Below are 576,716 nucleotides of genomic sequence, written 5' to 3'. Positions count from 1 at the left end.
CAGTTGGGATCCCTGTCTAGGGAAGGGGGCATCAACAAGGCGATTGGGAGAAAAACACAAGTCCTCAGCCTCTGGAGGCGACTTCTGTTAGGTGTAAAGGAAAGATACCCTTCAGGGATGAAGTTACATGTCACCAAGGCAAGTGGACCACCATGGAGAGAGGTATCCAGTACCTGAGAGAATTAGCCGTGCTGGAGGTAATTTATAATGATCCAGAAAATGCGCAGTCACCCACAGATCCAGATGAAGTCCAATGCACACAACCCATGTGGCGGAAGTTTCTATGAAGTGCACCACCAACCTATGCCAACTCATTGGCAGTAATGTCCTGGAGAGAAGGCTATGGACAAACGCTGGATGAACTGGCTGTCCATCTCCGGAAATAAGAAGGAAGTCTCTCTTCCTCCCTATGGGCCTGTGTCTCAGCTGTAGAGGAGTTGTCCCGAGAGTTCCAGCAATTCAAAGTGGATCTGTCCTCCTCCTCACCTGTACAGGCCTGCATCGCAGTTATTGGGAGTAAGCGTTCCTCTGCCCAAGAGAGAGGAGAGAGAAAGTACACTCAACGGGCTAACCTGAGGTTTTACCTGCATGACCATGGAGAGGACATGAGGAAGTGGGATGGAAAACCTACCTCAGTCTTGGATGCACAGGTACGGGAGTTGCGATAAAAAGCAACCAGAAAAGAGAATTCTTCTTGGAAAACTGCTGCTCCAGTTTCCCGTGAGCAGTCCCCCGGACGCAGTAGATGGGCTGATCTCATTTCTGATCCCCTTGAAGGAACTTCTGATTCACGTGTGTGAAAAGTGAGTAACGGATACTCTAACCAGGATTAGAGGGGCCCTGCCTCCAGCCAGGTGGAGGAGAGGGACAACTGAGTCTACTGGACAGTGTGGATTCGATGGCCTGGCACATCAGACCCACAGGAATATAAGGCTCTAGTGGACACTGGTGCACAATGTACCCTAATGCCATCTAGTTATAAAGGGGCAGAACCCATCTGTATATCTGGTGTGACAGGGGGATCCCAAGAGCTAACCGTATTGGAAGCTGAAATGAGTCTAACCGGGAATGAGTGGCATAAACACCCATTTGCAACTGGCCCAAAAGCCCCGTGCATCCTTGGTATAGATTATCTCAGGAGAGGGTATTTCAAGGACCCAAAAGGGTACCGTTGGGCCTTTGGTATAGCTGCATTGGAGACGGAGGAGATTGAACAGCTGTCTACCCTGCTGGGTCTCTCCCAAGACCCTTTGGTTGTGGGGTTGCTGAAAGTTGAAAAACAACAGGTGCCAGTTGCTACCACGACGGTGCACCGGCGGCAATATCGCACCAATCGAGACTCCCTGATTCCCATCCATAAGCTGATTTGCCAACTGGAGAGCCAAGGAGTGATCAGCAAGACTCACTCACCCTTTAATAGTCCCATATGGCCCGTGCGGAAATCTGATGGGGAATGGCGACTAACAGTAGATTATCGTGGGCTGAATGAAGTCACGCTACCGCTGAGCACTGCTGAGCCAGATATGTTAGACCTTCAATATGAACTGGAATCAAAGGCAGCTAAGTGGTATGCCACAATTGACATTGCTAATGCATTTTTCTCCATTCCTTTGACAACGGAGTGCAGGCCACAGTTTGCTTTCACTTGGAGGGGCGTCCAGTACACCTGGAATCGACTGCCCCAGGGATGGAAACACAGCCCCACCATTTGCCGTGGACTGATCCAGGCTGCACTAGAAAAAGGTGAAGCTCCAGAGCACCTGCAATATATTGATGACATCATCGTATGGGGCAACACGGCAGAAGAAGTCTTTGAGAAAGGGAAGAAAATAATCCAAATCCTTCTGAAGGCTGGTTTTGCCATAAAAGAAAGTAAGGTCAAGGGACCTGCGCAGGAGATCCAGTTCTTAGGAGTAAAATGGCAAGATGGGCGTCGTCAGATCCCTGCGGATGCAATCAACAAAATAGCAGCTATGTCCTCACCGACTAATAAAAAGGAAACACAGGCCTTCTTAGGTGTTGTGGGTTTTTGGAGAATGCATATTCCAAATTACAGTCAAATTGTAAGCCCTCTCTACGAAGTTACTCGGAAGAAGAACGATTTTAAATGGGGGCCTGACTAATGACAAGCCTTTGAACAGATTAAGCAGGAGATTGTTCACGCAGTAGCACTTGGGCCAGTCCGGACAGGACAAGATATTAAAAATGTGCTCTACACTGCAGCTGGGGTGAATGGCCCTACCTGGAGCCTTTCGCAGAAAGCACCTGGGGAGACCCAAGGTCTACCTCTGGGGTTTTGGAGTCAGGGATACAGAGGATCCGAGGCTTGCTATACTCCAACTGAGAAAGAGATCTTGGCAGCATATGAAGGAGTTCGAGCCGCCTCAGAAGTGGTTGGTACTGAAACACAGCTCCTCTTAGCACCCCGACTTCCAGTGCTGGGCTGCATGTTCAAAGGGAAAGTTTCCTCTACGCATCACGCGACTGACGCCACGTGGAGTAAGTGGATTGCACTGATCACACAGCGGGCTCGCATAGGAAACACCAGTCGCCCAGGAATTCTGGAAGTGATCACGGACTGGCCAGAACGCAAAGATTTTGGAATGTCGCCAGAGGAGGAGGTGACACGGGCTGAAGAGGCCCCGCTGTATAATAAACTGCCAGAAAATGAGAGGCAATATGCCCTGTTCACTGATGGGTCCTGTCGCATTGTGGGAAAGCATCGGAGGTGGAAGGCTGCTGTATGGAGTCCTAAACGACTAGTTGCAGAAACTGCTGAAGGAGAAGGCGAATCGAGTCCGTTTGCAGAGGTGAAAGCCATCCAGCTAGCATTAGACATTGCTGAAAGAGAAACGTGGCCAGTGCTCTATCTCTATACTGACTCATGGATGGTGGCAAATGCCCTATGGGGGTGGCTACAGCAATGGAAGAAGGGCAATTGGCAGCGCAGAGGTAAACCCATATGGGCTGCCGCACTGTGGCAAGATATCGTGTTCGGATGGAGAAGCTAGAGGTAAAAGTACGTCACGTAGATGCTCATGTACCCAAGAGTCGAGCCACTGAAGAACATCAAAACAACCAGCAGGCAGATCAAGCTGCCAAGATTGAAGTGTCTCAGGTGGACCTGGACTGGCAACGTAGGGGTGAGCTATTTATGGCTCAGTGGGCCCACGATACCTCAGGCCATCAGGGAAGAGATGCAACATATAGATGGGCTCGTGACTGAGGACTGGACTTGACCATGGACACTATCGCACAGGTCATCCATGAATGTGAAACATGTGCTGCAATTAAGCAAGCCAAGCAGCAAAAACCCCTGTCGCATGGAGGGCGATGGCTGAAATATAAACAGTGGGAGGCCTGGCAGATTGACTATATCACACTCCCACGAACACGCCAAGGCAAGTGCCATGTGCTTACAATGGTGGAAGCAAGCACTGGGTGACTGGAAACATACCCTGTGTCCCATGCCACTGCCCAGAACACTATGCTGGACCTTGAAGAGAAAATTTTATGGCAACACGGCACCCCAGAAAGAATCGAGTCGGACAACGGGACTCACTTCCGAAACAACCTCGTAGACACCTGGGTCAAAGAACATGGCATTGAGTGGGTATATCACATCCCTTATCACGCAGCGGCCTCCGGAAAAATGGAACGATACAATGGACTGCTGAAAACTACATTGAGAGCGATGGGGGGTGGAACTTTCAAGCATTGGGATACACATTTAACAAAAGCCACCTGGTTAGTTAATACTAGAGGATCTGCCAATCGGGCTGGCCCCGCCCAACCAAGACTTCCACATACTGTAGAAGGGGATAAAGTCCCTGTAGTGCGCATGAGGAGTATGTTAGGAAAGACAGTCTGGGTTAGTCCTCCCTCAAGCAGAGGCAAACCCATTCAAGGGGTTGTTTTTGCTCAAGGACCTTGGTACACCTGGTGGGTGATGCAGAAGGATGGGGAAGTTCGATGTGTACCTCAGGGAGATTTGATTTTGGGAGAGAATAGCCAGTGAATTGGGCTGTATGATATTTAACTGTTAAATAGCCTGCCAATGCATGTCATTGTATCTATAGTGTCTATATGCCATATCAAGGGTATTATTGTGAGAATTATCCAAATGACTACAGGATGGACTTTTGAAACTGAGCCAAGTACAACAGCGATAGAACTTGAACTGGCACCCAGCAATTTCCTCAAGATCAACATCCTCGACCTGCAGACCAAGGGCGTGGGTTGCACCAAATGTACTAGCCACAAGTTCCAGAGGCAGTGTACAACAACCCAACATCTCACACCATCTCTCTCTTATCCTGAAGAACTGTTACAACAGATAGAGCCCCAAAAATCGATGGACACATTAGAGGGATAGCCCATAGGCTAAAGGAACACTATGTGTTTGTGTGTGCGAGGTCGGTCGGGGGGATTCCATATACTTATATATATAAGACAAGGAAAGTAGTAGTGGTTGATCGGAAAAAAAAAGTAAGATCTGGGCATGATGTAGATGGTATAGAATAAGGGGTGGATAATGTCCTGGGTTCAGCTGGGGTAGAGTTAATTCTTACAGGAACCTAGGAGTTGGGGGCATAGCCGGGGCAGCTGACCTGGACTAGCCAAGGAGCTATTCCATACCATGTGACATCATGCTCAGTATATAAATGGGGAGCGGGCTGGGGGGTGGTCTCTGTTTTCGGTGGGGGTAGTGGCGGAGCGTCGGGTCCCGGGTGGTGAGCAGTTGCACTGTGCATCGCTCTTTTTGTATACTTTTTCATTAGTGCCATTGTTGTTGTTGTAATTTCTTTGTGTTTGTCCCAGTAAACTGCCTTTATCTCAACCCTCGAGTTTCCGGTTTCTTTTTCTTCCTCTCCTCCATCTCCTCCCCATCCCACCGCAGGGGGGCGGAGGAGTGAGCGAGCGGCTGCGTGGTCCTTTGTTACCGGCTGGGCTGAAACCACGACAACCAGATTTTATAGACTGGAAATCAATTGTAATCAGTATATTAGAAGAGCAGGATCCTTATCAATATATGGTTATGTAGAGGAATAATCAGATTATGTCTACGAAGTGTCAGTATCAGGCAGCTGCCTCGAATCCGAAGTGATGGTTTGATGTGAAGTGGAATTTAATTAGGTGTAGGAGGCAGACTAATAGGAAGGAGGATCTGATGATTATGTGGAGTCCATGGAAGCCTGTGGTGATGAAGGTTGAGCCATACACGCCATCGGCAATTGAGAATGGTGCTTCGTAGTATTCTATTGCTTGTAGTGCTGTGAAGTAGGATCCTAGGAGGATGGTTAGGGTTACTGTGTGGATTGCTTGTTTTTGGTTGCCTTCTGTAATGCTGTGGTGTGCTCATGTTACAGTGATGCCTGAGGCTAGGAGAATTGCTGTATTTAGTTGTATTGGTTTTGTGTGGCAAGGTTTTGGTAGGGGAGGGGGTTACAGGGGTGGCTTATGTAAGAAGCTGCTAGAAGCTTCCCCTGTGTTCGAGAGAGCCCATACCAGCCGGCTCTAAGACGGACCCGCTGCTGGCCAAGGCCAAGCCAATCAGCGATAGTGCTAACGCCTCTGTGATAACATTTTTAAGAAGGAAAAAAAAGTTGGGACAGAGAAAAACAGCCGCCAGAGAGAGGAGTGAGAACATGTAAGAGAAACAACCCTGCGAACACCAAGGTCAATGAAGAAGGAGGGGGAGGAGATGCTCCAGGCGCCGGAGCGGAGATTCCCCTGCAGCCCCTGGTGAAGACCATGGTGAGGCAGGTTGTCCCCCTGCAGTCCATGGAGGTCCACGGTGGAGCAGATATCCACCTGCAGCCCGTGGAGGACCCCATGCTGGAGCAGGTGGGTGCCTGAAGGAGGCTGTGACCCTGTGGGAACCCTGCGCTGGAGCAGGCTCCTTGCAGCACCTGTGGACCTGGAGAGAGGATCCCATGCTGGAGCAGGTTTTCTGGCAGGAATTGTGACCCTGCAGAGGACCCACACTCGAGCAGTCTGTTCCTGAAGGACTGCACTCCATGGAAGGGACCTATGCTGGAGCAGTTCGTGAAGAACTGCAGCCCGTGGGAAGGACCCACGTTGGAGAAGTTCGTGGAGGACTGTCTCCCGTGGGTGGGACCCCACGCTGGAGCAGGGGAAGAGTGTGATGAGCCCTCCCCCTGAGGAGGATGAAGCGGCGGAAAATAATGTGTGATGACCGTAAACCCCATCCCCGTCCCCCTGTGCTGCTGGGGGGTTTGGTAGAGAAATCCGGGAGTGAAGTTGTGCCCAGGGAGAAGGGAGGGGTGGAGGGAAGGTGTTCTTAGATTTGGTTTTATTTCTCATTACCTTACTCTGGTTGATTTGTAATAAATTGAGTTAATTTTCCCCAAGCTGAGTCTGTTTTGCCCGTGACGGTAATTGGTGAATGATCTCTCCTGTCCTTATCTCAGCCCACAAGCTCTTTGTTATATTTTTTTCTCTCCCCTGTCCAGCTGAGGATGGGGGAGTGATAGAACGGCTTTGGTGGGCACCTGGCATCCAGCCAGGGTCAACCCATCACATTAGTAGAGGTACTTCTAGGGGGTTGAGGAGCTTGATTCCCATTGGGGGTCATTGTCTGCCTAGTTCTGGGGTGGGGACTAGGCTGTAGTGGAAGAATGCTCAGAAGAAGCTGAGGAAAAAGAATGCCTCAGATCTAATGAATAGAATTATTCCATATCACAGGCCTTTTTGGACTGTAGGGGTGTGGTAGCCTTGGAATGTGCTCTCTCATACGATATCTCATCATCATTGTAATATGACTAGAAGTATGGAGAGTAGGCCTAGAGCTAGGAGTTGTGAGGAGTTATAGTGGAATCATATGATTAGTCCTGAGGTAGTGAGTAAGGCAGTGGCTGCTCCGAAGATGGGCCACGGGCTTGGGTCTACTACATGGTAGGAGTGTGCTTGGTGGGCCATTAAATGTTTTCTTGTAAGTACAGGCTTAGTAGTGATATAGAGAACGAACTGCTAATTGCTTAATGATTGTCTCTCTGTAACTTTACATACTGAAGACTGGTGTTTGTCAACGATTAAGCCTCTTAGAAACTGGTACTTGGGAGTGATGAGCAAGAAGGAACCATGAACAATCACAAAACTTAATTAAATGTTTGATGAACTTAGGATCTTGTTTAGAAGGCACAAGTAGAGGCCTTGCTTGAATAGACAGGGCCAGAAAAGATAAGAACTCCTGCCTTTGTTCTCGTCCTTGTAGATAATTTAGCTTAAACTAACCATATGATTCTACACCACTAATGAAAACTTAGATAATAAGAGCGCTAACAAACACTGATGTATCAAAACAAGTAAAAGACCACACTGTGCAGAATCACCTGAGGAGGGTCAAATAGCGGACAAGTGAGGAAGACTATGGAAGACCACCAGAGACCTTCAATGTGCCTGCGTAAAGGACATTTGCATATGCTAATAGTTTCCCGGAAAACTAATGAATATGTATAACATTTCTTGGAAATCTAGTGAATATGTATGTAGAACATGTACTTAACCTGCACGATTAGACCTGACGGTGTGCACGATAGGTGGAGTGATCCCCCATGCATCCAGCGCTGACAATAAAGAATACCTACTTAATAGTTAATCAAACTATTGAGTTAATTTCTTTGAATCAATCTGGCGACCCAGGTGGGACCTGCTCTGCTCGGCTGCAGGACCCGCTGAGAACAGGACTCCCTAGGGTACCCCCGGAATTTCCCAGAGGGAGTCCTCGCCTCAATCGGATCACTGTGGGAGCAGACAAGGACACCATCTAAAGGAGTAAAGGTATTCTTTAATCTTTTATGTCTATTTTATTTTTGGGACCGGTCATTTGTAAAGCTATCCATAAGTCATAAGACAAAAGTAAGCTTATGCAGGATGGTATATACCAGGTAGCTAGCACCCTTGGTATACATTTGGTGTGGTATATGTTTGGGTGCTTTTGTTTTGGTACACTCTGTATGCTTTTGTACACTTTGTGTGCTTTAGGTTTGGTACCCACTCATGTGCTTTTGTTTATGTTTTGAATTTGATTTTGACGTTTTTGGTTACTGAATGTGGTAAACAGCTATTGGGACTGAATTACCGATATTGTTTGCGGATTTTGGTCTAAACGACATAAGACAATTAAAACTGTGGATTGAATGTTTGAGTAAATGAGACGCAGCTCAGCTGCGGAGCATGTGGAGTTCTGATCCGCAGTCTCGTAACTCTGCAAGGGGTACGGCCAGAGACAAACGAAGTGTGACTCACTGGTGATTTGGAACTTGAATTTATATGTTAGCGTTGTAATTGTAAGTTTGAGTTTGATTATCTTAATCATTTTGTGGTGGTGTAAGAAAGTCCCTGTATGGTGCATCATATAAATGTGGGTATTTGAGTAGTGTCTTTTACATCCAGGAAATGAGTGTATGCCCTCATATGTCCTGGAATGCGTGTGGTGCAAACAGAGGTTGCAAATAGATTGTGGAAGGGATATTGAATGCTCTGAGTGTCGGGTTTGGACTCCCTGGGACAAGAGGGAACGGGCTACATATACAGTTGGGATTGTTTGTGGTTGGAAAGGTAAAAATATAAATCAGTAATATGGGAGGTAAACAAAGTGGTGGAATATTGAAAAAGAGCCCCTTAGGCTGTATTTTGGATCACTGAAAGGAGATAGGGGGACCACCAGGTGGAAGTGTGGATAAGAAAACTTTAATAAAATATTGCAATCAGTGGTGGCCTTTATATAAGTTAGACAGTGATGAAAAATGGCCCTTTAACGGGACATTGAATTATAACACTTTGTTACAATTGATGTTGGTTTTGAGACGAGAAGGAAAATGGGATGAGGTGATGTACGCAAATATGTTTTTCACTTTAAGAAATCATTCAGAATGGCAGAAAGAATGTGACATTAATTTGGCCCCACAAGATCCTCTTGTGTTAGCAATGGAAAAGGAGCAGAAAAGGACTACAGGGAAGATGAAGAGATGTTGTTTGGCATGTAGTATAGGACAAAGATGTGTAAAATTAAAGGAAACCAAGGAAAGAATAGAAGATTTTGTTTTTTCACCACCCTTACTACCTCCAACACCCGTAGAAGGTAATTTTACTGACGATACGGATGCAAAAGAACCTGATGAAGGTACGAGCATGAAAGATTTAGGTTTTACTCCTATTACAGCTCGCACCTGGAGTAAGGTCGGTCCAATAATCCAGGCTCCCTTAAGACAGGCAATAGGAGCTACCAGTCCTACGAGGATTAAAGTGCCATTTACGATGAATGATTTAGATTCATGGAGGGAAATGGTAAAAGGATATCGGGATGATCCTGAGGGAGTTGCTAAAAGATTTGAGTTAATCGTTAAAAATCAAGATCCAGATTGGAGAGATATTGATTTGATGTTAGATGCCTTAACCGAAACTGAAAAGCAATTAATAATAAAGACTGCTCGGACTCAGGTCCAAATTCAAATAACTGCTGGGGTTTTACCCAGTACGGTAGACAATCATGTACTGAGAACAGACCCCAATTGGGATCCTAATGATGACTGTGATTACTGATTGCTGAAAAAATATCAAGAATGGATACAGATTGGTATTGAAAATGCGATACCGAAAGCAGTTAACTGGTCAAGTCTGTATGCAGTAAAACAAGGTCAGACTGAAACTCCCACAGAGTTTCTTGATCGGTTAAGAGCAGCTATGCGGAAATTTACTACCTTAGATCCCTTATCTGAAGTAGGAAAACAACATTTAGTCTCTTTGTTTCTAGGACAATCTTCAGAAGACATAAGGTGAAAGCTTCAGAAATTGAAATAGCCTGAGATAAGGGACTTAGTGAAATTGATAGAGGAAGCTTGGAGAACATATCGGAACAGAGAAGGGGATGAGAGATGAAAAATGGGAAAAGCTATTGCTGCAGCTACTGTAGCTTCGCTGGGAAAGCAGGACAACTCCCTTTGTGGGAGGGGTCGGGGAACTGGAAGGAGGGGAGGGTCACGCCAGCCCCTAAGATCAGACCAATGTGCTTATTGCAAAGAAATAGGCCATTGGAAAGGACAATGTCCTAAGCTAAGTGGAGCACGAGCTGTCGTAGCCAATGTTACCTCTGGTCAATGAGGGGGACTGGGGGAATCCATCCTAGCAGATCCACTGGTTAAAGTTAAGCTAGGGAAAATAGAACAAGAGGTGGATTTTCTTGTAGATACGGGAGCGTCCTATTCAGTGTTAAATCAAAGGTTGATACCAGAGGATGAAGAGTTTGTTGTCATGGTAGAGACAGACACGACAAGTAATAGATCATGCAAAATGGCTACTTTATTGTTCTAACACACCTTTTTATCCCCATCTTTAGAGTATGTGTTAGTATATGATTGGTTTGGTTAGTAACTAACAATTCATGATTGGTGAGTTCGTCAGGATGGTTCTTATCATTATCTTGTTTTTGTACCACTCTTCTCGGATCTTTCCAGACTTTGAAGGATACACTACAAGCTGTTCAAGGTCACACTGTTCTTGAACTGTCAGGCATTCCACAGACCCGTTGCATCCCCCGACAATTCCCCCTTTTTGTATTTGTGCTAGAAATATTGTCCCAGCTGCCCTCTGCAGGGCCCTTTGCAGAAGGCTGAAAAGACAGGGCAACATTAGGAGCACAGTTATCACAACCAAGATAACTACCCCCACAGTCTCGAGCAGAGATATCAATCATCCAGACAATCCCCAACCCTCGAACACCTTTGTCAGCCAACCTAATTCATCACTTTCTGTCAGCTTCCTGACTCCCTTCTTTAATTGTTGAATACTACTGAAAATGGATTCTGAGTGATCGGATAGATTCATACAACACATCCCTTCAAACTCATCACAACCATGTCCTTGTGCTAAAAGCAAGAAATCAATTGCAGCTCTATTTTGTAGCGTAGTATGTCTGACACTATCAATGTCTAGCAGTAAATCAGATAATATTACAACAGTCTGTATTCAGGGACCCCAGAATTTGTGATTCCTGGGGTGACAATGAGGGTGAATGCCCGATCCGTGAAAACCAGGCATTCCCATCCATTGAGTCCATGACCTGCTGCACAGGGGTCTCCATCAATAAGTTCTTAAAGTTTGTCGATGTCAGTGTAACCCCCTATTAAACCTGTGAAAAAGGGATTGCTTGGTGTTGCTGTACTGAGGTATAAGCAATCTTGTCCAGTCACGTCAGCCAGGGTCATCCAGATGTTTTCTTTGGTTTGCGGCGGTATCCATGGCTACGTCCATCTGAGGACTGTAAGGAAGATGAACCATCTGTACATTCTTCTGCCATCTTGCTCCACAAACTCAGCCCAGCAATCGGTAGGTGCCAGCTTTGTGTGGGCGTCCCCACGGAGGCAATGATGGCCTTGCTGTACACCAGCCCAATGCTCTTCGGAAAATCCTGGTATTTATACATTTGCAGAGGAATGGACTTCAGCACACATGGCCAGCGGGTGCCAAAATCCACCTCACTTGCAACCTATGACGCATGTGCTCACTGGCCGGGCACGCTGCACGAGTCATAGCCATCCTGTCTATTGGTTCATGGGCTTTGTGATGCAGTTGCAATGCACAGAGAATCTTGACCTGTTATATTGGCCAAGGCGACCTACACGTTAGTTTTTTGGCTAAGGTGGTATTCATATTGCCACACCATCTAGGATGTTCTAGATCATGATGGTTGTAGAAATCGAGCGGGAGTCCATTGTAGGCTTGTATCTGTGGAAACACAAGCATAACCTCGCCCCCAGGTTAATAGCTCACATGGTCCACTCCACTGACCAGTAACTAAATCTTTAACATGTACTTTGATGCCTTTTTGTAAACTCTGTGTTGAAAAAAAAGAGAAGTGTTGAAAAAGAGGAGTTAGAGAAGAATTATCCCCATAATGGAGGAAGTTAAGAACATAAACTGCTTTATCTAAACATGCCTGTGGTGGCTCCCCAATCATTCCCCCTTTTTGTTTTTGAAGCTGCTGCTTCAACGTGCCATGTGCACGCAGCTCTACTACTTGTGGAGAACCATTTTGATATACTACTTTGCTGTTCCAGTTGTTGTTTTCATACCATACTACTGCTGCTTTACCTGTTTTTCCAGAACCATCTGTGAAGACAGTAGGGCCTTTCACAGGTTCTGGCTGGCTTAAATTTTTCTGACCAAATGGTATTTCTCGAGCAAATTTCAGGAGCGGGTGCGACGGTAGATGATACGAGATCTGCCCTTGAAAACCCGCCATAGCCGCTTGCAGCTCGTAATTGTTTGCCAGACACCATTCAAAGTACCAATTTTGAACAGGTAAAACAATCGTAGCTGGATCACGTCCTGTTAGTTCTACACATCGTTTTCTGGCTTTTATGATTACATCAGAAATAAGTTCAAACAAGCCAGGAGCAGTTTTTCTGGTCGGAATGACAAAAACATCCATACTAAAATATGTAATGGGTCATCCCACTCAGAATTCCACTGCACCAAAGCACCAAATGGCACAGATTTGTCAATTAGTACAAAGAATTGTACCAATTGAGACAGATCAATTTGAGAAACAAATTTCTGGTGTATACATTGTTCCACCCTGTGAATTACATTTAACACTTCCTTATTCAATACTCTGGGTTCTGTTGGATCATTGGAATTTTTTAATAAGTCCAATAGAGGTTGTAACTGCGAAATGGTCAGTCCAAGATAGGGCCTGATCCAGTTCAAGGATCCCATTAATTTCTGTACATCACTGAGTGTCTTAAATGCAAGGTTGAGTTTCACAGGTTGGGGCACAACCTGCTTGCTTGTAACTGTCATTCCCAAATATTTCCAGGGTTCTATTTTTTGCACTTTTCAGGGGCAATAACTAACCCATATTGTTGTAGCAAATTCATGGCCAAATTTTTCAGCCATTCAACTGCTCCTTGTTGTCTGATGCTAACAGAATATCATCCATATAGTGATAACTATAACTAGTAGGATATTTTTCCCTTACAGGTGACAGAGCTTGTGCTACAAACCATTGACAAATGGTTGGTGAATTTTTCATGCCCTGTGGCAGAACTCTCCATTGATATCTTTTCACCGGTTCTGCATGGTTGATAGAAGGCACAGAAAATGCAAATTTTTCCTTGTCTTGGGAAGCTAATGGAATTGTAAAAAACCAATCCTTAAGGTCCATGACAATGATTTCCCAATCTTGAGGGATCATGGCAGGTGAAGGCATGCCTGCTTGCACAGCCCCCATCGTGGCCATGACAGCATTGATTTGCCGCACGTCATGCAAAAATCGCCATTTTCCTGATTTCTTTTTTTTTCACAAACAGTGGAGTATTCCACGGACTGTGAGATGGTTCAATGTGTCCGGCAGCTAGTTGTTCTGCTACCAATTCTTGCAGGGCCTTTAATTTTTCAATTGGTAGGGGCCACTGATCCACTCACACAGGGTTATTTGTTAACCAAGTTAAAACAAGTGTGGGTTGTCTAACACCCTGCAGCACAGTGGCCCCCGTTAAAAATCCGTGGTAATTCTCACCCCCCATTGCGACAACCAATCCCTCCCCCATAAATTGAGGGGAGCTGCCATCGCATATGGTTTAATGACTGCTTGTTTGTTGGGAATTGGCTTGATGAGAAAGGACATGGGTCTATGGAAAAGTTGTGCGAGCAGAGTTGTGTGTGAAGGAATGTCAGCATGGGCAGCAAGACTAGGCCTTGGCCAAAGACTGCTGGCCTTGCTGATATCAGGAGAAAAACAACAGCTGGTCTCGCTGATATCAGGAGAAAGACAGGGACGGTGTGACCTTGGCATAGTTTCATAAGCAACTTTTGAAGAAGTTCCCATGAGAAAGTTACGGAACACGCATAGCTGCAAATCACAAGTGGGTGTGTTTTAGTAATGAATAAACATTAGCAATGTACCAATCATATTAGGACTAGTAGGCATAATTATCGCAAACTGTATAAATATGAGCTATCCGTGCAAATAAAGTTGAATCACTTCTATCACTCATATTGGGTCAACTTATGCGCATTCCTCCGCCGCTCCAACAAATGGCGCCCGAACAGGGACCGAAGAAAGGGGAATAGGAGCGACGGACACTGAGAAGCACCGGTAGCAGCGACCGGGGGCCAAAAGATTAACCGAACGCTGATCGTCTTGGTTGGTGTGTTAACTCTCGTGCCTGGACCGTCCAAAAGGGGTTCGCCGTCAGTGAGGGCTACTGGAAAAAGGCTGCAAAGACTTTTTAATCGAGGTGCCTTAAACAAGGAGCATCAAGGACCATCAAGAAGCCGGCCGGCAATGGATCAAGAGGTAGCCCTAAAATTATTACAGTGCTTTTTAGAAAAGCGGGGGGTAAATTGCGTTAAGCAAGTTTCGGGATTAGTTGCTTTAGGTCATGTTAAGGGATGCTTTAAGAATCCGGATTTATTATTTGAGGAGAGTGAATGGCGTAGATTAGGAGACGTATTATGGGATATGGTAATTGACGATGATAAATCAGCTAAAAAACTAATGAAGCAAGGACAGAAACCTTTCAATTAGTGTGGGTACAGCTTTTGAGCTTAGTACCTGGAATGCTATCGGAACCTCCCTATGGGATGAAATTAGTGACGGGTCTAAAGAAGTTAAAGAACTTGCAACTTTATGGAAATTGATTAAGACAACTCTGTAAGAAATGAAAGCAGATCGTAAAGCGTCTGCGTCTGCTTTTGCTGCTCTCTCTCTCCAACCGCAAGTGAAAGGGAAAAGCGGGGAGAAAAACATAATGCAGCGAGAGAGACATTTTGGAGCTTGTTCGCCTACTCTCGTGCCCTTGACTTCTGCTCCACTCCCTGGGACTGCCGATATTAAGCAGCCATCCGACAGTTCCCAAGCCTCCCTAACCGTACGATTAAAGGAAACCCTACAGAATCAGGGAGTGAGTAAAAATCTGCCTACGAAAACACAGCCCCCAGATACCACCGTTCAACATGAACAAATTATACCTAGCATACACCCTGATTCAAATAATGCAAACAAGGACTTGTCTACTCTAATAATAGAACAAAAAGAGACAATGTTAGAATTGTTAAAGGAAATGCAGAAAAGAGACGGGGAAACCAATGCACCCGTGATAGACGCGGAGCCGCCTGTAATAGCCGCTTGTAATAGCCGCTGCAGAAGAAAGGCAGAGACATTGGAGGGGAGTAATAAAAGAGTCCATTATAGAAGGGACTATGCTCCAAGCATTCCCAGTTATTGCATCAAATGGACAGAAAAAATGGGAGGCGTTTGACTGGGAGGTCATTGAGAAATTAAGGAATGCTGCGAGTCAGTACGGAATCAAATCTGCGTTAACTCACCAAATACTGCAATTCATTTTTTCTGCTGATACGCTGATACCTCGAGATATTAAACAGCTAGCACAGTTGATTTTGACTCCCACCCGAATGTTAGTGTTTTTCTAGCAGTGGGAGAAGCTCTGTGATAGGGAACAAGCAACATCACGACAACAAACAGATCCCCTATGGGGAGTAACCACGCAGATGCTGATGGGTACTGGACCCTTCGCATCAGGGAACGCTCAGTTACAATGTGTCACTGAGGTTCAGCACCTATCACAGATCTTGGCATATCAAGCCTTTCTTACCATACCAAACAATATGTACAGCCATGCTTTTACCCAGGTGAAACAGGAGAATAATGAACCTTTTACACAGTTTATTAATAAACTGCATAGGGCAATTTATGACCACCCTGACATGAATGAGGGCATGAAAGAAAACATGTTCAAAATACTCGCTTTTGAAAATGCTACTGAAAAGACACGCAAAGCATTGTGTAATTTGCTGAAAAATGCAGACGTCGTTGATATGATAGAATACATGGATCGATCAGTGGACTCACAGAAAGTAGCCTATGCTGCCACAGCTCTCCAAGGAGCTACAAAGAAGCACAAGGCCAGTAAGACACCCTCGGTCAAGTGTTTTAACTGTGGCAAACATGGACACATTAGGAGCAAATGTACAGGTACTGTTAACAGTAAGTGCTGCAACAAGTGTAAGAAAGATAACCATACCACCAAGAATACAGGAAGAAGAGAAACTTTACACCAACCGCGAAGGCCCCTCGCGCGACGACACGAATGCAAGGGGCTTGAGCTGCCAGCCTTCAGGCAGCCTCGCAACCACCAGATCCGCCACTGCAGGAAGCTCCAGATTGGATGTGGAAACCACAGTACACATTCAACATAAAGGGACCATTGGGGTTTGGACTTAGTGCATTTTTAATGGGGCAATCTTCAACAGCTCTAGAAGGAATTCTGGTGCTCCCAGGGCTTATTGACGCAGATTATTGTGGGACTGTGAAAATTATGATTCATGTTTTAATCCCTCCTGTTTCTATTCCTAAAAGTACCAGAATAGCACAATTAGTTCCATTCAGGTCGTGTGTTCCGAACCCAGGTGAAGTACAACATGGAGATGGTGGATTCGGCTCCACAGGGAAACCGCAGGTATACTTTTCATGGACACAACAAGAGGTAAACCAGAAAAGGTAGTGCAATTAGAAGGGCCTGATGGAATTGTCGTCAAGAAACCAATGACAATCAATACAGGAGCTGATGTTACGATTATTTCACGATGCATTTGGCCTCCATCATGGCCATTGATCAATCCAAATTTTGGTATTGCAGGGATAGGGGGCACACAGGCCACCTTAGTAAGTCAGCTACCGATTACATTTGTGTTCCCCGACGGTGAACATGTTACGACGTGTCCGTATGTCATGACTACCCCAACTGAATTGTTTGGCCTCGTAGGCCATGATTTATTGAGCCAAATGAAGGCAATGTTAGTGACCCATCCTTTTTAGGAGCGGTCACTGAGGGGCAGCCAATCCTGAAAATTAGCTGGAAAACAGATGAGCCTGTTTGGATTGATCAGTAGCTGCTAAATTCTGAAAGGTTGCTAAAAATACAAGGGTTAGTTGAGGACCAATTGAGAGCGGGACAAGTTGTTTCTTCTACTAGTCCATGGAATACATCAATATTTACCATTCCCAAGAAAAGTGGGACATGGAGACTGTTACATGATCTCAGAGCTATGAATGCGGTGATGCACAGTATGGGAGCCCTGCAGCCAGGTTTGCCATCTCCAGTTATGCTTCCAGAAGAATGGGATTTGTTAATTATAGATCTAAAAGATTGCACCCAGATGGCGCTGAACGGTTCGCCTTTTTGGTACCATCAATTAACAAGCCAGAGCCCTATAAGAGATACCATTGGGTCGTGTTACCGCAATGAATGCGCAATTCCCCCACGATGTGTCAGGTGTATGTGGCCTGGGCATTAGAGCCTGTAAGAAAGCACTTTCCTCAGTCAATTATTTATCATTATATGGATGACACTTTGATAGTGGGAAGGAACTTGCCACAGGATGAAATTTTAACTCAATTGCAGGACATCTTAAGCCATCGCGGAGTAATAATCACTCCTGAAAAGGTGCAAAAGGCAGCGCCTTGGAAGTATTTGGGGTGGCACGTAGATGCTAGCAATGTTAAACCTCAGAAGGTTCAAATAACATGAGAAATTTCAACGTTACATGATGTCCAGAAGCTTGTGGGAGATATCCAGTGGGTGCGGAATCTTTGCGGTATCACTAATGGCGATATGACCCCTCTGGTAGAACTCTTGGGTATGAGAACACGGTGCAGATGAGAAACGGGAAATGACAGAGCTGACCAATTGGTTGCAGCGCCATGGGAGCCTCCTCCAGGGAATCGTTTTCAACAAAGCACGGCAATCACATGCATTCTTGCACCAACCCGCTAGGATGTTAACAAAGCAATTTGACTTACCACTTACTGATGCCCAAGGTATCGTTAAAGCATGCCCTGACTGTCAAAAGGAAGGGCTGGGCTTGGTCTGTGGGGTTAACCAACGAGGTCTTTTACCATTGCAGTTGTGGCAAATGGATGTCACCCATGTCATGTGGTTTGGTGCAAAGCGTTCTGTGCATGTGTGTATTTATACCTATCCTGCTGCCGTATGGGCCACGGCACGAACTGGAGAAAAGGCCTTACATATTGAATGACATCTTCACGCTTCTTTTGCAGTGCTGGGTGTGCCTAAAGAAATTAAGACGGATGACGGCCCAGCCTATGGTTCTACACGATTTGCTCGATTTTGTAATTTGTGGGGAATTCACCATATACCGGTATTCTACATCTTCCCACAGGACAGGCTATTGTTGAATGGACCAACCAAACCCTAAAAGAACATGCTGCAAAAACAAAAAGGGGGGAACCCAGGGCTTACTCCCAGAGGAACGATTGGCCAAAGACTGATTTGTGCTAAATTATCTTAGATTGACAGGTGATCACAAAGACCCACCAATGGTAGTGCATCATGTTCTTTTACAGGCAGAAAGGATGCAACGAAGTACAGGAATCATGGTAACGTATAAGGACCCAGAATCCGGGAAATGGTGCGGATCAGCAGAAGTAAAAGTTACTGGGAGATTCTGGCTAAGTGGGTCAAGCCATGGCTTCGCACTGATGCTGGACCTGGAATTGTCCCAATGGCAACTGGCACGGCACCGGCGGGTGCTGGAGCCACTGATCCAACAGATTCTAACTAATAGAGTATTACTAGCGGACACCGAGTCCTTCAGAGAGGTTTTTAGAACAGCGTGCCTTATTGTATATAGAACTTGCTTTAGGTAAAAAGTGTGTTAAGCATAATTTGATTAAACATAGTGTGATTACGGGAAGACAGTGTGGGGTAAATGTAAAAGTTAGTTAAAGCCAAATTTAGGGGTAAGGTCTATTTCCATTAACAACCTGGGAACGAGGTTGTTTGTGTTTCCACAGATACAGGCCCACAACAGACTCCTGTTCGATTTGCACGAACATCATCATCTGGAGCATCATAGATGATGTGGCAATATGAATACTACCTCAGCCGAAAACTAATGTATAGGTCACCTTGGCTAACATAACAGGTCAAGATTCTCTGTGCATCGCAACTGTATCGTAAAGCCCACGAACCAATAGACAAGATGGCTATGACTCGTGCAGCGCGCCTGGCCAGCGAGCACATGCATCATAGATTGCAACCGAGGCGGACTTTTGGCACCCGCTGGCCACGTGTGCTAAAACCCGTTCCTCTGCAAATGTATAAATACCGGGATTTTCCGAAGAGCATCGGGCTGGTGTACGGTGAAGCCATCGTTGCCTCTGTGGGGATGCCCATGGAAAGCTGGCACCTACCGATTGCTGGGTTTGAGTTTGTGGAGCAAGATGGCACAAGAATGTATGGATGGTTCATTTTCCTCATAGTCCTCATGGTCTGGGTATTTTCTATTGCTGGCACAAGGACACGGGTGTAAAGATGTTGATGGGATGTGTTGCTTTAATTTAAGTGATCATTCTCAAACTATATACAAACAAATAGATTGGCTGAAGAAACATACACAAAGGTCCAGCAAGAAACTAGTTGGTTTGATGGAGTGTTACAGTCAATATTCGGCGGGATAACACCAGGGCTAATGTCATTGATTAAGGAAGCCTTACGATGGTTAGGTATATTGATATTATTCTGTGTAATAGTCAGGATTGCGTATGGGTACATGATGAGAGGAGTCTCAAAGCTGACCCACCAAGCTCTACTCGCACAAAAAGAAAAAGGGGGAATTGTTGGGAATTGGCTTGATGAGAAAGGACATGGGTCTATGGAAAAGTTGTGCGAGCAGAGTTGTGTGTGAAGGAATGTCAGCATGGGCAGCAAGACTAGGCCTTGGCCAAAGACTGCTGGCCTTGCTGATATCAGGAGAAAAACAACAGCTGGTCTCGCTGATATCAGGAGAAAGACAGGGACGGTGTGACCTTGGCATAGTTTCATAAGCAACTTTTGAAGAAGTTCCCATGAGAAAGTTACGGAACATGCATAGCTGCAAATCACAAGTGGGTGTGTTTTAGTAATGAATAAACATTAGCAATGTACCAATCATATTAGGACTAGTAGGCATAATTATTGCAAACTGTATAAATATGAGCTATCAGTGCAAATAAAGTTGAATCACTTCTATCACTCATATTGGGTCGACTTATGTGCATTCCTCCGCCACTCCAACACTTGTTGGCCCTCAGGATTGGTAATCAGAACTGGTGTGGCTTCTGTCTTTGCTCGCGTGGATTCTCCCAGCCCCACTACTCCCATACCAGCCTCCTCTGTTGGCCAGGTAGACGGCCACAGATAATCGGCAATAATAGTCACATCGGCTCCGGTGTCCAGGAGCCCTCCAAGCCTTACTGTAGTCAGCTATCTTCCGTGATTCGACAGCGTGCATGTCATATGTGGTCGGGATGATGAAACAGTCTGAGACAAGCAGACCTGAGGGTGTCCGGTAGAGCCGAAGCATCGCAGTCGCTGTTCTGCTTTCGAAATACAACTCAAAAAGAGAATAAGTTGAGCAATGTGAGTACCTTTTGGGATTGTTACTGGTGGGTAGGGGGTTGAAACCAGCACGCAAATTTCACCTGTAAAATCAGCATCAGTAACTTCTACATGCACAATTAGTCCATTTAACGTGCTACTTGATCTTCCCAGTAGCAATGCACTCAGTCCTCGTCCTATAGGACCCCTTGCATTAAGAGGGACCTTAACAATGTCTTTTGTGACTATAGTTATTGTGTTGGCGGTGTATGCATCCAGCCCAGCTGAGCCAGCTGTTGCGGCTGACAATTGTTCACAGAGGGGAGTTGGCCGGCTGTCGGGAGGGGATTTGTTGTCCTCGCGCGCCCTCCGCGCTCTTTTTGTGGTGTCCCTGTAATGGCTGCCCATTACTATGAAATTTGGAGCGACACTGTTTGGCAAAATGTCCTAATTTTCTGCATTTCTTGCAAGTAATCTCCGGTGGGTTGTTCACCGGTTGTTTATCTGGTGATGTTTTGTGTGGACAAATTACCTTTATGTGCCCTTCTCTGCCACACCCAAAGCATTTCCCTGAATTTCTCATAGCATTGGCTAGGGTCGCCACCGTGTGTTCCACTGTCCCAACCTTAGAACATGCAGCCACCATGTCGGGAACAGAAGGATCTCCTGGTAAAGCCTGTATGATCTTTTGACAGTCCTCATTAGCATTATCTTTTGCCAACTGTTTGCATAGCATTTGTCTTAAGACCTCATCTTCTACCTGTTTTTCCAGTGCGGCAGATATTTTTTCTACAAACTGTAAAAAGGGTTCTCTGGGGCCTTGGTGGATAGCAATGTATTTTTGCTTCAGAGCTGCCATTTCCATGGTTCGCTTTAATGCCATAAGGCCTAGATTTTGTGCCTGTTTGAGAACAATCGGAGGCCATGTAGCCTGCAGCTGAGGGTTACTAAATGGCCCTTCACCAAGCAAAGCATCCTCTCCAAGGCCAAATCTCGGGTCACCCTGTGGCAGTCATAAATTATTCTGTGCTGCTGTGCGTGCCATCTGCCTCCAAGTAGATTGAAACACTTGCAATTGTACGGGCTGAAACAGCACTTGTGCGAGATGCATGTCATATGGACACAGCAGATCTGTGCTGATTATTCGAATAAGTTGCATCACCTCAGGAGAATTGATTCCAAATTTTTGTACTTTATTCTGCAAATCCTGCACTACTTTCCAGCCGATTGGATTGTGCTCATCATGCTGGTTTGTGCCTGCAGCAGCTTTGAAAACAAGAAATGTAGCAGGAGACTCTGCTGCTTTATCTAGAGGCTTTAGAAATGCAGGTGTTAGAGAGCACGGGCTGAGGCGTTCTACTAGATCCCAGTTGCCAGTGTTGGCAGCATATCTGTTAACTCCCTCCCAAAATTGATCAGGGGATCTTGGGACTACAGTTATTGTGGATGGAGGGAGAGTCCATGGCAGGGGTTCTTTCGTTATAGTTTTATCTGCGAGATGCAGAGATCACATAGCGTCAAATAGAGCTTCTTCTGCATCACTTTCATTTCAGCTCTCACTTTCCAGCTTGGTGTTATTCGCCGGATTCGCCGGATTTTTCTCCTCGCGGGGGGCTGATGGAGTCACACCTTCCACTGCTGCACTACTAGGTGAGGAGGGCCCCTCATCGCCCAGTAAAGTATTTAATGGCATAGGAGGAGGAGGTGGATAAGGGCATGATCCGAGTTTGCCCGTGAGGGGTTTTCTGCCTGCTACTGCTGATACTGCAGCTTCGGCTTCAGTTGTTCCTTGGTCACAATCTTTTTCCTTCCTAACATTTTCTGGTTTCTCATCTTTCTTTTGCTCATCATTCGCATCACATTCTGCTTTCCATTCCTTCAGGGTCCCGCGTAATAGACGCCATACGATCACCAACTTAAAGAGCTCTTTCTGTCCTTTAGAGATCTCATCAAACATTTTCCATCCCACTGCTTGCCATGCACCCACACTGAATGCAGTAACTGTTGTGGCTGCAAAGCCTTGCATCTTACACCATATCAAAATCCTTTTCAGGCTTTGTTCTGGGGTTTTAACCCCTTTTCTTTTTAATAGGGCTTTCCAGGTAGACAAAATCGTCTCCTTTTCTTTTGTTAATTGCTGCCCCATTCTAACAGTTTTGCCCCCGGTGCCTCACCTTTTTAGGTGTCGAAGTTCAGGTCCAGACCAAGGAGATTCCCACTGCTCTCAGCTTCACCGGGCTCCGTCTCCGCAGCTCTTCTCACCGCTAGTATACTCCTCCGCAGCTCTTGTCGCCACTGGTATACTTCTTGCTAGTGCCAGATTTCTCGCCTTTAAATGATCTGTTCGCCCAAACGCATCGGGGTCACCATTTGTCGCAGTAGAGATGGACACGACAAGTAATAGATCACGCAAAATGGCTACTTTATTGTTCTAACACACTTTTTTATCCCCTTCTTCAGAGTATGTGTTAGTATATGATTGGCTTAGTTAGTAACTAACAATTCATGATTGGTGAGTTTGTCAGGACGGTTCTTCTTATCATTATCTTCTTTTTGTACCGTTGTACCGCTCTTCTCAGATCTTTCCAGACTTTGAAGTATACACTACAAGCTGTTCAAGGTCATGCTGTTCTCGAACTGTCAGGATTCCGCAGACCCGTTGCATCCCCCGACAGTTTGTGACTGTAGTGGGAGCTACTGGCCAGCAGAAAAAGGCTTATTTCCTAAAACTGCTTAAATATAAATTGGGTAAACAAATAGGAATACATACATTTCTGTACTTGCCTGGATCTCCAAAATCCTTGTTAGGCCATGATTTGTTAGAACAATTGGAAGCAGAAATTGTTTTTGAAAAAGGAAAAATGGAATTAAAAATCAAGGAAGACCAGCTAATTAACATTTTAAGCTTGGCATTAATACAAGCTGAACCAAAATTTAAAGTACCTCCAGAAATTGTTGATCAAGTATATCCTGGAGTATGGGCCTCTGACGTTCCAGGAAAAGCTAAAAATGCAGCCCCTATAGTAATTAAGCTGAGACCAGGAGAAGGACCTTTCAAAGTTAAGCAATATCCCCTGAAATTAGATGATAGGAAGGGGACCAAGGAAATAACTGACAAGTTTCTACAATATGGAATATTGATTGAGTGTGAATCAGAATATAATACACCTATACTACCAATTAAAAAGGCAGACGGGAAAAGCTATAGGTTAGTCCAAGATCTGAGAGCCATAAATAAGATTACTGAGGATATACATCCAGTAGTCACGAATCCATATACTTTGTTAACAAAACTAAAAGATAACCAAGTTTGGTTTACCGTACTGGATTTGAAGGATGCCTTCTTCTGCCTGACCTTAGCCACAGAAAGTCAGAATTTGTTTGCTTTTGAATGGGAGAATCCTGAGTCCGGGAGAACTCAGCTAACATGGACAGTATTACCTCAAGGCTTTAAGAATAGCCCCACTATCTTTGGAAATCAATTGGCGAAAGAGCTTGAAACTTGGGTATCTCCAGACAATGAAGGAATCTTGTTACAATATGCGGATGATCTCTTAGTAGCTATCGAAACCAGGGAAAGCTGTATTCGATGGACTGTGAATCTTCTTAATTTTTTGGGTTTAAGTAGATATCGAGTCTCTCAACAGAAAGCCCAGCTGGTTTGACAGCGTGTGACCTACATGGGACTTGAAATCTCGGGAGGACAACAGGAGCTCAGGACTGAGCAAAAAGAAGCCATTTGCTGAACCCCGGAGCCCCAAACGGTAAAAGAGCTGCAGACCTTTCTGGGAATGACAGGTTGGTGTCGCCTTTGGATATATAATTATGGATTATTGGTAAAGCCATTATATGAATTGATAAAGAGAGACCAGTCAAAAGTAATTTGGACTGGAGAAACACGTAACGCATTTAAACAGCTCAAACGAGAACTAATGAGAACTCCTGCTCTGGGACTGCTGGATGTTTCAAAACTGTTTTGGCTGTTTTCTCATGAGAGACAAGGAATAGCTTTGGGAGTACTAGCACAAAGACTTGGTCCCTATAAACGAGCAGTAGTTTATTTCTCCAAACAACTGGACGAGGTGAGCAAAGGATGGCCTGTCTGCCTTCGAGCTGTTGCAGCAGTTGTTATCAATATTCAAGAGGCCCGAAAGTTTACCATGGGGCAGAAAATAACGGTGTTAGTCTCCCATACAGTTTCAGCGGTTTTGGAACAAAAAGGAAGCCATTGGCTCTCGCCCCAGAGATTCTTAAAGTACCAAGCAGTGTTAGTAGAACAAGATGACGTAGAAATTGTAGATACTAACATTGTCAATCCAGCCTCTTTTCTTAGTGGAACTTTGGATGAACCAGTGACACATGACTGCATAGAAACAGTAGAAGCTATATATTCCAGTCAACCAGACCTCAAAGAAGAACCTCTGGAGGATGCTGAAAACTCCTGGTATACCGATGGGAGTACTTTTATAAAACAGGGACAACGTAAAGCAGGATACGCAGTCACAACCACCCAACAGGTAATCGAATCTAAGTCTTTGCCTTCTGGGACTTCAGCGCAAAAGGCGGAGATAATTGCCCTTACCCAAGCATTGGAACTGGCAAAAGGGAAAAAGATAAACATTTGGACAGATTCTAAATATGCATTTGGAGTAGTTCATGCTCACGGTGCAATTTGGAAGGAACGAGGATTGCTAACTGCTCAAGGAAAGCAAATAAAACATGCAGAAGAAATCTTAAAACTATTAGAAGCCATGAAGCAACCAGAAAAGGTATCCATCATGCATTGTCAAGGACACCAAAAAGGAAATACAGATTCAGAAATTGGAAATCGACTAGCAGATTATGAGGCTAGGCGGGTGGCGGAAGAAGTGGAAGCAGAAACATTATCCTTAATACCAGATGGTAAAATCCAAACTGTAAATACAAATCAGAAACTGATTATATATATTCTGATCCACATTTTCATAACTGCACAAGGGGTACAGCTGGAGACGAACGAAGTGTGACTCACTGGTGATTTGGAACTTGAATTTATATGTTAGCGTTGTAATTGTAAGTTTGAGTTTGATTATCTTAATCATTTTGTGGTGTTGGTATAAGAAAGTCCCTGTATGGTGCATTGCATGAATGTGGGTATTTGAATGGTGTCTTTTACATCCAGGAAATGAGTGTATGCCCTCATATGTCCTGGAATGTGTGTGGTGTAAACAGAGGTTGCAAATAGATTGTGGAGGGGATATTAAATGCCCCGAGTGTCGGGTTTGGACTCCCCGGGATAAGAGGGGACGGGCTACGTACACACTTTAGATTGTGGTTGGAAAGGTAGCCAAAATAGTGAAATTGGTGTGTGGAAAAGAAAATTCAATCCCAGAAATTCGGGACATGTGGGAGGAAAACTGGGAGAATTCTATAAAGAGATGTAAGAAACAATTTGCATGAAAGCTTATTAAAAGGAGAAGTTATAAAATGGGAAACAGTCAAGGGGAAATATTGAGGAAGAGTCCTCTGGGTTGTGTAATTACCCACTGGAAAGATATTGTTGGGACCGAAGGTACGGAAAATAAAAAGAACCTTATTAAGTATTGCAATCAATGGTGGCCGTTATATAAGTTAGAAAGTGATGCTAAATGGCCACTAGATGGTCAATAGATTATAATACTCTATTACAACTAATGCTGGTTTTAAGGAGAGAAGGAAAATGGGATGAGGTTTCGTATGCAGACATGTTTTTCACCCTCCGAAACCATCCGGAGTGGCAAAGGGACTGTGGAATGGTACCCCCACAGGACCCCATGGTGCTCGCAGTTGAGCGAGAAAACAACAAGGAGCTTAGAGGTAAACCGAGGCGGTGTTGTTCGGCATGTAGTATTGGACAAAGATGTACAAAGACAAATAAAATCCATCAGGTACCAGAACAACATCTAACTGATTTGTTTAAGCCTCCCCCTCGACCACAGGAACAGGATGCAGACTCGGATAGAACTCCAACCCCCCCGGACAGCCCTGTATCTTCCCATACTAGGAAAATACTACCTCAACAGCTTTACAAGCACCTCTCCGAGAGGCGGTGAGGCCAGATGGTGGGACGATGTTAATCAAAGTACCCTTTTCTACTGCTGACCTAGGGGAATAGAAAAAGGTTGCAAAAGATTATAGGAGTGATCCGGTAAGTGTAACCAAACATTTCCAATTTATTATAAAACAGCATAACCCTGATTGGAAGGATATACAGCTATTATTGGAATATATGACTGAGACAGAGAAACAGCTGATTTTTAAAAACAGCAGGGAACCTAGCTGAAGATCATTATGAGATTACAGGAGGGGACATGAAGGAATATTTCCTTCTCCAAGACCCAAAGTGGGATGCTAATAGATCTGCACATATGGAAAGATTGCAGGGGTATCAGGATTGGATTACAAAAAGAATGGAGAGGGCGATCCCCAAAACTATAAATTGGTCAGCTTTATATTCAGTTAAACAGAGTCCTTCCGAGCCTCCATCTGAATTCCTGGATCGACTGAGGTATGTAATGTGCCGCAGCACACCGCTGGATCCTGGGTCAGAGGTAGGAGTACAATTAGTCTCCCTGTTTTTCGGTCAGTCTACAGGGGATATAAGGTACAAACTTCAGAAATTATGCCCTACAGAGGGTAGGAATTTAAAAATATTATTAGATGAAGCATGGAGAGTATTTAGTAACAGAGAGGAAGGATATAGGCAAGGGCAAAGAAAATTAATGGCTGTTATCCAGGAAGAAAGAGGAAGAGGGCCTAGACGAGACTTGCCCCAACTGGGCAAGGATCAATGTGCTTTGTGTAAGAAATTTGGTCATTGGAAAAAGGAATGCCCAAAGAACAAGAAGGAGGATCAGAGGGCTCAAACCAGAAGAACGGTACCCCATGTGAAGGGAGATTGACGGGAACCTGGGGAATCTACCCTAGCAGATCTACTGGTTATAATTAAGCTAGGCAAAACACAAGAAGAGGTAGAATTTTTGGTAGATACGGGGGCAACATACTCGGTTCTGAACCAAGCTTTGATGCCCCTGGGAGATGATTATGTCATGGTGAAAGGAGCAACTGGCCAAAGTGAAAAGGCATATTTTTGTAAACCTTTAGAATATAAATTAGGAAAACAGTGGGGCATTCATAAATTTTTATATATGCCCAAGTCCCCAAAGGCACTTTTGGGAAGGGACTTGTTGGAACAATTGGAAGCAAAAATTGTATTCAAAAAGGGAGAAATTACTCTGGAGGTAAAAGATCAGCAATACATTCAAATATTGACCCTAACCTTAACCAGTCTCCCCCTAGAAGGAAGCATTAACGAGGACATCTTAAACCAAGTGTATCCGTGGGTATGGGCTACCAATGCACCTGGAAGAGCGAAAAGTGCTCCACCTGTTGAAGTTAGGATCAAGGAAGGCCAAAAGCCGGTAAGAATTAAACAATATCCCCTAAAGAAAGAAGACAGAAAAGGAATCCGGCCGGTGATAGAAAAAATTTTGCAGTTGGGATTACTAAAAGAGTATGAGTCTGAATTCAATAGCCCTATATTACCTGTTCGGAAGCCCGATGGATCATATCAGGTGGTCCAAGACTTACGGGCAGTGAATAAGATAACTGAAGATCTTTACCCAGTAGTGGCGAACCCATATACCCTGTTGACCGTATTAACACCTGAATTGACTTGGTTTACAGTTTTAGATTTGAAGGATGCTTTCTTTTGCCTCCCTCTCCATGAAGCCAGCCAAAAATTATTTGCATTTGAATGGGAAAACCCCAAGAGTGGTCGAAAGACCCAGCTCACTTGGACAGTGTTGCCACAAGGATTTAAGAATTGTCCTACCATTTTTGGCAATCAGCTTGCAAAACACTTGGAATCCTGGGAAACCCCGTCTGAGGAGGGAAAGCTGTTGCAGTATGTGGATGTGTGATGGGTTGACCCTGGCTGAACACCAGGTGCCCACCAAAGCCATTCTATCACTCCCCCATCCTCAGCTGGACAGGGGAGAGAAAAATATAACAAAAAGCTTGCAGGTCGAGATAAGGACAGGAGACATCATTCACTAATTACCGTCATGGGCAAAACAGACTCAGTTTGGGAAAATTAACTCAATTTATTACAAATCAACCAGAGTAAGGTAATGAGAAATAAAACGAAATCTCAGAACACCTTCCCACCACCCCTCCCTTCTTCCTGGGCACAACTACACTCCCGGATTTCACCACCAAGCCCCCTCAGCGGCACAGGGGGACAGGGATGGGGTTTATGGTCATCACACGTTATTTTCTGCTGCTTCATCTCCTCAGGGCGAGGGCTCATCACACTCTTCCCCTGCTCCAGCGTGGGGTCCCACCCACTGGAGACAGTCCTCCATAAACTCCTCCAACGTGGGCCATTCCCATGGGCTGCAGTTCTTCATGAACTGCTCCAGCATGGGTCCATTCCACAGTGTGCAGTCCTTCAGGAGCACACTGCTCCAGCGTCAGTCCCCCACGGGGTCACAAGTCCTGCCAGAAAACCTGCTCCGTGAGCTCCTCTCTCCACAGATCCGCAGGTCCTGCCAGGAACCTGCTCCAGCGTGGGGTTCCCATGGGGTCACAGCCTCCTTTGGGAACCCACCTGCTCCGGCGTGGGGTCCTCCATGGGCTGCAGGTGGATATCTCCTCCACCGTGGACATCCCTGGACTGCAGGGGGACAGCCTGCCTCACCAGGGTCTTCACCACGGGCTGCAGGGGAATCTTCGCTCTGGTGCCTGGAGCGTCTCCTCCCCCTCCTTCTTCACTGACCTTGGTGTCCGCAGGCTTGTTTCTCTTACATGTTCTCACTCCTCACTCCGGCGGCTGTTTCTCCCCGTCCCAACTTTTTTTTCCTTCTTAAAAATGTTATCACAGAGGCATTACCACTATTGCTGATTGGCTCGGCCTTGGCCAGCGGTGGGTCCGTCTTAAAGCTGGCTGGTATGGGCTCACTCTCTCTCGAACACAGGGGAAGCTTCCAGCAGCTTCTTACAGAAGCCACCCCTGTAACCCCCCCCCCCCCCCGCTACCAAAACCTTGCCACACAAAACCAATACAGACAGGGTGGTGCCGATTGTGGATCTATAATTATGGATTGCTTGTTAAACCACTGTATGCGCTGACAACCACTGAGCAGAAACACCTTGAGTGGAACAAGGAGACCGAACAAGCCTTTGAGCTACTGAAAAAGGCTTTGATGTCGGCCCTGGCCTTAGGACTCCCAGATGCGAGTAAGCTGTTTCTTCTTTACTCCCACAAGAAGCAGGGCATTGCCCTGGGAATATTAGCACAAAACCTGGGCCCATATCGATGGGCAGTTGCCTAAGTCTCTAAGCAGTTAGACACGACTGCAAAAGGTTGGCTGGATGCCTGCAGGCAGTTGCAGCTGTGATACTAACATACAGGAAGCCCGAAAGTTTACTCTGGGCCAGAAAATGACTGTTCTGGTGTCTCACACAGTATCAACAGTACTGGAAACAAAGGGTGCACACTGGCTCTCTCCACAAAGATTCCTGAGATATCAAGCTATATTGGTAGAGCAGGATGATGTGGAGATTGTAGTCACTAACATTGTCAATCCAGCTTCTTTTCTCAGCAGGAACACAGGAGAACCGGTACATCACGACTGTTTGGAAACCATCGAAGCAACATACGCAAGTCACTCAGACCTGAAAGACAGCCCCATGGAAAACGGGGAAACTTGGTTCACAGACGGAAGCAGTTACGTCCTAAATGGTAATCAACATGCGGGATACACCGTCACCACCAGCCAAGAGTTAATAGAATCAGGAGCTTTGCCCATGAACACCTCCGCACAGAAGGCAGAAATAATTGCTCTAACCCATGCCCTGGAATTGGCCCAGGGCAAAGTTGTGAACATTTATACAGACTCAAAATATGCCTTTGGCGTTGTACACGCACATGGAGCAATTTGGAAGGAGAGAGGACTATTGAGTTCTCAAGGGAAAAATATCAAACACGCAGAAGAAATTCTGAAGTTACTGGAAGCTGTCCAGCTCTCTAAGAAAGTAACGATTATGCATATTAAGGCACACCAGAAAGTGAGCTCAGATTTGGAAAAAGGAAATGAACTGGCGGACAGAGAGGCAAAACAAGTGGCCAGAACAAAGGTAAAAATAGAAGGGGCTTTAATTCCTGATAGACAAATCTCCCTAAAAGGTAAGCCAGAATATACCAGAGAAGATCAGAAGCTTGTTAGAGATTTAGAAGGGTCATATAATGAAGAGGGGTGGTCTCATATCCCACAGGGAAAACTAATCATTCCCTCTTGCTTACTGTGGCATTTGATACGGGAGGAGCTTAGGAAAATACATTGGGGGACAGAGGGTCTGTATAAACATTTAATAAGAGAAATTGTGGCTAGAAATTTATATACCACAGTGAGACAGGTGACACAACAGTGTGATCTCTGCCTTCAGACTAATCCTAATAATACCCCCAAACTAGAAATGGGCCAGATTGGGAAAGGCAATGGGCCTGGACAGCAATGGCAAATTGACTTCACAGAACTTCCAAGAAAAGGGGGGTATTGATATTTACTAGTATTAACTGATACCTTTTCAGGTTGGCCAGAAGCATTCCCAACAAAAACGGCTAAAGCTCGGGAGGTAACTAAAATATTAGTGCAAGAAATAATACCATGTTTTGGGGTTCCAGCAACCATGTCCTCTGACAGAGGACCACATTTTGTCTCAAGAATAGTACAACAAATTAGCTGCCATTTGGGTATAGACTGGCAGCTTCATACTCCATATCACCCCCAGTCGAGTGGTCAAGTGGAAAAAAATGAAACACTTAATCAAACAGCAAATTGTAAAATTGGGACAAGAAGCAAATCTAACATGGCCTCAGTCTCTCCCTTTAGCCCTTCTGCGTATACGAACAAGACCAAGGGCAAGGGAAGGACTGAGCCCCTTTGAAATGTTATATGGACGACCCTATGAAATACAGAAAGGGGTGTCTGTACAAGCTGGGGACGAAATTGTGACCTCTTACATGGTAGCATTGAGTAAACAGCTCAATAAAATCAAGAAGCGTGTGGCTGGGACTCGAGGGAGAGGTTTAGATGGACCTGTACATAATATACAACCTGGGGATTATGTATATGTAAAGTCTCTTACAGAAAAAAACCCTGGAGCCACAGTGGGAAGGACCATTCCAAGTACTACTCACCTCCTTTACTGCAATCAGAATCAAGGAACAGAACGCTTGGATTCATCACACCAGAGTGAAAAAGTCACCCAAAACTCCATGGAAAGTCACCACAAAACCCGATGGACACTTAGTTTTTACACAGTAATATGGGCAACCATGGGGACAAGGAGCATAACATGGAATGGGAACATGTTTGTTCAACTCCACGAGAGTATTGCAAAAATAGTAAATCAAACTGATTGCTGGATATGTTCACATTTTCCTAAGGGTCTTGGACGGGGCTACCCTATAATTGCTACAGTCTTTTCTAACACCTCTGTGATAACAGCAGCTTTTAATAACATGTCCCTCACAAAGTACACTGAAATATCCCCTGAGAACCTTCAATGGCAAACGGATTTAAATGAATTGTGGAATGAAACTCAAAGGGTTCCATGTGTTCAAAGGTGCCATCTGAAAAATACAACTAAGAATTCTGGAGGTAATAACACGGACCCTAAATGTGGATCAGTCAAGTTGTTTGTTGGGAGTTACCCCAATTGTACTAAATATATTAAGTATGGTGGCGCAAACATGTGGAACTCCAATCAAACCCGGGTTGCAAGAACCAGGGGGCATAATTCTACTAGACCCAGGGGATGGCCTACTCCAGTAGGATTAGGATGGTATTGGATTTGTGGACAGACAGGATATAAAGTGCTGCCTCTAGGTTGGACTGGCCAATGTGCCGTAGGAACCATAGCCCCTAATACCATTATGGTTAAAAATTTGACTGACCATGATTCCCAAAAAGTTTTACGGACTTATATGGAAACAGTAATAAGGCAAAAATGCACCAGCAATCCCCTAGTGGAAAGACCAACTAGCTTTCATAGTTTTGTACGATGGCTCATTCCATCATTGGGAGTTAGTGAGTTAGAAAAAGCTCTGGTAAATCTTTCTGCCACTATGGAAATTATTAATAATGCCACAATCAATGCTATAAAGACCCTCCAGGAAGAAACCACTTCCCTAGGAAAAATGGTACTCCAGAATCGACTAGGTCTAGATATGCTCTTCGCTCAGCAAGGGGGTCTGTGCACTGTAATTAATGAACGCTGCTGCACCTATGTTAACCAAAAGAGACGAATGGAAACAGATCTCTCTCAAATTTGGAAACAAACCCAACTTTTACATTTAATGTCACAAGATGACACTTCATGGGGATTCACTGAGATATGGGAAAAATTAACCTTCTGGTTGCCAAATTTGGCATGGTTGAAACAACTGTTTGTCACTATAATAATTATTCTGTTGTCTGTGGTCCTTTGCATAATGGTTCAATGTGGCTTTTGGTGCTGTAAGAGTACAGGAGACTCTTACAGCGAATGGAAAAAGAATCAGTTGCGACAAAAACTCGAATCCAACAAATATTTTGAGAGAATGCTAGATAAGGAAACTACATTAAAAGTACTAGAGTTGGATATAGTAAAAGAATTTACTATTTTCTAGAAAAGGGGGGATTGAGACAGGGAACCAAAGGAACCTTAGTAGATATAGTAGATATATGGATGTAGATAGGAATTGTTTAATAATTATCTAGCTTATAATGAAGTTAAAGAAATTTCAATAGAGGTGGACATGGCCCAAGGGGATGAGAAGTGATGCTTAACGTTTGCATTGTTGAAGCTGGCTGGGACAGGAGATAGTCCCTGATAAAAAGCAGCAGTCGACCCCAAGAACCAGCCAAGACCGGCCTTGAGATTTGGATAAATGCCAAGGAGCAACTGAGTCTGCGCAGGGACAGAAGGTTGAGTTCACCGTGAAGAAGACATACAGCCTTCATCTTCATGACCACCAGACGACCACCATAAGGAGGCACTGCGCAAGCGCAGTTGAGAGGAGACTATGGAAATGACTTCCTGGAGCTAATTTTAATATAAAGCGGGGATAGGTAATGCCTATGTATAGGCGTATTGCGAAACTCTATGCATATGTAACACTTCACTGTATAAATTTAAAGCGAACTACCAAGTCAGGCAAGCACGACTTTGGTGGGACTACCCCGTGTGCTGCCCAGCGCTGAAAGAACATACCTACTTTACAAACTCACTGATTGTGGAGTCTGTTTTCCGCACGTCAGTCTGCAGGTTGAAGATGTTGATCTTGAGGAAATCGCTGGGCGCCAGTTCAAGTTCTATCACTGTTGTACTTGGCTCGGTTTCAAAGTCCATCCTTCAGTTATTTTGGGAAATTCTTACTGTAATACCCTTGATATGGCATATAGCCATTATAGATACAATGACATACATTGGCAGGTTATTTAGCAGGTAACATCATACAGCCTAATTCACTGGCTATTCTCTCTGAAAATCAAATCTCCTTTAGGTACACATCAAACCTCCCCATACTTCTGCATCACACACCAAGTGCACCCAGGTCCTTGAGCAAAAGCAATCCCTTGGATGGGTTTGTCTCTGCTTGAGGCAGGACTAACCCAGACTGTCTTCCCTAACATACTCCTCATGCACACTACAGGGACTTTATCTCCTTATACAATATGTGGAACTCTTCGTTAGGTGGGGCCAGCCCTATTGGCAGGTCCTCTAGTATTAACCAACCAGGTGGCTTTTGCTAAATATGTATCCCAATGCTTGAAAGTTCCACCCCCCATTGCTCTCAATGTAGTTTTCAGCAGTCCATCGTATCATTCGATTTTTCTGGAGGCCGGTGCGTGATAGGGAATATGATATACCCACTCAATGCCATACTCTTTGGCCCAGGTGTCTATGAGATTGTTTCGGAAGTGAGTCCCGTTATCCAACTTGATTCTTTCTGGGGTGCCGTGTTGCCATAAAATTTTCTCTTCAAAGCCCAGGATAGTGTCCTGGGCAGTGGCATGGGACACAGGATATGTTTCCAGCCATCCAGTGGTTACTTCCATCATTGTAAGCACATGGCACTTGCCTTGGTGGGTTTGTGGGAGTGTGAGTGATATAGTCAATCTGCCAGGCCTCCCACTGTTTATATTTCAGCCATCGCCCTCCATACCACAGGGGCTTTAACTGCTTGGCTTGCTTAATTGCAGCACGTTTCACATTCATGGATAACCTGTGCGATAGTGTCCATGGTCAAGTCTAGTCCTCAGTCACGAGCCCATCTATATGTTGCATCTCTTCCCTGATGGCCTGAGGTATCATGGGCCCACTGAGCCATAAATAGCTCACCCTTATGTTGCCAGTCCAGATCCACCAGGGACACTTCAATCTTGGCGGCCTAATCCACCTGTTGGTTGTTTTGATGTTCTTCAGTGGCCCGACTCTTGGGTACATGAGCATCTACGTGATGTACTTTTACCACTAGCTTCTCTATCCGAACAGCAATATCTTGCCACAGTGTGGCAACCCAGATGGGCTTATCTCTGCGCTGCCAGTTGCTCTGCTTCCATTGCTGTAACCACCCCCACAGGGCATTTGCCACCATCCATGAGTCAGTATAGAGATAGAGCACTGGCCACTTTTCTCTTTCAGCAATGTCTAACGCTAGCTGGATGGCTTTCACCTCTGCAAACTGACTCGATTCACCTTCTCCTTCAGCAGTTTCTGCGACTTGTCGCGTAGGACTCCATACAGCAGCCTTCCACCTTCGATGCTTTCCCACAATGCGACAGGACCCATCAGTGAACAGGGCATATTGCCTCTCATTTTCTGGCAGTTTATTATAGAGTGGGGCCTCTTCAGCACTTGTCACCTCCTCCTCTGGCGACATTCCAAAATCTTTGCCTTCTGGCCAGTCCGTGATCAATTCCACAATTCCTGGGGGACTGGGGTTTCCTATGCGAGCTCGTGGCGTGATCGTGCGGCCCACTTACTCCATGTGGCATGAGTCGTGTGATGTGTAGAGGATACCCTCCCTTTGAACATCCAGCCCAGCATCGGCAGTCGGGGTGCTAAGAGGAGCTGTGTTTCAGTACTAACCACTTCTGAGGCAGCCAAAACGCCTTCATATGCTGCCAAGATCTCTTTTTCAGTTGGAGTATAGCGAGCCTCGGATCCTCTATATCCCTGACTCCAAAACCCCAGGGGTAGATCTTGGGTGTCCCCAGGTGCTTTCTGCCAAAGGCTCCAGGTAGGGCCATTCTCCCCAGCTGCAGTATAGAGCATATTTTTAACATCTTGTCCTGCCTGGACTGCCCCAAGGGCTACTGCATGAACAATATCCCACTTAATTTGATCAAAGGCTTGTCGTTGCTCAGGCCGCCATTTAAAATCATTCTTCTTCCGGGTCACTTGATAGAGAGGGCTTACAATCAAACTGTAATTTGCAATATGCATTCTCCAAAAGCCCACAACACCTAAGAAGGCCTGTGTTTCCTTTTTAATGGTCGGTGGGGACATAGCTGCTATTGTGTTGATCACAACCATAAGTATCTGACGACACCCATCCTGCCATTTTATTCCTAAAAACTGGATCTCCTGTGCAGGTCCCTTGACCTTACTTTCTTTTATGGCAAAACCAGCCTTCAAAAGGATTTGGATTATTTTCTTTCCTTTCTCAAAAACTTCTTCTGCCATGTTGCCCCATATGTAGATGACATCAATGTACTGCAGGTGTTCTGGAGCTTCACCTTTTTCCAGTGCAGTCTGGATCAGTCCATGGCAAATGGTGGGGCTGTGTTTCCACCTCTGGGGCAATTGATTCCAGGTGTACTGGACGCCCCTCCAAGTGAAAGCAAACTGTGGCCTGCACTCCGCTGCCAAAGGAATGGAGAAAAATTCATTAGCAATGTCAATTGTGGCATACCACTTAGCTGCCTTTGATTCCAGTTCATATTGAAGCTCTAACATATCTGGCACAGCAGCGCCCAGTGGTCGCATGATTTCATTCAGCCCACAATAATCTACAGTTTGTCTCCACTCGCCATTAGATTTCCACACTGGCCATATGGGACTATTAAAGGGTGAGTGAGTCTTGCTGATCACTCCTTGGCTCTCCAATTGGCAAATCAGCTTATGGATGGGGATCAGGGAGTCTCGGTTGGTGCGATATTGCCACCGGTGCACCGTTGTGGTAGCAACTGGCACCTGTTGTTTTTCAACCTTCAGCAACCCCACAACCGAAGGGTCTTGGGAGAGACCCGGCAGGGTAGACAGCTGTTCAATCTCCTCCGTCTCCAATGCAGCTATACCAAAGGCCCAACGGTACCCTTTTGGGTCCTTGAAATACCCTCTCCTGAGATAGTCTATGCCAAGGATGCACGGGGGCTCTGGGCCAGTCACAATGGGGTGTTTATGCCACTCATTCCCGGTTAGACTCACTTCAGCTTCCAATACAGTTAGCTCTTAGGATCCCCCTGTCACACCAGAGATACAGATGAGTTCTGCCCCTTTATAACTTGATGGCATTAGGGTACATTGTGCACCAGTGTCCACTAGAGCCTTATATTCCTGTGGGTCTGATGTGCCAGGCCATCGAATCCACACTGTCCAGTAGACTCGGTTGTCCCTCTCCTCCACCTGGCTGGAGGCAGGGCCCCTCTAATCCTGGTTAGAGTATCTGTTACTCACTTTTCACACACGTAAATCAGAAGTCCCTTCAAGAGGTTCAGAAATGAGATCAGCCCATCTACTGCGTCTGGGGGACTGCTCACGGGAAACTGGAGCAGCAGTTTTCCAAGAAGAATCCTGTTTTCTGATTGTTTTTTCTTGCAACTCCCGTACCCGTGCATGTAGTATTGAGCTAGGTTCTCGATCCCACTTCCTCGTGTCCTCTCCATGGTCACGCAGGTAAAACCACAGGTTAGCCCATTGTGTGTACTTTTTATCTCCTCTCTCTTGGGCAAAGGAATGCTTACTCCCAATAGCTGCAATGCAGGCCTGTACAGGTGGGGAGGAGGACATATCCACTTTGAATTGCTGGAACTCCTGGGACAATTCCTCTACAGCTGTTGAGGATTTCTTGGCTGGGTGAGGGCATGTGAACAATCCAGCCGTTAGGTGGGAACGAAGCATAAGTTTACAAAGTGCAGGAGCAGACAAGGACGCTGTGCCCTTGTACGCTGGGAAAAAGGAAGATAAGAGCCTGACAAGCAACTCCTGGATGCCGAAGAATGAGATAACTAACTGCTGGACACCTCGTGAAGAAGCTTGCACAGCCAATAGAGGATAAGATAGTGTCGCGTGAACCGGGGTATTGGACCAATTAGAGTATTGTATAAGGCGCGTGTAGAAGCACATAAGGTATATAACTGTGCTAAAAGTTGTAGTAAATGGGCTTCACTTGATCACATTGGTCTGTGCGTGATTTCCCCTGTGGATCCTCCGCAACATACAGCCAAGACACAGGCCCATAGGGAGGAAGAGAGACTTCCTTCGTATTTCCGGAGTTGGACAGCCATTTTGTCCACCGTTTGTCCATTGCCTTCTTTCCAGGACATTACTGCCAATGAGTTGGCATAGGTTGGTGGTGCACTTCATAGAAACTTCCGCCACATTGGGTGTGTGCATTGGACTTCATCTGGATCTGTGGGTGACTGCGCATTTTCTGGATCATTATAAATCACCTCCAGCACAGCTATTTGCCTCAGGTACTGGATACCTCTCTCCATGGTGGTCCACTTGCCTTGGTGACATGTAACTTCATCCTTGAAGGGGTATCTTTCCTTCACGCCTAACAGAAGTCGCCTCCAGAGGCTGAGGACTTGTGTTTTTCTCCCAATCGCCTTGTCGATGCCCCCTTCCCTAGACAGAGATCCCAACTGCTTAGCTTCCTTACCCTCTAATTCCACACTACTAGCCCCATTATCCCAGCATCGGAGCAGCCAGGTAACAATGTGCTCACCTGGGTGGCGGCTAAAATCTTTTCGCATGTCACGCAACTCACTCATGGATAGAGATCGGGTAATTATTTCAGGTTCTGCCTCTACCTCCTGTTCTCACGATGACCCTGGTTCACTTTCATCTCTCACTAAGCGAACTGATTTCTTTGTGTGTTTCTTTTTCTGTACAGGGGCGACTGATACTGGCACAGGTTGGTTCTCTGGTTTAGCTGCAGTACCTGTCACCAGGGTTGGGGTAACCACGGTTCCTGTTCCTCTGTTTTCCCTCTCTTCCCCCTGAGGGTGCTGCCTAATATCAAGCAGTGTTTGGTAGATACTGGCCAGGGCCCAGCACAGTACAGCAAGTTGTGCGTCTCTGGAATAGCCATAGCATTTTTCTTTCAAATATTCTACCACTTCATGAGGGTTCTGTAGTTGTTTGGGAGTGAACTTCCAAGCCACTGGAGGTGAGAAGTTCTCTAGATACCTGCCCATATCCTCCCACATGCCATGCCACCCATGAATATCCAGCTTTGGGGCAGATCTCTTGGTGGTATTCTTAAAGAGCCTTTTTGTAGCCCTAAACAAGACCTGAAACATATTCAGGAGGCATAGCACTAACAGCACACTGGCTTGCGCATCCCAAGGATATTCAAAATTCTCGAAAGCTGTTGTAATTAGTCGGAAGGAGAGAAGGGAGGTGAACGGATGGGGGGAAGTATCCCCCCCTAACTTCCCCATGGATTGGGTGTAATTACCAATAAAATCCGACAGAAGGTGCCCAAAGTATGGAAATGATATCACTGCCTCATACAGATACCAGCTTAACCTCATGACCAGTGATGTAATCGTTTCACAAATCGACATTGCCCAGTACAGCAAAATGATAATCCCAATCACTCTCCCAGAGGTGAGAAACGTAACTACAGGCAATACATAGAGCATATAAGAATTTACAAAACGCCACCATGTGAACAAATGAACCAACATTGTGACTAGCATCTATTTATCTAGTATAAGAAATGTGTTTGACAAATTTGCTTCAACACACTCTGGCCAGATCTGTCGTTATCTCAACCCTTCTTGCCCCACGTTGGGCGCCAAAAAGGACTGTCATGGTTTCAGCCCAGCCGGTAACAAAAGACCACGCAGCCGCTCGCTCACTCCTCCCGCCCCCCTCCAGTGGGATGGGGAGGAGAATCAGAAATAAGAAAAAATGAAAAAAACCTGGAACCTCGAGGGTTGAGATAAAGACAGTTTACTGGGACAACACAAAAAGAGGACTTACAACAACAACAATGGTACTAATGAAAGAATTTACAAAATGAGTGATGCACAGTGCAACTGCTCACCACCCAGAACCCGATGCTCTGCCACTTCCCCCACCGAAAGCTGAGAGAGCACCCCCAGCCCGCTCCCCATTTATATACTGAGCATGATGTCACATGGTATGGAATAGCTCCTTGGCTAGTTCAGGTCAGCTGTCCTGTCTGTGCCCCCCCCAGACCTCCCAGGTTCCTGTAAAAATTAACTCTATCCCAGCTGAACCCAGGACACTAGCGTGGAGATATATCATATTATTGTGAGGGGTCAAGAGGAGAAGATGAGGTATAATGGATGGTTCTTGGATGGTGGCAAGAGTGTAGTTTCCACTTAGAAGGATCACAGATAGAAGGATGATAGCTAGCGTGACTTTATAGGAGATGGTTTGTGCTACTGCTTAGAGGGCCCTAATTTTTAATTTGAAGCCCACCCTGACCATAAAATTGAGTATACTGCTAGGCTTGATATGGCCAGAAGGAAGAGAAGGCCTAGGTTTAGGTCAGTGAGAGGAAAGGGGAGAGGGAGCGGGATTCAGATGGCGAGTGCTAGGAGGAGGGCTAGTATGGGGGTTATGATGAAGACAAATGGGGAAGAAGTGGATGGGCAGATGGGGTCTTTGATAAATAGTTTTACCCCATCTGCTATGGGCTGCAATAGTCTGAAGGGGCCTACAGTGTTTGGAGCCTTTCAAGCTTGTATGTAGCTTCAGACTTTTCATTCTACTAGTGTTAGGAAACTATGGTGATTAGAATTGGAATAGCATAGGATAGAGCTATGATAAGGTAGGTTAGGGTAGAGGGTTGGGCCATGGAGGGGGGGCTAGGGAGAGGATTTGAGTCTCTGGGTAAAGGGCTTAAGCCTTTTGCATTTACCAGGCTCTGCCATGCTCATGGCCCTTTTCTGGGGCATGGGTAGTGGGGGTTCTCTTTGTGATTTAGTTGGGGTCATTAGGGGGAAGGCGTGCTTGTAGTATCGGCCTTACTTTTCCGGTCCTTTCATACTAGGAAAAGTTTATTATAGATAGAAACCAACCTGGATTGCTCCAATCTGAACACAGATCATGTAGGACTGTTAATCATTGAACAAACGAACCCTTAATAGTGGCTGCACCATTAGGATGTCCTGATCCAACATTGAGGTCATAAACCTCCTTGTTGATATGGGCTCTTGGAGGAGATTGCGCTGTTATCCCTGGGATAGCTTGGTCTATTGATCAATTATATTGGGTCTAGTTACTCCTAGTACGTTGAGGGGTTGCTCTTGGTTAAGAGATGTGGTCTTATTTTTGAAGGGTTTGGTTTTCTCCAAGGTCGCCCCAGCTGAAAAATGTAGGCCAGTGCATTTAGGATTGTGGGCCTGGTAGGCGTGTATTTATGTGTGGTGGCTGCTGATTTTTAAGTTCCACAGGGTCTTCTTGTCTTATGTGTTTATTCCTGCTTTTGCACAGGAAGATCAATTTCACTGATTATCTGTGAGAGACAGTTAAGACCTCATTTAACCATTCATACAAGTCTCGATTTATGGGACAATTGATTGCGCTACCTTCGCACAGTTAGGATACTGCAGCCGTTAAACTGGGGGACACTGGGCAGGCATCACCTTCAATACTTGGTTTGCTGAAGGCTATGTTTTTGGTACAGTCGGGCCTTGAGTTTGCCTAGTTCCTTTTACAGATTTTAATCTTTCTAGTGGGCGCTCCTGGGTTGGGTTAACAGAGTGGCTTTAATGTGTGGTCTTGTTAGGATTGAAGCATTAGTTGAAGTTTGTTAGTAATATAGTGATGTAAGCTTGCGCTTGAGAGGGGGGGCCCCAGTTACTCATTTTAGCATTGATTCTATTATTATAGGTTGACCTGTTGGCGGGGAGTCATGTTGTTTTTGGATTTTGGGGTGTGGAGCTCTGACGCACACTTTGTTGATGGCTGCTTAAAGGCCTACAGATTTGGATGGTGTGTGTTGGATGGTTATCTGCTAGGAGAGATTATGTTCTTTCTTAAAGGAGCTGTACTTCCTTTAAATTACTCTTGATTCACTACGTGGTGGTTAGATTGAGTGTCCGTGGAGGGGAATTAAGGGGGCACTTAGATTCATTTCACAGGCAACCAGCTATCACCCAGCTCAATTGGCTTTTCACCTCTACTAGCAAGTCATCCCACTCTTTTGCAACAGAGACGGGTTCACTCAGGTGGTAGCTGCTTACAAGTAGCTCGCTTGGGTTTCGGGGTGGCAAGCTTAAACACGTTTTGCTTGGTTGTTCTTGCTAAATCATGATGCAAGAGGTACAGGGGCTTACCTTTGCTGTGTATTGCTTAGTTTTTCATTATTATTTCATCTTTTCCTTGCAGTACAAAAACTGTCACACCAAAGATGGGGAAGACTTTTCTATCACCTATACTAAGTTAAGAGAATCTTTTAGTTTGGTGATGAAGTAGGTTTTGACTGTTTTAGTTATGGTGTGGTTGGGCTAGAGTTGAGCTTCAAGGCGATCTGGTAGGTGGCAGATATCTTTCAGCTATAAGCTGAATGCTTTATGTTATAGCTACACCTTTGTGTGCTAAGTGCACCTTCTGGTACACTTACCTTGTTACAACTTACCTCATCTTCAGCTGATAGGCATATCAGTAATGGGAGATTGTAGCCTGTGCGGAGGGTGACGGGTGGTATGTACATGCCCCGGGGTCAACTTAAAGGGGGCTCTATTGTCCCACTTTGCTGCTAAATCCGCCTTCTGGAGGTGGTTTCACACCCTCTTTCATGGGGTTTTCTATTTTAGAAAATGTAGCCCATTTCTTCCTCTCCATGAGCTATACCTTGACCTGTCTTGCTAGTGGGGTTGGGGGGGCTATTGCACTCACTGTTGCACTCTCAGAGAAGGTGAGCTGGTGACAGTGGTATGTAGGCTGTTTTGGCAAGGAGCGGTGGGGTGTAACGTGGGTTATTGATTACAGAACAGGCTCCTCTAGGTGGGTTTGGGGCACCGCCAAGTCCTTAGAGTTTTAAGCGTTTGTGCTCGTAGTTCTCAGGCAAATACTTCGGTAGGGTAAGTATTAAGATTTAGGGGTAAGCATAGTGGGGTATCTAATCCCAGTTTGTGCCCTAGCTTTCATGGGGTTTAGTCAATCGTGGGTAATAGGATCATCTTTGGGGTCTTAGGTGCATCTTGGGCTTACGACAGCTCAGTTGCATTTTAATCTTAGTTGCTTAGATAGTAAGCACCCACTCTTTACACCACGTACAGTTAATTTGGGTCTCTTGTGTGACCGTGGTGGCTGGCACAAGATTTACCAACCCTGACTGGTGCTATAACTAAGTCAAGTTTACACTTATTGCTTAATATTAATTACTGCTGAGTGCCCGTGGGGATGTGGCTAAGCAAGGCAGTTTAGGCTATGACCGTAGGTGCACCTGATGCCCACTCCTATTGTCCTAATAAGAAATTAAGGGCATTTACACTGGGGCACGGATACTTGCATGTATATGTTTAGCACGAATTAACGGTAAGGTTAAGACTAAGTCTTTTGTCCATGGGTGCATGTGGCAGCCATCTTAGCATCTTCAGTGCTATGCTTTGTTGTAAGCTACAGGGATGTGGTTATTTATGCGTTTGTTGGTTATTTGTTAGTTGTTCATTCATTGATCATTCGTTGATCATTCATTTGTTTGTTAATTATTTGTTGGTTATTTGTTAGTTGTTCATTCGTTGCTTATTGGCTTGTTCATTGGCTTGTTTGTTCGTTAGTTTGCGGTTTGTAGGGGAGTTTCTTTAATATTGGTGTGTTTCGTGTGCGTGCAAGGATATAAGATCGTTTGTGTTAATGAAATTTCAGCACCTTTGATGAACAAAAAAAGTGTGAAAAAAGTGTGGATAAAATTCATGAAAAAAACATGGTTAATATTCATTTGAAAATTACTGGTGGTGTTTAAAAAGTAAGAAGAAATAAAAAGTGAAAAATCATGTCCCACAAGCATTCATCAAATAGCAGCATAAGTAAGAGTCCATGGACAAACCATAACCAGATGGCTGGCAAAGTGCATCAAGCATTAAGATGATTCCCCAAATACTTCAACCGTCTCATTCAGTAACTCCTGAGGACCAAAATTAGACCGCAACATGGTGTATGCCCAAGTCTTAGATTGTATTTACCTCGGTGCACTGGAAGGGCTGCCTGAAGATGCCCCCCCAAAAAAGGAAACCAAAAGTGCCAAGGCTATCCAGATGTCGCAATCACGGATGAGATGTTGATAAATAGCCTACCGGATGTATTCATAAAGAGCACGTACATAGGATTAACCAAGTTGTGGCCCTGACAGAGGAACCAGAAGCATAAAAGTGCAAGTTGTGCTAGGGTGTAGGGGGAATGAATGGTCCTGAAGCTAGACGTATAGGATCTTATATGCGGTGGGTTGCTGATTTCTCATGAGAAGGCCGATTAATAGATAACCTGGTCCGACATCTACCGGTCCAATGAGAGAGTGGCATTGATTATGACCTGATTGTCCCAATCCAATGGCTCAAGATGACAGTTCAGTCTCTCACACCTGATACCATGCAGAGTTTGTCCTCAAGCACAGTCATAGGGGAGAGCTAAATATGCACAGAGGAGCAATTATAATGTGTTTAGTCTGAGAGAGTGGAATCCTTCTGTATATCATGAACTGTATTATCCCTGAAAGTAGAAATGGGGGGGGAAGGTGTATGCCCATATGATATGATGGTGGATATAGTACATGCATTAAATGTGTTGCCTAGAATTAGTGTAATGTAATGGGGCAAACAGTTCAATGTACTAAAGTACATTGGGTGTGTAGGAGTGGGGGGGGGGGGGGGGGTAGGGGGGGCTACTGTGAAGGGTACTATTTTTGCTAGAGGTTCCTATAGTTGGAGTTTACAACAATGGCTTTTTCAGGCAGTGGGTCTTGGAGAAAGGCTAAGCAGGAACTACTATGGCCTATTTTGTGCTTCTTTTAGGGTTGGACTTTGTTTTAGGGGAGTTGGCAGTGGCATCTAAACCATCGCCTTATTATGGGGTAGTTGGGTTGGTATTGGGGTCTGTTGCAGGGTGTGGGTGGCTGATAAGTTTAGGGATGTCCTTTGTGTCCTTGGTACTGTTTATAGTGTATTTGGGGGGAATGTTGGTGGGTTTTGTTTATTCAGTGTCCTTGGCAGCTGATCCCTTTCCAGAGGCTTGGGGGGATTGGCGGGTTCTGGGGTATGGAGCAGGTATGGTGTTGTTGGGGTGGTTGTTGGGAGGTTTGTCAAGTGTTGGAAGGTTGGAGTGATTACTGTTGATGGAGGGGGTATGTTTGCAGTTTGGTTGAATTTTAGTGGTGTGGCTATGTTTTATTCGTGGGGGGTGGGGATGTTTTTAGTGGCAGGGTGAGGGTTGTTGCTGACTGTTTGTTGTGTCAGAGCTTGTGCAGGGGTTGTCTCGTGGGGTGATTCGGGCAGTTTAGGGGTGTCAGAGAATAGCTTAATATAAAATACCAGCTTTGGGAGTTGGTGATAGAGGTTTAAGTCCTTTTTTTCTGAGATTTTTGGGTGGAGTTTGGGGCCATTCCCAAAAATCCCCTCAATTGTTTCTTTGATATAGGTACTGCAATTCTGCAAATAGCCTCTTTTCTTTCAGCACTTAATTTTCTTTTTCCTTTTTCAATCTCAAATCCCAAATATTGGACCTTTTCTTTTCCAATTTGAGCCTTTTTCTTGGACACTCAGTAGCCGGCTAAACTAAGAAACTGAGTAAACTGATTGTGGCTTCCAAACACTCTTCATAGGTCTCTGACCCAATTAATAAGTCATCCACATATTGTAATAGTGTTATGGTTTTGTACTCACTGCACCATCGTTCCAATTCCTTTGCTAGTGCATTACCAAATGGTGTGGGGCTATTTTTGAATCCTTGTGGAAGGACCGTCCAGCAGAGCTGCATTTTCCATCCTGTGGTTGGGTTTTCCCATTCAAAAGCAAAAATGGTCTGGCTTTGTTCATCCACAGGTATACAGAAGAAAGCATCTTTCAAGTCTGGTACTGTAAAATAAACATTACTATCAGGAATTGAGGTGAAGAGGGTATATGGATTCGGGACCACAGGGTATACACATCTACCATTCTCGTATTAACCTCTCGTAGATCCTGTACTAACATATATTCATGAGAATGAGGTTTCTTTACAGGCAGAATTGGAGTATTGAACTCTGATTGATATTCCCTTAATGGTCCGTGCTCTAAAAGAGAATTTATTGTAGGTTCTAGTCCTTTTCAAACTTCCAATGTAATAGGATATTGTTTCTTTCTTACTGGTTGGGCTCCTGGTTTTAGTTTGATTTTTACTGGTCACATTTTTCGCTTGTCCTCACATTCCCAAGGCCCATACTAAAGGTACTACTGCGTCCAACACTTCATCAGGAATGTTCTCTCCATCCACATAGTCTTTCTCAGTTAACAGGCATATCTGGGCTCTCCATGCATTTTCTGGAGGAATATGTAACTGAACAGAATCCTCAGAGAAGGTTAGTTGTGCATTTAATTTACAAAGTAAATCTCATCCAAGTAAGGGTAAAGGACATTCTGGCATATAGAGGAATTCATGAGTTAATTTAGTATTCCCAATTGAGAGCTCCATAGGTTGCAAAAATAGTCTCAGAGTCTTCTTCCTTGTTGCACCAACGCTTATCTTAGTCTTGCTCAATGGTCCCTTATAACTAGTCACTACGGAATGGGAAGCCCCACTACCTACTAGAAAATCTATTATTTCATTCCCCAGCTTAACTGGAACCAAAGGATCGGTTGGGGAAACTTTAATAGATTCCTCTGGTCCCCTTCAGTCTAATCCCATCTCCACCATTACTCCAACAGCCCCTTCCATCCCTGTTTCTTGACTATTCGTAAGGCATGGACAATTCTTTTTCCAATGACCCTCCTGCTTACAATATGCACACTGATTCATTCCTAAAGGAGTGTCACAATGCTTATCACCACGATACCCACAGCTCCGTCCTCAACCCCAAAATCCACCTCAAGTACTACTTCTACCTCTTCCACCTCCTTGTCCTTCTGTCAAAGTAGTTAGCAATGAGGCTTGCAGCCTTGCTCACCCTCACTTCTCCTTCTCTTCTAATTCCTCTCGATTATTATAAATCTTATATACAATTGACAATAGCTGTGAGATTGTCATGCCATCCGCCCCCTCTATCTTCTGTAATTTTTTTCTTATATCCATGGCTGCTTGACCAATAAACTGTTGGGAAGTGGCTTGCTGAAAAAGGACATGGGCCTGTGGAAAAGTTGTGCGAGCAGAGTTCTGTGTGAAAGAATGTCAGTTTGAGCAACAAGACTAGGCCTTGGCTGAAAATAGCTGGCTTTACTGATATTGGGAGAAAAACAACAGCTGGTCTCGCTGTTATCAGGAGAAAGACAGGGACGGTGTGACCTTGGCATAACTTCACAAGTAACTTTTGAAGAAGTTCTCATGAGAAAGTTACTGAACACGCGTAGCTGCCAACCACAAGTGGGTGTGTTTTAGTAATGAATAAACATTAGCAACGTACCAATCATATTAGGACTAGTAGGCATAATTATCGCAAACTGTATAAATATGAGCTATCCGTGCAAATAAAGTTGAATCACTTCTATCACTCATATTGGGTCGACTTATGTGCATTCCTCCGCCGCTCCAACAAATGGCGCCCAAACGTGGGACCGAAGAAAGGGGAATAGGAGCGACGGACACTGAGAAGCACCGGTAGCAGCGACCGGGGGGCAAAAGATTAACCGAACGCTGATCGTCTTGGTTGGTGTGTTAACTCTCGTGCCTGGACCGTCCAAAAGGGGTTCGCCGTCAGTGAGGGCTACTGGAAAAAGGCTGCAAAGACTTTTTAATTGAGGTGCCTTAATCAAGGTAGCACCCAGGAGTATCAAGAAGCTGGCCGGCAATGGATCAAGAGGTAGCCCTAAAGTTATCACTGTGCTTTTTAGAAAAGCGGGGGGTAAATTGCGTTAAGCAAGTTTTGGGATTAGTTGCTTTAGGTCGTGTTAAGGGATGCTTTAAGAATCCGGATTTATTATTTGAGGAGAGTGCATGGTGTAGATTAGGAGACGTATTATGGGATATGGTAACTGACGATGATAAATCAGCTAAAAAACTAATGAAGCAAGGACAGAAACCTTTCAATTAGTGTGGGTACAGCTTTTGAGCTTAGTACCTGGAATGCTATCGGAACCTCCCTATGGGATGAAATTAGTGACGGGTCTAAAGAAGTTAAAGAACTTGCAACTTTATGGAAATTGATTAAGACAACTCTGTAAGAAATGAAAGCAGATCGTAAAGCGTCTGCGTCTGCTTTTGCTGCTCTCTCTCTCCAACCGCAAGTGAAAGGGAAAAGCGGGGAGAAAAACATAATGCAGCGAGAGAGACATTTTGGAGCTTGTTCGCCTACTCTCGTGCCCTTGACTTCTGCTCCACTCCCTGGGACTGCCGATATTAAGCAGCCATCCGACAGTTCCCAAGCCTCCCTAACCGTACGATTAAAGGAAACCCTACAGAATCAGGGAGTGAGTAAAAATCTGCCTACGAAAACACAGCCCCCAGATACCACCGTTCAACATGAACAAATTATACCTAGCATACACCCTGATTCAAATAATGCAAACAAGGACTTGTCTACTCTAATAATAGAACAAAAAGAGACAATGTTAGAATTGTTAAAGGAAATGCAGAAAAGAGACGGGGAAACCAATGCACCCGTGATAGACGCGGAGCCGCCTGTAATAGCCGCTTGTAATAGCCGCTTGTAATAGCCGCTGCAGAAGAAAGGCAGAGACATTGGAGGGGAGTAATAAAAGAGTCCATTATAGAAGGGACTATGCTCCAAGCATTCCCAGTTATTGCATCAAATGGACAGAAAAAATGGGAGGCGTTTGACTGGGAGGTCATTGAGAAATTAAGGAATGCTGTGAGTCAGTACGGAATCAAATCTGCGTTAACTCACCAAATACTGCAATTCATTTTTTCTGCTGATACGCTGATACCTCGAGATATTAAACAGCTAGCACAGTTGATTTTGACTCCCACCCGAATGTTAGTGTTTTTCTAGCAGTGGGAGAAGCTCTGTGATAGGGAACAAGCAACACCACGACAACAAACAGATCCCCTATGGGGAGTAACCACGCAGATGCCGATGGGTACTGGACCCTTCGCATCAGGGAACGCTCAGTTACAATGTGTCACTGAGGTTCATCATCTTTCACAGATCTTGGCGTATCAAGCTTTTCTTACCATACCAGACAATATGTACAGCCATGCTTTTACCCAGGTGAAACAGGAGAATACAATTTATGATCACCCTGACATGAACGAGGGCATGAAAGAAAACATGTTCAAAATACTCGCTTTTGAAAATGCTACTGAAAAGACACGCAAAGCATTGTGTAATTTGCCGAAAAATGCAGACATCGTTGATATGATAGAATACACGGATCGATCAGTGGACTCACAGAAAGTAGCCTATGCTGCCACAGCTCTCCAAGGAGCTACAAAGAAACACAAGGCCAGTAAGACACCCTTGGTCAAGTGTTCTAACTGTGGCAAACATGGACACATTAGGAGCAAATGTACAGGTACTGTTAACAGTAAGTGCTGCAACAAGTGTAAGAAAGATAACCATACCACCAAGAATACAGGAAGAAGGGAAACTTTACACCGACCGCGAAGGCCCCTCGCGCGGCGACATGAATGCAAGGGGCTTGAGCTGCCAGCCCTCAGGCAGCCTCGCAACCACCAGATCCGCCACCGCAGGAAGCTCCAGAGTGGATGTGGAAACCGCAGTCAACATAAAGGGACCATTGGGGTTTGGACTTAGTGCATTTTTAATGGGGCAATCTTCAACAGCTCTAGAAGGAATTCTGGTGCTCCCAGGGCTTATTGATGCAGATTATTGTGGGACTGTGAAAATTATGATTCATGTTGTAATCCCTCCTGTTTCTATTCCTAAAGGTACCAGAATAGCACAATTAGTTCCATTCAGGTCGTGTGTTCCGAACCCAGGTGAAGTGCAACGTGGAGATGGTGGATTCGGCTCCACAGGGAAACTGCAGGTATACTTTGCCATGGACACAACAAGAGGTAAACCAGAAAAGGTAGTGCAATTGGAAGGGCCCAATGGAGTTGTCGTCAAGAAACCGATGACAATCAATACAGGAGCTGATGTTATGATTATTTCACGATGCATTTGGCCTCCATCATGGCCATCGATCAATCCAAATTTTGGTATTGCTGGGATAGGGGGCACACAAGCCACCTTAGTAAGTCAGCTACCGATTACATTTGTGTTCCCCGATGGTGAACACATTACGACGTGTCCGTATGTCATGACTACCCCAACTGAATTGTTTGGCCTCGTAGGCCATGATTTATTGAGCCAAATGAAGGCAATGTTAGTGACGCATCCTTTTTAGGAGCGGTCACTGAGGGGTAGCCGATTCTGAAAATTAACTGGAAAACAGATGACCCTGTTTGGATTGATCAGTAGCTACTAAATTCTGAAAGGCTGCTAAAAATACAAGGGTTAGTTGAGGACCAGTTGAGAGCGGGACATGTTGTTCCTTCTACTAGTCCATGGAATACATTAATATTTACCATTCCCAAGAAAAGTGGGAAATGGAGACTGTTACATGATTTCAGAGCTGTGAATGCGGTGATGCACAGTATGGGAGCCCTGCAGCCAGGTTTGCCATCTCCAGTTATGCTTCCAGAAGAATGGGATTTGTTAATTATAAATCTAAAAGATTACACCCAGATGGCGCTGAACAGTTCGCCTTTTCGGTACCATTGACTAACAAGGCAGAACCCTATAAGAGATACCATTGGGTCGTGTTACTGCAATGAATGCGCAATTCCCCCACGATGTGTCAGGTGTATGTGGCCTGGGCATCAGAGCCTGTAAGAAAGCAGTTACCTCAGTAACTTGCCACAGGATGAGATTTTAACTCAATTGCAGGACATCTTAAGCTATCGCGGAGTAATAATCACTCCTGAAAAGGTGCAAAAGGCAGCACCTTGGACGTATTTGGGGTGGCACATAGATGCTAGCAATGTTAAACCTCAGAAGGTTCAAATAACATGAGAAATTTCAATGTTACATGATGTCCAGAAGCTTGTGGGAGATATCCAGTGGGTGCGGAATCTTTGCGGTATCACTAATGGCGATATGACCCCTCTGGTAGAACTCTTGGGTATGAGAACACTGTGCAGATGAGAAACGGGAAATGACAGAGCTGACCAATTGGTTGCAGCGGCACGGGAGCCTCCTCCAGGGAATCGTTTTCAACAAAGCACGGCAATCACATGCATTCTTGCACCAACCCGCTAGGATGTTAACAAAGCAATTTGACTTACCACTTACTGATGCCCAAGGTATCGTTAAAGCATGCCCTGACTGTCAAGAGGAGGGGCTCGGCTTGGGCCGTGGGGTTAACCGATGAGGTCTTTTGCCATTGCAGTTGTGGCAAATGGATGTCACCCATGTCACGTGGTTTGGTGCAAAGCGTTCTGTGCATGTGTGTATTGATACCTATCCTGCTGCCATGTGGGCCACGGCACGAACTGGAGAAAAGTCCTTACATATTGAATGACATCTTCACGCTTCTTTTGCAGTACTGGGTGTGCCTAAAGAAATTAAGACGGACGACGGCCCAGCCTATGGTTCTACATGATTTGCTCGATTTTGTAATTTGTGGGGAATTCATCATGGTACCGGTATTCCACATCTTCCCACAGGACAGGCTATTGTCGAATGGGCCAACCAAACCCTAAAAGAACATGCTGCAAAAACAAAAAGGGGGGAACCCAGGGCTTACTCCCAGAGGAATGATTGGCCAAAGCCTTATTTGTGCTAAATTATCTTAGATTGACAGGTGATCACAAAGACCCACCAATGGTAGTGCATCATGTTCTTTTACAGGCAGAAAGGACGCAACAAAGTACAGGAATCATGGTAATGTATAAGGACCCAGAATCCGGGAAATGGTGCGGATCAGCAGAAGTAAAACTTACTGGGAGATCCTGGCTAAGTGGGTCAAGCCATGGCTTCGCACTGATGCTGGACCCAGAATTGTCCCAATGGCAACTGGCACGGCACCAGCGGGTGCTGAAGCCACTGATCCGACAGATTCTAACTAATAGAGTATTACTAGCGGACACCGAGTCCTTCAGAGAGGTTTTTAGAACAGCGTGCCTTATTGTATATAGAACTTGCTTTAGGTAAAAAGTGTGTTAAGCATAATTTGATTAAACATAGTGTGATTACCAGAAGACAGTGTGGGGTAAATGTAAAAGTTAGTTAAAGCCAAATTTAGGGGTAAGGTCTATTTCCATTAATAACCTGGGAATGAGTTTGATTGTGTTTCCACAGATACAGGCCCACGACGGACTCCTGTTCGATTTGCACGACCATCATCATCTGGAGCATCATAGATGATGTGGCAATATGAATACCACCTCATCCAAAAACTAATGAATAGGTCACCTTGGCTAACATAACAGGTCAAGATTCTCTGCGCATCGCAACTGTATCGTAAAGCCCATGAACAAGACAAGATGGCTATGACTCGTGCAGCGCGCCTGGCCAGCGAGCGCATGCGTCATAGATTGCAACCGAGGCGGACTTTTGGCACCCGCTGGCCACGTGTGCTAAAACCCGTTCCTCTGCAAATGTATAAATACCGGGATTTTCCGAAGAGCATTGGGCTGGTGTATGGTGAGGCCGTCGTTGCCTCTGTGGGGACGCCCACGGAAAGCTGGCACCTACCGATTGCTGGGCTGAGTTCGTGGAGCAAGATGGCACAAGAATGTATGGATGATTCATTTTCCTCATAGTCCTCATGGTCTGGGTCACTAGGGGTAACGGGTTGGCTCAAAGAATTATGGGCATTATTGTAGTTACTGTGATTGTACCTATTGTAATAGTTTTACCTTGTTCAGCTTATTAAGGAAAATGGCATCCCAAGTTATTAAGCAAGCCTGGATTGCTCAAAAATAAAAAGAGGGAGAAAGATTTAAACGGAGACCTACAGTGGATTCGACCTTGTTGTGGTATTACAAATACAGACTTACAGCCGCTGCTGGATTTATTGAGGGGCAGAGATAGCTTAACTTCTACAAGACAACTAAGTGCACCGGGACGGCAAGCCTTGACAGCAATTGGACAAAAAATCACATCCTCCATGTCTGGCAGATACGTTCCTGATTTACCCATAAATTTGAAACCTTATGCTGAGATTGATATGGATCGGTTAACGCCATGGGACAGTAAGAATGTTTGGGTGTCACTAGCTAAAGCTATTAATCAAATCTCTTTTTGTGTGTCATTGGCATTACCTGAACAGTCTTTTATTCTTATGTGTTTTATTAGGTATAATGTTGTTTTTACTGTGTTTAATTAATTGTGTTCATAGATCTTTGCAAAGCGCAATACAGCAGGTGTTAAAATTTTACCTCAATCTATTCACAAACAGATAAATTGGCTGAAGAAACATACACAAAGATCCAGCAAGAAACTAATTGGTTTGATGGGGTGTTACAGTCAATATTCGGCGGGATAACACCACGGCTAATGTCATTGATTAAGGAAGCCTTACGATGGTTGGGTATGTTGATATTAATCTGTGTAATAGTTAAAATTGCTTATGGGTGCATGATAAAAGGAGTCTCAAAGCTGACACACCAAGCTCTACTCGCACAAAAAGAAAAAGGGGGAATTGTTGGGAAGTGGCTTGCTGAAAAAGGACATGGGCCTGTGGAAAAGTTGTGCGAGCAGAGTTCCGTGTGAAAGAATGTCAGTTTGAGCAACAAGACTAGGCCTTGGCTGAAAATAGCTGGCTTTACTGATATTGGGAGAAAAACAACAGCTGGTCTCGCTGTTATCAGGAGAAAGACAGGGACGGTGTGACCTTGGCATAACTTCACAAGTAACTTTTGAAGAAGTTCTCATGAGAAAGTTACTGAACACGCGTAGCTGCCAACCACAAGTGGGTGTGTTTCAGTAATGAATAAACATTAGCAATGTACCAATCATATTAGGACTAGTAGGCATAATTATCGCAAACTGTATAAATATGAGCTATCCGTGCAAATAAAGTTGAATCACTTCTATCACTCATATTGGGTCAACTTATGTGCATTCCTCCGCCGCTCCAACAATAAACAACATGTTAAACAACTTCAAATTGCTAGCATCTTCTGGGTCTAGATCTATCCATTTCTGAGCCACTTCACACAATGTCTCATAAAAGATTGACGGGGTTTCCTTATCCTCTTGCTGTGCCTCATACAGCTTAGATAAATGTTTAGGTTTTTGAACTCCATGCTGAATCCCATAAAAAATTAATTTTTGGTACTCCTTTACCCTCTGCAATCCTCCACACATATTTGGATCCCACCCCAGATCCTCTTTTGGGAGATATGTATCTGCATTAGACACCACACACACACACCCCCCCCCCCCCCCCGTGTTCCCAGGTCAGTCCCTCTTTAGCCTTTTCCAAAACCGTTCTTCTTTCCTCAGTAGTAAACAAATATTCTAGGAGAGCCTGCACATCTCCCCAGTTAGGATTATGAGTTATCATTACAGTCTTAACAGTACTATACATTCCCTCAGGGTTATTTCGATAAGACCCAACTGCCTGTTTCCAATTTAAGAGATCAGAAGTAGTGACTGGTATGTGCACATATACTGGTGTTCCCTCAGGCCCAACGGCCTGTCTAAGGGGAGCCTGAACTACAGGTCTCTGTCCCCTCGTTCTTCTAGATACAGGGCTCACAATCTCACCTCCCTCATCACTTGAACCATCAGTTTCTGGCTGTTTCGTGGGGGGCACCAACAACTGAGTGTCATCTTCTGTATTTTCCAAGTGGCCTTTTCCCATTTTACAACCAATACAAGAAGAAACCTCCTTTGTTCTTTTTCTTATCCAATGCATATATTCCAATTTGATGTTTAGAATCTACCAGCCTGCATTTCTTCCTGATATCCCAATTACTTCTTAATGCAAACAACATATCCAAATATGGTATTTCATCCCATTTTTCAGTTCTCCAACAAAACAACTTTAATTGCAATATAGTATTGTATTTCAACGATCCATTTTCAGGACATTTTTTACCCCCTTCCAATTGATATGGTGGCTACCATTGATTACAATAAGCTTTTAATTTATCTTTCTTTAGGGGATCCCCTCCAAACTTTTTCCAATTTTTCAGTATGCGTCCTAAGGGAGAACAAAGGGGAGTCTCCTGGGAAGTAGCATTGCCCATATCAGTACCAATTCTAACCTGGTGTCCCATACACCAAAATGAGGGACGTCTCCCTTGGTTACAAAAACAACGTGTAGGAACGAAATTATGCTACTGCTGCATATCTTTCCTGATGTGTCTTACGCAGAGACCAAATGGGACAAAATGTCCCCCAAAGGCTTGCTAGTCCCCAAAAGACTTTTCCCTTATTTATCTATCAGAAAATACCTCTTTTCCAATAGCATTGCAGTGTTGTGTCACTTACTGCCCGACTGCAGGAGAGGAGCCGATGGAGTCCCCAATCAACAGGTCGGTGTGCGCTGGAGTCCACTCGGTTGTCTTCTCCCTGTTGGGTGCAGCAAGACAAACCGGGCAAGACTGTCAGTGCTGTCCCATCTGGGTCGCCAAAACTGTTGTCCCAAAAGTGGGGTCATTTACCCGGTGTGCGAAATGCCAATATACACACAGAGCAGAGGTATTTTATTCCAATTCATGTTTGCGCAAAGATGGGAGCTAGGTGGCAATCCACAAAGCTAGCACACCTGATACCTAAACAGGCAAGCAATTTATACAGTTCAGTTATACATATTTAGTTTCTAAAGTTCTTCCCGAAACCTATTATTGGTAGTTGCTTATCTACCACAGTTTCTATTGGGCTAAAGTTTTCCCTGCTTCAAATTAAAGGTACAGTGTTCTTTTATTCTACAGCACATGCTCAAGGAGAGTCGGGGGGTAAGTCTTTTTGGTCTTGAATTGAGTCCGTGGTCCTGATCTCGCCCTGCCACCTTTACCTTTCCCCCAGTTACCAAAGATCTTTGCTGACTTCATGCCTATTAGCAATTTTTCAACTTCTCAGCGTCTCCTGGGGTAGGATGTTCCCTTCTTATCAGTCTTTTAGTTCTTCTTTGGGGGCACAGTTGTTAGCAAGGCATGCACTGTTTATACAAAGGGTATCCTGTTTCACAAGACATTTGTGGCCTTTTTAAGATGGCTTAAGTACATCAATTACAACAAGAATTGGCATGAAACTGCCTCAGTAAACCATGTAACCCGTGGCAACCATATACATCAATTCAGGGAAGAAAATAAGGAGAGCCCTCCCGTTGGGTCATAAGGTTCAGAGTGGACCCCCTTGCTTTCTAGACTCCTTCTCAGAGAGGAGCCTAGGGGCAGCTAGATCCACTCCTAATCCCAGACTTGGTTAATGGTTTATATCTAAAGGGATGAGGTGTAGGGATTATGATAAAGGAAAGAGAAAGTTAAAGAGAAAAGAGAAGAAAATGAGAAAGATTTCACCAGCCCTAGGTCCAGCATTGGTCCAGACAGTCTAGGGGTCCAGTTCCGGAGGGCACGGGCATGTGGGGCTTCAGTTTGTGTCCTTTTATCATCTCCTTGCCCCTCCTTTGGGCAGGCACTCAAACTCATTAGGCTAATTAGGTGTCATGGGCTGTTTGTGCTTTCAGAACCTTCAGGAAATGGGTCGGTGGGCTTGGGGGTCATTTGGGGAGTAACTTCTCCCTCCCTGCAGGCATGATCATTGTTTGATCTTTGGCCATATATGGTGAGCTGCCCTGCACAGCATATCAGAACACAGAACTGCCCATCCTCCGGCACAGCAGCCCTCCATGTCCTGTTGCTAACTGGCTTCTAACCTTCGGTTTGTTGTTATGATGCAGAACTTGCCCCACCGAAATGTTTGAGACATTAACTCTTTCAGTCCCTCATATGTGGTGTTGCTATATAGCCTTGCAAGCAAGTTCCATTCCTTCCCTCAGCCAGGTCCCAGTCTCTGCAGGCCCTGGTCTCTGTCCATCAAAACAGGTGTTTGAGGCATTGTCATGGTTTAACCCCAGCCTTCTTGCTGGCTGGGCATGAGAAGCTAAAAAATCTTTGACTTTAGACTAAACATTACTTAGCAACAACTGAAAACATCAGTGAAACTGATGTCAGATACAGAAAATCCTGTGGTAGATTAAAAAGTCCTGTTTTAAATTAAGTTAGTTAGCCAAGATCATTCTGATCCTTTCTATTCTTCCTGATTGATGGTGCATCCCTCCTGGCAGGAAAATGAACCACTGACCTGATACAGAGCAACTTAGCGGTCAAAGTGAGGAGGGGATACCTCCTCAAATGACCACCGAAGACCATCCAAGACCCCTGCGCATGTGGAGAAGGCATCTGATGTGTCATGGTTATGTAATCCTATGCATATGCATTAGATAGTTTGAATATGTATTACGTAGGAGTACTTTAATAAATTAGATGCAGTTGTTACTGTATAAAAAGGACACACCTGATGAATCTGGTGTGCTTGATTTGTGGAAAGTCCACTGAGCACCCTGCACAGAATAAAGCAATATCTCTCCTGAGTGTGTGAGATTGGTCTATTGCACACTGGGCAAATCTGCTTTTAGGACAACATTATCAACATTCTTTTCATACCAAACTCAAAACATAGCACTATACCAGCTACTAGGAAGACAATTAACTCTATCCCAGCCAAAACCAGGACAGGCATTAACTCCGTCCAGTCTCTCACATGCAGCCTGTGGAGGACTCCACACTGGAGCAGGTAGATGCTGTGGCAGTACATTCCCCGCACCATCCCACCAGCAGGAAACAAACTTCTTCAGGAAGGGAGAAGGGGAAGGAAACCCTGGAGGCTGCAGGTTGAAATTTGAACTGGCCAATCGAGATGCGCCAGGTACACCAAGGTGACCCTCCTAGCCAATAGAATTAAATGACCACAGGTCAGATTCGACAGGGGTATAAACGGGGTCCAGCTGGAGGACACGTTGGCAGTCCTCCTCGGAGCAGCAGGTCTGCAGTCAGGGACTCCCCCTCGGGTTGGGGCACTGCTGGAGATAACTCCTTGAAGGAGAGAGTCCTCAGCTTTTAGGTGAGTGATATGCGCATTTTGAGCCATCACTTTAAATCTTGGGGATTCTTAAGTCATCTGTGTAGTATTAATTCTTTTTACATCACTGAGCCTGTGGTTTTGTAAAATGTTACTGGACTTCTAACTAACTTTTGCTGAAGAATAAAGCTGAGTTTTAACACCTGTTGGATTTGGTTAGTCATGCATCCATAACGGATGCCTGAAGGAGGCTGTGACCCCGTGGGAAGCCCATGCTGGAGCAGGATCCTGGCAGGACCTGTGGAGACGTGGAGAGAGGAGCCCATGTTGGAGCAGATTTTCTGGCAGGACTTGTGACCCTGTGGGGGACCCACGCTGGAGCAGTCTGTTCCTGAAGGACTGAACCCTGTGGAAAGGACCCATACTGGAGCAGTTCATGAAGAACTGCAGCCCATGGGAAGGACCCATGTTGGAGAAGTTCATGGAGGACTGTCTCCCATGGGAGGGACCCCCCACTGGAGCAGGGGACGAGTGTGAGGAGGAAGAAGTGGCAGAGACAACATATAATGAATTGACCGCAACCCCCGTTCCCCATCCCACTGCACTGTTCGGGGGGAGAGGATGTAGAGCAATCGGGAGTGAAGTTGAGCCCAGGAAGAAGGGAGGGGTGGGGGGAAGGTGTTTTGAGATTTGGTTTTATTTCTCATTACCCTACTCTGATTATGATTGGTAATAAATTAATTTTCCTGAGTTGAGTCTGTTTTGCCCGTGATGGTAATTGGTGACTGATCTCCCTGTCCTTATCTTGACCCACAAGCCTTTCATTATATTTTCTCTCCGATGTCTAGCTGAGGAGGGGGAGTGAGGCTTGATGGGCACCTAGCAGCCAACCAAGGTCAACCCACCTCACATGCACAGACCATTTTTCCTTTCACTTCATTACAGCAGATGCTGTCTGTTTCTGCTCATGTTACTTTACTGAGTGATTTATTTTTTTTTTTGGTAGCTGTTTCATAAGATGGTTGATCATATGAATAAAAACATTTTGAAAAGCCAGTTTAGTGATAAGAACATCTGAACCCATATTTTGGGGTTTTTCTGGCTCAGAAATAACTTGGAGCCAGGATCTAAAATAAATCTAAGGAGGTTGTCAGAGTCAGGAAGAATTAAATGGAGTTAAAAGAAAAGAAAAAAAGAAAACAAAAAGGAGAAGCACCTGCTCTAACTTCTGTAATTGTATTTCTTTGGGTTTTTTTAATGTGAATTTTCTTAATGCAAATATTAAGTTCAGAAAATGGTTTGTGCATGTCAGTGCTGATAGCTGGCTGCATATCAGAACTTCAATTAAAGGGAGCAGAGTAAGGACCAAATTAAAAATTGTAATTAAAAAGCATGGTGTTGATGAATCTAATTAAAACACTCAAGTTGTTTCCTAAAAGGCTGCTTAGTACACATAAGTATGCCTTGTCAAATTATATTCTTCTTATGATACTGGAGAAAAAATTAAAATATTTCTGTTAAGATTTTGAAAATAATCCTGCTGGTCAGGTATTTTTCAGCTATGACTATATGTGAGCCTGAATTACTGGATTATGGTTATGGAATAATATGTAAAATGTGAAAGACGCCACAGCAACATCAAAATATTATGTTCAATTGTACTCTGATACTATTAGAGGATTGTAAGAGAAGAAAAATGTAAGGACTGTAGTAGTGAAAGAACATCATTTGCAAGGAATTGAGATAAACATAATGAATCATCAAGCTAAATGGGGATTAACCAACTGTATTGGAAGCTTTTCCTGCAACACTCATTGTACATCATTTTAACCAGGCTATTGAAGAAGATGGTCTACAAAAAAAAAAAAAAAGAAAAGAGGATGTGGGAATATATATGCTACTAGAGTTTGCTAAACTACAGGATAAATTTGAGATTGTTGGAGATGTCTGTGGCAAGGGACTTATCGGAATAGAAATGGTGACAGATAAGGTTAGTGATTTACTTTATTCCTTTCAATTTACAGTGCCATTGAAAGTTTTATCACATTTTTATTTCAGTTGAAATAATAGGAAGATTTTCTATTAAAAAAACAGGTAGTTGGGTGACAAAATATTCGCTTTGGCTAAAAGTGAGCCAGAACATTCCAGCATTTCAAATATTTCACAGGCTTTGAGTAAACAGTGACTCATGTACCTTAATTGCATAAACTCCTCTTAGAAAGCAGATATATTATGCAGCTAATGTTTTCAGCCAGAGATGGGGGTGGGATTTATTGGAGAGACTGGAATATACATCTTTTTCATAAAACTAATTTAGAATATCAAAGTCAAGTTTAATGTTCACTTTCCTTAGTATAGTCACCACCCTCTTCCAGCTGAAGAAATCGATCAGATCTGGGAGGACTGTAAAGACATGGGGGTTCTGATCAGCAGAAGAGGACTCTACAGTCAGGTATTGAACTTCTGGTTATACATAAAGCTTATTTTCTGTCCTCATGAACTACATCCCATTTCCTTTAAGCTAAATTAACTTTAGTTTAGTAAATAAACTAGAAAACATATACTCTTAGAAACTATCTCTGTTTAATTTTGCTTAGTTTACAAATAGGGCAGGAGCTATTTGTTTGTCTTCAAGTATGCTGAACTAGCTCTAAGCTTGGAGTTTTCCTTTAGAGGGATAACTTCCCCTAGAAAAGCAATGTACTATAATGTATGTAAACTAGAAGAAATCTGCAATATTCAGGTCTGCTAAGTCTTTGCTACTGCTCAGGTTATCACCCGACCTGTCAGCAGAGAACAAGTTTGTCTTTGCTTGTTCTTTCATTTTGGAGAGCTGGTAACATTCTACCTGGATGATAATAAAATTTTTTTTTAAAAAAAGAGCTGTTAATACTAAGTTCAGCAACAAAGCACAAAAGTGAGAATTGTATGTGAATGGGCATCAACCCACACCAACTGAAGACGCACCATGCTGTACCCAGGGCACTGTGTCACAAGCCTCTTACAGCATGCAAGTTAATAGCAAAGAATTGCCTCAGGGTTGGTCAGGTCAGTTAAGCCCTCTGACATAGAGGAAGCAGCTTCTGTGTAAGATAGATGAAGGATGTCTAAAAGAAACAGGACACTGCATCTGTCACCTCATCGGTTCTTCCACAAGTCACAGACCAGAGCATGGGTAACAGGCTGCAGTACAGAGAGCAGTAAAAACCGATTCTGTCTCATGAGAGTGCTGTTTATCTGTGAGTGTTAGCTTCAGTTGGGTGCTGTGGATGGAAAAAAAATTATTCCACTCTTGCTGCATAAAGTCATAGAATCATAGAATCATTTAGGTTGGAAAGGACCTTCAAGATCATCGAGTCCAACAATCAACCATGCCCACTAAACCATGTCCTGAAGTGCAACATCTACACGCTTTTTGAATGCCTCCAGGGATGGTGACACCACCACTTCCCTGGGCAGCCTGTTCCAATGTCTGACAACCCTCTCAGTAAAGAAATTTTTCCTAATATCCAACCTAAACCTCCCTTGCTGCAACTTGAGGCCATTTCCTCTCGTCCTATCTCCAGCCACCTGACAGAAGAGACCAGCACCCACCTCACTACAACCCCCTTTCAGGTAGTTGTAGAGAGCTATAAGGTCTCCCCTCAGCCTCCTTTTCTCCAGACTAAACATCCCCACTTCCCTCAGCCGCTCCTCATAAGACTTGTGCTCCAGGCCCCTCACCAGCTTTGTTGCCCTTCTCTGGACACGTGCCAACATCTCAAAGTCTTTCCTGTAGTGAGGGGCCCAAAACTGAACACAATACTCAAGGTGTGGCCTCACCAGGGCCAAACACAGGGGAACAATCACCTCCCTGCTCCTGCTGGCCACACTATTTCTGATGCAGGCCAGGATGCCATTGGCCTTCTTGGCCACCTGGGCACACTGCTGACTCACATGCAGCCAGCTGTCAACCAGCACCCCCAGGTCTTTCTCTGCCAGGCAGCTTTCCAGCCACTCTTCCCTAAGCCTGTAGTGCTGCATGGGGTTGCTGTGACCCAAGCGCGGGACCCGGCACATATCCTTGTTGAACCTCATACAATTGGCCTCAGCCCATAGATTCAGCCTGTCCAGATCTCTCTGTAGAGCCTTCCTACCCTCAAGCAGATCGACCCTCCCTCCCAACTTGGTGTCATCCGCAAACTTGCTGAGGGTGCACTCAATCCCCTCGTCCAAATCATCGATAAAGATATTAAAGAGAACGGGGCCCCAAAACTGAGCCCTGGGGAACACCACTTGTGACCGGCTGCCAACTGGATTTAACCCCATTCACCACAACCCTCTGGGCTCGTCCATCCAGCCAGTTTTTCACCCAGCAAAGAGTACACTTGTCTAAGCCAGAAGACGACAGCTTCTCAAGGAGTATGCCATGAGAGACAGTGTCAAAGGCCTTGCTGATGTCAAGGAAGATAACATCCACAGCCTTTCCCTCATCCACTAGGCGGGTCACCTGGTCATAGAAGGAGATCAGGTTGGTCAAGCAGGACCTGCCTTTTGTAAACCCATGCTGACTGGGCCTGATCGCCTGCTTGTCCTGCACATGCCATGTGAGCACTCTCAAGACAAACTGCTCCATAATCTTCCCTGGTACCGAGGTCAGGCTGACAGGCCTGTAGTTCCCCAGATCCTCCCTCTGACCCTTCTTGTAAATGGGAGTCACATTGGCAAGCCTCCAGTCCTCTGGGACCTCCCCCATTGACCAGGATTGCTGATAGAGAATGGAGAGTGGCTTGGCAAGCACCTCTGCCAGTTCCCTCAGTACTCTTGGATGGATCCCATCTGGTCCCATAGATTTGTGAGTGTCCAGACGGTGTAATAGGTCACTAACTATTTCCTCCTGGATTAAGGGGGGTATATTCTGCTCTTCATCCTCGCCTTCCAGCTCAGGGGGCAGAGTACCCTGAGGATAACTGGTCTCCCTACTAAAGACTGAGGCAAAGGTGGCATTAAGTACCTCAGCCTTTTCCTCATCTCTGGTGGCAATGTTCCCTTCTGTATCCATTAAAGGATAGATATTCTCCTTGGCTTTCTTGTTATTGTTAACATATTTGTAAAAACATTTTTTGTTGTCCCTTACAATAGTGGCCAGATTGAGTTCTAGCTGAGCTTTTGCCTTTCTAATTTCCTCTCTGCATGACCTAACAAGATCCCTGTACTCCTCCCAAGTTGCCCACCCTTTCTTCCAGAGATGATAAACTCTCCTTTTTTCTTGACTCCTAGCAAAAGCTCCCTGTTCAGCCAGGCCAATCGTCTTCCCTGACAGTTCGTCTTGTGGCACATGGGAATAGACTGGTCCTGAGCCATTAAGATTTCCTTCTTAAAGAATGTCCATCCCTCCTGGATCCCTTTGCCCTTCAGGACTGTCTCCCAAGGGACTCTCTCAACCAGTGTCCTGAAAAGGCCAAAGTTTGCCCTCCGGATGTCCATAGCGGTGGTTTTGCTGACCACCTTCCTTACCTCACCAAAAATTGAGAATTCTATCATTTCATGGTCGCTAAGTCCAAGACAGCCTCTGACCATCATACCTCCCACCAGTCCTTCCCTGTTTGTAAACAACAGATCTAGCAAGGCTCCTCCCCTGGTTGGCTCACCTACCAGCTGTGTTAGGAACTTATCTTCCACACACTCCAGGAACCTCCTAGACTGCTTACTCTCTGCCGTGTTGTACTTCCAGCAGACGTCTGGAAAGTTGAAATCCCCCACGAGAGCAAGGGCACATGATTCTGAGACTACTGCCAGCCGCTTGTAGAATGATTCATCCATCTCTTCAACCTGGTCGAGTGGTCTATAACAGACTCCCAGCACAATATCTGCCTTGTTGGCCTTCCCTCTCATCCTTACCCATAAGCATTCAACCTTGTCATCACAATCGTGGAGCTCTGTACAGTCAAAACACTCCCTAACATAGAGAGCCACCCTACCACCTCTTCTACCTTGCCTATCCCTTCTGAAGAGCTTATAGCCATCCATTTCAGCACTCCAGTCATGGGAGTCATCCCACCATGTTTCTGTGATGGCAACTAAGTCATAGCTATCCTACTGCACAATGGCTTCCAGCTCCTCCTGTTTATTGACCATGCTGCATGCATTGGCATAGATGCATTTGAGCTGGGCTATCAATTCCACCCCCAACATTGGCTTGCTGCCCCCAGGCTCATCTCTGGTGCACCTAGGTTTATCCCCTTCCCCCTTCAAACCAAGTTTAAAGCCCTCTCTATGAGCCCCACCATCTCATGAGCGAGGATTCTTTCCTCCCTTTGAGATAGCTGGACACTGCGGCAACTGAATTAAGCACTCAAGCTATCTGTACAAGATTCCCGTTATTTCACTAAAGGATCCAACTTATATATGTTTCAACAAAGATCTAGAAAGAACTAACGGCATACAGCCAATACTGCTAACACAGGAGGGCATAGCTGGCTCAGCTGGGATGTTTGCCAGTCCTCAGAACAGTTAAAGATAAAAACATTCCATACACATACTCGTGACTGTCCTCAGCCACATCTTCCCAGGCCTACACACGGCCATCCTCCAACCTGACCTTGTGAAACTAGTTCTTCAAAGGCTTGGCAAACATGCAGCACAACAAATTCTAACGGTCACTCTTGAAAACAAATGCCAGGTGTTCCGAGTTGCTCCCACAGACACCGTCACCAGCAAGCCCAGTGCTGTGTAAACCTCCCCACAATCAAAAAACCCCAAATTCCACCGATGGCACCAGCCTCTGAGCCATGTATTAACCAGGTGTGTTTTCCTGTTCCTTTCAGTGTATTTCCCTGTCACTGAAGGGATTGAGGAAAACACTGCCTGTGCTCCCAATCCTTCCACTAATCGTCCCTGTGCCCTGAAGTCCCTTTTGATTGCCTTTGGATTTCTCTCTGCAATCTCATCACTGCTAACCTGCACAACAAGCAATGGGTAATAATTAGAGGGCTGAACCAGACCAGGGAGTTTCCTAGTAATGTCTTTTACCCAGGCCCCAGCGAGGCAGCAGACTTCCCTGTGGGATGGGTCAGGACTGCATATTGGGCCCTCTGTCCCCCTCAAAAGGGAATAGCCTATGACAATTACCCTCCTTTTTCTTTTTTCAGAGGCTGTGAGAACGCGTGGGGCTGCCCGACTGAGCCTAGGCACTCCCCTGGCCTTCATCTATACCCTGATCTTCATTGACCTGGTCCTCAAGTTCCAGAGCCCCATACCTGTTGTGAAGGGGCAACTGGGAAGGTGAGGGAGACCAGGAGGCAATTCTCCTGCCTCCCCGAGTAGGGACCTGTATCCATCCCCCTCCATCTCTTGGGTCCCCTCCTGCCTGGTGGCAAGAGGGCAGGGGATCCTCCACTTCTTTTGGAGCCTCCATCTGCTGCCTCTGCCTCAGGGATGGTAGGGTGTGGGCCCACCAATCTCCCTCCCTCTCACACTCCCTGATACTCCTCAACCTTTCCACTTCCTCCTTCAGTTCTGCCACCAGACTGAGAAGATCATCCACCTGGTCACACCTCACACGGGAGGTGTCCCCACTGCCCTCCAGCACCAGTGACGGGCTCAGGCACTCCCTGAAGCAGGAGACCTGGACAGCTGCACGTTTACATGGGAGCTCTGTCTGCATCACTACATTTTTCCTGGCAATGGCTTTCACCCGAGTGGCAACCATACCTAGGTCTCCTTCTGGGCCGATGCCCACCGCTTGAGTAGCCTTCTCGAGCTGGGAAGAGGGGGAGCTGCGCCCTGCCTGCGCAAACTGACGCGCAAACTGACGCGCAAACTGACGCGCCACGCCCTGCTTACCCGCCCAGTTCGCCACATTCTTACAACAACAACACCACAAGAACAAGATAATCAAAATAATCAAGCTCAAACTTATAACTATAATAATATACAAGTTCGTCTCCCAAATCATCAGAGAGTCAGTCACACCTCATTCGTCTCCGGCCCTACCTCCTACGGAGTGAAACTGCGGATTGGAATTTCACACACACACTCTGCAGCTGCTTCTCACTCACTCATTCATTCAATTCACCCTTTCGACACAGTTTTAACTCAGAACTCACAACGGTCTCTGTAATCTGATCCCAATGGTCGTTTACCACATTCAGTTAGCCAAAAGGTCCGAAACAAATTCAAATCAAAAAACCAAAGTACATGTATGGGCACCAAACCAAAAGCACACAAAGTGCACAACAGCATACAGAGTATACTGAAACAAAAGTGTCCAGACACGTATCAAACCAAAACCAAATGTATACCAAGAGCATCAGCTACCTGGCATATGCCATCCTGCATAAGTTAATCTTATGACTTATGGACAGCTTTTCCAAATGACCGGTCCCAAACCCAAAGACGTAAAGAATACCTTTAATCCTTTAGATGGTGTCCTTGTCTGCTCCCGCAGTGATCCGAGTGAGGCGAGGAGTCCCTCCGGGAAAATCCCGGGGGTACCCTAGGGAGTCCTGTTCTCAGCGGGTCCTGCAGCCGAGCAGAGAGGGTCCCATCTGGGGTGCCAGATTGATTCAAAGAAATTAACTCAATAGTTTGATTAACTATTAAGTAGGTATTCTTTATTGACAGCGCTGGTTGCACGGGGGATCGCTTCACCTATCGTGCACACCGTTGCACAATTTACCAGAAATTTATACAATGTAAATATACATATTCATAAGGTTATTCAATACAAAAACATACATATGCATAAGTGAGGCGGAGTAATTAAAAAGGCTTGTGTCAGCAATTCTAAAATGTATATGTCATCATTGCGCATGCTCAGATTTGTCTCTGGTGGTTGTTTACTTCTTCAGGGGTTCTATCTTCTTCTTCCTCTTCTGTCCTTTAGATGAACTTTAGTCATTCACGCATGCTCTCTTCTTACTAGGCAATTATAACAGTTTTATGGTTGCTTCTCATACACCTTATCTTAGACCTATATTTCAGTTCTTATTATCACTTCCTTGGTTGACGCATCCGTCCTTGACGAGTACCGGTCCCTGACAAGCTTAATCCCTGACAGACACCAGTCCTTGGTAAGCAGTGTTACAAGAATCATATGGTTACGAGAACAAAGGCAGGAGTTCGTATCTTTGCTAGCCCTATCTATTCAAGCAAGGCCTCTACTTGTGTCTTCTCGACAAGATTTTGTGATTGTTCATGGTTCCTTCTTACAAACACCAGTCTTTGTCTCATATGTAAAGTTATAGAGAGACAATCATTGAGCAATTAGTAGTTCATTCTCTATATCAATTCCCCCCTTTTCTTTAAACCCTTGCAAATTCTTTTGCAACTATAAGGTTCCATTACGTCCGAGAGATCGTGTAAAGTATTTCCCGGTTTCTACTTGATGTCTAATTTTGTTTCGTTTCCAATTTTCGTCATTTTCTACCGTGCCCTGACAATACCACACAAAACACTTAAGCATAATGCAGACCATCATTCCCAAAGTCACTAAAATTATAACCAGAATAAAAATTTGCTTTAGCCACCCGAAATTTGGCAGCCAGGATGTTTAGTTTGTCCCACAATTCTTGAAATCCCCATGAGAGGTCATCATTTGTTATTTCATGTAGTATTTTGGTTTGTTTCCAAATTTCTTCTAAGTCGGTGGAGATTCTTCCACTTTGATCTACATACATGCAACAACTTGTATTTATAACTGTGCATACTCCACCCTGAGATGTCAATAATAGATCTAATGCCATTCTATTTTGTTGTACAATTTGAGATAAACTGGATATTTCTAATTGTTGGGCTCTTATTGCGTCAATTGTTCTATTCTCAAGGTTTTCTATTACTGCCGAAATGTTAACTATGGCTTTTTCTAACTCACTCACTCCCAACCATGGAAGAAACCATCGGACAAAAGTATGAAAGGCAGTAGGCCTCCTTACTAGAGGATTCTCAACATCTCGTCTAATCTTTCGAAAGTGTGTTCGCACCCATCCTTTTGGTGGAGAATTGTGTATAGTCATATTCAGAACCACTGCTCCCAAAGTACATGTTCCCATCCAATTCTTTGGTAAAACTTTCCAGGCAGTGTCATTGCATAGCCAGTACCATCCCTTTCCTTCTGGCACTGGCCATGCTGTAGTATTAACAGAAGTTGAAGTTCCAATATCTGTAGTTTTGTTACAAACTGTATGATTCCCTACATACGTCCCATTAACACAGTCACTTTTTCCCAGTCCTTTAGGTGGATTACATCTCTGTACACACGTACAATAAGGCTCCTGGGCCTCAGGACTAGTTATTTCTAACTTCTGGACTCCGTCATTGTCAGTATACCATGTGGTACTTTCCCAAAGAGTGGTCCAGGAATGATTCCTTGGTATCGGAATACCAATTAGCGAGATCGCTTTTCCACCATGTTCTGGCATGTGAGTACATATCCAACAGTCAGTTCTGTTCAGGATTTGGGAAACATTTTGTGTCAAGGAAAAATGTGAGTTCAAGTTCCATCGAGCTTCATTTGAACCGAGTAATAACTCTGTTACCATCATGATCTGGAGAATCGCAGACCTGTGGGTCCTGTAGGGATGACTGTCCATGGCCTCTCAGGTGCTCTCTTTACTCTCGAATAGTGGATCCAGGCCGGCTGTTCCTTGATCTTAATGGCAGTGAAGGTCGTCAGCAACACTTGATAGGGTCCATCCCATTTCTCCTCCAGGGGTTGTCCTGAAAAGATCTTTACATATACATAATCACCCGGTTTAAAGGGATGGATTGGTTGATCTAACCCTCTAGCCCTGGTTCCTAAAACTTGTTTATTTATATTCTCCAACTGCTTCTGGAGGGATACCATGTAGTCACACAAATACCCCACACCCAGTTGGGTTAAATCTTCTCCTGTAAATTGAAATTGATATGGTCTCCCATACAGTATTTCAAAGGGACTTAAATTTTCCTTTGTTTTTGGTTTCACTCTCATTCTAAGCAATGCCAGGGGAAGAGATTGGGGCCAAGTTAGATTAGTCTCTTGACCAATTTTTGCTATCTGTTGTTTAATTAAGTGATTCATCTTTTCAACTTGCCCACTTGCTTGAGGTCTATATGGGGTATGTAACTGCCAGTCTATCTTCAGAGTTTTGCTCACCTGCTGTACTACTTTGGCACAAAAATGAGAACCTCGATCGGAAGATATTGTTGCTGGAATTCCGAAACGAGGAATGATTTCATTCAACAATATCTTAGTTACTTCTCTAGCTTTGTTTGTTCGGCAGGGGTAAGCCTCTGGCCAGCCTGAAAATGTGTCAGTCATGACTAACAAGTATCGGTACCCCCCTTTTCTTGGGAGCTCCGAAAAATCAATTTGCCACTGTTGTCCTGGATAATTTCCTTTGCCAATTATCCCCAACCTCACTTTATTTGCCACATTAGGGTTATTACGTAAACAAATTTCACATTGTTATTTGTTTCACCATTGTATACAGATTGCATCCTATTAATTTCTGATTTAAGTTTTTGTACAGGGCATCTGCTCCCCAATGCGTCTTATTATGTTCAGTTAAAACTGTTGTCCATATTAAATTGGATGGTATTACTATACGATTATCTGCTAAACGAACCCATCCATCTGACTCTACTTTACCATCCAGATCTTCAATTAATTTTAAGTCTTCTTTTGAATAATTTGGTTTTTGATTTGTACTTACAGTTTGGATTTTACCATCTGGTATTAAGGATAATGTCTCTGCTTCCACTTCTTCTGCCACCCGCCTAGCCTCATAATCTGCTAGTCGATTTCCAATTTCTGGATCTGTGTTTCCTTTTTGGTGTCCTCGACAATGCATGATAGCTACCTTTTCTGGTTGCTTTACAGCTTCTAATAGCTTTAAGATTTCTTCTGCATGTTTTATTTGCTTTCCTTGAGCAGTTAGCAATCCTCGTTCTTTCCAAATTGCACCGTGAGCATGAACTACTCCAAATGCATATTTAGAATCTGTCCAAATGTTTATCTTTTTCCCTTTTGCCAATTCCAGTGCTCGGGTAAGGGCAATTATCTCCGCCTTTTGCGCTGAAGTCCCAGAAGGCAAAGACTTAGATTCGATTACCTGTTGGGTGGTTGTGATTGCGTATCCTGCTTTACGTTGTCCCTGTTTTATAAAAGTACTCCCATCGGTATACCAGGAGTTTTCAGCATCCTCCAGAGGTTCTTCTTTGAGGTCTGGTTGACTGGAATATATAGCTTCTACTGTTTCTATGCAGTCATGTGTCACTGGTTCATTCAGAGTTCCACTAAGAAAAGAGGCTGGATTGACAATGTTAGTAACTACAATTTCCACATCATCTTGTTCTACTAACACTGCTTGGTACTTTAAGAATCTCTGGGGCGAGAGCCAATGGCTTCCTTTTTGTTCCAAAACCGCTGAAACTGTATGGGAGACTAACACCGTTATTTTCTGCCCCATGGTAAACTTTCGGGCCTCTTGAATATTGATAACAACTGCTGCCACAGCTCGAAGGCAACCAGGCCATCCTTTGCTCACCTCGTCCAGTTGTTTGGAGAAATAAGCTACTGCTCGTTTATAGGGACCAAGTCTTTGTGCTAGTACTCCCAAAGCTATTCCTTGTCTCTCATGAGAAAACAGCCAAAATGGTTTGGAAACATCCGGCAGCCCCAGAGCAGGAGTTCTCATTAGTTCTCGTTTGAGCTGCTTAAATGCATTTCGTGTTTCTCCAGTCCAAATTACTTTTGACTGGTCTCTCTTTATCAATTCATATAATGGCTTTACCAATAATCCATAATTATGTATCCAAAGGCGACACCAACCTGTCATTCCCAAAAAGGTCTGCAGCTCTTTTACTGTTTGGGGCTCCGGGGTTCGGCAAATGGCTTCTTTTCACTCAGTCCCGAGTTCCCGTTGTCCTCCCGAGATTTCAAGTCCCAGGTAGGTCACACGCTGTCAAACCAGCTGGGCCTTCTGTTGAGAGACTCGATATCCATTTAAACCCAAAAAATTAAGAAGATTCACAGTCCATCGAATACAGCTTTCCCTGGTTTCGATAGCTACTAAGAGATCATCCACATATTGTAACAAGATTCCTTCATTGTCTGGAGGTACCCAAGTTTCAAGCTCTTTTGCCAGTTGGTTTCCAAAGATGGTGGAGCTATTCTTAAAGCCTTGCGGTAGTACTGTCCATGTTAACTGAGTTCTTCTCCCGGATTCAGGATTTTCCCATTCAAAAGCAAACAAATTCTGACTTTCTGTGGCTAAGGTCAGGCAGAAGAAGGCATCCTTCAAATCCAGTACGGTAAACCAAACTTGGTTATCTTTTAGTTTTGTTAGCAAAGTATATGGATTCGCGACTACTGGATGTATATCCTCAGTAATCTTATTTATGGCTCTCAGATCTTGGACTAACCTATAGCTTTTCCCATCTGCCTTTTTAATTGGTAGTATAGGTGTATTATATTCTGATTCACATTCAATCAATATTCCGTATTGTAGAAACCTGCCAATTATTTCCTTGATCCCCTTCCTATCATCTAATTTCAGGGGATATTGCTTAACTTTGACAGGTTCTTCTCCTGGTCTCAACTTAATTACTATAGGGGCTGCATTTTTAGCTTTTCCTGGAACGTCAGAGGCCCAGACTCCAGGATATACTTGATCAACAATTTCTGGAGGTACTTTAAATTTTGGTTCAGCTTGTATTAATGCCAAGCTTAAAACGTTAATTAGCTGGTCTTCCTTGATTTTTAATTCCATTTTTCCTTTTTCAAAAACAATTTCTGCTTCCAATTGTTCTAGCAAGTCACGGCCTAACAAGGATTTTGGAGATCCGGGCAAATACAGAAATTTATGTATTTCTATTTGTTTACCCAATTTATATTTAAGCGGTTTTAGGAAATAAGCCTTTTTCTGCTGGCCAGTAGCTCCCACTACAGTCACAAACTCTTCATCCTCTGGTATCAGCCTTTGATTTAACACTGAATAGGACGCTCCCGTATCTACAAGAAAATCCACCTCTTGTTCTATTTTCCCTAGCTTAATTTTAACCAGTGGATCCGCTAGGGTGGATTCCCCCGGTCCCCCTCATTGACCAGAGGTAACATTGGCTACAACAGCTTGCGCTCCACTCAGCTTAGGACATTGTCCTTTCCAGTGGCCTATTTCTTTACAATAAGCACATTGGTCTGATCTTAGGGGCTGGCGTGAGCCTCCCCTCCTTCCAATTCCCCGACCCCTCCCACGAAGGGAGTTGTCCTGTTTTCTCAGCGCGGCTATAGTAGCTACAGCAATAGCTTTTCCCATTTTTCGTCTCTCATCCCCTTCTCTGTTCCGATACGTTCTCCAAGCTTCTTCTATCAATTTTTCTATGTCCCTTATCTCAGGCTCTTTCAATTTCTGAAGCTTTCGCCTTATGTCTTCTGAAGATTGTCCTAAAAACAAAGAGACCAACTGTTGTTTTCCCACTTCAGATAAGGGATCTAAGGTAGTAAATTTCCGCATAGCTACTCTTAACCGGTCAAGAAACTCTGTGGGAGTTTCAGTCTGACCTTGTTTTACTGCATACAGACTTGACCAGTTAACTGCTTTCGGTACTGCATTTTCAATACCAATTTTTATCCATTCTTGATATTTTTTCAACAATCGGTAATCATGGTCATCATTAGGGTCCCAATTGGGGTCTGTTCTCGGTACGTGATTATCTACCACACCGGGTAAAACCCCAGCAGTTATTTGAATTTGGACCTGAGTCCGTGCATTCCTTATTATTAATTGCTTTTCAGTTTCAGTTAAGGCATCTAACATCAAATCGATGTCCTTCCAATCTGGATCTTGATTTTTAACAATGAACTCAAATCTTTTAGCAACTCCTTCAGGATCATCCCGATATTCTTTTACTATTTCTCTCCATGAATCTAAATCATTCATCGTAAATGGCACTTTAATTTTCGTAGGACCAGTAGCTCCTACTGCCTGTCTTAAGGGAGCCTGGATTATTGGACCAATCTTACTCCGGGTGCGAGCTGTAATAGGAGTAAAACCTAAATCTTTCATGCTCGTACCTTCATCAGGTTCTTTCGTACCCGTATCATCAGTGGAATTACCTTCTAGGGGTGTTGGGGGTAACAAGTGTGGTGAAAAAAATAAAATCTTCAATTCTTTCCTCAGTTTCCTTTAATTTTATACATCTTTGTCCTATACTACATGCCGAACAACATCTCTTCATCTTCCCTGTACTCCTTTTCTGCTCCTTCTCTATTGCTAACACAAGAGGGTCTTGTGGGGCCAAATTAATGCCACATTCTTTCTGCCACTCTGAATGATTTCTTAAAGTTAAAAACATATCTGCATACATCACCTCATCCCATTTTCCTTCTCGTCTCAAAAACAACATCAATTGTAACAAAGTGTTATAATTCAGTGTCCCATTAAAGGGCCATTTTTCATCATCGTTTAATTTATATAAAGGCCACCACTGATTGCAATATTTTATTAAAGTTTTCTTATCCACGCCTCCACCTGACGGTCCCCCTATCTTCTTCCAGTGATTCAAGATACAGCCTAAGGGGCTCTTTTTCAATATTCCACCACTTTGTTTACCTCCCATATTACTCGTTTATATGTTCACCTTTACAACCACAAACAATCTCAACTATATAGGTAGCCCGCTCTCTCTTGTCCCAGGGAGTCCAAACCCGACACTCAGAGCATTCAATATCCTTTCCACAATCTATTTGCAACCTTTGTTTATACCACACACACTCTAGGATATATATAGGTCTACACTCGTTTCCCGGATGCAGAAGACACCATTCATATACCCACATTTATATAATACACCAAACAGGGAATTTCTTACAACAACAACACCACAAGAACAAGATAATCAAAATAATCAAGCTCAAACTTATAACTATAATAATATACAAGTTCGTCTCCCAAATCATCAGAGAGTCAGTCACACCTCATTCGTCTCCGGCCCTACCTCCTACGGAGTGAAACTGCGGATTGGAATTTCACACACACACTCTGCAGCTGCTTCTCACTCACTCATTCATTCAATTCACCCTTTCGACACAGTTTTAACTCAGAACTCACAACGGTCTCTGTAATCTGATCCCAATGGTCGTTTACCACATTCAGTTAGCCAAAAGGTCCGAAACAAATTCAAATCAAAAAACCAAAGTACATGTATGGGCACCAAACCAAAAGCACACAAAGTGCACAACAGCATACAGAGTATACTGAAACAAAAGTGTCCAGACACGTATCAAACCAAAACCAAATGTATACCAAGAGCATCAGCTACCTGGCATATGCCATCCTGCATAAGTTAATCTTATGACTTATGGACAGCTTTTCCAAATGACCGGTCCCAAACCCAAAGACGTAAAGAATACCTTTAATCCTTTAGATGGTGTCCTTGTCTGCTCCCGCAGTGATCCGAGTGAGGCGAGGAGTCCCTCCGGGAAAATCCCGGGGGTACCCTAGGGAGTCCTGTTCTCAGCGGGTCCTGCAGCCGAGCAGAGAGGGTCCCATCTGGGGTGCCAGATTGATTCAAAGAAATTAACTCAATAGTTTGATTAACTATTAAGTAGGTATTCTTTATTGACAGCGCTGGTTGCACGGGGGATCGCTTCACCTATCGTGCACACCGTTGCACAATTTACCAGAAATTTATACAATGTAAATATACATATTCATAAGGTTATTCAATACAAAAACATACATATGCATAAGTGAGGCGGAGTAATTAAAAAGGCTTGTGTCAGCAATTCTAAAATGTATATGTCATCATTGCGCATGCTCAGATTTGTCTCTGGTGGTTGTTTACTTCTTCAGGGGTTCTATCTTCTTCTTCCTCTTCTGTCCTTTAGATGAACTTTAGTCATTCACGCATGCTCTCTTCTTACTAGGCAATTATAACAGTTTTATGGTTGCTTCTCATACACCTTATCTTAGACCTATATTTCAGTTCTTATTATCACTTCCTTGGTTGACGCATCCGTCCTTGACAAGTACCGGTCCCTGACAAGCTTAATCCCTGACAGACACCAGTCCTTGGTAAGCAGTGTTACAAGAATCATATGGTTACGAGAACAAAGGCAGGAGTTCGTATCTTTGCTAGCCCTATCTATTCAAGCAAGGCCTCTACTTGTGTCTTCTCGACAAGATTTTGTGATTGTTCATGGTTCCTTCTTACAAACACCAGTCTTTGTCTCATATGTAAAGTTATAGAGAGACAATCATTGAGCAATTAGTAGTTCATTCTCTATATCACAGCTGCAAAATAGACTTGTTTCCTTACATGAGATGGACACCGAACCCCTGATACTTGCCACCTAGACTCTGCACTAATCTATACTGGACAAGAAAATCATAGTCTGAAGATTAAATACTTGTTTAGTATCATAAGAGCAGTCTTACAGAGCCAGTGTGTAATGAACGGGTTAACTTTGTTCATGAAATCGGGAAGGGGGAAGAGACATATTGAGATTTAGCAGATACCTTGTGTAAGTAACAAGGCTTGCTTAAATGGTGCATAAAGGTCACGGGAAGAGGGCAACGGCTATAACTTACTAGCTAAGGAGGGAAAAGAACAACAGCTATAACTTACTAGCTAAGGAGGGAAAAGAACAACAGCTACAGTTTACCAGATAAGGGGATTAATTCTGCCAAGACTGTACTTCTCCACATCAAAAGACATTCTACATCAAAAGACACTCATCCCTGAGAAGATCGACCGAATCTGCCTAGTAAAAGACCTGCACGAATGAAGAAAGAAGCAGCAGGACAAGGCGGAGACTTGCAAGAAAGGGGTACATGAAATGTATATAAGGAATGTAACTATAACCTAAAGTTGCGAGCTTTTGGCGGAGCACTGTCTCCCTGGCCGCCCAGCGCTGTTTTGCTCTCTTATCGCTTGCTAATAAATTCGATCTTTTTATTCACTACAAATTGGCTCCTCCAATTTGTCACGAGCGTCTATAACAAGTGTTTATACAATGTGCTCTAACCTGTTTTCTAAACATACAGTTCTGTTCTACAGTGGTGTTTGTTGTGTATTAGCTGCACACCTATTCTAGCTTTAGCATAAACCCCCCCATTGGATTAACCTAGTATCTATCAGATGAAGAGGCAGACATCATATATTCATCTTTCATCTATCAAAGTAATGTCAAAATTGATAATTTTTAGAAAGTGACAGGAAAAAAATAAAGTTGTGGGGAAGTACATTCTGTTTGGACTTGAGTAGCATCCACAGTCCCCTTGGGGGGTGGTACCAATGCTGCTGTGGAGTGCCTCCTGCTGCTCTGGCCTTGTTCCTTCATACCATAGTGTTTACTGCCAGTTCTTAAATATGTTTTCACAGAGGCACCACACACTCCTGAATGGCTGAGCTCTGGTGCATGGTGGGACTGTTGCAGAGCTAGCTAGGACCAGTGGAGGGTAGTCCCTGACTGCCTTCCACCATGGTTACCACTGCTGCTGCCCCCACCCACCTTGCCATTTATACCCAATATGCATAAGCATTTGTAAAACACACAAATGATAAAGTATTTGGTTTTATTTAAATAAGAAAAAAGATTAAGTCAAAAGGTAACGGTGCAGGGTTCAGTCTTACCCTCTCCCCAAGATGTGAGATTTCACTTACATAAGCATAATCAATCCTGGACAGAACGTAACTGTAGGTTTCAAACAGAGCTAAAACTGTTTACCTTTACTACAAGGATACACTGTAATTAGAGTGTGGGGGAAAAAAAATAATATGTGTGCACAAAGAAGTTGAAAATTTTCTAATTACAGTAATTATTTTTAACATGGGGCTCTAATCCAGTCATCATCATCTCCAAGGTATGCTTTTCTTTTCCTCCTGTTGCTTTTGGGATTGCATAGCACACTGTCGTGGTTTAACCCCAGCCAGCAACTAAGCACCACACAGCTGCTCACTCACTCCCCCCCCACCCAGTGGGATGGGGGAGAAAATCGGGAAAAGAAGTAAAACTCATGGGTTGAGATAAGAACGGTTTAACAGAACAGAAAAGAAGAAACTATAACGATAATGATAACACTAATAAATTGACAACAGTAATAATAAAAGGATTGAAATGTACAAATGATGCGCAATGCAATTGCTCACCACCCGCCGACCAACACCCAGCTAGTCCCTGAGCGGAGATTCCCCGCCCCCACTTCCCAGTTCCTATACTAGATGGGCCGTCACATGGTATGGAACACCCTGTTGGCCATTTTGGGTCAGGTGCCCTGGCTGTGTCCTGTGCCAACTTCTTGTGCCCCTCCAGCCTTCTTGCTGGCTGGGCATGAGAAGCTGGAAAATCCTTGACTATAGTCTAAACACTACTGAGCAACAACTGAAGACATCAGTGTTATCAACATTCTTCTCATACTGAACTCAAAACATAGCACTGGAAGCTACTAGGAAGACAGTTAACTCTATCCCAGCTGAAACCAGGACACACACCCATTAGTCATTTAGCAAAGATGCAACCTCTGGCTGGTGAAATAAGATGCTATGTTTCTTGCATAATCACTTTTTTTTTAATGTTTTAGTTCATTACCACCTTCAGTTTCCAACAAAAAAAAAAAAAAAAAGGAATTGTAGATGGTCAACAAGAACTGTACATCTGTCAATTTACTTTCATTCAGATTTTAAAGTTTGAATAATTCCTTGACCCAATAAAAGGTACCATGTTAGCTTGTGGAAGAAGGAGAGTATTCTGCCATTTTTGTTTGATGAGTTAAAACTTTAGAGGAACTTAGTTAATGCAAGATCAGTGCTTCTGGAAAATTTCACTCTAGGGGGGTCCTAAACAACATACTACAGCCCTTGCTGAGCACTACCTTCTCCAACTGCATTGACAACTCCTTTGTAAAATCTACTTCCACTCCAAAATCAGGTGTTCAGGTTCCCTTCTTCCCCCCTCCCCAAAATTAAGAGTTGCCTTCTCTGTTTAACTCCAAATACAGGCAATGATCACCTTTCAGTTTCAGCAGAGTTTTCATGTACAATTCTGAAGACTGTAACAAAGTTCTATCTGGTTTTATATTTCTCTTTTTTGTTCTGGTGTTCACAGCTCCATTTACAGCTGGCGCTTGTGTTGCTTTTGCATGTCGTGTGGCTTTTAGGTGTTCAAACAGTTTATTTTGGGGTGGAAATGCACAGCTGCAGGTTACACAGTGAATGGGAACTTCATTCTACAATGAGAAAAAAAAAGCTTCACATTTGTATAGAATATGTAATATAATACACCAATTTGCTGTATGCAGTTTCTCTTAGACAATGAAATGTGACTAAGCTGTTTGTTTCTATCAGATACTCCATTACTGATTAACAATTAAATATATTTTTATATTAAAAAAATCACAAATATGACTTCTTGAAATTTTAAAGAGTACTAAGTAGAACCAAGAACAAGAATAGAAGCTTTGCAAATCTAATTCAAGATGAATAGTTTTGGTCTCACCTGACTAAACAAGACTATACACTTAATACTTTGGGCTCTGAGATTTAGTGAATTTACTGTGTCTTAGCTGTAGTTATTACAAGATTTTGCTCTTTCTGGGAAGTATAAATATTGGGAAAGATGCAAATGGTACTGCCTGGCACCTGCCTAATGACAGCAACTCTGTCTTCAGTGGTTTAATTTATTTGGTTTGAACTGCCTTGAATACAGAGCATTAACAACTCTCTTAGAACTGAAACTTAGTCCTACTCTTCTCTGCAAGGACATGAGCTGATGTTCCAGTCTCCTAGATGCTAATGAAATCACAGGGATAGAAGGTACTTGTACTATTAAAAAATAAGTAAAAAAAAACTAAAACAGAATTTGTGGACTGGAGGTGATCAAACCAACCACCTTTGTCATAATATGACCACAGGCTTTTAAATAGTGTAAGTAATTTGACATACCATTGATGGATGCTCTGAAGATGCCTTAGCAGACTTTTTTGCATCCTTGGCTTTTTTCCCCTTTAGGCTTAGTACTGCTGATAGACAAAGAGAAACCAAGATCAGTGCACAGGAACATTCAACATAGTATTTAAGAGCCTCTGACGGTTTTTAGTCATCAATGTTTCCGCTGCTTCCCCTGTTCTTCCTTCACACAACACAATGCAAGTGCTTCCAGCAAAAAATAAAGCAATTACATTTATACAATCAATTGTTAATCTCAAGATTCAGCTAGGATAATGAATCAGCTACTGGTAAATGACGTGGCAGGGATTTGCAATCAAATGTCATTTCCAAAGTAGATCCTAACGCTCCTTCTTTAGTACCATATTTATACAGCTCTGATTTAGTGGGGTAGCCCCCAATTCACATTGGTGAGTAAATCTAGACATGTTTGATACTGTCAAACATGACAGAATGACAGAGTCACTGCTATATTGGAAGTCAGTGCACCTTTTTGCTTCTCTTTTTGCTTCATTCACTTGGCGTACATCATCTGTACTGCTTGCTTCCTCTGACATAGCACATCTAAATCACTCCTGCTATAGTAACACAAAGACAGATAAGGATTTTTCTCTGGCAGAGGTTTTTCTAATCACCTGAAGCTTTTTAAGTTATGATTAATATCTTAAAATGCAACAGGGAATTCAATTATAGGAAGGACACTTCCCCCAAGCACTGTTATTATATAGCTTTTCTTTAGCTTGAAACATCGTAGCTCGTTAAAGATATTTCTGAATAAACAGATGGTATTGCAAAGCATTGGAATGCTTCACTATATAACATACATTAATAATATACACACACACTTTAGTTGTACAGTATAGTTGGAAATCATGACTAAATAATTGTTGGACAATAAACAGGAATTAAAGCTTGCCTTGTCCAGCATAAGTTTTGTCTTAGAAAGATTTGTGTAGGCATTATTACTACCTGCGCTCAACAATTCCATGCATAGCTTTTCAACACTTAGCAAATGCCAACACTTTTCATGAAATTTAAATTGATTAAAGATGAATTAATTAATTACCTTTTCATCATCTCTGTATCCAGAGTAATGGCTAACAGTGAAGTAGTGCAGCAGATCTAAACTATCATTTTGATAGTCTCCATCAACTCCTCCTTTCAGTAGAGCCTAACAAAAATTCACAAGGATGCAGCAACACAGAGCATTCCCCAGTGCAGGTAAGAGACAGCTAACACAGTACATGTATCTCCTCAATGTATAGCTTTAGCCCAGTGTCTGGAACTTTTTTCTCATATCCAAAGTCTTCAGAGAGAAAAAAAAAAGACAGGCTCAGCAAATGTTCTCTCTTGACCTTTAGTTTACTTACTACTATTTTATCTGCAATATCTATAGCAGCAATTTCTTAACAGGAAGCAAACACATTTGAGCAAGATGATTGATAAGCTTTCAGAAACAGGTAGGACGTTATTTAAATCATCCAATACTTATACACACACAAAAAAAAACCCCAAACTATATATCAACATATGAAAAATGAAAAACAGTACTTTCCTTTACAGGAGGACAAACTTAGTACAGGTGCTTTTGGTTGCATAATCTAGTAGATGCTTCAGCCCATTTTAAAAACAAGTTACACAGAACATTCATAGTAGCAATCTGTTTTTAAGAGATGCGTGTGCATATTTCAAATTAGGACTGTTACAGAAACATGACAGTATGTATGTCATTATGGCTTACTATCTGCAGCAAACAACAGCATATTAAACACCTGCATGCATTCAGTGTAGTGTTGGCTCTTCCCCCATAAGGCAGGGAGGGCTGTGACCAGAGGGACACCTATGCTAACATGCAAACTGCCTCCTGCTCCGGGAGAAAGAAATGGAGGCCAACACTGGTGTGTCCCCAGAGCACCCCTCAGCACCCAGCCCAGCACCACCTCCAGAAATACTGCGAGGAAGGTGCAGGTACACAGGTATGCCTCCCCAGGAAGCTGCATGTTGAGTGGCTCTCAACCATTTCAAAGCCTGGAGCAAAGCACCAGGAAGGCTGGCTACTCCCGCCACAGAGGCCCTGCACTGATTACCAGCAAGGCCAAGCAAGAAGCAAATTCAAAGTCCTAGCCGAGACAGAATTTAAAAAAAGTCTTTTCCAGGCCACTACTGATGTCAGATATAGAAAATGCTGTGATAGATTAGAAAATACTGTTTTAAATTTAGTTAATAATTTTCAACTTCAGACAATTTTAATAATACCTAGAGAAGTAGCCAAGATCATTCTGATCCTTTCTATTCTTCCTGATTGATGGTGCATCCCTCCTGGCAGGAAAATGAACCATTGACCCCATACAGATCAACTTAGCGGTCAAAGTGAGGAGGAGATACCTCCCCAAATGACCACTGAAGACCACCCAAGACCCCCACGCGTGCAGAGAAGGCATTTGATGTGTCATGGTTATATAATCCTATGCATATACATTAGATAGTTTGAATATGTATTAGGTAGGAGTAGTTTAATAAATTATATGCAATTATCACTGTATAAAAGAGACACAACTGATGAATCCAGTGTGCTTGATTTGTGGAAAGTTCACCAAGCACCCAGGCCTGAATAAAAAGCAGTATCTCTCCTGAGTGTGTGAGATTGGTCTATTGCACACCAGGTAACTAATCCACATTTAGGACAACACTACCAGATAAATATTGCTCACCAGGCTCTTTCCTGCAGGTTGCTGAGAACATCATACACTGCTTGGATTAACTTGAACTGTTCCACTGTTTCCTCCGCATTCTCTAGGTTTTTATCTGTAGGACAATTTAATTAAATTGTAAACAATTCAAAGCGTTATGACAGCACCTGCTGCAACCGCTTCAGAAACCCGAGACAGAAATACCAAGCCATGAGTGCTACCGAGGGCGCTGTTGCAAACAACTACACGTTGCCTGAGTGCTGCCTCCCGGCCCCGCTCCCCGCAGACTCCTACGACAGACACGGGGCGCAGAGGAGCGGCCCAGCCAGTGTAGCGCTGACACCACCGGTGGAACACCGACTGCAGCCGCCTGCCAGGTGCTGGAAGAGCCTCTCCAAGTTTCCTTGGAAAGGAAAGGTGCTTCTCCCCCTGCAGATAACGCCCCCCACTGCGGTGGGAGCCCACGGGGCGAAGCGAGGGTGAGGCAGGCCGGGCCCTCTTCTCAGGCCTGCGGTCGGGCTGGGTCCGCGGAGGGCGGGAGGCGCGGCCGTACCCGGGTGCCAGCGCAGCGCCAGCCGGCGGTACGCCCGCTTCAGCTCCTCCTTGGCGGCATCGCGCTTCACACCCAACACCTCGTAGTGACACTGCACGGCAATAGGATGGCGGCTCCGCATATGGGGAAACGCTAGCCGGCAGCGCGGCCATAAGGAGCCCGGGCCACCGCCCTCCGCCAGGAGGAGTTACGCGGGCGGGAGGCGGGGCGGTAGCCGTGGCAGTACCGTGGGGGGGGGGGGGAAGGTACAAAGCCCCTACCGCCCGGACATGCCTTCAGCCTCTACTCGAGCGGACCTGCGGAGCTAGAGCCCACGTTGTGTCACCCTGCTGGTTGGTAGCTGTAGAAGAAACACGGGGATGCTGCTATCCCCATCTGTACTGCTGGATTTTGGTCTTACAGTCACTCGATTTCATGGAACCAAATGCCTCATGCTAAAATTTTCATGAATGCTCAGGAGCTTACAGCCAACACAGCTCCAGTGTGTCAGGTTTCCAATGTTGCGCGCTTTTTTTTTTTTGACACCTGTGCTCTTCAAAGATCTCAGGTTTGGCCCAAGCCACCTTGTCTCAATTAGACATGTATCAACTGGCACTGAATGAACTGAGTTTTAGATTAGACATGTATTAGACTGTGCAAACACTGAGCAGGTGCCTATATTCACCAGTCTTTCTTTCCAATCAGATGGTATGTGGGCCACCTAGTTACAGAGGTAACACTGAATTTCCCTTGCCCTACTGGGCAGGATAAAATTTAGCACTTAACAGGTCAGCTAGCTTCCTCTTATGCCAGTAGCATCTGTTCAGCACCAAGATGCCAGAGGCTGAAACCAGCAGAGGAACCAAATAGGAACAGGGCATGAACAAAACCTTGAAACACAGGGAAGCTGGGGGAGCAGATGGGGAGACAGCAGTAGAGTCAGTGGAAGAACCAGGTCATGAGGTCTGGAACTGGAAAGCAGATTAAAGAAAGGTAATGAAGAAATAGCCTCAGAGAGGTCTGTAACTATTTGCTAACATCAGTCTGTAGGGTTCAGTTATATGGAACTTAGTTATTGGGCCTGAAAATAGCTCATGGTCACAAGACTGTTCCAGGCGCCTTTAGAAGGCCTTGAACAGAATAAATAAGAAGATAGAAGAAGAAAGATCCCAATTAGGAAAACACAGGTGCACATTCCACGATAAAGGGAACTTGGCACGAACAACCTCAATTCGGGGGCTTATCTTGACCAATTGGACTAAGACAAGTCTTGTATGCTTTAATTAACACAACCAATTATGTCTTGTGTTTGTGCGTGTGGACAGTACCGATGTAACCAATCACCGCTTATGCTTGTGCGTGTGGACACCACGTGCTTGCATGTAGTAGCCAATCAAAGTCTCTAAACAACTTAGAGAATTGTATAAAAATGATTAGCTAAGCTCAATAAACTGGCGACTTTAATCATCACATTGGTGTTCCGTCGTCCGGGCCCCGCACGGATTAATCCCTAAACCCTACATCAGTCAAGGAAAGTTTCTTGGAATCAGACTTTTGCTGAGCACTACGGAGAAATTCTCACCCAATTATGGTTGGAATTTTTTATTCTGGTTGGAAGCTGATGCCATTACACTTTCTGTGAGAGAGAGAATAGTTGTACATTCCTTTCCCCAGCTAATAACTTATGAACATAGTGACTTATTTAACTAGATCTGGCAAAAGGGCAGACTCACAAACAATAATTTCCTAAAAGCTTCATGAAAATACAGCCCCAAATTAAAGCTGACCTCATGCTGCAGCTCTGAGGCAATGTCAACTGTCAGACAGTGGGCAAGAACTACAGTGAACCAAACTCTGGACTTTCTGCTGCTCATCAGTGTGCAGCAGGCTAGATATGCAATGAACTGCTGCACTTAAAGTACATACATTATATATGAGCAAAATCAAGGCTTTTGGTTGTAATAACTTTTAAGCAATATTGGAAGCTTATTTGCCAATTTTACATGGAAAAAGCTATACGGACTCTCTCTACTTTGAAAAACAAGACCAAAACAACACATACAATTGAACCAAGAGGACAGCATTTTTGTAAGAAAAAAAAAATTTGCTTGCATGTATGAGCATATAAAAGCATGGAATTCTGTTATACACAATCAGTGCTTTTAAGCACTGTTGCTGTAACAGAGAATCACTGGCAATTCTATTTCAAGCTACTGTAGGCATATGGTTTTGATACTCAATCACAGGTAGCATGTTGTGGAATGATTGCTGGAAGTGACTTATTGATATGTCCCCCTCTTAAGGGAAGGTGAACCTCCAGAGTGGAATGCGGTGGATATACAAGAAATCTGTTCCATAATTCCCTAAGCAACATAACCTGCAACCTTAGATGTTAGCAACACCAGGGGAGCTTGGTATGCTGACTCTGAGAAGTAACATGGAGGGTGGAGCGGAGTGGAGACACTGCAGCCAGGCTCTGTGATATCACTGCAGGGATGGGGAACTGGAACTACTGGAACAAGAATGGAATGTCCCTGCATTGAATCCACTGAAGCAAGGAGGTGAAACAATGGGGTTCTGTCAACGCTATTGCCTTACTTCTGATTTATACAAGTGCCCAGTCCTGGAGTAGTGACACACAAAATCATGTCCTCTGGGTGAACTTTGCTCATTATAATCTCATTATAATACCAAAACACTCCTCCATCCCAAAAGCTACCTGCCTTCAAGGTGCAACCACCTCTCACTGAGCATGCGCTCTGAATTTTCTTTAGTATATACCTTTAAAAGTAAAGCAAGGAGATTTTATACCAATCAAAGTAAAGGTATGTATGACTAGAGTCACTCAAGCTCCACCTAAAAATAAGAAAATAGTATGAAAGGGCTTGAGAGGAGGAATGCTAGGGAAGACACCATCATAGGCAAGTTGGGAGGACATCACTGTCTTCTGGGATCAGTCGATGGGCTGAACCTCTCTTCCCCCCCCATAGAGACACCTATTGGGTAAGATTCAAGCACTTGGTTATACCAAGTGCTTCCCCAGGAAACTTAGAAATCTCTGTAGAGTTTTTTCCATAATTTAGCATGCTTGTAGTCAACTGTATTATTCATATTCTTGGTATTTGCACATGCTTTGCAGACTGTATTTATCACCAGCAATCCAAAAGAATCTGTACTTCTGTTGCTTTAATAAACTGTACTGTTCATTAAAGTCTAGCCATGATAGTTCATTGAACACGACTAGATTGAAAGTATATTACGCTATTTGTGCATCCATCATCGTGATAGTTCAATATATTGAATGTGACCGGACTTATAGCATTGAATAGGGCATCACTCAGAATCTAAGCCTAGCTGCCCCCAGCTTCTCTGATATCTGAGGATAAGCTGGACTGCAAGGGGGGTTATTTTCTGCCAAACTTCTCTACCCTTTAACGCAACACATGTTCACCTCTTGCCTTTAGGGAACTTTCAATGAATTTGGTATAAAGGGCTAGAATCCCAAGTTAGCCTGCTTCTCCTCCATAGGTACATTTCAGGTCCTAAGAACCTGATTAGGTACAGAAGCTACCACAAGCAAAAGTAGCAGCTTTTTTACTATTAATAAAAAAGAGCTATTAAGAGGCCATAACCATTTGCATTCTCTAGGGATTATGAGATGAAAAAATTACTACCACCTCTGTCCTGGTTTCAGCTGGGGTAGAGTTAATTTTCTTCTTAGTAGCTGGTACAGTGTGTTTTGGATTTATTGTGAGAATAGTGTTGATAACACACTGATGTTTTAGTTGTTGCTAAGTAGCGCTTATCCAAAGTTAAGGATTTTTCAGTTTCCCATGCTCTGCCAGCAAGCAGGTGTACAAAAAGCTGGGAGGGAGCATAGCCAGGACAGCTGACCCGAACTAGCCAAAGGGATATTCCAGACCATAGAACATCATGCTCACTATATAAATGGGGGAATTGGCTGGGAGGCGCAGATCACTGCTCGGGCATTGGTCAGCAGGTAGTGAGCAACTGTATTGTGCACCACTTGTCTTTTCTTGGGTCTAATTTATTTTTTTTAATTGTATTCCTTTTCATTATTATTATTATTGTTAGGGTTGTGGGGTTTTTGTTTTTTTATTTTAGTTATTAAATTGTTCTTATCTCAACCCACGAGTTTTACTTTTTTTTTCTGATTCTCCTCCCCATCCCACTGGGAGGTGGGGGAGTGAGTGAGCAGCTGCATGGTGCCTAGTTGCTGGCTGGGGTTAAACCATGACGTGCCCCTGTCAACAACTTCCTGTGCCCCTCCAGCCTTCTTGCTGGCTGGGCATGAGAAGCTGAAAAATCCTTGACTTAGTGGAAACACTACTTAGCAACAACTGAAAACATCAGTGTGTTATCAACATTCTTCTCATCGTAAATCCAAAACACACCACTATACCAGCTACTAGGAAGAAAATTAACTCTATCCCAGCTGAAACCAGGACACCCCCCAAGAGAGAATTCCTATGAAGTTAAAATTTTTAAAAGGATTTTCTATTGCTGTCTGTCGTGGTTGAAACTAGGACACTGTCACAGACTGAGAAAGCTGACTTTTGAATTCCATGTAATGATGAGCACCAATGACTACCCAGTTATTTTTATTCCTTGTACATGTTACAGTGAGTTGTTTCCCAGAGGTATTCAAGTGTAAAAGGCCAATTCTCAAAAGCAGAAACATTTGGAGTGTCTTATTCCCCCTTCCCTGTTGCCAAGTGTGGGAAAATAATGGAAGATTGGTGAGGAGGACTGTAAACACACTCAAATGACTTGCAGCTGGGGTGTAGAAAAACACATATATCATACTAATCATCATTTAGTCTTGTGTGTTGGACAAGTAGAACATCTGTGTTTAGATAACATAGGCCTGTGATAGACTCAGAGGCACCCTATCAAACATGCTTGAGATTCCTGCCCTGCTGTGGGAAAGATCAAAGCACAGTGGTAAACTACACCTGCACGAACCCCTGAAAAACAGGCGCAAACAGCAGGTTCAGCAATCCTCTAGCATGGACTGAGCTCTGCGGTGCCTGCATCCCCACTTGTGTGCCTCTGCCAAGGTGCTGCTTTGGGGATCCCCCAGTTTGCGAGGTAACAAAAATAAATTTACTCTTTGCATTTCATCCATGGTTTTCTGGCCCTATCTATTCAAGCAAGGCCTCTGCTTGTACCTTCACAACAAGATCATAAATTCATCAAACATTTAAGTTTTGTGATTGCTCGTGGCTCCTTCTTGCTCATCACTCCCAAGTACCAGTCTCTGACAGGCTTAATCCTTGACAAACACCAGTCCTTGGTATGTAGTTACAGAGACACAATCATTAAGCAATAAGCAGTTTGTTCTCTAAATCAATTTCTCTGCTTAATTGTCAAAATCCTCAGTGTAATGCCATCTTTTCAGTGACATGAATTTTGCATTCATTCCATTTTTACACAATTACTCTGTTCTCAAATTGTGATCAGTTAGGGCACTCTTTCCTACAAAGGGTTCCAGGGGAAGGCATACATAGTTCTCCTGCACAGAGAGCTTGCAAGACTGGCCTTCAAATTAGTAGCTAAATGAAAGCAAAGATGCTTACCATATTTGGGGACTGGTAATGGGGATTTTCATAGAGTTGGTCCCCAAAGCTACCTTGGAAGATTTTTAAGAGGTTCAGGACAAAACGAGGCCCAATTTCTACTAGAAATGCATCTTCTATTATCTGCAGTAAAAAGAATACTCTCTTCATTTCTCATGGATCTGTGCTGGTTTTGGCTGGGATAGAGTTAATTTTCTTCATAGCAGCTGGTATGGGGCTATGTTTTGGATTTGTGCTGAAAACAGTGTTGATAATACAGAGATGTTTTGGTTGTTGCTGAGCAGTGCTTACACAGAGTCAAGGCCTTTTCTGCTTCTCACCCCACCAGCAAGTAGGCTGGGGGTGCGCAAAAAGTTGGGAGGGGACACAGCCAGAACAGCTGACCCCAAGTGACCAAAGGGATATTCCAGACCATATGATGCCATGCTCAGTATATAAACTAGGGGGGAGGCTGGTGAGGGGGCCACTGCTCAGGGACTGGCTGGGCATCAGTCAGTTGGTGGTGAGCAATTTTCATTTGCATCACTTGTCTTTCTTGGGTTTTATTTTTCTCTCTTATTTCCCCCTCCTTTTCCTTACAGGTTTTTTGTGGGTTTTTTTGTTTGTTTGTTTTTTAATTATTAAACTGTTCTTATCTCAACCCATGAGTTTTATCACTTCTGCCCTTCCGATTCTCTCCCCCATCCCACCGGGGGGAGGGGAGCAAGTGAGCACCTGTGTGGTACTTAGTTGCCATCTGGGGTTAAACCATGGCAGGATCAAATCAACTTATATGACCTTGTAGGCACCTTGCATACACAGAATTTAAATCCAAGATACGATGCCACTGAAGCCGATAAGCTAGACTTGTATGAACACAGTTCTGTATATAAAGCAGTTCTTTTAGATTCAAGCAAGCACTTAGAAAGTACTAGATATGTGTGAATTCCTCCTTTGGATAGTAAGCTCCAGCACACTTTGGGCCAAAGCACCAAGTAAGGTTAAAAGGGAAGTGAAGCTTAGGCTTTGTCTACTACTTCCTGTTACCAAGACAACCATCACAGAATCACAACTAACAGAATGTAAGTTGAAGTACACAGAACTTAAACCAGCTCTCTCCAGAGATACAGGAGAGGATAAGTCTTTTTAGGACACAAATTACTTTGTGCAAGAACTACGTGTTGGCATATCCTGATAATAATGATTCTTCTCATTTTATTGTAATTAATGGATTTGATATGAAATGACTCCACTGAGCACCACTTGAAGAGCTAAGAGACCACTAACCTGGTAATTCCGAAACCAGATCCTCTCATCTGTAACAGTGAAGGTGAAAACATGATGTACAAAAGGCTGGTGTTTGGAGTGATACTGTGGTATACTAAATATCTGTAATAAAAGGCAGTAGTTCTAAATACCTGTAATTGTAAGAGGCCAAACATAAATGGCTCATTTTTCATTAATTTTAATTTACTAAGATCCCGAACCCAGGTTACATTTTGTTTCACGAAATGAGCATTTGGTGATGGAGTTAAGTATTCTTTATTGCAGCGCTGGAAGCACGGGGGATCACTCCTCCAAACGTGCTTCCCGGCTGGGACTAATTGTATAGGTTAAATACATGTCTTACATACATATTCATAGAATTTCCGAGACATAATATACATATTCATTGATTTTCCGAGAAGTCATTAGCATATGTAAATGTCCTTTACGCATGCGCGTTGAAGGTCTTCGGTGGTCTTCTGGAGTCCTCTGGTGCTCTTCCATAGTCTTCCTCACTTGTCCACTGTTTGACCCTTGTTGTATGAGTTTGCGCAGTACGATCCCCTTCTGGGCCCCACAAACAACTTCTCTCCTTATCACCTAGCTTTTGGCTCAGTCATCACAAGAGATAGAACATGTTTTCTTATCAAACAGAATACCTCCTTCTCCTGGTTTCAGCTGGGATAGAGTTAACTGTCTTCCTAGGAGCTGGTACAGTGCTATGTTTTGAGTTCAGCATGCGAAGAATGTTGATAACACTGATGTTTTCAGTTGTTGCTCAGTAGTGTTTAGACTTAAGTCAAGGATTTCTCAGCTTCTCATGCCCAGCCAGGGCACAAGAAGTTAGCACAGGACACAACCAAGGCACCAGACCCAAAGTGGCCAACGGTATATAGTGGCCAACTGGTATATAACCTGGGAAGTGGGGGCAGGGAATCGCCGATGGGGGACTAGCTGGGTGTCGGTCGGTGGGTGGTGAGCAATTGCCCTGCGCATCATTTGTACATTCCAATCCTTTTATTACTACTGTTGTCATTTTATTAGTGTTATCATTATCATTATTAGTTTCTTCTTTTCTGTTCTATTAAACCGTTCTTATCTCAACCCACGAGTTTTACTTTTTTTTCCCGATTTCCTCCCCCATCCCACTGGGTGGGGGGGAAGTGAGTGAGCGGCTGCGTGGTGCTTAGTTGCTGGCTGGGGTTAAACCACGACAGTCCATTTTAGCGCCCAACATGGGGCACGAAGGGTTGAGATAACGACAAACCTGAACAGAGCTTGTTAAAACAAATTTGTTCCAAGCGTTCATTATGTTGATTTATGTGTTCTTAGAGTTGTTGCTCTGGTTTTTAAAGCTCTGTTATGTATCACCTCGCTTGCTGTATGTAGTTCCTCTTGCTTATCATCCGTGGGAGGTGGATTAAGGTTTTCGCTTTGATGTATGGTACAACACTGGTTTATGGTATGATAAAGTCATCGGCTGTGGGATTAATCCGGTATTTGCACTTAGCATTGTCACCTTTATACAGTGGGAGCCACCTGTGGGAAACTATTAATAATTATACCATTTACCTTTCCTCCATGGAAAACCAGTCTATGGGTGGGGTACCTTTCTTCCCCTCTCCTTTCTCCTTCAGTCCAGTTACAATGGTGTTTGAGAATTTTGAAAAATTTGAATACTCCTGGGATGTTGGGACTAGCACGGTCCTAGCCCTACTGCTAGGAATTAGCATACTTCTGAATGTGGTTCAGCTCTCGTTTAAGGTTAAACAGCTATTTAAGAAGATCACCCAGAGATGTGCCCCAAGGCTGGATAATTATGAGTGGCAGGGTGTGTGGGGTAGTATGGGCAAGTACCTAGGACAGTGGGCACCTCCAATGTTTTGGAAATTCACCCCTGAACAAGTGCAGAATCCAGAAGAACTAGTAAAATATTTGGAAAAGGTATGCTATCACCCCGGCAGCTCCAGAGAGATACAAATCACTGCAACGTGCTGGGGCCTAGCCCATGCCTATCGAGCCCTGTTCGACACTACTCAGTACCCTCAAGGGGAAGAGAAAGTCTCTAGACCTAACAACAAAACGATGAGCACCGTGGCCACCCAAACCTCGACAATGGGCGCTGCGGCCCCTCCAGGCCTGGCAAGGAGCATTGCAGGCACCCAGACCTTGGCGACAGGCACCATGACCCCTCCAGCCCCGGTGACGAGAACTCGGGCTACCCAAACCACAACAATAGGCACTGCAGCCCCTCCAGCCCCGGCAATGAGCACAGCAGCTACCCAAACCTTGGCAAAAAGCACTGCGGTCCCTCCAGCCCCACCGATGAACACTGCTGATACCCAAACCTCAGCGACAGACACTGCGGTTATCCAGAACCCGGCGAGCAATACTGCAACTGAACCAGAGGACCAACCTGGACTAGTATCGGTTGCCCCCGTACAGAAAAAGAAATATACAAAAAAATCAACACGCTTAGCGAAGGATGAAGGTGAGCCAGGGTCATCACAGGAACCGGAGTGTATTGGTTTTGTTTGGCAAGGTTTTGGTAGCGGGGGGGGGGTTACAGGGGTGGCTTCTGTAAGAAACTGCTGGAAGCTTCCCCTGTGTTCGAGAGAGAGCGAGCCCATATTAGCCGGCTCTGAGACGGACCCGCCGCCGGCCAAGGCCGAGCCAATCAGTGATAGTGGTAACGCCTCTGTGATAACATTTTTAAGAAGGAAAAAAAGTTGGGACGGGGAGAAACTGCCGCCGGAGTGAGGAGTGAGAACATGTAAGAGAAACAAGCCTGCGGACACCAAGGTCAGTGAAGAAGGAGGGGGAGGAGATGCTCCAGGCGCCGGAGCGAAGATTCCCCTGCAGCCCATGGTGAAGACCCTGGTGAGGCAGGCTGTCCCCCTGCAGTCCAGGGAGGTCCACGGTGGAGCAGATATCCACCTGTAGCCCGTGGAGGACCCCACGCCGGAGCAGGTGGGTTCCCGAAGGAGGCTGTGACCCCGTGGGAACCCCGCGCTGGAGCAGGCTCCTGGCAGGACCTGCGGATCTGTGGAGAGAGGAGCCCATGGAGCAGGCTTTCTGGCAGGACTTGTGACCCCGTGGGGGACCCGCGCTGGAGCAGTGTGCTCCTGAAGGACTGCACACCGTGGAATGGACCCATGCTGGAGCAGTTCGTGAAGAACTGCAGCCCGTGGGAATGGCCCACGTTGGAGGAGTTCGTGGAGGACTGTCTCCCGTGGGTGGGACCCCACGCTGGAGCAGGGGAAGAGTGTGATCAGCCCTCGTCCTGAGGAGGTGAAGCGGCAGAAAATAACGTGTGATGACCATAAACCCCATCCCTGTCCCCCTGTGCCGCTGGGGGGGCTTGGTGGTGAAATCCGGGAGGGTAGTTGTGCCTGGGAAGAACGGAGGGGTGGTGGGAAGGTGTTCTGAGATTTCATTTTACTTCTCATTACCTTGCTCTGGTTGATTTGTAATAAATTGAGTATGTTTTGCAAATTGAGTCTGTTTTGCCCGTGACGGTAATAGTGAATGATCTCTCCTGTCCTTATCTCGACCCGCGAGCCTTTTGTTATATTTTCTCTCCCCTATCCAGCTGAGGATGGGGGAGTGATAGAACGGCTTTGGTGGGCACCTGGTGTTCAGCCAGGGTTAACCCATCACAGTCATTTTGGTGGAGAATGCGGGCAATGTGAGGAATTTGAGATAAGGATAGTGACTGAGAGAGGTAACGGGCAAAACATGGACTGAACGCAGCTAGAGAGTTAAGAGCTGCTTGATAAGTGGGGAATCTTTATTGTTGTAATTGTGGTGAAGGGATGAGGGGTGGATTGTGTGTGTAAATTGTCCACTTTTGTCAGTTTTGTGATGATATTATTTTGATTTTGGTGTGGGGAATTATTTTTGTGATGTGAGTGAAGACTTTGTGTGATGAATGTGGATTTTAATGATAGTTCTTAAAATGTGATGCACAGAGGCGAGGGGTGGAATGTATTGGTTTTGTTTGGCAAGGTTTTGGTAGCGGGGGGGGGGTTACAGGGGTGGCTTCTGTAAGAAACTGCTGGAAGCTTCCCCTGTGTTCGAGAGAGAGCGAGCCCATATTAGCCGGCTCTGAGACGGACCTGCCGCCGGCCAAGGCCGAGCCAATCAGTGATAGTGGTAACTCCTCTGTGATAACATTTTTAAGAAGGAAAAAAAGTTGGGACGGGGAGAAACTGCCGCCGGAGTGAGGAGTGAGAACATGTAAGAGAAACAAGCCTGCGGACACCAAGGTCAGTGAAGAAGGAGGGGGAGGAGATGCTCCAGGCGCCGGAGCGAAGATTCCCCTGCAGCCCGTGGTGAAGACCCTGGTGAGGCAGGCTGTCCCCCTGCAGTCCAGGGAGGTCCACGGTGGAGCAGATATCCACCTGTAGCCCGTGGAGGACCCCACGCCGGAGCAGGTGGGTTCCCGAAGGAGGCTGTGACCCCGTGGGAACCCCGCGCTGGAGCAGGCTCCTGGCAGGACCTGCGGATCTGTGGAGAGAGGAGCCCATGGAGCAGGCTTTCTGGCAGGACTTGTGACCCCGTGGGGGACCCGCGCTGGAGCAGTGTGCTCCTGAAGGACTGCACACCGTGGAATGGACCCATGCTGGAGCAGTTCGTGAAGAACTGCAGCCCGTGGGAATGGCCCACGTTGGAGGAGTTCGTGGAGGACTGTCTCCCGTGGGTGGGACCCCACGCTGGAGCAGGGGAAGAGTGTGATCAGCCCTCGTCCTGAGGAGGTGAAGCGGCAGAAAATAACGTGTGATGACCATAAACCCCATCCCTGTCCCCCTGTGCCGCTGTGGGGGCTTGGTGGTGAAATCCGGGAGGGTAGTTGTGCCTGGGAAGAACGGAGGGGTGGTGGGAAGGTGTTCTGAGATTTCATTTTACTTCTCATTACCTTGCTCTGGTTGATTTGTAATAAATTGAGTATGTTTTGCAAATTGAGTCTGTTTTGCCCGTGACGGTAATAGTGAATGATCTCTCCTGTCCTTATCTCGACCCGCGAGCCTTTTGTTATATTTTCTCTCCCCTATCCAGCTGAGGATGGGGGAGTGATAGAACGGCTTTGGTGGGCACCTGGTGTTCAGCCAGGGTTAACCCATCACACGGAGGAAGAGGCAGAACCAGAGGTAATATTCCGGTCCCTATCCTTGAGTGAGCTGCGGGATTTGCGAAAAGATTTTGGCCGCCGTATAGGTGAGCATATTATCACCTGGCTCCTCCGATGCTGGGACAATGGAGCTAATAGCTTGGAATTAGAGGGTAGGGAAGCCAAGCAGCTGGGATCGCTTGCCAGGGAAGGTGGCATTGACAAGGCAATTGGAAGAGGGACACAAGCCATCAGCCTCTGGAGGTGACTCCTGTCAAGTGTGAAGGAAAGGTACCCCTTCAAGGAAGATGTTATATGTCAATCAAGCAAGTGGACCACCATGGAAAAAGGTATCCAATATGTGAGGGAATTAGCTGTGCTAGAGACGATTCATCATGACCCGGACAACCCACAATTACCCAAAGATCCAGACGAAGTCCAATGCACACGACCCATGTGGCAGAAGTTTGTACGGAGCACACCATCGTCCTATAACAACGCATTGGCAATAAAAACCTGGAAAGACAAAGAGGCAGCAACAGTGGAGGAAGTGGCTCGCCAACTCCATCAATACGAAGAAAATCTCTCCTCCTCCCTACAAGCCTGCATTTCGGCTGTGGATAAGCTGTCCCAGGATGTCCAACAAATCAAAGAGGATATGTCCTACTCCACACTTGTAAGGACCAATGTCTCAGCTATTAGGAGTGAGTGTTCTTCTGCCCAAGAGAGAGAATATAGAAGGTACACACCGCGAGGTGCCCTGTGGTTTTACCTATGTGATCATGGAGAGGACATGAGGAAATGGGACGGAAAACCTACCTCGGTCCTAAATGCACGGGTACGTGAACTGCGAGGAAAAATCACCACAAAAGGGGATTCTACCAGGAAAAATGCCACTCCAGTTTCCAGAGTAGAAGGGCTGACTTCATTTCCGATCCTCTTGAAGGGAATTCTGAGCCAATTCTACGAGAAGTGAATACTGAATACTCTAACCAGAATTAGAGGGGCCCTGCCTCCAGCCAGGTGGAAGAAAGGGATAACCGGGTCTATTGGACTGTCTGGATTCGATGGCCTGGCACGTCAGACCCACAAGAGTATAAGGCTCTAGTAGACACCGGTGCACAGTGCACTCTAATGCCTTCAAGTTATGAAGGGACAGAACCCATTTGTATTTCTGGTGTGACAGGGGGATCCCAAGAGTTAACTGTATTGGAAGCTGAAGTAAGCCTAACTGGGAATGAATGGCAGAAACACCCCATTGTGACTGGTCCAGAGGCTCCGTGTATCCTTGGCATAGACGATCTCAGGAGGGGGTATTTTAAGGACCCGAAGGGGTATCGATGGGCTTTCGGTATAGCTGCCTTGGAGACGGAGGGCACTGAACAGTTGTCTACCCTGCCTGGTCTATCTCAAGACCCTTCGATTGTGGGGTTGCTGAAGGTTGAAGAACAACAAGTGCCAATTGCTACCACGATGGTGCACCGGTGGCAATATCGCACCAACCGAGACTCTCTGATTCCCATCCACAAATTGATTCGCGAACTGGAGATCCAAGGAGTGATCAGCAAAACTCGCTCACCCTTTAATAGTCCCATATGGCCAGTGCGGAAGTCTAATGGGGAATGGAGATTAACAGTTGACTATCGCGGCCTGAATGAAGTTACGCCACCGCTGAGTGCTGCCGTTCCAGATATGCTAGACCTTCAATATGAACTAGAGTCAAAGGCAGCCAAGTGGTATGCCACAATTGACATTGCTAATGCGTTTTTCTCAATCCCTCTGGCAGCAGAGTGTCATCCACAATTTGCCTTTACTTGGAGGGGTGTCCAGTACACTTGGAATCGATTGCCCTGGGGGTGGCAACACAGCCCCACCATTTGCCATGGACTAATCCAGACTGCACTGGAAAAAGGTGAAGCTCCGGAACACCTGCAATACATTGATGACATCATCGTATGGGGCAACACGGCAGAAGAAGTCTTTGAGAAAGGGAAGAAAATAATCCAAATCCTTCTGAAAGCCGGTTTTGCCATAAAAGAAAGTAAGGTCAAGGGACCTGCACAGGAGATCCAGTTGTTGGGAATGAAATGGCAAGATGGACGTCGTCAGATCCCAATGGATGTGATTAACAAAATAGCAGCTATGTCTCCCCCAACTAATAAAAAGGACACACAGGCCTTCTTAGGTGTCGTGGGGTTTTGGAAAATGCATATTCCAAATTACAGTTTGATTGTAAGCCCTCTCTATCAAGTGACCAGGAAGAAGAATGATTTTAAATGGGGCCCTGAACAAGAACAAGCCTTCGAACAAATTAAACGGTAGATTGGTGATGCAGTACCCTTGGGCCAGTCCGGACAGGACAAGATGTTAAAAATGTGCTCTATACTGCAGATGGAGAGAATGGCCCTACCTGGAGCCTCTGGCAGAAAGCACCTGGAGAAACCCGAGGCTGACCCCTGGTGTTTTGGAGTCGAGGATATCGAGGATCCGAGGCTCGCTATACTCCAACTGAAAAAGAGATCTTGGCAGCGTATGAAGGAGTTTGAGCCACCTCAGAAGTGGTTGGTACTGAGACACAGCTCCTCTTAGCACCCCGACTGCCAGGGCTGGGCTGGATGTTCAAAGGGAGGGTCTCCTCTACACATCACGCGACTGACGCCACGTGGACTAAGTGGATCACACTGATCACACTACGGGCTCACATAGGAAACCCCAGTCGCCCAGGAATTTTAGAAGTAATCACGGACTGGCGAGAAGGCAAAGATTTTGGAATGTCACCAGAGGAGGAGGTGGCACGTGCTGAAGAAGCCCTGCTGTATAATAAACTGTCAGAAAATGAGAGGCAATATGCCCTGTTCACTGATGGGTCCTGTCGCATTGTGGGAAAGCATCGAAGGTGGAAGGCTGCTGTATGGAGTCCTACACGACAAGTTGCAGAAACTGCTGAAGGAGAAGGTGAATCGAGTCAGTTTGCAGAGGTGAAAGCCATCCAGCTAGCATTAGACATTGCTGAAAGAGAGAAGTGGCCAGTGCTCTATCTCTATACTGACTCATGGATGGTGGCAAATGCCCTGTGGGGGTGGTTACAGCAATGGAAGCAGAGCAACTGGCAGCGCAGAGGTAAACCCATTTGGGCTGCCGCACTCTGGCAAGATATTGCGTCCCGGCTAGAGAATCTGGTTGTAAAAGTATGCCATGTAGATGCTCACGTAGCCAAGGGTCGGGCCACTGAAGAACATGGAAACAACCAATAGGGGGATCAGGCTGCCAAGATTGAAGTGTCTCAGGTGGACCTGGACTGGCAACATAAGGGTGAGCTATTTATGGGTCAGTGGGCCCATGATACCTCAGGCCATCAGGGAAGAGATGCAACATATAGATGGGCTCGAGATCGAGGGGTGGACCTGACCATGGACACTATCACGCAGGTTATCCATGAATGTGAAACATGTGCTGCAATTAAGCAAGCCAAGCGGTTAAAGCCCCTGTGGTATGGAGGGCAATGGCTGAAATATAAATATGGGGAAGCCTGGCAGATTGACTATATCACACTCCCACAAACTCGCCAAGGCAAGCGCTATGTGCTGATAATGGTGGAAGCAACCACCGGATGGCTGGAAACATATTCTCTACCCCATGCCACTGCCTGGAACACTATCCTGCGCCTTGAGAAGCAGGTCTTGTGACGACATGGCACCCCAGAAAGAATTGGGTCAGACAACGGGACTCATTTCTGAAACAACCTCATAGACACCTGGGCCAAAGAGCATGGCATTGAGTGGGCGTATCATATTCCCTATCATGCACCAGCCTCTGCGAAAATCGAGCGATACAATGGACTGTTAAAGACTACAGAATTTCTGGATGAAAATTCCTTTTCTTGTACTCATTGACTGTGCTCCATTTTAAATAAGGTACAGTCAAGAATGGCACACACATCTTAGGAGAACTGGGAATAATGGTGGGTTTATGAATTATCACACTTACAGTCAGTTGGTTTTGCAACTGCTTCACTTGTTGTTGTAATACCTCCAGCTGCTGACTCTGTCTTTTGGGGGCACTGGTTAAGTAGGAAAGCTGAGAAAGGCTGTTCAATGCTTCTTTTAATTTGCTAACTTCCTTGGACATTTCATTGATCTAGGGAGGCAAAAAATAGGTTTTCATGAAAAGCTACAAGGTATACTGTATACTCATGGGTCTCATCTTGGGGGTATTTGTGACTTTAAGAATTGGGGAAAAACAAGATGTAAACTCAATGGACAAACAGAGACATCATGTAAGCAAAAGGTTACAGTGCTTCTCTATCCTCCCTCCTAGCCCAGTCAATTCAAAATGCATTCTTTGTTCTGAAAGCCAGCAATATTTACAAACAAGGATTGCATTTACCACCTTTAGAGACACTGCTGCTGAACACAAGACAGAAACATACCAAACATAGGCCAGCTATTCACAGCCAGCAAAATACATAGTTTTTTATAAAGAAATTTGTAGTGACAGATATGGTAGTTGCAGAGTAAACATAGTCAAGTCATGTTGAGGTTGAGATGATATAGTAAACTCAGAATAGTGAATTTTTGTTCCTTTTTGATATTTTGGTTTTGTCTCCTTTGGAATGTCTTCCTGCTGTAAATCCCACTTCTTTGACTTCAGTTGCCTGAATAGTGTGAACCCAACCTAAGCAGAACTTAAAATAGGTAAATTGAAAGATCATGCATATCTCCACAGAGGAGGAAAACCAACTGTAAAGTTAAACATATTGAAAACTTCTTTGACTTTGATACCTGAATTTTTAGATGGGCAAATGCACTCAGAAGTTACTCCACTCTGTGACACTTGACACATCGTCTATTAGGTCACCCATGCACCATCCAACATGTTTTGCAGTCTGAACTCATGTACTACCCCCTCCACTGTAGTGAGTCACTAACCTTTTTATCTTTATCCTCTTCTAGTTTTGATAAGCTTTCAGAATATCTTTTCATTTCAAGATCATCTTGAGCTTGATGGTACTTTTGGTGGTGAAGACCAGTCACCTCCCATTCCTTTGCTTCAAGCAGAGTATGCATACCTTCTTTCTCTTCTTTCAAGTGCAAAACTTCATTTCTCAGTTGCATAGCATCTAAGGACACGTTTTCCTTCTCTTTGATTACATCCTTCAGTTTGGATGACAAAACACTAACTTCACCCTCTAATAATAACTGGAGCTTTTCATATGTAGCCTTGGGTACCATTGCTTCATTAATTGCAGCTTTTTCTGCCAGTAATTCCTTCTGTAGGTTTCTTACTTCGCTTTCCTTGTTGGTAAGCAGTCCTTTGAGTTCATTTATTTCTTCCTCCATTTCCTTTACAGTATTTCTGAGTGCATTCATCACCTGATGGTGTTCAGTAATTGGCAAAGAGTTTTGTTTCTGAGTGTCTAACAGTTGCTTTAGTTCTTCTGCTTCATCTAATACTTTTGTGTACTGGGATTTAATTTCTGATAACTCATTCTCCACTTTGTATTTCAAAGAATTTGTTACCTGCATCAGTTTTTCATGTTCATCTCTAGGAATGTAGTCCAAAGCTATATCATCTAGAGTTTTTCTCTTCCTATAGTCTTCAAGTTCTGTTTGTGCTTCTTTGTACAACTGAGACAATTCATTAAGTTGTCTGTTGAGCTCATCTATCATTCTGTGCATCGTATCTTTCATTTCTCCAGCTTCAGCATTAGATTCCAACTGTGTCTGATTTGTCAGCTTGTCCTGTAGCCTTTTAATTTCCTCTTGCCCTTCTTTGTACCTCTTAATCAACAATGCGTTCTCTTGATTAATGTTATCAATAACTGAACAATATGAATTCTTTATTTCCTCACACTCCACAGACAATTTGCTTGCCACATTCTGCTCTCCTTCAAACTTTTTCTGTAGCACTCTCACTTTATCTTTTTGTCTTTCACTTTCCTCCAATGGTCTCTTCAATTCTTGCTTAAGCATTTCAACTTCTTCATGTGTAACCATCAACCTACTCAGCTCAGAACTGTTTTCTTCACTTTCAGAGGAAACAAGACACAGCTTCATTTGCTTTTGTACATTGAAAACCTCTCTCACAGCTTCCTCATACCTGTTTTGAGTTTCTTGGAACTTCAGGTTAAGTCCAGAACCATTTTCTGAAATGTCTGTGCTATTTAAATGATCTGTTTCTGGGACTCTAGACTGGACCTGAGCTTCTATGTGCTTTCTTTTGGCTTCAGAATTCTCTAATTTCCTCTGCACATCCTTTAAGTCTTCCTGGAGGTACTTCATTTTTACTTCACTGGGGCTTGCCAACTTTTCTTGAATTTGGATGGCATTTAATGTAGACTTCAGCTCCTGAGCTGAGAACTCACTTTGTCTATCTGCTGTTTGATCAAACTCTGTTTGGGTTGAATGATAAGATTCTATGGTTGTATCCACTTCTTTAGGTGTTCTTTCCTGTGCAAAAAGAAACCCGAACAAATGCACAATAAAAACAAGTACATTATTATATTTTTTAGAATAGAGTAATCAAGGAAATTTTGCCACATCCTACAGAGACAATTAAAGCACCATGGAAGAAAGTTTTTAGAAAAATTCAAAACCCAGATGCTCCCATTTAGTCATCTACAGCGAGAGAAGGCAGTAAGTGCCAAGCTCCTCTGAAAGTCTAGGCTGATCTCCATAAGCTAATAATCAAAGCTATTGTCATGGTTTAACCCCAGCCAGCAACTAAGAACCACACAGCCACTCACTCACTCCCCCACCCACCCACCCAGTGGGATGGGGGAGAGAATTGGAAAAAAAGTAAAACTTGTGGGTTGAGATAAGAACAGTTTAATAGAACAGAAAAGAAGAAACTAATAATGATAATGATAACACTAATCAAATTACAATAGCAATAATAAAAGGATTGGAATATACAAAACACATGATGCACAATGCAATTGATCACCACTCACCGACCGATGCCCAGTTAGTTCCCAAGCAGCGATCCCCCCAGGCCAACTCCCCCCAGTTTATATACTAGGCATGACATCACATGGTATGGAATACCCAGTTGGCCACTTTGGGTCAGCTGCCCTGGCTGTGTCCCCTCCCAACTTCTTGTGGCCCTCCAGCCTTCTTGCTGGCTGGGCATGAGAAGCTGAAAAATCCTTGACTTAGTCTAAACATTACTTAGCAACAACTGAAAACATCAGTGTGTTATCAACATTCTTCTCATGCTGAACCCAAAACATAGCACTATACCAGCTACTAGAAAGACAATTAACTCTACCTCAGCCAAAACCAGGACAGCTATGCAAATTAAAATTCTGCTAATACAACCGTTAACAACATCTTGTAGAATGTGCTTATCATAATAAACAAAGTTATTCAGTAATTTATTGGAAAATTGAGAAGATCAAAACACTGTTTTAATCCTTTGGGGCAGAGTGTTTCCATGGTCTTACCACCAATAAGCTCGTTAAAACATTTTCACAGCACATCTCTCTAAAACGGTAAGCAGCTCTTTGTTCTGCTAGCAGATTAAAAGAGCACTAGAACAGCACAAAAATATGCCACCTGTAATTTGTCCTGTAGTTCCTTATTGTGCAATGTCAAAGAAGTGATTTTTGCTTTCATCAACAGAAGTAGATCTCGTTGGTCAGCTTCAGAAGTCACATCCAGTAAACTATCAGCACCTTTGGAGAAAGAAAAAAAAAAAAGATTAAAAAGCTTTCAAAAAGCTGAACTGTTAGCTAGTTAGTTATTCTAACCTTTCAAATCAAACAGTTTGTTCCCATGACCACTAAGCGTAGTGAGCAAGTGAACTGTTCCTAGAAACTGTTTCCCCAAAAATGTGTTAGATCACCCAATAGAAGCAGGAGGTTTTGGTGGGGAGCCCACTAGTGAAATTACAGAACATTACTGCCAATACTTATTGTGTCTCACATTCTAAGCAGAAAGGCACAGATTTCAACATTTCACACCACCTAAAACACCTAACCAAATATGAAAATAAGGATTAAGTGTTATTGTATACCTGGTGTGCTGTCACTCAGTCTGTCTTTATTATTTTGATGCAAGGAGCTGAATTCTTCCTGCTGAGACACCAAAAGAAAATGCTTTCATGGAAAGTGGATGTAAAGTTGGACAGTTCACCAAAGAGAAGTATAGACAGTATAGATCTTGCCAAATAAAGCCTGGCAAAGTGGGTTTCTTTTATTTCTGGGGTCTTGTTTAATTGCAGCATGTGGCCAGTATTTCAAAGTCCACTAAAGGCATTCAAGTTCCATTGCTCAGTTCTCATTAAATGTTAATGAAACATGGGCAACTATTTCATAGATAGTTTGGAAGGCTGCAGCCCCTGTGATAAATAATTGCAATATATTGTGATGTTTAAAAAAAAATAAAAATCTTCATTACCATAAGGTAAAGATCAGACAGAACACACACACACACACATTTCCCTGATGTATTTGGTGAAAGGGGCTCTACTTTTTGCATTGCACAATGCCATGCACTTCACTGGTATTAGGTAATGAGCTCTCAAAGCATTAATACTTTCATAACCATATTCCTAAATACTTACTAATTTAGGACTAATTCTATTTACATATTCAGTAAACATTAAAGAAATCCACACTTGCTTTATAAATTATTTTGAAACAGATTTGGATTCCTTTCTGTTCCTAAAACTCAGCTAATTAATTCACAGGAGACTCTGCAGTCAGCAAACTAGATTATTAAGGTATTGTACTTTCCTTCCCTACGCTTAATAAGAACAGAAAACTTTGATACCTTGCACACTTGGTCAGCAAAGAAAGCCTGCCCTTTTCCATTCATGGGAGTTGAAGTCGATGAGTATGGAGAAGACAAATCACTAAGCTGTAAAAGACTTTATATAAATATGTATGTATACATACATGTACATATAACTACCTCTCTAACATGTGCCCATATATACACACACACAAAAGAGTACTTTTCCCTGCACTAACACAAGTCACAACTCTAGGTTAGTTTCAAAGAGCAGATCTAACATAATCATTTACTTATGGAAGTTGGCAAAACCAGGAAACCTTCAACTTTAGATGGAAAAAGCAATTGTACAGTAAAACTTGTACAGTTGTATCTTAGATCATGCTATATGTCAAACAATTTTCTTAGTTAACCTAACCAACGTATGCTTTCATGGTGTCATCCTAATGTCAGGAAAAGCACTCATGGTAAGACAGGCATATAAAATAACAGTGATAGAGCAAATCCAGCCCACATCATTAACATTGCTCAAAATGCTTTTCACCCCCTAAAAGCATCTCAAAATTGATGTTTTCTTTACCTTAATAGGACTGATAGGAGGAGGTGGGGCTTTGCATTTTTTTGGAGTTACACTTCTTTCTGAACTTAATTTAGAGCCTTGATCATGCTGAAAGTTTCACCAGCCGGAAAAGGTAGGTTTGTTAGTTTCGTTAGTAAAGTCCAAGCAAGTTGTATTATAAAAAAAACCACCCCAAACCCCAACCCACATTAATATCAACTTTAGCAGCTCATGCAGTGCCTTATCTTTTTTTTTCCTATGCAAAGACTACATCTCTATTAACACAAAGATATTAAACATGCCTGACAATAAGAATCTGCCCCCTTGTAATCCATGCTTCAGTGAAAACAAACAAGATTTAGAGAAAAAGCAGAGGCTGACAATAGGTTTAGCACTAGCGATCTTAAATACTTCCATTCATATATAGTCCAGTCATGTAATTCTTAATGGCTACCATCTTTCCTCTCCATCAGCTTCTGCCTGAGCTCCTGAAAAACCCACATCTCCACTCAGAGAAGGAATGAACCAGTGCATTGCACCCTCATCCACTTTCCAGCCACCAGCAGGTCTACAAGATACTTGCACTCCAAGATATCATGATACTAAATAAAAAAGTGTAAAAAAACTTATTTAATTGCCTAAACCTGCTGAGATTCTCACAGGTGGGGGTCTCCAGTAAGATGTAACCAGGTATAACCTTTAATTATGTGTTTTGGAAACAGAGAACATTTCTAGATCATCTTCTCTACAGTTTGAAGAGGTAGGGAGTCCAAGAGCCAAGATCCTGCATTACACATGAGAAAAGCAGAGTATCTTCCCAGCACACGTGTGTGCATACACACACATCGTCCCTTCCTTTTTTCACTGAGGGTGCTGGCTGCTATTACAGAGAAAGGCTAAGTCTAAAAGTGATGTTCCTGAAGCACATTTCTTAAATAAGCAACAAAAACCTTTCACGTTACAGAGTAGTCAATGGCAGCGCATCTCACAGTGACATTTACTAGTGCTTCTAGTCATGTCAATTACTGTTTTTTTTCTTAAGTTACAAGCCTACATAGCCCAAGTATTTTTAAAACCAAAAGGACAAATACCTGCTTTGCTTTTGTTGGTGACTTTGTATCTGTGAAGCAGAAAAGAAGTGGAATTAAGAACAGCTATCAAAGAAGAAGTTATTTGCCATTCCTAACTCATCTCTCAGCTCTGCTTCCCACACCATAAGTTCTTTGTATGGTTTTTTAATCCCTGTCTGAAATCTGAGAAATATACTTTAATTTCCAAATTCGATTTGAACCATATCCTTTTTCTGGTGCTTTTTGTGTTTCATATTGAGATAAAATTTGAAGGTTTGTGACAATATTTATTCTACTATAGTCTCGCACCATTCTTGCACATTAGCTTCCTACTTTAGAAATCCATCTTAGTTTGACCATAAAGTCCTCTGTCTGCATTAGTTCCTTCTCCAGTCCCTCTACTGAGGAGCTATATGTTCCACTTACTTACTCTTTCACATAATAAAGGAGGATCTATTCCAAATTGTATGCAAGACTTCACAATGCTGCTACATCAGCTTACCTTTTCTTTCTCCAAAACACCTCTTTTTGCCCTGCTCAGTGCTTTATCCCATGCTAAATATTACCTACCATCTATGGCAAAGACCACATTTTCCTGCTTTTGGGAAGCCTCAGCCAGAACATCTTGAAGATGGCTTTTGAAAATTTTCAGGCTACCTTATGTAGTAAATTTGTTCATTGCTAAACATACATGTAGCCAATTCAAGAAGTGACAAACTGCAGATCGGCATCTCTTACATACCCATATCCTGAGATAACTTTGATGATAGGAGATTCTGGATCCCTGTATTCTCGGAGAGCTTGGAGTAATGCAGGGCATTCTGTTCAAAGACATCTACTAAACTGACATCTGCACCTTTCCTAAGGAAGGCTTCCGCCATGTTAAGGCTACCAGCTTCACAAGCCATCATCAAAGCAGTTCTGGACAAAACAAATGCAGAGTAAGTGTCAAGACTGTACTCTTTAAGCAGCAGCTCATTTTTTTCAGGAAAAAAATGTGACAGTTATTGTGCAATAAAGTCCAAGATTTTATCAACATGTGTATTGAGACATACATGTAACTGTTGTTTCTCCTTACAAACACCTGCCTGCCCCTCCCCCTCTTCCCCATACTCCCCAGCTGGACCTTCTTCAAAGATCTGGCTTGCTTTGCACACATCTCCAAACATTTCTAAAAATGGGTTCCTGAGGTTAAGAGGAGAGTCATAGATAAAAATAGCTGAAGGATTAAGTCAGACTATCAAATCTTACTGCCACACTCCAATTACAGCTCTGCAAGTGGTGGTACAACAAAGGAAACTTCATGGTTGGTGTCTACTACAGGCCACTGGATCAAGAAGAGGAGGTTGATGAAGAGTTCTTTCTTCAACTGCAGTAAGCATCACACTCACAGGCCCTGACCCTGATAGGGGATTTCAACCACCTGGACATCTGCTGGAAAAGCAGCACAGTGAACTGCAAGCAGTCCAGGAAATTACTGGAGTGCATTGAGGACAACTTCCTAGTACAGGTGATGAAGAGCCCAACCAGAGGAGAGGCACTGCAGGACCTGTTGCTCACTAATCATAGTATCATAGAATCATAGAATCATTTAGGTTGGAAAAGACCTTCAAGATCATCGAGTCCAACCATCAACCATGCCCACTAAACCATTGTCGTGGTTTAACCCCAGCCAGCAACTAAGCACCACACAGCTGCTCACTCACTTCCCCCCCACCCAGTGGGATGGGGGAGAAAATCGGGAAAAAGAAGTAAAACTCGTGGGTTGAGATAAGAACAGTTTAATAGAACAGAAAAGAAGAAACTAATAATGATAACACTAATAAAATGACAACAGTAGTAATAAAAGGATTGGAATGTACAAATCATGCGCAGGGCAATTGCTCACCACCCGCAGACCAACACCCAGCCAGTCCCCGAGCGGTGATTCCCTGCCCCCACTTCCCAGTTCCTATACTAGATAGGACGTCACATGGTATGGAATACCCCATTGGCCAGCTTGGGTCAGGTGCCCTGGCTGTGTCCTGTGCCAACTTCTTGTGCCCCTCCAGATTTCTTGCTGGCTGAGCATGAGAAGCTGAAAAATCCTTGACTTCAGACTAAACACTACTGAGCAACAACTGAAAACATCAGTGTTATCAACATTCTTCGTATACTGAACTCAAAACATAGCACTGTACCAGCTACTAGGAAGACAGTTAACTCTATCCCAGCTGAAACCAGGACAACCATGTTCTGGAGTGCCTTGTCTATGTGCTTTTTTTGAATACCTCCAGGGATGGTGACACCACCACTTCCCTGGGCAGCCTGTTCCAATGCCTGACAACCCTCTCAGTAAAGAAATTTTTCCTAATATCCAACCTAAACCTCCCTTGCCACAACTTGAGGCCATTTCCTCTCGTCCTATCTCCAGCCACCTGACAGAAGAGACCAGCACCCACCTCACTACAACCCCCTTTCAGGTAGTTGTAGAGAGCTATAAGGTCTCCCCTCAGGCTCCTCTTCTCCAGACTAAACATCCCCACTTCCCTCAGCTGCTCCTCATAAGACTTGTGCTCCAGGCCCCTCACCAGCTTTGTTGCCCTTCTCTGGACACGTGCCAACACCTCAAAGTCTTTCCTGTAGTGAGGGGCCCAAAACTGAACGCAGTACTCAAGGTGCGGCCTCACCAGGTCCAAATACAGGGGAACAATCACCTCCCTGCTCCTGCTGGCCACACTTTTTCTGATACAGAAGAACTTATCGGAGAGGTCAAGACTGGAGGTAGCCTGGGCTGCAGTGATCATGCCCTGGTAGAATTCTCAATCTTGAGGGGTACAAGATGGGTAAAAAGTAGAGCCAGGACCCTAAACCTCAGAAAGGCAAACTTTTGGCTGTTTAGAGTGCTAGTGCGTGGGTTCCCTTGGGAAACTGCCCTCAGAGGCAAAGAAGCAAATGAGAGCTGGGAGATATTTAAAGACATTTTTCTTATGGTGCAAGAGCTCTCAATCCCGATGTGCAAGGAGTCGGGCAGGGGAGGCAGGAGGCCAGCTTGGCTAAGTCAAGACCTCTTAGTCAAACTAAAACACAAAACCAAAATGCATAGGCAGTGGAAGCAGGGATATACATCCTGGGGAGATTATAGTGATATGGCCCGAGAGCACAGGGAGGGGATCAGGAAAGCCAAGGCACAGCTGGAGCTGAACTTGGCTAGGCACATAAAAAAATAACAACAAAGGTTTCTTCAGGACAACAAAGGAAAATGAAAGAAACTGTACCCCCCGATGAGCAAAACAGGAGATCTGGCTACATCTGACATGGAGAAGGCTGAGGTATTCAATGACTTTTTTGCCTCAGTCTTCACCGGCAAGTGCTCTAGCCACACCACCCAATTCACAGAATCCAAAGGCAAGGACTGGGAGAATGAAGTACTGCCTGCTGTAGGAGAAGATGAGGTTCGAGACCATCTAAGGAACCTGAAGATGCACAAGTCCATGGGACCTGATGAGATGCATCTGAGGGTCCCGAGGGAACTGGCAGATGAAGTTGCTAAGCCACTATCCATCATATTTGAAAAGTCATGGCAGACTGGTTGTCCTGGTTTTGGCTGGGATAGATAATTTTCTTCCTAGTAGCTGGTATAGTGCTATGTTTTTGAGCTAGGTATGAGAAGAATGTTAATAACACACTGATGTTTTCAGTTGTTGCTAAGTAGTGTTTCCACTAAGTCAAGGATTTTTCAGCTTCTCATGCCCAGCCAGCAAGAAGGCTGGAGGGCCACAAGAAGTTGGGAGGGGACACAGCCAGGGCAGCTGACCCAAAGTGGCCAACTGGGTATTCCATACCATGTGACGTCACATCTAGTATATAAACTGGGGGCAGTTGGCCTGGGGGGATCGCTGCTTGGGAACTAACTGGGCATCGGTCGGTGAGTGGTGATCAATTGCATTGTGCATCATGTGTTTTGTATATTCCAATCCTTTTATTATTGCTATTGTAATTTGATTAGTGTTATCATTATCATTATTAGTTTCTTCTTTTCTGTTCTATTAAACTGTTCTTATCTCAACCCACAAGTTTTACTTTTTTTTCCGATTCTCTCCCCCATCCCACTGGGTGGGTGGGTGGGGGAGTGAGTGAGTGGCTGTGTGGTTCTTAGTTGCTGGCTGGGGTTAAACCACAACACTGGTGAAGTTCCCGGTGACTGGAAAAGGGGAAACATAACCCCCATTTTTAAAAAGGGAAAAAAGGAAGACCTGGGGAACTACAGGCTGGTCAGTCTTACCTCTGTGCAGCAAGATCATGGAGCAGGTCTTCCTGGAAACTATGCTAAGGCACATGGAGAACAGAGAGGTGATTGGAGACAGCCAACAAGGCTTCACTGAGGGCAAATCATGCCTGACAAATTTGGTGGCCTTCTACGACAGGGTTACAGCATTGGTGGATAAGGGAAGACCGACTGACATCATCTACCTGGATACGTGTAAAACATTTGATACTGTCTTGCACAACATCCTTGTCTCTAAAATAGAGAGATGGATTTGATGGGTGGACCACTCAGTGGATAAGGAATTGGCTGGATGGTTGCACTCAAAGAGTTGTGGCCAATGGCTTGATGTCTGGGTGGAGACCAGTGGCGAGTGGGGTCCCTTAGGGTCCATATTGTGACCAGTATTATTTAACATCTTTGTTGGGGACATGGACAGTGGGATTGAGTGCATCCTCAGCAAGTTTGCCAATGACACCAAGTTGAGTGGTGCAGTTGATTCACTGGAGGGAAGGGATGCCATCCAGAGGGACCTTGACAGGCTTGAGAGGTAGGCCCAAGCAAACTTCATGAAGTTTAACAAGGCCAAGTGTAAAGTCTTGCACCTGTGTTGGGACAATCCCAAACATGGATACAGGCTGGGCGATGAGTGGATTGAGAGCAGCAATGAGGGGAAAGACTTGGGGGTACTGGTGGATGAAAAACTGAATATGAGCTGGTAATGTGCACTAGCAGCCCAGAAAGCCAAATGCATCCTGGGCTGCATCAAAAGAAGTGTGGGCAGCAGGTCGAGGGAGGTGATTCTCCCCCCCCTACTCTGCTCTCGTGAGACACCACCTGGAGTACTGTGTTCAGCTCTGGGGCCCCCAGCATAAGAAAGACATGGACCTGTTGGAGCAAGTCCAGAGAAGGACCATGAAGATGATCAGGAGGCTGGAGCACCTCCTGTATGAGGACAGGCTGAGACACTTGGGGTTCTTTAGCTCCAGGGTGACCTTATTGCAGCCTTCCATTACTTAAAGCGAGCCTACAGGAATGATGGGGAGGGACTCTTTATCAGGGAGTATAGTGATAGGATGAAGGGCAATGGCTTTAAATTGAAAGAGGGTAGATTTAGATTAGATATTAGGAAGAAATTGTTTATTGTGAGGGTGGTGAGACACTGGAACAGGTTGCCCAGAGAGTTCGTGGATGCCCCATCCCTGGAAGTGTTCAAGGCCAGGTTGGATGAGGCTTTGAGCAACCTGGTCTAGTGGAAGGTATCCCTGCCCATGGCGGGGGAGGTTGGAACTAGATGATCTTTATGGTCCCTTCCAACAAAAACCATTCTATGGTTCTATGATTTCATTACTGCTGTCCTTCACATGTTGCTTTTAAGACAAAATAGAGAAACAGATTTCAACCAAAAAGCCAAATAAATCTCAAAGCTCTTCAGTGAAACCGAGAGATTGGTTTGACCTCAAATCCTGAGCCACTCAGTTAAAAAAAAAAATAAAGTTCATTACAGCACAATCAATTCCCTCTCCAGCACAGGGCATCTAGACAGTGCCAGATCCTAGAGTAAGGGTAACATTCAGAAGTAGCGCTTTCCTAACAGGTTGTATCTGTTCTTCCTCAATGAATTGAAGGGATCACAAGAGATGTACAGAATAGTAACACACACAGAGAAAACCCCACCTTTCAAACATGCTCTAATATTACTTTCCTGCTTGGGCATAATTCTCCCTTATTAACATGAAAACATACCTAATAGGTTGGCCAAGTTCACTGGCAAACATTCCTCAGTGCAGACACGAAACTAAAAAGTTACTACACTGACAATATTTACTAGATATTAAGACAATCATTTAACTGATGAAGTAAACATAGTCCCCATAAATGTGAGTGTCCTGGTTTCAGCTGGGATAGAGTTAATTGTCTTCCTAGTAGCTGGTACAGTGCTATGTTTTGAGTTCAGTATACGAAGAATGTGGATAACACTGATGTTTTCAGTTGTTGCTAAGCAGTGTTTAGTCTAAAGTCAAGGATTTTTCAGCTTCTCATGCTCAGCCAGCAAGAAATCTGGAGGGGCACAAGAAGTTGGCACAGGACACAGCCAGGGCACCTGACCCAAGCTGGCCAATGGGGTATTCCATACCATGTTGTTGGGGAATGTAACGAATCTACGGAATTCCTGACAGTTCGAGAACAGCGCGACCTCGAGCAGCTTGTAGTATATCCTTGAAGAGTCTGGAAAGATCCGAGAAGACCGGTACAAAAACAAGATAGTGATAAGAAGAACCGTCCTAACGAACTCACCAATCATGAATTGTTAGTTACTAACCAAACCAATCATATACTAACACATACTCTAAAGAAGGGTATAAAAAGGTGTGTTAGAACAATAAAGTAGCCATTTTGCGTGATCTATTACTTGTCGTGTCCGTCTCTACCGCGACAAATGGTGACCCCGATGCGCCTGAGCGAACAGATCATCTAACGGCGATAAATCCAGCACTAGAGAGAAGTATACCAGTGGCGACGAGAGCTGCGAGAGAGTATACCGGCGGCGAGAAAAACGCTGCGGAGACGGAGCCCGGTGAAGCTGAGAGCAGTTGAATCTGCCTGGTCCGGACCTGAGCCTAGACACCTAATAAGGTGAGCCGCCGGGGACTACTACTGTTAGAATGGGGCAGCAATTAACTAAGGAAGAGGAGACAATTTTGTCTACCTGGAGAGCCCTGTTAAAAAGAAAAGGGGTTAAAACCTCCGAACAAAACCTGAGGAGGATTTTATTATGGTGTAAGACCCACGGCTTTCAAGCCACAACTCTTACTGCGTTTAGTGTGGGAGCATGGCAATCTGTGGCCTTGAAAATGTTTGAGGAGATTTCTAAGGGGCAGACAGACCTGTGCGAGTTGGCTGTCGTATGGCGTTTGTTAACTGAGACTCTGAAAGACTGGAAAGCAGATTGTGATGCAAAAGATCAGCAAAAGAATGATGAGAAATCAGTAAATGGTAACACGGAAACAGCTTCGGCTCAAGCAACGGCTGCGGCCGATGCTGCGATTTCAGCAGATGCGGGTAGAAAACCCCTCACGAGCAAAATTAGATCATACCCTTACTCACCTCCTCCTCCTACGCCATTAATCACTTTCCCGGGCGATGAGGGGCCCTCCTCACCTACTGGTGCGGCAGCAGAAGCGGTGACTCCATCAGCCCCCCCCGAAGCGAAAAATGTGGCGATTAACACTGAGCCCGAAAGCCAGGGCCATGCCGAAAACCAAGGCCGTGCCGAAAGCCAAGGCCGTACCGAAAACCAGGGCCGTGCCGAAAGCCAGGGCCGTGCCGAAAACCAGGGCCGTGCCGAAAGCCAAGGCCGTAACGAAACCCAGGGCCATAACGTACGTGAGGGCCGACAGGATGGTGGGACTCAAACTGAATGTGAGGGCCGCACGGAAAATGAGAGCAAAAATGAAACTGAGGCAGAAAAATCTCTAACTGACGCTATGCGATCCCTGCAGCTTGCAGATAAATCCATACCAAAAGAACCCCTGCCATGGACTCTCCCTCCGTCCACAGTAACTGTGGTCCCGAGATCCCCTGATCAATTTTGGGAGGGAGTTAGACGATATGCTGCCGACTCCGGCAACTGGGATCTAGTAGAACGCCTCAGCCAGTGCTCTCTAACACCTGCGTTTCTAAAGCCTCTAGATAACGCAGCGGGGCCTCTTGTTACATTTCCTGTTTTCAAAGCTGCTGCGGGCACGAACCGGCAAGATGAGCACACTCCAATCGGCTGGAGAGTAGTGCAGGATTTGCAGAATAAAGTACAAAAATTCGGAATTAATTCTCCTGAAGTGATGCAACTTCTTCGTATAATTAGCACAGATCTGCTGTGTCCATATGACATAATGCATCTGGCACAAGTGCTGTTTCAGCCCGTACAGTTGCAAGTATTTCAATCCACCTGGAGGCAGATGGCACGCACGGCGGCGCTGCATAATTCACGACTGCCACGGGACGACCCGAGAGTAGGCCTGGGAGAGGAAGCCTTGCTTGGTGAAGGGCAGTATAGTAACCCTCAGCTACAGGCTACGTGGCCTCCACTGGCTCTCGAACAGGCACAACATATAGGCCTTCTGGCAATAAAGAGAACCATGGATTTGGCAGCCCCGAAGCAAAAATATGCCACTATTCGTCAAGGCCCCACAGAACCCTTTTTACAATTTGTAGAAAAAATATCTGCCGCCCTGGAAAAACAGGTAGACGATGAGGTCTTAAGACAAATGTTATGCAAACAGCTGGCAAAAGATAATGCTAATGAGGATTGTCAAAGGATCATACAGGCTCTGCCAGGAGATCCTTCTGTCCCTGACATGGTAGCTGCATGTTCTAAAGTTGGGACGCTGGTACACACAGTGACCACCATAGCCAATGCTATCAAAGATTCTGGAAAGTGCTCTGGGTGTGACAGTGAAGGGCGTGTCGCTGTACAGACTTCTCCACACAAAACATCCCCACGTAAACACCCGGTACACCACTCACCGGAGGTTATTTGCAAGAAATGCGGAAAATCAGGGCATTTTGCCAAACAGTGTCGTTCTAAATTTCATGCTAATGGGCAGCCGCTACAGGGAAACCGCAAAACGAGCGCGGGAGGGCGCGCGATGACATCAAATCCCCCTCCAACAACGAGCCAACTCCCCTCTGTGAACAACTGTCAGCCGCAACAGCTGGCTCAGCAGGGCTGGATGTATCCACCGCCGACACAGTAACTCTAGTCACGAAAGACATTGTTAAGGTCCCTCTTAATGCAAGGGGTCCTATCGGACGAGGGCTGAGTGCATTATTATTGGGAAGATCAAGTAGCACGTTAAATGGAATAATTGTGCATGTGGGAGTTATTGATGCTGACTTTACAGGTCAAATTTGCGCAATGATTTCAACCCCCTATCCACCAGTAACAATCCCTAAAGGTACTCGTATTGCTCAACTTGTTCCCTTTTTGAGCTCTGTTTCGAAAGCAGAACAGCAACTGCGATGCGATGGAAGCTTCGGCTCTACAGGACCCCCTCAGGCCTGCTGGTCCCAGACTGTCTCATCATCCCGACCACAAATGACGTGCACCGTGTCGAATCATGGAAAAATGCCAAGTACAGTAAGGCTTGCAGGGCTCCTGGACACCGGAGCCGATGCTACTATTATAGCCGATTATTTGTGGCCGTCCACCTGGCCCACAGAGGAGGCTGGTGTGGGAGTACTGGGGCTGGGAGGGTCCACGCCTGCAAAGGTAGCAGCCACTCCAGTTCTGATTACCAATCCCGAGGGCCAACAGGCAGTTCTTAAACCATATGTGGCAGCAGCTCCCCTCACTTTATGGGGGAGGGATTGCTTGTCGCAATGGGGGGTGAAAATTACCACGGATTTTTAACGGGGGCCACTGTGTTGCAGGGTGTTAAACAACCCACGCTTGTTCTAACCTGGTTAACGACTAACCCTGTGTGGGTGAATCAGTGGCCCCTACCAATTGAAAGATTAAAGGCCCTGCAAGAATTGGTAGCGGAACAACTGGCTGCCGGACATATTGAACCATCTCATAGTCTGTGGAATACTCCATTGTTTGTGATAAAAAATAAATCAGGTAAATGGCGATTGTTGCATGACCTGCGGCAGGTCAATGCTGTCATGGCCACGATGGGGGCTCTGCAACCAGGCATGCCTTCACCTGCCATGATCCCTCATGATTGGGAAATCATTGTCATGGACCTTAAGGATTGCTTTTTTACAATTCCATTAGCTGCCCAAGACAAAGAAAAATTTGCATTCTCTGTGCCCTCTATCAATCATACAGAACCAGCAAAATGATATCAATGGAGAGTTCTGCCACAGGGCATGAAAAATTCACCAACCATTTGTCAATGGTTTGTTGCACAAGCTTTCTCACCTGTATGGGAAAAATTCCCTACTAGTTATTGCTATCATTATATGGATGACATTCTGTTAGCATCTGTGATGGGTTGACCCTGGCTCAACACCAGGTGCCCACCAAAGCCGTTCTATCACTCCCCCATCCTCAGCTGGATAGGGGAGAGAAAATATAACAAAAGGCTCGCGGGTCGAGATAAGGACAGGAGAGATCATTCACTATTACCGTCACGGGCAAAACAGACTCAATTTGCAAAACATACTCAATTTATTACAAATCAACCAGAGCAAGGTAATGAGAAGTAAAATGAAATCTCAGAACACCTTCCCACCACCCCTCCCTTCTTCCCGGGCACAACTACCCTCCCGGATTTCACCACCAAGCCCCCCCAGCGGCACAGGGGGACAGGGATGGGGTTTATGGTCATCACACGTTATTTTCTGCCGCTTCACCTCCTCAGGACGAGGGCTGATCACACTCTTCCCCTGCTCCAGCGTGGGGTCCCACCCACGGGAGACAGTCCTCCACGAACTCCTCCAACGTGGGCCATTCCCACGGGCTGCAGTTCTTCATGAACTGCTCCAGCATGGGTCCTTTCCACGGCGTGCAGTCCTTCAGGAGCACACTGCTCCAGCGCGGGTCCCCCACGGGGTCACAAGTCCTGCCAGAAAACCTGCTCCGTGGGCTCCTCTCTCCACAGATCCGCAGGTCCTGCCAGGAGCCTGCTCCAGCGCGGGGTTCCCACGGGGTCACAGCCTCCTTCGGGAACCCACCTGCTCCGGCGTGGGGTCCTCCACGGGCTACAGGTGGATATCTGCCCCACCGTGGACCTCCCTGGACTGCAGGGGGACAGCCTGCCTCACCAGGGTCTTCACCACGGGCTGCAGGGGAATCTTCGCTCCGGCGCCTGGAGCATCTCCTCCCCCTCCTTCTTCACTGACCTTGGTGTCCGCAGGCTTGTTTCTCTTACATGTTCTCACTCCTCACTCCGGCGGCAGTTTCTCCCCGTCCCAACTTTTTTCCTTCTTAAAAATGTTATCACAGAGGCGTTACCACTATCACTGATTGGCTCGGCCTTGGCCAGCGGCGGGTCCGTCTTAGAGCCAGCTAGTATGGGCTCGCTCTCTCTCGAACACAGGGGAAGCTTCCAGCAGCTTCTTACAGAAGCCACCCCTGTAACCCCCCCCCCCCCCCCGCTACCAAAACCTTGCCAAACAAAACCAATACACATCAGACAACAAGGAGCAGTTGAATGACATGAAATATTTGACCATGCATTCACTACGACAATATGGGTTAGTTATTGCCCCTGAAAAAGTGCAAGTAATAGCACCCTGGAAATACTTGGGAATGACAATTACAAACAAACAGGTTGTGCCCCAACCTGTGAAGCTTAACCTTGCGGTTAAGACACTCAATGATGTACAGAAATTAATGGGATCCTTGAATTGGATCAGGCCCTATCTTGGACTGACTAATTCGCAGTTACAACCTCTATTGGACTTATTAAAACATTCCAATGATCCAACAGAACCCAGAATATTAAATAAGGAAGCATTAAATGTAATTCACATGGTGGAACAATGTATATACAAGAAATTTGTTTCTCGAATTGATCTGTCTCAATTGGTACAATTCTTTGTACTAATTGACAAAACTGTGCCATTTGGTGCCTTGGTGCAGTGGAATTCTGAGTGGGATGATCCATTACACATTTTAGAATGGATGTTTTTGTCATTCCGACCACGAAAAACTGCTCCTGGCTTGTTTGAACTTATTTCTGATGTAATCATAAAAGCCAGAAAACGATGTGTAGAACTAACATGACGTGATCCAGCTACGATTGTTTTACCTGTTCAAAATTGGTACTTTGAATGGTGTCTGGCGAACAATTACGAGCTGCAAGCAGCTATGGCGGGCTTTCAAGGACAGATCTCGTATCATCTACCGTCGCATCCGCTCCTGAAATTTGCTCGAGATATACCATTTGGGCAGAAAAATTTAAGCCAGCCGGAACCTGTGAAAGGTCCTACCGTCTTCACGGACGGCTCTGGAAAAATGGGTAAAGCAGCAGTAGTATGGTACGAGAACAACACTTGGAACAGCAAAGTGGTACATCAAAATGGTTCCCCACAAGTAGTAGAGCTACGTGCAATGGCTGTTGCCTTTTCTATTTTTTCTGCTCCTGTAAATATTGTAACTGACTCAGCGTATGTAGCTAATCTAGTTTCTCGACTAGACAAAGTGGCTTTGACCATGTCAGACAATCAATTATTATTTGATGTGCTTTTAGACCTTTGGAAACGTGTTCAATTATGAACGGAACCTTATTTTATCATGCATATCCGTAGTCATACCAATTTACCAGGTTTTTACACGGAAGGTAATGCCAGAGCGGATGCTCTTGCTTCTGCTATGGCTTTGGCTACTGTTCCTAACATCAAGCAACAAGCTATATTATCACATCAATTTTTTCACCAAGGTTTTCGAGCTTTACGAAGGCAATTTGGTCTGTCCCATGCTGAAGCTCCTTCTATTGTAGCTGCCTGTCCTGATTGTCAGGGAATTCACACTCCGGCGTATTTTGGTACTAATCCCAGAGGTATACAAGCTTTACAGATTTGGCAATCTGATGTTACTCATATTAATGAATTTGGCAGACAAAAATATGTTCATGTTTCTATTGATACTTATTCTCATGCTTTGGTAGCAACAGCACATAATGGAGAAACAGGAAAAGATGTAATTCGGCATTTCCAGAAGGCTTTCGCTATGCTCGGGGTACCTCACCAAATTAAAACGGACAATGGCCCGGCATATGCTTCACGAAAAGTTCAAACATTTTTTAATCTCTGGGGTGTTACTCATGTCACAGGCATTCCCCACTCCCCCACAGGACAAGCAATTGTTGAGCGTGCACATGGCACACTGAAGCAGCAGCTTCAAAAACAAAAAGGGGGAATGGTTGGGGAACCACCACAGGCATGTTTAGATAAAGCAGTTTATGTTCTTAATTTTCTCCATTGTAGCGATAATTCTCCCCTACCTCCTCTTTTTCAACATTTCTCTTCTCTCTGTTCAACACAGAATTTACAAAAGGGTATCAAAGTACATGTTAAAGATTTAGTTACATGTCAGTGGAGTGGACCATGTGAGCTATTAACCTGGGGAAGGGGTTATGCTTGTGTTTCCACAGATGCTGGTCCTCGCTGGGTTCCTGCTTGGTGTGTTCGGCCTGTATTGGAACCTGCCTCAGGGTGAAGGATGGGTGATCTCACAACCTAAACAAAATGTCTGGGTCACTTTAGCAAACATGACACATCAGGACACCTTGTGTCTCGCCACAGCAACCCCTGAGAATCCATTCTCTACATGCTTGGTGGGACTACCCGTGGACACCTGGCCGAACCCACTGCGGATCCCAAATCTCTGTGATTCTCCAAAAAGTTGTACAAAAAACTGGGATCGTGTGTATGCGCATCTTTTGCCAGTCACCCAGGAACCCCAAGAGTTAGAATTATTAGGATCTGTAATGATGGATGCTTGTGTGTTCTTTAATTACTCTTATAGCAATATTGCTCATCAGGGTTGAAATGTTAATGCAACTAGTATTCTCTATCGTAATGCAACTGCGTGGTGTAATTATACTGCACCTAATGCTTCGCGATCTTCTGTTGTTCCTCTTGCGCTACCTCCTGGCGTGTTTCTAATCTGTGGAGAACGTGCCTGGGGAGGCATTCCATCTAAACTGAATGGAGGCCCGTGTAGCCTCGGACGCCTCACGTTATTAACACCAAATATGTTAACGATTCTGAACATGACTCGAAAGCATAGACGAGTCCAAAGGTTTGCTCATCAGTTTAGCAGTTCCTGTCAAGATGACATCGAATTTTGGAATCGAGGCCAGATTCTAACAGCCTCCATATTGGCACCAGGAGTTGGCGTTGCAAATGCCTTAAGAACTTTAAATAAGTTAGGATGTTGGCTTAGTAAGCAATCTAAGGCCACCTCTTTAGCTTTAAGTAACCTTCTAACTGATGTTGGTAGTGTTAGACATGCTGTGTTGCAAAATAGAGCAGCAATTGATTTTTTGCTTTTAGCACAAGGACACGGTTGTGATGAGTTTGAAGGGATGTGTTGTATGAATCTGTCCGACCATTCAGAATCCATTTTCAGTAGTATTCAACAATTAAAGAAGGGAGTCAGGAAGCTGACAGAAAGCGATGAATTAGATTGGCTAACAAAGATGTTCAAGGGTTGGGGATTGTCTGGATGGTTGGTATCTCTGCTCAAAACTGTGGGGGTAGTTATCTTGGTTGTGATAACTGTGCTCCTAATGTTGCCCTGTCTTTTCAGTCTTCTGCAAAGGGCCCTGCAGGGGGCGGCCAGGATGATATTTTTAGCACAAATACAAAAAGGGGGAATTGTCGGGGAATGTAACGAATCTACGGAATTCCTGACAGTTCGAGAACAGCGCGACCTCGAGCAGCTTGTAGTATATCCTTGAAGAGTCTGGAAAGATCCGAGAAGACCGGTACAAAAACAAGATAGTGATAAGAAGAACCATCCTAACGAACTCACCAATCATGAATTGTTAGTTACTAACCAAACCAATCATATACTAACACATACTCTAAAGAAGGGTATAAAAAGGTGTGTTAGAACAATAAAGTAGCCATTTTGCGTGATCTATTACTTGTCGTGTCCGTCTCTACCACGACACCATGTGACGTCCTATCTAGTATAGGAACTGGGAAGTGGGGGCAGGGAATCACCGCTCGGGTACTGGCTGGGTGTTGGTCTGTGGGTGGTGAGCAATTGCCCTGCGCATCATTTGTACATTCCAATCCTTTTATTACTACTGTTGTCATTTTATTAGTGTTATCGTTATCATTATTAGTTTCTTCTTTTCTGTTCTATTAAACCGTTCTTATCTCAACCCATGAGTTTTACTTCTTTTCCCGATTTTCTCCCCCATCCCACTGGATGGGGGGGAGTGAGTGAGCAGCTGTGTGGTGCTTAGTTGCTGGCTGGGGTTAAACCACGACAGTGAGCCCCGGAGAAGTGATGGCTGTTGCAGTGCTGTGCTAAAAAGTAGTGCTGAGTGATAACTTGGATAGCAGTTCCACAGTAATACGAAACTAGACACGTGTAGTGGGTTGACCTTGGCTGGATGCCAGGTGCCCACCAAGCCGCTCTATCACTCCCCCTCCTCAGCTGGACAGGGGAATGAAAATATAACAAAAGGCTCATGGGTCGATAAAAGGACAGGAAGAGATCACTCACCAGTTAGTGTCACGGACAAAACAGACTCGACTTGGGGAAATTAATTTATTGCCAATAAAAATCAGTGTAGGAAAATGAGAAATACAACCAAATCTTAAAACACCTTCCCTCCACCCATCCCTTCTTTCCACGCTCAACTTCACTCCCGAGTTCTCTACCTACCCCCCACAGAGGCACAGGGGAGACAGGGAATGGAGTTTACAGTCAGTTCATCAAACGTTATTTTCTGCTGCTTCATCCTCCTCAGGGGCAGGACACATCACACTCTTCCCCTGCTCCAACTTGGGGTCCCTCCCACGGGAGACAGTCCTCCACGAACTGCTCCAGTGTGGTGGGTTGACCCTGGCTGGACACCAGGTGCCCACCAAACCCGTTCTATCACTCCCCCTCCTCAACTAGACAGGGGAGAGAAAATATAACAAAGAGCTTGTGGGTCTAGATAAGGACAGGAGAGATCACTCACCAATTACCGTCACGGGCAAAACAGACTCAGCTTGGGGAAAATTAACTCAATTTATTACAAATCAACCAGAGTAGGGTAATGACAAATAAAACCAAATCTCAAAACACCTTCCCTCCACCCCTCACTTCTTCCTGGGCACAACTTCACTCCCGGATTCTCTACCTACCCCCCCCCCCCCAGCGGCACAGAGGGACGGGGAATGGGGTTTATGGTCAGTTCATCACACATTATTTTCTGCTGCTTCATCCTCCTCAGGGGCAAGACACATCACACTCTTCCCCTGCTCCAGCGTGGGGTCCCTCCCACGGGAGAGGAGGGCCATTCCCACAGGCTGCAGTTCTTCACGAACTGCTCCCGCATGGGTCCTTTCCACAGCGTGCAGTCCTTCAGGAGCACAGTGCTCCAGCGTGGGTCCCCCATGAGGTCACAAGTCCTGCCAGAAAACCTGCTCCAATGTGGGCTCCTCTCTCCACAGATCCGCAGGTCCTGCCAGGAATCTGCTCCAGCGCGGGCTTCCCATGGGGTCACAGCCTCCTTCAGGAACCCACCTGCTCCATCATGGGGTCCTCCACGGGCTGCAGGTAGATATCTGCTCCACCGTGGACCTCCCTGGACTGCAGGGGGACAGCCTGCCTCACCATGATCTTCACTACGGGCTGCAGGGGAATCTCTGCTCTGGTGCCTGGAGCATCTCCTCTCCCTCCTTCCTCACTGACCTTGGTGTCTGCAGGGTTGTTTCTCTTACATGTTCTCACTCCTCTCTCTGGCTGCCATTTCCATCCGTCCCAACTTTTTTTCCTTCTTAAAAATGTTATCACAGAGGCGTTACTACTATTGCTGATTGGCTCGGCCTTGGCCGGCGGCGGGTCCGTCTCAGAGCTGGCTAGTATTGGCTCTCTCGAACACAGGGGAAGCTTCCAGCAGTTTCTTACAGAAGCCACCCCTGTAACCTCCCCCGCTACCAAAACCTTGCCACACAAAGCTAATACATCCAGCATGTGTCCCTTCCACGGGGTGCAGTCCTTCAGGAACAGACTGCTCCAGCGTGGGTCCCCCACAGGGTCACAGGTCCTGCCAGGAGCCTGCTCCAGCATGGGCTTCCCATGGGGTCACAGCCTCCTTTGGGCACATCCATCTGCTCCGGCATGGGGGTCCTCCATGGGCTGCAGGTGGATATATGCTCCACCGTGGACCTCCATGGGCTGCAGGGGGACAGCCTGCCTCACCACAGGCTGCAGGGGAATCTCTTCTACAGTGCCTGGAGCACCTCCTCCACCTCCTTTTTCACTGACCTTGTGTGAGAGACTGAAAGAGTTATTGTCTCAAACATTGTTGTGGGGCAAGTTCTGTCTAAGGAGGAACTCTACATAATAATGAACCCTGCATAGCATGGAACCACAGGTGAAAAGAAGCCCATCAGCACAGGACATCAGCAACAGGGAAGGGAGGGCTTGCCAGAGGGTGCTCAGCTCCCTGTTCTGATATGCTGTTCTGATATGCTGAGCAGGGCAGCTCACCATGTATGGCCAAAGATCAAACAATGGTCACGCCTGTAGGGAAGGGGAAGTTACTCCCTAAACGACCCCCAAGCCCACCAACCCATTTCCCAAAGGTTCTGAAAGCACAAACTGTGCATGACACCTAATTAGCCTAATGAGTTTGAGTGCCCACCTGAAGGAGGGGCAAGGACTGAAGCCCCACCCGCCTGCACCCACGGGAACTGGACCCTTAAGCTGACTGGACCAACGCTGGACCCAGGACCAGTGAAATCTTTCTTTTTTCTTTTCCTCTTTCTCTCTATATCTGTCGCTCTCTTTCTCTTTCCTTTTTCATAATCCCTACACCTCATCCCTTTAAGACATAAAACCATTGACCATGTCTGGGACGAGGAGTGGATCCAGCCGCCCCTAGGCTCCTCTCTGAGAAGGAGTCTAGAAAGCAAGGGGGTCCACTCTGAACCTCGTGACTCAACAGGAGGGCTCTCCTTATTTTCTTCCCTCAATTGATGTATATGTTTGCCACAGATTACATGGTTTACTGATGTAGTTTCATGTTGTTTCTTGTAAGAAATGCCGCCACCTACTGTTAATGCCTTCCAAGATCAGTTTGCTTCTGACATGAATAAAATTTTTAAATGATCGTTTGGTGTCTTTTCACCTTAATTTAGCCTGAAGGAATTCTGGTCTGTCCAGCCCGGGTCCTGACATTTTTTTTTGGCGTAGTCGGCAGGATTTCCTCAGTGTTGCTAAAGCGATCATTGGGACCAGGTCCTTACTGTGGCCCCTCTCTGAGAGGAGTCATACACAAGGGGAGATCGTCCTCAGAGGACTTAATGATCTGATTTCGTTACGGTCTCCCTGGAAGGTACAAGTGTAGAGGTAGTCCTCAAAGGACTAATAAAAAGCATCTGATCCCTGTAATTGTGTTCATTATGGCCTCCCTGGGAGGTTAGACCATAGACTGTACCCCTCTCCTGGAGAGATTAGAGGGCTACAATGCCCGTCCCTCTCCCCCTGGTATGACTTGGGCCCATAACAATTGGCATGATCCGCAAACTGTTGCAGACAGATTTTTCGTTTTGGCTAAAGAACGAAGGTTGAAGCAAGGAAAAGGGAAGGCGTTGGTTTGTGCAGTTTTAGGAACCACTTTGGTGGCAGCATGTCCTGGTTTCAGCTGGGATAGAGTTAATTGTCTTTCTAGTAGCTGGTACAGTGCTATGTTTTGAGTTCAGTATGAGAAGAATGTTGATAACACTGATGTTTTCAGTTGTTGCTCAGTAGTGTTTAGACTAAAGTCAAGGATTTTTCAGCTTCTCATGCTCAGCCACCAAGAAAGCTGGAGGGGCACAAGAAGTTGGCACAGGACACAGCCAGGGCAGCTGACCCAAAGTGGCCAACAGGGTATTCCATACCCTGTGACATCATGCCTAGTATATAAACTGGGGGGGGTGGGGGATCGTCGCTTGGGGACTAACTGGGCGTCAGTCGGCAGGTGGTGAGCAATTGCACTGTGCATCATTTTACATTCCAATCCTTTTATTATTGCTGTTGTCAATTTATTAGTGTTATCATTATCATTATTAGTTTCTTCTTTTCTGTTCTATTAAACCCTTCTTATCTCAACCCACGAGTTTTACTTCTTTTCCCAATTTTCTTCCCCATCCTACTGGGGGGGGGGGGGGAGTGAGTGAGCGGCTGCATGGTGCTTAGTTGCTGGCTGGGGTTAAACCACCACACAGCACAACAGGACAAATGTGTGGCCCGACAAGCAGAAGGGGAGACAATAAAATCCCCTCAAGACTTGGTGAAGGCTTTGCGGGAGCAATTGGAAAATGAGACAAGGTGCCTCTCCGACCAACTCACCACCGAGCGAGTGACTAACCAGAGACTACATACTGCTTTGATGGAGGCTCTGGAGTGGGAAAGGGTATTAATAGAGCAATTACATGAAACCCACTCCCAGATCAGTGTAGAAAATGTGGGTGCAGACTCTGACGGGGAAAAGGAATCAAAATCATACCCTTTTGAAGACCTAGGACGTATAAAGGAAATATTTTCTCTTGGGATGGGGGAAGCCATGATGAGACCCTTGATTAAGACCGAGACTGTGGATTGTGGTCAAGGAGAAGCCCAACAAGTTACCACCCGCATCGTCCCCTATTCCCCCACCAATTTGGCCAAAATTCACGAAAAATATTCCCGGAGACCCTGAGAAACAGAAACTGAGTATGTGTGGAGAGTATCCCTTACCAGGGGTGACCGTATCTTCCTAAGTGAGGACGAGGCAAGGGGATATTGGGGTCCAGGGGTTTTTCCTAACTACAAATGACAATAGAGAGCCGTGGTCCCTGACCTGAAGAGCAGCATATTGGGGAGGTGGATTGGACCCTATGGAGAGGGGAGACCCCTTCTCGATTAAAACGCCTACAGTGGGTCACATTTTGGAGAGTGTACAAAAAGCTGCATGTCTCCAGCTGATGCATGATCGATTCCTGGTTCCGCAACAGCCCTCCCCCATGCAATACGCAGCAGGCCCCAAAAGGTTGCATCCTCTTATAAGGGGACTGCCTGATGCCTTGAAATTGTATGCGGTGCAATTACAAGATTGCTTGAGAGCACCCTGACTCTGAAGAAGGGGAGGACCCCCAGAGATGACATGGGGAGAAGTCGCACAGGAATTGATTAATTATGGGAGGATGGATGGGATTCACCAGTCAGGAAGAGACAAAATCCAAAGTGGACCTTAGGAGGTTGGAAGGGAATGGGGAAATAAAACCCAAGCCCTCGTACAATTCTTGACCCCCACCTCCGACGAGGCCAACACGGCCTCCTGACAATAAAAGATACACACCGTGGACAGAGGGTATCTCAAAGGGAATTACCAGGGAGGTGATGGATGGGTTGCCCACTCCCAACCTGGAAGGTCTGGTGAAAAGCTGGGACAAAATAAAAGGGGCCCTATCACCCTCAAACTTTAAAGACCTTTCTCCCCCATCCTGGGAACCCAGGATCATGGCCCCTTCTGCTCCTCAGGAGGCTGAATTGATTGATTTGGATGTCCCTGAGTCGGGAACCCCTCTCCACCATCCCCAACAAGTGAGCCAGGGGACGGCCAGTGGGTCCATTTGAGAAGGCTCACAGAAAGCAATAAAGGGGACCTGTTAATTATTACCTATCCCCTCAGCCCCTTTGAGACCCCAGTCACATTTTTGGTAGATACAGGTGCTCAGGTGTCAGCACTCCGAACAGATGTCACCAACCGTAATGGCATAGTTGCTGACAAGAAACAAATTTGGGTAACAGATGTTTTTGGAAACTCTCAGCCCCAGCCAACCGCCCGGGTCAAGTGCTGGTTGCCAGGAGGTGAGACTGTGACAGAAACTATAATGATATTGGGACAGCTACCAACAAACATTTTGGGGTTCGACTTATTGAAAGGGAGAGCGTGGATAGACTCCAAGGGGAGGGAATGGAAGTTTGGACTCCCTGTGTCTTCAATGAGGCTTTTGCAGTCGGCACCTGCACTTCCACCTTCAAAAATAGTCAATGTAAAACCTTACGCCTTGCTGTTAGGGGTGAGAGAGGGGATTGCCCCTGTAATAACTGAGCTACAGGAGCAAGGGATAGTTGTCCCCACACACTCACCTTATTCCCCAGAGTGGCCAGTCCGTAAACCCAATGGAAAGTGATGATTGAGCATTGACTATCGGCGCCTGAATGCCAATACAGGTCCCTTAACAGCTGCGGTGCCTAACATGGCTGAGCTGATCGCAACAATACAAGAGCAAGCCCATCAAATTTTAGCAACTATCGATGTAAAAGATGTGTTCCTTATGGTCCCTTTGCAAGAAGCGGACAGAGATCATTTTACTTTTACATGGGAAGGTGTGCAATTCACCTTTACACATCTCCCCCAGGGATATCGGCACTCCCCGACAATTGCTCATTATGCATTGGCTCAACAGCTCGCCAAAATCACTTCTGCAGAAGGGGTTAAGGTATACCAGTATATTGATGATGTATTAATTGGTGGCCCTGATGTCAAGGTAGTGGGACAGACCCAAGCAGAGATAATCACTCACCTAGAAAAATTAGGACTCCAAATTCCAAACGAAAAGATACAACTCCCATCTTCCAAAGTGAAGTTCTTGGGTATCTGGTGGAGGGGTGGGATGGACAGTGTGCATTCCCCCTGAAACCTTGACCATCCTTGAACTAGTAAAAATGCCTGCAAATAAGAAAGAACTCCAACACACCTTAGGCCTGTTGGTGTTTTGGAGGAAACACTTCCCCAACTTCTCTATTGCAGCCCAACCCCTGTACGATCTAACATGCAAAAGGGTATCTTGGGATTGGACCCCAGTCCATGAAGAAGCCTTAAAATTGCTAATTTTCAAAGCTGGGGTATACCAGGCCTTGGGGCCAATTCATCCAACAGACCCACTCTGCATTGAATGGGGTTTTGCGATCCATGGGCTATCAATACATATGTGGCAGCATGGACCCAAAGGCCCAACTCGGCCTATTGGATTCTATTCACGTAGCTTTAAAGATGCAGAGAAATGATACTCAGTTTGGGAAAAGGGCCTCTTTGTGGTCAACCTAGCTTTGCAAGAGGTGGAAAAAATTATACGGCAACAACCAATTATCCTAAGAGGCCCCTTTAGGGTTTTAAAACTGATATTTATGGGGACCCCACTCCCTGTAGGAGTTGCACAGCAAGAAACCATAAGGAAATGGTATGCACAGCTAGATCATTATTGTCACACATGCCAAATAGAAGAGGGAGCGCCTAAACCACTCCAAATACAAGAACTGCCTGACATCCAATTAACTCAAGAACTTCCTCCCTCATATATAAAACCTGCCCCTCCATTCAAAGCTCGTCTAAAAAATGTGTGATTTACCTCCCTGGTCTGTCCAGCCCGGGTCGTGACACCTTAGTGTCTGCAGAGTTGTTTCTCTCACATATTCTCACTCCTCTCTCTTCTGGTTGCTGTTGCACAGAAACTTTTTTCCCCTTCTTAAATATGTTATCACAGAGGTGCTACCACGGTCGCTGATTGGCTCAGCCTTGACCAGCGGCGGGTCCATCTTGGAGACGGCTGGCATTGGTTTTATCAGACATAGGGGAAGCTTCCAGCAGCTTCTCACAGAAGCCACCCCTGTAGCCCCCCTGCTACCAAAACCTTGCCACACAAGCCCAATACAACATGCTGTTTTCAAAGGTTCTCCCCCTCCTCTCCCAATAAGGCTTCTCCTTTTTCAGTAAAAACTTAACTACTTTTGTGAACAGGAGATGCAAGAGTAGTCACTCTCCTTACCAGAAGGAAAGGGAGAAGTAAAATAGTATATTCCATGTTATATCATTTTCCTTGCTTGTACACACAGTACTTTCTTAAAAAAGAAAATACAAAAACACAAGCCTGTACTATCTATGACAGAAACACCTTCATCCAGTTAAACTAGAAACTCAACACTGTCCGTTGATTAAACAGTAGAGTGAGGGGAAGGCAGAGGTCCCAGTGGGGAGCACCTCAGGTTCAAAGCACTGATGAGGCCATTTGAACCAACCAAGATGACAAAGGGGTTTTATTTAGACAACTGAAAACAAAGGGTGCACTAATAAACTTCAGAGTGATAAAAAACAAGTTAGGGCCCAGCCTTATCTTCCCAGGTGTTGCCAAAGAACAATATGGACATTGTTTCACATACAATAATCAATATTGCTATCAGGTGTAAGTGCCAAGTCTTCTCAGCATCCTGCTTTACCTTCACTGTTTAACCAACTGTTTATAAAACAGTCCATAATTTTCAAAGACTCTTGAACTTCATCAGTATCATCAAAACAAGTTAATTTTTCACAATAAGGATGTTGCTTTTTTAAAAACAGTTTTCTGACACACTAGATATCTATTAATGCAACAAATCTCTAAATGGCACCTTCTAAGACGATAGCATCTCCACTATATAGCTTTACTGTATTTTTCTCTTGCTGCTGTGGCTGCATTATGGTAGAAAAAAGAACCCTCCACAGATGTCGCTCCCAAGTAATAGTTTTAGGATTTAAGTTGGAGAAACTAACTCATGCCAAGAACAGAGCAGCATTTAAAACTGGGACACAAAGTGATGTGTGGGTAAGTGCTATCAATCAGATCTTTGTAGAAATTATTTAAAAATGGCATTTACTGCTCTGGTAGCCCAGGGAAAAAAATCTTACAGGCACATCTAGTTTTATAGTTGCATAGTTTCTGTTTTGCCTTTCCCTTTAAGCAGAATTCTGTAAGCCTGCTCAACAATCAGAATATGCTGTCTAGTAAAGGAGGCATTATTTCACATAACAACAACTATTTTGGGAAGGATTTGGTAAGAGAGCTTCATTTGACAGTCAGCTTTGGGGAAGAATTAACACATTAACCTGCTGTACCTTCCATTTTTATCCCTGGTGTTCATGTCTGCTCCATGATCTAGAAGGTATTTGCAGACTTCCGTATGACCATTTTGTACTGCAAGCAACAGAGGTATGTTCTCATCCTATGAATGCATTTAAAAAAAAACAACAAAAAAGAACTATGAACAATAATCCATCCACTTACAAATATCACACTGAGATTTAAAGGTCAGCTACAAACTTGCCTTCTACATAGCACAAACAAGGTGCTATCATTACATTTTTCTCGTGTACCATAAATGTAGCTGGGTTTACTTTAATTACTTCTTTGACCATGGGGAATGCAAAGCATTAGCATGCTTTTTGCTGTCTGTACTCCCTTTGCTGTTTGCTTAATGCTATAACATGATGATTTTGGAACTATACAATACCTTTATGTAGCTCTACAACAAAAATTATATTTTTAACTAACTACAAGGCAAAAATACAACATTTCACATAATCACAGAATAACTTAGTTGGAAGACACCTTTAGAAGTCATCTGGAGTTTTTCCCCCTCTGCCCTCAATCCAGAACTAGGCAAACTTCAAGTTACAGTACATTGCTCAGAGACTCATTCAGTCAAGTTTTAAGCATCTCCAAAGCCAGAGACACCATGACCTCTCTGGGTACCAGTTCCAGTGCCTGACCACCTTTGCGAGCATTTCACAGCAACTGGCCACATAACAGGCCTTTTCCAAAGCCTACTGGAGTCAATGGGAAGACTTTTAATCATGTTTAGAATATATCAGAATTGATTCTAGCTACTTGTACCAATGCCTCAATATAATGAGCAGCAAATCCTGCCACTAGTGTATTAGACTGTGAAATACTCACCCACCTCTGCTATGGCAAGCTGCAAAAGGAACTTCCTCTGCCAGAGAAATCCAAGAAGAAATATAAGCATAATATTGAACTGCTGCACCTGAGATTGACTGGAGTGGAGGGTGGTAAAAGCTTTGAAGTACACAATGGGAGAAGAGGTACGTACCAAATCTTTGACATTAATTGGACATTTGTGTTCACACAGAAGTTGAACTGCCTGAAGACAACCACATGCAGCTAAAAAAAAAAAAAAGACAAGCAAGAAAGTCCATTAAAACCCCTTTTCAAAATTTGTGTTCTGCACTTCCACTTGCAATATTGCAGCATTACAATGGGGTCCAAGAAAAACAAATTAAACTGCATTTCTCAGTTTTAAGAAGGAAGGAGAGAAAGGCTAAAACATGAATAGCAAGCTGTTCATGCAATTTGGACCATGAATATTGGCTATATTTCTGCATGAGAAGATATAATCTTTAAGGACTGAAATCAGAATCAACCTAATCTTAAGTATTCCAATGACTTTATACTTGCAAGTGTGAACTTGTTAACTGTAATTAACTGAAATTCAGTATTTATCTAAAAAAATACCTGAAATTTGTAAACCATCAGGTGGAGTCACTAGATTTATGCAATTAGAACCTAAAAAGCTCCACCAGGCTGAAGAGCTAGGAATATAATGCACAACAAAATAGATAGTACAAGCTTTCAACAAAGAAGTTACCTGCATAATGTAAAGCTGTTTTCCCAGAATTGTCAGTACTGTCTGCTGGACATTTACTCTGTATAGTTCAAAAAGGAAAAGAAAAAAACCCCAGCAATTAGAGAAACACCAAGAAAATAAAACAGATGTTGGATGCTAAGGACAGAGTGCTGCACATCTTTGAGAAAAAGTTTTATGAGCTACTCCAGAAAGCCCAGTCCATATGATAAAAAAAGAATACTGAAGAAAGGCACAGTTTCCTCTCTACCAATCTGGTCTCTCCTTTCTTCTCCTTTCTTGGTACCATCTTATACTGAAGCCACAGGAAACACTCATAGTGAGGGAGATATCCCTAAAAAATGTTATAGTTTTGGAACAATTTAAATCAGGAAATAAAAAAGGAAACTCTCTCCCCTGCCTCACAAAAGCTTCATATTTTACATTGCAGTAAGAGCTAAAGCAATCACGTTCTAAGGCAATTAGTCTTGAGTTATTTCTGTCAAAGGCAATACTGCTTAATTTTCATTTGAAAAAACTAAAGCATCAACAATCCAGTTATATTTTGTAGTATTATAAGCCACCACCTACTACTGATCAATCTGGACTTTGAAGTAATTGTGGTGGGTTGACCCTGGCTGGAAGCCAGGTGCCCACCAAAGCCGCTCTATCACTCCCCCTCCTCAGCTGGACAAGGGAGAGAAAATATAACAAAAGGCTCGTGGGTTGAGATAAGGACAGGGAGAGATCACTCACCAATTACCATCATGGGCAAAACAGACTCAACTTGGGGAAGATTAATTAAATTTATTACCAATCCAATCAGAGTAGGGTAATGAGAAATAAAACCAAATCTCAAAACACCTTCCCTCCACCCTTCCCTTCTTCCCAGGCATAACTTCAGTCCCAAATTCTCTATCCCCTCCCCTCGAGCAGCACAGGGGGAGGGGAAAACCGAGAGTACTCTAGGAGCTGGCGGAGGAGCTTGCCAAGCCACTCTCCATCATTTATCAGGAGTCCTGGTCAACAGGGGAGGTCCCAGAGGACTGGAGGCTTGCTAATGTGATGCCCATTTACAGGAAGGGTCAGAGGGAGGATCCAGGGAACTACAGGCCTGTCAGCCTGACTGTATTGGTTTTGTGTGGCAAGGTTTTGGTAGCGGGGGGGGGGGTTACAGGGGTGGCTTCTGTAAGAAGCTGCTGGAAGCTTCCCCTGTGTTCGAGAGAGAGCCCATACCAGCCGGCTCTAAGATGGACCTGCCGCCGGCCAAGGCCGAGCCAATCAGCAATAGTGGTAACGCCTCTGTGATAACATTTTTAAGAAGGAAAAAAAAGTTGGGATGTGGAAAAACAGGCGCTGGAGCGAGGAGTGAGAACATGTAAGAGAAACAACCCTGCGGACACCAAGGTCAGTGAGGAAGGAGGGGGAGGAGGTGCTCCAGGCACCGGAGCAAAGATTCCCCTGCAGCCCGTGGTGAAAACCATGGTGAGGCAGGTTGTCCCCCTGCAGTCCATGGAGGTCCACGGTGGAGCAGATATCCACCTGCAGACCGTGGAGGACCCCATGCCGGAGCAGGTGAGTTCCTGAAGGAGGCTGTGACCCCGTGGGAAGCCCGCGCTGGACCATGTTCCTGGCAGGACCTGTGGACCCATGGAGAGAGAGGAGCCCACGTTGGAGCAGGTTTTCTGGCAGGACTTATGACCCCATGGGGGACCCACGCTGGAGCAGTGTGCTCCTGAAGGACTGCACGCCATGGAAGGGACCCATGCTGGAACAGTTTGTGAAGAACTGCAGCCCGTGGGAATGGCCCACGTTGGAGAAGTTCGTGGAGGACTGTCTCCTGTGGGTGGGACCCCACGCTGGAGCAGGGGAAGAGTGTGATCAGCCCTCCCCCTGAGGAGGATTAGCGGCAGAAAATAACGTGTGATGACCGTAAACCCCATCCCTGTCCCCCTGTGCTGCTGGGGGGGCTTGGTGAAGAAATCCGGGAGTGAAGTTGTGCCCGGGAAGAAGTGAGGGGTGGAGGGAAGATATTCTGAGATTTGGTTTTATTTCTCATTACCTTACTCTGGTTGATTTGTAATAAATTGAGCTAATTTTCCCCAAGGTGAGTCTGTTTTGCCCGTGACGGTAATTAGTGAATGATCTCTCCTGTCCTTATCTCGACCCGCAAGCTTTTTGTTATATTTTTCTCTCCCGTGTCCAGCTGAGCATGGGGGAGTGATAGAGAAGCTTTGGTGGGCACCTGGCGTCCAGCCAGGGTCAACCCATCACACTGACCTCGGTACCACGGAAGATCATGGAGCAGTTCATCTTGAATGCGCTCACACAGCATGTGCAGGACAAACAGGGGATCAGGCCCAGCCAGCATAGGTTCATGAAAGGCAGGTCCCGCTTGACCAACCTGATCTCCTTCTATGACCAGGTGACCCACCTAGTGGATGAGGGAAAGGCTGTAGATGTTATCTTCCTTGACTTCAGCAAGGCCTTTGACACTGTTTCTCATGGCATACTCCTTGAGAAGCTGGCGGCTCATGGCTTAGACAAGTGTACTCTTTGCTGGGTGAAAAACTGGCTGGCTGGATGAGCCCAGAGGGTTGTGGTGGATGGAGTTAAATCCAGTTGGCGGCTGGTCACAAGTGGTGTTCCCCAGGGCTCAGTTTTGGGGCCAGTTCTCTTTAATATCTTTATCAATGATCTGGATGAGGGGATCGAGTGCACCCTCAGCAAGTTTGCGGATGACACCAAGTTGGGAGGGAGGGTCGATCTGCTCAAGGGTAGGAAGGCTCTACAGAGGCATCTGGACAGGCTAGATCGATGGGCCAAGGCCAATTGTATGAGGTTCAACAAGGCCAAGTGCTGGGTCCTACACTTCAGTCACAACAACCCCATGCAGCGCTACAGGCTTGGGGAGGAGTGGCTGGAAAGCTGCCTGGCAGAGAAAGACCTGGGGGTGCTGGTTGACAGCCGGCTGAATATGAGCCAGCAGTGTGCCCAGGTGGCCAAGAAGGCCAACGGCATCCTGGCTTGTATCAGAAATAGTGTGGCCAGCAGGAGCAGGGAGGTGATTGTTCCCCTGTACTCGGCACTGGTGAGGCCGCACCTCAAGTACTGTATTCAGTTTTGGGCCCCTCACTACAGGAAAGACATTGAGTTGCTGGAACATGTCCAGAGAAGGACAAGAAAGCTGGTGAGGGGCCTGGAGCACAAGTCTTATGAGGAGCGGCTGAGGGAAGTGGGGATGTTTAGTCTGGAGAAAAGGAGGCTGAGGGGAGACCTTATAGCTCTCTACAACTACCTGAAAGGGGGTTGTAGTGAGGTGGGTGCTGGTCTCTTCTGTCAGGTAGCTGGAGATAGGATGGGAGGAAATGGCCTCAAGTTGCGGCAGGGGACGTTTAGGTTGGATATTAGGAAAAATTTCTTTACTGAGAGGGTTGTCAGGCATTGGAACAGGCTGCCCAGGGAAGTGGTGGTGTCACCATTCCTGGAGGTATTCAAAAAGCACGTAGACAAGGCACTTCAGAACATGGTTTAGTGGGCATGGTGGTGTTGCGATGATGGTTGGACTTGATGATTTTGAAGGTCTTTTCCAACCTAAACGATTCTATGATTCTATGAAATGGGGGTTATGGTCAGTTCATCACATGTTGTCTCTGCTACTCCATCCTCTTCAGGGGGAGGACTCATCACACTCTTCCCCTGCTCCAGCGTGGGGTCCCTCCCACGGGAGACAGTCTTTTACAAACTTCTCCAACATGGGTCCTTCCCATGGGCTGCAGTTCTTCACAAACTGCTCCAGCATGGGTCCCTTCCATGGCATGCAGTCCTTCAGGAACAGACTGCTCCAGCATAGGCCCCCATGGGGTCATAAGTCCTGCCAGAAAACCTGCTCCAGCATGGGCTCCTCTCTCTCCATGGGTCCACAGGTCCTGTCAGGAACCTGCTCCAGCGTGGGCTTCCCACAGGGCCACAGCCTCCTTCAGGCACCCACCTGCTCCGGCGTGGGGTCCTCCATGGGCTGCAGGTAGACATCTGCTCCACTGCAGACCTCCATGGGCTGCAGGGGGACAGCCTGCCTCACCATGGTCTTCACCACGGGCTGCAGGGGAATCTCTGCTCCAGTGCCTGGAGTGTCTCCTCCCCCTCCTTCTTCACTGACCTTGGTGTCTGCAGGGTTGTTTCTCTCACATATTGTCACTCCTCTCTCCGGTTGCAGTTTCTGTTGCACAGCAACTTTTTTTCCTTCTTAAATATGTTATCACAGAGGCACTATGACCGTCACTGATTGGCTTGGCCTTGGCCAGCGGCGGGTCCATCTTGGAGCCGGCTGGCACTGGTTTTATTGGACATAGGGGAAGCTTCTAACAGCTTCTCACAGAAGCCACCCCTGTGGCCCCCCAGCTACCAAAACCTTGCCATGCAAACCCAATACAGTAATAAATAAATAAAAAAAACAATAAATAAAATACAAATCTTTATCAAGACTTGTTTTGCTACAGAAGAATTTACTTTTAGTTTATAGCAAAGAAAAAAACCATATCACCCTGAAATATTGGGTTTCTAAAAAACAAACATTAGAGCTTGTGACCTTCAAATGTAGCGCGGCCTGAACAGTTCTATGATTTCCTAGGAAAACAGGTTCACATAGATTAATGCATTCTGTAACAAAAATGTCAAGATTCTGTATGTGTAAAATAATTTTTTAGCCTGTTTTAATTCAACTCCAGCATGTTAAGATTAAACATTCCTCACACATACAAACAGCTTATATCACAAAGCCAGTCTACAGAACTGAAAGAGCAATCCAAAGAGCATGAATTAGTGGAGAATATTACCAATGGATTTGTACTTACAAACATATTAAGAAATATGCATATTATAATAAAATTAGAAAAACATCAACAAAAGCACTCTGTGGTTATAGCTGGTAAGTGAATGGGCAGCAGATATTTGGTATTAAATACACATCTAGTTGCTTAGTTGATCATGTTGCTGCATGTGATACAATGAGCGACAGCTTGATGTCACTGTTTGTACTTGTCTTGATTTCATCTGGGATAGAGTTAATTGTCTTCCTAGTAGCTGGTACAGTGCTATGTTTTGAGTTCAATACAAGAAGAATGTTGATAACACATTGATGTTTTCAGTTGTTGCTAAGTAGTGTTTAGTCTAAAGTCAAGGATTTTTCAGCTTCTAATTCCCAGCCAGCAAGAAGGCTGGAGGGGCACAAGAAGTTGGGAGGGGACACAGCCAGGACAGCTGACCCAAAGTGGCCAAATGGTATTCCATACCATGTGACATCACATCTAGTTTATAAACTGGGGGGAGTGGGGGCAATCGTTGCTTGGGAACTAACTGGGCGTGGGTCAGCAGGTGGTGCGCAATTGCACTGTGCATCATTTGTACATTCCAATCCTTTTATTATTATTATTGTCATTAGTGTTATCATTATTAGTTTCTTCCTTTCTGTTCTGTTAAACTGTTCTTATCTCAACCCATGAGTTTTACCTTCTTCCTTCTGATTCTCTCCCCCATCCCACTGGGTGGGGGGGAAGTGAGTGAGCAGCTGCATGGTGCTTAGTTGCTGGCTGGGGTTAAACCATGACAATACTGTAAATGGTTTTGCATTAGAAGTAGTAGATATTTTCAATTAAATCCCGAAGGGGGGAGCCTCAGTGGTTAATGATAACCTCTTCCAGGTGTGCAGGAACAGGGGAGTCAGCTTGCAATGAGTCTGGAGGTGGGAATCGGTGCAATTGGACTGAATATTGTCAGAGACATTGACAGGGGTCAGTCATGGGACAATTGGAGAGCCCTGGGGTAACTGGGGAAAAGGAATTTGGAAGTTGGGATATGGGATCCATTCTCTTTTTGTACCACCGTGCTGGAGCAGGGTTGTTATACATTATTTCATCTGTAGTCTGAGCCACAGTCTTACTGATAACTCCAAGCTCCTAAAAGTCTGTCCCATTCCTCTGATCACTTCCACCAAAACTCACCTGGGTTTCTGAAATGGAGTAGAGATGGACAATGTCTCTCCTTGCTTACTAATGCACATCGTCAGCATCTACACCATGGAATCTTCTCTTCATCTTCAGTTTTGATTTTCTTATTTTCTTTCCCCATTATTGCTACTCCCTTCTCTAACACTTCACTGTCTTTTGCCTCATTTCATTGAGGATTTGAGTATTTCCATATTTTAGCATCTATACTACTTTGGTTTCTTCTCCCTTTGACTCTAAACTTGACAGACATTTCTATGGTCAACAACGAATTCTTTAAGTTGCACAGACAGAGAGCATTCCAGTACAACAATATCAAAATCCCACTGTTACTGATTTATTATTGATTTGTTATTAGTTAGAATTAATCATATTTAATTTTAATAGGAATATAGAATTATATATCTCTATGGCATTTTATATATTTAACCAACAACCGAAAGCTGCTGTGAAAATCTTCTGTATAACCCTGTACCAAGGCCGGAGGAATTGGCCAAAATCATTTAGTAGGAACATTTAGAACTTAGATAACAAGCTTGAGATTTAAGATAATTTGGATATAGTGTTTATTAGTAGGAGTATATAATAACCTAAAAGAATGTAGAAGATGTCAGAATTTCAAATTAATGGAAACTGATAAGTTCTTTATGAAGCAACTCGTAATTATCTGCCAAGAAATAGTTAGTTACCTGCCAAGGGCCAAACTGCGCAGAATCACCTAAAGGAGGTCAAAAAGCGGACAAGTGAGGAAGACTATGAAAGACCACCAGAGGACTCTAGAAGACCACCAGAGACCTTCAATGCGCATGCGTAAAGGACATTAACATATGCTAATGACTTCCCAGAAATCCAATGAATATGCATAACCTTTTTTGGAAATCTAATGAATATGAATGAATAAGTTTAATATAAGGTGTATGATTTTGGTGTTCGGTGTGCGTGGTTCGTGAGAGGACTCACCCGCGCACCCGGCCGTCAATAAAGAAGTGTCTGCTTATCTACACTAAATTGGTGTTGATAAGTTCTTTATTCCGAGTTTTTCGGTAACAGTTTCTGGCGACCCAGATGGGACCTCGCTGAGAGAGACCGGAGGAGTCGGGGACCTGATCGGTTCCAGCCGGCACCGAGGATTTCTCGGGGATACCCATCGATCCCCGATCCATAAGGCTCTTTGCGACGTCCCCTGGATTTTGGTAAGACACTTCTTTTCTTTTATATTAAGGATAGTGGGTTAGAGTCCCACTAAAGTGGGTTAGAGTCCCACCGGTGGGTTAGAGTCCCACCGTATCGTCTGCCTGTCAGACGCGGCGAAAGCTGCGCAGGGTTGGACTGAAGGATCCTGAAGGAAGTGGAAGCCTAGGCGTCTGCCCGTAAGACATAAGCGAAAGCTATTGCTGGGTTGGACAATTTGGGAGTGGGTTAGAGTCCCACAACTTTTGAGGATTCTGGGTTAGAGTCCCAGCTTCAAAAGCATTTTGGAGTGGGTTAGAGTCCCACAACTTTTGAGGATTCTGGGTTAGAGTCCCAGCTTCAAAAGCATTTTGGAGTGGGTTAGAGTCCCACAACTTTTGAGGATTCTGGGTTAAAGTCCCAGCTTCAAAAGCATTTTGGAATTTTTGGGTTTGAGTCCCAATTTTTAAGGAATCTTTAAGAATATATGTGTATTTTTGTGAAAAGGTGTGGGTGTGAGTGTTGTAAGTGTAAGACGTGCACGAACTGAGTGTGGAGTATGGAAGAATGAAGTGTCGGGTTTGAGTAATTATATATCTTGTATGGTATTTGATATATATAACTTGCCAGGGGATATTGGTTATGACTCTCGCCTAGGGAAGTCGGCTTTGTCCGTGCCCTAGTCGAGTAGGTGGACTCCATTACCTGGCAACAATTGTTATCAATATTTATTTGATATCTGACATTTGATATTGGTTTGGTATCGGACATTTGAAAAATGAATATTGATACTTGATATTTGATATATATAATAGTTATCTGGTATTGGGCATTAACATAATGGCATTGGCCAGAATATTCAAAAGTAAGAGTATGGGAAATTTGTCCACTGATGGAAAGATACCGAAAAACTCTCCGTTAGGATGTTTATTAGCACACTGGAAAGATTTTCAGGATGATTTGCGGAAAAATCAAATGATTGAATATTGTAATAATTGGTGGCCTTTGTATACATTAGAAGATCAGGAAAGGTGGCCCATGAATGGAACACTGAATTATAACACTATCTTGCAATTAATGTTGTTTTGTAAAAGGGAAGGGAAACGGGATGAAATGCCATATGTGGATTTATTCTTTTACTTAAGACAGAGACGGGATTGGCAGGATGAATGTAAGCTAACTAGTAGAGACAATTTGGTGATGGCTATAACGTCTGACAATAGGAAAGGGAAGAAATGTTGTTTGGCGTGTGACACTGGAAAAGAGTGTGTAAAGGAGAAAATTGTCCCCAGAGAAGATGAAGGGCCGGAGTTGGATATATCCCCTCCTAGGAGGGGAGGGAATTGGAATCAAGGGCATAGGGAACAGATGGAAGCAGAAAGCAGTGGAATAGAAGATCTGGGGGAAGGACCATCTGAAGTTGTAATTCATACCCCCATTTCTCGGAGGACTCGACAGTAGGCACAAACAATAGCTCCCCTGCGGCAGGGAGTTGGTAACGATGGGCCGGTGTATGTAAAAGTGCCCTTTTGGTTACGGACCTGATGGCTTGGAAGCAGGCAGCTGGAGTATATACGGAAGATCCTGAGAGGGTAGGTAGAGTGGTGGATACTATAATCAGAACGCAAAATCCGGACTGGAGTGATTTACAGGTGATCTTGGATAATTTGTTGGATGATACAGAAAAGCAGATGGTACTAAAGACTGGCAAAGCACAGGCAGAAGTGGCTGTAGTAAGTGGAATAACAGGTGGAACATTAGAGCAGAATTTTCCATCTGGGGATCCGCAGTGGGATCCAAATAAGGAGGAACATAGAGAAAAGTTGAGACGGTATCAGAAATGGATTTTATATGGAATTAAACATGCTATGCCTAAATCTTTGAATTGGTCTAAAATATATGAGGTGAGACAAGATAAAAACGAGTCTCCATCAGCGTTCTTAGAGAGACTGAAAGAAGCTGCCAGGAAATATACTGATTTAAAGATAGATACAGAGGCAGCCCAGATACAGCTGGCTTTGATTTTCATGGGACAATCGGCACCAGACATAAGAAAGAAACTTCAGAAACTGGAGGGAGAGGATTCAAGGAGTTTGAATAAAATGCTGGAGGCAGCATGGAAAGTATATAATAACAGGGAAAAGGAGGAAAGGAGAATCAGAGAAAATAGATTATTGGCTGTAATGACAGGTACAGCGGACAGAGGACGAGGTAGAGGAAGAGGGCGAGGTATCAGTGGACGGGAAGGATTTAGGAATTTTAGTAACCGAAATTTTAACACCCCCTTAGGAGTCAATCAGTGTGCTTTGTGTAGGGAGGAAGGACATTGAGATTGTCCTAGAAATGAGCAGTGTTTAGGACAAAATATTCAAAAGGAGGTAGCCAGAATGATGGTTTTGGATGAATGAAGGGGACCGGAGGGGAACCCAGCTGAGCCTCTGGTTATAATTAAGCTGGGAGAAAAAGAAGTTAAATTTCTAGTGGATACAGGAGCGACATTTTCTGTATTAAATACTTGTAAAGGAAAAATTGGAACAAAATCAGCGAACATAGTGGGAGCAACAGGGAAAGAAGAAAACAGACCATTCCTGCAACCCCTGGATTTGAAGTTTGGAAATAAAATAATTACACATAAATTTTTGTATGTACCAGAATGCCCGATACCCTTATTAGGAAGGGATTTATTATCCAAATTAAATGCACAAATTGTGTTTGAGGAAGGAGAACTCTTTTTGAAAATACCTGAGTCAAAAACTGGAGAAATCCTGATGATACAAGAGAAAGTGGAAGAACAGGAAATTCCACCAGAGGTGGAATTTGCAGTAATTCCTACAGTCTGGGAAACAGATATTCCTGGTAAATCAAAATTGGCAGCACCTGTAAAAATAGATTTAAAGGAAGATGCAGGAACAGTAAAAATTAAACAATATCCAATTAAACCAGAAGTTAGACAGGAGCTGAAGAAATTGATTGATAAATTCATAGAGTACAAAATTTTGGAGGAATGTGAATCGGAATATAATACTCCTATTTTACCAGTCAAAAAACCCTCAGGTGGATATAGGTTGGTGCAAGATTTGAGAGCAGTGAATCAGATAGTCAAGGATATATATCCTGTGGTAGCAAATCCTTATACGTTGCTAACAGCGTTAAAGGAGACTCATCAGTGGTTTACAGTGCTTGATTTAAAAGATGCTTTCTTTTGTATACCTTTGGAGGAAGAAAGCAGAAAGCTGTTTGCTTTTGAATGGGAGAATCCACAGACAGGGCGAAAGATGCAGTTAACGTGGACAAGATTACCCCAAGGATTTAAAAATAGCCCGACAATTTTTGGGAACCAACTAGCAAAAGAGCTTGAAATTTGGAAACAGGACAAACCAAGACCTGAACATCTACTTTTGCAATATGTGGATGACATCCTGATTGCTACGGAAGAAAGATTTACCTGCATACAGGTAACCATTGATCTCTTAAATTTTCTGGGACTAAATGGGTACAAGGTATCCAGGAAGAAAGCTCAAATAGCACGACAGACTGTGATATATCTGGGCTTTGAGATCTCAAAAGGGCAGCGACAATTGGGAAAAGATCGCAAAGAGACTGTTTGTAGCATACCTGAGCTGAAAAACATCCACGAACTCAGAGCATTCCTGGGAATGGCCGGGTGGTGTCGTCTCTGGATTATGAACTACGGTTTAATAGCTAAACCGTTGTATGAAGCCCTAAAGAACTCTTCTTTTGTGTGGGGTCCAAAACAGCAGAGGGCCTTTATGGAGTTAAAACGTGCTTTAATGTCTGCACCTGCTTTAGGCCTTCCTGATTTAACCAAGGATTTTCAGTTGTTCGTCCATGAAAGACAACGCTTGGCACTTGGTGTGTTAACTCAGAAGATGGGAAGCTGGAAGCGACCGGTCGGATACTTCTCCAAACAATTGGACACAGTGAGTAAAGGATGGCCAAATTGCCTTCGAGCGGTGGCTGCAACAGTAATGCTTATACAAGAAGCTCGGAAATTGACGATGGGAAAAACAATAATAGTCTATGTCCCACATATGGTGAAAACTGTTTTAGAACAAAAGCGGGGAGACTGGCTATCTCCAAGCAGAATGATGAAGTACCAGGTAATATTGACTCAACAAGATGATGTAATTTTAAAAACAACTAACCTGGCAAATCCAGTGGTGTTTTTTAGTTCCATATAGGAAGAAGGACAATTGGAACATGATTGCTTGGCTGCTATTGAGTATGTTTATTCCAGTTGTGAAGATTTGAAGGATGTACCACTGGAGCGACCGGACTGGGAATTGTATACAGATGGTAGCAGCTTTGTGGAGCAAGGAGTCCTATACGCTGGATATGCGGTAACAACAGATACCACAGTTATAGAAGCAAAAGCATTGGCGAGTAATACTTCAGCTCAAAAAGCGGAACTTATTGCTTAGATTCGAGCTTTGGAATTAAGCGAAAACAAAAAAGTGAATATTTGGACAGACTCAAAATATGCCTTTGGGGTGGTACATGTCCATGGAGCACTGTGGAAAGAAAGAGGATTGTTGTCCTCTCAGGGATCAAATATTAAACATCAAGGTGAAATTTTAAAATTATTACAGGCAGTTCAAAAACCAGATCAGGTAGCAATCATGCACTGTAAAGCACACCAAATTGGAAACACAAAGGAAATTACTGGAAATAACTTTGCCGATAGAGCAGCAAGAAAGGTAGCCAAGGAACGAGCATGGCAAATGGCACTAATTCCCTCCAAAACAGTAACTCTTCCCAGGGAGGAACCAAGATATTCAGAAGAGGATGACAAGTTAGGCCAATTATTAAATGCTAAGAAAAATCAAGCCGGATGGTGGGTAACACCTACAGGACAGGTGGTACTTCCACCCGTTCTGATGAGAGAAATAATTCAAACGAAACATCAGGAATGTCACTGGGGAGCAGAAGCCTTAGCATCCTCCTTACAAAAACAAGTAGTATCGCTTAAAATGTTAGGAATGGTAAAAATGATAACTGCAAAATGTGAAGTATGTTTGAAAAATAATCCAGTGGTCAGGAAAAAGGTACAAATGGGTCGAATAAAATCTGGTACAGAGCCTGGAGATTACTGGCAAGTAGATTTTTCAGAATTACCTAGGCAGAATGGATATCGGTACATTCTGGTGGGGGTTGATACTTTTACAGGATGGCCAGAAGCTCTTCCCTGTCGTTCCACACAAACAAAGGAAGTAGTAAAGTGGTTACTACGAGAAATAATTCCAAGGTTTGGAGTTCCTATAGGAATTTCTTCTGACAGAGGTCCACACTTTGTTGCAGAGGTAATTCAAAATGTTAATAAAATTTTGGGTATAGCATGAGATCTGCATACCCCATGGAGACCACAATCCAGTGGGAAAGTGGAGAGGATGAATCAAACTCTAAAAAGGCAAATAAGTAAAATTTGTCAGGAAACTAATTTAAAATGGCCTCAGGCACTTCCATTGGCATTATTACGAATCAGAGTACAACCAAAGAGTGGAACCTCAGTCAGTCCTTATGAATTGTTGTATGGGAAACCTTATGAGTCCCCGGAACCAAACCCAAATATGCATGTAAAAGGAAAACAAGATGTGTATAACTATTTGCTTTCCCTAGGAAAAACTTTGGCCGTGATTCGGAGGATTGTAGTGTGGAATAGACCATTATCCTTGGAAGCTCCGGTCCATGACTTCCAACCAGGAGACTATGTCTACGTGAAAACGTGGGCTTCTGAACCCTTGCAAGGACGTTGGAAAGGACCTTTCCAGGTACTGTTAACCACCTTCACGGCGATTAAGATTGCCGAATCAGAGGCTTGGATACACTACACTCGAGTGAAGAAAGCACCTGCTACATGGAAGATTATTAGCTGTGACCCAAAGACTTTAAAACTGACTCTGAAACATGTCTAATTTTTCATATCTGTTTGTGATTGTTGTTTTTTTTTATACTAGTTCGGCAAATAATGTTGGTGGGAACCTGGACTGATTTGATGATTAGGAACAAAAGACAAGTAGAAACAGAACAATTGATTAGCATTCCTAAAAAAATGTCTGAAGAAAATTTGATGTTATGATTGATTAAGGGATTCACCAGCTTGCAAAATGTTACCCAGATTACTGCTTGTTTGCCAATACCAAGAGCAGTAGGGGAATCTATTCCTTGGGGAATTCTAACTATGAATTTAAGTGTTGGATACCTCAAGGATAGATTGGACCATTGTTATATTCTTAATGTCACTCAGGACGTAGAACATGATTTGGAGTTATTGAGCAAAATTGAAAAGGAAACTGAAACCATTTGAGAGGATATGTCAGAAGATTGGTTGGAAAAAAAATTTTAGCGGGTTAGGGTGGAATCTGAGTTCTTGGTTAAAATCTATAATTAAAACTTTGTTTCTGTTGCTAATTATTTTTATGATGATCATGCTGACGTATGTTTGTCTAAAGAGACAACTTACGAACAGAATTGCAGTCAATCACATGATCATGAGAGAGGTTCCAACTGTTCTACCAGAGTACAGTCCACCACCACAATATGCTGAAACAAATAACGATTTGTTAAGTACTAGTAGAGAAATGTTATGTAGATAATGTGAAAGTATTGAAATAATTTTCAACACTTTCAAAGGGGGGAAATGTTACTGATTTATTATTGATTTGTTATTAGTTAGAATTAATCATATTTAATTTTAATAGGAATATAGAATTATATATCTCTATGGCATTTTATATATTTAACCAACAACCGAAAGCTGCTGTGAAAATCTTCTGTATAACCCTGTACCAAGGCCGGAGGAATTGGCCAAAATCATTTAGTAGGAACATTTAGAACTTAGATAACAAGCTTGAGATTTAAGATAATTTGGATATAGTGTTTATTAGTAGGAGTATATAATAACCTAAAAGAATGTAGAAGATGTCAGAATTTCAAATTAATGGAAACTGATAAGTTCTTTATGAAGCAACTCGTAATTATCTGCCAAGAAATAGTTAGTTACCTGCCAAGGGCCAAACTGCGCAGAATCACCTAAAGGAGGTCAAAAAGCGGACAAGTGAGGAAGACTATGAAAGACCACCAGAGGACTCTAGAAGACCACCAGAGACCTTCAATGCGCATGCGTAAAGGACATTAACATATGCTAATGACTTCCCAGAAATCCAATGAATATGCATAACCTTTTTTGGAAATCTAATGAATATGAATGAATAAGTTTAATATAAGGTGTATGATTTTGGTGTTCGGTGTGCGTGGTTCGTGAGAGGACTCACCCGCGCACCCGGCCGTCAATAAAGAAGTGTCTGCTTATCTACACTAAATTGGTGTTGATAAGTTCTTTATTCCGAGTTTTTCGGTAACACCACCACAAGTGAAAAATCCTTTTCCCCTATACCTCTTAATCCATCTACTTCCAAGCCATCCAACCACACAGCCAAAAGACAGGAAGTTAGACAGAAGCTGCAACCTGCTTGAAACCCAACCCTGCTATGTCAGATCAGCTAAACAGGGAAAACTGTATTTGTGGACCACTCAGGGAAGATACCACACTGTTTTCTATCATCCATTCACAGTGTCTAAAAGGTCTTTAAACTCAAGGACCTCTCTTGATTGCAAGGAGACAGGACAGCAGTACAGGAGTGTGATGCAGATTATTAGCAGGAAATGTGTCAAAATCTAGCTGAACCAATCTAGAGAAAAAAAAGGAAAAATTCAAAACTCAAAATTAATTTAATTTTTACTTTACCTGAAGTAATCTCTTAATGCAATCAGGGTGACTGTTCTTTGCTGCAAGATGTAAAGCACTGTGACCTAAATGAATAAAAGCAAAACAAATTAAGTATTCAATCACTCCAAAGCACAGGAATAAACTCTTCCATGACAAAGGCAAGATTTTGAATTATCCATCTTGTTCCTATCACAACCCGATGTCCTGGTTTCAGCTGGGATAGAGTTAATTGTCTTCCTAGTAGCTGGTATAGTGCTATGTTTTGGGTTCAGTATGAGAAGAATGTTGATAACACACTGATGTTTTCAATTGTTGCTAAGTGTGAGAGACTGAAAGAGTGAAAGTCTCAAACATTGTGGTGGGGCAAGTTCTGCTTAAGAGGAACTCTGCATAAAAATGACCCCTGCATAGCAAGAAACCACAGGTGAAAAGAAGCTGATCAGCAGCCATCAGCAACAGGACAGGGAGGGCATGACAGAGGGTGCAGAGTTCTGATGTGCTGTTCTGATATGCTGAGCAGGGCAGCTCACCATGCATGACAAAAGATCAGGTCTCTGCAAGGAAGGGGAAGTTACTTCCCCAAAGGACCCCCAATTCCTAAAGGTTCACAAACCCCTCGTGACACCTAATTGGCCTAATGAATTTGAGTGCCCGCCTGAAGGAGGGGCAAGAATGATAAAAGGACACAAACTGAAGCCCCACATGTGCAAGCCCACCGGAACTGGACCCCTCGGCTGATTGGACCAATGCTGGACCCAGGACCAGTGAAATCTTTTTCTTTCCCTTTTTCTCTCTCTGTCTTGTTCTCTCTTTCCTTTTCCATAATCCCTACACCTCATCCCTTTAAGAAATAAAACCGTTGACCAAGTCTGGGACTAAGAGTTGATCCAGCTGCCCCTAGGCCCTTCTCTGAAAAGGAGTCTAGAAAGCAAGGGGGTCTGCTCTGAACCTCCTGACTCAATGGGAGGGATCTCCTTATTCCCTGAATTCACGTGATAGCATATTTCCATACATTCTGTATGGTATGTCTAAATATTTTGATGGTTTTAATACTTTGTACCTTCTATGAAAACTGGTTTGCTGCTAGGTGACTGTGCAAGTGAGATTTGATAAATGATCATATATTAACATTATGGTTGAAACAATAGACAAAAGTGTAGACAAATGATTAACTAGTAATTATTCATAAGTTTTGCAGTTCTTGGCTCTTATGACTAGATGTTCCTGTATGCTAGATGAGAACAATGTTGAAACTGACCACATGTGACTGAAGCTGCGTTAAGCTTCAAGATCAAAGAACAAGGACAAGAATAAAGACTTCAAGGACAGACAACAAGAACTTCAAATGGGTCGGTGGTCGCAAAAGCAGCCCTTTGACTCAAATGGATCCTTCATTGCACATGATCGGATGTAGGCAGTACTATGATAATTAATTACAATCATTTTTATGTCTATGTATGCTAATCTGATGAATATGCAATTAGTTATTCTATATAACCTGTTTGTGCTAAAGCTGTGGTATGCACGCTAGGTGGAACTATCCCCCATGCATCCAGCGCTGCAATAAAGAATGCCTGCTTTCTAAAACTCCAAAACGAGTCTTAGAGAGTTTCTTCGACGGGCTTTTTGGTATCACATGTATATGGTTACCACGGGTTACCTCGTTTACTGAGGTAGTTCCATGCCAATTCCTGTTGTGAGAAACCCTGCGACCTACTGTTATGCCTCCCAAGTTCAGTTTGCTTCTGTCATGAATAAAATGTTTAACTGATCGTTTGGTGTCGTTTCACCTTAATTTAGCCCGAGGGAATTCCGAATTCAACATGACTCCCTGGTCTGTCCAGTCCGGGTCCTGACACTAAGTAATGTTTAGACTAAATCAGCTTCTCATGCCCAGCCAGCAAGAAGGCTGGAGGGGCACAAGAACTTTGGAGGGGACACAGCCAGGACAGCTGACCCAAAGTGGCCAAAGGGGTATTCTATACCATGTTACGTCACATCTAGTATATAAACTGGGGGGAGTGGAGGTGGGGGGGGATCACTGCTCAGGAACTAACTGGGTGTTGGTCAGCAGGTGGTGCGCAATTGCACTGTGCATCATTTGTACATTCCAATCCTTTTATTATTATTATTGTCATTTTATTATTGTTATTATTATCATTATTAGTTTCTTCCTTTCTGTTCTGTTAAACTGTTCTTATCTCCACCCAAGAGTTTTACTTTTTTTCCGATTCTCTCCCCCATCCCACTGGGTGGGGGGGAAGTGAGTAAGCAGCTGCGTAATGCTTAGTTGCTGGCTGGGGTTAAACCACAACACACATGAAAAGTAAGGATAGAGGAAATAAAATAAAAACCTGCATCAAGCAGAATATATTTATGACAGACTGTTTTCCAGGCAGGTAACAGAATAATCTTAATGTCTAGCTTCATAGCCAGACATAGCTTCATAGCTTTCAGGACATGGTTTAGTGGGCATGATTGATGGTTGGACTCGATGATCTTGAAGGTCTTTTCCAACCTAAATGATTCTATATAGGAATGACACAAACATTGTGTCAGACTATATACCTTGGCAGAAGTAAGTCTGATTGCACAGTTCTGTTTTGTTTCTTAAAAAACAATTTTCCTATAATACTCAGCCTCCCTTGCAGAGAGATGTCTGTCAAGTGCCTTCATGATTTCTGCTATTTGGTAATGAAAAAGGAACCCAGTGCTAAGAGAAAAAACAGCCAAATTCACCAGCTACCACTACAACAAATTTCCATCATCCACGGAGTGCATGTAGAAGTGGAGTCAGAACACACGCCTACTTAGGTTTGCATCTCATAGACTCCCTTTTCTGTTAATTTACTTATAATCTGTGAGCTCATATTTAGTTATGCAATACAGTGATTTACTGACTATGGATTTATGATCAAAGATTGCAGTCTCTCCTCTAGTTTCATCTTACAGAGTATCTGAAAAATTAAAGGGGCTGTTATAAATCAACAGAGCCAATTCTATATAAAATTCATAAATTTATTGAGAATAGCAAGCAAGCAACGCTGGGCAGACGGGGAGTCCGCGCTCCACCAACAGCTCGCAACTTTCTGTTATAGTTACATTCCTTTTATACAGTTCATGCACCCCTTTCTTTTAAATCTCCGCCTTGTCTTGCTTCTTCTTTCTTCACTCCTGCAGGTTTGTTATTGGGCGGATTCGGTCAATCTTCTCAAGGGGGAGTGTCTTTTGATGTAGAATGTCTTTTGATGTGGAGAAGTGCAGTCCTGGTAGAGTTAATCCCCTTATCTAGTAAGTTATAGTTGTTGTCTTTTTCCCTCCTTATCTAGTAAGTTATAGGCGTTGCCCTTTTCTCCTGACCCTTACGCAACACAAAGCATTTATTCAATCACAATGTGTGTCTTCCCCCTTCCCCATTGGTATGTAAGCCTTATTGTCTTCTTTTAATTCAACAGGAATTACACAATGTCAGGGAACAATTTGGTTCCCTGTCAATTACAGTCCCCCATTTTCCTTTTTGGTACTAGCATGAATTCGTGTTTCCAATCTAATAAGAGTCCTTTTAATTGGAGTCATTTCTGATTCTGATTCAATTTCTTCTACTTTATCTAAGTTATCATATTGTTGTTTTAATATCATTAACCGGATTGATTTTATTCTGCTTTGAACAAGGGCTATAACTTTATCTAAAATACATGGACTAAAGGTTAAGGTTAGCAGTAAGACTATTAGGGGTAATTGTGGAATCTTCCCATCTTGACAGAGTCCATTTGTATGGTTGATGGAGATTTTTCCCTTGTATTGAGTTCATTTATACCAAAACTAAGAATTTTACATTTCTAAGGCTTAAAATTACATAAAGCAAAGACATTAGAGCTTGATCCTAATGTCTAGGGAACAGTGGTGGTATCCATGGACCATCGTGGGTATTATTTTCCCAACTTAATATATCATCGTAAGGTGTCTCTTTTATACCCTAAGATTCTTGCCTTTTTATGTTGTTAATTTTTTTAAATCCTTTAGGTCATTGTGGAGTGAGGTTGGGTCAGTGGGAAATGTTAGGGTGTTTTCAACTTGGTAGCATTTATTATATGGGTCTGTAGCTTTATATTTAAGGCAGCTCGTCATCAACAGTCCCCACAGCAGTACATTTCTGCCTCCTCCATCTACTCGGTTGCTTCGAGCAACGGGGTGTACCATCTTCTCGGCAGCAAATGTATTCTTCAGGGGAGCACTTGTTAGGCTGCTTGGCCTGTCTTATTTTGTACGCGCTCTAATTTTTATCTTCTCACTTCTCACAAGTAGCAACTAACTCTCACGACTGTTTTTCTACAATTTATGTCAGTTATTATTGTTACATTAGGGCAAGGTTTGTTGAATGATAACAATATCGTTCGGGATGTATTCCTTTTACAAATATTTCCCACCACTCAGTGGAATCTTTTTCAATTTTTCTTACTAAAACCCCTAGGCGTAAGGCCTTGTCAGTTAATTGTCTTTCCTGATTGTGACATTTTTGACAAACCCCTCTGGGGGAATACCCGTAACAGTAATGGCTCCACCACTTTCTCTGACACACTATACACTTATAACATACAAATGGATAGTAATTACAATTTAGATTTACACAGTTGATGATCACAGGTTTACTCATCTGTTCTTTCTCTTCAAAGTAACCTTCAAGTCTTCCGAGTTGTTAGCCACTTCCTAATGAGAAGTGTGGATCAGTCCCTTAACCCGAGTAGCATGGGTCCATCCTTTTTCCGCCGTTCGGATGGCTGTATCTGTAGTTAAAAGAACAAGAAACGGACCTTCCCAGCGGGGGTTTAGAGATGTTTCTTTCCACGTTTTTATCAGCACGTGGTCAACTAGGCTCAATTTTATGAATAGGAAATCCCAAGGGGACTGTTTGCTCTATTATTCCTTTCTGGTGGTTGTTTCTCATGACCTTTGCTAAGGTAGTTATGTAGGTATGGATAGATGTATCTTCAACCTTGAGGTGTTGGATTGGTAACAAATTTGTTTTAACAAGCTCTGGTCAGGTTTGTTGTTATCTCAACCCTTTGCGCCTCACGTTGTGTGTCAAAATGGACTGTTGTGGTTTAACCCCAGCCAGTAATTAAGCATTACCCAGCTGCTCACTCACTCCCCCTCCATCCAGTGGGATGGGGGAGAAAATTGGGAAAAGAAGTAAAACTCCTGGGTTGAGATAAGAACGGTTTAATAGAACAGAAAAGAAGTAACTAATAATGATAATGATAACACTAATAAAATGACAACAGTAGTAATAAAAGGATTGGAATGTACAAATGATGCATAGGGCAATTGCTCACCACCCGCCGACCAACACCTAGCCAGTCCCCAAGCGGCGATTCCCCCCCCACTTCCCAGTTCCTATACTAGATGGGACGTTCCATGGCACGGAATACCCCATTGGCCAGTCTGGGCCACCTGCCCCGGCCACGTCCCGCGCCAACCCCCCCGCGCCCCTCCAGCCCTCTCACCGGCCGGGCATGAGAAGCTGAAAAATACCCAGACTACAGTCCAAACACCACCGAGCAACAACTGAAAACATCAGCGCCATCAACATTCTTCGCATACTGAACTCAAAACACAGCACTGTATCAGCTACTAGGAAGACGGTTAACTCTATCCCAGCTGAAACCAGGACACTTGGGTAATTCAGTGAAATCAACTTGTATTTTCTCAAAAGGTCTATAAGCCGTTTTCCTCTTTCCTGTGGCTGTTTGTCGATTGATTTTTAAAATGTTATGAATGTTACTAGGGTTCAGTATACCTCTGCATATTAGCATTCTGTATGTCATATTCCATAAGTAACTCTTCAATAGACACTGTCTCACATTCATTATTGATAAGTTAAGCAGTCTTGTGTATATATAAATTTTCATTTGTCTTTCTTAAGTTAATAAATTTAATGAAATATTTTCAAAATATGTACTATAACAACTACCAAAGTATTTGAAAAAGATGCTGTTAGAAATACCTGTGAGACAACCTATAACAGCCATATGAATTGGTTTTCACCCTAATCGCTTACAGTCCTTTTCCAAATCAAGTAAGAAGTAAGTAATTAGTTTGAAATAGTTATACATTTTTAACAACTTGAAATGAGTATTACTTTTCAGTAGTCTTTTAATTTTGTCTATAAACACAATTAGGTATTAACACAGGACTGTATAGTGTTTATATTCTTATTAACCTGCCAACAAGAATAGTTTATTGGCAACCTTAAATATTCAGAGGCAAAACACAATTCCTTGGCACAGAGGTTTTACAGCAGAGTAACATATTTTACCCTTAGAACCATTATATAGGAACACAAAGAAAATTACTATGTTACTTTTAGTGATCTGAGTCCTCAGGGCTGTTTCCTGGGCCTCTCTATTTGACAAGTTATTCCCTCTGATTCTGTAATCTAATATTTTTTTGATGTCCTCTCATATGTACCACTGTTATCTCTTTTGGTTTTTTTAATGCTCTTAAAATTTTTGTTATTAATTCCTGATGTATAAGATTCCTCCTTTGAGTATTAATTAAACCTTTTTCTTTCCAAATTTTTCCAAAAGTGTGAACTACTTCATATGTATTTTTGTAATCTGTAAATATAGTCCCTTTTTTTTTCTCTTTAATTAATTCTAGGGCCTTATATAGGGCATACAGCTCAAAAGCCACAGCTGACCATGATGGGTTTAGAGATTCTGATTCTACAGGTTTTAGGACCTTATTAATTATTGTCTCACTTTAGTCTGGGTCTCAATTACCTTTAAGCAGTTATGTTGTAATTTTTTTTTTTTATGGTTTTCTAAACAAAATGTGCTGGACTCTGAGCAGAGGTTACCCTCAGTTTTAAATTAGGGGAGTCAATCAATATTGTTTCATATTTTAGGATCTGGCTATCTGTTAGCCATTTTCCACTTTCTGTTGTAAACACTTCTGACATTATGTGGAGTGTAATAGACAGGGAACCAAATTGTTCCCTGACATTGTGTAATTCCTGTTGAATTAAAAAGAAGACAATATAGCTTACATACCAGTCGGGAAGGGGGAAGACACACATCATGATTGACTAGATAAGGGGGGAAAAGACCATGGACCAGATAAGGGGATTAACTCTACCACGACTGCATTCCTCCACAACAAAAGACATTCCACAGACACTCGCCTTTTTGAGAAGATTGACCGAATCTACAAACCTGTGAAGAAAGAAGAAGCAAGACAAGACGGTGCATGAACTGTATAAAAGGAATGTAACTATAAGAGAAAGCGCGAGCCGTTGGTGGAGCGCGGACTCCCCGGCCGCCCAGCGCTGCTTGCTTGCTATTCTCAATAAATATATCAATTTTATATAGAATTGGCTCTGTTGATTTATAACAATTTTGGTGACCCCGACATGATCAGAGTTAAGCTGGTGTGTGACCCCAACTCGGGAGGGCGCCCCCATCTTTGGATGGTCCTGGATTGGCAGGTCCCGCTCCAGACTCGCTCTGACCTTCACGGACCTAAATTACCTGAGCGTAGCAAGCAAGGAAAGAAAAAATGAGCTCTCCTAACACCCTGTAAAATCGTGCACAAAGATCCAGACAGCAGAGATACGTAAGTATAAACCGCTGGTTGGGAACGGGATTCCTTGAGTTTGCGAGTGTGTGAGACGCAGAAAACTCTGCGAAGCGAGTGCGGACCTCTTCTAGGTGCGGTTCCAATCTCCCGCGAGGGACTTGGCCACCGAAGGAGGGAAACAAAAGATACTGAGAGAAAGAAGGCACCTCAGGATGATGGGACAGAAAAAGAGTAAAGTTTCTGGCCCGGGAGGGGACTCACAGAGAAGTACCCTCAAAAAGGTGGGACAGAAAAAAGGTGAAGTTTCTGGCCCGGGAGCGGACTCACAGAGAAGTACCCTCAAAAAGTGGGACAGAAAAAGAGTGAAGTTTCTGGCCCGGGAGGGGACTCACAGAGAAGTACCCTCAAAAAGGAGGAGAGACATTTACCTGATATACCGGTGGATAGTCCCTTGGGATCAATGATTAAATATTGGAATGATTGGCCATCTTGTAAAAAAAAAAGTAAGAAAAAGATGATACATTATTGTATGGAAATATGGGGGGGGAAAACAGATAAGGGCTGATAAATTGTGTTGGCCAGTTTTTGGGTCACTTGAGGATTGGGTATGTCAAGCTCTGAATGTATATGTGAACCAAAAAGAACCTTTTAGTTTAGAAGAAAGTGAATATGCCAGCCTCTGGATAATATCCTCGGCTAGAAGTTATATTTTTACTTTAATCGAAAAGACAAAAACGAAGGGGCCCCCATGTGAACAGTGGGACCCGAATAACCAACCCTCCCCACCCCCGTATGTCCCAGCTCTAAATCCCCTGCCATCCCTGACTCCATCACCCCCTCCATCCCCACCCCGAATATATCCACAATTACCCACTCACCCGACCCCTTCTGCCCCAGTAGAAACAGAGGGCATGAAAACTCGGAGTAGGACTCGGAGAGACCAAAAAACAACACATTTATTGCTCCTAAGAAAAGTTGCCATGTGGGGAATTCAGGGTGGAGTGGGATTTGTATCGGTACCCTTAAATTCTAGGGATGTCCGAGAATTTAAGAAGGAAATGGGAGGTTTACTCGAAGACCCTCTAGGGGTCTCCGAAAGACTAGATCAATTTTTAGGCCCTAGTGTTTACACTTGGGATGAAATTCAGGCTATCTTAAGGATACTCTTCACATCTGAAGAAAGGGATATGATTAGGAGATCAGGGATGAAATACTGGGACCAAAGACATCAACATGGGCCCCAGGGGGATGTGAAATGACCCCTACAGAGACCAAATTGGAACCATCAAGTTGCAAGAGATAGACAAAATATGAGTGATTTAAGAGACATAATAATTCAGGGGATACGAGAAGCGGTTCCCAGAGGTCAAAATATAAATAAGGCCTTCAATGAGTATCAGAAAAAGGATGAAACTCCAACTGATTGGTTAGAAAAATTAAGGAAAAGTTTGCAGTTGTATTCTGGAATTGACCCTGATACAGCCGTGGGTCAAACCCTGTTGAAAACACAGTTTGTGGCTAAATCGTGGGTGGACATAAGAAAGAAATTGGAGAAGTTAGAAGACTAAAAGGACAAAGGGTTGGACGAGTTGTTGAGAGAAGCTCAAAAGGTGTATGTACGCAGAGATGAGGAAAGTCAAAAGAAGCAGGCCAAAATTTTAGTTGCAGCCGTCCGAGAAGGACAGAGAGTTAATAAACCAGGGTCCATGAGGACAGACAACAAAGGACCCAGCAAAGAAAGAAAGCCAATTAAACCAGAAAATAAAGAAACAGGAATTGAATGCTATTATTGTGGGAAGAGAGGGCACTTAAAACGGAACTGTAAAAAAAAAACCAGGATGAGCAGATGTTTAAAAATGAATAGGGGGGTCAGGGGCTCTACTTATTGGGAACTAAAACATCTATGGAGCCCCAAGTAAAATTGAAATTAGGTCCCCAAAAAGAGGAGGTAAAATTCTTAGTAGATACAGGAGCCGAGAGATCCACCATTCAGAAACTACCCTCCGGTTGCACCCTTACTAAAACCACCATAAATATTGTAGGTGCAAAGGGAGAACCGTTTAAGGTATATGAAACTCAAGCTATTGAAATAGAAGCTCCTCAAAAATTTTGCGTGGGTAAATTTCTGATGGTGCCTGAAGCGGAATATAATCTTTTTGGAAGGGATTTAATTGTTAGTTTAGGGATTAATTTATTGGTGGAGAATGATAATCTCGTGGTAAAGTTGTACCCTTTAAATCCCACTGATGAAGCAGAGATCAATCCTGATGTATGGTATAACCAAGACAATATAGGAAAATTAGATATTCCGCCGATAAAGGTAGCTATCCAAAACCCAGAGAGACCAATACGGGTGAAGCAATACTCGTTGTCCATGGAAAGAAGAAAAGGTTTAAAACCCATAATACAAAGTTTAATACATAAGAGAACTTTAGAACCCTGTATGTCACCCCATAATACCCCCATATTACCTGTCAAAAAGCCTGACGGGTCATTCTGGCTAGTTCAGGACCTACGAGCTGTAAATAGCCGTACAGTCACCCGGTTCCCAGTAGTCGCAAATCCATACACAGTATTGAATCAGATCTCCTCAGATTACACTTAGTATAGTGTGGTGGATTTAAAGGATGCCTTTTTGGGCCTGCCCCCTTGATGAAAGCAGTAGAGACTATTTTGCCTTTGAATGGGAGGACCCTGATACAGGTAGGAAACAGCAGTTAAGATGGACAGTGTTGCCCCAGGGGTTTACGGAGTCACCTAACCTGTTCGGGCAAGCCTTAGAAACCATATTATAACAATTTACCCTACCCCCAAGGATTAAGCTCTTACAATATGTGGATGATTTATTAATAGCAGGAACTAATGAAAAAGAAGTTAGAGAAAGCACCATACAGTTACTGAACTTTTTGGGGAACCTCGGGCTTAAGATTTCTAAATCAAAACTTCAGTTTGCTGAATCATAGGTAAAATACTTAGGCCACTGGCTAAGCTAGGGAACCAAAAAACTTGATCCTGATCGGGTGGAAGGAATTTTAAGATTACCACCTCCAAAAACTAAGAGACAGGTTCGACAACTGTTAGAACTTTTGGGCTATTGTAGACCATGGATTGAAAATTATAGTAGTAAAGTAAAATTTTTATATGAAAAATTAACTTGTGATAAAATTTGGTGGACAAGTAAAGATGAAGAACAGTTAAATAAAGTAAAAGAGGACTTGATAACAGCTCCGGTTTTAAGCTTACCGAATTTAAAGAAACAGTTCTATTTATTTGTAGAAACAGATAATCACACGGCATACGGAATACTAGCACAGGATTGGGCAGGACAGAAAAAACCTATAGGATACTTTTCTAAACTTTTAAACCCTGTGAGTAGAGGGTGCCTACGTGTTTACAAGCTATAGTAGCTGTGGCTTTAATGGTAGAAGAAACAACTAAGGTAACCTTCGGGGAAAAATTAGAAGTGTATGCTCCCCATAACGTTAGGGGAATTTTGCATCAAAAAACAGAAAAGTGGCTAACTGATAGTAGATTGCTAAAATATGAAGCAATCTTACTTCATTCTCCCAAATTAGAACTAAAAACTACCTCGACACAAAACCCAGCCCAGTTTTTATATGGACACGTAAATGATTTACTCATACATGATTGTATCAGCTTGATAGAATATCAAACCAAAATCTGGGAGGATTTAGAGGAAGAAGAATTAATTGAAGGAGAAAAATGGTTTGTTGATGGCTCCTCACGGATGGAGGAAGGGAAAAGGAAATCAGGATATGCAATAATAGATGGAAAAAAGGAAACAGTACTGGAATCTGGCCCCCTTAGCCCTAGCTGGTCAGCGCAAGCCTGTGAATTATACGCATTATTAAAGACTTTACAGAGGCTAAAAGGAAAAGTAGGAACCATATTTACAGATTCAAAATACGCTTTTGGGGTAGTACATACTTTTGGGAAAATTTGGGAAGAGCGAGGACTTATCAATACCCAGGGTAAGGGTTTGATCCACGAAGAATTAATAAGGCAAATTCTTATTGCAATCAGAGAACCAGAACGGGTAGCAGTAGTGCATGTAAAAGGACACCAAAAGGGACGGGATTTTTATACCAGAGGAAATAACCGGGCCGACTATGAAGCAAAGAAGGCAACCTCAACCGCCGAAGAAATAGAAGCAATGCCCATTAAAACCTTAACTGAGCAGAAGGAAAAAGTCTTTACTGAAGAAGAAATACAAAAATTTCAGGCCTTAGGGATTGTCCAGACGGATGATAAATGGATCCTCCCGGATGGACGAGAAATGTTACCAAAAGCTTATGCTTAAACATATAATTTCCAGACTACATCAGACCACCCATTGGGGAACCCAAGCCCTAGCTGATCAATTTTTAAAATACTATGGGTGCATAGGCATATATGATCTGACAAAACAAGAGGTCCAAGGGTGTTTAACTTGTCAAAAGGTGAACAGGTCTAACTTTAGAACAAAATCCCTTAGAGGGAGAAAATTGGCCTGCAGACCTTTTGAGAGGATCCAAGTAGATTTTACAGAGTTACCTAAGGTAGGAAGATATCGATATCTTTTGGTAATAGTAGATCAGCTTACCCACTGGGTGGAAGCCTATCCCACCGTGAAAGCTACTACTAAAACTATAGTTAAACATTTGCTAGAAGTTATTCCCAGATTTGGTATGGTTATAGCTATCGATTCGGACCAGGGAACGCATTTCACATCCAAAATATTAAAGGAAACAATAGAGGCTCTAGGAATTAAATGGGAATTCCATACCCCATGGCATCCACAAAGTTCAGGAAGAGTAGAAAGGATGAATGGGCTTATTAAGGCACAATTAATGAAGCTAATGGTAGAGACCAAAATGTCATGGGTTAAATGTTTACCATTAGCTTTATTAAACATCAGGACAAGGTCCCAGACTAATACGAGATTATCTCCCTATGAGATGTTATATGGGATGCCTTATTCCCATGAAATACCAATCCAACACCCCAAGGTTGAAGATGCATCTATCCATACCTACATAACTACCTTAGCAAAAGTCATAAGAGACAACCGCCAGAAAGGAATAATGAAGCAACAGTCCCCTTAGGATTTCCTATTCATAAAATTGAGCCTGGGGACCATGTGCTGATAAAAACATGGAAAGAAACATCTCTAAACCCCCGCTGGGAAGGTCCATTTCTTGTTCTTTTAACTACAGATACAGCCATCCGAACGGCGGAAAAAGGATGGACCCATGCTACTCGGGTTAAGGGACCGATCCACACTTCTCATTGGGAAGTGGCCAACAGCTCAGAGGACTTGAAGGTTACTTTGAAAAGAAAGAACCAATGAGTAAACCTGTGACCATCAACTGTGTAAATCTAGATTATAATTGCTAACCATTTGTATGTTATAAGTGTATAGTGTGTCAGGGAAAGTGGTGGAGCCATTGCCGTTACGGGTATTCCCCCAGAGGGGTTTTGTCAGGAGTGTCACGATCAGGAAAAACAACTGACTAACAAGGCCTTACGCCTAAGGGTTTCCTTAGGGAAAAATTGAGAAGGATTCCACTGAGTGGTAAGAAATATTTGTCAAACTTTGACCTACATAACAATAATAACTGACATAAATTGTAGAAAACGGTTGTGGGAGTGAGTTGCTACTTGTGGGAAGAAAAAAAAAAAAAAAAAAAATTTGGAGCGCTTACAAAATAAGACAGGCCAAGCAGCCTAACAAGTGTTCCCCTGAAGAATACATTTGCTGCCGAGAAGATAATACCCCCCGTTGCTCGAAGCAACCGAGTAGACGGAGGAGGCAGAAATGTACTGCTGTGGGGACTGTTAATGACAAGCTGCTTTAAATATGAAGCTACAGACCAAAATAGTAAGCGCTACCAAGTTGAAAACACCCTAACATTTCCCACTGACCCAACCTCGCTCCACAATGACCTAAAGGATTTAAAAATTAAAGACACAAAAAGGCAAAGATCTTGGAGTATAAAAGAAACACCTTACGATGATATATTAAGTTGGGAAAATAATACCCACGATGGTCCATGGATACCACCACTGTTCCCTAAATGTTGGAATCAAGCTCTAATGCTTTTGCTTTATACAATTTTAGACCCTAAAACTGTAAAATTATTAGTTTTGATATGTATGGGCTCAGTACAAGGGAAAAATCTCCACCAGCCATACGAATGAACTCTGTCAAGATGGGGAGATTTCGCAATGATCCAAAAGAAAATTACTGCTGGGTCCCCCAGTTTTACCGCCTCACTTTGCACTCTAGCTCCCGTAAGTCCATGCTTGGACCTAAGACCCTTTTATTTTTGTCCTAGTTCTAATCCAGGGAAGGGGTATTGCAATACGCCTAACCAATATTACTGTGCTTACTGGAACTGTGTTACTATTGCAAACGCTTGGACTCCCCCCACAAAAGACAAATTTTTGAAAGTAGAATGGGGACCGCACACCTGTAAACCACCTAAGTACGACTGGAGTAGAGGATCAGTTAGTTATGGAGGATCAGTTGGTTACAGTAATTGTAGATATTTAGTCCTAAATGTCATGTTACCAGAAGACCCCGGGTAGTTACTGGAAAAAACTTGGGGAGTCAGGTATTGGGAACCTTGGCCTAACACAGACAGAGGAGAGCTAATTCTTATTCAAAAAAAAAAGAGATTCCGAATTCTCAAACCATAGGCCCCAATAAAGTTATAAAAAGGACCGAATCAGAACCAAAAAAAGAGCCTAATGGAACTGTATCCAACTTATCCACCTTAACTCCAGAACCTACCTTAGGGGATATCATTACCAAAGACAGTTATATTGAACCATTATGGAAGTTAGTCCAAACAGCTTATCAAGCCCTCAACCATACAAACCCTAATGCTACTGTTGCTTGTTGGTTATGCTATGACGCTAAACCTCCTTTCTATGAAGCCATAGGAATAAACACCACTTATAACCTCACGAACCAAACCAACCCCCTACAGTGCCGGTGGGAAGAAAGAAGAATTGGCATTACTTTAAAACAAATAAGGGGAAAAGGAGTATGTTTAGAGAAAATCCCCCGTGAAAAGAAAAAAAGGCTTTATAGCTCATGGATAGAGAATATAAACAACATGACAGATGATAAGTAGGTCATACCAGGTGAAGAAGGATGGTGGATTTGCTCCAAAACAGGCCTCACTCCATGTCTGTCCCTAAACGTTTTCAACAAAAAAAGAGAATACTGTATCCAAGTTACAGTTATCCCGAGAATACTTTACCATCAGGAAAGTAATCTGTATACCTATTGGGAAGGTAGAGAACATAGAATCAGGAAGAGAGAACCCATAACAACCATTACTATAGGCACTCTTATTAGCTTAGGAGTAACCAGGGTGACAACAGGGATAACTTCCATTATACAACAAAATCAAGGGTTAACCTCTTTAAAAGCAGCAGTGGATGAGGACCTAGAACGAATTGAAAAGTCAATTTCATATTTAGAAAAATCCCTTACCTCCCTGTCTGAAGTAGTTTTACAAAATAGAAGAGGGTTAGATTTATTATTTTTCCAACAAGGAGGGTTGTGCGCCGCTCTAGGAGAAGAATGCTGTTTTTACGCAGACCACACTGGGGTAGTTCGGGACTCCCTGGCTAAAGTGCGAGAAGGAATTGCCCAAAGGAAGCGAGAAAGAGAAGCCCAACAAGGATGGTTTGAATCATGGTTTAACCAATCACCCTGGATGACCACCCTAATTTCAACCTTGATGGGACCCCTAATAATATTATTACTAACCTTAACTTTTGGTCCATGTATTTTAAATATAGTTATAACCCTTGTTCAAAGTAGGATAGAATCAATCCGGTTAATGGTATTGAGACAACAATGTAATAACTTAGATGAAGTAAGAGAAATTGAATCAGAATCAGAAATGACTCCAATTAAAAGGACTCTTATTAGATTGGAAACACGAATTAATGCTGGTACCAAAAAGGAAAACGGGGGACTGTAATAGACAGGGAACCAAATTGCTCCCTGACATTGTGTAATTCGTGTTGAATTAAAAAGAAGACAATAAAGCTTACATACCAGTCGGGAAGGGGGAAGACACACATCGTGATTGACTAGATAAGGGGGGAAAAGACCATGGACCAGATAAGGGGATTAACTCTACCACGACTGCATTCCTCCACAACAAAAGACATTCCACAGACACTCGCCTTTTTGAGAAGGTTGACCGAATCTACAAACCTGTGAAGAAAGAAGAAGCAAGACAAGACGGAAAGGGGTGCATGAACTGTATAAAAGGAATGTAACTATAAGAGAAAGCGCGAGCCGTTGGTGGAGCGCGGACTCCCCGGCCGCCCAGCGCTGCTTGCTTGCTATTCTCAATAAATATATCAATTTTATATAGAATTGGCTCTGTTAGTTTATAACATGGAGTATACACTTTTAAAGGGGTATTAAAGGTAATCTTTCTAACTTTCTCCATTAATAATGCCATAGTGACCAAAGCTTGGAGACAAGTAGGCCATTTTCTACTTACTGGATCAAGTAACTTAGAACAATACCTCACGGGGGTTTTTTTGGTTTTTTTTGTTGTTGTTTTTTTTTTAATTCCTGCCCAGTCTTGAGCAAGGGTTATTCACAAAAAAAAAGGTGGGATTTTTTTGTTTGTTTTGGTTTTTTGTTAGATCTGTGAGGCTTAATACAGGTGCCTGTATTAATGCCCTTCTTATTTCCTCTAATTTCTGCTCATCTTCTGTAGACCATTTAAGTTGGTTATTAGTTAATTTCACCTTTTCACTGTAGTTTTTAAGCCATGGTTTACAACATCTTAGTGTTACTGATTTAGAGGGAAATGTTACTGATTTATTATTGATTTGTTATTATTAGAATTAATCATATTCAATTTTAATAGGAATATAGAATTATATATTTTTATGGCATTTTATATATTTAACCAACAACCAACAGCTGCTGTGAAATCCTCTGTATAACCCTGTACCAAGGCCGGAGGAATTGGCCAAAATCATTTAGTAGGAACATTTAGGATTTAGATAACAATTAATAAAATATATATATCTTAGTTAACAAGTTTGAGATTTAAGGTGATTTTGAGTAGATTATAACAACAGTATAGTCATAGAAATTTAGGAACATACAAGATGTGCTGTGCACAATAATAAAAGAATAAGTATTGTTTAAAATTAGTTAACCATAGAAACTTTGACCGATTTGTTAGCTTTGTAGTGTTTTGTTTTAAGAGACTGAGAGAGAGATCGTTATGGACCTTAGTTCTGTTACATGAAACCCTACTTTGGTCAACAATACAGGTAGTGGAACCAGGTGAAATCAGCCAATGAGTGTCTTAGTATAAGAATATTAATAAAGTGACGTGATTGAGGACCAATCATTGAAAAGGTTAAATTTGGGAATTAACATTGAATGTATTTTATGTAATCAAATATATGATGGCGAAAGTTGTACTGCGCAGAATCACCTAAGAGGTCAACTATCGGACAAAGTGAGGAAGACTGTGGAAGACCACCAGAGGGCTATAGAAGACCACCAGAGACCATCAATGCGCATGCGTAAAGAACATTAACATATGCTAATAACTTCCCAGAAATCTAATGAATATGTATAACATTTCTTGGAAATCTAATGAATATGAATGAATAAGTTTAATATAAGGTGTATGATTTTGGTGTTCGGTGTGCGTGGTTCGTGAGAGGACTCACCCGCGCACCCGGCCGTCAATAAAGAAGTGTCTGCTTATCTACACTAAATTGGTGTTGATAAGTTCTTTATTCCGAGTTTTTCGGCAACAGTTTCTGGCGACCCAGATGGGACCTCGCTGAGAGAGACCGGAGGAGTCGGGGACCTGATCGGTTCCAGCCGGCACCGAGGATTTCTCGGGGATACCCATCGATCCCCGATCCATAAGGCTCTTTGCGACGTCCCCTGGATTTTGGTAAGACACTTCTTTTCTTTTTATATTAAGGATAGTGGGTTAGAGTCCCACTAAAGTGGGTTAGAGTCCCACCGGTGGGTTAGAGTCCCACCGTATCGTCTGCCTGTCAGACGCGGCGAAAGCTGCGCAGGGTTGGACTGAAGGATCCTGAAGGAAGTGGAAGCCTAGGCGTCTGCCCGTAAGACATAAGCGAAAGCTATTGCTGGGTTGGACAATTTGGGAGTGGGTTAGAGTCCCACAACTTTTGAAGATTCTGGGTTAGAGTCCCAGCTTCAAAAGCATTTTGGAGTGGGTTAGAGTCCCACAACTTTTGAGGATTCTGGGTTAGAGTCCCAGCTTCAAAAGCATTTTGGAGTTTTGGGTTTGAGTCCCAATTTTTAAGGAATCTTTAAGAATATACGTATATTTTTGTGAAAAGGTGTGGGTGTGAGTGTTGTAAGTGTAAGACGTGCACGAACTGAGTGTGGAGTATGGAAGAATGAAGTGTGGGTTTGAGTAATTATATATTTTGTATGGTATTTGATATATAACTTGCCAGGGGATATTGGTTATGACTCTTGCCTAGGGAAGTCGGCTTTGTCCGTGCCCTAGTCGAGTAGGTGGACTCCATTACCTGGCAACAATTGTCATCAATATTTATTTGATATCTGACATTTGATATTGGTTTGGTATCGGACATTTAAAAATTGAATATTGATATTTGATATTTGATATATAATAGTTATCTAGTATCGGGCATTAACATAATGGCATTGGCCAGAATATTTAAAAGTAGGAGTATGGGAAATTTGTCTACTGATGCAAAGATACCGAAAAACTCTCCGTTAGGATGTTTATTAGCACACTGGAAAGATTTTCAGGATGATTTGCGGAAAAATCAAATGATTGAATATTGTAATAATTGGTGGCCTTCGTATATATTAGAAGATCAGGAAAGGTGGCCTATGAATGGAACACTGAATTATAACACTATTTTGCAATTAATGTTGTTTTGTAAAAGGGAAGGGAAACAGGATGAAATGCCATATGTGGATTTATTCTTTTATTTAAGACAGAGACGGGATTGGCAGGAAGAATGTAAGCTAACTAGTAGAGACAATTTGGTGATGGCTATAACATCTGACAATAGGAAAGGGAAGAAATGTTGTTTGGCGTGTGACACTGGAAAAGAGTGTGTAAAGGAGAAAATTGTTTCCAGAGAAGATGAAGGGCCGGAGTTGGATATATCCCCTCCTAGGAGGGGAAGGAATTGGAATCAAGGGCATAGGGAACGGATGGAAGCAGAAAGCAGTGGAATAGAAGATCTGGGGGAAGGACCATCTGAAGTTGTAATTCATACCCCCATTTCTCGGAGGACTCGACAGCAGGCACAGGCAATAGCTCCCTTGCGTCAGGGGGTTGGGAATGACGGGCCGGTGTATGTAAAAGTGCCCTTTTCGGTCACGGACTTGATGGCTTGGAAGCAGGCAGCTGGAGTATATAGGGAAGATCCTGAGAGGGTAGGTAGAGTGGTGGATACTATAATCAGAACGCAAAATCCGGATTGGAGTGATTTACAGGTGATCTTGGATAATTTGTTGGATGATACAGAAAAACAGATGGTACTAAAGACTGGCAAAGCACAGGCAGAAGTGGCTGTAGTAAGTGGAATAACAGGTGGAACAATAGAGCAGAATTTTCCGTCTGGGGATCCGCAGTGGGATCCAAATAAGGAGGAACATAGAGAAAAGTTGGGACGGTATCAGAAATGGATTTTATATGGAATTAAACATGCTATGCCTAAATCTTTGAATTGGTCTAAAATATATGAGGTGAGACAAGATAAAAACGAGTCTCCATCAGCGTTTTTGGAGAGACTGAAAGAAGCTGCCAGGAAATATACTGATTTAAAGATAGATACAGAGGCAGCCCAGATACAGCTGGCTTTGATTTTCATGGGACAATCGGCACCAGACATAAGAAAGAAACTTCAGAAACTGGAGGGAGAGGATTCAAGGAGTTTGAATAAAATGCTGGAGGCAGCATGGAAAGTATATAATAACAGGGAAAAGGAGGAAAGGAGAATCAGAGAAAATAGATTATTGGCAGTAATGACAGGTACAGCAGACAGAGGACGAGGTAGAGGAAAAGGGCGAGGTATCAGTGGACGAGAAGGATTTAGGAATTTTAGTAACCGAAATTTTAACACCCCCTTAGGAGTCAATCAGTGTGCTTTGTGTAGGGAGGAAGGACATTGGAAAAGAGATTGTCCCAGAAATGAGCAGTGTTCGGGACAAAATATTCAAAAGGAGGTAGCCAGAATGATGGTTTTGGATGAATGAAGGGGACCGGAGGGGAACCCAGCTGAGCCTCTGGTTATAATTAAGCTGAGAGAAAAAGAAGTTAAATTCTTAGTGGATACAGGAGCGACATTTTCTGTATTAAATACTTGTAAAGGAAAAATTGGAACAAAAACAGCGAACATAGTGGGAGCAACAGGGAAAGAAGAAAACAGACCATTCTTGCAACCCCTGGATTTGAAGTTTAGAAATAAAATAATTACACATGAATTTTTGTATGTACCAGAATGCCCGATACCCTTATTAGGAAGGGATTTGTTATCCAAGTTAAATGCACAAATTGTGTTTGAGGAAGGAGAACTCTTTTTGAAAATACCTGAGTCAAAAACCGGAGAAATCCTGATGATACAAGAGAAAGTGGAAGAACAGGAAATTCCACCAGAGGTGGAATTCGCAGTAATTCCCATAGTGTGGGAAACAGATATACCTGGTAAATCAAAATTGGCAGCACCTGTAAAAATAGATTTAAAGGAAGATGCAGGAACAGTAAAAATTAAACAATATCCAATTAAACCGGAAGTTAGACAGGAACTGAAGAAATTGATTGATAAATTCATAGAGTACAAAATTTTGGAGGAATGTGAATCGGAATATAATACTCCTATTTTACCAGTCAAAAAACCCTCAAGTGGATATAGGTTGGTGCAAGATTTGAGAGCAGTGAATCAGATAGTCAAGGATATATATCCTGTGGTAGCAAATCCTTATACGTTGCTAACAGCGTTAAAGGAGACTCATCAGTGGTTTACAGTGCTTGATTTGAAAGATGCTTTCTTTTGTATACCTTTGGAGAAAGAAAGCAGAAAGCTGTTTGCTTTTGAATGGGAGAATCCACAGACAGGGCGAAAGATGCAGTTAACGTGGACAAGATTACCCCAAGGATTTAAAAATAGCCCGACAATTTTTGGGAACCAACTAGCAAAAGAGCTTGAAATTTGGAAACAGGACAAACCAAGGCCTGAACATCTACTTTTGCAATATGTGGATGACATCCTGATTGCTACGGAAGAAAGATTTACCTGCATACAGGTAACCATTGATCTCTTAAACTTTCTGGGACTAAATGGGTACAAGGTATCCAGGAAGAAAGCGCAAATAGCACGGCAGACTGTGATATATCTGGGCTTTGAGATCTCAAAAGGGCAGCGACAATTGGGAAAAGATCGCAAAGAGACTGTTTGTAGCATACCTGAGCCGAAAAACATCCACGAACTCAGAGCATTCTTGGGAATGGCCGGGTGGTGTCGTCTCTGGATTATGAACTACGGTTTAATAGCTAAACCGTTGTATGAAGCCCTAAAGAACTCTTCCTTTGTGTGGGGTCCAAAACAGCAGAGGGCCTTTATGGAGCTAAAACGTACTTTAATGTCTGCACCTGCTTTAGGCCTTCCTGATTTAACCAAGGATTTTCAGTTGTTCGTTCATGAAAGACAACGCTTGGCACTTGGTGTGTTAACTCAGAAGATGGGAAGCTGGAAGCGACCGGTTGGATACTTCTCCAAACAATTGGACACAGTGAGTAAAGGATGGCCAAATTGCCTTCGAGCGGTGGCTGCAACAGTAATGCTTATACAAGAAGCTCGGAAATTGACGATGGGAAAAACTATAATAGTCTATGTCCCACATATGATGAAAACTGTTTTGGAACAAAAGGGGGGATATTGGTTATCTCCGAGCAGGATGATGAAATACCAGGTAATACTAACTCAACAGGATGATGTAATTTTGAAAACGACTAACCTGGTAAATCCGGCAGTGTTTTTAAGTTCTATACAGGAAGAAGGACAATTGGAACATGATTGCTTGGCTGCTATTGAATATGTTTATTCCAGTCGTGAAGATTTGAAAGATGTACCACTGGAGCAACCGGACTGGGAGTTGTATACTGATGGTAGCAGCTTCATGGAACAAGGAATCCGATACGCTGGATATGCGGTAACAACAGATACCACGGTTATAGAAGCAAAAGCATTGGCAAGTAATACTTCAGCTCAAAAGGCGGAACTTATTGCTTTGATTCGAGCTTTGGAATTAAGCGAAAACAAAAAAGTGAACATTTGGACAGACTCAAAGTATGCCTTTGGGGTGGTACATGTCCATGGGGCACTGTGGAAAGAAAGAGGATTGTTGTCCTCTCAGGGATCAAATATTAAACATCAAGGTGAAATTTTAAAATTATTACAGGCAGTTCAAAAACCAGATCAGGTAGCAATCATGCACTGTAAAGCACACCAAATTGGAAACACAAAGGAAATTACTGGAAATAATTTTGCCGATAGAGCAGCAAGAAAGGTAGCCAAGGAACGAGCATGGCAAATGGCACTAATTCCCTCCAAAACAGTAACTCTTCCCAGGGAGGAACCAAGATATTCAGAAGAGGATGACAAGTTAGGCCAATTATTAAATGCTAAGAAAAATCAAGCCGGATGGTGGGTAACACCTACAGGACAGGTGGTACTTCCACCCGTTCTGATGAGAGAAATAATTCAAACGAAACATCAGGAATGTCACTGGGGAGCAGAAGCCTTAGCATCCTCCTTACAAAAACAAGTAGTATCGCTTAAAATGTTAGGAATGGTAAAAATGATAACTGCAAAATGTGAAGTATGTTTGAAAAATAATCCAGTGGTCAGGAAAAAGGTACAAATGGGTCGAATAAAATCTGGTACAGAGCCTGGAGATTACTGGCAAGTAGATTTTTCAGAATTACCTAGGCAGAATGGATATCGGTACATTCTGGTGGGGGTTGATACTTTTACAGGATGGCCAGAAGCTCTTCCCTGTCGTTCCACACAAACAAAGGAAGTAGTAAAGTGGTTACTACGAGAAATAATTCCAAGGTTTGGAGTTCCAATAGGAATTTCTTCTGACAGAGGTCCACACTTTGTTGCGGAGGTAATTCAAAATGTTAGTAAAATTCTGGGTATAGCATGGGATCTGCATACCCCATGGAGACCGCAATCCAGTGGGAAAGTGGAGAGGATGAATCAAACTCTAAAAAGGCAAATAAGTAAAATTTGTCAGGAGACTAATTTAAAATGGCCTCAAGCACTTCCATTGGCATTATTAAGGATCAGAGTACAACCAAAGAGTGGAACCTCAGTCAGTCCTTATGAATTGTTGTATGGGAAACCTTATGAGTCCCCGGAACCAAACCCAAATATGCATGTAAAAGGAAAACAAGATGTGTATAACTATTTGCTTTCCCTAGGAAAAACTTTGGCCGTGATTCGGAGGATTGTAGTGTGGAATAGACCATTATCCTTGGAAGCTCCGGTCCATGACTTCCAACCAGGAGATTATGTCTACGTGAAAACGTGGGCTTCTGAACCCTTGCAAGGACGTTGGAAAGGACCTTTCCAGGTACTGTTAACCACCTTCACGGCGATTAAGATTGCCGAATCAGAGGCTTGGATACACTACACTCGAGTGAAGAAAGCACCTGCTACATGGAAGATCATCAGCCGTAACCCGAAGACTTTGAAACTGACTCTAAAACATGTCTAATTTTACATATCAGTTTGTGATTGTTCTATTCATAGTAGTTTGGCAGATGGTGTTGGTGGAAACCTGGACGGAACTGATGAATAGGAACAAGAGACAAATAGAAACAGAGCAATTGATTGGCATTCCAGAAAAATCGGTTGAGGAAAATTTGATGTTAGAATTGATTAAAGGATTTGCCCATTTACAAAATGTTACTCAGATCACTGCTTGTTTACCAATACCAAGAGCAGTAGGGGAAACTATCCCTTGGGGAATTTTAACCATGAATTTAACCATCCTGGAACACAAGAACGAAACCACTCACTGTAAACAAGTGCCAGTGACACAATGGTTTGAGCAGGTAAAGGTTATCAGAAAACAATGGAAATGGATGGGCAGGGAAGTAGATTGTCTGAAATTATTGAATCATCAATTCACCCCGGCCTCCCCTTTAGGAGATATGTTTGCTATGGGTAGTCCTATGGGATGGTGCTCGTATGATGTACAAGTCAAAACTAACGAAAGTCGGAGTATTATGGAATGGAAATGTAATGAGACTAATCAGACCATCCCAGGAAACCCAGTTAGCTGAGATTCGATATGGTCTATGGCTATAATGTTTCAATTTCAGTATATGGCCAAAACTTCTTGGTGTATTACTTGGGATGAATTAGTTGTTACAGCCTGGCCATCTATAAATGACAGAACGAGTTCACTGCGGATAAAAGAGAAAATGGTATCTTGGTGGAAATGTGAAAAGGTTTATGATTGTAGTACTACAGACCCAGCAATAGAAAGAATTCCCCCTTTGGCTGCGACCTTGAAATATGGCTGCTTGTGTAGAGGACTTAAAAATGATCTCAAACTAACTGAAACATTCCTACCTAAAAGGGGAACCTTTTTTAGTTGTAGAAAAATTACCATTCAGAGTCCAGGACATTTAGTTTGGGCACTAAGTGATGGAACCTGGACAACTCAATTATCACTGGATGGTACAGTAAAGCAAATTAGCTTAGGCATGCCAACATTGTGTCCGATTTGGAAGAAATCACCATTCAAAGGGCCTTTGGAGAATTTAAGGTTAAAACGGACCAAGAGGTCTGAAACAGGTGACGATATATGGAATGAACCATCAACAGGAGTAAAAATTGGCTGGGCTCTTGAATCTCTTTTGAACCCCATAGCTTCATACAGAAATAGAGAATGGCTTTATCATCTAACAGGTCAGGTAGAAAAATTGGCAAACATTACGAAGAAAGGGTTTAAGGAATTAAATATCCAACTGCAGGCAACTTCCAGGATGACTCTTCAAAATAGAATGGCCCTAGACTTACTTTTACTTAAAGAACATGGAGTGTGTGGATACCTTAAGGATAGATTAGACCATTGTTGTATTCATATTCCTAATGTTACTCAAGACGTAGAACATGATCTGGAGCTATTGAGCAAAATTGAGAAAGAAACCGAGGCCATTCGAGAGGATATGTCAGAAGATTGACTGGGAAAAATCTTTAGCGGGTTAGGATGGAATCTGAGTTCTTGGTTAAAATCTATAATTAAAACTCTGTTTCTGTTGTTAATTATTTTTATGATGATCATGCTAACGTATGGTTGTCTAAAGAGACAACTTACAAACAGAATTGCAGTCAATCGCATGATCATGAGAGAGGTTCCAATTGTTCTACCAGAGTACAGTCCACCACCACAATATGCTGAAACAAATAACGATTTGTTAAGTACTAGTAGAGAAATGTTATATAGATAATGTGAAAGTATTGAAATAATTTTCAACACTTTCAAAGGGGGGAAATGTTACTGATTTAGAGGGAAATGTTACTGATTTATTATTGATTTGTTATTATTAGAATTAATCATATTCAATTTTAATAGGAATATAGAATTATATATTTTTATGGCATTTTATATATTTAACCAACAACCAACAGCTGCTGTGAAATCCTCTGTATAACCCTGTACCAAGGCCGGAGGAATTGGCCAAAATCATTTAGTAGGAACATTTAGGATTTAGATAACAATTAATAAAATATATATATCTTAGTTAACAAGTTTGAGATTTAAGGTGATTTTGAGTAGATTATAACAACAGTATAGTCATAGAAATTTAGGAACATACAAGATGTGCTGTGCACAATAATAAAAGAATAAGTATTGTTTAAAATTAGTTAACCATAGAAACTTTGACCGATTTGTTAGCTTTGTAGTGTTTTGTTTTAAGAGACTGAGAGAGAGATCGTTATGGACCTTAGTTCTGTTACATGAAACCCTACTTTGGTCAACAATACAGGTAGTGGAACCAGGTGAAATCAGCCAATGAGTGTCTTAGTATAAGAATATTAATAAAGTGACGTGATTGAGGACCAATCATTGAAAAGGTTAAATTTGGGAATTAACATTGAATGTATTTTATGTAATCAAATATATGATGGCGAAAGTTGTACTGCGCAGAATCACCTAAGAGGTCAACTATCGGACAAAGTGAGGAAGACTGTGGAAGACCACCAGAGGGCTATAGAAGACCACCAGAGACCATCAATGCGCATGCGTAAAGAACATTAACATATGCTAATAACTTCCCAGAAATCTAATGAATATGTATAACATTTCTTGGAAATCTAATGAATATGAATGAATAAGTTTAATATAAGGTGTATGATTTTGGTGTTCGGTGTGCGTGGTTCGTGAGAGGACTCACCCGCGCACCCGGCCGTCAATAAAGAAGTGTCTGCTTATCTACACTAAATTGGTGTTGATAAGTTCTTTATTCCGAGTTTTTCGGCAACATTAGTAATTCCAATATTTGTCGAATTTCCTTTTTAGTTTGTGGGGGTTTAACAATTTAATAGTGGTTTCTCGGGTTTCTTCTTTAGTTTCTCCCGTTATTAATAGATTGTCCACATATTGCAATAACTTTACTTCCTTGGGTAAAAATGAAATCTTGTAAAATTTTCTCTAAAGCTTGTACAGATAGATTTGGTGACTCTGTGAACCCTTGTGGTAGCACAGTCCATCTTAATTGTTTTCATCGATAGCAATACAGCAGTGCACAGAAAGCCCCACTCTCTTCGGCTGTTTACAGAGTTGACTTCCATTGTAGCCCCGCGGTGTGAGGAGAGGCGGCGGCTGCTGCCGAGGGGCGGCTGCTCCCACCGCTGCTGCCGCTGTTGGTGCTGCTGCTGCAACAAAGGACCTTGCCCGTTGCCGCTGCAGCGCCAGCTCTGCTGCGACCGCACGGAGCCAGACTCCTCTCCCTGACCCCGAATGCTCAAGTCCAATTTCAAAATCAAATCCCCTCTTAACAAACCGTATTCTGCCTCAGGGAGCAAGAGCAAATCACCAAGGACCTCAAAAGGTTTCCCTTTTGCACCCACAATATTCACGGTGCTCCCAGCAAGGCTGTAACGGGAGGGCAGCCCTTGAACGGTGGATGCCTCGGCCCCTGCATCCACCAAAAACTCCACTCCCTCCCTTTGGGGACTCAACCTCAATTCCACTCGGGGCTCCGTAGATGTTCCAGTCTCCAATAAGCAGAGCCCCTGACTCCCCCATTCACCTCCAAACATCTGTTCATCCTACTGTTTCCTTCCACAACTCTGCTTCAAGTGCCCTCTCTTCTCACAACAATAGCATTCAACTCCTGTTTCTCTACTTTCCGGTCCAATCAGCTTTCCTCATCTCCACGTACATACACCCCCTGAGTCTCTCTCAACAACTCGTCTAACCCTCTGTCCTGCCAGTCTTCTAACTTCTCTAATTTCTTTCTTATGTCCACTTACGATCCAGCCACAAACCGTGTCCTCAGCAGGGCTTGACCCACGGCTGCACCAGGGCCAACTCCAGAACACAACTGCAAACCTCTCTCCAATCTTTCCAACTAGTCAGTCAGAGCTTCATCCCTCCTCTGACACTCACCGAAGGCTCCATTTACATCCTGACCTCCAGGAACCGTTTCCTGCACTCCCCAAATCACCATGTCTCTCAAATCACTCACACTCTATCTCCTGCAACCTGACGGTTCCAACTTGGTCTCTGTAGGGACCATTTTACATCTCCCTGGGGCCTATGTTGATGTCTTTGGTCCCAGTGTCTCATCCCTGATCACCTAATCATATCCCTTTCTTCAGATGTGAAGAGTATCCTTAAGATAGCCTGAATTTCATCCCAGGTGTAAACACTAGGGTCCAAAAATTGATCTGGTCTTTCGGAGACCCTTAGAGGGTCCTCGAGTAAACTTCTCATTTCCTTCTTAAATTCTCGGAGGTCCCCAGAATTTATGGGTACTGATACAAATCCCACTCCACCCTGATTTCCCCACATGGCAACTTTTCTTAGGGGTAATAAATGTGTCGCTTCCTGGTGTCTCCGAGTCCTACTTCGAGTTTTCATCCCCTCTGTTTCTACTGGGGCAGAAGGGGTCAGGTGAGTGGGTAATTGAGGATATATTCGGGGTGGGGATGGAGGGGGTGATGGATTTGGGGATGGCGGGGGATTTGGAGCCAGGACATACGGGGGTGGGGAGGGTTGGTTAGTTGGGTCCCACTGTTCGCGTGCGGGTCTCTTTGTCTTTTTCTTTTCGGTTAAAGTAAAAATATAACTTCTAGCCGAGGATATTATCCAGAGGCTGGCATATTCACTTTCTTCTAAACTAAAAGGTTCTTTTTGGTTCACATATACATTCAGAGCTTGACATACCCAATCCTCAAGTGACCCAAAAACTGGCCAAAATAATTTATCAGCCCTAATCTGTTTTCCCCCCCATATTTCCATACAATAATGTATCATCTTTTCCTTATTTTTCCCTTTACGAGATGGCCAATCATCCCAATATTTAATCATTAATTCCAAGGGACTATCTACTGGTATATCAGGTAAATGGCTCTCCTCCTTTTTGAGGGTACTTCTCTGTGAGTCCCCTCCCGGGCCAGAAACTTTACTCTTTTTCTGTCCCATCGTCCTGAGGTGCCTTCTTTCTCTCAGTACCTTTGGTTACCCTCCTTCGGTGGCCAAGTCCCTCGCGGGAGATTGGAACCGCACCTAGAAGAGGTCGGCACTCGCTTTGCAGAGTTTTCTGCGTCTCACACACTCGCACACTCAAGGAATCCCGTCCCCAACCAGCGGTTTATACTTACGTATCTCTGCCGTCTGGATCTTTGTGCACGATTTTACAGGGTGTTAGGAGAGCTCATCTTTCTTTCCTTGCTTGCTACGCTCAGGTAATTTGGGTTCGTGAAGGTCAGAGCGAGTCTGGAGCGGGACCTGCCAATCCAGGACCATCCAAAGATGGGGGCGCCCTCCCGAGTTGGGGTCGCGCACCAGCCTGACTCTGATCACGTCGGGGTCACCAAAATTGTTATAAATCAACAGAGCCAATTCTATATAAAATTCATAAATTTATTGAGAATAGCAAGCAAGCAACGCTGGGCGGACGGGGAGTCCGCGCTCCACCAACAGCTCGCAACTTTCTGTTATAGTTACATTCCTTTTATACAGTTCATGCACCCCTTTCTTTTAAATCTCCGCCTTGTCTTGCTTCTTTCTTCACTCCTGCAGGTTTGTTATTGGGCGGATTGGGTCAATCTTCTCAAGGGGGAGTGTCTTTTGATGTAGAATGTCATTTGATGTGGAGAAGTGCAGTCCTGGTAGAGTTAATCCCCTTATCTAGTAAGTTATAGTTGTTGTCTTTTTCCCTCCTTATCTAGTAAGTTATAGGTGTTGCCCTTTTCTCCTGACCCTTACGCAACACAAAGCATTTGTTCAATCACAATGTGTGTCTTCCCCCTTCCCCATTGGTATGTAAGCCTTATTGTCTTCTTTTAATTCAACAGGAATGACACAATGTCAGGGAACAATTTGGTTCCCTGTCGATTACAGGGGCCAAGACAGCAGAAGAATAAATTATCCATGTAAGGAAGAAAGAAGGAGCCAAGATTTAGTACTCAATACAGACAGTAGAGCCACTTGTGACAGTAGAATCTCACTGTAAATAATGTGACTATTACAGACAAGGCTTTTCCTAAGGAATATTGAGTCAACACTCTCAGGTGAGAGTAGACAATCTCTTATTATCCAAACAACTAATAAATCCTGAGGCAAGATGAAGTATGAATTCTGAATAATAGTCTGTATCAGGTACATATATTCTCTTATCATTATGTATAATCTGTATGCTTCTTCCAGTATCACAGACACTTCCTTATAGAGGCAAATTATTTCCATGTATGACAGAAATTCCCTCAGGATGCAATCAGTGGCCAAAACAGACTCTGTGATCCCACCATTTACAGATCATTACTGAAGAGACAGAATGCTGACAGCTCATTCAGGTGACTGCTAGCCAGAGAAAATGCTGGGCACAGATTCCGCAACTGAAATCTATTAAGAAGAGTTTGCCAGTTTCAAATTCAGCTCCCATCATTCTCCTAGTAGAGTAGTAATTAAGGCATAGGACTTTCAAGGGCTGAAACAGCATACTTAATAGCTCTCAGCTCTGTTTTGGCCTATATGATTTCTTTTCACTATGTCATAATCCTGACAAAATGTCATACTGCAACTCCTGTACAGTTAATGGGGTTAATAGCTTGGATACACATAAAAGCAACACCAAAGATCTTGATTTAACCTATGCAAAGCCTCAAATGAAGTTAACAAAAAGTCAGGGGAAGGGGATTTAAAAAAAACATAAAAAATAATCGAGCAACTATTTTGCAACTGGATTCCACTGTAAATGCTGACATTTGTAGTATTAGCGCAAAAGTTTTCAAGAGCTTTAGAATCTGAATTCTATGTGCAGAAAAGCAAGTATGCCTGCACCTGCAAATGTTACAACTGCTTTTCCTACACAGGGGGAGGGAGGTGTGGGAGGGAAAAGCAGTGTTGTCAAATCTGTGGTTGCACGCTGCGCATCTAGAACTATATAGGCAAATTGAGAGTACTGTGTTACATTTGTAGGTTCACAGAGGCATACCTGCACTATCTTGGGTTGTCACATCTGCACCATGCGTCACCATGATTCTGAGGCACTCTGCATGCCCTTTTGTAGCTGCCAGGTGAAAACTGGAAGAGAGTGTGAGAAACTATGGACTAGGGTATTGTTATTAGGATTTATGTAAAGCTCAATGTAAAGGTCAGGAAATCGCTCATGCAAACAGCTACCAGACACCGCCTGTGTAAGATAAGATAAGATAACCACAATCGTTTACCATTGTGCAAGATAACCGCCAGGTATCCAGAAACCGACAGAAACAGGGCAGACAACCCCATATAAGGACATATGAGTAAGGGATTAACTATGAGACAAAGGAGAAAGACTTCTTACTTCGGCCTCAAAGAGACAGACAACGACCCCCTAACAACAACCGAAACATGCGCAGAGTATCTCCACTACTTCACGAACACGGAAATAAAGGTGTATAAAAAGGGACTGTTTGAACTGCTCAGTACGGCAGTTGGTGGAGCGCAGACTCCCCTGCCGTCCAGCGCTGTATTTGCTCATATTCTACTTGCTATAATCAATAAAATTTTAATTGGATTATGATCCCTTGTGGTCGCAATTTATGACAATCTTGGTGCCGTGACTCGGATAAGGAACGGTGGGCTTCTGTCCTCCGGGGAGGCGCCCCGCGGCAATCCGCGGCCCCGTGACCGACAGCCTACCTCAACCTTACCGACGAACCTAAATTCTAGAATAGTGAGCAAAGGAGAGACCGGTAAAATCCCATAAAAATTCTGTGCACGGGAGTCCGGACGAAGACGCAGGACGCGTAAGTATATTGCGAATTTGTTCGCGGGTTTGCCGTTCGGGCGGGATTGGGTTTCCTGGATTATAACAAATGAGAGGTTCGATATACTGAACCAAGCGAGTGTGGACTCTTAAGTACTGCGTTTCCCATCTCCCGCGAGGGACTGGGCCAGGAACAAGGGGAGCGAGTGAGTGTGTGTGTGTGGATAATCCAGAAGATGGGGGCGAAGGGCAGCAAGCCTTCGACTCCCATGGGAAGGGTACCCACTGTACCTAGGAATACCCCTCTGGCATATATCTTAGACAATTGGAGATATTTCCCTGCAACCCTAAGGAAAGATAAGCAGAAAATGATAGAATATTGTACTAAGATATGGGGAGGGAAGAAGATTTCTAAAAATGTCTTTTGGCCAGTCTATGGGTCAGAAGAGGATTGGGTAAAACAGCAATTAAACCTCTGGGTTAATAATAAAAAACCCCTTAACCCGGAGGAGAGTCAGTATGCGGAAGTGTGGCTAGAAAGACCGGGAGCTAGACTTTACCCACTGAATGAAGTAAAAACTAAACAAAAGAAAAAGAAGGAGGAGTTAGACGAAACCCTTCTAACCCCCCCCCTTACATTCCTCCTCCTGCTCCCGCAGCCCCTCCAGAGGTCCCCACTCCCCCACCAGAGTCGGAACAAGGGTCCCCCCCTCCTCCTAGACGCGTGACTAGAAGTCAAAAAGGGGCAGCTCAGATGTATCCTCTGAGGGAAATGCCCATGGGGGGACCTCAACCTGTGATTGGATATATTTCTGTACCCCTAAGCTCGGTTGATCTACGAGATTTTAAAAGAACCGAGATGGGAAACTTAATTGAGGACCCACTCGGAGTGGCAGAAAGATTAGATCAATTTTTGGGACCAAACCTTTATACTTGGGATGAGATGCAATCTATCCTTGGTCAATTATTTACTACCGAGGAAAGAGATATGATTAGACGAGCAGGAATGAGACTGTGGGATGCTCAGCATGCCCAGGGACCCCAAGCAGATATTAAATAGCCACTCCAAAGACCTAATTGGGATAATCAGGATCCGGTGCATAGAACTCATATGCAGGACCTGAGAACTATAGTAATTCAGGGGATTAGAGAAGCAGTACCCCGTGGCCAGAATATCAATAAAGCATTTAATGAAATGCAAAAGAAAGATGAGAGCCCTACTGAGTGGCTAGAACGACTGAGGAAAGCCCTTCAGCTATACTCTGGGGTAAATCCAGACGACCCTTTAGGGTAAGCGCTCCTCAAAACTCAGTTTGTGGCAAAATCATGGGAAGATGTCAGAAAGAAAATTGAAAAGTTAGAAGACTGGCAGGACAAAGGGTTAGATGAGTTGTTGAGAGAGACTCAGAGGGTGTATGTACGTAGAGATGAGGAAAGCCAATTGGACTGGAAAGTAAAGAAGCAGGAGTTGAATGCTATTGTTGTGAGAAGAGAGGACACTTGAAGCAGAGTTGTGGAAGGAAACAGTAGGATGAACAAATGTTTGGAGGTGAATGGGGGAGTCAAGGGCTCTGCTTATTGGGGACTGGAACATCTACGGAGCCCCGAGTGGAATTGAAGTTGAGTCCCCAACGGGAGGGAGTGCAGTTTTTGGTGGATGCAGGGGCCGAAGGATCCACCGTTCAAGGGCTGCCCTCCGGCTACACCCTTGCTGGGAACACCGTGAATATTATAGGTGCAAAAAGGAAACCTCTTGAGGCCCTTGGTGATTTACTCTGGCTCCCTGGGGCGGAATACGGTTTGTTAAGAAGGGGTTTGGTTTTGAAACTGAACTTGAGCGTTTAAGGTCAGGGAGAGGAGTCCGGCTCCGTGCGGTCGCGGTGGAGCCGGCGCTGCAGTGGCAGCGGACAACGTCCTTTGTTACAGCAGCAGCGGCAGCCCCCCCCTCCCCCCCCCCGCCCCCGGCAACGGCCGCCGCCTCTCCTCGCGCCGCGGGGCTGTAATGAAAGTCAACTCTGTAAACAGCCAAAGAGAGTGGGGCTTTCTGTGCGACTGCTGTATCGCTATCGATAACAACAATTCAAATGGACTGTGCTACCACAAAAGTTCACAGAGTCACCAAATCTATTTGGACAAACTTTAGAGAAAATTTTACAAGAATTCATTTCTACCCAGAGAAGTCAAGTTATTACATTATGTGGATGATCTATTAATAACAAGAGAAACTAAAAAAAAAGGAACAAAAAAAAAAAAAAACAACAAACCGACTATGAAATTGTAAAACCCCCACAAACTAAAAAGAAAATTCGACAAATATTGGGATTACTAAGATATTGTAAACCATGACTTAAAAACTACAGTGAAAAGGTGAAATTAACTAATAACCAACTTAAATGGTCTACAAAAGATGATTAAAAATTACAGAAAATAAAAAGGGCATTAATACAGACACCTGTATTAAGCCTCACAAAAAAAAAAAAAAAAAAAAAAAAAGACTCAGAGAAAATAATTTGTCAAATAGAGAGACCCAGAAAACAGCCCTGAGGACTCAGATCACCAAAAGTAACATAGTAATCTTCTTTATGTTCCTATATAATAGTTCTAAGAGTAAAATATGTTACTCTGCTGTAAAACTTCTGTGACAAGGAATTGTGTTTTACCTCTGAATATTTAAAGTTGCCAATAAACTATTCCTGTTAGCAGGTTAATAAGAATATAAACACTACACAGTCCTGTGTTAATACCTAATTGTGTTTATAGGCAAAATTCAAAGACTTTACTAAACTATCTGAAAAGTAATACTAATTTCAAGTTGTTAAAAATGTATAACTTTTAAACTAGTTACTTGCTTCTTACTTGATTTGAAAAAGGACTGTAAGCGATTAAGGTAAAAACCAATTCATATGACTGTTATAGGTTGTCTCACAGGTATTTATAACAGCATCTTTTTCCAAATACTTTGATAGTTGTTGTAATACATATTTTAAAAATATTTCATTAAATTTATTAACTTAAGACAAATGAAAATTTATATATACACAAAACTACTTAACTTGTCAATAATGAATGTGAAACAGTGTGTATTAAAGAGTTACTTATGGAAATATCGAGGTAATCGACTCAGAGGAACACACTTTGTGTCGAAAATTGTTAAAAATCTAACAGAAAGCTTGGATATTAAGTGAGAATACCATACGCCATGGCACCCACAAAGTTCGGGAAAAGTTGAAAGAATAAACGGAGAAATCAAAGGTATTTTGACTAAATTAATGATAGAAACCAAATTATCATGGATTAAGTGCCTACCTATGACACTATTAATTCTAAGAACCAGACCCCGAACAGATTTAAGAATATCAGCATTTAAAATGGTGTATGGGATGCCCTATAGAATTGAAAGTCCACAAACAAATGTTTTGATTCAAGATTGTGTAATTAATGAATATGTTTCACAATTAGCAGAACATCATAACAAGCTTTGGGAACATGGACTGATTGTGCAACGACCTCCGTTGGACTTAAAAATTCACAATTTTAAACCTGGGGACTGGATATTGGTTAAAACGTGGAAAGAAGAAACCCTAAAACCCAATTGGGAGGGACCTTATCTTGTTTTGCTTACAACAGAAACAGCTGTCCGGACTGCTAAACGTGGATGGACTCATGCCAGTCGCATTAAAGGCCCAGTGACAAGACCCCACTGGAAAGTAATCAGTACTCCAGGTGACACCAAGATAACCTTGAAAAGATAACGTAATGATAGAGACTTTATTTGATTATTTTGCTGCATTACCTTTTAGTATAAAGTGTATATTGCTGTTTATATTTGCTATAATTACTTCTTCTTTTATCTATTATACATGGAAGCATACAAAGTGTACTAAAAGAAATTGCTAAATTTATGCAAACCACACAATATTAAATACAGAAAATGTACTAATGTAAATAATATTCTAGATATACAAATTAGGTGTAATAATTTGAACTGCAATTGTTATCCATTTGCTTGTTTCAGGTGTAAGGTATGCCAGAATAAATGGTGGACACACTGTGAATATGGATACCCTCCAATAGGAGTTTGCACACAGTGTTGGAAAATCCAATGAACTCTCACTGAATGAAAACTAAAACAATTAGAGTCTAAACAAGAAATTATTTGAGAATCCCATGAATGGTGGGAAATTTTTACCAAAAGAATAAACCTTCAATATTATTGTTACCATTCCAACGAACCAATCCCCTTTGTAGCTAAAATCTTGGCTATAAAATACAGAAGGGGAATACTAACTGTGTCTTGCTTTGCCCCATTAGTTAAAGCTGCAAAGTGGGAAGCCTATATAAACAGGCAGAAAGCCCGAAACAGCTGTTCTCCTGAAGAATTCCCTTGCTGCCGAGAAGATGGTACACCCCGTGGCTCGAAGCAACCGAGTCGACGGGCGAGGCAGAGGAGGAACAAACTGTGGAGAAAAGAACCAAAACAATGGGACGCAAAAGCAACAATGGTCGAACTTCCCCAGGACTGGTAAAAATAAACTTAAATTGATAAAATTGACAGACACCCTTTTTCCTGGTATACCATTAGCTTGGTTATTAATAATAACCCAAGCAAATGGAAACCCTCATGAACCTATGGCCTGGAAATTATATAATTTACCAGAATCAAAATTAATTCAAACTCAGATTGGTCCAGGAAAGTGGAACTTCTCCGTGCATCTATATTCCCTGATACCTATAGAAGGGGGCCCCCAAGATGCAGCAATGCTTCAAGTCCAATGCAAGGCATTTTATATATGTCCAGCAAGTAACCCTGGCAAAAGTTATTGTAATTATCCAGGTCATTTTTACTGTGGCTATTGGGGTTGTGAAACTATTGCTTCAAGTTGAAAAACGCAGGGAGATAAATATGTAGATGTAACTTGAGGACCCCCAGGCTACACTCCCTCAACACATGATTTTAGTGAAGACCCTATAAAACCCTGTGTCGAAGTGTCCTGTAAAAGAATTGAAATCACCATAAAAAAACCCCAAGATGACACATGGTTAATTGGCCGTATCTGGGGAATTAGATATTGGGAACACAGAACGGATAGGGGAAGTTATTTTAGAATAGTTAAAGAAAAACTTCCTCATGATCCTTTGTCAATAGGACCAAATCTGGTCCTGAATCCACCCACTTCTTCTGAAGAAAAAGTTGCCCCCGTAATTGTTGTAATCCCTTCTCCAGACTCTCTTTCAAAAACAACTAATGATACTGTGACTGAATTCTCCTTATCCAGGGATCTAGAGTTGTCAGAATCCAAAGACCCCTTATGGAATCTAATGCAAGCCTCTTATCGTGCCCTTAATGAAAGCAAACCAAATTTAACTAAGGAATGCTGGTTATGTTATAATGTTAGACCACCATATTTTGAGACAATTGGTCTAATGGTTCAAACCCACGAGAATGTCCATGGGATGACCAGAAGAATCATACACAAAGAATTACTATTCAATTAGTAACGGGTCAAGGAAAATGTATAGGAACAGTGCCCGAAAAGTATCAGCCTTTGTGCAACCGAACAATCACTAACACCGATATAGAAAAACACAAAAATCAAAATGACAAATAGGCTATCCCGACACCGGGAGCTAAATGGGTTTGTTCAGACATCGGAGTAACGCCTTGCCTATCCCTAAACGTGTTTAATCAATCTCAGTTTTGCGTACAGGTGATCTATCACACCTCTGAGGAGGTGCTACGCCACTTTGAAGGAGACCTGAATAGACAAAAACGAGAACCAATTACAGTGGTAACCCTAGCTACACTGCTGATAGCGGGCGAAGTTGAAATAGGTACAGGCATAGCCTCCCTAGTAAAAGGTCAGGAATTACAAAGTTTGCAAATGGCTGTAGATGAGGATTTAACAAAAATAGAACAATCTATCCAGAATTTAGCCACTTCAGTAAAGTCTTTATCAGAAGTAGTGCTGCAAAATAGAAGAGGATTAAACCTATTGTTCTTAAAAGAAGGAGGGTTATGTATAACTCTCAATGAAGAATATTGTTCTTTTGCTGACCGTACGGGAGTAGTCCAGAACACTATGTCTGAACTCCGGAAAAGATTAGATCAACGTAAAAAGAATCGTGAAGCGGGCAGGTCATAGTATAAAAACTGGTTTAATGTTTCACCTTGGCTAACCACTTTGTTGTCTGTTTTAGCAGGACCGCTTACTATGTTAATTCTAGGACTTATATTTGGGCCTTGTATATTACGCTATATTTTACATTTTATTAAAAAACGGTTTGACATAACTAAATTGCTTATTTTTAACTACGAGGTCTGAGGTAAAAGATAAAAGTGTATCTATTAATGAAGATGAAAGTTGTTGTGAATGCGTTATACCACGTGAAAACTATGCCTATTGTAATTGTGAAGTATTACCTTGTGAGTGTTATGATAAATGTTGGGATTGTGGAAAAAGATTTGCTTACAGTGCCCAAAATGAAAGAAGCATCTAATAAACAATAATAGGATAAAAAGAAAAAGGGGGGATTGTGAGAAACTATGGACTAGGGTATTGTTATTAGGATTTATGTAAAGCTCAATGTAAAGGTCAGGAAATCGCTCATGCAAACAGCTACCAGACACCGCCTGTGTAAGATAAGATAAGATAACCACAATCGTTTACCATTGTGCAAGATAACCGCCAGGTATCCAGAAACCGACAGAAACAGGGCAGACAACCCCATATAAGGACATATGAGTAAGGGATTAACTATGAGACAAAGGAGAAAGACTTCTTACTTCGGCCTCAAAGAGACAGACAACGACCCCCTAACAACAACCGAAACATGCGCAGAGTATCTCCACTACTTCACGAACACGGAAATAAAGGTGTATAAAAAGGGACTGTTTGAACTGCTCAGTACGGCAGTTGGTGGAGCGCAGACTCCCCTGCCGTCCAGCGCTGTATTTGCTCATATTCTACTTGCTATAATTAATAAAATTTTAATTGGATTATGATCCCTTGTGGTCGCAATTTATGACAAGAGCATTTACATGTCACTTTTATTAAGACCTCCTTTCTCTTTCATTCATAAACCAAGTACTGTCAAGTTCTCCCCTCCCTGTCCTTAGATCTTTTGGCATCCCTCCACTGCCTCCCAAGAAGAAAATAGCTCTCAAAGTGAGAAGGCACATCAAAAAGCTTTTGTAGTCATACTTTTAAACAGGCTGCTGTCTTATTAACCCATGCTATCTATATACACTATGTGCATCTAGTCCCACCCAATTTCTAAACTAATGTCCCTAGTGATGTAATATATCCCCACAGAATGCCTGGGCTTGGGGAATTAATGAAGAAAACGTTCACAATGACTGACTTTGCTCTAGTCATTCTAGTCAATCCTGATTTCCTCCTCATTGGACAAAATTTAGTTCCTCTAAAAGGTGATTTACTTCCTAAATTAAACTAAATCAACTTCTGCTTCTGAACTGTCCTTTACAGAGCCGATCTTTCTTCTCTGTAGAGGGGGAAATAAAACCCCTCAGTGTTTGTGAATATCACCTGGAGAAATCAAAGCTACTGGATATTTGTGAGACTATGCTAGAGACGTATTTTTTTCAACTTTTGGTTTTACTTTTCACCTCAAGCATCTGCTTGTTTGAACAGTGGGAAATTGCAGAGGTTACCAACCGCACCATGGCAGGATGCACTTAACAGCATCAATTACCAAATATATAATTACAGAACAAACCAAAGAAGTTATACTGAATTCAAGCTTTTTTACAGCCGAAGGTTCATCTTTGACATCCTTGGCACCTCAAGATTCACAGAAGCAGTCCTATACATATGCTTCTTACTTAATTTTGCTGAGAAGCAAAAACAAAGGGAAAACTTCTGAAAACAGAGAAGTTTATATCTTCTTGATGCATATCATGCCAACATATGTGAATCTCAAGATATGGGCACAGTACAGGCAGACATATTGCTTCTACAAGAGCTGATTTCCAGTGAAAGTAATGTAAAAAACAAATTCAAGACAAAACACTTCCAATTACTATTAAATAGTATGTGAAAAGTTGGGACCTTCATGAACATGCCCCAAACTGAAAAAGCCAGTATTCCTGGGATGTTTTCTAATGTCTTATAAAGGAGATGTTAATTTTTATCATTATGCACCCCTGTGTTAAGGGTTTTTTTCCCCTGGAATCTAAAGGGAATGTCACAAATCACGTAGCCACACCAACTACTGTATTTAAAAGTTTACATTTTGAACAAATGCTTCCTTTAAATGTTAAAACTAACACTGAAAGTTCAGCCTGCTAACCAGGGAAATTGGGAATAACAGGCAAGAATGAAACAAATATTTCTGGCACAAAGTATGTGAACTGCAACACTGTGTTTCTCTAAGCTGTAGACTTTTCTTTGCAGCCGCCTTGAAAATCCAGCAGAGAAAAAGACCTACAGACAAGATCTGCAAAGGGCAGAGAATTAATCAAAACAGGAAAGCTTCTGGAAGGGAGTCCTCTATCAAGTACAGCAACTACCTCACTTCCTACAAGGAGTCCTTCCACACTGGCTGCTGCTTATTGCAAATGGCAGACAGGCAGCGCTTAAGCTTTGAACCGTTCTCTGCAAATATAAAAATATCCTGTGTGCTCATCCTCATGCTTATTACTGCCATAAACAAACCAAAGAGTTAACACTTCCAAGAGCATAAAAAGCACTGCTGTTGGCTGTGCTCTAGTAATTCAAAATCAAACCTTCATGTACTTGGTGACCAATGCAAAGTTCTGTAAACATTCTTCTTTAAAAGAGGAGGTTTCTCAGGCTCTAGGAAAATGGCTGGGGGAGGGGTGCAAAAGGAGTCTCACAAATTCCAGCACCTCTAATTTAGCCAGGGCAACATACCAGCAAATGCTAAAATACATTCAGATACATTTGTGTAGACTCAATACAATTGAAGTCACCTAAATATTAGGAAGGCTGTGAAGCACACACTTGGCTCACTTACATTTGACAATATTCATGAGAATAATGAATACTGAATAATAATAACTTGGCTAAATCTGGGACACTGAGGTTTTATGGACAGACTGTGTAGGATGGTGCCAAATGCAACATGAATACGCAAGTGCAAAATTAGTTTTATTTAGGTAAAATCAGACTGCAAAGAAAGCATCAGAGAGAGATGAAAAACTTAACCTCTTTCACACTACGCACCTATGAACACATCAGTCCCACCAATGCAAACAATTCCCATGGCAGTTCTCAACAAATCATCACACATACAGATGCTTCATTTCATGCAGCCAAAAATATTTTTAAGAAAGGCCTGGTTAAAAATATTGCTTCTTCCAAATAGATGGTATGAAAGAAACATCAACTGTAAGCAGCACAGGTGGTGTGAAAGATGAGAGAACATGTATGAAGGATGTAAAGATCTAATGAGAGCAAAAATATAGAAGCTATCTGGAGAGACCCATGAAAAGATGATAAGGTTTAACTCGCAGTCATTTATACAGTGACCAAAGCCAAAAAGCATTGGGCTGCTACAGCTCCCCTGAAATTGCTTGATGTGTGTCCCCTCCCTACGTCCTTGTACTGCTACCATCTCTCACATAACCCTGTAGTGAGATGTTTTTTCTTAATAATCTAGAAGCAATTGGAGGGGAATGGGGGACATGGTTAATTAGCTGCTGGTTTAGTAAACTGAACTTGCTCACTGTCCTGGTTTCAGCTGGGATAGAGTTAACTGTCTTCCTAGTAGCTGATACAGTGCTGTGTTTTGAGTTCAGTATGCGAAGAATGTTGATGGCACTGATGTTTTCAGTTGTTGCTCAGTGGTGTTTGGACTGTAGTCTGGGGATTTTTCAGCTTCTCATGCCCAGCCAGGGCACAAGAAGTTGTCACAGGACACAACCAGGGCACCTGACCCAAACTGGCCAATGGTGTATTCCATACCATGTGACGTCCCATCTAGAATAGGAACTGGGGAGAATGGGGGCAGGGAATCGCTGCTTGGGGACTGGCTGGGTGTCGGTCGGCAGGTGGTGAGCAATTGCCCTGCGCATCATTTGTACATTCCAATCCTTTTATTACTACTGTTGTCATTTTATTAGTGTTATAATTATCATTATTAGTTTCTTCTTTTCTGTTCTATTAAACCGTTCTTATCTCAACCCATGAGTTTTACTTCTTTTTTCCCGATTTTCTCCCCCATCCCACTGGATGGGGGGAAGTGAGTGAGCAGCTGCGTGGTGCTTAGTTGCTGGCTGGGGTTAAACCACGACACTCACCAGGAAATCAGCCCTTCTCATGAGAGAGAGGAGAATGACTCCAGACTGGGATGAACAGATTATAGTCATATTTAAGTCAGAGTATTTACAGAGCACTGGGAAAAAACCCTAACCCTTGAGGAGTAATTCTAACTGATTTTAAATTTAATAGCCCCTTTTTTTTTTTTTTTTTTTTTAAACAAAAAAAAACTTTAGTATTAGATACTGGAGGCTCCTGTGTAGCAAGGGAGGCTCTTGAAACAAAGAAGCGTGTAGACATTAATTTCAGTACAGAATAAATCTTTACAAGCTACACAAACTTTCCTAAAACATTTGAGGCAGAAGCAGCAGGTTTCCAAACATTGGAGTTCTCACCATTTGGAAGCCTTGAGCAGTGTTACATTTTACTTGCATCTTTAACAAATAAACCTCCCTTTATATGAAAGCAAACAACTTTTCCTCCCACTTCCTGGTTGTGCAATGACTTAGGCAAACAAAAACAAACATGCAAGGCTTGATTTGGAGCAAGGGCCACACTGAGGGTTAGATTCTCACTCATACTAAAAACCCATTCCAGCATAGTTCATTTTCCCTTCACAAAAGATAAGCCTGTTGCTACCACTTATAGCTGTATCTTGATACCCTAGCCTGAATTGATTTGAGGTAATTTCTTTTATTGCTGTAAAACATTACTCTTCCTGAGGAGCGGAATGGTCTTTTATTATTGTCTCCAGATCTTTCAGTGAAGCAGAGGAGTAGCTACCCTTCCCAGTGGTTTTCTCACTGGATCCAGAAATGAAGCAAGTCAGCATTCAAGACCCACCTCTGCAGCAGCTGATAAAAATCAGTTGGTTGACACTGCTTTTTCCTACTGGAAATGTACAGGTCCCGTAACTACTCAGTCCTCAGCAAGATTAAAGAAAGAATGACATTCTTCAGGAAGAACACAAAGCCCAGTTGGAGTAAACACCCTTGACAGTAAGAGGGAACACACAGCAAAATTTCATCAGATACAGAGTTAACTGGAAAACAGTTGCAAGATTATCACCTCAAAGTCCTGTCAGGTATAATTTTTACTGACCAGAAATATTACTCAAATAACATTTTCAGATGCACTGAGAGATGCTTTTTATGAATGCTTGGTGACTAAACAGAGTGGACAGCTGTATATGACATCCCTGAACTAGTTTTAAAGAGCAGATTTCTTACAGATAGGAGAAATCAACTGGTGGAGCACTTACAACTGTCCTAAACAAGCCTAGCCCTGATGCAGGGCAAAGGACCTTTTCCGCATTTTGATTATAAAGTCAAGCTTGCAAGGGAATAGAGACTTCTTCTATCAGTGTCTGACAGCACAAGAGTTCAGATAAAGCTGGTCTTTGCTGAGAGGCTGAGAATGAGTGTTTCCAGAAATTATTTAAATGCCAGACAGTCTAACTCAAATAGAAAAATGTTGTAATTCTTACTACTTGGCTCACTGTGAGGGACTGAAAGAGTGAAAGTCTCAAACATTGTGGTGGGTCAAGTTCTGCTTAACGAGGAACTCTGCATAACAGTGAACCCTGCATAGCAAGGAACCACAGGTGAAAAAAAGCTGATCAGCAGCCATCAGCAACAGGACAGGGAGGGCATGCCAGAGGGTGCAGAGTTCTGATGTGCTGTTCTGATATGCTGAGCAGGGCAGCTCACCATGCACGACAAAAGATCAAACATGGTCACATCTGCAGGGAAGTAAAAGTTACTCCCCAAACCACCCCCAAGCCCACCAACCCATTTCCCAAAGGTTCTGAAAACACAAACAGTGCATGACACCTAATTAGCCTAATGAGTTTAAGTGCCCGCCCGAAGGAGAGGCAAGGAAATTATAAAAGGACACAAACTGAAACCCCCACGTGCATGCCTACCGGACCTGGACCAACGCTGGACCCAGGACCGGTGAAATCTTTTTCTTTTCCTTTTCTTCTTTCTCTCTCTGTCTCACTCCTTTTTCATAATCCATACACCTTATCCCTTTACATATAAACCGCTAACCAAGTCTGGGACGAGGATTGGATCCAGCCACCCCTAGGTTCTCCCTGAGGAGGAGTCCAGAAAGCAAGGGGGTCCATTCTGAACCTCGTGACTCAACAGGAGGGCTCTCCTTATTTTCTTCCCTCAATTGATGTATATGGTTGCCACAGGTTACATGGTTTACTGATGTAGTTTCATGTTGTTTCTTGTAAGAAATGCCGCCACCTACTGTTAACGCCTTCCAAGATCAGTTTGCTTCTGACATGAATAAAATCTTTAAATGATCGTTTGGTGTCTTTTCACCTTAATTTAGCCTGAGGGAATTCTGAATTCACCATGACCCCTCCCAGGTCTGTCTAGCCCGGGTCCTGAGACTCATATAAAGCATTTTTTTTTTTCTTCAAATAACTTCCCCACAGGTAGAAGAGCAGAATTAATCCGCCTTTAGAGGTTAGACTTGTAAAAATGGAGCTAATTGAGCTTGCTGAGGTGGTATTAGCAACAGGACATGGGTCTGCCAAATCCAGGTTCTCCGCTTTACCATTTACACAGCTACATCCTGCAAAACTGAGCACAATCCTCTAACTGAATGTTATTTTGATAGCTGGCTTAAAACAACTGGGTGGTCCAAATATCTAGGGAAAATACCACAAAAGTAGAGAGGAACATGATAAAATAAGAAAAAATAAATATGAAGTCTTAATTTAAGACAGTCACCTTCTAACTAGGAAGTTTTCATTTGTGAAAAGAAAAACAAAATAAAAAGAGCAGAAAAATTACACCCTATCAGGGGGCTCCATCTCTGTTTAGCAAGGTCACGCTCCAGAGAGGTTTTTTGGGGGCAGAATTAGCATTCTCTGTAACGCAGAATTTCTCCACGGCCTGAAAGTAGTTTGACACTGTATTTACACCAAAATCCAAAGCAAATAAAGAACATGGTTGAATTATGGATGCTAAGTGAATAGAAAATAGCTAATACAATATTATGACAAACATGGAACAAAATCAAGCATACACTATTGTTCTCTGCCATTTTAATGAGTGCTCTGAAAATATTTTAAGTGCAAGAATGTTTGTAATACACTATGAACTCACATACGCTTATTGTCAAGGTTTATTTTGAGTAAAAACACCCCTCCCCAAAGCAGATCATTCCTCTTCATTTTCTAATGTATGTCAACTCTTTGTTGACTTTCAAAAAGTTTGACTTGTCTGCAACAGTTTGAAGATTTAGTTTCCCAACTGACCAATATCCTTACACAAACAAACAAGATTGATAAAATAAAGATATAGAGCTGTTTGGAGTCTTTGTAATGCTGACTAAACAAATATAGAAATAGAAGATATTAAAGGTTCACTGCTACCAGATCAGACAGGCAAGTAATTTGCCAGCTATCTCAGTCAGGAAGAGACCCAGTGATAATCTGGCTGATTTTCTGCACTGATATCAGCTTTTACACATTTTAGAGGCAGCACCTATCTTACAGCATCTATAGTGATTTTCATAGACAATATTATCCCTCAAAGTTTCAATTCCCACTTCAATAACAGCAGCAAAACTAAATATATTCTATATCTGGCTTTTGATTGTTTTCCACCATAGTGGCAACTGGGTGGCAGAAGTGCTAGAGCATGCCGGAGACCTGGCCTGGAGGAGAAAGGGACATGAGTACCACTAGAGCAGCATATTCTGTGTGTGAAGGAAGTGCCTGCAGTCACTCAGGAGGAAGTCCAGTGTGGTCTCCTCTCACATGTAGCACAATGACCAGTAAATAGAGAAGAATATAGATTACTTTTCTGTGAATGATTTGAGATTTTATCAGCATAAAACCAATGATGAAAATAAGCCTTTTAAAACAAATTTTTTGACACATCCTGAATCTAATTCATAGAAAAATAATAACTTTCAGATTTAAAGACTGAGAAAGGCTCAGAATGGTCCTGAAACTGGAGGTGTTTTCTGCCTTCCTCTGCCAACCCAGACAGGGTTCTCGGCAAAGTAGTAACTCTGTTCGAGGATTATGTTTCTATGACCAGCACCTGCCTGGTTCTGCTTCTTCCTTGCACCAGCACATGTAGGTAGGTACTTGCATGGTTGGTGAGCTGATACAGGGAACAAAACCAGTTGAAAACCAATGCTGCTTTCCACTGTTTCATCCCTGTCACAAGTGTATGCATCCTGTCAGTGCAAAGGAAGGAACAGGACCATGACAGCATCAACTCAGAGCAGTTTAAGCTGACATAGACTTTCCCCTTAAACCTATAATTAAACCATGAAAATTTCCCCATGAAAGCCAATGAATCTTAATCTTTCCCTGATGGCATTATCAAGAGACAGTAACTTATTTGAGAACATATATATCTTTGAAACAGACAGTCATTTAATTATGGAGGAAATATGGCTAAAGCTCAATATTGGCAAGCCTGTCTGTACCAACCATCTCAAGGCATGTTACCAGTCCTTGACTTGGGAATAAAAGAAGTCTTGCCTTTTGTAGTGGGTTGACCCTGGTTGGATGCCAGGTGCCCACCAAAGCCGTTCTATTGCTCCCCCTCCTCAGCTGGACAGGGGAGAGAAAATATAACAAAGAGCTTCTGGGTCTAGATAAGGACAGGGAGAGATCACTCAACCAATTACCATCATGGGCAAAACAGATTCGACTTAGGGAAAATTAACTTAATTTATTGCCAATCAACCAGAATAGGGTAATGAGAAATAAAACCAAAACTTAAAACACCTTCCCTCCACCCCTCCCTTCTTCCCGGGCACAGCTTCAATCCCAAATTATCTACCTACCCCCCCCCCCCCCCCCAGCTGAGCAGGGGGACAGGGAATGGGGTTTACAGTCAGTTCATCACACGTTGTCTCTACCGCTCCTTCCTCTTCAGGGGCAGGACTCCTCACACTCTTCCACTACTCCAGCGTGGGGTCCCTCCCACAGGAGACAGTCCTCCACAAACTGCTCCAGCACGGGTCCTTCCACGGGGTGCAGTCCTTCAGGAAGAGACAGCACTAGTGTGGGTCCCCCACAGGGTCACAAGTCCTGCCAGAAAACCTGCTCCAACGTGGGCTCCTCTCTCCACAGATCCGCAGGTCCTGCCAGGAATTTGCTCCAGCGCGGGCTTCCCACGGGGTCACAGCCTCCTTTGGGAACTCACCTGCTCCGGCATGTGGTCCTCCGCGGGCTGCAGGTGGATATCTGCTCCACCGTGGACCTCCATGGACTGCAGGAGGAAAGCCTGCCTCACCATGGTCTTTACCACAGGCTGCAGGGAATCTCTGCTCTGGTGCCTGGAGCATCTCCTCTCCCTCCTTCTTCACTGACCTTGGTGTCTGCAGGGTTGTTTCTCTTACATGTTCTCACTCCTCTCTCTGGCTGCCATTTCCATCCGTCCCAACTTTTTTTCCTTCTTAAAAATGTTATCACAGAGGCGTTACCACTATCGCTGATTGGCTCGGCCTTGGCCAGTGGCGGGTCCGTCTTAGAGCCGGCTGGTATTGGCTCTGTCGGACATAGGGGAAGCTTCTAGCAGCTTCTCACAGAAGCCACCCCTGTAGCCTCCCCATTACCAAAACCTTGCCACGCAAACCTAATACACCTCTTCATTAATGGAGTCCTTTCTCACCCTTATTACTTGAGCATGAAAACAGCAGTGGCAGATTGCAGCAGAAGGACCAGCTTAAATTATCCCCATGCCACTGCTGCCCTCATTCCCTCTAGCTGCACTGTCCTGCTTCAGAGTGTGTCAGGGAACTGATTTCTTGAGGCATTTTTTTCCCCTAAACCAGCATAAAGATCTGGGAACATGAGTTCCTTAGATTGGCAATCCTACACAGAAAGGGCACAGCAGAATCAGCTGCAAGGTGAAAACAAAATCAAAACTGAAAAAGACAGAGTACTCCCAGACCTCACCAGATAAATCCTCATGAAGATGCATTTCAGTTACTATGGCCATTTCTATATTACAGCTTCAGAGAGAGACAGAGCATCCATGGATACCATGACAAGACTATCCAGATGTTTGGCAAATCAGACTGCCTTAAAGGAAAATCAGACATCTACAGGTACCACTATCAATATTTACTAGGTCTTTATTTGTTAAAGGCCATAGCTCCACACTGCACCCATTTCATCTCCTCCTAAGAGGAAATGTAATTGTGGTAGTACATTCCCCCCGCCATCCCACTAGCAGGAAACAAAACTTCTCCAGGAAGGGAGAAGGGGAAGGAAACCCTGGAGGCTGCAGGTTAAAATTTGAACTGGCCAATCGAGATGCGTCAGGTACACCGAGGTGACCCTCCTGGCCAATAGAATTAAATGACCACAGGTCAGATTCGACAGGGGTATAAATGGGGTCCAGCCAGAGGACACGTTGGCAGTCCTCCTCGGAGCAGCAGGTCTGCAGTCAGGGACTCCCCCTTGGGTAGGGGCACCGCCCGAGGTAACTCCTTGAGGGAGAGAGCCCTCAGCTTTTAGGTGAATGATATACACATTTGGAGCCATCACTTTAAATCTTGGGGATTCTTAAGTCGGTGGTGTAGTATTAATTCTCTTTACATCATTGAGCCTGTGGTTTTATAATATGTTACCGGACTTCTAACTAACTTTTGCTGAAGAATAAATCTGAGTTTTAACACCTGTTGGATTTGGTTAGTCGTGTATCCTTAACAGTAATAAATGTGGCTTTTCACTAAATGCAGGCAGTCTATGTCATGCTCCTGTCACACACATGCATGTAGCCACAAGAGTGCAAAAATTAGCATAGGGAAAAACAGTTACAGGAAATACATTTTGTTTTCAAGCTAGAGTCGGCACATTACAAACTCAGCAAATGAAGTATTGTGAGTTTTAAAAGACATTCATTCAATGAGTTGCTACTAACATCTTCTAGAGTGCAGGCAGGTTAAGATGTTAAGAAAGTTGACATAGGCAGGTATGGATTTGCTAGGAGCTGTGGGAGATTTTTCCCCTGTCTCCCCCTTAGCACCAGCTAGTGCAAACTGAAGCAATGCACACAGTCCATGTTCTCCTATCTTCTGTTTCAACATGAGATGGCATCTGCCCTCCCCCAGTACACACAAAAATCTCTAGCAAAACCCCTTCATGCTGCTTCTGTGTTAGAATGTATTATGGAACAGCTTTCAAAACAAAACAAGAACCCCCCAAAAATCCCACCAAAACAAAACAACAATACAATACAGTCTGTGGGAGCAGCTCAGAACACCTGGCATTTGTTTTCAAGAGTGACCGTTAGAATTTGTTGTGCTGCATGTTTGCCAAGCCTTCGAAGAAGTAGTTTCACAAGGTCAGGTTGGAGGATGGCCTTGTGTAGGCCTGGGAAGACGTGGCTGAGGACAGTCATGAGTATGTGTATGGAATGTTTTTATCTTTAACTGTTCTGAGGACTGGCAAACATCCCAGCCGAGCCAGATATGTGCTCCTGTGTTAGCAATATTGGCTGTATGCCATTAGTTCTTTCTAGATCTGTGTTGAAACATATACAAGTTGGATTCTTTTGTGAAATAAAGGGAATCTTGCACAGAGAGCCTGAGCGCTTAATTCAGTCGCTGCAGATGGTGAGCCTGACGTGATTGAGAGAAGACGACGACGTGATGGAGAGAAGAAGCCGGCACGATTAAGAGAAGAAAACGACGTGATCAAGAGAAGAAGAAAAGAGGTGATTTCCCTTCACTGCAGAGACCACGCAATCTAACGGGGAGAGTTTTGAAGAAGTGGCCACAACTCCAAGAAAATAGCTAACAGCAACCCCTGTGGAATGGGTGGGTTGCAAGATTGTGGTAGCATGGGGCAATCAGTTTCTCAGGAGCATAAGCTCTACTTATAAATGCTTTGCAGCACATTTTACGTGCTTCTGGGTATGAAATAACAGAGGGACAAATTGCTTTGCTTTTAATATGGGTAAAGGATAATTGTAACTCGTTTCCCACAAAGGGAACTTTTGATAACAAGGTGTCCTGGGTTCAGCTGGGATAGAGTTAATTTTTACAGGAACCTGGGAGGTGGGGGCATAGCCGAGGCAGCTGACCTGGACTAGCCAAGGAGCTATTCCATACCATGTGACATCATGCTCAGTATATAGATGGGGAGCGGGCCGGGGGGTGGTCTCTGTTTTCGGTGGGGGAAGTGGCGGAGCGTTGGGTCCCGGGTGGTGAGCAGTTGCACTGTGCATCACTCTTTTTGTATACTTTTTCATTAGTGCCGTTGTTGTTGTAGTAATTTCTTTGTGTTTGTCCCAGTAAACTGCCTTTATCTCAACCCTCGAGGTTCCAGTTTCTTTTTCTTTTTCTCTCCTCTGTCTCCTCCCCATCCCACCGGAGGGGGGCGGAGGAGTGAGCGAGCGGCTGCGTGGTCCTTTGTTACCGGCCGGGCTGAAACCACGACAGTCCTTTTTGGCGCCCAACGTGGGGCAGAAGGGTTGAGATAACGACAGATCTGGCCAGAGCGTGTTGAAACACATTTGCCAAACGCATTTCTTCGATAAATAGATGTTAGTCACAATGTTGTTTCATTTGTTTACATGGTGGTGTTTTGTAAGCTCTTATATGCTCTATGTATTGCCTGTAGTTGCGTATCTCATCTCTGGGAGAGTGATTGGGATTATCATTTTGCTGTACTGGGCAATGTCAACTTATGAAATGATTACATCACTGGTCATGAGGTTAAGCTGGTATCTGTATGAGGCAGTGATAACATTTCCATACTTTGGGCACCTTCTGTCGGATTTTATTGGTAATTACACCCAATCCATGGGGAAATTAGGGGGGGATACCTCCCCCCGTCCGTTCACCTCCCTTTTCTCCTTCCGACTAATTACAACAGCTTTTGAGAATTTTGAATAACCTTGGGATGCACAAGCCAGTGTGCTGTTAGTGCTATGCCTCCTGAATATGTTTCAGGTCTTGTTTAGGGCTACAAAAAGGCTCTTTAAGAGTACCACTCAGAGATCTCCCCCAAAGCTGGATACTCATGGGTGGCACGGCATGTGGGAGGACATGGGCAAGTATCTAGAGAACTTCTCACCGCCAGTGACTTGGAAGTTCACTCCCGAACAACTACAGAACCCTCATGAAGTGACAGAATATTTGAAAGAAAAATGCTGTGGCTATCCCAGAGACACACAACTCACTACATTCTGCTGGGCCCTGGCCAGTATCTACCAAACACTGCTTGATACTAGGCAGCACCCTCAGGGAGAAAAGATGGAAAACAGAACAACAGGCACCGTGGCTGCCCCTACCCTGACAACAAGCACCGTGGCTGCCCCTACCCTGACAACAGGTACCGTGACTACCCCTACCCCGGTGACAGACACTTCAGCTAAACCAGAGAACCAACCTGTGCCAGTATCAGTCGCCCCTGTACAGAAAAAGAAACACACAAAGAAATCAGTTCGCTTAGCAAGAGATGAAGATGAACCAGGGTCATCGCGAGAACAGGAGGAAGAGGCAGAACCTGAAATAATTACCCGATCTCTATCCATGAGTGAGTTGCGTGACATGCGAAAAGATTTTAGCCGCCACCCAGGTGAGCACATTGTTACCTGGCTGCTCTGATGCTGAGATAGCGGGGCTAGTAGTGTGGAATTAGAGGGTAAGGAAGCCAAGCAGTTGGGATCTCTGTCTAGGGAAGGGGGCATCGACAAGGCGATTGGGAGAAAAACACAAGTCTTTAGCCTCTGGAGGCGACTTCTGTTAGGTGTAAAGGAAAGATACCCCTTCAGGGATGGAGTTACATGTCACCAAGGCAAGTGGACCACCATGGAGAGAGGTATCCAGTACCTGAGAGAATTGGCCATGCTGGAGGTGATTTATAATGATCCAGAAAATGCGCAGTCACCCACAGATCCAGATGAAGTCCAATGCACACAACCCATGTGGCGGAAGTTTCTACGAAGTGCACCACCAACCTATGCCAACTCATTGGCAGTAATGTCCTGGAAAGAAGGCTATGGACAAACGGTGGATGAATTGGCTGTCCAACTCCGGCAATACGAAGGAAGTCTCTCTTCCTCCCTACGGGCCTGTGTCTCAGCTGTAGAGGAGTTGTCCCGAGAGTTCCAGCAATTCAAAGTGGATCTGTCCTCCTCCTCACCTGTACAGGCCCGCATCGCAGTTATTGGGAGTAAGCCTTCCTCTGCCCAAGAGAGAGGAGAGAGAAAGTACACACAATGGGCTAACCTGTGGTTTTACCTGCGTGACCATGGAGAGGACATGAGGAAGTGGGATGGAAAACCTACCTCAGTCTTGGATGCACGGGTATAGGAGTTGCGATAAAAAGCAACCAGAAAAGAGAATTCTTCTTGGAAAACTGCTGCTCCAGTTTCCCGTGAGCAGTCTCCCAGATGCAGTAGATGGGCTGATCTCATTTCTGATCCCCTTGAAGGGACTTCTGATTTACGTGTGCAGAAAACGAGTAACGGATATTCTAACCAGGATTAGAGGGGCCCTGCCTCCAGCCAGGTGGAGGAGAGGGACAACCGAGTCTACTGGACAGTGTGGATTCAATGGCCTGGCACATCAGACCCACAGGAATATAAGGCTCTAGTGGACACTGGTGCACAATGTACCCTAATGCCATCAAGTTATAAAGGGGCAGAACCCATCTGTATCTCTGGTGTGACAGGGGATCCCAAGAGCTAACTGTATTGGAAGCTGAAATGAGTCTAACCGGGAATGAGTGGCATAAACACCCCATTGCGACTGGCCCAGAGGCCCCATGCATCCTTGGTATAGATTATCTCAGGAGAGGGTATTTCAAGGACCCAAAAGGGTACCGTTGGGCCTTTGGTATAGCTGCATTGGAGACAGAGGAGATTGAACAGCTGTCTACCCTGCCAGGTCTCTCCCAAGACCCTTCGGTTGTGGGGTTGCTGAAGGTTGAAGAACAACAGGTGCCAATTGCTACCACGACGGTGCACCGGCGACAATATCGCACCAACCGAGACTCCCTGATCCCCATCCATAAGCTGATTTGCCAAATGGAGAGCCAAGGAGTGATCAGCAAGACTCACTCACCCTTTAATAGTCCCATATGGCCCGTGCAGAAATTTAATGGGGAATGGTGACTAACAGTAGATTATCGTGGGCTGAATGAAGTCACGCCACAGCTGAGCGCTGCTGTGCCAGATATGTTAGAGCTTCAGTATGAACTGGAATCAAAGGCAGCTAAGTGGTATGCCACAATTGACATTGCTAATGCATTTTTCTCCATTCCTTTGGCAGCGGAGTGCAGGCCTCAGTTTGCTTTCACTTGGAGGGGCGTCCAGTACACCTGGAATCGACTGCCCCAGGGGTGGAAGCACAGCCCCACCATTTGTCATGGACTGATCCAGGCTGCACTAGAAAAAGGTGAAGCTCCAGAGCACCTGCAATATATTGATGACATGATCTTATGGAGCAACACGGCAGAAGAAGTTTTTGAGAAAGGGAAGAAAATAATCCAAATCCTTTTGAAGGCTGGTTTTGCCATAAAAGAAAGTAAGGTCAAGGGACCTGCGCAGGAGATCCAGTTCTTAGGAGTAAAATGGCAAGATGGGCGTCGTCAGATCCCTGTGGACGTCATCAACAAAATAGCAGCTATGTCCTCACGGACTAATAAAAAGGAAACACAGGCTTTCTTAGGTGTTGTGGGTTTTTGGAGAATGCATATTCCAAATTACAGTCAAATTGTAAGCCCTCTCTACCAAGTTACTCAGAAGAAGAACGATTTTAAATGGGGGCCTGAGCAACGACAAGCCTTTGAACAGATGAAGCAGGAGATTGTTCACGCAGTAGCTCTTGGGCCAGTCCGGACAGGACAAGATATTAAAAATATGCTCTACACTGCAGCTGGGGAGAATGGCCCTACCTGGAGCCTTTGGCAGAAAGCACCTGGGGAGACCCGTGGCCGACCTCTGGGGTTTTGGAGTCGGGGATATCGAGGATCCGAGGCTCGCTATACTCCAACTGAAAACAAGATCTTGGCAGCATATGAAGGAGTTCGAGCTGCCTCAGAAGTGGTTGGTACTGAAACACAGCTCTTCTTAGCACCTCGAATGCCAGTGCTGGGCTGGATGTTCAAAGGGAAAGTTTCCTCTACGCATCACGCGACTGACGCCACGTGGAGTAAGTGGATCGCACTGATCACACAGCGGGCTCGCATAGGAAACCCCAGTCGCCCAGGAATGTTAGAAGTGATCACAGACTGGCCAGAAGGCAAAGATTTTGGAATGTCGCCAGAGGAGGAGGTGGCACGTGCTGAAGAGGCCCCGCTGTATAATAAACTGCCAGAAAATGAGAGGCAATATGCCCTGTTCACTGATGGGTCCTGTCGCATTGTGGGAAAACATCGAAGGTGGAAGGCTGCTGTATGGAGTCCTACACGACTAGTCGCAGAAACTGCTGAAGGAGAAGGTGAATCAAGTCAGTTTGCAGAGGTGAAAGCCATCCAGCTAGCATTAGACATTGCTGAAAGAGAAAAGTTGCCAGTGCTCTATCTCTATACCGACTCATGGATGGTGGCAAATGCCCTATGGGGGTGGCTACAGCAATGGAAGAAGGGCAATTGGCAGCGCAGAGGTAAACCCATCTGGGCTGCCGCACTGTGGCACGATATCGCTGTTCGGATAGAGAAGCTAGTGGTAAAAGTACGTCACGTAGATGCTCATGTACCCAAGAGTCGAGCCACTGAAGAACATCAAAACAACCACCAGGCAGATCAGGCCGCCAAGATTGAAGTGTCTCAGGTGGACCTGGACTGGCAACGTAGGGGTGAGCTATTTATGGCTCAGTGGGCCCACGATACCTCAGGCCATCAGGGAAGAGATGCAACATATAGATGGGCTCGAGATCGAGGGGTGGACTTGACCATGGACACTATCGCACAGGTCATCCATGAATGTGAAACATGTGCTGCAATTAAGCAAGCCAAGCGGCAAAAACCCCTGTCGCATGGAGGGCGATGGCTGAAATATAAACAGTGGGAGGGCTGGCAGATTGACTATATCATACTCCCTCGAATACGCCATGGCAAGTGCTATGTGCTTACAATGGTGGAAGCAACCACTAGGTGGCTGGAAACATACCCTGTGTCCCATGCCACTGCCCAGAACACTATCCTGGGCCTTGAAGAGAAAATTTTATGGCAACACGGCACCCCAGAAAGAATCGAGTCGGACAACGGGACTCACTTCCGAAACAACCTCGTAGACACCTGGGCCAAAGAACATGGCATTGAGTGGGTGTATCACATCCCTTATCACGCACCAGCCTCCGGAAAATTTGAACGATACAATGGACTGCTGAAAACTACATTGAGAGCAAAGGGGGGTGGAACTTTCAAGCATTGGGATACACATTTAACAGAAGCCACCTGGTTAGTTAATACTAGAGGATCTGCCAATCGGGCTGGCCCCGCCCAACCAAGAGTTCCACATACTGTAGAAGGGGATAAAGTCCCTGTAGTGCACATGAGGAGTATGTTAGGAAAGACAGTCTGCGTTAGTCCTCCCTCAAGCAGAGGCAAACCCATTCAAGGGGTTGTTTTTGCTCAAGGACCTGGGTACACCTGGTGGGTGATGCAGAAGGATGGGGAGGTTCGATGTGTACCTCAGGGAAATTTGATTTTGGGAGAGAATAGCCAGTGAATTGGGCTTTATGATATTTAACTGCTAAATAACCTGCCAATGCATGTCATTGTATCTATAGTGTCTATATGCCATATCAAGGGTATTATTGTGAGAATTATCCAAATGACTACAGGATGGACTTTTGAAACTGAGCCAAGTACAACAGCGATAGAACTTGAACTGGCACCCAGCAATTTCCTCAAGACCAACATCTTCGACCTGCAGACCAGGGGCATGAGTTACACCAAATGTACTAGCCACAAGTTCCAGAGGCAGCGTACAACAACCCAACATCTCACACCATCTCTCTCTTATCCTGAAGAACTGTTACAACAGATAGAGCCCCAAAATCGATGGACACATTAGAGGGATAGCCCATAGGCTAAAGGAACACCATGTGTGTGTGTGTGCGAGGTCGGGGGGTGGAGTCCATATACTTATATATAAGACAAGGAAAGTTGTAGTGGTTGATTAGGGAAAAAATGTAAGATCTGGGCATGATGTAGATTGTATAGAATAAGGGTGGGTAATGTCCTGGGTTCAGCTGGGATAGAGTTAATTTTTACAGGAACCTGGGAGGTGGGGGGCATAGCCGGGGCAGCTGACCTGAACTAGCCAAGGAGCTATTCCATACCATGTGACATCATGCCCAGTATATAAATGGGGAGCGGGCCGGGGGGTGGTCTCTGTTTTCGGTGGGGGAAGTGGCGGAGCGTCGGGTCCCGGGTGGTGAGCAGTTGCCCTGTGCATCACTCTTTTTGTATACTTTTTTTTCATTAGTGCCGTTGTTGTTGTTGTAATCTCTTTGTGTTTGTCCCAGTAAACTGCCTTTATCTCAACCCTCGAGGTTCCAGTTTCTTTTTCTTTTCTCTCCTCCGTCTCCTCCCCATCCCACTGGAGGGGGGCGGAGGAGTGAGCGAGCGGCTGCGTGGTCCTTTGTTACCGGCCGGGCTGAAACCACGACACTGGGCATCAGTTGGCGGGTGGTGAGCAATTGCACTGTGCATCACTTGTATATTCCACTCCTTTTATTATTAGTATTGTCATTAGATTAGTGTTATCATTATCAGTTTCGTCTTTTCTGTTCTATTAAACTGTTCTTATCTCAACCCACGAGTTTTACTTCTTTTCCCAATTTTCTCCCCCATGCCACTGGGTGGGTGGGGGAAGTGAGTGAGCACCTGTGTGGTGCTTAGTTGCTGGCTGGGGTTAAACCATGACATATGTATTTATGGTAATTAATCTACTAGTAACACATTCCTCAGAGACTACTGGTTAATATTACCTATTAATTTGTTTTAGAAACTCTTTAAATGACTATGGCAATATATTTTTATTTAGCATTTCAGAATAAGTATACTAAAGCTTTTAAGACTGCATTACTGCAGAAGAGTAGGGAACTGGAACATAGACAAGTGCAGGAACAGCCAACTTCAGAGCTTTCCTACATTTTCCAGTTAGTACTTTCCTAACACAGAATGCACCTGTAAAGCAGGTAGCAGAAAATACAGAGTGATATATAGAATAGATAAATAAGCAGCCACCAGCATAGTTTATTGCCTGAGACCTCATTTTGAAGCTAAAAAAAATTAAATAAGTCCAACATTTCCCTGGTGCTCTGTTTTGCCTGCCTGTTCCCTTTCCCTTCCTAGATTAGAGTACTTTTTTAAGCCAGTAGCAGCCAGTTGGTGTAATTACACATACAGGTCATTTGACTGCATAAGTCTTTGAAAAACATGTAAAACAACTGCAGCCCATTATGTAGATATAAATCCGAAAAACAACTGCAGCCTTAGACCTGTCTTCTCCAATTAAAAAGAAATTGATGCACAATGCAATTGCTCACCACCCACCGACTGCTGGCCCTGGTGGGATGAGGAGAAAATATAAAGGCTCATGGGTTGAGACAAGGACAGGGAGGGATCGCTCACCACTTATGGTCATGGGCAAAACACAGACTCAATTTGGGGAAGAAACAAAATCAATTTACTACAAATCAAATCAAAACAAGGATACTGAGAAGAAAAACCAAGTCTTAAAACACCTTCCCCCCACCCCTCCCTCCTTCCCAGGCTCAACTCTACTCCTGGTTTTCTCTACCTCCTCCCCCCAGTGGCGCAGGGGGATGGGGAAAGGGGGTTGTGGTCAGTTCATCACGCATTATCTCTGCTGCTCCTTCCTCCTCAGGGGGAGGACTGCTCACACTCTTCCCCTGCTCCAACATGGGGTCCCTCCTATAGGAGACAGTCCTTCATGAACTTCTCCAACGGGAGTCCTTCCCACAGGCTGCAGTCCCTCACAAACTTCTCCAGCATGGGTCCTTTCTGCAGGCCGATCTTCAGTCACAGACTGCTCCAGCATGGGCTTTCCCATGGAGTCACCGCCATCTTCAGGGGCATCCAACTGTTCTGGCGTGGGGTCTTCCACGGGTTGCAGGTGGGCATCTGCTCCACCGTTCATCTCCATGGGCTGTAGGGGGACAGCCTGCCATCTCCCCACGGGCTGCAAGGGCATCAACCTCCTCCGGTGCACCTCCTCCCCTCCTTCTTCACTGACCTCAGTATCTGCATAGGTGTTTCTCTCACATTCCAATATCCTCCCCCACTGTAGGTTCCCCTTCTTAAATATGTTATTGAAGAGGTGCTACCACTATCGCTGATTGGGTCGGCCTTGGTCAGAGGTGCATCCAACTTGGAGCCGGGGAAGCTTCTAACAGCTTCTCACAGAAGCCACCCCTGCAGCCCCTCCCCTGCTACACAAACCCAAAACACAGGCATACAAAACTTCCAACCATCTAGGCTATGCTCTGATCCAAGCAACTAACAATCTTCTTGAAACCTGGCCAGGTTTGGTAAAATATGGGTACTTGGCAACTCTGCGAATGGAGCTGCTTTAACAGGGAATTCCAGTGGCTGTCTGATGCTGCATTACAGGTTTGGCCAATCCTACCCATGAACAGGAGTGGAACAGGCAGCTCACAGGCTATTTGAACATGTGTACAGGGGCCCTTCAGAGGCAACTTGCTTTCTTCTGAGATGACAGCCCTAATAATAGATAATGAAATGCAATAGTTTATTAAGAATAGCCATCCTGTCAGCCTGTGTGAAAAAGCAAGTATAAAACAAAAGATGCAAGCTGGCTCCTAGAAGAAATACAGACTGATTGTTTCCCCTTTGAACTCTAGCTATCATCTGCAGGAAGTCCTGTGCATGTAAGATGCAAAACCTGTGGGATGTTTCTCATTGCTCAAAGAACTTTATATGAAATAGTGAGTTTGTTCTTTAAATAAGTGGAATTTATTTGTTTTACAATATAGGAAATCACTAAAGAGAGAAAGTAAAAAGCTTCAGTTTTTCAGAAGTGATGTTTAGGATCTTTGTAATTGAAATCAAACTAAAGAGTGTTAATTTCTGTCTCTTCAGAAGATGGCCTCTTCACTTTATTTTTAATAACATGAAGGTATAAAAATACTAAAATATCTTATAAAAATTTGCTTCAAAAATGCATATAATTGAACTTGAATGTTGTTGATTTCAAGTCCTGTCAAAAATATAGCTAAGAACTAAAAATTGGATCATGGTGCATCTCAAAGTCTAAGTAAGTGAGGGGTCATATACTCAAAACCATCAGAAATGGTCTACATAGAGTTTCAGTCAATAGCCAGGAACAAACCACTGACATTAATTCTACTCCACAGATCTCATTTAAAAGCCTGCATGATTCTCAATGCAGTAATGTTTGCATGAAATGTGGATTTTTTTTAAATGTATTGCCAAATTATAAAATCAAAGTATTGCTCCTCCATTATGGAGATACGAGCATTTCCTCTCGCTGTACATTAACAATTGGTTCATACTGAATGTAATAGAAAGTTAATTAGCCCAATTTACTATCCTGGCAGAGGACAGTTTTGTCCAACCACACCCAGATGTTTCCTTAACATTTCTAAGAGCTAGACTAAAGTGGAAAGTAATTTATCAGGAAATTAAATATCAACATCTTAATTAAATTATATTCATAATAATGATGCAGGGCACATGAGGAACAAAAAGGAACAATCAGGATTTAAACCTGAAAAGTACTTCAGGTAAGTCTGGGAGAGACAAAAGCTTTTACACCCAAATCCTCCATGGAAACAAACTTTACAAGAAATTTTGGAATAAGAACCAGATTTCAGCCATCTGTTGGCTAGAGATAACACAGGTGGAGATCACTGTGGTCTTCTTTATTTTGTTCATACTCTGAAACCTAGACATTGTTGTGACAATATAGACCACCATAAATTAAATATCATGATAAAAGTAAATAAAAAAAAATATTTCCTGTCAGGGATCATATCAGGTCACTGGAAGATCAATGAACTCCATTCCTGGAGAGGTGACAATCCTCAGGCACTAGACCCATCTTGTAGCTCCTATCCTGGTACAATTTTCAAAAGACAATATGCTGGTATGCTCTTCTACTTAAGTGTTTGGGCAATTTTAAAAGATAACACAGTCTGTGCAAGAAAAATATCTTCCAGAGCATGGTGTTAGACTGAGGACCCCCAACATGTGCACAAAAAAATAATGTAGACTGCCAGAATTTCAAAGGTCTCCTAGTGATAGCATATGTCCATACATTTCATGTGGTTTGTTCAAACTTTTATGATTTTAATATTTTGTACCTTCTATGAAAACTGGTTTGCTGCTAGATGACTGTGCAAGTGAGATTTGATAAATGATCATATATTAACATTATGGTTGAAACAATAGACAAAGGGTAGCCGGGGAGATAATTACAAAAGTGTAGTCAAGTGATTAACTAGTAATTATTCATAAGTTTTGCAGTTCTTGGCTCTTATGACTAGATGTTCCTGTATGCTAGATGAGAACAATGTTGAAACTGACCACATGTGACTGAAGCTGTGTTGAGCTTCAAGATCAAAGAACAAGGACAAGAATAAAGACTTCAAGGACAGGCAACAAGAACTTCAAATGGGTCGGTGGTCGCAAAAGCAGCCCTTTGACTCAAATGGATCCTTCGTTGTGCATGATCAGATGTAGGCAGTACTATGATAATTAGTTACAATCATTTTTATGTATATGTATACTAATCTGATTAACATGCAATTAGTTATTCTATATAACCTGTTTGTGCTAAATCTGTGGTATGCACGCTAGGTAGAATTATCCCCCGTGCATCCAGCGCTGCAATAAAGAATGCCTGCTTTCTAAAACTCCAAAATGAGTCTTAGAGTGTTTCTTCGACCGGCTTTTCGGTATCATTTTGGCGACCCAGATGGGATGAGGCTTCTAAGACTTGACGGACATGGGATCGCAGGACCTCCAGCTGGCACCAAGATTTCTTGGGGAGACCCTGGATCCCCATTCCCCGGGCTCACAAGCCAAGGCCACTGGTAAGATTTTATTTAAAGGCATTCTTTTGATTAACCTGGTTCTGGTATTCTAGTTTGGTACTCTTACCTGTAAGCCTGACTAAGACAAGTCAGCAAGGAAGAGATATAAAAGTCTGGTATTCTGGTAGAAGTGCTTCTCTGGTAAAGGGTATCCGTCTCACTGGTTGAAGGCAGAGATACTCATTTGGTTTGGTCTCGGTACTTTGATTAAGGCTTTGGGATTTGACTATTGATTTTGGATTTGACCTTGGATCTCTGATTGATTCTGTTTGGTATTTTGACTTAGGCTCTGATATTTGATTTTCCAATTTTGATTTTTGTATATTGAAGGTACTGATAATGGGAACAGGACAGTCAAGTGAACTCCCTAAAAAATCACCTTTGGGGTGTGTTTTAAAGCACTGGAAACAGCTGGGGGGTGTCCTGGGTGGTAACATGCGGAGAGAAGATTTGATTTGATATGATTCAATTAAATATTGTAATCATTGGTGGCCTCTGTATAAGCTTGATGAAGGGGAAAAGTGGCTTGTGAATGGGACACTAAATTATAACACCATGTTACAACTTATGTTATTTTTGAGACGTGAGCAGAAATGGGATGGTTATGTATTGTGATTTGTTCTTCACCTTAAAGAATCATCCTGAGTGGCAAAAGGATGAATTAATATGCCACCAAGCGATCCTTTTGTGCTATCTTTAGAAAAAGAGAAGGAAACAAAAAGGTGACAATAAGCTCAAAAGGTGTTCTTCTGCATGTAGTATTGGGCAAAGATGTTTAAAGTTATAGGAGCAAGAACGGGAGGATGATACTGAAATGATAATTGGATCTCAAAGGGCCCCACCTAGAGCTGCTCCCAGAAATAGTGATGAAAGAGAGCCCATGAATAGTCCCGTTGCAGGGTGAACAAGAGCTAAACAGAGCAAAGTTATTCAAGCTCTTCTTCGTCAGGCGCTTGGGACTGAGGGTGTGGCAACTATTAAAGTACCCTTTTCTATTGTGGATTTAAATAATTGGAAAATAGAAGCTGGAAGCTATCGGGAAAACCCTGATCAAACAGCCCACACTTTTGAAACAATGATGCAGACTCAGGATCCTGATTAGAAAGACATACAAGTAATAATAGATGTACTTTTTGATAGTGCAGAAAGAGATATGATCTGGAGGGTTGCTAAAACCCAGGTAGAAGCACAAGTGGCTTCTGGAGTATTAGAGGGAACAGTGGAACAAAATTTTCCATCTACTGATCCCAAATGGGATCCTAATAATTTGGCTCAGAGAAGACTGCTAGATCAATATCAAAAATGGGTTCTATTTGGAATTAGAAATGCTATGTCTAAGGCGATTAACGTCTAAATTATATGAAATTAAACAAGATAGAAAAGAGTCTCCCACTGAATTTCGAAGCAGATTAAAAGATGCTGCTAGGAAATATACTAATATGGACCCTGAGTCTGAAGAAGGAAAAGCTCAAATGGCTCCTTTACTTATAGGACAATCCTCTGATTATATCAGAAGGAAATTACAAAAATTACAAGGATCAGATTCTTGAGATTGGGGAAAATTATTAGAAGTTGCTTGGGTGGCATATAGAAATAGAGATGAATTACAGAGTAAAATGAATGCGAGGTTAGCGGCTGCTCTGGAAATAGGAGCTGGCATGGGACAAGGCAGAGGAGTTATTCCTCGAGGAAGGGGACATGGTTGAGGAATGGGACGAGGGAGAGGAACTGGATTGGGATCACCAGTGGGATTAAACCAGCCCCTGGGACCAAATCAGTGTGCATACTGTAAACAAGGACACTGGAAAGGGGAATGTCCCCTGAGACCTACAAGGTCACAAGTGATCCCAATTTTGACCGCACAATGTCAGCAAGTTCCCCCTTTCTTGGGAAAGTTGAGTGAAAGTATCTGACAGGGACCGTAGGGGAGTCTCCCAGCAGAACCTCTGGTTACAGCTAACCTGGGAGAACAGAAAATTGAATTTTAGTTGACACTGGAGCCACCTTTTCAGTTTTAAACACCTTAGAGGGGGAATTAAGTTCTGAAGAAATTAGTGTTGTTGGTGCAACAGGTGAACGAGTCTTAGAGAGTTTCTTTGACCGGCTTTTCAGTATCACTAGAGGATTTATAGCAATGTGGAATCAAGAAAGGGAGGATGCTAATCAGTTCTTCTTCCATTTCATAGGAATGGGCTCAAATGACTTCTCCAATTTTGAAGATCAGCTATCTAAACCGTTTTCCATGGTTTTCTTTCTCAACTAGAACAGTATAATAACTGCAGTAAGTCTGTATTCTTCCAATAGCTTCCTTTAAGAGAAATATTATTACATACAAGGAAAGAATCTCTGTCAAAATGTTGTCCCAAAACAGGGTTCTTTACCCGGTGTGCAAAGAGCTGATTACACACAGAGCCGAGATGTTTGTTTATTTCATGTCTGCGCAGACATGGGTGCCAGGTGGTGACTCCACAAATCTAGTACACCTCGGTTAACACGCGGAAGACTATACATTCCGAGCAACAGGTATCAGTACTTTTACAGTTTTTCTCAGTCACCCTTGCTCCTATTGGTTCTCGCGAGCCTCATCTCCATTTAAAGTCACAGCATCCTCCTTTTTTAGTGTGCATGTTTCGTGAGGAAGGGGCTTCTGTTGGTAGGGGACTTTCCTTGCCCAAGATCCAGGTTTTTACTATGTTAATTAGGATAGTTCGCTCAAAGTTCAAGTACCTCTTTGATTTTATCAGTAGTAGAGCTTCCCTTGTGCTTATCTGGTGTAGGGATTGGTGCTCGGAAGATCTCGCGATGTACGGAAAGAGAAGGGTTAAGGGAGGCGGGATGACCGACAGACAGTATATAAGGGCGTGACGCAGTCGAATAAACGCCATTTGCAGCATCCTCATATTGGTGTCAGTGCTCTGTGGCCCAGGGTATGGTGGACCCTGTGCCGAGTCCCACGGGGTGATCAGACGAATGTCTACAAGTGGTGACCCTGACGTGATTGGACATCGGCGGATTACGCGGGGCGTAATCGAAGGCCTGGCCAGGCATGGAAGGAGTCCTGAAGGTGTTGGACTCGTGCTCTAGAGAGGTAAAAATCCCTATGGGACAAAAAGAAGCGAAAGCTTGCCTAGAGCGGCTCCTGAAAGAGGAAGCGATAGAGCGCCCGGGGGACATATTGTCTCCTGAGTGCTGGCCGAAATGCACCGCGGCTTTAGCGGAACGGGCTATGGCGACGCAGCATGGTCCGGAGTTAAAGACGTGGGGGCGGATTAGGGCGATTTTTAGGAAAGTGCGGGAGGAGGGCTTAACATGGAAGGAAGCAAAGAGATTGATGCACGCGCAGGCGGAGCGGGGCGTGCAGGCGGATGGGGAGGCGCGGACAGAAGGGCTGACGGAGGTAGCGGAGCAGACGCCTCTGGTGCTCCCAGTGCAGCCGTCGGCACCGGCCGAACCACCGGGATACCCTTGGGAGGAGTTTGAACGGGAGCGTGAACGGGCGAGAGAGGAGGAGCGGGAGAAAGAGCGACAGTTAATTCAGGAGGCAGAGGAACCCGTGGCGGAGCAAAGGAGACGGGAGAAGGAGAGGCAGAGACTAGAGGAGGCGGAGAGGGCTGTGATGAAGGGATCAGAAAAGGAGCAGGTAGAGGAGGGAGCGGTTCCCCTGTATGATCCGGAGGATTGGGTGCCGGGACGTGTTTTGCGAACCGCGCCACAAGCTCACCCTAAGATGGCACCGACATCCGCCTTCTCCCCGGATGTCTCTCCGGAGGTCGGGAGAGGCGGAGCACGGCCAAAGGAAGGAGGAAGGAAAGTCAGGACACCCCCTCTTACGCGCGTAGCGGAAGAGGAAGAGAGTGGGCCGGACTCAATCGAGGGGTCGGCTCAACGGTTAGAGGAGGCGTGGCAGCTGGTGGGCGGACACCGCTGTCATCCGCCGCACGCAGCGGTAAAACAAAAGGCTATCTCCGGCTGTAAGGCGCAGTCGGCAGCAGCCAGTGAAAAGGCAACGCGTATGCCTTTAATACCTGCGCCCGACCCAGCTACAGATCCGCTGCAGATGTTGCAGCGAGTAGTAGAGGAGATACAGGAGCAGGTGAAGCAACAGCGGCAGCTGCTACAAGCAGCTGGGGAACAGAAAGGAGTTCCCGATTCACCGAAGATCACGTTGCCAGACTGGAAAATTGTAGCAAAGGAATGTGTTATGGACGGCATACGTTTTGAAGGACCCCCTTTAGTTTGCCCAGTCCGAGCTGGTCCAGGTGGTGTAGGGGTGGAGTGGTCTCCGTTAGATAGCAAGCTTTTGCAACAAGTGAAGAAGGCCGTGGATGAATACGGCTTAGGACATCCCATGACAGGCTCTCTTTTAGATGTGGTTTTTTCCGGTTCACTGACCCCCTGGGATTCGCGACAGTTTTGCAGTATGATTTTGACTCCCACTTTTTTTTTGATTTGGAAAGAAGCTTGGACAAACAAGTTGCAGGCAGCACTAGTTGAGGCCCAACAAGAAAGACCCAACCCATTACCTAATTCGTCAGTACAGCGTCTGCGAGGGTCAGACCCTGGTCAGCTGACGCCGCAGCAACAGGCGGGACAACTTACAGCTAGGGAATTAACAACGTCGACGCGGGCAGCGCGTGCAGCCTTGACAGCTGTTGCACCCCTGATGACTCCAAAGGAGCCATGGACGAAAATCAAGCAAGGGGTAGCGGAGGAATTTCCAAAATTTTGTGACCGGTTACAGGGAGCCATAGAGCAGGCGCATCTCCCTGATTCAGCTAAAGGACCAGTGTTGTTGGAGTGTGTTAGACAGCAGGCGAATGAAACTACAAAAGCGGTCTTACGGACAGTGCCTCTGGGGGCATCCCTTGGAGTGATGGTAGAGGCAGTATTGAAGAAGCAGCGGGAGGTTCCTGATTCAGTAGTACAGTCAGTTGTGGCTGCAGTGAGGGCTCCGGAGCTAAAAGGTAGCCCCGGACAGGTGGTTTGCTACCGTTGTGGTCGCAAAGGGCATAAGAGAGATCAATGCAAAGCAGAGAAGCGTGAGTCAGGAGGTCCTCCGGGGCCTTGTTGGAAATGCGGACAAACAGGACATCTGGCAAAGACCTGCCAAGCGGGAAACGGCTTTCGGGGGAGACAGCGGGGCATGCCTCCCCCCACCTCACAAGAGCCCCGCAACGCGTCCTCCGCAACGGCGATGGAGCAGTCGCGGAACCCCAAGTGGCCTTGGTGTTAGATTGCTGGGACAGGCCACATGTACAGGTCTGTATACGGATAGTGGCCGACAACATCACACCACGTGAGCTGTGGTGTTCTGCACTCGTGGATACAGGTGCTGATGTCTCATGTCTTCCTCATGGTATGTGGCCAGATTCTTGGCCTACTGTACAAAGCCGCTTAGAAGGACTGGGTGGTAACTCTCTGTCAGAACATTCACTGCTGGCTTGTTGGGTTTCTGCCCAGGACTCCGACGGGTCAGTCTTGGTTGCTAATGTCAGACCGCATAAGGCACAGGTGTCTGAGCCTTTACTTGGCCGTGACGTGTTGCAACAATGGGGTGTCCGCTTGTCAAATTTTTGAGTGGGGCCACTGTCTACCTGATGCGCCGCGAGCTTGCGGTATGTATGAAGTGGAAAACCACTGATCCGGTTTGGGTAGAACAGTGGCCCCTCACGCAAGAAAAATTACTAGCGGCGACTGAAATAGTAAATAGAGAACTCAAAAAGGGACACCTTGTTGAGAGCACTAGTCCATGGAATACACCCATTTTTGTTGTCCCAAAGAAGGACAAGAACAAATGGCGGCTACTACAGGACTTGCGGGCCGTCAATGCGGTATTGGAAGACATGGGGCCTTTACAACCCGGCCTACCTATTCCCTCTGCCCTGCCAGATGGCTGGCCAATTTTGATCATGGACATTAAAGATTGTTTTTTCTCTATCCCGTTGGCAGAGGAAGACCAAGAAAAGTTTGCTTTTACACTCCCAGCGACCAACCTAGCTGAACCAGCAAAGCGGTATCAGTGGACAGTTTTGCCGCAAGGCATGAAAAATTCACCAACCTTGTGTCAAAGGGCAGTGGCCCTTGCCCTGCAGCCGGTAAGACAAAACAATTCTCAGTTGGTCATCTATCACTACATGGATGATATTTTGGTGGCAGCGCCTTCGGAGGAGTCCCTCCGTTCTGGTGAGCAACAAATTTTACAGGCTCTGCAAGCGGAAGGCCTAGAAGTGCAAGAGGCTAAGACGCAAAAAGGGCCAGCCTGTAAGTATTTAGGGCTCAGCATTGGCCCTCATGCAGTCCGAGCACAACAGCAGATCTTGGAGCCGGTCGTTAATACTTTACATGACTTACAGAAATTAGTTGGAGCTTTGCAGTGGTTAAATGGTGTCTTGCCCATTCCTCCCGATTGGATGAGTCCTCTATATGAGCTCTTGAGAGGACACCACCCGTGGGAGAAAAGGACTTTGACTCAGGAAGCAAAGAACTCATTGAATAGAATTGCAGAACTCATGAGTGTAGAAAGTTTGCACAGATGGCAGCCAAAAGAACCATTGCAACTGTATTTGAGCCTGACAAAGAAGGGTGCTATTGGACTAGTAGGCCAAGGTGAACCCTCGAAGCCTAGGGCTCTATGGTGGATTACATCCACCCAGATAAAAACGGCTTTTCAAGCCTATTCAAAGGCACTGGCATTGTTGATTTTGCGGGGCCGCGAAGTAACCCGTAGAGTGTTTGGGAAGGAGCCAGACAGAATCTGGCTGCCGGTACGTGCGGAAACATGGCAAAGGAACCTGAGCCAACAGGACGAACTGGCTTTGGCCTTTGAGGGTTTTGTGGGACACCTAGCGTATGGGCCCACTCTTGAGGCAAAGACCTTTTTGCCATTACTGTGTCTGAAGCCAGTCCTACGCATCAGTGAACAACCGGTGCAAGGTCCTACTCTGTTTACAGATGCGTCTTCACAGACGCAGCGAGCAGTAGTTGTATGGCAAGAAGGCACTGATTGGAAAAGAATGGTATACCAGGATGAATCGTGCTCAGTGCAGAAACTCGAAGCCCATGGGATTCGCATGGCTCTTTCCTTGTTTCCTGAACAGCCCTCGAACATCGTAACAGATTCGATATATGTGGCGAAACTGATACACACTATGGCAGAATCTGGCTGGCCTATTTCAGACGTAGCCGTCATGTTGGAAGCAGCGCTTACGCGACGTTCTGCGCCCGTATCAATTATTCATGTGACAGCACACACGAATCATTCAGGGTTCTATTATGATGGAAATCGTCGCGCTGACCTAGCTGCTCGTCAGGTGAACACTCTACAGCAGGCCCGGCAGTTACACCATGACTTACACATTGGGGCAAAGGCACTGTCACGGCACTGTGACATTCCCTTGCACCAGGCACGGGACGTTGTGGCTACTTGTCCTCACTGTCAGCATGCTCCTTTGTGGCTCGCGGGAGTGAATCCGTGGGGGCTAGAGCCCTCGGAGTTATGGCAAACTGATTTCACCATGTATGCACCCTTTCAGCCATCCCCTCACATTGCGGTCACCATCGACACCTGCAGTGGCGTTCTCGTTGCGACTCTTCACAGAAAGGTTACGGCCCGTGCTGCGCAACAACATTGGCTGACTGCCATGGCGTGGTTAGGTTGCCCACGCACTATCAAAACAGATAATGGGTCCTGTTTTACCGCAGCTTCTACCCAACAGTGGGCAGATCGTTGGGGAATCCGACTGCTTCACGGTATTCCCTATAACAGTCAGGGACAGGCCATTGTAGAACGCGCACATCGCACATTAAAAGCCAAGCTTGATGTTCTTAGGGAGGGGGAGCAGGTACCCCAAGAGACAGACCCTCTTGACCACGAAAATCATCAGCAACAAAATCCCAAATGCCGACGTTCTGCTCGTGAGACCCCTGTGCACCGTAATGCACGGTTGTTGGCTTTAGCACTATTTGCACTCAATCAGTTTGCCCGTGGTACAGAGTCACAGAGTCCAATGCAGAAGCATTGGCAACAGGCGATAAGGGGAGTAGGGCCACCAGTATTGGTCCGTGACCCAGAAACAGGAAAGTGGGAAGGAGGGTGGCGCTTGGTGACACAGGGAAGAGGGTATACTGCAGTACAATCATCAGAGCACCCAGACTCACGTGTGCGCTGGGTGCCGTCACGGTGGTTGAAACCAGACCTCAGTCAATAACGATTTGTTGTGAGTTATTTTGCAGGATGCCGTTCAGAAGATCATCTGAGTACCTGCACTGTGGTCGTTGTGACCCTTGGGTGCTTGTCAAGTGTGACCGCTGTGGACAACAACTCTGGAGACGCACCAGCCGAACATCAAAATGGTGTGACCGATGTTTTGAACACCGCAGATCCACTTTACAGCAACCGCTGTGTGTACCCCATAAGCAGGGGACTATGATATGCTTTTAGACAAAGCCAATCAATTACAGGAGGCAGGTGACAGTGGCTTGACAATCTCCTCTCGTCGACCTGGCAATGGCTCCTGTCTTTGATTGACTGAAAAACGTTGACCCTATTTGGAATCCTTTTGGTGGTGGTTATTATGGTTTGTTGTGGGATACCAGCACTGACTGTTTGCGTGCGGAAACTCTTTATACAGAGTGCGGGTACCCACCAGTACACGAATTACCATGAGGTGGTGGGATCACTTATAGCTGTAACGCCAGTTTGTACCGTCGGTCATCCGCCATAGTGAGGGGGGACTTGTAGGGATTGGCGCTCGGAAGATCTCGCGATGTACGGAAAGAGAAGGGTTAAGGGAGGCGGGATGACCGACAGACAGTATATAAGGGCGTGACGCAGTCGAATAAACGCCATTTGCAGCATCCTCATATTGGTGTCAGTGCTCTGTGGCCCAGGGTATGGTGGACCCTGTGCCGAGTCCCACGGGGTGATCAGACGAATGTCTACATCTGGGTGCTCCCTTCTCTGAGGGTCGTGCCTCATTAACCGCTTATAGGGGTTAAGTAGCTTCCTTTGTTTTATTCCTCCCATATCTCCAACAAAAAGGTATTTAAAACCTGACTTACTTTTTGAACAGTGATGTCCTTCATGCCACTCAACCCACGTCATTATACAATAAAATCCAAAAGAAAGAAAAGAAAAATGAATACTACGTACATGATAAATATGAAGGATTTGGGGTTAGAATATGCTGAAAAATTTATTTTCAGCTCAGCCTCCAAGGTATGAACATTCTGGTTCAAATGAAAATATATAATTTCTACTAACTACTATTGACAATAGTTTTGTGAAAGAGTCCTTAAAAAGTGCATTTGTAGAAGTTTCTACAGCTTTTTTGTACAATTATCAGACTCATTTTATGAAACAACAGCTGATTCAATTGCAGTTAAAAAAATTTAGAGAGACCTATTGTTGCCTCAAGCCTTCAAAAGACTGATTAATAAATAAGAAGGTGGTGATAGCTTAAAGAAAAAAACCCTAAAACATGACAAGTGTGATATGCTTGCTATTCAAGGACTGTTTAGATTATGTGTACTCAAGGTAAAGCTTATCTAGTTTAAGATTCTGCTTACAATAGAGGATGCTTAAGGAGTGTTTGGATAATAGTCAAGGCACCAGATAATGGACATTTCAGAGTCACAGACTTGCTAATTAAGGACATACATCCTCCTTCAGCATTAAGAAAGGAGGGGTTGGCAAGAGAAACAAAGACCCTGATGTCCTCAGATGATGCATGACCATAAAAGGACAAAAGGAGTAGGGGTATTCTTCCCCAAATGACCACCGAAGACCACCAGAGACCCCAGAGCAGGCATAGAAGTCTCTGGGATGATTGCTCAAGAGAACAACATGTCATACTTGCTCAACATAATGAATATGCAATAGTTAGGCGGAACATATGTATTAGATAGGCATGGTGTTTTAACTATAGTGTATAAGTATGGACTGAAAACCTCTGTGGACACATATTTAGCTAACGGTTGCAAGAGCATTCCAGATGCCTTTAGAAGGCCTTGAACAGAATAAACAAGACAAAAAAAAGAGAGATGCCAATTAGAAGAACACAGGTGCACATTCCACGATAAAGGGAACTTGGCACAAACAACCTCAATTCAGCAGTTTATCTTGACCAATTAGACTGAGACAAGTTTCACATGTTTTAGTTGATATAACCAATTATGCCCTATGTTTATGCGCGTGTACAGAGTGAGTATAACCAATTATATCTTATGTTTATACGTGTGTATAGTGTCGATATAACCAATCATATTTTATGCTTCTGCGCGTGGACACTATTGTGATGGGTTAACCCTGGCTGAACACCAGGTGCCCACCAAAGCCGTTCTATCACTCCCCCATCCTCAGCTGGATAGGGGAGAGAAAATATAACAAAAGGCTCGCGGGTCGAGATAAGGACAGGAGAGATCATTCACTATTACCGTCACGGGCAAAACAGACTCAATTTGCAAAACATACTCAATTTATTACAAATCAACCAGAGCAAGGTAATGAGAAGTAAAATGAAATCTCAGAACACCTTCCCACCACCCCTCCGTTCTTCCCAGGCACAACTACCCTCCCGGATTTCACCACCAAGCCCCCCCAGCGGCACAGGGGGACAGGGATGGGGTTTATGGTCATCACACGTTATTTTCTGCCGCTTCACCTCCTCAGGACGAGGGCTGATCACACTCTTCCCCTGCTCCAGCGTGGGGTCCCACCCACGGGAGACAGTCCTCCACGAGCTCCTCCAACGTGGGCCATTCCCACGGGCCGCAGTTCTTCACGAACTGCTCCAGCATGGGTCCATTCCACGGTGTGCAGTCCTTCAGGAGCACACTGCTCCAGCGCGGGTCCCCCACGGGGTCACAAGTCCTGCCAGAAAAAACCTGCTCCGTGGGCTCCTCTCTCCACAGATCCGCAGGTCCTGCCAGGAACCTGCTCCAGCGCGGGGTTCCCACGGGGTCACAGCCTCCTTCGGGAACCCACCTGCTCCGGCGTGGGGTCCTCCACGGGCTACAGGTGGATATCCGCTCCACCGTGGACCTCCCTGGACTGCAGGGGGACAGCCTGCCTCACCAGGGTCTTCACCACGGGCTGCAGGGGAATCTTCGCTCCGGCGCCTGGAGCATCTCCTCCCCCTCCTTCTTCACTGACCTTGGTGTCCGCAGGCTTGTTTCTCTTACATGTTCTCACTCCTCACTCCGGCGGCAGTTTCTCACCGTCCCAACTTTTTTTCCTTCTTAAAAATGTTATCACAGAGGCGTTACCACTATCACTGATTGGCTCGGCCTTGGCCGGCGGCGGGTCCGTCTCAGAGCCGGCTAATATGGGCTCGCTCTCTCTCGAACACAGGGGAAGCTTCCAGCAGTTTCTTACAGAAGCCACCCCGCTACCAAAACCTTGCCAAACAAAACCAATACAACTATATACTTGCATGCAGCAACCAATCAAAGCTTTTAAGGAACTTAGAGAATTGTATAAGAATGATCAGCTATGCTCAATAAACTGGTGACTTTGATCATCATATTGGTGTCCTGTCGTCCGTCCCCGCATGGAATTTCGCAACAACCTCAGTAGGTGTGCTCGATTTGTGGAAATCTTCCACCTTGCACCCTGCGCAGAATAAAGCAATGTCTCCTTTTTAAACATACTTTGTGTGTTTCGGGAGTTACTTTCTGATCAGGTAACACTGTTGTTTCATTTAAAAGCCATAAGCATTTAATTCTAGTTCAGTACCTTGTAGAAACATACAAACATGGCAGTGATGAACTGGCACACAGACAAAATAACTTTAGGACAAGGAAGTGCTGCGATTTATACACTGAATCCTTTCCAAAATCCCCCCCCCCCCCCCCTTCAATAATAGCAGCAGCTTCTTCAAATAACAGCCCATTTGAACACTTGTAGAAAGTGCAGTAAATGAATGAATCCTATTCTCTCTTTGAAAAGCCTTTTTTGTTAGCTTAAGTGGGATTTAAATGATCAAATTCCAAATTGGAAAGCACTGTTTTGTTGTTTAAGGAAGCTGGACAAAAAAAAAAGAAAACCGAAAACAATACAAACAAAAAAACCCCTATCTAGCAGAATAAGACTACAATGGCAGTCAGATTTCCAGATAGGTTCTATTACAAGTGTGCTTGGCAATAGTCTGTGTAGTTTAAGTGGGAGCAACGATGGGGCTGTGTCAACTTATGCCAAAGGTGGATTTGTTCCAAGACATTAAAATTTATTTATTGTTTATAGAAAGGACTGAGTCAGAGGCAGAGTGGTGGTGTTGAAAGTCAGGCAAGTCTTAAAAACCTCATTTCATTACTTTAACAATATTAATTTTTATTTTGTTTTGTTTTTACCTTTAAGAAATTTACTGGTACCTAGACCTCATTAATTTAAGCATCTCTATTTTATTGCATGTGGGCAAGCCACATAGAAAAGGACCTATAGGACAGAGGTAAAAGAGGACACAGGTGAAATTTAGGAGGTTATGTCCAAAACTGAGCCAGACCTGGAGCACAGCAGGACTCAGTATAATGATGCATACAGTACTCAACAGGACAAATAAAGAAAATCCTGGATTCTGGTCTCTGTTCCTTTCAGTTCAAACATTTTATATTAAGAAGCCATTTGAATATAAAACAAAAACTTTTTAGTACCCCTTTAAGCATGAAAAATTAGAGTCCTCTCCACCTTCTGTTTAAAATAATGTACTATATTACTGTTACTGATTTGTTATTGATTTGTTATTAGAATTAATCATATTCAATTTTAAGAGGAATATAGAATTATATATCTCTATTGCATTTTAGACATTCAACCAACTACCAGCAGCTGCTGTGAAATCCTCTGTATAACCCTGTACCAAGGCCGGAGGAATTGGCCAAAATCATCTAGTAGGAACATTTAGAACTTAGATAACAAGCTTAAGATTTAAGATAATTTGGATATAGTAGGAGTATATTATAACCTAGAAGAATGTATAAGATGTCAGAATTTCAAATTAATGGAAACTGATAAGTTCTTTATGAAGCAACTTGTAGTTATCTGCCAAGAAACAGTTAGTTACCTGCCAAGGGCCAAACTGCGCAGAATCACCTAAAGGAGGTCAAGAAGCGGACAAGTGAGGAAGACTATGAAAGACCACCAGAGGACTCTAGAAGACCACCAGAGACCTTCAATGCGCATGCGTAAAGGACATTAACATATGCTAATAACTTTCCAGAAATCTAATGAATATGCATAACATTTCTCGGAAATCTAATGAATATGAATGAATAAGTTCAATATAAGGTGTATGATTTTGGTGTTCAGGTGTGCGTGGTTTTTTGAGAAGACTCACCTGCGCACCCGGCCGTCAATAAAGAAGTGTCTGCTTATCTACACTAAATTGGTGTTGATAAGTTCTTTATTCCAAGTTTTTCGGCAACATTACTATGTTTCAAATAAAGATCTGGGCAGTATCAAGAGTTTTGTTTGAAGACTTATTAACAAAAAGAATGAAAAAAGAAGAGATCTTAAAAGAAACATGTCACACCTTAAGGGAACAGGCAATGTCAGGCCTAACCAACCTGTACTGTCACATGCAATTGTTCCTCCTTTTTTGTTTTCAAGCACATTCCAAAGTCTTTAATCACATTATGCAAGTTGTTATATAATTGAATCCATCATATTCTTCTGGTTAGTCACGTACAGTCTAATTATGTAAACAAATGCATCAATATATACTCACACAGATCAATAGACCGGAGCTCCCTTCCCACATGGCACTGCAGACCACTTTCTAAAACGTAACCAGTGAAATCTGAGCACAATGCTGGCCAGTTTTCCCAAAAAGACCTCTCCAGATAGCTCTTTCCCAGCATGAGAGTCTCCCATGTTCCAGATGAGTTAGCTGACAAACTCGTACCATGCTTCTGCAGGACTCTAACAGACCTCAGTGCTGGGTTACAGCAGGGTCTATGCCTCCAAGCAGAGCTTCCGAGATAGGGCAAAACAGCTATGTTAGGCACTATATTGGGTTTGTGTGGCAAGGTTTTGGTAGCGGGGGGGGGGGAGTTACAGGGGTGGCTTGTGTGAGAAGCTGCTGGAAGCTTCCCCTATATCCGACAGAGCCAATACCAGCCAACTCTAAGATGGACCCGCTTCCAGCCAAGGCCGAGCCAATCAGCGATAGTGGTAGTGCCTCTGTGATAACTTATTTAAGAAGGAAAAAAAGTTGCAGGGCACACAGAAACAGCAGCTGGAGAGAGAGTGAGAACATGTAAGAGAAACAACCCTGCAGACCCCCAGGTCAGTGAGGAAGGAGGGGGAGGAGGTGCTCCAGGTGATGTACTTAAGAAAAGATGTACTTGAGAAGTGATGTACTTAAGGAGTGATTTACTTAAGAGAGCGTATTGGGTCTGGCTGAGACAGAGTTAATACTCCCCATAGCAGCCCTCATAGCTGCATCAGTAGCTAGAAAGGTGTTGATAACACACCAGTGTTTTGGCTACTGCTGAGCAGTGCTGGCACAGCATTGTTACAAATATTTTGATAAAAGTTAAAATTTTATAAGCTGGGTTTGATTAAAAGGTAAAGATTGTAGAACATAGGGGTTTGAAGCTCGCAATGTAGTCATAGAAACTCAGGAACATACAAGATGTGTTGTATACAATCATAAGAAAATAAGTATTGTCTAAAATTAGTTAACCATAGAAACTTTGACAGATTTGTTAGTCTGTAGTGTTTTGTTTTAAGAAATTAAGGGAGATCGTTATGGACCTTAGTTCTGTTGCTTAGAAAGCCCAGTTTGATCAAGATTCCAGTTAGTGGAATTAAGTAAAATTAACCAATGATTGTTTTAGTATAAGAATATTGATAAGGTGGTGTGACAGAAGGGCCAATCATTAGAAACGTTAAATTTAAGAATTAACATTGAATGTACTTTTTATATAACCTAATCCATGATGGTGAAAATCATACTGCGCAGAATCACATAAGAGAGGTCAACTATCGGACAAAGTGAGGAAGAATATGGAAGACCACCAGAGGGCTTCTGAAGACCACCAGAGACTTCACTGTGCCTGCACAAAGGGACATTTACATATGCTAATGATTTATCAGAAAGTTGATGATTATGTATGACATTTCCCAGAAATTTAGTGAATATGTATAACAGGTGTGTATTTAATCTGTACAGTTAGACTAGCCAGGTGCACACACTAGGTGGAGTGATCCCCTGTGTGCCCAGCACTGCAATAAAGGAGTGTCTGCTTCTTAACTTCTCATTGCTGTTAAGGAGTTCTATTCCGGATTTTGGCAACAGCATCAAGGCTGTCTCTCCAACATTTTTGCCCCCCCTCAATGGCAGGGTGGGGCAGGGCAAGATCTTGGGAGGGGACACAGCCAGGACAGCTGACCAAAACTAACCAAACAGATATTCCATACCATATGACGTCAGCTCAGATATAAAAGCTAAGAAAAGGGAGAGAGAAGGGGGGCATTTTTTTGTCTTCCGGAGCAACCACTACGCGTACTGAAGCCCTGCTTCCCAGGAAGTGGCTAGACATCGCATGCTGATGGGAAGTAGAGAATACCATCATTTGTTTTTCTTTGCTTTCACACACGACCTTTGCTATCATTTTATTAAACTGCCCTCATCTTGACCCACGAGCCTTTTGTTATATTTTCTTCCCCCTGTCCAGCTGAGAAGGGGGAGTGATAGAGCGGCTTTGGTGGGCACCTGGCGCCCAACCAGGGTCAACCCACCACAGAAGTCCACAAAGGTCTTGTGAAGTAAGATATCCTTTGTATATACAAGGCATGCCTTGCTAACGACTGTGCCCCAGAAGAAGAAACAAAAGACTGATAAGAAGGGAACATCCTACCCCAGGAGGTGCCAGGAAGTTGACCAAAAGACTTACCCCCCCCACTCTCCTTGAGCATGTGCTGTAGAATAAAAGAACACTGTACCTTTAATTCGAAGCGGGGAAACGTTAACCCAATAGAAACTGTACTAGATAAGTGACTACCAGTAATAGTTTTGGGGAAGAACTTTGGAACTGAATATGTATAACTGAACTGTATAAATTGCTTGCCTGTTTAGGCAAGAGGGGTGCTAGCTTTGTGGAATACCACCTAGCCCCCATCTTTGCTCAAACATCAATTGGAATAAAATACCACTGCTCTGTGTGTAATCTGGAAACAGATCTGCTCAGGCTATTTCTAAGTTTTGCAAAGTACTGGAAACAGAATGAGAGTTGACAAACTGTATTTCTGTATCACAGCAATACTATTTTTCTTTGTTCTCTCTCAAGCTTTCTTTTAAACCACTACACAGAAATACCTAAAAAAGTAAATGACAATGAAATGATTATACGAAACAAGCAAAAGCAGAGATCTTCATAGCATTAATTCACATTTGTTCCAAGCAATTAAAAGAAGTATTTATATCTGCATTATTAGTAACTTCATCATTAATATAAATATAAGGTAATCAACTTCTTTGTAGTTGCAAATAAAGAGGGGAAAAAAGAGGAATTTTGTAGTGTATCCCTGTAAAGCTAAAAATCATTGCATCAGATCTCTACAGTTACAACAATCCAATTTTTTAGAGTTAAGAGGCTTGGGTGTACTCATTGGTTCCCTAGAAAAAAATCATAGTATCAAATTATATATGAAACTTGCAAAATAGGTGTTTACACTGGATACAGTGCAGCTTAAGAATCTAGCTCTGAAGTTATGTTGACTGTAAAAACATGAGATGCTAAACATAGCTGTAATTCAGAAGATTCAATGGAAGTCATGCTTTGATTATGTTCAGAAGAAAACCACACATATGCAACTTTATAAAATTAAAGACATACTCAAGTGTGGAGAGAGCCCACTTGAAGTAATTGGAGGACTTGGACTTCTGCAGTAAGAAGTTGTAGGTCATTATGAGTCATTGCCATCATTCAGTTTCCTCATATGCAGAACAAAAATAGATCATATGTAGGAAACAAACAGACCAAGCAAGAAACAGAGTGTTACTCAAAACATGTAACTCAGAGGTAATTAATTAGAACTTATTATTTGGTATAAATTGCCTTGTGCTGCCTCTCCCAAGACTAGAAACTATTTTCCTTTCTCCCTATCTATCCAGAACTTTATGAAGGGTTTCTATCACGATGTTTTGGGATTGTGTGGCACTTTTTTTTTAGTAGCAGGGGAGGGGGCTGCAGGGGTGGCTCCTGTGAGAAGCTGCTAGAAGCTTCCCTGACTCCAAATCAGACCTGCCTCTGGCCCAGGCTGACCCAATCAGTGACGGTAGTAGTGCCTCTGGGATGACAAGGGGAACCTGCAGAGGGGGAGGAGGTTGGGATGTGAGAGAAATACCTATGCAGATACCAAGGTCAGTGAAGAAGGACGGGGAGGAGGTGCACCGGAGGAGGTTGATGCCTCTCCAGCCCGTGGGGAGATGGCAGGCTGTCCCCCTGCAGCCCGTGGAGGTGAAAGGTGGAGCAGATGCCCACCTGCAGCCTGTGGAGGACGCCACGCCAGCGCAGTTGGATGCCCCCGAAGATGGCCGTGACTCCATGGGAAAGCTCGCGCTGGAGCAGCCCGTGCCTGAAGGTCTGCAGCTTGTGGAAAGGACCGATGCGAGTGGAGAACTGTCTCCTGTGGGAGGGACCCCATGCTGGAGCAGGGGAAGAGTGAGGAGTCCTCCCCCTGAGGAGGTACGAGTGGCAGAAATAATGTGTGATGAACTGACCCCAACCCCCATTCCCCATCCCCCTGCGCCACTGGGGGGAGGAGGTAGAGAAAACCAGGAGTGGATTTGAGCCAGGAAGGAAGGAGGGGTGGGGGGAAGGTGTTTTAAGACTTGGTTTTATTTCTCAGTATCCTTGTTTTGATTTGATTGGTAGTAAAGTAAATGGATTTTGTTTCTTCCCCAAGTTGAGTCTGTGTTTTGCCCGTGACTATAATTGGTGAGTGATCTCTCCCTGTCCTTGTCTTGACCCAGGAGCATTTCTTTATATTTTCTCCTCCTCATCCCACCGGGGCCGGCAGGGGGAGGAGTGAGCGAGCAGTTTCGTGGTGCTTTGTTAATGGATGGGCTTATACCACAACACACGGGATGCCTATTTCTCATTTATCCATTTATTCATCTTTCTATGCCATAAGAAAGTTAAGGATAGCAATCTCTTGGCTGTAATTTTCTTACTGGTATCTTTTATCTTCCACAATTCAGAATGTTTACAGGAGAACAAGAGGAAGAACAGAAGAAGAAAATGCTATGTATGAAATATATTGAGACTGCAAAAGGAGTCTTGTTCACTCAAAACTTTCACTGCCAAACTTCAATCAAAACAAGGAACAGTTGCACGAATCATTAGAGTCTGCAAGATTTTAAAACCCAATCATCATAGTTTCAGTTCAAACTAACCCATTTATCTTCATTTCCATGTCATTAAACTAGTGTTCATGGGGAAAAAATATCCCCAAACATTAATACCTTTTGGAGCGCACAGTCTGCAGTGTGCCATGAAAGTCCCAAGTCCCAAAATGCCCTGTCCTAAAATGGCCTCAATCTACCTAGCAATCCAGCTTCAAGTTACTTCAATGGGTTTGTGATTCTGAAATGGAATTTTAAATGTAGACTAACAGAAAGAAGCTTTCCAGAATGTATTGTGCTTCAGGTGAAAAAGAAAACTTCATTTTCAGGATGGTTTCTGGTTCTTAATTCCTGTAAGTCGCATGTACATCCAAGGCTGTTTTTTTGCCCTCCCTTGTGCTTAAATCATAAGTTTAAGTTGGACTTACGCAGTTTTGCCCTCACTATCTTGTTTGGTGGCACTGGCTCCCTTTTTACCCAGCAATGAAGCCACTTTTTCAGGATTGCCATTCTCCACTGCCTGCAGCAGCCGATCATCGTTCTTATTCCACTCATTGGTCTGGGGTTAAAGAAAAAGAAGGGAGAAAGATTATTAGTACCAGCACTGTGCCCAGGCTCTCCTGAATGATCCTGCACACATTTATTACTATTGAAAACTGAAACAAAAGCCCAACCCAAAAAAATGGCACAGAGAAAGACACATAAAAGTTAAGTGTTTTCCACATTTAGGAACCTGAGAAAGAAGCTGGCAGGAAAGAGCTAGCCAAGCTTGGGTTGGAAAGCCACTCCTGCACAGGGCACTGTCCAGTCAAGGTTAATGGAGTGAGGCAGAGTGCAGGAGAGAACTGATTGATTTGATTTATCCCATCTGTCGTGGTTTAACCCCAGCCAGCAACTAAGCACCATGGAGCCGCTCACTCACTCCCCCCCATCCAGTGGGATGGGGGAGAAAATCGGGAAAAAAGAAGTAAAACTCCTGGGTTGAGATTAAGAATGGTTTAATAGAACAGAAAAGAAGAAACTAATAATGATAATGATAACACTAATAAAATGACAACAGTAGTAATAAAAGGATTGGAATGTACAAATGATACGCAGGGCAATTGCTCACCACCTGCCGACTGACACCCCGCCAGTCCCCGAGCGGCGATTCCCTGCCCCCACTTCCCAGTTCCTATACTAGATAGGACGTCACATGGTATGGAACACCCTGTTGGCCAGTTTGGGTCAGCTGCCCTGGCTGTGTCCTATGCCAACTTCTTGTGCCCTGGCTGGGCATAAGAAGCTGAAAAATCCTTGACTATAGTCTAAACACTACTTAGCAACAACTGAAAACATCAGTGTTATCAACATTCTTTGCATACTGAACTCAAAACATAGCACCATACCAGCTACTAGGAAGACAGTTAACTCTATCCCAGCTGAAACCAGGACACCATCACTTTATGATTAGTCATTAAAAAGCACATGATACTCAAGCCAAAAGAAGAGTTCTCACAACACCTTCAATGATCAACATCAGGATAGTTCAAACGGTCAAAACTGCAGCTCCATCAGGCACAGACACACGCTTTAGCAGCAGTTACCGACAGTAATTGTACTGACAGTTGTTGTTGTCCCAAAACGGGGTTCTTCACCCAGTGTGCGAAGAGCCGATAACACACAGAGTCGAGATATTTGTTTATTTCATGTCTGCGTAGAGATGGGTGCTAGGTGGTAACTCCACAAAGCTAGCACACACTTGACATGCAAACAGGGTCTTATATACACATCAGAATCAAGAAAAAAGTGGTAACAAAATACATGATTGGTTACAAACAATTTATATAACAAAAGTACTTCTACACATGTCTAAATGATTACCTAACTCATTACATTAAGGTGGTCTTAAATTTACATACTCATTATGCACAAGTGGGTGTCATTTTTAATATTAAAATCAAGCTAAGGTAGCTAAGGACAAACTTTTTTCTTGACAGTACTCCAGAACTGGGCACTTGTGATATAAATCAGAAGTAAGGCAATAGCATTGACAGAACCTCATTGTTTCACCTCCTTGCTTCAATGGATTCAATGCAGAGACCTTCCATTCTTGTTCCTATGGTTTCAACAACAGATTGTCCTTCCGACATCACTGTTGACTGTGTGGCTCCTCTAAGCTTCCCCTGTGCACAGGTTATTTCCTCTGCAAACCTAGAGATGATTCTATGGTTGCAAGATACTAATAAAGTAGCTACTATACACTTGGGGCTGAAAGTGCCCAGTAAAAATCCTTCATCATTGGGATCACACACAGTGTGTTTAGTCGACAAATTGCTTTGAGTCCAAAGATAAAACTTCATATCAAAGCCCATTTTTGGTAGTTTAAGCTTGCATTACCTATTTTACGCATTGTTTTCTCTGTTACAAAGTGAACATTTTCCTTTCCAGAGGAGAAGCACAAGAATTAAAAAAGATGTTAAAAAAGGTAACAACTTTTTTCATCACCACCACATCAAGATATTAAAACTCAGTTGTTTGAGATTACCAGTAAATGTCACGCAAGAAATGACAACATATAACAAGAGATAGTTCTACTTAATACTTGTACACAGTGTTTTCCATGTGCAAAGACCTGAGCAAACATTAACTGGACAACTGTGTTTCTTTATCTTTGGCACTGTAATGGTTTAAGCCCCAGCCAGTAACAAAGCACCACACAGCCACTTGTTCAGTCCTCCCCCAGCCCCAGTGGGATGAGGAGGAGAAAATATAAAGAAAAGCTCGTGGGTCAAGACAAGGATAGGGAGGGATCACTCACCAATTATGGTCACAGGCAAAAGACAGACTCAACTTGGGGAAGAAACAAAATCCATTTACTTTACTACCAGTCAAATCAAAACAAGGATACTAAGAAGTAAAACCACACCTTAGAACATCTTCCCCAACCCCTCGCTCCTTCCTGGCTCAACTCCACTCCTGGTTTTCTCTACCTCCTCCCCCCCCAGCGGCACAGGGGGATGGGGAATGGGGGTTGGGGTCAGTTCATCACACATTGTCTCTGCTGCTCCATCCTATTCAGGGGCAGGACTCATCACACTCTTCCCCTGCTCCAGCATGTGGTCCCTCCCATGGGAGACAGTCCTCCATGAACATCTCCAACGTGGGCCCTTCCCACGGGCTGCAGTTCTTCACAAACTGCTCCAGCATGGGTCCCTTCCATGGCATGCAGTCCTTCAGAAGCACACTGCTCCAGCGTGGGTCCCCCACAGGGTCACAAGTCCTGCCAGAAAACCTGCTCCAACGTGGGCTCCTCTCTCCACAGATCCGCAGGTCCTGCCAGGAGCCTGCTCCAGCGCGGGCTCCTCTCTCCACAGATCCGCAGGTCCTGCCAGGAGCCTGCTCCAGCACGGGCTTCCCATGGGGTCACAGACTCCTTCGGGTACCCACCTGCTCTGGCGTGGGGTCCTCCACGGGCTGCAGGGGGACAGCCTGCCTCACCATGGTTTTCACCACAGGATGCAGGGGAATCTCTGCTCCGGCGCCTGGAGTGCCTCCTCCTCCTCCTTCTTCATGGACCTTGGTTTCTGCAGGGTTTTCTCTTACATGTTCTCACTTCTCTCTCTCTGGTTGCAGTTTCTGTGCGGCAGCAACTTTTTTTCCCTCCTTAAATATGTTATCACAGAGGTGCTACCACTGTCGATGATTGGCTTTGTTGTCCCCAAAGTGGGGTTGTTTACCCAGTGTGCAAAACACCAATATACTGTAGGGATTGGCGCTCGGAAGATCTCGCGATGTACGGAAAGAGAAGGGTTAAAGGAGGCGGGATGACCGACAGACAGTATATAAGGGCGTGACGCAGTTGAATAAACGCCATTTGCAGCATCCTCATATTGGTGTCAGTGCTCTGTGGCCCAGGGTATGGTGGACCCTGTGCCGAGTCCCACGGGGTGATCAGACGAATGTCTACAAGTGGTGACCCCGACGTGATTGGACATCGGCGGATTACGCGGGGCGTAATCGAAGGCCTGGCCAGGCATGGAAGGAGTCCTGAAGGTGTTGGACTCATGCTCTAGAGAGGTAAAAATCCCTATGGGACAAAAAGAAGCGAAAGCTTGCCTAGAGCGGCTCCTGAAAGAGGAAGCGATAGAGCGCCCGGGGGACATATTGTCTCCTGAGTGCTGGCCGAAATGCACCGCGGCTTTAGCGGAACGGGCTATGGCGACGCAGCATGGTCCGGAGTTAAAGACGTGGGGGCGGATTAGGGCGATTTTCAGAAAAGTGTGGGAGGAGGGCTTAACATGGAAGGAAGCAAAGAGATTGATGCACGCGCAGGCGGATCGGGGCGTGCAGGCGGATGGGGAGGCGCGGACAGAAGGGCTGACGGAGGTAGCGGAGCAGACGCCTCTGGTGCTCCCAGTGCAGCCGTCGGCACCGGCCGAACCACCGGGATACCCTTGGGAGGAGTTTGAACGGGAGCGTGAACGGGCGAGAGAGGAGGAGCGGGAGAAAGAGCGACAGTTAATTCAAGAGGCAGAGGAACCCGTGGCTGAGCAAAGGAGACGGGAGAAGGAGAGGCAGAGACTAGAGGAGGCGGAGAGGGCTGTGATGAAGGGATCAGAAAAGGAGCAGGTAGAGGAGGGAGCGGTTCCCCTGTATGATCCGGAGGATTGGGTGCCGGGACGTGTTTTGCGAACCGCGCCACAAGCGCACCCTAAGATGGCGCCGACATCCGCTTTCTCCCCGGATGTCTCTCCGGAGGTCGGGAGAGGCGGAGCACGGCCAAAGGAAGGAGGAAGGAAAGTCAGGACACTCCCTCTTCCGCGCGTAGCGGAAGAGGAAGAGAGTGGGCCGGACTCAATCGAGGGGTCGGCTCAACGGTTAGAGGAGGCGTGGCAACTGGTGGGCGGAAACCGCTGTCCGCCGCACGCAGCGATAAAACAAAAGGCTATCTCCGGCTGTAAGGCGCAGTCGGCAGCAGCCAGTGAAAAGGCAACGCCTATGCCTTTAATACCTGCGCCCGACCCAGCTACAGATCCGCTGCAGATGTTGCAGCGAGTAGTAGAGGAGATACAGGAGCAGGTGAAGCAACAGCGGCAGCTGCTACAAGCAGCTGGGGAACAGAAAGGAGTTCCCGATTCACCGAAGATCACGTTGCCAGACTGGAAAATTGTAGCAAGGGAATGCGTTATGGACGGCATACGTTTTGAAGGACCCCCTTTAGTTTGCCCAGTCCGAGCTGGTCCAGGTGGTGTAGGGGTGGAGTGGTCTCCGTTAGATAGCAAGCTTTTGCAACAAGTGAAGAAGACCGTGGATGATTACGGCTTAGGACATCCCATGACAGGCTCTCTTTTAGATGTGGTTTTTTCAGGTTCACTGACTCCCTGGGATTCGCGACAGTTTTGCAGTATGATTTTGACTCACACCTTTTTCTTGATTTAGAAAGAAGCTTGGACAAACAGATTACAAGCAGCACTAGTTGAGACCCAACAAGAAAGACCCAGAAACAGGAAAGTGGGAAGGTGGGAGGCGCTTGGTGACACAGGGAAGAGGGTATGCTGCAGTACAATCATCAGAGCACCCAGACTCACGTGTGCGCTGGGTGCCGTCACGGTGGTTGAAACCAGACCTCAGTCAATAACGATTTGTTGTGAGTTATTTTGCAGGATGCCGTTCAGAAGATCATCTGAGTACCTGCACTGTGGTCGTTGTGACCCTTGGGTGCTTGTCAAGTATGACCGCTGTGGACAACAACTCTGGAGACGCACCAACCGAGCATCAAAATGGTGTGACCGATGTTTTGAACACCGCAGATCCACTTTACAGCAACCGCTGTGTGTACCCCATAAGCAGGGGACTATGATATGCTTTTAGACAAAGCCAATCAATTACAGGAGGCAGGTGACAGTGGCTTGACAATCTCCTCTCGTCGACCTGGCAATGGCTCCTGTCTTTGATTGACTGAAAAACGTTGACCCTATTTGGAATCCTTTTGGTGGTGGTTATTATGGTTTGTTGTGGGATACCAGCACTGACTGTTTGCGTGCGGAAACTCTTTATACAGAGTGCGGGTACCCACCAGTACACGAATTACCATGAGGTGGTGGGATCACTTATAGCTGTAACGCCAGTTTGTACCGTCGGTCATCCGCCATAGTGAGGGGGGACTTGTAGGGATTGGCGCTCGGAAGATCTCGCGATGTACGGAAAGAGAAGGGTTAAAGGAGGCGGGATGACCGACAGACAGTATATAAGGGCGTGACGCAGTTGAATAAACGCCATTTGCAGCATCCTCATATTGGTGTCAGTGCTCTGTGGCCCAGGGTATGGTGGACCCTGTGCCGAGTCCCACGGGGTGATCAGACGAATGTCTACAACCATCTCCCATTGTTATGGCTTTTTTCATAGTTCTAAAGATTTGAGCTACAATGAACTCAGATGACTGTTCTCATCTTGAAATTACTCAGTAAATGTTACTAAAACCAAAATTCATCTAATAGACTACTGTTTACTGCTGTACACATGGCGGCTCTTTCCTTCAAAAAAAATCCATGGGGTGTCAAAACACAGGCTTAAAAAATCCCCACACTTCTCAAATGGTTATCCAAGGACCACCTAGAATCCTCAGGTTTTCCTTACACTTAAAAATAAAAATATATAAACAAGAAACTGATCATCAGCATGAGATGCATGGAAAAGACTGCTTTCTAACAAAGTTTTAAGACTGAAGAACTACTGAATCAATAGTTTTTCACTATGTATCAAGGTCAAATTGCAACTCACATAAAGGACATTTAGCCTTTCAAGTCTTCAGGATTTCTGCTGCACAACTGCTTCATGGTCAGTTGGGAAAAAGAGAAATCATGAGATTTAAAGTGAAATTGGCTGGACGATCTAATCTCACCTTTTATCTGGTAAGTATATTTCAGTGATAAGCAGTCTGTAAGATACTGGGACAATGCCAACTATGCAAGCAAAGTTTGTTTATTCAGCTATTGTGTTAACTATCTTGCATTCTGCAATACTGTGTTAGACACAATGGTCTGTGAGGATCAGTGTGCCTAATAACCAGGGCATACACCTGAACTCTCTGGTTAGAGGCAGTGACAGGAACAGCCTGTCAACTTTCAACATTCAGTGCCATACACATACTAGTTAGTAGACTGTTTTTAAATTCAGCACCACTTATTTCTTGGTATGAGTATCTGAGCTGACTACCCAGATTTTTAGTAACACCTTCCAGTTTCTGTTCATTAGTAAATTTAGTCAGAGAACACAGGTACTTGATGGATCTTCTTGCTTCCAGATGGGTAAATGGACATCCACCCTGCTGGAACCCACTCAACTGCAACATTACCTCACTTATTAGGACTGGCACTTCATAGACCCATGGCTCCATCTTTCCTCCTATCTACTGCTAAACCTCTCCAAACATTGCTTATCTTGCCACTTCTGCATAGTAAGCTGGTTTTCATTAATTTTAGAGCTGCTGCCCTTTTCTCCTCCCCATTATTCTGCAAAGGGGAACAGAGACACAAAGGTTAATTATGAAATTCTGCAGACAAGAACAAAAGTTTAACACCAAGCAGAACTGCACACAGTCCAGAATTACATGAATTAATCAGTGTTACCACTGCAGTAAGATGTATTCATAAGGTACCAGCCACCATGGCACCTTATTTTTGTATTACAAAAATCCACATGATAGCACAGATCACAATGAAAGCAGTTTCCTTTATTTTTTTCTACTAGCAAAACTAAAGTAGATTACTTGACAAAGCTCCACCCTCTTAATATACTCCACAAGCACCAGAAAACATCTTAGATGGTTGTTTTTAAAACCACTTCACATTATTTTTTATACCTACTAGAATGCCACTGTAGGAAGAAATACAATTTTAAAATTCATAACAAAACATATATTAAAATCTCAAAAATATTCATAGTACAAAACCAGTCTATTTATAGTTGAATTTATCATCCTTGTAAAGGACACATCCACTGTTACTGGGTGTCCTGGTTTCAGCTGGGATAGAGTTAATTTTCTTTCTAGTAGATGGTATAGTATTATGTTTTGGGTTCAGTATGAGAAGAATGTTGATAACACACTGATGTTTTCAGTTGTTGCCAAGTAGTGTTTAGACTTAAGTCAAGGATTTCTCAGCTTCTCATGCCCAGCCAGCAAGAAGGCTGGAGGGGCACAAGAAGTTGGGAGGGGACACAGCCAGGGCAGCTGACTCAAACGGGTATTCCATACCAGGTGACATCATGCCCAGTATATAAACTGGGGGGAGTTGGCCTGGGAGGGGGGGGCTCGGGAAATACTGGGCACCAGTCGGCGGGTGGTGAGCAATTGCATTCTGCATCACTTCTTTGTATATTCCAATCCTTTTCTTATTATTGTCATTTTTTGTTATTCTTGTTATTATCATTATTAGTTTCTTCCTTTCTGTTCTATTAAACCGTTCTTATCTCAACCCATGAGTATTACTTCTTTTTCCCAATTTTCTCCCCCACTGGATGGGGGGGAGTGCTGGCTGGGGTTAAACCACAAAAGTCTTTTTGGCGCCCAACGCAGGGCACCAAGGGCTGAGATAACGACAAACTTAACCAGAGTGTGTTACAACAAATTTGTTACAAGCATTCATTATATTAGTTTAATAGTCACTGGTTACAATGTTGATTTATGAGTTCTTAGAGTTGTGGCGCTTGTTTTTAGAGTTCAGTTATATATCACCTCACTGGCTGTATGTAGTCCCTGTGCTGCTGCTTATCATCCGTGGGAGGTGGATTTAGGTTTTTGCTTTGATGTACTGTGTAGTACTGGCTTATGGTATGATAAAATTATCGGTCATGGGACTAATCTGGTATTTGCGCTCAGCATTGTCGTCACCTCTATATTTTGGGAGCCATCTGTGGGAAACTATTAATAATTACACCCTTTACCTTTCCTTCTTGGAGAGCCAATCTATGGGCAAGAACCTTTTTTCCCCTTTCCCTTCTCCAGTCTAATTACAATGGCATTTGAGAATTTTGAAAACTTTGAATACGCTTGGGATGTTGAAACCAGTATGGTCCCATTGCTAGGAAATAGCATGTTCCTGAATGTTGTTCAGGTCTTGTTTAGGGTTAAACAACTATTTAAGAAGATCACCCAGAGATCTGCCCTGAGGATGGATAATTATGAGTGGCAGGGTATGTGGTAGTAAGGGCAAGTATCTAGGACAGTGGGAACCTCCAATGATTTGGAAATTCACCCCTGAACAAGCACAGAATCCTGAAAAACTAGTAAAATATTTGGAGAAAGTATGCTGTCACCCTGGCAACTCCAGAGAGACACAAATCGCTGCAATGTGCTGGGGCCTGGCCCATGCCTATCGAGCCCTGTTCAACACCACTCAGTAAGCTCAAGGGGAAGAGAAGGTTTCTGGATCTAACAACAAGGTGACAGGCACTGTGGTTACTCCAACACCCCCAACCAGTACTGCAGCTGAACTAGTGAACCAACCTGCATCAGTATCACTTGCCCCCATACACAAGAAGAAATATACAAAAAAATCAGTTCGCTTAGCGAAGGAGGAAGGTGAACCAGGGTCATCACGGGAACAGGAGGAAGAGGCAGAACCAGAAGTAATCACCTGATCCCTATCACTGAGTGAGCTGCAGGATATGCAAAAAGATTTCAGCCATCGTCCAGGTGAGCACATTATCACCTGGCTGCTCCGATGCTGGGACAATGGGGCTAATAGCTTGGAATTAGAAGGTAGGGAAGCCAAGCAGCTGGGATCGCTTGCCAGGGAAGGTGGCATTGACAAGGCAATTGCAAAAAGGGACACAAGCCATCAGCCTCTGGAGGCGACTCCTGTCAAGTGTGAAGGAAAGGTACCACTTTAAGGAAGATGTTATATGTCAATCAAGCAAGTGGACCACAATTGAGAGAGGTTTCTAATATCTGAGGGAATTAGCTGTGCTAGAGATGATTTATTATGACCCAGACAACGCAAAATTATGCAGAGATCCAGGCAAAATCCAATGAACACAACCCATGTGGTAGAAGTTTATACGGAGCGCACCATCGTCCTATGCCAACTCACTGGCAATAATGACCTGGAAAGATGAAGAGGCACCGACGGTGGATGAAGTGGCTCTTCCTCCCTACAAGCCTGCATCTTGGCTGTGGAAAAACTGTCCGCATAGTTCAAAAAACTGATCGAACTGATCTAAAAGATGTATTCCCGACCTGTAAGGACCAGTATCTCCACTATATAGGACTGAGCGTTCCTCTGCCCAAGAGAGAGAATATGAAAGGTACAGACCACGAGGTGCCTTGTGGTTTTACCTATGTGACCACGGAGAAGACATGAGGAAATGGGATGGAAAACCTACCTTGGTCCTAAATGCACGGGTAGGTGAGTTGCAAGGAAAAACCACCACAAAAGGGGATTCTACCAGGAAAAATGCGACTCCAGTTTCCAAACAGAGTAGAAGGGGTGATCTTACTCCTGATCCTCTTGAAGGGACTCCCGAGCCAATTGTACAAGAAGTGGGTAATGGATACTCTGACCAGAATTAGAGGGGCCCTGCCTCCAGCCAGGTGGAAGAAAGGAATAACTGGGTCTATTGGACAGTATGGATTTGATGGCCTGGCACAATAGACCCACAGGAGTATAAGGCTTTAGTAGACACCAGTGCACAGTGCACTCTAATGCCATCAAGCTATAGAGGGGCAGAACCCATCTATATTTCTGGTGTGACAGGGGGATCCCAAGAGCTAACTGTATTGGAAGCTGAAGTAAGCCTAACTAGGAATGAGTGGAAGAAATACCCCATTGTGACTGGCCCAGAGGCCCTGTGCATCCTTAGCATAGACTACCTCAGGAGAGGGTATTTTAAGGACCCAAACGGGTACCATTGGGTCTTTGGTATAGCTGCATTGGAGACGAAGGAAACTGAACAGCTGTCCACCTTGCCCAGCCTCTCTGAGGAACATTCGGTTGTGGGGTTGCTGAGGGTTGAAGAACAAGTGCCAATTGCTACCACGACGGTGCACCGGTGGCAATGTTGCACCAACCAAGACTCCCTGATTCCCATCTACAAGTTGATTCGCCAACTGGAGAGCCAAGGAGTGATCAGCAAGACTCACTCACCCTTTAATAGTCCCATATGGCCAGTGCAAAAGTCTAATGGGGAGTGGAGACTATTGTGGGCTGAATGAAGTCACGCCACCGCTGAGTGCTGCTGTGCAAGTTATGCTAGAACTTCAATATGAACTAGAGTCAAAGGCAGCCAAGTAGTATGCCACAATGGACATCGCGAATGAATTTCTCTCAATCCCTCTGGCAGCAGCAGATTGCCAGCCACAGTTTGCTTTTACTTGGAGGAACGTCCAGTATACCTGGAAGCGACTACCCCGGAGGTGGCAACACAGCCCCACCATTTGCCATGGACTAATCCAGACTGCACTGGAAAAAGGTGAAGCTCCAGAACACTTGCAGTACAATGCTGACATCATCATATGGGGCAACAAAGCAGAAGAAATTTTTGAGAAAGGGAAGAAAATAATCCAAATCCTTTTGAAGGCTGGTTTTGACATAAAACAAAGTAAGGTCAACAGACCTGCGCAGGAGATCCAGTTCTTAGGAATAAAATGGCAAGATGGACGTCAACAGATCGCAATGGACGTAATCAAAAAAATGGCAGCTATGTCCTCACCGACTAATAAAAAGGAAACACAGGCTTTCTTAGGTGTCGTGGGCTTCTGGAGAATGCATATTCCAAAGTACTGTCTGATTGTAAGCCCTTTCTACCAAGTGACCTGGAAGAAGAATGATTTTAAACGGGGCCCTGGACAACGACAAGCCTTTGAACAAATTAAACGGGAGACAGTTCATGCAGTTGCCCTTGGACCAGTCTGGAAAGGACAAGATGTTAAAAATGTGCTCTACACTGCAGATGGAGAGAATGGCCCTACCTGGAGCCTCTGGCAGAAAGTACCTGGGGAGACCCGAGGCCGACCCCTAGGGTTTTCGAGTCGGATATCGAGGATCTGAGGCCCGCTATACTCCAACTGAAAAAGAGATATTGGCAGCATATGAAGGAGTTTGAGCTGCCTCAGAAGTGGTTGGTACTGAAACACAGCTCCTCTTAGCACCCCGACTGCCAATGCTGGGCTGGATGTTCAAAGGGAGGGTCTCCTCTACACATCACGCGACTGATGCCACGTGGAGTAAGTGGATTGCACTGATCACACAATGGGCTCCCATAGGAAACCCCAGTCGCCCAGGAATTGTGGAAGTGATCACGGACTGGCCAGAAGGCAAAGATTTGGAATGTCGCCAGAGGAGGAGGTGGCACGTGCTGAAGAGGCCCCGCTGTATAATAAACTGCCAGAAAATGAGAGGCAATATGCCCTGTTCACTGATGGGTCCTGTCGCATTGTGGGAAAGCATCAAAGGTGGAAGGCCAATGTGTGCAGTCCTGTATGAGAAGTTGCAGAACCTGCTGAAGGAGAAGGTGAATCCAGTCAGTTTGCAGAGGTGAAAGCCATCCAGCTAGCGTTAGACATTGCTGAAAAAGTGGCCAGTGCTCTATCTCTATACTGACTCATGGATGGTGGCAAATGCCCTGTGGGGGTGGTTACAGCAATGGAAGCAGAGCAACTGGCAGCGCAGAAGTAAACCCATTTGGGCTGCCACACTGTGGCAAGATATTGCATCCCGGTTAGAGAATCTGGTTGTAAAAGTACCTCATGTAGATGCTCATGTACCTAAGGGTCGGTCCACTGAAGAACATTGAAACAACCAATAGGTGTATCAGGCTGTCAAGATTGAAGTGTCTCAGGTGGACCTGGACTGGCAACATAAGGGTGAGGTATTTATGGCTCAATGGGCCCATGATACCTAAGGCCATCAGGGAAGAGATGCAACATATAGATGGGCTCGTGACTGAGGACTGGACTTGACCATGGACACTATCGCACAGGTTATCCATGAATGTGAAAAATGTGCTGCAATTAAACAAGCAAAGCGGTTTAAAGCCCCTGTGGTGTGGAGGGCAATGGCTGAATTATAAATATGGGGAAGCCTGGCGGATTGACTATATCACACTCCCACAAACTTGCCAAGGCAAGCGCTATCTGATTACAATGGTGGAAACAACCACCCGGTGGCTAGAAACACGTCCTGTGCCCCATGCCACGGCCTGGAATGCTATCCTGGGCCTTGAGAAGCAGGTCTTCTGGTGACAAGGCACCCCAGAAAGAATTGAGTCAGACAACGGGACTCATTTCTGAAACAACCTCATAGACACCTGGGCCAAAGAACATGGCATTGAGTGGGTATATCACATCTCCTATCATACACCAGCCTCTGGGAAAATTGAACAATACAATGGACTGTTAAAAGGTACATTGAGAGCAATAGGAGGTGGAACTTTCAAACATTGGGATACACATTTAGCAAAAGCCACCTGGTTAGTCAACACCAGAAGATGTGCCAATCGGGCTGGCACTGCCCAGTCAGAATTTTTATGTACTGTAGAATGGGATAAAGTCCCTATAGTGCACATAAAAAATATGTTAGGGCAGACAGTCTGGGTTACTCCTGCCTCAGGCAAAGGCAAACCCATTCATGGGATTGCTTTTGCTCAAGGACCTGGGTGCACTTGGTGGGTGATGCGAAGAGATGGGGAAGTCCGATGTGTGCCTCAAAGGGGATTTGATTTTAGGTGAGAATAGTCATTGAATTCAATTGTATGATGTTAATTGCTATATAACTGTGCCATTGCATGCCATCATTACTATATTTTTTACATGTTATATCAATGGTACTACAGTAAGAATGACTTAGATTAAGGAAGAATGGGCTTTGATAAAATTAAGTAAGGCGGAGTAGTGATGGAACCAGAACTGACTTCAGTATGCAACAATCTAACATTATACACCATCCTCCTGCTGCGCCCAATGTCACTCACCCGACACACTGCACTGAAGCCCAATCCTGCTCTGCCAACTGAGAGGACTTTGTACCATCCCTCCTGCCCAGAAAGACTGGTATGATGAGATGGGAGACCAGAAACCTTAGGAGAAATAAATGGTTACTTATTAAGGATATAGGTAGGAAATATTTAATAATTGTCTAGCTTGTAATAAGATTTCAATAGAAGTAGAAATAGCCCAAGGGGATGAGAAATTATGTTTAACGTTTACATTGTTGTAACTAACTGAGGCAAGAGATAGTTCCTGATAAGAAGCAGGAGTCGACCCCAAGAACCAGCCAAGACCGGCCTTGTGGTTTGGATAGATGCCAAGGAGTGACTGAGTTTGTGCAGGGACAGAAGGTTAAGAGTTCACCACAAGGAAGACATACAGCCTTCGTCTTTACGACCACCACAAGGAGGCACTGCGCAGGCGCAGTTGGGAAGAACTTAGGGAAATGACTTCTTGAAACTAATTTTAATATGAAGGGGGAATAGGTCATGCATATGTAGAGGTGTATTGTGAAACTCTATGTATATGTAACACTTGATCATATAAATTTAAAGCAAGCTGCCGAGTCAGGCGCGCACGACTTTGGTGGGACTACCCTCCCCGTGCTGCCCAGCAATGAATAAACATACCTACTTTACAATCTCACTGATTGTGGAGTCTGTTTCTGCACGTCAATGACAGATGGAGCCCAGAGTCGGGGACTAAATGGACTCAACGGATGTTTTATAGGGATGACCCACAGAGTAATGGAATGATATCTGGGTGTGCGTATATATATCTCAAAGGACAGGAAAGGTGATGGTGATTAATTGGTATGTATTGGAAAGTATGGGAACTGAGCAAGATGTAAATCGTATAGAATAGGGGGTGGATACTGTTCTGGTTTCAGCTGGGATAGAGTTAACTGTCTTCCTAGTAGCTGGTACAGCACTATGTTTTGAGTTCAGTATGAGAAGAATGTTGATAACACACTGATGTTTTCAGTTGTTGCTAAGTAATGTTTAGTCTAAAGTCAAGGGTTTTTCAGCTTCTCATGCTCAGCCAGCAAGAAGGCTGGAGAGGCACAATAAGTTGGGAGGGGACACAGCCTGGGCAGGTGGCCCAAATTGGCCAAAGGGATATTCCATACCATGTGACATCATGCTTAGTATATATACTGGGGGGAGTTGGCCTGGGGGGGTGGATCGTTGCTTGGGAACTATTTGGGCATCTGTGAGAGACTGAAGGAGTTAATGTCTCAAACATTGTGGTGGGTCAAGTACTGCTTAATGAGGAACTCTACATAACAATGAACCCTACATAGCAAGGAACCACAGGTGAAAAGAAGCTGATCAGCAGCCATCAGCAACAGGACAGGGAGGGCATGCCAGAGGGTGCAGAGTTCTGATGTGCTGTTCTGATATGCTGAGCAGGGCAGCTCACCATGCATGACAAAAGATCAGGTCTCTGCAGGGAAAGGGAAGTTACTTCCCCAAATGACCCCCAAGTCCCAAAGGTTCACAAACCCCTCATGACACCTAATTGGCCTAATAAGTCAGAGTGCCTACTCAGAGGAGGGGCAAGGATGGTAAAATAACACAAACTGAAGCCCCAAGGTGTGAAAGCCCACCGGAACTGGAACCCTTGGCTGACTGGACCCCTCGGCTGACTGAACCAACGCTGGACCCAGGACCGGTGAAATCTTTCTCTCTTCCTTTTTCTCTCTCTGTTTTGTTTTTCTTTCTTTTTCCTTTTCCATAAGCCCTACACCTAATCCCTTTAAGACATAAAACCGTTGACCAAGTCTGGGACTAAGAGTTGATCCAGCCGCCCCTAGGACCTTCTCTGAGGAGGAGTCTAGAAAGCAAGGGGGTCTGCTCTGAACTTCCTGTCTCAACGGGAGGGATCTCCTTATTCCCTGAATTGATGTATATGGTTACCACGGGTTACCTTGTTTACTGATGTAGTTCCATGCCAATTTCTGTTGTGCAAAACCCTGCCACCTACTGTTATGCCTCCCCAGTTCAGTTTGCTTCTGTCATGAATAAAATGTTTAACTGATCATTTGGTGTCGTTTCACCTTAATTTAGCCCGAGGGAATTCCAAATTCAACATGACTCCCTGGTCTGTCCAGTCCTCCAGTCCGGGTTGTGACAGCATCAGAGAAGTGGTGATCAATTGCATCGTGCATCACTTGTTTTGTATATTTCAATCCTTTTATTATTATTATTTCCATTTTATTATTGTTATTATTATCGTTATTATTTTCTTCCTTTCTGTCCTATTAAACTGTTCTTATCTCAACCCACGAGTTTTACTTTTTTTTCCCTGATTGTCTCCCTCATCCCACTGGGGTGGGGGGAAGTGAGTGAGCAGCTGCATGGTGCTTAGTTGCTGGTTGGGGTTAAACCACAACACCTAAAATCTTCACTGCAGTCAGAAAAAAAAATAAATGAAGGATTTACTCTTGGAAAACTCCACATAGTATTTCACAACAGCCCTGCAATTACTTCTGAGAAATCAAATTTTAAAGATTTTGGCCCAGTATGCTGTTTGAATGGGAAACTGACAAAGCTAAGAAAGAGAAGTCAATTTCCCATTATTTTCCAGAAGAGGTTACAGTGAAGATACTGCTATAAGCAAAATAGAGGAGTAATATTACTGTAGTGACTACAGAAATTACAGTGAAGTGTGAACAGACAAGTCTTCCGTAACCCCAGCACAAAGCATTGCTATCCGCTTGAGAAAAAAAATTAAAGTGCTCTTCAGTATCTCCAAAAAACTCTACCAAGGCTGAATGATTATGCACTGGAAAGTGTTTTCTTAGAAGTGAAGAAAGTTTTGGTGTGCATTCTGCAATGTTACTATAAATTAAACCTCTATGCTGCAGCTATTCAAGTGGTACTCTGTCCCTGACACAACAGGTTGTCTCAGGCTTCTTGCTGCATGCCTGCCCAGCCACTGAACTGGTTTTACTATGCTCCCCTTTGTATAACTGGGCTGTTATGCTCGCTACAGGCTGGCCACCTCCAATGCCACTTTCTTTTAGCACAAATGCTGTAGATGACACAAGACGTCAAACACTGGGCCAAGGCTTCATGATTATTGAAAGGTTACCTGCAGCCTCCACAGTGTGTTAAGAAGAGCTAGGAGAATTTCATGCACTGTTTTAATTTCCAGTGTGGAAAAGCTAAAGGGTCAACATCAGTTATAAAGGATGGAGGGAAAGGAGAATTCCACCGTCCCTGTTCAGTCTTGGTTTGGGTTTTTTTTTGTGTGTGTTTGGTTGTTGTTGTTTTTGCTGTTGTTGCTGGTTTTGTTTTTTAAATGAAGGCAACAAGCATTTTGGCAAAAGGAGAAAATTTTGAGATTACGCTATTTGGAAATAAATTAGAAGTTTTAGATTAATATTGAGCTTCATGAGTAGCTAGCCACTTCCTAGGCTTTGTTTTATTTTAGAATGTGTCATTCTTTTATTTCTATGCCTATGCAAAAAGTTTTCCAAACATTTAATGTCAAACAGGAAAACTGAAGTGGAAAGTGGATGACAGCTAGTCTAACTGAGCTTTAACACACTCCATGCGTCCTGACACACTATACACGTTCTGAACTACCACAAGCACTATAACAAGTTGTTGTGGTTTAACCCCAGCCAGCAACTAAGCACCACACAGGCGCTCACTCACTGCCCCCCCCCCCCCCCCCCCAGTGGGATGGGGGAGAGAATTGGGAAAAAACAAGTAAAACTCGTGGGTTGAGATAAGAACGGTTTGTTTAATAGAACAGAAAAGAAGAAACTAATAATGATAATGATAACACTAATAAAATGACAACAGCAATAATAAAAGGATTGGAATGTACAAATGATGTGCAGTGCAATTGCTCACCACCTGCCGACCGACACCCAGCTAGTCCCCAAGCCGAGATCTCCCGCCCTCACTCCCCCCAGTTTATACACTAGATATGGCATCACATGGTATGGAACACTCTGTTGGCCAGTTTGGGTCAGCTGCCCTGGCTCTGTTCTGTCCCAACTTCTTGTGCCCCTCCAACTGGGCATGAGAAGCTGAAAAATCCTTGACTTTAGACTAAACACTACTTAGCAACAACTGAAAACATCAGTGTTATCAACATTCTTCTCATACTGAATTCAAAACATAGCACTGTACCAGCTACTAGGAAGACAGTTAACTCTATCCCAGCTGAAACCAGGACACTAGTCATGCCACTGCTATTTTAAGAGACATATTTTGCAAACAGAAATGATAGAATTTCAATGTAAAGTCCAAAATAACATACTGTGTTCCTTTACTCCATATGTTGTTTGCATGAGACTGCAACACACGATAAAAGGGCATTGAAAAAAATCCATGCATGTCAGTAGACCTAGAAGAATTAGGTGCTGTAGTGCAGCATTTTAATTATTTTTAAGCCATCAAAAATGATTATGTTTAAGATGTGTTTATTTAGTTTGACAAAAAAAAAACCAAAAAAAACGAACCAAACAAAAACACATGCATGCAAGAGTTCAAGTTTCATTCTATGTTTCACTGGCTGCATATGCACCTCCCACCAGAGCAAGTCAATACTGGTTTTTAGTTGGCTGAAGGAGAAATCACTGGGGAGACAAGCAAAAAAAGATTTATTCTCTATCCCAAAAGTTGAGCATGCTTCAACACTGTCCTGGTTTCAGCTGGGATAGAGTTAATTTTCTTTCTAGTAGATGGTATAGTGCTATGTTTTGAGTTCAGTATGAGAAGAATGTTGATAACACACTGATGTTTTCAGTTGTTGCTAAGTAATGTTTAGACTAAGTCAAGGATTTTTCAGCTTCTCATGCCCAGCCAGCAAGAAGGCTGGATGGGCGCAAGAAGTTGGGAGGGTACACAGCCAGGGCAGCTAACCCAAACTGGCCAAAGGGGTATTCCATACCATGTGACATCATGCCCAGTATATAAACTGGGGGGAGTTGGGCAGGGAGGGATCGCTGCTCGGGAACTAACTGGGCATCGGTTGGCAGGTGGTGAGCAATTGCATTGTGCATCACTTGTATATTCCAATCCTTATTATTATTATTGTCATTTTAGTATTGTTATTATTATCATTATTAGTTTCTTCCTTTCTGTTCTATTAAACTGTTCTTATCTCAACCCACAAGTTTTACTTTTTTTTTCCCGATTCTCTCCCCCATCCCAAGTGAGTGAGCGGCTGCGTGGTGCTTAGTTGCTGGCTGGGGTTAAACCATGACAAACACATGGTCTCTTCTGGCCCCAAGGATCTTGGGACTGAACTCTGAACCCTTTCAGAGAGGTGACGGTGGCTGTCTCACATGGATGATCTCTAAATAAAGCACTGGTCCATAATCAGAGAGGTAATTGCTTGTGTGCAATAATAAATGATGCATTTCTTGATACTGCACCAAGGCAGTCACTGTTACTGATTTGTTATTAGTTAGAATTAATCATATTCAATTTTAAGAGGAATATAGAATTATATATCTCTATTGAATTTTAGACATTCAACCAACTACCAACAGCTGCTGTGAAATCCTCTGTATAACCCTGTACCAAGGCCGGAGGAATTGGCCAAAATCATCTAGTAGGAACATTTAGAACTTAGATAACAAGCTTAAGATTTAAGATAATTTGGATATAGTAGGAGTATATTATAACCTAGAAGAATGTATAAGATGTCAGAATTTCAAATTAATGGAAACTGATAAGTTCTTTATGAAGCAACTTGTAGTTATCTGCCAAGAAACAGTTAGTTACCTGCCAAGGGCCAAACTGCGCAGAATCACCTAAAGGAGGTCAAGAAGCGGACAAGTGAGGAAGACTATGAAAGACCACCAGAGGACTCTAGAAGACCACCAGAGACCTTCAATGCGCATGCGTAAAGGACATTAACATATGCTAATAACTTTCCAGAAATCTAATGAATATGCATAACATTTCTCGGAAATCTAATGAATATGAATGAATAAGTTCAATATAAGGTGTATGATTTTGGTGTTCAGGTGTGCGTGGTTTTTTGAGAAGACTCACCCACACACCCGGCCGTCAATAAAGAAGTGTCTGCTTATCTACACTAAATTGGTGTTGATAAGTTCTTTATTCCGAGTTTTTCGGCAACATCACTACCAGCACTTGTTTTACACAGAGCTATTGACTTATGCCAGGAAAAGCCTGGTTACCTTGGAGACCACTCCCAGACAGCTCTGGCAGAAATCACAAGATGCATTTTAACAAAATGTATCTCTTTCGGGTACAGTCAGTCAATTTCTATGTGCTTGAGCAGAACATAAGGACAGAAAAGAAAAAACCCATCAAAGTAGTTACAGTACTTCAGCTACCCTCCCAGCATAGCTAGAATTTCAACATAAAGGAGAAAATAATTGTGTCCAGAACCTAGTATATATGTGAGTATTACAACCATAGTGCAGTAGGACCCTAGCTACAGAAAACAGTTTGTTTGTTTGTTTTTGTTAGGGATTGTACAGATAACACGTATATATCATACTGAAAACATTCATCTAAGTAGGCTTCCTCCCCACCAAATGTAGAAAATATACCAATTATTTCATTGGTTAAATACTGACAATATCTGGGACAGACAGAGAGTTAGTATTTAGGGACACATGCTGGAACAAATACTCATGTTTATTTTTAAAAGAATAGTACAGCAGAGTCATACTGAAATTGCTCTTTCTAAACTGAGCCTGAAATCATCTGTATCTGGGAAATACACTGTGGAGCCCTGCAATAAACAGTCATGTGAGAACTGGAAAGAGCTATGAAAAAGGAGCTCAACACATCTACAATGATGCACAGTATTCAAGAATACTTTTGTTCTGTTTCTGAAGTCAGCACAAAGGGGTATTTATTGCACCAACAGCTGAAAAAAAAGACAGAGTCCATTCAAAGAGTACAATTATATCTGATTTGCATGTATCATGGTTTAACCCCAGCCAGCAACGAAGCACCACGCAGCTGCTCACTCACTCCCCCCACACTCAGTGGCATGGGGGAGAAAATCAGGAAAAGAAGTAAAACTCGTGGGTTGAGATAAGAACGGTTTAATAGAACAGAAAAGAAGAAACTAATAATGATAATGATAACACTAATAAAATGACAACAGCAATAATAAAAGGATTGGAATATACAAATGATGCACAGTGCAATTGCTCACCACCCGCCAACCGACACCCAGTTAGTCCCCAAGTGGCGATTCCCTGCCCCCACTTCCCAGTTCCTATACTTGATGGGATGTCACATGGTATGGAATACCCTGTTGGCCAGTTTGGGTCAGGTGCCCTGGCTGTGTCCCCTCCCAACTTCTTGTGCCCCTCCAGCTTTCTCACTGGCTGGGCATGAGAAGCTAAAAAATCCTTGACTATAGTCTAAACACTACTGAGCAACAACTGAAAACATCAGTGTTATCAACATTCTTCGCATACTGAACTCAAAACATAGCACTGTACCAGCTACTAGGAAGACAGTTAACTCTATCCCAGCTGAAACCAGGACAGTATCCACCCCTTATTCTATACCATTGACATCATGCTCAGTTATCATACCTTTAGTTACATCCTGGTCAATCATCATCATCTTTCCATCTCTTAGAGACAAATGAACAATTTTTTTTATATATATATATATGTATACACACACAGAGATATCATTCCTTTAGTTCATGCATTATGTTCATAAAAAGTTGAGTTCATTTAGTTTCCGACTCTGGGCTCCATCTGTCATACCAGTCTGTCTGGTCAGGAGGGATGGTGCAAAGTCCTCTCAGTCGGTAGAGCAGAATTGGGCTTCAGAGCAGTGTGATGAGCAGGTGACATTGGACGCAGCAGGAGGATGGTGTGCACCGTTGGATTGTGGCATGCTGGAGTCAGTTCTGGTTCCATCACTACTGCGCTTTGCTCAGTTTTATCACAGTTCTATCTTGCTTGATATAAGTGATTCTTACTATAGTACTATGGATATAGCATATAACAATTATAGTAATGATAACATACAGTAGCAGGGTTATATAGCAACTAATATTATACAGTGTAATTCTGGCTATTTTCACCTAAAATCAAATCCCCTTGAGGCACACATCGGACTTCTCCATCTTTTCCCATCACCCACCAAGTGCACCCAGGCCCTTGAACAAAAGCAATCCCACGAATGGGTTTACCTTTGCCTGAGGCAAGACTAACCCAGACTGTTTTCCCTAACATATTTTTCATGTGCACTACAGGGACTTTATCCCCTTCTACAGTATGTAAAAATTCTGACTGGGCAGGGCCACTCCGATTGGCACATCTTCTGGTGTTGACTAACCAGGTGGCTTTTGCTAAATGTGTATCCCAATGTTTGAAAGTTCTGCCCCCCATTGCTTTCAATGTAGCTTTTAACAGTCCATTGTATCGCTCAATTCTCCCAGAGGCTAGTGCATGATAGGGAATATGATACACCCACTCAATGCCATGCTCTTTGGCCCAGGTGTCTATGAGGTTGTTTTGGAAGTGAGTCCCGTTGTCTGACTCAATTCTTTCTGGGGTGTCATGTCGCCACAAGACCTGCTTCTCAAGGCCCAGGATAGTGTTCTGGGCAGTGGCATGGGGTACAGAATATGTTTCCAGCCACCCAGTGGTTGCTTCCACCATGGTAAGTACGTAGCACTTGCCTTGGCAGGTTTGTGGGAATGTGATATAGTCAATCTGCCAGGCTTCCCCATATTCATATTTCAGCCATCGCCCTCCATACCACAGGGTCTTTAAACCGCTTTGCTTGCTTAATTGCAGCACATGTTTCACATTCATGGATAACCCGTGCGATAGTGTCCATGGTCAGGTCCAGCCCTCGATCGCAAGCCCATCTATATGTTCCATCTCTTCCCTGATGGCCTGAGGTGTCATGGGCCCACTTAACCATAAATAGCTCACCCTTATGTTGCCAGTCCAGGTCCACCTGAGACACTTCAATCTTGGCAGCCTGATCCACTTATTGGTTGTTTTGATGTTCTTCAGTGGCCCGACCCTTGGGTACGTGAGCATCTACATGACATACTTTTACAACCAGATTCTGTAACCGGGACGCAATATCTTGCCACAGTGTGGCAGCCCAAATGGGTTTACTTCTGCGCTGCCAGTTGCTCTGCTTCCATTGCTGTAACCACCCCCACAGGGCATTTGCCACCATCCATGAGTCAGTATAGAGATAGAGCACTGGCCACTTTTCTCTTTCAGCAATATCTAATGCTAGCTGGATGTCTTTCACCTCTGCAAAGTGACTCGATTCACCTTCTCCTTCAGCAGGTTCTGCAACTTGTTGTGTAGGACTCCATACAGCAGCCTTCCACCTTCGATGCTTTCCCACAAGACGACAGGACCCATCAGTGAACAGGGCATATTGCCTCTCATTTTCTGGCAGTTTATTATACAGCGGGGCCTCTTCAGCACATGCCACCTCCTCCTCTGGCGACATTCCAAAATCTTTGCCTTCTGGCCAGTCCGTGATCACTTCCACAATTCCTGGGCGACTGGGGTTTCCTATGCGAGCCCGTTGTGTGATCAGTGCAATCCACTTCATATGGCATCAGTCGCGTGATGTGTAGAGGAGACCCTCCCTGTGAACATCCAGCCCAGAACCACCAGTCAGGGTGCTAAGAGGAGCTGTGTTTCAGTACCAACCACTTCTGAGGCAGCTCAAACTCCTTCATACGCTGCCAGTATCTCTTTTTCAGTTGGAGTATAGCGAGCCTCGGATCCTTGATATCCTCGACGCCAAGACCCCAGGGGTCAGCCTCGGGTCTCCCCAGGTGCTTTCTGCCAGAGGCTCCAGGTAGGGCCATTCTCTCCATCTGCAGTATAGAGCACATTTTTAACATCTTGTCCTTTCCGGACTGGTCCAAGGGTAACTGCATGAACTATCTCCCGTTTAATTTGTTCAAAGGCTTGTTGTTGCTCAGGGCCCCATTTAAAATCATTCTTCTTCTGGGTCACTTGGTAGAAAGGGCTTACAATCAGACTGTAATTTGAAATATGCATTCTCCAAAAACCCACGACACCTAAGAAGGCCTGTGTTTCCTTTTTGTTAGTCGGTGAGGACATAGCTGCTATTTTGTTGATCGCATCCGCAGGTATCCGACGACGCCCATCTTGCCATTTTACTCCTAAGAACTGGATCTCCTGTGCAGGTCCCTTGACCTTACTTTCTTTTATGGCAAAACCGGCTTTCAGAAGGATTTGGATTATTTTCTTCCCTTTCTCAAAGACTTCTTCTGCCATGTTGCCCCATACGATGATGTCATCAATGTATTGCAGGTGTTCCGGAGCTTCACCTTTTTCCAGTGCAGTCTGGATTAGTCCATGGCAAATGGTGGGGCTGTGTTGCCACCCCCAGGGCAATCGATTCCAAATGTACTGGACACCCCTCCAAGTAAAGGCAAATTGTGGACAACACTCTGCTGCCAGAGGGATTGAGAAAAACGCATTAGCAATGTCAGTTGTGGCATACCACTTGGCTGCCTTTGACTCTAGCTCGTATTGAAGTTCTAGCATATCTGGAACGGCAGCACTCAGCGGCGGCATGACTTCATTCAGCCCACGATAATCTACTGTTAGTCTCCAGTCCCCATTAGACTTTCGCAGGGGCCATATGGGACTATTAAAGGGTGAGCGAGTTTTGCTGATCACTCCTTGGATCTCCAGATGGCGAATCAACTTGTGGATGGGAATCAGAGAGTCTCGGTTGGTGCGATATTGCTGCTGGTGCACCGTCGTGGTAGCAGTTGGCACTTGTTCTTCAACCTTCAGCAACCCCACAATTGAAGTGTCTTGAGAGAGACCAGGCAGGGTAGACAGCTGTTCAGTGCCCTCCATCTCCAAGGCAGCTATACTGAAAGCCCATCGATACCCCTTCGGGTCCCTAAAATACCCTCTCCTGAGATCGTCTATGCCAAAGATACACAGAGCCTCTGGGCCAGTCACAATGGGTTGTTTCTGCCATTCATTTCCAGTTAGGCTTACTTCAGCTTCCAATACGGTTAACTCTTGGGATCCCCCTGTCACACCAGAAATACAAGTGGGTTCTGCCCCTTTATAACTTGATGCCATTAGAGTGCACTGTGCACCGGTGTCTACTAGAGCCTTGTAGTCCTGTGGGTCTGACGTGCCAGGCCATCGAATCCACACAGTCCAATAGACCCAGTTATCCCTTTCCTCCAACTGGTGGGAGGCAGGGCCCCTCTAATTCTGGTCAGAGTATTCAGTACTCACTTCTTGTAAAATTGGCTCAGAATTCCCTTCAAGAGGAGCAGATATAAAGATCACCCCTTCTACTCTGTTTGGAAACTGGAGCAGCATTTTTCCCTGTAGAATCCCCTTTTCTGGTGGTTTTTCCTCGCAGTTCACATACCCGTGCATTTAGGACCGAGGTAGGTTTTCAGTCCCATTCCCTCATGTCCTCTCCATGATTGTAGGGTTTGGCGCCAAGAAGATCTCGCAATGTTACGGAAAGATGGAGGGTTAGTCGCAGCCCTATGATGCAGCCGTAACCCCACCTACCCTTGTTAATATAAAAGGAATCAACTGCGCAATAAAAGGCGGAAGTTGGTGCTCACACCGTGTGTGTTATCTGTCTCTTTCCCTTGTCTGGGCAGACCAGTGATCTAATTGTGGCACCTTGTTATGTAGCGAACGCTACATAGTGGTGACCCTGACCTGATCGGTCGCACAGGCGACGATGGAACTTGCGCAGGTGATTAAGGTATTGAAGGTGTTAGCTAATGATGTGGGTGCCCGCGGAACGATTAGGAAGGGCCCCACGGGCGAATGCATCCAATGGATGTTGCGCCGGGGAGGCATTGGATCTCCTAGAGAAGTTTTAAACCCCCCAAAATGGGGAGAGATTCGGGAGTCTTTGCTCCAATCTGCGCTCGGGGGCGAGCGCGGAGCTGCAGAACGATTACAAAGTTGGGAAAGGTGGAGAGGGTGGTTACGGAAGGACAGAAAGCTGGAGCGTGCTGTTTGGCGGCGCAAGCTGCTTTGTTTGCGGATGAGGCGCCGCCTCAGGAGCAACAGGAGACGGTGCCCTCAGGGACAGTGAGTCAGACTCAGACGGAGTGGGCGGTCGTGGAGTGGGGCTCACAGACTGATCTCTCTCTGATTAAGGGCGGGGACACAGAAGGTACAGCAGAGACGAAGGTTTTTCCTATTGAAACGGCACCAGCGGTGCCGGATATGCCCCCCCCCTCAGAAGTTTCCTTGGGAAGAATTATGGCGGGTGGTTCGGAAGGACTTAGAGGAATGCCTCTTGGACTGGGTTCCAGGCAGGGATGTTAAGGGACATTTATACTGTAAGTTGAGAGAGTGGGAGGAATGGCCACCCGCGGAGGGAACAATTAGGAGGCTGCAGGGGTTGGAGACGGTGGCAGAGGAGGAAACACCCCCTTGTGAGGGAAATCAGGCGCCCTTGCTGGGAGAGCGGACTGAGCCTCCTGGGATTGAACCTCCTGTGCCTGCTGAGCCTAAGTCTACTGCGCCTTTGCTGGAACGGGTTAAACCCTTGTCTGGGTCCTTCCGGAAGTGGCGCGAGGTGCCAGCGCAGGGCAATTCCGATAGTTCTGACGAGGAGAAGGGGGGTGGTGCAATACGGAGGCCATCGAAACCTGCGCCACAGACTCAGACAGAGGAGGGACCGAACATTTTGCAGAGAGTACAGGGTCTGTTGCGGAGGCTTGAGGGGACCATACAGAATGCGGAGCGTATGGTGCCGCTAATGCCCCCCACACAGGGGGCCGGGGATGGCCAGGAAGGGGGCACCCAAAAGGGCACAGACTGGTGACTGGTGGCCAAAGAATGTTGCCTTTCAGGGGTGCAGTTTCAGCCGGTCGTTCTCCCTATTCGGGCGGCGGTGCGGGGAGGGTATGAGTGGACACCTTTTGATGTAAAGACCGTTTGGGAACTCGCGAGTACTGTGCAGGCGCATGGAGTGAATTCCGTGCAGGCGCTCACTTTGTTTGAATGTCTGCTTTCAACGCCTGTTGCGCCCTTTGATGTGATGCAGCTGATGAGAAGGGTACTGCCCCCATCATTGCTGTTGTTTAAGGAGGAATGGCGAGCTCAGTGCCTTGGGATCGTGACTGATGCTCAGGCTCCTGGTCACCACCTAGCGGGAGTGACCATAGAACAACTCATGGGGGAGGGGCAGTTTGCAACACCTCAGGCGCAGGCACAGGGCATGCGTGGACCTGACTTTGCGGCAGTTGGGACTACCGCCTTGGCCACATTTAAACGTGTCGTGGCTATGGACAGAGCAGATCCCCCTTGGGTAAAGATCCGCCAGGGGATTGCCGAGAGCTTTACTGCCTTTTTAGATCGGCTTCAGCTTGCTATACAGGCTGCAAACCTTCCGGAGACGGCCAAGGAAGTGGTTGTGGTTGACTGTGCTAAGGCTCAAGCCAACCCGCAGACCGCAGCGCTTCTCTCTCATTTGCCAGCGGGCTCATCGCTAGGCAAAATGATACGTCACGTACTGGAAAGGGATCAACAACAAGAATTGCATCCGATGGCGGCGCCTTTGGAACAAGTTTTGCAAGGGGGTACAGGCGCTTGTCACCTATGTGGGGGTAGGGGCCATAGAGCGAGGAATTGCGCAACCAGACCCGGAGGGTCGGCTCAGGAGGTGGGGGCGGGCAACCTCTGTTGTTGGAGATGTGGTAAGCCTGGACACAGAGCTCGAGACTGCCGTGTACCCAGGGCCCAGCGGGGGGCTCCGTGGTATGCAAAACAACGAGAACCAATGTCGGGAAACAGGATGGGGGGAGGGATGGGGTCCAGGCCCTCCCCTTTAAATTTTGCACAGGACCCAGTGACAACAACTCAGGATCAAATGGTGCTTCCATGGAACTGACCGCCGAGAAGGAGGGACAGGATCAGGGCAATGTAACAACAGTTCCAGCAGTTCCTCCTGTTGCGCAAATAGCATTGACCATGGGAGATCGTGAGCGGTTTGCCTTCTCTATCCCGGAAAGGAACCATCAAGCGCCCATGCAACGGTATCAGTGGAAAATGCTCCCCCAAGGCATGAAAAATTCGCCAACTCTCTGTCAGACCGCGGTGTCTGCTTTACAGGGTGCATTAGCAGAGTTTACGGGGACAATAGCGGGACATGAGGTCCATCCTTGTGGGGAGATCTTGCATGCCTTACCCATTCTTCCAGCACAGCAGGCGTCGAAACACCCTAATAACGAGTGCACAACTTTTACTGACCCGTCCTCCAAGACCAGCAAAGCTGTTTGCGTTTGGAAAGAAGATGAGGCATGTCACCAGGTAGTCTATACTGAACCAAGTCGCTCAGTACAGTTTTTGGAGGCCATGGCAGTGACCATGGCATTGTTATGTTGGCCGACAAGAGCCCTTAAATGAGGTCATCGATTCACTGTATGTATATAAGCTTTGGGTTGCGGGGAAATGGGCACTAGCTTCCTCTACGGAGATAGCCGGTATGCTGCTGAACGCCTTACAGTTACGTAGTGCACTTGTTTTCCCTATTCATGTTACCAGTCACTCTGGTCTCCCTGGACCATTAGCTGAAGGGAACAGCTGCGCTGACCAGGCAGCACAAGCGTTGTTGGCTGTTGTTGGTGAAGATAACATTACGCCAGCAAGGGCACACGCGATAACGTTACACCGCCTTTTGCATTGTGGTCCACGAGGCTTGGTGACACTAACGGGTATTTCTCGTGCTGAAGCCAAAGAAATTGTCACGGCTTGCCCTCATTGTGCCCAAGGACCCCTTTGGGAAGCTGGGGTCAACCCTCGTGGTTTGCAGCCAAATCAGATCTGGCAAACAGATATTACAGAATATGCTCCTTTTAAGCCACGGCAGGATTTACATGTTACAGTAGACATTTATAGTAGATATATTCTTGCTACACCGCACACTAAACGGAAGAGTTTGGCAGTTATACAACACTGGCGTGTTTGCATAGCTCAACTAGGTATTCCACAACAGATTAAGACAGACAATGGTGCAGTTTATACTGGGGAAAAGGTGAAACGGTTTTGTGCAACCTGGGGTATTAACCTTATACATGGCATCCCTTATAATAGCCCCGGCCAGGCCATTGTAGAACGAGCACATCGAACCTTAAAGACCTTGCTCGATCGGCTTAGGGAGGGGGAGCAGGAGGAGCCCTCCTGGTTACAGGATAATGCACCTGTTCTCCGTATACAGCGTCTTCTGTTAACTGCATTAACTTCATTAAATCAGACAGTTCGAGGGGACCTGGAGCAGACGATGGCGCAGCGACATTTTACGAGCATGGAAGAGAAAGGTCCCTACTCATTGGTCCGCGTGCGTGACTTTCAGACACGCCAATGGGAAGGGCCGTTTGAGCTGCGTTGTCTCAGCTGAGGGTATGCCTGTGTACAGATGCCTGAAGGGCTACTGAAATGGGTCCCTAGTCGTATGGTTCGTCCTACCCTAACCTCGTAGTGTTTGAGTGTTTTTCTTTACAGATCGTTGTCATCCTATCCTGGCTTGTGACGCCTTGGGCATCCGCTACAAATTTCTGGCAGTGGATGCAGGGCCAGTTGGGGAGCCCGATGCGTGTCCGGATGACATCCCTCTCAGAGTCCATCAATGTGTGCCTTTTTGGGATCCGGCTGTCAGGGACGGAGTTGCAGAGTTGCTTAGAGCCGGGAATCTGGATGCCCCAGACAATAAGCCGTGGCTTTCCATTTACCACCTGTGTGAATTACATTTGCGTGCGTTTGAGATGTAGTGTTTCGGTTTAAATATGGAAATGTGCTTCTGTTTATGGTATTTGACACAGTTGGTTCTTTGGGTGAAGCTGTTCATGACAGTGGAAACTAGTTGGTCATAGGGAGGGGGAGATGTAGGGTTCGGCGCCCGGAAGATCTCGTGATGTTACGGAAAGATGGAGGGTTCGTCGCAGGCCTATTACGTAGCCGTAACCCCGCCTACACTTGTTATTATAAAAGGAATCAACTGCGCAATAAAAGGCGGAAGTTAGCGCTCACACCGTGTGTGTTATCTGTCTCTTTCCCTGGTCCGGGCCGACCAGCGATCTAATCGCGACACCTTGATATGTAGCGAACGCTACAATGATCACATAGGTAAAACCACAGGGCACCTCGCAGTGTGTACCTTCTATATTCTCTCTCTCTCGGGCAGAAGAACGCTCACTCCTAATAGCTGAGACACTGGTCCTTACAAGTGTGAAGTAGGACATATCCTCTTTGAATTGCTGGAAATCCTTGGAAAGCTTCTCCACAGCCGAAATGCAGGCTTGCAGGGAGGAGGAGAGATTTTCTTTGTATTGACGGAGTTGGCGAGCCACTTCATCCACTGTCGGTGCCTCTTCGTCTTTCTAGGCCATTATTGCCAGTGACTTGGCATAGGACGATGGTGCGCTCTATACAAACTTCCGCCACATGGGTCGTGTGCATTGGACTTCGTTTGGATCTTTGGGTAATTGTGGGTTGTCCGGGTCATGATAAATCATCTCTAGCACAGCTAATAACCTCAGATATTGAATACCTTTTTCCATGGTGGTCCACTTGCTTGATTGACATATAACATCTTCCTTGAAGGGGTACCTTTCCTTCACACTTGACAGGAGTCGCCTCCAGAGGCTGATGGCTTGTGTCCCTTTTCCAATTGCCTTGTCAATGCCACCTTCCCTGGCAAGTGATCCCAGCTGCTTGGCTTCCCTACCTTCTAATTCCAAGCTATTAGCCCCATTGTCCCAGGATCAGGGGGGCCAGGTGATAATATGCTCACCTATATGGCGGCCAAAATCTTTTCACAAATCCCGCAGCTCACTCAAGGATAGGGACCGGGTTATTACCTCTGGTTCTGCCTCTTCCTCTGGTTCCCGTGATGGCCCTGGTTCACCTTCATCCTTCGCTAAGCGAACTGGTTTTTTTGTATATTTCTTTTTCTGTACGGGGGCAACTGATACTGGTGCAGGTTGGTCCTCTGGTTCAGTTGCAGTATCGCTCACCGGGTTTTGGATAACCGCAGCGTCTGTCGCTGAGGTTTGGGTAGCAGCAGTGCTCGTCGATGGGGCTAGAGAGACCGCAGTGCCTGCTGCCGAGGTTTGGGTAGCTGCTGTGCTCATTGCCGGGACTGGAGGGGCTGCAGTGCCTGTTGCTGAGGTTTGGGTAGCCCGAGTTCTTGTCGCTGGGACTGGAGGGGTCACGGTGCCTGTCGCCAAGGTCTGGGTGCCTGCAATGCTCGTTGCCAGGGCTGGAGGGGCCGCAGCGCCCGTTGCTGAGGTTTGGGTGGCCGCAGTGCTCATTGTTTTGTTGTTAGGTCCAGAGTCCTTCTCTTCCCCTTGAGGGTACTGAGTGGTGTCAAACAGGGCTCGATAGGCATGGGCTAGACCCCAGCACGTTGCAGTGATTTGTATCTCTCTGGAGCTGCCAGGGTGACAGCATACCTTTTCCAAATATTTTACTAGTTCTTCTGGATCCTGCACTTGTTCAGGGGTGGATTTCCAAAACATTGGAGGTGCCCACTTTTCCAGGTACTTGCCCATACTACCCCACACACCCTGCCACTCATAATTATCCAGCCTTGGGGCACATCTCTGGGTGATCTTCTTAAATAGCTGTTTAACCTTAAACGAGAGCTGAACCACATTCAGAAGCATGCTAATTCCTAGCAGTAGGGCTAGGACCGTGCTAATCCCAACATCCCAGGAGTATTCAAATTTTTCAAAATTCTCAAACACCATTGTAACTGGACTGAAGGAGAAAGGAGAGGGGAAGAAAGGTACCCCACCCATAGACTGGTTTTCCATGGAGGAAAGGTAAATGGTATAATTATTAATAGTTTCCCACAGATGGCTCCCACAGTATAAAGGTGACAATGCTAAGTGCAAATACCAGATTAATCCCACAGCTGATGACTTTATCATACCATAAACCAGAGTTATACAATACATCAGAGCGAAAACCTTAATCCACCTCCCACGGATGATAAGCAGCAGAAGAGGAACTACATACAGCAAGCGAGGTGATACATAACAGAGCTTTAAAAACCAGAGCAACAACTCTAAGAACACATAAATCAACATAATGAACGCTTGGAACAAATTTGTTTTAACAAGCTCTGGTCAGGTTTGTCGTTATCTCAACCTTTCGTGCCCCACGTTGGGCACCAAAATGGACTGTCGTGGTTTAACCCCAGCCAGCAACTAAGCACCACGCAGCTGCTCACTCACTCCTCCCCCCCCACCCAGTGGGATGGGGGAGAAAATCGGGAAAAAGAAGTAAAACTTGTGGGTTGAGATAAGAACGGTTTAATAGAACAGAAGAGAAGAAACTAATAATGATAATGATAACACTAATAAAACGACAACAGTAGTAATAAAAGGATTGGAATGTACAAATGATGCGCAGGGCAATTGCTCACCACCCGCCGACCAACACCCAGCTAGTCTCCGAGCGGCAATTCCCTGCCCCCACTTCCCAGTTCCTATACTAGATGTTACGTCCCATGGTATGGAATACACCATTGGCCAGTTTGGGTCAGGTGCCCTGGCTGTGTCCCCTCCCAACTTCTTGTGCCCCTCCAGCTTTCTTGCTGGCTGGGCATGAGAAGCTGAAAAATTCTTGACTATAGTCTAAACACTACTGAGCAACAACTGAAAACATCAGTGTTATCAACATTCTTCGCATACTGAACTCAAAACATAGCACTGTACCAGCTACTAGGAAGACAGTTAACTCTATCCCAGCTGAAACCAGGACAGCATGGTTAAAGCATTCCAGTTTCCTTAACTGTTTACATGGGACGATAGAGAATGTTATCATGGCGACCTGTTCCACAATCAGGTTTTATCTGGACTTAGCTGTATTATTTGTATTTACCTGTATTCCATACAGCTGGGTCAGCCACAGGTAGTCTTCAAAAAGGTAAAAAGATTCACTTAACAGTCACTCTATGAACACAGGTAGGAGAAAGGGGAAAATTTGTAACCACTCAAAAAGAAAAAAGTAAAAGCACACACTTCCACATATGTATTTTGAAAATGCCACAGGGAGACTGAGCACAAATTTCACCTAGTACTAAGGTGCATGCATCCCTGTACATCTTGGGGATGATCAATAAGCCAAAGTAACAAGGTCAACAGAAGCTATGGGCTGGTCAAGACAAAGAAAGCATCATTTGTTTAGAATTCATTCCACTGATTTTATAATTTCCTTCTATTTCAGCGTTTCTCCTTAAGAGACATAAACACTGATCCAAATTTAATTTCTGCATTTTCTTACTGCATTAAGTCAGGCTCTAGGAAAACAGACAGCTCCACTGCATCGCTTTAATCCTGTATACAGCATTGTCAAACAGATATTCTAGATCCTTTCAGCAGAGATGTGTTCCCCATTATATTAGCATATATAACATCCTCCTGCTTCGCAAGACTGGCTGAGGATGTACAAGAAGGCAATGTGATATATGCTATCTCTACTGCCCTAATGACACATGGTATTATTCTAGTAACGTGTATATCAAGGTGGAGATACTTTCTGCAAAAAATGGATGCTCCTCTTTGTGGAAGGCAGATAGAGGTTTCTAGCACTCTGCAGTAGTCAAACCATCACCCCAATTTAAGCTCTTTAGCTACTTGCACCCAGCTTCCCCCTCAAACTCTCCACCCTTAAGTTTTTTTCAAAAGTACAGCACAATTTGTACCTTTATTACTACAGCAGCTACCTCTTCGGCTGCTCAGTCCCTGAGCTACAGAAAGCTGCAACCAGAAGGCACCAGCAAGAACTTCATATCCCATTAGGCAAAGGGCTCAGCTTCTGCTTGGAAGGAGCCAGCAGAGTAGTGAGCAACAGATACAGCAGAAGCTGAAATTAACCAGCTCAACAATATGCACACAACTTACAGACAAGATGCTTTACAAGGCATGAAGAATTTAAATGTTTTCAATGGAAAGTACTGATTGCAGAAGGCTCCTCTTCCTCCAGGCCAGATTGCCAAGACTAAGCAAGACAATCAGATATCTTTGCCTATTATACATAATTACACACCTATTCTTAGCCCTCAGACAAAGATGTATTTCCCCCCCCATCATCTAAATACTCTAAAGTTGTACACAAACATAAGATGGCTTTTTATTCATGACTTACATTCCAAAAACTCAAAACAAGCATCTAGTTCTTCTCAAGATAAAAATAATTTTAAAATTCTTTCTGGTTTTAATTTCTTTTAGTGAGAATGCTCTAAAGAACAGAGGATTAGGAAAGGAGCATATTTCTGTTCATATTTTCTGAGTTAGCCCCCTCCCCCAACTTTCACCCCCTTGGAGAAGTTCATGCCTGTTAAAAATTAAAACATCTGCATTGCAGGATGGGCCATTATAATTCAACACATACTCCTCTGGTGGAGAAAAAGCATGGTTTTGGAATAGCTCTATTACAGGTCAGGAATGTAAAGCAGAGTTCATATTTCAGATGAAAACGGGAACCAGAGCTTTTTTCTTGCAAACCCAACTCGGTTTTCCAGTAACGATGGAAAAATAAGTCTGGGCAGTAGGGTTTTTGTAGTGTCCTGGATCAAGCATGTAAGTATACTAATGAAGAGGTCACTGATTGCTTGTGTTTTACAAATTGCAGCATTGCAAAGTCCTGTTTTTACCACTGAATGCACGTTTTCAACATTTGCTTTAGAACATACTTTCCTGCTCCAGTCTTTGCACTGCCACAGATGACTTGATGGGCAATCACATGCTCTATATCATTCCAGAGCATCCCAGGCTCACAAAACAACTGCACTACTGAAACACCACAAGTAGAAACAGTATCGTTCAAATAAGATGGTATTGCAACTATGTATTCTATTCCTCAAAGCTATGCAGACTGTGGTTTGATGCATTTTGCTACAAGTCCCAACACCTCCCCACAGAAGAGTGCAAAATCTCTTTGCACCCAGTCTCACAACTGTTTTAGTTTGTCTAATCTAAACAATCCTTTCTTACACTTAGATTAATGTGTGTGCTTAAGAGAGAAATATTGTGAAAGTCACTACATCTCTACAATATCAATATCCTATAGTGGAATATCTTGCTTGCTAGTCTCCTCAGAAGATGGATAGGGAGCCAAAGGAAGGGAAACAAGACCAAGGAGAGGTCATTCTCACAGAAAGAACATCTCCCAAGCTATCCAATAGAATTCGTGTTGTAAAATTTGTCCAACCCTCACTTGCATTTGTCTAAGATGCAAGAATGTCTGATAGACTTGCTATTAGAGTAGCATATCTTGACTGTTCACTAGATTACAGCATCTTGTTCAGGTAACAGGCTTGTGGGAAAAACTCCTGAGGAAGCCAACAAAAATGCTATACCTATCTCCCTGTGCTGGTTTTGCCTGGGATAGAGTTAATTTTCTTCATAGTAGCTGGTATAGGGCTATGATTTGTGCTGAAAACAGTGTTGATAATACAGAGATGTTTTTGTTACTGCTGAGCAGTGCTTACATAGAGTCAAGGCCTTTTCTGCTTCTCACACCATCCCATCAGCAAGTAGGCTGGGGGTGCACAAGTTGGGAGGAGACACAGCTGGGACAGCTGACCCCAACTGACCAAAGGGATATTCCAGACCATATGACATCATGATCAGTATATAAAGATGGGGGAAGAAGAAGGGAGGGGGGACATTCAGAGTGATGGCATTTTGTCTTCCCAAGTAACTGTTACATGTGATGGAGCCCTGCTTTCCTGGAGATAGCTGAACACCTGCCTGCCAATGGGAAGCAGTGAATGAATTCCTTGTGTTTTGCTTTGCTTGCATGTGCAGCTTTTGCTTTACCTATTAAACTGTCTTTATCTCAACCCATGAGTTTTCTCACTGTTACCCTTCTGATTCTCTCCTCCATCTCACTGTGAGGGAGGTGAGTGAGCAGCTGCGTGGTGCTTAGTTGCTGGCTGGGATTAAACCACGACTCTCCCCTACAGAACATGCATGCTTTGCATGTAAGCCATCCAGTCACTGCCTGGTTTTAGACAAGACACCTCAATACATTTTTCCTCTAAAATCTTTACTGCTCTGACAGATTGGAGGAGGCAGCAACCTGGACAGAGTAGACACCAGGCAGCCAACATTCCTGAAAGCTGCCCAGACTGATGCAAATGTGAGACACTTGCATCTTCAAACATAAAAGCCTCAATAGTCTCTCCATCCCTGAAGGGTGAAGCAAGTCTATAATAATGACAATATACCCTATTCTAACTCTTTAATTTCTTGTCTGCATCAATAGTGTAAAAGTAGCAAGAAATAGGATTCAAGATGTGCCATTTAAGTTCTCAAAACAATGACAGTAACAGAATATAACTGTACCCTTTGGGCAGATGTTACACCCATCAACATAACATGCAAGATGTCAGGTAGAAAAAAAAATACTGCAATGCAGCAAAAGGTTGAGATTATTTATTTTACAAGAAACTATGCAGATAGATGCATATCAGAGTTCAAATTATCCTAATGTTTCAGGGCGCCAGTCATGGTTGAAAGTGCCATTGCACAAAGCACTAGAGAGAACAATCTATCCTTGATTATTCTCAAATTGCAAGTGTAGCCAAATGCTTGCCAAAATAAAGAAGTCTCCAGAACAGCCATGTTAAGTAGCTTCATTAAATAAGTTCAATAGAGCACTACTTTTAGACTTCCATCTCTTTTAGAGTGGAATTGGATCTCCTAGCAAATTTATTTAGCATAGACAGAAACCACATCCCTATTATTGAATATCAATTGTCAGCTTTAAAAACTGGTCCCAGGTGGTAGCTTTCTGTTAGCACTGCTGGTATTCGTGACCAAGTGTCAAAGAAACCTACAGCCCTTGGTAAGGCTAGTTTTAACAAACTCAGCAATACAGGTTTGAAGATCCTGTTCTTGTTCCAAAATTATTTCTTCTGAAATAGCTTTTAATTTGGTGTCATTTCCTTCCCCCCCTCCCCCAAGCGGTTTATGCAATCATTCTATACTAGTACACCTACTCCAAGATTACTGAAAGCTAGGAAGCAATCTCCAAGATAAATAAGCTCATGCAAGTTTCATGAAAAACAGCAATTACGTAGACAAAAATACAGCGCTTTCACCAAAGACTGCAGCATGAGCTTATCTGTTTTGTTTGATCTGTCAAATGCCAAACAGCTAACTATGTTGTTTTAGCAATTTGAAACAGCACCAGCAGACACTACCTGATGCCCGGCAGGCACGCAGAGGACATGAGAGAGAATTGCCTCTACACGCATGTCAGAGAAAGCACAGAAAGGGCAGACACTGAAGACCAAAGTGGAAAAGCCACAGGTACTGTGATAAGGTAGAGAAGGAATAAAAACCCCCCAAACAACAAAACATGCAAGGAAGCCAGGCTTTGCTAGTTCTGCTGCTCGCAAAGGACTTTGTGAAATCTAAGACTGACTCTGCCCAATCTCAGGCAACATTGCAAAATGCTCATATGATGTTTTTTAAAGGGGTCACTTTATTTTCTTACAACTTTTACAGAATATGTGGGCATATTTACAATGTAAATCAGGTAGACTCTTTACTAGGAAAGGAGGTTTAAATTGGGGGAGGAAGGTAAGGGAGATCTCTAAAGGAATGTGTTTTGGACTTAACACCAACAGCAGCAACTCCACCCCATCATCTTGCATATAAAAATTAGTTGATTACTTCCTTAAAAACACTCTCTTTACTGAGTCACTGAAGATAGAGAACTGCATGAACACTACGGAGTTAACCACACTGCTTTCAACTACTGGAAATAAGATTCTCCCCCTGTCATTCTCATCAGCTGAAATTATGTTCTCCCCAGCAACTGCAGTACATGGCAGGTCTGCCAAGCTTACATACTAAAAGATTGAGACAGCTAAGCATCAAGTTAAGAGAACAAAAATTAACGTCAACTGCTGATTTTCCCCACCACTAGGCTTTCTTGTAACAAAGACTAAGAACACTGTAATTAACTTTGCTCATGAAATGCTATGTTATAAAGTTGAGCCTAATTAGATGCAATATAATTCTTGCCAGAAACAGATAACGTGTCTTTCATCAACTTGGGTGATTGGAATTTATTAATGTTTGACAAGTCCGCATAGAACAAATTAGGTTTACCTGCTACTCCACAAAAAAGCACAGTGCCTCTTTCAGGTATGATCAACTGTATTTGGTTTTTTATGAAAGAGAAATGTGGCTTTAATTTCAGAATGAAACTTTATAGGAGGAGTACCCCTCAAACTGCAAGGGCAAAAAGAGGGAATAAAACCAACAGCATTAAGCATAGCAAGATCCTGGGCCAGTACTAGCTTTCTGTGGTACAAATACATAATAAGCTTGCAGGGAACACCAAAGGGATATGGAAAGAGGGAAGAAGACATGGCTTTGCAGTGATGCTTTTCATTATAACAGTAACAACAACTGAAATCTATTGGTAAGCCCTCAAGGGCAGTGTGAAAAAGCCACGTGAAGAAATGCCAAAAACATCCTCAAAGCTGCAGTAGGACAATGGAGGCCCAGGCTGATGGCAATTGTCCCCAAAGGTAGTGTCTTCTGAAGTTAGTTTAGCTTGAAATACTTCAGAACTCCACCCACTATCAGCTAAAGAGAAAACAAGGAACAGAACATGGATGATGATTCATGTCAGGACAAGCTCCTATTTTTCCATTTCAAATAAAACTCAGGCTTCATGTCAATTAGACATATTTTACTTTTCCTTTGTTTGTTTGTTTGTTTTGTTTTCTGTTTGTTTTGCTTCCAACCACCAACTTTTCTCCAGGGCTCAGCAGTGGTAGGCTATCTCCAATGTCCCAACAACCCTTTTCCCACAGAGACTGAAGTGACCTCCCCACCTCTGCAGGAGGCAAGCAGTGTTAAAGATCCAGTTAAAGTCTCAAGCAGACTTTACTAGAGTAGTCCTAAAGTAAAAAGAAAAATGGTAGGCTACCTCCTCTCAATGTCTTCTATCAAACCAGCACAGGAACAAACAGAAAACTGAACAGAAATGCAGGGGGAGGGAGGAAGGGATGTAACACCAGAAGCTGCAACAAATCACACATTTGATAATTGATTTTCTGTGCAATTAATCCTTAAGTCTAGAATTACAAGTGTCAGAAAGACTAGAGAAGACCCTCACATTTCATTATAAAGTCCTGCCCACATGCCTAATAAGTTACAGTATTCAACAACCAAGGTTTTGATGTCATGTAGCAGGCACTCAGTCCTAATTGTAGATTTGTAACATATTCCATGCCTTCCACCCAACCGTTCAGTGTTAATTATTGTTGTAGGTGTTGGATTTCATAACCAGAGCTCCTAGTCCTCTTTAATAATTACTGTCATGCAAATATTTGACTTCTGCAAACACTGTTATAAGAGATCGTATAATCCAGACAGTCAGCAAAGCTGCCAAACTCTGGAAAGCCAAATCTTTTGTAGCTTTTGAATGCAATGAAGTTACAACTGTGTCTTCTGAATAAGACAGGAGCCAAACATTACTAAGTTTAAACTCCTGAATGTGTACCAACACTACTAGTCAACTTATCTACTTTTGTCATACTTGGGTTGATATCCAAGTTTGAAAGAGCACAGGATAATGTCTAATGTGACTATTTAATGGTATTTTAAAGATAAGCAGTACGTTAGTTTTGGAACTTAAACTTACACATATGTGTTTGAAATGACTCACGAAGAGACAAGACTATAAAAATTTCACATCACACACTCTATGAAGGAATTTAGTACATTTATGTTTCAGCCTTGCATATTCAGTACGGCAGCATTCTGGCAAACACAGTGAATATTTGCAAGATTTGCCCTCCCTATTAGCACACCTATAGGTACAACTATCTCATACACCACTAGTAACAGCCACATTGGGTATGAAAAGATTTATGAGCTTTTAGACTAGAAGCCAGGTGTTAAGACAGTGTTCATTACATCTGTTCAAAGCCTCAGAAAGAGATGGCTTGCTCTAGCAAGTAACCTTCCCCATAGAGGAAGGGACTTGCCTCACCTATGAATACTAGGAAGTCCAAGATCATGCTGTATACAGGTCACCACACCTCCAGAAAGTAAACTATTACCCCTGCAGTTCCTTGGAATATCTACTTCCAATTTCTCTTTTCTACAAGATGTTCCTTTGTGTTTCTTAACTGGATATTCAAGGTAATAAGCAAAGCTATCAAGGAAATATAAATGTAGTCTTAAAATATTTCAGAGAGTGTACTGTAGAGAAACACTTCAAAGAAATCCAGGGTTGGGTTTTTTGTTGTTTTTTGGGTTTTAATAGTTTGTAAGAGCATAAATTTGGCAATACTTAAAGTTATTTTTTCAATTTTCTAGACTTACTTTTGCAGCAGAAGATTAAAGAAAATAAAAAAGAAAATAAGACTGCTTTGAAGAAAAACCTAACTAGAAACAGAAAAATTAGAATTTATGGAAAAAAGTGAATAAATGAGGATTGTACTGCATAAATTCAAATTGCAAATTCCTGAAAACAGCAGTAATGATTGGTAATTGAGATGAATATTCCTGTCACATTAAACTATCACCATTTCTAGTGTTAAGATAGCACTCCTACCACTTCTAACAGATCAGAGATGCATATAACAACATCTCTGTTTTGCCACAATTGGTCTGTATATAGTTGTATCTAAAATCCAGTCAGTTTTCTTCTTAAATTGCAGGCAAAGGAACTTGGGTGATGTAACTCAGGAACACACTGAAATCTTCCCCTATTCTCAACCCAGAAATGCTCACAGCAGCTGAAGTATGCAATGCGAAATGAAGCTAGTTAAAAGAAGACAAGGGAATTGGTTAGGTTATAGGGGTTTCTTGGCATTCCTTTAAACCATTTCCTGTTCAACCTTGTGGAGCATAACAAAGCCCTAAGAAAATACATCTGACCTCACTCTTTTCAGCTGCATTAAAAAGTTTTAAAAGCAATTTAAATACCAGATTGCACATTCATAAACTTAAAAAAAGTTATATGTATGTCCTGGTTTCAGCTGGGATAGAGTTAATTTTCTTTCTAGTAGATGGTATAGTGTTATGTTTTGAGTTCAGTATGAGAAGAATGTTGATAACACACTGATGTTTTTAGTTGTTGCTAAGCAGTGTTTATACCAAGTCAAGGATTTTTCAGCTTCTCATGCCCAGCCAGTGAGAAAGCTGGAGGGGCAGAAGAAGTTGGGAGAGGACACAGCCAGGGCACCTGACCCAAACTGCCCAACAGGGTGTTCCATACCATGTGACAACACATCTAGTATAGGAACTGGGGGGAGTGGGGGAGGGGGAATCCCGCTTGGGGACTAGCTGGGTGTTGATCGGCAGGTGGTGAGCAATTGCACTGCACATCATTTGTACATTCCAATCCTTTTATTACTACTGTTGTCATTTTATTAGTGTTATCATTATCATTATTAGTTTCTTCTTTTCTGTTCTATTAAACTGTTCTTATCTCAACCCACGAGTTTTACTTCTTTTCCTGATTTTCTCCCCCATGCCACTGGGGGGGGGTGTGGGGTGTGAGTGAGCAGCTGCGTGGTACTTAGTTGCTGGCTGGGGTTAAACCACGACAAGGGGCAAGGAGATTATAAACAGACACAAACTGAAGCCCCACATACACACACCCTCTGAAACTGGACCCTTCGGCTGACTGGACCAACACTGGACCCAGGACTGGTGAAATTTTTCTCTTTTCTCTCTCTCTTTTTCCCAGTAATCCCTACACCTCATGCCTTTATATCTAAACTGTTGGCCAAGTCTGGGACTAGGAGTGGATCTAGCCACCCCTAGGCTCCTCTCTGAGAGGGAGTCTAGAAAGCAAGGGGGTCCACTCTGAACCTCGTGACTCAACGTGAGGGATCTCCTTATGGTCTTCCCTAAACTGATCCCCAAATAAGCAAGGCTTGTAGTATATGTTTGATGATGTAGGGTTAGCACATGTTACACAGTTTACTGACGTAGTTTCATGCCAATTCTTGTTGTGAGCAAATAAAAGTTGAGTTTTGTGAGTTAAAGGATCCCTGATGTCGTTTCACCTTAATCCTGACCTGGGAATCAGCAAACATGAATCATTGTCCTGAGAAATTGGGACGTGACCACATATTATTGCTTTTGTCTTCCACTAAAACAAGGTGGTTTTGTTTTGTTTTTTTTAAAAATTCAATGAGAGCTTTGGTTTTCCCTGGTCAACAGACTATGCCACTTCCTGTCTGCAGCAATGCCACGTGCTTATGCAGACACAAGTCTTCTGACAAATAACCGATTTCAAAGAAGGGGTCATCACAGTCATGGCATATAGCAAGATCACATTCTTTCCTAGTTGTTTTGCTTAATTACTATGGATTACTCAAATATACTTGAAAAGAAGATACATTTCAGCTGTGTGTGAAAAATGACAATTCCTCTAAATCACACACTAAGAGAGGAGGTGGCATGTTCTAGGTCAGATTGTGATCATGCAGTGATGAAAACTGGGAGCAAATCTACTGAAAACAATTGAGCTATTAAAACATAAGAGATCTGGTCCTACAAGGTCCTGAGCACCTTGTCACCAGGAACATAGGCCTCTGCTTTTCAGAAAAGATCATTAAAGGAGACTATCATAAGGGCCATTTATGGCTTCCATATTTAAAATCACCCCTCTGAATCTTACTGGTGGATGCGTCCATGCAAATCCCATGCAGTCCTATCACACATAGTTGGGACAAACTCAGTGCCATGTGAGGAAGGTCAAATCTCCAGCAGCATGCAACAGCAGCAGCTCAGCTAACCACCCACAGATTTTAAACAGCAGGAAACTCAAGAAATAGAGGTTTAAAACAACAGCCAGCAGACATACCAAGGTCAAAACAGTCTGAGGAGTCTCAAGCTACATAGAGCTGAGAAAGAAGCTGGGCATAGTAGAAGCTGGTTTTCTCTCCTTAAGAGAATTTACACAGCCCCCATGTTTCCACAGTATTCAACCACTGCAGAATTACTTTTCTATCCACCAATTACCCCATATAAATATTCTTACACACCTCCCCCTCATTTTATAAATATGTGAAAGTGGGAAAACAAGCACTGCACAAGATTACAGAAACCTGCATTGAAAGATGAGGTGTTGAGCGTTTCTTCTAGTCTTCTAACCTTTCCTTTCTTTACTGCACTAGCTTGGCAGTTCTCATGCTGTTCACCTAGGAGCTTAAGTCAATTCCAATGGTAAGATTTACAGTACCCATTCCCCTCCCTATAAATGACACAGTACCAAGTTTGTTTATGGCCACCTTCAGTGCATGTACAAGCTACTTAAAATTGGTTGTTTTTTTATTTTTGTCAAAGAATGTATTTTCATAACTGTGTTTGCTGTATGTACAGAGAGCTGAAACAATCCTACATTCATAAAACTGAAGCTACTAAGCACTATATAGTTAATTTTGTCATGGTTTAACCCCAGCCAGCAACTAAGCACCATACAGCAGCTTGCTCACTCACTCCTTCCCCTCCCAGTGGGATGGGGAAGAGAATCAAAACCAAGTAAAACTCATGGGTTGAGATAAGAACAGATTAATAATTGAAATAAAAAATAAGATATAATAATAATAGTAATGAAAAGGAAAATAACAAAAAGAGAGTGAAATATAACCCAAGACAGACAAGTGATACCCAATGCAATTGCTCACCACTCACTCACTGATGCTGCTCGGGGACTGGCTGAGCAATCAGCCCCTCCCAGCCAACTCCCCCCAGTTCATATACTGGGCATGGCATCACATGGTATGGAATACCCTGTTGGCCACTTTGGGTCAGGTGCCCTGGCTGCATCCCCTCCCAACTTCTTGTGCCCCTCTAGCCTTCTTGCTGGCTGGGCATGAGAAGCTGAAAAATCCTTGACTTTAGACTAAATATTACTTAGCAACAACTGAAAACATCAGTATAAGAATAATGTTGATAACACACTAAATCCAAAACATAGCACTATACCAGCTACTAGGAAGACAATTAACTCTATCCCAGCTGAAACCAGGACGCTTACAGACCATTGACAAAACAGGAAAAACAACAACTGTTAACATTAAAAACAAACATAAATCTGCCTTGAATGCAGTCATTAAACCTATGAGAGTTATCCAGGAGATGGGAGAAGGGAATGAGTGCAAGAATTGCTATTGCAGAAGAGCAGGAAGAAATCTGTCATTAACTAGTATTTATGTATCATTTCTAGGTAGCAGACTTTTTTCTGTTAGCTTAGACAGACACAACCTGAGTCACCATTGCAGGAAACAGGCAACTTAGCAGTTCAAGGATAAATTATAAAGTGATTTGACCTTAATCTAAAAGTATCAGGATACATTAGAAGAAAAAAAAAAAAACAAAACCAAAAATACCCAAACCACAAAACAGAAAACAAACCACTAGATTATATATCTAAATTCTAAGCACAGAAACTCTCTTGTAGGGACTGGGAAAAAATAAATCATGGCAGAACAATTACATTCTTATGCTACCAGAAGAAAACCACTAAAAAACACCAAGTACATTTCAGCTACATGTTAATTTACTAAACTCGCCTTCCTGGTCCCTGAAGAACACTTACCTAATGTTCTTCCATTTCATATCAGAAGATCCCAGACTGGACTTGGTGCTTTCCCTTGAACAACACTGCACAGCTACACAAAGTAGATAATATGTATTTTACAAGCTGAAACAGCAGCCATAATTGCTTATTTGCCCCAAACTGTGCAATGAGTTAGTGAATGACAAGAGCCTGGAAACAAGCTTCTATAGCCACAGGATAATAACATGTTTCCCCCAAGTAGCCTAAGTAAAAAAAAGAAAGCAGGTTTGGTGGTTACCACCTGTCATGGTTTCAGCCCAGCTGGTAACAAAGGACCACGCAGCTGCTCACTCACTCCTCCCCGCCTCCCTCCAGCGGGATGGGGAGGAGAATCAGAAAGGAGAAGAGAAAAAAAACAACAAAAACCAGAACCTCGAGGGTTGAGATAAGGACAATTTACTGGGACAACACAAAAAGAGAAGTTACAACAACAATGGTACTAGTAAAAGAATATACAAAACGAGTAATGCACAGTGCAACTGCTCACCACCTGGAACCCAATGCTCTACCACTTCCCCCACTGAAAGCCAAGAGCACCCCCCAGCCCACTCCCCATTTATATACTGAGCATGATGTCACATGGTATGGAATAGCTCCTTGGCTAGTTCAGGTCAGCTGTCCTGGATGTGCCCCCTCCCAGATTCCTGTGAAAATTAACTCTTATCCCAGCTGAACCCAGGACACCACCTAATGTGCAATGACTGAGCAAGCATCCACACTTAAAAAAATGGGGGGGGGGGGGCTAACCCTTCCATACCATACATTATCCCAAAGTCCTAGTCAATATAACAGAAACTGATGGCCACCCCTCAACAGGCCTTAAGAAACAGGTGGTGTCCCTCAAGGGTCTGTATTGAGACCAGTACTGTTCAATATCTTCATCAATGACATAGACAGTGGGATCAAAAGTGCACCCTCAGCAAGTTTGCAGATGACACCAAGCTGAGTGGTGTAGTTGACACACCTGAGGGACAGGATGCCATCCAGAGAGACCTGGACAAGCTCAAGAAGTGGGCCCATGTGAACCTCCCTCATGAGGTTCAACAAGGCCAAGTACAAAGTCCTGCACCTGGGTTGGGGCAAACCCCAGTATCAATACAGGCTGGGGGATGAAGGGATTGAGAGCAGCCCTGTGGAGAAGGACTTGGGGGTACTGGTGGATGAAAAGCTGGACATGAGCCGGTAATGTGCACTCGCAGCCCAGAAAGTCAACTGTATCCTGGGCTGCATCAAAAGAAACATGGCCAGCAGGTTGAAGGAGGTGATTCTGCCCCTCTACTCCACTCTGGTGAGACCCCACCTGGAGTACTGTGTCTATCTCTGGAGTCTTCAGTACAAGAAAGACATGGCCCTGTTGGAGCAGATCCACAGGAGGGCCACAAAAACAATCAGAGGGATAGAACACATCTCCTATGAGGAAAGGCTGAAAGAGTTGGGGTTGTTCAGCCTGGAGAAGAGAAGGCTCTGAGGAGACCTTATTGCAGCCTTTCAGTACTTAAAGGGGGCTTATAAGAAAGACACGGACAAACTTTTTAGTAGGGCCTGCTGTGATAGGACAAGGAGTAATGGTTTTAAACTAAAAGAGGGTAGATTTGCACTAGATATAAGGAAGAAATTTTTTACAATGAGGGTAGTGAAACACTGGAACAGGTTGCCCAGAAAGGTTGTGGATGCCCCCTCCCTGGAAACACTCAAGGTCAAGCTGGACAGGGCTCTGAGAAACCTGATCTAGTGGAAGATGTCCCTGCTCATTGCAGGGGGGGTTGGACTAGATGACCTTTAGAGGTCACTTCCAACCCAAGCTACTCTATAATTCTAAACTTACCTGTAGCCATTTTCCCTGCACACTGCTTGTTTGCCATGTCCCATTTACTATATCACAGATTAGCAAGCAATATATAAATGACTTTCTACCTCAAATGATCCTCTAAGGAAAGCAACACTACTCACAAACATAAAATCCAGCCTTCATCTGACTTCATGCATCTTACCATCATCTGAGTAAACAGAGATAGCTGAAGTGCACCACAACAGCAAATTTTCAAGAATTTTTTGCTGTGACATTAATCTGAGCTGACAGTCCTCACAAAGACATGGATAACATAACCTTCCTCTTGAGAGCACGACATGCTAAATAACCAGCACAGCAATCCAGCTGAAGCAAGACCTGGCTTGCAAACAAGAAACCCACACTAAGAACAACAAAACCAAAACACCCTGAACAACTTCAAGTTTACAGGCAAGCAGCATATGCATTAAGAAGTGGTATTCGCTACTGCAAAAGGAGAGCTGCCCAACACTGAGCCTAGGGCAGCTTCTTACTGTACAGTGCTTCACACACAGTCCTGTTTGCAACACCTATTCCAACATAACTGCAAGGATGCACACCCACTGCTTGTACTTGTCATCACACTTTGACACATGATGGGAGACAGCTGTGAGACAAATCAAGCAAAAGCAAAGAGCAACAGGCTGTTTGTACCAAGAGAAGGACAGGAACATAATTAGGCGGGCAAAAAGAAATCCACAGAAATCCCACCCTTAAGTATGCTATTACTGTGCCAGTAAATGCAGTTAACACACACTCCAAGATAGCTGGAACTTGCAACCCTTCTCAAACAACTACAGAAGGCTTAAACACATGATATGCTGTTCAGGTTCCCTTAGCCACAGCCAAAGAATTAAAGTATCCAGCTTCCTCCCCTGATAAACACATAGAAATAACTTGGTCAACCCATCATATTACAAAGGCCTTTAAGAATCAACCTCCAAATCAAGTATATATTTACAGATTAAACAGCTTCTATACCTGTATTCACAAATCACTGTCTTCAACTAAATCCCCTCATCTCATTAAATGGGTTGTATACAGATTTGTAATTTCAAAACTGATTGCTACACACAATGTTTTTCCCCATTAAGTGCATGTTGACAAGAAGCAACCAAGGCAAAACAACTGAAGACATGAATCTGTCAATGCACTTGCTTCTCCTCACTGACCTACCACATAGCTTTTCTTAATGATTAGTAAGGTGCTTGTGCATGATGCAGCTTCCTCTACTTTGAAAATGCAGCAATCTGTTTGCAACTGGGGTGTGCAATAAAATTGCTCACAAGCAGTGCATTGACTAGCACTCCATAAGCTCACACTGTTGCTTACCTTCCTGGAAGATCCCCGAGTTCACCCACATCTCAAGTGGTGCATTTCACTTTCTATACATCTATAAGTTATACATCTGAAATTCACATCAGAAGAACAAGGTCACTGAGGGGTTGCCATTGTTCCTATTGAACAGAATCATGTCATATCATAAACAATCACCCCCCCAAAGGAAAAAAAAATAATTAAAAAAACCCCAAACCCACAACAAAAACCCAACACACTCTAGACCCTAAAAAGAAGCCACTGTTGGATAACCTGCCAATCTGAGCATCCTCAATAGCCATGTGTATTTCTATGCTAGATTCATGGGAAATCCAAACATCACTGAAACCCCACCATATGCTTCCATGGAGCCGGCATTTAATTTTTGGTTCTTGATTCAAAGCTCAGTCAGTCAAGCAGATTAAAGTCTTTCTTCTGACTTCAAAGGGCACTGTTTCAGTCTCTGAGTAAGCAGACAGGTTACCAAAGTTTACAAGATTCCTAAGAGGTTTCTACCACACACAGCATAAGCAAAGATGAAGGGGTATGCACCTGTGAACAGAGCAGAATGGGTATGTCAGACATACATATGTATTGGTAACCACATTATTTACAAAGTTATTAAAACACCTTTGCTTCCATCATCATCAAGTCAATGCGTTCTGGACAATTAACTATATTTCATCTGAGATATGCACATGCAGCATATCTAGGGAATGAGACAGCTGTTGAATGGTAAGTTTAGCTTGAGCTTCAGATGATGTTTTGCTAGTTGTATTATGTCACCTCTCAAAATCCAAATAGTATCAAGTAGCATTAGTGTTAGGTGCTACACCAGAACAACAGTGAAAGTGGTTCCTTCCTCAAAATATTTCAAGGTAAAGTATAAAGTTCATGTAACAAGTAAAATATAGAAAGAGAAGAGTAACTGTGGTAAGAATACATGTGAATACAAGCTGCAAGTCTAAGAGGCGAAGACATCTTGCAGCAGCTGTAGTTAAAAGACATTCAACCACTATGGCTTTTGCTGGCACAAAGTCAAAAGTACTCTTAAAAGCTTAAGTCTACAGGTATTTCTATCTAGTTTAGATCTAGAAGTAGGAAAATAACTCATTAAATAGCTTTTCACGTGTCAGAATAACTACACAATCCCTGACAGCTATACTACTAACAGACAACTACACCATAGCTTTTCATGAGGCTAAGCCTCAAGGTTTTTCAGGCAGCTAAAAGCCTAGAATAAGATACCTTTTTTCTTTAAGAGCATTTTTATCTTTCAACATGATTGGAAGCTTCCTACATGATGTGTTTCAAGATATTAATCTTTATATAGAATCATAGAATGGTCAAGTTTGGAAAATGGTCTATTCTCTCTCCTCGGCTCAGAGGAGGGTCAACTACAGCAGGTTGCTCAGAGCCTTGCCCAGTCAGGTTTTGACTATACAACCAAATTAGTGTCAAGTATGAATGACTAAATTATTAGCCTTGCATCAATTCACAATAAAATGATACATTTAAAAGACTAATATTTCAAAAGTTCATTAGAATAAGATCATCTGTTAAGAAAACTTGAGCAGTTCATAAAACGCTTGTACCACTGAGCTATAGCATACATACAAACTGTCCTAACAGTAAGAGAGACACTGTATTATAGCTTTTTCTCAATAGCAAAAACCCCAAAAAACCAACCCCAAAACAACCCAAAATTTTCAGTCTTCTACTATTCATCCTAGCTTTGTGTTTTTCTCTACACAGATCTGCAGTTTTTAAGCACTCCCTTAATCACTGCAGCTAACACAAAGTGGTCAAGCACAAACATCAGCCATCAACCTCACCTTGCCCAACAAATCTGCCTTCAGCCCTTTGAACAAGAAAAGATAGTTGAACTTTCAGCACTTCATTGAAGGTATCTCAACTCTCCCTAAACACCACATGGTATTTCCTAGGAAGAATGGCCATTGACACCCTCATTACCCTCTACACTTAAGCTTCATGGATCTTCAGAACATGCATGGCATGAAACTCAAGGAGATACAACTGTGGCAAGTGAGGGAGCAGAAAAGGGCTTGACATGTCCCTAATGCTGGGCATTTGCCTAGACTACATGCGACAGAGGATCCAGAACGGGACATCACACACAGAACAATGTGATCAAGTGAAGCCAATTTACTACAACTTTCAGCACAGTTATATACCCTATGCACTTATGCACGCGCCTTATACAATGCTCTGATTGGTACAATATCTCGTTTCACGCGGTGCTATCTTATCCTTTTATTGGCTGCTCAAGCTTCTTCACGAGGCATCTTGCGGTTGCTTATCTTGTTCTTCGGCATCCAGGAGTTGTTTGTCAGGCTCTTCTTATCTTCCTTTTCTCCCCGTACAAGGACACAGTGTCCTTGTGTGCTTCAGCACTTTGTATGCTTATGCTTTGTTCCAGCTAAAGGCTGGATTGCTCACATGTCTTCGCTCAGCCAAGAAATCCTCAACAACTACAAGCAATCAGAACAGCTTCTTGAAGAATAGGACTAGAAAGTATTGCTGGAATAAGGCAAATACATATATTTCAGCTTGATAAACTCTTCAACGTTAGTTGTCTGCTTGTATCATTCATAGGCTCCCAAAATATAAGCATGGGATGAAAAGGCTCAAATCTCCAATAAAACAAAATGTATGGGTGTTTTAGCCTTTAGATAATACTACAGTACCTATCCAACAGCAAAATTTTTTTTGTTGTTAATAAAGACAACACTCTTCAAAACACAAAGACTGGACCACTCATTAAATCCCCTCCTTTAGATGAGTTTTAACTGACAACTTTAACAGCTGGACAAAATTTATTTTTTTTTAAATCAGATTAGGCACAAGTAGTGCCAAAAAGAAAGAGAGGATAGTGTACCACAGTAAGAACACACAGACTGCTAATTTATCATATTTTTAATTTATTTTACTTTATATTTAAATCTTACTAAAGAACCAAATAAATGAAAAAATTACAATTACTTTTTTGCAACTCTTCCAAAGTCAAGCCTTTGAGCTTTTCTGCTCTGTTTAAAGGGACATAAAAGACATGTTTCCACACAAAGATTCCTTTCTTGTTCCCAATATATTTAAAAATACCATCTTTTTTCCAGTATGTGTATTCCAATTTGCCTTTCTTCTTCCTACCCATCCCCACTTCGTGCTGCTTAATTTTGGTATTTGATTTAGTAATGAACTGTCAACAGATTGGCTAGTTTCACATTATACTTCTTCTGCACTTTTTACTACAATTTTGTATATCGCTGCCTGTAACACTACAGGGTTTAACTCAATTTAAAACAATTTTGTAACGGGAGGGTTCCTGTAGAATGACTGCTGGAGGTGACTTATCAATACGACACCACCCCCACCACCCCTTAAGGGAAGGTAAACCTCCAGGGTAGAATGCAGTGGATATGCAAGAAATCTGTTCCATAATAATTCCGTAAGAGACATAACCTGCAACCTTAGATGTTAGCAACACCAGGGGAGCTTGGTATACTGACTCTAAGGGAAACAACACAGAGGGTAGAGCAGAGTGGAGACACCATGGCCAGGCTCTGTGATATGACTGCAGTGATAGGGAACTGGAACAATAGGAACAAGAACAGTAGGTCCCTGCATTGAGTCCACTGAAGCAAGGAGGTAAAATAATGGGGGTTCTGTCAATGCTATGGCCTTACTTTTGATATAAGTGCCCAGTTCCGGAGTAGTGACACGCAAAATCATGTCCTCTGGGTGAACTTTGCTCATTATAATACCAAAACACTCCTCCATCCCAAAAACTACCTGCCTTCAAGGTGCAACCACCCCTCACTGAGCATGTGCTCTGAATTTTCTTTAGTATATACCTTTAAAAGTAAAGTGAGGAGATTTTACACCAATCATAATAAGGTATGTATGACTAGAGTCACTCAAGCTCCACCTAAAAATAAGAAAATAGTATAAAAGGGCTTAAGAGAGGAGGAATGTTAGGGAAGACACCATCATAGACAAGTCAGGAGGACATCACTGACTTCTGCGATCAGTTGACAGGCTGAACCTCTCTTCCCCCCCATAGGGACACCTATTGGGTAAGATTCAAACCCTCGGTTATACCGAGTGCTTCCCCAGGAAGCTTAGAAATCTCTATAGAGTTTTTCCATAATTTAGGGTGCTTGTAGTCAACTGTATTATTATTTGCACGTGCTTTGCAGACAGTATTTATCACTGGCAATCCAAAAGAACCTGTACTGTTGCTTTAACAAGCTGCACTGCTCATTAATCTAGCTGTGATAGTTCATTAACGTGACCAAACTCCCCAAGTCTGGCAATTCTAGTGCGTTGAATGCAGCTAAGCTGAGTGCAGTACACTTAGTGCACCTGTCATCATGATAGTTCAACATATTGAACGCAACTGGACTTAAAGAGTTGAATTGGACATCACTCAGCAATTAAACTTCGCTGCCCCCAACCTCTCTGACATCTGAGGATAAGCTGGAATGCAAGGGGGTTTATTTTCTGCCAAACTTCTTTACTCTTTAAGGCAACAGAGTTCCTCTTCATCTTTGCAAAGGTTTTACATATATTCCTTTTAATGAGGGATCACATGAGAATGGCCAAACCAGCCATCCTAGCATGCTCAGAAAACAGAGGCAAAGCATTCAGCTTGCCAAGCGCCACTTGGGCTGGCAGAGCAGACCAGTGTTTGTGGTCAACCAGCGACTAATCAGCATTTCCTTTCACACAGCCTCCAAACCTTCCTCCAGCTCTAGATGGGTGAGCAAGCAAGAAGTCTGGGATAACAAAGTTGACAGGCCTGGGCAGGCAGCACCTGGGAAAAGGAGACACCTTTCCCTTTCCCCAACCTATATTTACAGAAGAATCATTAGCCCCATGTCATTCTGTGTTGGTAAGAATATGACTCTAGGGCCAATAATAAATGGGAGATATTATTCCTCACATAATTTGGGGCACAAGCATGGGTGGAGGTAGAAGTCAAAAGGAAAGCACAGTGCAGGAGCTGCATGTCGTTTCCTTAGGACAGTGGTTCTGGGACAAACACAGGTGTGGAAAGCAGAGCCCAGATGAGGGTGACATGCTACCAACAGGACAGAGAAACTGCAAGTGGATGAGTGAGATCAGCTCTGCAGGTTTGATCTGACATTCATTCAGCCCCAAAGCTGCTTCTAATTTCAAACACATGGTTTAATAGAGTTGCAACTACCCTATAAGGCTGACTGATTAGGACTGCAACTGTCCACGATCAACCCAATCTGTGGATGAACACTATACACTTAAACATGGGACTAGCACCAGACAAAGGAATCATGAATTTATAGCTGACAATGACATTACAGACCAATAATGACTAGCTAGGAACCTAAGATGTTCTCTACTATACTCCAGACTATAATCCTGTTTTAGGAAATAACTATGTGTTTATTCAAAGCAAGCCAACTCCAACCCAGGTTCCTCTACTATAATTTCAAACACTACAGCACAGTTCTCATTTAACCTATTCCCTTTCCTTTCTGTCCCAACCATTTAGAGATGCTGCAGGTTGTTTCTAAAATATCTGCAAGTTACCTAGCCTCATATACACTGCCAAGGCTATGTACTTTCCCACCCAGAGCTAGCCAATCAGCAGGCATCCCACAAAAGCCCAGTTATTCCTTCTCACAGAACAGTTACTAAAATAGTAACTCTGACCCTACAGCTTCAACTGTCCTTTATCTCCCCTCCCTTTCAGACCTTTTCTTTTTCCCTTCTGTTTTCCCCTACCCTTATCTATCAGTCTTTACTTGCCTTCTCCATTACATTTTTCCTTCCACCATTAAAAGAGATGCTACATAACTTATGGGCTGATATTGGCCCCCTCACAGAGGGTGCCAATTTTATAAGTACTCTAAGCACATTCCTATTGTCAATAAAGAAGACAAGACACTATTTGATGGCAAGAAGTTCACAATGAACTGACTGCAACATGCAGCAGGTCTTACACTATATACTGTAGGACTCAGAACATGTTTAACTTCTTTCCTGCACAAAGCATTTAAGCTTTGGCTGGGAGAGCAAGCTGACTAGAGCAGTCTTATGCTGTCCAGAACTAGGAAGCATGAAGCCAAATAGCTCTGGATCAGAAAATGGGGTGGAAGGTAGAACCCTTGACTTCTGACAGAGGGAGGCAGAAGCAGGAGCCACAGCATTTGTTTCAAGAGGGAAAGAAGGCCAAATCCTCCTTTCCCAAGAAGAAGTGGTTGAAAACAACCTATAAATTCCAGAGATCAAGTCTCCCCCTACACACTGTATAGTGGAATCCAAAATTATTACTGAAGAACACAGTAAACTGAGGGAAAGCTACGATCATATGTTTCAGGCTTCTCCAATTCAACATCCAATAAAAGAAGTACACCTAAATAAAAACAAGTTTCAGTAGTTCATTTTCTAAATAATTGGGTAAAGCGGTCAGACAACATTGCTATTTTACTTTTTAGCCAGTGAACTCTGTATACTTTTTTCCCCCCACAATTACCCTGAAAGTAGTACATGTACACAGTGTGGATGGTACAATTTTCAACAAGCCCATGTTCCTTTTTAGGTTAATTGTAGCTTTCAGCAGATAAAAGAGTTTAAGGGCTGTTTAAGAGATTCTGCTTTTTTAAAGTTGCCCCACCCAAGTTTTGTTCTCCCACACATTCACTCCAGAGCACACAGGAACACAGCAATTTAAATAGAATATATCTTTCCATTCCAGACCCCCACACAGCATTTTATACTTTAAAAACTATTGAATGGAAGCCTACTAGTTAGAACATTGGTCATTAAAAAGAAGTGCCAAGCCTTAATTAGCATAGCCTCTAGATTAAGACTGAGATATTTTATACTACAACATACTTAACTGCCTCATTTTGAGATTTATGGAACAATGACTACACCGCCAGCCAAAAAGCAGAAATCTTCACAAGAACTGCAAGCTTTTCAAACCCCACATGATAGTAAAACAAATATGCATTTTCAGAACTACCAGAAGGTAGAGCTGGCAATTAGCATTGGGAAATTCCAGCCTGTCTTGGCTCTGCTTCTGACAATAGCTACTTTTTCTGCTGAATTGCACAGTCAATTTATAATTTTAAAAGACACTGTACTATTTTAATTATACAGTAATCGAAGGTATTTGGAAACAAATCCCAAATCTAATCTTCCTCTTGACCAGTCAACAAGCTAGCAATTAGAAGAAAACTGGTCCATTGTCAAACTGCAAGACATGTTTTTCAGCTGATCTTCAATACTCACAGAAAATTCACCCACAGATATGTCAGAATGAAGACAGTCCAACTCATCACAGCCTTCACACAATATCCCTTTTCTAGGGCAAAGAACACAGTTAAAAACAAATCTACCTAAACAGATCACCTAGGTTCCTACAACGTCTTAGTATCAAAGGGATAGATATTTAAATGTGTGTAGGTACATAAACTAGATTAGCATCTTATCATATTGTATTGGGTCTGGCTGAGATGGATTTAATACTCCCCATAGCAGCCCTCATAGCGCTGTGCTCTGCATCAGTAGCTAGAAAGGTGTTGATAACACACCAGTGTTTTGGCTACTGCTGAGCAGTGCTCACACAGCATCAAGGCTGTCTCTCCAACATTTTTGCCCCACCTCAATGGCAGGCTGGGGCAGGGCAAGATCTTGGGAGGAGACATAACCAGGATAGCTGACCTAAACTAACCAAACAGATATTCCATACCATATGACATCAGCTCAGATATAAAAGCTAAGTAAAGGGAGATGGAAGGGGGACATTTTTGTCTTCCGGAGCAAGCACTACGCGTACTGAAGCCCTGCTTCCCAGGAAGTAGCTAGACATCGACTGCTGATGGGAAGTAGAGAATACCATCATTTGTTTTTCTTTGCTTTCGTGCGTGACCTTTGCTATCACTTTATTAAACTGTCCTTATCTTGACCCATGAGCCTTTTGTTATATTTTCTCCCCCCCTGTCCAGCTGAGGAGGGGGAGTGATAGAGCAGCTTTGGTGGGCACCTGGCATCCAGACAGGGTCAACCCACCAGTCCTTTTTTGGCATCCAACGTGGGGCACAACAATGGCAGTTTTGTATTAAGCATGCAAATGCTAGTTATTAAGTGGCAAGCTCCTGTGCAGATCACGGAGCTTGTTGGCTGCTTACTTCTCTCTATGTTGCTGAGTTTGGGAACATGGTAATGCAAATAATGGCTGTGTGCTTTGCCCTGGCACTGATGGCTTTGCTGTGCTGGGGGAGCTATCTTGTGGATGGGGTTGAGGGAACACATCTCCCTCTCCCTACCTGGCATTGATATGAATGGTTTTATTATGCAGGCTCCTAAGGTCCTTGTTCACCCTTATGTGAGCTGTTCAATACTAGTAATTAATACTGTTGTCATATTACGGGTTTTGTGGAATCTGGTATTGTCCTGGTATAAGAGAAGACAAGTTTTGGGTGAGGCAATACTGAAATTTGCCCTCAAGTGGCTGGTCCCTGGGTGGCAGGGTATATGGAAGGATTTGGGCAGATTCCCAGGATGGTTATCACCTCCCATAACCTGGGACTTTACACCCAAACAGGCAAGCAACCCTGGCAAACTGATGTGCCACATGATAGAAGGGTGCCTTGCCTATCCCAATGAAAACCAGCAGCTTCTTGCACTGTACTGGGGCCTGGCCTATGCCTACCGAGCTATAGGTCAAAACTCTCAGAGGTCTACGGTTGAGGCAGGGACCCAAACTGCATCTGAGGACACCATGCTCGAGATAGGGACCCAAACAACAACTACTACAGTAATTGCCCCAGTAGTGAAAAGGAAACAGTGGACAAGGAGATCAACGGGTCCATACCATCGATTAGTGAGGGAAGAAGAAGAAGAGGAAAGGTTTGATCTAGAAGCCGGTCCTTCGACAAAGAAATTGGAGGAAGGAGTCAGAGAACTTAGACAGGAAGTGGAAACTACCTGGTCCCTGACCTCCTCAGAACTTCGGGACATGCGGAAAGATTACAGCTGCCAGCCAGGTGAGTGGATTGCTGCCTGGCTGCTTCAATGCTGGGATAATGGGGCTGACAGTCAGCAACTGGAAGGCAAGAAAGCCCAACAGCTGGGATCCCTCGCTAGAAACCGGGGAATTGAGACAGGTATTGGAAAAGAGGCAGCAGTTTGGAGTCTCTGGAGCCAGCTCCTCTCAAGTGTGAGGGCAAGATATCCATTCAAGGAAGATCTTGTGAACTCCCCAGGAAAGTGGACTACCACAGATGAAGGCATCCAGTACCTGAGAGAATTAGCAGTGCTGGAAGTCATCTACAGTGATCTAGATGATGAGGAGGTCTCCAAAGATCCAGAGGATGTCCTGTGCACACGGGCCATGTGAAGAAAGGTGATTCAAGGTGCCCCAGCGTCGTATTCTAACAGCTTGGCAGCAATGTATTGCCCAGATATGGAAACACCAACTGTGGAGAAAGTATCGTCTTGGCTCCAAAACTTTGAGGAAAATCTCTGTGTCTCCTCATCCCTACAGGACAGTGCCTTGGCTGCTAGGAATGCTCCAAGAAATCAGTCCTCTCCTGCCCCAGTCAGAGGGAAAGGGAGCCCAAGGCGCATGCTGCGTGGTACACCCTGGTTCTTCCTGCGTGACCAAGGGGAAGACATGAGGAAGTGGGATGGTGAACCCACCTTTAAGCTGGAAGCCCACGTACATGAACTGAGAGGGAAGACAGCTGTTAAGAAGGGGTCACCCAAGAAGAAGGCTCTCAGCGTAGTTGCTGTAGAGGCCCAAGAAAGCAATCAGCAATCCTCCAGGCATAGAAGAACTGAAACCACCTCCCTTGATTCTTCTGGAGAGGGAACTTCTGGTCTGGTACCGCAAGGGTCAGACAGTGAATACTCTGATGAGGAACAGCAATAGAAGGTCCCTGCCCTCAGCCAGGAGGAGGAAAGGGATAACCGGATATACTGGACCGTGTGGATTCGATGGCCTGGCACATCAGACCCACAGAAGTATAAGGCTTTGGTAGACACTGGTGCACAGTGTACACTGATGCCATCAGGATACAGGGGCACAGAACCCATCTGGAACTCTGGAGTGACAGGGGGATGCCAAGAATTGACTATACTGGAGGCTGAGGTGAGCTTAATGGGACAAGTGGGAAAAGCACCCCATTGTGACCAGCCCAGAAGCCCCTTGTATCCTTAGCATAGACTACCTCAAGAGAGAGTACTTCAAGGACCCAAAGGAGTACCGGTGGGCTTCTGGTGTAGCCAATGTAAATGCAGAGAAGATCAAACAGCTATCTGCCCTGCCTGGCCTCTCAGAAGATCCCTTCATTGTGGGGTTGCTGCAAGTTGAAGAATAGCAGGTGCCAATTGCTACCAGGACGGTGCACCGGCGGCAATATCGCACAAACTGAGACTCCCTGGCTCCCATCCATGAGCTGATTCATCACCTAGAGAGCCAAGGAGTCATCAGCAAGACTCATTCACCTTTTAATAGTCCTATATGGCCAGTGCAAAAGTCTGATGGAGGATGGAGGTTAACAGTAGATTATCGCGGCTTGAATGAAGTGACACCACCATTGAGTGCTGCTGTACCAGACATGTTAGAGCTCCAATATGAACTGGCATCAAAGGCAGCCACGTGGTATGCTACAATTGATATTGCCAATGCATTTTTCTCCATTCCTTTGGCAGCAGAGTGCAGGCCAGTTTGCTTTCACGTGGAGAGGTGTCCAATACACCTGGAATCGACTGCCCCAGAGGTGGAAGCACAGCCCTACCATTTGTCATGGATTAATCCAAACGGCACTGGAACAAGGCGATGCCCCTGAACATCTACAATACATAGATGACATCATCATGTGGAGCAACAAGGCAGAAGAAGTGTTTGAGAAGGGAAAAAGAATAATTCAGATTCTTCTGAAAGCTGGTTTCGCCATTAAAAAAAAGCAAGGTCAAGGGACCTGCACAGGAGATTCAGTTCTTGGGAATAAAATGGCAGGATGGTCGCCGTCATGTCCCTATGGATGTGGTTAACAAGATAGCAACTATGTCTCCACCAGCTAACAAGAAAGAAACACAAGCTTTCCTAGGCCTTGTAGGCTTCTGGAGAATGCATATTCCAGGTTATAGTCAGCTTGTGAGCCCTCTCTATCGAGTAACGCAGAAAAAGAACTATTTTGAATGGGGCCCTGAACAACAACAAGCCTTTGAGCATATCAGACAGGAAATAGCTCGTGCAGTAGCTCTTGGGCCTGTCCGGACAGGACCAGATGTACAAAATGTACTCTACACTGCAGCTGGGGAGCATGGTCTCACCTGGAGCCTGTGGCAGAAAACACCAGGAGAAACCCGAGGTCGACCATTAGGGTTTTTGAGCCGGGGTTATTGAGGATCAGAAGCCCACTACACCCTGACTGAAAAAGAGATACTAGCAGCATATGAGGGGGTTCGAGCCGCTTCAGAAGTTGTTGGTACAGAAACATATCTCCTCTTGGCACCACGATTGCCCGTGCTACACTGGATGTTCAAAGGAATCATCCCCTCTACACATCATGGAACCAGTGCTACATGGAGTAAGTGGATAGGATCGATCACGCAATGAGCTCGACTGGGGAAATCCAACCGCCCGGGAATTCTGGAAGAGATCATGGACTGGCCAGAAGGTAGAGATTTTGGAGCATCGCCTGAGGAGGTGGCTCGTGCCCAAGAGGCACCACCATATGAGTTATCAGAAGACGAAAGGCGTTATGCTTTGTTTACTGATGGATCCTGTCGTGTGGTAGGGAACCATCGGAAGTAGAAAGCTGCTGTGTGGAGTCCCATGTGGAGGACCTCGGCTGGACCAAGGAGCCTGGGGAGGATATTGACCTTGACAAGATTGCAGTGTTCCCGTGAGAGAACAAGAAAGGATGAGAAGCATGCCTGGGAAACTAAGCCTAAGGAATGTGCTGATCGCTTGCAGTTGTGATAAGGAACCTGAAAAAAGTCACCCAAAAGGGGGTGAGAAAAACAACTTCTGACAACTTTCTGACTAATGAGGGACAGACATATGTACAAGGTAACAAGTATAATGGGTATAAATTTGCTGGCTTGTAGTAATAAAAAAACCTTCTTTGCTTGTACTATAAGAATGCGTACTTGTTTGTCTGTCTCGACCACGACAGTCCTACACCACAAGCCATTGAGGCAACTGAAGGAGAAGGTGAGTCAAGTCAGTTTGCAGAAGTGAAAGCCATCCAACTAGCCCTAGACATTGCTGAACAAGAAAAGTGGCCGGTACTCTACCTCTGTACCGACTCCTGGATGGTGGCTAATGCCCTGCGGGGGTGGCTACAGCAGTGGAAGAAGACCAATTGGCAACGCAGGGGTAAACCCATCTGGGCAGCAGCATTGTGGCAGGACATTGCTGCCCGTGTAGAACACATGACTCTAAAGGTACGTCATGTAGATGCTCATGTGCCCAAAAGCCGTGCCACTGAAGAACATCGAAATAATGAACAGGTAGACAAGGCTGCCAAAATAGAAATAGCTCAGGTAGACCTGGACTGGGAGCGTAAGGGTGAGCTATCTGTAGCTCAATGGGCCCATGAGACATCAGGACATCTAGGCAGAGATGCAACATAAAGATGGGCTCATGATCGAGGGGTGGACCTGACCATGGAGGACATCACATAGGTCACTCATGAATGTGAAACGTGCTGCAATCAAACGAGCCACCAGAGTATAAAGTCTCCCTGGAACAGAGGGCGCTGCCTGGGTTTTTGGTATGGCGAGGCCTGGCAAATTGACTACATTGGACCACTGCCATGAACACGCCAAGGCAAGCGCTACATACTTACCATGGTGGAAGCAACTACTGGTTGGCTAGAAACATATCCTGTAAACCATGCCACTGCCCGAAACACCATCTTAGGCCTCGAAAGGCAAATTTTGTGGCGACACAGTACCCCAGAAAGAATTGAATCAGACAATGGGACTCATTTCCCAAATAACCTCATAAGCTCCTGGGCAAAGAAACATGGCATTGAGTGGGTGTATTTTATCCCCTATCACCTGCAAGCATCTGGAAAGATTGAGAGATATAATGGACTGTTGAAGACTATGTTGAGAGCGCTAGGCAATGGGGCATGGAAGCATTGGGATACAAATTTAGCAGAAGCCACTTGCCTAGTTAACACTAGAGGATCTGCTAACTGTCCTGGTCCTGCCCAAACAAAACCCCTACATACTGTGGGAGGAGATAAGGTCCCCATAGTGCACACAGGGAAGTGGCTGGGGAAGGCAGCGTGGATTTCTCCTCCCATGGGAAAAGGCAAACCCATTTGTGGGATTATCTTTGCTCAAGGACCTGGGTGTACTTGGTGGGTAATGCGGAAGGATGGGGAGACCCAGTGTGTGCCTCAAGGACATTTAACTTTGGGGGAAAAATAATCTGTGATGTGAGTTGTATGTCGCAGGAAGTAACGTAGCAGGAATGACCTGAACTGCAGAGGAGTGAACTTCTCAAGGAACTAGACAAGTGTAACGGTGACCCAAACCAAGCCGGTGTTGGTGCCCGACATTCGAACATACTGCCTCTCCTGTCCTGACCACTCATCTTGACAGATGGGGCCCAAGTCATAACGTGTGTGAACACCTGGAGGAGTGGAAGAAGCCCATGGAATATCTATCTCTTAAAGGACAGGGGATAGTAATTAATAAGAATGTATAAATCTCTATGTTGGATATAAAGGTGGTTTAAGTATGTAGTTTCAGTTGTAAGTGATGGTAAAAAGGGATTTCAGTAATGAGAATTAAATACAATGGCGTGGTTAGAATATATATGTGTATTAAATTATGTGGGACCTGAGCATGATGCAAATGGTATGGAATAAGGGGTGGAGATTGTATTGGGTCTGGCTGAGATGGAGTTAATTCTCCCCATAGCAGCCATCATAGCACTGTGCTCTGCATCAGTAGCTAGAAAGGTGTTGATAACACACCAGTGTTTTGGCTACTGCTGAGCAGTGCTCACACAGCATCAAGGCTGTCTCTCCAACATTTTTGCCCTCCCCTCAACAGCAGGCTGGGGCAGGGCAAGATCTTGGGAGGGGACATAACCAGGATAGCTGACCTAAACTAACCAAACAGATATTCCATACCATATGACATCAGCTCAGATATAAACACTAAGTAAAGGGAGACGGAAGGGGGGCATTTTTGACTTCCGGAGCAACCACTATGCGTACTGAAGCCCTGCTTCCCAGGAAGTAGCTAGACATCGACTGCTGATGGGAAGTAGAGAATACCATCATTTGTTTTATTTTGCTTTCATGCGCGACCTTTGCTATCACTTTATTAAACTGTCCTTATCTTGACCCATGAGCCTTTTGTTATATTTTCTCCCCCCTGTCCAGCTGAGGAGGGGGAGTGATAGAGCAGCTTTGGTGGGCACCAGGCACCCAGCCAGGGTCAATCCACCACACATAATTAAGAAGCAGACAAAACATGTTTAGGCAGGCTTGATATCTTCGCACATTTGAAAATACACTCGACTCTCATCTGCCTGCTTAATATTCTAGATGCTTTTAAATTCAGGCCACAAACTGACTAGCAATTACAGAAACATTCAAATCTCAAATATTAATAAGAGGCCCAATAAGACATTAGCACTTTTTTTGGTTTAATTGGATTATTTCAAATTCTGCTTTTCCAAGCAGAAAGAGTGAAGAACTTGTCTGAACAGTTACAGACATTCATTCTCTATCTTGTGAATAAGCTACAGTCTGTAAACAAATTCAAGTTCTGAAGTGATAGTTCCCAATATTACTGCACCAACTTTTTCAAGTGTTACATGTAATCTTCCCTTGCAATAATTAAAATGGTGATCTTTTTAGGTTGTCAGCTTTAGGTGTTACCAATAGTAGGTTTTGAATTTGATAATGAAGAGTTTCTCAGGCAGAAAAAACTAGTTGCTTTGTCAAGACATAAGTGCAATTTCTGTTGTTTTTTCTAGACTCCTGTCTCCTACGCACACCTTTAAGACTTATCCCTATTCCTCACCCTCTTCCTATTTTTTATGCTAATACTGAGGCTAAAAAGGAAAGGTACCATTCCCTCCTTCAAGATGCATCCAGTTCTACAGGTTAAGACCTTAAAGACTTCATCCAGAAAGAAACATAAGGGAGGTAGGATGAGAAAAATAGTCCCTCCATCCCTGCTGACTTTACTCTTATCCCCAGTCTGAATGCAGTTAACACATTTTATAAATTAAGATACAAATAAGACTAATTCCAATTAAAACCACCAGCTCCTCCTCACAAGTTATAGCCAAGAGAAGAAAAAGATAATTTTCCTTGCTTATCTTGCACAAAATATAGAACAGCTCCTGTTGGCCGTTTTGAATTATGCCCTTAAGGTTTGGCTTCAACACAGAGGAAGCCAGACTGCCATGGATTTAAGACTGTTGTGCCCTTAGAGCTACATACCTAAAATTTAGATATCTGAATAATCCTTTGTAGTCAACTTTGTCTCCAGCCAGTAGACAGCAGTAGTATCAAAACAGCAATTACTTTCAGATTCCACTTGGTTTTGGGAATAGGCATGAGTAAGTTAAAGCATAAGTAAGCATGGAATAAGTGAACCAGCACAATTTATAACAGCAGGTGGACTAGCTACAGCAAGATCTAGTTGCATCACGCATGTCACTTAACCTTTGCTCTAGAGCAGCAGCCCAGCCAACTAGCATAAAAGTGTGAATAAAATCATCATAACACACAGGCACACCTAACTTCTATAATACCAAGCATATTCATACATTAGCCAAGGGACTGTTCTCATTACTCAAGCAGATGCCTATAAAAAGTTTTACTGGTATAGGTGAACTCAAATAGCAATTGCTGTTATTTGTCACAACAGCAGTAACAAATTCCGATCACAAAATTCTAGCAATTCTAGACTGAATGGCATATTCAGTTAGATGACATACCAGAGACTTGTGCTGCTACTTCACAACAAATAAAAATGTCCCAAGACACCACGCCACTGGCTGATTCAGTCTGGTGACTAGCAAAAGCCAAACACTGCTTAAATAGTTAAAAGGGTTATGCTCTGCTCCCAAAGGTTGTTTGACATATTTAGCTTAGTTATAGAGCTGGTCTTTTTAGAAAGAGCACTTGCTAAACTGAAGGGGTAGAGCATCCACCAGTGCTGCTGCTAGGAAGCCAATACTGCAGCTGCCTGCAACCAATGCTAACCTGTAGCTCAAAAGGAATTTTAAGCAGTAATCAGCACATCTGCAGATCACACAACAGCATCTCTTCCTTCTTCCCAGCTACTGAAGTGTGTTATAAGCAGGCTAAAGACACCACTCTAATGGTGTGCCATGAGACTATCCTTACATCAAAGTGCAGCCTGTACTACTCCTGATTGCACTGTGTAATGATATTCCTGAACATCAAAACTTTTAAGAGAAGCTCCATTTTCAAACCCAATACATCTTCACCAAACATGGCTAATCTAGGATTCTGTGGGACTCTAGCCATGACAAACAACAATGCATCATTTCTTTCAAAGCAGCACAAATTTCAGATGAAGGCTGGAACATTACATTCTTCACAGATCATCAAGATTTGTTACAAATTCCACACAAAATCTGGAAAGTCAATTAAACAAAGTCACTTATTTCACTGACTGCTTACTGCACTATCACATGAGCATTAACATTAGCGCATGACAAGAAGCTGGAATGAGTAGCAGTAGGAAAAGACAGACAAGGTGTTATGGGTTTGTGTGGTGCAGTTTTCTTTTGGTAGGGGGGAGGAGGGGACCACAGAGGTGGCTCCTGTGAGAGGCTGCTAGAAGCTCCCCCAGCTCCAAGTCAGACCTGCCTCCAGCCCAGGCCAACCCAATCAGTGATGGTGGTAGCGCCTCTGGGATAACATATTTAAGGGGAACCTGCACTAAGTAGTGGGATTGGAATGTGAGTGGAACACCTATACAGATACTGAGGTCAGTGAAGAAGGGAGGGGGAGGAGGGGTGCCTGAGGAGGTTGATGCCCCCTGCAGCCTGTGGTGAGATGGCAGGCTGTCCCCCTGCAGCCCATGGAGGTGAACGGTGGAGCAGAGACCCCGAAGATGGCCGTGACTCCATGGGAAAGCCCGTGCTGAAGCAGTTTGTGACTGAAGATCAGCCTGCAAGAAAGGACCTGTGCCAGGGAAGTTTGTGAAGAATTGCAGCCTGCAGAAAGGACTCACGTTGGAGAAGTTCGTGAAGGACTGTCTCCTGTGGGAGGGACCCCACGCTGGAGCAGGGGACTAGTGAGGAGTCCTCCCCCTGAGGAGGAAGGAGCAGCAGAGACAATGTGTGGCAAGCTGACCCCAACCCCCATCCCCTGTTTCCCTGGGGGGAGGAGGTAGAGAGAACCGGGAGTGGAGTTGAGCCAGGAAGGAGGGAGGGGTGGGGGGAAGGTGTTTTAAGACTTCCCAATATCCTCATTTTGATTTGATTTGTAGTAAATTAAATTGATTTTGTTTCTTCCCCAAGTTGAAACTGTCTTTTGCCCATGACCATAAGTAGGGAGTGATCCCTCCCTGTCCTTGTCTTGACCCACAAGACTTTCTTTATATTTTCTCCTCATACCACTGTCATAAATTGCGACCACAAGGGATCATAATCCAATTAAAATTTTATTGATTATAGCAAGTAGAATATGAGCAAATACAGCGCTGGACGGCAGGGGAGTCTGCGCTCCACCAACTGCCGTACTGAGCAGTTCAAACAGTCCCTTTTTATACACCTTTATTTCCGTGTTCGTGAAGTAGTGGAGATACTCTGCGCATGTTTCGGTTGTTGTTAGGGGGTCGTTGTCTGTCTCTTTGAGGCCGAAGTAAGAAGTCTTTCTCCTTTGTCTCATAGTTAATCCCTTACTCATATGTCCTTATATGGGGTTGTCTGTCCTGTTTCTGTCGGTTCCTGGATACCTGGCGGTTATCTTGCACAATGGTAAACGATTGTGGTTATCTTATCTTATCTTACACAGGCGGTGTCTGGTAGCTGTTTGCATGAGCGATTTCCTGACCTTTACATTGAGCTTTACATAAATCCTAATAACAATACCCTAGTCCATAGTTTCTCACAATCCCCCCTTTTTCTTTTTATCCTATTATTGTTTATTAGATGCTTCTTTCATTTTGGGCACTGTAAGCAAATCTTTTTCCACAATCCCAACATTTATCATAACACTCACAAGGTAATACTTCACAATTACAATAGGCATAGTTTTCACGTGGTATAACGCATTCACAACAACTTTCATCTTCATTAATAGATACACTTTTATCTTTTACCTCAGACCTCGTAGTTAAAAATAAGCAATTTAGTTATGTCAAACCGTTTTTTAATAAAATGTAAAATATAGCGTAATATACAAGGCCCAAATATAAGTCCTAGAATTAACATAGTAAGCGGTCCTGCTAAAACAGACAACAAAGTGGTTAGCCAAGGTGAAACATTAAACCAGTTTTTATACTATGACCTGCCCGCTTCACGATTCTTTTTACGTTGATCTAATCTTTTCCGGAGTTCAGACATAGTGTTCTGGACTACTCCCGTACGGTCAGCAAAAGAACAATATTCTTCATTGAGAGTTATACATAACCCTCCTTCTTTTAAGAATAATAGGTTTAATCCTCTTCTATTTTGCAGCACTACTTCTGATAAAGACTTTACTGAAGTGGCTAAATTCTGGATAGATTGTTCTATTTTTGTTAAATCCTCATCTACAGCCATTTGCAAACTTTGTAATTCCTGACCTTTTACTAGGGAGGCTATGCCTGTACCTATTTCAACTTCGCCCGCTATCAGCAGTGTAGCTAGGGTTACCACTGTAATTGGTTCTCGTTTTTGTCTATTCAGGTCTCCTTCAAAGTGGCGTAGCACCTCCTCAGAGGTGTGATAGATCACCTGTACGCAAAACTGAGATTGATTAAACACGTTTAGGGATAGGCAAGGCGTTACTCCGATGTCTGAACAAACCCATTTAGCTCCCGGTGTCGGGATAGCCTATTTGTCATTTTGATTTTTGTGTTTTTCTATATCGGTGTTAGTGATTGTTCGGTTGCACAAAGGCTGATACTTTTCGGGCACTGTTCCTATACATTTTCCTTGACCCGTTACTAATTGAATAGTAATTCTTTGTGTATGATTCTTCTGGTCATCCCATGGACATTCTCGTGGGTTTGAACCATTAGACCAATTGTCTCAAAATATGGTGGTCTAACATTATAACATAACCAGCATTCCTTAGTTAAATTTGGTTTGCTTTCATTAAGGGCACGATAAGAGGCTTGCATTAGATTCCATAAGGGGTCTTTGGATTCTGACAACTCTAGATCCCTGGATAAGGAGAATTCAGTCACAGTATCATTAGTTGTTTTTGAAAGAGAGTCTGGAGAAGGGATTACAACAATTACGGGGGCAACTTTTTCTTCAGAAGAAGTGGGTGGATTCAGGACCAGATTTGGTCCTATTGACAAAGGATCATGAGGAAGTTTTTCTTTAACTATTCTAAAATAACTTCCCCTATCCATTCCGTGTTCCCAATATCTAATTCCCCAGATACGGCCAATTAACCATGTGTCATCTTGGGGTTTTTTTATGGTGATTTCAATTCTTTTACAGGACACTTCGACACAGGGTTTTATAGGGTCTTCACTAAAATCATGTGTTGAGGGAGTGTAGCCTGGGGGTCCTCAAGTTACATCTACATATTTATCTCCCTGCGTTTTTCAACTTGAAGCAATAGTTTCACAACCCCAATAGCCACAGTAAAAATGACCTGGATAATTACAATAACTTTTGCCAGGGTTACTTGCTGGACATATATAAAATGCCTTGCATTGGACTTGAAGCATTGCTGCATCTTGGGGGCCCCCTTCTATAGGTATCAGGGAATATAGATGCACGGAGAAGTTCCACTTTCCTGGACCAATCTGAGTTTGAATTAATTTTGATTCTGGTAAATTATATAATTTCCAGGCCATAGGTTCATGAGGGTTTCCATTTGCTTGGGTTATTATTAATAACCAAGCTAATGGTATACCAGGAAAAAGGGTGTCTGTCAATTTTATCAATTTAAGTTTATTTTTACCAGTCCTGGGGAAGTTCGACCATTGTTGCTTTTGCGTCCCATTGTTTTGGTTCTTTTCTCCACAGTTTGTTCCTCCTCTGCCTCGCCCGTCGACTCGGTTGCTTCGAGCCACGGGGTGTACCATCTTCTCGGCAGCAAGGGAATTCTTCAGGAGAACAGCTGTTTCGGGCTTTCTGCCTGTTTATATAGGCTTCCCACTTTGCAGCTTTAACTAATGGGGCAAAGCAAGACACAGTTAGTATTCCCCTTCTGTATTTTATAGCCAAGATTTTAGCTACAAAGGGGATTGGTTCGTTGGAATGGTAACAATAATATTGAAGGTTTATTCTTTTGGTAAAAATTTCCCACCATTCATGGGATTCTCAAATAATTTCTTGTTTAGACTCTAATTGTTTTAGTTTTCATTCAGTGAGAGTTCATTGGATTTTCCAACACTGTGTGCAAACTCCTATTGGAGGGTATCCATATTCACAGTGTGTCCACCATTTATTCTGGCATACCTTACACCTGAAACAAGCAAATGGATAACAATTGCAGTTCAAATTATTACACCTAATTTGTATATCTAGAATATTATTTACATTAGTACATTTTCTGTATTTAATATTGTGTGGTTTGCATAAATTTAGCAATTTCTTTTAGTACACTTTGTATGCTTCCATGTATAATAGATAAAAGAAGAAGTAATTATAGCAAATATAAACAGCAATATACACTTTATACTAAAAGGTAATGCAGCAAAATAATCAAATAAAGTCTCTATCATTACGTTATCTTTTCAAGGTTATCTTGGTGTCACCTGGAGTACTGATTACTTTCCAGTGGGGTCTTGTCACTGGGCCTTTAATGCGACTGGCATGAGTCCATCCACGTTTAGCAGTCCGGACAGCTGTTTCTGTTGTAAGCAAAACAAGATAAGGTCCCTCCCAATTGGGTTTTAGGGTTTCTTCTTTCCACGTTTTAACCAATATCCAGTCCCCAGGTTTAAAATTGTGAATTTTTAAGTCCAACGGAGGTCGTTGCACAATCAGTCCATGTTCCCAAAGCTTGTTATGATGTTCTGCTAATTGTGAAACATATTCATTAATTACACAATCTTGAATCAAAACATTTGTTTGTGGACTTTCAATTCTATAGGGCATCCCATACACCATTTTAAATGCTGATATTCTTAAATCTGTTCGGGGTCTGGTTCTTAGAATTAATAGTGTCATAGGTAGGCACTTAATCCATGATAATTTGGTTTCTATCATTAATTTAGTCAAAATACCTTTGATTTCTCCGTTTATTCTTTCAACTTTTCCCGAACTTTGTGGGTGCCATGGCGTATGGTATTCTCACTTAATATCCAAGCTTTCTGTTAGATTTTTAACAATTTTCGACACAAAGTGTGTTCCTCTGAGTCGATTACCTCGATATTTCCATAAGTAACTCTTTAATACACACTGTTTCACATTCATTATTGACAAGTTAAGTAGTTTTGTGTATATATAAATTTTCATTTGTCTTAAGTTAATAAATTTAATGAAATATTTTTAAAATATGTATTACAACAACTATCAAAGTATTTGGAAAAAGATGCTGTTATAAATACCTGTGAGACAACCTATAACAGTCATATGAATTGGTTTTTACCTTAATCGCTTACAGTCCTTTTTCAAATCAAGTAAGAAGCAAGTAACTAGTTTAAAAGTTATACATTTTTAACAACTTGAAATTAGTATTACTTTTCAGATAGTTTAGTAAAGTCTTTGAATTTTGCCTATAAACACAATTAGGTATTAACACAGGACTGTGTAGTGTTTATATTCTTATTAACCTGCTAACAGGAATAGTTTATTGGCAACTTTAAATATTCAGAGGTAAAACACAATTCCTTGTCACAGAAGTTTTACAGCAGAGTAACATATTTTACTCTTAGAACTATTATATAGGAACATAAAGAAGATTACTATGTTACTTTTGGTGATCTGAGTCCTCAGGGCTGTTTTCTGGGTCTCTCTATTTGACAAATTATTTTCTCTGAGTCTTTTTTTTTTTTTTTTTTTTTTTTTGTGAGGCTTAATACAGGTGTCTGTATTAATGCCCTTTTTATTTTCTGTAATTTTTAATCATCTTTTGTAGACCATTTAAGTTGGTTATTAGTTAATTTCACCTTTTCACTGTAGTTTTTAAGTCATGGTTTACAATATCTTAGTAATCCCAATATTTGTCGAATTTTCTTTTTAGTTTGTGGGGGTTTTACAATTTCATAGTCGGTTTGTTGTTTTTTTTTTTTTGTTCCTTTTTTTTTAGTTTCTCTTGTTATTAATAGATCATCCACATAATGTAATAACTTGACTTCTCTGGGTAGAAATGAATTCTTGTAAAATTTTCTCTAAAGTTTGTCCAAATAGATTTGGTGACTCTGTGAACTTTTGTGGTAGCACAGTCCATTTGAATTGTTGTTATCGATAGCGATACAGCAGTCGCACAGAAAGCCCCACTCTCTTTGGCTGTTTACAGAGTTGACTTTCATTACAGCCCCGCGGCGCGAGGAGAGGCGGCGGCCGTTGCCGGGGGCGGGGGGGGGAGGGGGGGGCTGCCGCTGCTGCTGTAACAAAGGACGTTGTCCGCTGCCACTGCAGCGCCGGCTCCACCGCGACCGCACGGAGCCGGACTCCTCTCCCTGACCTTAAACGCTCAAGTTCAGTTTCAAAACCAAACCCCTTCTTAACAAACCGTATTCCGCCCCAGGGAGCCAGAGTAAATCACCAAGGGCCTCAAGAGGTTTCCTTTTTGCACCTATAATATTCACGGTGTTCCCAGCAAGGGTGTAGCCGGAGGGCAGCCCTTGAACGGTGGATCCTTCGGCCCCTGCATCCACCAAAAACTGCACTCCCTCCCGTTGGGGACTCAACTTCAATTCCACTCGGGGCTCCGTAGATGTTCCAGTCCCCAATAAGCAGAGCCCTTGACTCCCCCATTCACCTCCAAACATTTGTTCATCCTACTGTTTCCTTCCACAACTCTGCTTCAAGTGTCCTCTCTTCTCACAACAATAGCATTCAACTCCTGCTTCTTTACTTTCCAGTCCAATTGGCTTTCCTCATCTCTACGTACATACACCCTCTGAGTCTCTCTCAACAACTCATCTAACCCTTTGTCCTGCCAGTCTTCTAACTTTTCAATTTTCTTTCTGACATCTTCCCATGATTTTGCCACAAACTGAGTTTTGAGGAGCGCTTACCCTAAAGGGTCGTCTGGATTTACCCCAGAGTATAGCTGAAGGGCTTTCCTCAGTCGTTCTAGCCACTCAGTAGGGCTCTCATCTTTCTTTTGCATTTCATTAAATGCTTTATTGATATTCTGGCCACGGGGTACTGCTTCTCTAATCCCCTGAATTACTATAGTTCTCAGGTCCTGCATATGAGTTCTATGCACCGGATCCTGATTATCCCAATTAGGTCTTTGGAGTGGCTATTTAATATCTGCTTGGGGTCCCTGGGCATGCTGAGCATCCCACAGTCTCATTCCTGCTCGTCTAATCATATCTCTTTCCTCGGTAGTAAATAATTGACCAAGGATAGATTGCATCTCATCCCAAGTATAAAGGTTTGGTCCCAAAAATTGATCTAATCTTTCTGCCACTCCGAGTGGGTCCTCAATTAAGTTTCCCATCTCGGTTCTTTTAAAATCTCGTAGATCAACCGAGCTTAGGGGTACAGAAATATATCCAATCACAGGTTGAGGTCCCCCCATGGGCATTTCCCTCAGAGGATACATCTGAGCTGCCCCTTTTTGACTTCTAGTCACGCGTCTAGGAGGAGGGGGGGACCCTTGTTCCGACTCTGGTGGGGGAGTGGGGACCTCTGGAGGGGCTGCGGGAGCAGGAGGAGGAATGTAAGGGGGGGGTTAGAAGGGTTTCGTCTAACTCCTCCTTCTTTTTCTTTTGTTTAGTTTTTACTTCATTCAGTGGGTAAAGTCTAGCTCCCGGTCTTTCTAGCCACACTTCCGCATACTGACTCTCCTCCGGGTTAAGGGGTTTTTTATTATTAACCCAGAGGTTTAATTGCTGTTTTACCCAATCCTCTTCTGACCCATAGACTGGCCAAAAGACATTTTTAGAAATCTTCTTCCCTCCCCATATCTTAGTACAATATTCTATCATTTTCTGCTTATCTTTCCTTAGGGTTGCAGGGAAATATCTCCAATTGTCTAAGATATATGCCAGAGGGGTATTCCTAGGTACAGTGGGTACCCTTCCCATGGGAGTCGAAGGCTTGCTGCCCTTCGCCCCCATCTTCTGGATTATCCACACACACACACTCACTCGCTCCCCTTGTTCCTGGCCCAGTCCCTCGCGGGAGATGGGAAACGCAGTACTTAAGAGTCCACACTCGCTTGGTTCAGTATATCGAACCTCTCATTTGTTATAATCCAGGAAACCCAATCCCGCCCGAACGGCAAACCCGCGAACAAATTCGCAATATACTTACGCGTCCTGCGTCTTCGTCCGGACTCCCGTGCACAGAATTTTTATGGGATTTTACCGGTCTCTCCTTTGCTCACTATTCTAGAATTTAGGTTCGTCGGTAAGGTTGAGGTAGGCTGTCGGTCACGGGGCCGCGGATTGCCGCGGGGCGCCTCCCCGGAGGACAGAAGCCCACCGTTCCTTATCCGAGTCACGGCACCAAGATTGTCATAAATTGCGACCACAAGGGATCATAATCCAATTAAAATTTTATTGATTATAGCAAGTAGAATATGAGCAAATACAGCGCTGGACGGCAGGGGAGTCTGCGCTCCACCAACTGCCGTACTGAGCAGTTCAAACAGTCCCTTTTTATACACCTTTATTTCCGTGTTCGTGAAGTAGTGGAGATACTCTGCGCATGTTTCGGTTGTTGTTAGGGGGTCGTTGTCTGTCTCTTTGAGGCCGAAGTAAGAAGTCTTTCTCCTTTGTCTCATAGTTAATCCCTTACTCATATGTCCTTATATGGGGTTGTCTGTCCTGTTTCTGTCGGTTCCTGGATACCTGGCGGTTATCTTGCACAATGGTAAACGATTGTGGTTATCTTATCTTATCTTACACAGGCGGTGTCTGGTAGCTGTTTGCATGAGCGATTTCCTGACCTTTACATTGAGCTTTACATAAATCCTAATAACAATACCCTAGTCCATAGTTTCTCACACCACCGTGGCTGGGGGGGGGGGGGGGAAATGGGGGAGGAGTGAGTGAGCAGCTGCATGGTGCTTTGTTACCGGCTGGGCTGAAACCAGGACACAAGGACAGGACTGGACTACAGCAGTCCTGCTGCTCCAAGGGAAGTATGCTTACTATACAAGTTCAAGCTTGGGTCTCCACTGATACTACTACTAGCAAGAGACAATATATGATGCACAACCCAATGTCTCTCTAAATGCAGTTCTAAGTCTCCTGTAGAACCTCCATATTTATGTCTGTCATCCTCACTGCCCAAACCTCATATCCACCTCTCCTGTCACGCTGGAATTGATAAGCCACAGCTGCCCTAGTTGCATAGCTGGTTCTTGTATTCTTGCTGACAAAGAAACCCTGACACAGACTGAGGAGACCTTTAGTTAAGTGCTCAAATGCCATACTGATAAGAATGGTATACTTGGACAGAAATATGATCAGGCAGTAAAGTCCTTACTAGGCTTAATCCTGTACCTGGAACAAAGTTTCAATCTGGACACCAGCACAGTCTAACAGAGGTTCTGCAGACCCCACACACATGCATGATTCAGTTATAGGGAGCGAGGTAGTGAAATACTATTAGTTTGCATAACAGAATTGGACTCCAAATAGAAACAGCCTACTCCATACTGTACTCAATTGTCACCTTTGTGCATGGAAAAAGTTTTTCTTCTCTGTAATTCATTAACCTACAACCTTATCAAAGGTAGGAGTTAAGAACTTGTTTCCAGCATGGAAACCAGCAGTCAAACCAAGCAAAAATACTTACATCACTCTTCCTGAATTTTGCTTTTAAGCTCTTCATGCTGATCACATTAAACCTTCCAAACCTTTGAGGAGCTTTTTATCCTTCTTCAATATCTGAACAAAAAAAGAAAGAAAAATAAGATTCCAACTTGATACCAGCAGCCAAGTCTAAATTGAATTTGCATACCTATATCACCTTTTGAGGGTTTAGCCCTCAAGCTCTAAAAAAAGATTAACAGCCAGCTAAGGGAAACTTTCTGTTTCTCCAAACTTAAAAGCAAGCCTAAGTCTGACCACAGAATAATAGAGCAAATCTTTACCAAGAACTCAAATGTGTATCATGTTATAGTAGCTACCTCTTGCCATAATTAGATCACCAACATGTTCATACACATAAGCAGCTTTCTCTGCCCACTACCTATTTAAAAATTATCATCAGGGCAGCCATTTGTGAAGTGGGAAAAACAGAAAAGTATGAAAAGTCATTCAATTAAAACTTCACTATCCTACAATTGTGGGTGTGTACTGGGTAGCAGAAGTACCACCACTATTGTATGTACAAGTTTAACCACTATCTAAATTCAAAGATAAACTTAAACCACACATGACACATGTAATGAACAAGTTAACTTTGTTCATGAAACCGGAAAGGGAGAAGAAACATATTGAGATTTAGCAGATACCTTGTGTAAGTAACAAGGCTTGCTTAAATGGTGCATAAAGGTCACGGGAAGAGGGCAACAGCTATAACTTACTAACTAAAGAGGGAAAACAACAACAGCTATAACTTACTAGATAAGGAGGAAAAAGACAACAACTACAATTTACCAGATAAGGGGATTAATTCTGCCAAGACCTTACTTCTCCACATCAAAAGACATTTTACATCAAAGACACTCGTCCTTGAGAAGATCGACCGAATCTGCCTAGTAACAGACCTGCACGAGTGAAGAAAGAAGAAGCAGGACAACGCGGAGACTTGCAAGAAAGGGGTGCATGAACTGTATATAAGGAATGTAACTATAACATAAAGTTGCGAGCTTGTGGCGGAGCACTGCCTCCCCGGCCGCCCAGCGCTGTTTTGCTCTCTTATCGCTTGCTAATAAATTCGACCTTTTTTTATTCACTACAAATTGGCTCCTCCAATTTGTCACGAGCGTCTATAACAAATTTGGTGCCGTGACTCGGATCCAGGTTCTTTGGTGCGGGCCTTCGCAAGCAGGGAGGCGCCCTATCCCCAGATAGCCCCGTCTTGAGGAGGTGCCGCCACCACACCCTGGACCCACGAACCCCTTTAAATTACGATAACTGAGCAAAAGAACCTGCAGGACCCCTTAAATTTGGTGCACGAACACCAAGCGAAGACCCCAGGAGCGGGTGAGTATATAAGTTGTGAGCCGTTTGGTTGGGGTGGTTATCCCACGGTGCGACTGTGTGAGAGGTCTCTCTGAGATCACGTGAGTGCGGACCCTCCAGTAGTGCAGTTCTCGTAGCCCGCGAGGGAGCGAGTCATGACCGAGGGGAAATGAGTGTGTGTGTGGATAAGGGCACCTCGAAAGATGGGACAGAGGAAAAGCAAGCCCTCTGGACCCATGGGGATGGGGAAGAAAGATAAGTTACCAGGCATACCCCCAGATAGTCCCTTAGGCCTGATGATAAGATATTGGGAAAGTTCACCAAAGAGAAAAGATACGTCTAAGGAAAAGATGATTAATTATTGTATTGAGATTTGGGGTGGGAAACCTCTCAGCAATCCTCATGTACTCTGGCCCGTGTTCGGGTCTTCTGAGGATTGGGTATGTCAAGCTCTGAATGTATATGTGAACCAAAAAGAACCTTTTAGTTTAGAAGAAAGTGAATATGCCAGCCTCTGGATAATATCCTCGGCTAGAAGTTATATTTTTGCCTTAACCGAAAAGAAAAAGATGAAGGGACCACCACGTGAACAGTGGGACCCGATGAACAGATGTTTAAAAATGAATACGGAGGGGGGGCAGAGGCTCTACTTATTGGGGACTAAAACATCTACGGAGCCCCGAATAAAATTGAAATTAAGTCCCCAAAAGGAGGAGGTAGAATTTTTAGTAGATACAGGAGCTGAAAGATCCACCGTTCAAAAACTACCCTCCGGTTGCACCCTTACTAAAAACACCATAAATATTGTAGGTGCAAAAGGGAAACCTTTTAAAGTCCTTAATGATTTACTCTTGCTCCCTGAGGCAGAATACAATTTATTAAGAAGGGATTTGATTTTAAAATTAAACTTAAGCATTCAAAGTCGAGGAGAGGGGTCCGGCTCCGTGCGGTCGCGGCAGAGCAGGCGCTGCAGCAGCAGCGGGCGACCTCCTTTGTTGCAGCCGCGGCAGCAGCAGCAGCAACAGCGGCAGCAGCGGCGGGGGCAGCACCCCCTCCTCGGCAGCGGCCGCCGCCTCTCCTCGCGCCGCGGGGCTACAATGGAAGTCAACTCTGTAAACAGCCAAAGAGAGTGGGGCTTTCTGTGCGACTGCTGTATCGCTATCGATGAAAACAATTAAGATGGACTGTGCTACCACAAGGGTTCACAGAGTCACCAAATCTATCTGGACAAACTTTAGAGAAAATTTTACAAGATTTCATTTCTACCCAGAAAAGTAAAGTTATTACAATATGTGGACGATCTATTAATAGCAGGAGAAACTAACGAAGGAACCCGAGAAACCACTATTAAATTGTTAAACCCCCACAAACTAAAAAGGAAATTCGACAAATATTGGGATTACTAAAATATTGTAAACCATGGCTTAAAAGCTACAGTGAAAAGGTGAAATTAAATAGTAACCAACTTAAATGGTCTACAGAAGATGATCAGAAATTAGAGGAAATAAGAAGGGCATTAATACAGGCACCTGTATTAAGCCTCACAGATAAAAATAATAAAAAAAAACCAATCTTTTTTTTTGTGTAAATAATCCTTGCTCAAGACTAGGCAGGAATTAAAAAACCCGTGAGGTATTGTTCTAAGTTACTTGATCCAGTAAGTAGAGAATGGCCTACTTGTCTCCAAGCTTTGGTCACTACGGCGTTATTAATGGAGAAAGTTAGAAAGATTACCTTTAGTACCCCTTTAAAGGTGTATACTCCTCATAATCTCAGAAGTGTTTACAACAGAAAGTGGAAAAATGGCTAACAGATAGCTGGATCCTAAAATATGAAGCAATATTAATTGACTCCCCTAATTTAGAAGTGAGGGTAACCTCTGCTCAGAGTCCAGCACATTTTGTTTGGAAAAAAATCAGAGAAATTGCAACATAACTGCTTAGAGGTAATTGAGACCCAGACTAAAGTGAGACAATAATTAATAAGGACCTAAAACCTGTGAAATCAGGACTTCTAAGCCCATCATAGTCAGCTCAGGCTTGTGAGCTGTATGCCCTATATAAGGCCCTGGAATTAATTAAAAAGAAAAAAATGGGACTGTATTTACAGAGTACAAAAATACATATGGAGTAGTTCACACTTTTGGAAAAATTTGGAAAGAAAAAGGTTTAATTAATACTCAAGGGAGGAATCTTATACATCAGGAATTAATAGCAAAAATTTTAAGAACATAAAGAAAACCAAAAGAGATAACAATAATACACATGAGAGAACATCAAAAGAACTTAGATTACTGAATCAGAGGGAATAATTTCTCAAATAAAGAGACCCAGGAAGCAGCCCTAAGGACTCAGATCAGCAAAAGTAACATAGTAATTTTCTTTGTGTTCCTATATAATGGTTCTAAGAGTAAAATATGTTGCTCTGCTGTAAAGCTTCTGTGACAAAGAATTGTGTTTTGCCTCTGAATATTTAAGGTTGCCAATAAACTATTCTTGTTGGCAGGTTAATAAGAATATAAACACTATACAGTCCTGTGTTAATACCTAATTGTGTTTATAAGCAAAATTAAAAGACCTTACTAGATATCTGAAAAGTAATACTCATTTCAAGTTGTTAAAAATGTATAACTATTTCAAACTAATTACTTCTTACTTGATTTGGAAAAGGACTGTAAGCGATTAGGGTGAAAACCAATTCATATGGCTGTTATAGGTTGTCTCACAGGTATTTCTAACAGCATCTTTTTCAAATACTTTGGTAGTTGTTATAGTACATATTTTGAAAATATTTCATTAAATTTATTAAATTAAGAAAGACAAATGAAAATTTATATATACACAAGGCTGCTTAACTTGTCAATAATGAATGTGAGACAGTGTCTATTAAAGAGTTACTTATAGAATATGATATATAGAATACTAATATGCAGAGATATAATGAACCCTAGTAAACATTCATAACATTTGAAAAATCAATCGACAAGCAGCCACAGGAAAGAGGAAAACGGCTTATAGACCTTTTGAGAAAATACAAGTTGATTTCACTGAATTACCCAAGTGTCCTGGTTTCAGCTGGGATAGAGTTAACCGTCTTCCTAGTAGCTGATACAGTGCTGTGTTTTGAGTTCAGTATGCAAAGCATGTTGATGGCGCTGATGTTTTCAGTTGTTGCTCGGTGGTGTTTGGACTGTAGTCTGGGGATTTTTCAGCTTCTCATGCCCGGCCGGCGAGAGGGCTAGAGGGGCGCGGGGGGTTGGCGCGGGACGCGGCCGGGGCGGGTGGCCCGGACTGGCTGACGGAGTGTTCCGTGCCATGGAACGTCCCATCTAGTATAGGAACTGGGAAGTGGGGGCAGGGAATCGCCGCTTGGGGACTGGCTAGGTGTTGGTCGGCGGGTGGTGAGCAATTGCCCTGCGCATCATTTGTACATTCCAATCCTTTTATTACTACTGTTGTCATTTTATTAGTGTTATCATTATCATTATTAGTTACTTCTTTTCTGTTCTATTAAACCGTTCTTATCTCAACCCACGAGTTTTACTTCTTTTTCCCGATTTTGTCCCCCATCCCACTGGATGGAGGGAGAGTAAGTGAACAGCTGCGTAATGCTTAATTACTGGCTGGGGTTAAACCACAACAGTCCATTTTGACACACAACGTGAGGCGCGAAGGGTTAAGATAACAACAAACCTGACCAGAGCTTTTTAAAACAAATTTGTTACCAATCCAACACCCCAAGGTTAAAGATACATCTATCCATGCCTACATAACTACCTTAACAAAAGTCATGAGAAACAACTACAAGAAAGGAATAATAGAACAGACACTCCTCTTAGGATTTCCTGTTCATAAAATTAAGCTTAGGAACCACGTGCTGATAAAAACGTGAGAAAAAAAAACAACAAAAAAACCCCAAAAATAACCCAAACAAACCATCTCTAAACCCCCGCTGGGAAGGTCCGTTTCTTGTTCTTTTGACTACAGATACAGCCATCTGGACGATGGAAAAGGGGATGGACCCATGCTACTTGGGTTAAAGGACTGATCCACACTTCTCATTGGGAAGTAACTAACAACTCAGAGGACTTGAAAGTTACTTTAAAGAGAAAGAACCGATAAGTAAACCTGTGATCATCAACTGTGTAAATCTAGATTGTAATTGCTATCCATTTGTATAAGTGTATAGTGTGTCAGGGAAAGTGGTGGAGCCATTGCCATTACGGGTATTCCCCCAGAGGGGTTTGTCAGGAGTGTCACGATCAGGAAAAACAACTGACTAACAAGGCCTTACGCCTAAGGGTTTCAGTAGGGAAAAATTGAAAAGGATTCCACTGAGTGGTGGGAAATATTTGTAAAAGGAATACATCCCGAACAATATTGTTATCATTCAACGAACCTTACCCTAACGTAACAATAATAACTGACATAAATTGTAGAAAATGGTCGTGAGAGTGAGTTACTACTTCTGGGATGTGAAAAGATAAAAATTGGAGCGCTTACAAAATAAGACAGGCCAAACAACCTAACAAGTGCTCCCCTGAAGAATACATTTGCTGCTGAGAAGATGGTACACCCCGTTGCTCGAACCAACCGAGTAGACGGAAAAGGCAGAAATGTACTACTGTGGGGACTGTTGATGATGAGCTGCCTTAAATATAAAGCTACAGACCCATATAGTAAGCGCTACCAAGTTGAAAACACCCTAACGTTTCCCACTGACCCAACCTCACTCCACAATGGCCTAAAGGATTTAAAAATTAAAGATATAAAAAGGCAAGGATCTTGGGGTATAAAAGAGACACCTTACGATGATATATTAAGTTGGGAAAATAATACCCACGATGGTTCATGGATACCACCACTGTTCCCTAGACGTTGAAATCAAGCTCTAATGTCTTTGCTTTATGTAATTTTAAGCCTTAGAAATGTAAAATTATTAGTTTTGGTATGGATGAGCTCAGTACAAGGGAAAAATCTCCATCAGCCATACGAATGGACTCAGTCAAGATGGGAAGATTCCACAATTACCCCTAATAGTCTTACTGCTAACCTTAACTTTTAAACCATGCATTTTTAATAAATTAATCGCTATTGTTAAAAGGCACTTGGAAACTGCACATTTAATACTGCTATGAAAGCAATATGAACAAATCGGGGACGAAAGAATTACTCCTATCCTCGGGCGGGCAAAAGAAGTATTGGATCAATTTAATGAACAAAATCAGAATCAAATAGAAAAGGGGGGGATTGTAATGAACGGGTTAACTTTGTTCATGAAATCGGGAAGGGAGAAGAGACATATTGAGAGTTAGCAGATGCCTTGTGTAAATAACAAAACTTGCTTAATTGGTGCGTAAAAGTCACAGGAAGAGGGCAATGGCTATAACTTACTAGCTAAGGAGGGAAAAGAACAACAGCTATAATCTACCAGATAAGAGGATGGACTCTGCCAAGACTGTACTTTTCCACATCAAAAGACATTCTACATCAAAAGACACTCATCCTTGAGAAGATCGACCGAATCTGCCTAGTAACAAACCTGCACAATGAAGAAAGAAGCAGCAGGACAAGGCGGAGACTTGCAAGAAAGAGATACATGAACTGTATATAAGGAATGTAACTATAACCTAAAGTTGCGAGCTTGTGGTGGAGCACTGCCTCCCCGGCCGCCCAGCGCTGTTTTGCTCTCTTATCGCTTGCTAATAAATTCGACCTTTTTTTATTCACTACAAATTGGCTCCTCCAATTTGTCACGAGTGTCTATAACAAACTTAACAGGACTTTTTATTTTAAAAGTTAAACATATTTGACTAAATAAAAAGGTAACCAGTTTAATTAGACCATTTAATAAAATACAAATAAATCCTTTGCATGGGGAAGTGAAAACAAGAAATCTTTCCCCACATACAGATTGCCAAAGAATTATCTGCTATAGGCTGTCTTTCCCCTTTCTACTCCCTCAGCCTTTTTGGCTCCCATGAATAAAATATTTGTTATAGCTCCCATGGAAGTTAAAGTACTCAACTACAGGGCTATGGGGAAAATGACAACTCCTTGTAGGTATATGCAGAGAACAGCTGCAAAGCTGGACTCTCTTCTATGAGGAACCTGTGAATACAGTCTAATTAAAAAGTTTTGCAAGCACTCCTAGCATGCGACTTTTCCCCCTTCTGAGGAAGGAAGAAGGGAGGCAAGCTGTGTTTCTGTTAGAAGCCAACTTATTTTTCCCAGAGGATACTTCACCTCTTACATAAGTGCATTTTATACATTGAATGTGAAACTTAAGTCCGCAGCATAATTTAAAAAGCATGTATAAGCACAGAAAAACAGCATTCCCAGGTTTAGTGTGTCACATCTGTATTTTTCCCATAAGAGATAAACACAAACATTAAGATTACAGCTTGTGCCTCATAATGCCCATAATCCTTCAGCTGTAGAGATAAAGACCCATGAAGCAGTGAGGGCTGCCTTTTCTTAGCACTGTTTAAAGGAGGAAGTCACCTCTCAAAGGGTGTAATTATTGGAACTGATGCAAAAAGAGGTCAGCATCCTGATTTAGCGCAGCTTTATGACAACTGTTCATTTACCAGAGGGGGGATAAAGGAAGCACCATTAATACGCTCCTGTTTTACAAGATAGGAAACTACTACTAGAAATTCACTAAGGAGCATAAAGATACTTCAAAACAGTATTTCTGCAGTGAATCACAGGTATTAACAAGAAGAAATCTCTAATAGTGTAATTTCTCCACTTTCAGAACAAATGTGATAATAAATACTGAGCACTGTCATTTTGTAGCTGCAGCAAGTTAGCAGTGGAGAAGTGCTTAACTCCAGGGATTCTCAACAGCTAATGCTGATCACATGCTTTTAACCATTAGCTCCAAAATTAAATATCTAGTCCTCTATCTCATTTTCCTTCAGCTTAATGTTAAGAAATAGCTTTCAGGAATACAAGCCACAGAAAACATCTTTAGGTGGGTGGTAAACCTATCTAGCTAAAACAAGAGACACTGAAGTGGCAGTAATCTTCAGCCTCAATTTCACTGAAACTGTTTTAATATACAATACAATCTTTAGGTTTAAACAGGAAACAGATTAATCTTCCCTGCTTATTTACAGTGAGATTCATGCAAACCACAGTAAACAACCATACTGACATTTTTTTCCTTTCAATAAATTGCATTCAAATCAGATCAAGGTCTTTCAAACAATGTTACAATTAACTCCTTGAATGGCCAAAGATCCAGTGATGCAACAATAAAACAAACTTAGCTTTACTAAGTAAAGCTACAAGTTTACAGTAAAACAGTATGCTATGCACACTGTGCATGCCAATGACAGCTACCCTTTACTGATAAGTGAATGCTGAATTCAATTAATTTTAGGTGTCAAAAATCTTGTACCTTTCAGAGCACCCTGAGAAGCCTCCATCTCAGACAGTGCTCTTCTGCAGCAAAGCATCATTCATAATGTCAATTAATTTCCCATTCCCCTACCAAAAATACTTAAAATTTTTTTTTCACCTTGTGAAGTTACAGAAAAGAACTAGAGACTCCATGCAAGATCTGGCAACATAAAGAGATAAAAAAGAAAAGAAAAAAAAAAAGAAAAACGGTCTGGAAGAATACTATTGCTGCCATACATGTACATCTCCTTTGTGTGAATACACCTATACTCACAGGGGAAAACAAGGGGTCCCAGAAGTGTCTTCTCCCAAAGCACTACAACACCATTTATTCTCTAGATGATCACTTTCTAAATCACAAGCCCTGCTCTGATCCAAGAGAACAAGCCCTTGCAGCAGCCAGCACTGCAGAGCACCAGATGCATCCACAGTACTAGCATCTCTTCTGCTGCCCACCTTCAGTACACAACTTCTCAAATGCTTCACATGTCTGAGCTCCCCTGACCTACTATCCAATACCAAGAACATCTAATAGTTTGATGTTCTTCTTATATTGAGGTACCCAAAACTGCACACAGTACTTGAGGTGGGGCTGCACCAGTGCAGTGTAGAGGGGGACAATCAACTCCCTCGACCGGCTAGCTGTGCTGTGCTTGATGCACCCCAGGACATGGTTGGCCCTTTTGGCTGCCAGGGCACACTGTTGACTCATGTTCAACTTGCCATCAACCTATACCCCCAGATCTCTTTCCACGGGGCTGCTCTACAGCCTCTTGTTCCCCAATTTGTATGCATAACCAGGCTTACCCTGTCCCAGGTGGAGAATCCGGTACTTGTTCTTGTTAAATTTCATACAGTTGGTGATTGCCCATCTCTCTAGTCTATCCAGATCTTTCTGTAAGACCTCTCTACCCTCGAGGGAGTCCACAGCTGCTCATAGTTTAGTATCATTGGCAGGCAAACTTACTTAACGTACATTCGACTCCTGTGTCCAGATCATTTATAAAAACATTAAACAGCATTGGCCCTAAAATTGAGCCCTGGGGAACCTGTCGTGGTTTAACCCCAGCCAGCAACTAAGCACCATGCAGCTGCTCACTCACTCCACCCCACCCAGTGGGATGGGGGAGAAAATCGGGAAAAAGAAGTAAAACTCGTGGGTTGAGATAAGAATGGTTTAACAGAATACAAAAAGAAGAAACTAATAATGATAACACTAATCAAATGACAATAGTAATAAAAAAAGGATTGGAATATACAAATTATATACAATGCAATGGCTCACAACCCGCTGACCAATGCCCAGTTAGTCCCCAAGCAGTGATCCCCCCACCCCCACTCCCCCCAGTTTATATACTAGATGTGATGTCACATGGTATGGAATACCCAGTTGGCCACTTTGGGTCAGCTGCCCTGGCTGTGTCCCCTCCCAACTTCTTGTGCCCCTCCAGATTTCTCGCTGGCTGGGCATGAGAAGCTGAAAAATCCTTGACTTTAGACTAAACACTACTTTGCAACAACTGAAAACATCAGTGTGTTATCAACATTCTTCTCATACCTAATTCAAAAACATAGCACTATACCATCTACTAGGAAGACAGTTAACTCTATCCCAGCTGAAACCAGGACAGAACCCCACCAGTGACTGGCTGCCAGCCTGATGTAACCCCATTTACTATAACTCTTTGAGCCTGACCTGTCAGCCAATTGTTCACCCAACGTATCAAGGACCTGTCTAGCTGTATGCTGGACATTTTGTCCAGAAGGATACTGTCAGAGACAGTATCAAAAGCTTTGCTAAAATCCCAAAAGACCACACCTAATGGCTTCCCTAGGTCAACTAGCTGGGTGACCTTGTCATAAAAGGAAATTAAGTTGGTTAAGCAGGACTTTCCCCTTGTGAACCCATGTTGGCTATGACCAATGACTGCATTGTCTCTCAAGTGTTTCTCAATAATTCTCAGAATAAACTTCCCCATAATTTTATCAGACACTGAAGTGAGACTGACAGGTCTGTAATCACCAGGGTCTTCCTCTGATCCTCCTTTTGCTGTTAACATATTTAAAAAAGCCCTTTGTGTTGTCCTTCAAAGTGCTGGCCAGCTTGAACTCTAATCAAGCTTTGGCTGCACAAATTTTCTCCCTACAGTGGGGAACAGCGTCTCTGTGCTCCTCCCATGTCACCTGTCCTTGTGTCCAATGTCCATACACTTCCCTTTTCCACCTAAGTTCTAGAAGTACCCTGCTCAACCAAGCCAGCCTTCTGCCCCACTTGCTTGACTACCAACACTTTGGAATTGCCTGCTCCTGTGCTCTTAAGAGATGACTCTTAAAAAGTGACCAGCATTCAAAATTTCCCACCTCCAGTGGCTTGGAACTTCACTCCCGAACAACTACAGAACCCTCATGAAGTAGTAGAATATTTGAAAGGAAAATGCTGTGGCTATTCCAGAGACACACAACTTCCTGCACTGTGCTGCGCCCTGGTGTGACCGACTGACAAATTCAATGTCTCAAACATCCGCTAAAAGAGCTTTGCTGGAGAAAATGGCCTCTGTAAAAACGCTGGAGTTTTGTGAACAGGACAATGTGGCCAGAGGAGAGGGCCCCACGGAGGGTGGGAACACACTTCTCCAAAGTCCCAATTCCTTATCTTAAGTGCCCAGGAGAAGGAACACAATTTATGTCTTCCTGGAGGAAGAAGGCCCCACAGAATTTGGGACTGTGCTTCTATCCTAAGCGGTCATGCCTGCAGGAAAAGAGGCAACTCCACAATGAACCCCCCCCACCCCCCCCAAAGCTCACTGACCGATTCCAGTGAACCCCAGGTGTGGGAACTGCGCATGTTGAGATCACCAACTAACACACTATAAAAGAAGAGAGAACAAGTCCTCAGTGCACGCCCTCCGGAACTGGATCTCTATGCTGGCTGGACCAACGATGGACCCAGGACTGGTGAAACCCTTCTCTTCTCTCTTTCTTTCTTTCTTTCTCTCATTCTCTCTCTCCCTCTTTTCCTTCTCTCTTTTCCACAGTTCCTACACCTCATCCTTTGAAACATAAACTGTTGACCAAGTCTGAGACTAGGAGTGGATGTAGCCACCCCTGAGCTCCTCTTTGAGGAGTCCAGAAAGCAAGGGGGTCTGCTCTGAACCTCGTGACTCAACAGGAGGGCTCTCCTTCTGACACAGTTTCATGTTCCTTTTTCCATTTCATTTTTCAATACTTCCCTCCTCTTCTCAACCAGCGGCTTAATGACATGTTGCAAGGTTCATATTAATAAGTTCATGTGTACTTGGACAAAGTTAGCTAGGTTGAATAAATGTTGATTGTTGTTTGAACTCCCCTGGTGTTGTTTCACCTTAATTCTGACAAAGGAAATCCATGAACCTGAGACGCTCCAACTTTGGGACGCCATACGTGGCCAGTATCTACCAAACACTGCTTGATATTAGGCAGCACCCTCAGGGGGAAGAGAGGGAAAACAGAGCGACAGGAACAGTGGCTACCTCAACCCCAGAGACAGGCACTGCAGCTAAACCAGAGAACTAACCTGTGCCAGTATCAGTCGCCCCTGTACAGAAAAAGAAACACACAAAGAAATCAGTTTGCTTAGTGAGAGATGAAGATGAACCAGGGTCATCGCGAGAACAGGAGGAAGAGGCAGAACCTGAAATAATTACCCGATCTCTATCCCTGAGTGAGATGTGTGACATACTAAAAGATTTTAGCCGCCAACCAGGTGAGCACATTGTTACCTGGCTGCTCCGATGCTGGGATAACGGGGCCAGTAGTTTGGAATTAGAGGGTAAGGAAGCCAAGCAGCTGGGATCCCTATCTAGGGAAGGGGGCATTGACAAGGCGATTGGGAGAAAAACACAAGTCCTCAGCCTCTGGAGGCGACTTCTGTCAGGTGTAAAGGAAAGATACCCCTTCAAGGATGAAGTTACATGTCACCAAGGCAAGTGAACCACAATGGAGAGAGGTATCCAGTACCTGAGAGAATTAGCCGTGCTGGAGGTGATTTATAATGATCCAGAAAATGCGCAGTCACCCACAGATCCAGATGAAGTCCAATGCACACAACCCATGTGGCGGAAGTTTCTACGAAGTGCACCACCAACCTATGCCAACTCATTGGCAGTAATGTCCTGGAAAGAAGGCTATGGACAAATGGTGGAAGAATTGGCTGTCCAACTCCGGCAATACAAAGGAAGTCTCTCTTCCTCCCTACGGGCCTGTGTCTCAGCTGTAGAGGAGTTGTCCCGAGAGTTCCAGCAATTCAAAGTGGATATGTCCTCCTCCCCACCTGTACAGGCCCGCATCGCAGCTATTGGGAGTAAACATTCCTCTGCCCAAGAGACAGGAGAGAGAAAGTACACACGACGGGCTAACCTGTGGTTTTACCTGCGTGACCATGGAGAGGACATGAGGAAGTGGGATGGAGAACCTACCTCAGTCCTAGACGCGCGGGTACGGGAGTTGCGAGAAAAAGCAATGGCAAAAGACGATTCTTCTTGGAAAAATGCCACTCTAGTCTCCAGTGAGCAGTCCCTCAGACAGAGTAGAAGGGCTGATCTCATTTCTGATCCTCTTGAAGGAACTTCTGATTCACGTGTGTGAAAAGTGAGTAACGGATACTCTAACCAGGATTAGAGGGGCCCTGCCTCCAGCCAGGTGGAGGAGAGGGACAACCGGGTCTACTGGACAGTGTGGATTCGATGGCCTGGCACATCACACTGTCGTGGTTTCAGCTGGGATAGAGTTGTCTTCCTAGTAGCTGGTACACTGCTATGTTTTGAGTTCAGTATGGAAAGAATGTTGGTAACACTGATGTTTTCAGTTGTTGCTAAGTAATATTTAGTCTAAAGTCAAGGATTTTTCAGCTTCTCATGCCCAGCCAGCGAGAAAGCTGGAGGGGCACAATAAGTTGGCACAGCGCACAGCACACAGCCAGAGCAGCTGACCCAAACTGGCCAACGGAGTATTCCATACCATGTGATGTCATATAAACTGGGGGGAGTGGGGGTGGGGGGATTGCCGCTCAGGGACTAACTGGACATCGGTCGGCAGGTAGTGAGCAATTAAATTGTGTATCACTTGCGTATTCCAATCCTTTTACTATTACTGTTGTCATTTTATTAGTGTTATCGTTATCATTATTAGTTTCTTCCTTTCTGTCCTGTTAAACCATTCTTATCTCAACTCACGAGTTTTACTTCTTTTCCCAATTTTCTCCCCCATCCCACTGGGTGGGGGGGAAGTGAGTGAGTGGCTGCGTGGTGCTTAGTTGCTGGCTGGGGTTAAACCATGACACAGACCCACAGGAATACAAGGCTCTAGTGGACACTGGTGCACAATGCACCCTAATGCCATCAAGTTATAAAGGGGCAGAACCCATCTGTATCTCTGGTGTGACAGGGGGATCCCAAGAGCTAACTGTATTGGAAGCTGAAATTAGTCTAACTGGGAATGAGTGGCACAAACACCCCATTCTGGCTGGCCCAGAGGCCCCATGCATCCTTGGTACAGACTATCTCAGGAGGGGGTATTTTAAGGACCCAAGGCGATATCACTGGGCCTTTGGTATAGCTGCATTGGAGACGGAGGAGACTGAACAGCTGTCCGCCTTGCCCAGCCTCTCTGAGGACCCTTCGGTTGTGGGGTTGCTGAAGGTTGAAGAACAACAGGTGCCAATTGCTACCACGACAGTGCACTGGCGGCAATATCGCACCAACCGAGACTCCCTGATCTCCATCCATAAGCTGATTCGCTGATTGGAGAGCCAAGGAGTGATCCCATATGGCCCGTGCAGAAATCTAATGGGGAATGGAGACTAACAGTTGACTATCATGGGCTGAGTGAAGTCACGCCACCACTGAGCGCTGCTGTGCCAGATATGTTAGAACTTCAATACGAACTAGAGTCAAAGGCATCCAAGTGGTATGCCACAATGGACATTGCTAATGCATTTTTCTCCATCCCTTTGACAGCGGAGTGCAGGCCACAGTTTGCTTTTACTTGGAGGGGTGTCCAGTACACCTGGAAGCGACTGCCCCAGGGGTGAAAACACAGCCCCACTATTTGCCATGGACTGATCCAGGCTGCACTGGAAAAAGGTAAAGCTCCAGAACACCTGCAATATATTGATGACATCATCGTATAGGGCAACACGGCAGAAGAAGTCTCTGAGAAAGGGAAGAAAATAATCCAAATCCTTTTGAAGGCTGGTTTTGCCATCAAAGAAATTAAGCTCCAGGGACCTGCACAGGAGATCCAGTTTTTAGAAATAAAATGGCAAGACAGGTGTCGTCAGATCCCTATGGATGTGATCAACAAAATAGCAGCTATGTCCACACCGACTAATAAAAAGGAAACACAGGCCTTCTTAGGTGTTGTGGGCTTTTGGAGAGTGCATGTTCCAAATTACAGTCAAATTTTAAGTCCTCTCTACCAAGTTACCCGGAAGAAGAACGATTTTAAATGGGGGCATGAACAATGACAAGCCTTTGAACAAATTAAATGGGAGATTGTTCATGCAGTAGCCCTTGGACCAGTCCGGACAGGACAAGATGTTAAAAATGTGCTCTATACTGCAGCTGGGGAGAATGGCCCTACCTGGAGCCTCTGGCAGAAAGCACCTGGTGAGACCCGAGGCCGACCCCTAGGGTTTTCGAGTCAGGGATATCGAGGATCCGAGGCTCGCTATACTCCAACTGAAAAAGAGATCTTGGCAGCATATGAAGGAGTTCGAGCCACCTCAGAAGTGGTTGGTACTGAGACACAGCTCCTCTTAGCACCCCGACTGCCGGTGCTGGGCTGGATGTTCAAAGGGAGGGTCCCCTCTACACATCACGTGACTGATGCCATGTGGAGTAAGTGGGCCGCACTGATCACACAGCGAGCTCGCATAGGAAACCCCAGTCCCCCAGGAATTGTGGAAGTGATCACGGACTGGCCAGAAGGCAAAGATTTTGGAATGTCACCAGAGGAGGAGGTGACGCTTGCTGAAGAGGCTCCACTGTATAATAAACTGTCAAAAAATGAGAGGCAACATGCCCTGTTCACTGACGGATCCTGTCGCATTGTGGGAAAGCATCAGAGGTGGAAAGCTGCTGTATGGAGTCCTACACGACAAGTTGCAGAACCTGCTGAAAGAGAAGGTGAATCGAGTCAGTTTGCAGAGGTGAGACATCCAGCTAGCGTTAGACATTGCTGAAAGAGAGAAGTGGCCAGTGCTCTATCTCTATACTGACTCATGGATGGTGGCAAATGCCCTATGGTGGTGGTTACAGCAATGGAAGCAGAGCAACTGGCAGCGCAGAGGTAAACCCACTTGGGCTGCTGCACTGTGGCAACATATTGCGTCCCGGCTAGAGAAACGTGTTGTTACAGTACATCACGTATATGTTCACATACCCAAGAGCTGGGCCACTGAAGAACATCAAAATAACCAACAGGTGGAACAGGCTGTCAAGATTGAAGTGGCTCAGGTGGACCTGGACTGGCAACATAAGGGTGAGCTATTTATGGTTAAGTGGTCCCATGATACCTCAGGCCATCAGGGAAGAGATGCAACATATAGATGGGCTCGAGATCGAGGGGTGGACTTGACCATGGACACTATCGCAAAGGTTATCTATGAATGTGAAACATGTGCTGCAATTAAGCAAGCCAAGCGGCTAAACCCCTGTCTCATGGAGGGCGATGGCTGAAATATAAATATGGGGAAGCCTGGCAGATTGACTATATCACACTCGCACCAACCCGCCAAGGCAAATGCCATGTGCTTACAGTGGTTGAAGCAACCACTGGGTGGCTGGAAACATATCCTGTGTCCCATGCCACTGCCCAGAACACTGTCCTGGGCCTTAAAAAGCAGGTCTTATGGTGACACGGCACCCCAGAAAGAATCGAGTCAGACAATGGGACTCACTTCCAAAACAACCTCATAGACACCTGGGCCAAAGAGCATGGCATTGAGTGGGTTTATCATATTCCTTATCATGCACCAGCCTCTGGGAAAATTGAGCGATACAATGGACTGTTAAAGACTACATTGAGAGCAAGGGGGGTGGAACTTTCAAACATTGGGATACACATTTAGCAAAAGCCACCTGGTTAGTCAACACTAGAGGATCTGCCAATCAGGGTGGCCCTGCCCAATCAGAATTTTTACATACTGTAGAGGGGGATAATGTCCCTGTAGTGCACATAAAAAATATGTTGGGGAAGACAGTCTGGGTTACTCCTGCCTTGGGCAAAGGTAAACCCATTCGTGGGATTGCTTTTGTTCAAGGGCCTGGGTGCACTTGGTGGGTGATGCGAAAAGATGGAGAAGTCCGTTGTGTGCCTCAAGGGGATTTGATTTTAGGTGAAAATAGCCAGAATTAAACTGTATGATATTAGTTGCTATATAACCCTGCTACTGTATGTTATCATTACTATAATTGTTATATGCTATATCCATAATACTATAGTAAGAATCACTTAGATGAAGCAAGAATGAACTTTGATAAAACCCAGCAAAGTGCAGTAGTGATGGAACCAGAACTGACTCCAGCATGCAACAATCCAACGGTGCACACCATCCTCCTGCTGCGTCCAATGTCACCTGTTCGTCACACCGCACTTAAGCCCAATTCTGCTCTACTGCCTCAGAGGACTTTGCACCATTCCTCCTGCCCAGACATACTGGTATGACAGACGGAGCCCAGAGTTGCGAACTAAATGAAGTCAACGAACATTTTATGAAGACAACCCATAAACTAAAGGAAGTATATCTCTGTGTGTGTAGACATATATACATATATATCATTATTTATAAATCTCAAAGGGACGGAAAAGGTGATGATGATTGATTGGGATGTAACTAAAGGTATGGGAACTGAGCATGACGTGAATGGTATAGAATAAGGGGTGGATACTGTCCTGGTTTCAGCTGGGATAGAGTTAACTGTCTTCCTAGTAGCTGGTACAGTGCTATGTTTTTGAATTAGGTATGAGAAGAATGTTGATAACACACTGATGTTTTCAGTTGTTGCAAAGTAGTGTTTAGTCTAAAGTCAAGGATTTTTCAGCTTCTCATGCCCAGCCAGCGAGAAATCTGGAGGGGCACAAGAAGTTGGGAGGGGACACAGCCAGGGCAGCTGACCCAAAGTGGCCAACTGGGTATTCCATACCATGTGACATCACATCTAGTATATAAACTGGGGGGAGTGGGGGCTGGGGATCGCCTCTCGGGGACTAACTGGGTGTCGATCGGCGGGTGGTGAGCAATTGCACTGCACATCATTTGTACATTCCAATCCTTTTATCATTACTGCTGTCACTTTTATTAGTGTTATCATTATCATTATTAGTTTCTTCTTTTTGTATTCCGTTAAACCATTCTTATCTCAACCCACGAGTTTTACTTCTTTTTCCCAATTTTCTCCCCCATCCCACTGGTTGGGGCGGGAGTGAGTGAGCAGCTGCGTGGTGCTTAGTTGCTGGCTGGGGTTAAACCATGACAAGACCAAGGGCATGGGTTGCACCAAATATACCAGCCACAAGGTCCAGAGGCAGCATGCAACAATACAACACCTCACACTATCTCTCCTATCCTGAGGGACTGTTACAACAGATGGAGCCCCAAAGTCATGGACTAAATAAAATTGATGGACACATTTGAGGGACAGCCCATAGACTAAGGGAATGCTATTTGTGTGGGGGGGTGTCCATATACATATAACTCAAAGACAAGGAAAGTGGTGGTGATTAATTGGAAAATGTAGGATCTGGGCATGATGTAGATGGTTAGAATAAGGGGTGGATAATGTCCTGGCTTCAGCTGAGATAGAGTTAATTTTCACAGGAACCTGGGAGGGGGCACATCCAGGACAGCTGACCTGAAATAGCCAAGGAGCTATTCCATACCATGTGACATCATGCTCAGTATATAAATGGGGAGCAGGCTGGGGGGTAGTTCTCATCTTTCAGTGGGGGAAGTGGTGGAGCATCGGGTTCCAGGTGTTGAGCAGTTGCACCATGCATCACTCGGTTTGTATATTCTTTTATTAGTACCATTGTTATTGTTGTAAATTCTCTTTTCATGTTGTCCCAATAAATTGTCCTTATCTCAACCCTCGAGGTTCCGGGGTTTTTTTCTTTTCTCCTTTCTGATTCTCCTCCCCATCCCACCGGAGGGGGGCGGAGAGGAGTGAGCAAGCAGCTGCGTGGTCCTTTGTTACCGGCTGGGCTGAAACCATGACACAGCTTTAGAAAATATATGTATGTTATTACAGCAGTCATCTAAAAATGCAAGATCTGCCTGCAGAGGAAGTACTTGAATAAAGATCTAACACTTCCCCAGCAAATGCACTAACCATTAGGCTGGAGGCTCTCCCCTCCATAGGTCATCTCAGGTTCAGCACACTGACTAGCACCATCACCTCCAGGCATTACTGGCCATCCTGTTCTGGATCTCAACACAAGGGAAGGATGCTTTCTTTAACTGGTATGTACTTCCACTCCAGCAGTCCTCAGCAAGTATCTAGACTAGCTGCTAGCCCTAAGTGCCAGTAGAGATCTTCAGTTGCTTCCACACTTTACCAAACTCGCATTTGTCTCAGGCAGTTTGACAGTGATAAGCTCTGCTGTAGTGTTTTACCTGAATTATAGCTATTTGCACTACTTCCTCTACACTGTAGAAGTGCATTAGTAGATGACCCTCAAAATATAAGGAGCAGCAAGGACTGACACCTCTGAAAACAAGCCCAAAACTACCTCAAATGCAGAGCTATCACCTGTGTGCATTCACAGACACCTAGACAGCAACTCCAAGGAATGCAGGAGAGAACAGGCTTCTCAGACATGCAGGAAGTATGCACACAGCAGGAGAGACAGTTATTCAAATCGATAACCCCAGAAGATGCTATAGATTGCTATGCTCCCACTTTGGGATTTTCAGTATCCACTTGGGATTTTCAGTAGCCTACTATCTCTGCCACTAAGCAAGGCACTAAAACTTTTAATTGATTTGTTCTAGTTTTGCTTGTTTTTTTTCTTTATAGTCATTTCAAGCATTATCCCTATGCAAAAAGAACCAGCCCACAATCAGCTCTCAGAAGGAATGTGATTAGGGTATTGTTGCAGTAGGTTTTAGTAATTGCCAACATCTCACACAAGAGCTTAGCTTTCATGTTTCTCCAGGCACTGCTTCTCCCTCAGAAGAAGCACAAACTCCTTATCAGAGAAGGGGAGAAGAAAAGTAACATAGTGGGGAACATATTTAAAAAAAAAAAAAAATTAGGCGAGTGAACCCTCTTGTGAAATGCTTATATCACTTCATGAGACCAGCAGCCTCCCGCCTAGTCTCTTCTCCACTTGATGTTACCCATTTGTTGGTTCAGGGAAGGAGAGGGAAGGAGGTAGCATTTTATTGCTTTGCTAGCAGATGCACTCTTGGAAGAGAGAAAAGAATGGCACAGGGCCAATATTTTGAGAGATTGCTACTGCATAGTGACTTATGGCCTCAACTCAAGAGAACCCTGAGCTCATATCAAGCCTCATTCTACTCAAATGCTCTTCTACTCTGGTTCATATGGCTGCTATGCAATTCTTCTATTAGTAAATAAAATCTCATTGACAGCTTTCCATGAGTGTCCCAAGACAAGAGCCAAGCAGGTCACTGACAGATATTTACTAAATTCATGTACTCCTAGTTAATCTAGGACATCAGAATACCTTTCTAAAATGATGTATCGGTATTTTCTGGCATTTGATTTTGTTTTTTTAAACACACACTAATCTGCAAACCGATAGGATAAAAAAAAAAAAAAGAAAAAACTACAGCTTCTATACAAAGTAGCACTCATTCCAACTAGACTGCAAGTTTTTTATATCAGTTCTGTAATAAGCATGCTCACACTCACTACAGAAACAAACTGGAGAATTTGTTAATAACCTGCAATGCTGATAAAGCAGAATTTAACTAGTCTTTCCACAGGGAGAAACTTAATAATGTCACAAGTAGCAATGGCAGACTGCAGAAAGCTTGTGCTGCCAAACGCTGTACAAGAGAAAGCAAAATCTTTTCCGTGCTCTGTTGGAAGTTAGAAGCACGGGTTTCTGGCTAAACTTGATGCGATTCCTAAAGCAGACTTTTTTTTTTTTTTTTACAGCTACAGAAAATTTTGATCTTTTAAGCCCCCGCTGTCACAGAAACGTATAGCCCCCGTGAGTGCCCGCTGAGCAGAAGACGCGGCTGGCAGCGGCGTGGGGGGAACCGATGGAGCCCGGCCCAACCGCCGCCCCCGGGGAAGCCCGGTGGCCAGCCCGCCCTTCCCCGATTTTCCACTAAAACCCCGCAGAGAAACCGCCCCATACGAGCACCGAGATAACGCCGTCCCCAGAACCACCTTTTTTATCGGAGCAAGGCAATCTGAGGGTCGTCCCCCCGCCCACCCGGGGGTGGATTTAACTCCTACCAGGCCCCCCCCCCCCCAGGCGAGGGAGTGAGGAGGCGGCACTGCTGTGCCTGGGGCTCAGTCAGACCCGCGCTGTCAGGGACCGGGCGACCCGCCCTGAGGCGGCGAGGGCGGCCCCCGCGGCTTCGCTCGCTCCTCGGGGCCCCTGGGGGCTGAGGGACCCGTGGAGACTCCCGGCCGGGCGGGTAGGAGCGGGGGAGAGTGAACCGGCGCCGGCCTGGCCGCACCGAGGCACTACCGCTCACCCCCGCTGGCAGCTGTCACCCCCGCCACGCACCGAGGGGAGAGAAAAAAGAATAAAATTATAAATAAAGTAAATAAAATGAAACAGCCAAGCGGCAGCGACTCACGGGCTGCCCCCCCCCAGTGCTCTCTACTCCCCCACACCGGGGAAACGGGGCTCTCCAGCAGCGCCAGGGGAAGAGAAAGGAGAAGTTTCCTCCTGTTACGCCGAACAGAGGGCTTCCCCTCCCCAGGCTCTGTCAGGGAAGCGCCCACCCGCCGCCGGCAACAGTCCCCCGCAGACGGCGGTGGGGACAGGTGGGCACCGCACACAAAGCCCCTATTCACAACACCCGCCGCCATGACGTGTGTGCGTGCACGCAACCAACCTCCCTCCCGCCGAACCGCGCTCACCTCATGGAGGAACCGCGTCCTGCTACGATCGTCTCCGCCACTAGGAACCACGCCGCTGCTGAAGGGTGGAGCGGTGCCACCGCGCGCCCCAGGACACTTAGCCGCTCCACGCGGATAGGACGGGGGTGGGGGTGGGGGTGGGGGTGACATCACTCCGTGGCCACGTGACCGCGGGGCTCCGGTCCCCCGCACTCGCAGAGGTGGGTCACGTGGCGGCGCGCGGAGCCGCCTGTCCGTTGCGCGGCTGTTGCTGCGCGCGCGGGGCTCTCGCCCTGAGGAGCGTGTTGCTGAGGGGAAGGAGTGGGATGACGGTGCCACCCCGTGGCAGGTTGGAAAGAGGGAGTTGTCACCCGGGATGATGGTGGGAGAAGCTTCAAGGAGCCCATCCTGCTCGCCCAGGGCCGGGTGTGTGGGAAGGGTATATGGGGAGTTGGACTCCAAGTCCCTTCTGCCTCTGGACGCCTTCTGGCCTCCTTGGGAAAAAGCTGAGGGGCCAAAAAATATATCAAGTTCTTCAAGGAGTGCTTCAGCATATGAGAGAAGTCCTGCACTTCAGTTCCCTCCAAAGCTTCCCTGTGTGTCAAATTCCCCTTCCTCTGACCCTCAGGTAGGAAGGACTGCTTCAGAAGAAAGAGAACTGGGGCACTTGTTTAATATCCAAATTAATGATCAGTGTAGTGTCTGGTTACACAGGAGCTTAGAGGTTAGAAAATCACAAGTGGACTTTATGGTGGGCTTTACTGCTTCACTGAATGTGCTCCAGAAGTCTCTTTCCTGTGTAGGCCAAGCCCCTTTTCTCAAAGTTGAACCTCCAGAGCATCTTTTCTCACATCCTCTGGCAAGCCAATGTCAAACCACTGTCCTACCTCCATATCTCACCAAAAAGATCACAGTTGCCTTCTAGACCCTGTACAATGAACTCTGGACACTTTGTCTACAAATTGTCCTGTTAACTGAGTTGGTGAGCCTCTACCTACTGTCCCACCATGAGAGTCCTGCCAGAGATGTTAGCCATCTTCCCATCATGTCATGCCCATCTACTGGTCCCACTCACCACAGCCATGTTCCTCACCTGAGAAGGTCTCCTTTAATCTCTGTGATCGCTCTTTTCTTCTTCATTCTCAACCATATCCACACCTTCTAAAGTGGCAAACAGTACAGGGAGGAAATGAGCACTTCAAAACTTTAGGTCATTATTGTAATAGTGGCAAGTATTGTTATTAAACAAATTATCACCAGAAGCATACTTTCCTCTGCTAATCTGCAGTCCTTACCTCGGCCAATTTGCTTTGCATGTGTTTTACCTTTGAGAACAGCCATAATTGTGCCAGTACTGTTTCCTCTCTTTTTTCTTATAAAAAATACACACCAAAGTTAATCTAATATAGTTAATGCTGAGAATTTAATTTGCACAGAAACAATAAAAATAGGAAAATTAAACTCCCCCGGCAATGCTAGCTCAGCAGCTACAAAAGATGTTGCAATTATTACACAATTATTTTTAATTCCAGTCATTTTTAAAAGCCAAATACATGTGTACAATATGGTTAGAAAGTCTCCTGCCTGCTTCACCAGCAAAATTCCATGTAATCATGTGTGACTAACATGAAAATGTTTTAATATATGAGTACAATATCTTGCATTTTGAATAGTTTGACCATGTTGAATTTTTATTTCCATTCTCAATGCCAGCATATCATAAAGATGGGGTTTGGATATGTTTGCATGGGATGGTTGCATATAATGACACATGAATAATAAATAGTAGATTTTGGCTACAGTATTATAAAATATTCTTGAGAACTGGGAAATACAGTATTTACTAGTTCCCGGAGAAGTATTGTTCATCGTCTCATAAACTGTGGTCCAGGATAAAGGCTTTGGGCTTTGTAGTGGCAGCTAGCTTAAATTCGTTAAACCAAACTGATCTGACAGAACCTGACTGCCCTCTAGGTTAGTCTCCTTGCATGGAAGACTGTGCTTTCATCTCTTCTCTTCTGAGCCCCCTTTTGGGTCCCTCTCCAAGGGCAGGGCATTGCTTCTCATTCAAAACGCTCCTATGTAATTTTGTGGCTGAAGCCTCTGAGGGCAGAGCACAAGACTGGGAGTCAGGAGATCTCTTCTCTATTGCTAATTTTGCCCTCAGTGTGCTGTACGACTCTGCAATAGTCATGTTTTTCCACCTGTGCTTCTACCGTCTACATACAGGGTGAGAACAACTGTGGTGGGTTCACCCTGGCTGGATGCCAGGTGCCCACCAAAGCCGCTCTATCACTCCCCCTTCTCAGCTGGACAGGGGGGAGAAAATATAACAAAAGGCTTGTGGGTCAAGATAAGGACAGTTTAATAAAGTGAAAGCAAAGGTCGCGCACGAAAGCAAAGAAAAACAAATGATGGTATTCTCTACTTCCCATCAGCAGGCGATGTCTAGCTACTTCCTGGGAAGCAGGGCTTCAGTATGCGTAGTGGTTGCTCCAGAAGACAAAAATGCCCCCCTTCTGTCTCCCTTTACTTAGCTTTTATATCTGAGCTGACGTCATATGGTATGGAATATCTGTTTGGTTAGTTTAGGTCAGCTATCCTGGTTATGTCCCCTCCCAAGATCTTGCCCTGCCCCAGCCTGCCATTGAGGGGAGGGCAAAAATGTTGGAGAGACAGCCTTGATGCTGTGCCAGCACTGCTCAGCAGTAGCCAAAACACTGGTGTGTTATCAACACCTTTCTAGCTACTGATGCAGAGCACAGGGCTATGAGGGCTGCTATGGGGAGTATTAACTGCATCTCAGCCAGACCCAATACAACAACTCTTTGAGAGTTTTAATAAATGCTTAGCATGAGCTAACAAAAGTTGTTAGTAAGATGGAGAGAATCTAATCTGCAAGAGACAGAAGGTGGAGTACATCCTACACAAGCAGCTTGTCTCAAAATTTAAGTGTTAGCACATCAGCAGTGTGACGCCCTTCCCATGCCCCTCCGTTCCTTTGTACAACAGGCATGAGACTAGGATGGGAGAGGAAGAGAATATCCTCTTCTGCACAGCCTCTCCTGGAAAAGCTGGGGGGGTTGCAGCCAGTTTTGACTTCGAGTGGCTGCCCACCATGGTGAGGATGTGATGAAACCACCCATGCATTCCTAGCTACTTCTCCAGAAGGGAGAGGCCTGGAAGTGGCTTAAAGATGTCTTTAATCACACCTTATCACTCTGTTTGCACTGTCTTGATAACATCTGCTAATTAGCTTACTTGGCGTTATTAATTTTTTTTCTCCTGCTTCTGGCTACTGCCTTCTGCAGAACACAGAGCTGGTCACATCTCCACTTAGAAATTATTTGCAAAGGAAATCACATTCCTGAGCTGGTTGATCACTTCCCTGCCATCTTTCAAGCAGCTTAAACCTGTTCTATGAGCTCTGAGTGCCACATGTTCTCTTCCATCATTGGACTTGTTCTGGTCTGATTATTTACAATCTGAATATAGTTTGTTTTGCTACTCCTGGCTGGGGTTTTTTTCTGAAGGACAATTTAAAGAAAGTTTGTGTTTAGATTTTGAGACATGATTTTGTTCCCGGGCTGTTCTTTGCTTACAGTAAAATATTTTTTTCACCCCTTGTGACAGATGTCCCCCATAAATGCAGGAATCTCTGTGGCAACAAGTGAGAGAGTGATAAAAAGTGTGGTTTATATCTGCTCCCACCAGAGTGCTTTTTTTAATAACTTGTTAGCACAGAAAGGAGGTACTTGATGCCTCTTCACAATATAGCATGTTTCAGAAAACTTGGTTGGGAATTTTTCTCCTTTACTGTTTCTGTGCTGTTTGTGTAGCACCAGCAATGGGCCTGACAGGGTCAACACAGGAAAATACTAAAAACTGAAGAAAGTCACAGCTGGAGCTGCTCAGACAGGGCTCTTAACTGAGACAGAATCTTGAGAGAGAGGAAAGTCTACCTAGGACTTCTTTTCTTTTGAAGTGATCTTTCCAAAGCTGAAGAAAAAAATCCAGAAATAGTTGCAGGGAATTGCCTAGATTATTTCAACTTTCACTCGCTAGATGGATATTTCCGCTGCCTCCACCAACCTTCCTTCTTCCTCATGGTTTTTACATCTACGCTATCCTCTTTGCACCTTTCTGCATGGAGTTCCAGTCTATGACACTTGTTTGACCTCTTTATGGTCCCAGGTGACATTTCTAGGAAAGCTCTAGAGAAATTCAGTTGTTTTGCCCTTGAGATTATTCCTGTGCCACAGGGCCCTCCTTTGACATGGCCGCAAGAGGCACCACGAGGCTGGGCTGCCCTCAACTGGGCTCCATAAATCTGTATATTCCTCCTCTGCCATAGCAGCAGAAATCAAGAGCAGGAAAAGGCCAGACTGTTTGTGTCACTGTTGCTAAATCCTCCTCCTTGGGGAGCCTGCCTTAAACAGCAGCCTTACCTGGGTGGGACAGAATGGATCAGTGTATGAGCAGGTTCCAGTTAGGAAAAAGAACAGTCCTCCAGAATTAGAGCTTATTCTTCTCACCCTATGAGAGGAAGGACATTATCTGCCTCTGGATTTATTTTTCAGTTTAGTTTGTAGCCACTGGGGTATACAAAGGGAATTAACGCAATCCATCTTAACTACAAAGAGTAAAAATCCTCTTTTTCTTCCTTTCACTTTCTCACATTATTATGGAAATCTGTGCTTGCATGTTAGTGTCTCTGATATGAATGTGCTTTCTGTAGGTTTAACTAGGAGAAAAATAATTTCTTGGCCTTTTCACTAACATCCAGTGTAAAATAAGTTTATTTTATACATCTTCCATGTGAGGACCTGCCGTGGTTTAACCCCAGCCAACAACTAAGCACCACGCAGCCGCTCACTCACTTCCCCCCATCCAGTGGAATGGGGAAGAGAATCGGGAAAAGAAGTAAAACTCGTGGGTTGAGATAAGAACAGTTTAATAGAACAGAAAAGAAGAAACTAATAATGATAATGATAACACTAATAAAATGACAATAGTAATAATAAAAGAATTGGAATATACAAGTGATGTGCAGTGCAATTGCTCACCACCGGCTGACTGATGCCCAGTTAGTCCCTGAGTGGCAATCCCCCCACCCCCACTCCCCCCAGTTTATATACTAGATGTGACATCACATGGTATGGAATATCCCGTTGGCCACTTTGGGTCAGCTGCCCTGGCTGTGTCCCCTCCCAACTTCTTGTGCCCCTCTGATAGCATATGTACATACATTCTGTATGGTATGTCTAAATATTTTGATGTTTTTAATATTTTGTACCAGCCATGGAAACTGCTTTGCTGCTAGGTGACTGTAAAAGTGAGATTTGGTAAATAATTATTAGAAATCTTATACTAACACTATGATTGAAACAATAGACAAAAGTGTAGCCAAGCAATTAACTAGTAGAGGTAGTTACTCCTAAGTTTTGCAGTTCTTTTCTCTTATGACTGGATGTTCCTGTACATTAGATAAGAATAATATTGAAACTGACCATATGTGACTGAAACCATGTTAAGCTCCAAGATCAAAGAACAAGGATGAAGAACAAAGACTTGAAGGTCAGCCAACAGAATTTCAAATGGGTCGGTGGTCGCAAAAGCAGCCCTTCGACTCAAATGAATTCTTCATTGCGCATGATCGGATGTAGGCAGTACTATGATAATCAGTTACAATAATTTTTATGTATATGTATACTAATGTGATTAATATGTAATTATTTACTCCATATAACCTGTTTGTGCTGAAGCTGTGGCATGCACGCTAGGTGGAATTATCCCCCGTGCATCCAGTGTAGGGTTTAGGGATTAATCCGTGCGGGGCCCGGACGACGGAACACCAATGTGATGATTAAAGTCGCCAGTTTATTGAGCTTAGCTAATCATTTTTATACAATTCTCTAAGTTGTTGAGAGACTTTGATTGGCTACTACATGCAAGCACTTGGTGTCCACACGCACAAGCATAAGCGGTGATTGGTTACATCGGTACTGTCCACGCGCACAAACATAAGACATAATTGGTTGTGTTAATTAGAGCATACAAGACTTGTCTTAGTCCAATTGGTCAAGATAAGCCCCTGAATTGAGGTTGTTTGTGCCCAGTTCCCTTTATCGTGGAATGTGCACCTGTGTTTTCCTAATTGGGATCTTTCTTCTTCTATCTTCTTATTTATTCTGTTCTGTTCAAGGCCTTCTAAAGGCGCCTGGAACAATCTTGTGACCATGAGCTATTTTCAGGTCCAATAACTAACTTCCATATAACTGAACCCTACATCTCCCCCTCTCTCGCTTTTTTTTTTTTTTTTTTTTTTTTTTTTTGAATAGCATATTGCTGTCTTGTTCCGCAAACTTAGCCCAGCAATCAGTAGGTGTCAGTTTTATGTGGGTGTCCCTACAGAGGCAACTATGGTTTTGCTGCACACCAGCCTGATGCTCTTCGGAAAATCCCGGTATTTATACATTTTCAGAGGAATGGATTTTAGCACACGTGGCCAGCGTGTGCCAAAATCCACCTCAACTGAAAACCTATGACGTATGCACTCGCTGGCCAGGCGCACTGCACAAGTCATAGTTATCTTATCAATTCGTTCATGGGCTTTGTGATGCGGCCGTAATGCACTGAGAATTTTAATCTGTTATGTTAGCTAAGATGACCTACGCATTAGTTTTTGGCTGAGGTGGAATTCGTATTGCCGCACCATCTATGATGCTTCAGGTGATGATGGTCGCATAAATCAAACGGAAGTCCATCAGGGGCTTGCACCTGTGAAAACATAAGCATAATCTCGCCCCGAGGTTATTAATGAAAAATGGACCTTCCCATCGCCCTATTTCTAGATTCTTAACTAAGTCTATGACCTTATTTCTAATTTCAGTAATTTTTTTTTTTTTTTTTTTTTTTTTTTTTAATGAATGACTACATATCAGGTATCTGAAAACTACTTCCACACTCGGCTTCTGTGAGTAATGTTTCGCTGAGGACTGATTAACATTAAACTATATATATATATTTACTTGTGATGGGTTGACCCTGGCTGAACACCAGGTGCCCACCAAAGCCATTCTATCACTCCCCCATCCTCAGCTGGACAGGGGAGAGAAAATATAACAAAAGGCTCGCGGGTCGAGATAAGGACAGGAGAGATCATTCACTATTACCGTCACGGGCAAAACAGACTCAATTTGCAAAACATACTCAATTTATTACAAATCAACCAGAGCAAGGTAATGAGAAGTAAAACGAAATCTCAGAACACCTTCCCACCACCCCTCCGTTCTTCCCGGGCACAACTACCCTCCCGGATTTCACCACCAAGCCCCCCCCAGCGGCACAGGGGGACAGGGATGGGGTTTATGGTCATCACACGTTATTTTCTGCCGCTTCACCTCCTCAGGACGAGGGCTGATCACACTCTTCCCCTGCTCCAGCGTGGGGTCCCACCCACGGGAGACAGTCCTCCACGAACTCCTCCAACGTGGGCCATTCCCACGGGCTGCAGTTCTTCACGAACTGCTCCAGCATGGGTCCATTCCACGGTGTGCAGTCCTTCAGGAGCACACTGCTCCAGCGCGGGTCCCCCACGGGGTCACAAGTCCTGCCAGAAAGCCTGCTCCGTGGGCTCCTCTCTCCACAGATCCGCAGGTCCTGCCAGGAACCTGCTCCAGCGCGGGGTTCCCACGGGGTCACAGCCTCCTTCGGGAACCCACCTGCTCCGGCGTGGGGTCCTCCACGGGCTACAGGTGGAGATCTGCTCCACCGTGGACCTCCCTGGACTGCAGGGGGACAGCCTGCCTCACCAGGGTCTTCACCACGGGCTGCAGGGGAATCTTCGCTCCGGCGCCTGGAGCATCTCCTCCCCCTCCTTCTTCACTGACCTTGGTGTCCGCAGGCTTGTTTCTCTTACATGTTCTCACTCCTCACTCCGGCGGCAGTTTCTCTCCGTCCCAACTTTTTCCTTCTTAAAAATGTTATCACAGAGGCGTTACCACTATCACTGATTGGCTCGGCCTTGGCCGGCGGCGGGTCCGTCTCAGAGCCGGCTAATATGGGCTCGCTCTCTCTTGAACACAGGGGAAGCTTCCAGCAGTTTCTTACAGAAGCCACCCCTGTAACCCCCCCCCGCTACCAAAACCTTGCCAAACAAAACCAATACATTCCACCCCTCGCCTCTGTGCATCACATTTTTAAGAACTATCATTAAAATCCACATTCATCACACAAAGTCTTCACTCACATCACAAAAATAATTCCCCACACCAAAATCAAAATAATATCATCACAAAACTGACAAAAGTGGACAATTTACACACACAATCCACCCCTCATCCCTTCACCACAATTACAACAATAAAGATTCCCCACTCATCAAGCAGCTCTTAACTCTCTAGCTGCGTTCAGTCCATGTTTTGCCCGTTACCTCTCTCAGTTACTATCCTTATCTCAAATTCCTCACATTGCCCGCATTCTCCACCAAAAAGACTGTGATGGGTTGACCCTGGCTGAACACCAGGTGCCCACCAAAGCCATTCTATCACTCCCCCATCCTCAGCTGGACAGGGGAGAGAAAATATAACAAAAGGCTCGCGGGTCGAGATAAGGACAGGAGAGATCATTCACTATTACCGTCACGGGCAAAACAGACTCAATTTGCAAAACATACTCAATTTATTACAAATCAACCAGAGCAAGGTAATGAGAAGTAAAACGAAATCTCAGAACACCTTCCCACCACCCCTCCGTTCTTCCCGGGCACAACTACCCTCCCGGATTTCACCACCAAGCCCCCCCCAGCGGCACAGGGGGACAGGGATGGGGTTTATGGTCATCACACGTTATTTTCTGCCGCTTCACCTCCTCAGGACGAGGGCTGATCACACTCTTCCCCTGCTCCAGCGTGGGGTCCCACCCACGGGAGACAGTCCTCCACGAACTCCTCCAACGTGGGCCATTCCCACGGGCTGCAGTTCTTCACGAACTGCTCCAGCATGGGTCCATTCCACGGTGTGCAGTCCTTCAGGAGCACACTGCTCCAGCGCGGGTCCCCCACGGGGTCACAAGTCCTGCCAGAAAGCCTGCTCCGTGGGCTCCTCTCTCCACAGATCCGCAGGTCCTGCCAGGAACCTGCTCCAGCGCGGGGTTCCCACGGGGTCACAGCCTCCTTCGGGAACCCACCTGCTCCGGCGTGGGGTCCTCCACGGGCTACAGGTGGAGATCTGCTCCACCGTGGACCTCCCTGGACTGCAGGGGGACAGCCTGCCTCACCAGGGTCTTCACCACGGGCTGCAGGGGAATCTTCGCTCCGGCGCCTGGAGCATCTCCTCCCCCTCCTTCTTCACTGACCTTGGTGTCCGCAGGCTTGTTTCTCTTACATGTTCTCACTCCTCACTCCGGCGGCAGTTTCTCTCCGTCCCAACTTTTTCCTTCTTAAAAATGTTATCACAGAGGCGTTACCACTATCACTGATTGGCTCGGCCTTGGCCGGCGGCGGGTCCGTCTCAGAGCCGGCTAATATGGGCTCGCTCTCTCTTGAACACAGGGGAAGCTTCCAGCAGTTTCTTACAGAAGCCACCCCTGTAACCCCCCCCCGCTACCAAAACCTTGCCAAACAAAACCAATACATTCTCTACCAATATTCTCTACAGCACTTATTCTAAACTGCTTAGCCTCTATACAATTAGTTATAGGTTAGTAGGTTAGTTGATTATGATTAGTTGAATGTCTGTTACAGTGGTTAAAAAAAAATATTTTTTATTTTTTTTTATTTTTTTTTTTTTTAGGATTTACTCTCTTTTCTACCCACTCGCACTAAAATACATATTCAAAAATGATATCATACTCCATGTTTTTTACATGCATTCTTAATCTCCACATTGACTGCCGGTCTCCGTTGTGATTTGTCTAGTCGGTCTATCTAGGGCTTCAGGACCTGCTGACGTCTCCGCTGCCTCTTGCTCTTCTGAGTTGTCTGTGGCATCTGGTCGCTCAATCCACAGCTTGACCCATTTCGCCGGTATCCAATGGGGTTGTTCGTTACCTGTGGAAACACAAGCATACCCTCTTCCCCACGTAAATAATTTGCAAGGTCCTTGCCACTGCTGTAAAACCGGATAGAATACTGAAACTTGCGGCTGATTTTTATCAACATTTTTGTTCCCACACATATGCCTATTAATTGGGATCTGATCCTCAGTACCACGTGGCTGTAGCCAATTCAAAACATACAGTGCTTTACTTATTAACTCTTGGGGAGTACAGTGCCGCATATCTTCCCCCGTTTTTAAAATGTTTAAACGATCCTTTAAGGTCCAATGTGCACGTTCAACAATAGCTTGACCAGTGGAATTGTGGGGTACGCCACAATTATGAGCTACCCCCCACATCTGTAAAAATGTTTCTAATGACTGTGCGCGATATCCCGGGCCATTGTCTGTTTTAATTTCTGTTGGCACTCCCATGGCGGCAAATGCTGCCAAAAGGTGCTTAATTACGGCTTTAGCATTGGTTGATATATGAACAGTAGCCCACATAAGGTTCGAATATGTGTCAATAGATACATGAATAAATTTATATCTCCCCAAACTGGGATATTCCGTAACATCTGTTTGCCAAATTTGCAATGGTGATAATCCCCGGGGGTTCACCCCCTGTGGTTGTAAGTTTGGAATATTCGCACAGTCTGGGCAAGCAGCAAGAATAGCTCTGGTTTGCTGCAATGGAAGATTAAATTGTTTACTCAGCACTTTTGCCGACTGATGATAAAATTTATGGGATAGCAGTGCTTGTCCAAACAAATCAGGTTTGGGTGTATTAAAATAGATGTTTGCATTGGCTACTACCAGTTGATCCTCGCACGCATTACCTTCCACAATGAATCCCGGCAGCGTTGTATGGCTACGAATATGATCGATAAAAAATAAGTCTGTCCGCTCTGCTAGTAACATCCATAATTTTAAAAGTGTCATAAACAGCTGCTTATTGTTTACAGTTTTTAGTAGGGACCTATGCATACGTTTGACTATCCCCACGACATATTGAGAAACTGAAATAATGTTGACAGGTGTTTTATCCCATTTTTTAAAAACAGAGCATACGGCTAATAGCTCGAGCACTTGTACTGACCCCTCTGACAGAATGACTTCGGATTTCCAGGATCCGTCCTGTAAATATACAAATCCTGCTTTACCTGTCTTGCTGCTAGCATCAGTAAAAACGGTAATGGCTTCCAGCGGCTTATTGCTGCAGATAGAGTGCGGTTCCATTGTTAACATTGTTTTAAATAATGGGGGGGGGGGGGGGGGGGTAGTGATTATCTACTTCCCCCTTGAAGTCCAGCAGAGCTACTGCAAGGCAGTCATTTTTCGTCATGGCATTACTCACAATATCAAGTGATACAGGTAAAATGATTTTGTCCATTTGCTTCCCTGAAATTTGTATCGCCCTTACCCCTGCTTTTTGAATGCACATCCCCAGAGCTTCAATTCTAGTGACTACCGTTTTTGACATGCTAGCAGGCAAGAATATCCATTCTAGTATTACCAATGGGTTTTGTTTTTGCTGCTCATCCCACTGACCCAGAATTCCCGCAACTTCCTTGTCTGAGTTATATACATACAAATTTATGGGCAAATCAGGGATATATCTGCCAGACATAGATGATGTGATTTTCTGCTCAATTGCTGTCAAGGCTTGCCACCCGGGCGCACTTAGATGTAGTACAGAAGTTAGGCTATTGCTGCCCCGCAATAAGTCCAACAGTGGTTGTAAGTCTGTATTGGTGATACCACAATAAGGCCGGATCCACTGCAGGTCTCCGACAAGTTTTTGTACATCATGTACATTTCGTATGTCTTTGTGTAGCGATAGCTTTTGTGGATGTACAGAGGCTTCTGCAACCTCTCACAGACCCCAGGAAAGTTTGACCGGCTGCTGTTAGTCCGTGCCGGCACAGATCGAGGCTGCGTTGCTATGTGTTGAGGGCACGCACGTCTCAAATGCCCTGGTTGACCGCACCGATGACACGCGGGGGGGGTCTTTGTATGGGCCGTAGTCTCCTTTTCCCTGTCGCACCATCAGTCGTAATGCTACCGCGAGTGCTACAGCGTGAGCTTCAGCATGTATTTTAGCTTTCTCTTGTTCTTGTATTATAGTAGCCAAATCCTCGTTTGCATTATTTGAATCAGGGTATATGCTAGGTATAATTTGTTCATGTTGAACGGTGGTATCTGGGGACTGTTTTCTCATAGGCGGATTTTTGCTCACTCCCTGATTCTGTAGAGTTTCCTTTAATCGTACAGTTAGGGAGGCTTGGGAACTGTCAGATGGCTGATTAATATCGGCAGTCCCAGGGAGTGGAGCAAAAGTCAAGAGCACAGGAGCAGGCGGACAAGCTCCAAAAAGTCTCTCTTGCTGCATTATGTTTTTCTCCCCGCTTTTCCCTTTCACTTGCGGTTGGAGAGAGAGAGCAGCAAAAGCAGACGCAGACACTTTACGATCTGCTTTCATTTCTTGCAGAGTTGTCTTAATCAATTTCCCTAAAGTTGCAAGACCTTTAACTTCTTTAGACCTGTCACTAATTTCATCCCATAGGGAGGTTCCGATAGCTTTCCAGGTACTAAGCTCAAAAGCTGTACCCACACTAATTGAAAGGTTTCTGTCCTTTTTAATATTTTTCTCTGTTTTTTCAACCAGCCTCATAAATATCTTTCCGGCTGTCTTTTCCCTCGCAGATGCTGCGAAACCCTTGCCGCCCTTTTTATCAACGTAAGCTTACGATTTTACCTGCTTTTCCCAAGCAGTGTCCTGCCTCTCTCGAGCAGTGCCGGTGCTGTCTTTCAAGCCACCGTGGTCCGCGGCAATTCCCCGCCTTTTCAGTAGCATTGCCTCTTGTTCCTCTTCGGATCACGTCGGAGGTCGCCAAATGTAGGGTTTAGGGATTAATCCGTGCGGGGCCCGGACGACGGAACACCAATGTGATGATTAAAGTCGCCAGTTTATTGAGCTTAGCTAATCATTTTTATACAATTCTCTAAGTTGTTGAGATACTTTGATTGGCTACTACATGCAAGCACTTGGTGTCCACACGCACAAGCATAAGCGGTGATTGGTTACATCGGTACTGTCCACGCGCACAAACATAAGACATAATTGGTTGTGTTAATTAGAGCATACAAGACTTGTCTTAGTCCAATTGGTCAAGATAAGCCCCTGAATTGAGGTTGTTTGTGCCCAGTTCCCTTTATCGTGGAATGTGCACCTGTGTTTTCCTAATTGGGATCTTTCTTCTTCTATCTTCTTATTTATTCTGTTCAAGGCCTTCTAAAGGCGCCTGGAACAATCTTGTGACCATGAGCTATTTTCAGGTCCAATAACTAACTTCCATATAACTGAACCCTACAATCCAGCACTGCAGTAAAGAATGCCTGCTTTCTAAAACTCCAAAACAAGTCTTAGAGAGTATTTCTTTACAGGCCGTGAATTTCGATATCACCTCCAGCCTTCTTGTTGGCTGGCATGAGAAGCCTTTAGACTAAACATTATTTAGCAACAACTGAAAACATCAGTGTGTTATCAACATTCTTCTCATACCAAACTGAAAACCGTAGCACTATACCAGCTACTAGGAAGACAATTAACTCTATCCCAGCTGAAAGCAGGACAGGACCACAGCTTGGACCTGCAAGACAGTGGGCTTGATGATGTAACGCAGCTTTCCCACGGAGACTCATCCTCAGAATTATTCCATAACATATTTCATTCTTAAATTATTTTAAAAGCACAAGTCCATGGAAACAACAAAAGAGTATTACACACTCCTTACACAAACAGATTGTGCCTAAAATGGCAGTGCAACTATGTGAATAATTTAAGAAGTGCTTAATTTCTTCTTATAGAAAAGCTCAGCAAACAGAAAGGCAACTGTTGAAATCAGTGACAAGACCTTTTGAGGTAAAGAACAGCTTTGTTAAAAGCCTATCCCAGAATCAACAGGGCATATTTCAGGTCTCTATACCATGAATTATCTGGTTTTGTATACAATCCTCTGCTTTGTTGTTTCTAACAGAGTGCCTCATTCTCACCTGCACAGCCATTCCTGCACAGGGCCATGGGAGTTCTGCGTGTTTCAGCTTGCTCAACTTTTCCTCATTTTTCTGCAAGCAAGAGGAAGATTTTCTCTCTGCTTGGCCCCACAGATACACAAGGAAGAGATGGGGACCAAGATGACTCATGAGAAAATCCCATGCTTCCTAGCCCCTGCATAACCTAGAGGCTTCCCTGCAAGCTTGACAGTTGAGACTTCTGTAAAGCCTGATGAGAACATCTGTGAAGTCACCAGACTACCAGAGGCCAGGCAGAGCACACCTTGCAGAGTGGTGTCTTCAACCCCTCCGCAAATATAAAGGGCTCTTTGAAGGCACACCACTGAAAGTCCTGAAAGGCCATTTGCCCAAGAATAACCAAGAAGATTATACTAATCTGAGGATCACTAAATAGTAAAATCCCTAGTACTCAATTACACTGGAGAGCACCTTGATTATGTTGTAATAGCACAAAACTCAAAGCAGTTCCCACAGGAAGAGGCATGTCCTATTTACTCCACACCATGCAGGGATTTGCTTTGTCTCTACTCTTGCTCTAAGGCTTCTATTCCATTCAGGATTTGTAAATCAATTTCCTCTTCCCATTCAAACTGAAGAAATCCACATTCCTGCATATTTTACATGACTATTTGCATTACAGAGAAACCAAGCACCTTGCAAATAGTATTTCAAACTGCTTATTTTTTTGTCTTTGCTCCTTACAAGATTTCTTAATGTACTTGGCATCTACAAGCTGGAACTTCAGTTCTGTCCCACACTGTATTCCCATGACACAATTTTTGCTGCTGATTTTGTTGTGGAAGTGCAACATCCCATATGCATTCTGTCTTTGTTGTCACTCTTCCAGCTTTTGAAAAAGAAGCTTCTTTACATCTCCCGAAGAACCAAATCTCACTATATCAGTCATCTGTTTTGTTTTTAAAAATGCTTCCTCTGATACAGAGACCTTTATATAATATTTTTTCTTCTATGGGTCATCATTTATTTTGAGGCTTTAGGATCTTTCTTTTGTATGTATAAATCAAAACTTGCTTAAAAAAAAGAAAGAAAAATCCAAGATTTCTTTCTCCTGTATCACTATAATCAAACTAACAATTTGTTTGGGTCTGATTCATATTTGCATGTGTCTTGGTTTTGGCTGGGATAGAGTTAATTTTCTTTCCAATAGCTGGTACAGTGCTATGTTTTGGATTTAGTATGAGAAGAATGTTGATAACACTGATGTTTTCACTTGTTGCTAAGTAATGTTTATACTAAGTCAAGGATTTTTCAGCTTCATCTGCAGTAGTCCACTTTCCTGGGGAGTTCACAAGATCTTCCTTGAATGGATATCTTGCCCTCACACTTGAGAGGAGCCGGCTCCAGAGACTCCAAATTGCTGCCTCTTTTCCAATACCTCTCTCAGTTCCCCAGTTTCTAGCAAGGGATCCCAGCTGTTGGACTTCCTTGCCTTCCAGTTGCTGACTATCAGCCCCATTATCCCAGCATCGGAGCAGCCAGGCAGCAGTCCACTCACCTGGCTGGTGGCTGTAATCTTTCCACCTGTCTCAAAGTTCTGAAGAGGTCAAGGACCAGGTAGTTTCCGCTTCCTGTTTAAGTTCCCTCACTCCTTCCTCCAATTTCTTTATCAAAGGACCAGCTTCTAGATCAAACCTTTCCTCTTCTTCTTCTTCCCTCACTAATCGATGATATGGGCCTGTTGATCTCCTTGTCCACTGTTTCTTTTTCACTACTGGGGCAATTACTGTAGTAGTTGTTGTTTGGGTCCCTATCTCGAGCATGGTGTCCTCAGATGCAGTTTGGGTCCCTGCCTCAACCGTAGATCTCTGAGAGTGCTCAACTATGGCTCAACAGGCATAGGCCAGGCCCCAGTACAGTGCAAGAAGCTGCTGGTTTTCATTGGGATAGGCAAGGCACCCCTCTATCATGTGGCGCATCAGTTTGCCAGGGTTGCTTGCCTGTTTGGGTGTAAAGTCCCAGGTTATGGGAGGTGATAACCATCCTGGGAATCTGCCCAAATCCTTCCATATACCCTGCCACCCAGGGACCAGCCACTTGAGGGCACATTTCAGTATTGCCTCACCCAAAACGTGTCTTCTCTTATACCAGGACAAGACCAGATTCCACAAAACCCGTAATATGACAACAGTATTAATTACTAGTATTGAACGGCTCACATAAGGGTGAACAAGGACCTTAGGAGCCTGCATAATAAAACCATTCATATCAATCCCAGGTAGGGAGAGGGAGATGTATTCCCTCATCTCATCCACAAAATAGCTCCCCCAGCACAATAAGGCCATCAGTGCTAGGACAAAGCACATAGCCATTATTTGTATTAACATGTTCCCAACCTCAGCAAAATATAGATAAGCAAAGCAGCCAACGAACTCCGTGACCCTCACGGGAGCTTGCCACTTAATAACTACTATAGCTATAGCATGCTTAATACAAAACTGCCATTGTTGGGCCCCATGTTGGGCACCAAAAAGGATTGTGGTAGGTTGACCCTGGCTGGGTGTGGCAATTGAAAATGGACTCTGAAGCTGGTTGCAAACGAAGACCCTTTATTGAACAAAATGAGTCCTTTTATCTGGTAGTTGTGGCCGACACAACAGCCAGCAATCATAGGCAGAAACTTTCCAAAATTTTCCACTCAGCAGCAACTATCTTATCTCTACACAATTATTGGCTCCGTGTTCTTTCAGCATGATTACTTCACTGGGAACCTCACTGTTCCCATGGCTTTCTGCCAACTAGAGCAATAATACCATTGTTTCCACAGGTGGTCACTGAGTCAAGTGTTCCCACATCTCCCCCTTCTTTGTTTATAATTAACACAGCCTTACTTGATCTATCAATTAATTTTTGAACACATTGCAACGTACAAGTCACACAAAATACATAAAAACACTACAAGACAAATCAAAACTGTCTTAACTAATGATTTAAGAGCAGCTCTATTTTGTAAGGTTGCGTGTCTAATACTATCTACATCTAACAGTAAATCAGATAATGCTACACCAATCTGTATTCAGGGACCACAGAATTTGTGATTCCTGGGGTGGCAATGAGGGTGAATGCCCGATCCATGGAAACCAGGCATTCCCATCCATTGAGTCTATGACCTGCTGCACAGGGGTTTCCATCAATAGGTTCTTAAACTTTGTTGATGCCAGCGGAACCCCCTACTAAACATGTGGAAAAGGGATTGTTCAGTGTTGCTGTACTGAGGCATAAGCAGTCTTGTCCGGTCACGTTAGCCAGGGTCATCCAGATGCTTTCTTTGGCTTCCGGCGGTATCCATGACTATGTCCATCCGAGGACTGTGAGGAAGATGGACTATCCATACATTCTTGTGCCGTCTTGCTCCACAAGCTCAGCCCAGCAATCGGTAGGTGCCAGCTTTATGTGGGCATCTCCACGGAGGCAACGGTAGCCTTGCCGTACTCCAGCCCGATGGTCTTCAGAAAATCCCGGTATTTATACATTTGCAGAGGAATGGGTTTCGGCACATGTGGCCAGCAGGTGCCAAAACCCACCTTGGTTGCAACATGGGGAGCCTATGACGCATGCACTCGCTGGCCAGGCACGCTGCATGAGTCATAGCCATCCTGTCTATTGGTTCATGGGCTTTGTGATGCAGTTGCAATGCACAGAGAATCTTGACCTGTTATGTTGGCCAAGGTGACCCACACATCAGTTTTTGGCTGAGATGGTATCCATATTGCTGCACCATCTAGGATGTTCCAGATGATGATGGTTGTACAAATCGAGCGGGAATCCATCGTGGGCTTGTATCTGTGGAAATACAAGCATAACCTCGCCCCCAGGTTATTAATGGAAACAGACCTTCCCATTGCCCTTTTTCTAGATTCTTAACTAAAACCATGGCCTTACCCCTAATTTCCGGCCACTCCTGATATGTGGATAAAAAGTGTCTAAATATCGGTAGACCGCCTGCATCAGACCAGTGATTTAGAAAATTTAAACCATAAGTGGTTTTAGCTAACTTTTCTTGTGGAGAGAGATTCCCTACTCCCTCTTTTTGTTTTCATAACATCGCTTTTAGTGAACCATGAGTGCATTCCACAATCGCTTGACCAGTGGGAGAATGAGGGATACCAGTGCTATGCCGAATACCCCATAGTTGCAAAAATTCTTGTGTTTTTTTGTGATACATAAGCTGGACCATTGTCCGTTTTTTAGTTGCTGTGGAACACCCAAGGTTGCAAAAGTAAGAGATGCTTACACACATCACGGGATTTTTCACCTGTGTGGGTGGTGGTCACAAGTGGTCCTGAAAAAGTATCAATAGATACATGGACATATTTTAATCTACCAAATTCTGCAATGTGAGTAACATCAGTTTGCCAAATCTCTAAAGCTTGCAAGCCTCTTGGATTGAGTCCATATGATAAAGACGGAGTCATCTGTTGGCAATCCAGACAAGCTGTCACAAGTTGATGGGCTTGGTTCAAAGTGAGTCGAAATGTTTTTTGCAATGCCTTTGCATTTTGGTGAAAAAAGGCATGTGAAAACCATGCTTGCTCGAATGCATTAGGAAGGACGGTGAGTCCAGCTAACCAATCTGCCATACTATTACCTTCTGTTAATGGTCCAGGCAGTGAAGTGTGCAATTGCACGTGCATAATAAAATATTGCATTTTTTCTATGATTTAACAAAGCCAAGAGAGTTTGAAATAACATAAATAATGGTTTATGATCTATTTCTTTCAAATAAGAGGCTTCAAGACGGCTCACAACTCCTGCAACATAAGCAGAGTCAGTTACAATATTAATAGGACAGTCCCACTTCTGAAAGACCCTAACAACTGCAGATAGTTCAACAATTTGTGGTGAACCTTTTACTATCTCAATGTCTGATTGCCATTCGTTCTGATCATTTTTCCAAACTATAACAGCTCAACCCATTCTTCCTGATCCATCTGTAAAAACTGTCAATGCGTCTAAAGGAACATTAAACTGTAACTGTAACAATTTGTGACTTGGTGGATGAATTGAAACGGTTCCAGAAAAACCTTCCAGTGCAGTTTGAAACAAAAAAGAGTTTTGGTACATCCATTGTAACATCTGCATAGAGACAGGCAATATGAGAATTGAAGGTTCCTGGCCGCTCAAAGATAGCAGCCTGTGTCGTCCTTTCAAAATCAGAGACACAATCTTTTCAATTTTTGTTGTTATTGTTTTGCTGAATTGATGTGACAAAAACCCCCATTCTATTATCAACAGAGGATCTCTTTGGTTTTTGTCCCATTGAAAAATGAGACCATATGGTTGAAAATCAGGATTTAAAATTATCAGTTGAAATAGACAATCAGGATCGCATCTCTGAGCCTCTCTCTCAGACATTGCTGTGGCCACCTTTTGAAGTGCTAACTTCGCCTGCTGAGTGAAAGTTCTTTTGGAATTCAATGCTGGATCTCCCTTTAAAAGCTGAAAGAGAGAATGCAGCTCTTCATTTGTTATGCCTAATAATGATCTGACCCAATTTATTGTTCCAAGTAATTTTTGCATATCATTTAATGTTTGAACCTCTGTGATAATTTTCAACTTTTGAGGTATTATGTGCTGATTAGTTATTCACCACCCTAAATAATTCCAAGGTGTTGTTTTTTGAACCTTCTCGGAGCTACCTCCAAATGATGAAGTTTAATATTGTCTAACGACAGACATTGCTATTTGCATCTCTGATTCCATCCATGTTGCTACAAGTATATCATCCATATAATGATAAATGAGAGCATTGGGCAATTTCTCTCGAGCAGGAGAAAGAGCCCTTGCTACAAACCATTGGCAAATGGCAGGGCTGTTTTTCATACCCTGTGGCAACACTGTCCAGTGATACCATTTATTTGGTTCAGAAGCATTAACAAAAGGAATAGATAAAGCAAATTTGGGGGCATCACATGGATCTAGAGGAATCGTAAAAAAAAAATAATCCTTAAAATCAATTACTGTTAAACACCAATCTTTTGGAATCATAGTGGGAGATGGGAGTCCTGGTTGTAAAGGACCCATGTCTTCTAATACTGCATTAATACATCTCAAATCATGTAACAATCTCCACTTTCCATTCTTTTTCGCTATCACAAACACAGGCAAATTCCAAGGACTAGTCATAGGTACAATATGCTTTGCCTTTAACTGTTCATCCACCAATGATTGTAAATGTTGCAGCTTTTCAAGTGTTAGGGGCCACTGATCCACCCATACTGGGTTCTCAGTTTTCCATGTTAATTTCAGGGTGTGCTGCACCTCAGTGACCCCTACGACAAATTTGACCCAATGCTTAATCCCCATTGCGCAAGACAGTCCTGTCCCCATAAAGTTAGGGGAGTTGGGAGGATAAAAGGACGAATGGTAGCTCTTTTACCCTCAGGACCTATCACTTGCACCAAATAATACACACTTTGTAATGGAATGGTGTGACCTCCTATGCCTGTAATTGCCGTGAATACTTTGGAAATTGGCCAATGAGAGGGCCACACGGAGTGTGATATAACTGTCACATCCGCCCCGGTATCAATAATGCCAGACAACTCAATTGTTTGGCGAAGATTTCCCCATTCCAATCTACAACTGAGAGTTGGTCTGGAATTAGAGACCCACTGAGCCAAAAAAATATGTGGAACCCCCATAGAGTCAAATCCACTGGAGCCCCTTGTTTTTGCTGCTGCCAAGGATGGCTGAATGTTAAAAACAACCAATTGTGCAATACGAGAAGCAGCCGGCACAAAACAAGAAGGCATAGGTATCCACACCATAATTTTGATTACCCCTTGATAATCAGGATCAATTACACCTGGCAACACAAAAAGCCCTTGCAATGTGGTAGATGACCGTCCTATTAACAATGCACTTTTGTTACCCCCTAATGGTCCCCACACCCCCGTGGCTACCACTTTTACTTCAGATGTTTCTAAGGTTACTGATTCTGCGGTGGCCAGATCCATTCTGGCGCTGCCGCTTGTTCTTGCATATAGACTTGAGACTGGGGTCCCGCTTGTTGAATGGGGGTTGCTTCTGTCTGCGCGCGGCCCCTCTTCACACTCCACTTCCCGTTTCCCTGAATTGGCTGTCCTTCCTTATTAAAACGAGATTTGCATTGATTAGTGTGATGGGTTAACCCTGGCTGAACACCAGGTGCCCACCAAAGCCGTTCTATCACTCCCCCATCCTCAGCTGGATAGGGGAGAGAAAACATAACAAAAGGCTCGCGGGTCGAGATAAGGACAGGAGAGATCATTCACTATTACCGTCACGGGCAAAACAGACTCAATTTGCAAAACATACTCAATTTATTACAAATCAACCAGAGCGAGGTAATGAGAAGTAAAATGAAATCTCAGAACACCTTCCCACCACCCCTCCGTTCTTCCCAGGCACAACTACACTCCCGGATTTCACCACCAAGCCCCCCAGCGGCACAGGGGGACAGGGATGGGGTTTATGGTCATCACACGTTATTTTCTGCCGCTTCACCTCCTCAGGACGAGGGCTGATCACACTCTTCCCCTGCTCCAGCGTGGGGTCCCACCCACGGGAGACAGTCCTCCACGAACTCCTCCAACATGGGCCATTCCCACGGGCTGCAGTTCTTCACGAACTGCTCCAGCATGGGTCCATTCCACGGTGTGCAGTCCTTCAGGAGCACACTGCTCCAGCGCGGGTCCCCCACGGGGTCACAAGTCCTGCCAGAAAGCCTGCTCCATGGGCTCCTCTCTCCACAGATCCGCAGGTCCTGCCAGGAGCCTGCTCCAGCGCGGGGTTCCCACGGGGTCACAGCCTCCTTCGGGAACCCACCTGCTCCACCATGGGGTCCTCCACGGGCTACAGGTGGATATCTGCTCCACCGTGGACCTCCCTGGACTGCAGGGGGACAGCCTGCCTCACCAGGGTCTTCACCACGGGCTGCAGGGGAATCTTCGCTCCGGCGCCTGGAGCATCTCCTCCCCCTCCTTCTTCACTGACCTTGGTGTCCGCAGGCTTGTTTCTCTTACATGTTCTCACTCCTCACTCCGGCGGCAGTTTCTCTCCGTCCCAACTTTTTTTCCTTCTTAAAAATGTTATCACAGAGGCGTTACCACTATCACTGATTGGCTCGGCCTTGGCCGGCGGCGGGTCCGTCTCAGAGCCGGCTAATATGGGCTCGCTCTCTCTCGAACACAGGGGAAGCTTCCAGCAGTTTCTTACAGAAGCCACCCCTGTAACCCCCCCCCCCCGCTACCAAAACCTTGCCAAACAAAACCAATACAATTAGCAAAATGTCGACCCTTTCTGCACTTGGGACACACTCCCGGACTTTTGGTGTGCCCTTGTTTTTCACCTTTATTTCTATTTGGACATTCACGGCATACATGTCCCTTCTTCCCACAAGAAAAACATGTTTGGGAACTGACATGCATAGCTGCAAATGCCTCAGCCATGAGTCCCACCTGATAATTATGTGTATCAATGTTTTGGCAGGCTTCTATCATTTCTATAAGATCAGGGTTTCACAATGAGCGTAAAACTTTTTGACAGTCAGCATTTGCATTTTCAATAGCCAATTGTTTTAACAAAATTTTCTGTGCTTCCTCATTTTCAACTTGTTTATCTACTGCACCTTTAAGTTTGTCTAAAAATGACATAAAAGGCTCCTGAGGAGCCTGCCGAATCGCTGCAAAAGACTGTTCAGGTCTGCCACCTTCAGGAACATTAAAAAGCGCTCTGAAGGCTAACTGTTTTGACTGAGTTAATGCCCTGATATCCAGCCTGGCCTGAGCAGCAGGTACTGCATAGTTACCTTCCCCCATTAAAGCATCAATCCCGATTAGTCGCAACGGATTATCACATGGAAGATTCAAATTGTCAAGGGCAGCCTGTTCTGCCAGCCTTCTCCATTGAGATTGCCAAAACATATATTGCATATTAGACAAAATCAACTGGCTAATTATCTTACAATCATGTGGACATAACACATAGCTCTCGAAAACAGATCTTAAAAAATTCATAGTAAATGGAGATTTTAACCCATTTTCTTTCACAGTTTGGTGCATCTCTTTGATAATAGAAAATTGTAGGAACCTCACTGTTCCCATGGCTTTCTGCCAACCAGAGCAATAATATCATTGTTTCCACAGGTGGTCACTGAGTCAAGTGTTCCCACAGCTGGGTGCCATCAAATCCACACAGTCCAATAGACCCAGTTATCCCTTTCTTCCACCTGGCTGGAGGCAGGGCCCCTCTAATCCTGGTCAGAGTATCCATTACCCACTTCTTGTGAATTTGACTCACAAGTCCCTTCAAGAGGATCAGAAATAAGATCAGCCCTTCTACTCTGTTTGGAAACTGGAATGGCATTTTTCCTGGAAGAATCCCCTTTTGTGGTGGTTTTTCCTCGCAGCTCACGTACCCATGCATTTAGGACCGAGGTAGGTTTTCCGTCCCATTTCCTCATGTCCTCTCCGTGGTCACATAGGTAAAACCACAAGGCACCTTGTGGTGTGTACCTTCCATATTCCCTTTCTTGGGCAGAGGAATGCTCACTCCTAATAGCTGAGACACTGCTCCGTACAGGTGGGGGGTAGGACATATCCTCTTTGAATTACTGGAAATCCCAGGACAGCTTCTCCACAACCGAGATGCAGGATTGTAGGGAGGAAGAGGGAATTCCTTCGTATTGCCAGAGTTGGCAAGCCATTTCATCCACTGTCGGTGCCTCTTTGTCTTTCCAGGATGTCGTGGTTTCAGCCCAGCCAGTAACAAAGGACCACGCAGCCGCTCGCTTACTCCTCCCTCCCCACTCCAGTGGGATAGGGAGGAGATGGAGAAGAGAAAAGGAAAAAAAACCCCAAACAAACCGGAACCTCAAGGGTTGAGATAAGGGCAGTTTATTGGGACAACACACACACACAAAAAAAAGAGAAGTTACAACAACAACAACAGTACTAATGAAAGAGTATACAAAAGGAGTGATGCACAGTGCAACTGCTCACCACCCGGAACCCGACGCTCCGCCACTTCCCCCACCGAAAGTCGAGAGAGCTCCCCCCAGCCCGCTCCCCATTTATATACTGAGCATGATGTCACATGGTATGGAGTAGCTCCTTGGCTAGTTCAGGTCAGCTGACCTGGCTATGCCCCCCACCTCCCAGGTTCCTGTGAAAATTAACTCTATCCCAGCTGAAACCCAGGACATTATCTACCCCTTATTCTATACCATCTACATCATGCCCAGATCTTACATTTTCCAATCAACCACCACCACTTTCCTTGTCTTTGAGTTATATGTATATGGACACCCCCCCACACAAATAGCATTCCCTTAGTCTATGGGCTGTCCCTCTAATGTGTCCATCAATTTAATTTAGTCCATGACTTTGGGGCTCCATCTGTTGTAACAGTCCTTCAGGATAGGAGAGATAGTGTGAGGTGTTGTATTGTTGTATGCTGCCTCTGGAGCTTGTGGCTAGTACATTTGGTGCAACCCACGCCCTTGGTCTGCAGGTTGAAGATGTTGATCTTGAGGAAATTGCTGGGTGTCAGTTCAAGTTCTATCACTGTTCTACTTGGCTCAGTTTCAAAGTCCATCTTTCAGTCATTTGGGTAATTCTTACAGTAATACCCTTGATATGGCATATGGACACTATAGATACAATGACATGCATTGGCAGGTTATTTAACAGTTAAATATCATACAGCCCAATTCACTAGCTATTCTCTCCCAAAATCAAATCTCCCTGAGGTACACATCGAACTTCCTGTCGTGATTTCAGCCCGGCCGGTAACAAAGGACCACGCAGCCGCTCGCTCACTCCTCCGCCCCCCTCCGGTGGGATGGGGAGGAGACGGAGGAGAGAAAAGAAAAAGAAACTGGAACCTCGAGCGTTGAGATAAAGGCAGTTTACTGGGACAAACACAAAGAGATTACAACAACAACAACGGCACTAATGAAAAAAAGTATACAAAAAGAGTGATGCACAGGGCAACTGCTCACCACCCGGGACCCGATGCTCTGCCACTTCCCCCACCGAAAACAGAGACCACCCCCCGGCCTGCTCCCCATTTATATACTGGGCAGGATGTCACATGGTATGGAATAGCTCCTTGGCTAGTCCAGGTCAGCTGCCCTGGCTATGCCCCCACCTCCCAGGTTCCTGTAAAAATTAACTCTATCCCACCTGAACCCAGGACATTATCCACCCCTTATTCTATACCATCTACATCGTGCCCAGACCTTACATTTTTTTTTCCCAATCAACCACTACAACTTTCCTTGTCTTATATATAAGTATATGGACTCCACCCCCTGACCTCGCACACACACACACGGTGTTCCTTTAGCCTATGGGCTATCCCTCTAATGTGTCCATCGATTTTGGGGCTCTATCTGTTGTAACATTTCTTCAGGATAAGAGAGAGATGGTGTGAGATGTTGGGTTGTTGTACGCTGCCTCTGGAACTTGTGGCTAGTACATTTGGTGTAACTCATGCCCTTGGTCTGCAGGTCGAAGATGTTGATCTTGAGGAAATTGGTGGGTGCCAGTTCAAGTTCTATCGCTGTTGTACTTGGCTCAGTTTCAAAAGTCCATCCTGTAGTCATTTGGATAATTCTCACAATAATACCCTTGATATGGCATATAGACACTATAGATACAATGACATGCATTGGCAGGTTATTTAGCAGTTAAATATCATACAGCCCAATTCACTGGCTATTCTGTCCCAAAATCAAATTTCCCTGAGGTACACATCGAACCTCCCCATCCTTCTGCATCACCCACCAGGTGTACCCAGGTCCTTGAGCAAAAACAACCCCTTGAATGGGTTTGCTTCTGCTTGAGGGAGGACTAACCCAGACTGTCTTTCCTAACATACTCCTCATGCGCACTACAGGGACTTTATCCCCTTCTACAGTATGTGGAACTCTTGGTTGGGCGGGGCCAGCCCGATTGGCAGATCCTCTAGTATTAACTAACCAGGTGGCTTTTGTTAAATGTGTATCCCAATGCTTGAAAGTTCCACCCTCCATCGCTCTCAATGTAGTTTTCAGCAGTCCATTGTACCGTTCAATTTTTCCGGAGGCCGGTGCGTGATAAGGGATGTGATACACCCACTCAATGCCATGTTCTTTGGCCCAGGTGTCTACGAGGTTGTTTCGGAAGTGAGTCCCGTTGTCCGACTCGATTCTTTCTGGGGTGCCGTGTTGCCATAAAATTTTCTCTTCAAGGCCCAGGATAGTGTTCTGGGCAGTGGCATGGGACACAGGGTATGTTTCCAGCCACCCAGTGGTTGCTTCCACCATTGTAAGCACATGGCATTTGCCTTGGCGTGTTCGTGGGAGTGTGATATAGTCAATCTGCCAGCCCTCCCACTGTTTATATTTCAGCCATCGCCCTCCATGCGACAGGGGTTTTTGCCGCTTGGCTTGCTTAATTGCAGCACATGTTTCACATTCATGGATGACCTGTGCGATAGTGTCCATGGTCAAGTCCACCCCTCGATCTCGAGCCCATCTATATGTTGCATCTCTTCCCTGATGGCCTGAGGTATCGTGGGCCCACTGAGCCATAAATAGCTCACCCCTACGTTGCCAGTCCAGGTCCACCTGAGACACTTCAATCTTGGTGGCCTGATCTGCCTGGTGGTTGTTTTGATGTTCTTCAGTGGCTCGACTCTTGGGTACATGAGCATCTACGTGACGTACTTTTACCACTAGCTTCTCTATCCGAACAGCGATATCTTGCCACAGTGCGGCAGCCCAGATGGGTTTACCTCTGCGCTGCCAATTGCCCTTCTTCCATTGCTGTAGCCACCCCCATAGGGCATTTGCCACCATCCACGAGTCAGTATAGAGATAGAGCACTGGCCACTTTTCTCTTTCAGCAATATCTAACGCTAGCTGGATGGCTTTCACCTCTGCAAACTGACTTGATTCACCTTCTCCTTCAGCAGTTTCTGCGACTAGTCGTGTAGGACTCCATACAGCAGCCTTCCACCTTCGATGTTTTCCCACAATGCGACAGGACCCATCAGTGAACAGGGCATATTGCCTCTCATTTTCTGGCAGTTTATTATACAGTGGGGCTTCTTCGGCCCGTGTCACCTCTTTCTCTGGCGACATTCCAAAATCTTTGCCTTCTGGCCAGTCTGTGATCACTTCTAACATTCCTGGGCGACTGGGGTTTCCTATGCGAGCTCGCTGTGTGATCAGCGTGATCCACTTACTCCACGTGGCGTCAGTCGCGTGATGCGTAGAGGAAACTTTCCCTTTGAAAATCCAGCCCAGCACTGGCAGTCGAGGTGCTAAGAAGAGCTGTGTTTCAGTACCAACCACTTCTGAGGCGGCTCGAACTCCTTCATATGCTGCCAAGATCTTGTTTTCAGTTGGAGTATAGCGAGCCTCGGATCCTCGATATCCCCGACTCCAAAACCCCAGAGGTCGGCCACGGGTCTCCCCAGGTGCTTTCTGCCAAAGGCTCCAGGTAGGGCCATTCTCCCCAGCTGCAGTGTAGAGCATATTTTTAATATCTTGTCCTGTCCGGACTGGCCCAAGAGCTACTGCGTGAACAATCTCCTGCTTAATCTGTTCAAAGGCTTGTCGTTGCTCAGGCCCCCATTTAAAATCGTTCTTCTTCTGAGTAACTTGGTAGAGAGGGCTTACAATTTGACTGTAATTTGGAATATGCATTCTCCAAAAACCCACAACACCTAAGAAAGCCTGTGTTTCCTTTTTATTAGTCGGTGAGGACATAACTGCTATTTTGTTGATGACGTCCACAGGGATCTGACGACGCCCATCTTGCCATTTTACTTCTAAGAACTGGATCTCCTGCGCAGGTCCGTTGACCTTACTTTGTTTTATGTCAAAACCAGCCTTCAAAAGGATTTGGATTATTTTCTTCCCTTTCTCAAAAAATTCTTCTGCCGTGTTGCCCCATACGATGATGTCATCAATATATTGCAGGTGCTCTGGAGCTTCACCTTTTTCTAGTGCAGCCTGGATCAGTCCATGACAAATGGTGGGGCTGTGCTTCCACCCCTGGGGCAGTCGATTCCAGGTGTACTGGACGCCCCTCCAAGTGAAAGCAAACTGAGGCCTGCACTCCGCTGCCAAAGGAATGGAGAAAAATGCATTAGCAATGTCAATTGTGGCATACCACTTAGCTGCCTTTGATTCCAGTTCATATTGAAGGTCTAACATATCTGGCACAGCAGCGCTCAGCAGTGGCGTGACTTCATTCAGCCCACGATAATCTGCTGTTAATCGCCATTCCCCATTGGATTTCTGCACGGGCCATATGGGACTATTAAAGCGTGAGTGAGTCTTGCTGATCACTCCTTGGCTCTCCAGTTGGCAAATCAGCTTATGGATTGGGATCAGGGAGTCTCGGTTGGTGTGATATTGTCGCCGGTGCACCGTCGTGGTAGCAATTGGCACCTGTTGTTCTTCAACCTTCAGCAACCCCACAACCGAAGGGTCTTGGGAGAGACCCGGCAGGGTAGACAGCTGTTCAATCTCCTCCGTCTCCAATGCAGCTATACCAAAGGCCCAACGGTACCCTTTTGGGTCCTTGAAATACCCCCTCCTGAGATAATCTATACCAAGGATGCACGGGGCCTCTGGGCCAGTCGCAATGGGGTGTTTATGCCACTCATTCCCGGTTAGACTCATTTCAGCTTCCAATACGGTTAGCTCTTGGGATCCCCCTGTCACACCAGAGATACAGATGGGTTCTGCCCCTTTATAACTTGATGGCATTAGGGTACATTGTGCACCAGTGTCCACTAGAGCCTTATATTCCTGTGGGTCTGATGTGCCAGGCCATTGAATCCACACTGTCCAGTAGACTCGGTTGTCCCTCTCCTCCACCTGGCTGGAGGCAGGGCCCCTCTAATCCTGGTTAGAATATCCGTTACTCACTTTCTGCACACGTAAATCAGAAGTCCCTTCAAGGGGATCAGAAATGAGATCAGCCCATCTACTGCGTCTGGGGGACTGCTCACGGGAAACTGGAGCAGAACCTCGAGGGTTCAGATAAAGGCAATTTACTGGGACAAACACAAAGAGATTACAACAACAACAACGGCACTAATGAAAAAAAAGTATACAAAAAGAGTGATGCACAGTGCAACTGCTCACCACCCGGGACCCGACGCTCCGCCACTTCCCCCACCGAAAACAGAGAGCACCCCCCGGCCCGCTCCCCATTTATATACTGGGCAGGATGTCACATGGTATGGAATAGCTCCTTGGCTAGTTCAGGTCAGCTGCCCTGGCTATGCCCCCACCTCCCAGGTTCCTGTAAAAATTAACTCTATCCCAGCTGAACCAAGGACACTTCTCCATCCTTCTGCATCACCCACCAGGTGTACCCAGGTCCCTGAGCAAAAACAACCCCTTGAATGGGTTTGTCTCTGCTTGAGGAAGGACTAACCCAGACTGTCTTTCCTAACATACTCCTCATGCGCACTACAGGGACTTTATCCCCTTCTACAGTATGTGGAACTCTTGGTTGGGCGGGGCCAGCCCGATTGGCGGATCCTCTAGTATTAACTAACCAGGTGGCTTTTGTTAAATGTGTATCCCAATGTTTGAAAGTTCCACCCCCCATTTGTGATGGGTTGACCCTGGCTGGGTGCCAGGTGCCCACCAAATCTGCTCTATCACTCCTCCTCTTCAGCTGGACAGGGGACAGAAAATATAACAAAAGGCTCATGGGTCAATATAAGGACAGTTTAATAAAGTGAAAGCAAATGTCGCGCATGAAAGCAAAGGAAAATAAATTATGTTATTCTCTACTTCCCATCACCAGGTGATGTCTAACCACTTCCTGGGAAGCAGGGCTTCAGTATGCATAGTGGTTGCTCCGGAAGACGAAAATGCCCCCCTTCCATCTCCCTTTACTTGGCTTTTATAGCTGAGCTGATGTCATATGGTATGGAATATCTGTTTGGTTATTTTAGGTCAGCTGTCCTGGTTATGTCCCCTCCCAAGATCTTGCCCAGCCCCAGCCTGCCGTTGAGGTGGGGCAATAATGTTGGAGAGAGCCTTGATGCTGGTGTGTTATCAACACCTTTCTAGCTACTGATGCAGAGCACAGCACTATGAGGGCTGCTATGGGGAGAATTAACTCCATCTCAGCCAGACCCAATACAGAAGGTTTAGTTATAGTATAGCTTAGATAAATTAAAGTGCTGCCTAATAACTAAGAATGTTCCTCAAGAAGCTAATATTTTGCAGGCAGTCCAACACAGTAGAGCATACTAACTAAAAGTTGCTTCAAACTTCTTTAGGATTGTCTATGATCGAGGGGGAGGGAGCAGAAGACTAAAATGTTCTATTACTTGCAATTAGACTAAACCCCATCAGCTACAGCCTTTTAACTAAGTGTCCTGGGTTCGGCTGGGATAGAGTTAATTTCCACAAGAAGCTGGGAGGGGACACAGCCAGGATAGCTGACTTGAACTAGCCAAGGGGATATTTGATACCATATGATTTCATGCTCAGTACATAAACTGGGAGAGCTGGTGTGGGGGGAGGGATCGCAGCTCGGGAACAGGCTGGGCATCGGGTTCAGGGTGGTGAGCAATTGCATTGTGCATCACTCACTTTGTATATTCTATTATTATTATTATTTCTTCTCTCCTTGTGTTGTCCTATTAAACTGTCCTTATGTCAACCCATGACTTTTTTACCTTTTTCTTCCAATTCTCCTCCCCATCCCATGGGGGCAGGGGAGGAGTGAGCAAGCAGCTGTGTAGTGCTTAGTTGCTGGATGGGCTTAAACCAGCACAGTCCTTTTTGGTAACGACAAATTTGACCAGAATGTGTTAAAACAATTTTTTTATATGCATTTCTTATATTAGTTAAATAGTCGCTGGTCACAACGTTGGTTTCTTTGTTCACATGGTGGTGGTATGTAAGTTCTTATATGCTCTATGTGTTCCCTGTGGTGATGTTTATCACCTCTGGAAGAGGGATCAGGATTATCATTTTGCTGTACTGTGTAATGTCGACTTATGATTACATCACTGGTCATGAGGTTAAGCTGGTATCTGTATGCAGCAGTGATATCATTTCCATACTTCGGGCACCTTCTATTGGAATTTATTGGTAGTCACACCGAATCCATGGGGAAGTCGAGGCAGGATACTTTCCCCCGTTTGTTCACCTCCCTTTTCTCCTTCCGGCTAATTACAACAGCTTTTGAGAATTTTGAATATCCTTGGGATGTGCAAGCCAGCATGCTGTTATTGCTGTGTCTCAGGTCTTGTTTTGGGTTATAAAAAAATTTTTTAAGAAAATCACCCAGAGATCTGCCCTGAGGCTGGATAGTCATGGGTAGCATAGCATGTGGGAGAATAGGGGCAGGTATCTAGAGAACTTCTCACCTCCAATGGTTTGGAACTTTACTCCTGAACAACTACAGGACCCTGATAAAGTGATAGAATATTTGAAAGGAAAATGCTGTGGCTATTTCAAAGAGGGACAACTTACTGCACTGTGCTGGGCCCTGGCCAGTATCTACCAAACACTGCTTGATATTATGCAGCACCCTCAGGGGGAAGGGAGGGATAACAGACTGATAGGCACTGCAGCTATTCCAACCCTCATGACAAGCATTGCAGCTACCCCAACCCTGTGTTGCAGGGGGGGTTAAAAATGAGAGAGGGGTTCAGATCACTTAAAGAATCACCTCCAATTGTATTAGCAATAGAAAAATGATTTAATAGATATTTGTATAAAAGTGCGACTTCACAGAATTCGTTGGCAAGGTTCACTCTATTACTTAGTACATGGATGAAATGCACACAGCAAAATTAAATCAGAATCAAACTAAACTTATGTATATAGGGACTGAAAACATAATAGGGTAAAAGGAAATGTGGGAAAGGGTAAGGGAGACCCTTCCACTGAAGCACGAGTTTCAGAGAAGACCCCCTTGCTTTCTAAACTCCTGTCAGAGTCTAGGTGCGGCTGGATCGACTCCTAGTCCCAGACTTGGTCAACGGTTTATGTCTAAAGGGATTATGAGTATAATAGCAGCCTGAAATTCATTCACAGTTGAATAAAAATCACAACAGTAATTTAATTATAAATTTGAAATAACTTATACTTGCTATACTATACTTGCTATAGACTATTCAGGTTAGTACACATGCATGCATAAAGACACCCAGAGAAATACATATAAGAGAATATAAGAGAGAAAAAGAGGTATACCTGTTAAAAATTCCCCTCAAGGCCAGTGAAAAAATTCACTTTGAATGCTTCGGCATCTTTCTCAATGGGCGAAGGGTCGAGCCTCAAGGAGCGAAGAGAATCAGCCCAGGTCCTGTCGGCTTTCAGTGACAGACCTCCGATTTTCTCAAACCGGACAGTTTGCGAGCTCTGAGAGGCATCCCACTCAGAGGGAGATGCTGGTCACAGCCCGCTGCGGTCCAGGAGAGCTCAAAGGGCCTCACTTAGTACCGCTGTTTATAGATTCGGGAGATGATTGACTTTTGTCATTAACAAATTTCTAGAATCCCAGCTGAGCTGGAAAATTCCGAGACTATTGGAGAATAACTCAAAACATAGATACGGGATGCTCCAAGATTGTCAGGGGAGGATTTTGATGTCTGTTACGGATGCACAACTAACCAAATCCAACAGGTGTTAAAACTCAGCTTTATTCTTCAGCAAAAGTTAGTTAGAAGTCCAGTAACATTTTATAAAACCACAGGCTCAATGATGTAAAGAGAATTAATACTACACAGCCGACTTAAGAATCCCCAAGATTTAAAGTGATGGCTCAAAACGCACGTATCACCTAAAAGCTGAGGGCTCTCTCCCTCGAGGAGTTACCTCAGGCAGTGCCCCGGCCCGAGGGGGAGTCCCCAACTGCAGACCCGCTGCTCCAAGGACGACTGCCAACGTGTTCTGGCTGGACCCCGTTTATACCCCTGTCGAATCTGACCTGTGGTCATTTAATTCTATTGGCTAGGAGGGTCACCTCGGTGTACCTGACGCATCTCAATTGGCCAGTTCAAATTTCGACCTGCAGCCTCCAGGGTTTCCTTCCCCTTCACCCTTCCTGGAAGAAGTTTCGTTTCCTGCTGGCAGGAGGGGGGGGGGGGGGGGGGGGGATGTACTGCCACAATGTCTCAAGGTTGTTATGAGAGAGAACTGGCTGCAGGTTGTTATGAGAACTGGCTATCTCTACTCCCATTCCCCTGCCTTCGCTGGGCGACAGGAGTCCTTGAGATACATAGCATATCTCCCTGTCTTAGCTGCGTAAGAGTTCCTGGCACAGTCAAGGGTCGCTTAACTGCCTGACTCATTACACTTATGCTAAGGACTAGCGAGATTTCCTGAGTTTGTAAATCAGCCTGGAGAGGGGGGAAGAAATGCACCACCACAGAGGCATAACTTCAGAGCACAGTGCTCCATTACAATGAATTATGATCTGTATGTTTGTGGGACATAGTATGACTGATCTTAACATCCCTTTGAGGCTATTCTTCAACCATGAGAGTTGGAGCTAAATTATCCATGACAGGTTGTCCTGTACTGTGAAATGTCAGTTTGCCAGAGGTCAAGTAGACCTGAACTTCAAGGAAATGGCTAATTTTTCTGATCAAGTTTCAATTCTTTCCTTGAGAGAAGGGATAAAAGGAAAAATTGCAGGTGGGAGAAACAGGACAATTTGGGGGGAGCTTGGGAAACTATTATCACTTGTAAAAATCTCTGTTTGAATTCTGTAACCTTTCTGGGACAGGCAGAAAAAACAGAAAGGAAGCAGAGAGCTACTGGCCTGTCTTACTGCATCTGGGCTTTGAAACGAAGAATTGTGACTCAACAGCACTTTGATGATGCTGTTAAGCAGGTATTCTTTATTAGCAGCTCTCGGCAGCACTGGTGATTGGTCCACCACAAGTGCTTCCACGAAACGATGATTTCAAACAAGTTATATTTACGAAGTTGTTACATATTCATGTTATTTTCCTGGATATCTTTTACATAAACCCGCCTACTCTAACAAAAGATATGTTACAGTCTTTCATTTCATGGTCTTTGCTCCCATCTACTGTCCTTTTAAAAAATTGCAGCCCCTCTGCGATCCCCTCCCCATCTTCATTGTTTGTCCTTTAGTTGAACTTTTCTTGTTGGCAGCTGCTGATGCATGCGTTATTGGTTATTGCTTACATCAAGGTTTTACTTCTCTTTGTTCTTCTTATGGTTGACTTATCTGTTTGCACATCTGCGTGTTTTGGTTCCCCATATCATGAGAACATAATTATTCATTGTATAACTTCTACACAGTTCTTTGATCAATTACAAAACCTAATTAAATTTTCGTTAAAGTATAATCTAAACATTCTACTTTTAAACAATAGGTTATTGATTAGTGTTAATACATAGGTCAAGGGGTCTTGGGAGTGATTAAGAGAAACTTAATTACATTATACAAGATTCAGCAGCTTCCTTTCAGGTTCATGACAGTACTCTTGGTTAGTGTTGCCGGTAGTGCAGACACAGTGATTTCGGCATTTATGGTGGCATTGATTGGCTGCTGCTTTGTTGCTTTTTGTGTTTGATATGTGGAGTAGGACTGTGTGAAGTGATTAGAAGAAATCTCCCCAGGGGAGCGCTTTCTTTCTGGGTCAGTCACACTGGTGCTGTTGCCATGCTGATATTACTGGCACATCCCCCTCTCTTACCTCCTCAGAGCGGTTGCAATTCCAGAGCATTACTTACCCACGAAATGGAGACTTCATAAAACTGGTTGCCTAATGCCTCAGATTGAAAACTTCTCTATTTTGACTGCTTTATTACTTCCTTCCTGCTGACCTCAGTGTATCAACACACTATTACACATGGTGGCATGTATGCTCATGGTATCTCGATGCCCCACGTGAGGAGTCGTTACAAAACTCCTCATTACCAATTTGTGGAATTTAATAGATGAAGTATGTGATAAATTGAAGAAGTCATAAAAATGGACAGAGTTAAGATGAAAATTGTTATTTCTTGTTTTTTAAGTATCTTAAGTTTGGGGCTATTCCCTCCAGTAGTCAAAAGCTGCAGGAGGATCAAACAGATGTCTGTAGGGTTTAGGGTTATTCCATGCGGGGCCCAGATGACAGGACACCAACATGATGATTAAAGTCGCCAGTTTATTGAGCCTAGCTGATCATTCTTATACAATTCTCTAAGTTGCTTAGAAGCTTTGATTGGCTGCTGCATGCAAGCATTTGGTGTCCACGCACACAAGCATAAAATGTGATTGGTTATATCGACACTGTACACGCGCATAAACATAAGATACAGTTAGTTATACTCACTCTGTACACGCGCATAAACACAGGACATAATTGGCTATATTAACTAGAGCATGCGAAACTTGTCTCAGTCTAATTGGTCAAGATAAACTGCCGAATTGAGATTGTTTGTGCCAAGTTCCCTTTACTGTGGAATGTTCACCTGTGTTTTTCTAATTGGGATCTTTCTTTTTCTGTCTTCTTGTTTATTCTGTTCAAGGCCTTCTAAAGGCGTCTGGAATGCTCTTGTGACCATGAGCTACTTTCAGGCCCAGTAACTAAGTTCCATATAATTGACCCCTACAGATGTCAGAGGCCATCCATGGTGCTATTATATTATGATTAGTACTACTGTTAAATGGGATCAGTTAATTCCCAGCTACTGTCGAAAGCAGATTTGGGTATGAAAGGTGATTGGAATATAAAAAAGGTTGAAAGCTGTTGTTTAAAAGCATAACTGTAAAGTAATTATTTTATACTGGATCCTGCTGCTTGTGTATAAACAAAATGAAAGTACTGACTGATCTTGTAATGAAAGTCTGCCTAAGGCTGCTCTGCAAATCTATGTTTAGGCACCTAAACAATCAGTCTACGAGAAACAGGTGCCATTTCTTCCTTCTTAAAATACTGGCCTCTTGACTTTGATACTGTAATTGAAAAAATAAACTTGGTCAAAATAAGAATTTTATGAATGGTTGTAAGCCACTTCTTAAATCTTGACATTGGATACTACGGTATTTGCCTTGAAGTAGTATCGCTGTTTTCTCCCTTTTCCTTCATGCATCTAGCTTTGAGTGAAATGGTGTTTGTTCTTTACAAAATATTGTCAATTAATTTGGTTCTGCAAAGCACTATCAGGAATTACTGTACAGTAAATACTGAAGTCCAGTTATTTGTATTTAATCACATATGAAGCTTCATTCTTATTGTCATAATATTACCAGAGTTTTTAAAATCCTGTGTTTGTGAAAGTGATACACTGTATTTATACTGTGCTTCCTCTGTCCTGAAGACTGTCGTATTCATTTGTTATCTTATATACTAAGCCACATGAAGCCAGCTACTAATGCAATATTGTTAATGAACAGTGTCACAAGTGAACCAACTTCATCCTTTTTGTATGTTTTCAAGAGTAGTGTAAGTCATTTATTCTTGGGGAAAAAATTTCACTTAGGTAAAGCCTTATTAATTATAACAAGCCCATGGAAGCCTTTTCTTGGTGATGATTTTGTCTCCACTATAGGCTCAAAATGGGGCTCAGTGCATGGCAAACCTTACCTTTCTTCATGGCTCCTTCATCCTGCCTTATGAAAAAGCCACATTTTTATGGTTTCTTTCATTTTGTGACTCTTCATGAATCCCTCTTATGTCACACCCATGGAAGAGAAAAGCTTGGAAGAGTGAGCCTCTGGACTGTGCTTGAAACACTTTGTAGGTGCTGGGATGGCTGGAGCACAAGGATCTCAACCAGGACAAACAGGAGAAGGACAGAAAATGAAGTTTGGTTGTCTTCTCAATTCCTTTATGCCATCGCCAACTCACTAACTTCCATTAACTCAGTATCTCCTGGGAGGAGGAATTTTTAGGGAAGAGCAAGGCTTCTGTGGAGCGATAAAAATAGAGAAAGGAGGAGGTGATATGGTATTATAGGACTGCAGGACTCAAAGCACCATGTAAGCATGTGCTCCAGGAGCTGAGGACATAAAACTCCAATTCTAGTGTGAGGCTGGGAAAGGAAGTTTGCAATGTTTACCTATGTCTTTGTCAACATTTGCTTTGAGGTTTAATGTCATCAGAACATTAAAATTTGAATGGTCAATGCTATCTCTGCTCTGTTATACAAAGAGAAAGCTGGCATTGATTCAGACCCACAGAGTGACTGTAGATCTGTAGCAACATAACAAGAATTGTGGGAGATGTGGCCATCACATATATCAATGCTTTTATTTACAAATTCAGTCAGAGAAAACTGTTTCAGGCACTCACATTATCATCTTTCTCATGATCATTCATTTTAAAATTCACTGTATGCTACAGAACACAGAATAGAGTCAGTTTTTCTTTGGAAATCTCCCCATAAAAACATCCTATAATTGTTTAAGAGTTGAAAATAATATCCATATTAATGGGTCATTGTAACAAATAGCAAGCAGGAAAAAAGCTATGTAGAATTTGAAAAAATGTGTTTAAAACAGAAAAATTATGATGTTATTCATTCTGAAGCCAAAAATATATTTCAGATGTCACTGAAACCAATCTAAAATGTTATTAATCCATGAGAAGGTGATAGCATATTTCCATACATTCTGTATGGTATGTTTAAATATTTTGATGGTTTTAATATTTTGTACCAGCCGTGGAAACTGGTTTGCTGCTAGGTGACTCTAAAAGTGAGATTTGGTAAATAATTATTAGAAATCTTATACTAACACTATGACTGAAGCAATAGACAAAAGTATAGCCAAGCAATTAACTAGTAGAGCTAGTTCCTCCTAACTTTTGCAGTTCTTTGCTCTTATGACTAGATGTTCCTGTATGCCAGATGAGAACAATGTTGAAACTGACCACATGTGATTGAAGCTGTGTTAAGCTTCAAGATCAAAGAACAAGGACAAGAATATAGACTTCAAGGACAGCCAGCAAGAACTTCAAATGGGTTGGTGGTCACAAAAGCAGCCCTTTGAATCAAATGGATCCTTGTAGTTTAGACTTAGACTACGACAGTCCATTTTGGCGCCCAACGTGGGGCACGAAGGGTTGACATAATGACAAACCTGACCAGAGCTTGTTAAAACAAATTTGTTATAAGCATTCATTATATTGGACTAATAGTCGCTGGTCATAATGTTGATTTATGTGTTCTTAGAGTTGTTGCTCTGGTTTTTAAAGTTCTGTTATGTATCACCTCGCTTGCTGTATGTAGTTCCTCTTCTGCTGCTTATCATCCGTGGGAGGTGGATTAAGGTTTTCGCTTTGATGTATGGTATAACACTGGTTTATGGTATGATAAAGTCATCGGCTGTGGGATTAATCCGGTATTTGCACTTAGCATTGTCACCTTTATACAGTGGGAGCCATCTGTGGGAAACTATTAATAATTATACCATTTACCTTTCCTCCATGGAAAACCAGTCTATGGGTGGGGTACCTTTCTTCCCCTCTCCTTTCTCCTTCAGTCAAGTTACAATGGCATTTGGGAACTTTGAAAAATTTGAATACTCCTGGGATGTTGGGACTAGCACGGTCCTAGCCCTACTGCTAGGAATTAGCATGCTCCTGAATGTGGTTCAGCTCTCGTTTAATGTTAAACAACTATTTCAGAAGATCACCCAGAGATCTGCCCCAAGGCTGGATAATTATGAGTGGCAGGGTGTGTGGGGTAGTATGGGCAAGTACCTGGAAAAGTGGGCACCTCCAGTGTTTTGGAAATTCATCCCTGAACAAGTGTAGAATCCAGAAGAACTAGTAAAATAGTCTAAACACTGCTTAGCAACAACTGAAAACATCAGTGTTATCAACATTCTTCGCATAATGAACTCAAAACATAGCACTGTACCAGCTACTAGGAAGACAGTTAACTCTATCCCAGCTGAAACCAGGACAATGGGTCACTCATCAGTTTCTGTATTTGCCAAATTCTCCTAAACCCCTGTTAGGGAGAGAACTACTTGAGAAATTGGAAGCAGAAATTAAATTTAAAAATGGTGATGTCGCAGTAGAGACAGACACGACAAACATCAGATTATGCAAAATGGCTACTTTATTGTTCTAACAAGCCTTTTTATTACCTTCTTCAAAGTATGTGTTCATATATGATTGGTTTAGTTAGTAACTAACAGTTCATGATTGGGTAACAGTTTCCCTGCTGAGTCGTCAGGACGGTTCCTCTTATCATTGTCTTGTTTGCACAGCTCTTCTCGGGACTTTCCAGACTCTCAAGGATACACTACAAGCTGCTCAAGGTCACGCTTCTCATGCATCGTCAGGCATTCTGCAGACCCACTGCATTCCCCGACAATTCCCCCAATTCCCCCTTTTTGTATTTGTGCTAAAAATATTGCTCTGGCGGCCCTCTGCAGGGCCCTTTGCAGAAGGCGGAGAAGACAGGGCAACATTAGGAGCACAGTTATCACAATCAAGATCACTACCCCCACAGTCTTGAGCAGAGATATCAACCATCCAGACAATCCCCAACCCTCGAACATCTTTGTCAGCCAATCTAACTCATCGCTTTCTGTCAACTTCCTGACTTCCCTCTTTAATTGTTGAATGCTACTGTAAATGGATTCTGAGTGATCGGATAGATTCATACAACACATCCCTTCAAACTCATCACAACCATGTCCTTGTGCCAAAAGCAAAAAATCAATTGCAGCTCTATTTTGTAGCGTAGCATGTCTGACACTATCAACATCTAACAGTAAATCAGATAATACTACACCAGTCTGTATTCAGGGACCCCAGAATTTGTGATTCCTGGGGTGGCAATGAGGGTGAATGCCCAATCCACGGAAACCAGGCATTCCCATCCACTGAGTCCATGACCTGCTGCACAGGGGTCTCCATCAATAAGTTCTTAAACTTTGTTGATGTCAGTGTAACCCCCTATTAAACCTGTGAAAAAGGGATTGCTTGGTGTTGCTGTACTGAGGTATAAGCAATCTTGTCCAGTCACATCACCCAGGGTCATCCAGATGTTTTCTTTGGCTTGCGGCGGTATCTATGACTACGTCCATCCGAGGACTGTGAGGAAGATGGACCATCCGTACATTGTTGTGCCGTCTTGCTCCGCGAACTCAGCCCAGCACCGGTAGGTGTCAGCTTTACGTGGGTGTCCCCATGGAGGCAACAATGGCCTTGCTGTACACTAGCCCAATGCTCTTTGGAAAATCCCGGTATTTATACATTTGCAGAGGAACAGATTTCAGCTCACGTGGCCAGCAGGTGCCAAAATCCGCCTCAGTTGCAACCCATGACGCATGCGCTCGCTGGCCAGGCGCGCTGCACGAGTCATAGCCATCCTGTCTATTGGTTCATGGGCTTTGTGATGCAGTTGCAATGCACAGAGAATCTTGACCTGTTATGTTGGCCAAGGTGACCCACACATCAGTTTTTGGCTGAGATGGTATTCATATTGCCGCACCATCTAGGATGTTCCAGATGATGATGGTCGTACAAATCGAGCGGGAGTCCATCGTGGGCCTGTATCTGTGGAAACACAAGCATAACCTCGTTCCCAGGTTATTAATGGAAATGGACCTTCCCATTGCCCTTTTTCTAGATTCTTAACTAAAACCATGACCTTACCTTTAATTTTGGCTTTAGCTAACTTTTCTTGTGGAGAGAGATTCCCTACTCCCCCTTTTTGTGTTTCGTCAATTAACACCTGCTGTATTGCCCTTTGCAAAGATCTATGAACACAATTAATTAAACACAGTAAAAGCAACATTATACCTAATAAAATACATAAGAATAAAAGAAACTCCGATTTTTAACAAAGATACAAACCAACTCCTAAGTCCCCATCCCACAGCTAAATGCTCTAAGACGAAATGACAGCTTTCTTAATTGCGTTAAAGCTCTTGCAGCTCCTTCTTGCCTCTGCAGTTCTGTTATCTTGTTTATTAATTGCTCCACTGTCCAAGTTCCTTATGTCCGTTGTTTTTCTGGTGGTTCAAAGTCCATTCATACTGCAGCTGTCACATACTCCAGCCCACTCATGCTAACTGTGGCCTACTTATGCTAAGTCTAAATAATCAGGCTCAAAGAAATGTCCCCCATTTTCCATGAAATCTCCCACAATTCCCCCTTTTTGTTTTTGAAGCTGCCGCTTCAACGTGCCGTGTGCACGCAGCTCTACTACTTTTGGAGAACCATTTTGATATACTACTTTGCTGTTCCAGTTGTTGTTTTCATACCATACTACTGCTGCTTTACCTGTTTTTCCAGAACCATCTGTAAAGACAGTGGGGCCTTTCACAGGTTCTGGCTGACTTACATTTTTTCTGACCAAATGGTATTTCTCGAGCAAATTTCAGGAGCGGGTGCGACAGTAGATGATACGAGATCTGCCATTGAAAACCCACCATAGCCACTTGCAGCTCGTAATTGTTTGCCAGACACCATTGAAAGTACCAATTTTGAACAGGTAAAACAATCCTAGCTGGATCACGTCCTGTTAGTTCTACACATTGTTTTCTGGCTTTTATGATTACATCAGAAATAAGTTCAAACAAGCCAGGAGCAGTTTTTTGTGGCTGGAATGACAAAAACATCCATTCTAAAATATGTAACGGATCATCCCACTCAGAATTCCACTGCACCAAAGCACCAAATGGCACAGTTTTATCAATTAGTACAACGAATTGTACCAATTGAGACAGATCAATTCGAGAAACAAATTTCTTGTATATACATTGTTCCACCATGTGAATTACATTTAACGCTTCCTTATTTAATATTCTGGGTTCTGTTGGATCATTGGAATTTTTTAATAAGTCCAATAAAGTTTGTAACTGCGAATTGGTCAGTCCAAGATAGGGCCTGATCCAGTTCAAGGATCCCATTAATTTCTGTACATCACTGAGTGTCTTAACTGCAAGGTTGAGTTTCACAGGTTGGGGCACAACCTGCTTGCTTATAATTGTCATTCCCAAATATTTCCAGGGTTCTATTTTTTGCACTTTTTCAGGGGCAATAATTAACCCATATTTTTGTAACGAATTCCTGGCCAAATTTTTCATGTCATTCAACTGTTCCTTGTTGTCTGATGCTAACAGAATGTCATCCAAATAATGATAACAATAACTAGTAGGGAATTTTTCCCTTACAGGTGACAAAGCTCGTGCTACAAACCATTGACAAATGGTTGGCGAATTTTTCATGCCCTGCGGCAGAACTCTCCATTTATATCTTTTTGCTGGTTCTGCACAGAAAATGCAAATTTTTCTTTGTCTTGGGAAGCTAATGGTATCGTAAAAAGCAATCCTTAAGGTCCATGACAATGATTTCCCAATCTTGAGGGATCATGGCAGGTGAAGGCATGCCTGGTTGCAAAGCCCCCATCGTGGCCATGACAGCATTGATTTGCCGCAGGTCATGAAAAAATCACCATTTTCCTGATTTCTTTTTTATCACAAACACTGGAGCATTCCATGGGCTCTGAGAGGGTTCAATGTGTCCGGCAGCTAGTTGTTCCGCCACCAATTCTTGCAGGGCCTTTAAGTTTTCAATTAGTAGGGGCCACTGATCCACCCACACAGGGTTATTTGTTAACCAAGTTAAAACAAGTGTGGGTTGTCTAATACCCTGCAGCACAGTGGCCCCCGTTAAAAATTCATGGTAATTCTCACCCCCCACTGCGACAAGCAATCCCTCCCCCATAAATTGAGGGGAGCTGCCATCACATATGGTTTAATGACTGCTTGTTGGCCCTCAGGATTGGTAATCAGAACTGGAGTGGCTGCCATCTTTGCTCGTGTGGATCCTCCCAGCCCCACTACTCCCCATACCAGTGTCCTCTGTTGGCCAGGTGGACGGCCACAGATAATCAGCAATAATAGTCACATTGGCTCCAGTGTCCAAGAGCCCCGCAAGCCTTACTGTAGTCGGCAATCGTCTGTGATTCGACAGCATGCACGTCATATGTGGTCAGGATGATGAAGCAGTCTGAGACCAGCAGACTTGAAGGTGTCCCGTAGAGCCGAAGCCTCCATCGCATCGCAGTCGCTGTTCTGCTTTCGAAATACAACTCAAAAAAAGAATAATTCAAGCAAAGTGAGTACCTTTTGGGATTGTTACTGGTGGGTAGGGGGTTGAAACCAGCACGCAAATTTGACCTGTAAAATCAGCATCAATAACTCCTACATGCACAATTAGTCCATTTAACGTGCTACTTGATCTTCCCAGTAGCAATGCACTCAGTCCTCGTCCTATAGGACCCCTTGCATCAAGAGGGACCTCAACGATGTCATTTGTGACTATAGTTATTGTCAGCGGTGGATACATCCAACACTGCTGAGCCAGCTGTTGCGGCCGATAATTGTTCCCAGAGGGGAGTTAGCCCGCTGTCGGGAGGGGATTTGTTGTCCTCGCGCGCCCTCTCGCGCTCTTTTTGTGGTTTCCCTGTAGTGGCTGCCCATTAACATGAAATTTGGAATGACATTGTTTTGAGTCCATGACTGGGCTTTTTTCATTATGGTTTTATCTGCAAGATGCAGATTTCGCATAGCGGCAGTTAGAGCTTCTTCTCCCTCACTTTCATTTTCGCTCTCACTTTCCGGCTCTGTCTTATTCGCTGGATTCACCGTATTTTCCTTCTCGGGGGGGGGTGGAGCTGATGGAGTCACCCCTTCCGCTGCTGCACCACTAGGTGGGGAGGGCCCCTCATCGCCCCGTAAAATATTTAATGGCGGAGGAGGAGGACGAGGGCGTGATCTGCTTTTGCCTGTGAGGGGTTTCGTGCCTGCTACTGCTGATGCTGCAGCATCAGCTTCATTTGTTCCTTGGTCACAATCTTTTCCCTTCCTAACATTTTCTGGCTTCTCATCTTTCTTTTGCTCATCATTCGCATCACATTCTGCTTTCCATTCCTTCAGGGTCTCGCTTAATAGACATCATATGATCGCCAACTCACATGCCTCTTTCTGTCCTTTAGAGACCTCATCCAATATTTTCCATCCTACTGCTTGCCATGCACTCACACTGAATACAGTAACTGTTGTGGCTTCAAAGCCTTGCATCTTACTCCATATCAAAATCCTTTTCAGGCTTTGTTCTGTGGTTTTAACCCCTTTTCTTTTTAATAGGGCTTTCCAGGTAGATAAAATCGTCTCCTCTTCTTTTGTTAATTGTTGCCCCATTCTAACAGTTTTGTCCCTGGTGGCTCACCTTTTTGGATGTCAAAGTTCAGGTCCGGACCAAGCAGACTCCCTCTGCTTTCAGCTTCACCGGGCTCCGTCTCCACAGCTCTTCCCGCTGCCACTATACTTTGCAGCTCTTCCCGCCGCTATACTTCTCCCTAGTGCCAGATTTATCACCTTTAAATGATCACTTTGCCCACGTCGGGGTCACCATTTGTTGCAGTAGAGACGGACATGACAAACATCAGATTATGCAAAATGGCTACTTTATTGTTCTAACAAGCCTTTTTATTACCTTCTTCAAAGTATGTGTTCATATATAATTGGTTAAGTTAGTAACTAACAGTTCATGATTGGGTAACAGTTTCCCTGCTGAGTCGTCAGGACGGTTCCTCTTATCATTGTCTTGTTTGCACAGCTCTTCTCGGGACTTTCCAGACTCTCAAGGATACACTACAAGCTGCTCAAGGTCACGCTTCTCATGCATTGTCAGGCATTCTGCAGACCCGCTGCATTCCCCGACATGGTGAGATTAAAATTCTAATTCCAGAAACTAAACATATCAAAGCAGTGGCTTTGTTGTTACAGGACGGTCACCGAAAGCAGAGGATCACACCAGTCAAAGTAAATAATGCTGTAATTGCAATTGTCTGGGCTGGGGTAGTTCCTGGTAAATCCAGAAGAGCAGAGCCTGTGAGAATTGATTTAAAGCCAGGACTGAGTCCTGTAAGAATTAAACAATACCCCCTAAAACTGGAAAGTCAGAAAGGGTTAGTACTGATAATACAAAAATTTCTGAAGTACAAATTGTTAATAGAATGTGAATCCAAATATAATACCCCAATCTTGCCTGTTAAAAAGGCTAATGGAAAAGATTACAGGCTGGTTCAAGACCTCAGAGCAATAAATCAAATAGTACAAGATATTCATCTGGTAGTAGCAAATCCTTATACTTTGTTAACAACCCTAACAGAGAAACAAGAATGGTTCACAGTGTTAGACTTAAAAGATGCCTTTTTCTGTATTCCCTTGGATCCCAATAGTCAAGAGCTTTTTGCTTTTGAATGGGAAAATCCTGAGACTGGGAGAAAAATGCAATATACATGGACAGTCTTGCCTCAAGGCTTTAAGAACAGCCCTACCATTTTTGGAAATCATTTGGCACAAGAATTAGAGATTTGGAAGAAAGAAAATAATCAAGGAATTTTGCTGCAATATGTGGATGATTTATTAATTGCAGCTAAGACAGAAGAACAATGCACAAAATTAACTATTAACTTTTTGAACTTTTGGGGAATCAGTGGATTCGAGTGTCAAAAGAAGAAGCCCAGATAACCCAAAAAGAAGTAACTTATTTGGGTTTTAAAATCCTGAAAGGACAGAGACAATTAGGAACTGAGAGAAAGGAGGCAATTTGTCGTCTCCTTGAACCTAAGACTCTAAAAGAATTGCGAACATTTCTGGGAATGCTTGGGTGGTGTCGCCTGTGAATTGCAAATTATGGCTTGCTGGTCCGACCTTTATACGAGCAGCTCAAAACCTCAAACAATGGATTTATAGATTGGACTGATGCCGGGAAAGCTGCTTTCAAACAACTAAAACAGGCTTTAATGGAGATGCCAGCCCTAGGCCTGCCAGATCTCACAAAGACATTTGAACTCTTTACTCATGAAAGAAAAGGTATAGTGCCAGGTGTCCTGTTCCAGTATCTGGGACCAAGTCAGCGAGCTGTGGCCTACTTCTCAAAACAATTAGACAATGTGAGTCTGGGATGGCCTGGTTGTCTGAGAGCCGTCGCTGCAACTGTGCTATTAATCCAAGAAGCTTGCAAGTTCACCCTAGGACAGAGAATTACAGTGTATGTTCCCCACATGGTGATCACTGTGCTTGAACAGAAAGGGGGGCATTGGTTATCCCCTAGTAGAATGCTGAAATATCAAGTGGTGTTGTTGGAGCAAGATGATGTTTACTTAAAAACTACTACTATTGTTAACCCTGCAGTGTTTTTAACAACTGATCAAGTTGAAGGAGAACTGGAACATAACTGCCTGCAGACAATTGAAGAAGTCTATTCCAGCTGACCGGATCTCCGAGATGCACCACTGGAAGAAACGGATTGGAAACTATATACCGATGGAAGCAGTTTCATCTGTGAAGGAAAACGTTTATCAGGATATGCAGTAACCACTACTGAGAAGGTAATTGAATCGCGAGCTTTGCCTTCAAATGTGTCTGCACAAAAGGCTGAATTGATAGCTCTTACTCGAGCACTGGAACTAAGTCAAGGGAAGCGACTCAACATTTGGACAGACTCAAAGTATGCTTTTGGAATAGTACATGCACATGGAGCAATATGGAAAAAAGAGGACTGTTATCTGCACAAGGAACTACCATTCAGCATGCAGAACAAATGCTGAAATTGTTAGAAGCCATTCAAAAGCCAACAGCAGTCGTGATAATACACTGTAAAACACATCAGTCAGGTAGGACTGTCCCTGAAACAGGTAACCGATTGGCTGATAGAGCTGCTAAAGAGGCTGCAGAAAAAGGCATCCTAGCACTAGTTCCAGAGAAAGTGTAAATTTACCTAAAGATGCTCCAAATTATAATGAAAAAGACATTGAAGAACAGAAAACCTTGTTAGAGATATGACAAATATTATTCAAACAATTACAATTGGATGTGAAATTTGTATACGCAATAATCCCAAAACCAATAATAAGATTACTTTTGGAATTATGAAGCAACAAAATTCTCCAGGAAAATATTGGCAAATTGATTTTACAGAATTGCTTCCAAAAAAAAGGGATACTGATATATCCTAGTTCTAGTTGATACCTTTACTGGGTAGCTTGAAGCTTTCCCTTATCGCACCAACAAAGGAATAGAAGTAGTTATCATCATTGTTATAATCTGTGTCGCTTTTAGCTGTCTTAAATGAGCTATGACACAATCTATGTTCAAGTGAGACTACTAAAAGAATTAGTAGCCTCAAACAGAAAGGGGGGAATTGATAGCGTATTTCCATACATTCTGTATGGTATGTCTAAATATTTTGATGGTTTTAATATTTTGTACCAGCCGTGGAAACTGGTTTGCTGCTAGGTGACTCTAAAAGTGAGATTTGGTAAATAATTATTAGAAATCTTATACTAACACTATGACTGAAGCAATAGACAAAAGTATAGCCAAGCAATTAACTAGTAGAGCTAGTTCCTCCTAACTTTTGCAGTTCTTTGCTCTTATGACTAGATGTTCCTGTATGCCAGATGAGAACAATGTTGAAACTGACCACATGTGATTGAAACTGTGTTAAGCTTCAAGATCAAAGAACAAGGACAAGAACAAAGACTTCAAGGACAGCCAGCAAGAACTTCAAATGGGTTGGTGGTCACAAAAGCAGCCCTTCGACTCAAATGGATCCTTCATTGCGCATGATCGGATGTAGGCAGTACTATGATAATCAGTTGTAATCATTTTTATGTCTATGTATAGTAATCTGATGAATATGCAATTAGTTATTCTATATAACCTGTTAGTGCTAAAGCTGTGGTATGCACGCTAGGTGGAACTATCCCCTGTGCATCCAGTGCTTCAATAAAGAATGCCTGTTTTGTAAAACTCCAAAATGAGTCTTAGAGAGTTTCTTCGACCAGCTTTTCGGTATCAAAGGGAGAAAATAAGTATTTATTTCAGCACTAGAAATGCTGAAATATTAAAAACGTTAAAGGCATTAAGGAACTTGTAAAAGACTGAATTGTTATCTCATGCTGTTTGTCTCAAAGATTGTTAGGTGTGAGGGACTGGACTGTCATCTCAAGGAACTGTAATCTGTTTATCTCGAGCCCTTTGTCTCTGAAATGGCCTGTCTAAGCAAGACACTCCTCTGTCCATAAGGACGATTACCAGGCCATTGAGGCATCCAGGGGAGGAAACAGGGCTGGAGCCGATCAAGCTTGCAAGAATGTGGAGACTACCATTCTCATGGAAACTGTAGTCTTTGAGATAAGATACTGGTTTCTGGTGTTGATCACGCGAAGGTCATGTGATAGACGAAACCTGCAGCTCCTGAACAATTCGTATGTGCATACATCATCGAAACACGCCCTATAAAAAACCGTGGAGACAAGCCGTGGTATGCACCCACCACTGAAGAATTGAAGACTGAGGACCAACGGGATGCCTCTGCATCCATGGTGGTGACTATCCTTGCAACTCTATCCTGACTGCTTGCTTGATTTCTGCCTTTTCTTCCATTCTATCCTATCGCTAATATTTTCTACTTTTGATAATAAAAACTCTTCTGGGTATATGGCATTTGACCTTGTTTGTGTCTTAATCTCGCTCTTGGGATCATATTGAAACCTTCCCCGACATTGGATTGGGACATTTAAATTGGCATCACAGACGGGATCCCTTGAGACAAGAGTGCCGTACTGTTACCGAAATCTGGAATAAAACTCCTTAACAGAAATGAGAAGTTAAGAAGCAGGCACTCCTTTATTGCAGTGCTGGGCACACGGGGGATCGCTCCACCTATCGTGTGCACCTTTCTAGTCTAACTGTGCAGGTTAAATACACACCTGTTATACATATTCACTAAATTTCTAGAAAATGTTATACATAATCATTAACTTTCCGATAAATCATTAGCATATATAAATGTCTCTGCACGCAGGCATAGTGAAGGTCCCTGGTGGTCTTCAGGAGCCCTCTGGTGGTCTTCCATAGTCTTCCTCACTTGTCTGCTTCTTGACCTCTCTTGGGTGATTCTGCGCGGTACAATTCTCACCGTCATCTAAATTAGTTGACATAAAAATGCATACTATGTCTATTCTTAAATTTAACCTTTCTAATAATTGGTCCTTCAGTCACACCATCTCATTAATATTCTTATGTTAAAACAATCATTGGTTAATCTCACTTAACTCTACTGATTGGAATCCTCGATAATTAGATCGAGGTGGGAAGGGTAAGGGGTTTCCATGCAGCAAACTGGTGTCCGTAACTGTTCCCTTAATTTCTTAAAACAAAACACTACAAATCAACAAATTTTGTCAAAGTTTCTGTGGTTAACTGATTTTAGACAATACGTGAATTCTTATGGTTACACATAGTACATTTTCTAAAGTTCCTCAGTTCCTACGACTACATTTCAAACTTAACACTCCTGTGAGAAACTATGGACTAGGGTATTGTTATTAGGATTTATGTAAAGCTCAATGTAAAGGTCAGGAAATCGCTCATGCAAACAGCTACCAGACACCGCCTGCGTAAGATAAGATAAGATAACCACAATCGTTTACCATTATGCAAGATAACCGCCAGGTATCCAGGAACCAACAGAAACAGGACAGACAACCCCATATAAGGACATATGAGTAAGGGATTAACTATGAGACAAAGGAGAAAGACTTCTTACTTCGGCCTCAAAGAGGCAGACAACGACCCCCTAACAACAACCGAAACATGCGCAGAGTATCTCCACTACTTCACAACACGGAAATAAAGGTGTATAAAAAGAGACTGTTTGAACTGCTCAGTACGGCAGTTGGTGGAGCGCAGACTCCCCTGCCGTCCAGCGCTGTATTTGCTCATATTCTACTTGCTATAATCAATAAAATTTTAATTGGATTATGATCCCTTGTGGTCGCAATTTATGACAACTCCCATATATGCTTCACAATTTTCTACTTCTTAATCAAACCAAACTCTTTTATATAATCAAAATTTAATTTCATTATCAAAATATTTGCAACAGTACTGTTTCCCAAATACATGAGACCTCTCAAGAACATAAGGGGAGCAGGCTTGTGTTTGAAACTTTACGTGCTGCCTTCCTGAGACGACTGCTTCCCCGCTTTTTATAAGATGAGTGATAGTAAAATTGCTCCTTTGGAGAAGGAAGTTTTGTTTGATTTTTTAGAAAAAGATAAAGCACAACCCTCTGTGCCTGGGGTAGACTGGGCTCAGGGAAATTGGTATAATCTGCAGAGCATTGTTGATCGGATGATTGCTTTACAGGAAGATGCTAGAGTGCAGTCAGGGAAAGGAAAAGCAATTGTCTGTGCCTTTCTCGGTGCCAGTCTGGCCACAGCAGTGGAGGATAAGCATTGCCACCTCACTGCAGAATCTCAAATTATTGAATCCCTCCAAAATCTTGTTCAGTCCCTTCTGGGACAAGTGGCAGGATTAAAAACACAACTTGAAGCAGAAAAGAACCAAGTGAAATATTTGCAAATTGCTCTTAAGGAGCAGCTCCTCGTGGATACTGTCCGTGAGGAAATTCCTCCAAGATCAAAAATTGGCTACCCCTTTAAGGACCTGCAGGCAGCAAAAGAGAAAGTGGAGAAGTTGGAGCTGCTTTCATTGTGACCCTTAGTCAAAACTGAATATATTTACGATGATGAGCAGGACCAGTTCCCCCAAGTTACAACTAAAGAGGTCCCCTATACTGCCACTGAGTTGGCAAAACTAAAAAAGGAGTTTGGTCGAACCCCTAAGGAGTCAGAAACAGAGTATGTCTGGAGAGTATCGTTGTCGGGGGGGGGCACCAGATTCTGTTAAGTGAAAAGGAGGCAGAATGGTATTGGGGACCAGGAGTGTTTTTAACTACTGGGGATTAGCGTGCCCCTGGTCTTTAACCCAACGGGCAGCCTATTGGGCAGGGGGGTTGAACCCCTTGGAGAGGGGGGATACCCTCACGATTATGGGGATTGTTGATCAATTAGTGGAGAGTGTGCAAAAGGCACCTTGTCTGCAGATGATGTATGATCGAAAATTGGAGCCTACACAGGAGTCCCCGATGATGATGTTGGTGGATCCTGAGCGAATTACTCCCCTTATAAGGGGACCCCCTAATTCTCTGAAACCGATTTGTATACAATTACAAGGAAAAATACAAGCCATGCCCCAGAGCGAGAGTGTTGCAGCTGCTTCAGGAGGATTCACGCCTGATTGGCACCGCCATCCCCCAGATAAGAAAATGTGGACCTGGGGAGAAATGGCCCAGGAATTAATTAATTACGGGCACAAGTATGGTCCCGTTAACCCTCCAGCCACCAAAACGGACTCCAGGGGCTTGAGGCAGGCTGAATTAAAAATAGTTCCATGCCCTGGGAGTGATAAGAGAATACCCCTTGCTAAACCGCTGGGGGGGGAGAGATCCCAAATAAACGTAATAGACTGTGGGTGCAGGGATACCAGAAGGGGATCCTGCATGACTTAATGGACGGGATGCCAACAGACAAATTGGAAAAATTGGTAACAGGGTGGCCTGATAAATCAGCAAATAGAAAAGTGGATCTCGAGAATACTACTCCGAGCCCACCCTCCTGATTGATTGTCGTGGTTTTGTAATCGACGGGGAACCAAATTGTTCCCTGACATTGTGTAATTCGTGTTGAATTAAAAAGACAATAAGGCTTACATACCAATCGGGAAGGGGGAAGGGACACATTGTGATTGACTAGATAAGGAGGGAAAAGACAACGGACCAGATAAGGGGATTAACTCTACCACGACTGCATTCGTCCAAATCAAAAGACATTCCACAGACACTCTCCTTTGAGAAGATTGAACGAATCTACCCATTAACAAACCTGTGAAAAAAGAGGAAGCAAGACAAGGCAGAGATTTACAAGAAAGGGGTGCATGAACTCTATAAAAGGAATGTAACTATAAGAGAAAGTTGTGAGCCGTTGGTGGAGCGCGGACTCCCCGGCCGCCCAGCGCTGCTTGCTTGCTATTCTCAATAAATATATGAATTTTATATAGAATTGGCTCTGTTGATTTATAACAATTTTGGTGACCCTGACGTGATCACAGTTAAGCTGGTGTGCGACCCCGACTCGGGAGGGCGCCCCCATCTTTGGATGGTCCTGGATGGGCAGGTCCCACTCCAGACTCGCTCTGACCTTCACGGACCCAAATTACCTGAGCGTAGCAAGCAAGGAAAGAAAGATGAGCTCTCCTAACACCCTGTAAAATCGTGCACGAAGATCCAGGCGGCAGAGATACGTAAGTATAAACCGCTGGTTGGGGACGGGATTCCTTGAGTGTGCGAGTGTGTGAGACGCAGAAAACTCTGCAAAGCGAGTGCCGACCTCTTCTAGGTGCGGTTCCAATCTCCCGCAAGGGACTTGGCCACCAAAGGAGGGAAACAAAAGGTATTGAGAGAAAGAAGGCACCTCAGGATGATGGGACAGAAAAAGAGTAAAGTTTCTGGCCCGGGAGGGGACTCACGGAGAAGTACCCTCAAAAAGTTGGGACAGAAAAAGAATAAACTTTCTGGCCCGGGAGGGGACTCACAGAGAAGTACCCTCAAAAAGGAGGAGAGCCATTTACCTGATATACCGGTAGATAGTCTCTTGGGATCAATGATTAAATATTGGGATGATTGGCCATCTCGTAAAGAAAAAAATAAGGAAAAGATGATACATTATTGTATGGAAATATGGGGGGGGGGAACAGATAAGGGCTGATAAATTGTGTTGGCCAGTTTTTGGGTCACTTGAGGATTGGGTATGTCAAGCTCTGAATGTATATGTGAACCAAAAAGAACCTTTTAGTTTAGAAGAAAGTGAATATGCCAGCCTCTGGATAATATCCTCAGCTAGAAGTTATATTTTTACCTTAACCGAAAAGAAAAAGATGAAAGGACCCCCACGCGAACAGTGGGACCCGACTAACCAACCCTCCCCACCCCCGTATGTCCCGGCTCCAAATCCCCTGCCATCCCCGACTCCATCACCCCCTCCATCCCCACCCCGAATATATCCACAATTACCCACTCACCCGACCCCTTCTGCCCCAGTAGAAACAGAGGGCATGAAAACTCGGAGTAGGACTCGGAGAGACCAAAAACCAACACATTTATTGCCCCTAAGAGAAGTTGCCATGTGGGGAATTCAGGGTGGAGTGGGATTTGTATCGGTACCCATAAATTCTGGGGACGTCCGAGAATTTAAGAAGGAAATGGGAAGTTTACTCGAGAACCCTCTAGGGGTCTCCGAAAGACTAGATCAATTTTTAGGCCCTAGTGTTTACACTTGGGATGAAATTCAGGCTATCTTAAGGATACTCTTCACATCTGAGGAAAGGGATATGATTAGGAGATCAGGGATGAGATACTGGGACCAAAGACATCAACATAGGCCCCAGGGGGATGTGAAATGGCCCCTACAGAGACCAAATTGGGACCATCAAGTTGCAGGAGATAGACAAAATATGAGTGATTTAAGAGACATAATAATTCAGGGGATACGAGAAGCGGTTCCCAGAGGTCAAAATATAAATAAGGCCTTCAATGAGTATCAGAAAAAGGATGAAACTCCAACTGACTGGTTAGAAAGATTAAGGAAAAGTTTGCAGTTGTATTCTGGAATTGACCCTGATACAGCCGTGGGTCAAACCCTGCTGAAAACACAGTTTGTGGCTAAATCATGGGTGGACATAAGAAAGAAATTGGAGAAGTTAGAAGACTAAAAGGACAAAGGGTTGGACGAGTTGTTGAGAGAAGCTCAGAAGGTGTATGTACGCACGGATGAGGAAAGTCAGAAGAAGCAGGCCAAAATTTTAGTTGCAGCCGTCCGAGAAGGACAGAGAGTTAATAAACCAGGGTCCATGAGGACAGACAACAAAGGACCCAACAAAGAAAGAAAGCCAATTAGACCAAAAAAATAAAGAAGCAGGAATTGAATGCTATTATTGTGGGAAGAGAGGGCACTTAAAGCGGAATTGTAAGAAAACCCAACAGGATGAGCAGATGTTTAAAAATGAATAGGGGGGTCAGGGGCTCTACTTATTGGGGACTAAAACATCTATGGAGCCCCAAGTAAAATTGAAATTAGGTCCCCAAAAAGAGGAGGTAGAATTCTTAGTAGATACAGGAGCCGAGAGATCCACCATTCAGAAACTACCCTCCGGTTGCACCCTTACTAAAACCACCATAAATATTGTAGGTGCAAAGGGAGAACCGTTTAAGGTATATGAAACTCAAGCTATTGAAATAGAAGCTCCTCAAAAATTTTGCGTGGGTAAATTTCTGATGGTGCCTGAAGCAGAATATAATCTTTTGGGAAGGGATTTAATTGTTAGTTTAGGGATTAATTTATCGGTGGAGAATGATAATCTCGTGGTAAAGTTGTACCCTTTAAATCCCACTGATGAAGCAGAGATCAATCCTGATGTATGGTATAACCAAGACAATATAGGAAAATTAGATATTCCGCCGATAAAGGTAGCTATCCAAAACCCAGAGAGACCAATACGGGTGAAGCAAAACTCGTTGTCCATGGAAAGAAGAAAAGGTTTAAAACCCATAATACAAAGTATAATACATAAGAGAACTTTAGAACCCTGTATGTCACCCCATAATACCCCCATATTACCTGTCAAAAAGCCTGACGGGTCATTCCGGTTAGTTCAGGACCTACGAGCTGTAAATAGCCGTACAGTCACCCGGTTCCCAGTAGTCACTAATCCACACACAGTATTGAATCAGATCTCCTCAGATTACACTTGGTATAGTGTGGTGGATTTAAAGGATGCCTTTTGGGCCTGCCCCCTTGATGAAAGCAGTAGAGACTATTTTGCCTTTGAATGGGAGGACCCTGATACGGGTAGGAAACAGCAGTAAAGATGGACAGTGTTGCCCCAGGGGTTTACGGAGTCACCTAACCTGTTCGGGCAAGCCTTAGAAACCATATTATAACAATTTACCCTACTCCCAAGGATTAAGCTCTTACAATATGTGGATGATTTATTAATAGCAGGAACTAATGAAAAAGAAGTTAGAGAAAGCACGATACAGTTACTGAACTTTTGGGGGGACGTCGAGCTTAAGGTTTCTAAATCAAAACTTCAGTTTGCTGAATCAGAGGTAAAATACTTAGGCCACTGGCTAAGCCAGGGAACCAAGAAACTTGATCCTGATTGGGTGGAAGGAATTTTAAGTTTACCACCTCCAAAAACTAAGAGGCAGGTTCGGCAGCTGTTAGGACTTTTAGGCTATTGTAGACAATGGATTGAAAATTATAGTAGTAAAGTAAAATTTTTATATGAAAAATTAACTCGTGATAAAATTTGGTGGACAAGTAAAGATGAAGAACAGTTGAATAAAGTAAAAGAGGACTTGATAACGACCCCGGTTTTAAGCTTACCGAATTTAAAGAGACAGTTCTATTTATTTGTAGAAACAGATAATCACACGGCATATGGAGTACTAACACAGGATTGGGCAGGACAGAAAAAAAACCCGATAGGATACTTTTCTAAATTTTTAGACCCTGTGAGTAGAGGGTGGCCTACGTGTTTACAAGCTATAGTAGCTGTGGCTTTGATGGTAGAAGAAGCAACCAAGGTAACCTTTGGGGGAAAATTAGAAGTATATGCTCCCCATAACGTTAGGGGAATTTTGCATCAAAAAACAGAAAAGTGGCTGACTGATAGTAGATTGCTAAAATATGAAGCAATCTTACTTCATTCTCCCAATTTACAACTAAAAACTACCTCGGCACAAAACCCAGCCCAGTTTTTGTATGGGCACGTAGATGATTTACTCATACATGATTGTATCAGCTTGATAGAGTATCAAACCAAGATCCAGGAGGATTTAGAGGAAGAGGAATTAATTGAAGGAGAAAAATGGTTTGTTGATGGCTCCTCACGGATGGAGGAAGGAAAAAGGAAATCAGGATATGCAATAATAGATGGAAAAAAGGAAACAGTACTGGAGTCTGGCCCCCTTAACCCTAGCTGGTCAGCGCAAGCCTGTGAATTATACTCATTATTAAAGGATTTACAAAGGCTAAAAGGAAAAGTAGGAACCATATTTACAGATTCAAAATACGCCTTTGAGGTAGTACATACTTTTGGAAAAATTTGGGAAGAGCGAGGACTTATCAATACCCAGGGTAAGGGTTTGATCCACGAAGAATTAATAAGGCAAATTCTTATTGCAATCAGAGAACCAGAACGGGTAGCAGTAGTGCATGTAAAAGGGCACCAAAAGGAACAGGATTTTTATACCAGAGGAAATAACCGGGCCGACTATGAAGCAAAGAAGGCAACCTCAACTACCCAAGAGATAGAAGCAATGCCCATTAAAAACTTAACTGAGCAGAAGGAAAAGGTCTTTACTAAAGAAGAAATACAAAAATTTCAGGCCTTAGGGATTGTCCAGACGGATGATAAATGGATCCTCCCGGACAGACGAGAAATGTTACCAAAAGCTTATGCTAAGCATATAATTTCTAGACTACATCAGACCACCCATTGGGGAACCCAAGCCCTAGGTGATCAATTTTTAAAATACTATGGGTGCATAGGCATATATGATCTGACAAAACAAGAGGTCCAAGGGTGTTTAACTTGTCAAAAGGTGAACAGGTCTAACTTTAGAACAAAATCCCTTGGAGGGAGAAAATTGGCCTGCAGACCTTTGGAGAGGATCCAAGTAGATTTTACAGAGTTACCTAAGGTAGGAAGATATCGATATCTTTTAGTAATAGTAGATCAGCTTACCCATTAGGTAGAAGCCTATCCCACTGTGAAAGCTACTACTAAAACTGTAGTTAAACATTTGCTAGAAGTTATTCCCAGATTTGGTATGGTTATAGCTATCGATTCGGACCAGGGAACGCATTTCACATCCAAAATATTAAAGGAAACAATAGAGGGTCTAGGAATTAAGTGGGAATTCCATACCCCATGGCATCCACAGAGTTCAGGAAGAGCAGAGAAGATGAATGGGCTTATTAAGGCACAACTAACGAAGCTAATGGTAGAGACCAAAATGTCATGGGTTAAATGTTTACCATTAGCTTTATTAAACATCAGGACAAGGTCCCAGACTAGTACGAGGTTATCTCCCTATGAGATGTTATATGGGATGCCTTATTCCCATGGAATACCAATCCAACACCCCAAGGTTGAAGATGCATCTATCCATACCTACATAACTACCTTAACAAACGTCATAAGAAACAACCGCCGGAAAGGAATAATAGAGCAAACAGTCCCCTTGGGATTTCCTATTCATAAAATTGAGCCTGGAGACCACGTGCTGATAAAAACGTGGAAAGAAACATCTCTAAACCCCCGCTGGAAAGGTCCGTTTCTTCTTCTTTTGACTACAGATACAGCCATCCGGATGGTGGAAAAGGGATGGACCCATGCTACTCGGGTTAAGGGACCGATCCACACTTCTCATTGGGAAGTGGCCAATAACTCAGAGGACTTGAAAGTTACTTTGAAAGAAAGAACTGATGAGTAAACCTGTGACCATCAACTGTGTAAATCTAGATTATAATTGCTGACCATTTGTATGTTATAAGTGTATAGTGTGTCAGGGAAAGTGGTGGAGCCATTGCCGTTACGGGTATTCCCCCAGAGGGGTTTGTCAGGAGTGTCACGATCAGGAAAAACAACTGACTAACAAGGCCTTACGCCTAAGGGTTTCAGTAGGGAAAAATTGAAAAGGATTCCACTGAGTGGTGGGAAATATTTGTAAAAGGAATACATCCCGAACGACATTGTTATCGTTCAACAAGGCGGAGATTTACAATAAAGGGGTGCATGAACTGTATAAAAGGAACAGAAAGTTGCGAGCCATTGGTGGAGCGCGGACTCCCCGGTCGCCCAGCGCTGCTTGCTTGCTATTCTCAATAAATATATGAATTTTATATAGAATTGGCTCTGTTGTTTTTTAACACCTCCCTTCCACCAAATTCCTAAAAACTTAACTTCATTTGAGGGTGTTTGTATTTTCTCTGGTGGAATTTTCAGCCCCAAGCTTTCCAAGTGAGAAGTTATATTATCCTGAGTTTTCTGAACATTTTCTGTTTCATCCCCACCCACAAGAATGTCATCAATGTACTGATAAACACTGACCCCCTCCTCTGACTGAATTACTTCTAGCTCCTGCACCATTGCATGATGAGCTAGAGTGGGGGAATGCTTATACTCTTGTGGGAGTGGGGCAAAAGGAAATTGCTGACCCTCCCAAGTACATGAAAAGCGGTCTTGATCCTCTGTTTGCAGGGGGATCATAAAAAAACATATCTTTAACATCCACTGTTTCCATAATTGGGTGGGCTCGTTCCTGGATTGTAGCTATAAGCTCAGCAATATTCGGTACCGCAGCTCTCAGTGGACCGGTATTTGCATTAAGTCTGCGATAATCTACAGTCAATCTCCACTTGCCATTAGGTTTTCGCACTGGCCACACCGGGGAGTTAAAAGGAGAATGGGTTGGAATCACAATACCCTGTCCCTTTAAGTCCTCTAACACAGGCGCTATTCTCTCTCTGGCCCCCAAGGGTATCGGGTAGGGCTTAACATTTGTTAGCTTTGAAGGGGGAAGCAGCACGCAGCTTGTAACAGCCGAGTATCTATTGAGAGAGCCAAATGACCACTGACTCCCTTTATTATCAATCCAGGTCTTTCCCTTTAAAACATCGAGTCCTAAAAGGTTAAATGGACACCCCCCCACAACCATTGTCACTAGTGGCACTATCTTCTCCTGGCAAACGCAGGCTGACCATTGCTAATGCCTGTGGCTGAACAATGCTGAATGCATCTGCCACAAACAGCCGCTGTTTGGAGGGTGTAATTCTGCAATTAGCAGCGTCTTTCATTTTAATAGCTGAAATTTGAGCTCCGTTATCTACCAAAAAGGTGACCGGGACTTCTCTTGGCCCCACAACGCCTGTAATTAGTAAATCACCCCGGCCGTTTTCAGTGAGCTGTCTAATATATATCCAACCTTTGCCCACCCCCCGCTCACCACCGAAAGGCGAAGCATCTAGTTTCCTGCCGGCTCTTGGGTGGCATTTGGTTCTGATAAATCAATGTCCTGGTTTCAGCTGGGATAGAATTAACTGTCTTCCTAGTAGCTGGTACAGTGCTATGTTTTGAGTTCAGTATGCGAAGAATGTTGATAATACTGATGTTTTCAGTTGTTGCTCAGTAGTGTTTAGACTATGGTCAAGGATTTTCCAGCTTCTCATGCCCAGCCAGCAAGAAAGCTGGAGGGACACAAGAAGTTGGCACAGGACGCAGCCAGAGCACCTGACCCAAACTGGCCAACGGTGTATTCCATACCATGTGACGTCCCATCTAGTATAGGAAATGGGAAGTGGGGGGCAGCGAATTGTCGCTTGGGGACTAACTGGGTGTTGGTCGGCGGGTGGTGAGCAATTGCCCTGCGCATCATTTGTACATTCCAATCCTTTTATTACTACTGTTGTCATTTTATTAGTGTTATCATTATCATTATTAGTTTCTTCTTTTCTGTTCTATTAAACTGTTCTTATCTCAACCCATGAGTTTTCCCGATTTTCTCCCCCATCCCACTGGATGGGGGGGAGTGAGTGAGCAGCTGCGTGGTGCTTAGTTGCTGGCTGGGGTTAAACTGTTATAAATCAACAGAGCCAATTCTATATAAAATTCATATATTTATTGAGAATAGCAAGCAAGCAGCGCTGGGCGGCAGGGGAGTACGCGCTCCACCAACGGCTCGTAACTTTCTGTTATAGTTACATTCCTTTTATACAGTTCATGCACCCCTTTCTTGTAAATCTCCGCTTTGTCTTGCTTCTTCTTTCTTCACAGGTTTGTTAATGGGTAGATTCGGTCAGTCTTCTCAAAGGAGAGTGTCTGTGGAATGTCTTTTGATGTGGAGGAATGCAGTCGTGGTAGAGTTAATCCCCTTATCTGGTCCATTGTCTTTTCCCTCCTTATCTAGTCAATCACAATGTGTCCCTTCCCCCTTCCCGATTTGTTTGTAAGCCTTATTGACTTTTTAAATCAACACGAATTACACAATGTCAGGGAACAATTTGGTACCCTGTCGATTACAGAGGAATGACATGTATTTCCCCCCCACACCTTTTCTTCATTGGATCAGATTAAAATGCCAGAGTCAAAAAAGGATTTGCAGCATGTACTAGGATTACTTGTGTTTTGGAGGAAACATATCCCTGATTTTTCAAATATTGCAAGATCCCTGTATGACTTGTTGCAAGAAGGGGCTCAGCGGTGTTATAAATCGACAGAGCTAATTCTATATAAAATTCATAAATTTATTGAGAATAGCAAGCAAGCAGCGCTGGGCGGCCGGGGAGTCCGTGCTCCACCAACGGCTCGCAACTTTCTGTTATAGTTACATTCCTTTTATACAGTTCATGCACCCCTTTCTTGTAAATCTCTGCCTTGTCTTGCTTCTTCTTTCTTCACAGGTTTGTTAATGGGTAGATTCGGTCAATCTTCTCAAAGGAGAGTGTCTGTGGAATGTCTTTTGATGTGGAGGAATGCAGTCGTGGTACAGTAAATCCCCTTATCTGGTCCGTTGTCTTTTCCCTCCTTAACTAGTCAATTACAATGTGTCCCTTCCCCCTTCCCGATTGGTATGTAAGCCTTATTGTCTTCTTTTAATTCAACACGAATTACACAATGTCAGGGAACAATTTGGTTCTCTGTCAATCACAGTCCCCCGTTTTCCTTTTTGGTACCAGCATTAAGTCGTGTTTCCAATTTAATAAGAGTCCTTTTAATTGGAGTAATTTCCGATTCTGATTCAATTTCTTTTACTTCATCTAAGTTATTACATTGTTGTCTTAATACCATTAACCGGATTGATTCTATCCTACTTTGAACAAGGGTTATAACTGTTATAGATGCTCGTGACAAATTGGAGGAGCCAATTTGTATTAAATAAAGGATTGAATTTATTAGCAAGTGATAAGAGAGCAAAACAGCACTGGGGGGCCGGGGAGGCAGTGCTCCGCCACAAGCTCGCAACTTTCTGTTATAGTTACATTCCTTTTATACAGTTTATGCACCCCTCCCTTGTCAATCTTCACCTTGTCTTGTTTCTCCCTTTTTTTTTCTTTGCTCCTGTAGGTTCATTATTGGGCGGATTCGGTCCATCTTCTCAAGGGGAAGTGTCTTTTTGATGTAGAATGTCTTTTGTTGTGGAGATATGTAGTCGTGGTAGAGTTAATCCCCTTATCTAGTAAATTATAGCTGTTGTCTTTCTCTTCTTTATCTAGTAAGTTATATTTGTTATTTTCCTCGTGACTTTTACGCAACATTTAAGCACTTGGGTTTTCTTTTTTTTTTTTTTACACAAAGCATTCGTTTAATCACAATGTGTGTCTTCTCCCTTCCCGATTAGTATGTAAGTAAATTATCATATTGTTGTTTTAACACCATTGGCCGAATTGATTCTATTCTGCTTTGAACAAGGGCTACAACTTTTATCTAAAATACACGGACCAAAGGTCAAGATTAGCAGTAAGACTTTTAGGGGTAATTGTGGAGAATGTCTCGACCCCCATGTGCGATTTCATGAACAAAGTTAACCCGTTAATTACAATAACTGTATCTAATAAATACATAGACCAAAGGTTAAGGTAAGCAGTAAGACTATTAGGGGTAATTGTGGAATCTCCCCATCTTGTCAGAGTCCATTTGTATGGTTGATGGAGATTTTTCCCTTGTATTGAGTTCATTTATACCAAAACTATGAATTTTACTTTTCGAAGGCTTAAAATTACATAAAGCAAAGACATTAGAGTTTGATCCTAACGTCTAGGGAACAGTGGTGGTATCCAGGGACCATTGTGGGTATTATTTTCCCAACTTAATATATCATCGTAAGGTGTCTCTTTTATACTCCAAGATCTTTGCCTTTTTGTGTCCTTAATTTTTAAATCCTTTAGGTCATTGTGGAGCGAGGTTGGGTCAGTGGGAAACGTTAGGGTGTTTTCAACTTGGTAGCGTTTATTATATGGGTCTGTAGCTTTATATTTAAGGCAGCTCATCATCAACAGTCCCCACAGCAGTACATTTCTGCCTTCTCCGTCTACTCGGTTGCTTCGAGCAACGGGGTGTATCATCTTCACGGCAGCAAATGTATTCTTCAGGGGAGCACTTGTTAGGCTGCTTGGCCTGTCTTATTTTGTAAGCGCTTCAATTTTTATCTTTTTACTTCTCACAAGTAGTAACTCACTCTCACGACCGTTTTCTACAATTTTTGTCAGTTATTATTGTTACGTTAGGGCAAAGTTCGTTGAATGATAACAATCTCGTTCGGGATGTATTCCTTTTACAAATATTTCCCACCACTCAGTGGAATCCTTTTCAATTTTTCCCTACTGAAACCCTTAGGCGTAAGGCCTTGTTAGTCAGTTGTTTTTCCTGATCGTGACACTCCTGACAAAACCCTCTGGGGGAATACCCGTAATGGCAATGGCTCCACCACTTTCCCTGACACACTATACACTTATAACATACAAATGGATAGTAATTACAATTTAGATTTACACAATTGATGATCACAGGTTTACTCATCGGTTCTTTCTTTCAAAGTAACCTTCAAGTCCTCCAAGTTGTTAGCCACTTCCTAATGAGAAGTGTGGATTAGTCCCTTAACCCGAGTAGCATGGGTTCATCCCTTTTCCATCGTCCGGATGGCTGTATCTGTAGTCAAAAGAAGAAGAAACGGACCTTTCCAGCGGGGGTTTAGAGATGTTTCTTTCCACGTTTTTATCAGCACGTGGTCAACTAGGCTCAATTTTATGAATAGGAAATCCCAAGGGGACTGTTTGCTCTATTATTCCTTTCTGGTGGTTGTTTCTCATGACCTTTGCTAAGGTAGTTATGTAGGTATGGATAGATGTATCTTCAACCTTGAGGTGTTGGATTGGTAACAAATTTGTTTTAACAAGCTCTGGTCAGGTTTGTTGTTATCTCAACCCTTTGCGCCTCACGTTGTGTGTCAAAATGGACTGTTGTGGTTTAACCCCAGCCAGTAATTAAGCATTACCCAGCTGCTCACTCACTCCCCCTCCATCCAGTGGGATGGGGGACAAAATCGGGAAAAAGAAGTAAAACTCGTGGGTTGAGATAAGAACGGTTTAATAGAACAGAGAAGAAGAAACTAATAATGATAACACTAATAAAATGACAACAGTAGTAATAAAAGGATTGGAATGTACAAATGATGCGTAGGGCAATTGCTCACCACCCGCCGACCAACACCTAGCCAGTCCCCAAGCGGCGATTCCCCCCCCACTTCCCAGTTTCTATACTAGATGGGACGTCCTATGGCACGGAACACCCCATCGGCCAGTCTGGGCCACCTGCCCCGGCCGCGTCCCGCGCCAACCCCCCCACGCCCCTCCAGCCCTCTTGCCCGGCCGGGCATGAGAAGCTGAAAAATCCCCAGACTACAGTCCAAACACCACCGAGCAACAACTGAAAACATCAGCGCCATCAACATGCTTTGCATACTGAACTCAAAACACAGCACTGTATCAGCTACTAGGAAGACGGTTAACTCTATCCCAGCTGAAACCAGGACACTTGGGTAATTCAGTGAAATCAGCTTGTATTTTCTCAAAAGGTCTATAAGCCGTTTTCCTCTTTCCTGTGGCTGTTTGTCGATTGATTTTTAAAATGTTATGAATGTTACTAGGGTTCGGTATATCTCTGCATATTAGCATTCTGTATGTCATATTCCATAAGTAACTCTTCAATAGACACTGTCTCACATTCATTATTGACAAGTTAAGCAGCCTTGTGTATATATAAATTTTCATTTGTCTTTCTTAATTTAATAAATTTAATGAAATATTTTCAAAATATGTACTATAACAACTACCAAAGTATTTGAAAAAGATGCTGTTAGAAATACCTGTGAGACAACCTATAACAGCCATATGAATTGGTTTTCACCCTAATCGCTTACAGTCCTTTTCCAAATCAAGTAAGAAGTAATTAGTTTGAAATAGTTATACATTTTTAACAACTTGAAATGAGTATTACTTTTCAGATATCTAGTAGTCTTTTAATTTTGTCTATAAACACAATTAGGTATTAACACAGGACTGTATAGTGTTTATATTCTTATTAACCTGCCAACAAGAATAGTTTATTGGCAACCTTAAATATTCAGAGGCAAAACACAATTCCTTGGCACAGAGGTTTTACAGCAGAGTAACATATTTTACCCTTAGAACCATTATATAGGAACACAAAGAAAATTACTATGTTACTTTTAGTGATCTGAGTCCTCAGGGCTGTTTCCTGGGCCTCTCTATTTGACAAGTTATTCCCTCTGATTCTTTAATCTAATATTTTTTTGATGTCCTCTCATATGTACCACTGTTATCTCTTTTGGTTTTTTTAATGCTCTTAAAATTTTTGTTATTAATTCCTGATGTATAAGATTCCTCCTTTGAGTATTAATTAAACCTTTTTCTTTCCAAATTTTTCCAAAAGTGTGAACTACCTCATATGTATTTTTGTAATCTGTAAATATAGTCCCTTTTTTTTTTCTCTTTAATTAATTCTAGGGCCTTATATAGGGCATACAGCTCAAAAGCCACAGCTGACCATGATGGGTTTAGAGATTCTGATTCTACAGGTTTTGGGTCCTTATTAATTATTGTCTCACTTTAGTCTGGGTCTCAATTACCTTTAAGCAGTTATGTTGTAATTTTTTTTTTTTATGGTTTTCTAAACAAAATGTGCTGGACTCTGAGCAGAGGTTACCCTCAGTTTTAAATTAGGGGAGTCAATCAATATTGTTTCATATTTTAGGATCTGGCTATCTGTTAGCCATTTTCCACTTTCTGTTGTAAACACTTCTGACATTATGTGGAGTATACACTTTTAAAGGGGTATTAAAGGTAATCTTTCTAACTTTCTCCATTAATAATGCCATAGTGACCAAAGCTTGGAGACAAGTAGGCCATTTTCTACTTACTGGATCAAGTAACTTAGAACAATACCTCATGGGGGTTTTTGGGGTTTTTTTTTTGTTGTTGTTTTTTTTAATTCCTGCCCAGTCTTGAGCAAGGGTTATTCACAAAAAAAAAAGGTGGGATTTTTTTGTTTGTTTTGGTTTTTTGTTAGATCTGTGAGGCTTAATACAGGTGCCTGTATTAATGCCCTTCTTATTTCCTCTAATTTCTGATCATCTTCTCTAGACCATTTAAGTTGGTTATTAGTTAATTTCACCTTTTCACTGTAGTTTTTAAGCCATGGTTTACAACATCTTAGTAATTCCAATATTTGTCGAATTTCCTTTTTAGTTAGTGGGGGTTTAACAATTTAATAGTGGTTTCTCGGGTTTCTTCTTTAGTTTCTCCCGTTATTAATAGATTGTCCACATATTGTAATAACTTTACTTCCTTGGGTAAAAATGAAATCTTGTAAAATTTTCTCTAAAGTTTGTCCAGATAGATTTGGTGACTCTGTGAACCCTTGTGGTAGCACAGTCCATCTTAATTCTTTTCATCGATAGCAATACAGCAGTGCACAGAAAGCCCCACTCTCTTCGGCTGTTTACAGAGTTGACTTCCATTGTAGCCCCGTGGCGCGAGGAGAGGCGGCGGCTGCTGCTGAGGGGGGGCTGCTCCCGCCGCTGCTGCCGCTGTTGGTGCTGCTGCTGCAACAAAGGACCTTGCCTGTTGCCGCTGCAGCGCCAGCTCCGCTGCGACCGCACGGAGCCGGACTCCTCTCCCTGACCCCGAATGCTCAAGTCCAATTTCAAAATCAAATCCCCTCTTAACAAACCGTATTCTGCCTCAGAGAGCATGAGCAAATCACCAAGGACCTCAAAAGGTTTCCCTTTTGCACCCACAGTATTCACTGTGTTCCCAGCAAGGGTGTAACGGGAGGGCAGCCCTTGAACGGTGGATCCCTCGGCCCCTGCATCCACCAAAAACTCCACTCCCTCCCTTTGGGGACTCAACCTCAGTTCCACTCGGGGCTCCGTAGATGTTCCAGTCTCCAATAAGCAGAGCCCCTGACTCCCCCATTCACCTCCAAACATCTGTTCATCCTACTGTTTCCTTCCACAACTCTGCTTCAAGTGCCCTCTCTTCTCACAACAATAGCATTCAACTCCTGTTTCTCTACTTTCCGGTCCAATCGGCTTTCCTCATCTCCACGTACATACACCCCCTGAGTCTCTCTCAACAACTCGTCTAACCCTCTGTCCTGCCAGTCTTCTAACTTCTCTAATTTCTTTCTTATGTCCACTTACGATCCAGCCACAAACCGTGTCCTCAGCAGGGCTTGACCCACGGCTGCACCAAGGCCAACTCCAGAACACAACTGCAAACCTCTCTCCAATCTTTCCAGCTAGTCAGTCAGAGCTTCATCCCTCCTCTGACACTCACTGAAGGCTCCATTTACATCCTGACCTCCGGGAACCGTTTCCTGCACTCCCCAAATCACCATGTCTCTCAAATCACTCACAGTCTGTCTATCTCCCGCAACCTGACGGTTCCAACTTGGTCTCTGTAGGGACCATTTTACATCTCCCTGGGGCCTATGTTGATGTCTTTGGTCCCAGTGTCTCATCTGTGATCTCCTAATCATATCCCTTTCTTCAGATGTGAAGAGTATTCTTAAGATAGCCTGAATTTCATCCCAGGTGTAAACACTAGGGTCCAAAAATTGATTTGGTCTTTTGGAGACCCTTAGAGGGTCCTCGAGTAAACTTCCCATTTCCTTCTTAAATTCTCGGATGTCCCCAGAATTTATGGGTACCGATACGAATCCCACTCCACCCTGAATTCCCCACATGGCAACTTCTCTTAGGGGCAATAAATGTGTTGGTTTTTGGTCTCTCCGAGTCCTACTCCGAGTTTTCATGCCCTCTGTTTCTACTGGGGCAGAAGGGGTCGGGTGAGTGGGTAATTGTGGATATATTCGGGGTGGGGATGGAGGGGGTGATGGAGTCGGGGATGGCAGGGGATTTGGAGCCGGGACATACGGGGGTGGGGAGGGTTGGTTAGTCGGGTCCCACTGTTCGCGTGGGGGTCCTTTCATCTTTTTCTTTTCGGTTAAGGTAAAAATATAACTTCTAGCTGAGGATATTATCCAGAGGCTGGCATATTCACTTTCTTCTAAACTAAAAGGTTCTTTTTGGTTCACATATACATTCAGAGCTTGACATACCCAATCCTCAAGTGACCCAAAAACTGGCCAACACAATTTATCAGTCCTTATCTGTTCCCCCCCCCCCCATATTTCCATACAATAATGTATCATCTTTTCCTTATTTTTTTCTTTACGAGATGGCCAATCATCCCAATATTTAATCATTGATCCCAAGAGACTATCTACCGGTATATCAGGTAAATGGCTCTCCTCCTTTTTGAGGGTACTTCTCTGTGAGTCCCCTCCCGGGCCAGAAAGTTTATTCTTTTTCTGTCCCAACTTTTTGAGGGTACTTCTCCGTGAGTCCCCTCCCGGGCCAGAAACTTTACTCTTTTTCTGTCCCATCATCCTGAGGTGCCTTCTTTCTCTCAATACCTTTTGTTTCCCTCCTTCGGTGGCCAAGTCCCTCACGGGAGATTGGAACCGCACCTAGAAGAGGTCGGCACTCGCTTTGCAGAGTTCTCTGCGTCTCACACACTCGCACACTCAAGGAATCCCATCCCCAACCAGCGGTTGATACTTACGTATCTCTGCCGCCTGGATCTTCGTGCACGATTTTACAGTGTGTTAGGAGAGCTCATCTTTCTTTCCTTGCTTGCTACGCTCAGGTAATTTGGGTCCGTGAAGGTCAGAGCGAGTCTGGAGCGGGACCTGCCAATCCAGGACCATCCAAAGATGGGGGCGCCCTCCCGAGTTGGGGTCACGCACCAGCCTGACTCTGATCACACCGGGGTCACCAAAATTGTTATAAATCGACAGAGCCAATTCTATATAAAATTCATGTATTTATTGAGAATAGCAAGCAAGCAGCGCTGGGCGGCCGGGGAGTCCGTGCTCCACCAACAGCTCGCAACTTTCTGTTATAGTTACATTCCTTTTATACAGTTCATGCACCCCTTTCTTGTAAATCTCCGCCTTGTCTTGCTTCTTCTTTCTTCACTCCTGCAGGTTTGTTAATGGGTAGATTTGGTCAATCTTCTCAAGGGAGAGTGTCTTTTGATATGGAGAGATGCAGTCCTGGTACAGTCAATCCCTTTATCTGTTAAATTATAGCTGTTGTCTTTTCTGTCCTTATCTAGTAAGTTGTAGTTGTTGTCTTTTCTCCTGATCTTTACGAAACATTTAGGCAAGCCTTGCTTATTTACATAAACATTTGTTCAATCACAATGTGTCCCTTCCCCCTTCCTGATTGGTATGTAAGCCTTATTGTCTTCTTTTAATTCAACAGGAATTACACAATGTCAGGGAACAATTTGGTTCCCTGTCAATCACAGCTGGAATGGACTAAGCCCCACAAAGAGGCATTGCAGTTGCTAGTTTTTGAAGGGACTGCCCATCAAGCTCTCGGTCCTATTCACCCCACAGACCCTGTCCATATTGAATGGGGATTTGCCAAAAGCGGGCTATCAATACATTTATGGCAAAAGGGTCCCGAAGGACCCACTCGATCTATTGGGTTCTATTCTCGCAGTTTTAAGGATGCAGAAAAAAGATATACTGCTTGGGAGAAGGGTTTGTTTGTAGTCAGTTTAGCCTTGAGAGAGGCTGAATGGACTATTGGGCAACAGCCTATAGTGCTTAGAGGCCCGTTTAAAGTAACCAAAACAGTTTTAGCAGGAACTCCACCCATGACAGGGTGGCTCAGAGAGCCTCTGTACAGAAATGGTATGCCCAGATAGAGCATTATTGTGACATTTTTACAGTGTCTGAGGAGACAGCAAAGATGTTAACCATTCAAGAGGAAACAGGCCCAGATAGAGAAGCATCTGAACTCCCTCCTGTAATACAAGTGCACACACACCCCCCACACACCCCCGTTTTCTGAACAATTGCAGAATGTTTGGTTTACTGATGCTTCCTCTAAATGAGAAGGAAAAACTTGGAAATATCGAGCTGTAGCGCTCCATGTAGATGCGGACAAACAATCTCTGAAGGGGAAGGTAGAGCTCAAGTAGGGGAATTAGTTGCAGTATGGAGTGTTTACCAGCATGAAGCTCAATCTACGTCTCCTGTGTATATCTATACTGATTCCTATGCTGTATTTAAAGGCTGTACTGAATGGCTTCCATTCTGAGAACAAAATGGGTGGGAGGTCAATAGGATACCTGTATGGCAGAAAGAAAAGTGGCAAGATATTCTAACCATCGCTAGACAAGGAAAATTTGCAGTAGCCTGGGTGGCTTCCCATCAACAGGATAGCACCCCTGTTAGCCAGTGGAATGGCAAAGCTGATGAATTAGCCCGATTAGTTCCCCTCCAGAACACCCCAATAGCAGAAGACTGGGAGCGATTGTTAGAATGGCTACATGTAAAGAGGAAACATTCGGGGATCAAAGATCTCTATTGTGAGGCCCAAGCTCAAGGTTGGCCAGCTACCAGGGAAGAATGTAAAACTTGTGTGTTTGCTTGTGAACAATGTCGTACGCGCTTGGAAAGACACCCCTTGGAAGGTGACCCCCCTACACCTAAGGGAGGGGAAAGGGTTGTGGGAGGCTTGGCAAGTGGACTACATTGGCCCCTTCCAGAAATCAGAAGGAAAGCATTATGTGTTAGTTGGAGTAGAGATAGCGTAAAGGGTTAGTCCAGGCCGAAGCCTTTGCCAGAGCTACTGGGGAAAACACAGTGAAAGCTTTGAAAGAGTGGTTTGGCACTTTCCCCAAACCTCAGTCGATTCAGTCGGATAATGGTTCCCACTTTACTGCTAACATAGTCCAAGATTGGGCAACCCAAGAAGGAATCTCATGGGTACGCCATACTCCATATTATCCACAGGCAAATGGAATCGTGGAAAGAACAAATGCCCTACTGAAACGCTTCCTCAAACCGCATAAGCCTGGATGGGCCGAACGGCTACGGGATGCAGTGACTAGTGTTAACAGTCATTGGGGAGTGAATGGGTACCCAAAAATTACAGCATTTTGCCCGAAGGCCTCAACCATCATGCCAGCCCCAGATGGCCTGGATCATCCCAGAAATCCATCATATTTTCCAGGCCAACCAGTCTTAGTTGAACTCCCCACAGTGGGAGCCGTGCCTCTGGTACTGGAAACACCAATGAATAAATATGCTTGGAAAGCAAAAGATGCTCATGGAAAAGAACATAAAATCAATACCAGGTGGATTATTCCATCCTTCTAATAACAATTTACTTCCTGTTCCTTAGAACGAACCAAGTCTGTTTTTCTTTTCTCTTTCAGGTGAAGACTCTGGAGTCTGCCTGAAGGAATACGTAAAGCTGTTGATTGTTTGTGTAGTTTTGTCAGTGATTGCTTTGTTAATATTTATAGGATGTTCGGCATACCACCGCAGATGTTGGTTTGGTTGAACATTGTCACCGCCTCTAATATCTGGGGAAACTCCTGTACCCCTCTTTTCGGCTCGGAGTGGCAAAATGAATTTATGGCTTTAGGCCAGCAAGTGGCCAACACTTTTAATCTGACTAATTGCTGGGTATGTGGTGGGCCCTTAGGTTTGGAAAGCTGGCCATGGACTGCTGTCCCTATTTCCCCAGAATGGTTAGTGAATAATTACAGTGAGGTCAAAAATGATTCTTACTGGGGGTGAAGACACACAGCCCTGGACAATACGATACCCGGTCCAAGGCGAATATTGTCTGAACCGAACACAGAAAGATGGTATTCCCATGGGAAATAGCAGGTGCAACTGGACCTATACTTATGACAACCATTGCCTCACTGATGGTTGTAGACCAATTGATTGTTCAAACCATAGGGCAGCTGTGTCACTGCCAGAAGGGGACGACCAGGCATATTGTCGCCTCTTGAGTTCCAGTTCTCCAAATTTTGTACCTCGCTGGCCCGGATGGGCTTGGGTGAATCAAACAGGGGAGAGGAAACAGTTTTCCCATTTTTGGTCTTCCACTAATCAGTCTAATAACCGTCTTAATGTTACCTGCTTTCGGCACCGCGGTTCTGGTGCCTGGAAATGCAGACTCACTGATAAAACATATTCTCGTCTCCCTGATGGGACTCAAATTTGGTGCTCAAGTGATAATAAAGATCACTGTCAGGGACATTTGAGCATAGGTCCGGATGGACTTCCTATCTGTTGGGGCACCACAGAGGAAGTGGGAAAAACCGTGGACAGGTTGTTGATGAACGGTCCATCAGATCATCCTCTAGAAGTAGGTAATTCAACATATTTCCAATCACCACGGACACCTACCGGTTTGTTCAAAAATGGTGCACGAGCCTTAAAGGGTCACTATTGGGTGTGTGGCCAACGTGCCTACAAACTGCTGACGTGCGGAAAACAGACTCCACAATCAGTGAGATTGTAAAGTAGGTATGTTCATTCAGCGCTGGGCAGCACGGGGGGTAGTCCCACCAAAGTCGTACACGCCTGACTCGGCAGTTCGCTTCAAATTTATACAGTCAAGTGTTACATATACATAGAGTTTTGCAATACGCCTATATATATGCATGATCTATCCCCGCTTCATATTAAAATTAGTTCCAAGAAGTCACAAGGCCAGTCTTGGCTGGTTCTTGCGGTCGACTACTGCTTCTTATCAGGGACTATCTCCTGCCCCAGCCAGCCTCAACAATGCAAATGTTAAGGATCACTTCTCATCCCCTTGGGCCATGTCTACCTCTATTGAAATTTCTTTAACTTCATTATAAGCTAGATAATTATTAAACAGTTCCTATCTACATCCATATATCTACTATATCTACTAAGGTTCCTTTGGCTCCCTGTCTCTCTGCTACCAGCAAATTGGACTGGAGTGTATTATGTGGGGGTAATTCGCCCTTTGTTTTTCCTGCTCCCGGACAATGAAGGGGATGGACTGGGTGTTAAGGTATATGATGATCTCAATCGATATCAGCAATCCATTGATATCTCTATAGCAGGTGGGAGTGGTCAAACCTGGGGCAAAGACAAGTGGACCCCTCAACGTATCATACAACATTATGGACCTGCCACCTGGAACCCCAACGAGTGGGTTAGAGGTGCTCGAGAACCTATCTATAATCTAAATCACATCATCCGGTTACAAGCTGTCCTAGAGATCATTACTAATGAGACAGCCCGTGCCCTTGATCTATTGGCAGATCAAGCCACACAAATGCGAACAGCAATATTACAACATCGCATGGTTCTTGATTACCTGCTAGCTGAGGAAGGAGGTGTTCGTGGTAAACTAAATGATTCTAAATGTTGTTTAAAAATTGATGACAGCGGGAAAGTTGTTAAACAAATTACCACAGGAATAAGAAAGCTGGCCCATGTTCCTGTCCAGACATGGAAAGGCTGGGACATTGACATGTTTTCCTGGCTCCCTGGTGGTCCATGGGTTAAGTGAATCCAATTTTACTTGTGTGTTTTTGCCATGTTGTTGTTTTTACCATGTATCATTCCATGTTTTATACAATTGTAATAGACAGGGAACCAAATTGCTCCCTGACATTGTGTAATTCGTGTTGAATTAAAAAGAAGACAATAAAGCTTACATACCAGTCGGGAAGGGGGAAGACACACATCGTGACTGACTAGATAAGGGGGGAAAAGACCATAGACCAGATAAGGGGATTAACTCTACCACGACTGCATTCCTCCACAACAAAAGACATTCCACAGACACTCGCCTTTTTGAGAAGATTGACCGAATCTACAAACCTGTGAAGAAAGAAGAAACAAGACAAGACAGAAACTTACAAGAAAGGGGTGCATGAACTGTATAAAAGGAATGTAACTATAACAGAAAACGCGAGCCGTTGGTGGAGCGCGGACTCCCCGGCCGCCCAGCGCTGCTTGCTTGCTATTCTCAATAAATATATCAATTTTATATAGAATTGGCTCTGTTAGTTTATAACAATTTTGGTGACCCCGACGTGATCAGAGTTAGGCTGGTGTGTGACCCCAAGTCGGGAGGGCGCCCCCATCTTTGGATGGTCCTGGATTGGCAGGTCCTGCTCCAGACTTGCTCTGACCTTCACGGACCTAGATTACCTGAGCGTAGCAAGCAAGGAAAGAAAAAATGAGCTCTCCTAACACCCTGTAAAATCATGCACGAAGATCCAGACGGCAGAGATACGTAAGTATAAACCGCTGGTTGGGGACGGGATTCCTTGAGTGTGCGAGTGTGTGAGACGCAGAAAACTCTGCAAAGCGAGTGCCGACCTCTTCTAGGTGCGGTTCCAATCTCCCGCGAGGGACTTGGCCACCGAAGGAGGGAAACGAAAGGTATTGAGGGAAAGAAGGCACCTCAGGACGATGGGACAGAAAAAGAGTAAAGTTTCTGGCCCGGGAGGGGACTCACGGAGAAGTACCCTCAAAAAGGTGGGACAGAAAAGGGTGAAGTTTCTGGTCCGGGAGGGGACTCACGGAGAAGTACCCTCAAAAAGGAGGAGAGCCATTTACCTGATATACCGGTAGATAGTCCCTTGGGATCAATGATTAAATATTGGGATGATTGGCCATCTTGTAAAGAAAAAAATAAGGAAAAGATGATACATTATTGTATGGAAATATGGGGGGGGAAACAGATAAGGACTGATAAATTGTGTTGGCCAGTTTTTGGGTCACTTGAGGATTGGGTATGTCAAGCTCTGAATGTATATGTGAACCCAAAAGAACCTTTTAGTTTAGAAGAAAGTGAATATGCCAGCCTCTGGATAATATCCTCGGCTAGAAGTTATATTTTTACTTTAATCGAAAAGAAAAAAACGAAGGGGCCCCTGTGTGAACAGTGGGACCCGAATAACCAACCCTCCCCACCCCCGTATGTCCCAGCTCCAAATCCCCCGTCATCCCAGACTCCATCACCCCCTCCATCCCCACCCCGAATATATCCACAATTACCCACTCACCCGACCCCTTCTGCCCCAGTAGAAACAGAGGGCATGAAAACTCGGAGTAGGACTCGGAGAGACCAAGAAACGACACACTACTTGCCCCTAAGAGAAGTTGCCATGTGGGGAATTCAGGGTGGAGTGGGATTTGTATCGGTACCCTTAAATTCTGGAGATGTCCGAGAATTTAAGAAGGAAATGGGAGGTTTACTCAAGGACCCTCTAGGGGTCTCCGAAAGACTAGATCAATTTTTAGGCCCTAGTGTTTACACTTGGGATGAAATTCAGGCTATCTTAAGGATACTCTTCACATCTGAGGAAAGGGATATGATTAGGAGATCAGGGATGAGATACTGGGACCAAAGACATCAACATGGGCCCCAGGGGGATGTGAAATGGCCCCTACAGAGACCAAATTGGGACCATCAAGTTGCAGGAGATAGACAAAATATGAGTGATTTAAGAGACATAATAATTCAGGGGATACGAGAAGCGGTTCCCAGAGGTCAAAATATAAATAAGGCCTTCAATGAGTATCAGAAAAAGGATGAAACTCCAACTGACTGGTTAGAAAGATTAAGGAAAAGTTTGCAGTTGTATTCTGGAATTGACCCTGATACAGCCGTGGGTCAAACCCTGCTGAAAACACAGTTTGTGGCTAAATCATGGGTGGACATAAGAAAGAAATTGGAGAAGTTAGAAGACTAAAAGGACAAAGGGTTGGACGAGTTGTTGAGAGAAGCTCAGAAGGTGTATGTACGCACGGATGAGGAAAGTCAGAAGAAGCAGGCCAAAATTTTAGTTGCAGCCGTCCGAGAAGGACAGAGAGTTAATAAACCAGGGTCCATGAGGACAGACAACAAAGGACCCAACAAAGAAAGAAAGCCAATTAGACCAAAAAAATAAAGAAGCAGGAATTGAATGCTATTATTGTGGGAAGAGAGGGCACTTAAAGCGGAATTGTAAGAAAACCCAACAGGATGAGCAGATGTTTAAAAATGAATAGGGGGGTCAGGGGCTCTACTTATTGGGGACTAAAACATCTATGGAGCCCCAAGTAAAATTGAAATTAGGTCCCCAAAAAGAGGAGGTAGAATTCTTAGTAGATACAGGAGCCGAGAGATCCACCATTCAGAAACTACCCTCCGGTTGCACCCTTACTAAAACCACCATAAATATTGTAGGTGCAAAGGGAGAACCGTTTAAGGTATATGAAACTCAAGCTATTGAAATAGAAGCTCCTCAAAAATTTTGCGTGGGTAAATTTCTGATGGTGCCTGAAGCAGAATATAATCTTTTGGGAAGGGATTTAATTGTTAGTTTAGGGATTAATTTATCGGTGGAGAATGATAATCTCGTGGTAAAGTTGTACCCTTTAAATCCCACTGATGAAGCAGAGATCAATCCTGATGTATGGTATAACCAAGACAATATAGGAAAATTAGATATTCCGCCGATAAAGGTAGCTATCCAAAACCCAGAGAGACCAATACGAGTGAAGCAATACTCGTTGTCCATAGAAGGAAGAAAAGGTTTAAAACCCATAATACAAAGTTTAATACATAAGAGAACTTTAGAACCCTGTATGTCAGCCCATAATACCCCCATATTACCTGTCAAAAAGCCTGATGGGTCATTCTGGCTATTTCAGGACCTACGAGCTGTAAATAGCCGTACGGTCACCCGGTTCCCAGTAGTCGCTAATCCATACACAGTATTGAATCAGATCTCCTCAGATTACACTTGGTATAGTGTGGTGGATTTAAAGGATGCCTTTTGGGCCTGCCCCCTTGATGAAAGCAGTAGAGACTATTTTGCCTTTGAATGGGAGGACCCTGACACAGGTAAGAAACAGCAGTAAAGATGGACAGTGTTGCCCCAGGGGTTTACGGAGTCACCTAACCTGTTCGGGCAAGCCTAAGAAACCATATTAGAACAATTTACCCTAACCCCAGGGATTAAGCTTTTACAATATGTGGATGATTTATTAATAGCAGGAACTAATGAAAAAGAAGTTAGAGAAAGCACCATACAGTTACTGAACTTTTTGGGGAACGTCGAGCTTAAGGTTTCTAAATCAAAACTTCAGTTTGCTGAATCAGAGGTAAAATACTTAGGCCACTGGCTAAGCCAGGGAACCAAAAAACTTGATCCTGATCGGGTGGAAGGAATTTTAAGTTTACCACCTCCAAAAACTAAGAGGCAGGTTCGACAACTGTTAGGACTTTTAGGCTATTGTAGACAATGGATTGAAAATTATAGTAGTAAAGTAAAATTTTTATATGAAAAATTAACTTGTGATAAAATTTGGTGGACAAGTAAAGATGAAGAACAGTTGAATAAAGTAAAAGAGGACTTGATAACGGCTCGGGTTTTAAGCTTACCGAATTTAAAGAGACAGTTCTATTTATTTGTAGAAACAGATAATCACACGGCATACGGAATACTAGCACAGGATTGGGCAGGACAGAAAAAAAACCCGATAGGATACTTTTCTAAACTTTTAGACCCTGTGAATAGAGGGTGGCCTACGTGTTTACAAACTATAGTAGCTGTGGCTTTAATAGTAGAAGAAGCAACTAAGGTAACCTTCGGGGAAAATTAGAAGTGTATGCTCCCCATAACGTTTGGGGAATTTTGCATCAAAAAGCAGAAAAGTGGCTAACTGATAGTAGATTGCTAAAATATGAAGCAATCTTACTTCATTCTCCCAATTTACAACTAAAAACTACCTCGGCACAAAACCCAGCCCAGTTTTTGTATGGGCACGTAGATGATTTACTCATACATGATTGTATCAGCTTGATAGAGTATCAAACCAAAATCCGGGAGGATTTAGAGGAAGAGGAATTAATTGAAGGAGAAAAATGGTTTGTTGATGGCTCCTCACGGATGGAGGAAGGGAAAAGGAAATCAGGATATGCAATAATAGATGGAAAAAAAGAAACAGTACTGGAGTCTGGCCCCCTTAACCCTAGCTGGTCAGCGCAAGCCTGTGAATTATACTCATTATTAAAGGCTTTACAGAGGCTAAAAGGAAAAGTAGGAACCATATTTACAGATTCAAAATACGCTTTTGGGATAGTACATACTTTTGGGAAAATTTGGGAAGAGCGAGGACTTATCAATACCCAGGGTAAGGGTTTAATCCATGAAGAATTAATAAAGAAAATTCTTATTGCAATCAGAGAACCAGAACGGGTAGCAGTAGTGCATGTAAAAGGGCACCAAAAGGAACAGGATTTTTATACCAGAGGAAATAACCGGGCCGACTATGAAGCAAAGAAGGCAACCTCAACCGCCCAAGAAATAGAAGCAATGCCCATTAAAAACTTAACTGAGCAGAAGGAAAAGGTCTTTACTAAAGAAGAAATACAAAAATTTCAGGCCTTAGGGATTGTCCAGACGGATGATAAATGGATCCTCCCGGACAGACGAGAAATGTTACCAAAAGCTTATGCTAAGCATATAATTTCTAGACTACATCAGACCACCCATTGGGGAACCCAAGCCCTAAGTGATCAATTTTTAAAATACTATGGGTGCATAGGCATATATGATCTGACAAAACAAGAGGTCCAAGGGTGTTTAACTTGTCAAAAGGTGAACAGGTCTAACTTTAGAACAAAATCCCTTGGAGGGAGAAAATTGGCCTGCAGACCTTTGGAGAGGATCCAAGTAGATTTTACAGAGTTACCTAAGGTAGGAAGATATCGATATCTTTTGGTAATAGTAGATCAGCTTACCCACTGGGTGGAAGCCTATCCCACCGTGAAAGCTACTACTAAAACTGTAGTTAAACATTTGCTAGAAGAAGTTATTCCCAGATTTGGTATGGTTATAGCTATCGATTCAGACCAGGGAACGCATTTCACATCCAAAATATTAAAGGAAACAATAGAGGCTCTAGGAATTAAGTGGGAATTCCATACCCCATGGCATCCACAAAGTTCAGGAAGAGTAGAAAAGATGAATGGGCTTATTAAGGCACAATTAACGAAGCTAATGGTAGAGACCAAAATGTCATGGGTTAAATGTTTACCATTAGCTTTATTAAACATCAGGACAAGGTCCCAGACTAGTACGAGATTATCTCCCTATGAGATGTTATATGGGATGCCTTATTCCCATGGAATACCAATCCAACACCCCAAGGTTGAAGATGCATCTATCCATACCTACATAACTACCTTAACAAACGTCATGAGACAACTGCCAGAAAGGAATAATAGAGCAAACAGTCCCCTTAGGATTTCCTATTCATAAAATTGAGCCTGGGGACCACGTGCTGATAAAAACGTGGAAAGAAACATCTCTAAACCCCCGCTGGAAAGGTCCGTTTCTTCTTCTTTTGACTACAGATACAGCCATCCGGACGGTGGAAAAGGGATGGACCCATGCTACTCGGGTTAAGGGACCGATCCACACTTCTCATTGGGAAGTGGCCAATAACTCAGAGGACTTGAAAGTTACTTTGAAAAGAAAGAACAAATGAGTAAACCTGTGACCATCAACTGTGTAAATCTAGATTATAATTGCTAACCATTTGTATGTTATAAGTGTATAGTGTGTCAGGGAAAGTGGTGGAGCCATTGCCATTACGGGTATTCCCCCAGAGGGGTTTTGTCAGGACTGTCACGATCAGGAAAAACAACTAACAAGGCCTTACGCCTAAGGGTTTCCTTAGGGAAAAATTGAGAAGGATTCCACTGAGTGGTAAGAAATATTTGTCAAACTTTGACCTAACATAACAATAATAACTGACATAAATTGTAGAAAACGGTTGTGGGAGTGAGTTGCTACTTGTGCGGGGGGGGGGGGGGGGGGAAATTTGGAGCGCTTACAAAATAAGACAGGCCCAACAGCCTAACAAGTGCTCCCCTGAAGAATACATTTGCTGCCGAGAAGATGATACACCCCGTTGCTCGAAGCAACCGAGTAGACGGAGAAGGAAGAAATGTACTGCTGTGGGGACTGTTAATGATAAGCTGCTTTAAATATGAAGCTACAGACCAAAATAGTAAGCGCTACCAAGTTGAAAACACCCTAACATTTCCCACTGACCCAACCTCACTCCACAATGACCGAAAGGATTTAAAAATTAAGGACACAAAAAGGCAAAGATCTTGGAGTATAAAAGAGACACCTTACGATGATATATTAAGTTGGGAAAATAATACCCACAATGGTCCATGGATACCACCACTGTTCCCTAAATGTTGGAATCAAGCTCTAATGCTTTTGCTTTATACAATTTTAGACCCTAAAACTGTAAAATTATTAGTTTTGATATGGATGGGCTCAGTACAAGGGAAAAATCTCCACCAGCCTTACGAATGGACTCTGTCAAGATGGGGAGATTCCGCAATGATCCAAAAGAAAATTACTGCAGGGTCCCCCAGTTTTACCGCCTCACTTTGCACTCTAGCTCCCGTAAGTCCATGCTTGGACCTAAGACCCTTTTATTTTTGTCCTAGTTCTAATCCAGGGAAGGGGTATTGCAATACGCCTAACCAATATTACTGTGCTTACTGAGACTGTGTTACTATTGCAAACGCTTGGACTCCCCCCACAAAAGACAAATTTTTGAAAGTAGAATGGGGACCACACACCTGTAAACCACCTAAGTACGACTGGAGTGGAGGATCAGTTAGTTATGGAGGATCAGTTGGTTACAGTAATTGTAGATATTTAGTCCTAAATGTCATGTTACCAGAAGACCCTGGGTGGTTACTGGAAAAAACTTGGGGAGTCAGGTATTGGGAACCTTGGCCTAGCACAGACAGAGGAGGTCTAATTCTTATTCAAAAAAAAAGAGATTCCGAATTCTCAAGCCATAGGCCCCAATAGAGTCATAAAAAGAACCGAATCAGAACCAAAGAAAGAGCCTAATGGAACTGTATCCAACTTATCCACCTTAGCTCCAGAACCTACCTTAGGGGATATCATTACCAAAGACAGTTATATTGAACCATTATGGAAGTTAGTCCAAGCAGCTTATCAAGCCCTGAACCATACAAACCCTAATGCTACTGTTGCTTGTTGGTTATGCTATGACGCTAAACCTCCTTTCTATGAAGCCATAGGAATAAACAACACTTATAACCTCACGAACCAAACCAACCCCCTACAGTGCCGGTGGGAAGAAAGGAGAATTGGCATTACTTTAAAACAAATAAGGGGAAAAGGAGTATGTTTAGGGAAAATCCCCCGTGAAAAGAAAAAAAGGCTTTATAGCTCATGGATAGAGAATATAAACAACATGACAGATGATAAGTAGGTCATACCAGGTAAAGGAGGATGGTGGATTTACTCCAAAACAGGCCTCACTCCATGTCTATCCCTAAACGTTTTCAACAAAAAAAGAGAATACTGTATCCAAGTTACAGTTATCCCGAGAATACTTTACCATCAGGAAAGTAATCTGTATACCTATTGGGAAGGTAGAGAACATAGAATCAGGAAGAGAGAACCCATAACAACCATTACTATAGGCACTCTTATTGGCTTAGGAATAACCGGGGCGACAACAGGGATAACTTCCATTATACAACAAAATCAAGGGTTAACCTCTTTAAAAGCAGCAGTGGATGAGGACCTAGAACGAATTGAAAAGTCAATTTCATATTTAGAAAAATCCCTTACCTCCCTGTCTGAAGTAGTTTTACAAAATAGAAGAGGGTTAGATTTATTATTTTTCCAACAAGGAGGGTTGTGCGCCGCTCTAGGAGAAGAATGCTGTTTTTACGCAGACCACACTGGGGTAGTTCGGGACTCCCTGGCTAAAGTGCGAGAAGGAATTGCCCAAAGGAAGCGAGAAAGAGAAGCCCAACAAGGATGGTTTGAATCATGGTTTAACCAATCACCCTGGATGACCACCCTAATTTCAACCTTGATGGGACCCCTAATAATATTATTACTAACCTTAACTTTTGGTCCATGTATTTTAAATATAGTTATAACCCTTGTTCAAAGTAGGATAGAATCAATCCGGTTAATGGTATTGAGACAACAATGTAATAACTTAGATGAAGTAAGAGAAATTGAATCAGAATCAGAAATGACTCCAATTAAAAGGACTCTTATTAGATTGGAAACACGAATTAATGCTGGTACCAAAAAGGAAAACGGGGGACTGTAATAGACAGGGAACCAAATTGCTCCCTGACATTGTGTAATTCGTGTTGAATTAAAAAGAAGACAATAAAGCTTACATACCAGTCGGGAAGGGGGAAGACACACATCGTGACTGACTAGATAAGGGGGGAAAAGACCATAGACCAGATAAGGGGATTAACTCTACCACGACTGCATTCCTCCACAACAAAAGACATTCCACAGACACTCGCCTTTTTGAGAAGATTGACCGAATCTACAAACCTGTGAAGAAAGAAGAAACAAGACAAGACAGAAATTTACAAGAAAGGGGTGCATGAACTGTATAAAAGGAATGTAACTATAACAGAAAGCGCGAGCCGTTGGTGGAGCGCAGACTCCCCGGCCGCCCAGCGCTGCTTGCTTGCTATTCTCAATAAATATATCAATTTTATATAGAATTGGCTCTGTTAGTTTATAACACAATTGATTCAGCGTGTTGTGAATAATACGCAATTTGTAACTACTGTTTCACTTTACGGTGTTAAACAAATTCGCACTGTGTGTTGAACCACACCGTTGGTAGTACAGATTGTATGAAATGCTCTTTTCTGGCTTTTCCATATAGCTATGTTTTCTCAAAACCACCATGAGTCCTGAAACAATCTTTGAGCCACAGGGTGGTGTAAGAGACTGAATTGTTATCTCGAGCCGTTTGTCTCAAAGATTGTTAGGTGTGAGGGACTGGACTGTCATCTCAAGGAACTGTAATCTTTTTATCTCGAGCCCTTTGTCTCTGAAATGGCCTGTCTAAGCAAGACACTCCTCTGTCCATAAGGACGATTACCAGGCCATTGAGGCATCCAGGGGAGGAAACAGGGCTGGAGCCGATCAAGCTTGCAAGAATGTGGAGACTACCATTCTCATGGAAACTGTAGTCTTTGAGATAAGATACTGGTTTCTGGTGTTGATCACGCGAAGGTCATGTGATAGACGAAACCTGCAGCTCCTGAACAATTCGTATGTGCATACATCATCAAAACACGCCCTATAAAAAACCGTGGAGACAAGCCGTGGTATGCACCCACCACTGAAGAATTGAAGACTGAGGACCAACGGGATGCCTCTGCATCCATGGTGGTGACTATCCTTGCAACTCTATCCTGACTGCTTGCTTGATTTCTGCCTTTTCTTCCATTCTATCCTATCGCTAATATTTTCTACTCTTGATACTTTTGATAATAAAAACTCTTCTGGGTATATGGCATTTGACCTTGTTTGTGTCTTAATCTCACTCTTGGGATCATATCAAAACCTTCCCCGACATTGGATTGGGACAGAACTGTACTGTGGTGCTACTAATTTAAGAAGTTCCACCTTTTCTGTCCTTTTACATTAGTTCAGGACTTGAATTGAGTTATCAATTGTTGAGGATTTCTTGGCTGGGCGAGGGCATGTGAGCAATCCAGCCGTTAGGTGGGAATGAAGCATGAGTTTACAAAGTGCAGGAGCAGACAAGGACGCTGTGTCCTTGTACGCTGGGAAAAAGGAAGATAAGAAGAGCCTGACAAACAACTCCTGGATGCCGAAGAATGAGATAAGTAACTGCTGGACATCTCGTGAAGAAGCTTGCACAGCCAATAGAGGATAAGATAGTGTCGCGTGAACTGGGGTATTGTACCAATTAGAGTATTTTATAAGGCGCGTGCACAAGTGCATAAGGTATATAACTGTGCTAAAAGTTGTAGTAAATGGCCTTCACTTGATCACATTGGTCTGTGCGTGATTTCCCCTGTGGATCCTCCACAACTATCAATATGATCAGTTATTGTATTAATATCAGCTTTTATTGTAATGATGTGAGTTTCAAAGTTAGAAGTACCCTGAGTCTGATCTTTCTCATCTAGTTTTGCTTCCATATACATAAAATCAAATAAATAAAGATCTATATTGTGTTTAGGCAAATGATACATTTAAATGAAGATGTTTTGAGATAACCAACCCCTCCTTCCTCCCACTTTAACAGAAGTAGTCCTGGCTGAATGAAAGGAGGCAGTAAAGAAGTCTGCTGTCTTATCTTCCTGACACTTTCCTTTTTCTTTCTCTTACAAATGCCTGCCATTTATTCCAGTTTAACAAACAGGCGTGTCATGCAAGCAAACCATTCAAGGAAGTTTTGGTTCTCTTATTTAGAGTACTTGCAATTTTAGTAATGTTACAATTTACTTTTCCAATTTTCATTCTGTCTTTCATAGTGATCTCATTAAGTTTATTTGACTTCCTTGAAAACAAGCAACTCGGGTGGTTTGTGGGAGACACTTTTCTTCCAGATAAACTACACAAGTCAGGATGAATCATAAATGTCTTTGCCTTGGCAGAACTCACAGCTTTAGCATTGGTGCTCGCGAATTGGTACCAGTCCCTGCAGCATGTCAAAAGATAGGGAGAATGGTGTAACTAGTGTAAGGAACGGATTAACTTTGTTCATGAAATCGCACATGGGGGTAGAGACATTCTCCACAATTACCCCTAAAAGTCTTACTGCTAATCTTGACCTTTGGTCCGTGTATTTTAGATAAAAGTTGTAGCCCTTGTTCAAAGCAGAATAGAATCAATTCGGCCAATGGTGTTAAAACAACAATATGATAATTTACTTACATACTAATCGGGAAGGGAGAAGACACACATTGTGATTAAACGAATGCTTTGTGTAAAAAAAAAAAAAAAGAAAACCCAAGTGCTTAAATGTTGCGTAAAAGTCACGAGGAAAATAACAAATATAACTTACTAGATAAAGAAGAGAAAGACAACAGCTATAATTTACTAGATAAGGGGATTAACTCTACCACGACTACATATCTCCACAACAAAAGACATTCTACATCAAAAAGACACTTCCCCTTGAGAAGATGGACCGAATCCGCCCAATAATGAACCTACACGAGCAAAGAAAAAAAAAGGGAGAAACAAGACAAGGTGAAGATTGACAAGGGAGGGGTGCATAAACTGTATAAAAGGAATGTAACTATAACAGAAAGTTGCGAGCTTTTGGCGGAGCACTGCCTCCCCGGCCGCCCAGCGCTGGTTTGCTCTTTTATCGCTTGCTAATAAATTCGACCTTTTTTTATTCACTACAAATTGGCTCCTCCAATTTGTCACGAGCGTCTATAACAAATTTGGTGCCGTGACTCGGATCCAGGTTCTTTGGTGCGGGCCTTCGCAAGCGGGGAGGCGCCCTATCCCCAGATAGCCCCGTCTTGAGGAGGTGCCGCCACCACACCCTGGACCCACGAACCCCTTTAAATTACGATAACTGAGCAAAAGAACCTGCAGGACCCCTTAAATTTGGTGCACGAAGACCAAGCGAAGACCCCAGAGCGGGTGAGTATATAAGTTGTGAGCCGTTTGGTTGGGGTGGTTATCCCAAGGTGCGACTGTGTGAGAGGTCTCTCTGAGATCACACGAGTGCGGACCCTCCAGTAGTGCAGTTCTCATAGCCCGCGAGGGAGCGAGTCACGACCGAGGGGAAGTGAGTGTGTGTGTGGATAAGGGCACCTCGGAAGATGGGACAGAGGAAAAGCAAGCCCTCTGGATCCATGGGGACGGGGAAGAAAGATAAGTTACCAGGCATACCCCCTGATAGTCCCTTAGGCCTGATGATAAGATATTGGGACAGTTCACCAAAGAGAAAAGATAAGTCTAAAGAAAAAATTATTAATTATTGTATTGAGATTTGGGGTGGGAAACCTCTCAACAATCCTCATATACTCTGGCCCGTGTTCAGGTCTTCTGAGGATTGGATATGTCAAGCTCTGAATGTATATGTGAACCAAAAAGAACCTTTTAAGTTTAGAAGAAAGTGAATATGCCAGCCTCTGGATAATATCCTCGGCTAGAAATTATATTTTTACCTTAACCGAAAAGAAAAAGACGAAGGGACCCCCACGCGAACAGTGGGCCCCAACTAACCAACCCTCCCCACCCCCGTATGTCCCGGCTCCGAATCCCCCGCCATCCCCGAATCCATCACCCTCTCCATCCCCACCCCGAATATATCCACAATTACCCACTCACCCAACCCCTTCTGCCCCGGTAAAAACAGAGGGGATGAAAAATCAAAATAGGACTTGGAAAGACCAAAAAAATGACACATTTATTGCCCCTAAGAGAAGTTGCCATGGGGGGAAATCAAGGTGGAGTAGGATTTGTATCGGTACCCATAAATTCTGGGGACGTCCGAGAATTTAAGAAGGAAATGAGAAGTTTACTTGAGGACCCTCTAAGGGTCTCTGAAAGACTAAATCAATTTTAAGACCCTAGTGTTTACACCTGGGATGAAATTCAGGCTATCTTAAGAATACTCTTCACATCTGAAGAAAGGGATATTATTAGGAGATCACAGATGAGACACTGGGACCAAAGACATCAACATGGGCCCCAGGGAGATGTAAAATGGTCCCTACAGAGACCAAGTTGGAACCGTCAGGTTGCGGGAGATAGACAGACTGTGAGTGATTTGAGAGACATGGTGATTTGGGGAGTGCAGGAAACGGTTCCCGGAGGTCAGGATGTAAATGGAGCCTTCAGTGAGTGTCAGAGGAGGGATGAAGCTCTGACTGACTAGCTGGAAAGGTTGGAGAGAGGTTTGCAGTTGTGTTCTGGAGTTGGCCTTGGTGCAGCCGTGGGTCAAGCCCTGCTGAGGACACGGTTTGTGGCTGGATCGTAAGTGGACATAAGAGAGAAATTAGAGAAGTTAAAAGTCTGGCAGGACAAAGGGTTAAATGAGTTGTTGAGAGACTCAGGGGGTGTATGTATGTGGAGATGAGGAAAGCCGATTGGACTGGGAAGTAGAGAAGCAGGAGTTGAATGCTATTGTTGTGAGAAGAGAGGGCACTTGAAGCAGAGTTGTGGAAGGAAACAGTAGGATGAACAAATGTTTGGAGGTGAATGGGGGGGTCAGGGGCTCTGCTTATTGGGGACTGGAACATCTACAGAGCCCCGAGTGGAATTGAAGTTGAGTCCCCAACGGGAGGGAGTGGAGTTTTTGGTGGATGCAGGGGCCGAGGCATCCACCGTTCAAGGGCTGCCCTCTGGCTACACCCTTGCTGGGAACACCGTGAATATTATAGGTGCAAAAGGGAAACCTCTTGAGGCCCTTGGTGATTTACTCTGGCTCCCTGGGGCGGAATACGGTTTGTTAAGAAGGGGTTTGGTTTTGAAACTGAACTTGAGCGTTTAGGGTCAGGGAGAGGAGTCCGGCTCCGTACGGTCGCGGTGGAGCCGACACTGCAGCGGCAACGGGCAAGGTCCTTTGTTGCAGCAGCAGCGGCAGCAGCAGCGGCGACGGCAGCGGCGGCAGCGGCAGCCCCCCCCACCCCACCCCCCCGGCAACGGCCGCCGCCTCTCCTCGCGCCGCGGGGCTGTAATGAAAGTCAACTCTGTAAACAGCCAAAGAGAGTGGGGCTTTCTGTGCGACTGCTGTATCGCTATCAATAAAAACAATTAAAATGGACTGTGCTACCACAAGGGTTCACAGAGTCACCAAATCTATTTGGACAAACTTTAGAGAAAATTTTACAAGAATTCATTTCTACCCAGAGAAGTAAAGTTATTACATTATGTGGATGATCTATTAATAACAGGAGAAACTAAAGAAGGAACCCAAGAAACGACTATGAAATTGTAAAACCCCCACAAACTAAAAAGAAAATTCGACAAATATTGGGATTACTAAGATATTGTAAACCATGACTTAAAAACTACAGTGAAAAGGTGAAATTAACTAATAACCAACTTAAATGGTCTACAAAAGATGATCAAAAATTACAGAAAATAAAAAGGGCATTAATACAGACACCTGTATTAAGCCTCACAAAAAAAAAAAAAAAAAAAAAAAAATCAGAGAAAATAATTTGTCAAATAGAGAGACCCAGGAAACAGCCCTGAGGACTCAGATCACCAAAAGTAACATAGTAATCTTCTTTATGTTCCTATATAATAGTTCTAAGAGTAAAATATGTTACTCTGCTGTAAAACTTCTGTGACAAGGAATTGTGTTTTGCCTCTGAATATTTAAAGTTGCCAATAAACTATTCCTGTTGGCAGGTTAATAAGAATATAAACACTATACAGTCCTGTGTTAATACCTAATTGTGTTTATAGGCAAAATTCAAAGACTTTACTAAACTATCTGAAAAGTAATACTCATTTCAAGTTGTTAAAAATGTATAACTTTTAAACTAGTTACTTGCTTCTTACTTGATTTGAAAAAGGACTGTAAGCGATTAAGGTAAAAACAATTCATATGGCTGTTATAGGTTGTCTCACAGGTATTTATAACAGCATCTTTTTTCAAATACTTTAATAGTTGTTGTAGTACATATTTTAAAAATATTTCATTAAATTTATTAAGACAAATGAAAATTTATATATACACAAAACTACTTAACTTGTCAATAATGAATGTGAAACAGTGTCTATTAAAGAGTTACTTATGGAATATTGAAACTATTGATTCAGATAAAGGCCCACATTTCGTTTCCAAAGTAGTAAAAGAAGCTCTAGCCCCCTTTGGAACTAAATGGGAGTTCCATACCACTTGGCATCCACAAAGCTCCGGGAAAGTCGAACGAATGAATGGAGAAATAAAGAAACAATTAACTAAGTTAATGATAGAAACCAAAATGTCATGGGTAAAATGCTTGCCAATTGCTTTATTAAATATTCGGACTCAGCCCTGAGCGGATACTAGAATTTCCCCATTTGAAATGTTATATGGCATGCCCTATGATATGGAATGCCCAGTCAATTACCCAACTTTAGATGAAGATAGTATTAACCCTTATATTGTTCAGCTGATGAAAAGGAGAGAGCGATTGCGGAAGAAGGGAATGGTGGTACAGAGGCCACCCCTAGATATATCCATACATTCAGTAAAGCCAGGTGATATGGTATTAATCAGAGCCTGGAAAGAATCCTCTCTCACTCCTAGGTGGGAGGGGCCCTTTCTTGTTTTGCTTACCACAGAAACTGCTATCCGGACTGCAGAACGAGGATGGACGCACGCCTCGCGAATTAAAGGACCTTTACCCGGGGATCAGTTGGAAGTAGCAAAGACTTCAGAGGACTTAAAACTAGTGTTAAGGAAGAAAAAGGAGCTGCATGAATGAAGGAATCCTTTTAGAAGAACGGTAAAGCCTAGTTAATACCAGTGGTTCCAGGTATCCCCTGAAGGTAATTTACAAGTGGTGAACTTTGCTCCTTGGCGTACAGAACGGATACCTCATCAAACCAGCGGAACTGATATATATATATATATATATATTAACAGGAACTCCTCAGTACTTACCTTTTTGTTGTGGAGACTGAAGTCCCTAGACCACCGGAATATTTTAGCAGGATTCCGTGTTTAAAACATAGTAACCACAACCATTGGAGTTGGGTGTTTTGTAACTGTGTAAGGTACGGTCAGAAATGATATTGTAGTTCTAGAAGGAGATATTATTATTGTATGAAGTGTCAAGAGTACCAATTCCCCCGTGGAGGCCAATTGAATAGAGTGAAAATTAATAGACTAATTTGTGGGTGGGAATTATTAGTACCCGAAACCTGGGAAGTATATGAGAACGATTGGCCTAAAACTATAAGGTGGGGTGCTATCAGATTCGCGTGGAAGCGAGCTAGACATATCACTAGAATGGTTTCTGCTCTTAAATAAAATTTGTGTAAGGAATGCTGGTGGACACACTGTAGCAACAGCCACCCATTCAGGGACGGCTGTATACAGTGTACCCAAAGGAGAAGGGGACTAAACACGTCCACCTTATAGGGTGGTGGGGGGGGTAGCTACAGGAAATCCCTAACCAACCCAAAGCTCCTATGACCCTGAGTCCTGCAAGTGTCTTGTCATTTCCAGGTAATATAAAAGATTCTGCACAGTTCCTGAAAAGGAGCTAAATCCTATAAAGGCTTTGCAGGTAGAAAACGCGCCCTTAAGAAATACGACTGCTGCCGAGAAGATGAGAAACCTCGCTGCTCCAGGCACCGGAGTAGGCGAAGTAGGCAGAGGCGTACGGAAAAGGGAATGTGAATACACTGTGAGATCATTGGCAGGTAATGGCGAGAAACAGACACTTCGAGAGGAGGAATGGACTCTGGGAACCCGACCGGGTATGCCCTGGCAAAGAGATAATCGGGAATTGACATTGACACCTGTTGGGAAGTGGCTTGCTGAAAAAGGACATGGGCCTGTGGAAAATTTGTGCGAGCAGAGTTCTGTGTGAAAGAATGTCAGTTTGAGCAACAAGACTAGGCCTTGGCTGAAAATAGCTGGCTTTACTGATATTGGGAGAAAAACAACAGCTGGTCTCGCTGTTATCAGGAGAAAGACAGGGACGGTGTGACCTTGGCATAACTTCACAAGTAACTTTTGAAGAAGTTCTCATGAGAAAGTTACTGAACACGCATAGCTGCCAACCACAAGTGGGTGTGTTTTAGTAATGAATAAACATTAGCAATGTACCAATCATATTAGGACTAGTAGGCATAATTATCGCAAACTGTATAAATATGAGCTATCCATGCAAATAAAGTTGAATCACTTCTGTCACTCATATTGGGTCGACTTATGTGCATTCCTCTGCCGCTCCAACAGACACCTATTGGTATTCCTTGGGGAACTCCACCAACAATCCGTGTTTGGATAATGTTGCTATGGTATTTGCTTGTTGGGCCTACGGTATCTGGCAATATCAGCCATCAACCCTTCAAATGGTCACTAATACAATTAGAACAGTCAGTTGTCATACAAAACAGAAATTACCCCAGGTGCTCCCTCTTTTACGGCCCACTTAAGTTCCCTAGTAAGGTCATACCATGGATGGGCCCCCATGGATGAGAGTACTCGAAAATATACAGTTCAGCGTAAAGCCTTTTATATGTGTCCAGCTAACAATCCAGGAAAAGAATATTGCAATCACCCAGCTGAATATTACTGTACATATTGGGGCTGTGAAACAATAGCATCAGAATGGGCACCGGGTGGGGGGGGGGGGGAAGACCAATTTTTAACTGTGGGATGGGGACCGTCAGGATGTCAAAAACCCACCTATGGGCCTCAAGGTTCGGTTCGGAGAGGCACATGTTGGCATATTTATCTTAACATTTCGAAACCTGAAGATCTAGGATGGACTATAGGGAGAACTTGGGGAATCAGGTTTTGGGAACCAGGCACGGATACAGGGGGAATAATTTTAATAAGAAAAGAGCCGGTACCCAATGAACCCTCTGTTGTGGGACCGAATCCGGTCATAGCAGAGAAGGAAGATAGTAACAGTATTGTACATACTGTCACAATCTTTCCTAACATAAACGTCACTGAAAATAACACCCCGGGTGTATCAACAAAAATCAAACCCTTGACTCTCGCACCCGGAGTCAGCCCATTGTGGGATATGCTTCAAGCCAGTTACCGAGTATTGAATGCCACCTACCCTAATATAACTGAGCATTGTTGGTTATACTATGACATTCGACCACCCTTTTATGAAGCTATTGGGGTGGACAGTACATTTAAGAAAGCCAACGGAACAAATCCAGCTCAGTGCTTGTGGAATAAAGAATCTGGACGTAAGCAAGAGATAACAATGTCCCAAGTATCGGGAAAAGGAAAGTGTATAGGAAATGTCCCAAAAGACAAACGGCACCTGTGTAACACAACTCACAAATCAGGAAAAATAACAGCTGAATGGTTAATTCCAGCAGATAATACTAAGTGGATTTGTTCCCAAACTGGGGTGACACCTTGTATATCCCTAAAGGTCTTTAATTGGACAACTGAATATTGTATACAAGTAACTGTGATACCTAGGCTAATTTACCATCCCGAAGATTTCGTTTATGATTTTCAAACTACTCAGGCCCATCACATACAAAAACGTGAGCCCTTTACAGCCCTCACTGTGGCAACCCTCATGGCAGTCGGAGTTGCTGGAGCTGGTACAGGAATAACCTCCCTTGTACAACAAAATCAAAAATTCCAATCCTTAAGGGTAGCAGTCGACGAGGATTTAGCTAAGATAGAAAAGGCCATGATAGCCCTGGAACAGTCTGTCAGGTCTTTATCAGAAGTAGTATTACAAAACAGGCGGGGCTTGGATCTAATGTTCATGCAGCAGGGGGGGTTATGTGCAGCCATATGAGAGGAGTGTTGTGTATATGTTGACCATACTGGAGTAGTTAGAGATACAATGGCCAAGCTACGGGAGGGGTTAGAAAAACGGAAAAAAGACTGGGAAGCACAACAGAGCTGGTATGAGTCTATGTTTAATTATTCACCCTGGTTAACCACCCTATTATCAACTATTACAGGGCCTCTTATTTTATTGATCTTATTTTTGACTTTTGGACCATGCATTTTCAATAAGTTGATCGCTATTGTTAAAGGGCGTTTGGAAACTACACACTTAATGCTACTACGAAAACAATATGAACAAATCGGGGGCGAAAGAATTCCTCCTATCCTCGAGCGGGCAAAAGAAGCATTGGATCGATTTAATGAACAAAATCAGGATAAAATAGAAAAGGGGGGATTGTAATGAACGGGTTAACTTTGTTCATGAAATCGCACATGGGGGTAGAGACATTCTCCACAATTACCCCTAAAAGTCTTACTGCTAATCTTGACCTTTGGTCCGTGTATTTTAGATAAAAGTTGTAGCCCTTGTTCAAAGCAGAATAGAATCAATTCGGCCAATGGTGTTAAAACAACAATATGATAATTTACTTACATACTAATCGGGAAGGGAGAAGACACACATTGTGATTAAACGAATGCTTTGTGTAAAAAAAAAAAAAAAAGAAAACCCAAGTGCTTAAATGTTGCGTAAAAGTCACGAGGAAAATAACAAATATAACTTACTAGATAAAGAAGAGAAAGACAACAGCTATAATTTACTAGATAAGGGGATTAACTCTACCACGACTACATATCTCCACAACAAAAGACATTCTACATCAAAAAGACACTTCCCCTTGAGAAGATGGACCGAATCCGCCCAATAATGAACCTACACGAGCAAAGAAAAAAAAAGGGAGAAACAAGACAAGGTGAAGATTGACAAGGGAGGGGTGCATAAACTGTATAAAAAGAATGTAACTATAACAGAAAGTTGCGAGCTTTTGGCGGAGCACTGCCTCCCCGGCCGCCCAGCGCTGGTTTGCTCTTTTATCGCTTGCTAATAAATTCGACCTTTTTTTATTCACTACAAATTGGCTCCTCCAATTTGTCACGAGCGTCTATAACACTAGGAAATGTGACAATGATGACATTTGATATTTCTGAACTGTAGAGGGATTGCTTTATGGTGGAAAAGGGTGGAAGTATCTGCTGTAAAATGTCTTCAAATGATTTTTAGCATGATAAAGCTATAAAAAAAATGTATATAACAAAACTTTTCCCTCTAAGTTTCCAATATTCATTTCTTGTTCCCTAGCTGCTCCTTCTTTGTTTATTTAAGCAGCAAATGCTCGGGGCCACTTGTTCAAGACTAAACTGTGAAGAATGATTTGTAATTCTGTTGCCTTCTATTGAGACAAGGGGAGTCAAAAGAATCTCAGTAGATATAATAAAGGGGGATGAAAGATGATCTTTGACCCTTACATTGTTGAAATTAGCTGAGGCAGAGACAGTTCCTGATAAGAAGCAGGAGCTGGCCCCAAGAACCAGCCAAGACTGGCCTTATGGCTTGGCTGAATACCAAGAAACCACTGAGCCTGCACAAGAAAAGAGGTTACTAGCGGTGACGAAGAGGAGTCATCTATCTTCATCTCTGCGACCACCAGACGACCACCATAAAGAGGCACTGCGCAGGCGCAGTTGAGAGGAGACTGTGGAAATGACCTTTCGGAACTAATTTTAATATGAAGCGGGATAGATCATGCATATGTATAGGTGTATTGTGAAACTCTATGTATATGCAACACTTGACTGTTTAAATTTGAAGTGAGTTGCCTTGTCAGGCGTGCACGACTTCGGTGGGACTACCCCCCCCCCCCTCCCCGTGCTGCCCAGCGCTGAATGAACATACCTACTTTACAATCTCACTGATTGTGGAGTCTGTTTTCTGCATGTCACCATGGTGTATTCAGTTTCATACATTGCTCCTTTAGGTATGCAAGGTGTGTTAATCAGTTGTATTTCCTAAAGTTTTTTCTTGGAAATGAACTTTTCACCTCACCATATATTAATATTTTACCGTTGTATTGAAGATAATGACTTCACTTCATGCAGAGACATCACATAGAGTATTGCCCTGTGTTGCTCTAGGTACTTGCAGTAGTGGGGAAACAAATTTCAGTGCTTTCCACTCTGGATTGCACAGTAGACTGTGATAAGTAGATCCTGTCTGTTGTTTTCAAGGAGAGAGATTTGTGACCTTTTCTAAAAAAGGCTCTGTTTTTTGAAAGGATAATTATCAAAGACTATGTCTGCTCCAAGGAGGAGAGGGAATGGGGCTGCTGTCTTTCCAAGAATCAAGTACTTTCCTCCCCAAAGGCTGGGTGCTTGGTTGCCCCCCAGTGTTCAATGACATTTTAACACTTCTCCAGAGTGCAGGAGATGCCTTTCCTTGCATCATTTTCTAACCCCAGTCCTGTCCCTCTGTTTCATCTTACTCTGAAGTTTCCTTATAGTGATGCACTGTTGCAGTTCAGTTCTCTTTTTTTGTGCATATACAACAAAGGAAAGTTGCTTGCTATTAGCTGTAACCCAGCTGCATAATGCAAATGAAGACACTGCCATATGGACACATGGTGGTAAGAGGCCACTGAGGACATGCTTAGCATCCAACTCATGGTAGAATCTGGCCTTCAAACCCTTCAGTGCTAACGCCAAGAGTCAAACCTGTAGTCCAGCCATTCCCCCATTTGTTTGGCAGCTGAATTTTTGTTGAATTGGTTCCCAACAGGTAAGGTGCATTGGGAGGTAGGGACAGTGGTCACAGCACACAGAGAGGACAATAGGCAACATCAGGCTCTTAGACACCCCTGTTTTCAGGGCCCCTCTGCTCATTAGGTGCTGAGGAGGAGAGGGAAAAATAGCAGAAATGTTGGGTCTAAGGAGCAGCATGAGGGAAAGGAAAAGGTTCTGGCAGTGATGCTTTTTGTTAAAGGCTGGGAGCACTAGCCTGCAGTTGCTTGGCTGGCAGATCACCTTATAAGTGCAGTTGTATCCCAAATTATTTGTTTTGCTTTTCAACATTCAGATCTGATTACTTTTTATATATATATATATAAAAAAGAAATAACATCTTGCAATACAATTTGCAAATTATCAGATTCCAGGGATTTTAAGGGCTGAAGTACTCGTTTCTTTAATAAGTGCTGAAATTATAACATAACTCCCAATCCCATTAAGTAGACCCTTAAGAAATATAGCCCAAATATTGTTAGATTGCCATAACATTGCAAAACTTGGCAATAAAACAGTTGTTAAAAACTATGGTTATCTCTGAGAGAGAGATGGCACCTTATCAAAGGGTGTTGTTCTTTTCTGAACAGTAATTTTGATTTTTTGGAATATTTGACTTGGAATGACTTTATATCAAGTGTGCTCAAAATCCAAGATTTCAGTTTACATTTCTGAAAATGTAACCCCAAATCTGAAATTCAAGACTAGATTCTTCTTTTCACTATTTATGATCAGCTGTACAGGTTCAGCAATTATTTAATACAGTGAGTATGTCCTGAGAGCTGTAGGATCCTTGTTACCTTCAATTCAGGAGTTCACGGGTAGCTTTCTACCCCTGTATGCATCATTGGATTTGCCTATAAATAAGGGACTGGAGTTCAGTAGGAAATGTCTTTTGATGGGCAAAAGGAAGTGGATATTTCCTCTGAGCCCCCTGAGCTGTTTCAGCAAAAATAGAAAGCAGTAAAAACAGTTTTGAAATCTGTTTATGACCAGAAATATATAATAGGAGATGATTTGAAGACATAAATAAAATTTTTAGAGTTTTTTCAGAATAAATGTCAAGCAATACAAGCGTGCTAATTCTATTGTATTGGAACAAAGACGTATTCATAGCAATTTATTTGCCATTATAAAATCACACAGAAGCACAGAATAGTTGGGGTTGCCTCTGGAGATGACCTAGTCCAATCCCCCTGCTCAGCACAGAGTCACCAAAGGCTGGTCAGACTGTGTCCAGTCAGATTCTGAGTATCTCCAAAGATGGAGACCCCACAATCTCTCTGGGCAACCTGTTCCATTGCTTGACCACACTCACCATAAAAAAGTTTTTTCTTATGTTTGAAATTTATTGAATTTCAATTTGTGCCTAGTGCCTCTTGTCCATTCCATGGACAACACTGGGAAGACTCTGCTTCCATCTTCTTTAACCCCCACCCCCATCAGGTATTTACACATATTGATAAGATCCCTCTGAGCTGCCTTAGCTCCAAGATGAACAACCCCAGCTCTCTCAGCCTCTCCTCACATGGCAGATGCTCCAAGCCCTTAGCCATCTTCATGGCCCATCACTGGAGCCTCTCCAGTAAGTTCATCTCTCTCTTGTACTGGGGAGCCCAGAATTGAACACAACATCCCAAATGTGACCTCACTAGGCAGTGCTCTACCTAATGCAGCCCAGGATGCTGTTGGCTGCCTTTGCTGCAAGGCCATGTTGCTAGCGTATGTTCAACTTGTCCACCAGGATCTCCAGGTCCTTCTCTGCTGTGGGGGACCCAAAAGACTGTGATGGGTTAACCCTGGCTGAACACCAGGTGCCCACCAAAGCCGTTCTATCACTCCCCCATCCTCAGCTGGACAGGGGAGAGAAAATATAACAAAAGGCTTGCGGGTCGAGATAAGGACAGGAGACATCATTCACTATTACCGTCACGGGCAAAACAGACTCAGTTTGGGAAAATTAACTCAATTTATTACAAATCAACCAGAGCAAGGTAATGAGAAATAAAACGAAATCTCAGAACACCTTCCCACCACCCCTCCCTTCTTCCTGGGCACAACTTCACTCCCAGATTTCTCCACCAAGCCCCCCCAGTGGCACAGGGGGACAGGGATGGGGTTTATGGTCATCACACGTTATTTTCTGCCGCTTCACCTCCTCAGGGCGAGGGCTGATCACACTCTTCCCCTGCTCCAGCGTGGGGTCCCACCCACGGGAGACAGTCCTCCACGAACTCCTCCAACGTGGGCCATTCCCACGGGCTGCAGTTCTTCACGAACTGCTCCAGCATGGGTCCATTCCACGGTGTGCAGTCCTTCAGGAGCACACTGCTCCAGCGTGGGTCCCCCACGGGGTCACAAGTCCTGCCAGAAAACCTGCTCCAACGTGGGCTCCTCTCTCCACAGATCCGCAGGTCCTGCCAGGAACCTGCTCCAGCGCAGAGTTCCCATGGGGTCACAGCCTCCTTCGGGAACCCACCTGCTCCGGCGTGGGGTCCTCCACGGGCTACAGGTGGATATCTGCTCCACCGTGGACCTCCCTGGACTGCAGGGGGACAGCCTGCCTCACCATGGTCTTCACCACGGGCTGCAGGGGAATCTTCGCTCCGGCGCCTGGAGCATCTCCTCCCCCTCCTTCTTCACTGACCTTGGTGTCCGCAGGCTTGTTTCTCTTACATCTTCTCACTCCTCACTCCGGCGGCAGTTTCTCTCCGTCCCAACTTTTTTCCTTCTTAAAAATGTTATCACAGAGGCGTTACCACTATCACTGATTGGCTCGGCCTTGGCCGGCAGCGGGTCCGTCTTAGAGCCGGCTGGTATAGGCTCACTCTCTCTCGAACACAGGGGAAGCTTCCAGCAGCTTCTTACAGAAGCCACCCCTGTAACCCCCCCCCCCCCCCCCCCCCGCTACCAAAACCTTGCCAGACAAAAGCAATACATCTGCAAAGCTGCTTTCTAGTCAATCAGCCTCCAGCCTGTACTGGTGCTTGTGGTTATCTGCCCCCAGGTGCAGCACTTTGCATTTCCTTTTGTTGAGCTGCCTGGGGTTCCAGTCAGCCCATTTCTCCAGCCCATTGAGGACCCTCTGGTGTATCAGCCACTCCTTCCACTTTTGTATCATTTGCAAACATGCTGGGGTGCACTCTGTCCCATCATCCAGATCATTATTAAGATGCTGAACAGAACTGGCCTCAATATTGACCCCTGGGGCACACCACTAGTCACTGCCCTCCAGCTGGACTTTGTGCTGCTAATCACAACCCTTTAAGCCTGGCAGTTCAGCCACTTTCAATCCAGCTCACTTTCCACTTATCTAGTTCATACTTTATCAGTTTGTCTATGGGAATGTCACAGGAGAGAGCATCAAAACTCTTAAGTCAAGATAAACAACATCTACTGCGCTCCCCTCAGCCACCAAGCCAGTTGTCTCATCATAGAAGGTTACCAGCTTGGTCAGATGTGCTTTCCCCATCATCTTAACTCCAGGATAATTGTTGGTAACTATGAATTCCTAGCCTTGTTTACTGATGGGTCCTGTCGCATTGTAGGAAAACATCAGAGGTAGAAGGCTGCTGTATGGAGTCCTATATGACAACTCGCAGAAACTACTGAAGGAGAAGGTGAATCGAGTCAGTTTGCAGAGGTGAAAGCCATCCAGCTAGCATTAGATATTGCTGAAAGAGAGAAGTGGCCAGAGATCTATCTCTATACTGACTCATGGATGGTGGCAAATGCCCTGTGGGGGTGGTTACAGCAATGGAAGCAGAGCAACTGGCAGCGCAGAGGCAAACCCATCTGGGCTGCCACACTGTGGCAAGATATCATGAGAATCTGGTTTAAAAGTACGTCATGTAGATGCTCACATATCCAAGATTTGGGCCACTGAAAAACATAAAAACAACGAACAGGTGGATCAGGCTGCCAAGATTGAAGTGGCTCAGGTGGACCTGGACTGGCAACACAAGGGTGAGCTATTTATGGCTCTGTGGGCCCATGACACCTCAGGCCATCAGGGAAGAGATGCAACATACAGATGGGCTCGTGATCGAGGGGTGGACTTGACCATGGATATTATTGCACAGGTTATCCATGAATGTGAAACGTGTTGCAATTAAGCAAGCCAAGCGGTTAAAGCCCCTATGGTATAGAGGGTGATGGCTGAAATATAAATATGGGGAGGCCTGGCAGATTGACTATATCACACTCCCACAAACTCACCAAGGCAAGCACCATGTGCTGACAATGGTGGAAGCAACCACCGGATGGCTGGAAACATATTCTATGCCCCATGCCACTGCCCAGAACACTATCCTGGGCCTTGAGAAGCAGGTCTTGTGGCGACATGGCACCCCAGAAAGAACTGAGTCAGACAACGGGACTCATTTCTGAAACAACCTCATAGACACCTGGGCCAAAGAGCATGGCATTGAGTTCGTGTATCATATCCCTTATCATGCACCAGCCTCTGGGAAAATCGAACGATACAATGGACTGTTAAAGACTACATTGAGAGCAATGGGGGGTGGGACCTTCAAACATTGGGATACACATTTAGCAAAAGCCACCTGGTTAGTCAACACCAGAGGATCTGCCAATTGGCGTGGCCCTGCCCAATCAGAACTTTTACGTACTGTAGAAGGGGATAAAGTCCCCGCACAGAAAAAATATGTTAGGGAAAACAGTCTGGGTTAGTCCTGCCTCAGGCAAAGGCAAACCCATTTGTGGGATTGCTTTTGCTCAAGGGCCTGGGTGCACTTGGTGGGTGATGGGAAAAGATGGGGAAGTCCAGTGTGTGCCTCAAGGGGATTTGATTTTAGGTGAGAATAGCCAATAAATTAAATTGTATGATATTAGTTGCTATATAACCCTGCTACTGTATATTATTTTTACTATAATTGTTATATGCTATATCCATAGTACTACAGTAAGAATCACTTAGATCAAGCAAGAGTGAACTGTGGTAAAACTGAGCGAAGTGCAGTAGTGATGGCACCAGAATTTACTTCAGCATGCAAGAATCCAATGTTACACACCATCCTCCTGCTGCATCCAATGTCACCTGCTCGCCATACCGCACTGAAACCTGATCCTGTTCTCTGACTGAGAGGACTTTGTACCTCCCCTCCTGCCCAGAAAGAATGGTATGACAGACTGTGGCAGGTTGACCCTGGCTGGATGCCAGGTGCCCACCAAAGCCATTCTATCACTCCCCCCTTCCTCAGCTGGACAGGGGACAGAAAATATAACAAAGGGTTTGTGGGTTGAGATAAGGACAGGGAGAGATCACTCACCAAGTACCATCACAGGCAAAACAGACTCAGCTTGGGGAAAATTAACTCAATTCATTACCAATAAAACCAGAGTAGGGTAATGAGAAATAAAACCAAATCTCAGAACAACTTCCCTCCACCCCTCCCATCTTCCAGGGCACAACTTCACTCCTGGATTCTCTACCTACCCCCCCAGCAGCGCAGGGGGACGGGGAATGGGGTTTATGGTCAGTTCATTGTTGTGGACGATCCACAGGGGACATCACACACAGACCAATGCAATCAAGTGAAGTCCATTTACTAAAACTTTTAGCACAGTTATATACCTTATGCGCTTGTGCACGCACCTTATACAATACTCTAATTGGTACAATACCCCAGTTCACGAGACCCTATCTTATCCTCTATTGGCTGTGCAAGTTTCTTCACAAGGTGTCCAGCAGTTACTTATCTCATTCTTTGGCATCCAGGAGTTATTTGTCAGGCTATTCTTATCTTCTTTTTTCCCAGCGTACAAGGGCACAGCGTCCTTGTCCGCTTCAGCACTTTGTAAATTTATGCTTTGTTCCCAGCTAAAGGCTAGATTGCTCACATGCCCTCGCCCAGCCAAAAAATCCTCAACAATTCCCCCTTTTTGTTTTTGAGCAATCTAGGCTTGCTTAATAACTTGGGATGCCATTTTTTTCTTAACAAGCTAAACAAGGTAAAATTATTACAATAGCTAAAATCACAATAACTACAACAATGCCCATAATTCTGTAAGCCAACCCGTTACCCCTAATGACCCAGACCATGAGGACTATGAGGAAGATGAACCATCCATACATTCTTGTGTCATCTTGCTCTGCAAACTCAGCCCAGCAATCGGTAGGTGCCAGCTTTATGTGGACGTCCCCACGGAGGCAACGATGGCCTTACCATACACCAGCCCGATGCTCTTCGGAAAATCCTGGTATTTATACATTTGCAGAGGAACGGGTTTCAGCACACGTGGCCAGTGGGTGCTAAAAATCCGCCTGAGTCGCAACCTATGACGCATGCCCTCGCTGGCCAGGCGCGCTGCACGAGTCATAGCCATCTTGTCTACTGGTTAATGGGCTTTATGATGCGGTTGCGATGCACAGAGAATCTTGACCTGTTATGTTAGCCAAGGTGATCTATACATTATTTTTTGTCTGAGGTGGTATTCATATTGCTGCACCATCTAGGATGTTCCAGATGATGATGGTTGTACAAATCGAACAGGAGTCTGTCGTGGGCCTGTATTTGTGGAAACACAGTCATAACCTCATTCCTAGGTTATTAATGGAAATAGACCTTACCCCTGATGTTGGCTTTAACTAACTTTTACATTTACCCCACACTGTCTTCCCGTAATCACACTATGTTTAATCAAATTATGCTTAACACACTTTTTACCTAATGCAAGTTCTATATACAATAAGGCATGCTGTTCTAAGTCTTCTACAAGCGATAAATCATATATTCCCTTATAATGCCTTAGCCAAAAACCTCTCTGAAGGACTCAATGTCTGCTAGTCCTCTAAACTGTAATACTCTATTAGTCGGAATCTGTCGCATCAGTGGCTCCAGCACCCGCCGGTGCCATGCCAGTTGCCATTGGGACGATTCCGGGTCCAGCATCAGTGCGAAGCCATGGCTTGACCCACTTAGCTGGGATCCTGCGAATGCCTAGATCTGTAAGCAAACACATATACCCTCTCCCAGTAAGCTTTACTTCTGCGTGTCCACACCATTGCCCGGACTCTGGGTCCTTATACATTACCATGATTCCTGTACTTTGTTGCGTCCTTTCCGCCTGTAAAAGAGCATGATGCACTACCATTGGTGGGTCTTTGTGATCACCTGTCATTCTAAGATAATTTAGCACAAATAAGGCTTTGGCCAATCGTTCCTCTGGGAGTAAGCCCTGGGTTCCCCCCTTTTGTTTCTGCAGCATGGTCTTTAGGGTCTGGTTGGCCCGTTCGACAATAGCCTGTCCTGTGGGAAGATGTGGAATACCGGTACCATGGTGAATTCCCCACAAATTACAAAATCGAGCAAATCGTGTAGAACCATAAGCCGGGCCGTTGTCTGTCTTAATTTCTTTAGGCACACCCAGCACTGCAAAAGAAGCGTGAAGATGTCATTCAATATGTAAGGCCTTTTCTCCAGTTTGTGCCGTGGCCCACATGGCAGCAGGATAGGCATCAATACACACATGCACAGAACGCTTTGCACCAAACCACATGACATGGGTGAAATCCATTTGCCACAACTGCAATGGCAAGAGACCTTGTGGGTTAACCCCACAGCCCAAGCCGAGCCCTTCCTTTTGACAATCGGGGCATGCTTTAAGGATACCTTGGGCATCAGTAAGTGGTAAGTCAAATTGCTTTGCTAACATCCTAGCGGGTTGGTGCAAGAACACATGTGATTGCCGTGCTTTGCTGAAAACGGTTCCCTGGAGGAGGCTCCCATGCTGCTGCAACCAATTGGTCAGCTCTGTCATTTCCCCTTTCTCATCTGCACGTGTGCTTGTACCCAAGAGTTCTACCAGAGGGGCCATATCGTCATTAGTGATACCGCAAAGATTCCGCACCCACTGGATATCTCCTACAAGCTTCTGGACATCATGTACCGTTGAAATCTCATGTTATGTGAACCTTCTGAGGTTGAACATTGCTAGCATCTATGTGCCACCCCAAATACTTCCAAGGTGCTGCCTTTTGCACCTTTTCAGGAGCGATTATTACTCTGCGATGGCTTAAGATGTCCTGCAATTGAGTTAAAATTTCATCCTGTGGCAAGTTCCTTCCCGCTATCAAAATGTCATCCATATAATGATAAATAATTGACTGAGGAAACTGCTTTCTTACAGGCTCTAATGCCCAGGCCACATACACCTGACACATCGTGGGGGAATTGTGCATTCCTTGTGGTAACACGACCCAATGGTATCTCTTATAGGGCTCTGCCTTGTTAATCGATGGTACCAAAAAGGCGAACCGTTCAGCGTCATCTGGGTGCAAGGGAATGGTGAAAAAACAATCTTTTAGATCTATAATTAACAAATCCCATTCTTCTGGAAGCATAACTGGAGACAGCAAACCTGGCTGCAGGGCTCCCATACTGTGCATCACCGCATTCATAGCTCTGAGATCATGTAACAGTCTCCATGTCCCACTTTTCTTGGGAATGGTAAATATTGGTGTATTCCATGGACTAGTGGAAGGAACAACATGTCCCGCTCTCAATTCGTCCTCAACTAACTCTTGTATTTTTAGCAGCCTTTCAGAATTTAGCGGCTACTGATCAATCCAAACAGGCTCATCTGTTTTCCAGCTAATTTTCAGGATTGGCTGCCCCTCAGTGACTGCTCCTAAAAAGGATGGGTCACTAACATTGCCTTCATTTGGCTCAATAAATCACGGCCTATGAGGCCGAACAATTCAGGTGGGGTAGTCATGACATACGGACACGTCGTAATGTGTTCACTGTCGGGGAACACAAATGTAATCGGTAGCTGACTTACTAAGGTGCCTTGTGTGCCCCCTATCCCTGCAATACCAGAATTTGGATTGATCAATGGCCATGATGGAGGCCAAATGCATCGTGAAATAATCGTAACATCAGCTCCTGTATTGATTGTCATCGGTTTCTTGACGATAACTCCATCAGGCCCTTCCAATTGCACTACCTTTTCTGGTTTACCTCTTGTTGTGTCCATGGCAAAGTATACCTGTGGTTTCCCTGTGGAGCCAAATCCACCATCTCCACGTTGTACCTCACCTGGGTTCGGAACACACGACCTGAATGGAACTAATTGTGCTATTCTGGTACCTTTAGGAATAGAAACAGGAGGGATTAAAACATGAATCATAATTTTCACAGTCCCACAAAAATCTGCATCAATAAGCCCTGGAACTACCAGAATTCCTTTTAGAGCTGTTGAAGATCGTCCCATTAAAAATGCACTAAGTCCAAACCCCAATGGTCCCTTTATGTTGAATGTGTACTGCGGTTTCCATGTCCACTCCGGAGCTACCTGCAGTGGCGGATCTGGTGGTTGCGAGGCTGCCTGAGGGCTGGCAGCCCAAACCCCTTGCATTTGTGTTGTCGCGCTTGGGGCCTTCGCGCTCTGTGTAAAGTTTCCCTTCTTCCTGCATTCTTGGGTGGTATGGTTATCTTTCTTACAACTGTTGCAGCACTTATTGTTAGCAGAAACTGTACATTGGCTCTTGATATGTCCAAGTTTACTACAATTAAAACGCTTGACCGAGGGTTTCTTACTGGCTTTATCAATAAGCAGATTCCGTACTGACTCACAGCAGTCCTTAATTTCTCAAGGACTTTCCAGTGAAACGCCTCCCATCCTTTTTGTATAACAACTGGAAATGCTTGGATCATAGTCCCTTCCACAAGGGCATTTTTTATTACTGCCCTCCAATGCCTCTCCCTCTTGACTGCAGCGGCTACTACAGGCGGCTCCGCATCTATCGCTGGCGCGGATGGCTTCGGCTTCGAGAGGCAGGATGGATTAAAGGGCGGTGGCGGTGGCTCGGACGGTGCTGCCCGGGGGCCGGTGGCGGCGGCGGCTCTGGCGGCGGCCGCTCCAAGGCCAGCTGACACACGCCGCGGCCGGCGGACGGAGGGGAGGGCGGGGGGAGATGGGGGTGGGGGAAAGCGGGGCTGGCATACGGCCAAAATCTTCGTTCTCTTGCCTTCTCGGCTCACCCTTTCGGGAGGATGAATATCTCCCCCTCACTTCTGGTTCTTCTGACCGTACTGTCAGTTTTTGTAACTGGTTCACCACCTCCGAGTCTATCGGCTCCGGACCTGCCGGGCGACAATCGGCCCCCCCCCAATTCCTCCGCTTCTCGCGGAGTAACAGGCAGGGCGATATCTTCGGCGCCAGCGTCCTGGCTGGGTATAAGCAAAGGTTGTGTCTGTGCAGGCGTCTTAGCGTTAACGGAAATGGATGCTCGGGGGGGGGGGTAGAGATAGTTGTGTAGAGAATGTCCCCCTAACTGCAGCGGGATAGGCTGATGCGGCAGCCATGGAGGCAGCAGAAGGGGTCACCGCCGCGCAGACAGCGGCGGCTGCCTGCCGTTCCGCCCTCATTTCCTGCAGCATGTCTCGAATTACCTTCCAGTGCGCTGCGTATTTGTTTGCCTCCTTTGCCTTATCCCCCCTGCCGCTAATAGCGTCCCACAGCACCTTGCCTATATTATCCCAGGTCGCTTCTTCAAATGCGACATTTATACTCGGAATAAGTTCTCTCTTCCAAGCCCATAAAAGCAACCCCTTTAACACAGAATTATCGCATTTCAGTCCTCTCTCAGAGAGAAAATAACGAAGGATCTTTAGGACTGCTTCCTGCTCTTTGTCCAACCCCATCTCCTTCTCCAACCGCTCACCTGATCAGGGCAAGATTCAAGCTTGCGCAAGTCTCCTCGTCTTCCCAGCTCAGCTAAAGCTCATGTCGTTCTTCCCAGCTTAGCTGAAGCTCATGCCATCCTGCCGGGGCAGCAGGAACATTCTTGGCCGGCTTCTCCGCTCCCTCGCCGGTTCAGCTGCACCAGAAATTCTCATAAAGACGATAAAGTACTGATCTGAGGGTCCCTGTTAGGGCGCCAAATGTTGCATAGGATCCACAGGGGAAATCATGCACAGACCAATGTGATCAAGTGAAGGCCATTTACTACAACTTTTAGCACAGTTATATACCTTATGCACTTGTGCACGCGCCTTATAAAATACTCTAATTGGTACAATACCCCAGTTCACGCGACGCTATCTTATCCTCTATTGGCTGTGCAAGCTTCTTCACGAGGTGTCCAGCAGTTACTTATCTCGTTCTTCGGCATCCAGGAGTTGTTTGTCAGGCTCTTCTTATCTTCCTTTTTCCCAGCGTACAAGGACACAGCGTCCTTGTGTGCTCCAGCGCTTTGTAAACTTATGCTTTGTTCCCAGCTAAAGGCTGGATTGCTCACATGCCCTCGCCCAGCCAAGAAATCCTCAAGAGTTCATCACACATTATTTCTGCTGCTTCATCCTCCTCAGGGGGAGGACTCATCACGCTCTTCCCCTGCTCCAGCGTGGGGTCCATCCTACAGGAGACAGTCCTCCACAAACTTCTCCAACGTGGGTCCTTCCTCCACAAACTTCTCCAACGTGGGTCCTGCCCATGGGCTGCAGTTCTTCACGAACTGCTACAGCATGGGTCCCCCACGGGGTCATAGCCTCCTTCGGGCACCCACCTGCTCCGTGGACCTCTCTCTCTCTGGCTGGCATTTCTGTCTGACCCAGCAACTTTTTTTCCTTCTTAAAAATGTTATCACAGAGGCGCTACCACTATCACTGATTGGCTCGGCCTTGGCTGCCAGTGGGTCTGTCTTAGAGCCAGCTGGTATTGGATCTGTCGGACACAGGGGAAACTTCCAGCAGTTTCTTACAGAAGCCACCCCTGTAACCCCCCCGCTACCAAAACCTTTCCATGCAAAGCCAATACAGGCACCACAACTGCAGTCGGAGAGATGAGTGAGAACATGTAAGAGAAACAAGCCTGCGGACACCAAGGTCAGTGAAGAAGGAGGGGGAGGAGATGCTCCAGGCACCAGAGCGAAGATTCCCCTGCAGCCCGTGGTGAAGACCATGGTGAGGCAGGTTGTCCCCCTGCAGTCCATGGAGGCTCACAGTGGAGCAGATATCCACCTGCAGCTGGTGGAGGACCCCACGCCGGAGCAGGTAGATGCCCAAAGGAGGCTGTGACCCCATGGGAAGCCTGTGCTGGAGCAAGCTCCTGGCGGGACCTGCAGATCTGTAGAGAGAGGAGCCCATGTTGGAGCAGGTTTTCTGGCAGGACTTGTGACCCTGTGTGGGACCCACGCTGGAGCAGTGTGCTCCTGAAGGACTGCACGCTGTGGAAGGGACCCATGCTGGAGCAGTTCATGAAGAACTGCAGCCCGTGGGAAGGACTCACATTGGAGCAGTGTGCTCCTGAAGGACTGTGTCCCATGGGAGGGACCCCACGCTGGAGCAGGGGAAGAGTGTGATGAGTCCTCCTCCTGAGGAGGATGAAGCGGCAGAGACAACGTGTGGTGAACTGACCACAACCCTCATTCCCTGTCTCCCTGTGCTGCTGTGGGGAGGGGCAGGGAGTAGGTAGAGAATTAGGGAGTGAAGCTGTGCCCGGGAAGAAGGGAGGGGTGGAGGGAAGGTGTTCTGAGATTTGGTTTTATTTCTCATTACCTTACTCTGGTTTGATTGGCAATAAATTAAGGTAATTTTTCCCAAGTTGAGTCTGTTTTGTCTGTGATGGTAATTGGTTGAGTGTCCCTTATCTTGACCCATGAGCCTTTTGTTATATTTTCTCTCCCCTGTCTAGCTGAGGAGGGGGAGTGATAGAGCGGCTTTGGTGGGCACCTGGCATCCAGCTAGGGTCAGCCCACCACAGTGTCTCAAGGGCCCATAGCCCAAGGAAACACGAACAGCCACGTCTCATACTGCAGCTAATGAGGGCAAAGGAGATATGTTCCTTCCCAAAAGGGGTGCATCCAGGCAGCTATTTGTCTGGGCATGACCTATCCTTTGTGGCTTTGAAGATGCAGGCAGTGGAGAGAAGTGTCTCTAGAAGGATTGTCTTACCAGTCCTAGAGAGGAATGAATTGCTCTGGAAGTACCTGGAGCAGGTTAATTGCTTTGTTAACCAGCTTAATGAATGAGGTGTGATCACTTCATGTAGAAGTGGCTGGGACTTTGGGAATGAAGAACTAGTCTGGGGAAAGAAGAACTGGAATGACATGTATCCTCACAATTTCTTTTTGATGGAAATATGTTCAGATTGTGATTTCTTGGGCTGAAATCGAGTATGCCAGCAGAAGATCTAGCCCTTAGGGTATGAGTTCTTAGGGGCTGTGTTTTACATGGATGTATGTTATTTGCTTGGGGCTTTTGAGTTTTACACTCATTTAAAAAAAATAAAATGGGGAACAGATGTTTGTTTTGTATCGTAGCAGGAGACAAGAATGCCAGTAATGCTTTCTTCCCCTGCTAGATCCTGACAAGTGATCAGGTGTCCAAAGTTACCCTGGTTGGAACTCCTTATACAAAAGGGCACAGTTACTTAATTCCCCTTCAAACCCTTCTTTAAAACTTCCTCTGCTGCAACATCTGCTAAAGCTGATGTTACTGAGGTGCTATTGCTACAGGCTATTAAGCCAAATAGTAGTGTTCTCTTTGGTTCACCCATGTGTATTTTTAAGGCTCTGTCTCATACTTCAGGTGGTCAGATTTCTGGATGTGTGGGGATCATCTCCTTGATCAGAGCCTCGTGTACTGGGGACCAAAGACAGAGAGGGTTCCCAGTTCTTGTGGAACTGGGAATAGGGTTATGTTACAGATTCAATACTTTATATGAATGGTGACAAAATATTTGAAAAGAAGAATGTTCGGCTTCTAAATTGAGTGGTATAATGGGAGAGTAGAAAGCCCAAATGAGGATTACATTGCACGGTGGTCTCTGCACTGCCTGCCACTGTGCTGGTAGGATGGTGTGGTGGGTGAATTGCCGTCACTCCTGAGTTTCCCTTTAAATCATGCTGTCATGGTTTAACCCCAGCCAGCAACTAAGCACCACGCAGATGCTCACTCAATCGCCCCCTACCCAGTGGGATAGGGGAGAGAATCGGGGAAAAAAGACTCGTGGGTTGAGATAAGAACAGTTTAATAGGACAGAAAATAAGAAAATAATAATAATAATAATACAATATTAATAATAAAAGAATTAGAATATACAAAACAAGTAATGCACAATGCAATTGCTCACCATTCACTGACCAATACCCAGTTAGTTCCTGAGCAGCGATCTGCCCCCCCCCGGCCAACTCCCCCCAGTTTATATACTAGGCATGACATCACATGGTATGGAATATTCCTTTGGCCACTTTGGGTCAGCTGTCCTGGCTGTGTCCCCTCCTAACTTCTTGTGCCCCTCCAGCCTTCTTGCTCGCTGGGCATGAGAAGCTGAAAAATCCTTGACTTGAGATTAAACATTACTTAGTAACAACTGAAAACATCAATGTGTTATCAACATTCTTCTCATACTGAACTCAAAACATAGCACTATACCAGCTACTAGGAAGACAGTTAACTCTATCCCAGCTGAAACCAGGACAATATCCACCCCTTATTCTATACCATTTACATCATGCTCAGGTCCCATACTTTCCAATACATCCTAGTCAATCATCATCACCTTTCCTGTCCTTTGGTGTACATATATATATACACATAGATATCATTCCCTTAGTCTATGGGCCATCCCTATAAAATGTCTGTTGAGTCCACTTAGTCCCTGACTTTGGGCTCCATCTGTCATACCAGTCTTTCTGGGCAAGAGGGATGGTGCAAAGTCTGCTCAGTCGGGAGAGCAGAATCAGGCTTCAGTGCAGTGCAGCGGGTGGGTGACATTGGGTGCAACAGGAGGATGGTGTATAGTGTTGGATTGTTGCATGTTGAAGTCAGTTCTGGTTCCATCACTATTGCATTTGCTTGGTTTTATCAAAGTTCATTCTTCATTAATTTAAGTGATTCTTACTGTAATACCGTTGATATAACATATAACAATTACAGTAATGCTGCATCCGGAGATCGCGGCTGATGTATTTGGCACAGCCCATGCCCACGGTCTGCAGGTTCAAGATGTCCATCTAGGGGAAGAGGCTGTGTGGGACAGGATTTGTTTGGTGTCAGTAAAACCCCCAGCACTGCTAAATTGATAGAAGGAGGTGTGCTAGAACTTGTCGGCCATAGGCCCTGGGAAAGATAAGATAAGAACTTTGATTAGAAGAGACAAAGACTGCTCACTCTATGTTTGTACAGAGGATTGTGAGCTGGTGAGACTTTAAAACAATCACCCCGTAGAAGAGGAACTATTGTTCTTGCTCAAGATAGATTGCTGTAAATAGAAGAAGTAAATGTTTAAAAAATTCCTTTAGCATTAGCCAATCTGTGAATGCTTAATGTATCTGTAAATGCTTAACGTATCTGTAAATGCTTAACGTAGAATTTGGACCAATCAGCTTAGAACACGCTAGCCTGAACCAGTATAAATGTATGTGAAGAATCATAATAAAATCGACATTTTGCTTGCATCAAGCTGTGTCCCGTCTCTCAATCACGGCAAGGCTGGGCACCAGTTGCTGAAGCCAGTTCAAGTTCCATCACTGCTGCATTTCACTCGGTTTCATCAAAGTCCATCCTTCACTGATTTGGGTGATTCTTAATGTAATACTAATGATATGGCATATAGCAACTGTAGTAGTGATGACATCCACTGGCACAGTTATTTGGCAATTAACATCATACAATTTAATTCATTGGCTGATCTCAGCCAAAATCAAATCCCATTGAGGCACACATCGAACTTCCCCATCCTTCTGCATCATCTGCCAAGTACACCTAGGTCCTTGAGCAAAAGCAGTCCCAAAAATGAGTTTCCTTTGCCCAAGGCAGGACTAACCCAGACTGTTTTCTCTAACATATTGTTCATGTGCACTACAGGGACTTTATCCCCTTCTACAGTACGTAAAAGTTCTGACTGGGCAGGGCCAGTTTAATTGGTAGATCCCCTAGTGTTAACTAAACAGGTGGCTTTTGCTAAATGTGTATCACAATGTTTGAAGGTCCCACACCCCATTGCTCTCAATGTAGTTTTTAGCAGTTCATTGTATCAGTCAATTTTCCCGGAGGCGGGTGCATGATAGGAGATGTGATGTATCGACACAATACCATGCTCTTTAGCACAGGTGTCTATGAGGTTGTTTCAGAAATGAGTCCCCTTGTTTGACTCAATTCTTACTGGGGTGCCATGTCACCATAAGACTTGCTTCTCAAGGCCCAGGATAGTGTTCTGGGAAGTGGCATGGGGTACAGAATATGTTTCCAGCCATCCGGTGGTTGCTTCCACCATTGTCAGCACATAGCGCTTGCCTTGGTGAGTTTGTGGGAGTGTGATATAGTCAATCTGCCAGGCTTCCCCAAATTTATATTTCAGCCATCGCCCTCCATACCACAGGGGGTTTAACTGCTTGGCTTGCTTAATTGCAGCACATGTTTCACATTCATGGATAACCTGTGCAATAGTGTCCATGGTCAATCCACCCCTCAATCACGAGCCCATCTATATGTTGCATCTCTTTCCTGATGGCCTGAAGTATCATGGGCCCACTGAGCTATAAATAGCTCATCCTTATGTTGCCAGTCCAGGTCCACCTGAGCCACTTCAATCTTGGCAGCCTGATCCACCTGTTCGTTCTTTCAATGTTCTTCAGTGGTCTAACTCTTAGGTACATGAGCATCTATGTGACGTACTTTTAAACCATATTCTCTAGCCAGGACGCAATATGTTGCCACAGTATGGCAGCCCAAATGGGTTTACCTCTGCGCTGCCAGTTGCTCTGCTTCCATTGCTGTAACCACCCCCACAGGGCATTTGCCACCATCCATGAATCAGTATAGAGATAGAGCACTGGCCACTTCTCTCTTTCAGCAATATCTAATGCTAGCTGGATGGCTTTTGCCTCTGCAACCTGACTCGATTCACCTTCTCCTTCAGCAGTTTCAGTGACTTTTTTTATAGGACTCCATACAGCAGCCTTCCACCTCCAATGCTTTCCCACAATGCAACAGGATACGTCAGTGAACAGGGCATATTGCCTCTCATTTTCTGACAGTTTATTATACAGTGGGGCCTCATCAGCATGCATCACCTCCTTCTCTGGCAACATTCCAAAATCTTTGCCTTCTGGCCAGTCCATGATCACTTCCACAATTCCTGGGGGACTGGGATTTCCTATGCAAGCCCATTGTGTGATCAGTGCAACCCAGTTATTCCATGTGGCATCTGTTGCATGACATGTAGAGGAGACTTTCCCTTTGAACATCCAGCCCAGCACTGGCAGTCGGGGTGCTAAGAGGAGCTGTGTCTCAGTACCAACCACTTCTGAGGCGGCTCGAACTCCTTCAAACGCTGCAAGTATCTCTTTTTCAGTTGGAGTATAGCGAGCCTTGGATCCTCGATATCCCCGACTCCAAAACCCCAGGGGTCGGCCTCGGGTCTCCCCAGGTGCTTTCTGCCAGAGGCTCCAGGTAGGGCCATTCTCTCCAGCTGCAGTATAGAGCATATTTTTAACATCTTGTCCTGTCCGGACTGGTCCAATTGCTACGGCATGAACAATCTCCCGTGTAATTTGTTCAAAGGCTTGTTGTTGTTCAGGGCCCCATTTAAAATCATTCTTCTTCTGGGTCACTTGATAGAGAGGGCTTACAATTTGACTGTAATTTGGAATATGCATTCTCCAAAACCCCACGACACCTAAGAAGGCCTGTGTTTCCTTTTTATTAGTTGGTGGAGACATAGCTGCTATTTTGTTGATCACGTCCATTGGGATCTGACGATGTCGATCTTGCCATTTTATTCCCAAAAACTGGATCTCCTGTGCAGGTCCCTTGACCTTACTTTGTTTTATGGCAAAACCAGCTTTCAGAAGGATTTGGATTATTTTCTTCCCTTCTCAAAGACCTCTTCTGCTGTGTTGCCCCATGTGATGATGTCATCAATGTATTTTAGGTGTTCTTGAGCATCACCCTTCTCCAGTGCAGTCTGGATTAGTCTATTGCAAATGGTGGAGCTGTGTTTCCACCCCTGGGGCAATCGATTCCAAGTGTACTGGACACCCCTCAAAGTAAAGGCAAATTGTGGATGACACTCTGCTGCCAGAGGGATTGAGAAAAACGCATTAGCAATGTCAATTGTGGCATACCACTTGGCTGCCTTTGACTCTAGTTCGTATTGAAGGTCTAGCATGTCTGGCACGTCAGCATGCGTTGGCGGCATGACTTCATTCAGCCCACGATAATCTACTGTTAATCTCCATTCCCCATTAGACTTTCACACTGGCCATATGGGACTATTAAAGGGTGAGCAAGTCTTGCTGATCACTCCTTGGATCTCCAGTTGGCGAATCAACTCGTGGATGGGAATCAAAGAGTCTCGGTTGGTGCGATATTGCCGCCGGTGCACCGTCGTGGTAGCAATTGGCACTTGTTCTTCAACCTTGAGCAACCGCACAATCGAAGGGTCTTGAGAGAGACTAGGCAGAGTAGACAGCTGCTCAATCTCCTTCGTCTCCAAGGCAGCTATACCAAAAGCCCACTGATACCCCTTTGGGTCTTTGAAATACCCTCTCCTGAGGTAGTCTATGCCAAGGATGCACAGTGCCGCTGGACCAGTCACAATGGGGTGTTTCTGCCATTCATTCCAAGTTATACTTACTGCAGCTTCCAATACAGTTCACTGTTGGGATCCCCCTGTCACACCAGAAATACAGATGAGTTCTGCCCCTTTATAACTTGATGCCATTAGAGTGCACTGTGCACTGGTGTCTACTAGAGCCTTGTACTCCTGTGGGTCTGACGTGCCAGGCAATCGAATCCACACAGTCCAATAGACCCGGTTATTCATTTCCTGCACCTGGCTGGAGGCAGGGCCCCTCTAATCCTGGTCAGAGTATCCAGTATTCACTTTTTGTAAAGTTGTGTCACAAGTCCCTTTAAGAGGATCAGAAGTAAGATCAGCCCTTCTACTCTGTTTGGAAACTGGAGTGGCATTTTTCCTGGTAGAATCCCCTTTTGTGGTGTTTTTTCCTCGCAACTCACGTGCCCGTGCATTTAGGACCGAGGTAGGTTTTCCATCCCATTTCCTCATGTAGTCTCCATGGTCACATAGATGAAACCATAGGGCACCTCGCGGTGTTTACCTTCTATACTCTCTCTTGGGCAGAGGAATGCGGACTCCTAATAGCTGAGACACTGGTCCTTACAGGTGGGGAATAGGACATATCCTCTTTGAATTGCTGGAAATCCTGGGACAGTTTCTCCACAGCCAAAATGCAGGCTTGTAGGGAGGAAGAGAGATTTTCTTCGTATTGACGGAGTTGGCGAGCCATTTCATCACCGTCAGTAACTTTTCATCTTTCCAGGCCAGTATTGCCAGTAGGTTGGCATAGGACGATGATACGTTCCATACAAACTTCCACAATGTGGTCGTGTGCATTGGACTTCTTCTGGATCTTTGGGTAATTGTGGGTTCTCCGGGTCATGATGAATCGTCTCTAGCACAGCTAATTCCCTCAGATATTGGACACCTTTTTCCATGGTGGTCCACTTGCTTGATTGACATATAACATCTTCCTTAAAGGGGTACCTTTCGTTCACGCTTGAGAGGAGTTGCCTCCAGAGGCTGAGGGCTTGTGTCCCTTTTCCAATTGCTTTGTCAATGTGATATGTAGGGTTTAGGGTTATTCCATGCGGGGCCTGGACGACAGGACACCAACATGATGATTAAAGTCGCCAGTTTATTGAGCCTAGCTGATCATTCTTATACAATTCTCTAAGTTGCTTAGAAGATTTGATTGGCTGCTGCATGCAAGCATTTGGTGTCCATGCACACAAGCATAAAATATGATTGGTTATATCGACACTGTACACGCGTATAAACATAAGATGCATTTATACTCACTCTGTACATGCGCATAAACACAGGACATAATTGGCTATATTAACTAGAGCATGCGAAACTTGTCTCAGTCTAATTGGTCAAGATAAACTGCCGAATTGAGGTTGTTTGTGCCAAGTTCCCTTTATCGTGGAATACGCACCTGTGTTTTTCTAATTGGGATCTTTTTCTGTCTTCTTGCTTATTCTGTTCAAGGCCTTCTAAAGGTGTCTGGAATGCTCTTGCGACCATGAGCTACTTTCAGGCCCAGTAACTAAGTTCCATATAATTGACCCCAACACCACCTTCCCTGGAAAGTGATCCCAGCTGCTTGGCTTCCCTACCTTCTAATTCCAGGCTACTAGCCCCATTGTCCCAGCATCGGAGCAGCCAGGTTGTTACTGATTTGTTATTGATTTGTCAGAATTAATCATATTTAATTTTAATAAGAATGTAGAATTATAAGAATTTTAACAAAACGATACATATCTATTGCATGTTATAGTTTTAGCCATGAGAATGTTAAGTTAGAGATGTAGTCATAGGAACAAAGGAACTTTAGAGTATTGTCCAAAATCATTTAACCACAGAGACTTGGACAGAGATTAGTTGATTGGTAGTGTTTTGTTTTAAGGAACTAAGGAAACCGTTATGGACACCAGTTTGCTGCTTCGAAACCCCTTACCCTTCCCACCTCGATCTAATTATCGAGAATTCCAATCAGTAGAGTTAAGCGAGATTAACCAATGATTGTTTGAACATAAGAATATTAATAGGATAGTGAGACTAAGGACCAATCACTAGAAACACTAAATTTAAGAATTTACATTGAATGTACTTTTATGTAAATCTAATATATGATGGTAAAATCGTACTGCGCAGAATCACATAAGAAAGGTCAACTATCGGACACAGTGAGGAAGACTATGGAAGACCACCAGAGGGCTACTGAAGACCACCAGAGACATCACCACGCCTGCGCAGAAGGACATTTGCATATGTTAATAACTTCCTGGAAAACTAATGTATATGTATAACCCTTCTTGGAAATCTAATGAATATGAATGAATAAGTTTAATATAAGGTACATGATTTTGGTGCTCAGGTGTGCGTGGTTCGTGAGAGGACTCGCCCACGCACCCGGCTGTTAATAAAGAAGTGTCTGCTTATCTACACTAAATTGGTGTTGATAAGTTCTTTATTCCGAGTTTTTCGGCAACAAGGTGATAATGTGCTCACCTGGATGATGGCCGAAATCTTTTCACATATTCCATAGATCACTCAGGGATAAAGATAGGGTGATTACCAGTGGTTCTGCCTCTTCCTCCTGTTCCCGTGATGACCCTGGTTCATCTCCATCCTTCGCTAAGCAAACTGATTTTATTTTATATTTCTTCTTCTGTATGGGAGCAACTGATACTGGTACGGGTTGGTTTGCTGGTTCAGCTGTAGTGACTGTTGCCAGGGTTGGATTAGCCGCAGTGCTTGTTGGGGCGGTTGGAGTAACTGCAGTGCCTGTTGCGGGGGTTGTAGTGGCTACAGTGCCTGTCGCGGGGGTTGGAGTGGCCGCAATGCCTGTTGCCTTGTTGTTAGATCCAGAGACCTTCTCTTCCCCTTGAGCTTACTGAGTGGTATTGAACAGGGCTCAATAGGCATGGGCCAGGCCCCAGCACATTGCAGTGATTTGTGTCTCTCTGGAATTGTCAGGGTGACAGCATACTTTTTCCAAATGTTGTACTAGTTTTTCAGGATTATGCACTTGTTCAAGGGTGAAGTTCCAAAACACTGGAGGTGCCCACTGCCCTAGGCATTTGCCCGTACTACCCCACAGACCCTGCCACTCATCATTATCCAGCTTCAGGGCAGATCTCTGGGTGATCTTCTTAAATAGTTGTTTAACCCTAAACAAGACCTGAACCACATTCAGGAACATGCTAGTTCCTAGCAATAGGACCATACTGGTTTCAACATCCCAAGGATATTCAAATTTTTCAAAATTCTCAAATGCCATTGTAATTAGACTGGAGAAGGGAAAGGGGAAGAAAGGTACCCCACCCATAGATTGGATCTCCGAGGAGGAAAGGTAAAGGGTGTAATTATTAATAGTTTCCCACAGATGGCTCCCAAAGTGTAGAGGTGACAACAATGCTGAGTGCAAATACTGGATTAGTCCCACAACCAATAATTTTATCATACCATAAACCAGTGTTACACAGTACATCAAAATGAAAACCTTAATCCACCTCCCACAGATGATAAGCAACAGCACAGTGAGTATATACAGCAAATGAGGTGATACATAACAGAACTCTGAAAATGAGCGCCACAACTCTAATAACCCATAAATCGACATTGTGACCAGCAACTATTAGACCAATATAATGAATGCTTGTAACACATTAGTTTTAACACACTCTGGTCAGATCTGTCGTTATCTCAACCCTTGGTGCCCCACATTGGGTGCCAAAAAGGACTGCTGTGGTTTAAACCGGCAGGTAGGTAAACACCACACAGCTGCTTGCTCACACCACACCCCCCCCCCCCATCCCCAGTGGGATGGGGGAAAGAATTTGGAAAAACAAGTAAAATTCCTGGCTTGAGATAAAGACAGTTTAATAGGACAGAAAAGGAAGGGGGAAAAAAAAGACGAATTGGAATATATAAAACGAGTGATGCACAATGCAGTTGCTCACCACCCACCAACCAATGCCCAGCCAGTTCCTGAGCAGTGGCCCCCAGCCAGCTTCCCCCTCCGAGTTTCTATACTGAGCATGATGTCATATGGTATGGAATATCCCTTTGGCCACTTTGGGTCAGCTGTCCTGGCTGTGTCTCCTCCCAGCTTCTTATGCCCCCCCAGTCTACCTGCTAGTGGAGTAGGGTGAGAAGCTGAAAAGTCCTTGACTTAGTGTAAACACTGCTCAGCAACAACTAAAACATCAGTGTGTTATCAACATTATTCTCATTCTAAATGCAAAACACAGCAGTACACAAGCTACTAGGAAGAAAATTAACTCTATCCCAATGTTTAGGGTTTGTGTGGCAGGGTTTTGGTAGTGGGGGAGGGGCTGCAAGGGTGGCTCCTGTGAGAAGCTGCTAAAAGCTTCCCCGGCTCCAAGTCAGACCCACCTCTGGCCAAGGCCGACCCAATCAGTGACAGTAGTAGCACCTCTTGGAGAACAGATTTAAGAAGGGGAACCTGCAGTAAGTAGTGGGACTGGAATGGGAGAGAAACACCTATGCAGGTACCAAGGTCAGTGAAGAAGGAGGGGGAGGAGGTGTGCCGGAGGAGGTGATGACCCTGCAACCCATGGTGAGACGGCATGCTGTCCCCCTGAAGCCCATGGAGGTGAACGGTGGAGTAGATGCCCACTTGCAGCCCATGGAGGAACCCACGCGAGAGCAGTTGAATGCCCCCGAAGATGGACGTGACTCCATGGGAAAGGCTGCATTGGAGCAGTCTGTGACTGAAGATTGGCCTGCAGAAAGGACCCATGCCCGAGAAGTTCGCGGAGGACTGCAGCCCATGGGAAGGACTCACGTTGGAGAAGGTTGTGAAGGACTGCCTGAGGAAGGAGCAGCAGAGACAAGGTGTGGCAAACTGACCGCAACCCCCATCCCCCATTCCCCTGCACCGCCAGGGGGAGGAGGCAGACAGAACCCGGAGTGGAGTTGAGCCGGGAATCGGTGGGGGGAAGGTGTTCTAAGGTTTGGTTTACTTCCCATTATCCTTGTTGTCATGGTTTAACCCCAGCCAGAAACTAAGCACCACGCAGCCGCTCACTCACTCCCCCCCCATCCAGTGGGATGGGGGAGAAAATCTAGAAAAAAGAGAAGTAAAACTCACAGGTTGAGATAAGAACAGTTTAATAGAACAGAAGAGAAGAAACTAATAATGATAATGGTAACACTAATAAAATGACAACAGTAGTAATAAAAGGATTGGAATGTACAAATGATGCGCAGGGCAATTGCTCACTACCCGCAGACCGAAACCCAGCTAGTCCCCGAGCGGCGATTCCCCACCGCCACTTCCCAGTTCCTATACTAGATGGGACATCACATGGTATGGAATACACGGTTGGCCATTTTGGGTCAGGTGCCCTGGCTGTGTCCTGTGCCAACTTCTTGTGTCCCTCCAGCTTTCTCACTTGCTGGGCATGAAAAGCCGAAAAATCCTTGACTATAGTCTAAACAATACTGAGCAACAACTGAAAACATCAGTGTGTTATGAACATTCTTCGAATACTGAACTCAAAACAGCACTGTACCAGCTACTAGGAAGGCAGTTAACGCTATCCCAGATGAAACCAGGACAGTATCCACCCCTTATTCTATACCATTGATGTCATGCTCAGTTCCCATACCTTTAGTTACATCCTGATTAATCATCACCACCTTTCCATCCCTTTGAGACATATGAACAATGAGATATATAAGTATACACACACAGAGATATCATTCCTTTAGTTCATGAGTTATGTTCATAAAATGTTTCTTGAGTTCATTTAGTTTCCGACTCTGGTCTCCATCTGTCATACCAGTCTGTCTGGGCAGGAGGGATGGTGCAAAGTCCTCTCAGTCGGTAGAGCAGAATTGGGCTTCAGTGCGGTGTGACGAGCAGATGACATCTCATGCAGCAGGAGGATGGTGTGCACCGCTGGATTGTTGCATGCTGGAGTCAGTTCTGGTTCTATCACTACTGCGCTTTGCTCAGTTTTATCACAGTTCTTTCTTGCTAGATCTAAGTGATTCTTACTATAGTACTATGGATATAGCATATAACAATTATAGTAATGATAACATACAGTGGCAGAGTTATATAGCAACTACTATCATACAGTTTAATTCTGGCTATTCTCACCTAAAATCAAATCCCCTTGAGGCACACATCGGACTTCCCCATCTTTTCCCATCACCCACCAAGTGCACCCAGGCCCTTCAGCAAAAGCAATCCCACGAGTGGGTTTACCTTTGCCTGAGGCAGGAGTAACCCAGACTGTTTTCCCTAACATATTGTTCATGTGCACTACAGGGACTTTATCCCCTTCTACAGTATGTAAAAATTCTGACTGGGCAGGGCCGCTCCAATTGGCAGATCCTCTGGTGTTGACTAACCAGGTGGCTTTTGCTAAATGTGTATCCCAATGTTTGAAAGTTCCACCCCCCATTGCTCTCAATGTACCTTTTAACAGTACATTGTATTGCTCAATTTTCCCAGAGGCTGGTGCATGATAGGGCATATGACACACCCACTCAGTGCCATGCTCTTTGGCCCAGGTGTCTATGAAGTGGTTTCGGAAATGAGTCCCGTTGTCTGACTCAATTCTTTCTGGGGTGCCATGTCGCCACAAGACCTGCTTCTCAAGGCCCAGCATAGTGTTCCGGGCAGTGGCATGGGACACAGGATATGTTTCCAGTCATCCGGTTGTTGCTTCCACCATTATAAGCACATGGTGCTTGCCTTGGTGAGTTTGTGGGAGTGTGATATAGTCAATCTGCCAGGCTTCCCCAAATTTATATTTCAGCCATTGCCCTCCATACCACAGGGGCTTTAACCGCTTGGACTGCTTAATTGCAGCACATGTTTCCCCCAACTAATAAAAAGGACACACAGGCCTTCTTAGGTGTCGTGGGGTTTTGGAGAATGCATATTCCAAATTACAGTCAAATTGTAAGCCCTCTCTATCAAGTGACCAGGAAGAAGAATGATTTTAAATGTGGCCCTGAACAACAACAAGCCTTCGAACAAATTAAATGGGAGATTGTTCATGCAGTAGCTCTTGGACCAGTCTGGACAGGACAAGATGTTAAAAATGTGCTCTATACTGCAGCTGGGGAGAATGGCCCTACCTGGAGCCTATGGCAGAAAGCACCTGGGGAAACCCGAGGTTGACCCCTGGGGTTTTGGAGTCAGGGATACAGAGGATCCGAGGCCCGCTATACTCCCACTGAAAAAGAGATCTTGGCAGCATATGAAGGAGTTCGAGCCGCCTCAGAAGTGGTTGGTACTGAAACACAGCTCTTCTTAGCACCCCGACTGCCGGTGCTGGGCTGGATGTTCAAAGGGAAAGTCTCCTCTACACATCACGCGACTGATGCCAAGTGGACTAAGTGGGTCGCACTGATCACAAAACGGGCTCGCATAGGTGTATTGGGTCTGGCTGAGATGGAGTTAGTACTCCCTATAGCAGCCATCATAGCACTGTGCTCTGCATCAGTAGCTAGAAAGGTGTTGATAGCACACCAGTGTTTTGGATACTGCTGAGCAGTGCTCACACAGCATCAAGGCTGTCTCTCCAACATTTTTGCCCTCCCCTCGATGGCAGGCTGGGGCAGGGCAAGATCTTGGGACGGGACATAACCAGGACAGCTGACCTAAACTAACCAAACAGATATTCCATACCATATGACGTCAGCTCAGATATAAAAGCTAAGTGAAGGGAGAAGGAAGGGGGGGGCATTTTTGTCTTCCAGAGCAACCACTACGTGTACTGGAGCCCTGCTTCCCGGGAAGTGGCCAGACATCGCCTGCTGATGGGAAGTAGAGAGTAACATCATTAGTTTTTTCTTTGTTTTCGTGCGTGACCTTTGCTATCATTTTATTAAACTGCCCTTATCTTGACCCACGAGCCTTTTCTTATATTTTCTCTCCCCCGTCCAGCTGAGGAGGAGGAGTGATAGAGCGGCTTTGGTGGGCACCTGGCATCCAACCAGGGTCAACCCACCACAATAGGAAATCCCAGTTGCCCAGGAATTTTAGAAGTGATCACAAACTGGCCAGAAGGCAAAGATTTTGAAATGTCGCCAGAGGAGGAGGTGGCACATGCTGAAGAAGACCCGCTGTTTAATAAACTGCCAGAAAATGAGAGATAATATGCCCTGTTCACTGATGGGTCCTGTCGCATTGTGGGAAAGCATCGAAGGTGGAAAGCTGCTGTATGGAGTCCTACACGACTAGTCGCAGAAACTGCTGAAGGAGAAGGTGAATTGAGTCAGTTTGCAGAGGTGAAAGCCATGCAGCTTGCATTAGATATTGCTGAAAGAAAGAAAAGTGGCCAGTGCTCTATCTCTATACTGACTCATGGATGGTGGCAAATGCCCTGTGGGGGTGGTTACAGCAATGGAAGCAGAGCAACTGGCAGCACAGAGGTAAACCCATTTGGGCTGCCACACTGTGGCAAGATATTGAGTCCCGGCTAGAGAATCTGGTTGTAAAAGTACGTCATGTAGATGCTCATGTAGCCAAGGGTCGGGCCACTGAAGAACATTGAAAGAACGAACAGGTGGATCAGGCTGTCAAGATTGAAGTGGCTCAGGTGGACCTGGACTGGCAACATAAGGGTGAGCTATTTATAGCTCGGTGGGCCCATGATACTTCAGGCCATCAGGGAAGAGATGCAACATATAGATGGGCTCGAGATCGAGGGGCGGACCTGACCATGGATATGAATGTGAAACATGAATGTGAAACATGTGCTGCAATTAAGCAAGCCAAGCGGTTAAAGCCCCTGTGGTATGGAGGGTGATGGCTGAAGTATAAATATGGGGAAGCCTGGCAGATTGACTATATCACACTCCCACAAACTCGCCAAGGCAAGCGCTATGTGCTGACAATGGTGGAAGCAACCACCGGATGGCTGGAAACATATTCTGTACCCCATGCCACTGCCCAGAACACTATCCTGGGCCTTGAGAAGCAGGTCTTGTGGCGACATGGCACCCCAGAAAGAATTGAGTCAGACAACGGGACTCATTTCCGAAACAACCTCATAGACACCTGGGCCAAAGAGCATGGCATTGAGTTCGTGTATCATATACCCTATCATGCACCAGCCTCTGGGAAAATTGAACGATACAATGGACTGTTAAAGACTACATTGAGAGCAATGGGGGTTGGAAACTTCAAACATTGGGATACACATTTAGCAAAAGCCACCTGGTTAGTCAACACCAGAGGATCTGCCAATTGGAGCGGCCCTGCCCAGTCAGAATTTTTACATACTGTAGAAGGGGATAAAGTCCCTGTAGTGCACATGAACAATATGTTAGGGAAAACAGTCTGGGTTACTCCTGCCTCAGGCAAAGGTAAACCCACTCGTGGGATTGCTTTTGCTGAAGGGCCTGGGTGCACTTGGTGGGTGATGGGAAAAGATGGGGAAGTCCGATGTGTGCCTCAAGGGGATTTGATTTTAGGTGAGAATAGCCAGAATTAAACTGTATGATAGTAGTTGCTATATAACTCTGCCACTGTATGTTATCATTACTATAATTGTTATATGCTATATCCATAGTACTATAGTAAGAATCACTTAGATCTAGCAAGAAAGAACTGTGATAAAACTGAGCAAAGCGCAGTAGTGATAGAACCAGAACTGACTCCAGCATGCAACAATCCAGCGGTGCACACCATCCTCCTGCTGCATGAGATGTCATCTGCTCGTCACACCGCACTGAAGCCCAATTCTGCTCTACCGACTGAGAGGACTTTGCACCATCCCTCCTGCCCAGACAGACTGGTATGACAGATGGAGACCAGAGTCGGAAACTAAATGAACTCAAGAAACATTTTATGAACATAACTCATGAACTAAAGGAATGATATCTCTGTGTGTGTATACTTATATATCTCATTGTTCATATGTCTCAAAGGGATGGAAAGGTGGTGATGATTAATCAGGATGTAACTAAAGGTATGGGAACTGAGCGTGACGTCAATGGTATCGAATAAGGGGTGGATACTGTCCTGGTTTCAGCTGGGATAGAGTTAACCATCTTCCTAGTAGCTGGTACAGTGCTATGTTTTGAGTTCAGTATTCGAAGAATGTTCATAACACACTGATGTTTTCAGTTGTTGCTCAGTATTGTTTAGACTATAGTCAAGGATTTTTCGGCTTTTCATGCCCAGCCAGTGAGAAAGCTGGAGGGACACAAGAAGCTGGCACAGGACACAACCAGGGCACCTGACCCAAACTTGCCAACGGGGTATTCCAGACCATGTGACATCCCATCTAGTTTAGGAACTGGGAAGGGGGGGGTAGGGAATTGCCACTCGGGGACTGGCTGGGTGTTGGTCAGCGGGTGGTGAGCTATTGCCCTGCGCATCATTTGTACATTCCAATCCTTTTATTACTACTGTTGTCATTTTATTAGTGTTATCATTATCATTATTAGTTTCTTCTCTTCTGTTCTATTAAACCGTTCTTATCTCAACCCAGGAGTTTTAGGGTTTTTTCCTGATTTTCTCCGCATCCCACTGGATGGGGGAAGTGAGTGAGCGGCTGCGTGGTGCTTAGTTGCTGGCTAGGGTTAAACCATGACAATGGATAACCTGCGCGATAGTGTCCATGGTCAGGTCCACCCCTCGATCTTGAGCCCATCTATATGTTGCATCTCTTCCCTGATGGCCTGAAGTATCATGGGCTCATTGAGCCAAAAATAGCTCACCTTTATGTTGCCAGTCCAGGTCCACCTGAGACACTTCAATCTTGGCAGCCTGATCCACCTGTTCGTTCTTTCAATGTTCTTCAGTGGCCCGACCCTTGGCTACGTGAGCATCTACATGATGCACTTTTACAACCAGATTCTCTAGCCGGGACGCAATATCTTGCCACAGTGTGGCAGCCCAAATGGGTTTACCTCTGTGCTGCCAGTTGCTCTGCTTCCATTGCTGTAACCACCCCCACAGGGCATTTGCCACCATCCACGAGTCAGTATAGAGATAGAGCACTGGCCACTTTTCTCTCTTTCAGCAATATCTAATGCAAGCTGCATGGCTTTCACCTCTGCAAACTGACTCAATTCACCTTCTCCTTCAGCAGTTTCTGCAACTTGTTGTGTAGGACTCCACACAGCAGCTTTCCACCTTCGATGCTTTCCCACAATGCGACAGGACCCATCAGTGAACAGGGCATATTGCCTCTCATTTTCTGACAGTTTATTATACAGCGGGTCTTCTTCAGCATGTGCCACCTCCTCCTCTGGCGACATTCCAAAATCTTTGCCTTCTGGCCAGTCTGTGATCACTTCCACAATTTCTGGGCGACTGGGGTTTCCTATGCGAGCTCGTTGTGTGATCAGTGTGACCCACTTAGTTCACATGGCATCAGTCGCGTGATGCGTAGAGGAAACTTTCCCTTTGAACATCCAGCCCAGCACTGGCAGTCGGGGTGCTAAGAGGAGCTGTGTCTCAGTAGCAACCACTTCTGAGGCGGCTCGAACTCCTTCATATGCTGCCAAGATCTCTTTTTCAGTGGGAGTATAGCGGGCCTCGGATCCTCTGTATCCCTGACTCCAAAACCCCAGGGGACGGCCTCGGGTTTCCCCAGGTGCTTTCTGCCAGAGGCTCCAGGTAGGGCCATTCTCCCCAGCTGCAGTGTAGAGCACATTTTTAACATCTTGTCCTGTCCGGACTGGCCCAAGAGCTATTGCATGAACAATCTCCCATTTAATTTGTTCAAAGGCTTGTTGTTGTTCAGGGCCCCATTTAAAATCATTCTTCTTCTGGGTCACTTGATAGAGAGGGCTTACAATTTGACTGTAATTTGGAATATGCATTCTCCAAAACCCCACGACACCTAAGAAGGCCTGTGTTTCCTTTTTATTAGTCGGCGGAGACATAGCTGCTATTTTGTTAATCACATCCATTGGGATCTGATGATGTCCATCTTGCCATTTTATTCCCAAAACCTGGATCTCCTCTGCAGGTCCCTTGACCTTACTTTGTTTTATGGCAAAACCGGCTCTCAGAAGGATTTGGATTATTTTCTTCCCTTTCTCAAAGACTTCTTCTGCTGTGTTGCCCCATATGATGATGTCATCAATGTACTGCAGGTGTTCTTGAGCATCACCCTTCTCCAGTGCAGTCTGGATTAGTCTATTGCAAATGGTGGAGCTGTGTTTCCACCCCTGGGGCAATCGATTCCAAGTGTACTGGACACCCCTCAAAGTAAAGGCAAATTGTGGATGACACTCTGCTGCCAGAGGGATTGAGAAAAACGCATTAGCAATGTCAATTGTGGCATACCACTTGGCTGCCTTTGACTCTAGTTCGTAATGAAGTTCTAGCATATCTGGAACGGCAGCACTTAGCGGTGGCGTAACTTCATTCAGGCCGCGATAGTCAACTGTTAATCTCCATTCCCCATTAGACTTCTGCACTGGCCATATGGGACTATTAAAGGGTGAGCGTGTCTTGCTGATCACTCCTTGGCTCTCCAGTTGGCGAATCATTTTGTGGATGGGAATCAGAATGTCTCGGTTGGTGCGATATTGCCGCCAGTGCACCGTCGTGGTAGCAATTGGCACTTGCTGTTCTTCAACCTTGAGCAACCGCACAATCGAAGGCTCTTGAGAGAGACCAGGCAGGGTAGACAGCTGCTCAATCTCCTCTGTCTCCAAGGCAGCTATACCGAAAGCCCTTCGATACCCCTCTGGGTCCTTAATATACCCTCTCCTAGATAATCTATACCAAGGATACATGTAGCCTCTGGACCAGTCACAATGGGGTGTTTCTGCCCTGCATTTCCAGTTAGACTTACTTCAGCTTCCAATACATTTAACTCTTGGGATCCCCCTGTCACACCAGAAATACAAATGGGTTCTGTCGCTTTATAACTTCATGGCATTAGAGTGCACTGTGCACTGGTGTCTACTAGAGCCTTATACTCCTGTGGGTCTGACGTGCCAGGCCATCAAATCCACACAGTCCAATAGACCCAGTTATCTTTTTCCTCCACCTGGCGGGAGGCAGGGCCCCTTTCATTCTGGTCAGAGTATTCAGTAGTCACTTTTCATAAAATTGGCTCAGAATTCCCTTCAAGAGGATCAGAAATAAGATCAGCCCTTCTACTCTGTTTGGAAACTGGAGTGGCATTTTTCCTGGTAGAATCCCCTTTTGTGGTGTTTTCTTCCTTGCAGCTCACGTACCTGTGTATTTAGGACCGAGGTAGGTTTTCCATCCCATTTCCTCATGTCCTCTCCATGATCACATAGGTAAAACCACAGGGCACCTTGCGGTGTGTACCTTCTATATTCTCTCTCTTGGCAGAAGAACGCTCGCTCCTAATAGCTGAGACATTGGTCCTTACAAGTGGTGAGTGGGGCATATCCTCTGATTTGTTGGACATCCTGGGACTGGGACAGCTTCTCCACAGCCAAAATGCAGGCTTGTAGGGAGGAGGAGAGATTTTCTTCATATTGGTGGAGTTGGCGAGCCACTTCCTCCACTGTCAGTGCCTCTTCATCCTTCCAGGACATTACTGCCAGTGAGTTGGCATAGGATGATGGTATGCTCCGTACAAACTTCCGCCACATGGGTTGTGTGCATTGGACTTTGTCTGGATCTTTGGGTAATTGTGGGCTGTCCAGGTCATGATGAATCGTCTATAGCACGGCTAATTCTCTTAGATATTGGATACCTGTCTCCATGGTGGTCCACTTGCTTGATTGACATATAACATCTTCCTTAAAGGGGTACCTTTCGTTCACGCTTGACAGGAGTCGCCTCCAGAGGCTGAGGGCTTGTGTCCCTTTTCCAATTGCCTTGTGAATGCCACCTTCCCTGGCAAGCAATCCCACCTGCTTGGCTTCCCTACGTTCTAATTCCAAGCTATTAGCCCCATTGTCCCAGCATCGGAGGAGCCAGGTGATAATATGCTCACCTATATGGCGGCCAAAATCTTTTTGCATATCCCGCAGCTCACTCAAGGATAGGGACTGGGTTATTACCTCTGGTTCTGCCTCTTCCTCCTGTTCCCGTGATGACCCTGATTCACCTTCATCCTTCGCTAAGCGAACTGATTTTTTTGTATATTTCTTTTTCTGTATGGGGGCAACTGATAGTGGTGCAGGTTGGTCCGCTGGTTCAGTTGCAGTATCGCTCACCGGGTTTTGGATAACCGCAGTGTCTGTCGCCGAAGTTTGGGTAGCAGCAGTGCTCATCACTGGGGCTGGAGGGACTGCAGTGCCTGTCGCCAAGGTCTGGGTGTTTGCAATGCTCGTTGCCGGGGCTGGAGGGGTTACAGCACCCGTTGCCAAGGTTTGAGTGGCCGTGGTGCTCATCGTTTTGTTGTTAGGTCTAGAGACTTTATCTTCCCCTTGAGGGTACTGAGTGGTGTCGAACAGGGCTCGATAGGCATGGGCCAGGCCCCAGCACGTTGCAGTGATTTGTATCTCTCTGGAGCTGCCGGGGTGACAGCATACCTTTTCCAAATATTTTACTAGTTCTTCTGGATCCTGCATTTGTTCAGGGGTGAGTTTCCAAAACATTGGAGGTGCCCACTGTCCTAGGTACTTGCCCATACTACCCCACACACCCTGCCACTCATAATTATCCAGCCTTGGGGCAGATCTCTGGGTGATCTTCTTCAATAGTTGTTTAACCTTAAACGAGAGCTGAACCACATTCAGAAGTATGCTAATTCCTAGCAGTAGTGCTAGGACCGTGCTAATCCCAACATCCCAGGAGTATTCAAATTTTTCAAAATTCTCAAACACCATTGTAACTGGACTGAAGGAGAAAGGAGAGGGGAAGAGAGGTACCCCACCCATAGACTGGTTTTCCATGGAGGAAAGGTAAATGGTGTAATTATTAATAGCTTCCCACAGATGGCTCCCACTGTATAAAGGTGACAATGCTAAGTGCAAATACGGGATTAATCCCACAGCCGATGACTTTATCATACCATAAACTGGTGTTATACCATACATCAAAGTGAAAACCTTAATCCACCTCCCACAGATGATAAGCAGCAGAAGAGGAACTACATACAGCAAGCAAGGTGATACATAACAGAGCTTTAAAAACCAGAGCAACAACTCTAAGAACACATAAATCAACATAATGACCAGCGACTATTAGTCCAATATAATGAATGCTTATAACAAATTTGTTTTAACAAGCTCTGGTCAGGTTTGTCGTTATCTCAACCCTTTGTGCCCCACGTTGGGCGCCAAAATGGACTGTTGTGGTTTAACCCCAGCCAGCAACGAAGCACCATGAAGCCGCTTACTCACTCCCCCCCATGCAGTGGGATGGGGAAGAAAATCAGGAAAAAAAAGAAGTAAAACTCGCGGGTTGAGATAAGAACAGTTTAATAGAACAGAAAAGAAGAAACTAATAATGATAATGATAACACTAATAAAATGACAACAGAAGTAATAAAAGGATTGGAATGTACAAATGATGCACAGGGCAATTGCTCGCTACCCGCCGCCCGACACCCAGCCAGTCCCCAAGCGGCAATTCCCTGCCCCCACTTCCCAGTCCCTACACTAGATGGGATGTCACATGGTATGGAATACACGGTTGGCCAGTTTGGGTCAGGTGCCCTGGCTGTGTCCTGTGCCAACCTCTTGTGCCCCTCCAGCTTTCTCCCTGGCTGGGGCTGAGAAGCTGAAAAATCCTTGACTTGAGTCTAAACAGTACTTAGCAACAACTGAAAACATCAGTGTTATCAACATTCTTCGCATACTGAACTCAAAACATAGCACTATACCACCTACTAGGAAGACAATTAACTCTATCCCAGCTGAAACCAGGAAACCATCTCAGAGACAAAGGGCTTGAGATAAACAGTTCACAGTTCCTTGAGATGACAGTCCAGTCCCTCACACCTAACAATCTTTGAGACAAATGGCTCAAGATAACAATTCAGTCTCTCACACAAGAGAGAGGTAGAGGAAGAGGCAGAAGAAATTCACCAAGTCGATTTAGGGGCTGAGGAAGTGGCCATGGAAATTTGAGGAGGAATCGGTGGGATACCCCTTTAGGACCTAATCAGTGTGTATATTGTAAGCAAGAAGGCCATTGGAGAAAGGAATGTCCATGCCTTTCAAATAGCCAGGAAAGAGGGACAGGGGAAGTCGTTGGGGTCATGACCGAGATTGGGTTGGACTACAGGGGACTGGTGGAATCTATCAAAGTTTCTATAGCCGATCCTCTTGTTCCAGTGAAGCTGGGGAATGAAACAATAGATTTTTTTTAATAGATAGTGGGGCAACACATTCCGTACTAACAGAGTGCAAGGGACCATTAAGTAAAATCAAAACTAGTATAATTGGTGCCACTGGGAAAAGGACTCTAAAATCATTTTTGCAACCAATGGAGTGCACAATTGGAACTACTACAGTAACTCATTCTGTTCTCCATATGCCAGAGGTTCCCCTGCCACTGTTGGGGCAAGATTTATTATGTAAATTGAATGCGCAAATTACTTTCTCTGAAAATTCTGTATAGTTACATATTCCCCCAGAAAATGCTTGGAAGGCACAGATACGTTTGCTGACTCAGTGTGAGAATGATAAAGATGCAGATATTCCTGAAAAACAAATATTGAATGCAGTAATACCATTTTTATGGGCACTGGGAAAACCAGGATGAGCAAATGTCCTGGGTTCAGCTGGGATAGAGTTAATTTTTACAGGAACCTGGGAGGTGGGGGCATAGCCGGTGCAGCTGACCTGGACTAGCCAAGGAGCTATTCCATACCATGTGACATCATGCTCAGTATATAAATGGGGAGCAGGCCGGGGGGTGGTCTCTGTTTTCGGTGGGGGAAGTGGCGGAGCGTCGGGTCCCGGGTGGTGAGCAGTTGCACTGTGCATCACTCTTTTTGTATACTTTTTCATTAGTGCCGTTGTTGTTGTTGTAATCTTTTTGTGTTTGTCCCAGTAAACTGCCTTTATCTCAACCCTCGAGGTTCCAGTTTCTTTTTCTTTTTCTCTCCTCCGTCTCCTCCCCATCCCACCGGAGGGGGGCAGAGGAGTGAGCGAGCGGCTGTGTGGTCCTTTGTTACCGGCTGGGTTGAAACCACGACAGTCCTTTTTGGCACCCAACGTGGGACAGAAGGGTTGAGATAACGACAGAGCTGGCCAGAGCGTGTTGAAACAAATTTGCCAAACACATTTCTTCGATAAATAGATGTTAGTCACAATGTTGTTTCATTTGTTTACATGGTGGCATTTTGTAAGCTCTGATATGCTCTATGTATTGCCTGTAGTTGCGTATCTCATCTCTGGGAGAGTGATTGGGATTATCATTTTGCTGTACTGGGCAATGTCGACTTATGAAATGATTACATCACTGGTCATGAGGTTAAGCTGGTATCTGTATGAGGCAGTGATAACATTTCCATACTTTGGGCGCCTTCTGTCGGATTTTATTGGTAATTACACCCAATCCATGGGGAAATTAGGGGGGGATACCTTCCCCCGTCCGTTCACCTCCCTTTTCTCCTTCCGACTAATTACAACAGCTTTTGAGAATTTTGAATATCCTTGGGATGCGCAAGCCAGTGTGCTGTTAGTGCTATGCCTCCTGAATATGTTTCAGGTCTTCTTTAGGGCTACAAACAGGCTCTTTAAGAGTACCACTCAGAGATCTCCCCCAAAGCTGGATACTCATGGGTGGCACGGCATGTGGGAGGATATGGGCAGGTATCTAGAGAACTTCTCACCTCCAGTGACTTGGAATTTCACTCCCAAACAACTACAGAACCCTCATGAAGTGATAGAATATTTGAAAGAAAAATGCTGTGGCTATCCCAGAGACACACAACTCACTACATTGTGCTGGGCCCTGGCCAGTATCTACCAAACACTGCTTGATACGAGGCAGCACCCTCAGGGAGAAAAGATGGAAAACAGAACAACAGGCACCGTGGCTACCCCAAACCCGACAACAAGCACCGTGGCTGCCCATACCACGACAACAGGTACCATGACTACCCCTACCCCGGTGACAGACACTTCAGCTAAACCAGAGAACCAACCTGTGCCAGTATCAGTCGCCCCTGTACAGAAAAAGAAACACACAAAGAAATCAGTTCGCTTAGTGAGAGATGAAGATGAACCAGGGTCATCGCGAGAACAGGAGGTAGAGGCAGAACCTGAAATAATTACCCGATCCCTATCCATGAGTGAGTTGCGTGACATGCGAAAAGATTTTAGCCGCCACCCAGGCAAGCACATTGTTACCTGGCTGCTCCGATGCTGGGATAGCGGGGCTAGTAGTGTGGAATTAGAGGGTAAGGAAGCCAAGCAGTTGGGATCTCTGTCTAGGGAAGGGGGCATCGACAAGGCGATTGGGAGAAAAACACAAGTCCTCAGCCTCTGGAGGCGACTTCTGTTAGGTGTAAAGGAAAGATACCCCTTCAGGGATGGAGTTACATGTCACCAAGGCAAGTGGACCACCATGGAGAGAGGTATCCAGTACCTGAGAGAATTAGCTGTGCTGGAGGTGATTTATAATGATCCAGAAAATGCGCAGTCACCCACAGATCCAGATGAAGTCCAATGCACACAACCCATGTGGCGGAAGTTTCTACAAAGTGCACCACCAACCTATGCCAACTCATTGGCAGTAATGTCCTGGAGAGAAGGCTATGGACAAACGGTGGATGAATTGGCTGTCCAACTCCGGCAATACGAAGGAAGTCTCTCTTCCTCCCTACGGGCCTGTGTCTCAGCTGTAGAGGAGTTGTCCCGAGAGTTCCAGCAATTCAAAGTGGATCTGTCCTCCTCCTCACCTGTACAGGCCCGCATCGCAGTTATTGGGAGTAAGCGTTCCTCTGCCCAAGAGAGAGGAGAGAGAAAGTACACACAATGGGCTAACCTGTGGTTTTACCTGCGTGACCATGGAGAGGACATGAGGAAGTGGGATGGAAAACCCACCTCAGTCTTGGATGCACGGGTACAGGAGTTGCGAGAAAAAGCAACCAGAAAAGAGAATTCTTCTTGGAAAACTGATGCTCCAGTTTCCCGTGAGCAGTCCCCCGGACGCAGTAGATGGGCTGATCTCATTTCTGATCCCCTTGAAGGGACTTCTGATTTACGTGTGCAGAAAGTGAGTAATGGATATTCTAACCAGGATTAGAGGGGCCCTGCCTCCAGCCAGGTGGAGGAGAGGGACAACCGAGTCTACTGGACAGTGTGGATTCGATGGCCTGGCACATCAGACCCACAGGAATATAAGGCTCTACTGGACACTGGTGCATAATGTACCCTAATGCCATCAAGTTATAAAGGGGCAGAACCCATCTGTATCTCTGGTGTGACAGGGGGATCCCAAGACCTAACCGTATTGGAAGCTTAAATGAGTCTAACCGGGAATGAGTGGCATAAACACCACATTGCAACTGGCCCAGAGGCCCCGTGCATCCTTGGTATAGATTATCTCAGGAGGGGGTATTTCAAGGACCCAAAGGGGTACCGGTGGGCCTTTGGTGTAGCTGCATTGGAGACGGAGGAGATTGAACAGCTGTCTACCCTGCTGGGTCTCTCCCAAGACCCTTCAGGTGTGGGGTTGCTGAAGGTTGAACAATAACAGGTGCCAATTGTTACCACGACGGTGCACCGGCGACAATATCGCACCAACCGAGACTCCCTGATCCCCATCCATAAGCTGATTTGCCAATTGGAGAGCCAAGGAGTGATCAGCAAGACTCACTCACCCTTTAATAGTCCCATATGGCCCGTGCAGAAATCTAATGGGGAATGGCGACTAACAGCAGATTATCGTGGGCTGAATGAAGTCACGCCACCGCTGAGCGCTGCTGTGCCAGATATGTTAGAGCTTCAATATGAACTGGAATCAAAGGCAGCTAAGTGGTATGCCACAACTGACATTGCTAATGCATTTTTCTCCATTCCTTTGGCAGCAGAGTGCAGGCCTCAGTTTGCTTTCACTTGGAGGGGCGTCCAGTACACCTGGAATCAACTGCCCCAGGGGTGGAAACACAGCCCCACTATTTGTCATGGACTGATCCAGGCTGCACTAGAAAAAGGTGAAGCTCCAGAGCACCTGCAATATATTGATGACATCATCGTATGGGGCAACACGGCAGAAGAAGTTTTTGAGGAAGGGAAGAAAATAATCTAAATCCTTCTGAAGGCTGGTTTTGCCATAAAAGAAAGTAAGGTCAAGGGACCTGCGCAGGAGATCCAGTTTTTAGGAGTAAAATGGCAAGATGGGCGTCGTCAGATCCCTGTGGATGTCATCAACAAAATAGCAGCTATGTCCTCACCGAGTAATAAAAAGGAAACACAGGCTTTCTTAGGTGTTGTGGGTTTTTGGAGAATGCATATTCCAAATTACAGTCAAATTGTAAGTCCTATTTACCAAGTTACTTGGAAGAAGAACGATTTTAAATGGGGCCCTGAGCAATGACAAGCCTTTGAACAGATTAAGCAGGAGATTGTTCACGCAGTAGCTCTTGGGCCAGTCCGGACAGGACAAGATATTAAAAGTGTGCTCTACACTGCGGCTGGGGAGAATGGCCCTACCTGGAGCCTTTGGCAGAAAGCACCTGGGGAGACCCGTGGCCGACCTCTGGGGTTTTGGAGTCGGGGATATCGAGGATCCGAGGCTCGCTATACTCCAACTGAAAACAAGATCTTGGCAGCATATGAAGGAGTTCGAGCTGCCTCAGAAGTGGTTGGTACTGAAACACAGCTCCTCTTAGCACCCCAACTGCCAGTGCTGGGCTGGATGTTCAAAGGGAAAGTTTCCTCTACGCATCACGCGACTGACGCCACGTGGAGTAAGTGGATCGCACTGATCACACAGCGAGCTCGCATAGGAAACCCCAGTCGCCCAGGAATGTTAGAAGTGATCACAGACTGGCCAGAAGGCAAAGATTTTGGAATGTCACCAGAGAAAGAGGTGACACGGGCTGAAGAAGCACCGCTGTATAATAAACTGCCAGAAAATGAGAGGCAATATGCCCTGTTCACTGATGGGTCCTGTCGCATTGTGGGAAAACATCGAAGGTGGAAGGCTGCTGTATGGAGTCCTACACGACTAGTCGCAGAAACTGCTGAAGGAGAAGTTGAATTGAGTCAGTTTGCAGAGGTGAAAGCCATCCAGCTAGCGTTAGATATTGCTGAAAGAGAGAAAAGTGGCCAGTGCTCTATCTCTATACTGACTCATGGATGGTGGCAAATGCCTTGTGGGGGTGGCTACAGCAATGGAAGAAGGGCCACTGGCAGCGCAGGGGTAAACCCATCTGGGGTGCTGCACTGTGGCAAGATATCGCTGTTTGGATAGAGAAGCTAGTGGTAAAAGTACGTCACGTAGATGCTCATGTACCCAAGAGTCGAGCCACTGAAGAACATCAAAACAACCAGCAGGCGGATCAGGCCACCAAGATTGAAGTGTCTCATGTGGACCTGGACTGGCAACGTAGGGGTGAGCTATTTATGGCTCAGTGGGCCCACGATACCTCAGGCCATCAGGGAAGAGATGCAACATATAGATGGGCTCGAGATCGAGGGGTGGACTTGACCATGGACACTATCGCACAGGTCATCCATAAATGTGAAACATGTGCTGCGATTAAGCAAGCCAAGCGGCAAAAACCCCTGTCGCATGGAGGGCGATGGCTGAAATATAAATATGGGGAGGCCTGGCAGATTGACTATATCACACTCCCACGAACACGCCAAGGCAAGTGCCATGTGCTTACAATGGTGGAAGCAACCACCGGATGGCTGGAAACATACCCTGTGTCCCATGCCACTGCCCAGAACACTATCCTGGGCCTTGAAGAGAAAATTTTATGGCAACACGGCACCCCAGAAAGAATCGAGTCGGACAACGGGACTCACTTCCGAAACAACCTCGTAGACACCTGGGCCAAAGAACATGGCATTGAGTGGCTGCATCACATCCCTTATCACGCACCGGCCTCCGGTAAAATTGAACGATACAATGGACTGCTGAAAACTACATTGAGAGCGATGGGGGGTGGAACTTTCAAGCATTGGGATACACATTTTACAAAAGCCACCTGGTTATTTAATACTAGAGGACCTGCCAATCAGGCTGGCCCCACCCAACCAAGAGTTCCACATACTGTAGAAGGGGATAAAGTCCCTGTAGTGCGCATGAGGAGCATGTTAGGAAAGACAGTCTGGGTTAGTCCTCCCTCAAGCAGAGGCAAACCCATTCAAGGGGTTGTTTTTGCTCAAGGACCCTGGGTACACCTGGTGAGTGATGCAGAAGGATGGGGAAGTTCGATGTGTACCTCAGGGAGATTTGATGTTGGGAGAGAATAGCCAGTGAATTGGGCTGTATGATATTTAAATATGCTAAATAACCTGCCAATGCATGTCATTGTATCTATAGTGTCTATATGCCATATCAAGGGTATTATTGTGAGAATTATCCAAATGACTACAGGATGGACTTTTGAAACTGAGCCAAGTACAACAGCGATAGAACTTGAACTGGCACCCAGCAATTTCCTCAAGATCAACATCTCCGACCTGCAGACCAAGGGCATGAGTTGCACCAAATGTACTAGCCACAAGTTCCAGAGGCAGCGTACAACAACCCAACATCTCACACCATCTCTCTCTTATCCTGAAGAACTGTTACAACAGATAGAGACCCAAAATCAATGGACACATTAGAGGGATAGCCCATAGGCTAAAGGAACACCGTGTGTGTGTGTGTGCAAGGTCGGGGTGTAGAGTCCATATACTTATATATAAGACAAGAAAAGTAGTAATGGTTGATTGGGAAAAAAATATAAGATCTGGGCATGATGAAGATGGTATAGAATAAGGGGTGGATAATGTCCTGGGTTCAGCTGGGATAGAGTTAATTTTTACAGGAACCTGGGAGGTGGGGGGCATAGCCGGGGCAGCTGACCTGAACTAGCCAAGGAGCTATTCCATACCATGTGACATCATGCTCAGTATATAAATGGGGAGCAGGCCCGGGGGTGGTCTCGGTTTTCGGTTGGGGAAGTGGCGGAGCGTTGGGTCCCGGGTGGTGAGCAGTTGCACTGTGCATCACTCTTTTTGTATACTTTTTCATTAGTGCCGTTGTTGTTGTTGTAATCTTTTTGTGTTTGTCCCAGTAAACTGCCTTTATCTCAACCCTCGAGGTTCCAGTTTCTTTTTCTTTTCTCCCCTCCGTCTCCTCCCCATCCCACCGGAGGGGGGCGGAGGAGTGAGCGAGCGGCTGCGTGGTCCTTTGTTACCGGCTGGGCTGAAACCACGACAGCAAAGAATAAAACTCCAATTAAAATTTAATTGAAACTTGGAGCTCAACCGGCAAGAAAAAAACAATACCCTATAAAATTGGAGGTGAGGAGAAAACTGGAACCACTAATTAACTCCTTCTTAGAAAATGGATTGTTACAAGAATGCCAATCAGAATTTAATACCCCCATCTTACCGGTAAGAAACCCTAATTCTCAAGAATATAGATTAGTGCAAGAGTTGGGAGAAACTAACGTTCAGACAGTCCATGTCCACCCTGTGGTACCAAACCCATATACATTGCTTGCTTCTATGCCTGAAAATAATGTGTATTTTACAGTTCTAGATTTGAAAGATGATTGCTTTTGCATCCCAGTGGATAAACAGAGTCAACTCATTTTTGCTTTCGAATGGGAAAACCAGTCTACCGGACAGAAAACCCAATTATGTTGGACTCTACTGCCACAGGGATTTAAGAATAGCCCCATGTTATTTGGTAACGTATTGGCAAAAGAACTGGAACAATGGCAAAGTGACAATGAACATATAACTTTGTTATAGTGCAGCATGATTGCTTGACAACAATTGAACAAGTTTATTCTAGCAGACCGGATTTACAAGATACTCCTCTTTCAGATTTTGATTTAGAATTATATACAGATGGGAGTAGTTTTATGTCTGAAGGAAAGCAATGTGCTGGATATGCAATAATGACTAGAGACCGTATTCTGGAAGATCAGCCTTTACCTCATAATGCTGTATAAATTGGGTGACACATACCAGGTAACGGACCCAAGTCTTTGGGACAACAATGGAACAGAAATTAGCAAGGTCACTACTGATTTTAGCATAAATCTCACATGATCTGTGGAAAGAGCTCTGCAGCTTTGTCCCAATTAATTCCAGAAGGTCCAAAAAAATCCATATTTGGCTGCAGAAGCCTTAGTTTTTAACATTTAAACTCCTTGAAGTTTTACCCCAATAAACTTCCAACTACAACTGTTTGTCAAATCATATTCTTCTCATTTTTCTTCACTGTCAAGATCACCTTGCACTTGAGAGCCATATACTAGGCTCTCCTTTAATCACCTAAACGGAGCAGACTCTTTCAGATGATTAAGCACATCTAAAAAGGTATGGCATTTCCGCTCCCCTTTGATAGCTCAATTTGAGCACCTAAAACAAAGGAAAGAAGATTCAGCTCATTTCTAAGAATCGGGGACTTCTTAGCTTTTTAAATATTTGCCAGCTCAATAGTACCAGGTTTTTAAATCTTTGCAGTTAACACCTGACTTTGAATGGAATAATGCAGAGCTTTACTGAGTCACACAAACAATTATCTAGAGCATTTTCAGCAAAACCCAGCTTACTCTTGTCTTGTGCAACCCTGAAATGGTTCTGCAGATGTAGCCCAAAGTCAAGTCGGACAGATGTTACACAACATTAGAAGTACATTTGACATTCACAGTTTTGCAATTGCTACTAGATAAGCAGTCAGAAATCAGGTTTAAACAAACTGTCAATTTAATTTTTAAACCAATTCATTCTTTTAAGTTAAGCTTCACAAAATTACCAACTCACAAGTTATGAAGAGTTATAAACTATGTCTAATGTAAGTGTCCACATATAGGCTTGCACCATTTTTACTTAAATAGTCATTAGAGCTTGAGGAAGGATCTGTATAGACCAAGCAGATGCAGACTGATTAAAATGAGTCTGCAGCCATTAAAACTTTTTATAAGTCTATATTCATTCTGTATCCTTATATAAGGGAAATATGATTATTTAGTCAGAGAGACACTATATGTCTTCAGAGCCTGTTTGGTCACTTGTCTTCCTACATTATCATCTGAAGCAGTCATTGTCGAAGATACAAGTTTCCCATAGGTGCCACAATTTGACACATCTTCTTGTATGTACTTGTATACTGTGCTTGCCTCGCAAAGCAGCAGTTCACCTGTATAAAAGAAACTTTAATTTGCAACATAACTGTTAGGTTAAACTCAGCATTAACTTCCCAACAGCTTCTCATAACTGTATGACTGAAGATATTTCATCACCTTCCAGGTTATTAATATTACTCAAGATGGACTGAACACTGTTCAACTGCACGAATGTAAAAGTTCTGTAGCCAGAAGTATCTCTATCATGGCATACTCTAACCAGTAGGAGAACAACATGTGGAGTTTGCAAAGAGTAACCATACGAGTGTGTACTTGGGGGGACGGGGGGGGGGGGGCGCCCAAAGCCCACTGAAGAGTAGTTGTATTGGGTTTGCATGGCAAGGTTTTGGTAGCGGGGGGGGCTACAGAGGTGGCTTCTGTGAGAAGATGCTGGAAGCTTCCCCTATGTCCCATACAGCCAATGCCAAGGCCAAGCCAATCAGCGACAGTGGTAGCGCCTCTGTGACAACATATTTAAGAAGGGGAAAAAAGTTGCTGCGCAACAAGAAACTGCAGCCAGAGAGAGGAGTGAGAATATGTGAGAGAAACACCAAGGTCCGTGAAGGAGGAGGTGCTCCAGGCACCGGAGCAGAGATTCCCCTGCAGCCCGTGGTGAAGACCATGGTGAGGCAGGCTGTCCCCCTGCAGCCCATGGAGGTCCACAGTGGAGAAGATATCCACCTGCAGCCGGTGGAGGACCCCACGCCGGAGCAGGTGGATGTGCCCTGAAGGAGGCTGTGACCTGGTGGGAAGCCCGCGCTGGAGCAGGTTCCTGGCAGGACCTGTGGATCCATGGAGAGAGGAGCCCATGTTGGAACAGGTTTTCTGGCAGGACTTGTGATCCCATGGGGGACCCACGCTGGAGCAGTGTGCTCCTGAAGGACTGCACACCGTGGAAGGGACCCATGCTGGAGCAGTTCGTGAAGAACTGCAGCCTATGGGAAGGACCCACGTTGGAGAAGTTCTTGGAGGACTGTCTCCCGTGGGAGGGACCCCATGCTGGAGCAGGGGAAGAGTGTGATGAGTCCTCCCCCGAGGAGGAAGGAGCAGCAGAGACAATGTGTGATGAACTGACCGTAACCCCCATTCCCTGTCCCCTTGTGCCACTTGTGGGGAGGAGGTAGAGAATTCAGGAGTAAAGTTGAGCCTGGGAAGAAGGGAGGGGTGGGGGGAAGATGTTTTAAGATTTTGTTTTATTTCTCATTACCCTACTCTGGTTTGATTGGTAATAAAATAAGTTAACCTTCCCCAAGTCAAGACTGGTTTGCCCGTGATGGTAATTGGTGACTGATCTCTCCCTGTCCTTATCTCAACCCATGAGCCTTTTTTTATATTTTCTCCCCCCTGTCCAGCTGAGGAGGGGGAGTGATAGAGCAGCTTTGGTGGGCACCTGGCACCCAGCCAGGGTCAACCCACCACAGTAGTTAATACAGTCAGTGAACAAGTTGAAAACTGTTTCAATTTTCCTTACTGCTAAACTCTTAAGAATGCTGAAACATTTGAGTTGATTATTACAAGTTCATCATAGTTAATTTTTCATAGCTTTGACTGGAGATTGTGCTGATTTTAAAGGTCCCAGGGCTATTTTAAAGTTCTCAAACAGAAGTTTGCATAAATAATGGTCAAAGTTCTGATCTTAAAATTAGCAGGAAGTGAACTTCAAGTTTAAAAAAGTAAAACCAGGTTTTAATAGGTGTAATGAGCCATACTCTTGGTCTTTCCTAGAAGTACAGAAACCCCAACAGAACAATATTAATGTATTCCAAGCTTTTACTTGTATTTTATCTTGGTAGCCTCATCTTTCCTGATCCTGGAAAATAATTTTTAAAAGAAAATACTGTAAATGGAAAAAAAAAAAAATCTTAACAGTGAACAAGGCATTGAAAGGCCTAGATAACTCAAAGTAGAAGCAAAGCAACTAGAAAGTAAGTTTCCACACTAGTTCTTGGTCTTCAGTTCCAGAACAAAAAAACCAAAACAACTAAAAAACAATAAAAAGTTCAAAAACAATTTCATCTTTTACAAAACAGGGCAAACTGAAGCATAGACAGTTATCCACATGCAGCTGTCCTGGGTTCAGCTGGGATAGAGTTAATTTTTACAGGAACCTGAGAGGTGGGGGCATAGCAGGGGCAGCTGACCTGGACTAGCCAAGGAGCTATTCCATACCATGTGACATCATGCTCAGTATATAAATGGGGAGCGGGCCGGGGGGTGGTCTCTGTTTTTTCGGTGGGGGAAGTGGCGGAGCGTCGGGTCCCGGGTGGTGAGCAGTTGCACTGTGCATCACTCTTTTTGTATACTTTTTCATTAGTGCCATTGTTGTTGTTGTAATCTCTTTGTGTTTGTCCCAGTAAACTGCCTTTATCTCAATCCTCGAGGTTCCAGTTTCTTTTTCTTTTTCTCTCCTCTGTCTCCTCCCCTTCCCACCGGAGGGGGGCGGAGGAGTGAGCGAGCGGCTGCGTGGTCCCTTGTTACCGGCTGGGCTGAAACCACGACAGCAGCTTACCTGAAGATACAGTAGTCTTAAAAAAATAATAATATCAGTTTCTATTTTTTCAACAATCCATGTGGATACAGATATTTAAAACATTTCGATCTGTGTGGGCGATTACACCAAAACCTCTATTTTACTTGGGACACTGATGTGGCTTGAGTGTCTGCTGCACAGACATAAAAATATTTAAATATAGTTTACATTAATAGTTTTTTGTTATTCAATTCTAAATATACAAGTTATCTGGTGATAAGCAATGATTTACTTCCTTTTCTTTCCGTTCCTTTATGTGTATTTCCTAAAGAGAAAAAAAGTAGGAGTAAAATAAGAGTTGCCTTTGAAAGTCAACATTTATATTCCCATAACAAAATCATAAATATTTTAAAGACAGTTTTCATACATATGCACTAGGGACAGCTAGAATGCAAGCAATGAACACTGTTGAAGAATCTACGCTGCCACGCTCATTTTCCAAGAAAGGATATTAAAATACATTAAATTCTACTAATGTCACTTTTTGTATTTGCTCTTTTAAGAGAGAAGGCAAAGATCTTTATGAAGAAAAGTTGTTAACTCACCATGAGTCAGTGAAAGTTGTGTAGGAACCCAGAAGTTTAGCTAATATCTCCACTCTGTTTCAAAGTAGGGTTTAGGGATTATTCCGTACGGGGCCCAGACGATAGAACACAATATGATGATTAAAGTCGCCACTTTATTGAGCTTAGCTAATCATTTTTATACAATTGTCTAAGTTGTTTAGAAGCTTTGACTGGCTGCTGCATGCAAGCATTTGGTGTCCACGCGCACAAGCATAAGCGGTGATTGGTTACATCGATACTGTGCATGCATATAAACATAAGATATAGTTGGTTATACTAACTCTGTACACGCGCATAAACATAGGACATAATTGGCTATATTAACTAGAGCATGCAAAACTTGTCTCAGTCCAATTGGTCAAGATAAGCCCCTGAATTGAGGTTGTTTGTGCCAAGTTCCCTTTATCGTGGAATGTGCACCTGTGTTTTTCTAATTGGGATCTTTCTTCTTCTATCTTCTTGTTTAGTCTGTTCAAAGCCTTCTAAAGGCGTCTGGAACAGTCTTCTGACCATGAGCTACTTTCAGGCCCGATAACTAAGTTCCATGTAATTGAACCCTACATCTCCCCCTTTTTTTTTTTTTTTGTTTGTTTGTTTGTTTCAATTAACACAGCCTTACTTGATCTATTAATTAATTTTTAAACACATTGCAACATACAAGGATGGACCATCTGTACATTCTTGTGCCGTCTTGCTCCACAAACTCAGCCCAGCAATCAGTAGGTGTCAGCTTTATGTGGGCGTCCCCACGGAGGCAACAATGGCCTTGCCGTACACCAGCCCAATGCTCTTCGGAAAATCCCAGTATTTATACATTTGCAGAGGAACAGGTTTCAGCACACGTGGCCAGCAGGTGCCAAAATCCGTCTCAGTTGCAACCTATGACGCATGCGCTCACTGGCCAGGCGCGCTGCACGAGTCATAGCCCATCCTGTCTACTGGTTCATTCGCTTTGTGATGCAGTTGCAATGCACAGAGAATTTTGACCTGTTCTGTTAGCCAAGGTGACCTACGCATTAGTTTTTGGCTGAGGTGGTATTCGTATTGCTGCACGATCTATGATGCTCCAGATGATGATGGTCATACAAATCGAACGGAAGTCCATTGTGGGCCTGCATCTGTGGAAACACAAGCATAATCTCACCCCCAGGTTATTAATGAAAATGGACCTTCCCATTGCCCTGTTTCTAGATTCTTAACTGAGACCATTACCTTACCTCTAATTTTGGCTTTAGCTAACTTTTCTTGTGAAGAGAGATTCCCCTTTGTTTGTTTGTTTGTTTGTTATTTTGGGTTTTCTTTCTTTCTTTTTTTTTTAATTGTGTTTTGTTGGGGGTTTTTTGGAGGGTTTTGTTTGTTTGGTTGGTTGGGTTTTTTGTATTTATCATAAATGACTGCATATCGGGGTATCTTAATACTACTTCCACACTCGGCTCTTATGAGTAATGTTTCGCCAGATGCTGATCAACATTAAATCATATATTTTTGCTATAATAACTCTAAGCTGCTTATTCTCTATATGATTAGTTATAGGTTAGTTGGTTAATTAAATTTCTATTACAATGATTACACACAAAAAAAAAAAATAAATTTTTTTTTTTCTATCCCTTCCACCCACTCGCACTACGATACATATCCAGGGCCAGCACCATACTCCGTGTTTTTCACACGCGTTCTTAATTTCCGCATTGACTGCCGGTCTCCGTCGTGATTTGTCTAGGCAGTCTATCTAGGGTTTCAGGACCTGCTGAAGTCTCCACTGCCTCTTGTTCTCGATCTTCTGAGTTGTTTGTGACATCTGGTCGCTCAATCCATGGTTTGACCCATTTCGCTGGTATCCAATGGGGCTGTTCGTTACCTGTGGAAACACAAGCATACCCTCTTCCCCATGTAAATAACTTGCAAGGTCCCTGCCATTGCTGTAAAACTGGAACGACTTCAGATTTCCAGGGTCCATCCTGAAGATATACAAATCCCACTTTACCTGTTCTGCTGCTAGCATCAGTAAAAATGGTAATTGCCTCCAGCAGGCTTTCACTGCAAATAGACCGTGGTTCCATTGTTAACATTGTTTTAAACAATGGGGGAAGGGGGTAGTGATTATCCACTTTCCCCTTGAAGCCCATCAGAGCTACTGCAAGGCAGTCATTTTTCATCATGGCATTATTCACAATATCAAGTGACATAGGTAAAATAATTTTGTCCATTTCCTTCCCTGAAATTTGTGTCACCCTTGCCCCTGCTTTTTGAATGCACATTCCCAGAGCTTCAATTCTAGTGATTACCAGTTTTGACATGCTAGCAGGCAAGAATATCCATTCTAGTATTACCAATGGGTTTTGTTTCCGCTGCTCATCCCACTGACCCAAAATTCCCACAACTTCCTTATCTGAGTTATATACATATGAATTTATGGACAAATCAGGGATGTATCTGCCAGACATGGATGATGTGATTTTTTGCTCAATTGCTGTCAAGGCTTGCTGCCCTGATGCACTTAGTTGTCTTGTAGAAGTTAAGCTATTGCTACCCCGCAATAAATCCAGCAGCGGTTGTAAGTCCGTATTTGTAATACCACAATAAGGCCGGATCCACTGTAGGTCTCCGACAAGTTTTTGTACATCATGTATATTTCATATGTCTTTGTGTAGCGACAGCTTTTGTGGACAAACAGAGGCTTCCGCAACTTGCAAACCCGGATATAGTGTTAACAGCATTCCATCTTTTTTAAACCTTGATCGACAGTCGCTGGCTTTGTGTCCGAACTTGTTGCACCTGTTACAGACCCCAGGAAAGTTTGACTGACTGACTGATGTTAGTTAGTGCTGGCATAGATCGAGGCTGCATTGCTATGCGTTGAGGGCATGCACGTCTCAAATGCCCCGGTTGACCACACCGATAACACGCTAAGGGGTCTTTGTATGGGCCACGGTCTCCTTTTCCCTGTTGCACTATCGGTCGTAATGCTACCGCGAGCGCTGCAGCGTGAGCTTCAGCATGTATTTTAGCTTTCTCTTGTTCCTGTATCAGAGGCAAGCAATTACAAGCCTCGATGATATCCACTAATGTAGCTGTACGTGGAAGCGACGCAATGATTTGTCTGCATTTTGCATTCGTGTTTTGAATAGCTAAGTCCTTTCCGACCGCAGCTTTCGCTTCGGGGGTTAAAGTGGGTGATGCATCAAAAGCAGCTTTTAAACTGTCAAGGAATTTCATGTACGGTTCCTCTTCCCCTTGTATGATTTGAGAATATGGTGGAACCGGTTTACCCACTTGCTGCACCTCTGAAATAGCTTCCAGAGCTAGTTGTTGTGCCAATTGTAAAATCTCTGGTCTTAATGCAGCCTGAACGGGACCAGTAGCAAACTGTCCTGTGCCAAGTAACATATCAACACTGACAAATGCAAGTGGATTTTGTGCCCCAGCATCTAAATTTCTTACCTGGGCTTCTTCTGCTTTCTGTCTCCACCAATCATGAAACAGCAACCTCTGAGTTGGTTCAAAGAACATTTCTACCAAAATCTTTATATCTGCTGGCACTAAGGTTTGTGCCTTAAAAAATTGTTTTATCATTCGTTGTATATACTTATTGTCTATTCCATATTGCATGATGGCTTTTTGCAGTTCTCGAACTGTTTTCCAGTCCAGAGGCACCCATTGTCGCTTTTCTCCTGGTTCAGTGAACACGGGAAATGATCCGATAGTAGGTGGCAGTATTATTTCTTCTATAGTGGCTTGCTCAATAATTCCTCGCCAGCGTTGTCCCGGCGAAAAAGATGGATCGCTGGGTGGTCGTGGTGGGGGTCCTGCCCGGGCTGGTTCCGTGTTTTGTAAGGGTGGGTCTGTTAGCCATCGCATTCCTTTGTATCTATCCTCGTATCTCCATTTAGACCCTTTTCCCTCATGGGGCATTAATTCCCCTTTTTGTACACACAGGTTAATCAGTTCTTGCGTTTTATCCTTGGGGGATTTCTCTTCCCCATTGCCCACCACTTTAGCAAAAGAATCCATACTTTCTATGATTGCATTTGCTGCTTTCTCATATGCCTCTTTCGTCAACGGTTGCCCACATTTACCCCTGTTTCTTTTTCGCATTTCCTCCAGCAATTCTAACATTTTCTCTTTTTGCTCTATTATTAGAGTAGCCAAATCCTCGTTTGCATTATTTGAATCAGGGTATATGCTAGGTATAATTTGTTCATGTTGATCGGTGGTATCTGGGGGCTGTTTTCTCGTAGGCGGATTTTTACTCACTCCCTGATTCTGTAGGGTTTCCTTTAATCGTACGGTTAGGGAGGCTTGGGAACTGTCAGATGGCTGATTAATATCGGCAGTCCCAGGGAGTGGAGCAGAATTCAAGGGCACAGGAGCAAGCGAACAAGCTCCAAAAAGTCTCTCTCGCTGCATTATGTTTTTCTCCCCGCTTTTCCCTTTTGTTTGCGGTTGGAGAGAGAGAGCAGCAAAAGCAGACGCAGACGCTTTGTGATCTGCTTTTTTTCTTGCAGAGTTGTCTTAATCAATTTCCATAAAGTTGCAAGACCTTTAACTTCTTTAGACCCGTCACTCATTTCATCCCATAGAGAGGTTCCAATAGCTTCCCAGGTACTAAGTTCAAAAGCTGTACCCACACTAATTAAAAGGTTTCTGTCCTTTTTAATATCTGTCTCTGTTTTTTCAACCAGCCTCATAAATATCTTTCCGGCTGCCTTTTCCCTCGCAGATGCTGCGATACCCATGCGTCCTCTTACCACGTAAGCTTACGATTTACCTGCTCTCTCGAGCAGTCCAGCGCTTTCTTTCAAGCCACCGTAATCCGCAGCAATTCCCCCGCCTTTTCAGTAGCGTTGCCTCTTGTTCCTTACCGGATCACGTCGGGGTCACCAAATGTAGGGTTTAGGGTTATTCCATGCAGGGCCCGGACGACAGGACACCAATATGATGATTAAAGTCGCCACTTTATTGAGCTTAGCTAATCATTTTTATACAATTGTCTAAGTTGTTTAGAAGCTTTGACTGGCTGCTGCATGCAAGCATTTGGTGTCCACGCGCACAAGCATAAGCAGTGATTGGTTACATCGATACTGTCCACGCGTATAAACATAAGATACAGTTAGTTATACTCACTCTGTACACGCGCATACACACAGGACATAATTGGCTATGTTAGTTAGAGCATGCAAAACTTGTCTCAGTCCAATTGGTCAAGATAAGCCCCTGAATTGAGGTTGTTTGTGCCAAGTTCCCTTTATCGTGGAATGTGCACCTGTGTTTTTCTAATTGGGATTGTTACAAATATTCTGATAAGTTAAAATTTTATATAAGCTGGGTTTGATCAAAAGGTAAAGATTGTAGAATATAGGGGTTTGAAGCTCGCAATGTAGTCATCGAAACTTAAGAACATACAAAATGTGCTGTATACAGTCATAAAAAGAATAAGTATTGTCTTAGATCGGTTAACCATAGAAATTTAGACAGATTTGTTAGATTGTAGTGCTTTGCTTTAATGAACAAAGAGAGAGATCGTTATGGACCTTAGCTTTGTGGTTTAGAAACCCTACTTTGATCAAAAGACCAGTTAGTGGAATAGGTAAGATTAACCAATGAATGTTATAGTATAAGAATATTGATAAGGTGATGTAACTGGGGGCCAATCACTAGAAACGTTAAATTTAAGAATTAACATTGAATGTACTTTTATGTAAATTTAATACATGATGGCAAAATCATACTGCGCAGAATCGTATAAGACAGGTCAACTATCGCACAAAGTGAGGAAGACTATGGAAGACCACCAGAGGGCTTATGAAGACCACCAGAAACTTCACTACGCCTGCGTAAAAGGACATTTACATATGCTAATGATCTTTCGGACAATTGATGATTATGTATGATATTTCCCAGAAATCTAGTGAATATGTATGACAGGTGTATATTTAACCTGCATGATTAAATCAGACAGGTGCACACACTAGGTGGAGTGATCCCCTGTGTGCCCAGCACTGCAATAAAAGAGTGCCTGCTTCTTAACTTCTCATTGCTGTTTAGGAGTTTTATTCTGGATTTCGGTAACAGGATCTTTCTTCTTCTATCTTCTTGTTTAGTCTGTTCAAAGCCTTCTAAAGGCGTCTGGAACACTCTTCTGACCATGAGCTACTTTCAGGCCCGATAACGAAGTTCCATGTAATTGAACCCTACATTTCAACTTTATTTTTCTAATGGATTTCAGTTTGAGGAATAACAGAGATCTTAGGACTAACTTAAGAGCGTGCTGACACTAAAATGCATGCTCCCCAACACCCCTTTAATCAGTCATAAAGTTCATACTCACCCACCCCTTTTATCTCCAGGTTTGTCTAACTACAAGGTGAGGTAATTTGGTTCATAAGATCAGCTGGAAAGTCTGTATTTGTGCTACATTTGGTTTTGCTGTTACTGCCTATTGTTAGCAGAACTGGCTCATCAACAGGTCAGATGAGCACAGAAACAAAAGAAAGGGAAGCAGCAGAAGCAAGTCTCTCCCTTTCAACAAACTGCTAAATCCACTCAGACCTCAGGAAACTTCACCCTCTGACCATTTGTTGAAGTTAAGCATGCAAGCGCTTTCCATATATGACCACTGAAAGCCACACACACCTCTAGATAGATACTGCTTCATCTGTAGCTTCCCCATTCTGAATGCCCCAAGCAGCATCTTTGCACTTCTTACTCAAGATACACAGGAAACCCTACTACTAGCAATAGCTAAAAGCAGATACCCATAGGACACCACGCAAATGAGGAAAGTTAATTTTTGATTGCCTCAGAACTGATAGAAACAAAGGCCCCCAACTTTGCTGAAGGTTTTAGAAACTTCTTACTCAGGGATGCTTCCCACCTGTGCACTTACCTTGTGCTACATTCATTTTTCCAGGTTATCAGAGTAAACAGTGGTAAGGCAATACAGCAACACCCCATAGTTATCAATTATAACAGTACAGAGTACCAAATCATACCAAAACTGCAGGCTGACAACATGTCACACCATACTAATTCATAATGCATCATTCTTCTCATTAGTTCAAACCAACTTCAGTTGATAGCACTACGATGACAACAACCCTGAAGTGCCAGGGAAAGGAGACATCACACTCCTTGCAGATTCTCTGCTTCAATAGTGGGGAGACAACACAATCAAGAAACTGTTCTTAAGGAAAACCTTACCTCCTTTTCTTGGTTTTTACCCCAGTATAGGGAACAACTGCACAGTTTGCAATACCCAGGGACTACATTCAGCTCTCACCCCCAAATATATTTAAAGGGGCTGTGAAATATGTTCATCTGATTCGTGTCAATATAAACAATGCTAGGGCCGCATAATAAAATGTGACCCTTGTAATGAACGGGTTAACTTTGTTCATGAAATCGGGAAGGGGGAAGAGACATATTGAGATTTAGCAGATACCTTGTGTAAATAACAAGGCTTGCTTAAATGGTGCATAAAGGTCACGGGAAGAGGGCAACGGCTATAACTTACTAGCTAAGGAGGGAAAAGAACAACAGCTATAACTTACTAGACAAGGAGGGAAAAGACAACAGCTACAATTTACCAGATAAGGGGATTAATTCTGCCAAGACTGTACTTCTCCACATCAAAAGACATTCTACATCAAAAGACACTCATCCTTGAGAAGATCGACCGAATCTGCCTAGTAACAAACCTGCACGAGTGAAGAAAGAAGAAGCAGGACAAGGCGGAGACTTGCAAGAAAGGGGTGCATGAACTGTATATAAGGAATGTAACTATAACATAAAGTTGCGAGCTGTTGGCAGAGCGCGGACTCCCCGGCCACCCAGCGCTGTTTTGCTCTCTTATCGCTTGCTAATAAATTCAATTTTTTTATTTAATACAAATTGGCTCCTCCAATTTGTCACGAGCGTCTATAACAACCCTCACTGTCTATGTAATCTTTAACCATTTTGTCAATCCTTGTAGAACCCCAGGCCGGGAGGAGACAGATGATATGTACATAGTTCATTCTCTTTTTGCCAACCCAAAACCGGTTCTGTTGTTAACTATCCTAGAAGAGAACTGAGGCATTTGGATGTGTGTTTGGCCTCAGGGATTGCAGTGCTTGGGATCTTGATGGGCCATTTGTTGTGTGTACTTGTTGGGGGGGAGGTGTCTGTTGTGGACTTGTTTGGGTTCTGGTGATCGCGGCTGGTGCTGTGCAAGGTGTCGGCTGTTACACAGGATGTCTGCTGTCTGGCGCAAACAGTGGGGAGCCTGGTCAGAGATAAGTTTCTAAGCACCCACACAACCAGGAGATGGAGAAGAACACGCCTAGTATGACTATGTAACGAACGTTAGACTATAAAAGAAGCTGTCTTGTTTTTCACGGCGCGCGTCTTGGTAGAGCAGAAGCTCCCGGCGTGCCCAGCGCTGTTTGCTTGCCTTTATTCATTTAATAAATTGTTAACTTTGCTTGGAATTCTGTTTGGGACAAAATTCATTTATAACAGGGCTAAAATATATTCCCCAAGTCTGTCTGGGGAGACATGTCTTTCCCAAGTGCTGAAGCATTAAAGAGCCACTACGTGTGAGGCAACATCAAGTTTAAGGCAGTAAGGTCAAGTAGCAGTTATGCTATATTAACAGGGTCCTAACAGTTAGGGCAAGAGAGGGATCCCAAATGATTCCTGTTCTTTGTCTTAGTGATACAAAATCGTAACTCAATACTCAATAACAACACAGATTCGTTATTATTAAGCAGGCATTCTTTATTGCAGCGCTGGGCAGTGCTGGGGATATCTCTGCCACAAGTGCTCCTCCTAATGCACAAGACGTAGAATCACAAGAGGTTCTTATACAAACACATCCCTTACCAATATATACAAGTACTGTTTCTGGAGTTTCATCAGGATATATTTCAAAATGATAAACGTTTTGTTCTGTATCAAGGCAAATGTCTTGGGCCTCAATGGTATTGCTTTCACAGATGAACCCTTGTTGTTTTCGCACAGTACGTGCATCAATATCCACAGTTTGCCATTTGCTTCCGTTTTGCTTGGCCCATACTCTGTGCTCTATAGGACAGAGTATAGTTCCAAGTTGACTCACTCTCAGTGCAATGATTGGGTGTATAGTGTATATCGAAGCGCTGCATTTTGTCAGTGTAGAAGATTTTAGAAAATTTAGGACTATAAGACTGTTAGAAATTAATATAGAATGGGTTAAGGTTATTAATGGCAACAGAGCTGCTCAACAGGCCATGAACAGCGTTCTCAGCCTGGCCCCTGTGTAGCCCCAATCCAGGACCAGACTAAAACCCAGTCAAGCTAATCAGTAGAGACGGATCAAAAAAAAGATGAAAAATCAGCAAGATACAGGTGCGTAGCTGGGGAGTGATTAAAATATGTAGAACTTACAAAGATAAATGTGAAATAGTTAATGGAACAACCAGAGAGGTTTTCTCAGAATTGTGTAGGTATGAGACTTCAAAGTAAAGGGGATGAGAAGATGACTGACCCAAGACGGACTTCAAAACCCACAGGATGATGACCGGATGGAACAAAAGAAGAATTTGATGAGATAAGATGATGATGAATGATAACGACATGGGAACCGAGATCAACTGGAAAATTACAAAGACTTTGGACTGGGATAATGGGTGGTAAAAAGGTATATAAGACTGAGAAATTTTTGGAAGGTTGCCATTCACTGCGGTGATGGCCCAAGTCTGAGTTGTTAATAAAGCAAACCTAGAGAAACCCATGACTGAGAATTCTTTAACAGTCAGCACAAAAGCTGTGGCTTTATCATCAGTGGGGTCATAAGTGAAATTGGCTAGATACCACCAGGATTGAAATTTTCTTTCGAATTCAGTCGCATTATCCCAAATTACTTTCTGAATTTCAGTAGGTAAGGTGTCTTCCTCACCCTCTCGAATAATTGCAGCTATTATTGATTGTATCCACAGCTGAGCTTGGATACAGTTAAAGGCTAGAGAGACATCACTTTGGATTGTGCCTAGTGCATCTGCAATCAGCTGGTGGTCCTTCTCGTTTACCTCTCCCCAATGAGGCAATATATCTGATAATAGCCATTGGCTAGTTCCCAGAGCTAAAAGGGAGGATTGTAAAGGGGGTTTCAATCCACTTAGGTCACTGGTCACTGTGGCCATTTTATTGGCAAGTATCTTAGCATCTATGCTATTTAAGACTCCCAGTCTCATTCCAATGACAACAGTCACGCCTCTCCTTGATAATTTTGGAGAGGTGAGGGTTCAACCACGTAACCATGCTAACCATCCTGTGTAGGAAGTACCCAGGAAAGGTGAGCATTGTAGGTCTAATTGCAGAAATGTTAGTCTGCATAGCTAACTGCACCCATTTGAGGGAATATGATGGATTAAGCAGCACTTGTTGTTATCCTGTATTTTTAATTATGTAAGGGACGATGTTGAAGATATAAGGAGTCAGACCGTTAGGAGGTCATGTTGATACCGACTCAGGAAATTGGGACGGCACAGTCACCATTACTGGTGAGGTGGGTGTGGTGCTGGGTGTGGTGCAGGGTTCGATGATGCCTATCTTAAATTTAAATGTTAGTCCTGTTTTATGCTTGGCCCAAAGGCAGACTACAAACACGGATTCTGCCAAAGTGAAATTGTGCCAACAATCCAATTCCTCCAGGGTATATGGTTTTTTAGTTCCACCTTTTGGCCATGACATGATGTTATGTACCAAAATCTGAGTTGCCTTTTCATGTACAGACCCATTTACCACTCGACATCCTATCTTAATATCCTCTCCTACCCTTCCTCTAAGTAGGGGTGTAAAGGGAACCAGGCCTTAAGCCTCATTGTTTCTAAGACTATTCATATCAGACATATAACTAATGATTAGAGATTGGTTTAGATGTGATTAATAGAATGCAGGTGCTTATAAAACAATATGCATAAGCTGCTTATTTGTCCCTTGTGTAGCCCTCACCATGGCTGGCTTAAAACCCAGTCAAGCTGAATCAACAGAAAAAAGATCATACATCTTAGACCTAAGACATAAGAATAGGTAAGTGATTAACTTTAGAGTAAGAAGAATTAATAAAACAACCTGAGTGATTCTCAGAAATTCAAAGGTGATCTCTGATCTGTAAGAAGATAAGTGACTGTGGTGACCAGAGACCTTCTGCCTACAACCACTAACTTCAGAAGAACTGGGACGAGACAATAAGAATCAATTGAAACAGGAAAACATGTTGGACTTTTGAAACCACTGGAGAATAGAGAACCGAGAGTTTGTGGAAAAACACCAAGAACACCAAGAACTTCTTTTGACAAAACATCAATTGCATATTGTTTTGTAAAATCGTATATATATGTCATGGTTTCAGCCCAGCCGGTAACAAAGGACCACACAGCCGCTCGCTCACTCCTCCCGGTGGGATAAGGGGGAGACGGAGGAGAGAAAAGAAAAAACCTGGAACCTCGAGGGTTGAGATAAAGGCAGTTTACTGGGACAACACAAAGAAATTACTACAACAACAACGGTACTAATGAAAGAGTGATACACAGTGCAACTGCTCACCACCCAGAACCCAACACTCCGCCACTTCCCCCACCGAAAGCCGAGAGAACTCCCCCCTGGCCCGCTCCCCATTTATATACTGAGCATGATGTCACATGGTATAGAATAGCTCCTTGGCTAGTTCAGGTCAGCTGCCCCGGCTATGCCCCCCACCTCCCAGGTTCCTGTTAAAATTAACTCTATCCCAGCTGAACCCAGGACAATATAGAAGGCATTTTTGAGTTATCTTTCACCATTCACTGCGGTGGTGGCCCAACTCCGAGTTGTTAATAAAGCAAACCTAGAGAAACCCATGACTGAAAATTCTTTAACAAGGGGAATCTTGCCAGAGATGTTATTCTATTCCCAACCCCATTTGTTCTCTAAGTACATCTCAGTTCCATGCATAACCACAGTGGATAATTTTAAATTTGTCTGACTAGAGTGTATTCCCATGCTCCCTGTATATGCGATGCAAGCATGAGACCATGGCCATTCAGGGTACACCATGCCCCAGAGTCCCAAGAACATAAGCAGTCCTAACAGGTTAATTTTCTAGTTATTCTTACAGTCAATGGTCCTGTTTTTTCCACTGTCCAAGGTTCTGGAGCCTTCTTGATTCTTGAGTAGTGGATCCAGGCCACTTGCTTTTCAGCCTTTACAGCTGTGTAGGTTGTCAGTAGCACCTGGAAGGGTCCTATCCACCATTTCTCTTCTAACAGGGCTCCTGAAACATTTTTAATGTAGATCCAATCTCCTGGCTGGAAGGGATGTACCAGACCATCCAAACCTGTAGAATGGCTAGATATGACAAGCTTATTAATTTGTTGTGAAGTTGTTACTAATGATTTTAAATACTGATTAATCCCTCCTTCTCCTACTTGCTGTAATGTTTCACCTTTATATCGTGTTTGAAATGGTCTGCCATACATTATCTCATATGGTTTTACTTTTTCCTTTGTTCTGGGCTTGGTCCTAACTCTTGGCAATGCTAACGGTAATGCCTGATCCCACCTTAAAAATGTTTCCTGGCAAATTTTGCTCAACTGTAGTTTAATAAGGTGATTCATTTTCTCTACCTGGCCACTTGCCTGTGGTTCATATGGGGTGTGTAATTTCCAGTTAATACCCAAAAATTTACTCATTTGTTGAACTACACTGGAGATAAAATGTGGACCTCGATCTGATGATATTATATCCGGAGTTCCAAATCTTGGGATTATTTCATTCAGTAATACCTTGGTTACTTTGCGAGCTTTATTTGTTCTACAATGAAATGCTTCAGGCCAACCTGAAAAAGGTATCAGTTAACACTAAAAGGTATCAGTACCCCCCTTTTCTAGGGAGCTCTGAAAAAAAAGAAAGAAAAAAAAAAATCAATCTGCCACATTTGTCCTGGCATATTCCCTTTCTCTATGCTTCCAAATGTTCTTTTATTCTCAGTTTTCAGGTTATTTTTCAAGCATATTTCACATCTTCATTACTGATTTTATCATCTGCATCAAATTCCTAGCAACTATTTGCCTGGACAAGAATGCATATAATGCTCCAGTACCCCAACATGTTTTATTATGTTCTATCCTTACCAAATGCTATAATGCACTAAATGGCACCACTCTTCTTTTGTCGGTTAAAATTGCCCATCCCTTGATGTCAACTTTCGCCTTTAATTCCTCTGTTAATCTCAAATCCTTTTCATTGTATTTTGCCTGTTCAGGTAGTGGCAATTTCCTTTTTGGGATTAGACTCAAGGTCATACCTGTCTCAGCTGCCATTCTCGCTTCCTGATCTGTGAGTCGATTACCTTGTTCTTGGGCAGAATTACCTCGCTGATGTCCTCGGCAGCGCATAACTGCGACTGCCAAAGGTAACTGTACTGCATCCAAGAGTTTCAATATCACCTCTGCACGTTTGATGTTTTTCCCTTGTGCAGTTAAAAGTCCTCTTTCTTTCCAAATTGCTCCATGGGCATGGAGCACCCCGAAGGCATTCTTAGAGTCTGTCCATACGTTCACCTTTTTCCCAATTCCAATGCTCTGGTCAGGGCTATGATTTTGGCTTGCTGCGCCAAGGTATCTTTCGGAAGCTGCTTAGCTTCAATTTTCTCTTTCTGTCATGACTGCATACCCAGCCAGTTTCTTTCCATTCTTCACAAAACTGCTTCTGTCTGTGTATAAGTTCATATCTGCCTCTTCAAGAGGTTCTTCCTTTAAGTGTATTTAACTGGCATACACTGTCTCAATGGTTTGTATGCAGTCATGAGTTGTTGGTTCAAAGTCCTGTTTCTCACTCAAAAAGGATGCAGGGTTAGTAATACTTGTTGTCACTATATCAACATCATCCTGCTCTGTAAGGGTAGCCTGATATTTCAAGAACCATGAGGGTGACAACCAATGCTGTCCCTTTTGTTCCAAGGCCATCACTACAGCATGTGTTGTATAAACAGTTAACCTCTGTCCTAAGGTAAATTTCCATGCTTCCTGTATAAGAAGTACTGTAGCAGCAACAGCTCAGATGCATCCCGGCCACCCTTTGCTTACTTCATATAATTGCTTAGAGAAGTAGGCCACTGCCCTCTTGTGGGGTCCTAACTTCTGAGCCAAAACCCCTAATGCCACTCCTTGTCATTCATAACAGTAGAGCCAAAAGGGTTTCATCAAATCAGGTAGTCCTAGAGCAGGTGCTCTCATTAGTTCCAATTTCAGCTCTTTAAATGCATTTTGGGCCTTATGTGTCCATTTCAAATATTTATCATTCTCTTTTATGAGCTGGTACAATGGTTTTACTAATAGTCCATAATTCAGTATCCATAATTGACACCACCCTGCCACTCTCAAAAAGGTTCATAATTCTTTTACCATCCTAGGTTCCAGTGTCTGGCATATAATCTCTTTCCTTTCATTGCCCAGTCATCGTTGTCCTTGTGATACTTTAAATTCCAGATACGCCACTTCTTTCTTCAAAATCTGGGCTTTCTGCAATGAGACTCGATACCCGTTGGTCCCCAGAAAATTCAGTAAACTCACAGTCCAATTTTTACATACTTCTTGGTCTTCAGTCACAATCAGGATATCATCTACATATTGTAACAGAATTCCTTTTCCTTCTGGTCTCACCCACATTTCCAAGTCCTTTCCTTTGCTAATTGATTTCCAAATATTGTGGGGTTGTTCTTGAATCCTTGCGGCAACACAGTCCACGTTAATTGAATTTTTCTCCCTGTATTGGGGTTTTCCCATTCAAAAGCAAATAATTTCTGACTCTCAGGTGTGAGGGGAAGGCAGAAAAAGGCATCTTTAAGGTCTAATACAGTAAACCATTCAAGATTTTCTCCCAAGTTGGTTAACAAAGTATAGGGATTTGCCACTACTGGATGCAGGTCCTCTACTACTTGGTTTATTGCTCTTAGATCTTGAACTAACCTATAGGTTTTACCATCCGGCTTCTTTATTGGCAATATAGGGGTGTTGTATTCAGATGAGCATTCTATTAATAATCCATAATTAATGAAATTCTCAATTATGCTTTTAATCCCTTTTCCGTTTTCTAATTTCAATGGATATTGTTTAACTCTCACTGGAGCTGTCCCTTCTTTTTGTTTTATTATTATAGGTTCAGCATTTTTAACTTTGCCTGGTATTCCTGAAGCCCATACCCATGGTATTACCTGATTTACTATTTCTTCCATTATTTCCCCTTTTGGTACCTCAGGTACAGTTAATGCTAGACTCAGAATTTTTACATGCTTTTCTTCTGGTACCCTAAATTCAATATTCCCATTGTCAAATTTAATTTCTACATTTAACTGTTCCAACAGATCCCTGCCTAATAACGGTCTCGGAGCATCCAGTAGGTAGAGAAATTAGTGGATACCCATACTTTTCCCAATTTTATAAGTCAAGGGTTTCAAGAAGTGAGCAGTCTCTGATTGTCCTGTAGCTCCCACTACATCAATTGTTTGACCACTAATAGGATATAGTGCTTGATTTAGAACTGAGATTGCAGCTCTAGTATCAATCAGAAATTCCAAAGTTGGCCCTTCCTTCCCCAGCTGAACTTCTACCAAGGGTTCTGCTGGGGGAGAATCCCTTGGTCCCCGTCATTGATCCTCCATATTTGCAATTGTAAGTGGGGGACCAGCACCCTTCCTTAACTTAGGGCAATCTTGTTTCCAATGCCCATGTTCCTGACAATAAGCACACTGATCTGCTAGGGCTACATTTCTAGGAGATGGTGGGTTCCTTATTCCATTTCTAGCTCCCAGTCTCCCAACTGAACGCCTTTGTTCTGTGTTTTTCATATTGCTGGGATTCCCATTAGCCTGCAATGCAGCTACCATAGCAGAGGCAATTGTTCTTCCCATTGATCGTTCCCTCTGGGAATCATGATTTTGATATACCTGCCAGGCTACCTCCAACATCTTTTCCATACCTCTGGCCTCTGGCCCCTGTAGTTTCTGTAGCTTTCACCTAATATCGTCAGCTGATTGCCCTAGGAACAGATAAATCAATTGACCTCTCCCTTCATTAGATTCAGGATCCATAGTGGTATGCTTTTGCATATTTTCCTTTAATCGATTCAAGAAGTCCATAGGGGAGTCCTTCCTATCCTGCTTAATTTCATACAATTTAGACCAATTCACAGATTTGGGGATGGCATTCCTGATTCCATACAGTATCCATTTTCAATACTGTTCCAACATAGCTCTGGGTCCATCCGCATTTGGATTCCACCTAGGATCTGTCAAGGGAACATGGTGATCTACCCATCCCTGGAGAGTTCCAGCAGTTATTAGGGTTTCTACCCGAGATCTTGCCTATTTCAAAATCAGTTGTTTTTCAGAGTTGTTAAACACTGCGGGAGCATAATCATGGACTCAATGACAGATCAATATGATCATAGTTGAAGACCCTTTACTAGAGCATCAGACATCATTTTATACATTGGTTACATCTGTACATGCGCTTAGCTATTTTACTATTGGTTACACACATTATTCATGCACTGCCCACGTGCCTAGTTACACTTAATAATTGGTTATATCAACACTGTACACGCACATAAACATAAGACATAATTGGTTATACTAACTAAAACATGCAAAACTTGTCTCAGTCTAATTGGTCAAGATAAACTGCCGAATTGAGGTTGTTTGTGCCAAGTTCCCTTTATTGTGGAATGTGCACCTGTGTTCTTCTAATTGGCATCTTTCTTTTTTTGTCTTCTTGTTTATTCTGTTCAAGGCCTTCTAAAGGCGTCTGGAATGCTCTTGTGACTGTTACCTAAATATGTGTCCACAAAATACTACCTCTAACATTGCATCTACATCCCCCCAGTCTGGATCTTGTGTCTTAACCATTATCTCAAAAGCCTTTGCAACCTTTTCAGGATCATCCCTATAACTTCCTGCACTTGTTCTCCAATTCTCAAGATCAGCCATGGTGAAGGGGACCTTTATCTTGATTTCCCATAGACTGTCTTAAAGGGGCCTAGATTACTGGTCCAGCCCGCGTCCTAGTCCGCCCTGCAACAGGGCTAAACCCTTCTGCCCCTTCTCCCCCACTTGTGCCTTCAGCAACATTCTCATTCTCTCTCACATCTCCAATCCTATCTCTAGGGGGTATTAAGTCCTCCATCAATTCCTCTCTGTTTTCTAATTTGAGACACTGTTGTCCTATACTGCACTCCAAACAGCATCTTTTCATTCTCTGATCTTTTTTCTGATCCTTTTCTAATGCTAATACCAATGGATCTGACAGGGTCAGATTGATCCCGCAGTCCTTTTGCCATTCAGGATGGTTTTGAAGAGTGAAAAACATATCTGCATACATTACTTCATCCCATATTCCTCCTCGCCTCAAAAATAACATTAATTGTAAAAGAATATTATAATTCAAAGTTCCATTCAAAGGCCACTTTTCACCATCATCCATCTTATAGAGTGGCCACCACTGGTTACAGTATTTTATCAAAGTTCTCTTATTTACATTACCTCCCAGAGTTCCTCCAAAATCTTTCCAATGCTGTAATACACACCCAAGGGGGCTCTTTTTCAAAATGCCTCCTGGTTGATTTCCCATTTTAACAAATACAAGGGCACTTAAATACCAAACAAATTACAATAACAACATTTATCACAATTCCCAAAACAATAGCCAGAACAGTGAATTCAATCATTCAAAATCAAAAGCAATTGCTTAAAACCCAAAGCACACAAGTACACTAATACATATACTATTCAGAACCAAACCAACAAATGTTACCAGCAGAACTCTCACAAGTTGCGACTTATGTATAGCCCAAATGACTGGTCCCCAACTCTGAAAAGAATGCCTTTCTTACCAGTGGTCCGTGTCTGTCCCCACAGTGGATCTCCAAATTGGTGAGTCCCTCCAGAAATCATTCTGGGGCTGGCCAAGGGAGTCCCTGACTCAGTGTTCCCTGCAGCCGAACAGAGACCATCCCACCTGGGTTGCCAAAACTGATACAGAATTATGGGAGCAGCTCAGAACACTTGGCATTTGTTTTCAAGAGTGACCATTAGAATTTGTTGTGCAGCATGTTTGCCAAGCCTTTGAAGAACTAGTTTTACAAGGTCAGGTTGGAGGATGGCCTTGTGTAGGCCTGGGAAGATGTGGCTGAAGACAGTCATGAGTATGTGTGTGGAATGTTTTTATCTTTAACTGTTCTGAGGACAGGCAAATATCCCAGCTGAGCCAGATATGTGCTCCTGTGTTAGTTATTGGCTGTATGCCGTTAGTTCTTTTTAGATCTTTGTTGAAACATATATAAGTTTGATCCTTTAGTGAAATAAAGGGAATCTTGCACAGATAGCTTGAGCGCTTAATTCGGTCGTCGCACAAAATCGTAACTCAATACTCAATAATAACAGAGATTCGTTATTATTAAGCAGGCATTCTTTATTGCAGCGCTGGGAATATCTCCACCAGAAGTGCTCCCCCTAATGCACAAGACGCACAGTATTTATACTTTTCAAGGATCCTGACAGCACAATTCAGTAACTTATTACTTCCATACGATTCTCTTTATCATGCCACATACATCCTCTCTCAACTGTGAGAGACTGAAAGAGTTAATGTCTCAAACATTGTGGTGGGGCAAGTTCTGCTTAAAGACAAACCCTGCACAGCAAGGAACCAAGGTGAAAAGCCCATCAGCTCAGACATCAGCAACAGGAGGGGGAGGGTGTACTGGAGGGTGCAGAACTCCCTGTTCTGATAAACTGTTCTGATAAAAAAAAAAAAAAAAATCAAACAATGCACGTGTGTGCAGGGAAGGAGAAGTTACTTCACAAATGACCCCCAAGCCCAAAGGCTCACAAACTGCTCATTAACCTGATGAGTTTGGGTGCCCACCTGAAGGAGGGGCAAGGATGATAAAAGGACACAAACTGAAGCCCTGGGTGTGCAAGCCCACTGGAACTGGACCCCTTGGCTGACTGGACACATCAGCTGACTGAACCAATGCTGGACCCAGGACCGGTGAAATCTTTCTCTCTTCCTTTCTCTCTCTCTGTCTTCTTCTCTCTTTCCTTTTCCACAATCCCTACACCTCATCCGTTTCAAGATATAAACCGTTGACCAAGTCTGGGACTAAGAGTAGATCCAGCCGCCCCTGGGCCCTTCTCTGAGGAGGAGTCTAGAAAGCAAGGGGGTCTGCTCTGAACCTCATGACTCAACAGGAGGGATCTCCTTATTCCCTGAATTGATGTAGATGGTTACACAGTTTACAGAAGTAGTCTTATGCCAATTCCTGTTGTGAGAAACCCTGCCACCTACTACCACACCTCCCCAGTTCAGTTTGCTTCTGTCATAAATAAAATCTTTAACTGATCGTTTGGTGTTGTTTCACCTTAATTTAGCCTGAGGGAATTTAGAATTAAACACAACTCCCTGGTCTGTCCAGTCTGGGTCGTGACATTGACATCCTGGTTTTAGTTAATATTCTTTAAGCACCGAAGGTTACAAGGTCAAGCGGTTCCCAGACAAAGTATGCACGCACATCTGGTTCCAAGAAAAACAATATGTTGGCAATCTACACGTACACACATTTTCAGCTAAGTTGGGGTTTTTAATTCTATCACTAGAACCTTACCACAATTGACAGCAATTCCTCACCTCCCACTCCACAGGGAGATAAACAACTGTGGACAGAAAGTGAGTAAAAAGTGAGAAACATTCCCTGCATGCTAGCATCCAGATTATTCTGATCTTGTCAGAGAAACAGGAATTTTTTGAATCATTATTGCAAAATATGTATATAGGCCTATTGGTACTAGATGTTGCTCATTACTCTCAGCAGAGTAAGCTCTGAACCTACCTTATCCCACAGTAATGGTTCCATTTGCTCATAGACAGACATTTGGGCTAGAGTTAATTCCAACAATGGAAACCAAGATTTTTAGTAAACATACTAGAAAAACAATGTTTACTAGATTCAAGTCATGAAAGAACCAATTATCACTTCCAAGGTTTCAAGAGCACTGGCTGAAACATACACTTTCAAGGCTGACAACAGATAGTGTGAGAACACAGGATATTTTAATATTGTTCTATAGTTTCCACAAGTAATCTCTCCACAGGAAAGCTCTACATCATGGTGAGGCTTGCTGTGAATTTCCATTTTTTCTTATTTACTTATACTTCACTAAAAGACTAACAGAGGGCTGAGATAGCTTGCTAACTATGCATTTATCTTTATCAGTTGTAAAAGTCAAACCATATACTGAAATATTTGCAAATCAGTTGTGCTCCAAGTGAATACAGTATACCTGAGTAAAATAAATCAAACTTATGTCTAACAGATCCACTGGAATTTCATGTGGAAAAGAAAATATCTGTGCACATGCTTAGCATATACTTTGCATTCAGAAGCAAGCCAGAATACATACTTGGTATTTTCTGAAAGACTATTTCTTAGTCAAGCTTAATCCCATGTTGTATTCCATACAATCCATAAGAGATACTTGCCACATTTTAATTAAATAACAGTGCTGAAAAAAATCTCTAAATGCTTGTTTTCCTTCCTTACATTGTTCTGTCCATCTCCTCTGATTTCAACACCCAGCTTCCCACACATCAGCCCAGAGCTCAGCTGTTTACTTTTGTAACTTCTATTCCTCATGCCACCCTTCAATTCCACGACTCCAACCTAGAATGAGCATCATAATATTTTAAAAGTGATCACTACAGAATGCACAATATTGTACCAAGATTTACAAGGAACAAGTATTTGTAGTAGTTATGAGCTAACAGCAATGCATGATTTGAGACACAAAGCACAAGAGATATGAAAGTTACCCTCACAACTCAGTGGCCTGAGGTGCATTCCAGATTTCAGGGACAAGCAGCATGAAGCAGAACAACCTCTTTTAAAGTTTAAGGGCTAATACATGTTAATTCTTATACGATATTAGTTCTTGAAGGATTTAACTTTTAAGAATGCATGCACAAAATGTAACCTTAAGCTTCAAATCAAGTTTAACACCTAATTTTTTTATTCAAATTGAGATTTTTAAGGAAAATATGATCCAGCTTGTTAGCCTTGTAAATATTTCCAGTTTTGAAATATTAGAGTTGGAAATCATGAAGTAATTCACTGGCTTTTTTTTCTGTGTCTCCATAGACAAATATTCCTAGTCTATGATGAGACATGTCAAAACACTGACTTTTATACCCTAGTATTCGCCCCACTTCCTGCAGGGTAGCATGTCATTAATATCAACATCCTACAGTCTCGCTCTTAAAGACCATTGATTGATCTGTGATTCCATATAGTAGAGCATAACTAGGTTATATTTAGTCAGATGTCAAAAATTCTGCTTTTCCAGACATTCTAGAAAACACAGTGGAAGTCACTTCTGTTCCTTTAATAAACAGCATTTTCTGTTCATTTCTTGCTTCTGTCTTGACATATGTTAATGTGAAAAGAGTTCCTGTTTCTTTTCATATTCAAGCAAACTGTATTGGCTTTGTGTGGCAAGGTTTTGGTAGCAGGGGGAGTTACAGGGGTGGTTTCTGTGAGAAGCTGCTGTAAGCTTCCCCTGTGTCCAACAGAGCCAAAACCAGCTGGCTCTAAGATGAACCTGCTGCCAGCCAAGGCCGAGCCAATCAGCAACAGTGGTAACGCCTCTGTGATAACATTTTTAAGAAGGAAAAAAAGTTGCTGGGACAGAAATAAACAGCAGCCGGAGAGAGGAGTGAGAACATGCAACAAACAACCCTGCGGACACCAAGGTCAGTGAAGAAGGAGGGGGAGGAGATGCTCCAGGTGCCAGAGCGGAGATTCCCCTGCAGCCCCTGGTGAAGACCACAGTGAGGCAGGCTGTACCCCTGCAGTCCATGGAGGTCCATGGTGGAGCAGATATCCACCTGCAGCCTGTGGAGGACCCCACACCGGAGCAGGTGGGTGCCCGAAGGAGGCTGTGACCCCATGGGAACCCCACGCTGGAGCAGGCTCCTGGCAGGACCTGTGGATCTGTGGAGAGAGGAGCCCATGTTGGAGCAGGTTTTCTGGCAGGACTTGTGACCCCATGGGGGACCCACACTGGAGCAGTGTGCTCCTGAAAGACTGCACCCTGTGGAATGGACCCATGCTGGAGCAGTTCGTGAAGAACTGCAGCCCATGGGAAGGACCCACGTTGGAGAAGTTCTTGGAGGACTGTCTCCCGTGGGAGGGACCCCATGCTGGAGCAGGGGAAGAGTGTGGTGAGTCCTGCCCCTGAGGAGGATGAAGCAGCAGAGACAACGTGTGATGAACTGACCATAAAGCCCATTCCCCATCCCCCTGCACCGATGGGGGAGGTAGGTAGAGAATCTGGGAGTGAAGTTGTGCCCGGGAAGAAGGGAGGGGTGGAGGGAAGGTGTTCTGAGATTTGGGTTTATTTCTCATTACCTTACTCTGGTTGATTTTGTAATAGAGTTAATTTTCCCCAAACTGAGTCTGTTTTGCCCGTGACAGTAATTGGTGAGTGATCTCTCCTGTCCTTATCTCAACCCACGAGTCCTTTGTTATATTTTCTCTCCCCTGTCCAGCTGAGGCAGGGCAGGGGGAGTGATAGAATGGCTTTGGTGGGCACCTGGCATCCAGCCAGGGTCAAAGTGCCACACAAATCCCAAAAGCAGTTTAAAGCTGACTTCATTTTATTTTTCTGAATATTACCTAGTGTGTCCCTCAGGTATTTGAGGACGGACTAAACAAGCTGGGTCTAGACAAAACTCAGGTCTGCTTGTTGCATTTTCTTATTGTAGGACTCCCCTAACCTAAAAGGAGCAGCTTAAGGTCTCAAACAACTTTTCAGGTGAACAAGGACAAACCCAATGTATCTGGAGGTTGCAAGCAAGAAGGAATACAGCATAACACTACTATATTGGTTTGTATTACATAGTAGTTGCCAGAATATCTTGTTGCAAGTCAGAAGTATAAACATATTCAAGGCAAGGCTCCATAAGTTCACAGACACGTCCATCATTAACTCAAATGCTATCTAGATGTAACCTCAAGCTCATGAAGTCCTTGAACTGCTGTTTCCTAACTTTTGACAGGGTCTACCAGAGGAAGCATGATATTATACATACCTGCCACCTATACTCTTCCCCAAGTATCTGCTACTGAAAGAGTCAGGATATTAGTCTGGCCTAATATAGCAGTTACACTATATTGATGAAAGGAAAGTTCCCAGTTGACCAAACTATTTTCCACGTAAGAGGAATTGCCCTTAGGTGTAGAAATCTGGGTATTTCTATAGTATATGCATAATTAGTCTGACACTTCCCAGAGTATCACAGATGGCCGTACATGCTCAGGAGGTAGGAGGTGTCCCAAAAGTGTTGGATTTACTCTGATTATACAAAGATTGGCCATGCATGCTCGGTCTAATACTCCCTATTTGTATTGTTCAATTAAATAACTCAGTTTAGGGCTTAGTATATTAAACAGTATGAGACCACATTAAAGTAACTGAAATCGGTATGCAAGAAAGGTAGAAGACTTAAGACTGAGTTGGAACTCAGATTACTGGAAACTATCAAAAAAAAAATGGAAATGAGGAACATACTGTGATGTCCTTTGGGGAAAGGTCAGTGTCCTGATTTCAGCTGGGATAGAGTTAACTGTTTTCCTAGTAGCTGGTACAGTGCTATGTTTTGAGTTCAGTATACGAAGAATGTTGATAACACTGATGTTTTCAGTTGTTGCTCAGTAGTGTTTAGACTAAAGTCAAGGATTTTTCAGCTTCTCATGACCAGCCAGCAAGAAAGCTGGAGGGACACAAGAAGTTGGCACAGGACACAGCCAGGGCACCTGACCCAAACTGGCCAACAGGGTATTCCATACCATGTGACATCCCATCTAGTATAAGGACTGGGAAGTGGGGGCGGGGAATCGCGGCTCGGGGACTGGCGAGGTGTTGGTCGGCGGGTGGTGAGCAATTGCCCTGTGCATCATTTTTACATTCCAATCCTTTTATTACTACTGTTGTCATTTTATTAGTGTTATCATTATCATTATTAGTTTCTTCTTTTCTGTTCTATTAAACCGTTCTTATCTCAACCCAGGAGTTTTACTTCTTTTTTCCCGATTTTCTCCCCCATCCCACTGGATGGGGGGGAGTGAGTGAGCAGCTGCGTGGTGCTTAGTTGCTGGCTGGGGTTAAACCATGACAGTCAGCAAATCAGTCTGCCTATTAACAGCCAGCAGCTATCTCTGCTTTACACAGGTTAAGATAATTTCCTAATAAAAGTCATATATGTTAGCTTTATGCAAATTAAGACAATTCTATAAAAACAAGAAGACAAAAGAAGGGCTCTACTCTAAGATGATGCTTTTAGTACTGGATTCACATTGACATTTTCATCTGCAGGTATTTTCAGGTGTCCTTTGGGAGTTAGTTTCCAAACTTGGTTCAGATTTCATCCTTCACAGTCTGGCACCTTCATAGTGAACTCCAAGGTAACACTTAGAGCTCTGGAATATAACCATTTGTTTTCATTCTCATTTACTAAGTATATGGTCAGAGATTGTGTAATGCTGTCCTCTATGAACTCTTTATGTTTTATCTTTGTTGCAGTGTTCTTTCTTTACTGACTGTATTGTGTGTTTTAATTTTTAAGCAGAGCTTTCTATTCATTGTTGTGAGAACCTAATTTATTTGGGGAGGGTTGTGTGAATCTCCCCCAGTAAAGGGAAAGGAGCTCTATACCAGTTTTCCTCAGCTGAAACCTCCTGCTCTGACTCCTGCACCATCCTGTGACTCAGTCCTGGGACACGGTGTGCCCAGTTCCTCCCTGAAGGTGGTTGAAGAGATGGATTTTACTTCTTAAATAAAACTGTCTGGGAGGTCTCACGTGGTCAGTCATCATGACTCAGCAAACAGTGGTTCCTTCAGCCATAGCAATATAGACCATTGCAATTTTGTGTCCATCCCCTTGTGATGGGTTGCCCCTGGCTAGATGCCAGGTGCCCACCAAAGCTGCTCTATCACTCCCCCTCCTCAGCTGGACGGGGGAGAGAAAAACTATAACGAAAGGCTCGTGGGTCAAGATAAGGGCAGTTTAATAAAATGATAGCAAAGGTTGCGCACGAAAGCAAAGAAAAAACAAATGATGTTACTCTCTACTTCCCATCAGCAGGCGATGTCTGGCCACTTCCTGGGAAGCAGGGCTCCAGTACGCGTAGTGCTTGCTCCGGAAGACAAAAATGCCCCCCTCTCCGTCTCCCTTCACTTAGCTTTTATATGTGAGCTGACGTCATATGGTATGGAATATCTGTTTGGTTAGTTTAGGTCAGCTGTCCTGGTTATGTCCCGTCCCAAGATCTTGCCCTGCCCCAGCCTGCCATTGAGGGGAGGGCAAAAATGTTGGAGAGACAGCCTTGATGCTGTGCCAGCACTGCTCAGCAGTAGCCAAAACACTGGTGTGTTATCAACACCTTTCTAGCTACAGAGCTGCAGAGCACAGTGCTATGAGGGCTGCTATAGGGAGTACTAACTCCATCTCAGCCAGACCCAATACACCCCTAATTACTGAATGTTTTTGTTTTACAAGGGCCTTCCAGAGCTAATGAGCAAACTGAAATTTTAAGTCTTTGTCAAGTGATAATCTAGATATTAAAAGGCTCTAGACAGGGGCTGTGGGGGCATCACACCACTTACTAGGAAGGTTCATCTGCCGCTTGGGGCATATAGTGACAAAACATGAATGCAGAAGAGTGCAAGACTAAATTAACAAGCACCTAATGAAGAGTAGGACAGAGGCATTAACTGCTGAGAACACACCCTGAAACAGAGCATCTGCTTTAGTCATAGAGACATAGCTGGGAATTACATGTTTTAAACTTGAGGATGGAAAACAAAGTATTGCTATGAGAGCTGTGAAAATTGAGGGAACAAAGCACCTCACATCTAATAGCAAAACTACCTCCTTTCCTTAGCTACAAGTGGGAGTGGAGGAAGTGAGTAACTAATAACTTTAGTCACCCAAGGAAGCATGGGTATCAGAAACAAAAACACAAGAGCTAGGGAAGTTCCCCACCTTTTTTTAGCTATCTTGAAAGCAAACACAATTATTTGTTCATTGGCACACACAGACTTTGTTGTGTGGTGAACCTCTTCCTTTTATTCTCCAAAAGGCTGTGAATCCAAATTACTTCAGGCTGGAGACTTCTCCTTAACAGTACCCAAAGGGTAAGCCAAAGCTCATCCATATCAGGAGTAAGCCTATGCCACAGCTGGATGTGAGGCAGTGTTAAATCAGGGTTCACCTCTCACCCTCAGTTCTTCTCATCCTGCAGTTCAAAGGGAGGTGCCAAGGATCATGGGTTCTTAGAAAACAAGAAAGATAAATGGATATCTTGTCCTCCTGACATCAAAGAGCTTGAATTGACTCTTCTGTCTTGGAATGAACCCCAGGAAAGAAAAGAGCAACATTCAGCTCCCAATTTGGATGCCAGTCCCTGAGCTAGGTGGTGGAAAAAGCTGCCAAGGGGTGTCGCATTAAAGCATAGTGAAGTTTGGCAGAAAATAAACCCCCTTGCATTCCAGCTTGTCCTCAGATATCAGAGGGGCTGGGGGCAGCAAGGCTTAGATTCTGAGTGGTGCCCAATTCAGCACTCTAAGTCCAGTCGCGTTCAATATATTGAACTATCATGATTATGGATGCACTAATAGTTCACTGTACTTTCAATTTAGCCATGTTCAATAAATTAGAATGGCCAGACATAGGGAGTTTTGTTGTGTTCAATGAAGTATCATGGTGTTTCTCGAAATGAGCATTCGGTGATGGAGTTAAGTATTCTTTATTGCAGCGCTGGAAGCACGGGGGATCGCTCCTCCAAACGTGCTTCCTGGCTGGGACTAATTGTATAGGTTAAATACATGTCTTACATATTCATAAAATTTCTGAGAAATAATATACATATTCATTGATTTTCCAAGAAGTCATTAGCATATGTAAATGTCCTTTACGCATGCGTGTTGAAGGTCCTCGGTGGTCTTCTGGAGTCCTCTGGTGGTCTTCCATAGTCTTCCTCACTTGTCCGCTGCTTGACCCTTGCTGTATGAGTTTGCGCAGTATGATCCCCTTCTGGGCCCCACAAACAACTTCTCTTCTTATCACCTAGCTTTTGGCTCAGTCATCACAAGAGACAGAACATATTTTCTTATCAAACAGAATACATCCTCAAACAGAGCATGTTATTTTGTCTTATATTACAGACACAAGAATCTTGTGCTTTACGTCCTTGGCTTGTCTACGTAAATCAACTTACGGAGGCAGTTGTTAACCTCCTAACAAATTCCTGAGTCTTTTATTTAGCAATACACTGAGTCTAAACATACGTTCTATTTCTACATCTACTAGGCCGAGTGTCAGTCTCTGCATCAATGGCTAGATTTTAATGAATAGTACAGTTTATTAAAGCAACAGGAGTACAGGTTCTTTTGGACTGCTGGTGATAAATACACCATCTACAAAGCACATGCAAGTAATAATACAGTTGACTACCAGCACATTAAATTATGGAAAAACTCTATAGGGATTTCTAAGTTTCTCAGAGAAGCACTTGGAATAACCAAGGGTTTGAATCTTACCCAATAGGCATCCCTATGGGGGGGGGGGGGGGGGGGAAGGTTCAGCCCATTGACTGATCCCAGAAGTCAGCAATGTCCTCCTGACTTGTCTATGATGGTGTCTTCCCTAGCATTCTTCCTCTCTTAAGCCCCTTTTATACTATTTTATTTTTAGGTGGAGCTTGAGTGACTCTAGTCATACATACCTTTACTTTGATTGGTATAAAATCTCCTCACTTTACTCTTAAAGGTATATACTAAAGAAAATTCAGAGCACATGCTCAGTGAGGGGTGGTCACACCTTGGAGGCAGGTAGTTTTTGGGATGGAGGTGTGTTTTGGTATTATAATGAGCAAAGTTCACTCAGAGAACATGATTTAGCATGTCACTACTCCAGAACTGGTCACTTATGATATAAATCAGAAGTAAGGCAATAGCATTGACAGAACCCCCATTATTTCACCTCCTTGCTTCAGTGGATTCAATGCTGGGACCTTCCATTCTTGTTCCATTAGTTCCAGTTCCCTATCCCTGCGATGATATCACAGAGCCTGGCTGCAGTGTCTCCACTCTGCTCCACCCTCCGTGTTGCTTCTCTTAGGGTCAGCATACCAAGCTCCCCTGGTGTTGGTAACATCTAAGGTTGCAGGTTACATTGCTTAGGAGATTATTATGGAACAGATTTCTTGCATATCTACTGCATTCCACCCTGGAGGTTTACCTTCCCTTAAGGGGGGGACATATCAATGTCACCTCCAGCAATCATTCCAGAGGGATCCTTGCTGGAGTTACTAGGCAGCCCTGATTCTTTCTGCCCAAGTAACTTCTCCAAACATAATGTGGATGGAAAGTCCTTGGGGAAGATTTCCAGCTATCCATCACCAGCTGGGAATCTGGTCCATCTAGCTAAATAGCTGTTCCTTGTAGGACTCTTCCTACTGGCCATGAGGACTCCTGCTCTGGGAGGAGAGAAGCCAGTGAGAACTGTCCAGCATCTCAGTCGCACTGTACAGGACAGGCAGGTTCCAGTGTATCTGTAGGGAGAAATACTTGGTATTAGGCCTAGACAGTAGCCTCTTCTCTTTGTAAAGTACGTATAGAGACTTGAAGCTTTTGCTAGCAACATCCTGTCTCTTCTGTTCTTTCCTTTAGCAGAGAAAACTGTATCTAGCATGACTGAAGTAATACATGCGTTTGTTTTAGTTTGCCTACCAGACCCTTGACATATTCTTGGCTTTGATTTCCTAATGAAAAATGCATGTGTGACTCACTAATCATGTATCTAGGGTATTGACAGAAGACATCCAGATAAATGCTCATGCTGTCATCCCCAGTTCCCATACAGTTACTGTAACTAAAAATTCCAGCCCTGATTGTAGCATTCGCTACATATCAAGGTGCTGCAATTAGATAACTGGTCGACCCAGACCAGGGAAAGAGACAGATAACACACACGGTGTGAGTGCCAACTTCTGCCTTTTATTGCGCAGTTAATTCCTTTTATACTAACCAGGGCAGGCGGGGTTACAGGTGTTGTCGCGTCCCAAAGTTGGAGCGACTCAGGTTTGTGGATTTCCTTTGTCAGAATTAAGGTGAAATGACACCAGGGGAGTTCAAACAACAACCAACATTTATTCAACCTAGCTAACTTTGTCCAAGTACACATGAATTTGTTAGTATGAACCTTGCAACATGTCACTAAGCCGCTATTTGAGAAGAGGAGGGAAGTACAGGAAAATGAAATGGAAAAAGGAACATGAAATGTACCAGAAGGAGAGCCCTCCCGTCGAGTCACGAGGTTCAGAGCAGACCCCCTTGCTTTCTGGACTCCTTCTCAAAGAGGAGCTCAGGGGCGGCTAGGTCCACTCTTAGTCTCAGACTTGGTCAACAGTTTATGTTTCAAAGGATGAGGGACTGTGGAAAAGAGAGAAGGAAAAGAGAGAGAGAGAGAAAGAAAGAAAGAAAGAAAGAAAGAGAGAAGAGAGGGGTTTCACCAGTCCTGGGTCCAGCGTTGGTCCAGCCAGCGTAGAGATCCAGTTCCGGAGGGCGCGCACTGAGAATTCGTTCTCTCCTCTTTTATAGTGTGTTAGTTGATGATCTCAACATGCGCAGTTCCCACACCCGGGGTTCACTGGAATTGGTTAGTGAGCTTTGGGGAGGGGTGTTCATTGTGGAGTTGCCTCTCTTTTCCTGCTGGCATGACCACTTAAGATAGAAGCACAGCCCCAACTTCCATGGGGCCTTCTTCCTCCAGGAAGGCATAAATTGTGTTCCTTCTCCTGGCCACTGAAGATAAGGAATTGGGGCTTTGGAGAAGCGCGTTCCCACCCTCCATGGGGCCCTCTCCTCTGTCCACATTGTCCTGTTCACAAAACTCCAGCATTTTTACAGAGGTTGTTTTGTCCACCAAAGCTCTTTTAGCGGATGTTTGAGACATTGAATTTGTCAGACCGTCACACCACCCCGTGGCTCAAACATTCGCTGGACTTTGATTCTCATTCATATCATCTTCGTCTGTGGTGATCTTGATATAGCGGACAGTAGGAGAAGAGAGAGAGACAGCTGAGGATAGTAAGCGGCTAATCATACATCTGACTATGGCAAGGCCTGTTATTAAACATATAAATCCAATTAATATCATGTCCAATATTTACGAGCCATTTTCCCCATCCCATCAGTCCCAAGGATCCTAAAATGGAATGTAGCCATGAGTTTGGATTCCAGCCATCAAACCAGTCAGCGGGTTGCATTGCATGGAAGAGTTCTCTCGTCTGGTCGGCAATCTCCTTCATCTTTGCCCGGGCTTCTTCAATGGAAGTCGTGGCATTATGAATGGTAATACAACATTCAGATTTAGTCAAATTCAACATACTACACACACCTTGTTCTCTTAACAATAACATGTCTAAGGCTAAACGATTCTGTAATGTCATTTTTGATACCTGTTGCACTTGGAGATTTAGTTCCCCAAAGGCATATCGAGTCCAATTACTTAATACATGTACTTGCCAAGTTAGGTTTTCTAGCACCCATTGGTGCCGAACAATATACCCAGAGGGTGCAAAGAATGCCTCTAGCTCTAATGATACCTTCTGTCCCCAGGTATAATAATCGGGTTTTAAAATGCTTTGAATCCATTTCTGGGTGCTACTTGGATCATCAAGTTCTCGTTTCTTCCTGTGAATAGTTGGTGTGGTATATTCAAAGATTCGCCTGGGACACATAGTAGGAATTCCCAAACCACACCGCAATCCAGCCTGTTCGATAACATTTAAGTGCGAGTACATTTTCCCATCTGAGCACCCCCAGACAGTTCCTTCAGGGGCAGCATACAAAGCATTTTGACAAGTAGCTGCGTCTCCCCGAGGTATTTGATTATCCTCCCCCACCTTATGTCTTGGGAAGTGGTTAATGGGAATTCCACATTTTAGCCAGGTATTAACATTATTGGTGATCTGATTACATTGGTTATCCCGGTTTCGGTATCCAAAATTAGGATATCCTCAACAGGTGCACATATCTTGAATTAAGGTTCTAACTTCCAAACTGATCCATGTTTCAATGGGATTGCCAGCGCCTGTGGTACAATCTATAATGTGGGTACAGTTTAGCAAATGGGCATCATTGGGGTTGGGTGTGCCTACAAATTCTTTTTTTAATAAGTGAAGAGGTTGGTTTTTTAACATGTGCTTCACTGACCATCCCCAAGCAGTGTGGGCGCTATTTATTGAAGGATATTGTCCCTTCCTGTCAGGTATGTGAACACACCAAGCTGAATCCCATTTTACGTTATATTGTAATTCAAAAGGGGTAATTTCCGGGGAAGCAGGCCAAAAGGGCACTAGATTACAAGATATATTGTGATAGGAAGGGTAGCCTGTTATTTTCCACCAGGATGGAGAAGGTGGGAATCGTCTGGAATAGGCTTCCTCGAATCCCGGAGGACACGGTGGGCTATGACTAACACCAATTTCGCAACTGACCTCCAATCTCCATCGCTTACAAGTTTTGTTTATTAAGTCAGGCCACCCCGTGTCCCGAGGGATCTCATAGAAGGCTGTTTCATCTCGCCACCATCTACCAGAGGAGGTATAATCACTTCGATATTGATACTCAAAAGGAGCATCTACTAACCCTATAATGCCATTGGTCTTATTATGTTTTCCAATATTGAGCTTCATGGGTATCAAACCGAATCTAATCCCCTGCTCGGCAGAAGTAGGAATCTGAATACAGATCCCCTGATCCGTTTTATTCCAAATGTGTATGAATCCTTGTATCACTTCCCAAGCTAAATTGGAGGTCCTTTCTCCTTGTCCAGATGCACCAAAGCTGAGGAAGGTAACGAGGAAGGAGTTCCAAACCATCTTTCCCTGTTATACCATAAGAATATCACAACCAAAATCAAACAAACAATACAGATAATGGCCCACTCATCAAGTGAAAACATAAGTCCTGCCGTGAGTTTCTGATAACCTGCAAAATATATACAAAAATAAACAATCATTAGAGGGATAGGATTGGAGGAGATGTTAAGCAGTGCTGCTAGTGATTGGGATCCATCCGAGAGGCTGAGGTGCACTCTCCAAGGCACTCATGCAGCTTCTGTAAAACAACCTCATGCAGGTTATGTGTAGGATGTGTTACTTATTCCTTAAACTTCAAGCTCTCTTGACTGGAATTGTTCTGATTAAAGCATCCGTAGATCAGCAGAATGTGCTTATTGTGTGTAAAAAAGCTAGTAAGTTTATAGCGACCTCTTGCTCTCACGTGGCATAGGGGCCGTTGCAAGAACTCCAACGCGGTCTGTTGTCAAGCTTTCTGTGTTCTCCCCCCAACTCCGGAATTCTGAGAAGTCAACACAGCATTACTAGTCAGAGTAACAAAAACATAAGCAAGCAATCAAGCATAACAGAGGGTTAGTTTTATATTGTGCATCTTAACTGATATGTTTGTTAGAATCCAGCTAGTGGGATGCAGAAAAAACCCCATATTCTTATCAGCCATTTAACATCAGAGCATCTTTAATTCAGAACATGAAAGTCCACTTAGAAAGAAGGGACAATCCATTGGGTATTGATACGATGCTCTTTCCCATGAGCATCTGTGGCCACCCAGGAAGAGAGGTTAAGGGGTATCTTTAGGGTTAGGGGCACTTGCCCCACAGTGGGTAGTTCTACTAATACTGGCTGTCCGGCATAGTGGAGCAAGTGTGCAGGGTCTTTGCCACCTTTCGTCCCTGGAACAATAGAAGGAGGTGTGGGACAGAATGCTAGGAGTCGGGGACAGCCATTTGCCCTCCACGGGCTATTAATTCGGTATACTGCTTCTGGTACTCGCGAGGCCCACCCTGGGTCATGGGGCCTCAGAGCTCGTTTTAGAAGTCCGTTTGTTCTTTCCACAATACCATTAGCTTGAGGGTAGTAAGGGGTGTGGAAAACCCACTGGATTTCCTCATCCTTAGCCCATTCTTGCACCACTCCAGCAGTGAAATGGCTCCCATTATCAGACTGAATTGATTGAGGCTTGGGTAAGCAGCTAAACCATACTTTAAGAATTTTACTGTATTTTCTCCTGTTGCTCTGGATACAGCTTCAGCTTGTGTTAGTCCTGATACCACCTCTACTCCTACTAACACATATCGTTTTCCCTCTGATACCCGAAAGGGGCCAATATAGTCAATTTGCCATGTTTGCCATAAACCTTTGTTTGTCCTTAAATGTAGGGGTTGCTCTTTTAAAGGGTTATATTTTTCCAAACGAACTCGACATTGACCACATGCAGAAATAACAGTGTTACATAATTCTCGTGTAACAGCCCATCCTCTGCTAATAGCCTCTTTGTACAGGTCTTTACTCCCTGAATGGCTACGCTTCACATGCAGCTACTCCAAAAGGTGTTCCCATTTTTCCGCTTCACCATCGACAGCAAGACTGGCTAGACGTGTTAAGGAATCTACCTGGTTATTTAGAAGGTGAGCTGGGTTATCCCCTGCCTGGTGTGCAGCAACCCAGCCTACTAAGAAAGATCTCTGCTTGGCGATATTCAGTATTTCTTCCCATTTGTCTCGTTGCCATACTGGCACTTGGTTTACTTCCCATTGGTTTTGCTCCCAAAATGGTAACCATTCAGTGCATCCTTTAAACACTGCATAGGAGTCAGTATAAATGTATACTGGTTCTGTTGTCTCAGCTTCCTTAACGACTACGCTCCACACAGCAACTAACTCCCCTACTTGGGCACTACCCTCTCCCTCAGTTATCACATGCTCCCCTGAATCAATATGTAATGCTACTGCTCGATACTTCCACGTCCTTCCATCCCTTTTTGCGGAAGCATCAGTGAACCATACGTTTTTTAAATGGGGTTTGAAATCAGGAGCCACTTTGATATATGATGGAGGGGGTTCTGTATCTGGGTGATCAGAAGGGGCATCCTGTATTTGGAGTGTTTTGGGTGTTCCCTCCTCTACCTGTCTAGTGTGATAGTAGTGGTCTAGCTGGGCATACCACTTCCTTACTGTTTCTCGTTGAGCTACTCCTGCGGGGGGAGGAGTTCCAGCCAATACTGGTTTCGGGATCTTAAAGGGTCCTCGCAAGATGATGGGCTGTTGTCGTATAATTCTCTCAGCTTCTTGTAAGGCTAAGTTAACCACGAAGAGTCCTTTCTCCCAAACTGAATACCGTTTTTCCGCATCCTTAAAGCTACGCGAAAAAAAATCCTATAGGACGAGTAGGACCTTCAGGTCCACGCTGCCACATATGTATAGATAACCCATGAATTGCAAAACCCCATTCTATGTGGAGTGGGTCTGTTGGATGTATCGGCCCTAGGGCCTGGTAAATCCCTGCTTCGAAAATTAATAATTTCAGGGCCTCTTCATGGACAGATGTCCAGTCCCAAGCAGTCCTTTTATGGGTTAAATCATATAAAGGGCGAGCTATGATAGAAAAGTCGGGGATGTGTTTCCTCCAAAACACTAGCAAGCCTAGGGCATGCTGTAATTCTTTCTTATTTTCAGGCATTTTCACTTGTTCAAGGGTGGACAAGGTTTCGGGAGGTATACACACAGTCCCTCCTTTCTACCAGATACCTAAAAATTTTACTTCAGGTGATGGGAGTTGTACCTTTTCTGCAGGAATTTGGAGCCCTAAATTCTCTAAGTGATTAATGATTTCTCTCTGGGTTTGTCCCACCGCAGTGGTGTCTGGTCCTCCAATTAGCACATCATCAATATATTGGTATACTTTTACTCCATCTTTGGGAGTGATCTGATTTAGTTCCTGGGCTAATGCATAGTGAGCAATGGTTGGTGAGTGGCAATAGCCTTGGGGAAGCCGTGTAAATGTATATTGTACACCTTCCCAGGTAAAGGCAAAGCGATCCCTATCTGCTTCTTGCAAGGGAACCATAAAGAACATGTCTTTCACATCAATGGTTGCTAAAATCTGGTGACCTTGTTCTTGTATGGTTGCAATTAATTCTGCTATATTGGGGACTGCAGCTGTTAACGGGCCAGTATTGGCATTCAGGCATCGATAGTCAACTGTCAACCGCCACTTCCCATTTGGCTTGCGGACTGGCCATACTGGGGAATTATAGTGTGAGTGCGTAGGAATAACTATCCCCTGTTCCCGTAACTCAGTTATCACTGAAGTGATCCCTTCCCTTGCTCCCAAAGGCAAAGCATAAGGTTTGACATTAACTATCTTTGAAGGGGGAAGAGTTGGTGCAGACTGCAAAAGCCTCACAGAGATTGCGGGACACCCGAATTTCCATTCTCTTCCCTTAGAGTCTACCCACGACCAGCCCTTTAAGAGGTCAAGTCCTAGAATATTGGTGGGTAGAGGACCTAGTATCATAGTAACCTCAACAGGGGATGAATCCTCTGGCAGCCAGCATTTAACTTTAGCTGTCGGCTGTGGTTGGGAGCTTCCGAAAACGTCTGTGACCCATATCTGCTTCTTATCTGCAATTATTCCATTGCGGTTAGCAACATCCGCCTGGAGTGCTGACATCTGAGCACCCGTATCAACTAAAAAAGTTACTGGGGTCTTAAAGGGACCAAGGGGAAAAGTAATCAACAGGTCTCCTGTCTTATTTTCAGTGAGCCTCCTTAAATAAACCCACTGGCCATCCCCCGGCTCACTTACTGGGGACGGCGTGTCTAGTTTCCCGTCCTGCGGACAGTCATACCTTCCTCTGGAGCAGTGGGTGTTTGGGGAGTGGGAGTTGCCAGCGACAGTGGATTCGCCCCCTTATAGTCTCGAATGTTTAACTCAGTATGGGGAGGCTCCTTGTTCTTGTCTTTCCACCCTAGGACCAACTTTTCTAGGACAGAGGTGGGCAAGCCGTCCATCACATCCCGGGGAATTCCCTTTTCTATCCCTTCTGCCCACAACAAGTTTCGCTGACCCCCATATGGCTTTTTGGTGTTTACAGTCTTAGATGGGGGAGGTCGGCCAGGGCCTTCTATTCGGCGGATAGCAGGCTTAACCCTGCTTTCTTCCCTTGTGAGACCCATTCTCCGGCCGTAGTTAATCAATTCCTGTGCCACTTCTCCCCAGGTCAGGGCACCTCCTGCATTCCGCCTGCCTCCTCTAGGTGCTATAGCATCGCGTAATCTATCCTGTAGCTGGATAGCATATAATTTCAAAGAATCTGGTAAACCTCGGATTAAAGGAGTCATTCTATCGGGATTGGCATTTAACAACATCGGAGAGGGCTGTTGTGGCACTAATCGCCTATCATGCATTAATTGGAGACAAGCAGTTTTCTGTAAGCTCTCGGTTAACTGATTTACAGAAGGGGTATCTATCCGTGTTGGTTCTCCCCGTTCCATTTGGTCTATTCCCCCTGCCCAGTAAGCTGCCCGCTGCATCAGAGACCATGGTTCCCTAGGATCATCGGTAGTTAGGAACACTCCAGGTCCCCAATATCCTTGGGCTTCATCTTCTGACAATAAAATCCGGTCACCACCAGTTAATGACACCCTCCACACATATTCTGTTTCAGTCTCCTTTGCTAGTCGGATATACTTTTCCTGAATTTTAGATAATTCAGTGGCAGAATATGGTATCGTCTTAATGGTCACGTGTGGTACTCCGCCAATTTGGCCATTGTCTATGGTTTCTGTTTTAATTAATGGCCTCATTGCTATCTCTTCATCCTCAGGGTAAAAAACTTTTCTGGTACATTCTAACTCTTGATTTGGGTATAAAGATTTTTGCTGTTTCACTTGAACTACCTCTAGACCTTGCAGGTCTAAGTCCGAGTCAGATCTTTCATCTGCCTCGGCTCGTAAAATTCTTTCCCGATCTAACGCATCAGACAAGGCAGCATGAAGCCGCTGCGTTGTATTACGCTCAGCAGTTAACTGCTCTTGCAGGACTTTAACTAAATCCTGCAGGGACTGAATCTTCTCCTTATCTGCCTGCTCAGCTCTCATTGTTTCCTGTCTGTCTTCCTGAGCTGCTGCGAGTGCGGCCCCTAACACTGCGCACACTACAGCCTTCCCTTTTCCCGGGCGAATCCTGCCTTCTTTTGCAAGCTTCTCAATTCTTCCTACAATGGCTTTTGGATCATGCCAGTGGTTTCGTGCCCAGGCTACTCCTTGTGGGGAAGGGTGGGCTTTATATACAATTAGCTTCTCTAGAACAGGGGAACAGTCAGACACAGATATTTCCCGGGTCACCATGCCTGCCACTGCTCGGATCTCTCCCAACTTATTGTTGAGAGATCCTTCCCAGATCCTCCCCGCCCGCTCTCCGGGTGGAGGTCCGGTATCCCGTTAGAATCTCCCTTCCAACAAGGGAAATCCTGTATAGGCAGTTAGCCTCTCTAAAAACTGGGGAACAGTCAGACACAGATATTTCCCGGGCCTCTATGTCTGCCAGTGCTCAGATCTCTCCCGACTTAGTGTTGAGAGATCTTTCCCAGATCCTCCCCGCTCGTTCTCCGAGTGGAGGTCCGGTATCCCATTAAAAACTCCCTTCCAACAAGGGGAATCCTGTCCGTGACGCCAATTAAGATGTCGCGTCCCAAAGTTGGAGCGACTCAGGTTCGTGGATTTCCTTTGTCAGAATTAAGGTGAAACGACACCAGGGGAGTTCAAACAACAACCAACATTTATTCAACCTAGCTAACTTTGTCCAAGTACACATGAATTTGTTAGTATGAACCTTGCAACATGTCACTAAGCTGCTATTTGAGAAGAGGAGGGAAGTACAGGAAAATGAAATGGAAAAAGGAACATGAAATGTAGCAGAAGGAGAGCCCTCCCGTCGAGTCACGAGGTTCAGAGCAGACCCCCTTGCTTTCTGGACTCCTTCTCAAAGAGGAGCTCAGGGGCGGCTAGGTCCACTCTTAGTCTCAGACTTGGTCAACAGTTTATGTTTCAAAGGATGAGGGACTGTGGAAAAGAGAGAAGGAAAAGAGAGAGAGAGTGAGAGAAAGAAAGAAAGAAAGAAAGAGAGAAGAGAGGGGTTTCACCAGTCCTGGGTCCAGCGTTGGTCCAGCCAGCGTAGAGATCCAGTTCCGGAGGGCGCGCACTGAGAATTCATTCTCTCCTCTTTTATAGTGTGTTAGTTGATGATCTCAACATGCGCAGTTCCCACACCCGGGGTTCACTGGAATCGGTTAGTGAGTTTTGGGGAGGGGTGTTCATTGTGGAGTTGCCTCTCTTTTCCTGCTGGCATGACCACTTAAGATAGAAGCACAGCCCCAACTTCCATGGGGCCTTCTTCCTCCAGGAAGGCATAAATTGTGTTCCTTCTCCTGGCCACTGAAGATAAGGAATTGGGGCTTTGGAGAAGCGCGTTCCCACCCTCCATGGGGCCCTCTCCTCTGTCCACATTGTCCTGTTCACAAAACTCCAGCATTTTTACAGAGGTTGTTTTGTCCAAAGCTCTTTTAGCGGATGTTTGAGACATTGAATTTGTCAGACTGTCACAGGTGTGTCATAGGGCCGCGACTAACCCTCCATCTTTCCATAACATCGCGAGATCTTCCGGACACCGAACCCTACATCTCCCCCTCCCTATGACTAACTAGCTTCTATTGTTATAAACAGCTTTGCACAAAGAACTAACTGTGTAAAGTACTATAAACTTAGTTGTAGAAATATGCTTAAGTTTAAACACTACATCTTAAACACACGTAAATGTAATCCACACAAATGGTAAATGGAAAACCAAGGCTTATTGTCTGGGGCATCCAGATTCCCGGCTCTAAGCAACTCCGCCCCTGACAGCCAGACCCCATGAAGGCACGCGTTGATGGGCTCCGAGAGGGATGTCATCCAGACATGCATCGGTCTCCCCGACTGGCCCTGCATCCACTGCCAGAAATTGTAGCGGATACCCAAGGCGTCACAAGCCAGGATAGGATGACAGCGATCTATAAGGAAAAACACTCAAACACTACGACGTTAGGGCAGGACGAACCATATGACTATGGACCCATTTCAGTAGCCCTTCAGGCATCTGTACACAGGCATACCCTCACCCGAGACAATGCAGCTCAAATGGCCCTTCCCATTGGCGTGTCTGAAGGTCACGCACACAGACCAATGGGTAGGGACCTTCCTCTTCCATGCTCGTAAAATGTCCCTGTGCCATCATCTGCTCCAGGTCCCTTCGAACTGTCTGATTTAATGAAGTTAATGCAGTTAACAGATGATGCTGTATACGGAGAACAGGTACATTATCCTGTAACCAGGAGGGCTCCTCCTGCTCCCCCTCCCTAAGCCGATCGAGCAAGGTCTTTAAGGTTCGATGTGCTCGTTTTACAATGGCCTGGCCGTTGCCATTACAAGAGATGCCATGTATAAGGTTAATACCCCAGGTTGCACAAAACCATTCCACCTTTTCCCCAGTAAAAGGTGCACCATTGTCTGTCTTAGTCTGTTGCGGAATACGTAGTTGAGCTATGCAAACACACCAGTGTTGTATAAGTGCCAAACTATTCCATTTAGTGTGCAGTATAGGAAAAATACATCTACTATAAATGTCTAGTGTAACATGTAAATGCTGCCGTGGCTTAAAAGGAGCATATTCTGCAATATCTGTTTGCCAGATCTGATTTGGCCACAAACCACGAGGGTTGACCCCAGCCTCCCAAAGGGGTCCTTGGGCACAATGAGGGCAAGCTGCGACAATTTCTTTGGCTTCAGCACGAGAAATAACCGTTAGCGTCACCAGGGCTCGTGGACCGCAATGCAAAAGGCGATGCAACGTCATCACGCGTGCCCTTGCTGGCGTAATGTTATCATCACCAACAACAGCCAACAACGCTTGTGCTGCCTGGTCAGCACGGCTGTTCCCTTCAGCTAATGGTCCAGGGAGACCAGAGTGACTGGTAACATGAGTAGGGAAAACTGGTACACTACATAACTGCAAGGCGTTCAGCAGCATACCGGCTATCTCCATAGAAGAGGCTAGTGCCCATTCCCCTGCAACCAAAAGCTTATATACATACAGTGAATCCATGACCACATTTAAGGGTTCTACTGGCCAACATAACAATGCCATGGTCCTCAAAAACTGTGCTAAGCAACTTGGTTCAGTATAGTCTACCTGGTGACATGTCCCATCTTCTTTCCAAACACAAACGGCTTTGCTGGTCTGGGAGGATGCGTCAGTAAAAATTGTGCACTCATCATTGGGGTGTTTCACCACCTGCTGTGCTGGAAAAACGGGTAAGGCATGCAAGATCTCCCCACAAGGATGGACCTCATGTCCCACTACTGTCCCCGTAAACCCTGCTAATGCACCCTGTAAAGCAGACACCGCGGTCTGACAGAGAGTTGGCGAATTTTTCATGCCTTGGGGGAACATTTTCCAGTGATACCGTTGCATGGGCACTTGATGGTTCCTTTCTGGGATAGAGAGGGCAAACCGCTCACGATCTCCCATGGTCAATGCTATTTGGGCAACAGGAGGAACTGCCGGAACGGTTGTTACATTGCCCTGAACCTGTCCCTCCTTTTCAGCGGGCAGTTCCATGGAAGCACCAGTTGATCCTGAGTTGCTGTCACTGGGTCCTGTACAAAATTTAAAGGGGAGAGCCCGGACCCCACCCCTCCCCCCATCTCGTTTCCCGACATCGGTTCTCGTTGTTTTGCATACCACGGAGCCCCCCGCTGGGCCCTGGGTACACGGCAGTCTCGAACTCTGTGTCCGGGCTTACCACATCTCCAACAACAGAGGTTGCCGGCCCCCACCTCCTGAGCCAACCCTCCGGGTCTGGTTGCGCAATTCCTCGCTCTATGGCCCCTACCCCCACATCGGTGACAGGTGCCTGTACCCCCTTGCAAAACTTGCTTCAAAGGCGCCACCACCAGACACGATTCTTGTTGTTGCTCCCTTTCCAGTACGTGACGTATCACTTCGCCCAGCGATGAGCCCGCTGGCAAATGAGAGAGAATCACTGCGGTCTGCGGGTTGGCTTGAGCCTTAGCGCACTCAACCACAACCGCTTCCTTAGCCGCTTCTGGAAGGTTCGCGGCCTGTACAGCAAGCTGAAGCCGATCTAAAAAGGCTGTAAACCTCTCAGCAATCCCCTGGTGGATCTTCACCCAAGGGGGATCTGCTCTGTCTATAGCCATGACACGTTTAAATGCAGCCAAGGAGGTAGCCGCGACTGCCACAAAGTCACGCCCGCGCATGCCCTGTGCCTTCTGAGGTGTCGCAAACTGCCCCTCCCCCATGAGTTGCTCCATGGTCACTCCCGCCAGGTGGTGACCAGGATCCTGAGCATCAGTCACGACCTTAAGGCACTGAGCTCGCCATTCCTCCTTAAACAACAACAGCAATGATGGGGGCAGTACCCTTCTCATCAGCTGCATCACATCAAAGGGCGCAACAGGCATTGAAAGCAGACACTCGAACAAAGTTAGCGCCTGCGCGGAATTCACTCCATGCACCTGCACAGTACTCGCGAGTTCCCGAACGGTCTTTACATCAGAAGGTGTCCACTCATACCCTCCCCGCGCCGCTGCCCGAATAGGGAGAACGACTGGCTGAAACTGCACCCCTGAAAGGCAACATTCTTTGGCCACCAGTCGCCAGTCTGTGCCCTCTCGGGTGCCCTCTTCCTGGCCATCCCCGTCCCCCTGTGTGGGGGGCACTAGCGGCACTGCACGCTCCGCATTCTGTATGACCCCCTCAAGTCTCCGCAACAGACCCTGTACTCTCTGCAAAATGTTCGGTCCCTCCTCTGTCCGAGTCTGTGGCGCAGGTTTCGACGGCCTCCGTATTGCACCACCCCCCTTCTCGTCAGAACTATCGGAATTGCCCTGCGCTGGCACCTCGCGCCACTTCCGGAAGGACCCAGACGAGGGTTTAACGCGTTCCGGCAAAGGTGCAGTAAACTTAGTGTCATAAATTGCGACCACAAGGGATCATAATCCAATTAAAATTTTATTGATTATAGCAAGTAAAATATGAGCAAATACAGCGCTGGACGGCAGGGGAGTCTGCGCTCCACCAACTGCCGTACTGAGCAGTTCAAACAGTCCCTTTTTATACACCTTTATTTCCGTGTTGTGAAGTAGTGGAGATACTCTGCGCATGTTTCGGTTGTTGTTGGGGGGTCGTTGTCTGTCTCTTTGAGGCCGAAGTAAGAAGTCTTTCTCCTTTGTCTCATAGTTAATCCCTTACTCATATGTCCTTATATGGGGTTGTCTGTCCTGTTTCTGTCGGTTCCTGGATACCTGGCGGTTATCTTGCATAATGGTAAACGATTGTGGTTATCTTATCTTATCTTACACAGGTGGTGTCTGGTAGCTGTTTGCATGAGCGATTTCCTGACCTTTACATTGAGCTTAACATAAATCTTAACAACAATACCCTAGTCCATAGTTTCTCACATTAGGCTCAGCAGGGACAGGAGGCTCAATCCCAGGAGGCTCAGTCCGCTCTCCCAGCAAGGGCGCCTGATCTCCTTCACAGGGGGGTGTTTCCTCCTCTGCCACCGTCTCCAACCCCCGCAGCCTCCTAACTGCTCCCTCCGCGGGTGGCCGTTCCTCCCGCTCTCTCAACTTACAGTATAAATGTCCCTTAACATCCCTGCCTGGAACCCAGTCCAAGAGGCATTCCTCTAAGTCCTTCCGAACCACCCGCCGTAATTCTTCCCAGGGAAACTTCCGGGGGGGGGGGGGGGCGTACCCGGCCCCGCTGGTGCCGTTTCAATAGGAAAAACCTCGGTCTCCGCCGCACCTCCCGCGTCCCCGCCCTTAATCAGAGAGAGATCGGTCTGCGAGCCCCGCTCCACAGCCGCCCACTCCGTCTGAGCCTGACTCACTGTCCCCGAGGGCACCGTTTTCCGCTGTTCCTGAAGCGGTGCCTCATCCGCAAACAAAGCAGCGCGCGCCGCCAAACAGCACGCCCCGGCTTTCTGTCCTTCCGTAACTACCCTCTCCACTTTTCCCCAAGTTTGTAATCGTTCTGCAGCCCTGCGCTCGCCCCCGAGCGCAGATTGGAGCAAAGACTCCCGAATCTCTCCCCATTTTGGGGGGTTTAAAACTTCTCTAGGAGAACCAATACCTCCCCGGCGCAGCATCCACTGGATGCGTTCGCCCGTGGGGCCCCTCCTAATCGCTCCGCGGGCACCCACCTCATTAGCTAACACCTTCAATACCTTAATCACCTGCGCAAGCTCCATTTTCGCTGTGCGACCGATCGCGTCGGGGTCACCACTATGTAGCGTTCCCCACATATCAAGGTGCCGCGATTAGATAACTGGTCAACCCGGACCAGGAAAAGAAACAGATAACACACACAGTGCGAGTGCCAACTTCCGCCTTTTATTGCGCAGTTAATTCCTTTTATACTAAGCAGGGCAGGCGGGGTTACAGGTGTGTCATAGGGCTGCGACTAACCCTCCATCTTTCCGTAACATCGCGAGATCTTCCGGACGCCGAACCCTACACTGATAATGAAAAAAACAGGCACAAACCTACCCATTAAGAAAAGCTACGTGCTCTTTAGTAGAAACTGTGGTGGGTTGACCCTGACTGGATGCTAGGTGCCCACCAAAGCCATTCTATCACTACCCCCCCACCACTCAGCTGGACAGGGGAGAGAAAATATAACAAAGGGCTTGTGGGTTGAGATAAGGACAGGAGAGATAACTCACCAATTACCATTACAGGCAAAACAGACTCAGCTTAGGGAAAATTAACTCAATTTATTACCAATCAACCAGAGTAGGGTAATGAGAAATAAACCCAAATCTCAGAACACCTTCCTTTCACCCCTCCCTTCTTCCTGGGCACAACTTCACTCCCAGATTCTCTACTTACCCCCCACAGCAGCGTAGGGGGACGGGGAATGGGGTTTATGGTCAGTTCATCACACGTTATCTCTGCTGCTTCATCCTACTCAGGGGCAGGACTCCTAACACTCTTCCCCTGCTCCAGTGTGGGGTCCTTCCCACAGGAAACAGTCCTCCATGAACTTCTCCAATGTGGGTCCTTCCCATGGGCTGCAGTTCTTCACGAACTGCTCCAGCATGGGTCCTTTCCACGGCGTGCAGTCCTTCAGGAGCACACTGCTGCAGTGTGGGTCCCCCACAGGGTCACAAGTCCTGCCAGAAAACCTGCTCTGTGGGCTCCTCTCTCCACAGATCCACAGGTCCTGCCAGGAGCCTGCTCCAGCGTGGGGTTCCCACGGGGTCACAGCCTCCTTCAGGCACCCACCTGCTCTGGCATGGTGTAGGGGTCAATTATATGGAACTTAGTTACTGGGCCTGAAAGTAGCTCATGGTCGCAAGAGTGTTCCAGACGCCTTTAGAAGGCCTTGAACAGAATAAACAAGAAGACAGAAAAAGAAAGATCCCAATTAGAAAAACACAGGTGAACATTCCACGATAAAGGGAACTTGGCACAACCAACCTCAATTCAGGGGCTTATCTTGACCAATTAGACTGAGACAAGTTTCGCATGCTCTAGTTAATATAGCCAATTATGTCCTATGTTTATGCGCGTGTACAGAGTTAGTATAACCAACTATATCTTATGTTTATACGCATGCACAGTGTCGATATAACCAATCACATTTTATGCTTGTGCGTGTGGACACCAAATGCTTGCATGCAGCAGCCAATCAAAGCTTCTAAAGCAACTCAGAGAATTGTATAAGAATGATCAGCTAGGCTCAATAAACTGGCAATTTTAATCATCATATTGGTGTCCTGTCGTCCGGGCCCCGCATGGAATAACCCTAAACCCTACATCTGGCAACCTCTGATGTGATCCGGTAAGGAACAAGAGGGGAACACTAACAACTGAAAAGGCGGGGGAAATTGCCACAGATGCCAGTGGGCTTGGAAGAGAAGTGCCAGGCTGCTCAAGAGAGGCAGGAATCATAAGCTTACGTGATAAAAGGCGGCATGGGTTTCGCAGCATCTGCAAGGGAAAAGGCAGCTGTAAAGACATTTATGAGGCTGGTTGAAAAAACAGAGATGGATATTAAAAGGGACTCGCTCGTAAAGTTGGTGAGCGGTCAGGGGAGGAGATGGGGTCTGCACTTTCCAAAGAAGAAGAAGCGGTAGTTAAGCTCCTCCAACATATACTCTCAGAGAGAGGCATAAAATATGATAAAGCTTGTTTAAAGTGGCTTCTACAATGGAGCAAGGACAGAAACCTTTTAATTAGTGTGGGTACAGCTTTTGAGCTTAGTACCTGGGAAGCTATCGGAACCTCCCTATGGGATGAAATTAGTGATGGGTCTAAAGAAGTTAAAGGTCTTGCAACTTTATGGAAATTGATTAAGACAACTCTGCAAGAAATGAAAGCAGATCGTAAAGCATCTGCGTCTGCTTTTGCTGCTCTCTCTCTCCAAGCGCAAGCAAAGGAGAAAAGCAGGGAGAAAAACATAATGCAGTGAGAGAGACTTTTTGGAGCTTGTCTGCCTGCTCCTGTGCCCTTGACTTCTGCTCCACTCCCTGGGACTGCCGATATTAATCAGTCATCTGACAGTTCCCAAGCCTCCCTAACCGTACGATTAAAGGAAACCCTACAGAATCAGGGAGTGAGTAAAAATCCGCCTACGAGAAAACAGCCCCCAGATACCACCGTTCAGCATGAACAAATTATACCTAGCATATACCCTGATTCAAATAATGCAAACGAGGATTTGGCTACTATAATACTAGAGCAAAAAGAGAAAATGCTGGAATTGCTGGAAGTGCATACGGAGGAGACTCTAGCCAAACGATCGTCTAGCCAGCTGGACTGAGCAGACAACCTTCTCCCGGGAGATCAGTCACCCTGCTCGTTTGGAAGTAAGGTGAGCGGCTAGAAGGATTAAAATGGGTGCCCAGATGTCTGTGGAAGAAGGGGCAATTGTACGAATGCTTTCGCATATCCTCTCCATGAGAGGGATTAAGTATGATTCAAATACTTTACGTATGATGCTGAAGTGGCTTAAGGACCGTGGTGCCCCCACTTCGAACGTAGAAGTCTTTGAAGTTAAAAATTGGGAAGAAATGGGAAAAGTAATTTGGGACTTTGTATCGCGTGGGGACGTGAGGGCTCAGAGGGTCTCCGCTGCATGGAGATTGGTGCTGGAGGCGTTGAAGGCCCTTAAGGCAGAGGGGGAGGTGGCTGCTGCTGCAAAAATTTCAATTGAAGATACCCCAGAAAAAAAGAAAAGTGTGTGTGGCGAGGTGGTAAATAATTTGGACAGTGATGAGGAATTAAACACCGAGGGAGATGTCATTAATGGGGGCAACGATCAACCTTTAAGTAACCTGCCTCTCGAGCAGAGACCTATCCCCTCTGCACCTCCCTATGAGGCAGATACATCCCCAGGAGAAGCTATAAAAAAGCGATGGAAGGACATAAATGATAAAATGTTAACCAAAGGTCTAAATCCTGTGGCTTTTCCAGTTACAGTCAGGCAGAATGCCCCAAACGTGTGGCAACCTTTCAATTGGGATTTAATAAAAGAAGTACGGAAAACAGTAATGGCTAATGGACTGTCTGCTCCGTTTAGTCAGGCGTTATTGGAGAATGTATTTTCTGGTCAAATTTTAACGGGCTTTGACTGTACACAATTGGCTACAATGATTTTAACCCTGACTCAGCGTCTATTATGGAAGGTGAAATGGGCAGAATTATGTGGTTTAGAGGCACTAAGAAATTTCAACCGCCCAGAAGGAGATCCGCGATATGTGATCACTGCTGCACAAATGATGGGGACTGGTGACTTTGCAGATGTTAATAGGCGGACAAGGCTACTGGTGGAAGCATTGCAGGAGTCAGCTTCCTTAGCTCTGAAGGCAATGGTGGCCTTGCCTGAAGCTGGAAAGCCAGAACAATCATTTACAAGTATAAGGCAGGGTAATACGGAACCTTATATGTCCTTTATTGATCGTCTGCGAGATGCTATTGAAGAGCAGGTAGATGGTGCTGATGCCAAGGAAGCATTGATAATAACGTGGGGCCGAGGTTATGCTTGTGTTGCTACAGATCACGGAACAAGATGGGTACCAGCAAAGTGGATAAAACCCTGGACAGTCGTTACATCCTTGGAAAAACGCTGAACCTAAAAGGACTCCTTCTCACTGCATTCGGCCTATTATGGGTGACACACATAAGTGAAGAGTGGATGATCCAACAACCAAAACAGAATGTATGGGTAACTTTGGCGAACATAATGCATCAAGAAGCTATATGTCTTTCTGTCGCTACCTCTGAAAACCCTTTTTCTACCTGTTTGGTGGGGTTACCTCTAGACACCTGGCCAGATCCAATGCCTGAATTTTCCCTTTGTAATAACCCACAATCCTGTGTCGATAATTGGGACGGTGTGTATGCACACCTGCCTCAAGTAATGCAAGAACCTCAAGAGTTAGAGTCGTTAGGATCAGTCATCATGAATGCCTGTGTGATGTTTAATTATACCTATAACACCACCTGAAAGGGTCAGAATGTAAATGCTATTTTGCCTGTGTATAGAAATGCTACAGCTTGGTGTAACTATATCTATTGCAGAATATCACGCTCTTTTTTCTATTCCAACTGCTTTACCTGCGGGGATGTTTTTAATTTGTGGGGATAGAGCATGGGGGGGAATTCCAGCAAAACTTAACGGGAGGCCATGTAGCCTCGGACGACTTACATTACTAACACCCGATATCAATATGATTCAGAGTAAAAGGCTCATGATAACTGACACAGGGTTAAGTGGATGGCTAGCAAGTTTGGGAATTATGGGATGGTTGAAAGATTTGCTTATGCATGCCTTAGTTATTTTAATTGTAATATTAACAGTTGTAATGATTGTACAATGTATCATAAAAATAGTTGAACGTATGATTGCAAAAGCATTTCATGTAACTTGGCTTGCACAAAAACAAAAAGGGGGAATTGTGGGAGATTTCATGGAAAATGGGGGACATTTCTTTGAGCCTGATTATTTAGAGTTAGCATAAGTAGGCCGCAGTTAGCATGAGTGGGCCGGAGTACATGACAGCTGCAGTATGAATGGACTTTGAACCACCAGAAAAACAACGGACATAAGGAACTTGGACAGTGGAGCAATTTATAAACAAGATAACAGAACTGCAGAGGCAAGAAGGAGCTGCAAGAGCTTTAACACAATTAAGAAAGCTGTCATTTCGGCTTAGAGCATTTAGCTGTGGGATGGGGAATTAGGAGGTGGTTTGTATCTTTGTTAAAAATCGGGGTTTCTTTTATTCTTATGTATTTTGTTAGGTATAATGTTGCTTTTACTGTGTTTAATTTATTGTGTTCATAGATCTTTGCAAAGGGCAATACAGCAGGTGTTAATTGACAAAAAACAAAAAAGCGGGATTTGTATATCTTCAGGATGGATCCTGGAAATCTGAAGTCATTCTGTCAGAGGGGTCAGTACAGGTGCTTGAGCTATAAGCCGTATGCTCTGTTTTCAAAAAATGGGATAAAACACCTGTCAACATTGTTTCGGATTCGGATGTCATTGGGATAGTCAAACATATGCATAGATCCTTGCTAAAAACTGTAAGTAATAAGCAGCTGTTTATGGCACTTTTGAAATTCTGGACGTTAGTAGAAAGACGAACAGACTTATTTTTTATCAATCATATTCGTAGCCATACAACATTGCCGGGATTTATTGTGGAAGGTAATGCGCGTGCATATCGACTGGTAGTAGCCAATGCAGACATCTGTTTTAATACACCCAAACCTGACTTGTTTGGACAAGCACTGCTATCCCATAAATTTTATCATCAGTCAGCAAAAGCGCTGAGTAAGCAATTTGATCTCCCATTGCAGCAAGCCAGAACTATTATTGCTGCTTGCCCTGACTGTGTGAACATTCCAAACTTACAACCACAAGGGGTGAAACCCCGGGGACTATCACCGTTGCAAATTTGGCAAACAGATGTTACGGAGTATCCCAGTTTTGGGAAATATAAATACATTCATGTATCTATTGACACATATTCGAACCTTATGTGGGCTACTGTTCATGTATCAACCAATGCTAAGGCCGTAATTAAGCACCTTTTGGCAGCATTTGCTGCCATGGGAATGCCAACAGAAATTAAAACAGACAATGGCCCGGAATACCCCGCACAGTCATTAGAAACATTTTTACAGCTGTGGGGGGTAACTCATAATTTTGGCGTACCCCATAATTCTACTGGTCTAGCTATCGTTGAACGTGCACATTGGACCTTAAAGGATCGTTTAAACATTTTAAAAATGGGGGAAGACATGCGGCATTGTACCCCCCAAGAGTTAATAAGCAAAGCACTATATGTTTTGAATTGGCTACAGCCACGTGGTACTGAGGATCAGATCCCAATTACTAGGCATATGTGTGGGAGCAAGTTTCAATATTCAATCCAGTTTTACAACAATGGCAGGGACCTTGCAAGTTATTCATGTGGGGAAGAGGGTATGCTTGTGTTTCCACGGGTAATGAACAGCCCCATTGGATACCGGCAAAATGGGTCAAGCCATGGATTGAGCAATCAGATATCACAAACAACTCAGAAGATCGAGAACAAGAGGCAGTAGAGACTTCAGCAGGTCCCGAAGCCCTAGATAGACTGCCTAGACAAATCACGATGGAGACCGGCAGTCAATGCGGAAATTAAGAATGTGTGTGAAAAACACGGAGTATGGTGCCAGCCCTGGATATGCATCTTAGTGCGAGTGGGTGAAAGGGATAGAACATTTTTTGTGTGATCATTGTGATAGAAATTTAACTAACCAACTAACCTTGCGTGAGTGGGCAGAGGATTTTTCAATAGATCACTTACTGATTTTGGCTTTGTGTATGCTACTAATCGTATAGAGAATAAGCAGCTTAGAGCTATTGCAGCAAATATATATGATTTAATGTTGATTGGCATCCGGCAAACATTACTCATAAGAGCCGAGTGTGGAAGTAGTATTAAGATACCCCGATATGTAGTCATTTATGATAAAGACAAAAAAAAAAAAAAAAAAAAGAGGGGGATTTGGAAAAGCAAATGGTAGTGATAATATTGCGATGACCTTAGTCACGGGATTTGTATTTAAAATTGACTGATTTTTGTCTGACCTTAGCTACAGCAGGGGATCCTTTTCGCATATGTCTAATTGGGTATCCAGACTTTAACCCTACATTTTACAGCTCATGGTACAACCATATAATGGTATAGGAGTGATATTTTTGGGGGGACACACTGTTTTTGTAAAGAAGGAGAAAGGACGATCAGGGTCAGACTTTATAAGATGGCAGAATATAACAGGGTTACCTCTTTATGGCCTGACGTTGATACTGCAAGTCTGGATGTAAATACCGTGGGGGGAAAGTTGTTGCCCCCAGGAGTGTTTTTGATTTGTGGAGATAGGACATGGGTGTGAAGAGTTTGAAGGAATGTGTTGCATGAACCTGTCAGACCATTCTATAAGCATTCACAAATGGTTAAGTCAATTACAAGAGAACCTAAACAAGATTGGATACTATAATGACCCGTTTAGTGACTGGTTAGAATCATTGGGGTTTGGGCCTTGGATACGGCAAATATTAAAGTGGTCGATTTTCTTGGTGGCTCCTATATTCATACTCTTAGCTATTATCCCATGTATGATTCGATGCTCGTGAATGATGATGACTAGATCTGTTAATGCTCTCTAAAAAAAAAAGGAGTAGGGAATCTCTCTTCACAAGAAGTTAGCTAAAGCCAAAATTAGAGGTAAGGTCATGGTCTTAGTTAAGAATCTAGAAACAGGGCAACGGGAAGGTCCATTTTCATTAATAACCTGGGGGTGAGATTATGCTTGTGTTTCCACAGATGCAGGCCCACAATGGACTCCCGCTCGATTTGTATGACCATCATCATCATCTGGAACATCCTAGATGGTGCGTCAATATGAATACCACCTCAGCCAAAAACTAATGCGTAGGTCACCTTGGCTAACATAAAAGGTCAAGATTCTCTGTGCATCGCAACCGCATCACAAAGCCCATGAGCCAATAGACAAGATGGCTATGACTCGTGCAGCGCGCCTGGCCAGCGAGCGCATGCATCATAGGTTGCAACTGAGGCGGATTTTGGCACCCGCTGGCCACGTGTGCTGAAACCCGTTCCTCTGCAAATGGATAAATACTGGGATTTTCCGAAGAGCATCGGGCCATCGTTGCCTCCGTGGGGACGCCCACATAAAGCTGACACCTACTGATTGCTGGGCTGAGTTTGCGGAGCAAGACGGCACAAGAATGTACAGATGGTCCATCCTTGTATGTTGCAATGTGTTTAAAAATTAATAGTTCAAGTAAGGCTGTGTTAATTGAAAAAAAAAACAAAAAAGGGGGAGATGTAGGGGTCAATTATATGGAACTTAGTTACTGGGCCAGAAAGTAGCTCATGGTCGCAAGAGCATTCCAGACGCCTTTAGAAAGCCTTGAACAGAATAAACAAGAAGACAGAAAAAGAAAGAGCCCAGTTAGAAAAACACAGGTGAACATTCCACGATAAAGGGAACTTGGCACAAACAACCTCAATTCGGGGGCTTATCTTGACCAATTAGGCTGAGACAAGTTTCGCATGCTCTAGTTAATATAGCCAATTATGTCCTATGTTTATGCATGTGTACAGAGTTAGTATAACCAACTATATCTTATGTTTATACGCGTGTACAGTGTCGATATAACCAATCACATTTTATGCTTGTGCACATGGACACCAAATGCTTGCATGCAGCAGCCAATCAAAGCTTCTTAGGAACTTAGAAAATTGGCGACTTTAATCATCACATTGGTGTCCTGTCATCCGGTCCCGCATGGAATAACCCTACAGCATGGGGTCCTCCACAGGCTGCAGGTGGATATCTGCTCCACCGTGGACCTCCATGGACTGCAGGGGGACAGCCTGCCTCACCATGGTCTTCACCAGGGGCTGCAGGGGAATCTCTGCTCCGGTGCCTGGAGCACCTCCTCCCCCTCCTTCTTCACTGACCTTGGTGTCTGCAGGGTTGTTTCTCTTACATGTTCTCACTCCAGTCTCCGGCTAGCGTTTCTGTCTGTCCCAGCAACTTTTTTCCCTTCTTAAATATGTTATCACAGAGGTGCTACCACTATCGCTGATTGGCTCGGCCTTGGCCGGCGGCGGGTCCATCTTAAAGCCGGCTGGTATTGGCTCTGTCAGACACAGGGGAAGCTTCCAGCAGCTTCTCACAGAAGCCACCCTGTAACCCCCCCACTACCAAAACCTTGCCACACAAACCCAATACAGAAACTAATGGTATAACACAAATGTGAATCTAGAGGCTGGCTCTAGCTTCACATTTTTGACCCTGAATCCAAAAAGACCTTTGTCTAAGCAAGGTAAGCCTTTATTTGGTTAAGACAAATGAATCTTTAAAGCATCAATCTTTCTAGAAGCAGCAAATCTTGTAAAAGAAATCTCATAAACCCGTGTATTCTTCCCTGTTAGCAACTGTCTTTGATTTGCTAGAACATTTTTCTCCGGAACTGTTGTGGTTTTCAGCTCCGGGCCTTTGGAAAGTTTCTTGACCAAACTTTCTAGAATTAAAACATGTTCATGCTGATGCCTGCACAGGAGTTCGGCACACCTGAATGTCGGATGGGTATATGGAAATGTTTGACTTGGGGACTCCAGAACCCACCTGTGCTTCCAGAACTCCAGAATGTTTTTCCAGGGAAATAAGTTATTTTAAATCTTCTGTTCCTGTCTGATGCGTGGGTGACATTTGTAGAGGGACTGTTCCTCGGGGGGAATATATAAAACAGCAGAGGGTTGGTGGAAGTTTCTTGTGTGGACTTTGTTCCAAGCCCTTGGCTTTCAGGTCTCTTTTCTCTCACTCTGCTTCATTGCTCTTTGGGAAACACTTCAGCCCTGGCTGCTCCTGTAATAGAAGCTCTGAATTGGTCACACAGCTTGTAAATTAGCACATTTTATGCCTTTGGATTGTCGTGGTTTAACCCCAGCCAGCAACTAAGCACCACGCAGCCACTCACTCCCTCCCTCCCCACCTACCCAGTGGGATGGGGGAGAAAATCGGGAAAAGAAGCAAAACCCGCGGGTTGAGATAAGAATGGTTTAATAGAACAGAAAAGAAGAAACTAATAAGATAACACTAATAAAATTACAATAGTAATAATAAAAGGATTGGAATATACAAGTGATGCACAGTGCAATTGCTCACCACCCGCCAACCAACACCTAGCTAGTCCCTGAGCGGCGATTCCCCCACCCCCACTCCCCCCAGTTTATATACTAGATGTGATGTCACATGGTATGGAATACCCCTTTGGCCACTTTGGGTCAGCTGCCCTGGCTGTTTCCTGTGCCAACTTCTTGTGCCCCTCCAGCTTTCTTGCTGGCTGGGCATGAGAAGCTGAAAAATCCTTGACTTTAGACTAAACATTACTTAGCAATAACTGAAAACATCAGTGTGTTATCAACATTCTTTGCATACTGAACTCAAAACATAGCACTGTACCAGCTACTAGGAAGACAATTAACTCTATCTCAGCTGGAACCAGGACAATCCTGTTTCAAGTTCATTATAATTTTGGTGCTCTTTTGCAGAACCAAGGGCACACACATTTTAGCAGAAAAATGTCTATTCTTCCCAGTCTTTTTTCTTCTGATGGTCAATTACCTCAATAACTGCATTTTTCCAGCGAAAAGAAGTAGTCTTTGAGTGAATTATAAATTTAAGAGAGAAGAACGGGGGGGGGGGGGGGGGGGTGTGTGTGAACCCAATAAAAATGGTATCAGAAAGAACTGATTAAATGGGTCAAAATGAAGAAATAAAATGAGGAAAGCTTGCTCTTAGAGAACTACAAAGCAAAGCTAAATTAAAAATGGAAAAAAAGTTATGTCAAGTAGTAAAACATCAACTACAAATTAAAAAAATAAGTAGTGTGGAAAAAATGAAGAGAAAGGCTCTGTTTCATGCAGAGAGAAGACCCAGTGCAGTATGTGATTTGCCACACATGCAGCAACTGCAGTGCTCCACAAAAACATAGAAGAAAAAAAAAAAAGCCAGGTGATTTAGGAGGTTGAGACTGAAATGGTTTAGGCTAGCAGAGCTGTGGTGTTAATAAATGTTACATGAAATGTCACTGCAAATGAGCTGGGAGGAAAGGTGAAGTGAAAGATGAAGAGAAGGGACTGACCTTTAACACATCTATCCTACTTAACAGACAAAACTGTACATCTAGTGTTCGTGCCTTGCTCCGTTACATTTGAATGAAGAGGAGAATGTTGGAGAGTCTGTGAGCACACATCTCCAAACACTTGGAAATCAAAATGCTGCACAGCCAAAAAAAAGTGCAGTTTTATGCAGCAAATCAACAGGCTCAGCTGGGCTAATATTTGAAATGAATCTGTCTGCTTACAACAGCAGAGCATGCTGTGTCATTAGCAGCAGCTTCCATTTGGAAAGGCAGAGTTAATTTTCATGTTGCTGTGACAAGCATGAAGCGAAATGGTGATGTTTCAGCTACTCCAGCATTCCTCTCTATTGCCAAAGGATGCACTTAAAAAACAAAAAAACCCAAAAAACCCAAATGAACACCACAAAAAAAAGGCCCCTGATGCAGTGAAGTTGCCATGGCAGCAAAATCCAATGTAAAATCTCTGCTACTGCATAAGAAGAGAGCAGTGGTTAGAAACACAATTAGGATTATTTCATGAATAAATTAGAAGTAAATACTTTTGGGGGTAAAGAAATGAAACGTTTCAGAGAGTAGGTATAGGAGAAGGGAGAAGAGAGATTAAATTTGTCCAGAGTCACTGGGGGGCTGCAAAGAAGAAATGAGATATAGAAGTTCTCCTAAGTAACGATTCCTGTTGAGGAAGGCAACCTGAGAAAGAGGTTATAAAGGAAGAATTGAGAAAATGTGTAGAAGAGTATATCTGGCAAATCATTGGGAACAGGAGAAGAATGACATTTCAGATATAATTCTTGTGTGAGGAGATAGTGTGCATTTTTGCTTTCTTGCATCCATTTCTTATGAAACTTCTTGCAGCTGTGTTGTCTGCCTCTCCTGCTGCCAGGGATGATTTCAGGGTAATTGATTCAGGATATGCATTCCTCATATGGCAGTGGTAAATCATAAACCAGGATTCTGGATGCTTTAACTAATATCCCCAGCATGTTCTTCAGCATATCCATGTCCTAGTTCCAGCTGGGATAGAGTTAATTGTCTTCCTAGTAGCTGGTACAGTGCTATGTTTTGAGTTCAGTATGCAAAGAATGTTGATAACACACTGATGTTTTCAGTTATTGCTAAGTAATGTTTAGTCTAAAGTCAAGGATTTTTCAGCTTCTCATGCCCAGCCAGCAAGAAAGCTGGAGGGGCACAAGAAGTTGGCACAGGAAACAGCCAGGGCAGCTGACCCAAAGTGGCCAAAGGGGTATTCCATACCATGTGACATCATATCTAGTATATAAACTGGGGGGAGTGGGGGTGGGGGAATCGCCGCTCAGGGACTAGCTAGGTGTTGGTTGGCGGGTGGTGAGCAATTGCACTGTGCATCACTTGTATATTCCAATCCTTTTATTATTACTATTGTCATTTTATTAGTGTTATCTTATTAGTTTCTTCTTTTCTGTTCTATTAAACCATTCTTATCTCAACCCGCGGGTTTTGCTTCTTTTCCCGATTTTCTCCCCCATCCCACTGGGTAGGTGGGGAGGGAGGGAGTGAGCGGCTGCGTGGTGCTTAGTTGCTGGCTGGGGTTAAACCATGACAAGGATATATTATCATAACAATACATTTGGGAATGAAAATGTGTTGTTCTTGACACTTACGGCCACAAAAAGCTGGTTGCTCCATATGAGAAATAAGTGGAAATTCTTGTACACATTTGAATGGGTTAAATATTCATAGCAGTGATAAAGGTGTTTTGTCAATGATTAGAAATAATTAGTCCTCATGTGCTGGCTGAGCAGATTATTATACCATTTCAGCAGTAAGGACATAATCTGACCAAGGCAGCCATTGTTTATTAAAAAAAATAATTACTAAAACTGTTTGGAAGAGAAAGACATTAAGCAAATTCCTCCTACTTCTTATTCTCAAAACCTTGGACAGGTACAAATCACTTACAAAACAGACACTAAAAAAATTATTGAAGTTACTGGGAGAAAATGGGATGGTATTTAATTATCATAGGCTCTGAGCTTCTTCTCCTACTGCGACAAGCACACTTCTTTGTTGACACCACAATGCTTCCTTCATGATTATCCAACCTTCCTATAGCTGTAGTTTCACATGTTTATATTGGTAACACTCTAGACCACATTGGCTGCAATTCTTAAAAGTTAAAAATACCTGCACTTTTCTCTCAAACATGTAAATACATGGTACTTACCTGAACAATGCCATTTTAGATGTCCTAAGGCATACTGAGGTATCCATAAGGGTGTATAGGGTCTGGCTTGGATGGAGTAGAATAGAATATTTCACTTGGAAGGGACCTACAACAACCATCTAGTCCAATTGCCTGACCAATTCACGGCTGACCAAGTTAAAGCACGTTAAGGGCATTGTCCAAATGCCTCTTAAACACTGACAGGCATGGGGCATCGACCACCTCTCTAGGAAGACTGTTCCAGCGTTTGACCACCCTCTTGGTAAAGAAATGCTTCCTAATGTCCAGTGTAGGGAACGGCGTTCGGAAAATCTCGCGATGTCACGGAAAGATGGAGGGTTAGTCACAGTCCTATGACATATATGTAACCCCGCCTACCCTTGTTAGTATAAAAGGAATTAACTGCGCAATAAAAAGCAGAAGTTGACACTCACACCGTGTGTGTTATCTGTCTCTTCCCCTGGTCCGGGATGACCAGTGATCTAATCACGGCACCTTGATATGTAGTAAACGCTACATAGCGGTGACCCCGACGTGATCGGTCGCGCAGGCAACGATGGAACTTGCGCAAGTGATTAAGGTATTGAAGGTGTTAGCTGATGAGGTGGGTGCCCGCGGAACGGTTAGGAAGGGCCCCACGAGTGAATGCATCCAATGGATGTTGCGCCGGGGAGGCATTGGATCTCCTAGAGAAGTTTTAAGCCCCCCAAAATGGGGAGAGATTCGGGAGTCTTTACTCCAATCTGCGCTCGCAGGCGAGCATGGAGCTGCTGAACGATTACAAACTTGAGGAAAAGTGGAGAAGGTGGTTACGGAAGGACGGAAAGCTGGGGCGTGCTGGTTGGCGGTGCGAGCGACTATGTTTGCGGATGAAGCGCCGCCTCAGGAACAACGGGAGACAGTGCCCTCAGGGATAGTAAGTCAGACTCAGACGGAGTGGGCGGCTGTGGAGCAGGGTTCACAGAGCGGTCCATCTCTGATTGAGGGCATAGACACGGAGGGTACAGCAGAGACAGAGGTTTTTCCTGTAGGGACGGCTCCAGCGGGGCCGGGTGTGCCCCCTCCGCAGTATCCATGGGAGGAGTTGCGGCAGGTGGTTCAGAAGGACTTAGAGGAATGCCTCTTGGACTGGGTTCCAGGCAAGGATGTTAAGGGAGATTTATACCGTCAGTTGAGAGAGTGGGAGGAACGGCCACCCGCGGAGGTGATAACTGGGAGGCAGGGGGGGTTGGAGACTGTGGCAGAGGAGGAAACACACACACACCCCCCCACACACCCCCCCACACACACCCCCACACACCCACACCCACACCCACACACACCCCGCGGGGGAAGTCAGGCGCCCTTGCCGGGAGAGCGGACTGAGCGTCCTGAGCCTTTGCCTGAGCCTATGCCTGCCGAGCCGTCATCTGCACCCCCCTCCGGCGCTTCCTCCGGCTCCTCCCTTTCCGCCCCCCCCCCTCCGCCCTCTAGCAGCGGCGCGTGTCAGCTGGCCATGGAACGGCCGCCGCCAGCCGCGGCCGGCCCCCGGGCAGAACCATCCGCGCCCCGTCACCGCCCTTTAATCCATCCCGCCTCTCGGAACCAGAGACGGTGAAACCAACTGCGCCCGCGATAGACGCGGAGTCGCCTGCAGTAGCCGCTGCGGAAGAAAGGCAGAGGCATTGGAAGGGAGTAATAAAAAATGCCCTTGTGGACGGGACTATGCTCCAAGCATTCCCAGCTGTTGTACAAAATAATGGACAAAAAAGATGGGAGGCGTTTCACTGGAAAGTCCTTGAGAAATTAAAGACTGCTGTGAGTCAGTATGGAATCCGCTTATTGATAAAGCCAGTAAGAAACCCTCGGTCAAGTGTTTTAATTGTGGTAAACTTAGACACATCAAGAGCCAATGTAGAGTTTCTGCTAACAGAAAGACGGTACAACAGTTGTAAGAAAGATAACCATACCACCCAAGACTGCAGGAAGAAGGGAAACTTTACACCAAGCGTGAAGGCCCCTCACGCGACAACACAAATGCAAGGGGCTTGGGCTGCCAGCCCTCAGGCAGCCTCGCAACCACCAGATCTGCCACTGCAGGAAGCTCCGGAGTGGATGTGGAAACCGCAGTACACATTCAACATAAAGGGACCATTGGGGTTTGGGCTTAGTGCATTTTTAATGGGGCAATCTTCAACAGCTCTAGAAGGAATTCTGGTGCTCCCAGGGCTTATTGAGGCAGATTATTGTGGGACTGTGAAAATTATGATTCATGTTTTAATCCCTCCTGTTTCTATTCCTAAAGGTACCAGAATAGCACAATTAGTTCCATTCAAGTCATGTGTCCCGAACCCAGGTGAAGTACAATGTGGAGATGGTGGATTAGGCTCCACAGAGAAACCGCAGGTATACTTTGCCATGGACACAACAAGAGGTAAACCAGAAAAGGTAGTGCAATTGGAAGGGCCTGACGGAGTTATCGTCAAGAAACCAATGACAATCAATACAGGAGCTGATGTTACGATTATTTCACGATGCATTTGGCCTCCATCATGGCCATTGATCAATCCAAATTTTGGCATTACAGGGATAGGGGGCACACAAACCACCTTAGTAAGTCAGCTACCCATTACCCATTTGTGTTCCCCGATGGTGAACACATTACGATGCGTCCATATATCATGACTACCCCAACTGAATTCTTTGGCCTCATAGGCCATGATTTATTGAGCCAAATGAAGGCAATGTTAGTGACCCATCCTTTTTAGGAGCGGTCACTGAGGGGCAGCCAATCCTGAAAATTAGCTGGAAAACAGATGAGCCTGTTTGGATTGATCAGTAGCTGCTAAATTCTGAAAGGCTCTAGAAATACAAGAGTTAGTTGAGGACCAATTGAGAGCGGGACATGTTGTTCCTTCTACTAGTCCATGGAATACACCAATATTTACCATTCCCAAGAAAAGTGGGAAATGGAGACTGTTACATGATCTCAGAGCTGTGAATGTGGTGATGTGCAGTATGGGAGCCCTGCAGCCAGGTTTGCCGTCTCCAGTTATGCTTCCAGAAGAATGGGATTTGTTAATTATAGATCGAAAAGATTGGGTTTTTTTCACCATTCCCTTGCACCCAGATGACGCTGAACGGTTCGCCTTTTCGGTACCATCAATTAACAAGGCAGAGCCCTATAAGAGATACCATTGGGTCGTGTTACCACAAGGAATACGCAATTCCCCCACGATGTGTCAGGTGTATGTGGCCTGGACATTAGAGCCTGTAAAAAAGCAGTTTCCTCAGTCAATTATTTATCATTATATGGATGACATTTTGATAGCAGGAAGGAACTTGCCACAGGATGAAATTTTAACTCAATTTCAGGACATCTTAAGCCATTGCGGAGTAATAATCGCTCCTGAAAAGGTGCAAAAGGCAGCACCTTGGAAGTATTTGGGGTGGCACATAGATGCTAGCAATGTTCAACCTCAGAAGGTTCAAATAACATGAGAAATTTCAACGGTACATGATGTCCAGAAGTTTGTAGGAGATATCCAGTGGGTACGGAATCTTTGCGATATCACTAATAACGATATGGCCCCTCTGGTAGAACTCTTGGGTACGAGCGCACGTGCAGATGAGAAAGGGGAAATGACAGAGCTGACCAATTGGTTGCAGCGGCATGGGAGCCTCCTCCAGGGAATCGTTTTCAACAAGCACGGCAATCACATGCGTTCTTGCACCAACCCACTAGGATGTTAGCAAAGCAATTTAACTTACCACTCACTGATGCCCAAGGTATTGTCAAAGCATGCCCCGATTGTCAAAAGGAAGGGCTGGGCTTGGGCTGTGGGGTTAACCCACAAGGTCTTTCGCCATTGCAGTGGATGTCACCCAGTGGATGCAAATGGATGTCACCCATGTCATGTGGTTTGGTGCAAAGCGTTCTGTGCATGTGTGTATTGATACCTATCCTGCTGCCATGCGGGCCATGGCATGAACTGGAGAAAAGGCCTTACATATTGAATGACATCTTCACACTTCTTTTGCAGTGCTGGGTGTGCCTAAAGAAATTAAGACAGACAACAGACCAGCCTATAGTTCTACACAATTTGCTTGATTTTGTAATTTGTGGGGAATTCACCATGGTACCGGTATTCCACATCTTCCCACAGGACAGGCTATTGTCGAACGGGCCAACCAGACCCTAAAGACCATGCTGCAAAAACAAAAGGGGGGAACCCAGGGCTTACTCCCAGAGGAACGATTGGCCAAAGCCTTATTTGTGCTAAATTATCTTAGAATGACAGGTGATCACAAAGACCCACCAATGGTGGTGCATCATGCTCTTTTACAGGCAGAAAGGATGCAACAAAGTACAGGAATCATGGTAATGTATAAGGACCCAGAATCCGGGCAATGGTGCGGACCCGCAGAAGTAAAACTTACTGGGAGAGTGTATATGTGTCTGCTTACGGATCGAGGCCTTCGCTGGATCCCATCTAAGTGGGTCAAGCCATGGCTTCGCACTGATGCTGGACCCAGAATTGTCCCAATGGCAAGTGGCAGGGCACCGGCGGGTGCTGGAGCCACTGATCTGACAGATTCTGACCAATAGAGTATTACACTTTAGAGGACTAGCAGACATTGAGTCCTTAAGAGAGGTTTTTAGAACAGCGTGCCTTATTGTATATAGAACTTGCTTTAGGTAAAAAGTGTGTTAAGCATAATTTGATTAAACATAGTGTGATTACGGGAAGACAGTGTGGGGTAAATGTAAAAGTTAGTTAAAGCCAAAATTAGGGGTAAGGTCTATTTCCATGAATAACCTGGGAACGAGGTTGATTGTGTTTCCACAGATACAGGCCCACGACAGACTCCTGTTCGATTTGCACAACCATCATCATCTGGAGCATCATAGATGATGTGGCAATATGAATACCACCTCAGCCGAAAACTAATGTATAGGTCACCTTGGCTAACATAACAGGTCAAGATTCTCTGTGCATTGCAACCGCATCACAAAGCCCATGAACCAATAGACAAGATGGCTATGACTTGTGCAGCGCGCCTGGCCACCGAGTGCATGCATCATAGATTGCAACCGAGGTGGACTTTTGGCACCCGCTGGCCACGTGTGCTAAAACCCGTTCCTCTGCAAATGTATAAATACTGGGATTTTCCAACGAGCATCGGGCTGGTGTACGGTGAGGCCATCGTTGCCTCCGTGGGGATGCCCACGGAAAGCTGGCACCTACCGATTGCTGGGCTGAGTTCGCGGAGCAAGATGACACAAGAATGTATGGATGGTTCATCTTCCTCAGTCCTCATGGTTCGGGTCGTTACGGGTAACGGGTTGGCTCAAAGAATTATGGGCATTGTTGTAGTTATTGTGATTTTAGCTACTGTAATAATTTTACCTTGTTCAGCTTGTTAAGTAAAAATAGCATCCCTTATAATAGCACCGGCCAGGCCATTGTAGAACGAGCACATCAAACCTTAAAGACCCTGCTCGATCAGCTTAGGGAGGGGGAGCAGGAGGAGCCCTCCTGGTTACAGGATAACGCACCTGTTCTCCGTACACAGTGTCTTCTGTTAACTGCGTTAACTTCATTAAATCAGACAGTTCGGGGGGACCTGGAACAGACAGCGGCGCAACGACATTTTACGAGCACGGAAGAGAAAGGTCCCTACCCGTTGGTCCGCATGCGTGACCCTCAGACAAGCCAATGGGATGGGCCATTTGAGCTGCGTTGTCTTGGGCGAGGGTACGCCTGTGTACAGATGCCTGAAGGGCTACTGAAATGGGTCCCTAGTCGTATGGTTCGTCCTGCCCTAACCTCGTAGCGTTTGAGTGTTTTTTCCTTACAGATCGCTGTCATCATTTCCTGGCTTGTGACACCTTGGGTATCCACTACAAATTTCTGGCAGTGGATGCAAAACCAAGTGGGGGGCCCGATGTGTATCTGGATGACATCCCTTTCAGAGCCCGTCAATACGTGTCCTTATGGGATCCGGCTGTCAGAGACGGAGCTGAAAACATTGTGTACGAACAAGTGTCAACAGAAGAGTCAGAATCGCTCACAGATGGGAATCTGGATGTCCCAGACAGTAAGCCTTAACATCAGCATACCAACGATAAACTGTATAAAGTAATAGAAGTAATTCTTTCCTAGCCTTAACTTTCCATTTACCACTTGTGTGAATTCTCTGTAAAGGAGCTCCTTGCTCTGCAAGGTAAATGGGACATTTACATGTGTTTAAGATACAGTGTTTCAACTTAGTTGTAGAAATATGCTTATGCTCATAGTACTTAACAGTTCTATGCAAAGAAATAACTGTACATAACAATAGAAGCTAGCTAGTCATAGGGAGGGGGAGATGTAGGGAACGGCGTTTGGAAGATCTCGCAATGTCATGGAAAGATGGAGGGTTAGTTGCAGCCCTATGACGTATCTGTAACCCCGCCTACCCTTGTTAGTATAAAAGGAATTGACTGCGCAATAAAAGGCGGAAGTTGGCGCTCATACTGTGTGTGTTATCTGTCTCTTTCCCTGGTCCGGGCCGACCAGTGATCTAATCGTGGCACCTTGATATGTAGCGAACGCTACAGTCCAGTCTAAACCTCCCCTGGCGCCGCTTTGAACCATTCCTATGCGTCCTATCACTGGATACCAGGGAGAAGAGAACAGCTCCTTCCTCTCCACTTCCCCTCCTCTGGAAACTGTAGAGGGCAATGAGGTCACCACTCAGCCTCCTTTTCTCCAAACTAGACAAACCCAAAGTCCTTAGCCGCTCCTCATAGGACATGCCTTCCAGCCCTTTCACCAGCTTTGTTGCCCTCCTCTAGACGCATTCAAGGACCTTCACATCCTTCTTAAATTGTGGGGCCCAGAACTGCACACAGTATTTAAGGTGAGGCCATGTCCTGGTTTCAGCTGGGATAGAGTATAACTGTCTTCCTAGTAGCTGGTACAGTGCTATGTTTTGAGTTCAGTATGAGAAGAATGTTGATAACACTGATGTTTTCAGTTGTTGCTAAGTAGTGTTTAGACTAAAAAGTCAAGGATTTTTCAGCTTCTCATCCCCAGCCAGTGAGAAAGCTGGAGGGGCACAAGAAGTTGGCACAGGACACAGCCAGGGCAGCTGACCCAAACTGGCCAACAGGGTATTCCATACCATGTGACGGCCCATCTAGTATAGGAACTGGGAAGTGGGGGCAGGGAATCGCCGCTCGGGGACTAGCTGGGTGTTGGTTGGCGGGTGGTTAGCAATTGCACTGCACATCATTTGTACATTCCAATCCTTTTATTACTACTGTTGTCATTTTATTAGTGTTATCATTCTCATTATTAGTTTCTTCTTTTCTGTTCTATTAAACCGTTCTTATCTCAACCCGCGGGTTTTGCTTATTTTCCCAATTTTCTCCCCCATCCCACTAGGTGGGGGGGAGTGAGTGAGCAGCTGCATGGTGTTTAGTTGCTGGCTGGGGTTAAACCATGACAGGCCGCAACAACGCTGAATACAGTGGGATAATCACCTCTCTTGACTGGCTGGTTATACTGTGTTTGATGCACCCCAGGATGCAGTTTGCCCTCCTGGCTGCCAAGAAACACTGCTGACTCACATTGAGCCTGCTGTCAACCAGCACCCCCAGATCCCTTTCTGCGGGACTGCTCTCCAGCCACTCCTCTCCCAATTTATACTCGTGCCTGGCATTACTCTGTCCTAGGTACAGGATCTAGAATTTTGACTTGTTAAATTTCATCCCATTAATTACAGCCCGATGCTCCAGTCTATCCAGATTCCTCTGCAAGGCCTCTTGTCCCTCAAGAGAGTCAACGGCACCTCCCAGTTTGGTATCCTCAGCAAACTTGCTAAAGGTGCATTCAACTCCTGCATCCAGATCATTGACAAATATAGTGAACAGAACCAGCCCTAGAACTGAACCCTGAGGAAAACCACTGGTGACCAGTCGCCAGCCAGATGCAGCCCCATTCACTACAACCGTTTGAGCCCTGCTCTTCAGCCAGTTCTTCACCCAGTGCACTGTTTACCTGCTCATCCCACAGTTGGACAATTTGTCCAGAAGGATGCTGTGAGGGACAGTATCAAAAGCCTTACTAAAATCCAGAAAAACTACATCCACTGACTTCCCTTCACCCACTAGGCAGGTGACCTTATCATAGAAGGATATCAGATTAGACAAGACTCCCTTTGTGAACCCATGTTGACTGTGCCTGATGATTGCATTATTCTTTAAATGCCTTTCAATTGCACCCAGTATGATCATCTCCATAATTTTTCCAGGAACTGAGGTTGGACTAACAGGTCTGTAGTTCCCTGGGTCTTCCCTCATACCCTTTTTGTAGATTGGAATAATAATGTAGATTGGAGTTAATTTTCCCCAGAGCAGCCCTCATAGTGCTGTGCTCTGTATCAGTAGCTAGAAAAGTATTGATAACACACCAGTGTTGTGGCTATTGCTGAGCAGTGCTCCCACAGCATCAAAGCTGTCTCTCCAACGTCCCCCCTCACCCCCAAAGGCCAGTAGGCTGGGGGTGGGCAAGATGTTGGGAGGGGACACAGCCAGGACAGCTGACCCAAACTGACCAAAGGGATATTCCATACCATAAGACATCAGCTCAGCAATAAAAGTTAGAGGAGGAGGGAACATTGGTTATGATGACATTTGTCTTCCAGAGCAACCACTACACATACTGAAGCCCTACTTCCCAGGTGTGGTTAGACAGGTAACCCGATTGGAAGATTTCGCGGTGTATGGAAAGGTAGGGCCCCACCCCCTCCAGTTACGTTAACCAATAGCAGTTCAGTGGTGACGCAAGCGCACCGTGGCTATATAAGGAAGCAACACGGGGAATAAACGCTTTTCGCCATCCACCACATTGGTGTCCGTGTGTGACTAGCCCAAATGGCCTGTACGTTTTGCCGTCGTGTCTTCTCCGAACCGGGTCGCCTTGCCTCACAAGAGGCAACACCAGGAAGTGCCTGGACATTGCCTGCTGATGGGAAGTAGAAAATAAATCTTTTGGTTTTCCTTTGCTTCCACATGCGGCCTTTGCTTTTTCTTTATTAAATTACTTTTATCTCAAATCGACGAGTTCTTTTCCATCTTATTTTCTCTCCCTTATCTAGCTGAGGAAGGGGAGAGAGAGCAGCTTGGTGGGCACCTGGCAGCCAGCCAGGGTCAATGCACCACAGTCCTTTGTGGCACCCAATGGGATTGAGATAAGGACAGGAAGAGATCATTCAGCAATTACCATCACAGGCAAAACAGACTTGACTCCAGAAAATTAATTTAATTTATTACCAATTAACAACAGAGTAGGATTAATGAGAAATAAAAACAAATCTTAAAACATGTTCCCCCCACCCCTCACTTCTTCCTGGGCTCAACTTAACTCCCAATTTCTCTACCCCCTCCCCCCAAGCAGCATAGGGGGACAGGGAATGGGGGTTGCGGTCATGACATTCGTCACAAGTTGTCTCTGCTGCTCCTTCCTCCTCATGTTCTTCCCCTGCTCCAGCAGTGTGGGGTCCCTCCCACAGGAGACAGTCCTCCACGAACTTCTCCAGCATGAGTCCCCCAGGGGGTCACAGGTCCTGCCAGCAAACCAAATTCTTGCTGTGTACATTTCTCTTTTGTGTATTATGACTATAGTGTCTGGCACTTTAAGATTTAACACACAGCATTGCTGAATAAAAAAAGGCAAACCGCTTATTAGTAAACCACTAGCATTATCAAAACATAGGATATTAAAATGATTATTTGTTTGTAAATTGATTACTTGGTCTTAGTTTTGTCTTCCTAAGCACACAATGTAATATTTAAAATCAAAGCTAGCTCTGTACTTCTTAAAACCTTGTTTTTCCATTCTTCTTAGCTTAACAAGAGTCAGAAGTTACATAGTTAAAATAGCCCATTAAAACAGGCAGGAAAAACAGAAACAAACTGCAAATTCACTCTTCACCACACAGCACAAAAATCATGGTCACAGCTTCATATTTAATGTGGAATCACTTTAAGTATACAATAGTTCAAAAGATCCAGAAACTGGTTAAGAGTTAAAAGCCAGTAGAACAAAAATACAGGAAATCCAAAATACATCTTTGACCTTTTTAATGCTAAATTTTAGGGTCACATACCTGAATAGACAAGTTAGCTTTATGAGGAAAGAAACTTTGGTATGGAGTTTGAACCAGCCACGTGAATAGCACCTGTAGCTTTCAAAATAAATAGTAATGGTTAACTAGACACCATGGCAGCAAGATATCCTTACCCTTTTCTTAAGAACAAGCACACGCTTGGAGTTATGCATCAAGGCTGGTATCATGGTTTAACCCCAGATGGCAACTAAGCACCACACAGCCGCTCGCTCACTCCCCTCACAGTGGGATGGGGGAAAGAATCAGAAGAGTAAAAGTGAGAAAACTCATGGGTTGAGATAAAGACAGTTTAATAGGTAAAGCAAAAACTGCATACGCAAGTAAAGCAAAACAAGGAATTAATTCACTACTTCCCATCCGCAGGCAGGTGTTCAGCCATCTCCAGGAAAGCAGGGATCCATCGTGTGTAGCGGTTACTTGGGAAGACAAATGCCATAACTCCGAATGTCCCCGCTTCCCCCCAGCTTTATATGCTGAGCATGACATCACATGGTCTGGAATATCCCTTTGGTCAGTTGGGGTCAGCTGTCCTGGCTGTGTCCCCTCCCAACTTCTTGTGCACACCCAGCCTACTTGCTGGTGGGGTGGTGCGAGAGGCAGAAAAGGCCTTGACTCTGTGTAAGCACTGCTCAGCAATAACAAAAACATCTTGGCATTATCAGCACTGTTTTCAACACAAATCCAAAACATAGCCCCACACCAGCTACTATGAAGAAAATTAACTCTATCCCAGCCCAAACCAGCACAGCTGGACAACAGAATAACTAGTGTAGTAATATTTTTTTAAAGTAGTTTTAAAGCACATGTTAATTACTGTATTTCTGATGCTGAAATTGGTAAGAAATCTTTCCTACAATGAGAAAGATTTCCTTTTATTTGCTAACCACTAATAATCACTCCTTTTAAAATTGCACTCTGATGCTTGAAGAACAGAGTATTAAAATTTTTCTTTAAGACTCCCTCTATTTTTCTAAAATATTGTATTTTTATTCCACAGGCCCATGCTGTTAGCAGTAGGTGCCACAAACAAAAACATCCCCCTACTCCAAGAGCTATTTATTAAAAAGGTCAAAGATATATTTGACCTCAAAATGGAACAAAAGGGGATTTTTGATAAATTGTACCAGAAATCAAAAATTATCTTTGTAATATATGATACTCTCCTACAGCCATTGATAAAGTAGTTACCAGAATGTTAGTCTATGTTAATCTGTGCATTTTATGGGTTTGCAACAAAGCATAATACACATTGAACAGAATGAGTGAAACTTCAGTTTCCAGCATATAATGAATTTTAGTCATTTAATACATTTTAGTCTTTATTTGTGTATTCCACTGTAGTGCTGCAACAACAAATCACACCTGTGTACCAGAGCATACATCAACAGTATGATGTAACTTTACTACACCACTGCTATATTTAGCTTTTTGAAAGAGACATAAGCATACACTATGGCCACATCAAATAATTTTCTGGGTTTTTGTTTTGTGTTTTTTTTTCTCTTTGATACCCTTCACTTTTTCAGTCATACTTCACTTTTTAAAATTTGAATTATTGGAAAAAAAATCACAGAAAGTTTATACAGGAATAGCTATAAGGAATAACCTCACAGGCACTGATATGACAAACATTTTGAGGGCTGAGAGGCATTAATATCATGTCAACAAAGTTAACTGAAAAGAATGACTAACTTTGTCTAAATGGGAAATGCCCACTTCTGCTTGTAAGTTGAGAAAAGAAATTCAGAAAGTTATTTTTTGGCCTTGCTATGTCACAAAGTCAATCATACAAAGACCTACGCATTTAACCTAAAATGATAAAGCCGTTCTATTAAAAACAAAAACATCATGCAAAACTTTAATCAATTACGCAGCTGCTTTAAAACTGTTGCAAGACCATACTGTATATATTAGCTTTTATACTGCTAATGCACAACTAACAGCAAACTTGATTAAATTAACACAAATTTGTCTTAATTACACCGTTATATCAAACTAAGGAGACAAATGCCACAAGATTGGCAAAAACATTTAATTCTGAGCACTCAAATGGCAAGATAATTATGTGTTGTAACCCCTTCACATTTCGGGGGAAAAAACCCTCCATTATCCTGCAGTCTCACTTTACAAAATAAAGTCCTGTAAGATATTAATTGGGAGGGGAACAGTTTATAATATCTAACACAAAGTAATTTATACAACTTGTGTCAAAGGCAAACAAAAAAACTTCTAAATAAAAAGTCAAAATACACATAGCAACAGAAGCACAAATGCTGCATTAAATACAGTCAAGATAAGAAGACAATGCACTTGTTAATAAAAAAATACAAAAGAGACAAAAAAAGAAGAAAAGTTACTAAAGTTAGCAACACATTTAAAGAAAATGCAATGAGAAAAAAACCCTCAAACTATTTTTTCCAATTACAACAGTTTCCATTTGCAGTCTTTCCATCCATAACTTGTCTGATACAGTACATCCATTAAAATATTCAGAATCTCACAGAAGAGCTAGGTTGTTCTCTTCCAAATCTAATTACTGAGTTGGTTTTGGATGTTCTAAACAGACATTATTATGTCTGTTTAAAAGCAAGGCAACAAATGGACTTTTTATCACCTTTGATCTTAGCACTGATGACAAACATTTTTAAAAGTTATCATAATCTTTTTTGTCTTTTTTTCCCTCTGCTTCAAATCCATCAACCCCATCACTGTCCCTTCTCCTTTTACGATTATTATGAATGTTGAAGCGTTGATTCATCTGTGGTAATGGATCCATTCCTAAAACTTTGTGTATTTGACGGAATGCGAGGAGTCTCAGTGCAAACTAGAAAAAGGGTAGAAAGAAGATATTTCTGTTAGAAACAAATGTCAGTTTTGAATACTTCATCAAACAATTAATGAAGAACATTAGTGGTGTATGATATTATCCTTAGCTCTTACTATCCCCTCTTCCTTCTCCCAACAAAGACAACACAGTAAAATGTGTATGTCGCATTTGTTGCTTCTGTACAAAGTATATCATCTTAGCTTAAAAATAATATACATGTGTTTTAGCTGCTGAACTTGCACTGAAGCAGCCAAGGCTTGTCACGTGTCCCATTATGCATTAGTAATCTTTAGCAAAAGGATCTAATGAAGAGGTAGGGGCAGTAACATCTTAAGCTGCAAGCGTGAATGGTCAGTACTGTAAGTGGATACAATAAATATTAAAAATTAAACTTACACAGATTTATTTATAAAACATTAAATGCCAATGTAATTTTAAATCTAATAACATGCTGCTGTAGAGCAAGCATCTTTACGGATATATATAGATGGGAGTGCTTCAAACTTTTCAGGAAAATATGTTAATTTTAGTGCAAAAAATAAACACTATTATATATCCTCTGTTGCGATGTTTTCATTGCCTAGCTTAAGACTGATCATTTGAAAGACCGGACTATATTCTATGAAAGGAAAATTCATGTCCATCATATAGCTCCATTTAAAAACAAAACCAAAAAAACCAACCCCACCCAAAAAACCAGCCACCAAATTTAGTTACTTCACACACACTTTTCCTTACCTGCGCACTTGAAGTAATATCCTCTCGTTGCTGATCTGTCATTACAGCAAGTGTATCAAAAGGATCTTTCTCACAAGGGTCCAGAAGGCCAGGACCACCTACAACAGTTAGGCTAATTAGTAGCACATCTTTACCTTATTTCAACCAAGATTACAGATATTACGTTAGTTAAGCATACGTATACGGACACTGGTCAAATGCAACTTGCCTTTAAGGATGATTCCTGAAGATATACACTCAAAAACTCTTCTCAGTGCATCCCCAGGACTCTGTGGTCCAGTAGCGCTGCTAATTGCTTTTTCCACAAGCAACTCCATAGCCTAGACCAACAATAAGAAAATCCAGCTAATTTAGAAGATTGATTAAAACAACAACAACAAAAAAGCTACTACTGTTCAATACAGAACTTCTGATACTGGAATGTTGAAGAACATTACACATCACAGAACACTTTCAGTTAAAATGGAAAAAAACAGATATTTTATAACGATGAATAAAAAGAAAGCTGCTGCAAGATTAACACTGAGTACTGATGCTGATATGCTTCTTCTCATCACAAGTTGTCCAAAAGTTTTGTAGAAATTTATACAGTAGTAGCCTACATATGCAGGTAGACAACTTGTCCAGCCATTTTTTGAGAGAGCATGAAACATAGTAGGTCACTGGAGTCTGTCAGCCACATGAATAAACAGCACACAGTATGAAATGATGAATTTGATTCATCTAATGAAATTAACAGGATGCTACAGAGAAAATTTTTTTTCCTACACGAACACAGAAACTTAAAGCATCAAAAATTTAATGACCTTTTAACATTTAAGTGGTTACTAGTTCTTCAGTTTAGCAAAACTGAAGTTCACAGCAAGTTTTTTCCTGGATATAGGCTAACACTAACTGAGATGTTAAAACAAGTGTAAAAAAACCTTGATGATAAACAGGTTTTCTAAAATTTACATATTATTTGATATTAGTTAAAATGGTTTAAATTATTACCTGCATTTTAAATATTGGGGGTTTTCTGTGATTTTTTCCGTTGTTTACCTTTATTAGACTCTATTTTTTCTAGAGAAAGCTATAAAAGATATTTGGAAAAGTAAAGAATAGCTTTCCTTAGCTTTTTCAGCATTAAATGGATGTTTCAATACCACCTCTTTGGCAAGTTTCATTTTCAAACAACATATGTCTCTTGTTTTTTGGTGGGGTTTTTTTTGGAGTTTGATTTTTGGTTTCTCTCCCGAGTTTACAGTTGTTCAAATGTTGCCTTTTATTTTCCAAGAGTAAATGCCTATTCTAATGCATGCAAGTAACTATAGGCAGTGTTGATTACAGTCCTTCACTAAGGGTGCCCACTCCTTTCTATTTTAGCTCAATTTAACTGACAAATTTCATTTCTTGAACATGGTATTTCCGTACTCCCACTGTATCATTCAGGATCAAGCTTTTGAGTTTTAGCAACAGTAATTTAGTTGTTTTCAAGTATGAAGCAAAATACAGCAGGAAAGAAAAAAAGCAGATCATGTTATTGCATTTATTCAAGTCTAGTTCTTTTGGATCCTCATACAATACACTAAAGTCCACAACATAATCCTAGGAAAATGTGAATTATGATGCCCTGGTGTTTATGTGCACAAAAGGCTGGATTTCAAGTTTGGGGGGTGGGGAATCAACCTTGAATATTAGTTCCTTCTAACTTGTAGGAACCTGACAAAATTCTTCTAATTTAGTTTTTATTTTTAGGTATATAAAAAGGCTGATACTAATGTCTGTGTTTAGACTTCCTAATATTTTCTATTATTACAACTACTTAAGCTCTTTTTGAAAAGTTCTAGCATCTCTTTGGCTTGTAACAGGCTTTTAGCATACAGGTCAGGAGAAGATCTGTATCCAGAAAAATGTATTTCTTCTATCTACGAAATTTCATCTGTGACTGTCAGAAATTACATATATTTAAAATCACCATTTTCATTCTGTCATTGTTTTTGTCAGTAAGACTTTGCCAACAGGCCAAAAGAATAACTGACTACACAGACTTCAATGTTGATTCATGTCACTGGCAATGCATCAGGTACCAGGAGCAAGCCAGGAAGCACTTTTGGAGAGAACTGAGACATAGCTAGGCCTGACACACTGCTTCATACCTCTCTTCCCTTCTGGCTGTACCTTAGAACAGATATGAGAAATAAGAGAACATTCCTTGTTCTTCATCTATGTGCCTGTTGTGTGTTGCAATAGTTCTAAGGATGTTTTTCTAAAAGTATGCCAGGGTTTATTCTTTGACAATTCAGTATCATAGTGATATTGAGGGTACTTACATACTACTTAGCTTCTTTTAAGCTATATTTGTACAGTGTATCTTTCATGAAATGTAACATGGAAACTGGAACTTTTTTTTACTTTAAATATTTAAAAACCAGAAATAACTGCTCCACATTTTTTCCAGAAGCAATAAATATTATCAGAATAAAATCATCTGCAAGCTTAGTACAGTTGTAAAACATTTCTCATTGAAATAATTTTAACTACTGTAACTGTCTTGACAGTGTTAGCGCTCTTCCTGCCAAAACTGAAAAGTCTACATTAGGAAGCAGCACAGTGCAACAGGATTTGGTCTATGAAACAAAACAGTCAGAGCCGAGTTTACTTCCACATATATACGTTGCAGAGATTTTGTTTCAGACTAACTTTGTCCAGTCCACAGATTGAACATCTGTTAATATTCAGAGCACAAGTTGCACTCCTGGAGAGCATCATTTAAGACAGTTGATATAAAAGGAATGCTCCAAGAACACTCAGCTGCAAGAATTGAGAGAGGTAACTGGGTACAACCTAGAGATCTGTTTCTAAGTGACACTGATTAAAATGCTAATGGTGACACATCCACAGACTAGTACTGTGGTATTTCATCTTGCAGAAAGGATATATTAATGATCGCAAGAATTACTGTGATTTATTCTTTTAAGTAGCCTTTCTGTTATCACAGAGCTATCTGGGCACAGCTGACATTATTTTCAATCAGTTTCAGTAAATTCCAAGCAATTCAGAGTAGGTAGTTAGAAAAAAATATAGATTCTTTTATACAAAGGAAAAAACCCGCTAAAATCTAGAATAAGAATGTTACCCACAAAGAATTCAAAGGAACAAGAAAATTCCCTTTGAAAAAAAATTCCAGCTCCAAATGACAAAACCTCAGAAAATTAACTTTTTAGAGGGATTCTGGATCATTTGTTGGGGGGGGAAAACCCCCAAAACCCAAAAAACCCAAACCAACCCCTACATTACTCCTTGAAAAAGTCTACATCTTAAAACTGTAGTAAGGCTTTCCTATGCTCTGCTTGCAGTACCATGTGCATTAAAAAGACTCATTCAAATGAACATTACTCACCCAGCTTGGAAAATCAGACCAAGTTGGAACCCGTTGACAGAGGTCACGAAGAATACGTATGATAACCACACAGGACTGCAGACCATTAGCTCTAGCCTTGAGAGCAATACAAAATCAAATTAATTAATCCCAGTACCTACAGCAAATAGGGCTTGTTGAAAGACTAAAACACCACTGTTCAATGGAAGCTCAGATACAAGATTGAAACAAATCATTCTACAACTTTACTCCATGAGCTTCCATTTACAGCAGTATTTTATACAGGGTTAGTAATTTAAGGTGGTAGAAGTCAAAGTGCACAGGTTATACAAGAAAAATATTTCTTGATCCCCTGTACACTTTGACCTACGTTCACTTATAACAATAAATACAGTATCTTTCTATATTAGAAATAAAAAGAATAAAGTAAAGGTTTAAGAAATAGGTATAGAGACTGAAAGGTCAAGGGAATCTGTTTGGTTTCTTTATTGTGCCTTTGCCAGAATGCAAAGTCACTAAACCAAACAGTTGCTTCTTGCCTTTCATTCCCTACGCTTAATACATTTAAAGAAATAGGAAAAAAAGTCTTAAACCTAAACACAAAGCTTTAAACACATATTCCATTATTTAAAGCAAAGTTACTCTGCAGCCTTATGGAATATATAACAAATACACAACATATGATCACCCCAAGCGAATCAAGCTTTCAACATCGCTTTCTCAATGACCAGAAAAGAAAAAAAAAGTCCTGTCAAATAAGCAATAACTGCACAAAGCAGTTCCTCCATACTCAACCTTCTACATTTAAATTTAGGGACCAGAAAAATATTAAGTATTATTAGCATGAACAACGCTGAGTGTTTTTCACACAGTTAAACATTTATATTGCAACTGAACTAATCTCTCATAAGGCTACAAGAAGAAAGTAAAATGATGTTCCGAACCTGGAACCACTTAGCGTGGCGTAGAGCAGCCAGAGCGTCAAGGCATTTTTGCCTGTCCAAGACGTCCGGTGGGTCTTTCACCATACCCGAGGTTACATCTAAAATGGATTGAATTGGCAAAATGCAGTGAGGAATGGGTGTTTGACCAGGTGAGCAAGACAGTTCCTTAAAGTAGCTTCAATGTCACACATGCCATTTAAAGTTTAAACACTTGACTAACAAATGTAAATGTTCAATGAAAGCCATTCAATTAGGATTAAGGCATCAACCCAGTATGAAGATCAAGAGCATATTATACTTTAGCTCTCAGGTTATTTTCAAATGCATTGCAGATTATGCAATGCAAAATACTTCATTATTTAAGCTAACACTGGAAAAACACATATCCCCTAAAATTAAACACTGAAAGAAGGATGGTTGGACACAGTGCACCAGCACAGAGAACACAAGACAGAAGAAACACAAAAATCCACTTTAACCAAGTAGAAAGATTCAAACTTAGTTTCTTATAAATTTTAATGGTCATGTGTTATTTGGGACCTACTCTTTAAAAGGAAAATTAAGTATATAAAAAAAAATCTCAAAAGCACTAGATGTTTAGTAATGATGTTATTTTTATCATACCTTAAACTTACAATGGAAATGATTTTGCTTTAAGAAACTTGACTAGAGGAACATGAAATGCTCTTCAGTATTAGAGTTCCATTACTTTCTAGTACCCTCTTCTCTTATTCATATAAATAAATTCCTCAGCCCATGATATATGTACTCCAATATCATTTAGGATGCAAGGAAGGATCTGAAAAGGGACTGCTTTACTTAAGATTCAGCAGGAAAAAGAAAAGTAAGGAAAAGTTTAAAAAACAAAGCAGAATGACTGAAAGACAAAGAAAATATAGTAGATCTTGTATATTTAAATGTTCAGAAAAGGATTAATTAAATTACCAAACTGATTGCTTTGTTAACAAAAAGGAAAAGACCACAAGGCCCTTTTGGAAGTGGTTTAATCAATGAAACTGGAACCACTGAACAATATGAAATGGTATCTTTGGGTTACTTAAAAATTGTAGGGATATAATGCAATGATCAGCTTTAAAAGTTCTTTGTTTTACTAATTATGAAAATGGCTATTGTGACTAGTGACAAAGTATATCGGTAGCATAACTGGTGATACACTAGATAAAACAAAAGGAAAAGCCCTCACTCAATGGCACTCATTTCACAGGAGCTGGCTGCATGGAACAATATAGTTTACTCCAGCAAGATATAAATTTAGGTAAGTCAGAGAAAAGGAAAGGAAAGGGGAAAAAAAAAAGAAGGAAGGGGGGGAGAAGGAAAGGGGGGGGGAAAGAAGGAAAGGGGAAAAAAAGGAGGAAAGGGGAAAAAAAGGAGGAAAGGGGGAAAAAAGGAGGAAAGGGGAAAAAAGGAGGAAAGGGGAAAAAAGGAGGAAAGGGGAAAAAAGAAGGAAAGGGGAAAAAGGAGGAAAGGGGAAAAAAGGAGGAAAGGGGGGAAAAAGAAGGAAAGGGGAAAAAAGAAGGAAAGGGGAAAAAGGAAGGAAAGGGGAAAAAGGAAGGAAAGGGGAAAAAGGAAGGAAAGGGGAAAAAGGAAGGAAAGGGGAAAAAGGAAGGAAAGGGGAAAAAGGAAGGAAAGGGGGGAAAAAGAAGGAAAGGGGAAAAAAGGAGAGAGAGAGACTCATAAAACGTCAGCAAGGAGAAGCTTCTAGAGATGCTGTAGAGAGACAGCTCTGAAACGACCTATTTATACACAAATGTAAAATAAATAGTAGGATACTTTACTGTACAGAAAACTATGAATGAACACGGTGCTACAACTTTGCAATATAATCATTAAATTTATCTGAAGTGCTACATTCAGATTTGGGCTTTTTTTTTTTTAATAGGAAAGTCCCGTTGCTCTGCACAGGGCTAAAAGGGGGAGGATTTCAAAAGAAGAACAAAGCTGAGAAGAACATAGGTATCTTCTCACACAGATATTCAAACTTATGGACTATATGTTAAAGTGGAAAGAAGAAAACCTGCACTAATGAGGCATTTACAGAGCAAATGTAGACATTTAAAGCAGTATTTCATTTAAAACAAAACAAAAAAACCTCAAACCTATACAAGAGAGGTGCCAGGTAAGATAACTGATGAAACAAGTACAACTTGGATATAAAAGACAAGGAGTACATTTAGAGAAAACCCACAGCAGGTAAAAAGAGGCAAAGTAAAGTTGAGAAATTAAAAATAAAAATATGGCTCTGTTGGGTCTAATAGCCTAATCAATCAGTTTTTTACATTCTTCTAAAACTAATATGCAAATAGGTGACACTGTGCAAACTTTTATCACAATAATTCACTACATAATTTGAAACTGCAATTACTTCTAGCTCTGAAAAACTTCAATTTGGAAAATAATTTTACTAAAAAGAATTACAGTTTAAGTGCACAGAAGAGAATCTTACTCAGTGCTGGAAATGTTGATCTAAAATGTGCTACTAATAAATATTATATGAATACCCTTGAAACTTAAAAAGACTAAGTCAGAAGTTGCAAGGCACCTATTGCACTGAGAATACATTGACTAAAAAAAAACATATCAAGGAAACTCTTGTAATACTTAATCTGTGGATTTTTGCATATTTGACATTGCAGGATTAACCCCTTAAAGACTATTTAACTAAATTCAGATGCTTAACCTACTACCCTGTTAAGCTAATACAAAAAAAAGAATTAATTTACAAAACACAAGCACAAATTCTTACCCTATATAACTTAATTTATTACTAGCTTAATTATAAGGGGTTAATCTTCAGTGAGACATGCTGTGTCCACACTACCTCTTCATTAAAAGGTATATCAAGTTTGGTAAGTTTTATTATGTGAAATACATTTTACCCAGTCAACTATTTCAAGACTAGTGTGAACACTGCTTAATTCTAGGAGAGAGACAAAGACAAAAAGAAAAAGAAACAAAACCACACAAAGTAACAGTAAATGCTAGGACTATGTATCCAAACCCCCTCCTTTGTAAAGCATGGCAGGTGTGACACTGAGCTTTAGAAAACCTTGGTCAAAAATCCTTCCAATGTCTTGGCAAGCCACCCCTGACAGGAATCAAGTCCCTCTGTTAGAAGGCTTTGGACCGGGGCTGTTAGCTAAGGATTAAAACACACACACACACACGCACACATATACGCGTTTATAAGTATGTACACTTTGTTTGCTGAAGGAAAGATTCCACAGCAGGGGTTAGAGCACTTTACCAAATCTGATATATTCAAACTGTCAAATGCACAATACTGTAAGGAACAGTAGATATGCGGTTAACAATTTTATTTCACACTGGTTTTGGGGGTTTTTTTAGCCTTTTATCATGTAATGGGATTATTACACATCAAACATGATTCTACTCCACATGCAAGTCTCAGTCTCATCTTTACTCAAACTGGTTCTTCCAGTAAAGCCTTCCTTATCACCTGAACTAGCTTCCCAAGCAGGCTAAAAACAAAAAACCAAACTTTAAACCATCTTTAAACCACTGTAAGACACAGAGCATGAGAAGCTGCAGTAAGAAAAATCACAAATAAATACTATTACTCTGCAGCAAATAAGCAGCAGTCTTCATAATAAGGCCTTCTTTGCTGCAATAATTTGGAATTCAGTCTTCTATTTGCTCTAGTTTCAAGTGTGAACTTTTCTGCACATCCTTTTTATACTGCTCAGTGTCTTGAAGAGAAATCTAACTTGATTTTGCTTGCCTAGAGGCAGTACTGCATTCAGCAGTGAATAAACTCACAATGATCATTTTAACTCAAGTGTGGGTCAGACAAAAATACAGATTTGTTTCCTTTAGGTGGCATAAGTTAAGGGATTGATCATAGTAATTTGAAATTGATTTTCTTTTTAGTCTACGTCATAGAATTTTAGGCCAGAAAATTGAAATTGAGTATTGTGACAGGAATCAATACTGCACTTTTGCATAGTACATTAAGAAATAAACGTGGGTTTTAAGGTTAACTTCATTTAATGGTTAACATAATTTAATAATCAAATCTTTTAAGTTAAAGTATTCTTTATGAACTTAAATAATACGTGAAGTCTGATTCAGCACAGACAAACCAAGAGTCATGTTACACTTAGATTGCCAAAAAACAAGTAGAACTGGTTGGGTGTGACAGTAAGTACGCATAGAAAACCTTTATAGCTAGGAATAATATGCACAGCTTAAAAATCATGTACAAAGCACTCTTAAAGACTCTTCAGAAGTCATCCAAACTAGAGAATGTATCTTGAAGTTCTTCTTTCTGATTGTGTAGGACGACTTTGTTAACACAGCTTGCTTACAATACACTAGTCATAGCTACAGAACATTTACTAATGCAATATAAAAACCTCAAGTATTTTAAAAGACGCATAATGATGAGATGAAATAAAAAAGCCTCTGTGGCTTATATAAATATGTATATACACAAGCACATGTATACATACATACAATTTTTTCAACCTGCATATGAGAAGTGTTAAGATAGCCTCAGATTTCCTAACTGTAGGTTCACTGTCAAACACCAGAACCCTGTTTGTCATGATCTCTTTCAACTATGAAAGTACAGGATTAAAAGGAAACAAAAGTTAATTTTATCTGACCCATAAACAAAAAGAACCAATGTACTGCAGACATTAATCATGCTTGTTGGCTTAAAAGCTTTTGGAGCTTTGAAAGTGTTACAGAACAGACCCTAAAGCAACACTGCTGGCACCAGAGAAACTGTGAACTTCAGAAATGTAATTTGATTTACAAGCTCCACCTTCTGCTTCAGCTCAATGACAAAGCCATTTCTTATTGTACTAGTCTGTTTTTGCCAGTTGGATAGAAGACTGATTGTAATACCAGGAGCCTAAACATACTCAAAAAGCACTCCAGACCAAAAAGCAACCTCAGAGAGCTGGGGGGGAGGGAAGAAAAAAATCACATAATCTTTTAAAGTTAGAAGCACTGTTACCATCAAAAGTATTATAAAAGTGCATTTTAAGTGGTGCTGCTATTTGGAATGTATAAGTGATGGTAATACTGATCCAGTTTAAACCCAAAACCGAGTGATTTTTCTAAAACCATACAATCTTTCTCTTAGGGCAAGACTTCTCTAGAAAGCCAGTTTACAGCCACTTGCTATAAAATACTTGGTTTTCCTTTCCATATAATTTTTTTTTTTGGGGGGGGTGGGGGGAGACTCAAGTTTGTACCTTTTCCAGAAAGCTGAGGTTGGACATAAAGTTAGAATTTTAAAAAACTAAATAAATGCATCATATAAGCATTTATTTTAACCAACTGTTCTCTACCAAGACTGGTTTTTGAAAAACAAGGTTTTGATCAAATACATTAGTTGTGCCAGCATGTTGCCTTCTAGGACCTTAATGCCACCTTAAAGCAGAACAGATAAACATATAAAAAAAGGTGAGAAAGAAGTAACATCTTTAACAACTTCCCAACCTCCATCCCTCATGTTCTCCTCCCGAATGACTGGAGATGTCAGTGTGATAGTAACTTGCATTTTGGGTTCCACACATGAATTCAAAATTATTGCTGCTTCTGGGACTGCACACTTGATATCATATTTCTCAGGACTTATTACCTAAATATCAAGAAACAGAAATTTCTATTAGCATGTGGTCAAAAAAAGTATGGGGAAGAAAGTGGATTTCAACATAGTCTTTTTAATAGACAGAAACACAATATAATTATATGAAGCAGATACCTCTGTATTCAAAGAAACAACAGTATACGCAATTGAGAGAGAGAGATGGACTTGCATACTGTTTCCAAATCATTAATGAAAATACACAGCAGTCACCAAGCACGCAGAAGAAAAAAAACTACCCATAAAGGAAATTCATATACTAAGTAAATTACATAACAAGAGTCTTGACAGTGTTTGAGATAAAGAAAAGCCTCAGTGCCACTTAAAGTGCCAGTTGGATATATTTCTCATTGGAACATAGGAGCCTTTAAAAAGCACAAAAGATGCAGTGGTGGTTCTTCGAGCTCACAGTTACAGGATGGGTACTGCTAGGCACATTCTATACTTGGCTGTCACAACATCCTCTGATGAGAGCAAAGGGCAAGATAAACACCAGGGGAAAAAAAAAAAAAGTAAGAGTAACTGGTTATTCAGAATTGCTTCTTGCAACTAGATTTAATAATTCTAAATACCCCCAAAAGGAAGCTGTAGGCACCTCTATCACCTTCTTCCACAAACTAGAGGGACAAGTAACTTCTCCACAAAGCCAGACCAAGATGTGCAGTTTTTAAATTTTCTTCTGTTCTGTTATTTCAAACAAGAGCAAACCCAAGATTATTCTCTAATTAATTTGATCCTGCTAACGCTTCTACCATGCCACTGATTCTGATGAGCATTTTACCAGACTGCATTGAAATACTAATGCTGTGACAAGCATTCTATAATGATGGTGGACAGGCTTTGTTAGGTAGAGAGCACTGGAGCTGAAGACTTTATTCTGTACTTTCATGTAGACATTCGTCTGATCACCCCGTGGGACTCGGCACAGGGTCCACCATACCCTGGGCCACAGAGCACTGACACCAATATGAGGATGCTGCAAATGGCGTTTATTCAACTGCGTCACGCCCTTATATACTGTCTGTCGGTCATCCCGCCTCCCTTAACCCTTCTCTTTCCGTACATCGCGAGATCTTCCGAGCGCCAATCCCTACACTTTCATTTCTTGTAGAAACACAGCAAATGAATTCTGCTGAATGGTCTAAGACTGCATGTACTTTTGGGGTTTTTTTGTTTTGTTTTGTTTTTTTTAAAGTGCCAAATTATAAAAAACAAAAAACCACACACAAGACTTGGTTAACTAATTGTGGGACTACAAAGCGCTGACACATACAAATTGGAAACAAGACATAAGTACAAACAGATTGGCATTAATGGAGAACTTTGACCTTCAGGCAGCGCAAGCTTCCTGTAACACTGCACAAGTTACCCCTATTGCCACTGGTAACTGAACAATAGTCTTTTCTTCTGATCATTTCTATTTCCCAGTTAAATGAAATCTATTAAATGATGATTGATGCTACACTGCTAGCATAAACACTTAAACACTTGTATGGACACAATATACAGAAAGCAAAACATGCAGCATAGTCCCTGAATTCAGACAGAAACACTCAGAAAATGAAAAGAAACTGAACCTGAGCTATGAAATGCAGCACAGTCAGCCCTGCAGACATTTGACTTGAGGACAGATTTTTACAGTATCTTTACAAAAATTCAAATCCAAAAATCTAAATACTACTTACTGCAAGTTGTTTGGGAAGACTTTCAGCAATACGACTGAGTAACATCTTTGAAGGCTTCTCAGCACATAACAAAACAAGATTGACATTTCGGTCTCCACGGAGTAGCAAACCTTTAGCCAAAACGCCTACCCGTAAAACGCCTTTCAAAGCTCTGTGAATTATAGGTAAAAGTTGCATTTAAAATAATATAAAACCCATAAAACTCTTGAAGATAGAAAAGTGAAATAAAATAGGAGTATTTCATATACTCTTGAGGCCATAGTGATATATGCTGTATCAAAACCCAAAGAGAACAGAATCCCTGGAAGCACTGATAACAGTGCAAGGAAACCCATAAAATTACTTCAGAAACAAGTGATGAAATTCTTAAAAAATAATAATAATAAAAAAATTACCTGTCTTTACTGCCATCTTTTTTGTCATCTCCCTCTTTGCTCTTGCTTTTTTCATGGTCAGTCATATTGTCAGAAACAAGTTTCAAAGCACGCTCAGTAATAGAAACAATTTTTTGGACTGCTTGAAGTTCCTCCTCTGTTGGATATATAGTTGCATGTTTGGTCATCACATAGCGGTCATCAGAGGAGTCAGGGCGGCGTAGAGGCTAAACAGATGAAAAAGCACATTTCTGAAATTTCGGTACACTTCCAAGTTCACAGATGATATGTGACCAAAACCCAAACGTGTGGCTAAACAACAGAATATTCAAATCTCAAATCATTGAAATGTAACAAAACATGAACTGAAGTGTCCTTAACAACTTACACTGGTCACAATCAATCATGTCTGAAAAAACATGAAATGTATAAAAAAATAAACAAATTATGAAATCCCAGAATCAAAAGTACCTCCCCAACATAAACATCTATTGTCTTTCTGTTAACTGGGAAATGCTTGCATACTGCTGCAAAATAAAGTATCCATGATTGCTTTCATAGAATCACAGAAGAATTCAAATAGGAAGGGACCTCAGGAGGTCCTCTAGTCCAACCTCCTGTGCAAACCATGGTCAATTACAAGACCATATCTTGTTGCTCAGGGCTTTATCCAGTCAGTTCTTGAAAACTGCCAAAGATGGAAGCTGCACAACATCTGTGTGAAGGAATAATAAAAAAAATTTCCCATATTCAGTTTGAACCTCTTTTGTCTCAGCTTAAGCTGGTTGTATCTCACCCCCTCACAACTGTAAAGAGCCTGGCTCCATTGTCTTTATAATGCACATGTATTAGAATGCTATTACATCCCACTGAAGCTATCTCTTCTTCAGGCTGAACGAGCCCAGATCCCTCAAGTCTCTCTTCACAGGGCACACACTCCAGACCCCTGACCATCCTGGTAGCCCCACACTGAACCTGCTATGGTTTATCAATATCCTTCTTGTACTGGAAAGCCCAAAACTGAATGCAGTATTGCAGTTTGGGTCTAATGAAAGCTGATAACTTCCCTTTATCTACTGATTATGCTCCTGTTAATATCACCCAGGATGCTGTTAGCCTTCCTTGCTGCCAGGGCACACGGTTGACTCACATTCAGCTTGCTATCTGCCAAGAACCCCAGGTCCCTTTCAGCAGTGCTGCTATCCAGCCTGTCACTCCCCAGCCCCTCAGTGCAAGGGGTTATACCTTCCCAAGTGCAGCATTAGCCATTTGTCCTTGCAGAATTCTACAAAGTTCCTGTCGGTCCATTACTCCAGTCTGCCTAGGTCCCTCTGGATGGCAGCCCTGCCCTCAAAGGTATCAACTCTTCACCCCACCTTGAACTGATTCAATTTCATGTCAGCTGCAAATCTGATGAGTGTGCACTCACTCCACCTTTCAGATCATTGATAAGGTGCTAATGAGACAAATCCCAGGATAAACTATGTGGTACTGCACTTGTTACTGACCTCCAGGTAGAGTACGACCCACCACTAACCATTATCCTCTGGGACTGACGATCTAACCACTTTTTATCCATACATTTGTCCACAATTAGATAAATAAAGTATAATGCAATTCAATAAAAAAAATAGTACACAAATCCAGAGTGACTTGTATTTCAGAAGAAACAATATTTGTCTTCAAGGCATCCTTTCATCATAAGTGGACTTATTTTGGAAAACAGGTCCATCTACACAGTTTCATTAGTATATAATTTTTTCTTCACTTTTCCAAATCCTTTATTAAGAAACACTGGAGGCAACTAAAGTAGCACTGAATAATTTATAGTTCTTAACTGTGCCTCCTGGTAAGTATGTTTTGGGTTTTTTTTTGTTTGGTTTGGGTTTTTTTCCCTTTTTTTTTTTTTTTTTTTCCCTCCCCTGAAGTTAAGAAACTCACAGCTGGTCCTTGAGGCTGAGGAAGCATTCCTGGTCTAACTCCCAGCAGGCCTAGAGGTCCCGGAGGACCATGAGGATATCCTCCATCTGGTATTCTGCGACGGTCATCCCAGTGATGCTGCTCTTCCTCCATTCTTCTCCAGTACATGTCCTCTTCATATCGCCTGAAGTATGTAAATCAAAGTGTTCTCTTTATATAGCAGTTAATACTTCCAACCATTCCAAATAAATTCTTGGATGTCCTCACTAACTCATTTCTAGTAGTCATAAGCAAATACCAGTGAACTCCAGAGGATAACTAAAATGAATGGTTATTTTGAAAGTGGGCCTGAATTTATAGCAAATAATTCTAATAAGTCTACATTCCTCAGAGGCATTGAACACTAACAAACAAAAACAAATAAAAAACCCCGAGGAATAATGACAACTTAATTTAAAACAAGATAGTAGAGTTCCCAAAACAAGTATTAAAAATAAGTAACTACAGAAGCAGAGTTAGTTTTAGATAATCTGACTGCAGGTTTATCTCATTCATTGATAAAACAGAACACATTACCTCATTTCCATCCTCCAGCGTTCTTCCTCTTCTCGCCTTCTCCAGTATTCTTCTTTCTGCATCTGTTTCCTCATCTTCTCTTCTTGAATTTTTCTTGCTCGAATACTGGGCTTTACTTCTACTTGTAAGTCTGGGTTTACTTTTTTCTAGTTTAGAAAAATAATGAATGAAACATTGGTTTGCCTCTTGTCATCTCAAGATTACAGAGTTGTTCTGACATATTTAACACATACACCACTGTTCTATGGTAAAATCAAGGGGAGTAAAATGCAGTTTTAGAACTGCACTGAATGAATAGTTGAAGAAGAAAAATCTGCGTCCGGTATTTTAAAGGAAAGAAATAGCAACGTCTTACAAATAGTATGAATTCCCTCTTCAACTATATGAGAACAAAGCAATTTCAGATTAAAAATGTTACACGAAATACTATGTAATTTGCTGTTCATTCTGTAGCAGGATGACTACTCTATAGCCTGAAAAAAAAATTTCATCTTAACTACAGTGTGCTTCCTGATGCCCTGTTCCTGAAGGGTCCCTCATACAGGGGCATAATCATGAGTTACTGAATACATTTTTCCGGCAATTTTTTTTTCTTCTTTCATCCCTTCCCATGATTATGTAGGCCCATTGTATCTCCTGTCACCACAGTAGATTCTTCCTATATAATCTTATAATAAACAAAACATACACCATATATCAGTATAGATGTCTCTCCATTCATGACTAAAAAGTCTGCAACACTTGTTTCTCAAATGTCTCCACAACGGGTTTATTATGTGGTTTATCCTACCGAAAACATTGAGCACTACTATTTTACACTATTTGAAATTCATGGTAAACAACATAAAGCACCTACTGTTGCTTGCATACATTATACAATATTTTAATGTTGCAAAGGTTGCCTGAAAGCATCATTCAAAATGTTTAAAAAAACCCCAAACCAAAATGCAGTTTCACATTCTGCATTACTACTTTAAAGACTATACTCCCTAAGAAATATGTTTCTCTAGGTTTTTTTATACGCTGTTTACTCAGAGTACCTACTTTTGACTAGTCTTTAAATGTAAGAACATGTAATCAGTCAGCTGACATCTGGTGGATTTTCAGATAGAAGCATTAGCGTTTCTACTAACCTTATACTGAAGTCTGTGTCGCCTCCCTTTTAAGTGCATCTCCTTGGCATTAGGATCATTAAAACTGCATTCACAAAGTTTACAGTGAAAACGGATGACCTTTCCTTCATCATTTCTTACCTGGAAAATAAAGTTATAACATATTGGCTTTTTTCTTTTTTTAAAAAAACACTAAAGCTGATGTAAAAATTAATCTAATTCAGTGACACTGGATAACGTCTACCCATCTCAAAACATGTTAAGAAGTTCACACAGTAACTGAAAGAAGGCAAAATAGAATTTAAATTCCAACAGACACACCATTGTGTATGGTAATGAACGAAGAACAAAGTTCTTCCAAAGAGTACACAGCTTTAAACTCGAGCCTGAACATATTGAGTTGAATAATTACAAACCCGCAGATGATGAAAAATTTACATCAGACTTCATCCACATATCTCATGCCACCCACATGAAGAATGCCCCACTGAGCTCAAAAGAAACACGCACAATACAAAAACATAAACATATACACAAGCCTTTACAGGTTCAATACCCTGTCACTCTTATCTTCAAGGAGGACCCAGGGAATTACAGGCCAGTCAGCCTCACTTCGATCCCTGGGAAGGTGATGGAGCTGCTAATCCTGGAAACCATTCCCAGGCACATTAAGGACAAAAAAAAAAAAAAATCATCACCAGTAGTCAGCATGGCTTCACCAAAAGGAAGTCGTGTTGATCAACTTGATAAACTTCTGCAATGAAATGACCAGCCTGGTAGATGAGGGGAGAGCGGTTGACGTTGTCTACCTGGACTTCAGTAAGGCCTTTGAAACACTCTCACCATATCCTCATAGATGAGCAGTTAATGTATGGGCTGGATAAGCATACAGTGAGGTGGATTCAAAGTTGGCTTAATAGCAAGTCCAGAGGGTGGTGATCAATAGAAAGAAACCTAGTTGGAGGCTAGAAACTAGCAGCGTACCACAGGGGTCAATACTAGGTCCAGTCCTGTTTAAGATCTTCATTAACGATCTGGATGATGGGGCAGAGTGTACCCTCAGCAAGTTTGCTGATGACACAAAACTGGGAGCAGTGGCTGATGTGCCAGAAGGTTGTGCTGCCACCCAGAGAGAGATATCTCAATGGGCTGGAGAAATGGGCTGACAGGAACCTCGTGAAGTTCAACAGGGGGAAGTGCAAAGTCCAGCACCTGGGGGGAACAACCCCATGCACCAATATATGCTGGGGGCCACCCAGCTGGAAAGCAGCTTGGCAGAAAAGGACCTAGGGGGGTCCTGGTGAACACCAAGTTGAACTTGAGCCAACAATGTGCCCTTGTAGCAAAGGTGGTGAATGGCATCCTGGGCTGCCATTAGACAAAGTATTGCCAGCAGGTCAAGGGAGGTGATCCTTCCACTTTATTCAGCACTGGTGAGGCCACACCTGGAGTCCTGTGTCCAGTTCTGGGCTCCCCAGTGCAACAGAGACATGAACATACTGGAGAGAGCCCAATAAAGGGCCACAGAGATGATGAAGGGACTGGAGCCTCTCTCCTATGAGGAAAGGCTGAGAGAGCTGGGACTGTTTAGCCTAGAGATGAGAAGGCTCAGGGGGGATCTTATTAATGTATATAAATACCTGAAGGGAGGATGCAAAGAGGACAGAGCCAGGCTCTTTTCAGTGGTGCCCAGTGACAGGACCGGAGGCAATAGGCACAAATCAAAACATAGGAGGTCCCCTTTGAACATCAGGAAATGCTTTTTTTTTTTTTTTTTTTTTTTTTTTTTTACTGTGAGGGTGACTGAGCACTGGCACAGGTTGCCCAGGGAACTTGTGGAATCTCCCTCCTTGGAGATATTCAAAAGCTGTCTGGACATGGTCCTGGGCAACTGGCTCTAGGTGGCCCTGCTTGAGTGGGATTGGACCCTCAGATGACCTCCAGAGGTCCCTTCCAACCTCAACCATTCTTTGATTCTGTGATTTTGACAGGAGAAAATGTTAGTAGTTGGTACTTTTTCAGGCTAGACGTAACATCTCAAGCTCAGTTCTCTGTCTTGTGTTATCATTGTGAACATGGCTGTTAAGTAACTTGAATAAAATCGATGCTTTGATAACAAAGGAAGTGGTATAGGCATTGAGCTGTCCGTTGTGTGCAACTGAGTAAAGAGAGGTAGATACAGAGCATGTATTTGCGTCACTGTTACAGACACTTGCCATTACGTTGTGATGTACAGTGAGGAAAACATTGCAGAATGTGATTGGATTTCAACGAGGCAGTTAGACTAAAAGTGAAGATGAACAAAGCAGTAAGGGTGTATTGAAAACATGAGGATATTCATCCTTGAGATGAATTATTGATAGTACATGGTTTAGCTATCCATCAGCACTCGGTATTTTTTGTTTTTAATAGAATGATGCAAGGATGTTTTCAGAAACAAGGAAGAGGAAGGAAAATTCAAAATGACTAGAGAGAACCGTCTTTTGGGGTTTTTTTAGGCCGTGTGTAGTTAAACCATAGAATATGTTACTAGGAACTGCTAAAATTTAACAGAATTCAAGAGAGGATTGCACATGTGCATGCCTTCAGGTCTAGTGAATTGCGTTACAAGCCTCAAACATTCTGTGATTGTTTCATGTTGAATAAATTTTCACCAAAATAGTTAAAAAAAAAAAATCCACATTTTCATATCAGTACCTCCTCCACATAGTCATGGCCCACTGGCTGGACATCACTTTGCAAGGCAGCAAGAGCCGTAGGAGTCACTGTTTCAGCTGCTGTGTCTGGTTTTATTTCCTGTGTTTGTACTGTAGCAGCAGTTGTTGTTTTAACACTTTCAGCTGATTTCATTTCTTCCAGTTTACTTCCTGTTGTCTGAAGCTTACTACCACCTACAAATCAAAAAAGTTAAAATTATTGACTTCCATAAAATGAGAATATGATTGCACATCATGTGTAAACTGAAGACTTTATTTTCAACTATCAATGTTCTGGCCAGAGTATTATCAGTCTTTTAAAATTAGTTAAGACTTAAACATATTTTACATACAATTAAAGTTTTTTTAAAAAAAGTTTAACAAAAAGTTATTTAAACAGTTTTTTATTTTAGCAAGAAAAACTTTTACTTTAGAGTTGTGATTTTCATCGTTCATTTTCATGCTTTTTCAAAAGACAGGACTGAATGGGAACAACTCGGCAAATATATTTTAATCATCTCTTTTTTGTCATCAGATATTTTTTTTTTGTAACTGGATCCAAAAAAGTACTTCAAAACCTTATAATGTTTGTAATAACAAAGCTAGTATACTCTCAGTGTTGCAACTGCATAGGTCTTTCCTTCAAGAGCAGGATAGCTTATTGTTGAACAACTGCTTCCTATCTCTAAATGTCTGTCACACTTATTTCAAAAAGTTTCCACTGTTAGATTTCCAGTGTTACAAGTATGTTTCAGTTGCCCAGTTATCAACTGCCAACCTAATGCAGGTTGCCTTAACAGCCCAGACTGTAAACTGAAATTAGGACCAATTGGACTATAAACTGCAATACTGCAACAGCTACTACATAAGAAACCAAGAGGTGGGAGGCTTCTTATGAAGGTGGGAGAAGCCTCCAAGAGAGGTCAGATGGAGACAGCAAGGCAGAAAACACCATAAATTGTGAAGCAAAACTTTTATATACATTCTTATTTTCACCTATCAGTAATTCTCTTAAACACAGAGTTACTCATGCATAAAGTTAACTAAATACATTTGTATTTGTTGCACTAAGATCTTTAAAAAATATAGAATAGGTTAGGTTTCAAAATAAAGACTGACTTCTGTACTTGCCAACAAAGTTTATTTTCGGTGTAGATATTTTCTTTACAGCTATGTTAGCAGCGGTTGAAGATGTTTTGTTGTTGGGCACTGTGTTAAGTGGTGCATTTGCCATGGGAGTAAGAATTTTCACTGCAGAGGATGCAACAGAGGAGTTCACAGTACTGCTGCTACTTGCTATATTTGAAGCAGAGGCAGTTGGTTTGGAAGCAGATGTGGATGTTGAGGAATTAGCTTGGGTAACCACATTTGGTTCAGTTGAAGGAATGGGTTTGCCAAGTTTTGTGTGCAACTTTACTACCTATAAGAATAAAGAGAAATTCACAATATGATCTCCTTGGGATAACTATAAAAAATGAACTTGTTATAGGTTATGGAAGCTTTAACAGAAACATCACCAAAAAAAGTCAATATAAATAAAAAGTTATTGCTTCTTTACAAAATGTGATCTCGGGGGGGGGGGGGGGGGGGGGGAGGATGGGAGGACATATAAATTTCTTGTCATCTGTAACAAGGAAATAGTTATCTCAGATTGCTTATTTCCATTAGAAATTCAGACATTTACTCCAAAAACTGTGTAGACAAGAATAGAAAGCCAATAAACTCACAAGCCAGTAAAACTCAAGGAAACATTTTGCTCAAACTGTTTCAACGTGACTGTTTTGTTGCCTCGTTGCTTTTTATTCTCCCTCCAAAAACTGTAGTACATTGAACTATTTTGGTTCCAAATAATATTTGTAAATAAGAGTTATTTAATTCAGTTTCAACAACACTGTCTCTTTAGATCATTACATTTTAAGAGTATTTATACTGAAAGACTTTCCAGGTTACTTAGAAAAACTGAAGATATTCCTTTAGACAGACATTTTCTTTTTTTTTTTAAAGCACATCTGCAGAGACAGTTAAGGAGTACGCAAGAGGCATATTTCAGAGCTCTTTATCTCATAGAAAGTGAAGAGGTACATGCTTATTCTTAGAAGTAATAAGCAAAGGCCTTTTCACAACATGCTTGAGAGAATAATACTTCATTTTGGTGACAGCTGACCATCACCTGAAAAAGCAATGCATGTAGTCCATAAGAACAAAACATGCAAAATGAAAACTAAAGGACTAAAGACAGGGTTTGAAAGTAGCTAAAAAAAACAAAACCAAACAAAAAAACAAAGAAAAAACCACACACAACCACCCACACACAAAACACCACACCACAAATCTGCTAGACATGCCTTTAATGCGAACACATGTACACAATCATGGTATGCTCAACTGTACACATATGCTACTTAGTTTTTTGTTCTTATTTTTTTAAGCATGTTCCCTACCAGAATACAGACATATTAATGTCACATAATACTATAAATTTAAGTTCAAGCAACTCTTCAAAATTACTTTTTTCCAGTAGAATACACAAGTCTTCGGTGTACCAAAGAAATAAAGTCCTTTGAGATTTCATTTCTGCACTGATGACAACCTAAATTAACATGTTAGCAACTATCTATGAGGAAGAGAAAGTGACATCCAAATATATAAAGATAATATATACCATACTCCATATACCTATGGAGTTACTGGGCACAACCCAAAAATTTAATGGCTCAACTTTAATGAAAGAAAGAGCACTAGGCAAGTCTATCTAAATTATAATTTTAATTCTTGTACTAACAAAAAATAATATTGGGAAAATTGTTTTAAATTTGCTATGAGTTTTATTTATTTTAATAGGAATGATGTTACTGATGCCACTTTGTACAGTGTTCTGAGATACAAAGAGCTATAAAAGCTGAATACTGTATCCATTACTGACATTAATCTTTCCAGAGTTATGAGGAGAATCTGTGATATCTAAACACACATTCCACACTGCCATTCCATTTACTATTGTACAGCCAAATTTAAAACACAGGTCACAGGGGTTCACAGCGCAGCCCACAGTCTTTATTCCACAATGCCCACCTAACTGCACCCAAACAGTAGGGAAAGCATGCTTACCAAAACTCTTCCAAACATACTCATTATAAAGTCTACTACAGGACATGGTCCCTTGCTCCTGTATGTCAATTTTCTTTGCAAGAAATACCAAAAAGCAATGCATAATAGTCCCGTCCCTTGGCACTAACTCAGCTTACAGTGTTTCAAAGCACACTGAGAGCTTCACAGCACCAGACAAATAAGAAGAATGTCAAGAAAAGTCTTGAAAAGAGTTATGGGGTACAAGCATGCTACCTCATGTCCTCATTGACGCTTTTCTCCATCTTACTCTATACCTTCTTCCTACAATTTACACACTTTCCCCAATACATCCTCTTCTCATTGATGCCGTGACAATATTTTTCCCCCCTTTCTCCCAACAAGGCCCTTCTAATAGTGAGCTTAAAGATAAGTTTGAAACAAAAAGTAGAACTAAACATCTTTAAACAAAATAATTTGAATTATAATGTTTCTGTGTATTTTCTCCTCTCTAAGATGAGAAAAAACGACGGGAAGAAAGACATGACTGACTTGTATAATAAGGACAAGAGAAAGTTCTTACTTTCTGATGCTTGGCTCCACGGATATGGGCAGCATAAGCATCTGCTCCTGTACAAGACACATCACAAAGCTCACAGCGCAACTGATTCTGAGTTCCACGAGCAGAAGTGCTGCTGTTATTGGTGTTCTGGGAAGCTTTTAATGCTGCTTCTTTCTTTTTGTGTTTCTGGCCTTCTAAGTGTTCTTTATAAGTCTGTTTAAATAAACAATACACACACAATAAGCTATCTTTGTACTGCTCATTCATCACTCACATGAATACATGTTATATAGAATATAGCATAAAACACATACTTTGTATGAGAAATACTTCCTACACTGAATATTTCTTCCATATGACATGCTTTAAGGCATAAGCAGGCCACTTCTAAGACCAAGAAATTTTCTTCACCACCAGGATTCCACTTTTAGATAATACAATATGGTCTTTTCTCCTCTACCTTCTCACTTCCTCAGTCAAGTACTGCTCAACAGATATGACCATTGAAAGCCTGATAAGATCAGAAAACTGCGTCTCAGTTGCAGTTTCCTGCATTGCACTGAATTATTCTTGATTTTGAATTTTCCTCAAACTGCAAGACCACAGTTATTAAATGTATCCAGAGAACTAAAAAAATAAATTCAATAGAAGGTACTGCATAAATAAAGCTGTGCTGAAAATGAAATGCAGAAGTTGCTATTTGTTCCTATACCAACACTGGCAACCTGTAGAGTAGACAGAGTGAGAAATAATGACAAATTTACCTAAAGAATAAGAACTGTTTTGCCAAACACACACACAAACACTATGCATGAATTGATATCTACTTTTTATGCACTTGTACCTACTGTGAAACTAAACTGGGATGCTGGAATACAATAAAGAATAAATTTTCAGGCTTACCATTCACAAAGTTTTGAAAAAAGTATTTAATAAGAAGTTTGCTATGCTAAAAAAGCAAATCAAATTCAATGTTTAGAATACTTCTGGAGTCCAAAGCACAGCTGAAGCTTCTCTGTAGAAGCTAAGGGGATGCATCTTTTTGTCTTCTCATAGGACTTCTTTCTATAATAGCACACATTTTCATTTAATTCACTTTAGTAAAAGTATAGAATCAGGTCTTTAAAAATTAACAAATATTCTTAAAGGGGTCATTTTTTTGGCTGAAAAAATTATGACTAAAGCATATAGCAGAATATTACATAATACAGGTACCTGTGGTCCAGCACAGCTGATCTTACAAACATCACAGTAGTGGATCTGGGGCGGTTTGGGAGGTTGCTTTGGTTTCAGTTGCTTATTTTGGAATGGTGCTTTTTTAGTAAAGGTGGTCCCTGTCCAAGCAGCTGTTGCAGCAGCGGCAGCTGCTGCTGCCGCTGCTGCCTGTTTCTGTTGCTGCTGCTGCTGCTGGTAATAGGACGATGCAGCTGAATACACTGCGGCTTCATAGCCGGAATAAGAGGTACCTCAAAGATCAAAATTAAATAAGTGTTACATCACTGTACATCATGTATCAATTACATAATACACTAATTCCAAGCATGTTGCATAAGGGGGGGGAGGGGGGCAGGGCAGGATATAAACAATTTCTTGAGATATTGTTAGACAGTCTGAATTTTTCTTTATGTTTCACAGTACACAAATGCATAGCATACCACTTGTATCAGGAATATATTTGATTTTAAGCAAATCTTTGCAGACACACAGTTATGTTAGATATATTAAAGCATCCTTAAAGAATATGTGAAATTTCCTGGTACATCTGGTAAGACCGAGTATGATGTAACAAGAATTTTAATAAAAGATTTATCAAAGGCCACTTGAAGTAAGCAGTCTTCCAGAACCAGATTTACTGTTCAAGTTCCAAAATGAAAAGGAGGACCGATATTGGGGGGGGGGGGGGGGGGGGGATAAAAGACAGAATGGCTAGTGCTATTACATTCTATTTCACTGATTTAAATTGTTTTAGTGCAGAGAAGCTGCTTGCCCAGTAAAACCTCTGCAGCACACCCTGTCTACACACTCCTTGAATTCTAGTATCAAAGCTGAATAAATCAAGGAAACTGGGCTTTCATACCTTTGAGCCAGTTTTCCCATAAACTTTCTACATCTACTGGTTCAACTATTTTAATACTCTGATCAGGCTCTGTTTCAAGGAAGTCTTAAAATCCCTTTTTAAACAGAAAACAAAAAAACCCCAAGAAGTTCAAGGTAGCTATAATATGCCAGCTGATTACCATCTGGCCATAAAGTTAACATCTTTTCCATCTTTAACTACTTTTTTGATTTCTAATGTTTGAAGGAAAGTCTTTTTTTTTTTTTTAGCATCCATTCTCCTCCCATTTTGGGTCAAGACAAACCAAACTGACAAGATTTATATTGGATTGCTCCTCCCTGTCTCTGTAACTGCTGTTTGATGGCAGCATGCTCCCAATTTCCCTGGGTTATATTTGTATGGATACATTTCCTTACTTTTTCTATCCCCCATCTTTTCTCTCCAAACCTTACAGTAAGTCACAAAACACCATGCATGTAGCAGTGCCAATTCTTTGTATATTATCACATATAACAAAATAGGCACATACAAATATAAAACCTCTTTTAAAGATACATCAAAATATTTTGCCATTATTATGATTTAACTGGTTGATACTTCTCAGTAGACTATGATGTAATTGAACACAAACTGCTAACATTCTGAGTATTTAAATCCTCTCCTGTAACAATTACAAAGATTCCAGCAACATAATATGCAAAATTCTTACCAGAGTAAGTAACCGCTGTTGTACTATACGTTGCACTTTGAGTATAAGATGGAACAACAGTAGCTGCAGCTGCTACTGGCTGCACAGCAGAGGATACTGGATATATAGAAAATGTAGTTGTTGCTGGACTTGGGGTTGCAGGTTTTATAGCTGTCACTTGTCGTGTTTGCTGGGCTTGGGTATACTGAGTTGCCCCTTGGCTATATCCTGCTTTTGGAGCTAATTAGGATAGAAAATAGAAGTGTACAAACATTGATATGCTTTAGTTGAATGAAATGCAAACCATATTAAGTGATACTTAATGATGTGCTAAGGAATAAACACATAAGTGTTTTTTACTTTAGTTTGGTTGTTTTTTGGGTTGGGTTTTTTATTTGTTTTGGTTGGTTGGTTTTTTGGGGTGGAGTTTTTTTGTTGTTGTAGGGTTTTGGGGTTTTTGTTTGGTTGGTTGGTTTTTACAGTAATGGTTATACATCACCTACCATATATCACACAACTGTTTAATAGTGTCACAACTCACACTAGTAAGCCTCAGATTCATTTATGTATTTTTAACTGTGCTGCTATGTTTTTAAACAACCTTCTCATTCAATGGTTTTACTAGAGTACACTAAACCAAAGTACATCTAAACTTTCCTATTATTCCGAATTACAGTAAAAAAAGTAAATAGGATTTATGCTTTGTAGCATTCACGATAGCAATAATTAAAAGAACTACATACAGTAAGTAACTAAAGAATTTAAAAAAAAAGTCTTTCTATCCAAGTTATCATCTGAACCCACCATTGGCTTTTTGAACCTACTTCAGCAAAAAAGTTTGCCTAGAAATATGTTTTGAGTGTATTTAATAACAATCCAAACCTTAAAGGTAGTTACTTATGGCAATGTCACAATAACGTTCAAGTTCTAGGTGCAGCAAATTTTTCTACACATTGACAGGGATTACATGTCAAAACAAAAACAAAACAAAAAAAAAAAATCTGGATAATGTGAAATATTCAAAGACATTTTTAAGGTATTAAAGTAGTACACAGACTGTGTATAATGACAGGAGTTTGAATCATGCCACCCACCTGTCTGGTAGTATGATTCAGCTACTGAAGGTTGAGGCTGAGCAGCAGCAGCCACAGCCGCAGCAGTCGCTGTTGGTTGTTGATAGTATTGTTTGCTGTCATATGCTACAGCTGGGGCAGTAGATCGAACATAAGAATAGGAATCCTAAAAATTCAAAAAAGAAAAACCAGCAAATTTCTCCTTAAGTATATATCTGGAGTAATAAAAATCATTAGCAGAGCCAAAGAATTTCCTTCTATTCTACTAAAGTAGATTTAAAAAAAAAAAAATTAAAAAAAAAAATAATCTACAGATACAGTATACACTAATACATACATTAAAGAAATTCAATTTATGTTTACAGATACTTCAGACCTGAAGACAACCTGATGGTCTTTTTCAGACTTAATATAGGAATTAACCCCATGCTATTAAATCACTTTCCCTTCCAAATTATTTTTGTTACCAAAAAGCAACTATTCTTACTAGATTTTCATAATGATTGCATCAGATTACATTCCTGTAAAATATGAAGGAAAAAACCACCATCTCCACAAACCACAATAAATTCACAAGTTTACAAACGTGAGCCTTTATTGGCTTTAAAAATCCCATCATCAACAATACTTTTCTTGGTTATATTTTTTAGAGTATGAAAGTGATACTTTTAAAGCCTTCTTTACTTTTTGGTGTATCAACTATTCCATTGGGGAACCATATCTAGTTTATAAGGGCAAGGCAAGCAGCCCATTCAAAACCTCCAGAACTCAGGAGTTTGTTAGTAAGCTTAGAAGGGAAGGGCTTGGAAGACACTATATGCATGTACATATATTCTCCCATCCTCACAATATTTATGGTAAAGCGTAAAAAGTTGATCAAGTGAGGGGTAGCAAAGCATGAACTACATTTAGCTGAAATGTACTAATGTATACAATTTATTTTTATTTCAACGAAATATAGCAATAAAATCTCTTTTCCATCCAACCTGTGTAAAGTAGAAATAATTTTCTTTAGGGGACTCTTTTCTGTCTGAATGCATCTAATAACTGACTAGTTTAATGACCTCGTAATTATGAGTAAACACACTACTGGAAAGACTCCTATGTTTCAATTCATTACCATATGTAACAAATTACAAAAGCCATACAAAGGAATTTATAACATACAGCAACAGTATGGTCCTTTTAAACAAAAATACTAACTAGAATCTAGATAATGCCTTGATAAGTTTAGGACTAAAAAGTTAAAGAATTGTTACAAGGGACATACTATTTCAATGTCCTCTGTCTCATAGTAAATGCACATTTTAACTATGAGCCATGCCATAAGAGTTTGATAACTCTTGTGCATAAACACACCAGCCTAGAAATATCCACTGAAGACTAAGAAATGCTAATGCAGCAAAAAAGCTGATAAAAATACAAATAAAGCCCACATTTCCAATGGGAAACTACCTGCCCATGTAAAACCCCTCATCTTTCTGCATCTAAGATGTCTGATTGAAACCAATGGGCTAGGGTTACTGATGCGCATATACGCTTGCATTGCGTGAATCTCGACAGACAGGAAAAACTGAAACTTCTCACTCTTAAGAGCTGAACAGGAGCAAACACTTATGTTAGATAAGTCCCAAGATAACCTCTACAAACAAATCTTTCAACTGCAAAACTGATGCAGCGCTCCAATTTGTACGGCTAAATTTCTTTATTCCTGAAGAGGAATACAAGTCATGGGTCGACATAAGGACAGGGAGAGATCACTCAACCAATTACGATCACAGGCAAAACAGACTCGACTTAGGGAAAATTAACTTAATTTATTACCAATCAACCAGAGTAGGGTAATGAGAAATAAAACCAAATCTCAAAACACCTTCCCTCCACCCCTCCCTTCTTCCCAGGCACAACTTCACTCCCAGATTCTCTACCTATACCCTCAGCAGCGCAGGGGGATGGGGAACGGGGTTTATGGTCAGTTCATCACATGTTATTTTCTGCCGCTTCTTCCTTCTCAGGTGGAGGACTCATCACACTCTTCCCCTGCTCCAGCATAGGGTCCCTCCCACGGGAGACAGTCCTCCACAAACTTCTCCAGCATGGGTCCTTTCCACGGAGTACAGTCCTTCAGGAGCACACCGCTTCAGCACGGGTACCCTGCGGGGTCACAAGTCCTGCCAGAAAACCTGCTCCAACATGGGCTCCTCTCTCTCCACAGATCCGCAGGTCCTGCCAGGAGCCTGCTCCAGCGCAGGCTTCCCATGGGGTCACATCCTCCTTCGGGCATCCACCTGCTCTGGCATGGGGTCCTCCACAGGCTGCAGGTGGATATCTGCTCCACCGTGGACCTCCATGGACTGCAGGGGGACAGCCTGCCTCACCATGGTCTTCACCAGGGGCTGCAGGGGAATCTCTGCTGCAGCGCCTGGAGCATCTCCTCCCCCTCCTTCTTCACTGACCTTGGTGTCTGCAGGGTTGTTTCTCTTACATGTTCTCACTCCTCTCTCTGGCTGCCGTTTCTGTGCTGCCGCAACTTTTATTTTTCACTTCTTAAATATGTTATCACAGAGGCACTACCACTGTCACTGATTGGCTCACCCTTGGCCAGTGGCAGGTCCGTCTTAGAGCCGGCTGGCATTGGCTCTGTTGGACATAGGGGAAGCTTCTAGCAACTTCTCACAGAAGCCACCCCATAACCCCCTCGCTACCAAAACCTTGCCACACAAACCCAATACAATGAGGTACCATCACTTCTCTGCTCACAGCTCTACACGATCCCATCTCTGTCTTTTGCATTGGCATTACAACTGTGCAGAACCAAGGAAATTCTGCAGAAGCCTGACAATCCCATGGAAAGCTGCTACTCCTTTTTTGGTTGGTTAGTTTCCTGTTGGATCCTTATCCTGAATTGACCCACTCAAATGCTAACAACTCCTAGATTCAACACAAGGAAGTGTTGGCAAAGGTCAGGGCAAGATGAAAACAGACAACAGTTCCCTTTTATAGAAGCCTGTAGCCACACAAGGTTAGGCAGTAGTCTCACAAAGCGTACCCAAAACCTACCCAAAGGGTAGTTCCTCTCCTAGGGTAATCTTCTGTCCTCTTATGTTTGGTACTAGAGCTCCTGTGCACCCAGGAATCTGACAAGGGAACTACTTCTATCTCCCACTGAAAATTTTTACTGGAACATGTTTTTTTCATATAAATCAATTCCATGACCCAGTTCACCACATGCCACTTGAACATTTAGGCTGAGACAAGTATTTCAGCAGTAGTTCACAAAAATCATTTGGAGATAAATGTAATTTAAATAAATTGCTTATTGTGTGAATGTCTAAATCTTAACTCCTGCAGTACTACTGCTGATAATCCTCTATATGCACCATATGAGACTGCAGTCACTTCACATTCTATCAGTTTTGGCTACTAGGTAATTTGAGTTGCATTCAAACTGTGATTCATGGAAGAAAAAAATATAAATATCATCACATTCTCTTATCCAAACAAGCCTCCTCTTTTTAACATATTATTTTTAAAAAATTACTTGTGTGATTTTTTTTTTAACACACCTGGTAATTCTGCGTAGTGACAGGAGGTGGTGGTGGTGGAGCTTCTTGTTGCCTCTGTGTATAACCATAATCTGTAGCTGTATGCGCTGTAGGATAGCCTCCATAAGCAGCAGCTGTTGCAGCAGCTGCAACAGCTACTGGAGCAGGCCTGGCTACTGCAACTGTAGCTGCTGCTGGAGCATAGGCTGCAGTAACGGTGTGTGCAGCAACTGGTGCCTGGTGGACAGTGTAGCTAGCAACTGTAGTTGGATGGGAATAGGCTACACCCGAAGCTGGCTGCTGGCTATATTGGAAAAAGACAGTAAGTAAATAATTAGATTAATTCAACATACTAAGCTAATGCCTAACATTTCAAAATCCCAGATTTGATTAATACTTGTCTGTTCTACAAACAGACCTGGAGCAGCTATCATACACTTTAATGGTTTTATTACCTCTCTTCCACCCCCATTAAAAAGGCTGTGTCATTTTGAAGTTTCTGTGGATGCAGACATATCATGCAGGTGATGACTTTCTTCTTGGGGGGGTGGGGGTGGGGTGTTCCACTGCTTGAAAAGAACCCAAGTCTTTCATTCAAAATAATACAGAAGTCTTACACTGTTATCTTTTCATGACCGATAAGTTTAAGTGTTTTAGTAGTTCTTCAATAAAACTGTCATACCTGTCAAATTAAGAAAAATACTACTTTTCTGTGAGAGCTCATTACTGACCTGCACTTGCATGATGTTTTTCAGTAAACCATGTTAAAATAATGAGATTTTTAAAAGGCTTCCGTGAAAATTAGCTGGCCCTACTCATTCGTACAGAAGCCCACTGCCTCACAACATGAAGCATCAAAAGAACAGTCAGATTGAGCAAGACTGGTACCAGAGCTCTGGCAATCTTCCAGGCACATGCTGAGACTAATCTGCTTCTCTTAAATTTGCAGATAGGACATTAATATGTGGCTATTTACTAAGAATGAGTAAATATTAACAGCAGAAATAAAAAATAATGGCTTCAAAGGCTTAATTATTTGAACTGAAACTAATATTGTCCTATATTGATCTATAACTGTGCATTATGATTAAAAGCCTACAATAGTTATTTTGATTTTTAAACAAATAAAGTAAACTGGGCAAAATATCACTGTCTGGAACAATGATAAGAAATAGAGATTGAGTGATTATTCTGAAATTTTTGGTACACTTCCTGCACTGCTTTTCAATAATATTTAAGAATCTCTATAGGGTTCCACATCTCCACAGCACTATTAAAAGATAATTCAAAACCAATTCTATGCCTATCAAGGAGGTAGTATCCCCTATTTTTTAGAAGAAAATAGAAAAATGAAATCTCACTTGAAGCAAACATACTCAGTGGCAAAGTGGAATTGCAGCATGATTATGCTCAAAACCAAAAGGAACAAGAAGTTATAGTATTTTTTTCCTAAAGACTGCAATATCCTCTCTGACATAACTACCAGAAACAAAGCACCTTTTAACTATAGATACTATTATTTTTGCAAAAGACGTTTCCATAACTCCCTTGTGTTTAGTAATGTTTTATTATTTTTTAAGAAAAAAAATGATTTTGTCATTTTAATTACAGCAGAACCCATTAACTTCAATATATTAAAAAACAAACAAACAAACAAACAACAACATCTTACAGCAGAAACACACAGAGAAAATGTTATTATTATTGGACTTACATGCCTGGACTCCACCTTCTTCCCATCTTAGGCCCTTGATTGCTTAAGAGACCACTTGCATTCCATCCAAATTTAATTCAGTTTCGAGTTGTACTCACAATTCTTTCATTTTATTTTCAGCTTCTTAGCATAACAGTGGAAGGAGACAACCTGAACCACTCTGGTGTAGCTCCCACCACTGCTTGAAACAATTCCTCCTACTTGATGTATATAGGCAGTTTCTCCATTTTGTAGTTTAAGGTGAGAAATCAGACTCCACCAGAAAATTCAGGATGACTATTTTATGATGGTAAAAGTGAGTGACAATCTATAAAATTAGGCTGCATTATCTACATATCTAACAGTACAGAAGTATAAAATATTCAAAAGTTCTGAGATCATTCACATTATCATATATATCTACTAAAAATAGATTCAATTGAGAAAACAGGCAGCAGACTATTTAACTCAGACTGCACTTGAGCACATCAACAGTCTAATACTGCCAACAAGGAAAAGTCTTGCTCCATCCTATCCCTACTCTTATTCTTCCTTCCTCCCATATACCAAACCTGGCTATGCCATCCTATTCCATCCCTAGTGCTAGTTCTGCTACTTGTCAAGCTATTCAGCACACTGATTTAACTCATTAATCTAGCAGAAAACTATGAGAATTTTTTTTTCCTGAGCTCATTTCTAACATGGTAGAAACGTTAGAAACATTGGAGCTCACAAAACAGTCTGCTGAGTGCCAGAACCCACATAAGTTATATGTATGGAAGCAGGGGAAAAAATGGGAGGGAGAGAAAGAACAGGGACCTGTCTAGGAAGCATTAATTTGGCTCGTCAAGTTTCATGAAACTGTGCTTAAGTTACTATTACAAAATACAATACAGTCTTCACAACACATTATGAGGTAACAGTATCAGTCAGTTTATCAAAGAAAATGCTTTTGTTCTCAGAATATATATGATTAAAGCTGCCTGACAGTTTTCAGTATTTAATATTGTGAACAGATTGTGATCATTATGAGTAGGACTATTAACAAGATTCTGCAACAGTTTCATTTCTTATGTGCTAATTTTATATCTAACTTCCTTATCATGGTATAGAATTAACAGCCCAAATCATTTGATTTCTAAAGCTAATATAGTTCTATGACCATGTTTACTTTGGCAAACCTGTTCCCCTCACTTCCGCAACACCATGCAGAGCTAGTGATCAAGTTTGCAAGACTACAAGAAAAATATTCTAGAGTTGACTGCTTCTTCCTTTTTAAAAATTATGCTATACTATGTTACAGAAATTCATGGCAACATCTTTTCTAAATTTAAGATGTTTCTTTTTCTCCCCATGGTCTTACTGAGAACCTTTTAACATTAAGATGACTAGACACTTTCATGTAATTAATTTATATCAAAAGATTTTTGTGCCAACTTCATTTAACTTACAAGAGTTTTTAATCCTTGTTTGGTGATTAGTGCCTTACCACATTTGTCAAGATGAACTTACCTCCTCCAAGACTATTTTACCAGACTCTCTATTCCACTGATCTTTCTTGCAGTTGTTCTTTGCGCCTATCCTAGTATTATCTACTCTTTCTTTACTACAGACAGCAAGAACTGTATGCATCAATTCAGATGAAGTTTCAGCTGTGCTACCCACTCTGCTCCAGACTGCTTTCTTTCCAGTCTAGCTTCCTCAGAGCAGCTTCTTGTAAAGTTACCTGTGTATTGGCAATATTTCCCTTGCATCAAATATCATGACACACCATACTAATATAAATACTAAGTAAGACTCAAGACCAATCCCTAGCATACTCCACTGCAATTATTCCTATTTGATAATCACTCTTCTAATTCTACTAACCACCTCTACCAGCTCCTTCTCTACAATTCTTTTAGTAAACTCTACCTTAAGTAATAATTTTCCATACTGCACCACATCAAGTATTTCAACTTAGTCCCAATAAATAAGACTCCAAAAGACTTAGGCATCTGATCAAGTTATTAGAGCAACAATAAAATGCAGTATGTCAGCTGAGCTATGATAACAAACCACATGTGTGTTCTTCACCACAACAAAGTAATTCAGTTTAGCTTAATCCCCCAACACAGTTGGAAAAAGTTGAACCAAATTACAAGCAGGCAGAGAAGCTAAGCGATTGACCTGGTAACCTAGCAAGTTTTCTTTGTGGGTCAATTCTTCTTTTCCCCAAAATAAATTCTAATATCCTTATTAGCATCTTTGAGTTCAAGGAATTCTAGCACTCTTCATATGAAAAGATACACAGTCCAACTAGCTTTACTAACTAGGCAGAGCTTAAAAAACACAGAATAGTTTAGGCTGAAACAAAGATTTGGTGGTCATCTGTTCTAACCCTGTGTTCAAAGCACAGCTAATTTCGAAGTTACATTAGGCTTCTCAGGGCTTTGTGTCCAGTCAGGTTCCAATCATCTCCAAGAATGGAGATTGCAAGACCGCTCTAGACAACCTGTTCCAGTGTCTGAGCACCCTCACTGTCAATAATTTTTTCCTTAGTTTATAAAAGATTATTTCAAAAGCAAATGAGTTCTAGACCAACATTTACTTAAAGCAAACCCAGTTTGTGAACATTCAATTCAAGGTAACTTCATATTACAATTCTCACAGTGTTTTAACTTACTAGCAAAATAAACATCATTCTTTGATTTAAGAAGTTACAGGCAAAGGACTTGGCAGCTTCAAATCTTACTCTGCTGTATTGCTCTAATAATACCTCTTCTGCCAGAGACTTTTGTTCAAAAAGAATAATTTTATTCATACCACACCTGTTTCTTCAGCTGATCATATTAGTAACAGTGCTTCCCCACCAAGCTGACTTTAATTTCTATTTTCTAGGAACAACACACATTCTTTGATACTCATCTTCCAGCTTAGATTTCTATTTCACTGTGTTTTCACTATCCCAGCCACAGCCAGTTTACAGTCTACATGTCGCACTCAATTCTTCTGCTCCAGGTTCTGTAGATGTATGTTTCAGTCAACTACAGAAGGTAATTTCCAGAACCTTACCTAATGTTTTTTGTCTCTCCCTACCTGCCCTAAACTGCTACATTCATATCCCTGTTTCCCCATGCTCTTTGCTTCTGTGGTAGTGCATTTCTTTCCCTCTCTCCAGGCTGATTTATGAACTCAAGAAGGCTCGCTAGGCCTTAGCATAAGTGTAATGAGTCAGGCAGTTCAGCGACCCTTGACTGTGCCAGGAACTCTTACACAGCTAAGACAGGGAGATATGCTGTGCGTCTCAAGGACTCCTGCTGCCCGGCAAAGGCAGGGGAATAGGAGTAGAGATAGACAGTTCTCATAACAACCTCCAGCCAGTTCTCTCTCATAATAACCTTGAGACATCACAATCCTCCCCTGACAATCTTGGAGCATCCTGTGTCTGTGTTTTGAGTTATTCCCTAACAGTCTCAGAATTTTCCAGCACAGCTGGGATTCTAGAAATTTGTTAATGACAAAAGTCAATCATCTCCCAAACCTATAAACAGTGGTACTAAGTGAGGCCCTCTGAGCTCTCCTGGACCACAGCAGGCTGTGACCAGCATCTCCCTCTGAGCGGGACACCTCTCAGAGCTCACAAACTTTCCTGTTTGTGAAAATCAGAGGTCTGTCACTGAAATCCAACGTGACCTGGACTGATTTGCTCCTTGAGGCTCAACCCTTCACCCATTAAGACAAATGCTGAAGCATTCAAAGTAAATGTTTTCACTGACCTCAAGGGGAATTTTTAACAGGTATACCTCTTTTTCTCTCTTACATGTATTTCTCTTAGTGTCTTTATGCATGTGTGTACTAACCTGAATAGTCTATAGTAAGCAAGCTATAGCAAGTATAAGATATTAAGTTATAGCAAGTATATTATAAGTTAATACTTTCAAATTTATAATTAAATTACTGTCATGATTTTTATTCACCTGTGAATGAATTTCAGGCTGCTATTATAATCCCTTTAGACATAAACCATTGTCCAAGTCTGGGACTAGGAGTCGATCCAGCTGCACCTAGACTCCGACAGGAGTTTAGAAAGCAAGGGGGTCTTCTCTGAACCTCATGACTCAACAGGAGGGTCTCCCTGACCCTTTCCCACATTTCCTTTTACCCCATTATGTTTTTGGTCCCTATATACATAAGTTTAGTTTGATTCTGATTTAATTTTCCTGTGTGCATTTCATCCATGTACTAAGTAATAGAGTGAACCTTGCCAACAAATTCTGTGAATTCACACTTTTATACAAATTTCTATTAAATCATTTTTCTATTGCTAATACAATTAGAGGTGATTCTTTAAGCGATCCAAACCTCTCTCTCATTTTTAAATTCCGCCCGTGACAGCTTCCTCCTCCCAAATAAACTTGCTTCTATTCAAAAGTTTTACACCCCAGTGTATACCTAGCTTGCTCTCATCTTCCACATCTTACCTAAGGAACCTCAAGATCAAGATAATTAATTCTTTACACACAAATATTGTATTACAGTGCATGAGAAAAGTTTATTTTGTAAAACACCTTTGACTCAAATCTGAATAACAACTATACTAATTTCTACTGACATTAATGATGGAAAATACAAATTTTTCTGATGCATTAGTATCAGAAAGAGTGCCACATATTATGAAACACCACTATGATATTAAACCTCCTAGATAAGACTGACTGCAGTGAGCTGTGACCACATATCTTTCTCCACACTAATCTCCAATACCATGTCAATCTGATTTTCTAGAGAGTGAAGGGCCACACTGGCTCACAGTCTTACAGAATTAATCCCAGAGCAAAAGCCACAGCAAAAATTAGCCTTGTCCACATTGCTATCTGGTGTACGAAACTCCTTTCACCAAGCAAAATGAAGTTTTCCCAAGACAGGTGCATGTTTTGCTTTGATACTTTGCAAGCTGGACATAAGACTAACACTGCAGCTACTTTCATGGTATCAACATTTAATATTGCTGTGTACACTCAGAACTATGATTCTGAAACAGTGTAACATGTAAAAATCTTTTTCCCCATTTGCAAATTCTAAAGTCCCCGTTCCAAAACACTAAGGCATCAAAGAGTTATTAAGATCTCCCTGCCCAATTCTACACCACAAATTAAGCTATAGTATAGCTTATAAAATCAATTAAACTATATATAGTATAGTTTAAAAAAAAAAAAGTATAATTCTAGGTAGATATTTAGCCTGGAAAAGTCCAGCCTGAACACCTACATTTGGCTAAGTTATATTAAAACACCAGCAACAAAAAGTCCACACCCTAAGAACAAGCTCTCAAAAAGGTGTTAGCCATCACTACTCTACATTAGTTATTAAAATAACTAGATTAATAATTTCATATTTCTCTTAGTAATTTTTGTTCCCCTTTTCAAAATACCAAATATTCAAGAAACAATTAAAAACCTTTTCTGAACTGCACAAAGATCTTCAACAAGGAAACTGTAGCAGTGTTTTTTATCTAGAAAAAGAAATATGGGCTTCCAAAGTGAAAAAAAAAAAAATTTTAGGTGTGCTGCCATCTAAGTCAGAAGCTGGCTAGGAGGCAGAAAGTGCTGATCAATAGCAATTAATGAAGTATTGGTGTCCACTTAGCAAAACATTGTTCTCCAGTTCCACAGACACAGGTTTGTCTAATTTAAGTAGCTATTTAACATAGGTTTGCAAATGAGCAACATTCTTACACACACACACAAAAAAAAAGCTTAAATGAGAACCTGTATTATAATTAGATCTAAAATAGCAGAATCCTCACTTGTTAGTTACTTTTATATAGCGACACTGATAGAAGGTCTGGATTTCCTGTGATTTATCAGCCCAAGAGTGACAGAGAGTTAAGAGCATTTAAATTTAAGAAACAAATACTAAATTATCTTCTGGAGAACACTTTGCTCTTGTCCTTTTTTATTTCCAGCTATTGGCCTTTTCTAGTAAAAAAGTGTTGAGAATTTTTTTGTAAAAAAAAAATAAATTGAAAGTAGAAAGCTTTATTTATTTATTGCACATTAACAATAGCATTGTATCAAACTGTTGCATTTTCTTGCTATCTATTTTACCAGGTAATAACTTCAGGTAACTTAAGATTGTAAGATATTTTATTTTCCACATCAGGATATTTGTGGAGTAAAGTCATGCGTTAAGAAACTTAATAAGGTATCTGTAGTAATTATTGTCAGAGGAATACACTTTCAGGAAAACACAGTCTATTTCCATATAAGATATATAGCATGTAAAAGGTATATATAGAGGAAAGCACATAAAATATTCCCTATAAGCCTTGCTTTTCATCACACTGACTTAATTTAAAACCAAAAATTAATTGTAATTCATGTGCACATAAGCCAAAGGAATACAAAAAAGCTGATCTCCAGTGCATCTCTGTACTAACATCCAACACACATTAACACTGCTGCTATTCCAGCTCCATTTAGGGCAATGATCACTGAAAACTCTCTTCCTAGAGACAAAGGACATTTAATTTTTTTTTAGTTTTCTAAAGAGGACTATTTTGATATAGAGTTACCATCAGGACTAAAACCAATTTTGTCTCTACCCAAACTACCCACTTCCTCAGAAATGACAACTTCTAAAACATATTTCTTGCAGTTTTTTTGCATGCAAGTGCAAAAGTGATTTTTCAGGCTAATCTTCACACAACACTTAAGCTACTCTTAAAAATAATTTTTAAAATACAAATAATTTAAACTAAAAAAACCAAGCAAACAAAAAAACCCCACACTAATTAAGCCTTATTTCTTGAATTCTAACTTTTAGGAATATTTGAACATTTAGGCATTAAGGAACCATATTTGTTGAGACCCAACTGCCAGATTTCACAAAGTTTCATACACTAGTAGTCAGAATAGCAAAAAATACAATTTTGCAGTTTTTCTTTCGGGAATATGAAGATTGAAACAATTATGACCTAACTCTCCAAAAACGGAAAGAAGCACTACAATCTGCTGCTGCTTCAGTTTCTAACCTAGGAAGAGACACTACTGAGTAACTGGTCAGATGAAGTTTCAGGTGTGTTAATAGAACCTGGGCAGAGTCAAGTAAAAACAAAAGAATTATTATTATTTCTTATATTTTAGAAAAGACTTCTGTTTTTCTAGAGCCTTACTCACTATAGGCATAAAATTGTAAAGACTGAATTTATCTTTTAAGAACTTTAATGAAAATTATTATTTCCTATTATCACAACTTTGTGAACAGAACATTGTTTGCAATGCAATACTCAGGAAGAGTACAGGGATCTTGTTAGGTCATGCAGAAAGAAAATTAGAAAGGCAAAAGCTCAGCTAGAATTCAATCTGGCCACTATTGTAAGGGACAACAAAAAATGTTTTTACGAATATGTTAACAGTTGTCCTGGTTTCAGCTGGGATAGAGTTAACTGTCTTCCTAGTAGCTGGTACAGTGCTATGTTTTGAGTTCAGTATGCGAAGAATGTTGATAACAATGATGTTTTCAGTTGTTGCTAAGTAGTGTTTAGACTATAGTCAAGGATTTTTCAGCTTCTCATCCCCAGCCAGCAAGAAAGCTGGAGGGACACAAGAAGTTGGCACAGGACACAGCCAGGGCAGCTGACCCAAAGTGGCCAACAGGGTATTCCATACCATGTGACATCCCATTTAGTAAAGGAACTGGGAAGTGGGGGCAGGGAATTGCCGCTCGGGGACTAGCGGGGTGTCAGTCTGCGGGTGGTGAGCAATTGCACTGTGCATCATTTGTACATTCCAATCCTTTCATTATTGCTGTTGTCATTTTATTAGTGTTATCATTATTAGTTTCTTCTTTTCTGTTCTATTAAACCATTCTTATCTCAACCCACGGGTTTTACTTCTTTTCCCCGATTTTCTCCCCCATCCCACTGGGTGGGGTGGAGTGAGTGAGTGGCTGCGTGGTGCTTAGTTGCCGGCTGGGGTTAAACCACGACAACACTAAAAAGAATCCCAAGGAGAATATCTATCCTTTAATGGATACAGAAGGGAATGCAGCCACCAGAGATGAGGAAAAGGCCGAAATACTTAATGCATTCTTTGCTTCGGTCTTTACTAGGGAGACCAGTTATCCTCAGGGTGCTCCACCCCCTGAGCTGGAAGGCAAGGATGAAGAGCAGAACATACCCCCCTTAATCCAGGAGGAAATAGTTAGTGACCTACTACGCCATCTGGACACTCACAAGTCTATGGGAACTGATGGGATCCATCCAAGAGTACTGAGGGAACCGGCGGAGGTCCTTGCCAAGCCACTCTCCATCATCTATCAGCAATCCTGGTCAACAGGTGAGGTCCCAGAGGACTGGAGGCTTGCCAATGTGACTCCCATTTACAAGAAGGGTCAGAGGGAGGATCCAGGGAACTACAGGCCTGTCAGCCTGACCTCGGTACCGGGGAAGATTATGGAATGGTTCATCTTGAGAGCACTCACACAGCAAGTCCAGGACAAGCAGGGGATCGGGCCCAGCCAGCATGGGTTCATGAAAGGCAGGTCCTGCTTGACCAACCTGATCCCCTTCTATGACCAGGTGACGTGCCTAGTGGATGAGGGAAAGGCTGTGGATGTTATCTTCCTTGACTTCAGCAAGGCCTTTGACACTGTTTCTCATGGCATATTCCTTGAGAAGCTGGCAGCTCATGGCTTGGACAAGTGTACTTTTTGCTGGGTGAAAAACTGGCTGGATGGATGAGCCCAGAGGGTTGTGGTAAATGGGGTGAAGTCCAGTTGGTGGTGGGTCACAAGTGGTGTTCCCCAGGGCTTGGTGTTGGGCCCCGTTCTGTTTAATATCTTTATCAATTATTTGGATGAGAGGATTGAGTGCACCCTCAGCAAGTTTGCAGACAACACCAAGTTGGGAGGCAGGGTCGATCTGCTTGAAGGTAGGAAGGCTCTACAGAGAGATCTGGACAGGCTGGATCGATGGGCTGAGGCCAATCATATGAAGTTCAACAAGGCCAAGTGCCAGGTCCTGCACTTCAGTCACAGCAACCCCATGAAGCACTACAGGCTTGGGGAAGAGTGGCTGGAAAGCTGCCCGGCAGAGAAAGACCTGGGGGTGCTGGTTGACAGACGGCTGAATATGAACCAGCAGTGTGCCCAGGTGGCCAAAGCAGCCAACGGCATCCTGGCCTGTATCAGAAATAGTGTGGCCAGCAGGAGCAGGGAGGTGATTGTTCCCCTGTACTCGGCCCTGGTGAGGCCGCACCTTGAGTACCGTGTTCAGTTTTGGGCCCCTCACTACAGGAAAGACATTGAGTTGCTGGAGCATGTCCAGAGAAAGGCAACCAAGTTGGTGAGGGGCCTGGAGCATAAGTCTTATGAGGAGTGGCTGAGGGGGCTGGGGCTGTTTAGTCTGGAGACGAAGAGGCTGAGGGGAGACCTTATCGCTCTCTACAACTACCTGAAGGGGGGTTGTAGTGAGCTGGGTGCTGGTCTCTTCTGTCAGGTGACTGGAGATAGGATGAGAGGAAATGGCCTCAAGTTGCGGCAAGGGAGATTTAGGTTAGATATTAGGAAAAAAATTTTTACTGAGAGGGTTGTCAGACATTGGAATAGGCTGCCCAGGGAAGTGGTTGAGTCACCATCCCTGGAGGTATTCAAAAAGCAAGTAGACGGGGTACTCCAGAACATGGTTTAGTGGGCATGGATGATGGTTGGACTCGATCTTGAAGGTCTTTTCCAACCTAAATGATTCTATGATCCTATTCAGTGAAGTCCCTTTTGCTAAAAATGCACATCCTTTAAAATGCGATGCAACTCAAGATAGCATAGGCATAAAATTCACAGAAAGAAAGCATTTGGAGTTTTTGTACTATATGTACATCCATCCTATGATAAAACTATGATTATTTTTATTCCCCATGCATTTTAGAATGGGGTGCACATAACAATACTGTAAGATGAATAAATGTTTTTCTTAACATAAGTTTAAGTGCAGTGGCACATTTTCACTTCAGAATAAGCCTTAAATCCTATTCAGTATTGTCCCTATCTTTCTGTTGTCCACCAGTACAAGTCTGAATTATGTTTAGTGATACTTTAAGCTTAGGCTAGTAGGCCTGTGTGAATTACAGCCCTAACATCTCTGAAAGACTAAATACTTTTGAAACCAGTATCTAGTTGAAGAAGAGGTAACTGGGGCAGACACTGAAGACAAAAGGAAGAGTTAATTAGAAGTACTAGCAAATGTGAAAAAACACTCTACCCCCAAACAATTCTCAATAGCCAACTTATCCATCCACAGCATTTCACCTTCCTTTGCTGTTCTGCACCAGTCTCGAATATCCTTTAACATCATGCACTGCACTTGAATGCCAAACTAGCTATAATTGCAAGAGTTCACTTCCATATGGCTGCCTAGAAGACTGCATCTTAACCTTAATTCACAGGCACCGTGATTGGCTCTGGACCCTAACCGCTACAATTGCCTTTATCTGTGAAGGCTCACCACACTTTGTAATATTCACACTACCTGATAGCAATTCAGGGTTAACAAATCACTCCTAACTACTCAAGAACCTCCCATCTGTGACCTGTCTCATTAGAGCAGGGACACAGTATGAACATCACTAAGATGAAACTCCAACACTCAAAGATTCCTTCTTAACAGAAACCAAAATCTTAACACGAGGTTAATTGAGATCACATTTGCACACTTCTCTGTCCAAACACTTCTCAATGTCCCTATCTCTCCATCAGCATCCCCACATTTCAGTCAGCCAACTTTAAAATAAAAGCATTACTATGCCTCTTCTCCAGCACTGAATCAAGAATGCTACTTTTTTTTTTTTATATATACATGAAAGACAAGCCAATATTAGGTTGTTAATTTCAAACTGAATAGACACACAGTGGCTCAGGTGGCCTACACAGAGCACACACACACAAAGTAGAAGACTAGTATCACCAAATTCCACATTTATTCCAGGCTCCTAAATAGATGGATTAATACAATTGCCTAAATAAGTAACAGATGAGTTTTGCATTGCATGCAGGTTTATAACCTTAGGCCCCAATACCTAACACTAGCAGAAAGTACAAAGGTATTGCAATATTCAGAGAAATTTCCTATATCGGTATTTGCATAATCTAATGCTTCTCTCATTAAATCATTATGTTATTACTGGATAGTGCACACAAAGAATTTTGAATGAGCAGGGCAGCAGAAAATTTTATGCAGTGACAACACTGAAAGGAACAAGAATGCTTCTAATCCATTATTTACAGCTTTAAAGGGCACTTAGCTCTTTTTCTGCCTTTGATTAAATATGAAACAAGTTAAGATTTCAAATGTGCTTTATGAAAACTAGTATTTATGAACTAATAAAACCAGACATCTATTCCCTTTCTTATCTAGTCAGTTCAGGGAACTATACTGCTTACACTATTATAACAGTAAATACGTTATCAACTCCTGCACACACTACTCATGAATTTCCCAAATCCAAGATCTAACATCTGAGTAGCTACCAATCTGGCCTTTATAACTGCTTCAAATATCAGTATTTAATGTTAAGACTATATTCCTTGGACAAATTTTAATTTATCCTTCATGTGAAGTATGAGGGAGAACTTAAATGATCCACCATGGCCACACATAAACTAGAATCACAGGAAGACACAGTGATTTCTATGCCAATAATAGCTTTTTCTTTTCAATTGTTGATTTTAAGAAGCTATTTCCTTGAACCAATAGTTCTACTACATAGTCCCTTCACTACTATTAATGCAAATTTGAATATTGTCATTTTGAGAAACTGGAATTCCAACAGGGTTTATACTGGTCTTACAAGTACTCTAGAATTAAATAAGGAAAACCTTTACTGCAAGTACCTTTCAAATATTTAGTTCATATAGCAGATTTTTCTCCTTTGAAATTATTTATCAGAAACTATTTAGACTCTCTTCTTTTTGATGCAAAGTTGGTTTTGTTTTTTTCTTCTGCATGTCTCCAGCTGAAAATTTAACACTTTCATACTTTGAAATATTCCAAGAAAGGCTTGTATCCTAAAAAGAACTGCACAGATTTTTTGCACTTAGTTGAAGTAAGTGCTGAAATCAACAGGATTCTATATATTATGATCAGGAAGCACTGACTGAGATTCCTTTAAAGTTGCAGCCTAAAGTTCTCCCAGTGCACCAGAATTTTTGACAGCCATTTTGTCAAGATAGAACTCCCTAAAAATGTGACTAAATGTGTTTATTATGAAAGTTTCTGTTACTTGCTATAAAAACTACAGCACTAGGACTTCTAAATGGCATATATCAAAAAAAACCTAAGGTCTTCAGTTTCAAGTGTCTGATTTGCCCTCCTAAAACAACTTGCTATTTTGAGCAAGTTTTTTTAAAATCCATGGATTAGTCCTGTGGCCAGAATTATTTTTTTTGTTGTTGTTTGTAGATTTATGAGACTCACCTATGTATTAACTACACAGATAAACATCCATTTGTATTCTCAATTATCCTAGTTTCTAATGACACAGGAATTCTGTTATTCTATAAACTGTTACTTTGAACAGCAGTAACAATCTTAGAGGACTTGTTGCAATATTAAATCTTTTATTATCTTGCCCTGCCACCACCATCTCTTTCTCAAATATACTGGAATGGAACATATATTTTGTAGCACTCCATAAACAAGCTACTAAGGAACTGCTGAATCTGCTTCATGAAGGTAACCTCCCTTTTAGGCATTTTAAGCGAGTCCTGTGGTTTTTGCTCAAACTTTTAAATTCATTCTTATGAAAAGGACTGCTTTAACACCAATTGCTGTGTCTCTTCACTTTCAGATGTGGTAAATATACAAACCATTTATAGGATGCAGAGTCTTTTACTGATATGCAAATGGAATAGCATCTTGCACTTGTGATAGCAAAGGAAAAAGCTTCTTTCAATTAGTTTTTCCATTTTCTCAAGAACACATTTAGGATTAACTATGAAAACAGTTTTGAACTTGAACTTTATTCCAATTATATGTTTTTATATTGAAATTCAAAAGGAAATTTCAAATTAGTTGTTCAGATTCTTAAGTCTATAGACCACCTCAGCTCCACAATAAAAGGAATAATAATTTTTAAAAATTAATCTCCACTTCCAATATTACAGATGTATGGATCTCAGTTTATTATTCACTTAGATTGCTTATTTACTCACAAAAAAAAATCTTCTATGCTATTTAGAAACTCCTTCATACACCATGACAACCCAGTTTCAAATTTCACTATAACTGTCAAGTAAAACAAACATACTGCGAGCACCTAATCTTAAAAGAACAAGACAAGCTAAATTTAATCCTCTCCTTCAACTATTATACGTTGGAATAAATGAAAATTAATGTACTTTATGTCCATTTCCAGGAAAGAATAGATAGAAAGAATAGATTGGGAGTCATTCCAAGACCCCCATAAAACTGTATATTCCTGAAACTATGTCAGGTATGCAATTTTGATTAGCTAGTTAACAGTAGCGCACATCTGCATTTGTTTGTTAATAACCCCTCATATATTTGCTTTATTCTTCTGTTTTTCCCATTAACCAAGACTTTGGAGTCAAGGAAGGTCTTTATTACAGATTTATGAAACAAATAACGTAGATTCAAACACGGACTTCAAGGTGCTACTCCAGTACAAGCCAAAAATGTGAAGACATTCCTGATTGCATCTGGGTTTTGCCAAATTAAGTAATTTGATTTCAGAAAAAGTGAGATAATAGATGCTACCAATTACTTCTTAATGCTCTGATACACAATTTGGATGCACAAAGAGTACAAAGATACAAAGATTTAAGGCAGTATGTCTATACAAGATGTACAGTTACAGGTCACTTAGCTCCACTATAAGACCTGCTCCTGGTCTTAAATATCCAAGTAGGAAGTCTTTTTAAAAGGTGCCTGGCCCCAAAAGTACCTTCTTTATTTTCTGAGACACATTAATTATAACATTGCTTCAGTGGAATGACAGTCCCCTGTATTTTCTGGTACTTCAGCTCTTCCCTTATCCATCCAGTCTCCCATAGGTTGGGGTGGTGCAATTTTAACCTATGTTAAAAAGGATTCCATCCTCCCACACTGATGTAGGGGGAGACAAAGACCTGGGGAGCAAGCCCTATCTTCCCTGAAGCTGAAGGGCCCAAGGGCAGCAGACGGTAACTCACTAGTATTATTGACTGCAAGTAGCCATTTTATTTTAAGGGCCTTCGGACCTGGTGCTGCTGCTGATTCTCCTCCTCCTCCGTGGTGCCTAGCTCCACCTCCCCACCCTCACACCACTGGGGATTCAGGGAAGCTGGAGGATAAGAAAACACCCGCGGGCAGGCCAGACAAGCAGAAGGGTCCCAAGCACAACCATCCCGGAGGAGCGGAGTGCGGAAGAGGCCCCCACACGGGGCGGGGCATGGGAGTAGTCCCGAGCACTCACCACCGAGGGGGCGGGGAGATCCCGGTTAGGGACAGGGGACCGGAGGCGAAGAGGGGAGGGGTAGCTCCGGGCCCGGACAGAGGGAGGGGAGGGGCGGGGCAGGGAGGGGTCGCGGCGGTTACCTATACTGGGCAGCAGCCCCGCTATGGGTGAAACCAAAGTAGTTGCCGGTGGCCATTTTGGCATCTTCTCCCAGCCGGCTGGGCACTGTGGCGACGATAACCAAGAGGCGGCGGCGGTGGTCGGGGCCATGACAGGAGGCCCGGCACGAGGAGGTGGAAGGAGGGGCAGGAGGAGGAGGCGGGGGGGGAGGAGAAGGGAACAGACAGACAAGAGACAGAAAGAGCGCGCGAGCGCCAAGTCAGACACGGCGCCTCAGGACCCCCCTCCTCGTTCCCCCACCCCGCGCGCGGGCCGCGGCCGCATCCGCATCCCCCTCCCCCCGCCCCCCCCGCACGCATGGACACACATAAACACTGAGTGCCGTTACTTACCATAGGTGAACGAAACTACCGGGCATATAGGAATCATGAGTCCAAGCTGGCAGCGACAATGGTGGCTGAACGCTGAACTCTCAACTCTTACCCACCTCCCCCCCCCCCCCCCCACCTCCCCCCCCCCCACCTACGGCAACAACGGCTGAGTGCGACCAGGCCGGAACCGTGCGCACGCGCGAGATGTGTGAGGGGCCGCTGGGAAGTGTAGTCCTGCCCATGACTACGCCCCCTCCCCCCTGCCCGCAGAGGAATGCGCTTGGTGCTGCGGGAACCGCTGCCAAGCTTGAGGCGCGAATCCTCATGTGCGCATGCACGGGATGTGCAAAGGCTCTTGAGAGCTGTAGTTTTCCTCCCTGAGGCCCAGGCGCGAAGGAGAGTTGCTCTCAGAACAGGGCTGCACGTACCGCCCTGCCTGCCCCCTTCTTCCCTCCACTATCCCATGTTCTGCACCTACAGTCATACCGCACCTGTACTCGTAGACTCATATTGCAAAGATAGGGTCAGTTTCTCATTCTTGCCTGCAAAGGCATAGCACACTGCA

The 576,716-nt window shown here is 43.6% G+C and overlaps 2 protein-coding genes, 1 long non-coding RNA gene and 1 other non-coding gene across 6 annotated transcripts; all 4 read right to left on the bottom strand.

The window, feature by feature from the left end:
* Nucleotides 1-97,827: 97,827 nt before the first annotated feature.
* LOC126035548 (ankycorbin-like) lies at nt 97,828-450,427 on the bottom strand. The gene is made up of 17 exons (XM_049794190.1): nt 450,349-450,427; nt 309,961-310,088; nt 297,222-297,313; nt 223,798-223,928; nt 174,970-175,058; nt 144,635-144,699; nt 129,722-129,779; nt 129,167-129,237; nt 128,172-128,278; nt 105,085-105,263; nt 104,364-104,392; nt 103,294-103,380; nt 102,753-102,839; nt 101,995-102,052; nt 101,535-101,653; nt 98,907-100,427; nt 97,828-98,115 (listed from the first exon to the last, which is right to left on the bottom strand). The coding sequence occupies exons 3-17, from the start codon at nt 297,255-297,257 to the stop codon at nt 97,828-97,830; spliced, it is 2,925 nt and encodes a 974-aa protein (XP_049650147.1). The 5' UTR covers nt 297,258-297,313; nt 309,961-310,088; nt 450,349-450,427.
* On the bottom strand, nt 288,772-292,606 carry LOC126035418 (uncharacterized). The gene is made up of 2 exons (XR_007504918.1): nt 292,052-292,606; nt 288,772-291,759 (listed from the first exon to the last, which is right to left on the bottom strand). It is a non-coding gene; the product is annotated as an uncharacterized LOC126035418 (long non-coding RNA).
* Nucleotides 450,428-527,873: 77,446 nt separating the features above from the next.
* LOC126035244 (zinc finger RNA-binding protein-like) lies at nt 527,874-576,262 on the bottom strand. 3 transcript variants are annotated; one of them, XM_049793532.1, is made up of 20 exons: nt 576,173-576,262; nt 575,801-575,885; nt 559,557-559,839; nt 556,012-556,156; nt 554,939-555,157; nt 553,389-553,639; nt 552,195-552,386; nt 549,665-549,965; nt 548,547-548,740; nt 545,871-545,990; nt 544,738-544,883; nt 544,183-544,345; nt 542,263-542,468; nt 541,868-542,018; nt 540,035-540,176; nt 534,545-534,642; nt 533,622-533,717; nt 530,448-530,559; nt 530,240-530,337; nt 527,874-529,498 (listed from the first exon to the last, which is right to left on the bottom strand). In XM_049793532.1, the coding sequence occupies exons 1-20, from the start codon at nt 576,207-576,209 to the stop codon at nt 529,319-529,321; spliced, it is 3,219 nt and encodes a 1,072-aa protein (XP_049649489.1). In that variant the 5' UTR covers nt 576,210-576,262; the 3' UTR covers nt 527,874-529,318. The 3 variants fall into 3 exon arrangements, with proteins under 3 accessions (XP_049649489.1, XP_049649490.1, XP_049649492.1); XM_049793533.1 differs by having other exon boundaries at nt 549,677-549,965; XM_049793535.1 differs by lacking the exons at nt 527,874-529,498; nt 530,240-530,337; nt 530,448-530,559; nt 534,545-534,642 and having other exon boundaries at nt 533,621-533,717.
* On the bottom strand, nt 562,325-562,461 carry LOC126035594 (small nucleolar RNA SNORA66). Its single transcript, XR_007504985.1, has one exon. It is a non-coding gene; the product is annotated as a small nucleolar RNA SNORA66 (small nucleolar RNA).
* Nucleotides 576,263-576,716: the final 454 nt, after the last annotated feature.

The sequence above is a fragment of the Accipiter gentilis genome, chromosome W, assembly GCF_929443795.1.
Source record: "Accipiter gentilis chromosome W, bAccGen1.1, whole genome shotgun sequence".
Taxonomy (NCBI): domain Eukaryota; kingdom Metazoa; phylum Chordata; class Aves; order Accipitriformes; family Accipitridae; genus Astur; species Astur gentilis.
The sequence above is the reverse complement of the archived record's forward strand: the minus strand, read 5'-3'. Positions and strand labels throughout refer to the sequence as shown.

Bases quoted from the DNA above. Each gene is read 5' to 3' on its own strand.
- LOC126035548 (XM_049794190.1), bottom strand. From the start codon at position 297,257: ATGAAGAGCTTAAAAGCAAAATTCAGGAAGAGTGAT. The intron at 103,381-104,363 runs GTATTTGTCCTT...TGAAACTTTCAG, and splicing joins CACCAACAAAAGCAAAGCAG to CATGATCAAGGCTCTAAATT. The intron at 101,654-101,994 runs GTATACAATAAC...CTTTCTCCAAAG, and splicing joins ACTGAGTGACAGCACACCAG to GTGCTGATAGTTTACTGGAT.
- LOC126035244 (XM_049793532.1), bottom strand. From the start codon at position 576,209: ATGATTCCTATATGCCCGGTAGTTTCGTTCACCTATG. The intron at 555,158-556,011 runs GTGGGTGGCATG...TATCCTAATTAG, and splicing joins TGAATCATACTACCAGACAG to CTCCAAAAGCAGGATATAGC. The intron at 553,640-554,938 runs GTAAGAATTTTG...TTGATCTTTGAG, and splicing joins AACAGCGGTTACTTACTCTG to GTACCTCTTATTCCGGCTAT.